The sequence below is a fragment of the Lissotriton vulgaris genome, chromosome 1_1 (genome assembly GCF_964263255.1).
Source record: "Lissotriton vulgaris chromosome 1_1, aLisVul1.2, whole genome shotgun sequence".
Taxonomy (NCBI): Eukaryota; Metazoa; Chordata; class Amphibia; order Caudata; family Salamandridae; genus Lissotriton; species Lissotriton vulgaris.
The window spans coordinates 871,267,140-871,843,855 of NC_141685.1; the positions used below are offsets into that span (position 1 = coordinate 871,267,140).

The 576,716-nt window shown below is 46.3% G+C and overlaps 2 protein-coding genes across 2 annotated transcripts; both read right to left on the minus strand.

Annotated features, from left to right (window-relative positions):
- Positions 1–46,884: 46,884 nt before the first annotated feature.
- On the minus strand, positions 46,885–428,177 carry LOC147748045 (uncharacterized). Its single transcript, XM_086926975.1, has 26 exons — positions 428,021–428,177; positions 348,274–348,291; positions 340,298–340,330; positions 338,897–338,929; positions 338,480–338,765; positions 331,250–331,410; positions 328,413–328,454; positions 309,940–310,656; positions 295,588–295,635; positions 292,787–292,896; positions 236,134–236,287; positions 215,048–215,074; positions 213,081–213,113; positions 211,641–211,673; positions 211,229–211,514; positions 208,507–208,667; positions 206,619–206,660; positions 179,931–179,978; positions 165,190–165,469; positions 163,085–163,239; positions 162,399–162,446; positions 129,232–129,517; positions 114,495–114,697; positions 89,010–89,039; positions 78,400–78,429; positions 46,885–47,611 (listed from the first exon to the last, which is right to left on the minus strand). The coding sequence occupies exons 1-26, from the start codon at positions 428,085–428,087 to the stop codon at positions 46,992–46,994; spliced, it is 3,951 nt and encodes a 1,316-aa protein (XP_086783101.1). The 5' UTR covers positions 428,088–428,177; the 3' UTR covers positions 46,885–46,991.
- LOC147748046 (C-reactive protein-like) lies at positions 63,766–64,679 on the minus strand. Its single transcript, XM_086958166.1, has one exon. It carries the CDS (start codon positions 64,594–64,596, stop codon positions 63,904–63,906), a length of 693 nt encoding a protein of 230 aa, XP_086814292.1. The 5' UTR covers positions 64,597–64,679; the 3' UTR covers positions 63,766–63,903.
- Positions 428,178–576,716: the final 148,539 nt, after the last annotated feature.

The following is a 576,716-nucleotide window of genomic DNA, read 5'->3' on the forward strand; positions in this document are numbered from 1 at the left end:
TGAATGCTTGCCTGGTTTTCACATTTCACTATAATTACTTACATAGTCCTTTCATGTACTACTTTTCTTTTTTTCAGGTTCTTCTGCGGCCAGTCAGGTTAGTTGCCAAAACTATCCAAAATGCTCAAATTATTTTATTTTTCTTGTTCATTCATTCCATTCTTATTTGGGTGGGCATCTGCCAGAACAGTCACAAGAAGGAAGTTAGGAACAATGCCTATTTACTTCAATGGAAAACATAACTCAATTCAAAGAGGCCTACTCCTGTAGACTGGAGAGAGGTGCACTAATTAGAAAAATGCAAAGTAGTGACTCCAATGTCAAACTAATTAAATGATTGTGGTCTGGGGAGACTGTCACTGGACACACGTCACATGAGGGGCGCTCACATGTAAATGTTGATATTTCTGAGATTGATCAGCCAGGTACATGCAGGTACATGCAGCTTCTTGTCTGGGATTGCTAGTAAGAGATTGTTCTCACGTCTCAGTTAATCGCTCACAACTTCACCATCCTATGTTCTGTCCTCTTGACTTATCCACCATGAAGCTTACCTTTACTTTACAATATTGGCTTTTAATTTTTGCATTCGACTGGCCATCTCCTCTGCAAAAAAGCTCCATAGCATTCCTGCTTAATTGAATGGTTCAGCCCTGCTCCCAAGATGGCCATTCTGAGAAGAAAATGCAGATGTAATGTCTTTTGGCATTTATTTACAGTATAATTTTTCGATCAATGGATCACTCGCTGTGCAGGGTGGATGTGGTTAAAGTGACGCCACCTGTTCCAGGATCTTCTTAACTATACGAAAGCCGACGCGAGCGCTCATACTCACCCAGGTATGAAAGGGACATCATTAAAGTGCCGTCCTAAACAATGTCTGTCTCGATAAGGAGTACTAATGTTCACATTATCCTTATTCACTAACCTAAAATTACACTTTTGATGATGTAAGCTTACTCTTGCAGTGTATCTGTCTTACCAGTAATATTATGAATAGTACCTTGTCAAATAGTACCTAATTAGTAGTAACTTGTTTTAAAATAATAGGAGTTAGTATTCACAAAGTTACTACTCGTTAAGTTACTGATGGAAAAGTTGCTAGTCGTAAATTTACACTGTAAGAGTAAAGTAGCATCAACAGTGTAACTTTGTGAATCAGCCCTTGTGTTGCTTACATAATCTATCCAACATGTAGTAACCTTCTTGTGAGTCCTGGCTCGAGGTTTTTGTGAGTTTAGTTTACATTTGTTATTAATAAAGTAAATAGTAGTTCCCCAGATTGCTAGCTAGTTGTTGTTTGTTTGAATTTTTTGTCATGGTTGTCTCAGATAGTCTTGAATTATACACAAACTCTTTGTTGTCTTTCAGTATAGCTGCCTGTGATGGATAATCCTACTCTTTGAGTTGACATCAAAAGCATCATTTGTAATAAATGGGACCTCTTTTTGTGATGTCTTCCTTGTTAGTGACAGCCCACTACCACAAGCATTAAGAAGGCCCTTTGGAAAATCCTGTAATAAGGTTTAGGAAGATTGAGAGGGGTAGCAGACATTATGGAATCTATTTAGGTAAGAACTAGTTTAGAACTTAGTACTGAAATTGTTTTTGAAAAGGAGAGATGGTGATTATTGTGTATGTTGTTGGCAGACCCTATTAGTGGTCAGTAGTTACAGAGGGTAGGACAAGGGCAGTTACTAGCTAGTATGCAAGCATCACTGATAGGTGGGTGCTACAAAACCTCATCAAGCAATAAAGTCAAACATTTAGTCAGTTGATGCGTGGCTTGTGAGGCCAAGATGGGCGTCACTCTTTCTTAGAGCGCCGCACCACAACTCCTGTAATCCATCACTTATCCTGCTCACTCCCTGCCATCGGCCTGGCCCACAGCAGCGCTGCCTTCCAAAGTGTCGGGGGAACTGATTTGTCCCCATTTGGATGATCAGACACTGTGGGCAGAGTGAAGGTGCCCACCGGGGCCTATGGCAAGTGCTGAGTCCAGGCCCACAAGAAGCCTATTGCAAGACCATCTGCTCCGGGTTCGCTTGCCTCCCACCTCCTTGCTAGGAGGGTCGGAGGTGTGATGAGCTGCCTGATTGCGGTCCCCGGAGAAAATGAAATTGAGGCCCTATTGGTGACTGTGTCCGGGGCCTCGCTAGAAGTTAGGACTGCCCGGAGGAGGTGACGGTGCACCGTTCGGTCCCTGCAGCCCCAGACGGGGGGTTTGCCTGCCACTTCTGACTTTGGCTCGGGTCGAGCTCCGACCAGAAGACCCAGACCGAGGTGCCTGGGAGCGGAGCAGTTGAGGCTTGGTCACGGCTGGAGCCTGCGACCCTCCGGCATTGGGTGCCTTTGCCAGAAAGTGGAGCTGGCCATCACCCGCACTCTGGGACTACATCTCCACAGATGAAAAGCCTTTCCAAACCTTACTTGCAGAGTCCTTGACCAGGCCAGAGGCATTAGATAACAGAGGTGCGAGGCACCTCCTGGGGCTGCTGTGGGTGCTCCCTGGTGGCTGGTGTCGGGACCTGAGTTCGGTGCTGAGAGCGGGACCCCCTGGGCGACAGGGCTCCCTGCATTAATGGTGCGACTGTGCCCGCTGTCTTTCCTGCCCCCTTTCTACTTAAGAGAAGGCACCCCATTCATGAGGGTTTCTTATACCCTTAATCCTGGTGCCACTTACATGTACCTGGCCACAATTACTTCTTGGGGCACCGATGCCTGATGCGCTTACCCTACAGGGCAAGGCACCATCAGTCAATACTGTTGACACCTGAGGGGAGGTACTTCAGCCTTTGGGAGGCTCTCAGAAGTTCCTGGGAGAGTGTTTGCTTCTTTCTCTCTTCTTGCTTTCTTCTCCCCTTTTTTCCTTAGGTTTCAAGGTCCCTATTGCTATATTCCACATTTGGATGTTGTGAATAATGGTGAACGGAGGGTTACAGACCTGTAATGGTCACTTCTTGCATTTGGGGATGATAAATAATCGCTAAATATCTAAATTCAATTCAACTTGATATTGGAGAGTGCTTCAAATTCGGTTAGTAGCCGAGTAATGGAGGACAATTCTTTATTTGCATTGCTAACATATAAAATGAACTAATCAGCATATAACGACCATGCTTGGCTGATATCTCAGATTAGAATCCCCCATTGTGCTCCAAGAAGTCGTACGCAAGCAGCCAGTGACGCCATGGCAAATAACATGGGTGAGAGCGGACAGCCTTGTCTGATTACCTTTCCAATCTGCCAGGAGGGTGAGATACACTTCCCAGTTTTCACCCTGTCAGTGGGAGTAGAATACATTATATGCATCTATTTCTACCAATATGGGTTCACCTCAAATAACTGTAGTATCTTATGCATGTAGCTCCAATGTAAGGGAATCAAAAGCGTTCTCCAAATCTAGAGCAATGCATACATGGGTACCTGGCTGCTGATTCATCCTTAATATGTCGCAGTCTCTGGAGGTTGAGGGAGATATTTAGACTCAGTACAAACCCCGCTTTGTCTTCATGAATTACGCCAAGTAATTCAGATAATAACCTACAAGCCGGTAATTTCGTCAATATCTTATAGTCAGTGTTCAGTATCGATAATTGATTATAGAATGCTAGTTCTGTTGGATCTTTATGTGGTTAACATAACGAGCCGGCGTTAAAGACGGTCTAATACAGTTTAGCCAATTGAGGCACCCTAAGGAGGAAGCAAAGTGAGTGTAGTATTCACCCAGCAAGCCATCTCTGCCTGGGACTTTCACAGGAGGCAGATCTAAGTCCTCCTTCAGTTTTTGGTCTGTTAGGGGAGCATCCAAAAGCCAATTGGGCCTCCAACGACAAGCGCTTAAGATGGGTAAGAGCTACAAAAGAGGAAAAAGCAGTCTGCAATTGGTGGTGGGGTTTTGCAGAATCTCTATTGTAAGTAAAGAAGGCGTGATTGATAGTCAATTGAGTGTAGGGGTCTCCCCTGTCGAAAGATTAATAGTCAGTTAACCTGTCGAGCCGCTACCATTTGTGATAAAAGAGGACTAGGTTTATCCCCTTCATTATGCACTCTGGTGAGATCGGCTGAATAGTCATGACAGCAGAGCACCTTCACCTTATCAAAAATAGCAGCTCATGCTGTTCAGAGTTCCTTTAACCTATCTGGAGGTGTCTGCCTGGGTCTCTCGAGCTCGAGTAGAGAGGATTCTGATTTTGCAACATCTCTAGACAAAACCCTTCGGACTCCCACTGTAGTTTTCATCCATAAACCCCTTGTCACTTATTTAAAGGTCTCCCACTCCACCAAGGATAGGGGGAGGTGCCTGTATTTTCTTTGAAGAAAGTTTCTAAGTGGTTAGATAATGTTTGGTGAAATACAATATCTTCCAACACCATGAGGACCACTCTCCACATGGGGATAGGGGAGAGCAACTTACCCAGGCCATGTTCATGACCAAGGGGTTGTGGTCTGACCGCATCCTAGCCAGAACTCCAGCAGCGCAACCTGCAAATAGGGGTTGAGAGTTGGGTCAAACGATGCTCCCTCGACCCAGCCACTTCACCGGGCCCACTGCCGCCTCCCGTCCTCAGGGATGTTGGGGAGTGGATGACCTCACAAAAGGCTGCATAGCTCCCAGGGTGCCACAATCTACTTCATAAAGAGCCACCCCCACCTGGGCAGGGCCTCTGCCGTCCTCATGAGCAGCTCAGTGCCCCCAGCAGTGCAGGCAGAAGATTCAAGGTCACTGAGCAAGGCATGTTCCTGGCGTATCGAGCCAGGTAGCTCAGAGATACGGCTATCGCCCAATAACTACACTCCATGCTGCTACCTGAAGAGTAAAAGGCCATTCATTAGTACAAGGATGCAACACTTAAACTTTATATTAACAGTACATAAATGCAAATATAACTTTTATCATACCATTCTGGCTCATTTTCCCTTGGCCACTGTCAAAACCATCTTACCTGTTTCACTCCTCCCCTCTCACTCTGTGACCTCCTTTATCTACTCATTCTCCCCTTCACTTGCCCTCCAAACATCTTCTCTTGAATTTCTTTAGTTGCTCATTGCATCCCGCGCCCGACCACCAATCACCCGTGTCCCCTCCCCCCGAGGGGTGTATTTACCCATATGTGACTCACCACCCCTCCAAAGTACCACCAACCAAGGAACCCCCGTAAAGCAGTGACCTGCCCCACCCCAATGATCTTGTGCACCTTTTTGCCTTCTTTCAGTAGTCCCTGGGACACTAGATAGATTCATTCCACAACTTACTAACTGCCTCACACATTTCCATTGCATAGTATGCATTCCCCAATCGAGAAAGGGGCACCCCATCATCCCTGAATAAGGCAGACTCTTCTTCGTTAAGTCCCACATGTGCAACAACCTTTATGTCTCCTGCCTGGCAAAAAACCCTCCTGGCCCTATTCATTTTCCTGCGGGCCTTTGCAATCGCAGGATGCTGACCTCCCCCTCTATACTCTACGGGGCACAAACTCAGTCCAAATTAAGCAATTCTAGAAAATTCCTCTTTATCGCATACGGATCCCTCTGCATGTGTTGGAGTAGTGTCAGTACTCTCAATAAAAGAGAGGCGCTCTCTAATACCAAAGAGGTAGAGCACCTAATAGACCACGGTCAAATAACGAGTTTCCTCTTTCACTCTAATACACACAACTGTGATCAAACCATATCACCAAAACATAAATTCAAAGATTACCCATTTTTCAACTTTGAATTTATGTTTCGGTGATATGGTTCGATCACAGTTGTGTGGATGAGAGTGAAGTGATTGAGTCTGCCAAAGAGGAAACTCGTTGTTTGACCGTAGTGTCAGTCCTGACAGACGTATGAGATCTTTCTCTCCCAGCTGTATAAAAAGTATGTCTGGGAAGCCCATCTGTGATACCAGTTTCTCCAAACCATTGCTCTGCCTTGAGCCCTACCCTTTTTTAATATTTATATGCAGCCTCTTGCTGATTTAGTGCACTCGTTCGGCCTTGACATAGTGACCTACGCCGACGATACACAACTAGTTGTATCTATGAATCAATCTGACTCTTCCCCTTCGAATCTAAGTAATTGTCTGGTAGTGGTCGCCCAGTGGATGGCTGCCTCGCATTTGAAATTAAATGGCGAGAAAACGGAGCTCATGATGTTAGGCAATCCAACCATCCCCAGTCCTATGATGGACTGGCCCCCGTGTATGGGCCCCCCGCCCCAACCAAAGCCCCAAATAAAAAGTTTGGGCATCTGGCTGGACGCTAACCTTAGCTTTTTGCAACAAGCTACCACTCTGTCCGCCACCTGTTTTGGGCTCATGCGCATGCTGAGGAAGGTGCTACCACTTCTCCCCTTCGAAGCCCGTAGAATAATGGTGCAAGCCATTATCTTGTCCCGTTTGGACTATGGGAACTCCCTATATTTAGGGGCTCCCACCTCCACAATAAGGAAGATGCAGGTGACCCAAAACGCTGCAGCCCGCCTTTTACTAGGCCTTAATCAACGGGAATCAGGCACAGCGGCCCTGAGGAAATTGCACTGGCTTCCCATTAAGGCCAGAGTGCTGTTCAAATCCATGTGTATTATGCACAAAGCCATGTGGAAGACCGCTCCAACTATGATTTGCTCCCTAGCAAACCCCTACCTTGCCCATAGAGCACTGCGATCTAGCACAGCTTTCCTGGTTACTGTTAATAAGATCAGACGCACCAGATGGGGCGGGCGTTCCTTCTCTTGGAATGCCGCAAAGGCATGGAATTCCTTGCCCATCTCCCTTCGTAGTGAACCCAGCCTTCTAAAATTTCGGAAGGAATTGAAAACCCACCTGTTCATCTAATTCTCTTCACCTCATAATAGTCTGACTATACACAGCGCTACGAGGCCTCCGGGTTGTTTGCGCTCTACAAAACTCAATTAATAATAATAATAATAATAACGCCCCCTATTGCATCCCACTTTTACCCCACCAACATATTTCGTGGTGGCTGCTTCTCAAACCCAGGTTACATCCATACACCTGCTGGTCCACATACTTAGCTGCTCAGTGCACAAAGGAATGCCCAACCATCCAGGTAACCGTCTTGGTTCCCGAGCCCCTCACTTATCCTGCAGTATAAAAGAAGATGATTTGGCCCAGAAGAAAAAGACCCCCCCAGTGCCCTACCCCTCGTGCTCCCTCTGCACTACCCCAGTTCCAACACCCCCTAATTTTGCAAATATCTCTGTCAACACCTGGACCTGCATTTTTCAGTCTGTCGAATTCTGCCCCAGGACCACCCCAGCCGCGCTGTTGCAGTGCCAAAAACTAAAGGAATGTGTTCCAAAATTGGCTTACTCCCTGCCAATCTTGCATAACGCCATGCGCAAGACAGCTAGTAATTGAAATACTGTCACTCAACCTCCTGACTCATGGCAAAACATCCCTGCTAGAGGCGATCCTGGTCTTGACACATAATTTTGCCATTCTCGCACTGGGTACACATCCCAGCACTCACACTCTGTCAACCACACCCAGCTCCCCCTGCCCGCTTGATCCGTTTTAGAACAACTCAACCAAACTCCTAACCCATGTCCAGGCGCACATCCCCATAAGACACCCCCACCTGTTGTGCCATCCTCAACAACTCTGAGACCCGGAAATCCCCAAAAAACATCCAAATCATCTATTGTCTAAATACTGACACCTCAAATGGGTCGTAACAACATTCTGGCAAGATCCCAACAACTCTTGCAACAAATCAAACGTGATGGCCTCCCTCAACACTCCCTCCCCCCCTCGTTACTGCCCTCAACCTTTTAACATCCTACTCAGAGTCTCATCCTTGGTGGGATCAAAACCTAGATATAACTCGCTGTAGAAAGATATCCCAGACAATTTTCCTGCTATTGTCGTGTGCGATAAACCTCTGTCCATGCAACGTAAAACAAAACTCAACACTCAATGCATCTATGGATTGACTTCTTGTGGATTCCGCCAATGACCACTCGACCATCCTATCACTCTCATTCCTCCCAGACCCAGATGTCGTCTGGCAGCTCTGTCTTGCATTCCTCTGCCCTGGGCGCCAGTCTGCGGAATAGCTGCAACTGCGAACGACACAATGCATGCATGCGCAATGTCATTGCTGGCCCCAGGCACATGCTTAGCTCGAAAGACAAAATTCAGCTGCAAACACATCAGCATGAACCTTCACAACAGTCGCGCCACCCTCAAATCCCTCACCTTTTGCCTGTTCACCAATTCCGCCACTGTCATAATATTCACATGGAAAAGCACCGTCCGGTTTTCAAGTTCGCATCCCAGACCGCCAGTGCCACCAACAGTGGAAAAAACTCCAAGGATTCAGTATTCCCCCTCCCCTGCTTCAACCAATGTGCTGGCCAAGTCTCTGCACACCATCGTCCGTCCCAGAACAATCCAAACCCTAAAGATCCTGCTGCGTCTGAAAGAATTTGAACTTGCCAGACTGTGTTCTTCTCCACAAAATCCAACGACACGCCATTGAAATCAGCCAAAAAACTTTTGCCACACTCCTAAATCTGCCCTGACTCCCAGCAAAATCCTCACCATGTGGTGTGGCAACACTGCCACTGAGATGGCCATGCGTAGGCGCTGGTACAACATCCTCCCTGCTCTCACCACCCTGCATGCAAAGTTCAGAAAACCCAGCAGCTTCAGCACCGCTCTCAGCTCAATCCTCTCACACACCACCTGCAGCAGATAAGCATGAATTTCCTCCACTTTTTCTTCAGGCAGCTGCGCAACCCAATTTACTGAATCCCGTTCAATGCCCAAAAAGGTCAGTCTGCAACTGGGCCCGGTCGTTTTTTCCTGCGCCAAAAGCACCCCAAAGGTCTGTGCTAGTCTTTGGAAGTGTTGTAATGCCCTTGTGCAATCCCAGAGGCTCCCTTCCCTATGATAAAAAAAATGGGGCCACGTAATGAGGCACCCCCTGGTGGTCACTGCTCTTCGTGAATACCCACTGCAAAAATGTTCTGAACATTTCAAACAGGACACAGTAAATTGAGCAGCCCATTGGCAAGACTTTGTCCACCAAGATGGCACCTTCAAATTGCATACCCAGTAGCGGAAAATCCACTGGGTGTATGGGCAGTTAAGGAAAAGCAGACTTGCCGTTGCATTTTGCCATTTCTGCTCCCTGACCACACACACACACCAGGCAGATAGCATCGTCCACTGAGGTGTAGCACCCTGGAGTCTTCTTCCGTGATTAAATCATTGACTGACCCCCCTTCTGGCCAAGATAGGTGGTGAATCATTCTGAACTCCCCCTGCTCCTTTATGGGCACAAACTCCAAAGGTGAAATGATCAATTATTCCAGGGGCCAAGCTGTAAATGGACCGGCACTCCTACCCTCCTTGACTTCCTTTTTTAATTTCACTGCTATCACCTGTGGCAATTCTTTAGCTGATTTCAGGTTGTCTGCCATCTGCGGACCCTGATATCCAACTGCAAAACCCTTGCTGAAACACCACTGTAGTTGTAGTGCAGCCTGCCTGTCAGAATAAATCAAGAGCCACTGGCCCATGGCCTCAATACTACCTGGGTTGGGGCCCTTGAGCCCAGCCTGCCCCCATCCTTTAGTGGCCTTCCACTGTTCTGCTGTGGTGGCTTTCGTGAAATATTGGGTGAGAGGATGCCTCCCCTGCACTTAGAGCATTCATGCTCACACTTACATGGGTGCCTGAAACAGAAATCTTTGTTAAAGTTCCAACATGCCCCCGTGGTGGCTCCTGTCTGTTGTGGTGTAAACCCAGATCCTCCTGCCCCGAAACTCGACCCTCCCGCTCCGTGATGAGTGGGATGCGCCTGAAAGGACCGATATGTCACTGGCAGGCCGCTGCCTGTATGTGTAGATGCTGAGGATTGTGTAAAGGACATCCACTGCATCCATAAATCTGAATCTACCTCGCCCCAAGGTTTATCTGGGTTGATGCTTACCCTGGCCCTAAATTCCTAATCGTAACTCAGTCAGGCGAAACCCCCGAAATGCACCTGTGCCTTACGGATAATATCCATGTATTTCAGCAAGGCAATCGCCCTATCCAAATGCCGCTCACAGTAAAAGCTAAAAGAAAAATTGATGGACAGAATGCAGATCAATGTCATACATTCACCCCAGTACAGAGATCTGGACCTAATCCATAGTTTTTTTGCTCACCATGCCATTCCAGTTTGGACCCAGCCATATGAAAATCAGTCTTGACCCTGTGCCCCAATGGGAGCAGTCCAGCCCGAAATGCTAGGCCAGGTCCTTTGTGGATTTAACCCAGATTGTCTGACTGGGGGAGAATGTTTGCGTTTCAGCATTCCGTCCATCATTTATTTTCTGTAACACAGTAAAAGCTGGCATAAATTAGGAAAACAGAAGTCCAGTTTTCCATCTTAATGGGCACCCTCGGCCTCCTTGTCAATTCCTACTCCTCCTCTGTGGAGCCCTCCATTGCCTGTATCTCTCTATGGAGTAATTTGAAAACATTGACATATTCATGTTTCCATATCCTGTTTTTTGTTTTTTCTTTCTGACAGATGCGATCTCAATGGCATTGCCAGCCCCATGTATGGTAATTTTTTGTGATGCTTATCATCCGTTTTGTCATCTTTCCTCTTGGTTCCTTCCACACTGTCCGTCTGGACACCTGCTCCCACTTGGCACTGGATTTGCCTTAGTCCAATGCATGTGCCGCAGCTGCACCTGTTTTTATTGGCAAGTCCCTCACTGCCCCATCACCCACACCAACCGCTCAGCAGGATTCCCCTTTAGCACCCTTGTCTCCCCCGTTCCAGGCTGTCCACCAATCCCTGTTACCTGAGAATCTGCCTTGGAACCCCTTGTCCTTGCCCCGACTGCTGTTTTTCTTGTGCTCGGCGGGCTTCACTTTGTCTTTTACCACACTTGCCTCCTGTAAAACACCAATCTTTCAGGTTGTCTTTCCCGCTGCCCCAGAGCATCCTGCAGCCTCTTCCTCATCATCACAAGCTACAGGCGCGGCTCTAGGCTCATGGTGGCCCTGGGCAGGGAGCGTAGGTAGGGGGCCCAGGAAGAGCGGGTCTGGGCGGGGCGGAGCATGGAGGCCAGTGATGAGGGGGGGCCAGGGTGTTTAGAAGTGGAACAGAGCCGGAGGCCGCCAAATCCCTGCCAGGGGCCACCACGCAAATATATATCCATCCTCAGAGGATTATTATATTAAGGATATATATTGGTGTGGTGGCCCCTGAGGTTTGGTGGCCCTGTGCAGGTGCACAGCTTGCACATGCCTAAGCCGGCCCTGCAAGCTTCTCCCTCTTCTCATTAGTCACTCTCATCCCGTTAATCCAGCACAATCTCAGCCTCACTCTCCACTGCGCCCCACAGATCATCATGCCCCATTCTCTTCTGATCCTTAGCATTCGTGGCATTCTTTCCGGCGCACTCCTTCGCTGTTGTTCTCACTGTGCAATCCCTCGCTGGAGGGTAGGCCGCCCGGACCCCTCTGCTGCCTCCAGCCAGCTTCCTGGGGTCAGTGTGTGCCCTGCTGGCATCACCCCCTTCCTACCGGCCTCATCTGCCAATCTGGATCCTCCACCCAGGCTGCTCTAACCTCGGGGTCCTGTGCACCACCGAGCCTCTCCGCCATGCTGGCTGTTTGTTTCCTTTTTTCCAGGGCCCAGTTATCAGAAACACAGACCCACATGCCCCCACTGGCGCCCCACCTGTCTCTGACCCCCCCTCATCTGAAATGCTAACAGTGGGGTCCCCCTCCCTCCACCTGGGGGCTACCGTCGCCTCCTGCTCCCTAGCCTCACACCTCCTAGCCTACCGCTCCTCGGACTCCTGAATTATGCGATGCTGCTCCTCGATGCGTTCCTCCAAGTCCATGTCCTCCCATCTGGGCAAGGATGGGGGAATCCCCCTCCCCATCTACCTCTGCTTGGACCCTCTGCTGCCAAACCCCCTTCCCTGTCTGTGGGCTCTGCTGTGTTGGTGATGTCCTGGGCCCCAGCCCACCTTGACTTTTAAAATAAGTGGTCCAGGCTTCCTGCTGACTGTTCTACATTGCTCCCATCGGCGGGTGCGAAAGAGGTCCAGAGGCCAGCCATCTCCTGGGAGCTCATTCTCAGGTATGGCAGTGCCGGCGCCTGCACTCTGCGGCCTGGCTCATAATTGTACAAAAGTAAAGGGTCCCAATGTAGAACCGTTTAGGAAGAGAAGTGAATAATAAGAAAATTGAAATGAATGAGAGCAATATAGAGTCACTGTTGTATATTCACAATGAATTAAAACACAAAGTATGGTTCAAAATGTATTAAATCAAAAAGAAGGTTTGTTGGTTCACAAGCGACAAAAATAACAGTGCCCCAGGAAGGAGAGGGGGTGGGGTTATGTGCAGGGAGGGAGTGCTAGTTACTGGGAAATTAGGAAGAGAGTTGTTGGACAGGCCACGTGAAGGGCCGCTTCCCCTCTGCCCGACCAGGCCCGAGCCCGGTCCCTCAAGTGTCACACACCACCCCTTCACGTTTTCCGTCCCCTCCGGGACCCTTGCTTCTGAACATATCGACCTCGTGGGCCCGATCCATTACTGGCCCGCGCGCCCAGCCTGGGCGCCATCTTGGACACTCCGCCACGAGGCCCCCGATCGACCCAACCCTGGGCCTGGCTAGGCCTCAGACATCCTGGCACCACCATCCACCCAGGAGGTGAGCGGACTACTTGGCAGGTCAATGGGAGAAAGAGGTGTCGATGGTTCTCCCTCGCCAGGTGCCGCTCGCCACAACCTCCCCGGGCGCTGGCTCCACCCCCCTGCTGGGTGTCTGGACCCCTTCATCCCGGACCCCCCAACCTCCAAGTGCGAGGGTCCGGACATCAAAGCGCACTAGCCCTATAACTGGGGCAGCTCCAGAGCAGGAAGGCAGTTGTATCCTGGAGTCGAGAGACGCAGTGAAGAACTCATCCTTGTCGGACTACTGGCGCTGCCGTAGCCCTGCCTTGCGAACCTTCGTCCTGCCTGCTGGCACTGCCGTAACCTTCGTAACCTTCATCGTCGTCGGGACCTGCTGGCGTGGCCGCGGACCGTTTGTAACCACCATCTTCACCGGGACCTGCTGGCTCCGCCGCGGACCGTCGCTTCCTTCATCCATCTCGGGACCTGCTGGCTCCGCCGCGGCCCGATCATCTAGAACGCCGAGCTCGAGGATTGAGAGCTATTTTCATCTATTGGTAACAAGAATGTCCCGCTACCCTTTTCCTAATCCAGAGACCAGAATCGAGGGGACCCCTGAGTCCAGACCTCCTTGTATACTTCTACCGTACCTAAAGAATTGCTGATAAAGTATCGTTGAACCTTATCCTGGTGTGGTGTCCGTCTTTGGGGGGGAAGTTACTTGTCTGTGCGATCGCTGGAGACGGCTCTCCCCGGAGACCTCTCCCCTTGTCCTCGGCCGACCCTCCCGGTCCGTCTAACATTGGTGGCCAGCGGCGCAATCCGAATCACCGCATAATCGTACAGAGAGTAGCTCACCCCACGACGAAATCACAATGACAACCAAAGAAAGCGGATCCACCGAGAAATTTCAAATGGAGAAATTGAACGAGTACAGCCATCGTGAACTAAAACAATTCTGCATCGAACTAGGTATCGCTACCACCGGTCTAAGTACCAAAGACGATTTCAAGCAGGCCCTAGAGTCCTGGGCAGAAACCGGGGCCGTGGGAACCACCGACCAAAACATCGCAGCAGTAGGGAAAAACACCACGGCCCCCGAGGAGCAAAGAACGGGTCTCTCGCAAGACGAGATCCAGGAACGAGAAAGAACACGACTACATGAACTAGAAATGGCCCGGCTCAAAATGGATATTGAACTTAAACTGGCCGAACAAAAAATAAGCTTAGAGCACCTGCGTCTCCGCGAAGAAAGAGAGGAAAAACAGAGACAAAGGGAGCTCGAGGAAAAGAGGCTGGCGTATGAACACGAGCGCAAACTAGCTGAGATAGACTTACGCAAGCAGAACAGAGAATTAGGGGTGCCCGAGCAACCCCGCGACCCAGGGGCAACAGAGAAAAAGGTACACATCCCCAAGGATGTCGTTCGAGAATACTTCCGAGAGGACGACATCCAGCAATGGTTCAAGGCCTACGAAATCGCTATGACCGCCCACCGGATCGACCGAAGCGATTGGGGAGCCGGTCTATGGGGGAGATTCCTCAATGAGGGCCGCGATGCCCTGCTACAGCTCCCGGACCATCAGATGACCTCCTATGACCACATGAAAGCTGCCCTCCTCACCCGCTATGGGCTCACACCCGAGATGTACCGTCAGAGGTTCCGAGACTGCACCCGCATCCCGGATACAACTTGGGTGGACTACGTGAACTACTTTAGCCGAGCCTTCGAGGGCTGGATCAAAGGAAGCAATGTCACAACGTACGAACAACTCTTCAACCTCATGGTGTGGGAGCATCTATCAAACAATTGCTTCATTGAGCTCCGGCAGCACCTCCTCGACAGCAAATTGACTGATCCACGGCAGCTCGCAGCCGAGGCTGACCGGTGGGAAATCACCAGAGTGGGCCGAAATGGGTCCTATGAACAAAACCGGAACAACAACGGTCAACACCGTCCCCGAGGAGGAGGGGGGGGCCAAGGGCGAGGAAAAGACAACGCTCCGGTCGCCCCCGCTACCAGCACCACCCCCCCGGCCAACCGGGGCAGCACCCCGGCGCGACCGGGATACAGAGCCAATGTCACGTGTCACCGATGCCAACGAGTCGGCCACTATGCAAACGACCCAAATTGCCCGCAGTACCAGAGCCCAAGACCCCGCCAAGTGGCCGCTGCTGCCCTAGGGGAAGAACAGATCGCCGAGGAGCAGGAAGAATACGAACAAGAGCATCAAGAATGGGAGCCAGCCGCCATGACTTTAGCATGCTTAGGGGGGAAAGACATGGTCCCGCGGGTCCCCCTACCCGCCAACACCCGGAAGTACAGCCAATGGGTGAGCATCAATGGACGCCAGGCCGAAGCCCTCCGTGACACCGGGGCCAGTGTAACAGCCGTCCGCTGTCACCTGGTGACCCCAGAACAGTTCATACCAAACATTCTCTGCCCTGTCTGTTCAGCCGATAACTCGGAAAGTCTGTGTCGGATGGCCTGCGTCCCTTTCGAATGGGGAGGGGTCTCCGGCATGTTGAAAGTAACGGTCCGAGATGATGCTCCCGTAGACTGTCTCCTGGGGAATGACCTTGAAAGCTCTCCCTGGGCAACCGTAGAACGAAGAGAACACCTGGGGATGTTGGGCGTCCCGGACTGGGCGTGCGTCACCACCCGGTCCATGGCCGCCCGTGCCAATCCCCGACAAGAGGAACCCGAATGGCCGGCGCCTCCTCCCCCGGTCGCCCCCGTCGAAGACACCGACCGTGCCGTCCCCCCAGAACCAGCTCAACCTCCGGACCTCGCTGGCCTCGACCAGTGGCATCAAGAGGGGGGACCCACACAGGAACAGTTTCGCCAAGAGCAAAAGACCTGTCCCTCCCTCGAGGGACTCCGCCAACAAGCCCTCGCCCAGAGCGCAGGGGATACCTCCGGAACACATTGGGTCTACTGGGACAATGATCTGCTATACAGTAAACAAAGGATCGCGGAGTTGGGGGCCAGCCGAGTGCTAGTGGTGCCCCTCCGTTTTAGAGACTTCTTGCTAAACCTGGCCCACGATGTCCCCCTGGCTGGACACCTGGGTCAGGATAAAACCTACAGCCGCCTAGTAACCCACTTCTTCTGGCCAAAAATGAGGAATTATGTACTCCAGCATTGCCGATCTTGCCCCACGTGCCAAGCCAGCGGAAAGAGCGGCCGCAAACTAAAGGCCCCCCTGCAACCATTTCCCGTGGTCACCACCCCGTTCGAGAGGGTCGGGATAGACATTGTGGGGCCCCTGGACCCCCGTACAAAACAAGGACATCGGTTCATCCTGGTACTAGTGGACCACGCCACCCGCTACCCCGAGGCTATTCCCCTGCGAACTGTGACAGCCCCGGTGGTCGGCCGGGCCCTGATGGGGATCTTCTCCCGTGTGGGCTTCCCCAGAGAAGTCGTCAGCGACAGGGGCACAAACTTTATTTCCAAATATATGAAGTCCCTCTGGCAACAGTGTGGGGTCACCTACCAATTCACGACCCCCTATCACCCTCAAGGAAACGGACTCGTTGAGCGGTTCAACCGCACGCTCAAAGGGATGATTGGGGGGTTGGAAGAGCCCCTCCGTCGCCAGTGGGATGTGCTGCTGCCGTGCCTCCTCTTCGCCTATCGAGAGGTCCCCCAGAAGTCCCTCGGCTTCAGCCCGTTTGAGTTATTGTATGGACACCCCGTACAGGGGCCTCTCAGTCTAGTCAAGGAAGGCTGGGAAATGCCCCCTCTAAAGAACCCCCCAGATGTCTTCAAATACCTACTAACCCTCCGCAACCAGACCCGACGGTTCAGAGAGCTGGCAAAAGCAAACTTGGAGGCCAGTCAAGAGGACATGAAAAAGTGGTATGACCGAAATGCCTCCTCCATCGAATTTGAACCCGGACAACAGGTATGGGTGATGTCCCCCACCGAGCCCTGCGCTCTGCAAGACAAGTGGACGGGGCCCTTCAAAGTAGTCGAGCGTAAGGGTCCTGTCACCTATCTCATCCACATGGAGTCTTCACGGAACCCCCTCCGAGTCCTCCACGCTAATAGGCTGAAACCCCACTTTGTGCGCTCAGAACTCAGCCTCCTGATGGCCACAGACAATGGAGCCGAAGAAGACTCCGAACCCCTCCCTGACCTCCTACGGACTCGGGAGAAAGACGGCTCCGTGGACGGGGTCCGACTCTCGGAGGCCCTCACTCTGGAACAACGCCAAGAATGTCGAGACCTTCTGTTGCAGTTCGCCGACCTGTTTTCCCTCACCCCAGGTGTCACCTCCTGGTGTGTGCACGACGTGGACACGGGGGACAGCCCCCCTATCCGCCACCGGGCCTACCGCGTACCAGATCGGGTACGGGCTTGCATCCAGGAAGAAGTAACCAAAATGCTCACCCTCGGGGTCATTGAGCCCTCAGACAGCCCCTGGGCCAGCCCAGTAGTACTGGTCCCCAAAGCAGCCGCTCCCGGCACCACACCGGAACTCCGGTTCTGCGTCGACTACCGGGGCTTGAATGCGGTCACCAGAACAGACGCACATCCCATCCCCCGGGCGGATGAACTAATCGACCGCATGGGAGCTGCCCGCTACCTCAGCATTTTCAACTTGACGGCGGGCTACTGGCAGATCGGCCTCACACCCCGGGCCCAAGAGCGATCTGCATTTCCACTCCTGATGGCCATTATCATTTCAAGGTCATGCCCTTCGGCATGAAGAATGCCCCCGCAACATTTCAGCGGCTAGTCAACCAGGTCTTGGCCGGGCTCGAAGGATTCAGCGCCGCCTACCTAGACGACATCGCTGTGTACAGCCACCACTGGTCCGACCACCTCCACCACCTCCGAGCGGTGCTACAGGCCCTTCAGCAAGCTGGCCTCACGATCAAGGCCAGCAAATGCCAAATTGGTCAGGGGTCCGTAACCTACCTCGGACACCAGGTGGGAAGCGGCCTGGTGGCCCCTCTGCAGCTCAAAATTGCCGCCATCCAGTCCTGGCAGCCTCCCATCACCCAGACCGAGGTCCGCGCCTTTTTGGGACTCACGGGCTATTACAGACGGTTCGTGAAAGACTATGGTACCATAGTGGGGCCCCTCACAGAGCTCACGTCCAAAAATCAGCCCAAGAAGGTCAACTGGACCCCCGATTGTCAAACAGCCTTCGAACAACTGAAGGCCGCCATGTGCTCCGCCCCTGTGCTCCAGGCCCCCGACTACAGCCGGGAATTCGTCGTCCAGACGGATGCCTCCGACCACGGCATTGGGGCGGTCCTGTCTCAATTGAACACCGAAGGCCTTGATCAGCCAGTGGCCTTCATCAGCAGGTGACTCCTACCTCGAGAACAACGCTGGAGCACCATCGAGAGGGAGGCCTTCGCCGTGGTATGGGCCCTCAAAAAGCTCCGGCCCTACCTCTTTGGCACCCACTTCCGGGTGCAGACCGACCATCGACCCCTGCAGTGGCTGATGCAGATGCGGGGGGAAAACCCAAAACTCCTACGTTGGTCCATCTCCCTACAAGGGATGGACTTCACTGTTGAACACCGGCCTGGGCCAGATCACGCCAACGCAGATGGCCTGTCCCGGTTTTTCCGCCTCGACGAGGAGAGTCCCCAAGAGGATGGGTGACTCTCCCCGCCTTCAGCTGGGGGGGACGCATGTTGGACAGGCCACGTGAAGGGCCGCTCCCCCTCTGCCCGACCAGGCCCGAGCCCGGTCCCTCAAGTGTCACACACCACCCCTTCACGTTTTCCGTCCCCTCCGGGACCCTTGCTTCTGAACATATCGACCTCGTGGGCCCGATCCATTACTGGCCCGCGCGCCCAGCCTGGGCGCCATCTTGGACACTCCGCCACGAGGCCGCGTGGCCCCCGATCGACCCAACCCTGGGCCTGGCTAGGCCTCAGACATCCTGGCACCACCATCCACCCAGGAGGTGAGCGGACTACTTGGCAGGTCAATGGGAGAAAGAGGTGTCGATGGTTCTCCCTCGCCAGGTGCCGCTCGCCACAACCTCCCCGGGTGCTGGCTCCACCCCCCTGCTGGGTGTCTGGACCCCTTCATCCCGGACCCCCCAACCTCCAAGTGCGAGGGTCCGGACATCAAAGCGCACTAGCCCTATAACTGGGGCAGCTCCAGAGCAGGAAGGCAGTTGTATCCTGGAGTCGAGAGACGCAGTGAAGAACTCATCCTTGTCGGACTACTGGCGCTGCCGTAGCCCTGCCTTGCGAACCTTCGTCCTGCCTGCTGGCACTGCCGTAACCTTCGTAACCTTCATCGTCGTCGGGACCTGCTGGCGTGGCCGCGGACCGTTTGTAACCACCATCTTCACCGGGACCTGCTGGCTCCGCCGCGGACCGTCGCTTCCTTCATCCATCTCGGGACCTGCTGGCTCCGCCGCGGCCCGATCATCTAGAACGCCGAGCTCGAGGATTGAGAGCTATTTTCATCTATTGGTAACAAGACTGTCCCGCTACCCTTTTCCTAATCCAGAGACCAGAATCGAGGGGACCCCTGAGTCCAGACCTCCTTGTATACTTCTACCGTACCTAAAGAATTGCTGATAAAGTATCGTTGAACCTTATCCTGGTGTGGTGTCCGTCTGTGGGGGGGAAGTTACTTGTCTGTGCGATCGCTGGAGACGGCTCTCCCCGGAGACCTCTCCCCTTGTCCTCGGCCGACCCTCCCGGTCCGTCTAACAAGAGTGCTGGTCAACGTGACCTGATTCATGAAATAGTTAAAGATGTGTTGGCTTAAAAATACACAAAAATGTAGAACTATCAAAGTTTGTAGAGCAGATGCACAGCGAGTTTTTAAAGAATTTTAGATACGTTTTTAGGTGCCACACAAGTAACGTCAAGTGTCCCGTGACATTAACGTATAAAGATGTGGGTTGTGAGGTCAATGGATCATTGGTCCCATCCTTGTGTGCACACTGGTGTTCCTCTATGAAAACAGAGGTTTCAAACTATGTTGTTCATTTGTTAAATGCGTATTTATTCAGCAGAACAGTTCATGAATCAGTTTCATTTCAATAGTACAATGTTCGTTAGTTAATCATTTCTTAACATTTTGGCACTGTCCTTCACATATATCCAATGCATTTCGGGGCTATTGTCTGCCCCTTCATCAGGGAAAAGGATACTGTAACAAAATCAAATGAAATAAAGTAAGCGTAAGGTAGAATGGTCGGTGGGTTTGTGAGCTGGTTCGGGGCACAGGCTAAGGGTAGTGTTAGGGAAAGGGAGGTGTTGAGTTGCGAGGTCACCTTAAAAAATTCCATAACCGTGAAGGAGGGTAAACAAACACTCGATGTTGTGCTTACGTGTGCCAGGGTTCTATTATTGCCTGGTTCTGAAAATGAAGTTTGTAAGTGGTCATAGCCTTTCAAAGTAGGGTCTGATTACAGATCCATACTTCCGCTTGCTCGTGTGTTTGTCGGTGGACTAACCTGATTACGGATGCCTGAAGTTCGTAAGTGTTCTGCTCGTCTACGCCGGTCAGGACAGAGGCGTCTACTGCCGCGTTTGGTCAAATTCAAATGTTGCGGTCACGTGTTCATCAGGTTAGTCCACCGACAAACACACGAGCAAGCGGAAGTATGGATCTGTAATCAGACCCTACTTTGAAAGGCTATGACCACTTACAAACTTTACCCTTTCATTTTCAGAACCAGGCAATAATAGAACCCTGGCACATGTAAGCACAACATCGAGTGTTTATTTACCCTCCTTCACGGTCATGGAATTTTTTAAGGTGACCTCGTAACTCAACGCCTCCCTTTCCCTAACACTGCCCTTAGCCTCTGCCCCGAACCAGCTCACAAACCCACCGACCATTCTACCTTACGCTTACTTTATTTCATTTGATTTTGTTACAGTATCCTTTTCCCTGATGAAGGGGCAGACAATAGCCCCGAAATGCATTGGATATATGTGAAGGACAGTGCCAAAATGTTAAGAAATGATTAACTAACGAACATTGTACTATTGAAATGAAACTGATTCATGAACTGTTCTGCTGAATAAATACGCATTTAACAAATGAACAACATAGTTTGAAACCTCTGTTTTCATAGAGGAACACCAGTGTGCACACAAGGATGGGACCAATGATCCATTGACCTCACAACCCACGGCTTAAAAATACAGCCACACTTTTCACATAAATGTTCAAATAATTTCATCACATGCCATCATTGAAATAACCATTGTAAACAAATCAACATTGTGGTCAATTGTTGGCAAATAGGATGGTCGTCGACGTTTCAACCCAGCAAGTTCTAGGTGACAGTGTGACCTTAGGATGGGGTCTTCTTCAGGACAGAGAGGGAGGGGCAAGTAACCGTGATTGCCAGTTGTCACGGTCAAAGACTACATGGTAAAGGTGGGCCTGGAAGCTCCATGCGCGAGAAAAGAAACAATCATACAGGGTCTTGAATTCCACTGTGCTAGTCAATAACAAAAAACAGTGCGTGTGCCGCCTGGGATCGGTCGGCCACTGCCGTGATAAAAATCCTGTTTGTGAAAAGCTTAGGAAGTTAATCTTGTACCGCCGGTAACCGGTCGGTACTAGCGTTCAGGAAACCATGGAAAAACGGGATTGCAGTAGCGTCAGTCACGACGCTACTGCCACTTGCACTGGCAACCAGTGTAGCCGGTGGATGGTGGCTGACACTGGGCAGGTCCTCCGCAGGCCAATCAGAGATCTGGCTGCTGCATTCTAGGAATGTTGGAGCCGCGCTATCTCGGCCTTATTTGGCCCTAAATACAGAGAGGAGGCATAATCCAATCTGGACATTATAGAAGCCTGAATGATGGTCTGGCGCGTAGGTGGGTCAAAAAAAAAACAGTAGGGGTCGGAGTCCCTGTAGAAGCCTAAAACAAGTTCCTGCTACCTTTTTGGTTTGGACTTGGTAGCTGAAGGACGAGTCCAACCATACCCCCAAATTTTTGACGGCCTGCTCAGGAGGGGGGGGGCGCTGCCTAGGCTTTCTGGCCACCAGAGTTCGCTCCACAGACCATGGTCCTTCCCCACCAACAACACCTCAGATTTACTGGCATTCAGCTGGAGGCAGTTGGCGGTCAGCCACCCAGTGACCACCGCCCACTCTCCCCGAAATTTCAGGGCATCCCTCTCGGTGTTGTTTGAGAGTGCCACCACCAGCTGAGTGTCAGTCCCCTATTTCTAGCCACCGCGGCCAGCGGTTGGAAATAGAGATTGAATAATAGGGGATTGAAGGAGGAACCCTGTGGGACACCTTGTTTAGTGGGATATGTGCCTGAGGCAAAAGGGGTAACAGTGACCACGAATGACCTATCGCTGAGAAACGATGAGAGCCACTTCAAGCCCTGGCCAACAATCCCCACCTCCTCCAGGCGTTGTAACAGGATGGCATGGGACATTGTGTCAAATGCGGCACTGAGATCCAGAAGGATCAGTGCTAATGTTTGCCAAGCTTCTAAAGCAGACCAAAGGTGTTCTGTCACAGCCAAGAGGGCGGACTCTGTGCTTTGGCCATGTCGAAAACCATTCTGAGAGGCGTCCAGCGTGTTGTTCTTAGTCAGGAAGTCTGAGGGGAGTGAGTTGACATGCGCCTCGGTGATCTTGGCTGCCCAGGGGAGTAAGGAGATGAGGGCGATAGTTTTCAGGCTTGGCCGGGTCCAACCGAGGTTTTTTAAGTAAATGTATATATTTCTTCTGGACAGTGAATAATTTTTTGTTAACTGAAGTGTTATGATCAATATTGTTCTTCATTGCAATTGGCATTTACTGATAATATTTTGATAATTTGGAGTTTGGAATGCCAACATTCAGGGCCAATGGCAAAAGCATACAGAGATGTTGACTGGGAAATTGTTTGAAATATAAAATGGAATGAAAAAATCATTTGGAAAGTGCATGGCTACCCGAAGGCATCCCAGCGCTGATAACGGCAAATAGTGGGGAGCCAACCAGACTAGGGGAATAGGGAGGTTTTTAACAGTTTGCAGAAGGCAAGATGGTTAGATTCCTTCCGTAGATAAAGAGGGTGAGTGTTCTAAAGTTTACCTGCATTGTAGGAGAACAGGCGCCCCCCGCTTCTAGCTTTCCTAATCCTATGTCAAGTGACATGGTGCAGGTTATCTGAGCGAAGGCATCTATTAGCATGGTAGGGCAGAATAATAGAACTACAGGGCCCTTTCCGGCTAACGATTTATGAACAATACGCATAGCCTTGAAATTAACTCTCTCTCTAATAGAGAGTCAATGGAGTGATTTTAAAGCAGGTTTTGCTGAATGGTATTTCTGGATATCCAGAAGGATTTTGGCTGCCCTATTCTGTACCACCTGGAGTTTTGAGAGGGTCATCATGGGGCCCCCAATTAAACAGCATTCACATAGTCCAGACACAATAGAATGAGTGCCTGGACCATAAGTTTCCTTGCCTGAAACAGGAGAAGGGGAAGGACTTTATGGAGCGTATTTAAGATGCCATAACACGAGGTAGCCACATTGCGTGCCTGCACCTTGAAGGTCAAATCTCGGTCAAGCCAGACACCCAGGCTTTTTATGTGGGTTTTGGGAGTCTGAATGGGGCCCAGGGTCGTCGGCCACATTGTATTGAGATCAGAGGGGGGCCAATTACCCAGAATCATCATCTCAGTTTTTTCCCAATTCATCCATTTAGCAACCTCTTCCAAGCAAGGATGGAGTCTGGAGGGGGAATTATCAGCATGGTTAAGTCCCACCATCAAGTTGCGTATCAACTGCATAGGTCACTATGTGTACCCCAAAGGGAAACACACACTCTGCTAACAGGCTCATATAAATGTTAAATAATGTGGGACTCAAGGAAGACCCCTGAGGAACTGAGCAGAGAGGGACCTGTCTTGAGGCCACATCAGTGTCAAAGACCTGGAAGGATCTATCGCTCAGGAAGGATTGCAACCATGTCCGAGCGACCCCAGTCATCCCCATTCTTGTAAGCCTACGGATCAAGATCTGGTGGTTGACCGTATCAAAGGCAGCACTGAGGTCCAAGAGAATGACCACAGTGGTGCCTCCGGCGTCCAGCATTTCTTTTGACTCTTCAAAAACTGATAGGAGGGTCGTTTCTCTTCCTTGGAGTGATCGGAATCCCGTCAGAGACGGGTGAAGGAGTTTGTGAGCCTCTAAAAAGGCAGACAATACTGAGTTGACGTATTTTTCTGATATTTTGCTGATCCTTGGGAGAAGTGAGATAGGACGGCAATTTCCCAGGGAGTCAGGGTCAAGCCTGGGTATTTTGAGAAGTGCCTTCAACATCGCTTCCTTCCATGGGGGAGGAACCACTGTAGAGGAAAAAGAGGTATTAATCAGCTGTAAAATTATGGCCACTTATTTCAATATTTTGAGAGGTGCTGGATCTTTGGGTGACCCGTTTTTCACCTGAGATAATATGCTATCAGATATAACACTATCCATCAAGGGAATTGTCTACAGATAAGCTTTAGTGATATGAGGACTAATGGCGCGTATTTGCCCCTCTATCGGAGGTAATTAACTTTAGATGTGGAGTTAGCCGCTAATTAAATTTTATCTGCGTGATAGGCTGCCTTGGGCTATTTTAATTTCGGCTTTGTATAGTTTGATAGCCTCCCTGTAATTCCGTTTTTTGTCAGGGGAGAAGTCCTTCCTCCAAGATCTTTCAGACTTCTTACAGGTTTGTGTTAATGCCCGGAGTTTTGGGGAGTTCCAGGCCATTCTGTTGCTTCCTGTTTTTTTCTGGGTCAGTTTTCTAGGAAGTAGCAGATCTAGTGAGTCTTGTATCCATTTGTTAAAGATTTCATTAGAAATAACAGTACACTGGTTTTGTTTTTTCCAGCTCTATCAGCCATTGTTCTATTGAAAGTTTAGGTAAGGGAAGTGACCTGGTGTTGAATGGCTTAGTATAAGACACTGCAGCATTAGGGGACCAGAGAAGTAGAACGAGAAAGTGGTCAGACCACGGTACCGGATAGGTTTCCCTCCAGCTAAGTCTTCCAGGTTGGAGAAAATGGGATCTAATAGATGCCCTTTTATATGAGTGGAATTGGCAACTTTTTGGAAGAAGTTATAGGCTGCTTGGTCATTTGAAATCTTTGCTGCAGCCACTGTGAGAGATAGATTAAAATGCCTGACAGGGTGAGCGTGGGTGTAAACCCTATTGAGAAGTCCAAGTTCTCGCAGTCTGGATTGGGCTTCTGAATGTGCGACAGATAAGATAATTTTTGTGGATAATGACAATCCCGCCACTTTTCCCCGAGGTCCGATCAAGTTGCCGAATAGTGTAACCCATGAACAGAGCCTGGATGAGGTTTCGGTCACAGCCTGGATTCAGCCAGGTTTCTGTTAATAACAACACCTCTGGCTCTTCTTCTTCCAAAAAGAGGAAGATTTCTACCGAATACTTTGGCAGTGACCTACAATTAAAAAGGAACATTTTATATGATTTAGACTTGGGTAAAATACTGTGAGGGCCTGTGGACAGTTTAAAAGGGCAATGCAAGCACTCGGTGGAACTAGTGTCTGGTTGAATGGAGTGTTCGCAGTTTCCCTTGATTGGTCCTTTTAGTTGAAGCAGCTCATCTAGTTCATAATAATGTTGTTTAGGGATAAAAGATGCAGGGGTTGGGGTCCCTGACCCCGACCAGACGCGGACAGGTGCAGACGGGCTTGCCTTTGGCGCGCCAGCGGCACTCAAAACTATTATTACATATAAAAGGTAAGGCATACAAGAGGGGCATCTCACTCCTTACAAACTCAGTTTCAATGATCATGAATGAGTTTACAGGTAAGATGATTACTTATCAAGTTACCATTGGCACTGTAATTGAGACAACTGTCAATATGGTATTTATTGATTTGAGTATGCATTATTTAATGACGTGCTTTTAGGTGGAGTTTATTATTTGTTATAAGTATTGTGAGGTTAAAAGCATTGCATTTGGCATGCAAGTTATGGTTTAGCATGGCCGTCTTGCAAGGTATAGATTATGGCACTAAGCATAACTTGTGAAATTATAATAATTTTGGGGTTTTAATTTGTAAATGTAACTGCACTTTCACTGTGGTTATTTCTAATGAATTTCTGTGTGTTTTGGGTTGAAGATGTTGTAATCAAAACTGAACTCTAACCTTGTTTTTCCCTGTCAATTCGTGTATTTTTTTCATCCAGTACCACCTCCTACTGTTCCTTGCCTTCAGTTTCTATGGCAAACCTCTTCTGTACACAGTCTTTAGCCCTGCACAGTGGGGTTTGGTGGTAGCCCTTTGTTTAACCTGATGCAAGCAGCCAACCCCCACTGTGCATGTCCTTTCCACCACCCATTTTAAGAGTTCACAGACTTTGCCATTGAGTTTGTGATCCTTGTAGACTGGCGGACCCTTTTTGGACATCACCCAGGGTCTGTGGACCCAGCAGGCAGTCCCACTAAGGTCCAAGAGCCCTTGCCATGGGCTCTCGGATCTGGGGCCGGCTTCAGGGTAAACAAACTTTGGGGCAAAATTAACATTTTTTTTCAGCTACGACCAGAAGGAGCCTTGTTGAGTCAGGTGGTCGGGCAATGCTCCCCTTGCCTCCTTGTGACTCCTTCATCTTTATTTTCAGGACCTGTAATGACTGACAAAATAAAACAAAAATTCATATTGCAGCCATTCAGCCAGATAGCATGAGTCCGCAGGCCGGAGATGGGTGTTGGAATGTAATGCTCTCTTTGTCAAATTGGACTTGAGCTTTTTTTTTTTATCTGAGTTACCCAATTCAACTAAACCTGGATTTGTTATCTATTTGCAGACTGACTTTCCAGGTATATCTATCTCTAACCTTGAAAGGTCCCATGAATTGTAGGACCTTATAAGATACTTCATTAATATAAATGTATCAAAAAACTATTTAATGGATTTATTCCAACCCAAGCATAAGCAATTAAACGTTTAAAGATATACTTTCATGGCAGGATTTGTAATGTTCGGTTAAACCGTTTCATTAACGATCAAAGCTCCTATGGGAGTTAAAATGTCACTTTTTGACCCCCATTCTTCATTACTGCCCCACAGTGGGTCAGCAAAAAACTTGGCCCAATGTGTCATAAATCCTTAGCTGTTAAAGTTGGAAAGTCTGGCAAGCATTTATAACTGCAGTGGATTAGAAAATCGTGTTATGTTATTTTAAAGATTGTAGGATTAAAAACCGTACATTTTGTTTTGTTAATTAAATCTTGAAGTATTAAATTGGGTTTGAATATGCTTTGTCATTGGAAAAAGCATCTTTTATTCCTTTCGAAGTCTTTTGGCCAGAGTTGTACTCTAAGGGCTTCCACTAAGGCAATTGTGAAATGTCTGTTTTTTCTGATACATTCATACCTGAACAACACTGGAAAATGTGGCTCGTGGGGCGCCTCCCGACTAGGTGCCCACTGCTTTTTGTTCAAGTACTATTAAAGTATCTTTCTTCAGTACTTTCAGGCGTTTTTGGTAAAGGTGGAATTATCCCTTCTGGCTTTATTTGAGAATAATTGTTTCATCTGCAACCTTGTTAGGTATAGCTGCCATGGAGGCCTTCCCTACCCCAGAATAGATAATGATGCTTCCAGGAATGCCTCTACTCCCAAAGAAAGTTGACCAGTGACTTGGGTTTTTGCTTTTTTACTGTGCCCCGGATGGCCTTTCCTCATAAGAAAAAAGAATCACAAAGTGCAAGGTCGATTTCTTTTTTGTCCACTAGAAAAGATCACCCGGCTTCTGGGAATGTCTTTCCTCGCCAGAAATGATAACCTTGCTGTTGAATGCCTTACTTATTCAGAAAGTACCGTCCACTGGCTGGGAAGAGTTTTCTTCACATGAAAGGACTGTGCAGTAGTAAGGAAGGCCTTTGCCATGTTCTGGCTCACAAGGCTTGCTACCTCAGTTCCTATGCTCTGTGTGGTGCTTTCCTTATCCCTTCAAACTCATGGCCTCCTGTATTTAGCCCAACTTTGTATGTGAGGCTCTTATATGTGTCAGACCTCCCTGTGGAGGCCTGATATAGACTTGCATTGCTAGATACCCACATCCTCAGGGATGTATGACATTACAACGCATGCTTTTACCACGCATGCTTTTACATCACAACTTTTACAACGCATGCCTTTACAACGCATAGTGTTGAGGGGTGCTGGATAGTGAATAGTTTAATTTACTATTCCAACTCCAGTCCCCGTGGATAGTAGGGAAGGTTTTGGATAGTAAATTAAATCTATTCCCTATCCTAGAGCGCCCCCCATCGCCATGCGTTGTAATGGTTTGCGTTGTAAAAGTTGCGATGTAAAAGCACTGCGTGGTAAAAGTTGCGTTGTAAAGGATGTTTCCCCATCCTCAGATCTGGCGAAGACCCATCTTCACTCCTGGGTTTTAACCGTAATTGTGTACCTGGATAGGGTGACCAAACGTCACAGCATTCCCGGAAGTCCCGGTGTTGAGAGGACAGTCCCGATGTCCCGACACTTTTTGTAATTTTCAAGAAATGTCCTGGTTTTTAGGAATAACATAAAGTCATCCTGCTAAGTAAAAATTAAACTTTTACTCTTCTTGCAAGAGACGCCTCTAAAGGGATTTAATTTATTTATAATCTGCCTCTTTCAGTCAACCGAGGTGGAGGTCAGCTGCCTGTTCGCAGCAGAGGAAAGACGGAGGGTGGAGGAGCCACAGCTTTTATATAACGTAGCCTTGTAAATGCATGTGAAAAAAAAAATATAATATATATATTGCCGGACTTACCCCCGTGAAACAGATGCCTGCGAGCGACGGTTGTGCAGTTGGGGACTTGAGGAGGTTGTTTGTTTCTTCAGGCACGGCAGGAAGATGAGAGAGGGTTCCACACCATCCTGCAATCCGCGCAACCACCTGGCCGCCTGATCCCGGCTCAACGCTGCATGCTGGGATTTGCAGTTCTTCTGTCACAGAGGGAACTGTGAATGGTGTCTCACACATCAGAAGGGGGGAGCGAATTTAAGCTATTTTTGCTGGTGCAAATTTACAGCGTTGTGGCTAACGACTTTCCACCTGAACTATTCTGGGCGCTGAGGAGGCTACACAGCCAAAATGCATACGCCCGTTGTTGCCATTTTAATTTTTTTTTTTTTTTAAAAACCTTTATTGCACCATAGAGTCTTACACAGCTTATGGCCTACAACCCAAGGTGCCGGCCGCAACATTAGCAAGACAATTATATATCAACAGGACAACACCGCATACCGGCCGCCATGCTCGGGGTTTGGCTACTTCGTAATACAGTGAAGGTGCATAAGTCGCAGTAGCTTGCTGATATATTTAGGTTTGGTTTTCTGTTTTATAACAATAAACAACATAACACATGAAGAAACCACATTTAGGTCATCCAGAGTTTAAGTACATTTGCACTAACTGTGTCTTGTAGTGTTCCTGTAAAGTATATCTGTACTAACACCCTTAGGGCCGGCCGCAGCCGCTATTTCTATGAAGGAGTGTGGGTGTGTGTGTGTGTTTCTTCTGGGGCTTCGTTCTATCAGCCCCACCATCCCCTCCCACCCGACTCCCAAACTCTCCCTCACTCCCCGTGGCACATCCCTCTCTTCTCCCACTTCTAGGTTCCGTTAGCCGTCCTCCCCTTCTTCATCTGATGTCATTGGGTCTTCTTACGGTAAGGGTTCACAAATCTCCCCCCTGTATACATTCCATGGGGTCCAAATCTTGTTCCATTTCCTTGGACAAGCCCGGCCTGCATACACCGCCCTTTCTGTTATCATCACCCTGTCCAGATTCATACACCATTGTGTTTTCGTTGGCACCTCTACCGCTCCCCATTTCTGCGCTATATCCCTTTTGGCGATTATTATGCCTAAAGTAACCCACTGTTGGCCTTGTCTGGACAAATCGTTGGGTCCCCATACATTCAGTAAGCACTTTCGCAGCTCAGGGACCAGGGAGGTCTCCACAGTCTGAGATATTGTGCGCATTATCCGCCTCCGGTACTCCTCAATGCGTGGGCAGTCCCATATCGTGTGGAAGAACGTACCCTCCTCTCCACATCCACGAAGACAGTATGGGTGTTGTGCACGGTGTATGAGGTGCAACGTCGTTCTTCTATAATATACTCTGTGCAGAATTTTAAGCTGTATGAGCCGGAATTTAGCAGAGAGGCTGACTTCTTTAGGCGATGGCAGTGCTTCATTCCATTCATTTTCGTCCATAGCTTCTATGTCTCCCTCCCATTTGTCTTTCAGTTTAATCATGGGATCTGGCAAATTATTAATTAACTTACGGTACATGAGTGATGTTGCTCGCTCCGGCATGAAGTCCGTAAGGGGGCGATCCTCAAGCGGGGAGGCCTCTGGTACTTCTGCCTCAGGGGGGATGGCAGTAAGCAGTGCGTGCCGAATCTGAACATACCGGAACAATTCTCGTGTTCCCAGCTTGTATTGCTCCCTCAGCGGATCAAAGGGAATCACCGCGCCTCTTTCCCATAAGTCTCCCACCGTAGATATCCCTATAGTATCCCAGTGGGAGAAGCCCTTACTATGCCGTAGGTTTCCCAGGGCCCGAGAGTCCCATAGTGAAGTGAGTTTGGTTATTCTTCCTTTCCTACTTAGGGCTGCAGGCGCTGCGTGCCACAGTACTGCGGTAAGTCCCGTGGGTCCCGCCAGTTTGCGCACCCTACGCTGGTCATATAAAGGGGCCAGTAGAGTGTTGGTGCCCAACTGCGCCCTGTCCGATTGGAATACCGGGTCGTCCTGGGGAGCATGAATCCATTGATTTATGGATTTCAACTGCGCTGCCCAGTAATACAATTTGAAATTCGGCAGTGCGATCTACCCGTCATACCATCCCCTGTGCATTTTGGCCTGTGCAATGCGTGCCGGACGGTTACTCCATAAAAGACCAGCCACCAACGCCGATACTTTCCTGAATTATCCTGGTGCCACCGGGTATGGCATATTTTCTAGAACGTATAAAAAATGGGGCAGTGACATCGTCTTATAAAGTGCTGCTTTACCCAGCAACGTTAGGGGCAGCCCCGCCCAAAATGTAACGTCCTGTTTAAGCCGTTCCATGGGTGGCGTCAAATTTTTCAGCGCAAATTCTATTTAATCCATGGTGACATGGATGCCCAAATATTTAAAGGATGAGCCGGCTGCCCTTAAGGGGCAGTCTGCGTTCAATGCCGGGATTGGGCCTTTCAGAACATATAGCTCCGATTTAGTCCAATTCAGCGTGTATCCAGAGACCTTCCTGTGCTCATCACAGAGGGCCAGGAGTGCTGGAACACCACATTCTAGATCTGTTAGGTACACCAGCATATCGTCCGCGTACAGTGAGAGGCGGTCTTCCCATCCCTCTGCCCAGGATATCCCTTTCAGCAGTGGAGTTGACCGTATCAGGTTCGCTAAGGGTTCTAAGGCGATTGCGAAGAGTAATGGCGACAGGGGGCAACCTTGACGGGTGCCTCTCTCCAACGGGAATGTTCGCGAAATGTGGCCATTTGCTACCACATGTGCTACCGGTTTAGTGTAGAGCAGCCTGACCCAAGCTACGAACTTGGGTCCAAAACCCAAATGCGCCAGGACTTTGAACAGATAATTCCACTCCACCAGATCGAAAGCCATCTTCGCATCAAGTTCCAATATGACCGCCGGTTCGGGGGTCGATCCCGCCCTTGCCAACACTCTGTGTACCCTGCGTAGATTCAGTGCCGTATTTCTGTGTGGCATAAACCTGGACTGATCGGGATGTATGAGGTCAGGCAGGTGCGCCATCAGTCGGGTAACCAGGAGTTTGGCCAAAATTTTAACTTCTGCGTTAAGCAGAGAAATGGGGCGGTAGGAAGTACAATCCTCTGGTGGTTTCCCAGGTTTGGGTATTGCGACGATGGTTGCTACTCTTTGATCTAGAGGAAGTTCGCCCTTCTCCAAGCAGTCTTTGTACATAGCAAGTAAGTGTTCACTTAGCCTCTCCGGCGTGGCCTGGTACCACTCTTTTGGGATGCCGTTCGGCCCAAGTGCCTTACCGGGCTTTATCGCTCGTATGGCCATTTGTATTTCTTCCGTAGTTATGTCCGCTTCCAACTGCGCTGACATCTCCGGCTGCAGTGTCGGAGTTTGGATAGATTCGAATGCAGCCCTGCCATGTCTGCAGATACCTCCCTATCTGGTGTGTATACCCCCTCGAAGTGATCCGCAAGTGTCTCCACTATCAGTTCGGGGCTTGTGTGAACTATCCCCCGCCTGTCTCTCACTCGTTGGATACCTCTAGAGCTCCCCCCCTTTTTATCCAGCCAGGCCAACATCCTACCCGCCTTGTCCCCTATATCATAGATTCTGTGCTGTGTGTCAGTAATTTGCCCCCTCACCTGGTGTCGTAAATGTTCTGTGTACAGTTCTTGTTGGATGTGTAAGGCATGGGACATGTCAGGCGCGGGGTGTGCCTCGTGTGCTTCTGTCGCATCTCGCAGTGCCAACTCCAGTCCAGCCAGTTCAATTGCTTTTTCCCTTTTATAGCCCGTGATCGAAGTTATGGCCTGTCCCCTTAGCACCGCCTTATATGCCTCCCACAAAATCACTGCAGATTGCACCGATGTGACATTCTCCGCAAAGTAGTGTGCTGTCGCCATCTTGAGTGCCTTCCTGACCTTGGGGACCTTTAGGTATGTAGCCTTTATGGGATAAATTCTTCTACGTGATTTTTCTTGGGTGGAGATTGTCAGGGTGACCGGTGAGTGGTCCGATATGCCTCTAGGGTGAATGTCTATGGTGTCTACATGTTGTATGCCATCTTCCAGTGCCAGGAAATAGTCAATCCTCGATAAGCTGTTGTGGACAGTGGAGTGGAAGGTGTATTGTCTCTCTTGAGGGTGTGCATGCCGCCATATATCCACTAGACCCATAGCGGTCAGGAATCGTTGAAAGCGGGAGGGACCTCCTGTCAGGGTCGCCGCTGGGAATTTGTCAAGTAGGGTGTCTACCTTGGCGTTGAAGTCCCCCCCAAGTATAACATCTCCCTCTGGTAGGGTCAGGAGGAAGTCACCCAGTGTCAGAAGCATGACCGAGTGAAGTGCCGGGGGGATGTACACCGAAACCACATTGATGAGTCGCCCCCCACTGTCCCTGCAGGGCCGCAAAGCATCCCCGTCCGTCAATTTTTGTGCCCATTGGTATGAATTGTGAGGATTTCTTGATTAAAATGCCAGTTCCTCGAGATCCAGAGGTGAATTCGGAATGTACTACCATTTTATATCCTCTCCTGTTAAGAGCCTTGGCTGCCCCTCCCATTAAGTGTGTCTCTTGTAGGACTTCTAGGACTGGCCCCTGTCTTTTCAGTGCAGTAAGTACCAGTCCGCGCTTTACCTTATACCCCAGGCCTCTCACATTCCATGTCAGCATGATGAGGGGTGCACCCCATGACCTCGGCTCATCCCCCTCCGTACTTCGTACCGGGCAATCGGCCATAATTAGTTGTGTGATGTAGTGTATGCTTGTCGCGCCCTGCGGCCCAGGCGCACTGTCTCTCCCCGACATCCAAGCAGTGCAAATGCCCATTTGTACATCGGGACCCTACTTGTGGTTTTCTAACAAATACTAAACAACCCCCCCTCTGTCCCCCCCTCCCTGCCTCCCTGCTTAACGGACCTTCAACTGCCCGCCTCCCCAACTGAGCAGAGCGCTTAACCCATCCCTCAACCAAAGTACTTGCGTGTAGGGGGAGAGTGTCTCCCCGGGCAGGCGGCATCCCTGCACTCTTCCGGGTGTCCCAGGCCAGCGTCCCACCACGACCAATATGCGAGAAAATCAAGTAGAAGAAACAGCGTCCATTACTGCACCGGGTGCTCCAGGTTATTCTCCTCCGTCGGCCTCAGTGTGTTCCTGCGTCGATGACCTTTCCGCGCCTCCTCTGCCTGACGTATGTGACCCGGTCTGGCTGTTGTCGCGGTGTCCGTTGTTTGTTCTATGAGATCTTCGGGGCGGTCCTGCGGTACGCCAACCCTCGAGCCAGTCCCTGGCCGCATCTGGAGTGTCAAAGAACCAGACCTTTTTGTCTGCGACTACCCGCAGCCAGGCCGGAAACAGCATTGAGTAGGGCAGTTCATTTTCTCGCAGCCTCCTTTTAACCTCAAGAAACGTCCTTCTTCTCCGCGAAACTTCCGCAGTGTAATCTGGGAAAAAGGTTATCTTGGAGTTCTGAATTTGGATGGCCGGTGCCACTCTGGCCGCCTGCAAAATGGCGTCCCGGTCACGAAAGTTGAAAAGCCTTGCTAGTATTGGCCTCGGGGGCGCCCCCGGCTTCGGCTTCCCTCCGGGTACTCTATGGGCCCTTTCCACAGAAAAGAAGTGCGAGAGTCCCTTGGGGTTGAGCTGTTTTTTAATCAAGTCTTCCACAAAAAGGTCCATAGCTCCTGTATTTTCCGACTCCGGAACCACCAGTATTCGGACGTTGTTCCGTCAAGAGCGCCCTTCCTGATCATCCAGCTTCTCCCTGAGAGATTTGTTTTCGGCTTGCATTTTCTCCATCTCCACTTGTAGATCCGAAACGTCTTCAACCAGGTATTTAGTCACAACCTCCACTTGCTTTACTCTTTCATTCATTTTTTGGAAGTCTGCACGTATCAGGGTTACTTCTGTCGCCATTGCCCCCACCGTCGCCTGCACCTGTGCCAGGGCACTCATCACATCGTCTAATGTGGCTTTCTTTACCCCTTCACTCTCCGCTGTTTTCCCCGTTGACTTGCGTTGGTCCATCGAAGGGGGAGTTTGCTTGTCATATGCGAATTTATCCAGCTTCGCTTGTGTGGAATTATGTTTGGATCCTCTGCCAGCCATGGTTGTGACCCAAAAGTCTTCCCACCTCCGAGTGGCGTTTCGCTCATCCAGGGGGGTTTCTCCCACACTCCCCCGTTTGGTTTGTTGGCTGCTGTCCGGCTTCGTGCCCCTTTCCTCAAGTGCTGGGCGCCAAGTGCAGGTCGGAATATGTTTTCAATATCGGGTTAGTGCGGCTAGTGCGTAATCATGCCCCAGTTTGAGCCCTCTGAATGGCGTCCCATACCAGGTCAGCCTTTTCTCTGTGTGTTATAGGCGACGTGACGCACCAAGATCGCTGTCCACTTGCCCGGCCCTTACAACTTCCAGTATGGTGGGTCAGAGTATGGATATCACCTAACCACTGCGGCCACTGACTCACTCTCCCATGTCGGCGTGTCGGCCAATCGTAGGAATATCCAGACTCACTGCGACGCTCTTTCAGGTTGCAATCCGTCGCTGACCTCCGCTCACGCCCGCTCAAACACTGCCACGCTATTCTCGCAATTCTCCGCTGCACTGAAGATCAGTTCTGCCTGGTCCTTTCACACCTGAGTAAGCATGGGCGAATTTTGCGAATCTCGCGTTCGCGAATTTTGCGGATTTGCGAACTCGCAATCCGCAAAATCCGCGAATTCTCGCGAATTTTTTTTTTTTTTGTGTTTGCGCGGGTTTCTGCCAGTTCGCGAGGGTTTTGTACAATGTCGCAAATTGCGAACTTACCTGTCGGGTCGCAAGTTTCGCGAACTTGTTGTTTCTACGTGTCCAGCCTGTTTGGGACACTCTTCTTCATCACTGCCACTCTCTGTCACCACTGCCACTCTCTGACTACTCATGCCACCCTCTGGCCCACCCATGCCACCCTCTGTTTCATCACAGCACCCTCTGGTTGTCCAGGCAGTGTACATTATTGTGGCAACGCAAGCACACCTTCCCTGCCTCAAGTGACTTGAATTAATTTGGGGCTGATTAATGTGTCACAGAATATGTTTTTAGCTGGCACCTGCTTCCTTAGTGCTTCCTGATTAGTGATCTTTTGCACTTGCTAAGTGCTTTCATTGTTGCAAAATTAGTTACAACACCTGCCCTGCCCCAACTGACAATAATGAATTAGGGGCTGATTAATGGATTTGAACTGCCAGCCTGGCTCCTGCTTGTCTCCCTTAGCTGTAATTCAGGACCTTTGTGGCATATGTGTAACTATTCTGAGGTTCAGAGCAGGGTCACATAATAGTTGCAACTGGCAACTGAACTCTGGAGGGGCCCCTCAGGAAGCACTACAGGAAATGGCTACTAATGATGAGCCTGAACTTTTGAACCTGGTAAGTAGTTTCAGTTTTGCTAAGATCGTATTTCTGCAATTTTGCACTTATTCGCGGGGCGCGAAGTTGTACTGGGAAGCCGCGAACTCACGCGAACAGTGCGAGCAGTGCGAGCAAAATCCGCTGCTCGCGGATTTGCGGATTTTGCGGGAGATTCGCGAATCTCGCGGATTGCGAATTTACCGAAAATCCGCAAAATCCGCGAGCGAAACGGATTTTCCGCCCATGCTTACACCTGAGTTGCCCCGCAGCCCCTCATGGCCATTGTGTACAATGTCGGACCCGCCTTGCCTGTGTTAGCGTGACCGAGTGCTGCCTCGATGAAGCCGGAGGGGGGGCCCGCCTGCGCTCACTTTGCGCTCCAGTTATAGCAGTGTCTGCGGTGTCCAGGATAGCTCGCGAAGGCGATTCGTCCTGGTGCTCGGTGGGGGCTATGTGCCTCGCTCTCGGCCACTACTACTTCTGTCCCCTCGCTCTACATGCACCTGGGGCGTCTTCAGCGCGGGCATCTAGCGTCTGCCGTCACGCCACTTGGTCTGCTGCTGTTACTGGAGGTGGCGGCACCATTACCCGCGTCGCGATGGCCGTTTCCCTTCTTGTCACTGCTCCTTGCCGTGCAATACCGCAGTGCGATCTCAACTCACAGGTCACTGGTGGTATGTGTGGCTCCCACCAGGTGTTTCACTGGCTATTGCAGCTTTTTGCCTCACTGCGTCCACTTCCGGCAGTCGGCCCCCGCCGAGGCCTCACTTCTGCCCGGGCGCTGCTGTCACTACAGCCCGCTGCTTGCCGGTCGGCGCCAGGCCCCTCTAGTCGCGTCGTCACCCTGCCGATTCCCGGTGCTCCTCCGCCGTGAAATTGCTCCGTGAGTTGCCGCTCGGTCACATGACCTGGGGCACCTCTTCCGAGCAACGCAGTGACCGGATTTGTATGCGGATTGTTGTGGGAAGCCGCCTTACGCCGGGAGCCTCTCTATTCTGCTGCCGCCATTGTCGGCCGCTAGCCACGCCCCCAGTTGTTGACATTTTTTTCAATAAAGGGCCTCCAAGATGTTCCCCTATCGTGGCCTCTTCCTTTCTTTCAGGAGGGTTTAAGGACATATTTTACATTGCCAGCCAGCGGCGTGTTAACAGTGGATCCTGCACACTAGCTGGCTTGGTCGACACTGGCTCCATTTGTTTTTGTCTTCAAGTGATTGAAGGGACCAGGCCCACCTTCGCAAGCAGGAGAAAAAGAAGCGGTACAGTCGGAGTCAATGAACTGGGTGAGACGCATTGCCGGACTTACCCCCGTGGAACAGATGCCTGCGAGCGACGGCTGTGCAGTTGGGGACTTGAGGAGGTTGTTTGTTTCTTCAGGCACGGCAGGAAGATGAGAGAGGGTTCCACACCATCCTGCAATCCGCGCAAACACTTGGCCGCCTGATCCCGGCTCAACGCTGCATGCTGGGATTTGCAGTTCTTCTGTCACAGAGGGAACTGTGAATGGTGTCTCACACATCAGAAGGGGGGGAGCGAATTTAAGCTATTTTAGCTGGTGCAGGTTTACAGCGTTGTTGCTAACGACTTTCCACCTGAACTATTCTGGGATCTGAGGAGGCTACACAGCCTCCAAGATGTTCCCCTATCGTGGCCTCTGCCTTTCCTTCAAGAGGGTTTACGGACATATATATATATATCTATATATATATATATATATTCTCCAGTCCCATTTATCACGCTACAAACAGGCACCGACACCATGGATATCCAACACCAAATGTATTATCCAAAGAGACCCTGACGCGTTTCGACGCTCAAGCCACCTTGCTCACCCATGGGCGCCAATGTCTTAGGTCCATATATGGATTCCCACACAAAGTGGTTATCATGGAAACTCAGTAGCAGCATAGACATAAAAGAATCTCTGTTGCTAGTGATAAAAAAGGAAAATATAAATGTAAAAGTAAATAAATTAAAATAAGGAGTTAGAATCAGTCTCACAAATACCTCATAATGGCGATAAATATCTGCTGCTTGTGAAATTCCCTAGTGGTGCAGGGAAGATTTGGAAACAAAAGGGTGCTGTCATATTGAACCAACAAATAACTTTAACCTTACATGAATATCCATATTCAGGGTACCTTATTTGCAGTACAATTGGGACGATGCAGAATAACACTCATGTGAGCTCTCAAGTAACAAATAATCAGCGTCCCAATCTAAACATCCTTTACAGAAATTGAGCCACAGTGGGCCTAGTATCCCCTTCAATTGGAATGTTACATCAACAATCCCCACGTTAAGTCAAAAAACTCTTGTTTCAAACTTTCAACATTGATTGTCTTTATGCTGATATGTCAAACACCATAACCATCTGTACATAGCTATGCCTATGAACTAAACAATAAGAAAAAACACACAACAGAGTAGTGTGGGAAAAGAAAAGAAAATATTATCTATAATTGTACCCTACAACCAGTCTACAGGAGAGAGGGGAAATAGCTAAAGATTTACTATTAACTCCTCATATGACATATCAGTCCCTAAGGTATTTTGACGTTTAACATTAATATGTATCTCGATTCCAACCCCCTTCGTTGGAGCTGTCTGTTACCTCCTCTGGGACTTTTGGGGACAGAGTCAATGACAAAATAAACCAAATCCTTGGCATTGCCTTGATGACATTGATTAATATGCCTGGCCACAGTATAGCCCTGGTGATCATTGGCTATTTCTCTAAGGTGCTGGGAAATCCTAACATGGACTTTGTGTATTGTGCTGTCTACATATCGCTTTTAGCAAATGTACTCTAGCACATATACCGCAAAGTCACTTTTAAAATTATATGTGCCGAGGGGCGTGGCCAAGATGGCGACCTGAACGGACGCGGGTCCCTGAGGCTCCCTGCCCTGATCCCTACTAGCAGCCTTTTAAACAGCGACATCCCCTCTGGACCTGTGGCGGACGGCTGCCGGGGGGTCCCCGCGGTGGTTGGCGCTGCAGCCGGACAGGCGCAGCCTCAAGTGACGCCCGGAGAGTGAGAGAGACAGCCGCGACCCAGGTGTGGGTGCCCGCTCAGAGTACAGGACAGCGCCGCGCCGGGTGGAGGCAGAAGGCGGAGGATCATGGGGGCCAGCCCGGAGCCCTGGGAGCCGACTGCCGGACGCTGGCTGCCCGGGCGCGATCCCTGGGCAGAGCTGGGCTCCGACGGCTGCATTGCGAGAACAGCGGACAGACAGGCGGTGCGCTGGCCGGCAGCCACGAAAATTGAGGCCCCGGCTACAGGGCCTGCGGAACCTGCGCGCGCTTACCAGTGGCGCAAAAACGGAGCCGCCTGTGGGACTGGTCTCGGCGGGGACCGTGCTGACTTCCTGAGCCCACGAGGAGAGGCGGGGCACTGATCATTGCCTGCAGCTGCTACGGCCTGGCTGGCGGGGAAGAAAGGGGCCCGCCGGTGATCGCGGGAGCCGAGGTCCCGGCTCCTGGGGCCTAGAGAAGCTCGCCGCCGGCTCCAGAGAGGGATAGCCCGGCGGCCCCTGGTGCGTTCCGGAGGAGTGAGAGCAGCTGGGTGCCCCCCCCCCGCGGCTGACTGAGGTGAGGAGAGACACCGGGGGGACGGAGCAGGTGTTCGGGGGGCATGACCCAGCCCCCGGAGTTCGGCCCAAGCAACCAGTAGGCCGCTTGCCGCTGAGGGGGTCGGGAGGGCTCCGCCGCACACCCCAGAGGGGACACGCTACCTGAAGAAAGCTCTAGACGCTGGGACATTCCCGATCGCAGGCCTTGCTGCACAGTCATCGCCCTCACCGGACAGGCGCCCACAATTTACACCGACGGGCCCAAGCTGGACTAGTTTGTATGGACAGGAAACCGGGGCTTGTGTAGACGGATCTGAGCACAGTCCAGGTGCAGGAGCGGCTGGTGGTTACTATCCTGCACTCACCCGGGCGGAGGAGACCCACGGAGAGAGGCGTGAGCGCTGCGACCGGGGACAAAGGCCTGGCATCAGCAGCGGCATGGCGAATGCGAACCGTAGAGGCACCCGCACGATCACGGACATGCTGTCGAAGACTACCCCCAAAGGAGGGAAGATCCAGGCGCCCCCCTCGCCATCGGCTGCCGCGGAGGAACCCCGACCAGAGAAGGAAGAGGCATCCATCACGAGTTCCTTCCTGGAATCCCTCTTTAATACGCTGCGGGAAGATTTTCAGGCGCTAAAGCAAGACATAGCGGGTGAGCAGAAGGATCTCCGTCGCGATCTCGATGGTCTCGGGGAACGAGTGGCCGCAGTGGAGGATACGGGTCTTGCCCGCAGCGCAGAACTGGCCGGTCTTCAGCAAGAGGTGATTCGCCTCCTGGAGCAACAAAAGGACCTTCAGGCACATGCAGAGGACCTAGAGAACCGTTCCTGCAGGAACAACATCAGAGTCCGGAATGTTCCGGTTAAGGCAGAAGGGAACGGCGTTGCCGGATACCTTCAGGACCTCTTCAGAGACATCCTCGGGGAATCGCCGAACTTCGTTGTCCGCATCGACCGTGCGCACAGGGTGGGCCTGGCGCGGCGTGCACCGGCTCCACCGCAAGACATTCTGGTCTATCTCCCTGACTTTCCCCTGAAAGAAAGGATCCTTCAAATGGCGCGTCAGAAGCAACCTCTGCAGTTCCGGGGTGACTCCATAGCCCTCTTTCAGGACTTATCGTACATCACACTACAGAAACGGCAAACTTTTAAAAGGGTCGCGTCGTTCCTCCGCGAAAATGGGGTCTCCTACTCCTGGGGTCATCCATTTCGAATTATCTTCAAATGGCAGGGGAAGCTACACCAGCTCCGTTCCCTCGCGGACACTTGTGCACTACTGAAGCTCGATCCCCCAGAAGATGAAGAGACGGAAGAGGGCTCGCTGCCTGGCACGCAGGATAGACCCGCACAGCGTTCTGGGGAAGACTGGCAGTGGGTTCGGCGTCGTCGCCGGCCGCGGGGACACCTTAAACCGGACACTGCGACAATTGCACAGGAGCAAGCAGCAGCCATCCAAGAGGTGGTTAAAGAAACCACGGACTCATCCTAAAGGCGGCTTCAGGAGGGGATCACTCCAACATTTGCGGTAATGAGGGGGATGGGCGTGGGACCACAGGGGTTGCCGCCACCACGTCTCCCACCAAACTGATGTTCTACTGACCTACGGATTGGTTGACTAGGCCCGAGACTATGGTTCATTCTGGTATTTTGACTTTTGGGGGGTTTCGGGGGTTCAGGGAGGGACTGGCAGTTGGGGTTGGGGGAGGACCCAGGGTGGGGGTGGGGAAAGTGGGAGTTTGGGGATGTTGGGGGGGAGGGGATTGGCGGGTGGGATCTCCTTGTCCGCATTGTTCTGCGCCTCACCTGGGACGGCCTAAACCAATGCGCGCACCTAGTGGGACAGCAAAGCAGCGGGCCGGTGCGGGCCTGATGCCGCACGTAGTGGTTTGAGATGGCACACCCCTTAACAATTCTCTCACTTAACGTGAGAGGGCTTAATAACCCTATGAAACGCAGGGCGATCCTGTCTCTACTGGAGCGATCGAAGGCAGACATCTGCCTCTTGCAGGAAACCCACCTGCTACCCAAAGATCACCACAGGCTCAAGTCCCGGTCTTTTCCCTGGCAGTTCTTCTCGTCTGCTAATAAGAAGGTGGCCGGTGTGGCGATATTGGTGGCCAAGTCATTTGGGGGTAGGGTCATGCAGAGAGAGGCGGAGATCAGGGGTAGGTTGCTGGTCCATCGTTACCAAGTCGCGGGGCAGACACTACTGGTAGGCTCCATCTATGCACCCAACGAAGGCCAAGAGAAGTTCCTACACACTGCAATAGAGGCCGCCACTGCTAACGAACATCCACATATCCTACTCGGGGGTGATCTGAATCTGGTGTTTCACAACACAGCGGACCGCTCCAGCCAACGGTCCGGTCAGGTGGGAGCTCTCTCAGAGGTGGGACACGCACATCTCGCAGACCTGGATCTCGTAGATCTGTGGAGACACTCACACCCACGGTCAACAGCATATACCTGTTACTCCGCTGCCCACAAAACATATGCACGACTCGACCACTTTTTGTGTTCCTCCCAGCTGGCGCGTCAAGCGGGCGACGTGGAGATACTCCCGGCCTCTCTGTCTGACCAATCTCCAGTAGTGGCGTCCTTCCGGGTATTGGCGGCGCCCGGCTGGCAGCACCATTGGCGGTTACGCGATAACCTTTTACAGCTCCCGACCACACAAGAACGCATTAAAACAGCGCTCGCTCAGTTTCTCTCCCACAACGCCAAGGAGGATACCTCAAAAGCGACGCAATGGGCGGCCCTCAAGGCGGTTCTCTGCGCCGAAATTATCTCTATAGCCACCGCTAACAACAGGGAACGCGCGCAGAAAAGGGCTGAACTCGCTCAGCGGGTGGCGGAGCTGGAACAGATGCACTAACGCACCGGGGCTGCACTGGCGTGGCGGCAACTCTGCACGGAACGGAAGATGCTGGCGGCGTTAGACCAGGACGTAGCGGAAAATGCAGCCATGCATCTCCGGCACGCGTACTACACTGGGGGTGACCATTGTGGGAGACTGCTGGCAAGCAGGTTGCGGGAGCAGCGCCAGAGGCAGCAGATCCAGGCCCTCCAGCCTAGCACTGGCGACGCCATCACTGAAGACGCGGCTATCGCCGCGGCCTTCGGCGATTTTTACGCTGACCTCTACACGGCAGACGGTCTCGACCTGCCGGATGGTCTAAGATACCTGCAAGGTGCAACTCTCCCGTCGCTCAATGAGGCGCAGGCGGCATTCCTCGACCGCCCCATAGGCCTGGAGGAGGTCATCTCAGCAATTTCTCGCTTAAAACTAGGGAAATCGCCTGGCCCGGACGGTTACACGACGGCCTTCTACAAGACCTTCTGCCCGCTAGTAGCCCCGCTACTGAAGGATCTTTTCAACACCTTCGACACGCCTGGCGCCATCCCGTCGGACCTGCTGGAGGCAGCCATCTCGGTGATCCCCAAAGTAGGGAAGGACCCCGCACGGTGTGGCTCCTACAGACCGATTTCCCTACTGAATATCGACCTAAAACTCTACACCGGCATCCTGGCCAGTCGCCTTGCGCCCTATATGCAACAGCTTGTGGAGCCAGATCAAGCGGGCTTCATTCCACAGCGGCAGACAAGCGACAACACTAACAGAGTCCTTCACCTCATCGAGGCTGGTTCTCGGACGAGACGGGACTGCCTGCTCCTCACGATTGATGCAGAGAAGGCCTTCGATAGGGTGCACTGGCCCTATCTGGAGCTGGTGCTCCAGCGGTTCGTATTCGGAGACACGCTCCGAAACCGTATATTCAACTGCTATCGCCAGCCGAACGCCGCAGTCTGGGTCAACGGTCACACATCCCCGAGGTTCGCGATTGGCAGGGGGACCAGGCAAGGGTGCCCACTCTCTCCCCTTCTTTTCGCGCTCTACATGGAGCCGTTGGCATGTCGGGTGAGGGACCACAACCTCATTACAGGCATACCGTTTGGCGGGGACATACACAAGATTATTCTATATGCTGATGACATCTTGCTTTCCCTGACCAACCCAATGCAATCCCTCCGGGCACTTTTTGTCGAGCTCCACACCTTTGCACGGGCTTCAGGCTTCAAGATTAACGTGGCAAAATCCGAAGCTCTGAATCTGTCACTGTCGCCGGAGGTGTTGGAGGAGGCCAAGGCTGAATTTGACCTTCAGTGGTCGGAGTCCACCATCCCGTACTTGGGGGTCTTACTGGCCCCAACAGTGCAGGCCTCCACGTACGCTAATTACACCAAGCTCAGCTCCAGACTCCGGGACACCCTCAGACGGTGGAAGCATTTGACCCTGTCCTGGCTGGGCCGGATTGCTGCCGTAAAGATGACCCTGCTGCCCCAAATTCTTTGTATCTTTCAGACCCTTCCTCTGCGCCCGCCGGCCGGATGGCTTCAAAAGACCCAGGCAGACCTTACCAGTTTTATCTGGAATGGCCGCCGCCCGCGGTTTAAGCACACAGTGGCCTCCCTTCCCCCTGACCATGGGGGCGTGGGCGTGCCCGATCTCACTCTTTATTTCCAGGCAACTCAGTTGCGCACTCTGGTGGAGTGGCACCAGTTGGAATCCGCCAAACACTGGCTCTTCCAGGACCAGGCGGTTGCTGGGCATGCACTCCAAGGCATCCCATTTTTGCCACGCTGCCATAGGCCTCCTAACCTCTACGCCTCACAGATCACCAGTACCGTTCTGGATGTGTGGGACAAGGCGGCAGTCAAGCGAGACCTCACCTCCTTTCCCTCCCCCATGACGCCGATCTTCGATAACCCTGATTTCTCGCCTTGCCTCGACCCCCGGGCCTACGCGACATGGCGGAAAACGCAATGTAGGGATGGGGGACACATGTTTGATCTGAAGGGCATTCTCCCATTCCAAAAGGTGAAGGACGACTATGGCATACCTGAAACAGATCACCTGCCCTATCTACAAGTCCGCCACTGGGTCCTGCACCCGTCCATTCGGCCCGGCGCGCAGCGGCCCCTTACCTCATACGAGAAGTGGCTGTTGACACGAACATCCGACAAAAAGTTAATATCAGATCTATACCAACACTTACTCCTCACCAACATCTACACATACAATGCAGGGAGGGCCAGGTGGGAGAGAGACCTGGGAGACAACTCACGCGCAGGGAATGGGAGGGAGTTTATTACAGAGCTAGACACTCCGCCCATCACACGGGTCTCACCGAAACTCTGACCAAGGTTGCCACCTACTGGTACCACACACCCGAGCGGCTGCATCAATGGGATCCCCGGGTCAGTGACCGCTGCTGGAGGGGGTGTGGGGAACTGGGTATGCTGGAACACCTGCTTTGGAGCTGCGACCGCCTGCAGCCATACTGGACCTCGATATTGGACCTGGTAGACTCCCACCTAGATACCCAGCTGCCAAGGTTTCCGGCGTATGTCCTACTGGGCCTCCCAAACACTCTGATGTACCCCCTTAAGTCCTGGAGAGAGAGGCTTATTGTGATCGCGCTAGGGGCTGCTGTGCAAAATGTTGTGGCACACTGGAGGGCCGTCCAACCGCCGCTGCAGATGGGCTGGCTACACAGGCTGTGGGCGATCCTGGGAATGGAGAAGCTGTCGCTGGCCAGGGCAGGGAAGATGGAGGAGTTTGCAGCACTTTGGCGTCCGTTCTTGTCCCTGCTGACCGGGGAGTTTCGGGAGCTGAGCTGTCCCCGCTATTTGTGATTGTTACGCCTGGCGGACACTCTGCTCCCGGAGCCCAAGACGCAGCCACACACACGCAGGGCGCCGAAGAGCCTCGCACTCGATGACACCCACTAGGGTTGTGATCCCTTACAGTAATGATCTTTGCGCTGTGGACAAGGAGATGGGTGGTTGTGGGAGATGGGGCGGGGGGGGGGGGGGGGGGTTGAGGCTTGTTTTTTCTCTCTTCAGTTATTCTTGCGGACTTGTTCTCGATTGTCAGCGTCGCTTGCATATGCATCTCAGCCTTTATGACGCGGCCGGCCCAGCTGGGTTGTAGGCAGCTTGCTGTGTTAACATTAGCAGTACATGCATCTACTGGCCGTTCTCACGAGGTTGAACTGTACATGGTCGCCGCGTACTCCGACAGATGCATTGGGGTTGTAAGATGCTGTGTTTTTCAGTGCTGCACAATAAAAAGATTTAATACTAAAATTATATGTGCCCCTGATTTCAATTGGTGTTGTTCTAAGTGGTGACCGAATGGTCGTCGTGTTACGGCCATATTGGCACGCCTTGCACTTAGCGCATTTTAGAAATCCTCTCTTGGCTCTGAGCCACCCTTCGCTTGTGGCATGTTCTGCACCAGCTCTCTACGCATAGATTTAGCCCTACTGAAGGATATTAGTGGGGCATGCGGTATCTCTGAGCCTATGATCGTATAATTTCTCACAATCCTCCAATTCCTATATAGGATGTTACGTACTCTGGCATGGTAGGCTGAGTACCCCGTAATGAGTCTTACTTGGCCCGCATTGACAGTTTTTTTCTTCTTCTTCATCTCACTGTTACTAGTCCCAAACAGCATCTCCTCTCGGCTTTTGGGTCTTGCTTTAGCGCTGTTGGCATTGTGTATATCTTAGCATCATAAAGTATGCCACCGCCAGCCCCAACATCTACACCAGAATGGAAGTGTCTGGGCACTGATGCAACACCACAAGGTCGACACCAAACAGCAGTGCGTTCATGTAGCCCTCATTGGTAGCATACCAGGTCTGAATCTGACAAGTATAGCCTTGCACTCACAATGGCAGCCTGGGTCTGAATGGGGCAGCACTGTTCATATCTCTGCTCTGAGGATTATGCCACTGCTCTGCACTGGATGTAGCTCAGGGTCAGAAGTGCTAATACCATAACATCATAATTGTGGCTCTGACAAAATCTTGTGTGTATCCTCCCACACTGAGTGGCAACCTAGGTCAACCACTGCACAGTAGTGTGTGTATCTTAGTGCTATAAATGTGACCCCCCCATCTGCACTGAAAAAGCTGTGGTTATATTCTAACACTGTGCTACAGGGGGGACACAAGGCCTGCATGGGAGAGCAGTTCATATTTCCTAAAACTAAGGTTGGCACCCGTGGTCTGCACTATGGCAGCAGAGTCTATATCTTGGCACCACAACGGCGAACTTCTACAGCTGCCCCAGAAAAGCAGAGTCGGTGTCTTAGAACTGATGTGTTACCCAAGGGTGACACCCCAGCTATGCGTAGGACATTAGGGGGCATATCCTAGCCCTGTGGGTTCCACCACAGGTTTCCATGGGCCAACAGCGAGTATATCCTAGTACAGGTTTACATCACAAAGATGCATGGGGTAGTAGCGAGTACACCCTTCCCCGATGGTGAACTACTGAACAGAAGTGTGTATCTTAGCACGGAGGATTGAACACAAGAGCTTCAAGGAACAGCCACAAGGTAATATAAGCAGTGATGGTAACCCACAAATGTTTGCACTATGAAGGTGCCATCCAAAATGTGTACTGCAGCAGCCTCTGATATCAGCCACACCCAGACACTCCCAATCACTTGAGGAAGAAACAAAAAACACACTTGCAGGGATACATAGCTTTATTTTCAACTTCGTAGTAATCTTTTGACCTGATAGAAAAAATACAGGGAGATACCCATCACCCCTCTGCTGGCACTTTCATATCTCATCCAATCAATCACTCTTTTCGCTCTCTTTCACTTGCACGTTCCCTTGGATCTTGTATGACAGGGACCTCCAGTCGAAGACTTTGCTTTCCGGAATGTGTTCTCCATCGAACACGCGCCTGATCATGCCTTTGTGCAGCTTCCTGTTCCACATGAATAGGTCCTTGATTTCCCCTACGAAGCTTTGATCAGCATCAAAATCACCCAAGAAGGAGTCTGGGTCCTGCCCCAGCATAAAAACACCACCAGTGTTCACGCTGTGGCCACTCCTGTAGCGACGAGGCCTTGTCGGCACACCATTTACGAAGGCTTGAACACGGCCAAGAAGCGAGTCCCATGCCAGGCAGAGGTGTGTCCATTTCGGCCCCATCTTGGGTATCTGAAAGTATACACCGTCACCGCTCATGTAAAATCCAAGTCGGCCATTCTTCTCCAGCCACAGGTTGAGGGCATCATAATAGAGGGTGCGGTAGGAGAACAGGATAATCTCCCGCCCCTTGGGCTTTGGAGGCATGGAGATGCGCATGCACAGGGTGAACCCCCTGAGCTTCTTGCTTGTCTCCGGGGTCAGGATGACGTAGCTGTTGCTGGTTGCCTCTGGAAACACTAGAGATTTACCCGAAAGACCTGAAAAAGGCACCAGATATTTAAGAAAAGTTTAGTCAATCAATCAGTCAAAATAAGCTTTATTCAATTTTCATTAAAAAAAAAACATGGAAGAATAGTGATACAAAATAGTATACGCAATCACAATCATGAGCAATTGAGCTTTAAAAATGGGCAGTAAACCCTCGTATCTAGATAGCCATTTTCTCTAAGTAGAATTACAGACTGTAACAGGTGGAAATCCTGCAGCAAATTGATAAAGAAGTGAGTTGTAAAAACAGTAACATTGTTTGAAATGGTTGATCACATAAAATAGGCAATATAAAACGTTTCCCAGGAACCTTATAAAAAAGTACAAAAGAACATAATGTGCAAAGTACATTGGCTAGATAAATCCCCACAGAGGCAATAAAAGAAAACTTCTGACCAGTCATTAATATTAGGAAATGTGATTAGCTGGTAAAAGGTATCCCATCTAAAACACGTCAAAACGAACCTATGAAGACAATTCTCCACAGAATTAAGATATGCCTGCAAGCCATTGGTAACAAGTATCATCTGTTTATTGACAACTCTGGGTTTCACCCATTCCCGAGATCATCTTCGTTCTTCCAGCAAAAGCAGACAATTTGCTTCTATTAATGGAGTGAAGTATGGCAGAGATCTCTTAAATACCCAGTTCCAAACAAGTCTGGTTCACAAATTTGATCTAGCGGATTAAATGAACCCAGGACAGTTTATGAAAATCAATTAATAATCTTGCGACTTAAAATTGTATCTTCACCGGTCCATACATTAAGCCATAATAAAAATTGATCTAATCAGTTCTGTCAATACGGAGCTGTAGAGGGAACACATGGAACAGGTCGCCCTCCTCTCTAATTATCAAATGCATACAAGACCTGTTCCATAAGGCTTATCCAATCTCAAATGTGGCTGTAGACTTTTTCTTTTTATATCCACCAAAAACAAGACCCAAATACAGTATGAAAACTGAGATAAAATGCACAGATTACCAATTTTATTCTTTTCTTGTGCATTTATTCAGGAATTTAAAACCGGCTGCATTTATTTATGGGTGTGTTTTTTAGTATATATACCATCAGTACCGATCTTCTAAGAATTGATGGGGTATGACTGTCATTTGATAAAAGATACTATTTTATAAAAAGTAGGCAAACAAAGTGGTATGACACTACCTTGCAAATAGGAAGGAGTGACTATTGTGGATTTAAAAAGAAAAAGTCTACGGCCACATTTGAGATTGGATAAGCCTTATGGAACAGGTCGGGTTTGCATTTGAGCATTCTAATCAGGTCAGTTAAAAACGAAACCCCAAGTTCAGTGTGTCATAGAAAAGAAGAACAGCTCTTAGGGACAAACAAAAGATTGCTAGAAATGGAATTCATTACCATCTTGAGCCAGTTGATGTTGATATAACACCAAATTCCTGCCCTATACAGGGCTGCCAACATACACATAGCTTTTGATTTAGTTAGCATCTACCTCACCAATTTTTTTCAAAGCTTGATCGCTAAGTTTAGCAGCCCTGAAGTAGATTTAATGAAGTGCAACTTCCTGTTGTTTACAGCACAATTCCTGGAGCCTGGTGTCTCGAATAAAATTCCTAGATAAGAGAAGGAGGGAGTGAAGCTTAGCTTGACATTGCCAACCACAACATCATGGCACTTCATGGCTTTTCTCCCATATTTCAATCTTAATGTTTTCCCTAAATTAACATTGAAAGCAAGGTCTAACATGGTTGAAAAAGCAGGGAAGTAACCGCTGCAACCCCAGTTGGGTACGGGACATGAGTACGTCGACTGCGACGTTATAGAGCAGACAATGGATGCGTCTGTGACCAATCTGCCCACACTCTTAATGTACAGAGTAACCCGAAAGTGCACAAGGACACAACCGTGCCTAACTCCTCACTTAAGATCAAAAGTGTGAGTACATTCACCCCTGGATTCATAGAGCACCCTTGCCCTGCCCCAGAATACATTTCTCTAAGGAGGGATAATATCAGGAGAACCACCCAAGCTCAAACAAAATTTCTCACAGTTTGTTGTGGAGAACTCAATTAAATGCATTCAACAAGTCAACAAATGCTAAAATTAACCAACCTTTTTTTATTGAGGTATATTTTCCAATTATCAGATTGAGATTTAACCTCTGTTTAATTGTCCCAAGACCTGTACGGAAGCCATATTGCAAGTCTTAAAGGTTTTCGTTGGTATCAGCCCACTGTTCTAATCTGTCTAATAATATTCTCCCTGTGACTTTCACCAGGGAGTCAAGTAATGATATTGGACAATAACAAGCTGGATTTGAATGTTCCCCTTTCTTATAGATGGGCACAATCACATACTCTAACCAGGTGTTCATTATACCAGAACAACAACAAACCCCTAACACCCTGGTCAAAATTGGACCTTATAAAGATTGATTGGGATGCCATCCAGTCCAGGTACTTTGCTACTTTTGCTGCCCATATGTGCCTTATTAATTTCATCCAGCGTAAAAAATAAGTTTCTGGTCTCTTATACTAAGCCCTCAGCAGTTATAGGGCCGGGCCCCTGGGTCTGCACACTAGAGGTAGAGTAGATCTTTGAAAAGTGGGCCCCAAAATCAGACTCATTGATGGCCACCTCTAGTCTGGGTGCAAAATCGACCTTTAATGTAGGGGTGCTTAGTACGCGCCAGAAAGCTGAGCAATCTGTGGTCAAGGTTGAGTCAAACGAGGATTCCCAGACCACGTGCTTTAGTTATTTATTCCTTAGTTTCAGTGCTAAACTGCACTCATGGCTGGGCATTCCAGAGTACGGCGTGGAATCTTATGATGGGCTGCCATGAGGTACTTGTAGAAATTGCAATAAAAAAAAAACTTGGACTATAAAAACTAGGCTGAAGCATAGATCTACTTAAGGATATACCAAGGAAAGTTTCCTTGATGTCAACATCATTAGCAGAGTCATCCAAACAAATGTCAAAAACGTCCTTGTGAGCAATAACCAGCTTTTAAAGACAATTATCAGAGCTGACCGGAAACCAACGTAATGAAACTCCATTGCGAGTGGCTAACACAGTATTATTATCAATATTACATTCAATGTGATTGCTTTTCTGGCCCCACACTTCTAATGGCACTTTAGGATCAGAGGCAGCCTTCCTCCCTTGAGTACACAAGTTTCGACGTATTACTCTGCAGGACGAAGCCTTTTCTGTCGCTTTGGCCACACTGTGGAATTGCACGCCACTTAAATGGCGACCAGAGACTTTATTGTCAAATTTTACGAAATTATTGAAGGCCTCTCTGTATCCAGTCCTTAGTTTCTTTTTTAACCTCCACACTTGTCTTTGCAGAGCTGTCTGGCATACACCATGGTTTATTAGCACCTAGAAACCTTCAGGTGACAGTTTAGCGCTCAACAACTACAAAAGAGTTGCTGCAGTGAAGGTGAGTGTTTAATAGTGTGTGACTGCAGTATATTTAGAGTAACTCCACTGTAGCTGGATACACCATGTAGTGTGATTGTGTTGTTATTCTGGAGAAACCTTATTTTAGTCCTTTATACTGTCTAGTGTAAATGTAGTGTAATTACAGAGTAATCTCCAGGTTACTATAAAGTACAGTGTGACAGCAGTGTCAAAACAGATTCTTCCCGGTGTATTTACTGAGGAACCGAACTATAGATGAGTGTACGGTGCAGTAATATTGTAGTAACTGCAGTGTAGGTGAGTATATTGTACTGTATAACTACACTGAAGATACAGGTATTCCAGTGTAGGTGATTATATTGTGTAGTATGACTGGGGTGAAATTAGAGAATAACCGCAGTCATGTACGAATATTATATAGCGCGACTGCAGTAAAATTTCAGAGTAAAAGCATTTTAGGCGAATATATTGTGCAGTGTGACTGTAGTATAATTACAAAGAACTACTATGCATGTATCTAGTGTTATTGCAGTGTAATGAGAGTAGCTCCTGTTCTATATAGTGTCTGCAGTGGATCACAGTATTTCAGTTCAATGCAGAGTGCCATTGCCATAATCCCCTGATCACACATTGCATCACTTCTGGTTTTCTTCCCTCTTCTATCCTTCCATTACTCTATTAAATCCAAATAACAGACTCGCATGTCCTCCGCTCAAATTAACTCGTACCTCCCTATATGTTAATGTTAATGACATTTATAAAGCGCGCTGCTACCCAAAGGCGTCCTGGCGCTATGTAAGATGTCCACCTAAGGCCTGGTCACAGGGTTATTTTGAGCATTATGAGTTGAATAACCAGGTTTTCAGGGTCTTCCTAAAAACAATCAGCTCTGTTATGCCTCTGAGAGAGAGAGGAAGGGAATTCCATGCTTTGGCGGCGCCTACAAAAATACTCCTGCCTCCCCAATTGGCTTTTTTAGCCCAAGAAATACAAATGAGTTTAGCTTCTGAAGAGCGCAAGGATCTTGTAGGAACATACCAGTTGATATTCTAGATCAGATGGTTTGGACCCGTAGATGAAGTGATTTACGAGTAACGCATAAGGCCTTAAACAAAACTCGCTTTTTAACATGCAGCCAATGTTGCTTTCTAATTTCTGCCGAAATAGATTGGTTTTTTGGAGTGCCTGACAGAAGTCTAGCTGCTGCATTCTGTACGAGTTGTAGTTTCCTTAAAAGACCTTCCTGCAAGTTAACATATAGGCCATTGCAATAGTTCATCCTGGACATAGCTAAGGCCGTAATGACTGTCTTCTGACTTTCTGTGGGAAGATAGGCCAATATTTTTTTACATGATTTTAAGATATAAGAGGTGGTTGAAACGACTGGGTTCACTTGATCTTTGTGGGACAGCTTATTATCAATTATGAACAATAGGTTTTTCACTTTCCTGACTGGTGTTGGAAGAGGGCCCAGAGAGTCTGGCCACCATGCTGGGGTCCAAAATTGGGGGTTGTTTTCAAACAGTATCACCTCAGTTTTGGCAGAGTTGAGCTTTAAACAATTCCGGGCCATTCAGCCACCCACTGCTGTCATACAGTCGTGAAAACGACCTGCTGGCTCCTGAGTTTCATTTGGAGAGACATAGACATTAAAAAGAGTGGGGCTCATAGATGACCCCTGTGGGACTCCACAGGGGAGGGAGAATGACTTTGCAGCGAAGTTGCCAAGTTTAACTGTCTGCACTCTGTCTGCTAGGATTGATTTGATCAATTTCCATGCCCTGCCTGTGACACCAATCTCATGCAGCCGGTCCATAAACAAATTGGACCGTGTCAAACGCCGCAGAGAGGTCCAACATGATCAAAGCTCCATTCCCTCCTTGATCTAGAGTGGCCCTTATTTCTTCGGTAGATTTGATAAGAGCCGACTCAGTGCTATAGCTCCCTCTAAAACCGTACTGCGTGGGATCAAGTATATGTCCATCCTCTAGAAATCGACTGAGTTGGGTGTTTATTATTTTTTTCAGTGATTTTTGCAGAGAACGGTAATCTAGAGATTGGTTTAAAATTATTTGAGTCCATAGGATCCAACTTGGGCTTTTTTAACAAGGGAAGAATCAACGCTGTCTTCCAGGCTTTTGGAAAGTAGGCCTCCAAAAAAACCTTATCGATGATCACTGTCAAAATAGATATGATTGGTTTGGGAGCCAACTGTAATATGGAGGGAGGACAGGGGTCCGTTGGGGATCCTGATTTAACTTTTACCAAGATAGTGTGGACCTCCGCTGCTGTAGTGGGTGTGAAGTTGCATAGCTGAGGCATGGTGTTCCCTTCTTCTTCCCAATTGGCCTTCTTTATTCGAGGGGTGGGTTTTATATCTCCTGTGAATGTGACATAGATATCCTCAACTTTCTTAAAGAAGAAGCTGGCTATTTCATCGCACAGCTCTGGCTATGATGGGATTTGAAGGGGGGTGGGCTAGGGCTGTAACTGTTTTAAATAGTTCTTTGGTGGAGTTTTCTGCAGCCCGTATTTTCTTTACAAAAAAATCTTGTTTTGTTTTGTGCAGTAGTTTCTTATAGTCTTATAGTCTATACTAATACTTTACTCATATTTCCCTATACAAATCCTTTTGGGTTCCGCAATAGCGTGTTCTGGAGTAGTGTGCTACTCGCTGAAAATCACTTTGATGATTTGTTAGGGGTAGTAATAACTCTATAAATACAAATACAATAACATTTGCAGAATGGGCCCTTATTACTTCTTTGTTACACAGTGCACCCTCACAGGAATAGCAAAGTGGGGACATTCCCTGACAAAGAGATGGAGTAGGGGAGTTGATGTTTCCCTGCAGAAGTATGAATGGTCGTGTAACATTGTTTCAAAATTATATTATCAAACTGTTGCACTTCCTCTGTTGATGACCATGGGCTAGATGTAGGTAATTCTCATTTACCGACTCTAGAATACCGAATTTTACCGATTCGGTATTCTAGATTTGGTAAATGAGATGTGGTTAAAAATTAGCTATTTTTTACCGAACCTGTAGGATTCGGTAATTACTGAATCAGTATTTACCGATTCGGTAATTGTCATTGATTCCTATGAGCCTTGAGGCCCTTAGGAACCAATGTCAATTACCGAATCGGTAAATACCGATTCGGTAAAAATACTGAATTTGCAAGGGGGACAGGGTGTCACTTTGACAACCTGTTGCACCCCTGATTCTGGCTTGTGTGCCATGACACAGGTGTACATGCACAGATGTGCATGTACACAGGAATTCGTTATTTACCACCAAATAGTATTTGGTGGTAAATACCGAATCAGTAAGGGCCTGTGGCACTGATTACAGTGCCACCTACATGTAGATTTACCGAATCGGTAAATTTACAGATTCGGTAAATATACCGATTTGTTACATTTTCAGGCCCCTACATCTCCATCTGCAAATACCGGTCAGTAACGGCCGAAATCGGCCGTTACCGACCGGTATTTGCCGTCCTACATCTGGCCCTAAGTGCACTAAGTGGCTGGTACCGCAACCCCTGGACACCAACAGTGGGAGGGGACAGAATGAAGAGGTAATACCTACACGAAGCAGGATACAATGTTGCTTTTGGGAGAAGCCTGTCCAGGAGGCCCCTTACCCAACCCTGAAGTCGAAGGGACCAATGCTGCCTCCGACCTTAGAAGATCAACTTCAAGAGACTTCCAGCCGCCCGAGACCTTAAGCCCCAGATTGGGCAAATGGAGATGCGGGCCAAGGACTGGAAGGACCGCTGTCTTGAAGGAACATAAGTTCTCAGAAAGATACAATTGCATTATCAGTGACCGCTGCAGCAAAGAGGGATGGATTCTGAAGATGATCAAGAGCAGTAAATGACTAACGAACTTTAAGTAGAGCGATCAGTTTTAATGTCCGGTTTTGGGCTGCCTTAAGGTGCAGCAATCAGTGGTAAATGTTTTATAAAGCTGATAACTCGCATATCATTTTAAATCAGTTTGAGAAGCTGTGTATTAGTGTAAAAGGTTAATCCAAACCACTCTGTTTATAGGCTGCCCCCCCAAGAGACAAGCGAGGCCCTGAATCCCCTTTAGAAAGAAAAAGTGCAAGATTGAGAAAAGGCACAAGGGGGATTGATTCATAATTTCAACATGATCTAAAATAATTCTGTCTGTTACCCGATGCAATGTGCATCCTGTCCTCCGTGCATCTTCTTCCCAACCTCCATTTAGATCGACCAAGGTAAGGAAGACTTCTTCCATACCACAGAATTTAGAACCACTAGAGGTCTGACCACAAAGTATTGGCAAGTGGTCCTGGAGAACAAATTTTAGCAAAGCCACCAGTCTCTGTGCAAAGCAGTCATTCTGTCCTCCATTGCTGCGCTGTTATACTATTACCCTGTTACCATTATCCCAGTAGAAAGTGCACCTGGTGGGGTCTTAGGTGTGTCCTATCTGAGTACAAATGAATACGAAAGCACTTTCTGTTGTTACTTTTCTTGGAAGTTGCTACGAAAGAAGCCATCTATGCTACAAACTAGAAAGACTTTCAATTTATTGGACCATGAGGAATTGTTTCTATAAGTCTTTGTAACTAAATCCATAGTTAAAACAGACCATCACACTATACAGTGGCTATGCTGAATACGCCACCATCACCTACTTGAAATGGATAGCATGCCTAGAGGGATTTATTGACTGTTTTCAAAAGAAAGGGTCAATGGTTGCAGATGCCTTCTATTTCCATGGAGTTATCTTCTTAAGCAAGGAGTACTATAGGCTCTGGAGAGCTTTTGGTTCCTCTGGCCCACTCCCTGACCACAAGCATAGATTTCAGGATGTGCCAATGAAAAGGAAACTGCCTAGGAAATGTTTGATTTCAGGATGTGCCTGTGAAAAGAAACTGCCTAGGAAATGTTTGAAGCATGGGAATTTGCTGTTTCTCTGCAGTGATCGGTATTGTCTGGTACAAAATATCTACGTCCACCTGGTTTCCTTTACAAGAAAACAAAATAACATTTGTTGACTCTCACAGGCCAAAGTATAGTTGTTAATTCATTTTGATGGTGGATCAGACGGTAAGTAGGAAGAACCGAAAAATTGGTGTGCACCTTGGCTGTTACAAGCAGGGAGTTGAGCACAGGCACCGATTCTTCTTCAAGTGTAGGGAAGTCCAATCTATTGTCTCCCATGCATAAGATTAACCCTCTTCAGAACAATAAAACTGTTTTACTATCTGAGAAGCCACCCCAGTCACAGTATTAAAAGCGGCAAACCGAGCCTAAAAAAAGTTCACAAAAAGGAGGGAACAAGTACTCTTTGCTGCTAAATTAAAACAAACTAGAATCACTGAACCGAAAAAGCACTCTCCTCTCTCCTGGTGGTGGGTATAGCTGAAGCAACTAGTCAATGTCATTTCTTTTGAGGACTACTTCCAATGTCTAATTTTCCATTTCTACAGAGAGCTTTGAGACTTTGGAAATATTCTACAGGCTCAGATCTGTTGAGGAAACATTTTCCTTTCGTAATTCTATGCTATTCTCGTCTTATTGGGCAGTAAAGTGTTGAGTAAAGTGTCGACGGTCACGAGTACACACTAGATGCACATCTTGTCCTTGAAACAGTCTTTGCACGAGGATGATATTGAGTCCTGTTTCAAGTGTCGGTGACAATTCTGCGTGGTGGCACTTGCAAGAGAGAGTACATTTCCACTGGGAGAACCCTTTCGAATCACAGAGTAATAGATCCATCCTACATATTCTCGTGTAGTGCACCTCAGTAAATCTTCATAATAATTGCACAGTAACTACAACTTTTCACGGTGTTCACAGTATAACTCCGAGTAGTAGTGGATGAGAAAGAGTCTTCCCTGTGTAGTCCTTTACTTAACAGGGAGGTGATGAGTTTCTAGTGTCCTAACTAGTTGAATAAGAAATAGGTTAACTGATACTAATATATTCCATTAAAATTAAGAAACAATTGCTCTGCTCTGAGACTAGTAACAGGGTAAGTACCCCACTAGTAGAGTACTGAAGAACAGAAAGACACCATCAGTGTAGGTATCATTTAACTGCATGCAGTGCAAACTGTAGACTAAAGTTCTGCAGTTTAAAGACTTAAGCTGAGTGTAGCCTGAGACTGGCGAGCTTATGTATCAAGTTCCGTAGAACTACTGCCTCTTGCCCTGTGACCCTGAGTAGAAGTTGCATTGGTGTCTGCTCTTTCCAATGGGGAAGAAGTGACTTTGTAGCCGGTGAAAGGAATATCTGTGCATGTATGTGAAGAAACACAGTATATGTGTTTCTGCGCCTTTGGTGCCTTGACTTTGCCAGGTACTCGTGTTTCCTTTCTTTTCTGTCTCTCACTAAAGCTGTTGGTCAACGACCCTCCTGAGTGGTGCTCTGCATCCAGTTTGTCAGTATCTACATTACACACATTGCCACAAAACCCCTCCCTTGTGATCTCTAATGTCCATTACTTCTCTGTCTCCTACTGAGGTAGTGTAGGGTGCAGGCTGTAGTTAACAATCCGCTCACACCTTTATAGTCCTATTTGCTTGATATGACTTGGGCTCATCAACTAGTTGTTCACATCCTCAAGTATGCAATGCTTTGAGTGTCAACATATTTTCAATGACGAGGAGCAGGAATGCTTTGCAAATCGAGGATTGAATATTGAGTCTGTAGTTTAGGAAGAACCTACAAGTTTAAGTTTGATGAAATTGAGCGTTAAATGAACAGTGACCAACATTTAAGGTCCACAGTATTCAATGACTTATGTAGCAAGGCTCTGGCATTTTTTGCTGGATGAGTTGCATGGAGTATCTTGTACCCAACAAGAATAGCTGCATGGAAAATGGATGGTGAATCATCACTGGGGCAGGTTTCCGTTGCTGTGGGTTGGAATCAGTTATAGGATCCCTGATTTTGAGGCATTTGTTAGCACATTGTAGCAAGCGCTATTTGTTTTGCCTATGTTTGTTATCACGAGGGTCACCTTGAGATCAAGGGAGTATGCTTACACTTCGATATACTATTTGAAGTAAATCTACATTTCCCCATGAATACTTACCATAGATCTGCAATGGGCTGCAGTGAGTATATCCCAGAATTGGTGGTGGCACTGCTAGTCCACACAGTAGCCATGTCTTTATCGTAGCATCATATATATGCCCCCACAAGTGCACCAGAACAGCAATGTCTTTGTTTGCACTGATGCAGCTCCAGCGGTGGCACACCAGGAAAACATACATAGCTTTCATGGGTCAAACATACAAAGTGTTACCTTTACCGATGCAACTTAAATTCTCCTTTGATTCATTATAGTGGTAACAAAACTTAATTAACGTGGCCACAAATTTATTTTCAAAAAGAACAGATGATGGACGGAATGCTGAAAAAAGAAACATTCACCTCTAGTCACAGATCTAGGTTTAATCCATTGTTTTTAGGCTCATCATACCTCCCCAGTTTGGACACAGCCAAAGGCAAATCAGTCTTGACCCTGCCCCTCATGGAAACAGTCCATCCCGAACTGCCAAGTCCTTCCTGGATCGGAAGCAAGCATCATGGGACCGGTTTTGGGGTATCATCCCTCATCAGTCAGGCTAGCTTGAAACCAGTGGCTAGGGGCCCGATGTAGGTAAATCTAATTTACCACTTCTAAAATACTGAATCATACCGATTCGGTATTTAAGAAGTGATAAATTAGAGGGGGGGAAATGTAGGTAATTCTGATTCGGTAAATACCGAATCTGTAAAATTCGGTATTTACCGATTCTGTAAATACTGAATCGGTATCCCCCATTGATTCCTATGGGCCTTGAAGCCCATAGGCATGTCTGTGTGTCACATGGCACAGGTGTGCATGCACAGATGTGCATGCACACCTGGATTCGGTATTTTACCACCCAATTGGATTGGGTGGTAAAATACCGATTCTTAAAGCCCTGTGGCACTCTGACATGTGCCAGCTACATCTGCATTTACAGAATCGGTATTTTACCGAGTCTGTATTTACCGATTCGGTAATTTTACTGAATCGGTAAATACAGAATCGGTAAAATACCGATTCTGTAAATGCATGCCCTACATCTGAAAACCCTAATACCGGTCGGAAACGGCCAAAATCGGCCGTTTCCGACCGGTATTAGGGCTCTTACATCTGGCCCATAGTGAGCACGGGGCCCAAGTCTGGGCATACCCTTCCCACTTAGGGTGATCAAAGCAAAAAGAACAAATGATAGATGGAATGTTGAACAAATCAAACATTCCCACTCCAGTCACAGATCTGGGTTCAATCCATCGTTTTTTGCTCACCATGCCACCCCAGTTTGGCCCCAGCCATATGCAGTCTAGATCTTGCTCCCCATGAAAACAGTCCAGCCCGAACTGCCAAGCCAGGTCTTCGTTGAACCAGAAATAATTGACGTGTCTTCTGGCTGACACGAAATATCGACATCCGCCCTCCAGCAACGTGAAAGGAAGGAGCTGCAAACAGGACAGCGTAGGTATAATGCATTTCGGATTTTGTTTCCTTCTTCAGACACCTCTTGCTGCCGCGCCTAATGTCCGTATTGTCCAAATTGAATGTCCGTGATTTTTAAAGCGGTACGCTACCAAACGCCACCCCAACCATGTGGTCATCCGGTATGCAGGGACTCGAGGGGCTACATACTATAAGAAACATCTTTGGTTTCCCACATCACGCGATTCCAGACTAATAGCATTCTGGGTGTTGGAGTTCTTCATTATCTGCAACATGGCAGATGACCACATGGTTGGGGTGGCGTTTGGTAGTGTACCGCTTTAAAAATCACGGACATTCAATTTGGACAATACGGACATGAGGCGCGGCAGCAAGAGGTGTCTGAAGAAGGAAACAAAATCGGAAATGCATTATACCTACGCTGTCCAGTTGCCATTAAAGAGCCTCACCCGAAATTCCGTTTGCAGCTCCTTCCTTTCGCGTTGCTGGAGGGCGGATGTCGAAATTTTGTGTCAGCCAGAAGACACGTCAAGGAGCCCCGCTCTGCCAAGTGGCTGCCTACTGTTCTGGTCTCTGCGCAAGCGGAGCTTTGGAGTCTGCTCAGGTATGGGCTATCAGGCAGCCCGCTAACAGAGCGCCGGCATACGAGGGACACTGCTGAAGCGCAGACCGTGACTTCACGGGGGAGTTGGTGCAATCTCACCGACCCATGTTCCAGCTGCACGACGCCCTGCGGGTTAGAGCGGTATGCAGGGACTCGAGGGGCCAGGACATCATGTAAGCAACCTCATTAAGTTTGCCCTGCTCCATAACGCCAACATACTATAAGAAACATCTTTGGTTTCCCACATCACGCCATTCCAGACTAATAGCATTCTGGGTGTTAGAGTTCTTCATTATCTGCAACATGGCGGATGACCACATGGTTGGGGTGGCGTTTGGTAGCATACCGCTTTAAAAATCACGGACATTCAATTTGGACAATACGGAGATGAGGCTCGGCAGCAAGAGGTGTCTGAAGAAGGAAACCAAATCCGAAATGCATTATACCTACGCTGTCCAGTTGTCATTTAAGAGCCTCACCTGAAATTCCCTGTTTGCAGCTCCTTCCTTTCGCGTTGCTGGAGGGCGGATGTCGATATATACCTTCACACCCCAGGTCTGCATCAGACAGTAGCGGGTATAGCCTAGCCCCAAAGAAACATCCCCGGTCTGGCTGGGGCAGCAGTGAGTATATCCGAGCACAGGGTGACATCACAAGTCTGAGCTGAATAGTAACAAGTATCCCCTTGCCCCGACTATGGCACATCAAGTTCTAATTGCACAGCTGGGTGATTATCTTGCAAGAAAATGGGGTAACCCAAGAAGTCAGCAGACCTGGGTAGTAAATATCATTCAAAAACAATGGTCTCCAACTATTCTTTGAACAAGAACCAAATTAATCAAGTAGTTAGTTAAACTTTCACCTATTCAATGGGCATGTATATCAAAATTAGCCCAATCCAATTAATGTCAATTTTATCCACTGAGAAACAAAGCAAAAAAACAACAGCAAAATATTCAAAAAAGCATAGGGCAATTTTAATTCACTTCATTACATATCTGTCTCATAAAAAACATTTGTGGTTGCCCAAAAGAAGGAGTGCAAAAGGATAGAGTTCTAAAGTGCTTAGTAGAAAAGGGTGGGAAAACAGCAATAAGGAGAGTGACATTTACAAATTCATATGTATAAGCAATACATTTGTACAATGTATTCATTAGGTCCTGGTGTGTATTTTACAGTTCTAAACACAGTCTATCTCAATTGGAGACTTTACTTCCAAATTTAATGTTGCATACACAAATTTTTTATATACAACACCATCCAGGACAAATTAGAGCGTCGACGTTTCGACTCGTCTGGTGGCCTAGAGGTGATTTAAACCGTGGCCGTGCGAGTCTTCATCAGGACTACAGATTCGGGCAACCAAAGGAGCAGCATGGGGCCCTAAAACATAATAAATATGTGTGTCAATCTGTTGCTTTTAAGAAACTGCGATCACTGTAGTGTCGCATATGTCCATAGGTAAGGAATTACACTTACCCACTGGAAGTAGAAAAAGGGGGGGGGGGGAACGGGGAAACACTTGGGCTCTTGGCTCTGTTCCAATGGTAATCTAATTACCTAAAAACATAATAAGGGGGTCATTAGACCACTTCTAAATAGGATCCAAGGTATTTAATTTCACCAAGGGTGCCTCTATCATTACCTTGAGGTAGGTCCTGGCTGAAGTTAATAATCCTCCAGTGTTAGGCTTGGATTCACAACAGATTCGAATTCAAATGGACCCTATGGTTTAAAGTGAGGAGATTATAAGTTCCAGGACATTGCTGATGTATAAATTCTCATCATTCAATGCCTAATCTCAAATATGGAACTTACCTCAAAGAATAATTATGGTAAGCCTGCAAGTCTGCATCGGTGTTAGGATTGGACTTGCTTCAATCCAGTCGGGTATATGGTTCCCATATCAGGCGTACTTTGCTGCCTAAGGATTAACAAAATGGAATAATTCCAGAGTGCCCAATTCGAGGGGGAATAAATTATCAAAACGAGCGCATGTCAAGGCATTTCCAGCACTCGAGTTTCACTCACCTCGTCGGTCTTGGGAGGGACTTGGTTCAATCCAGTCCAGTGAAGGTATGTGCCTTCCAATTAAAGTAGATATCGTGTCGATATCTACTATCGTGTCGATATCTACTTTAATTGGAAGGCACATACCTTCACTGGACTGGATTGAACCAAGTCCCTCCCAAGACCGACGAGGTGAGTGAAACTCGAGTGCTGGAAATGCCTTGACATGCGCTCGTTTTGATAATTTATTCCCCCTCGAATTGGGCACTCTGGAATTATTCCATTTTGTTAATCCTTAGGCAGCAAAGTACGCCTGATATGGGAACCATATACCCGACTGGATTGAAGCAAGTCCAATCCTAACACCTATGCAGACTTGCAGGCTTACCATAATTATTCTTTGAGGTAAGTTCCATATTTGAGATTGGGCATTGAATGATGAGAATTTATACATCAGCAATGTCCTGGAACTTATAATCTCCTCACTTTAAACCATAGGGTCCATTTGAATTCGAATCTGTTGTGAATCCAAGCCTAACACTGGAGGATTATTAACTTCAGCCAGGACCTACCTCAAGGTAATGATAGAGGCACCCTTGGTGAAATTAAATACCTTGGATCCTTCATTAGAAGTGGTCTAATGACCCCCTTATTATGTTTTTAGGTAATTAGATTACCATTGGAACAGAGCCAAGAGCCCAAGTGTGTCCCCGCCCCCCCCCCCTTTTTCTACTTCCTGTGGGTAAGTGTAATTCCTTACCTATGGACATATGCGACACTACAGTGATCACAGTTTCTTAAAAGCAACAGCTTGACACACATATTTATTATGTTTTAGGGCCCCATGCTGCTCCTTTGGTTACCCGAATCTGTAGTCCTGATGAAGACTCGCACGGCCACGGTTTAAATCACCTCTAGGCCACCAGACGAGTCGAAACGTCGACGCTCTAATTTGTCCTGGATGGTGTTGTATATAAAAAATTTGTGTGTGCAACATTAAATTTGGAAGTAAAGTCTCCAATTGAGATAGACTGTGTTTAGAACTGTAAAATACACACCAGGACCTAATGAATACATTTGTACAAATGTATTGCTTTTACATATGAATTTGTAAATATCACTCTCCTTATTGCTGTTTTCCCACCCTTTTCTACTAAGCACTTTAGAACTCTATCCTTTTGCACTCCTTCTGTTGGGCAACCACAAATGTTTTTTATGAGACAGACATGTAATGAAGTGAATTAAAATTGCCCTATGCTTTTTTGAATATTTTGCTGTTGTTTTTTTGCTTTGTTTCTCTGTGGATAAAATTGACATTAATTGGATTGGGCTAATTTTTATATACATGCCCATTGAATAGGTGAAAGTTTAACTAACTACTTGATTAATTTGGTTCTTGTTCAAAGAATGGGTGATTATCTTAGCACTTAGGATTGCACGCAAGGGCTTCGCGGCACATCTGTGGATTTATTTTAGCACTGAGGGTGGCGCACAAGGTCTTCATGGAACAACAGCGAGTATGCGTACACGCTATAAGTGTGGCATCCAACATGTAGATTACAACAGCCTCTGATAAAAGTCAATTCAGACCCACTCTCATGACACTGAGAAAAGAAAAGCATACTTCTAAGGGTGAATTTATTTATTTCCTTGTTTCTTGGTTATCTTTTAGTCCTAAAAAAACTGACAGAAAGAGATGGCCTACTGTCAAACTTCTGCGCGCTTCCTAGCCTCTTCTGCTGACCATACACAGTGCATCTAATTATTCGGTCTTTTTACTCTCTTTAACTTTCACGTTCCCTTGGATCTTGTATGACAGGGACCGCCAGTCGAGGACGTTGCTTTCCGGGATGTGTTCTCCAAAGAACACACGCGCGATCATGCCTTTATGCAACTTCCTGTTCCACATGTACAGGTCCTTGATTTCACCTACGAGGCTTGAATTTGCATGGAAAATACCCCTGACTGAGTCCGGGTCTTGACCCAGCATAAAAATACCCCCTGGGTTAATGCGGAGGCCACTCCTGTAGCGACGAGGCCTGGTCGGCATGCCGTTCACGAAGGCTTGAACGCGGCCGCGCCGAGAGTCCCACGTCAGGCAGAGGTGTGTCCACTTGAGCCCCAGCCGGGGGATCTGGAAGTATACACCTGGGCCGCTCAGGTAGAAGCCCAGGCGGCCGTTCTTCTCCCGACTGAGGTTGAGCGCATCGAACGGGGTACGGAAGGCGAACAGGAGGATCTCCCGCCCCTTTGACGGCAGTGACGTAGAGATGCGCATGCACAGCGTGAACGCCCAAAGCGTAATCTTCCTTTCCGGGGTCAGTATGACGTAGCTGTTGTTGGGTGCCTCTGGAAAGACCAGCGATTTGCCATAGAGACCTGAAAAAGTCACCAGTACTTTTTTTTTAAAAAAGTGTTTGGTCAAACAATAAGGTATCAACAGGAGCAAAGGCATGGAAAGGTCAAGGCAAAACCGGAGATATTTTGTAGCACTGCGGTAAGTTTGAGGCCTGCTTCTGCCTGTGGGGGCGGATGGGTACACCAACACCAGCCTTCGAAAACTTGGGGCTCACAAAAGTGCTCTATTTAATTTCAGTGCAGCTGAATATAGTGTACAATGTGACTGCCGCGTAATTAGAAAGCAACCTCATTGTTGGCGATTTTGTTGTAAGGTGTAACTATGGCGTGACTCCAGTGAAGGTGAGCATATTCTACAGTTTGGCGACAGTGCAAGTAGAGATGTGACGCTGCTTGAATTCTTCATTGCAACTGTATTGTAATGGCGGGCACCTCCAGTGTGTCCATGTCTTGAATAGGATACCTGCAGTGAAGATAGCAGAACTCCACTGAAGGCGAAATTGTTACATATGATTGCAGTGTAATCACAGAGTAACTCCAGTGCAGGTGACTAGCTTTTGCATTGTGACTATATTGTATTTACTGACACCAGTGTAGGTGACTGCTGTGTAGTTCCAAATTAATATCAGTGCAGGTGAGTGTAGAGAAACGTCAGTATAGGTATGCTGTGCAGTGGGACTGCAGAGTACTTTCAGAGTAAATCCGAGTGTAGTTGAGTATATTGTGTATAATCACAAACACAAAAGGTGATGGAAGTAACGCTTCCAAATCGTGCATCCACTGGCAATCGCATGCGTAACGTTCCAGCCCTTTGTTCTTTTCCCAACCACGCCACCTCAGATTGGACACAGCCATGTGCAAATCAATCTTTGCCTTGCTCCAACAGGATTAGTCCAGCCCAGGCCCTCCCTGAACCAGAACCCAGGCATCCACCTTCAGTGTGATTGCCTTGGAGTTATTGACTAAACTTAAAGTGGGCAAACAGCTAATGTACTGTAATTCCAGAGTAACATCGATGGCAGTGAGTATACTGTACATTGTGACATCAATGAATTGCTGAGTAACCCAGATGTATGTTAAAATATGTTTTACAGTGTGACTGAAGTTTAATTAAAGAGTAACCCATATATAGATGAGTTGACCTTGCAGTGTAGGTAAATATTTTGTACTATACAACAGCAGGATAAGTACAGAGTAACCCCTGTGTATTTAAGTAATTGTGTGGTAAGTCTGCATTGTTTTTATAAACTAACATCAGTACAAGTGCTTGTATTCTATGGTTATTAGTATATTCAATTTGAGGATAAATCCATTGTGGATGAATCTGTTGTACAGTGTGACTGTACTGCAATTACCCAAGTGTGGGTGAGATTTTCTACAGGGTTAATGCAATGTGATTAGAGTAACTCCAGTTCAGAATAGTGTCTGCAGTAGATCTGAGTATTACAGCGCATCTTCAGTGTGATCCAGAGGATTGTTGCGTTAGTTCCACATCCCACAGTGTGTTGTTATTTGCATAATGACTTCTGTATTGCTCATTGGTAAACAGTGAACCAGCAAAGGGATACGCGAGTGTGCAAAATGTTCTGCCAAAGTGAAGCAAGAAGTGAGTGGAAGTGCTACTCTTTGCAGAGGTTTGAAGTGTCGAGCAACTTTAATTGAATATCTTATCTCCAAACTTCTGTTATTAACCAAGTTGTGCGTGCACTCAGATCATAAGTAATCCATGGAGATCAATAGGGGAGGGAGACAGAGTGAAGTGGTAATAGCCACAGGACTAGGGTAGGTACCCTACTTCCTATGAGACTGGCTTGTCAAGAGAGGATAACGCACCCAGATCTGGAATTAGAAGGGACTGTTAAAGATTAGACTGCAAAACGTCAACATTATCGGCGCCATCTTGCCCCTTTCCAAGCCCATTCGTGCGCGTAAGCGGCAGCCATTTTGAGCACCATGGCCTCCCTGCCCCTCGCTGATAGCCAGCGCGTCTCTCTCTCTCTCTTAACCTCGCAAGCATTCCCCCGCACGCTGACAACCCCCGCTCTCTCATGCCTTGGGTCATAAACCCCTCTTCAGTGCAGCTTCACCACGGAATCCCATCCTGTTCCCAGCGCGACACCTCCCCTCATTCCTTTCATGGCCTCAAACCCTTCTGATACAAACCCCCTTTTCCTGTGTCCCCGTTTGTCTTCCCTGTTCCCAGGCCGCCACCTGGCTCTGCGGATACTGTTTATTACCCCGTACAGTAGGAAGTTTCCCCTCCCCATCAAAAGACCCCCGAACCGATCAAAGCCCCCACCCCATGAGATCCGATCAACCCCATGCATTCCGTGAATCGGCGGAATGCCCTGCTGTGCGACAACCATCACCTGTTGTGACCGGGGTGGGGAATCCAACTGTAAATGTATGTGGGAACGGGTCTGAAGGGGAGATTCCGAGGATGTTCTTTCAAGTACTAAAGTATTGCGAGAATGTGTTATGTGCAATAAAGGTCATAAACCCTAGTATAAGAGGCCAGGCCTCAGAGACGTGGTTAGAGCACCTCGTGACGATACTTGCTGTCTGAATTGATGTGTTCTCCTCCGGAGAGAATAAAATCCTCGTTTCCTGCCTTCCAGTCTCCAGCGCCTGCTTCTTCATTGATTAATATTGGTGGGTCATAGAGGCGATACCGCCGGGCAACATAAAAGGGTCTTTGGTTACCGGTTGTCTTTGGAACCCTTTTTAACAATTGGCGTCCCAAACGTGGGGCCCATCAGCGACTCGTGGATCCAGTGGGAGAGGTCCCGACGACAGAGTGAACGACTGCAACGATCGGAAGGTACCCTGTCCGATAGACCCTCGTCTGACAGCCGATCATCCGAACTTCACTGGTTCCGAACAGACCTCTCTCGAGTGATCTGCGGTCCTGACTGGGAACCATCAGGAGTGCCACGAGAAGTACGAAGAGAAGAGGACGATCGGGCGCTGGATTCGGAAGACGAGAAACTGTCCATGCGGTCCGGGTAAGGTCGTGTAAACACGACGAATTGCGAAAGTGATAGATAGTTGAAAGTGATTGATAATTGTTGAGAAAATACTAGTATTACTTTGTGTTAATTTATTGGAGATTCACTGTCTACAAACGGAGAAACAACAGGCTCTCCCTTTATAAACAGCGAAGGATAGGTACGCACCCGTCGGACCTATCTTTCTCCCCCACTGAACAATTGCCCCTTCCCCCCATTGATTAACTGTTATAGATTGTTTTCTGGAGATTCTCTGTCTGCAAACAGGGAAAAATAGGTCCCCTCTTTGCAGATAGTGAAAGGGTAGGTGACGCGAACTTTTGCGAGCCTACTTATTCTCCCCATTGACCATATTGATTTTTTATTTTTGACCTAACATTGATTGCTCAGAATTGGTTCATGAGGTATTCACTACGTGCAAACAACGTAGAATAGAAATATTCTGTCTAGTCTTTGCGCGCAGTGATAAGATAGGTAGTGCTGACTATTATCCCATTGTGATCCGTCATGCCTGTCTTCTCCCCACTGGTTAGTAGCCTGTTTAGCCCGGACCGCTTATTAGAGATGAACCATCCGGCTCCGCTGGAAGGCACCCCTAATAAGGACATGTTCACAAAGCATGGATTAGTCGCTATAGCCTATAGCCAGCTGTGTCATAAATATACGAAAAAGGATCGAGAAAGTCAGTGGCCACTGATAGGATCCTTCGAAAATGATAGAATAATCGCACTAGAAACAGCCCTTGGTAAAAACAAGACGACGTCCACTATGCTTGACAGCTTCGGCATGTGGCGAAAAGAAGCCGAACAACGCAAAAAGAGAACTGAGAGTAGGTTGGGAAAAGAGCTGCGGAAAGCAGCCCACCTAGCAGCCCAGAAACTAGAGAAAGAGATAAAAGAAAGAGAGGATACCAAACAGAAGCTAGAAATAGAAACATCAAGCCAGTGCCTGGTTAGAACTCCCTCCACGCTCTACCCTGATTTACACTCAAAACAACGAACCAACGATGATCTGCTGCTAGGTCCTCCGATCATCCACATGCCCCCTCCATATGCCCCTTCCCAACCCTTAGCCCAGCACCCACTATCCCCAGGTACCAGCGGGAGTAGCACCACGGCTTCAGCCCCCATGGCCTCCGTGCCGGCTGAACTCCTCGTATTAGATGTTACGCAAACGACAACGCCGGGCGACCCAGAAGCCCGAAGGGTTGGTCCTGTTAGAGCATATAGACTAAGCAAACATGAACGAGCAGGGGTCGACAAGATAGCAAAGATACTGGTAGAGAAGAGGGAGGATGAAGAGTCCGTCACGGATGTGTTTAATTCTTATACTGGGAGTCACAGACGACACTTTACTGTACAACTGTGTTACCACGTCTTAAATGCATACGAGGACCAATATCAAGAAAAAGGTCCACAGAGCCTAACGACTCTGTACCGGAAGGTTGATATCGGGGATGAGAGTGAGAGTGATGTGACGGACCTCCTTACGCGTACGCTTGAGGTTTTCCGCCACCTCACTGAACAAAAGCCGAAAACCGAATCCACTACCTCCGTAGCAACCGACCCACAAACCGAACGACCTAACACTATGATGCCGATACGAGAGGCTGCCCCTTACTGGGTTCCTCCACGAGGTGAAGGGACTCACGATGACGCAAACAACAAAGATGCAAAGGGAAGGGTAGTATACAATTGGGTCTACCAACCATGGGACCGGCAAGAGATTCTGACCTTCCGGAAATCTCTGCCTGACCTACGTAAAAACCCCACTGCCTTCTATACTGAGTTGGGTACGGCCCTAGGTTCGACGATTATGACTCTAGCTGACATCGACTTGTTTTTCGGGTTATGTCTACCAGCTGATGTGTGGAAGCAAATCCGGAAAGTCGACCACTCTGAGCTGTTTGGACATAACTGGTCACAACTTGATGGCATAGACAGACAACGAGAACCCGGACAAAAGCCTTTAAAAGCCATTTTAGACCTCCCGGATAAAATCGTGCAGAAATTAAAAACCCTGATCCCAGAAAAGAAAGTGGACTGGTCGATAGTAACGGCTTGTCGCCAGAAACCTCAGGAGGATGTATCGGAATACTTCTCCCGGTTTGAAACGGTGTTCTCCGATTACAGCGGCCAGGACCTGACCACTGCAACCGGACACCATCTGTTTGTCCAGAATTACGTTAAGGGCTTATCACCGGAGGTCTCGCAGAAACTGCAGGCCAGTGAAAGTAGTTGGGCAGCCTCCAAACCTACGGCTATCCTCCAGATGGCCCAATATTATGAACATCAGAAAAACGAAAACGATAGAACAACAGAGAGGAAGAAGAAAGAATTAAAGGAGAGGGTGATGATAGCACAACTGCAAGGGGTGACTCTGGGACGAGACCAATACCGGGGAAACCATCAGATGAACGTCCCTAAAACGGCATCTCCCAAAGACCGTGCTTCAACTCCCCACATTGGACGTACAGATATTAGGGAGGACCAGTGTGCCTTCTGTAAAGGATCGGGCCACTGGAAATCTCAGTGCCCGGTTCTTTTGGAACTCACCAGAAATAGAGATCCTAGAGATTCAGCAAACGAACCAAGAAATAGGGGACCACAGCGAGGGCCCCCAAACAACGCAACTAATGATAGATCCAGTAGACCAAACACATTTGATCGACCCCGACAGAACCAATGCCAGCAATCTGACTACGATGACGTTCATGACTTTGCATAGGACTGCCTAGGGCAAGGGAGGGATCCAGTCGAGCTCCATGTTGACCAGCAAGGCCCTTATGTCACTGCTAAGGTCTTGGGTACAAAGTCACCATTCCTGGTAGACACTGGCGCAACACGTAGTGCATTATCTAAACGACTGATTCCAAGGGCACCCTTGTCTGGCTTACTAATAACATCGACAGGTTTCGATGGGACGCCCTCCACTAACCCTTTGTCCGCCCCAATCCTCTTTGACTTAGAAAACAACACCACTGACACCACGTTTTTGCTCTCCTCCAATAGCCCTGACGCAATTATGGGACTCGACTTATTGAAACACTTCCGAGCAACGATTAGATGTTCTCAAGATGGAGTCCGAGTTTTCCTTTACGACAATCCTGTTCTGCTTAGACATTGCCCCCCCAGACACATGTTTTCCATCACCGACGCTGACACTTCCCTGCTTGACACTCTGCCTCCGTATCTGTGGGCCAAAACGGATTTGGATGTAGGGCGCATGATGATTGACCCAGTGCACATCACTGTTCGACCAGATGCAACACTCCCAAAACTTCCACAATATCGGATATCGCCCGAGGGCGAGAAGGCATTGGTAGAAATCATCCAATCACTGATAGACGCAGGAGTGGTAGAGGAAGTAGTTAGCAACGTTTGCAACAGCCCAATCTTGCCCATCATTAAGAAACAGGGAGAAGGAGATGAGAAAGCATACCGCTTCATCATTGACCTTCGAGAGATCAACAAAGTGGTGGTACCCCAGTACCCTGTGGTCTCGGACATTACCACCATCCTGACTTTGATTCCCTCCACTGCCACCACCTTCACTGTCATTGACCTCAAAAACGCATTCTTTTCCATCCCCATCCACCCAGACAGCCGATATCTCTTCGGTTTCACCCTAAAAGCCCGCTCATATAGGTTCTGCCGAGCACCCCAGGGCTACACAGAAAGCCCTAGCATCTACAGCCAGGCCCTCAAGAGACAACTGGATCAAGTCCAGTTACCCGATGGAGTGGTATTAGTACAATATGTCGATGACATCCTCTTGGCAGCCGACACCACTCCACTAGCTGTCACAGCCACCATTCAACTCCTGCATTTCCTTGCAGAAAATGGCCACAAGGTCTCTAAGAAGAAGTTGCAATTCTGCCAACCCCAGGTCACTTACCTAGGCCACCTTTTGTCCAAAGACGGAAGGAAACTGACTCCTGACCGGATCCAAACCATTCTCGACACCCCCGTCCCTAAGACCCAGAAACAGGTCCGCTCCCTACTAGGCCTCACCTCCTTCTGCCGACAGTGGTTGCCCAACTTTAGCCTTGTAGTAAAACCACTGCTTTCATTGTTAGCAAAGGACATCCCTCTCCCACTCCCTTGGACCCCTGAGTGTCAGGCTTCTTTCATGCAACTACGAGATGCCCTCTGCTCGGCCCCTGTGTTGGGTACCCCCGATTACACAAAGCCCTTCTCCCTTTACACCCATGAAAGGGAGGGGTGCGCTTTATCTGTCCTGACCCAGTCCATCGGCCCAAAGCAACGACCATGCGCTTACTTCTCAGCCACTCTTGACCCCGTAGCCAGAGCCCTGCCTGCTTGCCTTCGAGCCGTAGCTGCTGCTGCGATCTCTATCCGACAGAGTGAGGGGATCGTGCTCTCGAATTCCCTCACAGTACTGGTACCCCATGCAGTTGACACCCTCCTAAACCAAACCAAAACGCAACACCTGACGAGTGCACGACTGACAGGATACGAACTGACTCTGCTCGCACCCCACATCACTCTGAAGAGATGCACCACACTGAACCCAGCAACCCTACTGCCCTTACCAGAAAACGATCCCAATGCGCACCCTGTACACGACTGTGTGACCCTCACAGACGAACAGACCAGAAGTAGGGTTGACCTCAGAGACACGGCTTTCCCCGACCCCGACGGAGAGCTATGGGTGGACGGTTCTTGCATCAAACTCCCCGATGGCACCACTTCAGCTGCCTATGCAGTCACCACGGCTCGAACTGTAGTCGAGACAGCCCGCATAACGCAACGATCTGCCCAGGCAGCGGAACTGATTGCCCTGACACGAGCCTGTATTCTAGCAGCAGGAACTACAGCAAACATTTACACCGACAGCCAGTATGCCTTTGGGGTGGTTCACCATTTTGGGCTCCTTTGGAGGGAGAGGGGATTCTTGACCTCACACGGCACCCCCATTTTGCACGGGGATCTAGTCTCCGCCTTGATCGAAGCCGTCCTTCTCCCCAAAAAGCTTGCAGTCATCAAATGTCAGGCACACAAAAAGGTGACAGACATTATTGGACAGGGGAATGCACTAGCCGACATCACTGCCCGAACGACAGCTGAAAATAGGACGACAACACGCATGTACGTGACCAGGTCACAAGCAGAAAAATGGTCTGACGCTAGGGACACTATCAGAGACATTCAAATGGCTAGCACACAACACGAACTGACTGAATGGACACGGGTGGGATTGAAAGATGACGAAGGCTGCTGGCGGACAAAAGACACAAACAAATGGTTGTTACCTGACTCATATCTGATTCCCATACTGACTATGGCACATTCCCCTGCCCACATAGGATCAGCCCCCATGATTGAACTTGTCTCCAGAGTTTGGCACAATGATAAGATCACAGAGTCCGCCAAACGCCTGGTCCAACAATGTTTGATATGCCTGCAACACAATCCCGGGAAAGGAACTGTAGTACCCCGGGGAGGGTTCGGGGTCCCGAATCACCCATTTGAGGTCCTGCAGATGGACTACATCCAACTAGACAGGTGTCAAGGCCTGAAATATGTACTTGTGGTGGTATGCGCATTTAGCAAATGGGTGGAAGCATATCCAACCCGTGACAACACTGCTATGGCCACAGCAAAAGTACTGTTAAAGGAGTTTTTCCCCCGTTACGGCCTTTGTCGAATTTTGTGGAGCGACAATGGCCCCCACTTCGTAGCCGAAGTTATCCAACTCATTTTGAAGGGGTTGGGTGTAAAACAAAAGTTCCACGCAGTCTTCCACCCCCAATCTGCTGGACTAGTTGAACGACATAACGCCACACTGAAACTAAAATTGGCCAAAATAGTAGCTACCACAGGACTGAAATGGCCAGACGCACTCCCCCTGGCGTTGCTTTCAATGCGTTCCACCCCCACCAAACACCACTTGACGCCATACGAGGTTGTTTTCGGCCGGCCTATGAATGTCTGGTCTGCACCGAAACCAACTTCCATTCATGACGTCCCGGACGTCCTAATGTCTGATTACTTATGTCAGTTGACTAAAACGCTGTCTGTTATCCATCAACAGGTGCTGCATGCCATCCCTGACACTTCCAGGGGTCCCGGACACACCATTCAGCCTGGGGATTTTGTCCTGATCCGGAATTTCCAGCGTGCCAAGAGTCTGGAACCCCGGTGGACGGGCCCCTGGCAAGTCCTCATCACCACCCGAACAGCACTACGGGTGGAGGGAAAACGCAACTGGCTGCATGCACACCACTGTAAGAAGATCTCCTCGACCCTGACCTCGACTGAAAACATCGACAGCCAAGAAGAGCTCCTGAACAAGGACCGACCGTCACTAACCTGCTATCCTGATACCGACACACTTGAACTTTCAAAATTCTCTGATCCCACAGTGCCATCAAAAGAAGGGTATTTCCTGCGTCGAAAGGGGGGAGTCTCGGCTAAGTAGACCACGGACCGAGTTAAATCTCAGAACGGTGACCTAAACACTACCAAGGGTTACCTGGAGAGAAGCAAAACAAAGTCTGTGGTTCTGCCCGCTACCGAGCCCCTTGAAGATGATGAAAGCGCCAGATAAGAAGATGATGGAAGCGCCAAATAAGAAGATGATGAAGGTAACAGGAAATACCCACCGCAGAAACCCAAAAGCAGACAGACTCCATAGCCCAAAGACTATTGCGCTCTTCATCACAATCCTCTTCTGCTTTCTCCTCATGACCACACTCTGGATTGTGGAAGAAAATGCACCTGCTCACGAAACCTTCTTGACCACTGTCCAGCCTACCACCATGAAGGAACATTATCTGATTTCGCTCTCTCCCCAACTCAGAGAGAGGCGAAAGGAATTTTGGAATAACTCCTTCGTGCAACTACTTCACCAGCACAACCTTGCCACCAATGCCACCAACTGTTGGATCTGTGGGTTGATACCCCACGCCACTGGACACTCGATACCATTCATCCCTTCACCTTTCTCAGTTCACGGCTCCTGTCTTGCCTGGCTGATGCTTCTGCAAGAAAGCTTTAAAGACAATGCCACCACCAGCAAAACCGTAACGCATTTCTACCACGGGGTCTGGCGGAACAGAACAAAGACACACTTCTGCCCGCAGACCAACAACAACACAGTCCACTTGGACATCCCTGCTAAAGAACAAGTTGAAATGCAAGTGTTCAATAATCCAACCAGAACCACCTTCTCCTACCTGCGAAAACGAACGGCTGCCACTCTGACTGTGGCCCTGTCAGTCATCAACGTCACCGGCCACATGTGCATGGAAGGGCTTGGGACTCAGCTGGTAGGCCACAGTGCCTGCCGGTTTTCCAGAACTCTGGACTCCATCGACCCACCTTCCTTTGTGGCATCTCCAAACACGTATTTCGTCTGCGGCACGAAGGCTTACACCTGGCTCCCCAAAGGCTGGGGGGGCACTTGTTTCATTTCCTTCATCCTTCCTCCGACTTATGTGGCACCAGCAAATCATCACAGACAAAAACGAGCCAAGGACATCGAACAAGCCGATTCAACAGGAGCGCAATTCATCGATGCTATGAAAGGACTTGTCCCCCTCTGGGGCCCGATGGCAAACAGCCGTGCCATCCGACATCTGACTCAAGCAGTTGAGACAACAATGAACATCACGGCGGGTATCCTTGCTAACAACACCGCTGAACTTCAAGCGGTCCGCTTGGTGGCCCTCCAGAACCGCCTTGTCCTGGATGTGGTTCTTGCGGATCGTGGTGGGGCATGCCGCATTATTGGGTCCAGCTGCTGTACGTACATACCGGACAATTCACCCTCAGTGTACAAGGCCATCGAACATCTTCATAGACTCTCTTCGGAAGTCCACCAAGAACAAGAAGAATGGTCGCTGGGTGGGTGGTTCTGGAGCACCGTTAAAAACTGGGGCTGGAGACTATTCACCATTATCCTGATTCCTGTGGTTGTACTATGCGGTTTATGTTTAGGAATTCAATGTCTACCACCCCTGTGTACATTATGTGTAAATTGTATTTGCCCTAAGACTGTGGACTTTGAAAACGAACGTATGAGAGCAATATATGATGCCGAGGTTAGGAATTTGATGAAGATTGACATTGAGTAAGCAAGTTGGCTAAGATATGTTGAAAAGGGAGGACTGTTAAAGATTAGACTGCAAAACGTCAACATTATCGGCGCCATCTTGCCCCTTTCCAAGCCCATTCGTGCGCGTAAGCGGCAGCCATTTTGAGCACCATGGCCTCCCTGCCCCTCGCTGATAGCCAGCGCGTCTCTCTCTCTCTCTTAACCTCGCAAGCATTCCCCCGCACGCTGACAACCCCCGCTCTCTCATGCCTTGGGTCATAAACCCCTCTTCAGTGCAGCTTCACCACGGAATCCCATCCTGTTCCCAGCGCGACACCTCCCCTCATTCCTTTCATGGCCTCAAACCCTTCTGATACAAACCCCCTTTTCCTGTGTCCCCGTTTGTCTTCCCTGTTCCCAGGCCGCCACCTGGCTCTGCGGATACTGTTTATTACCCCGTACAGTAGGAAGTTTCCCCTCCCCATCAAAAGACCCCCAAACCGATCAAAGCCCCCACCCCATGAGATCCGATCAACCCCATGCATTCCGTGAATCGGCGGAATGCCCTGCTGTGCGACAACCATCACCTGTTGTGACCGGGGTGGGGAATCCAACTGTAAATGTATGTGGGAACGGGTCTGAAGGGGAGATTCCGAGGATGTTCTTTCAAGTACTAAAGTATTGCGAGAATGTGTTATGTGCAATAAAGGTCATAAACCCTAGTATAAGAGGCCAGGCCTCAGAGACGTGGTTAGAGCACCTCGTGACGATACTTGCTGTCTGAATTGATGTGTTCTCCTCCGGAGAGAATAAAATCCTCGTTTCCTGCCTTCCAGTCTCCAGCGCCTGCTTCTTCATTGATTAATATTGGTGGGTCATAGAGGCGATACCGCCGGGCAACATAAAAGGGTCTTTGGTTACCGGTTGTCTTTGGAACCCTTTTTAACAATACCTAAGCTGCCTTAGACCATAGAACAGCATCTTCAAGAGCAGAGCGATTTCTCCGATGACATCAAGCTTGAAATCGGGCGAATTAAGATGCAGTTCTATGACTAGAAGGATTGCTGTCTTAGAAAAGGATAGGAACACAGAAGGATGCAATTATATTACTACCGAATTTAAAACCATTAGTGAACCAAAGGGTACTAGAAATTGGTCCTTGTGAGCGGGGCAAGAACAACTTCTAGGAAGCGCCAGGCCTCGGTTCAAAGTAGTTTTGTTGACCACCACTGCAGCACTCGGATACCATTACCCCGTGAGCCATTGTGCTATGACCTAGATGCATGTGCTTGGCATTTAGCAGGTATCCTAGCCAAGCACCAAGTAACAGGAAAGCATATATATCTTTTGTTTCTAGGAAATTGTTACCAAGAGAATCGTGTGATATCATCCACAATAAATCATGATTAATGTTTGGACTTTCAGAACATTTTTCTGTAAGTTTGGAGAACTAATGTTAGGGTTAAAACAGACCCCCAAATCAGATTGTGGCTCCACTGCTGAAGAGACCACCAGTAACACACTTGAGATGGGCAGCATCTCTAGCGTTGTTTGACATGACAGATCTCATGAGAGAGGTCATGGGATGCTGATGCTCCTTATCGTCCCTTTTGCTAAAGAAACAGGAGTGGCTTCTGCCACCCACTTCTTGTCAACAATGGTAGATTTAAGAAAGGGCCTGCAGTGCACATGTCCAAACCATGGGGGTCTGTTGCTTGCATGCATAGATGGTAATTGTGTGGCAGAGGATATCCGTATGCATCCAGTTTTCTTTGCAAGAGAGCATGAAAGACTAGTTGGCACACTCAACTCACAAGGCAGTCACTAATGCGTTGTCCTTGGTGAGTCTCCAGAAGGTAATGGGGAGGAGTACACAAATCACTTTGTACCTTGGCTGTCACGAGAAGGGAAGTGAACTGTAGGGCATGTAAAGAAGGCCACTGTATTGACTATGTGAATAGTGAGAAGTCCAGTACATTGTATTCCATATAGAAGTCAGGAGCGGCCCGTGCAGGTAAGAGCAGTGGAGCGAGGAGAGGAAGGAGTTGTAAGACGAGGAAAAATTAAATTAAAAAAAAAAGAAAACCACTTACTTTGTGCTTGTCCCTTCGCTGAGGCGGCGAGCGCAAGGTAAGTGGTTTTCTTTTTTTTACCTGTAATCTTCCCTTGTCGTTGTGTGTTGACACCCTGCTGCACCTCACTGCTCCTACCTGCATGGCCCGCTCCTGACAGAGGTGGAGCCCCCCTCCAGACCCATAAATCATCTGTTCATCCCCAAAGGGAATCTGCCACCAATACAAAGTTATAAATGCCCTGGACAAAAAGAGTGTATGGTTGGAATAAAAAAGGCCAAAGAGCGAGGAATAGAAATACTGTTTAGCTTAAAAAAACGAACCCTATAATCATTGAACCTGCCAACTTCAGAACCTCCACTCTCCTGTCAACATTGAAGTATGGCAGTAGCACCTATCTGCTGTCTCAGTGTCTGGCTAATTTTATCGTTTTGCAGAAAGCTTTAAGAATTAGGAAGAATCCTAATTTTCTTTCCTATTACTTGGCAATAGAGTACAGATGCTCATGAATACACATATAAAAAGCCTGCCAAGGCCTTTGAACCCAAGCTGTGTACTCTGAGGCTGAGTTCTCTTTCGAGTGTGAGTGAAAATTCTGGTGGCGGCATCTCCAGAAGGGAGTACTCCTGCATTGGGATAGTGAACTCTTTAGAACCGAAGAGTAAAACCCCACAGTAGTTCCTCGCTACACATTCTCATGGAGTAAAGCAAAACATAGTAACTGCTAAAGAAGTATTTTGTGTGTACTCCTTTACTTACCAGGCATCTGGGCAGTTCCTGGTGTCGTGTCTAAAGGATCAAGAAATGAGTTTAGTGTTAACAGTGTCGTATATATTAAAATTAAGAACCATTTTTTTCTGCAAAGCGACTAGGTAAATAATAAGTGCCCTGTGAGTACTGAGTAACAGAGCAGAAAGCCAATACCAGTGTAGACATCATTTGACTGCCTACAGTGCAAAACATTGACAACAGTATCTGCTTTGTAAAGAGGTAAGTCCAGTGTAGCCAAAGTCTGGAGAGTGTACTTCTCAAATAGCCGTTCCCAGATCTATTGCCTCTTGCTCTGTGAGTAGAAGAAGCTGCATTGCTGTCTGCTCTTCCCCATTTGGAAAAAGCACCTTGGTGGCAGCTGTAAGGAAAAGCTCTGTATGGACATGAGAAAATGGCGTATATGTGTTTCACATATGGCACACACTTGTCTTCCGTGTAGTCCTTGACTTTGCCAGGTAGTCTTGTGTGTGTTCCTCCTTCTATTTCATCAGAACTTGTATTCTTATTTTGGGGTGGGTGACTGCCAACCTCAAGAAATAATTTCAACCCTTGTCAGAGTGAACTTTCAAAGTCACTAAATTGACCTGAGCTCAACCACCTATTACCTATGGATGGGTCAGAAGGGTGAACTTAAGGCAATGTGTAAAGTATTTATGTAGCATCAAAACTTTAATTAAGTCAAAAGGTAAAACAATAATATCCCTAGATTGAATTAGAAAACTAGAGTAATATTTAATAAACCAAATGGCACCAAAGTGAAAAAATCGAATAAAGGAAACCAGGGATGCACATGTTTTAAGTAGACATAGCACCAACAAGCAGAAAATGCCAATTATAGTCAATTGCCACGGTAGATCCGGACCTAGATGTAATTTGAGGCTGATTGCAAAGGAGCATGGGTCGGATACACTATGTGGACCCACCTGGTCAAAGATTTTACCTTCTGACATAGTACTTTAAGTACCATTCGACTACAGGAGTACACTTCTAACGCCCCCCAAGACCTCTTGGGAGTTACTTAAAAACTCACAAGGTGTCAGACAGAGGTAAACAGCAGGATCCAATCCATGTCCAATTGCAACTGGTCAGCTGGGTACTTCCAGGGAAATGCCTCTAGTAGCTTGTTGTATCCCTGTAGCTTCAAAAAGGAGCAGCAGTAGCTCGTCCACCTAGGTGGAGGAGCGTCACCCCACTGCTCTGTGAGCAGTTCAAAAAGGAAAAATAAAGTGATAATAGCACAATGTTATTATCTTTTTTTTCCATTCTGGCTCAGCTGGTTAGGAGTGGGGTGGGGCTTGGCTGTCACAAGAACTAGGAGATGAATGGTGGCTAGTCTCTTAAGTGCGCATTATGGTTTGGCCGGCCGACTTTGGCTGGCCAAACAGTATTATTGCACAGCTGTATTGCACAGCCTCGGTGGAGAACATGCACAACCTCCCATTCCTTCTCTGAACTCCCAATTACGGCACTCAGACCAATGACAACGTTGCTGTCATGCAGCCTTGTGATTGGCTATGGGAGTCGTGGACCCTGTGTGCTTCCTATCTCCTGCTTTTGGGGTGCTGAAGTCAATGGAAGGGGACCAAGAAGAGGCGGCTGACCTGTGGATATGATTTTGTTTTCATTTACCCCACCTCCCAAGCCCCCTTCTACCCTGCCGCGCCTATTGAATAGTGGCCACCGCTGCTAGCGATTTACCAAATAGACCTGAAAAGTCACCAGTAGTTTAAAAAAAGTGCTTGGTCAAAAATAAGGGATCAACAGGAAAAAAGACATGGAAAGGTCAAGTCAGAATAGGAGATAACTTGTAGCGCGGAGGAAAGTTTAAGGCCTGCTTCTGTCTGTAGGGACAGGAGGGTACACCAGCCTCTGAAAACTGGCAGACCACAAAAGTGTTCAGTTTAATTTCAGTGCAGCCGAATATAGTGTATACTGTGATTGCTGCCTAATTAGAAAGCAGCTTTATTGTAGGTGATTTTGTTGTAAGGTGTAACTGCAGTGTGACCCCAGTGCAGGTGAGAATATTGTATAGGTTGGCTGAAATGCAAGTAGAGAGTAAGCCAAGTGAAGCTGCTTCTATTCTTCTTTGCAACTGTATTGTAATGAATGGCACCTCCAGTGTGTCCATGTCCTGTATAGTCTATCTGCAGTGCAAACAGGACAACTCCACTGAAGGTGATATTGTTACATGTGATTGCAGTGTAATTACAGAATAACTCCAGTGCAGGTGACTAGGTTTTGAATTGTGACTAGATTGTAATTACTGACACCAGTGTAGGGGACTGCTGTGTGATTCCAAAGTAATCTCAGTGTAGGTGAGTGCAGAGAAACGTCAGTGTAGCTGTGCCATGCGGTTGGACTGCAGTGTAACTCCGAAGTAACTCTGAGTGTAGGTAAGTATATTGTTTATAATCACAAACACAAAAGGTGATGGGAAGAACGCTTGCAATTTGTGCAACCAGAACAATCGATTGGGTAACGTTCCAGCCTTTCGTTCTTTTCCCAACCACGCCACCTCAGATTTGACCCAGCCTTCTGCAAAACAGTCTTAGCCTTGCTCCAATAGGAATAGTGCAGTCCACTCCAGTTAACTCCCAGACCAGGCCCTTCTCACACTAGAACCCAAGCAGCCAACTGCAGTGTGATTGCATTCCAATGATTGACTAAACCTAAAGTAGGCAAGTATGTAATGTACTGTCGTTCCAGGGTAATATCAAGGGCGGTGAGTAGCCTGTACAGTGTGACCGCCATGAATTCCCGAGTAACCCAGATGTATGTTAAACTATTTTTTTACAGTGACTGAAGTGTAATTAAAGATGAACGCATGTATGGATAAATATAATGTGCAGTGTTAATACAGAGTAGCTCAAGTGTAGGAAAGTAAATCATCCGGTAAGACTGTATTGTTATGACAAACTGACATCAGTGCAAGTGCCTATATTTATTTTCTATGGCATGACTATTTTGAAATTAAAGGATAAATGCATCGATGGGGAATGTTTTGGAAGGTGTGACTGTAGTGTAATTACAAGTGTGGGTGGGCAGTTTGTACAGGGTAGGTGCAATGTAAGTAGAGCAGCTCCTGTTCAGAATAGTGTCTGCAGTAGATCTCAATATTGCAGCGCATTTTCAGAGGATTGATGCTTTAGTTCCACATCACACAGTGTGTTGCTATTTGCATAATGACCTCTGTATTGTTCATTGTTAAACAGTGCACCAGCAGAGGGATAACAGAGTGTGCAAAATGCTCTGCCAAAGTGAAGCAAGAACTGAGGGGAATTGCTGCTATTTTCAGAGGTTTGAAGTGCCGAGCAACTGTGATTGAACATCTTATCTCCAAACCTCTATTATTAACCAAGTTGTACGTGCACTCAGATCATAAGTAAGGCAACCAATGGACACCAATAGAGGAGGGAGACCGAGGGAAGAGATGATAGCCACAGGACGAGGGTTCGCTACTTCCTCTGAGATAGGCCTATCAAGGAAGGGCAACGCAACCAGATCTGGAATTAGAAGGGACCAAAGCTCCCTTAGACCATAGAACAACGACTTCAAGAGCAGAGAGAGCTCTTCCATTCACCCGAGACATCAAGCTTAAAATAGGGCGAATGAAGATGCAGTCCCATGACTGAAAGGATTGCTGTCTTAGCAGTGACGGCTGACAGAGATAAAGAGTGGGAGTGTGTGGAGGAGGCATGGGAGGGGCTGAGAGGGGAGCGTGTGTGAGGTTTAATAAAAAATTAAAATAAAAGACTTACCTGGTGCTGCCGGCTGCCTCTCGCTCCTCTGCATCCAGTTCCTGGTCCCAGCAGTCATTGGGACAACATCTCAGACTCCCCATCCAATCCCTACGCTGCCCTCAACCATGAGAGCAGCGTGAGGATTGGCCTGAGTGGGCTGCATTAATGCTCACTCAGGCACAGGGAGTCTGTGCTGTTTCTCCAACTGGGCTGTGGAATACAGGTGTTTGGAGAAACCTAAGTGCACATGTCAGTTTGGCTGGCCTAAGACAGCCACCCAAACGGACATTCGCACTTAAAAGTGCACCTACCACTCCTCTTCCCCTCTCCCATGGCTCAGCCCGCACCTCCCTGCACATGCTGGCTCAGCGAACAGCTGAAAAATAAAACAATATTAAAATATTGTTTTAGTTTTGAGCTGCTTGCTTTGAGCTAGTTGGGTGACACACCTCCACCATTGCGGAGGAGCCGTAACTGTGTTTTAGAAAAGCATAGGAACACAGAAAAATACAGTTAAATTACTACTGAATTTAAAACCATCAGTGAACCAAAGGGTATTGGCAATTGGCTCTTGTGAGCGAAGCAAGAACAAATGTTAGGAAACACCAGTCCTCGATTCAAAGTAGTTGTGTTGACCTCCAGTACTACACTCTTATAACATTACCCCATGAACCATTCTGCTATGTCCTGAATGCATCCGCTGGGCAGTTAGCAGGTATCCTATCCAAGCACAAAGTAACAGGAAAGCATATCTATCTTTTGCTTCCAGGAAATCGTTACCAAGAGAACCCTGTTATATCATCAACAATAAATAACGGGGAATGGCAAGCAAGATGGCCAATGGGTTGCATTACAGTGCAGCTCCCGGCTCGCGTTATAATCCGCCATCATCCTACTGCGCTGCGGTTGGCAGTGACCCTCAAATTGACCCCCATCTTGATCAGGCTCGCAGTGGGGGGTGCAATGTGGCCTTCGTTGGCCAATTTCTGAGCCTGAGAGCCAGTGATTGCTGCAGCATCCCTGTGTGAGGCCTGTACAACCTTGTTGGCCCCCGGACTCGCCTGGACGTCAGCCCCGCTGCCGGTCGCTGGAGCGATCGGTGAAGTATAGGGTTCCTAGCCGCAGGGATTGAAGAAGTCTGGCCCCAAGTGCCTGCCTCTATCGGGGAGAACTGCCTGGACAGATGCAGTGTCCAACTTCTTGCTACGCACTTGGAGCTGCCGCAGGCACTGTGGAATAGGTTGGCCTCATAGCGCCTATTTCTGCTAGAGAGAACTGCCTGGCCAGACGCAGCGCCCCTCTGGAGGTTGGATCCAAAGGAGCTCCTTTCCCGCAAGTGCTGCTTCCTCTAGACAGTTTAGGCTGGGCCCTTGGGTCAATATGCTTGAGGGTTTAACTATGGTGGCATAGAGACCTAAGCGAGCAGCGACCCCTGTCCTCCTTCCTCCCTTCTTCATCTTCAACAAGAGACTCCCTAGTGGGGTTGCCATACGGTAATGCGGCCCTTGCTGCTCCTAGTGCTTAGTTGGAGCTTCTTTGTTTTGGTTCACACTAATGATGCCACAGACTGGGTAGCCTGGCGTTGCTCTGGCTGCCCACTGGAGTGAATGGTCCTGATTGTGTGGTTGCCTGAATACCCTGCAGACTTAGTTCTTGGGAACAATTATCTACAGAGTGGGGGCAGGAGAGGGTGCATGGCGCGTTCTTGGGACTTCAGTAGATCTCTGGATATATCACTTGGTCTCCTGCATTGCCTCAGATGTGGTGATCTCCTGTGGATTCTCAGCGAGCACATTGTCAAATCCTCTGAATGGCCTAGCTGCAGGACGACCCTTAGTATGTTAAAACTGATGGCCATCATGGGTAAAGACAGAATAACCAGGTCTATGCAGCAAACACAAATAGACAGATTTACAACCTCTGGAGCGGGGGGCAGCTGATGGATGGGGCTGGGGGGTTGCAAGATCCACAGGGTCCAACGGGGCTCAGAACCTGGTGGTCATTGAAGCTTCGAGTGCCTTGGTGCAAACAAATATTGAAGCCATTGCTCTGGATGTCAATTTGTTGCAGCCAGATGTCCGTAAGGTGGCTGAAAAGTTTGTTGTCATGGAGCAACTGGTGTCAAAAGTACAGGAGTAGAGGATAACACCGAAGGCCACGGTGGCTGCACTCGAGGCCCAGTTGCAGACGATGCAGAGGCTCTGTACCGTAAATGTAATTTGAGGTTTTTGGGATTCCCTGAAAAAGCTGAAGGCCATACACCTGAGCAATTCCTGGAGGATTGGATAAGGTCGTAGATCTCGGAAGCCTGTCTGCCACAGTTGTTTGATGTGGTTTGGGCTCACAGGACGTTGTCTCTTCTGCCTCTGGGAGGTGCCAGAGAACTATTATCATAAAAATCCTGTATTACAGAGACCGAAATGCAAGTTTGCAGGAGGTACGGCAGCAGGGTGACCCGACGTTCGAGAACCCATTATCCAAATATTTATAGACTACACATGGACTGTTCAGCACCAGACCTTTAGCAGAGTTAAGCAAAAGTTTAAAGTAATGGGCCTCAAATACATGCTGCTCTCCAGCCAAACGTAAAATGCTACATGAATGCCTTTCACACCTTTTCTTAAGGCCAGAGGACATCTGGGACTGATTGGAAATCTGAGGTGATGGCCAAATCCCAGTCTGGACCCCGGGGGAGTTCCGTGAGTAGACTGGGCGGGGACAGCGACTGGCTCATACTCGAAGAAGAGAAGAAGGCGACAGCAGTGCTCTCTGTCCAGTGCAAAGGTGTCGGTATGTCGGAATGGCATGCTGGATTTGGAATGACAGCGCTAGGAAAAGGAAGAAGCCAGGGCATAGGGGGAGTTGGCCACCTTTGCTGTCTCCGTTGAGAGAGGTTTGCGCTTGGTGGAGGACAAGCAGCTTCCTGAGACTGAGCCAGATTTCATCTGACTGGCTAAGCCTGGCTCGTGCTGTCTACCTCCAGTGGGCCTTGTGTCGAACCTAGGTTGGTGAGGGATTCTTCTCCTGGGAGTTACATGCAGCGGACACAATATTTTATACAGCCGGCATGTGCTCTGTCCCAATGTGAGTGACTGTTCAGACTTTCTCCTTGATGGGCCCACAAGGGCACATTATTCCTTCAAGGGAAGACGCGGGTGCCTGGGGCTGGTTCAACGGGCGGGCTTTGGCTAAGTTTGGATTACCCCCTCTTGTTTTGTGTGTGGTGATGACTGTGTTGTGTGAGGACAATGTGCTGGTATTATAGGAACGCCATAACGGCTGGACTGTGACTCAGGTTGCTGCCCAGTTACCCCAGGCTACACCTCACCTTTGGGATATATTTTACAGTTGGGATTGGAGTATAGATTTTGTTGGAAATTCATGCAGTCACGAGTCTTAGTTGACTTCTATACGGGCAGGCGGGGTACACCATGGCTGGGAGACACAAATTTAGTTTAGTTGTGTTTACCTGGGGAGGGAGACAGATCTGTGTTTGTTCAGTTGGCTTTATTTTCTTGCAGTTTGCAGTTTTTCCTGCTCCTGTGGGGGTTGTGGTGGGAGAGGTAGGTAGTAGGGGTCTGGGGGAGGGGGGCTGTGCCTGGTCCTCAGAACTCTGCTGTTTAATTATTCCTGAGAGAAGGGCATACATGCTTTCTCCCATGGAATGTAAGGTGCCTGAATTCATTTGTTAAACTCTGTAGCACACATACCTACCTGAAGTGGATGAGGGTACATATTTCGATACTGCAGGAGACAGATCTGATTGATGGGGAAGCACAAAAATTGCAAAAAAAGTGGAGGGGGCAGCTTTACTCCTCAACATACTTGTCATACACTACGGGGTCTCCATTTGGGTTGCACTCAGGATCCAGCAGTGTAGTCACATGGGGCAATACTTCCCCAAGAGGGGCAATACTTTCTGCTGCATGACATGTTGGATGGAGTTGAGTTGTGCCTTCTTAACACCTGTGCACCTAATAATGATGACGGTGACCTTTTTGAGACGCTTGAGAATAGTCTTATACTGTATGTGGGTATGCCCACAAGTGTGGGTGGGGATTTCAATTGTGTCCTGGACGGTCATATGGATAGACACCCACTCAGACTAGTGACCAAATCAAATATGAACATGAATCTGTGGGAGACCATGACCAGACTGCAGTGTGTGGATATATGGCAAGAGATTCATCTGACTGCTAGGGAATTTTCCTGTTATACCCCCATGCACCGAGCCCATAGTCACTTGGATCGGTTTCTGTTGTCTATTGATGGTGTGTTGAATGTTCAGGGAGTGAGCTACCAGGTGCGTTTTCTCTCGGACCACACTGCCCTGCTGTTGGAATACAGACTGGGCGGTCATAGACTTCGTATCCCCTAAGAAGTCTTCTTTCAGAGTCTCTAGGAGACCCTGAATATAAATTGGATATGCAGCTAACAGTACAGGGCTATTTCGACACTAATTGGAACACTGTGGGGACCCATGGCTCAGAAAGGGGTGCTTTCAAGGTAGGTAGGAGGGAGTAGAGCCTCAGCAAGGTATACGTCACCAGAAAAAAATTGGAACAGGAGCTGCAAGAAGGGGTGGCCCACTAAACCTGGCTGCAGAGACAGGCAGTAGGTCTGGCAGTGGATGAGGAGACTCTAGCTAAGGCACACAGATAGGTTGGCGGCATCTGGGACCGTCTGAACTGTCATGTGCGACGGGATTACTGTCCAAGATTATACAGAGAGGGGGACTGGTCTGGCTGAATGTTGGCCTGGCTCCTTAAACGGCATCCGCAAATGATCCTTTCCCTGACCCAGGTGGGACGGTAATGGGACAAGCAGCGATCAATTTGACTTTGCAAGACCATTTGGCAAGGATATATGCGCCCTCTTTGGGGGATGCGAAGCACAGCATGGAGACATTCCTAAATATGGTCATGGTCTCTAGACTATTGGTGGAACAAAGGGAAAGCCTAGAGGAGGAGATATGCCTGGATGAATTGCAGGAGGCCCTCCGAGACATGGCTTGAGGAAAGTGCCTGGGACCGAAAGGCTTCCTGGTAGAATACTATCAGACATATTCTGCTGAGCTGCTCCTGAGGCTCCTAGAAACCCTTCATGCTTTTCGGTGTGGGTCCGGGGCACTTTCTGTAATACGCGAGTGTGTCCCATATGGCTCAGGAAATATGGATGGGTTTTCCCGAGGAACCTAGTGAGTCCCAGACGCTGACGGTGATGCTGGCTCCTGGCTCTAGTGTGGGTTTCATTTCCTGGTTGTATGTTGCCCTGCAGTGAGACAGACAGCATCAGCCTATGGTAATTGGAATGGGGAACTTGAAGTCCCACTCAGGGATAGTGAATCGAAGCGAGCGAGAGGTCAGGTGCAGGAAATAGCTAGTAATGTTAGGCTTAAGCTGACACAATTCTATTATCTCCATAGGGCTTCCTTAATGCTGCAGGTGCTGCATGGGCTTACCCGGCACAGTCAACTGGCTGTACCCATTGCGATGAGACCCCAGCCGATTTCATTCATGTAACATGGACATGCTGAGAGCCTTCTGGGAATGGGTGCTGTGTTCAGTGAACCTGATGAACTGATGACCCGGCATTTCCACTGGGCCTTTTGATGCTCCCTAAAAGGGTAGGAATATGGGTTATAGGTTTGCCCAGCTAGGTCTAGTGCTTGCCATGCGCTGTATCCCTATCCATTGGGCAAGTTCGGCACCACCGACGCAGTGCAATTGGAGAGCTAGCCTCTTGGATTGGGTGGTGGCAGAAGAATACAGGTTTAGAAGATTTCATACAGGTGAACATCTTGAGAGAGACTTGAGTTGTGGGGTGTGATGGTGAACCACTTGAGGGAGGACGGGGAGAAGAGGACAACAAATCTGCCCAGGGTCCCCTGTGGAAGAGGGCATACAACCCCAGATGGTGGCAGGGCACCCAGTGATGATTTAGCACGGTCGGGTAAATTCCCTCCTCTCCCCTCTTCCCTGATAGCTATTGTCAGAGTTTTAGGACAGGGACCACAGATGGTATGGCTGGAAGATCGTATGGTTGATGTCTTGTGGTGTCCTTTCCCCGTCCCCTCCCTTATAATCTGTTTACAGATGTACGCCTTACAGGTATTACACGTGTGGCAGCCCCTGACATTCCGCATTCCTCTCCCCCCCCCCACCACACCCCTTTTGCCGCAGACCAGGGATGGCATATATTGCTTGCCATTTTTTTTTATTTCTCCGGGATTTGTGGAGACGCTGTACTTATGCTGCTAGTATGTTTTCTATTATTGTTCCTACAACCAATACAAAGTAATAAAAGCCCTGGACAAAAAGAGTGTTTATGGTTGGAATAAAAAAGGCCAAAGAGAGAGGAATAGAAATATAGTTTAGCCTTCAAAAACAAATTGTAATCATTGAACCTGCCTACTTAAGATCCTCCACTCCCCTGTAAGTATTGAGGTATGGCAGTAGCACACAGTGAATGGCCTCTCATTGCAGATCTGCTTTGCCAGTGTCTGGCTAATTTTCTACGTCATGCTGAAAGCTTTGAGAATTAGGAAACATCCTAATTTACGTTCATAATACTTGGCCGTAGGGCACAGATGATCATGAATATACATATAAAAAGCCTGCCATGTCCTAGGAACCCAAGCTGTGTGTCCAGTTCTCTTTTTGTGAGTGAAAATTCTGCGTGGCGGAATCTCCAGAACAGAGTACATCTGCATTGGGGTAACGAACCCTTTAGAACCGTAGAGTAAAACCCTACAGTAGTTCCTCACTACACATTCTCATGGAGTACAGCACACTGAATCTGCTCTATAACTACATAGTGACTGCTAAAGAAGCATCCCTTATGCATATCTTTACTTACCAGGCATTCGGGTAGTTTCTGGTTTCATGTCTAGAACAAAAAGAAATTAGTTTAGTGTTAACAGTGTTGTATATTAAAATTAAGAAATGTTTCTGCCCTGCGACTACGTAAAGAGTAAGTACCCTGTGAGTATGGAGTAACCGAGAGCAGAAAGACAACAGCTTTGTATACATCATTTGACTACCTACAGTGCAAAACATTGACAACAGTGTCTGCTTTGTAAAGATGTAAGTCCAGTGTAGCCAAAGTCTGCAGAGTGTACTTTCCAAATACCCGGCACCAGATCTATTGCCTCTTCTTCTGTGAGTAAAAGAACCTTCATTACTGTCGGCTGTTACCCATTGGGAAAAAGCACCTTGGTGGCAGCTGAAAGGAATGCCTCTGTATGGACATGAGAAAATTGAGTATGTGTTTCACAAATGGCACACACTGTTCTTCTATGTAGTACCTTGAATTTGTCAGGTAGTCTTGTGTTTGATCCTCCTTCTGTTTTGTAAGAAATTGGATTCTTATTTGGGGTGGGTGACTGCCAACCTTAAGAAATAATCTCAACCCTTGCCAGAGTGAAATTTCAAAGTCACTAAATTAACAAGAGCTCAACCACCTGGTAACTATGGATTGAGCATGCAGGTTGAACTTAAGGCAGTGTGAAAAGTATTCATGCAGTAGCAAAACAGTAATAAAGTCAAAACATAAAACAATAACCCAGATTGAATTATAAAACTAGAGTAATATTTAATAAACCAAATGCCACCAAAGTGACAAAAATCGAATAAAAGGATCCAGGGATGCACATTTTTTAAGTAGAAATAGCACAAAAAAGCAGAAAATGATAATTATAGTCAATGACCGTGGTGAACTCGGACCTAGATGCAATTTGAGGAGGATTGCAAAGGAGCATGGGTCGTATACACTACGTGGACCCACCTGGTCAAAGATTTTACCTTCTGACATAGTCCTATAAGTCCCATTCGACTACAGAAGTACACTTCTAACCCCTAAGACCTTTTGGAAGTTACTTAAAGATTCGTAAGGTGTGAGGCAGAGGTTGAACATAACGCAGTGCGTAAAGTATTCATGCAGTATCAAAACATTGATAAAGTCATAACGTAAAGCAATAAAATCCCCAAATTGAATTAGTAAACTAGAGTAACATTCAATAAACCAAATGGCACCAAATTGACTAAAATCCAATAATGGGAACCACAGATGTACATTGTTAAAGTAGAAATAGCACCAAAAGCACAAAACCCCAATTACAGCCAATGGCCATGGTGGACCAACGCCTACATGCAGTTTGAGGTTGATAGCAAAGGAGCATGGGTAGGATACACCAACAAGACCCACCTAGTCAAAGATTTTACCTTATGACATAGTCTTTTAAGTCCCAATTTGACTACAGAAGTACACTTCTAGCGCCCCCCAATACCACATGGGAGTTACTTAGAAACTCACAAGGTGTCAGGCAGATGCCAACAGCAGAGTCCAGTCCTTTACATTTGCCACAGGTCAGCTTAGTACTTCCAGGAAAAAGTCTCTAGGAGCTTGTTATATCCCTGTAGCTTGAACAGGGGGTCAACTGTATGATGGTTGGAGTCCACTTCTTTTTCCTGTGTACAAGAGGGAGCAGGTCTATTCATTCATAGCTCCTTTTAGGTCACACACAGAAGTTCCAGTCCTGATTCTGATCTTCCACAAGTCCAAGACGTTTTCTGAAGTGGGTGCCTTGAGGTGTCACATGTATGCCTGGCAATAGTTAGTGGGTGGGAATGACTCATGGGCATGCACTAACCAATGGGGTCAAAACTCCTGAGGCAATCCCTGCCCACTTTTTACATTGTTAAGATTGTAAAAGTCTTTAGCCAAACTAAAGACAGGCTTTCAGGGCTGGAGTGTGTGAGGAATGTAATATGGTAATTCTATTGTCCTCCCACATCTAACACTTAAATCCAGTTTGAGGCAGCTAATGTGCCTACAATAAACTCAGAGACAGGCTTGGTAGGACAAAAGCAGAGACCTTCAGCAACCAGACAATAGATCGGCAAGAATTGATCTGGCATCCTGTTCTCTCCCCTTTCAAGTGTGACCGAAGTGTTATATTTAAATCTAGAAAACCTGTCATGCAGGATTAGGCACTCAAGCAGGACTGATACTATAGTGTCAAAAGGATGCCCCCAGCTATGGTATAGTGGTAGGCCTAAATCCATGGTTGCACTGCTACTGTAGTGGATAGCACAACAGGTGCTGTAGTCTACTAGTAACATTTAAATTGCAGGCCTTGAGTACACCTTGTGCCATACACTAAGTACTTATAGGTAAGTTAAAAATGCCAATTAGGGTTATGCCAGTTCAACTATTTTGAGAAGGGGTAGCAAAGGTACTTTCCTACTAGTTAGCAGGGGTAAAGTGCACAAAGTTCTACAGCAAGCAAAAAATAGGGTCCAGCAAAAGGTGAAAAATCCAGGTTGTCACACAGAAAAAGCGTATTTCCTACATGCGTATAGTAAAAAAATGCTATGGTTTGTGGTGGAAGTGGTAAATCCCTTTTGGGAAGATTCACTGCTGTTAGAGAATACTGTGACAAAATCACTTATGCTGTTCATCTCGCCCACTGTCAGATGCTGAAGAAACCATTCTAAGGAGGGGTCTTTCCTTTGTTCCTACCAAAACCACAAACTTTGTCAAAATGTGGTCTGAGATCATTGAGTTTTGTAGAAAGATAAGACTTAGAGCCTTTTTTTAGATAATGAGGTTCCAACAACTACAGAAACTACAAGATTGAAAATTAAATCCTCCTTTTGTCCCCCGGGTAATAAAGTCCCAAAAGACGTTATAACATTTGAACAAACAATTATTTCAGCGATTACGGGCATGGGAAAAAAAAGAAACTTTGTTAGACATAACATCACAACTCAAAAATATGCAATTCTAACATTACAGAATGACTCCTCCATAACAATAAAGCCTGTGGACAAGGATGGTTCAATAGTAATTTGGAGTACCTCAGATTATAGAACAGAGGTTTTAAAACAACTACAAGACACGCACTGTTATTGTAAGACTGAAAAAGACCCAACATCGGAACTACAAGGAGAATTATCAGTCATTTTGAAAGGAGGGCTTGACCACAGAATCATTGGACCAAAGGAATTAGATTTACTCAATAAAAAATATCCTACGATCCCATTATTGTATATCTTGCCCTAGATTCATAAGAGCGAAACGCATCCTCCAGGTCGACCAATCGTATCTGGATGCCCATCAGTATTAGAACCGGTTTTTAAATACGTTGATTTTTTTCCTCAAACCAGTCTTGGAAAAAGCCCCATCGTATCTTCCGGATACAACAGATTTTATCAACAAAATAGAAACCCAAGAGTTCAGACTGCTGAACAAATACTGGTAACACTGGACGTGGTGTCCTTGTACACCCAAATACCACGAGATGACAGCCTATCTGACATAGAAGCTTTTTTGAAACAGAGATAAAATCCAGTAAGAGTCCAAACGGATTTCATTATGCAATTAGCTAATTTCGTGCTCAAAAGAAACTATTTCAGATTTGGCACAGACTTTTATTTCCAAATCAAAGGGACAGCCATGGGCTGTCTCTTTGTGCTGGAGCTAGCCTATTTGTGCATGGCAAAATTTGAAGAAAGATTTGTCTATATTAATAACCCATATTTTCAGTATATCACCAATTCGGTGCATTATTTAGAGAACATTTTCTTAATATGGAACGGAAGTGAAAGTGATCTACTCCAACTTCTCGAGTGGCCGAATGCACGTACAGCAGACATTAAATTTAGTTTAAATCACAACTCAAACAAGTTGATATTTCTGGATGTTGAGGTAATCATCTCAGAAGGAGCATTAATAACGATGTTACATAAAAAAACGATCGACAGAAATAAAGCACTACTCTATTCAAGCCATCATCCACGGAGTCTCGGACAACCTACCATTTTGTCAGTTTTTGAAAATTAAACGGAACTGTTTGCAAAAAAACAACTATATGTATCACGCAAACAACTTACTGGTCAAATTGAAAGCACGGGGTTACCTGAACAAACTTCTAAAACATGCCATGAAAAGGGCATGGTGGACACCTAGGGAATGCCTCTTACAGAAAAAAGAAAAACCAATCATGGAAAGACTTGTTTGTGTAACAACGTTTTGTCCACACACAAATCTGATGAAAAAAGTGATCAATCAAAATGTGCATTTGATTCAAAATCTTGATGGATCCCTTTCAAGACCGCTTTTTGCCTTGAAAAAGGAAAGTAGTATTAGTAATCAAGTGATCCATGCAGCACTGCCCAGGCCACCAAATAGAAACATACTAAGAGACCAGCTATGTTTACCACCTGTTGCTTGCAGGCCATCATAAATGTGGAACGTGTGCATGTTGCCAATCAATCATGCAAGGATCGTTATTCTTGTTCAAAGACATCATGTGGAAACATGATGTATTTTCGAATTGTAAAACAAGAAATGTTGTTTATGGCATACTATGTCCATGCTCTAAATCATATATTGGGGAAACAAATTAATAATTGAGACAGCAAATAATACAGCATAAATCGAGGATCCATAAAAAAAACTGCTAATACCCCATTAGTTAATCATTGTATGGATAAAAATCATACTAAAAATGATTTGAGATGGACGGTGTTATTTCACGTAGAGAAAGACTCTTGTGGTGTAGATCTCGAGAGAAACAATGAGCTATCTGAAATTTATAATTTGTAAATGAGTGCAAAAAGACTTCTCTGTTCTCTGATAATGTGCATTTTTTAAAATACAGTGAACAATTTTACCTTCCATCATCACGATTTTCCAACTTTTTCCAATATATCCCCGTCGGGAATGCAGTCACAAAACACGACTACTATAAACATAAATGGTTTTTTCATCATGAACTTTGTTTTAATGAAAAAATTGACACACGATTCATATAACAACTACGTGATAATTCTGTAGGTATTGCATAAAAAGACACCCCCCCTGCCATACATGTCATTGGCTTTATCTTCGACAATGTGAATTTATTGAGTGAACCGCTGTAATAGATATCGTTTCTTTCAAGTTTAAAAAAAAACAAAAAACTTTATGGACCAGCTCAGCTTAACATTGTTGCTATAGACAGCATAGCAACCAAGACTACAATGGGATCACGTTCTAACATCGCACGTGACCGCGCTTGTTTAACCCCTTGCCTGCGAGGCTAATTCCCCCACTGTGCTGGGGGGCTGGGGGGGTGTGCACAGCGCCCCGGTGCTCCTGACGAGCTCAGGTCGTCATGAACCACGGTGCTCGTGTGCTCATGACGAGCTGAGCTCTTCACGGCCACACCTGTTTTTAAGAATGTTCAGCACAGCGGGGGAATTAGCCCCGCGTGCGAGCGTTCGGACCGTTATGACGAGCTCCGCTCGTCATGAGCACACGAGCACCGTTGCTCATGACGAGCTGAGCTCGTCATGAGCGTGGGAGAGTTTAAAACACCGTCCGAAAAGCACCCGGAATTTCTTTGAAAGCGACAGAGACAGAATATTCTGGGAGACTCAAAAAGATAACAGAAGGGTATGCTTAGTATAGATCGTTGTCCAGCTCCAAGGCTGGTGAAGCAGAACATAGTGTGGTAAACGCGCATCGGCACCCTTATTGTAAAGTATCAATCGGTGGCTCATGTGTTCACAGCACCTAACGAGCAGAGCGTGATTGCTTGTTAAAAGGTTTACCAGGTTGATTCCACGCTATTAGACGAATTTGTAATGGCAGTGTGTCGGCCAGGCTAATATATAGGAGATCACTACACTTGTGACGTGCTAGTGAATGGGACACATTGCGGTCTGAATGTAAATCATCAAACCTCTTCGTTTAGGACGGGCTAATGGGCAATGAAGTCATAATACAATGCTAACATGAGCTAAGCATACTTTCTACTCTTTCCTTTGAAGAATTGCATAACAATGAAACTCCAACTTTACCTTCCACGAATGAATAATTGTGTTAAAAACCACAAGGTAACTTTTGTAAGACTTCATGGGAATTCTGCATCAATGACACAGGATTGAATTACCCAAAAATCTTCCTTTGTTTTACTCCTCTTGCAGGCTGCTCTATTTTACAGCGTCTTCGCATGTTTTGCATTTCAAGTGAGTTTTTTGACGAAAACTTGAAGAGTATTATGAAAATAAAAACTGTTCTCTAAAACACTGCCTTCCTTCCTCAGACCAACCACGGTTCTAAAAACAAAGCACTGCCTTTCCAAACTTCACCATGTTGAAGCTCTGAAAGTAAGTTAATCTGGATAATCGCCTCAGAAAAAGTAGACCAAAAAAAGATTGACACACAAGCCAAAACATACATACACGGACTTGGACTCACTGCTTCTTCTTGTCCTTTTTCTTACAGATGTTTGAAAACAGGACGTACAACGTCGCACTTAGGATCACCCCAAAATACTAAGGGGCATATTACCAACAACTAGCGATAATTTTTGTCTCTAACTTGTTTAGAGACAAAAATTATCGCCGCACATCGGCGATTTTTATCGCAGATAAACCTTGCTATTAGCAAGGTTTATCGCAAATGCGATAAAAATCGGCCGCAATGCATGAATATCGCTGATAAGTCAGCGATATTCATGCATTATCGAGCAAATGCTCTTAGCCATGTTATCCACCTCCCATTGGATAACATGGCTAAGAACTGCTCAGGGCAGGTGTTAGCTTTTGGAGATATTCGCGCTTAGCGCGAATATCTCCAAAAGTTGGTAATAGGAGATAGCGATGTTAGGGACTGTTTCCAGTCGCTAACATCTTGGCACGCCCACTTTGCATGTCATTAGTGATAAATATCACTGACATGCAAAGCGGGGCCCAAGATGGTCGCTATCTCCTATTAGCTGTCACTAACTGGTGTTAGCGACAGCTTGGTAATAGGGAGATAATTTTATCTCCGCTTTCTTGGCTTTTAAAGCCAGAAAAGCGGTGATAAACCCCCTTGATAATATGCCCCTAAGATCGGCTAACCTCAGACCAATGTAATTCCTTGCAAACAATGGGAGACTACGTTTAGCTGTTTTCCCAATCAAACCATGTTGCAAATGTTAACACAAGTGCTTTTCTTTTTTCTTTATTTCTCCCCTGCATTTCTTTAGCTCTTTTCCAGTCCTGGGTCCTGAGGAGAACCCAAAACTGACTTCCTGGGTTCGAAACGCATTGACCATTATATGACCCTTCAAGTGAACAAATAAACTGTCAGGCAAACCTTCTTTTGCATTTTGGACTGGACGGTTGAAAAAAGATTGACTAAATTATTAGGTTGTCCTGGACAGCACACTGTTTGGTCTTTTGCCCAAAATTAAGATTGTTAAAACACCACTTGTTCAAAGAATTATGGGGCATATTACCAACAACTAGCGATAATTTTTGTCTCTAACTTGTTTAGAGACAAAAATTATCGCCGCACATCGCCGATTTTTATCGCAGATAAACCTTGCTATTAGCAAGGTTTATCGCAAATGCGATAAAAAACGGCCGCAATGCATGAATATCGCTGAAAAGTCCGCGATATTCATGCATTATAGAGCAAATGCTCTTAGCCATGTTATCCACCTCCCATTGGATAACATGGCTAAGAACTGCTCAGGGCAGGTGTTAGCTTTTGGAGATATTCGCGCTTAGCGCGAATATCTCCAAAAGTTGGTAATAGGAGATAGTGATGTTAGGGACTGTTTCCAGTCGCTAACATCTTGGCACGCCCACTTTGCATGTTATTAGTGATAAATATCACTGACATGCAAAGCGGGGCCCAAGATGGTCGCTATCTCCTATTAGCTGTCACTAACTGGTGTTAGCGACAGCTTGGTAATAGGGAGATAATTTATCTCCGCTTTCTTGGCTTTTAAAGCCAAAAAAGCGGAGATAAACCCCCTTGATAATATGCCCCTATCTTTTGTCCTATTTTCCCTTCTTCTTTTTTTAGTTTTGTACTTTTTTGAAGTATTTGAAACTTTATCTTGTTTATTTGTTCAAATATGCACAATTTGTTGTCTATGTTTTGTCTTTTGTTGTCTAACAAGTGTGATGTCTAAATATATCTAAATAATTGTTTATGGATTAGATGTGGTTTAGTGTGGTCTAAGTGAATATTTGAAGAACCATGTTTTTGTGTTGACCTAAAATGGACTGACCGTTTTTCTATCTACATGAAAAAAATAAAAAAATAATGATCAGATCACATTGAGTTTCACGTGTGATCTCATAGAATGAATTTTGACTGAGCATCAGTATTGGCATGTCTTCTGTTTTGATATTGGTTCTATCTTTATGGCACGGGTAATTTCACCAGCTGTGAATTCTCAATCACTTTATCTATAGATCTATAGATCGTAAGAGTTTCCTTTTCACACCTCATAACATCTGACCCTTAGATGCAAGTCAGATTTGCTTGCTTTATTCCCTAAGAAACACACACACCTTTCTGAAGCTTCTTCTTCACTGGGCTGGGAGTCCAATGTCTTTTCTCGGTTTATATAGACCTGCATACATATTTGCTTTGAGAAATACAAGCATCCCAACTCTCCTCTTCTGATGGATTCATGTACAAGCAAATTCCACTTCCCCTTGAACATCCAATGCCACCAGACTGGATCTGGAAGATTTTGCCATATCTCTATCTCGCTGGTAGGTAATGTTGGCTATTTCTTGATCCACTGGAGTCAAATAGTGCCATACCAGGGCCATTAGGTTATTTCCCTTTTTCATGTGCCTGTCAGTGTGGATCTGGAGCTATGTCATTAAGATTTCTCACAAAAATGATTTTTTTGCAGTGCCTTGGGGATGTCTCCCCTAAAAAGTTAGGCTTAAAGGTCTTCTGCTATTACCATGGACAAATGTGCATTTCTGACCTTGCGAGGTGTGTTTGGAACCAAAGCATAACTCCAAGCCTTGTAGCAAGAGGGGTCTCATAAACAAGAAGGTGATAAGAGTAACAGGCATAGCATTTTATGGTGTACATGCGAAGAGTGCCAAGGTTGGTGTCGATTGCTCTCAGGGTCAGGATCTAAGTCCCACTCTTCTTTTGTCCTCAAAGTCTTCGAAGGAAACACAAGAACAGGAGAACACGCAACAACTCCTCACTCAGATATCACTCCTACTCGGTCGTTCGATGTTCTCCAGCTCCAGCAGGTTTTCCTATTAGCCAAAGCCAGTGGGCATCACAACAGGGGAAGAACACTTCCGTGATTTCAGTCCAATGCCAGAGCCCTTTTTGGAGTATCCAGAATTTATTGCACCTACGCCTAGCTGGCACAATTCCTGCATGCCGTGATGGAGTGCAAAAACAATTCACTTCCCTTTGGTGTGCAGGCAGACTCAATGGAGCAAGAACTCTGCAACTCCCTCGCCTCCTACTTCCACAACAAGATCGCGGACATACACAACAGCTTCAGCACCCAACCGACGAACGCCACGACCGTCACGACCGAACCAATGCCCCCCACCACCACCCTCCGCGCCTGGACCCCGATCAGCACCGAAGACACCGCCCGCATGATGAACTCCATCCACTCCGGATCTCCGACCGACCCTTGCCCTCACCACATCTTCAACAAGGCCGACGCTGTCATCGCACCCCACCTGCGGAACATCATCAACACCTCCTTCACCACCGCCACCTTCCCTGAGAGCTGGAAGCACGCCGAACTCAGCGCTCTACTCAAGAAACCAACAGCGGACCCCACCGAACTCAAGAACTACCGCCCCATCTCGCTGCTCCCGTTTCCGGCCAAAGTAATCGAGAAGACCGTCAACAAGCAGCTAGCCGCCTTCCTTGAGACGAATGGATCCCTCAACCCCTCACAGTCTGGCTTCCGGGCCAACCACAGCACCGAGACCGCCCTCATCGCTGCCACCGATGACATTCGAGCCCTGATGGACAACGGAGAAACAGCGGCCCTCATCCTCCTAGACCTCTCCGCGGCCTTCGACACCGTCTGCCACCGCACCCTAGAGCAGCGCCTCAACATCGTCGGAATCCAGGAGAAGGCACTGGAATGGATCATCTCCTTCCTCGACGGAAGGACCCAGAGAGTCCGCCTACCACTGTACAAGTCAGAGGCCACCGAAGTCATCTGCGGCGTACCCCAAGGATCCTCGCTGAGCCCAACCCTCTTCAACGTCTACATGAGCCCCCTCGCGGCCATCGCACGCCAACACAACCTGAACATCATCTCCTACGCCGACGACACCCAGCTGATCCTCTCCCTGACCAACGACCCCGCCGCCGCCAGAGCCAACCTGCACGAAGGGATGAAAGAGGTAGCCGAGTGGATGTCAACCAGCCGCCTGAAGCTGAACTCGGACAAGACGGAAGTCCTCATCCTGGGAACCTCGCCCTCCACCTGGGACGACTCCTGGTGGCCCCCCGCCCTGGGCACCGCACCCAAACCGACAGAACACGCACGCAACCTGGGCTTCATCCTGGACTCCTCCCTCTCCATGACCAAACAAGTCAACGCCGTCTCCTCGTCATGCTTCAACATCCTGCGCATGCTACGTAAGATCTTCCGGTGGATCCCCACCGAGACCAGGAAGACGGTCACCCAGGCCCTCGTCACCAGCCGACTTGACTACGGCAACGCCCTCTACGCCGGAACCACCGCCAAGCTCCAGAAGAGACTCCAACGGATCCAGAACGCCTCAGCCAGACTCATCCTCGACGTCCCACGACACAGCCACATCTCCAGACACCTGAGAGACCTGCACTGGCTCCCGGTCAACAAGAGAATCACCTTCCGTCTCCTCACCCACGCACACAAAGCCCTGCACGATCGAGGCCCGAGCTACCTCAACAACCGCATCAACTTCTACGCTCCCAAACGTCACCTCCGATCAGCCAGTCACGCCCTCGTCCCCCGCATCCGAAGAGCGACGACAGGAGGAAGGTCCTTCTCCTACCTGGCCGCAAAGACCTGGAACTCCCTCCCGACCGACCTGCGCCTGACCCAAGACCACCTCGCCTTCAGGAAGAAGCTCAAGACCTGGCTGTTCGAGCAGTAGCAGCACCCCCCCACCCCCTAGCGCCTTGAGACCCTCCGGGTAAGTAGAGCGCTCTATAAATGTCTATGATTGATTGATTGATTTTGGCTCCACACTCTGGCCTCCACCAGCAGGTGTGCCTCTGGTGTCAATTTGCCCCAGAGACCTGCCACAGGGCACACTCCCAGCACTGTCTGAAACACTGGCATTAAGTAGTCTGCCGATGATTCCTTTTCTAATTCCTGCATTGCGACCATCTACATTGATGCTGTCATCATCACAGGCTCCACACCTCCTCAAGGACCTCCTGTGCAGCTGAAAGCAATATTAATGGTCCAGAAAGGAGACCCAACATTCGGCAGAGGAGGCCAGGCACAGGAAAGGTCCCCAAAATGGGCCTGTGCCAAGAGTAGTGGCAGACAGTGGGGGACATTTTTAGGTTAGTCGCTCACCACATACAGATACCTCAAGCGACTGTCCTCTATGATTACAGCAGTGAGGTGGCCAACTTGTTCCCTATTGCAAATTCAAACACTGTGGACTATTTAGCACTACGAAATGCTAGCAGTCTGGACACCTGGCCAGAATTCAGAAAAAGAGTGCCCTTTGTGGTCAGCACCCCTGGAGCAGCTCCATTTATAGCAGTTTTGGGGAAGGCATAGGAGGAACTAGAGTGGGCTCTTCCTACATTTGAGACCAAAATGAACATCCTCACTGAGATCTTTCAGCCTGCTTTCACAGCTTCAGAACACTAACAAAGCTCTAACTGAGTCTATCAAAGTGGCATGGGATAAGCCAACATCTGGCCCTGTAGTCAACCGACGGATTGCCTGCTTAGGTAGACCATTACAAGAGAATCCTGACTTTCTCTCTAGCCATCCATCATCAGAAAGTTTGGTCTCCAAACCTCTTCTTGCTCCAAGTATAATCCAGAAGCATTTCCTATGGTGCCTTCGAACAAAGGGCCAAAGAAACCACAGGCCATGGTCAAGAAGGTAGTCTCTGCTGAAAACGTAGCAAAGTGGTCATCTCTACCTGCTAGCCAGGTACAACAGTACACCTGTAGAGGGCAAGTATGGTGGAGCCTAGTCGGGCAGACCACTTGAAGGGCAGTTTTGCTGAGGTTGCCAGGGATGGTCAGGATGCCTCCAGAATGACCCTCGGAGCATGACTGCCCACTGTGGATTCCGTAGCCAGACCCATGGGTTCTTCTGTTGCCGTAAGAATGCATACATAGGGGGGGGGGCGTGGCCAAGCAACATGGCGGACAGGATGTGAGCTCCTTCGGCTCCCGACCAGCCAGACACCAAATCCTGCATTATCCTGTCGTCTGACGCCCACAACAGTCCCCCTTGTGCGGCTGGGACTCTGCGCGCTGCGGGGGCACCCTTGAGGGAAAACGGTATGGAGGAATTGCCTGGAATCGGCTGCGATGGCCCTGCACTTGCCGACCCGGTCAGCTGAAATCACGCGAGGCCAAGCACGAGGCCTACACCAACTAGAGGTCTGCCCGGGCCTCGAGGGCGGCAAATCCCTCTGCGCTTGCCCGGCGACTTCGGCAGCTACCAAGGAGGTGCCCTCTGCCATCGGGGGCCTCCTAAAATCCACTGACCCCGGCCCTCGCTGTTGGGCCTCGAAGAGTTGGACAATCCCAGAGGGGCCTCGGGGGCGCCGGGGATTGGCCTGGAGAGCGTCTTGGGCCGGGCCTACCATCACCTAGTCAGGGGGCCCTGGCGTCCTCAGCAGAGCTGCCCGGGGACAAGGCCTAAGCCAACCGGAGATCTACGCGGGCCAGAGGAAGGCAAATCCCTCTCCGCTTGCCCGGCGACTTCAGCAGCTACTGAGGAGGTGCCCTCTGCCATCGGGGCCTTCCTGAAATCCACTAAGCCCAGCCCTCGCTGTTGGGCCTTGAAGAGTTGGACGGTCCCGAAGGGCCTTGTGGGGCACTGGGGATCGGCCTGGAGTGTGTATGGGGGCCGGGCCTACCATCACCTAATCCGGAGGCCTTGGCGTCCGCGGCAGAGGTGCCCGTCGTTGCTGGGGACTCTTCGTTTGAACTGTGATCATATGCTCCCCCCCCCCGACCGGCCCTGGAGTGTGCTGCGGTTGGCGGGCTATGCCGCGAGACTACCCCGGGCGGGGATCTTGAGGAGCGGTACTCAACGGCGGCCGCCCGGAGGTGGCTGGCGGTCATGCTCCCCCCTGGCCTGCTGGGAAGTTCCTGAGGCCGAGGGGTCGCGATCGGCCTGGCTGGTGAGCCTGCACTTCTGGGGCACGGCGCATTGGCCTGCTTCGCCCCCCTCGGTGGGGACATCTTGGATCCCCCTACTGGCGCCTGAGGGCCCTCTGGTTCTTGGAGCCCCCTGGGAATAAACCATTACTGACTGGCTGCGGCTTTACCACAAGGTGGCTGCCTTGACGCAGGATACTTACTCCTGCCACGCGTGGGGAGATGCACACCCGGGCCCTTCTCTTTTCTGCCTGCCCCTTTCGGAGATCGCGGGGGTGCCCGACCCCCCCCATGGAAACCCTCATACAGGCTGCCTGCTTGGAGACAACTACTGGGATTCTAGTGTCTGAGAGCACTGTGGGGGCCCTCACCGGCGGATGACAGATCAAGATACGTCACACTGGCGACAACTTTGAGGTAAGCTGCTCTAGGATCACTGCTAGACCACTTGCTCGGCCCTCCCTTGGGGCACGACAGACTTGGGCTCCCTGGATTTGCTGGGCGGGAACGTGGGCCCTCTCGCGCTTGCCTAGCCTCCAGCGTTCCCAGTGACACCTACGGGAGGGACACAGGTCTGCTGTCGATACAGGGAAACTGGGGTTAGTGATTGTGACAATTGCAGACGCTGGTGTGTTTCGCTGAGGCCTACATCATGGGCAAGGACAGGCTGCCTCGCACCTCCAACCCCAACACCATCACACAGTATACCACACAACGCCTAGCCACACAATGAATAACTCGTCAAACGGGCCAGGATGGAGAGGGAGATGCCTCCAATGCGCCATCTCAAGCTGAGCTACAGGCGATACAGGGTCCTGTACCGCCCTGGAAACACAAATTGAGACAGTCTCCATCTATGTGCATTTACTACTGGCGGATTTGCGGAAGGTGGCAGATAAGGTCTCCACGGCATAGGGAGACATCGTCCAGCTCCAGGGGGAAGTAGCCTCTCTGAAGCAACAGGTCTCTCAGCTCACCAACACCACTGGAGCGCAAGAACGATGAGAGGAGGAAGCGGAAGGGCAGGCCCATCGAAGCAACATCAGTGTCTTGGGCATTCCGGAGTGCTCGGAACAGGGCAGTGCGGAGCGATTTCTGGAGAACTGGATATGTACTAAACTATGCCCCACAGATCTGTCGGAGATCTTCGTGGTGGAGAGAGCCCATAGGGCACTGGTTCCTCCGCCGCCGCTGGGAGCTCCTCCCAGGGCCCTCATTGCCAAAACTCTGAACTATCGGTACAGAGACTGTCTACTGAAAGCAAAACACACAAGATGATGGACGCAATGTTGCACAATGGCAAAACATTCACCCCCAGTCAAAGATCTGGATTTAATCCATTGTTATTTTGCTCACCAAGCCACCCCAGTTCAGACATGGTCATATGCAAATCAGTCTTGGCCCTGTGCCCATGGGAACAGTCCAGACCGAACTGCCAAGCCATGTCTTCCCTGGACCGGAATCAAGCTTCCTAGGACCGATTTCTGGCTATCAGCTGTCTTCAGCCAGGATAGCTTGACTCCAGTGGCGTAGTGAGCACGGGACCCACGTCTGATGCTGCCTTTTGTCCTATATGCCATTAATATTGTCAACGTTATGCCTACATATGTTTATTCTATGCCAATTTGTAACATGTAAATTGAAAAATAAAGTTAAAAAAAAAGAATGCATACATAGCTATGTTACACAGGTTCCTTGGGCAACACATAAGCTAGCTAGCCATTTGATGGTTCTTGCCTGTTTAGGGGGCAATGGATATGGTAAGGTATATATACCTTCAAGGGATTTTGTTACTATATAATTGAGACAAAATGTCAAACAGTACTTGGTGGCCTTGCACACATGGGGCCGATAGTGCAAAGCAACAACCACAAATATTCAATCAATATACATAAGTCACTATAAGTGATCCAAATGGAAAAGAGAGAGAAAAGGGGTGTATGAAAACATTTTGTATTTAATACTCAAAATTGGATTTGAAAAAGGGTACAGAATAAATAACAATGTTATAGGAAGGATATTTCAAGAATAACAATCAAAAGAAATTCTCTATAACAATTGTATACGCTTATCTGCCTATTCACAGTAAGTCTATTAGTTGAGCAGACAAAGCGTGTGTCGACGTTTCAGTCTCTAATCTTGAATTGATGAGACCATCTTCAGGACATGTGAATCATATCTTGGAAACCCTGGTAGACTGGAGTCTTGTTGCCTTCGAAAAAATATATTGGTGATTAAAAAGGCGATCAATGATGCCTGCGCAATAGATCTCACAGGGAGTCTTCCGCTTTAATTTGATTCCTGGTAGACTGGGGTCTTGATGCCCTGAAGGCTTTATAGTGGTAATTAAGAAGGTGATAAATGTTACCTGCGCAGAAGATATTGCAGGGCGTCTTCCGCTTGCCTTGCTTTGGATGCATGCTGTTACGCTGACTGTCTGAGGACTTTTTACCCAGACCTTTCGTCTTCCATAAGAAACCAAATTAAAGCGGAAGACGCCCTGCGATATCTTCTGCGCAGGTAAAATGTATCACCTTTTTAATTGTAATGGTAGTGATGTATGGCTCCAGTGACGTCCCATCCACGCTGTCTCTGATGTCGAGAAGAAGCTGACCCCATTTACTGGTTCAGGAGAGCTTCCCCAAATGTTTCTGGATCCAGGTCATCTGGGAGTATTCAAAATGTGAGTAATCTGCACGTGGATAGAAAATCCACCAGAATGATAATTGCCAAATGTAGCCTACTTTTTATGTCGTGTTTGTTTTCTATAATTCTATGATTTGTTGAATGAATCTAGAAGCCTGTATGTTTTCATTAGGGGAGACAAGCCAGCACCTACCTGCAGGACGCCGCCACCGCCACGAGTCATTCTAAGGCAGACAGGAGCCTTACCAGCACGCCGCCACCGCCAAGAGTCAAGCAACAGCAGACTCCACGCGCCGCCGCTCCGGGACTACAATTCCCGGCAGCCTACGCGGCGGCGCGCGTTCTGACGACGCGAGGGCGCCAGGAAGCGCACTTAAGCGGCGCAGCTACCGGCAGAGCGGGGGAGACAAGCCAGCACCTACCTGCAGGACGCCGCCACCGCCATGAGTCATTCTAAGGCAGACAGGAGCCTTACCAGCACGCCGCCACCGCCAAGAGTCAAGCAACAGCAGACTCCACGCGCCGCCGCTCCGGGACTACAATTCCCGGCAGCCTACGCGGCGGCGCGCGTTCTGACGACGCGAGGGCGCCAGGAGGCGCACTTAAGCGGCGCAGCTACCGGCAGAGCGGGGGAGACAAGCCAGCACCTACCTGCAGGACGCCGCCACCGCCACAAGTCATTCTAAGGCAGACAGAAGCCTTACCAGCACGCCGCCACCGCCAAGAGTCAAGCAACAGCAGACTCCACGCGCCGCCGCTCCGGGACTACAATTCCCGGCAGCCTACGTGGCGGCGCGCGTTCTGATGACGCGAGGGCGCCAGGAGGCGCACTTAAGCGGCGCAGCTACCGGCAGAGCGGGGGAGACAAGCCAGCACCTACCTGCAGGACGCTGCCACCACCACGAGTCATTCTAAGGCAGACAGGAGCCTTTCCAGCACGCCGCCACCGCCAAGAGTCAAGCAACAGCAGACTCCACGCGCCGCCGCTCCGGGACTACAATTCCCGGCAGCCTACGCGGCGGCGCGCATTCTGACGACGCGAGGGCGCCAGGAGGCGCACTTAAGCGGCGCAGCTACCGGCAGAGCGGGGGAGACAAGCCAGCACCTACCTGCAGGACGCCGCCACCGCCACGAGTCATTCTAAGGCAGACAGGAGCCTTACCAGCACGCCGCCACCGCCAAGAGTCAAGCAACAGCAGACTCCACGCGCCGCCGCTCCGGGACTACAATTCCCGGCAGCCTACGCGGCGGCGCGCGTTCTGACGCCGCCAGGGCGCCAGGAGGCGCACTTAAGCGGCGCAGCTACCGGCAGAGCGGGGGAGACAAGCCAGCACCTACCTGCAGGACGCCGCCACGAGTCATTCTAAGGCAGACAGGAGCCTTACCAGCACGCCGCCACCGCCAAGAGTCAAGCAACAGCAGACTCCACGCGCCGCCGCTCCGGGACTACAATTCCCGGCAGCCTACGCGGCGGCGCGCATTCTGACGACGCGAGGGCGCCAGGAGGCGCACTTAAGCGGCGCAGCTACCGGCAGAGCGGGGGAGACAAGCCAGCACCTACCTGCAGGACGCCGCCACCGCCACGAGTCATTCTAAGGCAGACAGGAGCCTTACCAGCACGCCGCCACCGCCAAGAGTCAAGCAACAGCAGACTCCACGCGCCGCCGCTCCGGGACTACAATTCCCGGCAGCCTACGCGGCGGCGCGCGTTCTGACGACGCGAGGGCGCCAGGAGACGCACTTAAGCGGCGCAGCTACCCGCTTCGCGGGACGCCCGGAGCGAAGCCCGGGCAAAGGGCGGGCCCTCTACGGCCCTCATCGGCACGAAGAGGCAGGAGCAGGGCCAAGACCGCTGCTCAAAAACATCCAAGTAAGTGAAGCACTCCCTTCTTTCCTGTAAGTGCCTGGGATACCATATTGATTCTAACCCTACGGACCAGCATTGTTGCTACCTTGTAAAATGTCTAAAGCTAAAGCATCTTCAGCTCCACTTACTACAATAGACAGTTACATGTTACAGAAAGTTGCCAAAATTAACCAGGATAGGAGATCATCTTTGGGTCTTAGCTATTCACCGGACTTGCTTATCGACAACACGCCTCTACCTACCTCAGTTCTTGATATTAGTAATGAGGTCTTCCAAACTCCAGATAACAACCCTCTGACCCAATTACTAGTTGCAATCAATGAACCAGTTCCTGAATGTATAACTGATACTGACATTATTACTTTAGAAGAAGAAACCCCTACACCGGTCCCAGCCCCTAGAGTAACAAAGGGAGTGGGAAAGAATATACCAAAAAGGGGTGGTCTTAGATCAGGTAAAAAGCGCCTTGAGGCTTCTCCTCAGGAGAAAACTGGAGATGATACTAGGAGTAATGGGGGAGGAAAGGTTTACCTGGATGAAGATCAATTCAAAAAGCTACTGAATGCCATAGATAGCAAAATTAAAACTATCACCAAACCACTCCTAAGCAAAATTGACCAGCTCACAGAAGAGGTTACTAGACTGGGGGTACTTTTGCAAAAAACTACAGAAGAAAGATCAAAGCCTGCTCTAACAAATTTGGTTATGGTTGATCCGAAAACTACCAAAGCCGCACTTGGGCTAGATTCTTCATCAAATACTTCCCAGAACACTATGTGGAGGCCTGCCCAAGGGGGAGAGGGGTCGGGAATCTCAAACCCAGCTACTATTGATGAGGTTTCTGCAAGGCCCGCCTCTAGAAGTACAAAAGAGACAGACAACATAGATAAAGGGCCTGTAGAATTAATAGTGGAAGCTTCCCCACTAATATTGGTTTTAGCAAATGCCCCTCAATTAGAACCAGGGCAAGTAGAGAACATCCCTTCTTTGATAAATAAATCACTTCACTGGCTATCAAAGAATATGGCTTTTAAACCAGGAGGCAGGGACCAGTTGGCACAGGAAGTAGTAAAAGCTAGAAGGGTTGAATGGATCGGGGGTGGCATCAAAAAGTTCAAGGGGGATTGCGTGGCGTTGCACTTCTCAGATACCGAAGTCCTACCAAACATTCTAGCTAATATATATCCCCCTCAGCGCAGATCTACCGAAATAGTGCCACTAACGTTGGATTTCTTTTATATAAAAAAGGGAAACAATATAAACCCAACACTGTTAAAAACCAAATGGAACCCTGTAATAAGGAAAGCCAATTTCCCTGTAAATAAAAACAATTGGGGAATTTCGATAGAAAATAGGTTCTCTGCCCTTTCAGGGCTAAGTCAATGTGATTGACTGGAAAAATCAATGAGTTTAGGGGAACCAAAGATTGCAAAGGTCAAACACGGGAATACTAGTATTCTCATGACAATAGGAACAGATTGTTGTGAGTGCAAGATACCTGACCCTAGAGATTACACCATTAATGCAGTAGAGAACAACTCACTACTTGTTCATACTGGTATTAATGTAGATGAAGTTAGTTCTCCACCTTGTGCGCTCCTCCCTAACCTGACTATTCCCTTAAATAAGAGGAATATGGAAAGGGAAGGTAGCATTAAGATCATCTCATGGAATATTGCGGGTATCCAACATAAAATAGAGACTCCAGAATGGTGTGACTTTATAGACTGTTATGACATTGTGTTACTACAAGAAACATGGTCAGTGTCACCAGTCTTTCGTCAGGGCTTTCTAAACTTTTATGTGCCCGCGAAAAAGAATACCAAGGGACGCCCTTCAGGGGGTCTAGTTATTTGGATACGTCAATCTCTGCAATGCACCATCAAGCAGAGCCATATTACTAATAGCGACCTACTTTCTATTGTGCTCACCTGTAATGACGGTTACAAGTTGGCAATATATAATATCTATGCAAGGGGAACCCAAGGGGGCACGTCCTCTGACATAGTAGGTGCTTTAGACAATGACCTAGAGATGCTACCCACGCAGTACACTATTCTGGTGGGTGGAGACCTAAACACAACATTTGAACCTCTAGGCTGCGAGGATAACGATCTGACACATGAGGAAGACACCAAATGGGGAATTCCCCAGTTAGACCTTCCGGTGGTAAAAAAGTGGACAGAAGTAGCAATACAGGTTAAAAGTTTATGCCTATCCAGAGGACTGAGGGCAGCCAATGGCCGTACCCCTTCTGACCTTCAGGGCAGGCATACCTTTGATAACCTAGATCAAGTAGTAGGATAGATTATATTCTGATAGATGTTAGAGGGTGGAGCAAAGTGGTTGACATGCAGGTCATATCTAGGTTGGAGAGCGATCACAACCCTTTGTCTTTGTTATTTAACTTAGAACAAAAAGCAACTATAGAAAATTTAGCTAGGAACTTTACGACCTTAGATGTTGTTCCATCTAATAATCTCCGTCACATTAGATGGCTAACTTTAGCAGGCAACCCAGAGGATATGCAGGTCCTTGAGGGGTTAGTTATTGATGAAGTCGCCAGACTACAGGTTTTAATGAATGATGAAAATTTTAAATTACGAATTGAAGAGTCACAGCCAAAGTTTTTTGCTAATATCCAGAAGCTATTCTTTAAAACAAACAAGAAGAGGAAGGGTATTGGACCACCCATAAAGAGGGGATGGTACGACCAATCCTGTAGAATAGCAAGACAAAACCTTAGCATAGCACTAAGATCTAAAACGGGAGTCTTAAATGCTAGGGATGAATATAGAAAAATCCAGATTATGGCAAAAAAGCAATGGGATGAGAACCTTTGGCTAGATTTGAAGAAAGCATGTGCTGATAAACATCAGAAAGAGTTCTGGGCCATACTAAAGTGGGGCTCAGGGGGTGTAGCTGACTGTCCGAAAAATCATGTAGCAAAGGAGTCCTGGGTGGATTTTTTCAAACCCCAATATGCAGACAATTCAGGTTCGCAAGCTGTTCCCCTCCTAGAAAGGGTATTTTTCACCAATGAATTATTTTCATTAAAAGATGTACACGAGGCAATGGATGGAGTGACCAGAGGTAGGGCGCCAGGAATCGATGGAATACCGGCAGATGTTTTCCTATCGGACAGGGATAGCTGGTGTAAATACTTTGTATGGCTTGGAAATGCCATTGCACAAGGGGCAAAGATACCAGCAACATGGAAAGGAGCAGAAATAATCCCAGTCTACAAAAAAGGGGACAAGGCTCTACCAAGCAACTATAGGCCCATCAGCCTCATCGATTGCGCCCAAAAACTGATGGGCAGGATGGTTCAAAGTAAGATACAAGCCTGGATAGTTGATAAGGACATCCTCTCCCCATACCAAGCGGGATTTCGCCCTTTAACTAGCTCTGTCGATCAGGTATTCCACTTTCTAACTATATACTGGAAAAATGTAACTTTTTGCTGTTTTCGTTGACCTGAAGTCAGCATTTGATTCAGTTCCCCGGCAAAATCTCTGGGATGTCTTAAGGGATTTCGGAATAAGTCCTGAATTACTAACTTTGCTTGTAAGGCTGCATGAGAACAATTATGCCCGGATTAGGTGGGGAGCCCAGGGAGAGGTCACGGAATCCTTCCCTGTTGAGAGAGGCGTGAGACAGGGCTGCGTCCTGGCCCCCACCTTATTCTCCCTTTACATTAATGGCATATTGGACTTTTTGAAGCAATTTCCGACGGATGCTCCATTATTAGACGGGAAGCGAGTTCCAGTACTAATGTTCGCAGATGACACCCTGCTGGTCTCGCGGACCCCTAGTGGTCTACAAAAGACAATAAACGCTTTTGGTGACTTCTGCCGGATTCGGGGCTTGGAAATAAATACAACAAAGACTAAATGTATGAATCTGAATCCCTCTAAGAAATTCAAGGGGAAAATGGTTCACAATGGGGCCTTTTTGGAAGAAGTGGATGCTTTCACCTACCTAGGCATCTCTTTGAATGCTAACATGAACTGGAGATCTCATATGGACTCAGTAGTGTTAAAATTTAACGAGTTGGCAGGGTCAATAGCCCAAAAGCACAAATCTTCATTCACAAAACCAATACAGCCAATAATGGAGATTTATGGCATGAAAGTGCTGGGTGCATGTCTTTATGGATCAGAATTATGGGGTTTCACCAATTTGAACACTTTAACAGTGGCAGAAAACAAGTTCTTGCGGCGCTTAATTGGTGTTCCACAGAGTACCCCCTCAACCCCACTCCACCACGATCTTGGGAGGAAAAGTATCGAGGATATGGTCAGACTGCGTCCCCTCCTTTATTGGAGGTGCATAAAAACCACTCCTGAGTTGAGTCATTACGCAGCCGCCCTCTTGGATGTAGACAACTCTGATATTTTCCATAAAGTACTTTGGCTTAAAGAAGTGAGGAAATTACTCCAAAAACTGCACCTTGAACACTTGTGGTCTGCAGTAGACCCAGATGATTTTCCTTCAAAGACTACACTAAAAAAGCTATACTGGGACATGATAAACAATGCTGCATTGACCTCTAGTCAACCTTCTGTCCTTACATCCCAGTTCTTAGAAGTTAAAACTTCCCCAAGATTTGAACAGTACTGGGACTTGATCTCCAAGCCTTTAGATAGGAAATTGTATTTCCAGTTCAGAATTGGCACCTTACCCCTAAATGCTTTCACTGTCAAATGGTCTTCTGATAATGTAAACACATGCTTCTATTGTAAAACATATGTAGAGGACATCTCGCATTTTCTATTTGTATGCCCCTTATACGCTGCCCCAAGGAATAGATGGTTGAAGCCCGCATGCAGAAATTTGGGCACAAGGAAATGTCTAGAGGCCTTAAGGATCCTGAAATCAAATTGTGCCCCTAACCTTGCAATTGCTGTGGCTAAATTCTTGGGGTGGGCTTGGATAATACGCACGCGCACTTTAAAAGTCCTATGAACTATTTGAGCAACTAATTTTTGTTTTTAAACTTTGTGCTGTGATGATATTCTTCTAAAAAATGTGTATTTTTTAAATTGTTATTCGCCAACAAAGTACAAATTGTATGGTATTTAATACGTTTTTATTATTAGATGAGTATTTATTCTGTTTAGTTTAGGGATACATGCTTTTATGACAATGTTGTCGAATAAAGTATTTAAACTTGAAACTTGACATTAGAATTGTGGCTTGTGCTCTTGCTTGGTTCTTCGTGTAAGCCTGATACATTTACCTGGTCGATACATGTTGGCCCCAGACTAATTGCTTTACGCAAGATGCATATTTATTTAGTTAATTTCTAATTTTTATTTAGCGGCACTGTACCAAAAGGTGTCAGCATGCTGTTCAGTATAGCAGAAGTGGAGTTGTTAAACTGTCCGTTCCATATAAACATGAAGCAAACGTTTGTCAACACATGTATTACAGGTTATCGGTAATACCCTCATCCCCTATATCCCCTTATACCTGTCTCTTAAGGGGTCTCTTGCTAGCTTCCCTTCTACTTGTTCATACCCTCAAGTAAAAAGATGGTAAAGGAACTGATGAAAAAGATGGTTGAAGGGGTATTTTGGAGAGGGCTGTGCCAAAGGAGTTTGCCTCTTTTTATTTTGTACTACTTTTGCAGGTTTCCAGGCACGGGGAAGGTTGACCCAAGAAAAAAGGAAATGGGCGATGATGGACTTGGAAGTTGCTAAGATGAGTAACTTGCTCTTAATTACACTTACTTTCCACTATCAAAGGAAAGTAACTGTAATATCGTCAATATCAGCATAGTGTAGCCCAATGTGTCTGCTGAGTAACCCCAGAGTTTTTTTTTTGAGAGCATACAGTGTCTGTTTACCTTGAGTGAAGCGATACCAAAGGGGATGATGGACGTAGCATTTGAGCAAATCAAAACACTCACCCCCATTCAACTGATCTGGGTTTAATCCATCACCATTCTTTAGCTCACTACACCACCCTAGTTCAGACATGGTCATATGCAAATCAGTCTGATCCTGTGCCTCATAGGAGCAGTCCAGCTCGAACTACCAAGCCATGTCTTCCCTGGACCGGAAACAAGGATCCTGGGACCGGTTTCGGGTTCATAACCCTCATCAGCCAGGCTATCTTGAACCCAGTGGCAAAGTAAGCAAGGGACCCACGTCTGGGCATACCCTGCCAACTTAGGGCGAACAAAGCGATACCAAAGGGGATGATGGACGGAGCGTTTGAGCAAATCAAACACTCACCCCCAGTCAACTTATCTGGGTTTAATACATCATGATACTGTTTTTCTGGGGTTGTACCTGAAAGGAAGAACATATTTTCAATGTGTCATGTATCAACAGGATGTCACACTTCTGCATTGCATGTTAAGTAGGCAGTGTAAATGGCAAGGACCTTTATATATGCGATGTGAAACACATGTCACTCCAGTGTTGTGAGGGGTGCAGACTGTAATCATCACTCCTCCCACACATTTGTGGTCAAGGTCTTGTATTGCTCCTGTGTATGATGACTCTAGAGCAGTGGTTCTTAACCTTTTGACTTCTGTGGAAACCCCTCTTAATCATTACTAGAATCCGGGGGCCCCACTGACTCATTATTGAAATCCGGGGACCCACAACAAGTTATTACTGGAAAGGCAGGGACACAAAAGTAAGCAATTTCGATGATTTGAACTGCAAAATTATACACAAAAAATACAGAAACATGCATTCACCAAACACATACAAAGTGTTATGGGTAGGTTGGAGCTTTTCTGAATTCAGTTGAGGCCACTCACTGTCCATACTATATTCTGTTTGATGCACTGCTCCCACAAATCAATCTGAGTGCACTAACAAATTCCTTTTTGTTTACAGCATGTTTTAACATTTTCAGTTTACATTTTTCTGCTTTATTGATATATACTTTATTAATCTGTTAATATTATATAATGTTGTAAGCAATCATGGATGCCCTGAGTAGATGTAACAGACCCCCAGGGGTACCCGGGCCTCAGGTTAAGAACCACTGCTCTAGAGGAATCGCTGAATGAGATGGCGGCAATGACTACATTCTGCTACATTTTGCACCATTTATAAGTTTTACCTTGGGCGGTTTAAGGCACTTCCTCAACACAGCCATGAACTCTCCCAAGTACCTTTGTGTGTCCTCAGGGCAATTTCAGTGTAATCCTTTCCTTACCCGGTCCCTGGTGAGTGTCTGCAGTTTGAGGTGAATGTAAGATAACTGGTTTTAGTGTGTAGATGATCTTACAACAAATGTGTGAAGCCACACATTTGCAGTGCAATGAAGTACAGAACGAGATTTGTACTTTGAGCAATAAGTGCCAAAGGGAGGCAATGCAGTGCAGATCACCGGATGTAAATATAGGTGTGGAGTCTCAGGGCCTGGACCTAGTTCATCAGGTGTAGGTAGGGGCTAACCAGGGGTATGCCTGACCTCTTCAGGTGTTGAGGAGAATTTTATCAAAGATTGGCCAGGCTCTTTAGGGGAGGTCCTTGGAACCTCAACAGAAGCACGGGCTGTCCGGGTAGGTGGCAGTACTGTGCTGTGAGAGCCAGTTCAGCAAGCTTAAGCTCATCTGGTGTAGATGTGAGCTCAGCAGGTGCCAGTGTTGTCTTACCTAGTGCATGTGTGGCAAAGAGGTTTGGGTTCCCCTGGTATAGGGGTCAGCACACTAAGCAAGGGCTCACCTGGTGAAATGGCCAACTCAGCTGGTGTTGGCATCGGCTCAATCGCTGTAGGAGAAGATGTGAGCACACCAAAGACTTGCATCTCACACACAGTCAGATACTCCTCGCGGCCTGTGATCAGGATGCTCACATACTGACCCTCCATGCCATTACAGTTGAAAGAAATTGTCTCCCCGTACCCCATCTTAAAGATGGTTCCGCACCTAGATGGAAAAAAGGTGTAGAGTTAAAAGTAGGTACTAATAGAGTGATGCCTCGCCATAGTCTATTGCAGATGGAACCACAGGGATGGTATTCAGCAGGAGGTAAGTGAACGTGTCAAGCATACATTATAGTGCAAGGTAATGAAAAAAAGTACTTGGAACCAAAATATTCACAAGCCTCAAAAATGGCCATAGGTCGTCAAACAATTGAGAAAGGAACCAGCACCCAATGCATAAAGAAGAATGCCTAAAGGTGAGCTGTGGAGCAGAGATCACAAGGCTACCCAGAGGCACTGGCTAAGTAACCTTACTCGCCACCTGTGTGCTTGGATTCTGCGCTACAATCTGAGTGCCTCTTCATCCCTAAAGTGGCCATTAGATTGCTACTCAATGCAGGCTAATCTTTGACCATTTGGAGCATAACCAATACCTCTGTTTTCATGGACTACCTTATCTGTATGATTTTCGTATCTTAGAGTTTGTCTATGACCTAGCGTATGAAGAAATAAAGGGACTGGCCTTCCTGACTAAAGATTGCTAGAGGGTGGACTCAGCTGGCTGGCCATAGACGACACTCCCTTGAGATGGCAGACATACCTGCAGGAATGAAGACACTTAGGATATAGCCACACACTTGAGACAGAGAATGTGCACAAGGGTTTATTCTTACTTAGTAGTACAGATGAACTACTTACCTCTGGCAGTACAAGCTCTGCATAACCACCTTTTCAGAATGTTCCAAGAGTGATAACCTCATAACAAATAACTATTCTGGGGACATGTATGACAAGGGTAAGATTCTACACTAATGCATTAGTCAACCCACAACACCACCCTCTCCCTGGAAGCACCCTGCCACTACACCTAACATGCCATCTCTTGAGGAGTGTAAGGACTATGTACAGAAGAGCAACTCCTGACTCAAAGCTTGCCAGAGAGTGGGCATAAGCTACAACGTGGGGAAGATAATAAGTTGAGATGAAGAAAGACCTACTGCAAAGGAACTGGCTCCCCAAGACTACACTCGGACACCTGGCCTCTTGAGGAGCATAAGCCTAGGCAGAGACTGGATATACCCTGCTGGCATGAGTAGACACAGCCTAGAGATGTTAGATATGCCTGTGTCTAAGTAGGCCTCCCACGCCTACCACCCCCTTCCCCCATATCCACTGCAGATCACTGTGCCACTACACCCATATTCCCACTCTGTGGTTGAGGGTGAGCCCAGGTGTGGACTCCAGGTTTTGCCTGCTGTCTTGCACCAGGGGTTTACATGAAGGTCGCTGTAATTATTGTGAGTGAGGTTAAATGGCTTTCTACTTGGGTGTGTGTCAGACTCTTCACATTGCAGTGTTTGTGGCTTTTCTGAATCTTGTCAGGGGTGTTAGTTCCTAAGCTTGATGCTAAAAATGCAGTGTCATCATAACTCGTGCCCTGTCGCCTTGTGTTTGGAAACGATCTATCCTCTTCTTTACTCACTTCTCTTGTTTTCTTGTCTTTTTAGGTTTTGCCTGCAAGTGCGCACGTAGTGCGAATGCGCAACAAAACCTTATTTTGCCTACGGAGTACAGTGCGACATTATGCAGAAGCAAGGACTCAGAGGCGGTGGCCGGCCCATAAACAAAATGTCTTGCCTCGCAACTAGTAAGTGTCACTTTGGGGACAATGTCAGCTGGTTATTATTAATCCTCTACAAATTTGCTTTTTAGCAGCAGCGCACTATCAGCTGCCTGCTGTGCTGGTCAGTTACTTCTGGCTGAAGTTCTGCCCTTGTTCGAGGCTGCAGCCTGCGGCCTGTGACCTTATATGTGCACCTCAGCCTGATGCTACCTTGCCCAAATGAAATGCCCAGCGGGTGCGTGCTAGTGTCTGCTGTGGCGACGACTTGTGAAAGTGCTGGCTGACATTTAGAGATAATCCTGTGTATGCATTATGGTACACATTTTGCCAGATGTGTGGGTGCACATTCACAAGCTACAGAGTGGGTTCACTGCAGGTTTCTTTGTAATCTCACATGTGCGGCGATGGCAAGAGGGTGAGAGCACGTTTGCCTTATAATCTCAGGTGTAAAGAGGTCGATGCACAGATTATCTGTGTGTGCATATACATTTGAGAATGTAAAGTCAGTGCGTTTCAGGTGTATGAGTGCAGATTGTAAGTACAGACAGTGAACCCGCCTCCCCGAGTACTGTGCACGTAGTGTTGACTGGCAGTGACTCCTCAGTGAGTACACCTTAGTTTTCACCATAGTACTTCTTCACCCCCTCGGCCCGACAGCAGTGAAATGCTGCTTCCCGTAGTGTGTGGGCAGTTTTCTGCCTGTCCTCATGGCGACCATTGGGAGAGCAGACCAGCTCTTACAGTCATCTCTGCTGAGGCTGGATCTCAAAAGATCTGACTGCCTCTAGTGCTGTGCTGAAAGAAGATACCACTTGTTAGACGTTCGGGTCTGATAATTTATGACTTCGGACATGATGTTAATTTACAACGTTAACAGTAATAGGTACAAATGGATGATACCACCTAATGCTGAACGGCGTTAGTGATTGAGAGGGTCTTTGAAAGGCTAACCCTCTGATAACAGTTGCAGAGGAAATAAAAGCAAGCTTTAGCAACTGAAGTATTTTTAAATCTCTAAATCCAGCTCTGATCATACAAAAAACACATACTCTTAGCAGTGCAATTCAAATAAATTGCTCAGCCTATATTAAACATTAATAAGATACCTAATTTTCAGTGTTTTTAAATAATCCCACATGAATTCTAAAGGAGGGGGAGGGGTTGGATTTCTGCTATTTATGTCTCCCTCATCCTCATTGCTTGATTTTGCTCGCTAGAAAGTGTCACTCATAGTCGTTGAAATGTCACTCATTATTACACTGAAATTATGAAGATGTCACACATGGCAATCTGAAACCTTGGCAGCTATGATGTTCAATTGATGATACTTACATAATCTGTCTGGGTGTTCTTTAGCAGTACTTCTGTATGATGACACAAGTGGAATAGCCATTGGATTCAATGTTCTTTTTCCTTAGGCCTTGCCAAAATTTTGCGTTTTATTAACTTTTTGAACAGTTTATGTTGCATGTACATACTGCTGGTTGTATGCTTGTACATAGCTGGAACGGGAATTTTCCCACTTATCAATAGCCGCAATTCCGTTTTAACGAATTTCCTCTAGCTCCCTCTCTCTGTCTTTCTCACTCTAGCTCTCTCTCTCTCTCGGTCTTACTCCCTCTAGCTTCCTCTCTCTTTGTTACTCCCTCTTGCTCCCTCTCTCTCTGTCTTGCTTTCTCTAGCTCCCTTTCTCTGTCTTACTCTCTATAGCTCCCTCTCTATATGTCTTACTCCCTCTAGCTCCCTCTCTCTTACTCCCTCTTGCTCCCTCTCTGTCTTGCTCTTTCTAACTCCCTCTCTCTGTGTCTTGCTCCCTCTCTCTGTGTCTTGCTCCGTCTAGCTCCCTCTTTCTGTGTCTTACTCTCTCTAGCTCCTTCTCTCTCCGTCTTAATCCCTCTAGCTCCCTCTCTCTGTCTTGCTCCCTCTAGCTCCCTCTCTCTCCCTTGCTCCCTCTAGCTCCCTCTCTCTCTGTCTTACTCGCTCTAGCTCCCTCTAGCTCCTTCTCTCTCTATCTTACTCCCTCTAGCTCCCTCTCTCTGTCTAGCTCCCTCTCTCTCTGTTTTACTCCCTCTAGCTCCCTCTGTCTCCTTCTCTCTCTGTCTTACTCTCTCTAGCTCATTCTTTCTCTGTCTTACTCCCTCTAGCTCCCTCTCTCTCTGTCTTTCTCACTCTAGCTCTCTCTCTCTTGTGCATGTATAGCTCTGTGTACATATACCTGTGTGTGTGTATAAGTGCAAATGCAATAAGTCTCACATTTGCGAAAAATAAAGCTATTTACTACTAAACAACACCACTTATTTATCTGTTTACTCAAAAAAACATAGATGAAAATTTTAACATTTACAATGCCAATAGCTCTAACATTGTCAAAGGCAAAACCATTGCATTGTAAATGCTTGTTTAGTAGTGTTTGCCACTTTGATGTTAAATTATACCAGTGTTCCCTTTAGCGTATGTGGTCTGGCTCCATGTCTCCTTTTCTGATGGATTCTGATGAATACTTCTAACTACAGATTCCTCGCCTTTAGATAGCTACCTATTGTCGTTTTCCTAACCTATTAGTGTGCCACGAAAACAAAGACCCCCCTTAAAAAACGATTCAAGCCTCGCTGAGGCTGCAGAAAGCCAATGTTGGTCATGGCCACCCACAAGGTATGCCTTTGGTGCCTGAGCTCATGCAATGGCACAAAGTGACGCAACAAGTGTGCTCTCATACACATGAATGTGATCTGGGACCAGCAGGCTGAGCCCTGCATCTTTGAACACAAGATCATGGTTGAAGTGCAGGTCTTGCTGGCTCCAAGTCACAAGCATAGTCTTAATCACAAGGCCACGCCTACAAATTATCCTCTTACCATTGGAAGTCTTTGGGTAAGTTGAAGTTCAAGTACAAACACAAAAAGAGGAAGCGTGACTTTGTGCCCTTCGACCACTCTAGTGCTTCAAGATGCACATCACACCCCTTTGAAGTCCCCGGTTCCCGAACCAATTTCTCAGTCTCATTGTGCCAGGAGTTTTTTCGGGCCATCCTCAACCAAGCAGCAGATCGCAGTCTTCAAGGAGGCCATGTAGCACATTTTTGGTGGGTTTCATGCTCCCACTGGAGTGCCTTCAGGCCCCATGGAGATTGCTATCAACAGGTCCTTCCCCAACACCATCTGTCCTTGTCGGACCTGTTGCTGGGCACGTACGACTTTGCTACAATCGTCCACACCAACTCCAAGATCCACAACGGTTCCCTTTGCACCCCCCCCCAATACCGACTCCACTGGCACCAAAGGAATTTCGTGTGAGGCCCATGTCGCACCCTGAACTGATGTCGGCCCAAGCTCAACCTTTGTCAGTACGAGATTACACTAGTGCAGCCAGTTCTAACAACACCTGATTCTAATCTAATGAACCTACCAAGACACAAATGTCAACAGAGGTTCAATGCTCAATTGCTTTGATTCTGACTTAGTTCAGGAAACCATAAAACCCCTGAGGACACTGATGATGATGAGGAGTAAGGGGATGGGTCCAAGTAGAGTGCAACATCACCATAATGATGATGCCCTTTACTTGGACTTAACAAATGTCAGCGGACTAGACAACTCCCCTGAGACAGAACTTGACTTGCAACATGGGCTCACCATCCAGAAAAATGAATTTTCTGCAGTGGCGGTCCAGGTCACCTGAGGTCCTAGATCTGCAGTTGACCTCCATTAAGATAAAAAACAGTGTTCTGATAGAAATTCTCCAACCAGCTAAACACAGACAACGTCTTCTGACCCCTCCCAACCATTTGATGATGCCCTCAATTAATGCTTTGATGGCTATAAGGTTCTAGTCTTGTTCTCTCTTGCCAATCAACCAGCCAGTATCCCAACAACATAGATCTTCTCCCGGTGATCCAGACTTCTTAACCGGGAAGGCAAAGTCGTATTGTGCATGACTCCCCTAGCAGTATCAATCCTAATTCCTTCCTCACCAATCCTCCAGATAGGGAATTCAAATGGATTGATGCGTTTGGTTAAAGAAAGTTTTCATTGGTACGCTTGGCCCTTAGGTCCATAAATGCAGTTTATTTATTGGGCAGGTACAAGGCTGCTTGGTGGAACATGGTTAGTGAGACCTTGCTTATCGTCCCAGAGAACCTCAGAGCTTCTCTGCCTCTGACGTTACATGATGAGCAGGATGTAGCGAAGTATGTAATTTGTGCAAGTCTGGATACTATCAATAGTAGTTACAGAGTTATTGACACCAGTATCATGCTTTAAAAGCATGCATGAATGAGGTCGACTGGATTATTTTGCGATGTGCTGGCATACCTAATGGATATGCCTTATATGAGTCCAGACTGTTCACAGATAAATGAAGACAGTTGAGCCACAACACAATATATGGGATTATTGATACCAGTGATTCAATTTCACCATCAGTCCAGGGGCTGTTCTAGTGGCTGGCCCAAAGGCAAAATCAGCCTTCTCAACCAGTGGTACACTACAGTCCTTTTGGGGCTACAAATGTGGCACCAACAGACACTGCACAGGGAAGCAACGTAATCCAATTTATCCTACCTCTTGTATCGACTCTCAAGTCACTTTAGTTTGTCGTTACCAGCTCATTCCAGGCCAGTGGGAGGCAGGATTCAACACTTCCTCTCCAGGTAGTGATCCATTTTTTTTTTCCAAACAATTTTTATTGATATGAAAGCACAATAACATAGCACTTCAGCAAGTGAATAGTAACCATATTCATTGGCATTCCACAAAACAGTAATTTTGACAATCTTAACGGACATATTCAGAATAGTCCCTTTTTGGATTACAGTTTCCGGCATCAGTGACAGTGGAAGCCGAGTGTGGATACAGGATCAAATCCCCCGCTCACTCACCTCACCCCCCCCCACCCAACCGTAACCTTCCCCAACGGTTCCTCCCTATCTCCTCCCTCAATACATCCCCCCCCCCCCCCGGGCATGTCGTAGAGTGTCTCCATCAGGGTGTGAAGAAGCCTAAAGCTGTGATCATTTCCAGCAACTGGACCAATGCATATCATGTGGTGTAAACGTCTCACTGTACAGAAAGGGGCAGCAGTTTAACACTCGAGCAAAATTAGGCGCCTGCGACCACTTTGACACAATATAGTGGGTATGACCCAGGGTAAACCAGGCAGGACATACTTCAATTCAACATGTTAGGACATGTCTATCAGAAACCAACAGCAACTCTGCACAATACAGACCTTCGAGTAGGCAAAGTGCTCGGCCAAAAAGTAGGATCTGAGTTTGGACATAAGGTGTATAGGCAATGTCAGTGCAATTGGAGCGTGGATGTTGGGACAGGCCCCTAAACAAGCAGCCTCCCGCCACTGGCTAAATACTTCCCCAGCTACCCTCTCACCTTAGTGTGGACATGCCCCAAGACCATCAGCTGGGCCCACCCCCTCTTCATCCACCGGGAGTGTGAGTTCCGTGACCAGTCTTTCCCAGGCTCTCGCCCTCTCTAGTGCCTGTTCGGTACCCGTTCTGTGTGCAATTTGGAGCCGGACCTCTCCCTCACACCCAGCCTATTTACTAAATTCAGCTTTCCATTTATCTAGGCTGGGGCCTTTACTCGCCTTCCATTGGGAGGTTATGGATCTCTTAGCTGGAAGGAAACCCAGGTCTATAAATTTACTAGTGATTTTGTTATTTGAGGTGTGAGGAAACCAATGGAGAATGCAATGTGCATTGGAGGGTTGTAGGTCTCTTTCAGTGATTTCCCTAAGCAAAGCCGTCACTCCCTGCCAAAAGGGTATGAGCAACGGGCAAGCCCACAACATATGCCTGAAATCAGCATCATCCATTGTACATCTAGGGCAGGACGCCGACTGGGTTGGGAAATATTTCTGTAGGCGGTCAGGTGTGAGGTGTGCCCTATGCAGGATGTAAAAATTCACCAATTGGAACCGCACATTGCTTGTACTTTTCCAAGCTCTCTTCACTATTCCACACCATGCCTCATCTGGTATGTCACACCCTTTATCTGTTTCCCATTTCGTTTTTAAAGTCGTCAAGGGGACCAGGGCTTCTAGGGTCATACGCCTGTATAAGCATGTAACTGCCTTGATTGTGCCCGCCACAACTACGACATATTGACACCCCATAGACGTAGGTGGCTCTGCCATACCCGACTTCCAGTGTTTCCGTACTTCTGTCGTGAGCACCGCATGCAACAAAAAGTCACCCCAGACAACTCAAAGCGGTCTCTAAAAACATCAAACGGCATGAGGGTGCCTTCCTCATATAGGTCACCCATTGTCGACAAGCCCTGCTATTCCCAGAACTCTAGCCTCTGCCAGGTTCCTCCGTGCTGTAGCTTCCTGCACATCTTTAGTGGGGTATCTGGCGCATAAGGGGTCGATATATTCCCTTGTCGCAGGTACCTGTTCCAGCACTTTTGGGCTGTGTCAAACTCCTGAGTAAGGTGCATATCCCCAATTGGAAGACGCAAGACAATGTTTAACAACACCAGCAGGGGACCCGTTAGCTCTCCCGACTCCTCTTCCCCCTAGTAGCCCTCGCTACCCACTGCGTGAGCCACTGAAGTTGAGCTGCTAAGTAGTACTTCTCATACCCTGGGAACGCCAGCCCTCCTTCCGCCCGGGGCCTCATGAGTGTATTGAGCGCTACCCTACGCCTGCCTGTGCCCCACAGTAACGAGGTGATCATCGACTTATGCCTCTGAAAATAACCAGCCAGTATCCATATCGGGAGGGTCCTAATGAAGTATAACAACCGCGGAAGGGTCACCATTTTGAGTAGAGCCACTCGCCCCGCTTCTGATAATGCTAGGGTGCTCCAGAACTCAAAGTTTGCTTTGGTTCCCCTGATCACCTTCCCCACGTTCCCCTCCAGAATGTCTGCCTGCTCATGGTAAATCACCGTGCCCAAATAGGGAAGCCGCCCCTCCTCCCAGTTCACCCCGTCAACGGACCGAAGGCAAGCTCTGCCTCCCCGCACCAGGAATAGACACGACTTCGCCCAGTTGGCTTTCAGCCCCGCCGCCACACTAAGGGCTCGCAGCAACGACTTTGCTCCCTTTTGATCCACAGCCGTATCTGCCAGAAACATTAAGGGGTCATCAGCATAAAGTGCTATATGATGGACCTGACCATATACGTCTAAGCTGACAGCAACCTCCCCCAAGCTCTGGTCCTCCTCGATTTGTCCGCTGCATTTGACACGGTCAATCATGCCATCCTTCTCGATCGTGTCAGCGCAGCGGGCATCCAGGGCGCTGCCTTTTCTTGGATCGCGTCCTTCCTTCAAGGCAGGTCGCAAGCGGTTCACCTCTCCAGTTACCTGTGGGGTCCCTCAAGGTTCCTCCCTCTCCCCACTTCTCTTTAATCTTTACATCCGCCCACTTATCTCTTCTCTTCTCGAGCTGGGGGTCTCTGTGTATAATTACGCAGATGACCTCCAGCTCGTCTTTGATCTTTCGTCCCCTTCTGACTCCCTTCCCAAGTTCTGTTCCACTTTAGTCTTTATTTCTCAGTGGATGAGCTTCAATCACTTGAAGCTCAATCCGGACAAGACAGAGCTTGTCCTCACGGGTGGTCCTTCTAATCCCTGGTCCCCGGCACACTGGCCCCTTTCCTTTGGTCCCCTCCCTCACCGGTTTCTTCTGTTCGTACCCTGGGCATCAAGGTCAGCCACGACCTGTCCATGCATGCCCAAATCAGTTCCGTTGTGTCCTCCTGTTTCTTGTCTCTTCGTTTAATTCGCAAGATTTCCCGTTTTTTTTCTGTAGATGCCCTCAAAACCATCGTCATGGCTCTTATCATCTCTCGCCTGGACTACGGGAATGGCCTGTACGTAGGCATTCCCGCCTATGAAACCCGCCGCCTCCAGGCCATTCAAAACCAAGCGGCCCGCCTTATTCTCCGCCTACCCAAATCTTCTCACATCACCCCTGCACTCAAGTCCCTACACTGGCTGCCTGTTCATCTCAGATCCTACTTCAAACTAGCCTGCCTGGCCTTTCGGGCGCACGCTTGCTCCGCCCCTCTCTTCATCAATTCTCTCATCACCTTCCACGCCCCTAGCCGCACTCTCCGCTCCTCATCACTTTCTCTTCTTCACGTCCCCCGTTTCCGTAAATCACGCACAGGGGGCACCCGATTCTGGGTTCTGGCCCCCCGGTTCTGGAACAGTCTCACTCTTTCCATACGCTCCACCCCTATCTACACCCACTTTCGCAAGGCCCTCAAAACTTTTCTGTTCTCTCAGGCATTCCCCAGCTAGTCCCCTTGGGTTCCCTCTGTGAGCCTGGATGAGTCTTCAGCGCCAGGAAGCCGCTTGGCAGCAGTGCGCTTAATCAAGTTTCTTTTTCATTTCATTTCATTTCATAAGCCCTGGTATGCCTGTCCCAATCAAGCATGGGCCGCGAGGGGCTCGATCGCCAAGGAGAACAATAATGGGGAGAGAGGATACCCCTGACGCATGCCTTGACCTACCTTACATGCCTCTGATATCACTCTCCCTGTTCGAACTCTGGCTGTGGAATCCGCGTATAGCAAAGCCGTCCAACTCACAAAGTCAGGACCTAGGCCCATCTGCTGCATTACATGAAACAAGTATTCCCGTTCTAAACTATCGAAAGCTTTTTCGATGTCTACTGCAAAGATCGCAGCAGTATCCGCCTCGTAGGAATCCGCCTCCAAAATATGCAGAAGCCGTCGTATATTAAGTGCTGTGTTGCGGGCAGGTATAAACCCAGACTGATCGGCGTGTATCAACTTGGTCAAGTGGGGTAGCAGACGAGTCGCTAAAATTTCGCTCAGGATTTTATGATCCAAGTTGAGCATAGATAACGGATGGTAGGCCGTTCTATCCCACGTTTGTTTGCCTGGTTTCAATAAAGGAATAATGATCGCCTCTCTGGTGGATTCCGGCAACCTACCCAACTTCTTGGCTGCATTATATAACCCCGCAAGGCGAGGGGCAAGGAGATCAATATTAGTAAGGTAAAATTCTACTGGGAAGCCATCGGAACCTGGCGTTTTATTACGGGCCATACTTTTGATGGCTATCCTCACCTCTCGCACCTCAATGGCTCGACCCAGCAACTTCGCTTCGTCGTCCCCCATTTCCAGCAAGTTCAGACACCCCATGAACTTCTGCAAATCTTCGGCAGATGGAAGCACTCGACTACGGTATAACTCCGTGTAGTAGTCCTAAAACAATTCGTTAATCCCTTGTTGGTCATATCGGCCCCTCCCCTCTGGTCTCTCAGCTCCAGGATGACCTAACCGCGACGAGCTGGATTAGCCAGCCAGGCCAAAAGTGCCCCAGATTTATCCCTCTCTGAATGCGCCCGTGTGTTATAATTTTTATAATCGGACCACTGTAAACGTTCTACAATCGTTGCAACTGCCTCCTTTACCTCTCATAATTCATCCTGCATATCCGGATGCTCAGGGCGTCCCTCTCCAAAACCCGCAAGCGTTCATCATCTCTTTGTATGTCCTGCAGTAGGGCTTTCCGGGTTACAGCCACTGCCGAAATACACCTGCCTCGCACAACCGTTTTACAGGCATCTCATTCAACAGTCACCGATCCCGCAAACCCCTCGTTGATTTGAAAATAATCCTCAATGGCCGACGCTATAATAGTGCGGAATACCTGATCCTCAAGCGCCTCCGGGCGCAATCGCCATATGGGGATTCTGGGGTGCAGCCGCGACCATCCCAGTTGGTCCAACAATGGGTTATGGCTGAAATAGTTCGAGTGAGATACTCGCTCCGGGAAATCTCTCCGTGCACATCTGGGGAACAGAGAAAAGCGTCAAGTCGGATATGTAATTTGTGGAGAGCAGAAAAAAAGGAGTAATCCTTGACCAAGGGATGTTGAACCCTCCAGGTGTCTAGCAACCCCCAAGTCTGCTGCCAGGTAGATCTCGCCACCTCCAGCTTGCTCGCTGGTGCATTCGGAAGGGGGGGTGAGATCGATCTAGGTGAATATCCGTTATGCAATTAAAATCTCCCCCAAGAAGTAGTGGCCCTACCAGTACTGACGCCAGTTTGTGGGATAGGAGAGAGAAAATACAGACGTCCCAGCGTTAAGTCTCTACCGTCTAATTTCCCCTGAACCACCACATATCTGCCCTCAGGGTCTATCACCTGTAAGGTGCACTGGAAGGGAACCCCTGCTCTCACCCAGATTAAGACCCCCCTCGCATATGCGGAGAATGTAGTGTAAAAGACTTGACCTCTCTAGCGGCGCTGAAGAGCTTTCCCTTCTTGTGCAATTAGGTGGGTTTCCTGAAGGAAGGCGATATGTATACCCCTACATATTAAAAAAGAGTGTATCTTATGGCACCTATTCATAGTATGCATACCCCGTACATTCCAAGTGAGACAAGTGTATCCTAATGCGGGTCCCATTGCTTTGTGTGATGCAGGTAATGGTGAGGCGAGGACAACGGATAGCGATTGCTCAGCAGATTCCCCTCGAGTTTTTAACCAGTCCCAGGCGGCTTGCGGCGTGGTGAAAAAGTGCGTACCTCCATCAGCAGTTACTCGGAGCCGGGCCATGAACAACATGGCGTAAGGAATGTGTAGCTGCCTTAGTTTCCGTTTCACCGTTCTTCTCTCCCCCTTATCCCTCGAAAGAGGATGAGGCACTCCATTACCTTGACTCAAAGTGGGCATTGTGCTTTTACATCAACTAAATGAAGACAATCAGCTCTTCATTGTCTTCTTGGGTGTAAAGACTGACAGGGTGATGCATAGGAGGACCCTGCCAAGGTGGATAGTTCTCTATATTAAGATCTGCTACACACTGAAAAAAAGCAGCCCTGGGTCAAGGCTGCAACAACAGCATTGTCATGAGGGGCGCATGTTCTTGATATCTGCCATACTGCAATTTGAGCACTGGTACTTATATTCATGGAGCACTAGTGTTGTGACAACCAGGTCCAATGAGAAGGTCACTTCACTAGCTTGGTCCTGCAGGTCTTTGTGTTTTGAATCCACTCCCTGCGCCACCTTAGGAGGTACTGCTTTGGTATCTATTGTAAAATTGAGGAGTCAGTTGTTTAAAGGACCCATCAGAACAAGAAATTACTTAACTTGGAAAATGCTCTTACTTGTGGATACTCTGCCTAATCACTGATTTGTTACTGCCACCGCACCTCTCCATTCTGTGGAGTGATTTCTTTCACCTCTGGAAAGGCCCTAAGTTGGAGATCATCACACTGCCACCAACAATTGGTCTGCCCTCTAGTTCTGAGGCCACACAAAATAAAATAGAAAAGAAGCTGATGTCAGCGCGCAGGGACGGCATTTATATTGTGCTCTCCTCTGTCTCGTCCGGGCCAGTACAGAGTCAATAGGGAGCAGCATAGCACCACCTGTCAGTGCAAGGAGCACTGCTCTTGAAGTACTCTTGATCCAGACTGGCGCCTGGAGATAGGGTAAAGGTGAAAAATCTGTGATTAGATAGGGTAGCCACCGGAAAAAGTGTTATCGAAGATGAGTAACTTGTTTTTCACTGTCACCAGGTGTTTTCCCAGGAGCAATAAAGTCACAAGTTGGATGACAGGTCCCCTCTTCTGTAAAGATTTTCTCGGTGTTAATATTGAGGCTCATTACCCAGTCAGTACCAGTGGTTGGACCTCAGGCTTTGAAGCATGGGGGTCCAGCTAAGGAAGAGGCCAGAGATGGGGCAACATATCAAAGACTCCAAGGCAGATGATGATACAGCATGGCCCCTTTTCAGCTATCTGCCCATCCTTTGACGAAGGGTGCCACTGGAGGTAAGGGGCCCCAAAACAGGGCAGGAACTGTGCCTGAATGAAAAACCTGGGGAGGTGCCGGGTGTTGAAACTCAAATTGCTGGAACTGAATTAGATGGCAAGACATCAGGTTCATCTACAATAGATTCTAAGCCCAAATGCAACCTTCCTCTCCCCAAGACTACTATCAAGACAGGGAAAGGAAACAAGGGAACCCTATTCACTTGGAGCCTGGGTGCAGTTTATTAAAGGAAACAGTGGCTCCTGTGGGTAGATATTAACTTTTTATAATATATATCCTGCACAATGGCATTGTGGGTGATTTACAAGGGTTGTCAAACTGGGTCATTTCTTACGAAAAAGAATAAAACCTGAAACCTTGTTCTCCACACAATATTATGTGACATTGTAGTAGTTTAGGTTCTCCTTTTTTGATAACATTCACTTGGGACACACTATCACCTTTGAGATTATATGTTTGTATATAATATTATTGATTATTCATGTAAATTGTGGATACATACTTCTATAAACTTTGTGAATTCTAACTGTATATGCGTAGGCTCTTTGTTTGACATTCCTTGTAAATCACCCACATTGCCATTGTGCAGGATATATATTATAAAAAGTTAATATCTACCCTGAGGAGCCACTGTTTCCTTTAATATACTATCAAGACAGGGCAGCAGCGGCTTCCAGCCCCAAGAGTAGTGGTAATGAGAGGCAGAGCCATCCCTGAGTTCTGGAATTCCAAGCCATGTAAGGGAGTGCACCTGCCAAGCCAGCTGAGGGCCATTAGGCAGAAGACCCACTGTAGACCCAAGTGAGTACCAGCAGAGCCGTGCAGAAGTGGGAACGTGGACATAATGTGGGCAAGAAATTATTTTAAGAAGTAGCTTGCCCGTATGTAGAGAAGCAAGTTTGGGAGCACCAGAAAAGGTGATAGGTAGGTCTCATATCCTCATACCATGGCTGCTCATTGGAAATCTGCAAGCTGTTTGGGATTCCCCACAGGTTGGTTGAGGAAGGGAAGTCTGGAACTTTAATGGAGTACAACGGAAGAGCGGGAACTGCAAAGAGGATCCAGAGATGTGATACAGTAGGGGATATAAAGATATTAATAAACAAGAGGTTGGAGCTCCTATTCCATACCTGGGATTGTCTCGGCCGCCATCCTTCCCAGAGTTCCCGATGTGGATCTGAGCACCGTTGATCCTCTCGCGGCAGCAGTCCGCCCGGTTGGTGATGGCAACAGATTGGACTTTAGCCGGCGCCTGCAGCTTTACCATTAGCCAGGGCTCGGATTCCAGGGTGGTATGGGAGCAGAACCCACCCGAGTAGTGGCTGTACAGTGACCCGTCAATAGCCTTATATGACTCATCGTAGTATCTGTAGTTGCTTGACTGGGAGGCTTTGCCCCTTAGAGCCAGGTTTGAAGCTATGAGAGAAACAGAAAATAAAGAAATGTTGCCAAAGGGTATTCGAAGGCGAGGGTATTATACAGTGAATGGGCCTATCTATCAATATTGGAAGGAGGCATGGCTATTGTACATTTTCAGATTGGGCACAGCTGACTTCCCGTGTACAACCCAATCAAAATAAACCCCACTGAAATGATGCTTAGGTTAATAAAATGTGAGGAAATACCACACATCATGGCACTTACCAGACTTCAGATGTTTCACATTTGAATTTACCCAAAATGAGGTGCCGCTGCTGTGACTGGAGCATAACAAAGAGAAGCTGTACGAAGAAGTGTCCCTGGCATGTTTTCCCTTAACAAAGATGGAAGCCAAGCGATAATGGCAAGGATGCACCTCCTTCTGCTTGAATGGAAAGAGACTACACACTGGCCGGGGAACGTAGAACACCTCTCACAAGTGCATCAGCCACAGATCAATCATTTTCAACAATCAAGAGGTCGCCAAAAATGATCTCTGAAAGAGGTATTTTTAATTAAAAAAAACAAGGTGTAATGAGGATGATGAGTGCTGTATGAATCCACCATTCTCTCCTCTCTAAACTATGCTTTTAAGGTGATTATTTTCAAAGTGCCTCAACAATGACATAATTGGTCAGAGGCTGGATGACAGGCCTTCTATGATAGCCTCGATTTGGATTCCTTTTTTTAGATGCATAAGTGATCGATATGAGGCCACCAGTGTTGAGAGTGGTAGAAGTGATGGAGCCAAAGCTGGTGCGTGCTGTGTCGGGTTTGAGTACAGCCATTGTAAGAACGCAGGGCAGTCTCAATGAAAATTGACCTAGTAGACTGAGGGCTCCCTGAACGGTTTCTAGAAAGCGTAATGGAGGAAAGTAATCCAGGGTATTCCAATTAAGATGGAGGCCTAGCTGAAGATTCCTGGCCCCATTCCTGCAGAACTAGATTGTGAACGAAAAGTTATTTGCCCAGACTCCCCTCACTTGGGAGACTGTAAATGTATAGGCATTTATATAGCGCACTACTTACCCGTAGGGTTCCAAGGCTCTTCGACCGCTGCGAAACCCTTCCTGGCTTCCCTGAGAGATGGTCCCTTAATGGGTATCTCCAGGGTGAGACCAGGCATCCCCGGCGGTCTGGTGGGGCCGTTAGTGAAGATGAGGCAAGCTAATGCCCAGAGTTGCCGAGTGTGATCGCTGATCAGAGTGGGCACCGAGGCGAGAGAATTATCGAGTCCGCTGACCCTGGTCCGGAAACCTGCCGCGCCGGGAATCGAACCCTGGTCCCGGGCCGTCCTCTGCTCTCAGGTCTGCCGCCTCTAACCAGTGAGCCACACTACTTCACTGATCTCTGCCAGCAATGAGTTTCAGCAAACCACCTTTAAAAGTTACTTTCTGGTCTACATTTTACGTTTATGCGTGTTCTCGATAATGCTATAATTCTGCCTTTATTTAAGTTAGCGTGGTTTACAGTATCTGTATTATAAGCATCTCATGGCTCTCTGCTAATGGAAATCTTTTGCTGGAGGAATAAGTAATGTAACTTTGTGTTAAGAACTGTCGGTTGGTGTGCACAGCTTGGTCACTTTTCAGTGGCTTGAAGACCAGGGTCTCCAGGGAGCTCAGTGGGGTTGGTCGACTCGCGAGACGACATATCACAAGCCAGATTTGTCACTGGTAGACAACCATGAGCTCCATGTTATACCAGGAGAGTCACTGATGCAGAAAGACGGGCTGTGTTCAGCTTTCCAGAATGTTGTACTGCCTTTGCATCAAGAATGTTGGCTTGGCTCTTTGATCTCGTGCACAAACCCAGCAAGTAAAACTTTGGGCTTGTAAATCATACCATAGCAAGCATATATAAAACATAATCAAGTCCAGCGGTGGCCTGTGCAGGTAGGAGTGGTGAGGCCTTGTTGGGGGGATTTCGACAGATGACGTCGAGGGAAAATTAATTAATTTTCCCTTGTGCTCATCTGTTCAATCCCCCGCCAACCCTGCCCCACCGCTCTTACCTGCACAGGCCGCGGCTGATAAAGTCTCCTCAAAATTAAAAAAAATGCATTACTATAAAATACAGAGGTTTTCACCTTAGTACATCTGGTTGCATCTCTGCATTGAGAGGCATTTATTGAATAATTATTTTTAAACATTAATTTCGAAACATTCTTGCCCCCTGTACCACAAAAATTCCATTAGTGAATTAAGAAGCAAGTCATTTGTCAAAGGCACCAAAATTAAAGCTTAGAGTCCTTTTATAAATGCAGCAATGTTATAGTCTATTAAATCAACCACAAAAGATGTTTTTATACGACATACTTCCTGAGTGCAAATTTAACGAAGAAAAAGAAGGCGCAGTGTAGTAAAGTAGGATCTGCTTCTTATGGTTACCCCCACTTTATGCTTTTTGCACCCACTGTTTTGACTAGTCTGGCTGGGATCCTGCTATTCACGACCCCAGCCTATCTGCTTTCTCCCTTAAATAGATATATATGTACTTTTGTACTACTCCAGATTGGATACTGGGTACCCTTATCAGTCCCTAGTGTATGGTACACATGTACCCAAGGCAAAGGTACCCCAGAGGCCTCCCATGGGCTGAAGCATGTATTATGCCACCCATGAGAAGCCATGCAAAATGGAACCTCAAGTCTGCTACTGCATCCTGTGTAATCTGGTGCTTGCGCCACTTACGAGAGATATAGGTTCACTATATCTATATATATCACTACACTTAAAACTTTATAAGTCCCTGCTATAGCAGGCCTTAACAATCCTGAAGGCAGGGTGCTGGGTTTTACGTGAGAGGGTGCTCCTGCATGAGCAGGGCCCCTCTGCAGTCTTCGGAGACCATTCTCCCGGGCTGTACGTGATACTGCCAGACATATAGGTAGAGGTGTATTATAACCTCGCGGTAAATGCTATATCGAAACGACTGCAACGAAGTATGTTGTGTTTGGTGTCAAACACCTTGGAATTATACCTCCACACCAGTAACTGGTTTTGGATGTATGATTCCTCCCCTCAGAACCGAGGTTCTGGGGGTATCTAAGTATACCGGTACCATCTTTCTCAAGCCTTACAGTATAAAATGGATACTGCCAGCCACAGACACGAGTCTGCCCTCCTGCTGCTGAGCCATGCTCACGCAGAGGAAGGTCGGACAATATGTATCCTGTCACAGAGAGGTGCGACCACCTCCCAGACAGGATTCGATGTATTGGGGCTGGGTGGGTGCACGGTCTCCATGCCAGAAAGTCTACGCGAGGGGCACATTAGGTGTCCCTGTGCATTGTCCAGCTCAAACCAGTTCTGGGAGCCATTTGCTCCTGCTCTGGTGCGAAACTGAACAAAGGACATGAGTGTAGCCACCCTCTGTCCTGTCCCTCCCCTAGGATGGTCCCTAGAGTCTGTCCAGCCCTTTCCTGTGAGTATAAAATGAGTTACCTGGCTACAGGATTTTATATTTTATGTGGACAAGATTCTGCAATAAAATAGCCCTACACTTCGACCGTCTGGACACGCTGGACTTCGCTGGACCTCCCTTGGCGTGGACCTCGTCTTCCCTTGTCGTCCCCAGTCTCGTCTCTGTCTGTCGTCCGTATAGGCTCTGTGCTGGACCCTGTGGACCTCCAAGGCAACAGAAGAATCTCCCTTGGGGTGAAGGAGTCACTCCCCTGCAAACGCAGGCACCGTAACACATCTGACTGGTTTGCTGATCCTGAGCTCCTTCGGACTTCGAAGGCTCCAGCAACAGAGTTTGAGGCAGATATCCCTCGTGGGGACCATATACCCGTACTCCTGTGCACCGCGTTTATTTGCAATTGCACATGCTTGTTGTCGTGCAACAAATCCTTGCATTGAGCCATCTCTAGACCTTACCCCAGCGCATCTTTTCTGAGACGGACTCCGGCATCCTCACACTCTGTGCCCTGATAGATAATATCCTGTGAAACCGCCTGAGATCTCCTCGTGACTCCTGTACCTTTGACCTGTGGGTCAACTTTGCTTTTTTTGGGATCCTCTGGGTGCTCCAGGCCTGCCCTGACTCCCCTTGCTGTTGTGAATCTCCTGGTCCTTGCTGGGCCAGATCGACACCGAATTTGACCATCTCTGGCTCTTTGACAGACCCCCTCAATGATGGATTGGAACCTGCGAACCCCGCCCCAAGCATCTTGAGACCCTTACTGGTGAGTAGTCATGCTTAACAAACACCTGATTGAGTGATTCTATGTTGTTTGCCACTGCCAAGGCTTGTTGGTGCTCCCTCAGGACACCGACCCCTCAGCACTCGACATCCATCGTGGGACAGCTCGCCTCCAGCTCATGGTCGTCCTAGATGTCTCTGGGTCCTCGCAGCTGAAGAATCAAGATCATCGTCAACACACCTGAAGCACCCGACATCGGTGGGCATTTGTCTACCAAGCACCTGGTCACTCCAAAGTGACCCAGACTTTGTCCCCTCTGCTTTCAGGTTCTTCTCATCTAGAATTCACGTTTGCATTCCTCCGGACACTTTTCATACTTCCAGCAGCAGCATCTCTTTGTCAACAACCATAGATAGCGACAAGGGTTTTCTTTGCCACTTCGTGCCTATGCACCCGGCTCCTCTGGGATAGGTAACTCTGGTACATAGAAGTTCCAAGGGTTGTCTTCGTAATCTGCTGGAAAGGGTCCTTAATCGCTAATTTTCCAACTGCGACTTTCCCATTGAATTGTACTGAACACGCGGTCGTGTTCTCACTCTGCACCCGTCCTCCGTGGGGCCCCTGTTCACTCACCTTGGGTGGTTACTTGGAGTCCCAGCGATTCTACGCGGTTCTTATCCCACTTATTTAGTATATGGTTTGTTCTTCCCCTGGAGCCCACTGTGTATCGTGCCACTTACGTTTGATACTGTGCAACTGTATTATTTGCATTGTGTACTATCATCTTGTAGACGAGACCAGAGAATGTTATAGATAATAAATACATATTTTTATAACTAATGTGTGGTTTCACTTTCATTTAACCAATACTATAATGTTGCATTCTGGTAAAACAAGGTGCAGAACATTCCTTGAAGACATAGACTGAAGGTAGCTCTCCATAGCTACCACTAGGATAGCTTACCATAAAGGTTATTTTTGACATTATTAGCATAAGGTTGTTTGGACTGGTACAAGGTGCCCACTTTAACTAGTGGACAAGATATACCAGGCCAACCTCTCACAAACTGTAAAATAAAATGTTTGCCAAGGGTCGCATAATTTGGTAAAGCAGGAAAGCCAAGATTGATCCCAGAAAACTGTGAAAGCACCATACTGATTGACCCACTCTGTTGTTGCCGATCCGCCTGCCGCTTGCCGATCTGCCTGCCTGCTGCTCCACCTGCCTGCCGTGAACGAGCAGCGTGCAATGTCGGAAGAGCCCCGCTAACTCTGAGTAGTGGTGGTACACGGAACGCGATCAGCTTGTCATGCTGCTTCGCGCCGCATCCGCCGCGCGGTATCCGTGCCCCTAAGTCTCCAGAATTAATAGAAGCTGAAGAGAGCTGACCTGGGCTGCATCAAGAGCGGGTGAACTGCGGCACCGCGAAAAAGATCGCGAAAAAGACCGTGGAAGACTGCGGAGGCCGCCAGATAAGCCCAGCCAAACCGCCAGAAAAATAGGAGCAGGAGAAAGGAGAAAGGAGCTATCATAGCCCGGGGAGGTCAGGGCACCTAAAGACTGTGATAAAGCTTGGTGTCTGACCCAGGGAAACCCCCCCCTCGCCCGCAGAAGAAAGGAAGTAAGGGGGTGATTGCGGGATAACTTCAAGATATAAGGTTTTGAGCTCAACGCAAACAGGCGGCAAGGCAGGATAAAGGCACAATAGAGGTAAGTATATGTGTGACTGCAGTACCTTAATGCCCCCTTAAAGCAAATAGGAGTTCTTAAACTAAATTGCTTAGGGGGTTAGTTAAAGCGGTGTAAATTGGAATACTAAAGTTTGTAAAATAAGAATACACTCGCTATATTTCCGGGTTGAGAGCTATGGCACCAAAAAGGAAGCAAAAAAGCTGCAAAGCACATACAGAGCACAGCCCCAGAAGAGAACTTTCTAGAGAATCAAGAACCCTAGAAGAAAGCCAGGAGAGCCAGGCTAGCCCCATGGCAAGTGCGAAAGGAGCACCAGAAAAGAGGAAAAATAAAGCGACAGCGCTAGAAAGTAAAGAATGCCTGTCAGCCTCTAAATCTGTAAAATACTTTTTAGGTAAATACTACAAAAAAGTAGACTCACCAAGGAGAGCCTTGGAGGCTGAAGTAACTCAGGAGAATGGGAATGGCTCAGTAGAAATTGCTGAAGAATTACTGAAGGCATCATTCCTGTTAAATCAGTCGATCTCTGGTCAAAATTAACTGCTGGCAGCGCCGCGTTTGTCTTCATCCCCCAAATTATTCTCACAACACACACAAGCATTAGAGACCTCAGGCCAAATGGGGAACATTACGGAAAGGTCAAGAAATAATTGGGGTGAGGAATTAAATACATCAGCCCAATGGTAAAACTAACTACAACCAGAAATACAGAGAAGAGTAAGAGCAGACGATCCAGAGAGGAACAGCGAACATGACTTAGATATCTCTTCTACACCCTCCTCTTCATTGATGGACCGATTTCTGATGCTTCAGAAAACACTTCAGGGGATACTAGAAGTAACAATGTTAAACAATGGGGTCTTGAAAACGCAAAAAACATACTTAGAACAGATTGAGGAGGAGTTGCAAGGAATTAGAGGCCAGATGCCACATATGATGAGACCAATAGAAGGCCTATAGAACTTATAGAACGGAAAGGCAGTGTAGCAATAGTAGAAATCCCTCCTACTGTATATATTTCAAAACGCCCGATGTTGATAAGAAGAATAGGGGAAAACTTGAGATATAGTTCTAGGTACACCAGTAAGCAACACAGAAGAGTGATAGGAAGAAAGAGGGAATCTAAAGCAGAAATAAGAGAAAAACAGCGGGGAAAAAGAGCTTGAGATTAAGTAAAATCCTGCATTTACACAGGTACCGGATAAGCCAGAAAGACCGGAGGGCAAGAGGGAGGTATTAAAAAAAAAGAAAATAAAAAGATTAGTAAGGGATTAAGCAAAATGCAATTAGAAATAAATCCCGTAGCAAAATCAATAAATGCGGGACATAATATATATGCTCAGAAGAATAGCTCCATAGGAAAAGAAGTCCCGCAACTTCGTAAATAAGGTGTAGAAAGCCACCTGGGGTACGTTAGATGGAAGATAACAGACAGATAGGTGTAGAAGCCCAGATGACCAGTACTGAGTTAGGAAGTAATAAATGGCTGTATTTTGAACCAATTCAACCAGGAAAAAAGGGGAAGAACACATGGTAGATCCAACCCTTAAATAGGTCCCAAAATGTATTCTCATTCTCAAAATGCCCAAGTCTGAGAGGAATAGGTACAAAAGATCTGAGACAAGTGGGCTTCGTAGAAAATACAAATGGAAAGGAAATCACAAGAGTCCTTGTCTACTCAGATTTGGTAAAATTGGCAATTTTGAAAGCGGAGGCTGAGATAGAGCAGGAAGGGACACGGTTAATCGCAGAGAAAGATCTGGAAAAACAGGTGCAATCAGGTAGAGGCTTCCTTGAATGTCATGCAGGCCTTGGGAAGAGACAGGTGAGGCTTATGGAGAATAATGAAGAGGAGGGAGGTATGCTAAATATAGTAGTGAATAATTCAGTAACTGAGAATTCATGGGACAATTGGAGTCAAAGAAGCAGCCCTGCAGGTCCCTCCCAGTGGTATAAAGAAGGTATGGGGGAGGATGGAGGTTAAAGCGAGGTAGAATAGGATGAGGGGGTGTTGCATAGCCTTAACTTCTTATCCTGGAATGTAAACGGTCTGGGTGATAGAGCAAAACAGGAACGTTTAAGCGACCTAGGAAAAAATATGGGAATTATGTGTGTGCAAGAAACTTGGCTATATGACGAAACCCCAACATTGGATGGCTTCCACCAGCTCCACTGCCCGGCTAGGAAACAGAGGTTCGGAGGCCCCGCGGGGAGGATCATGACCTTAGTGTCAACAAAAATAGCAACGAACGTGATCCCGTTAAATTTGAAATGTAAATGGCTTTTGGTATGCAGATTGTCCCTGCTGGTTTTAGATAAAAAGTATGAAAATGTAATTATTATAAATGTGTACATGCAATGGGAAAATATTAAGGAGTATGAAAGTGAGTTGGAGCATTTTAAAGATGATATAGATTCTTTATGCGGAAAGAATGAGACGGATATGTTTTTCATAATGGGGGATTTCAACCATAAACTGAGCCCAAAGAAGGTAGACCTCTGGCATAGGGATATACTGGATGCATATGAGATAAAGGAGGTAACCTTCCCAGACTGTGAACCCCAAAGACGGGATGAAATGCTGGGAAACTACCTAGGGATGAAGGGCCGGTTCTGCTTAAATGGTAGACTGGAATCAGATTGCCCAGCAAAGAAAACATTTAAAATAGGCACACAAAAATGCCCAATAGACTATATTTTTATGTTTGCTTGGAATTTCACTCTTATAAGTAAATTTAAGATACTCCAGCTAGAAGAGAGTGATCATAACCCTCTGCAGTTGACAATTCAGGGGGGAAGGCCGAAACCATGTGATAAAGTTATAGGACAACAAGTCGAATACCCTAAAAGAGTGAACACAAGATTATCAGAAGAGTACATAGAAAAACTAGGAAGACTCCAACAGAAGATACCTCTGGGGGAAATAGAGGCCCGAAACCTGGAATGGTTTGAGGAAAAAATAGAAAAAGTGGTCCAATGTCTTTGAATCGCATTAAAAAGAGATAAAATAAACGAACATATAATCCCAGCAAGACGACCAAAATGGCTCTTTGCAGATTGTCTGAAGAAAAATAGAGAAATCAGGAAAGAAACCAGAATGATCAGAAAGAAATATGATCAGAAGAGACAAAGGCACCTTGAAAAATTGAAAAGAGAATATAAAAAGTTACTTGCAAATGCTAAAAGAAATTATAAGGATAAATGCTGGGTAAATGTATTGCAAACTTTCGAAATGAAGAATTTAAGACAATTCTGGAAACTAATAAAAACAGCAGCAGACCACCCAGTCGGGGCAATGAATTGTGTGGTAGACAAGGCAGTTTGGGAGAAGTATTTGAAGGAACTGTATGGCCCACGGAGATATTTAGTAGAAGAAGGGCAAGGGTTAGTAGAAGATCTAAAACTAGACTTTACAGAACTGAATGTAAAAAATACAATAGCTAATTTAAAGCTGAAAAGAGCCGCAGGCCCAGACAATCTCCCAGCAATATTAATAAAATCTGAGATGAAGTGGTGGGCGAAATTCCTATCTCAGATGTTCGTGGTAATCATAGAAGGAGGGGAAATGCCTAAGAACAGGAAGGGAGCAGTAATAAGGCCAGTACACATAAAAGGGGATGTGAATGCACCACAATACTATAGGTTAATTAACCTGCTAGATATAGGGGAAAAAGTGTTTTTTAAAATAATTTTGAATAGATTAAAGAACTGGGTAGAGGAGTTCGCAATAGTACCAACTGAACAGGAGGGCTTTAAGGAAGACCATTCCACGGTCGACCATTGCTTTTCCCTGTGGGCCGCGACACGCAAGTCAATGGAACAAAATGGTAAGCTGTGCTGCTGTTTTGTTGACTTTTGAGCCGCGTTCGACTCAGTTGATCGGAATTGCCTCTGGGAAACCATTGAATATGAATAGATCCCTGCGGGTTTGCTGAGGATAATAAAAGAGTTACACAGCGGTAATTGGGCCCAAGTAATTAAGGACACAGAGGGGTCACTAACTCCAAAAATAGCAATAGAGAATGGCCTCAGGCAGGGCTTTGTGTTAGCCCCCCTGTCCTTTGCTATATTTTTGGCTGACTTACCGGCAAATCTAGAGGTTGAAAGAAGTGCCAGCCCGAGAATTGATGGTAAGAAAATGTCCTGCCTGTTGTTTGCAGATGATTTGGTGATTTTAGATCAGACCGAAATTGGCCTACAAAGGAAATTAAATGTTTTTAAAGATTATTGTAATGCAACATTTTTAATTGTAAATATGGAAAAAACTAAGATTTTATGCTTCGGAAAAAAAGAGACTAGCTTCAGCTGGCTGTTAGGAGATCTCAAATTGGAAATTGTGAATGAATATCGTTATCTGGGGTGTGGTTCGACAGGACGTTAAAGTGGCATACCCACCTAGAAGCCCAGAAAGCAAAGGCCTTCACATCGATCTGTGGTCTAAAGAATTTTTATTTTATTTTTTTAAATTTTTTATTGCATCTCATGGGACAAGTACATAATTATTTAATCAGAAAACATATAATAAATTCACTAATTCCATCCAAGGAGAAGGCAAAGCAATCATAATCAATTTCTCTGCAAAGTAAAACGTATCTCCAAGAAAAGGGTATAACAATAGCAAAAGGCATAGAGAGAGGGAAAAAAAAAAGAACGAAAAAGGGAAGTATCATGACATTATCAATCCCCAAATCCTTTCCACTTTCAGCTTAGCCTGAATACCCCGTGTTGTAGCTAAAGCAGATTCCATATGATAAATTTCCTTAGCTAGGCTCCACCATTCCATAACTGTCGGCGGGTTGTGTTGTATCCAAGCCCTTGCTATTACTAATCTAGCGCATTCAAGTACGATATTATGTAAGTCAATGTTAGTTTTATCCCCCCCCGGAACAACCGACAAGCACATCTACAGGTGTCAAATCTATAGAGCAAGCTAATTTCGTAGATATAACTTCCGTCACATCATTCCAATATTCACCTAATTGTGGTCAGGAAAAAAACATGTGAGTTATGACTGCAGCACTCGTATTGCACTTTGGACATGTTGTGCGCTCGTTAAAATTATTATTGTTTACCCAATCTAAGAATCCTATCTGGTGTGTAATATAATTGACATATAGTTTTGAATAATTGTAGTTTTAAATTGGAAGAGTGTATAGATCGGTGGAGGCTGTTTAGTGAAGAGGTAATTAGGTTAGGAGCCACAGGAATTCCCAGTTTCCTAGTATATTTTTCAGCAAGTTTTACAGAGTCATCATTTCTATGGCTAATAAAGATTTTATAGCTTAAACTAATCCATGCTTTATCATTTTCTTTATATATACAGTCCCATAAATCTGAATCCTGAATTTTCAAAAGTCTTAGTTTCCGTACCAGATAGTCTCTTATTTGAAAGTATTTAAAACGGGCTTCCTCCGATATGTTATAGCAAGCTTTCAGCTGTTCAAAAGAGCAAAATCCATTGTGATCAAACAAATCTCCCAAGCTTTTAATACCCACTTCTAACCACCTAAGGGCCCATTGATCATGGAATATTTCAGGTAAGCCCGGGTTAAACCACAATGGGGTTTTATGATGAAAGTTAGAGGTCTTGCATTTAACCAAAATGGAGCGCCAAATGTTAACCAGATCTCGTATAGTCTTAAATTTAACGCGTTTAAAGTAATTGGAGTTGTTTATTTTGTAGAGGAACATATTTACATCCTCCCCTAACACAAATTTGTGGAAATACATACTTTTATCTGGAATTATTAGGCTTTGGAAGCGGGTCAAGAAAGCAGCCAAATGATAAGCTTTTATATCCGGTAGGCCTAGTACTCCTTGGATAAATGGAAGTTTAAGGAGTGAAACAGCGCAGCGGGCTTTCTTGTACCCCCAGATGAAACTGCTAATAATTCCGTCCAATCTATTAAAGTAAGAATTATTTATACGTAAAGGAATTGAGCGATGCCAGGGAGTAAATAGCTGTTCTAATTTCTGTCGCTGTAATGTCCCCAGCTAATTGAACACATTGCTCCGGGTCAATAGGTAAGACTTTATTTAAGTTTAGATAGTTCTTAATTTTGTCATTATCCACCTCATTCTCCGGGGTATATAGCTCCTGATAGTATTGTGCAAATTGGTTTAAAATAGCCTTTGTGTCTTGAAAGATTTGATTATTGGCCCCCTTAATTTCTTTAACGGCCGTCTGCGCTCGATTCTCTGCCACTCTATATGCTAATATTTTCCCTATCTGTTCCCCACCTTCATATTGGCTTAGTTGGTATTTCTTGATTTTAATTATGCTTTTTTCCCTAAAAATCTTTTTTAAAGCTGCTTTTAGATCAACTAGTTTAAGACGTAATGCCTTCTCGTCATCTCCTTTTATAAGCGCTTCAGACAATACATTTTCCATATTAAGTATATCCGTTGTCATTATCTCATCTTGATTCCTACGTTCCTTATTTTGTTGCCATATATACTGCTGGAAAAACCCACGGATGCTAGCTTTACATGTATCCCAAACTATCCTTGGTGCTGCAGAGTGGATATTGAATTCTACAAACTCCTTTATATGTTCTTTTAATTGGCCTAAAAAGGTAGTATCTGTAAACAGATATCTAGGGAAAGAGAACACACGGGGAGCTTGTCTTTCCATTGTTATCTTAAATGTCAGCATAATAGGGTTATGATCGGAAGTGACTCTAGGGCAAATTGCCATAGTGCCATTTTCTAGGATAAAATCGGAGACCCAAACCATATCTATGCGTGAGCATAGCTTGTGTGCGGCAGAGTAGTACGTGTAGCCTGCTACATTGGGGTATAGATATCTCCAAGCATCCTTAATTAGATGAGTTGCTGCTAGATCTAAAATTGCAGCCCTGGTCTTCCGCATCCTTTGAAAAGATCCCCTTCTGGTTGTATCTAGGTTATAGTCCATAATGCAGTTAAAGTCTCCGAGCATAATGAGTTCCCCTTCCCACCCAAATAGTTCCAAATTAATTTGATCAATAATCCGGGGTTCTTCCACATTAGAAGCATAAACGCCACAGATAGTGTATTTAAAGCCTTCAATAACTACTTGTGCCAATGCCCATCTCCCAGCTTTATCAGTCAGTGACTTATTTACCTCTACTCTAAGTTGTTTATGTCTTAAAATTGCTACGCCCCGGATAGAAGCGTTAAAGTTCGTAGATACTAGGACTACATAGCCAAGCTGTTCAAGTAGTTTCCTATCTTTGTATGCTATGTGAGTCTCAATTAGTACTATAATTTGAGGGTTATATATTTTAAGCTCTTCAAACACAAGGTTCAGTTTAATTTTACTATTTAAACCAGATACGTTCCACGTTAAACATTTTAATTGAAACATTTAAAATAAAAGATTTTACTATCCTTGATTACGAAGTATTCTAGTGTTTTCCCTTTACTACCCCCTTCACTTATCTCCCCTGAATTTATAAAATACCAAGTGTACCCAAAAATATCATCATCTTTGCTTATCTTCCAAACCAATACTTTTATCAGTTTACTTGCCCTCGAGATGCTTTTTTCCCCCTGAGCGATAACCCCCCACCACCCCTTACTAACCCCACCCCCTCCCCTTCTGTTTCTTCCAGCAGGCCACCCCTTTCTCCTTGCTGCCGTTGAAATGGCAGCATGCGCAGAGTCGTAGCGCAGAGGATCCGGTACTATGACCGAGCTAAGTAACCTATGCTATCCCGCAGTCATTAAGGAGAGAAAGAGAAAAAAAAGAGAGAGAAGAAAAAAAAGCATAGGCAATATTGAATCAATAAGCAATCAGTAAGCAATATTAAATCAACCTAAGCTGCAAATTAAGTAAGAAGGCAAATAGATAAATTCAATTCAATTTATAAGCTTTATTCGACATTTTGTCATAAAAGCATTCACCTAACCCTATACAATAAATACTACTTATAAAAATACTTCTAAAAATACATATTAAACGTTTGATGTCGAATAAGACATAATAAAAAGTCATAAAATTACAATCACATTATTACAATTTAAGAAACACATTTCATAGGTTAAAAAACGTACAGTTTGTCGCAATAAAACAGTTTATGGATATACATAATTCCATTATAATACAGTAGCCAATAATGATCGGGTACGAATTAGCCACGACCATGCCAGATACTTTGCTACACCAACCACATATAATGTTGTACAATCTGATTCAAGTATCCTGAGGGCTTCGGCTTGGCTTCGGGTTCCCAACTTTAAGCATAGCGGTTTTAACCACTTACGTCTGGGGGCCAAATACAGTGGGCAACAAAACAAAAAATGGGAGATGTGCTCAATTTCCTCTTTACAATGGTGACAATGTTCATCCCATGTCTGGGACCAGTGCTTCTTAAATGCATTTAAAGGTAATGTGCCAATGCGAAATTGAAAATAAAGTTTTCTATCATACGGTTTTTCAATTAGGTCCCAAAAACATTCGTATGATGGATACATTTTTAAGTTTAAGAAGCGAGAAGTTAGGTTTACACTTGTACTGTCACTAAACATTGCAAGATATATCATCTCCCAATAAAGATCTTTTAGCTTTTCCTTAGAGGGGAAGCAAGTTAGATCTTTGTTGTCCCATAGATGGTCCAATTTCAATTCTGTAAGTAGACCCCGCAACTCCCTTAGCCATGGGATAGTGTGGAAGCGATCGAATTTGATGACATCCATCAATGCTGCTGCATAGTGTGCTAGCTCTGGGGTTACCATAATTCGCCTCCAGTACAGGAGGGGCCGAAGCCTCGCTATATCCACAACGGATTTTCTGCCCAGGTCTAGTTTTAACGGAATTATTGGGGTACTTTGGGGGACCATTGTGACCCCTCTTAGGAACCTGTTTTCCGCTCGGCCCAGATTAGTCAAGTTTGAAAATCCCCATAATTCAGAACCATATAAACAAGCCCCCAGGACTTTCATAGAATAAATTTCCATGACACAATTCAGAGGCTTTGTCAAAGAGGTACGGTGTCTTAGCGAAATAGCACCTGATAGCTGTCTAAATTTTAGAAGGGTTGTGGTTATGTGGTGATTCCAGCTCATGTTTTCTTGCAGAGTGATACCTAGGTATGAAAAAGAGTCCACTCTTTCTAGGGGTGTTCCTTTGTATTTTATTACACCCTTAAAGGAGGACTGTTGATTAAGGCACATGAATTTCGTTTTGGTAGTATTTAATTCTAGGCCCTTATCATCACAATATACACCAAAGGCATCAACTACTTTTTGTAACCCACTAGGGGTGCGGGAGAGTAATAATGTATCGTCCGCAAACATGAGGACTGGTACACGGGAGCCGGCTATTACGGGGGCGTCACTAGCAATCTTCTCTAGATGTTCAACAATACCATTTATATAAATGGAGAAGAGGGTTGGCGCTAGGACACACCCTTGTCGCACCCCACGTTCAACCGGGAAGGAATCGGTTACCTCTCCTTGCTTGCCCCATCGTATCTTTGCAAAATTGTTTTCATGTAGGCGAACAAGGAGTGTAAGCAACTCCTGTTTTATTCCTGCATCCGCTAAGGTCTGCCAAAGTTTTTCCCTGGGGACTAGGTCAAAAGCGGCTTTTAGATCTACAAAAACTGCATACAATGTCCCCTTCTTCAAGGTGACATTTCTCCAATAAATCGTTAGAAAATGGAGAACTTGGTCGATGCTACTGGTTAGGGGCCTAAACCCAGCTTGGTAATGTGACAGGATGTTATTTGCGTCGATCCATTGCTGCAGTTTATTTTGGACTAGTCGACCCATTAACTTCTGAGCTGTGTCGATTAGACTAATGGGTCTATAGTTTTTAGCCAGGGAACGGTCACCTTTTTTGTATATGGGAATTATTTCTGCTCCCTTCCATGAAGCCGGCACTTCCCCTCCCATAGCCACTGCATTGGCCAACATTGTAAAGTAGGTACACCAGGACTTCCGGTCAGACAGAAAAATGTCAGCCGGAATGCCATCCATGCCTGGAGCTTTCCCCCCTGCTATGCAGTCTAACACAACACTCACATCCCTCTCAATAAATAGTGGTGCTTTGTAGTAAACTTGTGGAGGAAGGCTAACATTATTAAACATAGGATTACGGGCATACTGTGGTTGAAAGTATTCTATCCAACTGTTTTTTGCGACATTATTAACAGGCTGGGGTGCTATGCCACCCTTTGCCCATTTGACTGAGGCCCAGAAGCGCTTTGAATCCTTGGAGGCACAAATCTCCTTAAGTTCTTGCCAACAATCCTCGTCCCAACGCTTTTTAGCCAATTTTAGAACCTGCCTATACTGGTTTCTCGCCAGCCTTACTGCTTCAGGTCTTCCTAGTCTTAATTCCTTTCCAAGATTGTCTCGAGCTGCCCTGCAGCTCTTATCATACCACCCCCTTATTTCTTGTGGTTTCTTCATTTTACTTGTGGAGGTTTTTTTCCGGAAAAAACTTTGGATTTTGGTAAAAAGTATCTCATGGGCAGCCATCATGTAGTCGATAAAATTAGTCTGTCCAAAATGGGACTTAATCTTAGCGACTTCACCCACTACTACTTCCTTTAGGGCCTCTCTTTTGGCGAGATCTTCTAGGAGCATGTTCCACTTCAAGTAACGGGAGTTATTAGAACATACTAGGTCCTGTGTGACCATATGGTCCTCTCTAGGATACTCAAATATGTCATGAAAAGTATGTAGTGTCAGGCACAGTGGATTGTGGTCGCTTTCAATCTTAGCCTTCACTTCCATATCTTCTAGTTTATCCCAGAGCCTTACATCTAGAAGTATATAATCTATCCTGCTGGCCGATCTACCATTATCAAAGGTATTTTTCCCCCTAAAATCTGACACTGTCCGGCCATTCGCTGCTCTAAGTCCTCTTGAGAGACAAAAACTTTTCAGTTGTATTGCTACCGTGCTCCAAGTCTTGATTACGGGGATATCTAATTGGGGTATGCCCCACTTGGTATCCTCATCTTCGGCCAGGACTTTATCCTCCTCGCCCAAGGGCTCGAAGGTAGTATTAAAATCCCCGCCTATTATTACGTAAGAGGGGTCTGGTAGCTGTTCAATATTCATCTCAAGGCACGATAGGGTCTCTGATGGTTTACCCCTGGCTACTCCCCTTGCATACAAATTAAACAGGGCTAGTTGATGACCATTTTGCCAGGTAAAATCAAGTGCCAAAATATCGTTAGAGGATATAGACCTTTGCTTTACCGAACAATTCAAAGTTTGGCGTACCCAAATTAACAGCCCCCCCGAGGGACGTCCCACTCTATTGCTAATTGCCGGGACAAAGAAATTTAAATACCCTTGCCTAAAAATTGGTACAGTCGACCAAGTTTCTTGGAACATGATGATATCGTACTGATTAATAAAATCAGCCCAATCGGGAATATTTAACTTATTAGCTATTCCAGCTATGTTCCATGAAATGATTGACAATTTTGGTTTAGCCTGCTGAGAGTACGTCTGAACAGTGTCGGGGATGATTAATGATTCTGCAGGATCTACTCCTAATATTACATTTTTGTTCAATCCCGATAGCAACTCAACTTCTTCCAATGGTTTTTCCTGTTCCACCTGGGCTCTATTTTGATCTTCCGAGCCGGAAGTACAAGGTTCCTCTGGGGCTAATAAAGATTCATCTAACATCGAGGTCTTGTCACGGCCTTGGTCCGACCACATGTTCAGGGTAACAGGAGAAACATATGCGAGTCAATCACACTCATTCAGATCCGTTAGCACAGAATATTGATTATCCAAAGTTAGCCCCCACTCACATGCTGGATTGGTTCTAGCCCTTCTATTTCCCACTACTGTCCATTTAGTTCTTAATATACTTGGTTTTGCTACTAGACCCCTTCTACTATAGAAGAAATCCAGTGTCAGTGGAACTATTTCAGCTGTCCTACGTTGTGGAGGGAGAATGTTCCGTAGGACATCGGGCAGAACATCGGGGCCCTTAAAATTCAGAACCACACAATCCCCTTGAAATTTCTTTGGCTTAGTACCTATCCACCTAACTCTTCTTGCTGTGAGCAGATCGTCTGATAGTTTTTCCTTGCCCCAGGGGGATATATGCATGTTACTACTCAACCACTGTAGAGCCTTATTTCTTAAGGAATCAGGGGACTCGATCTGACCAGTTTTCAGCAGGGGTGTGTTAGCTAGTACTAAAATGAGGGGCGAGGCTTCGACAATCAATTCAACTGGGGCAGATTCTGGGTTTGGTGTCTCAGTAATGCTATTGCCCATTAATTGGGCTGCCTCAGAGGGTAGATTCATATCGAGAGCAATATCATTCCTAAGACTAGCGTGTTGGACCTGGTCTGAAGAGGCTTGTAAACCAGCATTCATGGTCACCCCTGATGATAATTTCCCCACAGACTCCATTTGGTCAATTTTTGAAGCAACTAGATTTGGTAATTCAACCACCCCCTCGTTGGTTTTCCTTAAGAGGGACTCTAACTTGTTGACCTTGGTAACTAATTGGTCAACCTTCGATATGAGGGGTTTCATTAAACCTAGTAGTTTGGACTCTAATGTGCCCATTAGCTTAATTAAAAGGGTGTCCTCCCCTTCTTCATTTTCATAGTCCTCCTCCCTTATCCCATCCTCTTTCTTTCTTTTTGCTCGTCTAGGTGGGGTTACGGGTTTGTTTTTAGAGGAGCGTAAGCCACCTCTTCTAGGTGGCGCCTTAGTGATCCCTTTTTTTGCTCTTGGAGCGGGGACAGGTGTTAGGGTGGTATTGGATTCTATGACTTCCTCCTCAATTGTCACAGATTTGTCTTGGTCATCTAAGTTGATCAGGTCTGTGAAGGGATCAGATTGATGGTCCGTAGAAGTCATTGAACCATTAGTTTCTAGGTGCTCAATTAGGACTTCGCTATGGTCGGAGACAATAAGATCATCAGTTATAGGCTGGGACACCCCTGGTTGATTGATTTGGGCACAAGGTGGCGAGTCCCCCATACCCAGGGAGGTCCTCCGGTTATTATTAATTTTGGTCACTACCTGAACTAAGTAGTTATGCATGGTATTAGCCGGAGTGACAGGCGTTTTTTGTTTAGACATGATGAGCAAACGACGTTTTACAACAAGGCCCTAGCACTGGTTAACTAACAATAAGCCAGCCACACAGTAGATGTACAATTGGTTTACCTTGCCACTATTCAATTTTAGAGGGTGGAAGTAAGAGGGAAGGTCCAGTCCAGTCTCTCTCGGTCTCGAACGGGCTAAAACGGGCCCGCCCTTGGCCCGGGCTTCGCCCGGCGTCCCGCTCGCGTCCCGCGAGACGGGGATGATGCGCTATTTGAGCGCCTCCTGGCGCGCTGATGACGCTGGTGACGCGGCGTGCGCCGCTAAGCCTCCTGGGAAATGGAGTTCCCTCGACCGCGCTCCTCTCGGTCACCACTAGCTCCCAGATGGCAGTGGAGTCGGGCAACACGAGGCGGGAGGCGGGAGGGCAAGGCAACAAACAGCGAGGACTTTCTCCTGGGCTTCAAAGACTCCAAGGACACAGTAGCGTTTTTGGCTGTATGGATTCCCCCCCTCGACCGGGGTGATGCGCTATTTGAGCGCCTCCTGGCGCGCTGATGACGCTGGTGACGCGGCGTGCGCCGCTAAGCCTCCTGGGAAATGGAGTTCCCTCGACCGCGCTCCTCTCGGTCACCACTAGCTCCCAGATGGCAGTGGAGTCAGGCAACACGAGGCGGGAGGCGGGAGGGCAAGGCAACAAACAGCGAGGACTTTCTCCTGGGCTTCAAAGACTCCAAGGACACAGTAGCGTTTTTGGCTGTATGGATTCAAAAAGTTCAGTGATTCAATAATTCATCGCGATATAACCAAAACTTCAATGGCAGTGGATTATACAGTTTCTGCTGCAGTATCAATATCAATGTTTAGGTCCATGTCCACTTTTCTCCACTTTCCATTTGTCTACAATGTGCTCCACCTCTTTTGCTTCAGAAAAATAATATGTTCGACCATTCTTTAGAACCTTTAGTTTAGCCGGTTCTTGCAGAAATACCTGACCGCCCAATTCTTTTATCGGGTCGATAAATTGTCGTAACTGCCAGCGCCGATCCATAGTCAGCTTACTTAGATCAGATCTAACAAAAAAAGTAATTGAGTCCATGGTCACTGGAGTATTTGGTCTTGCCTTTAATGAAATCGCTTGTCGTAGTAAAAAGTTACCGATATAGATCAAAATAGGACGTGGGTATTGATTATTTTTGTTCCTTTGAACCAATGGGAGTCGGTGGGCCCGTTGTATTTGCGAGTACCAGTCCCAGTCTGAGAGTTCAGGAAACGCCTTCTGAAATAAATGCACTATGTAGGCTCTAGCGTCAGCTCCTTCCGCTCCCTCTCCTATGCCAAAAACGCGGAGGTTCTGCCTCCTCTGTCTGTTTTCTAAGTCTTCAAGTTTGATCTGCATATGAGAGAGTTGAGTCTCATGTTTATTCAAGACTGTTTCAGAATGAGCTCCTTTTTCCTCTGTTGATACAACCCTCTGTTGTAGTTCTTCCATATCCTGAGACATAGTCCCAAGTTTGCCAGACATCTCAAGAAGTGAAGACTGAGTTTTGCTGCTATCTTCTCGCATCTGTTGATAGTGATGTTGTGCTTCTTGTTTTTGCTCATTAAGCAACTGCAAAATCATCTGAAAAGATGAAGAGACTTCCCCCAGCAAAGTCCAGTCCGCTAGTGTAACACTTTGAGTGAGAGTATTATCGGTATGATCAGGCCTTAAATGGTTTGACATATTGCCCTTTACTGGTTCAACCACTAGGGATGAGCATGAAGAAGAGGATGAAAAAGCAGGTAGTGCGTCTTGCACAGGGGTAGTTAGAGATGGTGTTAATGTTGATGTTGATGTTAATAGGGGGGTTTCCCCTGTTACCTCTGAGCCCCCCATATGTGTGTCAGAGGTCAAAAAAGGACCTCCTATCATTCCTGTCGTTTCTTTAGGTGCATCAGATCCAGTAACAGCATCCTCCAATGTAGCCACTGCCGCTGTCCCTACCGAGATTAATCCCCTTGGTGTAGTGCCTGTTTCGTTCGGGCTGTTCCCAGACAGTCTCAAGGCCATTGTTTTAACACCACCTTTTGCCTGTACCCACTTCCTTATAGGGCTGTTTTTGGCAATCATTTTCACCGTTGTTAGATTAGGTTTGCTTGTCATTTTTTAAAGTTTATTTTTCACTTTTCCTTTCCCTTTCCTTATACCGCTGGCGTTTCCTTTGGCTGAGTGCGATGGCGTGGAGTTACCCTGATCTGGACAATCACTATAATTCTCATCCGTGTCTGACCCATCTAATTGCTCAGCCGGTTTAATCTGATCATCTTGCTTTGCCGCCCCTGTTGCCTCCAATCCATTTCCTTGTAGTTGGTCAGCCCCTACTATCGATTTTTCCCCTTCAGTTAAGGCGCAATCAGATATATCTTCTATGACCTCTATTGGTAGGGAGGTAGACAGGCTAGATGACGGCATTGAAGAATTTATATCTTTTAAAGTGTTAGTGTTGAGCTGTGACCTGGTATCATCGGTAGCAGACAAAGTAGCTGATTGAGTCTGTGTGTCATTACTATCAGTAGAGGCAGCAGGAGCACTTAAAGCACTTAGAGCAATATCGGTGTTAGTATCGGTAACAATGTCAATGTCAATAATATTATGCTCCCCCCCTGTTAAATTAGCTTTGCCTTTCGGTTGAATTAAAGAGTCAATAGTAGCAAGACTTGGTATGCAATTATTAGGTGCCACATTAGGGATTAGGTTAGAGTTCACATTCAAATTTTGTGTGCGGGGAAGCGTCTTACCAGCATTCAGGCCAGATTTCTCCTGTTTGCTCCCTTTCTTGCCGCCATCTGGAATTAAATCCGTTACTGCTACTGCCCCTGTCGCCACTGTTGTTACTTTGGGTTCCACAGTGTTAGCTCCCGTCTGCTTTGTGGTTCTTGTACTCCTTACAGGGTTCTTAGGCGCCATCATGAGCAGAGTTGTTGCGGCAGTTGTTGTAGGGCCAGACCAGTCAAAACCTATCCTCCAATGAGCCAAAAAGCTTAGCCGGGTAAGTACCGTCCACCCCTGTGAGGTCTTCAAGGTCAGCCGCGGGAGATTAATTGTCCGAAAAATCTCTCTGACCCGATATTGGAGGGAACGCAGCCGTAGCGTCCGCCACAGGTGCTGCTCCCACTCCGCTTGTTCCCCACAGCAATTTCCTCACCAGTCTCGTAGGCAAACTGTCTCCTTAGTTGCGTTGAGCCTTCGCTGCTCCGCTGCTCAGTCCCGTGTGTTTTACCACTATTCCACGGTTCGGAGATTACAGGTTTCACCTCTCTCCGCTTCTGCCTTGTTCCGCCTCCACCTCCACCTCCTCGCTCCGTGGCACCCTGCTCCCAGCTCCCAGCGTGGCTCCAGCACCGGCTCCGCTGAGAAGTTGCTGTGTAGCCTGTAAGTTGTTTAGTCCTGAGCTTCCCGAACTCCCCAATGCAATCGTAACACCCGCCGCAAGAGCTGCTCCCACACTGCTTGCTCCGCTTGTTCCACAAAGCGGTTTCCTCACCAGGCGTCTCGCAGGTATATTATCTCCTCGGTCCCGCTGAGCCTCCGCCGCTCAATTCCGTGTGTTTGTGTGCTTGTCACTATTCCACCACTCCAGGTCTCTGTGCTGTACTGTGAGTGCGGTCCGCTCCGGCACTCCACTCCAATGATCGCAGGTTTTCGCCTCTGGTTTGCTCCGCCTTCACCCCCGCTCCGCGGTTCCCTGCGCGGCTCCTGCCTCGGCTCCACTAGGAGGTTACTGTGTAGCCTGTATGATAGCGAGCAGGGTAAGTTGATTATCCCGAGTCCCCCGATGTCTTCCTCGCTCAGCCCCAGTCTTGACCGCGGGATACAAAAGTAAAAAAAGAATCAATTAACGGTCATAGTGCTGCCAGATCTCCGCAGCTACTCTCTGCACTGACGGCATCAATCCGCCATCTTGGCCCCACCCAGTCTAAAGAAATTCAATCAAGATTATGGAGATATGTCACACAGACCGCTGTTGAAGGCCTTTAGCGCAGTGATCCCCCTGCAAATACTATATGGAGCACAGGTCCTTTACCTTAGCGGGAAACAAGGTTGGGACTTAGAGGAAGGAGAGTGTCTGAAAACCCTGCTGACATTATCACTCTCATTGATGATACAAGCGATAAGAACAGAGATAGGTACACCCGCTTGGAGCACACAGGCACAAATGATTTTAATTAGAGTTTGGAAGCAGTTGGCTATAGATATATGCCAGAAGGTGTCACAGTGGTGTAGGAAAGAGATCCTACAAAGTAGCCTTAAATGGGCTAAAGACGCAAGGAAGAAAATATTACAGGCTTGTGAAAACATAAAGGTGAAAATCTCCCATGATTCCCTGCAGGTAGAATTCTCTAAAAGTGAGCTCAAGAAATACGGTCAAGAAGCCTCAAGAAGGGCAGATATGGTATACTTAATGAGGGAGTCATGGCGAAAAGAAAATTGGTTCCCTTACCCGGATATCTTACCCAACTATTGGTATAGACAGGATATTTTAAGACTGAGAATAGGTATAAACCCCTGGCTAGTAAATGAAGAACTAAAAAGAAAAATGTTACACTGTGATGACTATTGTAAATGTAGTTTGGGTACTAAAGGAGACATATTGCACATTCTGCTAGATTGTGTAATATTATTAGAGCAGTGTGAACGTTATCTCCCCCCGTTATTTTTAAAATATGATATAAGGCAACAGAATAATGCAGTAGAACTATTAACAGAAATGACAAATCATGACATAGCGATTGCAGAGGGAACTATATGAAAGAAATCAAAAGTTACCTTGGAGAAAATTGGTTGAAATGTGTAGTGATTTTAAATAATTTTAACTTTGTATTAGGTTATTTCAAAGAATATTTTATTATATAATTTTATAATGTGCTGTTATCCCGAGTATGTATATATTTTACAAAACAAGGGAACCCAAGGTGCAATCGCTAGGGACCTATGGGTAGTACTTTTTCAAAGAGACAGTGGTCCCTAAACAAACAAAATTAGTTCTATGAATATAGACTAAATAGATCTATATTAACGTCCAGCCGGACCGTTTTATTTGATTAAATAGTAGATTGTATCAAAATCTTAAAAGATGTAAGTGGGACACCAGCCGGTACCCGACTAAACACACTCCACAAGGAAAAACATACAGCATAAATTGTAGGCAAAACAAGGGGTAGTCTGATTGGCATAAATTATACACAGACTAATCATAAACTACACATATGCACATACAAAATCTCAATGCATTAGTGACATTTGTGTATGCTGTCGACGACGTTTCGAACTACAACATATTTAGAGTTCATCTTCAGGACAATTGATCCTTTGCCTAGTCTGAATGGCTGAGCTAAATTCGCATACCAATAACACATTATTCAATTTGCCAACAAATAAACAAAGAAAACCAAGGATAAGAAAAAAGGGGGAATAAAAACAGTACATTAGACACTGGCATATCAGATTATCCACACTATTTATCAAATTTTTTGAGAGAATTGCAACTGTTTTTCTCTCCAGCTATTGTGGTGACAAAAAACCAATAATGATTAGAACCTTACAACCCATGTGACTTGATACAAACTGAGGTGCAAATTTATCTATAACCTTATTGTGGGTAATTCTGGTGACCACAGTGTATGATGCAGAGCTGCAGTTAAAATAACCGTGTACAGCGAGGTGAGGATTTACTGACAATTGATTGTGGGTACTGATAAGGAACAGTATACGATAGCAATTAAAATGACCATGCCGAGACGCTGTGTTTGTGAAGGAAACAAAAACCCAGTGTGAGTCAGGATAAAGGGCTGGTTCACATGCATAGACCCCAGCTATATTACACATGCTGCTTAACGAGGAAATAGCAAGTATTTAACTGGCTGGCGCTTACCGAGCTCATCAGAATGATGAGAGAGGCAAATCGGCTGTACATTTAATGCCGAGTTGGATTCCACCGTTACTATGCCTAAGGGTGTAAAATAATTATGATGTTATTTTTGCCCACCGAGTGGTTCACTGAGTGGTTCGGGCTACATGGACAATTTGCATGGGCTTACCGGGGAGGATTTTACACACAGTCTAAGACGATCGGCACACCGACAAAAATTAAAAATGCCGCGGTCCAGGGTGAGGTCCGGAATCCTAATGACGGACAGAAAACCAGGGATAGTGAGTGACCTGTATCTTCTATCGTAAAGCTACGGGTTTAAGTGCTATAGTTGTTACGCTTACCCGGTGACCAAATGCGGGAGGGATCCTCAATGGGAGTCCAATTTCCGCTGGGGTCGATGCCCTGGAGTCAAGGGAGTTAATTATAATGCGCACGGATTACGATTTGTTAATGTCCCGAAAAGACGGGTACGTCGAGTTGCCACTTACCAAAAACTTTTTGGAATAGCAGGTCCTCAATGGGGGTCGTTCTGCTTGTGGCTGAGTTCCCGTTTGGACAAAAGCCGCGCATGCTCAAATACTGTTTGGAGCAAGCCGGCAGTGTATTTGGAGTAATCGTGGGGGTCATTTTAGAGTAGTTACCAGGGATTTCGTTATTAGTACAGCGTGTTAAGTTGCTGGTCTCAGCTTATATTAACAAAGTCAGTGATAGTGTAATTCGTATTCGTGTTAGTGATGACAGTTCAGTAGTGCAATTATAAGGAGAATTTAAATGAAATAAAAATGACAAGGTGAGTGAAGAGAATGTCAATGCGACCCTTATAATCCAGAACCAATGGCTGTGTCATTTACGTCAAAAACTGTTTAGGCATATACATTGACAGAAGAGTGACAATCTCAATTGGTAGAAGCAAGCCTGAATGATTGCCAAGATTTTTGGAAGGAGGCAAACAAAGTTCATAATAATGAGGTCCAGTCCTCTTGCATGTTCAGTCCTTCAGAGGACAGAGGAAATTGAGAAACAAATCAGAGACAATAGTACAGTGCCAGATTGTACTAAACTACTTGAGGAGGTTGACAAGACTATCGCAGATTTCCATAGGATAGAAATTAACAAAAAATCGACTAAAGTAAAGAAATATATAAAAAACTTTACGCAAGAGAGAGCATATCCTTACTTAAATAAGGATTTCTACACCCAAAAAGGCTACAGTGGTCCACAAAATTACAATCAAAGACCCTGGGGAGATTTAACAAGAGAGAAACATTAGTTGGCTTTTCTGAATCTTCTGCAGACTCTTCTGGGAATTCAGATTCAGGTGATACTCCTGGCCCCTCCAATAGAAATCCTTTTTTAGTGAGAGGACAACCGGATCCTCCAAAGAGAGGGAAAGGAAAACAACCACAACGATGGCCATATCCACCGGGCGAGCGTTACACACGACGCCAACATTATCAGTGGTAGTCCCCGAGCCACCTGATCTTGATATTGTTGTCAGCCCTATAGCTACTCTGGATAAACAAAATGTCCTACCTATATTCAACTTGACACGTCATCAACTCTCAAGTAGCGAACTCTCCCTGTTAAGTAAGGGCCTATCATTTGTTCCTACAATTCGGCCAGATTTTCTCGAAATTCAAAACTAAACTACTTGAGGAGGTTGACAAGACTATCGCAGATTTCCATAGGATAGAAATTAACAAAAAATCGACTAAAGTAAAGAAAGATATAAAAAACTTTACGCAAGAGAGAGCATATCCTTACTTAAATAAGGATTTCTACACCCAAAAAGGCTACAGTGGTCCACAAAATTACAATCAAAGACCCTGGGGGAGATTTAACAAGAGACAAACATTAGTTGGCTTTTCTGAATCTTCTGCAGACTCTTCTGGGAATTCAGATTCAGGTGATACTCCTGGCCCCTCCAATAGAAATCCTTTTTTAGTGAGAGGACAACCGGATCCTCCAAAGAAAGGGAAAGGAAAACAACCACAACGATGGCCATATCCACCGGGCGAGCGTTACACACGACGCCAACATTATCAGTGGTAGTCCCCGAGCCACCTGATCTTGATATTGTTGTCAGCCCTATAGCTACTCTGGATAAACAAAATGTCCTACCTATATTCAACTTGACACGTCATCAACTCTCAAGTAGCCAACTCTCCCTGTTAAGTAAGGGCCTATCATTTGTTCCTACAATTCGGCCAGATTTTCTCGAAATTCAAACTGAACTTCTAAAGTTTTTTCGGAAATTAAGGCTACAGGCCTTTTTCCAAAGTAATCCGCAACCAATGAAAATAAGCAGCACTCCTTTTAAGCCACCCTCGACTTTCTCTCCTTCAGGAGCTATGGTCCCTGCAGAGTTACACACATTTGAAAAGTTGGTTTTGAATGATATTGACATCTTGGGTAAACAACATTCGTTTATCCCATTCAACATCTCCTTGGATGAGAAAAGGGCACTATCCACTCTCAAATCCAATACTAATCTAATCATTAAGCCTGCAGATAAAGGCGGTGGGATTGTCTTACAGGACATAGCATCCTACAAATCTGAGATTCATCGTCAATTGAGTAACCGAGAACATTATGTGAAGCTCCCAAGAAATCCTACTAATGAGTTACAAAAACTCATTGGAGAGGTCACTAATGCAGGACTTGAGATAGGGTTCCTTAGCAAAAAAGAATATTAATTTTTGAATACTATGACACCCAGGGTACCGGTGATTTACACGCTCCCTAAAATCCATAAGAGCATTGAGTCCCCCCCGGGTAGACCAATAGTCTCTGGGTGTGGTTCTATTTTAGAGTCTTTGGGCCTCTTTGTTAACCACTTTATCAAGGATTTTGTATCATCCACTCAATGCTACATATGTGACAGTATGGATATGATAAATACCATAGAAGGTTACCCTTTTGACTCCACATCCAGTGTGCTCTGTACCTTGGATGTGGAGTCGCTATATACCAACATACCTCAAAATGAATCCCTACTGGTCATACGGGATGTACTCAATAAGAGACCTCGACCCCACCACGTTCCAACCTTATTTATCTTACAGCTCCTCGAAATTTGTTTAACAAAAAAGATTTTCTTCTTTGATGGCGACTACTTTGGTCAAATCAAAGGTACATCTATGGGGGCAATTTTTGCCCCCAATTTAGCCATTTTGTATATGGACCACCTGGAGGTTGGGCATATCCTTGTCTCTTCCAATCCCTTCCATAGTGCGATTGCACTATAGAGGCGATATATAGATGACATCTTAATGGTGTGGACCGATTCTGAAGAGCTGATTCCACACTTTATTCATTGGCTCAATAGTAATAGTAGTGGCCTAACGTACACTTTCACTACCAGTCGTGTCTCCATTCCATTTCTTGATCTTAATGTCCAGGTGAGAGATGGTGCATTGATGACCAGTCTCTACAGAAAATCCACTGAGCGCAACACTCTTTTAAGCTATCAAAGTCATCACCCGCGAGCACTCAGAGATTCCTTGCCTTTCTCACAATTTTTGAGACTACGTCGTAATTGTTGGATGAAAGAAGATTTCTTCAAGGAGTGTGAGATACTAAGTGCCAAACTAACCAACAGAGGGTACCCACGTAGGCTTATTCGCAGATCAATCAAGAGAGCCTGGTATTGTCCTAGGGACACATTACTTGAGCCAAAACCGAAGAAAAAAGAGGAGCGTTTGGTCTGTGTAACTACATTTTCCCCGGTCTCTAATTCCATTACTAAGAGCATAAAACGACATTGGCATGTCCTTAATGCAGGAACTCTGCAGATTGAGAGAACCCTATTCGCATTTAGGAAATCTAAAAATATCAAGGACCATCTTGTCCGGGCAGCTCTCCCATGCCCCGAACAATGTGATACCTTGGAGGGGATATGGTCATTACCTCGAATCACAGGCCATGTTAAGTGTGGGAATTGTATAATGTGTGGGAGTACGGTAGAGGGAAAATAATTTTCTTTTAATGATGTAAGACATGTCCGGAAGCAATTGACAAATTGTAATAGTAATAATGTAATTTATGCTATTATATGTACCTGCCCTAAAATCTACATTGGACAGACCACGCAAAAAGTTAAATTGAGGATGAGTCAACATAGGAGCCGTATTCGATGTAAGACCCCAAACGCTCCTCTAGTTGACCATTTTGTGGATATGGGCCATACAGAACTTGATTTTGAGTGGACTGTCATTTCCTTGGTTAAGCAACCTCCACGTGGTGCAAACCTCCAGCAACTTCTAAATAAGGAGGAGCTATACTGGATCTTGAAGACACGGAGTCTACATGAAGGACTGAACAGGCAAGAGGACTGGACCTCATTATTATGAACTTTGTTTGCCTCCTTCCAAACATCTTGGCAATCATTCAGGCTTGCTTCTACCAATTGAGATTGTCATTCTTCTGTCAATGTATATGCCTAAACAGTTTTTGACGTAAATGACACAGCCATTGGTTCTGGATTATAAGGGTCGCATTGACATTCTCTTCACTCACCTTGTAATTTTTATTTCATTTAAATTCTCCTTATAATTGCACTACTGAACTGTCATCACTAACATGAATAAGAATTACACTATCACTGACTTTGTTAATATAAGCTGAGACCAGCAACTTAACCAGCTGTACTAATAACAAAATCCCTGGTAACTACTCTAAAATGGCCGCCACGTTTACACCAAATACACTGCCGGCTTGCTCCAAACAGTATTTGAGCATGCGCAGCTTTTGTCCAAACGCGAACTCAGCCACAAGCAGAACGGACCCCCATTGAGGACCTGCTATTCCAAAAAGTTTTTGGTAAGTGGCAACTCGACGTACCCGTCTTTTCGGGACATTAACAAATCGTAATCCGCGCAAATTATAATTAACTCCCTTGATTCAAGGGCATGGACCCCAGCGGAAATTGGATTCCCATTGAGGATCCCTCCCGCATTTGGTCACCGGGTAAGCGTAACAACTATAGCACTTAAACCCGTAGCTTTACGATAGAAGATACAGGTCACTCACTATCCCTGGTTTTCTGTCCGTCATTAGGATTTTGGACCTCACCCAGGACCGCAGCATTTTTAATTTTTGTCGGTGTGCCGATCGTCTTGGACTGTGTGTAAAATCCTCCCCGGTAACCCCATGCAAATTGTCCATGTAGCCCGAACCACTCAGTGAACCAATCGGTGGGCAAAAATAACATCATAATTATTCTACACCCTTAGGCATAGTAACGGTGGAATCCAACTCGGCATTAAATGTACAGCCGATTTGCCTCTCTCATCATTCTGATGAGCTCGGTAAGCGCCAGCCAGTTAAATACTTGCTATTTCCTCGTTAAGCAGCATGTGTAATATAGCTGGGGTCTATGCATGTGAACCAGCCCTTTATCCTGACTCACACTGGGTTTTTGTTTCCTTCACAAAAACAGCGTCTCGGCATGGTCATTTTAATTGCTATCGTATACTGTTCCTTATCAGTACCCTCAATCAATTGTCAGTAAATCCTCACCTCGCTGTACACGGTTATTTTAACTGCAGCTCTGCATCATACACTGTGGTCACCAGAATTACCAACAATAAGGTTATAGATACATTTTCACCTCAGTTTGTATCAAGTCACATGTGTTGTAAGGTTCTAATCATTAATGTTTTTTTGTCACCACAATAGCTGGAGAGAAAAACAGTTGCAATTCTCTCAAAAAATTTGATAAATAGTGTGGATAATCTGATATGCCAGTGTCTAATGTACTGTTTTTATTCCCCCTTTTTTCTTAGCCTTGGTTTTCTTTGTTTATTTGTTGGCAAATTGAATAATGTGTTATTGGTATGCGAATTTAGCTCAGCCATTCAGACTAGGCAAAGGATCAATTGTCCTGAAGATGAACTCTAAATATGTTGTAGTTCGAAACGTCGTCGACAGCATATACAAATGTCACTAATGCATTGAGATTTTGTATGTGCATATGTGTAGTTTATGATTAGTCTGTGTATAATTTATGCCAATCAGACTACCCCTTGTTTTGTCTACAACTTATGTTGTATGTTTTTCCTTGTGGAGTGTGTTTAGTCGGGCACCTGCTGGTGTCCCACTTACATCTTTTAAGATTTTGATACAATCTACTATTTAATCAAATAAAACGGTCCGGCTGGACGTTAATATAGATCTATTTAGTCTATATTCATGGAACTAATTTTGTTTGTTTAGGGACCACTGTCTTCGTTAAAAAGTTATCCCGAGTATGAGCATTGAATTTTGGACCAATGAATACGTATTAACTTTCTTAACAATGACAATGTACAAACTGTGATGTTTTAATCTGTGTAATTGGGTTTTATATTTGTTTAAAGACTAAGTTCTAAATAAACTTTGATTTGACAGTGACAGTGATCCCAGGTCACCTGGTTTTCATATTGTGCAATTCGGTGACAAGAAAGTATCCCTTTCTTTGTTTTACTTCAAAGGTTAATACTTTGTCTTTCATTCTTGAAGTATATGGTCATAGCACAGGTGGCAGGCAGAAGCCACATAAAGATTAGCTTGTTGTGTGTTGCGTGGGCGGAAGGTTACAAGGTCGGTTACTCTTGGCGCTAGATTCTTAGGGTCATTTTTAGGAGTGCAAAAGTTTAATAGGGGTGCCAAATTTTAAAAGAAAAGTGGAAGGATACTTGACTTGGCCTGGTTGCTGGCAACCCACGCTACACCGCTGCGTTGTGGGCTTGAGGGTCCAAGAGGACCTCAAGATGAGCCAGAGCCAGGCATCTGACTCGAGCCTTCAATGGCTTGCCTACCTTTATCTGCTAACGTCCCCCATCCAGCGTGATTGCTCACCACTTGCGAGCTGACACAAAGCACTACTCTACAGTCAACTGTTGTGGGTGGTGCGTTGTTGGGTCACTATATTGTATGCAATGTTCACTTGCCAATAAGATTGCATCCACTACATTGACCAGCAACTATAGGATAAGGTTTAGTATTTAGTATTTGGGATAAGCTTTAGTATTAATAATTCCACTTAACTGAACCTTTCAAGTTAAGTAGTGGTAAGTCGATTTAATGGACAGATTATTGCTGTAGGTTGAAACTAACAACCTGGATACTGTCATACAACAATCAAGTCCTTTCACCTACTTTAGAATAGCTTGAGCATGTAATTTCTATTCTACAGTGCATAAAACTTAGCAAACATTGGTAAAACCAATAAGACTTGCCTTTTGGCTTTGCCAGTGCAGTTTGCAGGTGATGTTATTTGTTAAAGCTGTGCAGCTTGAGGGTAAAAAAAAGAGAAAAAAGCAATCATGCGACGACTCATCCTTTGCATCATTCTTCTTGCACACTCATGCGCCATTTTTTTCTTTTTTATTTAATGAGCCAAGATGGAGGACACTAATTGGACACGGGATGGAAGGAAAAGCACACTATGAAAATAGCATGGCGTGCAGGGGGGGACCCTATGAGAGAGTACAAGTAGTCCGAAAAGGAGAGAGCTACGGTCAGCATGGGGGAAATGGAGTTTGGGGGAAAGCACGAGGGAGAGCAGCACAAGAGAACTTTAAAACCCATGCACTCTTATGGAGTGTTTAACCAAAAAGAAAAATGTAGCAATGGAAGGGTACAAGTCAGCCAGTCAAATAGGGGGTAAAGAAGATATGCTTCAGGGTGGGGACAAACACAAGAAGAGGCCAATGAATAAGAAGCAAGAAAATGTCAGTGATTGTAAAGCCAACCAATGATAAGCAGCTGCCGAGAGAGAAGTCCACTGTAAAGTTACAATTGGTCCTTTGCAGCAAGACAGCTTGTGCTGTCTGTCAGACAAGATCTAAAACAATCTTCAGGCTGCATCCTTTATTTGCCAACTTGTTTCAACATTTCATAAAAACAACCACATATGAGGGAGAGATCAATGAGGCTTCAGAAGCCACTGTGAGTGATGGAGAATGGTTGGATAGCGCCACATCACAAACTATCTCTAAGCACTGTGTGCTTGCACTAATTTGGTTGATCCAGTTACTAGTGTCACTGCCTGTAGAACACAGGCCTTTACTCCAAAGAGAGGCTCATTTCTGAAAGGCATAAAAGAGTGAAACAATTTACCTCCGTGTGGCGTCTTTTCTGGGCTCATGTTTCTGTTTCCATCCCCACCTGCATAACAAAAGAAAACAAAAATTGATGAACCATTTTGGAAAAATCCCCTGGCTTCTTGCATTACCAAGCAACAGCGCAGTTTCTTTTCTATTTTTTATGGAGTTAGAATGTTTGTGAAATTTGGCAACATTTTCTTAAATTAATCCAAACTATACATCACAGGAACAGGTTTCCAGGCTGGACCTTACTATGTAGCCCTCAGTCTCTCCCCCTCAATTCTCAAACTTCTCAATCCTTCCTACAACCAACAGCAGCCAGCCTTAGGAGCAGAAAGATAAACCACAGTCTCAATAAAGGACCACAGTCAATGCCTTGCTGGAACCGGACGTTAGGAGCCGCCACTGCGTCAGCCTCTGCCCCTTCACGAGCTCAACCAATGCTATAGTGTGGTTAGTCAAAAGAAGTCACTGCTTAGCAATTGTATATTCTCTGCAGCATCTCAGCCAATGCCTTACCTTGACTAGGCACAGGGCATGTCAATGCTATACACATATCCCTGCAGCAGACCCACCAACAAACTTGGCTTTATTGCCAGATCACACTCTGGAGGGAGGGAGATTAGGGACACAGGACAAAAATGAAGGAAACAGCCAGGACAGGAGCAGCACCCTTCTGGGAGAGTATCATATACTCACTGGGAGTGTTTTCGGGCACACCGAACACCTGCACCTCGCAAAGTACCAGGACCGCCTCTCGCCCTGGAATGAAGACTGTCACATAGCGCCCTATCATTTCCTCACAGTCAAAGGATAGGGTGTCTCCACGAGCCACAGAGATGATTGATCCACAGCTGCAAATGGAAACGAGATCCAAGTGAGAGGTCGAAGGTCGTAAACAGAATGCCCTCATTGGGAGTCTAGTTCCCAGCTCCACAATCAAAAGTAAATTGATAGCCATCTGGCAAACTCTTCATAGAACATTCCATCCGACTTGGTGTAATGTGCTTGTGGATATCATCTATAATTTATGCACTGGGAGAAACATTCAAGAATTTGGTTATCTTATTAGAAATGATGGGAAAAGGTCTGTGTTCCACCCTTTGCCAGTTCAGATCCAAAGAGGAGTTAATTGAATACATTATGGACCAAAATCGCAATAGAACTGTGTGTCCCCGACCTTAGCCATAAGACAAAATCATCTAGGAAGCATCTCCTGCAACAAACTATAATCGCATTATAAATCTTTCCCAAAGAAGCAATTAAAACTGAATATTTCCAGTGTTTGGGAAGGAGTGAGGCCCGGGTTTACTCTCTTTTTGTTTCTGTGACTGGACAGCTGCCTCCTCTAAAAAATCATGGAATAACAAATGTATATGGTATTGTGGAATTTGTGTAGCATTTGATAGCCTTGACGAGGAAGCGGAGAATGTTTGATTTTTTGTTGTTGTTAACCCCCACCTGCATTGTCTGTGTCAAGTAAAACAAAACCTAGCAAGCCAGCATTTTCTCATAATTTGGAATCCATTTGCTGGAACCAACATGGATGTCACTTGCACAGGTTCTCTATTTTCTAGATTAGGAAAATGTTGACTTTCCTAACTTTTCAGAAGAAATCAACAGACCTCCAAAGAAGTATACATCTAGTACTTAGCACTGCATTCATGAGCTCCATTCATTTGATTTAAATCTGCAGTGACTAATCCTTTTAGCTATGTAGAGATTATTTAGTTATATATTTTCTGCAGGACTTGCACCCAATACAATTTAATGTGTATGAAATCTTTGGCCTTGTTATTACCTGCCTTGTCCGCCTGTCAGTTCTGCCCTGTGTTCTTCCTATGTGTAATACTGTGATCAAGAATCTCTACGTTCAACCTCATAGATTCTGTTCCTGTCTTGTACTAAGCAAATCTCTTTCATTGTCCTTAAAAAAACTTCCGAAATCATTGAGCTACGGAGGGGGCAAATAACAGCTACTTCCAAGAAGAACTTGTTACATTACAACAAATTGTCATCTGAAAATATTTTTTGAAAAGCCATAATAGATTTCCAGAGGATAATTCTACCTTTTGATCTGCTCTTTTAGCCTCTTAATTCTGTTTTTTTGCCTCCTATTGTTGTTTTTTTAGCCTCTTCCAATTTTTCCATGTTTGTTATATTTTCAGGTTACTCGGGCGATTGTTGTCCCTGTTAGGCGTCTGTGTGTTATCTTATAGTTATAGTTAAGTTCTTCATAGGTAAACTGAATTTCCCATTCTCTCTAAACTTGCTGGAAGCAAGATCATCCACAGGCATGAGTCATTGCTTTCCTGCTGAGATTTGCTGCTCAACTAATAGTCAATGGAATTGCAAAAGGTGCCCAGTAACCACACTAAAGAGTATAATTGAGTGGAACAGGCAGACTGCGAAATGAAATAGTATTTATGTACGTAACAGAGGGAGTGATAGGGTCTGTGTGATAACAGTCATGTGTCTGGGCAGACATTCATGAATTGATGAGCATTTTGGGCGGGTCGGTATAGTAGTATCTTCACTTATGTATAAAGGTAGGGCTTTGTGTAATGTTGTCTTTGGGCGTGTGTTCCTTCTATAAAAACATATGCGTCTGAATGCATGATATATTGAGTATTGCCTAATGCAATTATGAAACTGCACATATAGTGCTGTAGCAGGCCAAAGGCATGTAAACACTGCTCTGATATCCATTAAGCTAAAGCCCTGATTAAAGTTGGTAGTTTCCACCACCTCACTTCTCCTTTCCACCTCCAAATCCAGTATGCTCCTGTACTCCATTATCATACCTGGGGTTCTTGCCTCGGCCACTGGCTGAGTTCCCCACTCGGATCTGAGCTCCAGCCAGTTGTTCTGTGCTGCAGTCTGCCGGGACGGTCACAGCCACAGAGAAGACTTTGTAGGAGGACATTAGGTCCACAGTCCACCATGGCTCCATCTCATGCTGAGTGTGGGCGCACCGGCCAGTTTCATTGGTGTTGGTCAATGAGCCATCGTTGGCCTGGTCCGGAGTCGCCATCCCTAAGGTGCTGGACTGGTAGGCTTGCCCAGCCAGGGCTACATTGGGGGCTGAAGATGAGAAATAGAGACAAAAATCACGGAAGAATAAAGGTAACAATTTACAAACTATGCTGGACTGATCTGATAGAGAAGGCAAGTGTTTGAGGTCTTCTTAGCCATGATGGCCTAGAGGGCCCAGGAATGACCTGAACGCAGGTTCAGAGGTTGGCAAAGCTCTCACTAAATATTCTAACCAACGTCTTGAAGGGAAAACGTTTTTGCTGTCAAGGTAATAAGAGGCAAAAGCTTCAGAACAACCTTTTTCATGGGTCAAAATCTGAAAATCCTACCTCAATGTCCTAAATTATGGATGCTGTTAATGAGTACTTCAATTGTTTCTGAAACACAATTCTGGATTCTAACTTAACTCCTAAATTAATGTAATGGGGAAAAAAAGATTATATATATGCAAGCACGTAGCAGTTTGTCATCCTCTGAAGAAGAAGGCAAGACCTTCGAAACGCGTAAGGACTACAGACAATCTGCCGCTTTTGAAATGAACTGGAGCTTCCCTTTTATACCAATAAAGGCTGTTTTCAGCATGCTACTGCTTCGAGTGCTGCTTTTGCAGGGGCAACCTTTGGAGCGTAATTTATCAGGCGGCCGTCCCGCCGCCTAGCGTGCACCGACCTCAACTAAATAAGACGAGGGCCACGAGACTCAAGATACACGGATCCTCAGATGTGGAGCAGTAACAACGGATTTAGAAAGGGAAATCCAAAAGCGTCATGAAGTGAACCTTTTGTGGAGTAATTTTATGCAGGAATACAACTTCCATAAGGCACTGCGTCATTCTGAACTGCCTATTAAGGGGCGTGCCATGAACTAATCACACATGGAACCTGAAACCTGCAAGCACGTAGCAGTTTGTCATCCTCTGAAGAAGAAGGCAAGACCTTCGAAACGCGTAAGGACTACAGACAATCTGCCGCTTTTGAAATGAACTGGAGCTTCCCTTTTATACCAATAAAGGCTGTTTTCAGCATGCTACTGCTTCGAGTGCTGCTTTTGCAGGGGCAACCTTTGGAGCGTAATTTATCAGGCGGCCGTCCCGCCGCCAAGCGTGCACCGACCTCAACTAAATAAGACGAGGGCCACGAGACTCAAGATACACGGAGCCTCAGATGTGGAGCAGTAATAACGGATTTAGAAAGGGAAATCCAAAAGCGTCATGAAGTGAACCTTTTGTGGAGTAATTTTATGCAGGAATACAACTTCCATAAGGCACTGCGTCATTCTGAACTGCCTATTAAGGGGCGTGCCATGAACTAATCACACATGGAACCTGAAACCTGCAAGCACGTAGCAGTTTGTCATCCTCTGAAGAAGAAGGCAAGACCTTCGAAACGCGTAAGGACTACAGACAATCTGCCGCTTTTGAAATGAACTGGAGCTTCCCTTTTATACCAATAAAGGCTGTTTTCAGCATGCTACTGCTTCGAGTGCTGCTTTTGCAGGGGCAACCTTTGGAGCGTGATGTATCAGGCGGCCGTCCCGCCGCCAAGCTTGCACCGACCTCAACTTAACAAGACGAGGGCCACGAGACTCGTGATTCACGGAGCCTCGAATGTGGAGCGGCAACAACGGATTGAGAAAGGGAAATCCAAAAGCGTCATGAGTGTAAATGCGGAGTAATCTCAAGCAGGAATACAACTTCCACAAGGCACTGCGCCATTCCGAACTGAATATCAAGGGGACTGCCATTAACTGCTATCACATGGAACCTGAAGCCTGCGAACACGTAGCAGTTTGTCATCCTTTGAAGAAGAAGGCAAGACCTTCGAAACGCGTCAGGACTAAAGACAATCTGCCGCTTTTGTAATAAAACTGGAGCTTCGCCTTCATACCAATAAACGCTGTTTACAGCAAGCTGCCGCTTTGAGTGCTGCTTTAGCAGGGGCAACCTTTGGAGCGTGATGTATCAGGCGGCCGTCCCGCCGCCAAGCTTGCACCGACCTCAACTTAACAAGACGAGGGCCACGAGACTCGTGATTCACGGAGCCTCGAATGTGGAGCGGCAACAACGGATTGAGAAAGGGAAATCCAAAAGCGTCATGAGTGTAAATGCGGAGTAATCTCAAGCAGGAATACAACTTCCACAAGGCACTGTGCCATTCCGAACTGAATATCAAGGGGCGTGCCATTAACTGCTATCACATGGAACCTGAAGCCTGCGAACACGTAGCAGTTTGTCATCCTTTGAAGAAGAAGGCAAGACCTTCGAAACGCGTCAGGACTAAAGACAATCTGCCGCTTTTGTAATAAGACTGGAGCTTCCCCTTCATACCAATAAACGCTGTTTACAGCAAGCTGCCGCTTTGAGTGCTGCTTTAGCAGGGGCAACCTTTGGAGCGTGATATATATAAATATATATATATATATATATATATATATATATATATATATATATATATATATATATATATATATATATATATATATATATTGCCACAGCTTCTTCTCTCCACTTCTTACGGATATATATATATATATATATATTACCTACTGGCTATCGCCAGTAGGTATATATAGTTAGGATTAATTCCCTATGGAACTTTTGAAAATTCTATGTCTAATAACTTTGGCGTTTGTGGACGGAATCGGCTGAAATTTTCAGGAAAATTGCACATTTTGTTTCTGAGCAGCCCTTGAAAATTTGGGGGGGTTTTGTCAAGGGAGGGCCGAGAAAAAAGGGGGGTCCCAAAACGCGTTTTTCCCATGTTAATTTCCATAGAGCGGTTGGCCTCACTTTTAGCTCGAACGGCTGAATGGATTTGCACGAAACTTGGCAAAATTGTAGGGACTGTTAGCCCGATGTGCCTTTGCTAGGTCTCAATATATGTGCTCCAGTAGTTTTTGAGAAATTAACGTTCAAAACAAGATATATATCTGTAACAGCGCTCCGGGCTGCGCTCCGGTCCGCTTACTTTTCGCGAAACGGAACTTTGCGCGCAGAAAGCTGATTGGCTCTCCGGTGTCTGTCAACATTCTAAACAGTCCGGAGCGGCCGCCATCTTATCTCTCGGTAGGATCGAGAGAGAAGAAGAGGTGAAGAACGAAGGGGGAATTTAATGAAAGGGGGCAAGGTATACCTCTCTTGACCCCCTAGGAATGATGTTGGGGTTATTAAAGGGTCTCGTGGGGAAAATAAAAAAATATATATTTTTCACGGTAGAAGCGCTTCCCGAGCCGCGAACTGGGCCGCAAACTGGTAGCGAAACGGGAATTCGCCATTTTGTGTTTCGTTTTAATTAAATTACTAGGTATAAGGGGGTGCGGGAGACGTATCCTGACCCCTTATGTTTTCTGAGGGTGGCTGAGGAGGCTCATATATGTTGATACATGTCTTCCAGCGGCGGCTGTGCGTGAGCTTTTTTTTTTTTTTTTGCTGCGTGACGTCTGTTAACGTTCGATTCGATGGAAATCAGGAAGTGTTGACCACCATTTTGTCACTGCGAGTAAATATTTTGTTATAAATGAATCCTTATTGATAAACATTGTCTGCGCCATCTTGCCTTTTTGTCCAATGCCACAATTTTGTCGTGCACGGCAGCCATTTTAGATGCCTTGACCAGACCCACTCTCTGCACGCCGTCGATTCTCAGCACGGCTCCCCACCCTCGCAAGCATCTCCCCCACGCACTGGTCACCCCCGCTCTCTCTCTCATGCATGGGCCATATACTTCCCCCATCTGCGCTGCTCTTCCCTGAGAATCACACCCTGTGCCCGCCCGACACCTCCCTTTCACTCTATTCACTACCGCACCCTCTGACACTCCTCTTCCTCTGTGTCCGATTGTCCAGGCCGGACCCAGGCTATCACCTAGCCCTGCGGATGTAGTTTATGGCCCCTGCTGTAGAGAATCCAGACATACCAATCCTCCCGATTCAGGCGTGCGACTACTGATTTCAGTGCTACTCTTCCGCCTCCCGATTCCTGCAAGGAAAAACCCGGGGGCATATTACCAACAACTAGCGATAATTTTTGTCTCTAACTTGTTTAGAGACAAAAATTATCGCCGCACATCGGCGAATTTTATCGCAGATAAACCTTGCTATTAGCAAGGTTTATCGCAAATGCGATAAAAAACGGCCGCAATGCATGAATATCGCTGAAAAGTCAGCGATATTCATGCATTATCAAGCAAATGCTCTTAGCCATGTTATCCACCTTCCATTGGATAACATGGCTAAAAACTGCTCTGTGCGTGAGCTTTTTTTTTTTTTTTTTGCTGCGTGACGTCTGTTAACGTTCGATTCGATGGAAATCAGGAAGTGTTGACCACCATTTTGTCACTGCGAGTAAATATTTTGTTATAAATGAATCCTTATTGATAAACATTGTCTGCGCCATCTTCCCTTTTTGTCCAATGCCACAATTTTGTCGTGCACGGCAGCCATTTTAGATGCCTTGACCAGACCCACTCTCTGCACGCTGTCGATTCTCAGCACGGCTCCCCACCCTCGCAAGCATCTCCCCCACGCACTGGTCAACCCCGCTCTCTCTCTCATGCATCGGCCATATACTTCCCCCCATCTGCGCTGCTCTTCCCTGAGAATCACACTCTGTGCCCGCCCGACACCTCCCTTTCACCCTATTCACTACCGCACCCTCTGACACTCCTCTTCCTCTGTGTCCGATTGTCCAGGCCGGACCCAGGCTATCACCTAGCCCTGCGGCTGTAGTTTATGGCCCCAGCTGTAGAGAATCCAGACATGCCAACCCTCCCGATTCAGGCGTGAGACTACTGATTTCAGTGCTAGTCTTCCGCCTCCCGATTCCTGCAAGGAAAAATCCGGGGGCATATTACCAACAACTAGCGATAATTTTTGTCTCTAACTTGTTTAGAGACAAAAATTATCGCCGCACATTGGCGAATTTTATCGCAGATAAACCTTGCTATTAGCAAGGTTTATCGCAAATGCGATAAAAAACGGCCGCAATGCATGAATATCGCTGAAAAGTCAGCGATATTCATGCATTATCCAGCAAATGCTCTTAGCCATGTTATCCACCTTCCATTGGTTAACATGGCTAAAAACTGCTCAGGGCAGGTGTTAGCTTATGGAGATATTCGCGCTTAGCGCGAATATCTCCAAAAGTTGGTAATAGGAGATAGCGAGGGTTAGGGACTGTTTCCAGTCGCTAACATCTTGGCACGCCCACTTTGCATGTCATTAGTGATAAATATCACTGACATGCAAAGCGGGGCCCAAGATGGTCGCTATCTCCTTTTAGCTGTCACTAACTGGTGTTAGCGACAGCTTGGTAATAGGGAGATAATTTTATCTCCTTTTTTTTGGCTTTTAAAGCCAAAAAAGCGGAAATAAACCCCCTTGATAATATGCCCCACGATTCCTCGGGGGTTTCAGCTGACAGGGTTTGGTATTGTGTTACGTGCTAATTCTTCCAGGAAACGTCAGAGGGTCAATGCAGGGGTTCTAGAAGGGGTGATAAACCATTTAAGCCTCATGAACAAGCGCATGGTCTTTTAAAGATTTGTGAAGTACTCGGGGCGGCGGTCGGTGTGTGCCCTCTTTCAGGAGCGGGCGGGGGGGCACTGCCAGCAACTTGCCAGGCCAGGCAGTGTTCAACACGTGCATCACCCTTTCTCTGCCTGCTATTGCGCTCCATGCTTCGGAAAGGTAAGAAAAAGAACGTGCATTTGAGTTTGAAATGTCCGATCCTGTAGCAGTACACTTGCAAAGCTCACACATGACAATAACCCGATTCAAGGCCCCATTCACCCGATTTTTTAAAAATATATAGTACTCCAAGAAAGTTGGATTATAAAACTTTATTAACTTTTAAATATAACGAACGCAACAAAAACTGTAAATATATTTAAACATTTTTTGATAAAAAAAACAACAATGGTCAGAAGCTGTCTTTTGTGCGAATAGTCCCAAGGCAGCACAACGTGCTGAGTTGTGGAAGGCACCCAGGTGAAGAACCATCCCTTCTTTAAACCCCATGGTGACCAACTATAGTTTCAATGAGTGCTATGTCCCAGGTTTTACATAAAGTAGTGTTTACCTAGAGTGGTGCTGTGTAGGACACTCTGAATGGAAATTAACTAGAACTATAACGATAACAACAACAACAACAATAATATAACTTTTATGCCTAAATTACGCAAACATTTAGCTAATCTGCTAAAGGGGGGAGTCGCCATTTCTTTACAATAATCAATAATGAAAAATCAACATCAATAGGGTTGTCCGTATTCCCGATGCAGCACTATAGTGCAACATACACAGCACCTGGGGTGTCAAGAGTGAACAGGTCCTAGCTGCTTAACCAATGACTGACAAATGCTATATTAAACACTTACTATGTATAATACTTGCGTTCATAATAGTTTTACTTTACAAAACAGAACAAAAGATGTCCCCTGTAAGTAAACCCATATTAGCTGTTTCAGTTATTGAACATCCTAAGGTTTTATGACATGGGGAACAGTGGTGATATCCTGGGCGGGTGATGGAACTGGGATTGTTAATGGGAAAACATCTACAAAGAAAACTATTGGTGAATTATACTTCTCCGGAAACTATAACGATAACAACAACAACAACAATAATATAACTTTTATGCCCAAATTACGCAAAGATTTAGCTAATCTGCTAAAGGGGGGAGTAGCCATTTCTTTTGATAATTTATTTATCCATCCGTAGCCTCTCTAATCTCCATTACAATATGTTTCTTGCTGTCGCTAGCTGATGAAAAAACTAAAGTGATAACTTCCTCATCCTTATTTTGTCTTTCTTTGTTCCTTAAGATGTTATCTGTGTCAACCTCTTCCGAGAATGCTGATGCGTTAGGGATTTCCTTGTGTTTCTTAATAGCATTGGTGTCTGCACACTTCTTTGTCAATTCTGTGAACATGATAACTGCTTCATAAACAGACGATATCTTTGTTTAGTCATTAGTGTTAAGTGTGTCTGAAACTACAGTGCCCTTTTGTTTTTCTTTCTTCAGGCTCTATAGAGTTTTGTGTGTTGTTCTTTTGAGCGACAATTATTCCAGAGGTTTCAGGTTCACTTGTTTTGTCCTGCAGTGAGTTAACAGCTTTAGAGACTTAATGTTTATTTGCTATGTCCTGCTGTGCGTCAACTGCTTCAGAGACGTCAGCCTCATTTGTTATGTTTGACTAGATCCTGGACCTGCCCGGCCGCCCCCAAAATGGCGCCGGTGTAAATGGGACTCGTAACTGCTTGTTGTGTACTGATTGCCCAACCTTGATATCACGAGATACGTATGCAGTTTTGAAGCATATGGCGGAGGCTCGTCTGCTGTAGTGGGGTGCCCCTTTATCGTTTCAGTCGCCATTCCGCCCGTTTTTGCTACACTGTGCCTTTTCCGCCATTCAGCTGTTTACCGCCCGCTTTTACGGCTACAGCGTCTCGCTCACCATGTAGTTGAGTTGCTCCCACTCTTGCGGTGCAGCGATAGGCGGCTGCCACAGGACTCTTAAAATGGCGGCCGGCTCTTCGGATTTGGGCCTGGTCCAGTAAAATGGCCCTGGGACACCTTGGAACTCGGACGCTTGTCTGCCAGGGCTTGGGTTCCATTCTCGAAAGCGTCCCCTCAGCCTTGAAGATTGTACAAAAGTCTTGGGGGCCCTCGACTCCCGCAGGCTTCCGGTGGGGAGCGGCTGCCATGATTGCTTGCGGAATGGCCACGACGGAGCTACGAGATGGTGGTGCTCTCATGGTGACGCCAGCTTCAGTCTGAAACATCCAGAAACAAGGTGGGGCTTTCATCGTTTGGGAAAAAAAATGTTTTAATCCAATGAAAAGTGTTATTTTTAGGTCACATGACCTAGTCTTACATCATTAGGAAAACAAAAGTAAAATGAACCAATGAAAAGTTTTATTAACAAGTCACATGACCTGTTATGCTTACGTTACGCGCTGCGCGGCACGCTCTGGATCGTTTCCGGGAAGCTGCGCCTTGCGCACCGGAGCACTTCCTGGTGCGCTAACGCGGCGCGTCATATGACGCATTACGCGAGAACGCAGGTCCAGAATATAGTCAAAATGTCTCCACCAACCAGCGGTCGGAATACAACCGCTTTCAGCAGTCCAAAAAGTTCGGTTAAATTTTAAGAGCGGGAGCAACTCAACTACATGGTGAGCGAGACGCTGTAGTCGCAAGAGCGGGCGGTAAACAGCTGAATGGCGGAAGAGGCACAGAGTACCAAAAGCGGGCGGAATGGCAACTAAAACGGTAAAGGGGCGCCCCACTACAGCGTGTCTTCAGGTCAAACGGATTGTGGGACAAGGTCCAGAATGGAAGAGTCATCAAAAGGGAAAAAATTCCGCCGGACCCCGGGAGCCGGCCGCCTATGTCGGGGGCGATCTCAGGCCACACCAGGGCAACACGACTTGGGGAGGGGGCAGGAGCCAAGCGCCCCCTCTCAGTCCGCGCCATCTCACCGCCCCTCGGGGGCCTCCGTCAAGCGGTTTAGGGAGGCACCGTATCACATTGTTTTCCAATGCAGTCAGGTCCACAAACGGACCCCACTTACTTTGAATAGTGAAGCTGCAGCAGGTGCAAATAAGGTTTAAACAGTGTTACAAGCGCTGCTTAGAACTCTGAAGTATGGCACTCAACATCCAGGACTTATGCCATTTGTGTAAGGCAGTGACATCGAAGCAACTCAGGGACAAAAAGCATGAACGAACATTCACGTATGAAAATCTTATTTGGGGAAGGGGCAGGATCCAAACGCCCCCTCCCAGTTCGCGCTACTACACCGTATGTGGAAAATCTGAAGCCATCGTTCTACAAACTCTCAACGCTTGCTATCAGTGCATGAGTTTCATGCTCGATCGATTGAGCTAGCCGGATCGGGCAATAAAAAGTATAAAATAGTTATGTAAATAGTTATTTAATAAAATGTTTTACCCTGTTTCTTTGCTGGTGTGTTGTCTATATTTATAATATTTGCATAGGGTTTGTCGTTATTTTGGGCGGGGTGGGTGGCGGAGTCGAGCTGTCTTGCAGCCCTCATGGTGTGGAGCTCAGTTCATTTCACTATTTTCGTATTTCTCATGAAGGGTTGTTCCTAATGTTTGTATTTTACCGAGGTCAAAAAGAGATCGAATTAGTGGTCTACTGATTTTGCTCGATTACTTTTATTTTTTTACACGATTTTTCACTATCTGCAAAGACTAAACAGAGTATTGCGACTTTGTGCTTGTTTGTAAATAGAGAATGATCCAAAGAGAACCAATTCTAAAACAGTAAATGCTTGGATAACAATCAATCAAATGGAGAGACAAGCAGGTACGACGGATTACAACGGGGGTAAAGGTCTGCGTTAACTACCGTTCACTATCTGCAAAGAGAGAGTACTACTAAGAGAAAAGAAGGGAGGGGGGGGGGCAGCGTTCAAAGCACATCAGCGTGCATAAACACGAAAACGTTTTTACCTATCACGTACTTCACATTTGACAGCTTTTGATATTTGCTATTAAAAAACCATTGAAATTCACAGAAAAAACCATAGGTTATAGTCCATATATAGTTAGGAATTTGCATTTACAAAACCTTGAAAATTCAATGAAAAAACCATTGGTTATAGAACATATATAGTTAGGAATTTGCATTTACATAACCTTATTTTACTCGCATAAAACCATTGAAATTCCATATATAGTTAGATGCGCTAACTATATATCGCGCACCCGCAATCCACTGCTGATGATGTCACATATTACATCATTCATGACATGGTCAGTGACATCACTGATGACATCACTGATGACATCTCAAATGACATCACTGATGACATCACTGATGACATATCAAATGACATCACTGATGACATCACTGATGACATCTCAAATGACATCACTGGTGACATCACTCATGATATCATTCATGTGATAATACAATGAACCTCTTCAGACTCTAATATAACCTTAGATACAATCAGTGTAAACAGACACTCACAGACTGTCACTCATCCATGGAGTTACTCACACAACTAGTCAGTCATGCAAACAATCAATCACACCTCCATTTCCTGAACTATACAGTTATACAAACTTTACTTATTCAAATATATACTAACACATATTTTCTCTCTTATACAATCCCTGATACAAGTTCACAATGATCCATACAGCCACTCACACATTCACTGGCTCTTATGCACAGTTATTTATATATGTCAACTCTCACATGTACTGTCTTTTACATATGTACTTACTTTGACATGTAGCACTGAGATATCCATTCACTCACCAATACACTCATACACACAGTCAACCACCCATACAGTTGTTTCCACATGCAGTTTTGAACCCATACATCTAGTGAATCAGCTGTTCACACATCTATGCACAGAGTCACACACCTCCCAGCCACTCACACACATACTCAGTCTCCCATACAAATACTCGGGCAACCAATCAATAACCCATATAGTTACTCATATAGCTACAGATCAACACATGCAACAGTTTACAGAACAACAGATATAATGATGCACAAATTAATACAGTTTAATCACTAACCCATGCACTCAGTGAGACACATTTAATCACTCCCTCATACAATCAGTCATGCACCTACTAAATCCTTCATCCAGACATTTATACATCCACTCATTCTTCAATATGTGAGACATATTTTAACTTTACAGAAACATACAGTCAGTGGATGATGTCATCAGTGATGTCATCAGTGATGTCACTGACCATGTCATGAATGATGTAATATGTGACATCATCAGCAGTGGATTGCGGGTGCGCGATATATAGTTAGCGCATCTAACTATATATGGAATATATATATATACGCATATATATATATATATATATATATATATATATATATATATATATATATATATATATATACGCATATATATATATATATTCACTGAAAAAACCATAGGTTAGGAATTAGCATTTTAAAAAACCATTGAAATTGCTCCTATATAGTTAGTTGTACTAACTATATTTCGCGCACCCGCAATCCACTGCTGATGTCACATATTACATCATTCATGACATGGTCAGTGACATCACTGATGACATCTCAAATGACATCAATGATGACATCACTGATGACATCCTCCAGTGAATGTGGTTTGCTTCGATATTTAAATACGCATTATATATATAGCAATTTACATTGAAGTATGAGTGGATATATAAAAATAAATATTTGGATGGAGGACTTTAACGATTTATAGTGTCTCACTAAATATAGTGGATAGTGACTAAACTGTGTGAATATCTGTATCACTTTGTTAGTTGTTGTGTAAACTGGTTCTCCAGTTGGTTACTAGCTATGTGAAAGTCTATGTTAGTTATTGATTAGTTAACTGAGTATTTGTATGGGAGAGTGAATGTGTGTGTCGTTCGGTAGAGGGTGTGTGACTGCCCAAAGATGTGTGAATAGTTGATTCAGTAGATATATGAAGTTAAAACTACATGTTCTAACAGTTGTTTGGGTGAATGAATATCTTTATGGGTGTGGTGATGAGCAAATATATTTCTCAATAGTACATTATCCAACAAACTAGAAAAATAAAAGGCATTGTATGTGTCAGTTGTTGTATATAAATAAGTATACATAAGACTCAATGATTGTGTGAGTGACTGTACGGATAACTGTATACTTGTAATCATGATTTTATAATATACTAAATATGACTTCCTATCTAAATGAATAGATGAAGTGGTGTTTGTATAAGTGTGTAGCTAAGTAAGTATGTAAGTATGATCCATTGTTTGCATAAGTGAGTAGGATAACTTCATATGTGAATAGGTTGTGTGCTGGTGTGTAATGTCGGTATAGGTGTATAAGTATTTTTGATAGTGTTCTATTGTTCATTGACAGCATGTATGACTGAATCTACAGTGATTAGATGTGTGTATACATCTAGGAATCAATGAGTGGGTTTTTAAATACTTCTATTGCTGTGTCAATGGATTCAAATATGATACTCAGTATTTTACAAAGAGTGATGAAAGATTTTACTAGTGTATGAAAAGGTGTATGTGATTGTCACGTGGATGATGTCATCAGTGATGTCATCATTGATGTCATTTGAGATGTCATCAGTGATGTCACTGACCATGTCATGAATGATGTAATATGTGACATCATCAGCAGTGGATTGCGGGTGCGCGAAATATAGTTAGTACAACTAACTATATAGGAGCAATTTCAATGGTTTTTTAAAATGCTAATTCCTAACTATATAAGGCCTGAAACCTATGGTTTTTTCAGTGAATTTCAAAGGTTTTTTATATGCTAATTCCGAACTATATAAGGCCTGAAACCTATGGTTTTTTCAGTGAATTTGCAAGGTTTTTTAAATGCTAATTCCTGACTATATAAGTCCTGAAACTTATGTTTTTTTCTGTGAATTTGCAAGGTTTTTAAATGCTAATTCCTAACCATATCAGACGGGAAACCTATGGTTTTTTTCAATAAATTTCAAAGGTTTTCTAAATGCTAATTCTATTAGCGGATAACGTTTAAATATGTTAATATCCATGTGGGATCACCTGAGCAGCCGTAGGGGGTGAGGGTGTTTCTACCCTGCCCCCTTTTTTGCATTCTACACGTTTGTGTTTCTGCTTCTTTTGTGCCTCGGTCTACCGAGCACAAGATGGCTGCCCAAACTTCCTGGTTTGGAGTGTTCACAGCCAATCAATGCAGCCCATGCTCGGAAAGGTCTTTGCGCACTCCTGATTGGCTGGCAGTCATCTGTCAACATTCCAAACTGTCCAAACCAAGAAGTGTTGGCCACCATCTTGTTTCTCAGGAGAACTGAGGCACAAGAGAGCCCAAAACAAGAGTGGAAAACGCGACAATGGGGCAGTGTAGAGATCCCCTGCCCCCCTAGCCCTTCTCAGGGGGGTCCCAGAAGGAACCCCAGGGCAAAATAAAAAGATTTCTTTTTCTTCGAAACATTGCGGGCTTTTTTCTGGCCCTTGGGGTTCTTCTGGGACCCCCTGAGAAGGGCTAGATGTCCTATGGAAAATTGCATGGGGAACAACACGTTTTGGGACCCCCTTTTTCACTGTTTTCCCTGTGGTACGCTCAGGGTACGCGTACGGGTAAACGCACATGTTCGCGCACATGTACGCGCACATGTAAACGCGCCCTAAGCGTACTCAGCGAAATAAAAAAAAAAATAATAGCTTTTTTGCCCTTCGTGGTCCTCCTAGGCCCCCCTGAGAAAACCTAGGGGGTCTGGGGTCCCCTTTTAAAGTTTTCCCCTTTTGTTTTTCACCTCATGTGTCTCGGTTCTACCGAGACACAAGATGGCAGACTCTCCGGACCGTTTGGAATGTTCACAGACACCCAAGAGCCAATCAGCTTTCCGCTCGCGCACTTCCGTGGCGCGCTGGGTGCGCTTAACGGTACGCGTACCCAAAGCGCTCGGAGCGCGAATATAGATATATATGTGTTTTTGAAGTTAATTTTCATTAAAACCACTGGAGCGATTTTAACCAAATATGGAAAAGGCCCTACTGCGTACCGGTCCCTACCATTTTGCCAAGTTTGGTGTAATTTCGTTCAGCGGTTCGGGCTGTACCCGTGTCTAATCGTCCTATGGAAATTAACATGGGGAAAACACGTTTTGGGACCCCCCTTTTTTCTCGGCCCCCGCTTGACGAATCCCCCCGAAACTTTCAGGGAAGGAGCGGAGCGTAACGGGCCATCTTCTTTGAGAAAATCACGTACATTCATTAACAGGCGCCAAAGTTATTCCCAATAGAATGATGTGGATTTCCTATGGAAACTAGGTCCTAACTATATATACCTACTGGCTATCTCCAGTAGGTGATATACAAACATACATACATATATATATATATATATATATATATATATATATATATATATATTTTTTTTTTGTTGTTGTTGCAAATACCACTTTTTTTCAACACCTATGTGACATTTGTAACTTAAAATTAATCATAATTTTAACTATGAGGCTGTATGGCTATAAAGCTGGGATTATTAACTACAATAATATGACAAGGATTTAGGACATTTGAAAACTTTAGAAATCTTTATAAAATTCTGAACATTATTAAAATATTATGAATTGCCGTTTCTAATCAATGTCTTGCTTTGCACCATGATCAAAATACCTCCGGCACATCAACTAAAATATTTGCCCATTTTATTCTCGTTGGAAATTTGCCCTTTCTGCAGGGTGGCTCCGAATTTCTTTTCCTTTTTGCTGATCCTTGTTTTTCCTGGCTCTAAAACTCTGCGGATGTTACCCCTACTAACTAGTGGAAAATTGCTTGAGATCCTCTTTTCAACATGGTAAAATTGGCATACCCCTTACTGGAATATTTAACATGTATGTATCCCCAAGAGTGTGAAAACGTTTTGCAGCATCAGTAATTTAAGAGATGGTGAAGGAAATATGACTGGCTGCCACATTTCCCCGCACCCCATGCGGTAGCTTCTCCTCACCTGCATTGGAATGTTTCAAGAGTTTCTTCGCCTCCTCCACTATGCTGCCTGTGAGAAACCAGGAGAAATAGAGAAAGAATCATCAATTATCTGGGAGACAGCACAAATAGTCAAGATTTGTGATCTCATGGAGGGAGTGAAGTGAGAAAAGGAGAGAGAAAGCAAAATAAAGTAAGAAAATGCACCTTGCACTCAAATATTTCTAAAGCGTGTGATTACCCGAAGGTGTCCTGGTGTCACTTTGGACAATACAGATAGGTGGTTACCATATTGGTGCCATGGTTCAAACCTGCGTGCCAATAACATACAGCCACCTGTTCAGGCAGACAAGCCAACAGCCAGGAATTCAGAGGGTATGATGAGGGTCAATTTGAATGTTCTCTCACTCGCTCCACCAATAACTCAAGGTCCTTTACTCACCTGTATAATTGCATATCAGGCTTTTCTGCCAGGTTTGTAGGATCCTGTCTATGCTCCATACCCTAGCTGTCCACCTCTTCCACAAACTCCTTCGGTCATTCACTCAGCTGCACAATAAAAGATTCAGCGCCACATAAAATAGACTTTACTGCTATTTGCTTCTTCAGCCGTATCTAGGCACTCACTAAGACCCCAAACCTCCAGTTGGTCTAGCAAAGCCTGTTAGATGGCCGGAGTCACAGATCTTGAACCCATTGAACCCAGTAAATTATAGGTAACATATCATGGATATTTCAGTATAGGTTTGAAAGTCTGTTTTCCCACTGATGCTTTCATGGTGTCCAAGAGTCAGTGAACAGCAGAGCGCTGGTGTTTATTTTTTCCTACCCTTTTTGTGGTGTTTCAATTATTGTTTTCTTTTAGATACCACAATGTTCATTATTCGGAATTCTTGTCTTCCTTGTTGCAATCCTACATATGCAAAGTCCTCCTCATTCTGATGACAAGGTTTCTATGCCAGCTAACCTTATTTTTTCATATAGTGGAGTTATAGATGGAGCCAGCTAAAACCCACCTAGCTTTCTAAAACCCCAACACTAGCCCCAATCAGAGGCACTTTCTATTACTACCAAGCTTCTTTAAGACTCATTGGGCACTGTAAATTGGAGAGGCCAGTGGGCACTTAGGACTCTGGCAAAGAAGACTAGGACTTGGAATAATGAAGATTACCAGTAAGTAACTGGGTCTCTACTGCCCGTCTATTTTCCTCACCCCAGCCTTAAACAAACAAGGAGTTACCCAAGCGTTACCTAGGACCACTGGACTTATATAAATACATATTGAAAAAGAGGCATCACTCAAGATGAGAAACACCAAGTGCCAAAAATTCATAGTTTCATTGGGAAGAATGTCAAATCAAACCAATAACTCATGGAGCCACAACAGTTATTACAAGAACAAAAATCCACTGCTAGATCCTTTTCCCCCTAACTCATAACTTTTAATGTGTCATTAAGGTAAACAGGGAACCCGAAGTGGCTGAACTACTGATGTGTTTTAGTAAAGCGCCCTTCAAATCTATTCATGATGAAGATATCCCTCTTGTGCAACACCCTTGCACTGGTCCTTGCACATTAGACTCAACTCACTATTAAGTGGTTGTGGTACCCAGTCGTATGCAGCACCTTAAGGTGGTCATGGTGGACACTTACCCCGCCCTTGGAGACCAAAAGTACCATCTTCATGAAACCAGCAATCCTCTAGTTAAATCGATAGGCAACGTTTTGTGAAGATCTAGTGAACTAAGTTTTTCTACCAGCTTGAAAGAAGGTGAATCAAAAATAGCAGAGGTACTAGGTCTTAAGAATTGTGAAAAAACCTTGGGTGTTTAGGGAAGAAGAGATGGAGAAAGATCACATTATCTGGAAAGAAAATTAGGAATGGCTCATCACATAGCAAAACTCAAATCTTGTCTACTTGACAACCTGAGCAAATGGTCACTAAAAATATAACTTTTACTGAAATACATGTCAGGTCTACTGACTGAAGAGGTTCAAAAGGGAGTTTTTGAAGACAATACAAAACCAATGGAGGGACCAGAGCATGGCCTTCTGAACACCTGAGGAAGAAACCACCTAAGAGGCAGTGAGGTTGACCCATTGACATTTCATAGTTGAGACTCCTTACATATATACATTTAGAATTCTGACTGGTTCAACAGGAGCAGTCTGGAGTCCTTTACAAAAACACCAACATTGAAAATGTTTGTAGTGTCTGGATTAAACCTTCAGACTTTAGGGTGCTGAGATTGTTTATAGCATTCAGTCAGTTCAGAAGAACAACTTTGAGAATCTTAAGATCTCCTCTTAAGCTCCAAATCCCCGACCAGTGATGCCTTGGAGGTGTCTGTGAAAGAACAGCACAGTGCATTAGATGCAACAAATTGAAAAATACACGGATGCTTGATTGCTAATTAAATAAGAATTAGCAACCATGGACTAGGCCAACACAGGACCACCAACAAAACTCAAGTTCAGCCATCCTAAGAACTTGCACAGTTAGAGGAATTGGGATAAACACATAAAATAAGCCGTTGAGCCAGCTGGTAGCCAATGCATCGATTCCCCACACCCGCAAATATGGATCTAGGGAGAAGAATAGTGCCAGAAGTGCATTCTTTCTTCTGAACAAGTTCAGCCAAGGATAACTGAGCCTACGGGATTTCTCCTCAAAACAAGAATAAAGAAGACCAGAAAAATCCCACTGGTCATAATTTAAAACTATACCAAAGTTTTGTTCAAGGAGGAAAGAAAAAGAAGGAAAAAATGCAATAAACTTACATTATATTTCATATCCAAATTCTATATAACATATAAGATAATGTATTCACTTATTTTTACGAAAAACGTATTTATAAAGATACCTTTCAGAAAATACACCAGCTCATACTTCTAATACAACATTATCATCCCATTTATGTTCTATAAATTGAGTATCACAAAGCACCTTTGAAATTCAATGTTTCCAGCCATCATTTGTTTTGCCTGAGTCTCTGCTTCTTCAGGGCTGTAATCTCAAACAGGGATCCTGTCTACTTTCTTTGTTCTATGTTTCCGGAATGCTGTAAAGTATCTCACTAAACTTGGTGGTTTCAGAGTCCATCTCATGTGTACCATTAACAATGTAATTCATCCATCAAAAAATGGCAAACTAGGCTGTTGGTTAAATTTTTTCATGGCGATTCTAATAGCCCACACATTCACGAACATATTGTGACGAGCTAGAGGCTTTCAATAATTTCCAATGATTTTCACAAATCTGAGTCCCATCTGATGGTTTCTCCAGGAGCTGAGTTTTCAAAATCAGTCTCCATACACCCTCAAATGAACAACCTCAGAGATATTGAGGATGGAAAAGTCCTGCTCTAACAGCCTGTAAACTCATTCTCTCTCCCATTAGAAAAACTGCTGGTAGAGAGAGAATGTTAAGATCTACCCACAGACAAATATTCTGGGCCAGAGCATCTAGTCATTAAATCCATGAGCCCCCTTGTCTATTCACATATGCCCTCGCCAGCTGGTTGTCTGATCTGGTGTAGAGACAGAATATTGAGTACAAAATGTTCAGGTGCACAAATATCGAGTTAGAAATATCATGGGTCAGAAATACCGACATCAAGAATATTGAGGTCATGAATATCGAATTCAGTTTAATATCGTTTGCAAAAATATAGTTGTTAAAAATATAAATGTTTATTATTATGTATTTTAGTGTATATTTTATATGCATGTGATCTACATTTTTGTGTATAAGAAGTGTTTGTATTTTTATTATATGTGTTACATTTTTAGTAGTTATAAAAATGTTTTTTTACATTTTGCGCTTTTAGTTCCAGCGGGTAGTGGGTTTATAGGGGGATAGGGTGGGAAGTAATTGAATGACATTAAATGTAATACATTTTTTTAATATGAATTGTGTGCTTTTAGTTCTGTAGCAGGTTGTGGGTTTATATGGGAATAGGGTGGGAAGTAATTAATTTTTTTATAAATGTATTGATTCATTTTTATTTATTAATATTTGTTTTAGTGATATTTTATAGTGTTAAATTTATGAATTAATGTATTATTAATTAGTTATTGGATTATTGTTAGGTGTGTGTGGAGGTGTTTGTAGATATAAATGGTGGGCAGCAATTTAATTTTAATTGATGAATTAATAATTGGTTGGTAACTAAATGTAATAATTAATTGTAAATGAATTATGGCAATTGTCGAATTAATTTTAAGGGGCTGATCGCATCGTAACATGAATTACCCACCGCCATATTAAGGTGGCAGTGGGTATCGCGGCGGACGGAAAGTCTGTCCGCCGCTTAACCGCTGGTTGGTAATCATTACGATTGCCAGCCGGGCAGAACTGGGGCACATATATGGTGGCGGTGCCCAGCAGGCACCGCCATCCATATTATGATGTTGGTTTTTAAAAGCCTTTCCATGGCGGCAATGCCGCCATGGAAAGGCTGGCGTGGACTTGCCTATGGGGCCCGTTGCGGGCCCCCGGGGGAGGGGTGGGGGGTGCACTTGGGGTGTACCTATGGCACCCTCCACATGTCCAGGTACAAGGTGGTAGGCACCACACGGTGCCTGCCACGTTGTGCATGGACATGCACAACATGGCATTTCACCATTGCGGCAGTTGCTGCAGCCAGCAGCACCCACCGCAATGTTGCATCGCCAGATGCAACCGCCGCGGTGGCGGTCGCATCATAATTAGGTGGCAGGACCGCCGCATGGCCATCCAAATGAGCCCCTAGGTGTGTGTTGTGTTGTTTGTAGGTGTAAATGGTTGGAAGTAATTTATCTTTAATTTATGAATTATTAATTGGTTGTTAATTAATTTTATGTAATAACTTTTTTAATTAAATATGGTGATGGTGTAATTAATATTAGGTGTGTGTTTTGTTTGTAGATGTAAATGGTTGGAAGTCATTAATTTTTAATTTATGAATGAATAATTGGTTAATTAAGTTTAATTAATTGTTAGTTAATTATGGTAATTGTGTAATTAATTTTAGGTGTGTGTGTTGTGGTGTTTATAGGTGTAAATGTTGGGAAGAAATTTGTGTTTAAATAATATATAGTTGTTAATTAATGTTAATTATTAGATAAATATTTTGAGTATTGTTTTAAAAAAAACTTGACATTTATTTTTAAAAGGGGTAAAGGGTGGGTATTAAATACATTTTAATAATTTAATTATTAGTTGTTAATAGTATTTGATTTTTTTATGTGTTTTATTATTTGATAGTTTAATTTAGTTTGTGTTGTGCAAATTATAGTGTTAGAGTGTGTGTAGTAGATTATTGTTTATAACAATTCTTATTAGTAAAATGTTTTAAATGTTTATTAATTATATAAAATATATAAATTAATTTAATAAAGAAATGTGAAGTTTTTTGTGATTGGTGTGGTGTTATAGGTTAGGAAATCAAATAAATAAATGTATTTTGTCATTAATGTTTTTTGTAAATATTTTGTTTTTTAAAATAAATATTCAACACTTTCCCTCCTGTGCACACACTGGAGTGGGAATAGTCAAATTTACCCCTCCACTATATGGCACTTTCCCTACTGTTGCACTGACTGGAGTGGGAATAGTAATTTTTACCCCTCCGCTATCCAACACTTTATCTACTGTTGCATTCACTGAGGTTGAAAATTTAATTTTAAAGACTTTTAAATATTTTAATGTTTTAATTTATAATATTTTTTATTAGATTTTATGGTATTGGTGTGTATATATATATATATATATATATATATATATATATACATATATGTATATATATATATATATATATATATATATATATATATATATATACTACTGTTATAAAGAGAGAACTTGCACCTTTTGGCAAGGTAATCTCGGGAACCACAGCGCCAATCTACACACCCGATACATCTTTGAAAATGTCAGGGTGTGTAGATGGACATAGGCTATATAAATTAATTTACAAAACAAAGTAGTCCCCTGAAAGTAGCGCCGGCCGAGATCTAGCGCTGGCCGCGACGCGACGTGCGTCATGACGAAGGAGGAGCGGCGGCGTCATGGAGGAGGGGCGGTGGTGCAGTGGTGCAGTGAGTAGCGGCGGCGACGACATGAAGAGGCGGCGGTGCAGTGGTGGCGACATGAAGAGGAGGAGCGGCGTGTCAGGTAAGAAAAGTAAATAGTCGGGGGCGGGAGGGAGTCGGGCGGTACTCGGGAGGCTGGAGGCGGGGGGCGCGAGGCTGGAGGCGGGGGGGCAGGAGGCTGGAGGTGGGGGGGCAGGAGGGAGTTGGCGGGTGCACCGCTCGACAACATGCTGCCCCAGCCACCTTCTGGCCCCGGGCTAAAAATGCAGCCCCCAGCCCCCTTCTGCCTCAGGCAACGCTGGGGCGGGCTGCTAATATATATATATGTATGTATGTATTTTTTTCCACCAAAGTCGTCCGTGCACGGAGGGCGCACTTTGCACAGCTGGTGCGAACAATGGGGACAGACTTTCCTCGAAAGAAATTCTTCACCAATAAAGAAAATGCATCCGAGGTTGGTGCCTGCCCCGCTTTCCAGCTGTCATTCAAAGCGTCACCAGCCTCGGATGCATGTATACCACTTGGAATGCAAATTGAATGTAATCTACAAGCAAAAGACAGCGCACCCACTAGGAATAATGATTCGTGGACTACAGATTCCAGAAGGCCATAGTGATGGCCATGCCCATCCAGGCAGGAACTATTTAGTGATGGCACATAATCAAAAAGCGCTTCCTCACTTGTTCAAACCAACGCCACTGAAGAAGAGAAATTGACTCTTGAAACGCGTCTGGCGTTTTATTTCTTTACCTGCACCTTGGATTGAGAGCAGGCCGGCAAGCTGTCATTAAAACCAGTGAAAGCTATCAAAATCGTGTGGCCTTGACTCAAAGGGGTTCCTGTTTAGTTGGATGTTGTTACGACCGGCCCGGTCGGGAGAAGAGGCCCATCGCTGTGGCGGATCCAAGCTGTTACTATCAGGTTTCAGCAACGGAACGATGGAGCTGGCGCTCTACAGGGGGGTTCCAGTGACGCTTTGAATGACAGATGGAAAGGGGGGCAGGCACCAACCTCGGATGCATGTATACCACTTGGAATGCAAATTGAATGCAATTTACAAGCAAAAGACAGCGCACCCACTAGGAATAACGATTCGTGGACTACAGATTCCAGAAGGCCATAGTGATGGCCACGCCCATCCGGGCGGGAACTATTTATTGATGGCACGTAATCAAAAAGCGCTTCCTCACTTGTTCAAACCAACGCCACTGAAGAAGTGAAATTGACTCTCGAAACGCGTCTGGTGTTTTATTTCTTTACCTGCACCTTGGATTGAGAGCAGGCCGGCAAGCTGTCATTAAAACCAGTGAAAGCTATCAAAATTGTGTGGCCTTGACTCAAAGGGGTTCCTGTTTAGTTGGATGTTGTTACGGCCGGCCCGGTCGGGAGAAGAGGCCCATCGCTGTGGCAGATCCAAGCTGTTACTATCAGGTTTCAGCAACGGAACGATGGAGCTGGCGCTCTACAGGGGGGCTCCAGTGACGCTTTGAATGACAGCTGGAAGGCGGGGCAGGCACCAACCTCGGATGCATGTATACCACTTGGAATGCAAATTGAATGTAATTTACAAGCAAAAGACAGCGCACCCACTAGGAATAACGATTCGTGGACTACAGATTCCAGAAGGCCATAGTGATGGCCACGCCCATCCGGGCAGGAACTATTTATTGATGGCACGTAATCAAAAAGCGCTTCCTCACTTGTTCAAACCAACGCCACTGAAGAAGAGAAATTAACTCTCGAAACGCGTCTGGCGTTTTATTTCTTTACCTGCACCTTGGATTGAGAGCAGGCCGGCAAGCTGTCATTAAAACCAGTGAAAGCTATCAAAATCGTGTGGCCTTGACTCAAAGGGGTTCCTGTTTAGTTTGATGTTGTTACGGCCGGCCCGGTCGGGAGAAGAGGCCCATCGCTGTGGCGGATCCAAACTGTTACTATCAGGTTTCAGCAACAGAACGATGGAGCTGGCGCTCTACAGGGGGGCTCCAGTGACGCTTTGAATGACAGCTGGAAAGCGGGGCAGGCACCAACCTCTGATGCATGTATACCATTCGGAATGCAAATTGAATGTAATTTACAAGCAAAACACAGCGCACCCAATCGGAATAACGATTCGTGGACTACAGATTCCAGAAGGCCATAATGATGGCCACGCCCATTCGGGCAGGAACTATTTATTGATGGCACGTAATCAAAAAGCGCTTCCTCACTTGTTCAAACCAACGCCACTGAAGAAGAGAAATTGACTCTCGAAACGCGTCTGGCGTTTTATTTCTTTACCTGCACCTTGGATTGAGAGCAGGCCGGCAAGCTGTCACTAAAACCAATGAAAGCTATCAAAATCGTGTGGCCTTGACTCAAAGGGGTTCCTGTTTAGTTGGATATATAAATATATATATATTTTTTAAATATATATATATATATATATATATATATATATATATATATATATATATATATATATATATATATATATATATATATATATACAATTATATAATAAATTAAAAGAAATAGTTTATTATTTGTTTTAAAGTAAATATGTATATATTACATTTTATATAAGCATGTTTACATTTTTTAAATACATTTGCTATATTTATTAACATTTATATTTAATCTAATTTATTTTCTGAAGTTAATGTTATGTTTATATATATATATATATATATATATATTCACTGAAAAAACCATAGGTTATAGACCATATATAGTTAGGAAATAACATTTACAAAACCTTATTTTACTCACACAAAACCATTGAAATTCCATATATAGTTAGTTGCACTAACTATATATCGCGCACCCGCAATCCACTGCTGATGATGTCACATATTACATCATTCATGACATGGTCAGTGACATCACTGATGACATCACTGATGACATCTCAAATGACATCACTGATGACATCTCAAATGACATCACTGATGACATCACTGATGACATCTTATTTGACATTACTGATCACATCACTGATGATATCATTCATGTGATAATACGATGAACCTCTTCAGACTCTAATATAACCTTAGATACAATCAGTGTAAACAGACACTCACAGACTGTCACTCATCCATGGAGTTACTCACACACCTAGTCAGTCATGCAAAGAATCAATCACACCTCCATTTCCTCAACTATACAGGTATACAAACTTTACTTATTCAAACATATACTAACACATATTTACTCTCTCATACAATCCCTGATACACGTTCACAATGATTCATACAGCCACTCACACATTCACTGGCTCTTATGCACAGTTATTTATATATGTCAACTCTCACATGTACTGTGTTTTACATATGTACTTACTTTGACATGTAGCACTGAGATATCCATTCACTCACCAATACACTCATGCACACAGTCAACCGCCCATACAGCTGTTTCCACATGCACTTTTGAAACCATACATCTAGTGAATCAACTGCTCACACATCTATGCACAGAGTCATACACCTCCCAGCCACCCACACACACACTCAGTCTCCCATACAAATACTTGGGCAACCAATCAATAACCCATATAGTTACTCATATAGCTACTTATCAACACATGCAACAGTTTACAGAACAACAGACATAATGATGCACAAATTAAGAAAGTTTAGTCACTAACCCATGCACTCAGTGAGACACATTTAATCACTCACTCATACAGTCAGTCATGCACCTACTAAATCCTTCCTCCAGACACTTATACATCCACTCATTCTTCAATATGTAAGACATATTTTAACTTTACAGAAACATACAGTCACTGGATGTTGTCATCAGTGATGTCATTTGAGATGTCATCAGTGATGTCATCAGTGATGTCACTGACCATGTCATGAATGATGTAATATGTGACATCATCAGCAGTGGATTGCGGGTGCGCGATATATAGTTAGTGCAACTAACTATATATGGAATTTCAATGGGTTTGTGTGAGTAAAATAAGGTTTTGTAAATGTTAATTCCTAACTATATATGGTCTATAACCTATGGTTTTTTCAGTGAATTTTCAAGGTTTTGTAAATGCTAATTCCTAACTATATATGGTCTATAACCTATGTTTTTTTCAGTGAATTTTCAAGGTTTTGTAAATGCTAATTCCTAACTATATATGGTCTATAGCCTTTGGTTTTTTCAGTGAATATATATATATATATACATACATATATAAACATATATCATCTGTATATATATATAAATACAAACATAAATGCATGCATACATATACTTATATGCATACAGATGCATGTTATTTACATGAAAGTTGAAAAAACACTAATAAAAGCAAAGCTAAAAAGCCACCTCATTACAAACAGAATGGCTTTAACTTAAACGAGGGCGAGATCTATTGCATTTTCAATGCTTGTTTACTTTGGTTCCATCAAGAAGGCATTCAGATGTGTCACACATTTGCCATAAATTCTGAATGTTAGCACTCTAGTTGCACATTAGATCACTGTAGTAAAGCTATTGCTCACCAGGGACGTCTGCTGCTGGTATTCAAAGTGCATGTTTCAGTCTGCATGTCAGAATTTTTTTAATGAAATAGAAGAGGATTTGAGAAGTCACTCAAAATGATCCCTAATTTTTCTTTCTGAAGCACTAATCATACTTTCTATGGCAAAATTAACCCCCTCATGTTGTTCCTTTTTAAATTGAGTGTTTTCAGACTTACCACTTCATTCCAATCAAGATGGCTTCTGGTGTGCCATACTTTTGTCATAAGTAAGACTGTTAGCGCTCTAGTTGTTCTTTAGAACACTCTGGGACATTCTGTCATTGGGCTATACTTGGGGTACATCTGGGTGATATTTGGGCTACATTTAGGCTCTTTTGTCTCTGGTGGCCATCTTGGGAGACTGTATGTCAGAATTTTTTTATGAAATTGAAGAGGGTTTGAGAAGTCACTCAAAATGTGCCCTAATTTTTCTTTCTGCAGCACTAATCATAATTCATATGGCAAAATATACCCCCTCATTTTGTTCCTTTTTAAATTAAATGTTTTAAGAGTTACCACTTTATTCCAATCAAGATGGCTTCAGGTATGCCATACCTTTGTAATAAGTAGGACTGTTAGCGCTCTAGTTGTTCTTTAGAACACTCTGGGACATTCTGTCATTGGGCTATACTTGGGCTACATCTGGGTGATATTTGGGCTACATTTGGGCTCTTTTGTCTCTGGTGGCCATTTTGGGAGACTGCATGTCAGAATGTTTTCATGAAATAGAAGAGGATTTGAAAAGTCACTCAAAATGTGCCCTAATTTTCTTTCTGCAGCACTAATAATACCTTCTATTGCATAATATACCCCTCATTTTGTTCCTTTTTAAATTAAATGTTTTAAGAGTTACCACTTTATTCCCATCACGATGGCTCCAGGTGTGCTATACCTTTGTAATAAGTAGGACTGTTAGCGCTCTAGTTGTTCTTTAGAACACTCTGGGACATTCTGTCATTGGGCTATACTTGGGCTACATCTGAGTGATATTTGGGCTACATTTGGGCTCTTTTGTCTCTGGTGGCCATTTTGGGAGACTGCATGTCAGAATGTTTTAATGAAATAGAAAAGGATTTGAGAAGTCACTCAAAATGTGCCCTAATTTTTCATTCTGCAGCACTAATCATATTTTCTATGGCAAAATATATCCCCTCATGTTGTTTCTTTTTAAATTAAATGTTTTAAGAGTTACCACTTTATTCCAATCAAGATGGCTTCAGGTGTGCCATACCTTTGTAATAAGTAGGACTGTTAGCGCTCTAGTTGTTCTTTAGAACACTCTGGGACATTCTGTCATTGGGCTATACTTGGGCTACATCTGGGTGATATTTGGGCTACATTTGGGCTCTTTTGTCTCTGGTGGCCATTTTGGGAGACTGCATGTCAGAATGTTTTAATGAAATAGAAAAGGATTTGAGAAGTCACTCAAAATGTGCCCTAATTTTTCATTCTGCAGCACTAATCATACTTTCTATGGCAAAATATACCCCCTCATGTTGTTTCTTTTTAAATTAAATGTTTTAAGAGTTACCACTTTATTCCAATCAAGATGGCTTCAGGTGTGCCATACCTTTGTAATAAGTAGGACTGTTAGCGCTCTAGTTGTTCTTTAGAACACTCTAGGAGGCTGCAGTAGAACACAAAGGAATCAACTTACAGTCTCTGTCCTTGTTGGATGTACATGTTTTACTGAGAATGTCAGACTTCATTTTCACATGACTGAGAAAGATAATGTGAATTTACAGAAAATATGCTTTCAGTTTAGCTTAAAGATCCCCTTCCAAACCACTGTGGGAAAATCATGAGATATTAGTTTTCTTTCAAACAATATTCATGATATCACAGCAGTAGGTTTTTTCACATGATAAAATCACCTTAGAACCCACCACAATTCCTAAAACGAGTATGGTACCATCAACAAATGATTTATAATGTAACTAAAGTCCTAAAACCCTCTATTAACTACAATGCTTTTTAATGAGGTGCTATCATGTATATTGGTCCCAAGATGGCTGCCAACACTTCTTGGATGAAGTGCTGACAGCCAATCAGATCAGATGTGTGGTTAGGCTCCGCCCAGATATATATCTTTTTTTGAACCTAAATTACTCAAAATCCACTGGAGCACATATATTGAGACCTAGCAAAGGCACATCGGGCTAACAGTCCCTACAATTTTGCCAAGTTTCGTGCAAATCCATTCAGCCGTTCGAGCTAAAAGTGAGGCCAACCGCCCTATGGAAATTAACATGGGAAAAACGCGTTTTGGGACCCCCCTTTTTTCTCGGCCCCCCCTTGATGAAACCCCCCCAAATTGTCAGGGGCTGCTCAGAAACAAAATGTTCCATTTTCCTGAAAATTTCAGCCAATTCCGTCCACAAACGCCAAAGTTATTAGACATAGAATTTTCAAAAATCCCATAGAGAAAAAATCCTAACTATATATACCTACTGGCGACCGCCAGTAGGTAATATATATATATATATATATATATATATATATATATTTTGTACAACTATATTTTTTCCCAATATTTTTGTATTTACAATAATAAATATATGATTTCGATATTTTTGACATCGATATTAAAAACTCGATATTTGTGTATGGGGACATTTTGGGGGTGGATATTCTGTCAGTGAACCGTCTGATCTTATTTGGACTTCTCCACCCTTTAGAAATGGAGAGAAATGGACTAGGGTGGATAAATGGCTGCGAGCTCCTTCCAGTGGAAAGAACCTGCGGCTGTTTCTCAAATACCAAAGACCCTGAACTCACTGAAGGTACTGGCCAATCTGAGGAATTATAGATACTAGAGTATCATAATCTTTGGAAACAGGAACCCAATGAGATAGCAAATAATAAATCAGTTTGTTGTAACTGGCACTGTTGACCAAAGGGAAAACCTAGTCAGGCAGAAGGTACCGCTCCCGTCAAGGGTACATGATTACACACACTGTACAACCCGTGCTCACCCTGGGTAGCTTGGCACTAAGCAGTCAGTCACCCTTCAAAAGCAATGTGTAAAGCAAGAGGACAGTGTGCATACGCAATAAAGGTTCTACACAACACAAAAGAGAGACTTCACACTTGATCTCGAGAAATGCCAATTATATATAGCACACACGTTAAACCATGCAACATGAAGTTCATGGAACCCTGGGCATGAATCACACTTGGCAATGTTACTAGCATTACTAGACACAGTTCATGTTGGTCAGATGTTGGCAATATGCACATATGGGAAAAGTCCAATTCTAATCCCTCCGACAGCACCGTTCTGTGGTGCGACATGTTGACCACCTCAGTCCACCCTCACAATCCTAATAGTGCTTTATCATACTACTATAGGGTGCACCCTGAGCTACATCGATATCAGTATTATGTATATACACAGAATTATAACACTTTTAGCAGCTCTGTGGGACGAGGCCACGTAGATAATCCCAATGTTGAGATGTAAAGTGCTTTTGGCATGAGAACCATGTATACACCAATGCCACCGACCAGTATCCTGAAACACAAGTGGTTCACAGGCAGTCACTCACACTCACTTTGCACCGTTACGCAAAGCAACACTTTCACTCACATATGCACCTGACATCCTAATGCTGTGCCACTGATACCAAGCAAGCCAATAGATAGCACTCCGCAGAACCCATGGTTTAAAGCCTCTCGCCACCCTCTGATTCACCCTTACTGTCCCAGACCCCCAGATGGAAGTTCACTATCCCCTCCCTCCGGACACAAGGCCCCTCATGGCTGAGGTCAAACCTCGTCTGGGTCCCCGGAAAGCAGGCGGGGATTTAGAGTAAGCATAAACAAGGGTTAGATGTATACAGTATGGCGGGCTTAGTGCTACTCGGGAAGTTCACCACCAAGTTGCTAAACAGAAATGGTTTGAGAGCAACAATTAATTACAAACAGGAGTTCACCAGGGCTTTCTGGTGCCCGTCCAGTTCTGTGATACAAAAGGGGATGATGGACGGAGCGTTTGAGCAAATCAAACACTCACCCCCAGTCAACTGATCTGGGTTTAATCCATCACCATTCTTTAGCTCACTCTGCCACCCCAGTTCAGACATGGCCATATGCAAATCAGTCTGACCCTGTGCCTCATGGGAACAGTCCAGCCCGAACTGCCAAGCCATGTCTTCCCTGGACCGGAAACAAGCATCCTGGGACCGGTTTCGGATTCATAATCCTCATCAGCCAGGCTATCTTGAATCCAGTGCCCAAGTGAGCAAGGAACTCACGTCTGAGCATACCCTGCCAATTTAGGGCGAACAAAGCGATACAAAAGGGGATGATGGAAGGAGCGTTTGAGCAAATCAAACACTCACACCAAGTCAACTGATCTGGGTTTAATCCATCACCATTCTTTAGCTCACTCAGCCACCCCAGTTCAGACATGGCCTTATGCAAATCAGTCTGACCCTGTGCCTCATGGGAACAGTCCAGCCCGAACTGCCAAGCCATGTCTTCCCTGGACCGGAAACAAGCATCCTGGGACCGGTTTCGGATTCATAATCCTCATCAGCCAGGCTATCTTGAATCCAGTGGCCAAGTGAGCAAGGGACTCACGTCTGAGCATACCCTGCCAATTTAGGGCGAACAAAGCGATACAAAAGGGGATGATTGACGGAGCGTTTGAGCAAATCAAACACTCAACCCCAGTCAACTGATCTGGGTTTAATCCATCACCATTCTTTAGCTCACTCAGCCACCCCAGTTCAGACATGGCCATATGCAAATCAGTCTGACCCTGTGCCTCATAGGAACAGTCCAGCCCGAACTGCCAAGCCATGTCTTCCCTGGACCGGAAACAAGCATCCTGGGACCGGTTTCGGATTCATAATCCTCATCAGCCAGGCTATCTTGAATCTAGTGGCCAAGTGAGCAAGGGACTCACGTCTGAGCATACCCTGCCAACTTAGGGTGATCAAAGCGATACAAAAGGTGATGAGTGAAGCACAGCGGGGTCACACAGTCTCTTGACCTGCTCCCAAAACTTTTAAGAATAATCTCTCAGGCCTAGTCCATCCCACACACTCCTACCTGGCGACACAAAGTCTTTGGAAGGGCCACATAGGGGAAAGAGCCCTGAGTCGTAAGGCTCCATATTAGAACCAGCAACCCACTAGCTTGTCGTGGCAGGCCGATGGATTGGGTCCCCAGAACACTTGTAGTGTCCATTGGTCATCTGGCTGTCAGTGGGCCACCGGACTCATGCTAGGCACTTTCATAGTGCCCCAGCGCACACATGACCATCCTGGTTAGCCAGTGGCAGGGGTCTAGAAACATTACTGGGGCAAGGGCTCGAGACCATCGGCAGTAGAGGCCGGTCTTGGTCCCAGCACAACCTTGGTGCTAGCGTACCCACCACTTGTCATGGCAGGCAGACGATCCGTTTCACACCCTCAGCTAAGTGCCATTTCCTACAGGACATCGGAAGGGTTGTGCCCTTCCACACTGCTCCCACAGCTCCTTTCTTTGATATTGCAAGAAAGGCGTCTTCATTGTTCCTGAGGTACAGGGAAGGCAAGATTCATTACATTTGCTGTGGCACCCTTAGATGATTCAGTTCCCTGTATATATCTCCTCTTGAGCCTCCTGATTGGTCAATTCTTTGTTCTGATGACCCTCCTACCGAGGTTGCTTCAGGCTGTTTAAGGCAGCTGGCAAAAACATGAATTACTGTTTCAGGAGTAACACTGCAGGAAGCCCTTCAGGAGCTGCTGCTAAATCCTCCCCCTCTCAGGACTTGAGAAAGCAGTTACATTCAAATCCACTTTTGTGTTTCAAAGCATGCTTTTGTACTCTGTTAGAAGTACTATGGTGAGTCTCTTGCAAAAACTGCTCTGCTGCCTGTCAAAAACTGACCAATGTTTCCAGTATTAATCAGTTTTTATAGTGCAGCGGCAGCTTTTCCGCAAAGGTGGATGAGCATCGCCCAACTGCTTTTGAGCAGTGAAAAATGAAAAATACAAAGATAATACAGAGGTTATTAACATTTTATTTTTTCTCCCTTCCTTCATGCAGCTGAGCCGAAGGCGAGCGTTCCATTCCGGCATTTCGACACAGCCCCAGGAAGAAGCAGGAGGAGTGGTGGCACTGCTTCAAGTGCGCATGGCAGTTTGGCCTTCTGTCTAAGGCCAGCCAAACCATCATGCGCACTTCTATCTCTCCACCTGAGTGACCTGTGCTTTACAAGCAGAGCTTCAGAGTACCTTAGTGAGCGCCTAACAAGAGCCCTCACACCAATCATGGGGCTGCTCTCATGCTGGGTAATACCAGCATGAGAGCAGTGTCTGGATTGGCATCAGGTACCCTGTGGCATGCCGGGACCCGAGGAGCAGAGGCCAGAAGAACACCAATGCTACAGAAAGCAAGTAAGCATTATTTTTAACATTTATTTCCCCCAGTCTGCTCCTGCACTGCCGTCCCCAGTGCTGCTCTCCCCCAATCTGCCACACCGCTTAAGTTCAGAAGCAGCCGCCACTGATAGTAACATAATTTCTACGTCTCTGTATTATCACTGGATCATGCTGAATGAAGGTCCTGCCCTAAGAGAAAAGGAGCACTATAAGCAACAGCCCTTATTCCCCCTGATCAATTACTAAGAAACAGTCCAACCTTGAAGTTGAGTTGGGTAACATAGACAGTAGATATTGCTTCAGTAGGACCTCATTAGCATAGGAATGAAAATATACTTTCAAATAAAGGAGCGACAGCTAGAGCACAGCTGATCAACAGAAACAAGAAACAAAGAATTTGAGAAGTTGATTTTTTCCTACAAAGCATGCTGGGAAGTTTGGCATCCTCTAGACAGAGAAAGAAACAAGAAGTCCCCCAGGAAGGAGGGTGGCACTTAGCTGGTTTCAACTAAGAATTAGCGATTTGAGTGTCGGAGATTTTTGAATTAGCTGAGCTAGGTAAACCCTGACATTAGGGTGAGGAGGACTGTGACAAGGAAGATGGACAGGGCTACTCAATAATTGCGGCAGTCACCATTCACACGCCTGTTGGGAAAGCGAACGTGTTTCATGGAGGCATTAACTCTGAAACATTTATGCTACTGTACAATAGTAGAAGTTCTGAGCTATGATTGTACCATCCAAGGACTCTCACCTGTGCTTATGGCCAAAACACTCATTTCAAGGTCGGTGGATAGATCTACTGCCTTCAGTTCTGAGCTTGTGCTTGCCCTATAATGCAATCCCTACTTTGGCCATACCCCAGAAGGTGGAATCTTGAATGGCAGGAATTAGAGCTGAATGAGGTATGGATAACTTCTGCTATTGAGTTTGGATGGAGCCTCAGTTATGTCTTACTTTCTCAAGAGTACGTCTCAATTGACGCGCAGATAGCATTCCAAGTAGAGTACCCTAGTTGGATCTTCGGAGAGGTAAGATCATTTGCCGACTGCTGGCTGGCAGCTCCCTCCCTGTTGGATTAGTATGCATTTTAAAATGAAGCTCATTTTCTCACCGATTATGGAGGCTCTTATTATTTTAGCCTCATATATTTGTAATATATGTGAAGTACCCAAAATGAGGTGCACACACTGTGTAGGTGTAAAGTCAATTATTTATTAAATGAGCAAGAGAGCGCCAGAACCGCATCCAAAGCGCTCGGCTATCGGCGCTGAATGCACTTACAAAATGGCCGCCGCGCTCTACGTCATTGCGTTATCCCGCGATGACTAGAGCGCGACACTACATATCTCCCTTCTTTATATAACGATAACAAACCATAAGTCTCTCTTTCGGGTCACAGTTATTTTGCTTCACCCAGTTCATAGTCTCTGTGTTTGGCAGGCCTTACTACAGTTCTCCCTGCCCTCGTACGTCTTACCGGAGTGGAGGTGAAACTCTCCAAGTTGCTCTTTGCCTGGCTCACCAGTCTCCTTCCTGCTCCCTTAGGACTCTCCCTCTCCGTGGTCTCACCAGTCGTCTCCAGATGTTCCGCTGCGATAGGATTGTCTCCTTCTTCATGCTCAGCTCCTTTTCCATCGTCTCCTGAGTCTTCTTCTCCTTCACTTGTTAACTCGCTGTCTGTAGGTGAGCTTTGGCTCTGTTGTGATCCTTCTTCTCTGATCCACTGCAATATCTTGTTGCATTTGGACATGCGATCCTGTGACCAGACATTTCCGTCGCTAAGCAAGGCTGCTCTGTCGTACACCTCTTTTACTTGCAGAGGCAGGCTGTATTTGCTGTCCCCTTTCCTTCTCAACTGGACAAGTTTGACTCTGATCCACTCTCCTCTTTCTACCAAGGTCTCCTTCACATTGTGTCTCTTATTGTAGTGCTCAGTGTATATTCCTGGTACTCTCTCCAAGTTGTGCTGAACCACTGCTGGTGACAATTTTCTAGTGACTGTCTTTTCCTTCCACGGCAGATTGTCCTTGGTGAAAGGATCACGTCCTCTTAGGATTTGGAATGGACCGTACCCTGTGCCAGTGCATATAATTCTCTAGGCCCACAGCATACTCCGCACTTCCTTTTCCCAATCCTTGCCAATTGCTATGGCGGCTTGTAGGCTTGTATGGAACCCATAATGACACGATTAAACCTTTCGGCTCGACCGTTGCCTGCCGGGTGGTATATGGATGTGGATGTGTGTTTTATCTTGATTCCGTTTCGTTCCATGTATTTGTACTACTTTTCCGATGTGAATTGGGGTCCATTGTCACTAAGAATGGAGCGGGGTATGCCTTCTCTGAGGAAAGTGGCAGTAAGAAATCTGAGGACTGTTTCCGTGTCCATCTCCTCCTGTATGTCTACTTCTGGCCACTTTGAATACCGATCTATGAGAATGCACACATACTTTGGGGTTCCCTGTGCATCCAATAATGGCCCAAAAATGTCTATAGATAACTCCTCCCAAGGGTTAGCAGGGTTGTCGAACTTCCCCAGGGATGGCCGCAGTAGGGTCTGAGATTTGTCTGCTCTCTGGCACTGGTCACATTCCCTTACATGCTTTTCGATCTGGATGTCATTTGCCGGCCACCAGTACACCTGTTTGGTCCTCATCTTCATTTTCACGATACCCAGATGTCCTTCATGCAATACAGCTAGCAGGTGCGGTACCAACTACGCTGGAGGGACAACTTTATTCCCTCTGAACAGGAATGTCTCCTGATCTCCAATGGACAACTCCTCACGCACCTCGAAGAATTTCCTAAGTTCTGCTCTGAGGTGCTTTTTTTCGGGCCATCCTTGTAGCAGGAAGTCTTTGACATCCTTGATGTCAGGATGATTTTCATAAGCTTTTTCCCATTCTTGGCCGCTTATCACTTTCTCCGGGTCTTCTGCAAAAGACACCCTGACTTCGTCCTCATCTGCACTGGTCCGCGCTTCTTCCATCGCTTAGGCTCAGCTGAGATAATCAGCGACTTTATTCCTGGTTAATGGGATGTACTCCACATCATATCTGTAGTCTAACAGCTTCAGCGTCAGGTTGGCGATGCTGGGTGTGGCGCTAGCACGACCGCAGGACGTGAGTACTTTGACCAGGGGCTTATGATCTGTCTTAAGCTGGAACCTCGTGCCCCATAAGAATTGGTAGAATTTCCCCATGGCCCACACGACTGCCAGCATCTGTTTTTCTATCACGCTGAATTTCTGTTCTGTGGGAGATAGGGACCTGGACGCAAAACTGATGGTAGCTATCTCTCCATTCTTCCTTTCTTTCATAAGGACTGCCCCAAGTCCTTTTTCGCTTGCATCAGTAGTCAATATGGACTGTCCCTGTGGATCATATCCTTGAAGGGGCACTGCTTTGCTGATGTCTTCCTTGATTTTCTGGAAGTCTCCTTGTGCCTCTTCTGTTCATGTAAATGTTGCTTTGTCTCGTATGAGCTGCTTCAGATGGTGCGTTTTGGTGGCAAAATGCTGCACAAACTTACTGTACTGTTCTTTGGTGCTGGTGCTTCACATATCACTTTGACGTTAGCTTGTTTGGGCGTGATGCCCTGTTCACTGATCTCATGGCCTAGGTAGGTGACTGACATCATTCCGAACCGTCACTTTTCCCATTCAGCCATCAGGCCATTTCCTTCCAAGACTTGCAGCACCTTTGCCACTTTTTTGTCGTGGTTGGTTTGATCCTTGCCCATCACCAAGATATCATCCTGGAAGTACTGTACTCCCTCTACGTCTCTGAACAGTTTGTGCATATGTTTTTGGAACACTGCCGCTGCTGACGCCAGGGCATCTGGCGGAACTGGTAGCATCCGAAAGGTGTTATGAAGGATGTCAGTTTCTGGCTTGCATGGTGTAGAGCAATCTGGTGATAGACTGAGGTGAGATCAATGGTGGAAACCCATCTTATCCCCTTTATTTTAGCCAGCATTTCTTCTATCCGTGGTAACGGAAACTTCTCCACGATGATGCATTTGTTCCGTTTGCGTAAGTCAATGCATAGACGGACTTTGCCATTGGGTTTCATCATCACTACCAACGGGGCCAGCCATTCTGAGCAGGTTATTGGTTCGATGATCCCGTTGTCTTCCAGTCTCTGCAACTCCTGTTGTACTGCATCCCTGACCGCTATAGGTATATTCCTCACTTTGTGTGGCGTGGCGTTCTCCTTGAGATCTATTCTGTGTGTAAATTTTGCTAGCTTACCCACTTTTCCTCCGAACACAGTGGGGAATTCGCCTTTCATCTTATTGAAATTTGGTTGATGATCTCTGCTGGTCATCCAGACTTGCGTGTCCCCTTCTGGGTTTAATTGTATGCCCAAGTCGCCTTGATCCATCCATTCGAGAACCGACGGACCTTTCTCGGCTACATATAGTTTGCACTCCGCGCTGCGATCTTTGAACTTGAACTTCAGGACTCGATACCCTATCATTGGAATGGTTTCTCCTGTAAACGTGACAGGGCGTATGTCTGGGGGTTCAAGTTGCGATCCCAGGCTAGGTTTGAAGCCTTCGTTCCACACTGTCCAGGAAACACACACTGTCCGTTGTACGATGGTATGGGGAACCCGAATCTGCCACCATCTTAATCGGTACATCTCCTATAACCATATCACATTGTGGTTTCCTGGAGCGTCTGCAGTCCATACCTGGTACTTGTTCTTCGACACACAGTACATTGTCTTCTTCGTCCACTCCTCCTTCTTCTTCAACTCCCAGGTCTTGCGTCACATATTTCACTGTTGGTCTCTTCAGCTTGCGGCGACACACATTTTCAAAGTGTCCTACAATTCCACAATACATGCATTTCTCTTGGAATGCAGGACAACGTTTGTCATACGCCGCATGGGACGGGCTTCTGCTTCTGTAGCATGTGTTTGTGCCCTCTTTGTTTAGTTTCTTTGGCTGTGCGGGTCGCGTAGTCCATTTATTTTGCGCCCTTCCTTCCACTGCCGTCGTTTTGCCTCTCTCTGGTGGTTCTGCTTTGTCAACTTTATTGACCATGGGTCTTGTGGTGGTCTCTCTCTTCGCTGCTTCTGCACATCGTTTGGAAAGTTCTGCCTTTTTCACCATGGTTATGACTTCCTTCAGGATAGCGTCTCCATTCACCCATAGTTTGTCTTGGATTGCTGTGTTAGTCGTGTGCATGACTATTTGGTCTTTGATAAACTCCTCATGCAAGGCGCCAAATTTGCATGTGATGGCTAGTTTCTTTAGTCCTGCAACATAATCGTCTATGGATTCGCCTGTCGCTTGTTTCCTCTGTTGAAAGTTGTATCTGTCTATGGACGTGCACACTGCTGGTCTATAATGATTGTTTAGGTCTTCTATCACGTGCCGAAACACATCATCGTCCACGGCCTGTCGTGGGGTGGGGACTAGATTCTGGAAGACTCTGATTCCTTCTGGGCCTAAATTGTGCAGTAATATTCTCTTTCTCCTTTTGCTGGGAAACGCTTCTCCACTTTTATCCTCTAGAGCTTCTAAGTAGGTCATAAAATATTCTCAAAAAACAAACAAGAGTTACCTGGTCCAAATGATTGCCTGTGTGTTGTGTCGCGCAAAAAAACTCTCTCCAGTCCTCCCACTTCATCAAGGGTTCCCCCGGTCTGGGTAGGAATGGAATAGGAGTCGTGAGTGAAGACGCCTGCGCACACATTTCGGCGCGTCTTTATGGCGCTGCCTTTTCTCCCCTAGGACTACCTGGCGCGCTTGCACTTTCGCGGTGTGTTTGGTTCTGTTGGGGCTCCAAGGCACCCTCCTCTCTGTGCTGCACTTGTTCCGCCAGGGCCCTGAATATCCAGTAGGTGTTTTAGTGGGTGACGGTGCTCCTGGAGGGGCGTAGTGTCTCTCTGTGTCTTCTTTTCTCCCTGTAGTGGTTGGTCTCACTGTGTGAGTTGCCTCCTTCTCTGGCGCGCTTCTGTGGTGCCTGGTCGTGCTTGTGTTGGCTTATTCCACCCCCGTGGGGCTCTGTGTCTGTTCTTTCAGGGTTGGGGCTGCCCTCCTTCCTCTTGTTCACTGAGGTATTCCTGCCCCCTTATCCTTGGTTGCTACTGCTCAGGGTGCTTGCCTGTAGTAGTGGTGGTCCTCTGCCACGCCCGCTTGCTGCATGTGCTGCCCCCAGGGTCACTGTTCCTCGTGTCCTCCTCTTTTTCTTTCTTTGATGGGTTCTGGTGTCCTCTTCCTTCAGGTTCCAGCCATCGTATCCACTGTAATGTATGTGAAGTCCCCCAAATGGGGTGCACACACTGTGTAGGTGTAAAGTAAAATATTTATTAAATGAGCTAGAGAGTGCCGGAACCGCGTCCGAAGCGCTCGGCTATCGGTGCTTAATGCACTTACAAAATGCCCGCTGCGCTCTACTTCATCACGTTATCCCGCGACGACTAGAGCTTGACACTACAATATTGTTCTCAGACGAGAAAGAAGACACACTATCTACACAAAGAATTCATTTGTTTGATAAATCCTGTCATTTGATTAGTTAATAGATTTATGGAGTCACTCTTCAAACCATCTATTTTGGAGCGTTCAAGACATGGGTGCACGGTTGTTGATGGATTCTCAGTTTGAATAGTGAATATTAGCATGCCTTGGTTGATAGAATGAAAAAGAAACAAATGATGGACAGAATGCAGAACAATGCAAACATTCACCCACACTCACAAAGATCAGGGTTTAATCCATCGTTCCTTATCTCACTTCACCATCGCTGTTTGGACTCAGCCATATGCAAATCAGTCTTGACCATGTCCCTCATGGGAACACTCCATCCCGAAGTGCCAAGCCAGGTCCTCCCTGGAACGTTGAAGGAATGCATGCTCGATTTATCGTTCTTTGAATTCATGCAGTAACAGACCTGCTTCACGGCTGTGCCTGCTTACTTGTATGCTTGCTTTCCAGATTCACATTTACGTTTACAAGGTCACATGCCCAAAACAAAGCTTAAACCTAACACCCACCACTCTCCTGCGCCCTGGTTCAACGATATTTTACAAAATGAAAAAACTAGATGTAAAAATCTTGAACGTCAATGGAGGAGGAGTTACTCACCTGTAATCAAGGAAAAATACAAAATTCAGTTAATAGCGTATCAAAAGCAGTGTAGCAAGGCTAAAGCAGAATTCATCTGCACTAAAATCACAAATGCCTTAGACCACTCCAAAACACTTTTTAAGCTAGTAAAAGAGCTGGCTGGCTCTAATACGTCTCAACTCCCACCTGAACTTAACAAAACTCAATGTGACCTATTAGCTGCCTTCTTCATCAATAAAGTCGACAAAATTCACCAAGACATTAATCAAGCTTCTAATAAATATAATTTAACCACTGAAGCTACCCCAAACTGTGCATCACCTATCTCGGGTAATGCCCTAGGTATTCCGGATTGCTCTACTCCGGTTAATGCATCTCCTGTCACACTTGATAGTTGGCCCTTGCTGAATCCTGATATGGTTCAAAGGCTGCTAAAAACGATTAAATCTGGCTCACCTAAAGACCCATTGCCATGCTCAGTCTTAAAGCAGCTTAACAGCAACGTCTTGGCTACCATCACTGATCTTCTCAATGCTTCGTTACTGGAACAATTTGTACCCAGTGAATGGAAGCATGCAATGATTCATCCGCTCTTGAAGAAAGCCGGCGCAGACCCCAATTTGCCAGCTAACTTCCACCCAATATCCTTGCTGCCCACCTTTGCAAAAATATTGGAGAAACATGTACATCGTTGCCTCACTGATTTCATTACCACTCATGACCTATTACCATCCCACCAGTCGGGATTTCGTGCAGGCTTTTCCACAGAAACTACCTTGCTGGGGGTAACCGAAAATATCCGCCGCATGGTGGACAAGGGCGAAACAGTGGCACTTGTGCTGCTCGACCTCAGCGCGGCATTCGACACCGTGTCGCATGCGGTCCTCGCCCAAACACTCCACTCCCTGGGCATCCGTGGGGCAGCTCTCAACTGGATTAGATCATTATTGGAAAACCGCACGTTCCAGGTCTTCTCACAAACTGCCTGCTCCGATACCATGACATTCAAACACGGAGTTCCACAGGGCTTTTCAACGTGTATATGAGCCCCCTGGCCAAAATAGTGGAGGAAACAGGGCTTTTAATGTTTTCCTACGCTGATGATTCCCAGCTGCTTTTTTCTTTCTCAGCTGCAGATTCTGATAATTCCTCCTCCCTATAATTCGGACTCAGTAAAATCGCCGATTGGATGCAAAAAAACTTTCTAAAACTCAACGGCGAAAAAACCGAGTTAATCGTGTTGGGCAAAAATAAACAACTCTGGGGACCCCAACATTGGCCAACTGAAATGGGCACCCCCCCTACCCCGGTCATTCATGCTCGCAACCTGGGCGTCATTATTGACGACTCACTTAGTTTACATCAGCAAGCGGTAAAGACTTCAGCCACCTGCTTTGCCATACTAAAATAGCTAAAAAAGATTTGTTGGATGCTGCCTGAAAACACCAAGAAAACAGTTGTCAATGCCCTAATAACATCTAGGCTAGATTATGGCAACGTTTTGTACCTGGGGGCGAACAAAGCTACTGTCCGCAGGTTACAATCAGTACAAAATGCAGCAGCCAGACTACTCTGTAAAATTCCCATCTCTACTCCAACCACTAAATACATCAGGAAGTTACGCTGGCTAAAAATTGAAAATCGAGTTAAATTCAAATCTCTATGTTTTATGCACAGGATTTCCACCAACACCGCTCCTAAATATCTGCAAAACCTGGTGCGCCCCTACCGTCCTTCTAGATCTCTTCGGTCTTCCACGGCAAATCATTTTGAAATTCCAAGGATCAAGCGGTCACGCATGGGTGGCAAGTCCTTTTCATTCCTAGGACCTTCTCTCTGGAATTCAATGCCACATACACTGCGGTCTGAGTCGAATTACATCAAATTCAGAAAAGCCTTAAAAACATGGCTCTTTAACATCTAGTTTTCTGTAACCGCATTGCTATTGGGATCTGCCGCGCCGGGAAACCCTTTGTTGGGTAGCTGTGCGCATTACAAATGTAAACAAATAAAAAAATAAAATGAGTTACCAGTATCTCATAATGGAAATATGTAATTCCTTTAATAAACCATACAGTCTTCCAAAGTTCCATTATGTGTTGGCGTGTTTGATTTATGGAAATTTTGAGTACATAATTTATCCTTTTTTCGTTTTTAAACATAAACATCTGAATCTTATGTTCAATTTACTGCCGATCCTGTTCAGTTAATAGTTCGCTATGTTTAGTTATTTAGGGCCATATTTTCCCATAGGCCCAGAATGGGTAAAACCCTTTGATACATCTGGCACTCAGTGATTGAGATATTAAATGTATCATACGTTTGCTTCGTGTGTAAAATGTGCATTTTTTGTGTTTGTTTACCTTATAGGATTTTAATTGTTAATGTTGTTTCTATTTTTAAAAGTCGTTGTGTAGCTGAATAGTGAGATTTGTGAAAAGGCAAAAAGGAGAGTCGACAGAGAAGATCCTATGAACTGTACATGCAGACATCGTTCATCTGTTACTGATGCAGACAACTATGTACAGACAGAAGTGTTCACACATCGGATGTGTGTATTGAATGGTTTGTTTTGTATCTTAACTTTAGATACATGTGTTTGCAAGCCTGATGCATTCTTTGAGTTATAAAGATGTGTGCCTTCTCTCCTGCTGCCCTTTATGACTTACTTGTCTCTTTCTCCCCGCTCTCGTCCACAGGCTCGTCAATATCTGTTGGAAAAGACAAAGGAGGAATCTCTGTTAGGTGACTATTTGACAATCAAGGACTTCTCTCTTCATCTAAGAGACTGTCCCACAGACCACAGTTTGACCTACCTCTCAATTCCGACAGTAAGTCATGCAAAGCCATAAAAGTCTGATAGGAGTGGCTGCCAGTGCCCTGTTCTGAAAGCTAGTATGGACACGTGTTGGGCCACTGTGGGGGCAAGCTTAAACTCTGATGAATGCAGCACCCATATGAGCCACTTTAGCGTATGACATTCCGTGCAACTAGGGAGATCTTGGATCTGGCTGTCATTCACAAAATAAACAGCTCATGAAGCCTTGCATCTAACTGACAACCTGCTTGGTCCCCCGCAGACAGCCCCCTCAGATAGCTGGGGCCATTTTGGCCCCAGCTATCACTCCAGTTTCCCTTCCTTATGCAAGGTCTGCATTCCCATTCCTGCAGGCCCTCTCTTAAACTAGGCAGTGGTGGCTAGCTTTAAAAAATGGTGAGGCTTGAAGCCACGCAACTCACCATTAATTCAGGAGCTCCACCGGTGCAGCACTTCTGTTTGCTGCCGACGAGCAGGAAAAGTAAAGGCTTCCTTCCTGCGCGTGGAACGCAACTCCAACCAATCCTGGAGCTGCTCTCATGCTGTGGAAGCAGCGGCATGTTTGGTGGGAGCAGGCTCACCCAGCGCTCATTTTGAGGCTGGAGGCCTGTGCCAGCAATCCCCTGGATTGCTGGGTCTACTGTGCACGTTAGGTTGGCCGTCACAAGACGGCTGGCCAATCCGTCATATGCACTGTAGATCAGTGCTGTAATCCCGCATTTCCGGAATTCGCCCTCCCCCCACCCTCTTGCTGTACACAGCACGAGCTGGTGCGGTGGCAAATAAATACAATGGCATTAACTTGCCATTTTGTCTATTCATGTTTGCCTGTTGTGCTCACAGCAGGCGGAGTGACGATCCTCTGCTTTCAAGGATGAGCCACCCCTGAAACTAGGTACAGTCGGTGTGGGGGAGATCCTTCACACTGATGGATTCTCACTCAGAAATTCCCATCCATTGCTCTATCAGCTGGAGCCAGACCACCCAACTCAAGAGGGCGCTCAAGGCATTGGCGCCGTTCTTCGTTTAAGCTCCAGTGGAAAGAACCTTGGGTGGACCCCTGCACAAACTATCAAAACTACCCCTGCTGCTTCTCCTCCTATACTTAGCCATCTTATGTAGCCTAAGAGCAATGTGGGCACTATACAGGCCCCACAAATATAAACATGCTCTGGTTCCAAATGAAAAATCCACAAAAACTTTCTTTGTGAGGATTTATCGCAGAATCCACTTAGTGTTTGTGCTCTCGAACGAAGAGTAGCCCCAAGGGATGTTGTGTGGGTGCAGTCTGTTCCTGCATATGCATTCTATTCCTAATTTGCTGTTGTGGGGATGCCCTGTGTTCCTGAATATGCCTGCTATTCCTAACTTGGGTTTCTGTTTCATTAGCACCGGGCGCGCTCTGGTTTTCTGCAGAAACTGATGAGGTGTTTCCTGGTGGCCTAATTGAACCCCCGTTGTCCCTGATGCAGTGGTTTTCAGTACCCTCTGTGTGTCCTGGTACAATGGTTCCCTGGACCCCTTTAGTACCCCAGTGCAGTGGGTCCTGGTACCCAGTAGTGTTGCAGTGTTCCTGGTGCCATTTCTTGCCCTTACTTTCTCTCACACATCCCTTCCTGGTGCCACATCTACTTTTAGAGCCCATGATGCCTCGGATCCTGATGCCCCCTATATGTCCAAGTACAGTTATTGATGGTGCCTCTACTCCCCCTCTCCAGGTGATGATCCCCAGCACTCACCAGTAGCATTGTCCGGGGCTGGAACTCCATGGACTCGCACTTCGCAGAGGGTGAGATAGCCCACATGGTCTGGGATGGTGACGGTCACATAGCGCCCCTTCATCCCAGTGCAATTCAGATTCACAGTCTCCCCCAGGCCCAAGGAGGGGATTTTAGCACACCTGAGGGATAAGAGCAAAGTCAGCTGGTGATCGGTCTGGGAGGCAGCATCCTTGTTAATTGAGGGAAGCTCTGAGGGAGGCCCCCAGAGTCAGGACTCTCTTGTGGAAGACCAGAGGGTGGATTCCTAATTTAGGGTTCCCATTCTCCTGATCTGTGATGGAAGTCTCATACAAGTAGGTCAGGAGGTGGATTCTTGAGCTCTGTAAAAGCACCTTGTGATGTGGCATGATGTAAATTTCTACCCATTGACGCTATTTTTTCTCCAGAAGATTTATGTTGTGGTATGCTAGGGGATGAGTTCCTTCCCTTGGTACAGTGTGCAGATCTGTGCCTGAAGCCTCTCATGGTACTCTAAAGTGGAGTGACCAGAGTTTGAGAACCAAAAACCGAGAGACGCTAGAAATAAAAGTAGAACTATAGCCTTTAGTCTTACTTTTATATCTGGCCTGTCCCGGTGTTTGTGTAGCCTAAATATGTGTATATATATATATATATATATATATATATATATATATATATATATATATATATATATATATATATATATATATATATATATATATATATATATATATATATATATATATATATATAGTGGCGCTTTTTTGCACAATGGCAGAAATTTGCACAATATACATATGCACTTTAGCAGAAGCACTTTACATTGGATATAATAAGTGATTTCCATGTAAATATGTAAATATTCAATCTTAGAGGGCGAAAGAACTGCACATATAATCTCTTATGTATTTAACAAATCATCAGCAAACTCATTTTGAATATATGATTTAAATGACAAGGTATTTAACCATTAATTTGTACAACATTAAGTGAAAGAAAACGTTTTAAATGCCATGCCTTTACGAATTTGCAATACTTGTTTGGGTAATTATCCATAAAGTATAAGTATTTCTTCTATGTCGATTTTAAATACAAGCATGTGACCCACTTTTTACAACTGAAGCTGTCCCTTTAAAAGAACGGCTCATTATGTTGGACACTGTCATGTGAACAAGGCTCCTCGGAGCCGAAACGTCATGCGATGTGCTTGCACTAATTAAATAATCTTTTTGCACGAATTTGGACCGTGTCTGCGTCAATCTATGGTGTGAGGGGGACCCCTAACCTATGGAGACAGAGCGCTGATCTACGGATATATATATATATATATATATATATATATATATATACACACACACACACACACACACACCCACACACGTATACATATACAGTAGGTTTTTAAACGTATGTGCACGCGCACACACATACAAGGCAGATGTTTGATGCCCATAGGGCTCAAAGGGCTTCAGCCGACCCCTGCCGTGAGTGTCAGCCCAGGCTGAGACCGCTTTCTGGGCACACACATAGACAGTTTTTGAGCTGCTGTGGGGTGGCTGGGCTGACATCCGTCTTATTGCAGCTGCACCCGAGTACTTCACAGGTCTTTAAAAGACCATTTACTTGTTAATGAGGCTTTGATGTTTTTCACCACTTCCTAGAGCCCATGCATCTCCACTCTGTCTATTGCTGGAAGAATTAGGCCCCCCTGAAATTTGTATTAGCCCCCCCCCCCCTCACCTCCACCCAACGAAATTCGGCAGTAGTTATGCTTCTGAAACAAGGCTACATTTACTTAACATTATTGATGGCAGGACTTCCACCCTATGCCCCTTGCCCTTCTCCCCGCAGGACTTCCACCCTATGTCCCTTGCCCTTCTCCCCGCAGGACTTCCACCCTATGTGCCTTGCCCTTCTCCCCACCCTGTCCTCCCTCAGCAGGGAGCATGCAGCAGAACTGCTCTTGTACTGCCTGATGGAAACAGAATAAACTGCCTATTTTTTTCATTCTTCTGAAGCGCCCTTGCAAGTAGAGCATACCTTTCGATTCGCCTTACAATTACCTGAACTTTGTACCAAAATGTGGGACATTTATTAAAAATAAAGAAATGTGTCAGGACAGTCAACTGAAAACTGGGACTGTACGGGGAAAACTGGGCCCTCTAGTCACCCTACTCAAGGGGTCGATTCCCGCCCAATGATTCTGGCTGTGCACATCTGTGCCAGTAGTCTCATGTCATGCCAGAGGCTGGATCCCTCTCCTAGGATGCTGATTATTGACTTCTGTCTTGGAAAGGGAAGTCTTGTTGCACTACCATATAGTGATTTCCTGCCCTAGGGTATAACATGAGGCGTGGATTCCTGCCCTTGGATACCCAAGGTCATTATCCGCCATAAATCAGGTCAGGGATTGGATTGCCACTCACAGGTGTCTGGTGTGCAGATCTTTGTAAGAAGCCTCTCACTGTGCTATGTCAGAGGGCGGATTCTACACCCCCCCCCCTCCCCGGCAATGGTGTAGCTCAGTTTGTAGAGTGTTTAAGGGGTATGCAGACAGACCCATTTTAGCTCAATTAAGGCTTTATTAACTACCCAAATTGGGACAATCAGGATCCATTTGCTTGCTTGAATTAGATCTCATAGTTCCGTTCCCCTACGGTCCCTCATATGCAGATTTGTCTCAGTACAAAGCTCCTCCCCAACACCTTACCAGCTTTACCTGTGGTTCCTCGTGCCGCCATCTTTGTCCGAGTTCCCGACCCGCACCTCCGTTCCATTGAGGCGATCACTACAGCAATCGCCCCGGTTGAGTATCACCACAAAAGATATCTGGTAGACACGGCCAAGGTCAACCATCCACCATGGCTCGATATCCAGGTCGGTGTGAGAGCAGGTGTTTTTTAGGTAGTTGGTGATCAAGGAGCCATCAATGGCATTGGCCGAGGCACCAAACTTGTCATAGGTGCTAGACTGGCTGGTGGTGCCATTCAGGGCCACATTGGGATCTAAGATAAAAATGAGACAGAAAGTTCACAAACTGGGATCGAAATTAGAAAAGGAAGACAGAGGTCACAAACTCACAACTCTTCCTCATTCTGTTGACATCATGCAGGTGTATGCCTTATTGTTACCTGTCGTGGAAAGCTCTGGAGATTGGGCCACCTCTGCAACAAAACAAAAATTGTTTCAGCATATGGTGCAACTCATGCCACTCCCTTCACTCCTAGCCACCACAAATAGAAAAACATGCATGTTGCACCGTAGTCCTTCATGTTCAGCAAACCTTCTGGGTGTTGGGGAAGTAGGGCTTGCACCCACTCTCCACCGAAAGTCACATGGCTCATGTGGCACATGCTGCCTATCCGGTGAACCCCCATTCTCCACGTGCTCTCACATGTCTCTTCACTCAACTGTCAAGGCCACAGCCTCCCACACTCTTGTTTAAGCCTGCACGGCCACCACCATCATCCCACGCCCCCTCACCACAGCCCTTAAGGCAAGAACCTCGTCTCTGGTTCTTAATTTGTAAATAAATAAGTGCCAGGGCTCTCGTCAGGAGGTCACTGCAGCGTGCACCACATATTGCCATACCAGCTCTGCCAATGATATTGACAATATAACTTCCAACCATTACACTCCTACAAGTGTGACAATTTGGACTATTCAAGACCCCCAAAGCTATAATATAGGCTTGGGTGGCAGGTAATACTAATTTTTAATGTATAATGAATTAATAATTCAATGTTGTTGTGGTCATCTCTAAATTAGACAGGCAGCACCACCTTGTGGCAGACTGTCTCAAGCACCGGTGTTGACAATTAAGTGCCGGTGCCGACCAGAGAAACCACCTGCTCAAATTAAGCACTGCTCATCTCACACTTATATCATCTTGCTTGCCAACAGAGGTGTGTGTGTGTGTGTGAGTGAGAAGTATGTGTGTGTTTTCCTCTCTCTCTGACCAGTACCTCTATAGACATATATGTGTCTTTATTGTGTGGTGTCGTGTGTGCATATGGTTTGCTCTGTATGTGTGTAGGTTGTGCAGTCTGTAGTGAACATGGTGTTCACATTTTTTGCATGCATGTAGAAGTATTGTGTGTCTTTTGTGTATGTGTGTGTGTACGTGTGTGTTTATGGTGTGATGTGTGAACATGTTTGTCACGTTGTATGTTAAAGGTAGTGCATAATGTGTGAGCGTACGGTGTTTAGGGCTTAATCAAGGGGTGTTTTTTGCATCTGGGTGCTGTCTCATGGGTACCTGCCACATTCGTGGAACACTGAAGGGGCTTGTTTAAAGATGAACAGTGGGATAATTGTGTCTATCCGCTGCTTCACGCTGAAGGAAGTATGATGTTTGAAGAGAGAAAAGCATTAACATGTATGTCTTTAAAAAAGACTGGAATCTTCTGCGTATAGAGGGTGCGTTGGCTCGGACTGTGTGTTTATATGAAGTTGAGCTTGTTTTTGTGATGTGTGTCTGTGGGGTGTGATGTGATTGTTTCTGCTGGTGCAACTTAGGACAATCCCTCAGTGCGGATGAATGCATTAATTACCTCATCATCCATACTCACCTTCCTCAGAAAAAATCCATCTACCACTGGGCACTGTGAAAAATATAAAGGAGAGAGAGTTATGGACTGGGGTCTCAGAGAACCAGCCACCCAATAATCATCACTGAAGCCTAAATAAAGAGAGCAAACGAGAAAGAACTGTGCAGATGGAGAAAGGGTAAGACCGTGAAAGAGAATAAAAGATAAGTGCAGATGGAGGACGTATAGGACAGTGGAAGAGCATAAAATACATGCAAATGGAGGAAGGGTAAGACAGTGGAAGAGATTGAAAGCAAAGTGCAGATGAAGGAAGGGTAAGACAGTAAAAGAGAATGAATGAAAAGTGCAGATGAAGGAAGCGTAAGACAGTGAAATAGACTGAAAGGAAATTGCAGGTGGAGGAAGTGTAAGACAGTGGAAGAGAGTAAAAGATAAGTGCAGATGGAGGAAGGGTAAGACAGTGGGAGAGATTTAAAGAAAAGTGCAGACGGAGGAAGGGTAAGACAGTGAAAGAGAATGAATGAAAAGTGCAGATGGAAGTAGCGTAAAACAGTGGAAGAGAACAAAAGATAAGTGCAGATGGAGGAAGGGCAATGGAGGAAGGGTAAGGCAGTGGAGAGAATGAAAGAAAAGTGCAGATGGAGGAAGGTTAAGAGAGTGAAAGAGAATAAAAGAAAAGTGCAAATGTGGGAAGTATAGGACAGTGGAAGAGAATACAAGATAAGAGCAAATGGAGGACGGGTAAGACAGTGGAAGAGAATGAAAGATAGAGACAGAGAGATGGGAAATGAGTATACCAGTTGAATATGTCATGTCGTGTCTTATATAGAGAACATTCACATTCTCAGTCTCTTTGCTGGCATCTCCTTAAGACAATGTAAACAGTCTCTGTGCCCAGTGGCTGTAAGCTCCTGGGGATCTTCTCTGTACCTGTCCTATGAAAGAGTTACAGTCTCCACTCCATTCAGTCATTACAGGGAGGATCCTAGTGGACAAAGGCCAATAGCCTGTGAAGCATATGGATGTGGGTCCTGGGCAAGAACATACCCATTTTCCTGTGCAGGGTGTTCTGGCTTCGTGGGCATGAGTGAAAAGCAGGCTGGCCTGTTGACCTTCTATAAATCTTTTACACCCCCAGACCAGACCTGTCTTTCTGTTTCTTCAGTTCTCTTGTTTTGTAGTGAGTGGGCTGTTTCTACTATATTTAGGATGGGGCACACGGTGGGGGGCAGTTGTTTCAAACTTTTGAAATTCATGTTTCATAAGCAGAAGCTTCTCTATTTGTTCTCCTAGCTGTGCTGTGTGACTGCTGGGAGCCGTTTTATCTTAGTAGTTGGCGATTTTGCCACAACTGGTGGCCATTTTGTCCCAGCTTGAATGCATGCCTTTTTGGCTGGACTCGCAGTCATTTGGTCTCTCTCAAGTAATTTGTATTTGTATATGGGTGTCTTTTCCTGAGATCTTCCCTTTATTTGCAATTGGTATGTTTCCCTGAGATCTTGCCTATGTATAACATGTGTGAGTGTATGTTCAATGTCCTCTACCCCAGTATTCCGCTGTGGGAAACACTGCGACAGACACTAGCGGGTGGCAAAAAAGGGATTTCTCCCAGCCTTTCCATCACTGTCTGTAGTGCTGAATCGATGGCTTAATGTCACGTGTGGGTCTAGCACTGCAGTAACTCTAAGCTATATAACGTTGATTCTAAGGTGCAAGGATGAGAACTTTAGGACTGATTCACAAAGGACCGCCACACTTGTCGCCGAAACCCCACAGTCATGGGGGAGTCTCTGCACTCGGGGCAGAATCTCCTCTATGATAGTTTTCATTTCAGAGATTCCACCTAGAGTGCCTAGACTCCCCCGCGACTGCTGGGCCTCTGCCACAAGTGCAGAGGCCTTTTGTGAATCAGGCCCCACATTTGTGGTGCTGGTATATATTAAAGAGCTCGAAAAACGGTATGTGGTGGTACTGTGTCACATACTCACAAATATCATAATAATCGTTCCAAGATCCTGCAAAAAAGAGAAAATGACAGAGGGTTAGGAAATGGGCACTGCCTGTGACTCCTTAGACTTGTGAATGGTCCAAAACATACATCCCAATGTCACCATAGCCCTTTCACATTATGTGGATTCAGACATTTCCATCTCTCAGCATAAACTTTCTGAAGCATGCATTCTGACCTATAGGCAACACTTCTCTGAACTCTACTTGACCTTTTGGTTGATTCAGATTTTGCCTCTCAATCTGGAGGCAACACCAGATGTATCCTCCGGAACATGATGAAATGTTCTAGCACAGGCCCCAAGCCTAGCTCAAATCTTCTTTACTGTATTCCCCCACCAGGGGCCTGTCACGCTGTTCAGGTAATCTCCACTAATCAATTATCCAGAGACCTTATAGTGTCACTGAATAAGCAGCCCAATTGTCGTCATCAGGCGTTTAATGGAGACACCTGGTTAGGTCCGGTTAGTTGTTATGGTTGTAAACAGACCCTGGAACCCCATCAAAGATCCAAGAGTAAAGGGGCACGCAAGACTATATTTGGAGGACTTATAAATGCTAGATCTATGTGCAAAAATGCACTTCATATGCATGACCTAATAGTAGAGAGGGAGCTTGATTGTCTGTTCATTACTGAGACATGGTTAAACGAATGGTCAAATCCGGATATTGGATAGACCAGTACAGCGTGGTGGAGGCTTGGCAATTATTCACCGAGACTCTTTATAATGTAAGATCACGGAGTTAGTGGATATTAAAGGAGCCGAAAGTATCTTTTTCTGTCTTCAGCTCCATGACTCCTTTACCTTCGCGGGTGCTCTAGTATACCGCCCAACGGGTCAGCAAACTCAGTGTTTGGAAAGCCTTGGGGACGTGCTGAGCAATCTGACAATCAAGTTCTCTAACTTTACACTTTTGGGAGACCGGAATATCCACCTGGATGACACTACCGATCCGACTGTAATCTGTTTTAGAGAAATAATGAATGTGTTAGGGTTAACTCTGAAAACCGTAGACCCTACCCACAGAGCGGGCCATATCCTGGACTGAATTTGTTCCAACTTAGAACCGATTAAAGTAGAGACCCCCTGACACAAACCTGGTCAGACCATAAATTCATTGCATTCATCATTTTAGTGGATAGTAGGGGGATAATAAAGAAGGAGATACAAAGCTGTGGGAGAAATACACCACGTTGGGGTAAAATTATAGATCACCCTGACTTTTTGAGATGGGTGAAGGAGGGCAAACCCACTCTGACAGGGAACACCACCACAGACAATCAGCAGTTTGGGGAATGGGTCAGCGTGATAGGGAACCAGATGAAACCCTTAGGCTCAGACTCCAGCCTCCGCACTAAGAAGAAATCGGCACCCTGGTTCTCGATAACCCTAAAAGAAACATTAGGTGAAGTCAGAACACTAGAACGCAGATGGCGCCGTAATTTCGATAGCAAAGAGCATAATGTGTACAAGACGGCCAGGAGGCACTATCACGCTCTCATCAAATGTGCAAAGACCAACTTCTACATACCGGCTATCGAACCCACAAAAAATAAGCAGAGGGAAATCTTTAGAATTGTCAACAGTTTTAGAAACCTGAAATTCCTGACTCAGGAAATCCCTCCATCCCAGACTCTCTGCGACTCCATAGCCAATTATTTCGAACAAAAATTCACAACCTCACTAAGGATTTTCCCCCTTATGAGCCAGCGGTTTCAGATGAAATTATCGAGGCCGATGCAAACACGGCTTGCCTGAGGGCCTTTTCTCCGATTACTATGGAAGATACCCGCCATGCTATATCCTTAATTAAGTCAGGATCTCCTTTTGACCCGTGTCCGCCGGTCTTATTAAAAGCCATGATAGAGGAGGCAACCCCCGTGATAAATTCTATTATTAATTCTAAGGATGGGCTGAAAATTCGTTCCGCTCGCGGAATTTGCGGATTTTCGGCAATTTCGTGACCCGCGAATCTCTCGAAATCGCGGTAAAATCCGCAAATCAGCGGGGACGAATTTCCAGCCAAGCACTTTCAGGGTTACAGCAGCAGGTGCAAAAGTTGAAGCTAAATTTTTGTAACCTTTTACAAAAGGGTTACAAAGAAATTAACTTCAACTTGGGCACCTGCTGCTGTAAGCCTGTAAGTGCTTCCTGGCGCCTCGTTGCCTACTTGCAACTATTCTCTGACCCTGCTCTGACCCTTGAAGCAGGGTCAGAGAATAGTTACAAGTAGGCAATGAGGCACCTGCCACGAAAATTAAACCTCGACAGGAAGCACTGACAGATATAAAAACAAGCATTTGCAATGCAATAGGTCTAGCATTAGGAAAGTTTGAGCTATTGGTCTTGTAAATGACAATTTTTTTAATTTATGTGTTGGTTTTGAAAATAGCTAAATTAATAGGTTTGTCATTTACAATGCCAATAGTTATAACTTTCGCAAATGTGACACCTATAGCAATTGTAATGCAACATGTTTTGTATTTACGTGACTTAGCTGTATTGATATTACAAATTACAATGGCTTTTAATTTTTTTTAAATAATTAATACTTAACTAAAAGTTATTGTAATTTATAATGGCAATAGCTTTTGTAAATAACTTTTGTGAAGATTATGTTCATTGTATTTTATTGTGTCGAAAATCCAAGAACAGAAGTGAAATATTAACCTCTTTTTGTGACATTTGTAATAAAGCTTGAAACATTGAGAGAACAGATTTGAACCATTTGTTGTTGAATGGTTGCGCAGATTGATGCTGGGGTGGCGCTGAGTGGTGCTGATCTAGTGTTGAGTGGTGCTGTGGTGATGCTGAGTGGGGTAGTGGTGGTGCTGAGTAATACTGGGATGGTGCTGAGTGATACTGGGGTGGTGCTGAGTGGTGCTGTGGTGGTGCTGAGTGATGCTGTGGTGGTGCTGAGTGATGCTGTGGTGGTGCTGAGTGATGCTGTGGTGGTGCTGAGTGATGCTGTGGTGGTGCTGAGTGATGCTGTGGTGGTGCTGAGTGGTAATGTGGTGGTGCTGAGTGATGCTGTGAGGGTGCTGAGTGATGCTGTGGTGGCGCTGAGCGGTGCTGTGGTGGCGCTGAGTGGTGCTGTGGTGGTGCTGATTGGTGCTGTGGTGGTGCTGAGTGATGCTGTAGTGGTGCCGAGTGATGCTGTGGTGGTGCTGAGTGGTGCTGTGGTGGTGCTGAGTGATAATGTGGTGGCGCTGAATGAGGCTGTGGTGACACTGAGTGATGCTGTGGTGACGCTAAGTGGTGCTGTGGTGGTGCTGAGTGGTGCTGTGGTGGTGCTGAGTGATAATGTGGTGGCGCTGAATGATGCTGTGGTAGCGCAGAGTGATGCTGTGGTGACGCTGAGTGGTGCTGTGGTGGTGCTGAGTGATAATGTGGTAGTACTGAGTGATCATGTGGGCGTGCTGAGTGATGCTGGGGTAGCGCTGAGTGATGATGGGGTGATGCAGAGGGCAGAAAGGCACAAAAGCAGTCTAACAAAGGGCAGAAGGGCAGAAAAACAAGGGAAAAACGAGTCTAACAGAGGGCAGAAGGGCACAAAAACAAGGCAAAAACGAGTCTAACAGAGGGCAGAAGGGCACAAAAAACGAGTCTTACAGGGGGCAGAATGAATCCCGCCCTGCGTGTTTGTCCACGAAGATGCCACCTTTTTGTGCAATACCTCTACTCAACTGGAGTACTTTCTACTGTCTAATCAGTAAGTGCTCTCCCGTTGGCTAAATGTATAGGGGCAGATTTACAATAACTGGCGCATCCCCAGGGATGCGCAAGTTATTGTGCGCCGCAGCTCCGCCACCCATGGTGCGCCGCATTTACAATGCGGCGCACCATGTGGCAAAAACGGCACAGATGTGTCATGCATCTGTGCCATAAAAGCAGCGCATTGCTGGAGCTGCGTCACGCTTGCGACGCAGCTCCAGCAATGCTCTGGGGGCCCTATCTCCCCAATGCTGCATCAAGCCTTGCGCCTGCTTCAAGCAGGCGCAGGGTTTTGACGCAACATTGGCTTAAAAGTGACTGAGTGAATTCTTGTAGATTTCACTCAGTCACTTTTAGGAGGCGTTCCTGTGCAGAAACGCCCTCCCCTGCGCCAGAACGCCTCCTAATGGTGCAGAGCTTTACAACGTGACGCATCTCTCAGATGCGTCATGTTGTTAATACCCAGCACCATGGCGCTGCGTCACAAAAGGTCTCGGTAGAGGGTGGCAGTGGTGAACCAGAGGGTGGCAGTGATGAACCAGAGGATGACAGTGATAAACCAGAGGGTGGCAGGGGTGAACCAGTGGGTGACAGTGCTGAACCAGAGGGTGGCAGGGGTGAACCAGTGGGTGACAGTGCTGAACCAGAGGGTGGCAGTGCTGAACCAGAGGGTGACAGGCGTGAACCAGAGGGTGGCAGTGATGAACCAGATGGTGGCAGGGGTGAACCAGAGGGTGGCAGTGGTGAACCAGAGGGTGGCATGGGTGAACCAGAGGGTGGCAGTGGCGAACCAGAGAGTGGCAGTGGTGAACCAGAGGTTGGCAGTGCTGAACCAGAGGGTGACAGTGGTTAACCAGAGGGTGGCAGTGGTGAACCAGAGGTGCTGTGATGAACCAGAGGGTGGCAGTCGTGAACCAGGGGGTGGCAGTGGTGAACCAGAGGGTGACAATGCTGTACCAGAGGGTTGGTAGGGGTGAACCACAGGGTGCTGTGTTGAACCAGAGGGTGGCAGTGGTGAACCAGAGGGTGGCAGGGGTGAACCAGAGGGTGGCAGTGGTGAACCAGAGGGTGGCAGTGCTGAACCAGAGGGTGGCAGTGGTGAACCAGAGGGTGGCAGGGGTGAACCAGAGGTGCTGTGATGAACCAGAGGGTGGCAGTCGTGAATTAGAGGGTGGCAGTGCTGAACCGGAGGGTGACAGTGCTGTACCAGAGGGTGGCAGGGGTGAACCAGAGGGTGCTGTGATGAACCAGAGGGTGGCAGTGGTGAACCAGAGGGTGGCAGCGATGAACCAGAGGGTGGCAGCGATGAACCAGAGGGTGGCAGTGGTGAACAAGAGGGTGGCAGTGCTGAACCAGAGGGTGACAGTGGTTAACCAGATGGTGGCAGTGGTGAACCAGAGGTGCTGTGATGAACCAGAGGGTGGCAGTGGTGAACCAGAGGGTGGCAGTGGTGAACCAGAGGGTGACAGTGCTGAACCAGAGGGTGGCAGTGCTGAACCAGATGGTGGCAGTGGTGAACCAGAGGGTGGCAGTGGTGAACCAGAGGGTGGCAGTGGTGAACCAGAGGGTGGCAAGGGTGAACCAGAGGGTGGCAGTGGTGAACCAGAGGGTGGCAGTGATGAACCAGAAGGTGGCAGTGGTGAACCAGAGGGTGCTGTGCCCATGCACGACCGCTTGGGTAACTTCACCATGCAAGCGGCCCGCGAACATGCAAAAAGCCCAGCGAACACGCAAAAATCCCCGCAAACACGCAAAAACCCCCACAAACATGCAAAAAACCCAAAATCCGCAAATTCGCTTAAATGCGCGGATTTTGCGGATTGCAATTCAATTTCGTGCGAATTCGTGGAACGCTAATTCGCAAATTTCGCCCATACTTAATTAATTTGTCACTCCTTTCAGCTGAGATCCCAGCCCAATGGAAACTCGCAGCCGTAAAACCACTCCAGAAGAAGACCTTACAGGATCCCACAACTCTATCCAATTTGCGCCCTATTTCACTTCTCCCAGCACTCTGTAAACTGTCGGAAACTTTTGAAAACAGGAAGCTTACTGCATTCTTAGAAGGAAATAATATACTTCATCCTAATCAAGCGGGCTTTAGAGCCCAGCACTCCACGGAGTCTGCCCTCCTGTTTACAACTGAAACTATACGAGTTGCCATGGATCAGGGCAAGAAGGCTGTCCTGATTCTTTTAGACCTATCGGCAGCCTTTGATACGGTGTCCCATGCTATCCTTTTAGACGGCCTGGCTACTGCTGGCGTAGCAGGAACCGTATTGGAGTGGCTTAAGAACTTCCTGACACATAGGCGTCAAGTAACGGCTTTAGGGCATTTTTGCTCAGGGGAAAAAGTATTGAAGACTGGGGTACCTCAAGGCTCAAGTCTAAGCCCAACGCTTTTCAATCTTTACATGGTCCCCCTGATCAAGTTAATCTCTTCCTTTGACATCAGCACAATTGCGTATGCTGACGACACGCAGCTGGTTCTAGTCCTTGATAAGCGAAATAAAATAAAGCGGCCCTTTATAGGCTTCAGATGGTCCAGCACACCGCCGCGCGCCTGGTACTTAGATGGCCCAGAAAATTCCCCGGCTCGGCTGCACTGGATACCCACAAACGTATTCTGTTTAAGGTACTAATATCACTTATAGGGCCCTTCATATGCAGGGTCCGACATACCTCTGCAAAAGCTTTGCACGATATCTCGATATCTCGATATCTCGATTCCTCGTTCGTGAAGGACACGAACGAGGAATCGCCATGCTGGGAGGACCTTAGGACTGTAGGCATTAGCCTAAAAAGAAATGTTTTATCACTGAAGAATTATATTTTTATACCACGGATAACGTACACACTTTTGTAACAGGAATTTTCGACGTGAATTAACTCATCTAGCCTTGAGAAAGCCCCGGCGCAAATCGCCAAGAGGGGGCGAAACACGTGTCGGCTGTCCTCACCGTATGAATTAAAATAAAGTAATTTTTCTACAAACAGAAATATTCTTGTCCTTCATATCACGAGCTGAAAAAACGGATATTAATCCTGGCAAATAAATTCAATCTTACGTGGAGATCACACTCACAACTTCTTAAAACCACATCAACCCCAAGACCACCCTCAGAGGCACCCTCATCTACAGACCCCCGGGACCACGCACACAATTCAGCAAAGACATCGCCAACTTCATCAGCCCGCACGCCCTCCTCTCCGCTGACTACATCCTCCTCGGGGACCTCAACTTCCACCTGGAGAACAACAACGACCGCAACACCACCACCCTGCTGGACAACCTCGCAAACCTGGGACTCAAGCAGCTGGTCACCACCCCCACCCACTACGCCGGACACACACTCGACCCCGTCTTCTCATCCAGCAAGGACATCGCCTTCAGCCACGCCACCGGACTCCACTGGACGGGCCACAGCTGCGTCCACTTCAGCTTCAGATGGACCACGATCCACCACCACCAGCAACAGGTTGCACGCGGAAGCTGGAACAAGATCACAGACGACCAGCTCGCGACCTCCCTGAGCATGAACCCTCCCACCAGCGCGACGAACCCAAGCCAGGCGGCCACCAACCTCGCGAAGTGGATCAGCAACTGCGCAGATGACCTCGCCCCTCTGAAGACCTCGCCCAGCAGACCCGGTAGCAAGAAAGCCCCATGGTTCACCGACGAACTCAAGAGCTCCAAGAAGAACAGCCGAGCCCTCGAGAGAACATGGCGCAGAGACCCAACACCAGACAACATGACTGCCCTCAAGCTCGCCACCCGAAAACACCACCAACTCATCCACGCCACCAAGAAAACCGCATTCAAGGAACGACTGGACAACAACGCACACAACAGCAAGGAACTCTTCAACATCGTTAAAGAGCTCTCCAACCCCAACGCCGGAAACAACGACATCACCCCTTCGCAAGACCTCTGCAACTCCCTCGCCTCCTACTTCCACAACAAGATCGCGGACATACACAACAGCTTCAGCACTCAACCAACGCACGCCACGACCGAACCACCACCCCCCCACCACCATCCTCCGCGCCTGGACCCCGATCAGCACCGAAGACACCGTGAACTCCATCCACTCTGGATCTCCTACCGACCCCTGCCCTCACCACGTCTTCAACAAGGCCGACGCTGTCATCGCACCCCACCTGCGGGACATCATCAACACCTCCTTCGACACCGCTACCTTCCCGGAGAGCTGGAAGCACGCCGAACTCAGCGCTCTACTAAAGAAGCCATCAGCCGACCCCACCGACCTCAAGAACTACCGCCCCATCTCGCTGCTCCCGTTTCCTGCAAAAGTCATCGAGAAGACCGTCAACAAGCAGCTGGCCGCCTTCCTCGAGACGAACGGATCCCTCGACCTCTCGCAGTCTGGCTTCCGGGCCAACCACAGCACCGAGACCGCCCTGATCGCAGCCACCGATGACATCCGAGCACTGCTTGACAACGGAGAAACAGCAGCCCTCATCCTCCTAGACCTCTCCGCGGCCTTCGACGCTGTCTGCCACCGTACACTAGTGCAGCGACTCAGCAACGTCGGAATCCAGGAGAAGGCACTGAAAGGATCATCTCCTTCCTCGCCGGAAGGACACAGAGAGTCCGCCTCCCCACGTTCAGATCTGAAGCCACCGAAGTCATCTACGGCGTTCCTCAAGGCTCCTCGCTCAGTGCAACCCTCTTCAACGTCTACCTGGGCTTCATCCTGGACTCCTCCCTCTCCATGACCAGACAAATCAACGCCATCTCCTCGTCGTGCTTCAACATCCTGCGCATGCTACGTAAGATCTTCCGGTGGATCCCCACCGAGACCAGGAAGACGGTCACCCAGGCCCTCATCACCAGCCGTCTGGACTACGGCAACTCCCTCTACGCCGGAACCACCGCCAAACTCCAGAAGAGACCCCAGCGGATCCAGAACGCCTCAGCACGACTCATCCTGGACATCCCCCGTCGCAGCCACATCTCCGGACACTTGAGAGACCTGCACTGGCTCCCGGTCAACAAGAGAATCACCTTCCGACTCCTCACCCAAGCACACAAAGCCCTACACAATCAAGGCCCAGGATACCTCAACAGCCGCCTCAACTTCTACGCTCCCAAACGCAGCTTCGATCGACCGGCCACGCCCTCGCCGCCGTCCCCCGTATCGGAAGAGCCACCACAGGGGGACGGTCCTTCTCCTACCTCGCCGCCAAGACATGGAACTCCCTCCCGACCCACCTCCGCCTGACCCAGGACCACCTCGCCTTCAGGAAGCAACTCAAGACCTGGCTGTTCGAGCAGTAGCGGACCCCCCTCCCCCAGCGCCTTGAGACCCTCTGGGTGAGTAGTGCGCTATATAAATGCTTTGATTGATTGATTGAATTGATTGATTGATACGTGAACCCAGCTACCCGGAGAGTCAAGAGTGCTTTCCCAGAGATTTAGCCGAGGCCCAGTAAACTGCTCAAGTGTGCCACCTGCTATTCAGTCGAAGTGAAGACTCAACGGTTGGCTATGTGGAGTCAACACGTAACTCCAGCCAGTACAAGACCTTCAAAGAAAGTGAAGGGCCCACGGAAAGTTTAATTTATCATCATCAGAATATTGCTAACACATATGAGATAAGACATGTGATGCCACAACTTAACAGTCTGGATCCATCAAAGGAAATATCAACCAGGTACAGAATGCGCAACAAGCGGCGACAGCCAGTTGAAAGAGAACGCTGTGGGCAGTAGCAGATAAGCACAAAGAAGCACTAAGAGGTAGAGATCTACCAGGTGTAAGAAAAAAACCCAAGCATAAGCATAGGGGTTGTGCAAGGCTGTCAAATCCTGCTGACAAAGGAGGCTGTGAGCCGCAGTCAGAATAGTGCAGTTTTCTGCTCTTCTATAGCTACCGAAGAGCACGCATTATATGGCACTGCGCACCTTCCTAAAACCACTGTCTGTTTTCGATGTTGCCAAGAAGCAGAATATTGGCGCTAGATGGACCGTTTGGATCAATACTTTCGGTGAATTCATTGATGCACTGGAAGAAGCAGGTGACAAGAAGACCATCAAATATCTCACAAACTAGGCAGGTGATAGAGTTAAGAAAGTGATAAAGAAAACACCAAGAGGTGAATTAATCTCAAATCGTCAAATTAAAGATGTGCTGAATGGCAAATTCTATTTGATGAAGAATGTTGACTATGAAAGATATAGCTTCAATCAGGAGAGACCGAGATGGTGAAACAATGGTTGAATTAGTTGAAAGACTTGAATTGCTCATCAAGCACTGTAAGTTCATCAAATTCAATGATGAAGAAGCCATTCTGCCCATCCGATTCCTTCTGATGCCGAATGCTGGAAGAGATTGGCAGTCTGAAGTGTGTGTTTATGGCTACCAGACCTGAAGAACATGCTGACAAACAAGCAGCTGACAAGGAGACTGTAGGAGCCCAGAATTAATTGGCGTTGAGTATAACAAGCTAGAAAAAACAAAGCCCCAAAGTGATGTCTCCGTAGAAAATGAAGCTGTATTTTCCTTTCGATTTTCCTGTGGATTTTCCTTGCCACATGAAGGTAAATGTTCCACCATTGGAAAAATATTTAAAGGCCACGGGAAAGAGGACCATGTTGTAACCGTTTGCAAAGTGAATGTGACGCGTCGGTAGGACAAAATGACTGCAAGTGCGTCACGATGTGAAGACAAAATGGCTGCCAGAAAGCTCTTAAAGCATTCCAGTCCCACCCATTGAAGTAAAGAGCAACATCAGTTGAGGGAAGTAGAAACTGAAAACTGAAAACGCTGATTGTCATCTAATTCTTCATCGAGAGACTCTTCAACGTCAGTGTCGAGCGACAGTAAAGATGGGTGTGCAATGTCAATGCTGACTACTGTAAGACGTGCACATGTAGGTTTGGCTTCTTGCAAGGAAGAATACAATTCGGAAAAGGATCGACAAGTGAAATCTTGAAATTCCTATGGACACTGTCCGATAATCAAACTGAAGGTCAATGGTTGCTATATTACTGTTCATTATAGACAGTGGTGCATCAATAACATTTATGCCAGCCAAAGTATACATGTTCGCAGCCTCAACGCTATTGCAAAATCAAGGTTAATTTTTGACAAATATAAAACATAAAAATTCAAAGGTACAAGCCCCAATTCATGTCCTTCAGGGCACTTCATCAAGTGGCTGTCTACTCCGTTTCAGTACTGCTGCTGACATGGGACTAATTTCTGTGAATTTTAATATCAGTGTGCATCACGACATAGTGAATCAGTTTCTGTTCTTGTTTCATGGATTTGGAAAACTTAAGGCAATGAAAGTGCAGCTCCACATTATTGAGGACATCCATCATATTGCTCAATGACGTAGTCGAAGACTTTGCTATGATATTATAGAGGGGTCTACTGGTCCAACTCCATGGGTGTCGCCGATAGTGGTACTTAAAAAGGACAGGGGAGGGTCTGTGTCAGCTAGAATTATAAACAAATTGCAGGTATAGTACTACCTTTTCAAATCATATTGGTTTGTTCAGATACAAAAGATTGCGTTTCGAAGTGTCTTCAGCTGCTGAACTTATCGAGATGTAATTCATCACATTATACAGCCTGACACGCAGGCTTTCAATTACAGTGATGATATACTAGTATTTGGGGCCTCCCAAAAGGAACATGAAAGAGCCTTTACACAAGTGTGCTTTCTACTTGCTGATGCAGGTCTCACGTTGAATGCTTAAAAGTGAGAATTTCACAAAACAAAACGAAAATTCTTAGGGCACATTTTCTCGGCAAGGGGAATGACTCTAGATCCAGCCAAGATTTAGGGCCAGATTTAGGTGAGGGACATTTACCGATTCTAAAATACCGACTATTACCGATTTAGTATTTTAGAATGGGTAAATGCTATGTAGGGAAAATATGGTAAGTATTGCCGAATCTTTAAGATTCGGTATTTACCGAATCAGTATTTACTGATTCGGTATTCCCCTTCCCCTCCAGGCCCATAGGAATGAATGGGAATTACTGAATCGGTAAATACCGATTCGGTAAAAGGGGGAAAACATTGAAGGGTGGCAGGGTGTCACTTTGACACCCTGTTGCACCCCTCAATTGTGTATGGGTGCACATGTGGCACACATACATGTCCTAAGGGCATGTATGTCTGCCACATGGCACTGAAATAATTTGCATGAAATTGCTTTTTTGGGTGTTTTCGTTATTTACCACCAACTTGTAGTTGGTGGCAAATAACAAATCCTAACATGGGAAAAGCACTAATTTAAGTGCTCTCTACATTAGGAATTCGGTAATTTACTGAATCGGTATTTAAGAATTCGGCAATTTACTGATTCCTTAAATTACCGATTCAGTAAATTACCGAATCCTTAGATTAGGCCCCTACATCAGAAAAGTCTAATACCGGTCGGTAACCGCCGTAAATCGTAATTTCGGTCATTACCGACTGGCATTAGGCTTCCTACATCTGGCCCTTAGTCTTTATCATCTACCTCCCCTCCACAAGATGTAACTATGCTCCGTTCTTTTCTTGGTACGGTTAGCTACTGTTCCAGGTACAACCGTAACTTTGCCACTGTGAGTGCTCCATTGAGAGAGTTAACAAAACTGAATGTTTCATTTCAGTGCTCATGCAACTGAAAATGCTACTGCAATGGCTTACTTCGATCCGAAATTGCATACATGGATCGTTGTGAATGGCAGCCCAGTGGGTTTGGGTGCAATTCTTGCACAACATAGTGGACATGCAAATGCAGTAAGGCATTTTGTAGCTTGTTGCAGCCAGGGTTTGTCACAGACGGAACAGGTTTACTTGCAACTGAGAAAGAAAGCCTAGCTGTTGTGTGGGCTTGTGAACACTTTAATGTGTTTCTGTATGGGGCGCATTTTACACTTGTCCTTGATCATCAAGCATTGCAGCGGTCAAGACGCCCCCTCGCATTGATAGGTGGGGACTGTGACTGCAAGAGTATGACTACACCATTGTGCACCTTCCAGGAAAAGATCAAAACCCTGCCGACTACTTTTCTCGCGCACCCATACAGTATCTGGGTACCTCATCTAAAGTGGCCAGGCCTATTTTAACTTAATTGTGAGATCCAGCACTCTTGGAGCAAATAAGTGCTGCTACCAATGCAGAAAGGAATATGCTCATCCTCAAAGACATTATTATGCATCAATCCTGGAGAATGCTTCACCTCTTGATAAAAACAAATATCAGCAATTCAATAATGTGCGTGATGAACTGTCAGTTACACAAGAAGGGATTATCTTGAGAGGTTCGGAAATTGTCCTTCCTGAAAGACGACGACAGTCAGCTTTTCGAGATCAGGTATGGTTCCCTCATCTTGAGTGATTTGAGAGGGAGCTCCAGGCTTGTTATTTGTGTAACTGCTCATCTCCTGAAAGAACACAGCATCCTTTGAACATGTTGGACCTTCCAAAACACATCAGAGAGAAAATTGCAGTTGACTTTTTTGGACACCTTAAAAATGGCCATTACTTCATGGTAGTTATAGTGCTCCCGTTTTCCTCTGATGGAAGACCTCTTGTCAATCACTCGTGATCAAGTAGTTGAAAGACTGGAAAGCATATTTGCATTATGGGGTGCTCTGTCCATTCTAAAATCTGACTCACCCACCATTCAATGGTTGGGAATTCAAAAACGTACTTACTCATCTGAATGTCAGGCATCAGAAAAGCACACCTCTATGGCCACAGGCGAAAGGCGTTGTTGAACTTTTTATGGGCACACTTAAGAAAGCTGTAAAGTGTGCTTTGCTAGAGGGACTTGAGCCCAAGGCAGTTTTTCATTCTACTCTTCGTGCCTACAGTTCAAACACCCCCTCCGTCAATCCTTATTTTCAGGAGATCCATGGGTACGAAGCTGCCCCAGTGTACCACTGAAAGAACAATTAATGCCAATAATTTTCCACTCACTGATTCATCTCGTAAGTTCATAATGAAGACATGCTTAAAAAACGTTGATGTGCTCATGAAATTACGTTTCAGAAAGTGGATTGTGTCCTTGTCAGGCAGAAGTGAAAACGCAAATCTGATGCTCCATTCAATGCAGATCCATTGCATGTTGTGACTCTTAAGGGACATGTAATGACTGCTCACCCCCCCTGGAAAGTTTATTTTACAGGATTCCTCACATTTTAAGCACCTGCCTGTTGACATCTGGAGTGAGTCTCTGTCACAGTGGCATGGCTCGCGGTTGGCGGGGTGGGCGCGCGGGGAGTGGCGTGGGGGCTGGGGGCTGTTGCGCAGTGGGCAGATGAAAATAAAAAATAAAAAACGTAACTTGCGGCTGCGTCCCACATTTCTGCTCCTGCTCTCCTTGTGAAATCTGAGGAACAGGAAGCACAGCGGCCCCCACTGACCAATCAAACGCTGTAATGCAGCGTTGTGATTGTTTATGAGCCTCCTGGTGCGATGCTTAACCAGGGAGCGGGGGCCTGGGCATGTTCTCCACACAGACTGTAATGCAGCCTGCATGGAGAAAGGGGAAAGTGCCCATGGCTGGTTTGGGCGGCACAAGAGGGCCAGCCAAATAGTCATTGTGAACTTAGGAGTGGAAAAACCACTCCTCCCCTGCCCTGCTCCGAGAGCAGAGCAGCCCCACCCACCCGCCTGCCTGCAAAGCAGCACGAAGCATAAAATGATAATAACTTTATGTTATTATCATATGTTTCTACTACACGCTGCTTAGGAGCAGTAGGGCGACTCTTTTCTGCCATAGCAGAGGAGCCGCCACTGGTCTGTCATCGTAGGGCCAGGAGAACCCCAGGACAGCCTCACTAGCTATTTACTCATTTAGGAACTATGATGTATGTATGTTTTGTTTGTATTTTCTATTTAACTAAGCAAGAGGTGCAGTGTCTTGTGTATTATAGAGTGCAGGACCCCCGTCATTAACAGACTCCATAGTCTAGTGACGTAAGTGATTGGGTGTGGTTAATGAAATCCATGATGCAGTACATGTCTGCTACCGGTTGCACTCTGAGAAATAGACGTGTAATACAGATCTCCGTGATTAGCATAATTTATTTACATGCAGTAAAACCGTATTTCGGTGCAAATGTAATGATCATTTTAATTGAAAATGTGTTGTCTGTAATGGCAGTGCGCTACCACACCACTCTAAACTCTTCCATTCTATGCCACGCCTCTCCATTCTATGCCACGCCACTCTACTATACGACTTGCCACTCCACTCTATGTCTCTCCACTCCAAGACACTTAATGACACTCTACTCCAATCTAAGTCACTCACTCCTTGGCACAACACGCCACTGCACTCTAAGCCCCTCCACAGTACTTACCCCACTCCATTCCATCCCACTCCACTCCATTGTACCCCAATCTACCTCACCCCATTCCACTTTGCTACAATCTATCCCAGTCTACTCCACTCTAACCCACTCCGTTTGACCCGATCTATCCCACTCCACTCCAATCTGCCTCAGTCCAATCAACCCCTCCCCGGTTTACGCGGGGACCCAACTCCCTACCACTTCAATCTACCCCACTGTACCCCACACCACTCCAGTTTACCCCACTGGTGTAACGAAACCTTACTCAATCAAGGGCTCTCCAGCCAGAGTACTGTGCTGAGGGGCCCCATGGAGCTTGAGGTCCCGCACCGTGGGGGCTGTGAGGGCCACTCTGCTGTACCCTAATCCTCTCCACTACAACCCAATCTACCCCACTGCACTACAATGTACCCCACTCCAATCTACCTCATCTCACTTAATGTAACCCAATCAACCCCTCCTCACTCCAGTATACCGCACTCCACCCCACTCTACAGCTCTCCATTCAAATCTACCCCACTCTGCTCCAGTCTACCCAAGTGTACTCCACTCCCCTACAATTCACTGCAATCTACTCCAATCCACCCACTCCATGTAGCTGATTCCAACCTACTCCAATCTACCGGACTCTACTCCAATATACTTGACTCTACTACAATCTACCCCACTCCACTCTATTCTACCCCACTCCAATCTACCCTAGTCCAGTTTACCCCACTCCAACCTCCACTTCAATCTATCCAACCCCTCTTCATTCTCATCTACCCCACTCTACACTAATCTACCCTACTCCACCACAATCTACCCCACTCCCATCTACCCCACTCCAATCTATCACAATCTATCCCACTTCATTCCAGTCACGCCCACCTCACTTTAATCGATCCCACTCTAAACCCACTCTACTCTAACCTACTTCACCCCACTCCACTCTACCCAAATCTACCCCACTCCATCCAATCTGCCCCACTTCAGTCTACCACACTCCACTCAAATCTACTCCAATCTAACCCACTCCACCCCTGTTGACCCCTCTCCAATCTACCCTTCTCCATTCTACCCCTTCTAATCTACCCCATCCTAATCCACCCCATCCCAGTCTACTCCATTCCTCTTCAGTCTACTCTACTCCACCCCAATCTACCCCACCCCAATCTACCCCACTCCAATCCAACACACTCCATTCCAGTATACCCCACTCCACTTCAAAATACCTCAGCCCACTCTATCCCACTCCAGTCTACCCCACTCCATTCTAAACTACCCTACTCTAATGCTCCCAATCAACCCTGCTACACTCCAGTCTACCCCACTCCATTTCAATCTACCCCACTCTTCTTGTCCCAATTTCTCACTCCTCTCCAGTCTCGACTCCGTTCCAATGTATCCAACTCCACTCCATCCCAATCTGCCACACTCTACCCAATCTACCTCACCCTACTCTACCCCAATCCACCACACTCCATTCCACTCTACCTAATCTATTCCACTAAACTCCGATCTACCACATGCCATCCAAATCTACCCCAATCCAGTTCAATGTACCCCACTCCACTCCAGTCTACTCCACTCTAATCTACCCTACACCGCTCTGCCCAACTCCACTCCAATCTATTCCACACCTATCTCACTCCAATGTAACCCACTCCACTCCAATTTACTCTCACATAAACCACCAAATCTATCCCAATACAATCGACCCCACTACATGCTAACCTATCCCACTCCCCTAAAGTCTGCCCCACTATGCTCCAATCTATCCCAATCCACTCTACCCCAATCCACTGCACTCCACACTTCCACAATCTACCCTACTCCACTCCAATCTACCACGATTTATCTCTCTCCAATTTACCCCACTCCAATGTACCACACTCTGATCCACCCCATTCCACTCCAATCGACCACACTCCGCTCCAAACTACCCACTCAACCCCAATCTACTCCACTTCACCCCAGTCTACCACAATTCAATATACCCCACTCTTCTACTCCGATCTACCTCACACCAGTGTGCCCCAATCCACTCAACTCCAGTCTACCCTACTCTACCCCAATCTAGTTCACCCCAGCCTAACCCACACCAAACCAATCTACCACGCACCACTCCAATCTACCCCACTCCACCCCAATCTTCCCCACTGCTCAATGTACCTCACTCCAATCTACCACGCCCCACAACAATCTACCCAACTATAATCCACCTAATCTACCCCTCCCACTCCACTCCAGTCTACCCCACTCCACTCCATTCTACCCCATTCTTCCCCACTCCAATCTACCCTAATATATCCTACTCCACCCCAATCTACCCTACGTCAATCCATTCCACTCCAATCTACTCCACTCCAATCTACCCCACCCCACTACAATCTACCCTACTGCACCCCGATCTACCCCACTCCACCCCAATCTAATCTACCACAATCAGATCTACCACGCTAATCTACCCCACTCCAATCTACCTCACTCCTCTCCACCCCACTCCAATACACCCCACTCCGCTCCCATTTGACTCCATTCCATTCTATCGCACTCTACCCCACCCGCTCCACTCAACTCCAAATCTACCCCACACCACTTTATCCCATTCCCCTCGACCCCAATCTACCCCACTCCAATCTACATCACCCAACTCCACAGCACTAACTTTTAGCCTTGTTGAACAGCATCCCCATTGGTGTACATATTGGCTAAAATACATTGCCAATAGCTCTCGCATAGGCAAGACCTATTTGCTTTGCTAATGCTTGTTCCTTCTTGAACCCCTGAGTACCCTGCTCTATTCCAAGATTCCTCTCCCGTGCACCTCAAGCTTTGAATTTAGAATGATTAAAAAACGGTCTTTAAGTGGACATTGAGCTGTATCATCAGAGTACTGGTCAATAAGATGGACACTGGTCGTATGAAGGAAATTGGTTTTATTTTACATAGGGAACAACAAGGAGGCAGTGGTTGGTCACTTGAAAGAGGGAGATAAGTCTATCATCCTGAAGATGTGGTAAAAGAGAGGTGTGAAGTTTTATAAGATATCTACTTCCCAGAGGGAAGCGATGCTTCAAAAACCTACTCGTCCTTATAAAACAGTCACTTATGTGCCAGTCACTGTATGGCACTTTGGTGCCATACAGTGAGGAGACAAATGATGGCTATTTTCTAATATATCAGAGCTCTCAAACAGCCTCTCTGATTATTCTCATGTTATACCAGGGTTTGAATAATAGCAAGGCTCTAATTGGGCCACATTCCCACAAATGTACATGTAGGGCTGGATGTGGGTTGGAAGTGGTAGTTCCAGTTTTGTTAATGCCACATGAATCTGTGCATAACCAGAACTGGGAGCAGTTCGAAATGTACTCCTTACAAAGGCAGTAGTACTAGAACTTTTTCCAGGGTGTGAAGAAGAGGATGAGGGTAGAAAAAGTGGAATTGCCTTTGGTAAGCATATTTTTGCATCAGTAAATCTAACATTTGCATATTCACTCTTGGGTCTCTGGGCAAAATAATTGCTCAGAGGTACTCGTTTTGTAGACCTTGAAAGAATGAGAGACAGAGCCGACCTATCTGGATTCGAACCTGTGACCATGTACATTGGCTAGCAAGAAAATACAATTCACAAAATTCTGCAAGGAGTATACTATGTGTACTACTGGGAGTTCCTGAAAGTCGTAAATCCCGCACCAGTGCAAAGAGTAAATCTGCAGGTTTATTTTTGACTCTTTCTCTAAGAATGGGGACCCTAACTTATTTCCATGTTACCGATGATGACGTTTTTCTTTTAAGATATTGGCATGCATTACACTTATTTTACTAAAAGATGTCTCCGAGAAATGGCATCTAAAGTTGTGCAACAGGTCAGCAACATGTTTTTTTCCAGGTTGCCATTTTTTATGTGTACAATTTATTTTGAAGACAAAATCATTAATTTGCGTTCAGGCTTCTGCATATAATCAATTATCATTCTGAGAATATATAAATATTCTCAAATTGTTACATTTTGCAAAAATGTGTACAAGTGCTTCTTTTTATTGGAGCCACATCTGTAACGCAGGCTGTACTCATTGCATTTTTTTCCAGTGCAGGCCCTAATAGTACAAACTTTGCATTAATGAAACATGTACCATTTCCTCAAATAAATACAAATCTTGCTTTAGTGGCAGACAATCGTTTCACAGGTCTGTACTGTAAACTGTAAACTGGCACCAAAGGGTTTGTGCTTCAGGACATTGGGCCTGCTTGACAATCGGCGAAGTAAACTTCAAAATCTGTTTCCCTTAAACCCAATAAGTATGTCCTGGATGTTGGGTGATCGAAATTCTACCACCCTGTAATGTATGTATGAGGATGCATCACGAGGAAGCAGCAGTGTTGTGAGGGTAGAGAATTAGGCCTGAAGAAGGGAGAGAACTTGTTAAGAAGGATCGAAGCCGCAGATTGACCATCAGGAAACCAGAAGAACTCCTAATCGGTAACACGGAGAGCTTAAGGTAGAAGGGAAAACTTCCTTCACAAAAGAGGAAGGGGGTGGCTGCTTCATGGCACAGATTGAATGATCATCATCATGGTTGGGGAAATAGGTGGGACATTAATGGGCATCTGGATGGCAGGTTGTTGTAATCAAGGAGATACTATGTAGCTGTCGGGGGCAGTGAGGTCCACAGATGTATAGGGAGCCGTGGAGAACAAAGATATATTTAATCAAGAAACTGCAGCCGTACTGAGGAGGTGTTGATAAGCAAGAATTGATCATCAAGACGATGGAGAACAACAGCAGTCAGAATTGATCGTTTGAATTGGCAGAAACCTATGGGGATGAACAAGGTCGGATTGGGACAAAAATAGGCCTAGGCACCAAAATAAAAGTGGCCCCACTAGCGGATGACACAACTAAAAGTGTGGCCCCCAATTGCAAATCAGACCAGTTTTGAACTTGTAAAGACGCACTGCATAAGTATTTTGCATACGGAAGAGTACATGGATTTGAGCTTGCTGTCGGCAATGTTTGTTTAAATGTCACAGAAATCAACAGTAAAAACCGGCCTGCTGGGCCTTAAAACCGGCCACCAAACTGATCTGTTGGACAAGCCCACTGGGCAATGCCTGAATGCCCTCTATGCCAGTTTGACCCGGGGAGGACAATACAATAGATCGGTTGGGACAATTGATAATTGAGAACTAGAGTATTATGGGGGAATAAAATAAGCACCAGACAGCAGTGGAGAAAAGGGAACACGCTCATCAGGTAAAATTTATGTGCAGGCAAATTTGATCACTGAAAAATGTGCGACGAGAATACATCATTGTAGTCAACGAGATGTAGAGAGAACTAAACCTCTGGAAAGCAGCATGCTGCAGGGAGAAAGCTGATCATCAGAGGCAGAGATTGTAGGGAAGGGTTTGATTATCGAAGTCAGGGAACATTATTGAGACAATTGTGTATCAGGAAGGTGGGGAGTGTGAAGATAGGAACATTTATCATCAAGGGGGCAGAGATGCAAATGAACCTGCAGTATTTTTAATATAGAACAGCTCCTCTTTATAGGTAGCAGCCTCTATTCAGGACATTCTCAGGTTTCCCAACTGGTCCAGTAGGGAGGAAGCACTTCTTTGGGGACCCCAGCAAAGGCTTTCGCTCATTCCTCTCCATTCAGGGACAATATGGTATGGTAAGAGTCATTCCTATGCACACAGTGCTAATAAACAAAATACATTTCTTGAGGCCCTACACTTGATAGGCTGACCCATTCTTGCAGACGCAAGCCTATTCCTTCACAGTCTGGTACATTCCTTGATGTGCCCATGCTGCAACTATGCCCATAAAGACCTTCACATGGAATGAGTTTCATTCCTATACATCAGCCTGTGGCCTAAGGCGCAGCACATGCAAACTCCCTTAAGGACTATACAACACTAAAATGGTTGTCAATCTGACCCCCACCCCCCCTCCCCCCAAGAGATGAAATCCAAAACCCAAAGAGGTTCCTGCATAAAAAAGGGCAAAATGCATTGATGACCCCACTTACTGTCGTAGTACGAGTAAGACGCAGCATTCTGAGCTGCGCATAGGAGGAGCAGCACTGAAGCCAGCATGGTTGACAATGGGGTACTGCACCAAGGTGAGAAGCTTTCCCTCTGCACCCCTTGGACAGAAATCCGAAATGTTTCCACGCAACAAAACTAAAGGAAAAATACTTTGCTTCCTCTTATGTGTTGCTGACAAGGGTGGGGTAATTATTAATGGCCAACGGCCGAAGCCAATCTAAATATTGACCTCTCGGGAGCAGGGGGCTTGTTTGCACTAGAAATCTGTCGAAATCGGTGAAGTTGTTCGTTTGCACATCAAAGGTCACATCAAGTAAGGCTTTATGGGGTTGAGGGGTGTTACTCTTTGAGGACAGGTCCCATCGCCCTACCCCCATCACAAATAGAAATGAAAGCGAAATAAATCGAAGTTCAGATTTCTAACCAAAGCAGGACTCCTTTAAGCCCCCTTTTCAGGTGTTCTTCAGTGCCCTGTGCTCTTTGTCTTTCCCAACATCCTCATCTACTTCCACTTATGTATTCTCTGCGTGAGTGAGTCTCCTAATTGTAGTCCTCTTTGCTAGGTTTCTTTGTTCAATTTTCTGCTGTCCCAGGGAGAGAGATCTTCTCCGGCTGATGCCATTGGGTCCTAGACCACGGGGCCAGGTCAGGATTACTCAAGGACCCCAAAAGGTCATCTGGAGATGTAGGTACATGCAACAAGGGGCATAGAACTGGCTCGTCCTTCCGTACGGCCAAAGGTAGAGGCGTCTCTCCTGCACCCAGACGTTGTCACCGTTGGTTCTTGGGCAGACGGCTGGGGTGACCTCTCATCTAAGAAGCAGGCTCAGTTCTTCCTGCATGTCAGATGCAGATGCTTCTAGCATCTGGGCTACAGTGAAGCAGGGCACACTCTCCTGCCAAGGGCACTGCAGCTGTTCCTGAAGGCTGGCAAGTTCTTCCCTTTCTGCACTGCTTCCAGCAAGGGGTCACCAAAGGGCTTTCCTGACTGAGGGACAGTGACTTTCATATTATTATTCTCCGGGGCTGGTGCATAATGCCTCATCATTGCTGAGTTGAAATGTCAAGTGATGTGCATGTAAAATGGGACAGTATTTATGTTCCATTGATCTGCACCTTTTTATTCTAGGGGCCCTTCCAGAGCTGGGCTTGAATCCGTCATGATCACCTCATGTACAGGTCATTCAGCCCTGCTTCCCCCTTCTAAGACTGACTCAGAAATCCTCATGTCAACTGTGGAATAGCTCCAGAGAGGAAGCATTCTTACACAGAAATACTAATCCCAAGCAGGAGCTGGGAGGTTTGGTTTCACTTTTGGGAGGAATTGTAGTTATATCATAGAAATTGGTGATCTCTCTCCCTCAACCCATAGTGATAACTGGTTTCGGTGAGGACGAAAGGAGAGGTGCACTTGTAGGCCTCAATGTCCACCTTGCCCAGCAGAGAGGGGGCTGTTATCTTGTGCAGCGCTCACACTTGCAGTTGTCTCATCACATCATTGACTTGTCCGGTCACACTTGTGAACCAGCACAGAGATACATGCTCTATCATTTGTGTCCCAGATGTTATAAACAGCTGCTCATCCGAGTTACATGGGACTGCACAGACTTTACTTAGTTGGTCTGAACGTGTCTAACAAGAGAAGTTGAACAGAAAACCTCAATGCTAGTGCCTGTTCTCCCATTCAGAGTTAAAGTTTTGGTGTGCTTTCACGAGCCCCGGCCACTCAGCTGAAATGTGTTTGAACCGTGAGCCGAAGTGCCCTACAGAAGCTGGTGTGCACAGCCTCAGACAGTTCTCCACTGTGATACCTTCCACAGCAGAGCACTGCCACCATGCAGGCCAACAGGTCCAAATACTGATTTACGCCGTGGCGTCAGCAACAGCGAAAACACCAGCTTCCTCTGCAATGCAAGGGAGCTCAGGTGAAGGATTAAAAATTAACTCTGGAGCCAGTCCCTCACCATCTCCCAAAGACTCAGCATTGATCTCCCTCCTTTTGCTATCACTCTTCCCTCTTGCACCGGTCACGTAGTTACAGATGGGACTGCGTAGGTATCTAGGGCCTCTTTTCAAAGTCCATTGCGCCACCAGTGCCTCATTCTTTTGTGACACACCCGCGAGGCACTGCTCCTGTTTACAAAACCAATAAAGTCACCCTGCATGACTTTTCATGGCCTTGTAAATATGGGTCCCTTTTACACATTACTCTGCGTTCCATGGGCGTTGCTGTGGGTGTTCCCATGCAACATCCATGAAACCCGACACATTCCCAGATTTACAAAGTTTTGTAAAGCTGGGAATGCGTCAGAATCCTACACATTACCAGGGGAGGCCTAGGAGTAGCGCAACCAGGAGAAATACTTTTAGTTCGAGCTGTATGAGCTGTAGAGCATATGCTGTGCATAGATCGCCATCTAGTGTTGGGTCCAGATGTTTGCACTTTGTTTTTCTTCAAAGAAGTATTTTCCAGTCACAAAGTAGGTGGCTCCTCCTTTTGGTGATAGTGCGCATGGGCATCAACTCCATTGCAGATTGTTTTTTTCCACCATCGGGTGCAGATGTGAATTGTTGCGCTCCGGTTCGGCACCGTTCTTCGGGCACCCTTCGACATGCAATCCACTAACCTTGATGGTATTGTTTATCGATCGCGTTTTCCATTCTCCATGTATCCTGTACACTCGAAAACCTTCGATCGAAAGATTCGTGGAAGGCCATTGGGCCTGCCTTCGCCGGATTCTGTGGCAGTCGATGGAACTGACACCTAATGACCCTGTATCTATATTAAAGGACAGCTACCCTTGGACTCTCTGGTAGTTTCCAACGCTTGTAAAAGAGCTAATTCGCAAACAACAGGTGAAGCAACTCCTCCTGATAAAGAGTCCAAATTAATTGACGATTCTGGCAAAAGGGTAGTGTCACAAGCAGCTAATCATTGGTGCATTGCCAATGCTCAAGCACTATTGGCGAGGTATGATAGAGCACATTATGATGAGCTTGAAAAGCTCATTGAATTTCTTCCTGATGGGCATAAGTCTAGAGCTAGTGTCGTTATTCAAGAGGGTAAATTAATACCTCTATCAGATGTGCTCTAGATCAAGCAGACACAGCAGCTCGGGCAGTAAACACTAGTGTACTACTCCGTAGATATGCTCTGTTAAGAATTTCAGGATTCAAGTCTGAAGTGCAAGCCTCTATTCTTAATCAACCCTTTGACAAAGAACATCTCTTTTCTCCAGCTGTCGATACATCTCTAGAAAAGATGAAAAAGTATACTGAAGTTGCTAAGTCCATGGGACTAGGTCCAGAGGATCCTTTTGTTGCTCATTTTACAGGGGCGGCCCCAAAAATGTGTCTACAGACAATTCCTCCTCCTCTTACAAGGGTCGCCCTCATCAAGAGCTTAGTGGACCCAAGCTCACTGTCAGTTATCAGATCTAGTGTTGGTAGACAGCTGCACCCATCACTCTCTGCTGAGTGGAACACACAAAACCTTTTAAAAGGGCAGCCCTTCAGCGACCCGGTTCACCAGATAGTACTGACAGCAGACGCATCACTGACAGGTTGGGGTAGCGCATCTCCAAACCCACACAATTCAGGGCATTTGGAGCTTGCATCAGAAACAGCTTCATATAAATCATCTAGAGCTGCTAGCGATTTTTCTGGCCCTGAAAGCCTTTCAAGTTCAGCTAGTACGCAAGACTATCCTAATTCGTCACAGCTAGCACATACCATCTGGAAATGGACCATTCATTACAAAATATATCTCCTAGCAGAACACCTTCCAGGAGTAAAAAATCAGATGGCATATTTACTCAATCAGAAACAGCAAATCCACAAATGAGAAATACAACCTCAAGTTCTCCTACCATTTTTCCAAAGGTGGGGCTTCCCACATTTAGACCTGTTCGCTACACATCTAAAAGCAAAAGGGTCAAACTTGGCGTCCAGGTATCCATACCCAATGTCCAAAGGCAATGCACTATGGATGAATTGGTCAGGGATATTTGCTTACACTTTTACGCCTCTCCCACTCATTCCTTTAGTGGTTTGGAAACTCAAACAGGCGTCCCTGACACTAATCCTAAATGCTCCCACATGGGCATGTCAACCTTTGTTCACAACCCTATTGGAATTCCCAGTAGTTCCTCACCAAAAACTACGTCTTACACCCAATCTTCTCACACAGAGCCATGGACACATAAGACATCCAGACCCCAGTTAACTCAATCTGGAGATCTTGCTCCTGAAGTATTAGAGTTTGGCTATCTTCATTTTCCACCAGACTGCATGAATATTAGCAAAGAGGCTAGACTTCCTACCACAAGAACCTGCTATGCAGCAAAGTGGAAGTGGGTTGTGATATACTGTAATAACAACCACATCAACCCGCTTGATGCTTCTGTACAAAACATTATGTTATTTGTTACATCTACAACGTCAAAGATTGTAAACGCCTCTCTGAGGCAAGGTTCCATACCGGACTGCCTTAAAATAGGACAGGTCACACCTATACTAAAGAAAGCTAACTCCCGCTCTACAGATCGCAACAACTACCGACCTACATCCAACATCTCCACTCTGGTGAAACTGCTGGAAAAATGTGTACAAATTCATTTATGCAACCACATCGAGAACTACAACCTACTAGACAAATACCAATCAGGCTTCCGTCAAGATCACAGCACTGAATCAGCATTGATCCCACATAATGGATGACATACTAAAAATGTTAGACCATAACGAATCATGTCTTTTCATACTTCTTAAGCTATCCTCTGCTTTCGACACGATTAAGCATGACAACCTACTGTCCCTACTCGAATTAGGGATGGGCCTAACTGGCCCAGTGTTACAATGGTTCACCTCCTTCCTAAATAACAGAACCCAAAGAATCAAGTTGAAACAATCACTTTCTCAATCCTCCATGGCCACCCTAGGGGTTCCTCAGGGCTAAGCACTATCACCCATTATTTTTAATCTACTCATGGAACCCCTGGCAAACGTGCTGAACTCTGCGAACATTCTATATCACCTGTATGCGGACGACATACAACTGTATATGAAAATTTCCTCTCCAGATGCCCTCATTGCTGTTCTACATGCCACTCAAAGTTGGCACACTGACAACCACCTCATGCTGAACACAAAAAAACGGAATTCCTTCTCATCTCACCCCCCCAATCACACACCCAAACTAGAATTAGGGCTGAAGAATCTAACTGCCTTTGACTGCGCTCCCCTCATCATTGACTCCCCGAAATCCTTGGGAGTCACTCTAGACAAACACTTAAATATGCAGGCGCAAATCACTAATGCCACCAAGGGAGCTAACCATCAAATGAGTATTCTAAGGAAACTTAAACCCTTCCTCCCACAGACTGACATAAAAATGGCGGTACAAGTGTAGCAGGGATTCTGCTCATACACAGAACTGTGCATAGAGACTTGGAACCTCAGTGAATTAGGGTGTACCAATACTCACCTTAGTAGCCAAAATCCCCTACCAGACTAGCAATCAGTGTCTCATTGTTTCTTCCATACCCCCAATGATTAGACAACCCAGAACATGGACCTTAGAATACCTCAGGCAATGTGGAACACATGCACACTCTTTCGTTATACTCTCATAACAGTCCAAAACGGGAAGTAAATGAAGACATGTGCAAGTTTGAAATATTTATTTCTAATGCCGTGTTCTCAGGCCCAGTATCTTAGCTAATACAAGCAGACATATTATAAGCAACAAGTTTATCAGCATAGTTACTATTCCATAGAATACAAAAGGAGAAAGCATGTTAAAATGCTAAATGAAAATAGGTTAGATTACACCTAGATTTCACCCTCCCTTGCTAGTAGGTTATTCTATATCTACAGAAGGTCTCTTGGGTTTACAAGGGCGGCCCCATACCTCTGGTCCTAGTAGAAATAGATCACATCATTTTCTATACCAGCTCTCTGCATGCGAATGTTCTACAAAGTGTGTTTGCATGCCTGCGCAGTGCATTATTAAACACGCCAAAATCAGAGGTGGCAACAGCTGCATATATGTTATGTCTAGAACGTGCGCTGATCAGACCGAACAACAACCACTGTGTTGAAATAACCTTGAAGGCCTCGGCACTGTTCAGACAAAGCTTCCCAAGCAAAGCTGCTACTATAGGAAAACCTATTATTCTCATGTGAAGCAAAACAGTCTGCTAGACTCTAAACATTTGTAATAATGTGTGCCGTTTGCAAAGGCAGCAGAAAGGAAAAATGGCGTTTAAACTTCTAATAAACTCATGCTAACTTAACACAGTGTAAATCCCCATGACACAAGCCTTAGTGTTAACAAGATTGGACTATGGAAGCACCACTCTATGCGGTCTTCCCAAATACAAGCTGGCCCAGCTAAGGGCATCACTTAAGTCTGCGGCCAGACCGGTCTCGGGAACTAAACAAAATAACCACATTTCTAAGACCTTAACAGGTCTGAACTGGCTACCGTACGAGGCTAGAATACAACTAAAGATCGCCTGCATGACCCATAAAGCCCTGCATAGCAATACCGCCAGTTACTTAGCACAAAAGCTAGAGCAGTCGGGGGGATGCAGACAATCGCGAAGTGCGAGTTCACTACTACTAAAACCACAATCCTTCCCCTAAAAGAGAACTGGGTGCAGAGCATTTTCCGGTATTGCTCCGACGATTTGGAACTCCTTGCCTCCAGATGTATGCAGAATCTCCTCCTCTACCTCCTTCAATAAAGAAGTAAAAATGCTTTTAATGAACAAATTCACATCCTAAGACTTTAATTCTTTGATGACTATTAGCCACCTATGCTATCCATATACCACTGTCTACCTCTTTTGTATAGAATTTAGATTTGCGAATGTATGTATATATTACCCCAACCATCTATTGTTCTATAAACAGGGTATTGTAATGCGCTCTGATACCCTCGTGGGTCATGTTCGCTCTATATAAAACTTTATAAATTAATCTGCTTACATCTAGCTGCAATAGCTGCATACCTCTAGACAAGACAACGTCTATCTCTTTTTAGAGTGCCTGTTATCAAAGCCTTTATGGAGGGACTCAAAAGAGTCCGTCCCCCGACACGTCCACCTGCTCCAGTGTGGAATCTCAACATTGTTTTCACCAGACTAATGGGTTCACCATTTGAACCATTGCACAAATGTGAACTGGAATTTCGCACATGGAAAGTTGCTTTCCTCGTTGCTATCACGTAAATCAGGAGAGCGGGTGAGCTACAGGCATTAACTATAGAAGAAACCTTTTTACAAATGCACCAAAATAAATCGGTTCTTCGGACTAATCCTAAATTTCTTCCTAAAGTCATTTCTGCTTTTCATATCAATCAATCTGTTGAGTTACCTGTGTTCTTCCCTCAACCCGATTCAGTGGCAGAATTTGTCCTACACACATTAGATGTGAAAAGAGCCTTGCTTTATTACCTAGAAAGGACAAAACCTTTCCATAACAAAAATCAACTATTTGTTGCTTTTGCTCCACCACAAAAAGGCAATCCCATATCAAAATCAGGTATTGCAAGGTGGATAGTCAAGTGCATTCAAATATGCGATGCAAAAGCAAAACGAATGTTAACAGTTCCCCCTAAAGCACACTCTACACTCAAACTGGGGACTCCTATGGCATTCTTAGGAAATATATCCATAGATGACATATGCAAAGCTGCAACATGGTGTACACTTCACACATTCACAAAACACTGTTGTGCAGATGTGTTAGCAAGACAACAAGCTAGAGTGAGCCAGGAAGTTTTACGTACACGATTTCAAACCACTGCAACAGATACAGGTTAGCCACTGCTTTGGGAGATAACTGCTATGTAGTCTATGCACAGCATATGATCTACAACTCATATGCCTTGAACGGAAAATGCTACTTACCCAGTATGCATCTGTTCTTGGCATATACAGCTGTAGAGTTATTTGCGCCCACCCTCCTCCCCAGTTACCTATACCTGTTGCAGTAACATCTTACTTAGATACATGCATTCATGGACATCTACTTTTCTACTCCTACTAACTCCATTATCACCCTCTGTGGGAAAACAATCTAACAATGGAATCAATGCCCATGTACACTATCACCGAAAGGAGGAGCCACCTACCTTGGGACTGGAAAAGACTTCTTTGAAGAAAAACAAAATGCAAACATACGGACCCAACACTAGATGGCAATCTATGCACAGCATATGACTCTACATTTCCTCTTTCTATGCGTGCTGCATTTCTGCCACAGTCATAGAAAACAATCATCCCCACAACGCAAGCACAGTTGCAACAAGACGCAAGGGTGCCTACACTGGCAGCCAATTGTGCGCCAGCACAGGGGAAAGCATTCAGATGCATCATATTGTTGTTAATACTAAGTATGGGCGGAATGCGTGAATTCGTGGTACGCGAATTCGTGCGAAAGCGAATTCGCGATCCGCAAAATTCGCGAATTCGTGCGAATTTGCGGATTTTGTTTTTTTTGCGTGTTCGCAGGTATTTTTGCGTATTCGCCGGCCGCTTGCCGCGCACCGACCGCGAAGTTACCCATGCGGTCGTACATGGGCGTGGCCATCTTGTGCGCGTTGCGTATTTCCGTTTCGGGGCGCTATTGGCAATCTCGCGTTGTGTGCGGCGCGCTATTACGAGTTTGTTTGTGTTTTTGCGTGCTCGCGGGGGAAATATCGCGCAAACTTACCCACGCGGTCCTCAATGGGCGCGGCCATCTTGTTTTTCATTCATTGCTGTGGTTCTGGGCCTGGCTTTTCTATCCTCTTTTAATCTTTGCAATCCTTTGTTTCTTTGAACTTTTTTTTGCTCTTTTGTTGCTCATTATCTATCTCTCTATTTGTCTAGATCTATATTTTGTGTTTTTTTTCAACTTTTTGTTACTTTAATAACTACTTTTTTGTTTAGCTTTCTCTCTTTTTTTTTTTTCCCCCTATTCTTTTCTTCTTTCGCCCAGAACCATGGCAAAGGAAGTCGGCAAGTCAAAGGGGAAGGGTCCCGCACCCCGTAGCCGGCTCCCTTGCGGGCGATTGAGGGGAGTGGATGTAGTGGCCAGGGAGGTTTTTACCACGGTGGCGGTGGCCGCCCTTATATTTTTTGTTCTCCGCCACCTCCCTAAGACCGTGGCAGGAGGGGGCAGACCCGGTCAAGGGTATGGCCTCCGGGAGCGTCGCCAGCGGTGGGATAAGGTGTGCCGGGCCATGTGGAGGGAGTCCGGGGTCCGGTGCACCTCCGACCAAGCGAAGCACTGGTGGGCCGACGTCCTCGACCAGGAGCAGGACCTGATCCACCTGCTAGGTGTGGAGATCCCTGGCCTTGGTGAGTAGCTATTTAATAACTACTTTGTTTTCTTCTGCTCTGTGATAGATTGCTAATCTATTTTTTCCCGGAAGAGTACGAATGCTGCTGATTCGATTACATTGCAGGTAAATTAATGTTTAAATAGCTTCTGTCATTGCAGTTGCTCGCCTGGCAATTTGCGTTGCTACTATACTTACTTGTTTGCAACTTTTTGCTCATTTGAGAGCATAACTGCGTAATGCTAGAGTCGGTAGAGACTCAAGTCTAGTCCTTCTTTGTACTCCTGCTGCCACTAAGAAGAGATAGTGGTGGATTGATACGTTGAGTATATTATTTATTACTTGTTATAGGACATTTGTTAGTGGTCTGCAATCATGATGCCGGACTGTGTCTGTCACGTGACGTCTCGTGCTGCTGAGTGATGGCAGTCGTAGTAGAACCTTTTTGTTGTTGGTGTAGTTAGTGAATTACATAACTTTCCTATTAGACGGTCTGCGAATCCTGCAATACTGTACTATCCTCCTAGTTGACCAGATCAGATAGGTCAATACATGTAGTGCAATTGTTGTTAATTTGTTTCCCCGAATTTTAGATTGTGTTCAAAGAAATCAAATATTTCAAAATAACAATCGTCCATGTTGTGTTTCTTTATTTCATGATCATCAGCACCTCCCAGGGGCAAGGCGACTAGCACCATTGAGACTCCGGTGGAAGAAGGTGGACAGTCACAGGATCGGTCCCTTGCAGGCTCTTCTGCTGGCCCCAGTAGGTTGTTCTTTTGTTATATTAATACTTATACTTCCCTAACTTTTACAGCTCCATTCATTACAAACTGTTTCCTAATTCTATTTTTTACAAAATAGTCTTTGATCTTCTTCTAATCTAGACTACTTTCTACATTCTTATCCTGCCTCTACCATCACTCTCTGTGCTACTACTATTTACGATTATGAGTCGGTCTGTGTAGGTAGCTAAGCTTGCCCAGTCGGCAAACGGTGTTAAACAAAACTCTGATCCAGAACAGAAGTTTAACCCCCAATCCCTGACCGACTATCTAGTGTGTCTGACCAATGATTTTTCGACCCAGAAGAACAGAAGAAGACTACCGCCGAGTCCCGGCCTATCTGAGTCACTGAAACATGACTGCCAAGTGCAGTAGTTCAAACCCTTCCGCTCACTCACTCATGAACAAAAACCACACAGTGTTTGTTAGTTTTAAAGTTTTATTTTCAATTAAGAAATGACAAAATTATTTCTTTATTTTTAATAGCGTAGTATTCCGAGCGAGCACTGCTGATAGATGACGTTAAAGTTTAAACAACATTCCAATGAATCAAATTACTTTAACGTAATAGTTAACAGACACATGAAATTATTAGAATAACTGTGCGGGACCCCCCACCTTTGTAAAAGTACTTAAAGTACTGCTGGTGAAGACTTACTAGTAGTTGGTGAATTGTCCTGTTGGCAGAAGGGCAATGTAATCTTCTTTCTGTAATTAGAAAAATGGTGCATGTTAAGCAAGCATTCATCAGCTGTCCTAAGAAGTGTAGCATTTAATGGAATAAGCATATAAAAAGTTAACACCCTCCCCAAAACGGTTACTTTTTTTCAATCCCAGTAATAAAAAATGTTTTATGTAACATTTTCTTCCATTACGAGGCGAAATAGGGAATTGTGTATGGCATCTGAAAATATGACATGTTTTTTCTAGACGTCACAACATCTGATGCGGCACAGATGACCACCAGTGCAGGGGCCAGCAGTGCGGTGGGGTCCACTCTAGGGGCAGATGCGGCAGCGCCACCAGGAGGAGCTGGTGGGAAGGCTCAGCAGCGGCGGACAGTGGTAAGTTATTATACTCCTTACTTATTGAAATTTTTGAGTAGGCTCGCAAAGCAGTGTATGATGTACTGTACAGTACACAGTACACTAGTGCAAGTACACTGTACTGTTAAGAACAGTTACTAATTTAGAACTACTTTTTTGGCTATCACGGAGAAGTCAGTCAACCTTGACTTGTAATAGCATTAGCGGCGGTACTTCTCGGGTAAGCAATGGCCCCCTCTATTTGACTTCAACTCAGCTGGCAAACTTTTATCGTGAAGCCAAGGCATATCAGATGTACTTTAGGGATGTGAAGAACGAAAAGTGAAAGAAGGGTAAAACGAAGGACGAGCGAGTCTTAACATTTATGACTGTAAAGAATGGTGTTTTTGAATGCAAGTCAAGAGAAGAAGACGGAGGTTTCCAAAATATAATGAAAATGGTGTTAGTTGGTTGTTGAGAAAAGGAAAACTTGGTACATTTGAGACATTAAGAAGAATGATAGACGTACTTTGGAAGCCTGGATGTTATCTTCTTTTTCTTCATCGATAGCAGAGGTGTATGATGTAGTAGAGCAGATGCTGAGTGGATGAAGATTGTTACTTTGAACAGCATGTCCGTGCCAGAGTAGCAAAGCTGAGGAAATCCAAATACTAGAATTTGTGATTGTTCACAAATACTCCCTGCCTTGACTAACAGTACAGTACTTTACTTTGCAAGCACAGCATCTATTGTGTATGTATTGTATAGTTGACAACATTATATCAAGTCAAGTCCCTTCCTCCGGCAATTATGGGTACCACACTCACTCCCTATGTGAATAATTATATTTCAGCTGTGTCATGGGTGGACTATCGCTGTAGTTCACTCAATCTATCAAAGAAAAGCACCTAAAGTCATCCATCATATAACCAAAGATCATGTGATCGGCAAGATAATGATATATGATCAGAATTGAATAATCTCCATTCTTCTTTTGTAGTAGTCAAGGCCCGGGGGGCAGTGCGAAAGATATCATTACATTGAGCAGTAGCCCTTGATGTAACCGAGTATGGCCAGCGGCAGTGCCACCCCTATAGAAAAGTAAGAGCTTCCTATCCCAACCTGCATGCACTGCTTAAAGTACTGAGAGTCTGCGTCATCATGGCTTGTGTCTGTTTTTCTTGGGTGCAAGCTGAGTGAGCTGCCATGCCGGCTACCACAAGTTCACGTACCAGTAATTTCTTTTGCAAAACAAGAGAAAAAAACAGAAGACTTTTTTTAGTACTCTCTGACTATGTATGTAGTAGTGAGTCCATCCATAGTCCTGCTAGTGGAATTCCTGAAACTCCCAGTAATGTCACAGGCCTACAAAGACGGCGGAAAGATACATGCCAAAATGTTATACTGTGTTTGCTACTTCATGGTGTTACTGAGAGTCAACTTTCCGTTGAATTATTTTGACTTTATGTTAAAGACTATTGGCTACAGTATTTTTCTTTCTTTCTTCATATAGATGCTACTCCGAAAAAGCTCCCCAGAAAGGAGATGGCTGTTCGGGCCAGGGCCCGTAAGCTGGAGGCTATTTGTGCCGAGTATCGGCGGCTGTGGGCTCGGGAGCAGGAGGAGGAGACAGCAACCACTGCATCCTCCTCCAATGCCCCCGTGTCCACCAGCCAGAAGCCTCCAGCCAAACGGAGCCGTGGTACAACAGCCTCCCGCTGCCGCCACACAGCAGCAACACAATCAGCTGCCCCCCCCCAGAGCCTGGATGGTATGTTTGCGCTGCCTCCGTAAAAGAGTGGACTACCTGGAGCGGTTGGTCGAAAAACATCAGCGCCAGCTCTGGGACCTTCGCAAAGAGCTGCGGGACGTGCAGGAACAGCTGTCCACACTACGCCTTCGGAGGAAGTGACTGTCCCTTGCCCCTTTTTAAAGACTGTTGGGGGGTGGGAATTGGGTGTTTGGGAAAGGGAACTTTTGGACTTTTGGACATTGGTTGGGGTTAGGCAGGGGGGTGAGTTGGGTTAATTTATTTTATTTTTTGACTACATCAATATATTTCTTAATAATTATTTTTCATACCAAAACAATAGTATACGCGTTCATATTATTTTGTGTGGATGTGGGCGGTGGTTACTGGACGTTTGGTTTCTTCCAACTTACCAGCATGAATGAAACACCTAGTCCTGAAATGTACCAAAGTGCCAGTAACCGAGTTAGTGAATTCAGTAGCCCTACTAGTACTTTACTAGTAGTACTGGCAGTCTCTGCTCTCCTCCCAGTCCTAGCCCATTATTTTACCTCTCCAAAATGCTTATCTTACCTGTGATTCGTGTTTGAGAATAGGGGTAGCCACAGGGCTGCCTGCATGGCAAATGGTGATTAAGGTTGGTGTTGAGTTGAATCCTTGACGGATGAAATATCATTGTTGTGCTGGTAGTAGTAGTGGTACACACTGGCAGTAGCAGCATATGAAAAAAAAGGAAATGAAACATTGAGTGGCCTGAGCGTAGCATTAGAAACAGTACGATAGATAGTACGCTAAAGAACAGTGCCATAAATTGTAGCCTAAGCAGTGCTAAAGTATTCTAAATATAAGTACTAGTTTCGTGGACTATGTCTACTATAAGAAATATTATGAAGGCAAAGGATACTTGAACATAAGAATTACCCATTTGATTTGTCATGTGTACGAGCATGATGTTTGATGCTCAATCCACGATGTTGCACATGAAATTCCATTTTACAAATTTTTCTGTTGCTTAGACCTTATCCCTGCAAGTGTGTGTAATTTCTTGTTGTCATTTAGTCATACCTCAATGAAAAACCACACAGCCCGGGGGAAGAGGGTTAGGGTTTTTGAAGATTGGATGGGAATGGTTTTTTTTTGGAAAAGTTTTGTGGAGAGAAGAAAAAAAAACTGCATGTACAAACAACAAATGAAGAGAAACAAATGTTTGGATTCAAAGATATCCATAAATCTTTTAAGGGACTTTAAGGTAGTGCACTACTGCATGCATGAAGTTGTTTGCTAAACGGATGGTTAGGTTACTGAAAAGTTGTACTTACTACATCTTATTAGTAAGTATGAGGAAACAATTTGACATTGACACTAATACAGGGCTGCATTAATTACGCAATTTCACTTGCCTTTCTGCCCTCATAGAGAATAAACACTTATTATTAGTACATTAAGTTAGTTATAAAAATAGCAAAGAAACGTATGAAATAGCTGGAGAGATGACTTTGAAGCAGAGAACAAAGAAACGCACCTAGTCACATTCGTAGAAGTTCAAGTTTACAACAATAACATTTAAAAGATAAGGAGAAGTTAAGAGAGAATACTGTAACTTTATGTTTTAGTTGTCCTGTTGAATTGGTGAAGTTGCATGCATCCAGCCATTCCTCTTATTCGCGATATACTCCTCCATTCCATCTTACGCTCCGTCGATCAATATTGGTGACCAGACACACTGTCCACTGGCTGCCTAATGAGTAATTGCGGATTGCGTCTGAGTTCATCGTTTGTTCCATGGCACATGGTAAAAGTCGTCCTGTAATTTTTGATGGAAAAAAACAGGAAGTGAACCAGTTAAAAAAATCTAAGGTACGCTGTGTAGTGCAAAAATAACACTTTCAGTTTTCAGAGTTGACATTATTATTATATACAATCATCACTTCAAAGTGCGTAACCTGGTTCTCCTTTACAAGGATAGTAATAGTAACTATGGTTGAATTCTGCGGATCCACCATGGATTTTCTTTAAAAAAATTGGAAACAAAATTAGACATTCCTAGGAGTGCTCCCAGACCCCTGAACCCATTGGCAGAAATCTAGAACACCCCCAAGCAGCCCCCTAAAAACATGCGATACTGCTACCAGGTTGAACCCTAACTTCAAATTGTGCCAAAACCCACTCTGCAACTATGCCCAAACCCCCCTTTTCCACCATGGATTTTCTTCAAACCACTTGCAATCAAAATTATACTATCCCAGTGTGCTCCCAGACCCCCAAACCCACCCCCAAAAACCTAGAACCCCCCCAAACAGCCTCCCAAAAACAAGCAAGTGAGCAAAAACAGAAAAACTTTTTCACCATGGATTTTATCCAAAGCACTTGCATCCGATATTAGACCTTCCCAGCAATGCCCCCAGACCCCTCAACCCACCTTTTTGATTATGGCCATGGAATAGTGGTGTAACTATATCATAAATTCTATTGTCAGATATCTACCATAGTGATAGTGGAATTACTTCTTAGACTACCATTGAACAATCATGTGTAGAGGAGCGGTATTGCTTCTTGACTTTCAAAGAGGAGGAAGATTTAAATTTATATTTCAACACCTAAACAAAATAATTGTTGAATTTCAAAAAGAAAATTAAGTAGGAATGATAGAGGAAGTCTAGTCCAACTCTAAAAGGATTGTGCAAATCGTGACAGCTGAAAGAAGTTTGTCTCAACATTAGTACATTAGTTTTTAACATAATTCAGACACAACACTAGATTGCAGGAGTTTGCAAATGTCTACAAAGACATGTTGCATGCTATCATATGTTACTTAAAAAGATAATTTTTTTACATATCTAACCAGTAAAAGGTAAGTAAGATTTACATTTGGTTTTATAAAGTCAAGGTCGAGTCATCTGCTGCATTCCAAACATTGGGCCTGTTGGGAAGATAGTGAAAAGTAACTTGTTATTAAGATTGCATTGTTTAAAGGTCAATAGCTTTTTGAAATAAAAACTTTATATGTATTTACATGGTAAACATAGTTATCTCTCATCACTTAGTGGAAACGTGGTAACAACTCCATTAATTTGAAGGGTGCATAGCCAGCTTTCACACATGGTGGACGTAACTCTAAAAAGACCCTTGCAAATGCCTCAGTTAACTGAGTGAGAGTAACATAGTTTCTGTATTAGACAAATGTGAACTGGAGAGTTAATGCGTTCTAAAGACTCCAAGGACTTAGATCCCTTAATTTTTAAATTCTGCATTTAGTCATTGAGGGTACTTACCATTAACTTTTGCACGTATGTGGTTGAAATTAAGCATGGGTGAATTTTGCGAATTCGCGGTTTGCGAATTCGCCAAAAAATCGGAGGATTTCCCAGTGAAATCGCAGATTTTTTGGAAATTGCAGTATACTCAACTGGAGTACTTTCAAGGCTGATCAGTAAGTGCTACCTCGTTGAGAAAATGTATTGTGCTTTTCCTACACTACAGCAGCGTAAAGGCCCAGAAGAGTTGTCTTCAGTGACTACGTGTGTCTGTAACTTTGCCACCGCGCCCATAGGTGCCGAGGTCCCTCGAGTGAGCTGTCCATCACAGTGGGGGAAGGGCGGGAATAGGTTGCTTAGCCTAGTATGTGTGGGGCCGGGCTTCTGTGCGAGTTCACATACCTCTTGTTTATAAAGGGTCAGAGACCGATCAGAGCAGCAGATGAGGAGAAAGCAGTAAGTGCTACCTCATTGGGTAAATATTCATGCTTTTCCTACACTACAGCAGCGTAAAGGCCCGGAAGAGTTGTCTTCAGTGACCACGTGTGTCTGTAACTTTGCCACAGCGCCCATAGGCGCAGAGGTCCCTCGAGTGAGCTGTCCATCACAGTGGGGGAAAGGGCGGGAAGAGGTTGCATAGCCTAGTATGTGTGGGGCCGGGCTTCTGTGCGAGTTCACATGCTCTTGTTTATAAAGGGTCAGAGACCAATCAGAGCAGCAGATGAGGAGAAAGCAGAAAGTGCTACCTCGTTGGGTAAATGTTCGTGCTTTTCCTACACTACAGCAGCGTAAAGGCCCGGAAGAGTTGTCTTCAGTGACCCGGTGTGTCTGTAACTTTGCCACTGCGCCCATAGGCGCTGAGGTCCCTCGAGTGAGCTGTCCATCACAGTGGGGGAAAGGGCAGGAAGAGGTTGCATAGCCTAGTATGTGTGGGGCTGGGCTTCTGTGCGAGTTCACATGCCTCTTGTTTATAAGGGTCAGAGACCGATCAGAGCAGCAGATAAGGAGAAAGCAGTATGTGCTACCTCGTTGGGTAAATGTTCGTGCTTTTCCTACACTACAGTAGCGTAAAAACCCGGAAGAGTTGTCTTCAGTGACCACGTGTGTCTGTAACTTTGCCACCGAGCCCATAGGCGCTGAGGTCCCTCAAGTGAGCTGTCCATCACAGTGGGGGAAAGGGCGGGAAGAGGTTGCATAGCCTAGTATGTGTGGGGCTGGGCTTCTGTGCGAGTTCACATGCCTCTTGTTTATAAGGGTCAGAGACCGATCAGAGCAGCAGATAAGGAGAAAGCAGTATGTGCTACCTCGTTGGGTAAATGTTTGTGCTTTTCCTACACTACAGTAGCGTAAAGGCCCGGAAGAGTTGTCTTAGTGACCACGTGTGTCTGTAACTTTGCCACCGTGCCCATAGGCGCCGAGGTCCCTCAAGTGAGCTGTCCATCACAGTGGGGGAAAGGGCGGGAAGAGGTTGCATAGCCTAGTGTGTATGGGGCCGGGCTTCTGTGCGAGTTCACATGCCTCTTGTTTATAAAGGTCAGAGACCGATCAGGGCAGCAGATAATGAGAAAGCAGTAAGTGCTACCTTGTTGGGTAAATGTTCGTGCTTTTCCTACACTACAGCAGCGTAAAGGCCCGGAAGAGTTGTCTTCAGTGACCACATGTGTCTGTAACTTTGCCACCGTGCCCATAGGCGCCGAGGTCCCTCGAGTGAGCTGTCCATCACAGTGGGGGAAATGGCGGAAAGAGGTTGCATAGCCTAGTGTGTGTGGGGCCGGGCTTCTGTGGGAGTTTACATCTCTCTTGTTTATAAGGGTCAGAGACCGATCAGAGCAGCAGATAAGGAGAAAGCAGTATGTGCTACCTCGTTGGGTAAATGTTCGTGCTTTTCGTACACTACAGTAGCGTAAAGACCCGGAAGAGTTGTCTTCAGTGACCACGTGTGTCTGTAACTTTGCCACCGAGCCCATAGGCGCCGAGGTCCCTCAAGTGAGCTGTCCATCCCAGTGGGGGAAAGGGCGGGAAGAGGTTGCATAGCCTAGTATGTGTGGGGCTGGGCTTTTGTGCGAGTTCACATGCCTCTAGTTTATAAGGGTCAGAGACCGATCAGAGCAGCAGATAAGGAGAAAGCAGTATGTGCTACTTCGTTGGGTAAATGTTTGTGCTTTTCCTACACTACAGTAGCGTAAAGGCCCGGAAGAGTTGTCTTAGTGACCACGTGTGTCTGTAACTTTGCCACCGTGCCCATAGGTGCCGAGGGCTCTCAAGTGAGCTGTCCATCACAGTGGGGGAAAGGGCGGGAAGAGGTTGCATAGCCTAGTGTGTGTGGGGCCGGGCTTCTGTGCGAGTTCACATGCCTCTTGTTTATAAAGGTCAGAGACCGATCAGAGCAGCAGATAAGGAGAAAGCAGTAAGGGCTACCTTGTTGGGTAAATGTTCGTGCTTTTCCTACACTACAGCAGCGTAAAGGCCCGGAAGAGTTGTCTTCAGTGACCACGTGTGTCTGTAACTTTGCCACAGCGCCCATAGGCGCAGAGGTCCCTCGAGTGAGCTGTCCATCACAGTGGGGGAAAGGGCGGGAAGAGGTTGCATAGCCTAGTATGTGTGGGGCCGGGCTTCTGTGCGAGTTCACATGCTCTTGTTTATAAAGGGTCAGAGACCAATCAGAGCAGCAGATGAGGAGAAAGCAGTAAGTGCTACCTCGTTGGGTAAATGTTCGTGCTTTTCCTACACTACAGCAGCGTAAAGGCCCGGAAGAGTTGTCTTCAGTGACCCGGTGTGTCTGTAACTTTGCCACTGTGCCCATAGGCGCCGAGGTCCCTCGAGTGAGCTGTCCATCACAGTGGGGGAAAGGGCAGGAAGAGGTTGCATAGCCTAGTATGTGTGGGGCTGGGCTTCTGTGCGAGTTCACATGCCTCTTGTTTATAAGGGTCAGAGACCGATCAGAGCAGCAGATAAGGAGAAAGCAGTATGTGCTACCTCGTTGGGTAAATGTTTGTGCTTTTCCTACACTACAGTAGCGTAAAGGCCCGGAAGAGTTGTCTTAGTGACCACGTGTGTCTGTAACTTTGCCACCGTGCCCATAGGCGCCGAGATCCCTCAAGTGAGCTGTCCATCACAGTGGGGGAAAGGGCGGGAAGAGGTTGCATAGCCTAGTGTGTGTGGGGCCGGGCTTCTGTGGGAGTTTACATCTCTCTTGTTTATAAAGGTCAGAGACCGATCAGAGCAGCAGATAAGGAGAAAGCAGTATGTGCTACCTCGTTGGGTAAGTGTTCGTGCTTTTCCTACACTACAGTAGCGTAAAGACCCGGAAGAGTTGTCTTCAGTGACCACGTGTGTCTGTAACTTTGCCACCGAGCCCATAGGCGCCGAGGTCCCTCAAGTGAGCTGTCCATCACAGTGGGGGAAAGGGCGGGAAGAGGTTGCATAGCCTAGTATGTGTGGGGCTGGGCTTCTGTGCGAGTTCACATGCCTCTTGTTTATAAGGGTCAGAGACCGATCAGAGCAGCAGATAAGGAGAAAGCAGTATGTGCTACTTCGTTGGGTAAATGTTTGTGCTTTTCCTACACTACAGTAGCGTAAAGGCCCGGAAGAGTAGTCTTAGTGACCACGTGTGTCTGTAACTTTGCCACCATGCCCATAGGTGCCGAGGTCCCTCAAGTGAGCTGTCCATCACAGTGGGGGAAAGGGCGGGAAGAGGTTGCATAGCCTAGTGTGTGCGGGGCCGGGCTTCTGTGCGAGTTCACATGCCTCTTGTTTATAAAGGTCAGAGACCGATCAGAGCAGCAGATAAGGAGAAAGCAGTAAGTGCTACCTTGTTGGGTAAATGTTCGTGCTTTTCCTACACTACAGCAGCGTAAAGGCCCGGAAGAGTTGTCTTCAGTGACCACATGTGTCTGTAACTTTGCCACCGCGCCCATAGGCGCCGAGGTCCCTCGAGTGAGCTGTCCATCACAGTGGGGGAAATGGCGGAAAGAGGTTGCATAGCCTAGTGTGTGTGGGGCCAGGCTTCTGTGGGAGTTTACATCTCTTTGTTTATAAAGGTCAGAGACCGATCAGAGCAGCAGATAAGGAGAAAGCAGAAAGTGCTACCTCGTTGGGTAAATGTTCGTGCTTTTCCTACACTACAGCAGTGTAAAGGCCCGGAAGAGTTTTCTTCAGTGACCACGTGTGTCTGTAACTTTGCCACCCCGCCCATAGGCACGAGGTCCCTCGAGTGAGCTGTCCGTCACAGTGGGGGAAAGGGCGGGAAGAGGTTGCATAGCCTAGTGTGTGTGGGGCTGGGCTTCTGTACGAGTTCACATGTGTTGGACAGGCCTCGTGAAGGGGCCGCTCCCTCCCCGCATGATAAGGCCCGAACACCGGCTCTCCCGGTGTCACCAGAAGAACCACCCCGGCAACCCACAGAAGCAACCTGCAACTCGTCCCCAACGGGACGCCTGCTCCCGAACACCCCGACATCGGCTGGCCTGGGCCGCCATCAGCAGCATTGCCCCGGCCCAGCCGCCATCTTGGACACTGCACCACGAGGCCACGTGGCCTCAGCTCGACCCCAACCCTGGGCCTGGCCAGGCCCCGACATCGAGGCACCACCATCCACCCAGGAGGTGAACGAACCACTTGGCAGGTCAATGGGAGAGAGGAGTGTCGATGGCTCTCCCCCGCCAGGTGCCGATCGCCCCCAGCCTCCCCGGGCGCTGGCTCCACCCCCCTGCTGGGTGTCTGGACTCCCTCATCCCGGACCTCCCGACCTCCCAGCGCGAGGGTCCGGACATCAAAGGAGACCAGACCTATAACTGGGGCAGCTCCAGAGCAGGAAGGCAGTTGTATCCTGGAGTCGAGAGACACCTTGAAAAACTCATCCTTGACGGACTGCTGGCGCTGCCACAGCCCTGCCTTGTGAATCATCGATCCTGCCTGCTGGCGCTGCCGCGGTCCTCTGCAACCTACACCTTCGTCAGGACCTGCTGGCGCTGCCGCGGCCCATCCTTGTGTGAACCATCGCCTTTGCCTGCCGGCGCTGCCGCGGCCCTTCTCAACCGAGACTTATCATCCTAGCCTGCTGGCGCTGCCGCGGCCTGACCATCCAGGACTCCGAGCTCGAGGATTGTGAGCTACCCATCTTGCCACCCCCGTACCAGACCGGTACCAAGACTGTCCCGCTACCTTTTCCCCCTCAGAGACTAGAATTGAGAAGACCCTCGTGTCCCGATCTCACTGTACCGTTGATAACCTTGCTTCAAGAATCGTATATAAAGAGTGTTGACCTCATCCTTGTGTGGTGCCCATCTGTGGGGGGGAAGTTACTTGTCTGTACGATCGCTGGAGACGGCCCTCACCAGAGGCCTCTCCCCCTGTCCTCGGCCGACCCTCCGGGTCCCCGTCTAACATTGGTGGCCAGCGGCGCGATCCGAACCAACGCGTAATCGTACAGAGAGTAACTCACCCCACGACTCAACCACAATGACAACAAAAGAGAGCGGATCCACAGAAAAATTCCAGATGGAGAAACTAGAAGACTACAACCACAGAGAGCTAAAACAATTTTGTATGGAACTAGGCATTGCTACCACAGGACTGAGCACAAAAGAAGACTTCAAAATGGCCCTAGAATCTTGGGCAGAAACGGGTACGGCCGTACCCCGAAACCAAAGCCTCGAGGCACCGGAAACGAGCACCCCTCCGACGGAAGGAAGAAGAACAGGTCTCTCCCCAGAGGAGATCCAAGAACGAGAGAAAAGCAGACTCCATGAATTAGAGCTGGCACGGCTTCGGTTGGACGGAGAACTGAAATTGGCGGAACAAAAGATAACATTGGAACACTTGCGGCTCCGAGAGGAGCGGGAAGAGAAGCAAAAACAGAGGGAGTTAGAAGAGTAAAAACTGGCCTACGAACATGAGCGCAATCTAGCAGAAATAGAGCTTCGGAAACAGAATAAAGATCTCGGGGTGCCCGAGCGCCCGAACACTCCTGGCACTACAGACCCTAAAGTCCACATACCCAAGGATGTCGTCAGAGAATATTATCGGAACGACGATATCCAGCAATGGTTCAAAGCCTACGAGATAGCCATGACCTCCCACCGGATTGCTCGAAGTGACTGGGGAGCCGGGTTATGGGGGAGGTTCGTCAACGAAGGACACGACGCCCTGCTGCAACTCCCGGACCATCAGATGACCTCCTACGACCACATGAAGGCCGCCCTCCTCACTCGATACGGACTCACGCCCGAGATGTACCGCCAGCGGTTCCGCGACTGCAAACGGATCCCGGGTACAACTTGGGTGGAGTACGTGAACTTTTTCAGCAGAGCATTCGAGGGGTGGATCAAGGGCAGCCAGGTAACCACCTACGAACAACTCTTTAACCTCATTGTGTGGGAGCACCTCTCCAACAATTGCTTAGTCGAGCTCAGGCAGCACCTCCTCGACAGTAAACTGACTGAACCTCGGCAACTCGCCGCCGAAGCTGACCGATGGGAAAGCACTCGAGTTGCCCGAAACGGACCTAGCGAGCCAAACAGAACCAACCAAGGTCCCCATCGCCCCCGAGGAGGAGGAGGCCAGGGTCGGGGTAGGGACACCGTCCCGGCGGCTCCCACCAGCAACACCCCGCCCCCGGCCGGCAGGGGAAACCCCCCGATGCGTCCGGGGTTCAGAGCCAACGTTACTTGCCACCGGTGCCAGCGGACCGGCCACTATGCCAACGACCCTAATTGCCCGAAGAACCAGAATCCTATACCCCGCCAGGTCGCTGCTGCCGCCCTGGGAGAAGAGCAAGCCCCAGAGGATTATGAAGAATACGAACAGGGACAGCCCGAGTGGGAACCAGCCGCCATGTCCCTGGTCTGCCTAGGGGAAAGAGACATGATTCCGCGGGCTCCCCTACCCGCCAATACGAGGAAATACAGCCAGTGGGTCAACATAAATGGGCGCAAGGCTGAAGCCCTACGCGACACCGGGGCCAGTGTGACGGCAGTCCGCTGTCATCTGGTAACCCCAGAGCAAATCTTGCCAAACGTCCTTTGCCCCGTCCGATCAGCCGACAACTCAGAAAGCCTGTGTCGGATGGCCTGCGTCCCCTTCGAGTGGGGAGGAGTGTCCGGAATGCTGAAGGTGACTGTCCGTGATGATGCCCCAGTGGACTGCCTCCTGGGGAACGACCTCGAAAGTTCCCCCTGGGCAGCCGTCGAAAGAAGAGAGCACCTGGGGATGTTGGGCCTCCCTGAATGGGCCTGCATAACGACCCGGTCCATGGCCGCCCGCGCCATCTCCAGTCCCGAAGAACCCGAATGGCCAGAACCTCCTCCCCCTATCGTCCCGGAGGGAGACGCCCTAAGCACCAATCCCCCAGAACAAGTCGAAGAAGGGCCCGTTCAACTCCAGGACCTTCCCGAACTGGCCCAGTGGCGTCGAGAGGGTGGTCCCACCCAGGAACAATTCCGACAAGAACAGAAGACATGTCCCTCCCTCGAGGGACTCCGGCAGCAAGCCCTCGCCCAGAGCGCAGGAGACACCGCAGGGGCCCACTGGATTTATTGGGACAATGACCTGCTCTACAGCGAGCAAAGAATTGCTGAGCTGGGGGCCAGTCGGGTGCTGGTGGTGCCCCTCCGCTTCAGAGACTTCCTTTTGAACTTAGCGCACGATGTCCCCCTTGCTGGACACTTGGGACAAGACAAAACATACAATCGCCTGGTAACCCACTTTTACTGGCCCAAAATGCGAAATGATGTCTCCAACCACTGCCGGGCCTGCCCCACCTGCCAGGCCAGCGGGAAGAGCGGCCGAAAGATCAAAGCACCCTTGCAACCCTTTCCCGTCGTCACCACCCCGTTCGAACGGGTGGGAATAGACATTGTGGGGCCCCTAGACCCCCGAACGGCCCAGGGGCACCGGTTCATCCTAGTCCTGGTGGACCACACCACCCGGTATCCCGAGGCCATTCCTCTTCGGACCGTGACAGCACCCGTGGTAGGCCGAGCCCTAATGGGGATCTTCTCTCGAGTGGGCTTACCCCGGGAGGTCGTCAGCGACAGGGGCACGAACTTTATCTCAAAGTACATGAGGTCTCTCTGGCAGCAGTGCGGGGTCACCTACCGGTTCACGACCCCTTATCACTCGCAAGGAAACGGACTGGTCGAGCGGTTTAACCGAACTCTCAAGGGAATGATCATGGGCCTGGAAGAACCCCTATGTCGCCAATGGGACGTGCTGCTCCCGTGCCTCCTCTTCGCCTATCGAGAAGTTCCCCAGAAATCCCTCGGCTTCAGCCCCTTCGAGCTCCTGTACGGACACCCCGTCCGGGGCCCCCTCAGCCTGGTCAAGGAAGGATGGGAGATGGCCCCCCAGAAGACCCCTCCGGACGTATATAAGTATCTCCTGACCCTCCGCAACCAGACCCGGCGATTCAGGGAACTCGCCAAAGCCAACCTTGAGGCCAGTCAGGAGGACATGAAGAAATGGTACGATCAACATGCCTCCTCCATCGAGTTCGAACCAGGCCAGCAAGTATGGGTGATGTCTCCAGTCAAACCTTGTGCCCTGCAGGACAAATGGACCGGACCCTTCAAGGTGATAGAGCGCAAGGGCCCTGTCACCTACCTAATAGACATGGAGTCCCCCCGGAACCCCCTCCGAGTCCTCCACGCCAACAGACTCAAACCCCACTTCGTACGCTCGGAACTCAGCCTACTAATGGCAACAGATAGTGGGACGGAAGAAGACTCCGAGCCCCTCCCTGACCTACTGAGGATCCGTGAAAAAGATGGCTCAGTGGAAGGGGTCAGACTCTCCGAGACCTTGTCCCCGGAACAACGCCAAGACTGTCGGGCTCTCTTGCTACAATTTGCGAACCTGTTCTCCCTCACCCCCGGGGTCACCCCCTGGTGCCTTCACGACGTGGACACTGGGGATAGTCCACCTATTCGACACAGGGCGTACCGAGTGCCAGATCGGGTGCGCACCTGCATCCAGGACGAAGTCTCTAAAATGCTGGCCCTAGGAGTGATCGAGCCATCCGACAGCCCCTGGGCCAGCCCAGTCGTACTGGTCCCCAAGGCTGCCGCCCCGGGCGTCGCCCCCGAGCTCCGGTTCTGTGTAGACTACCGGGGCCTGAATGCTGTTACCCGAACCGACGCTCACCCCATCCCCCGGGCAGATGAGCTGGTTGACCGCATGGGGGCTGCCCGCTATCTGAGCATATTCGATCTAACAGCAGGCTACTGGCAGATCGGCCTCACCCCCAGGGCCCAAGAACGATCCGCCTTCTCTACCCCGGAAGGCCACTACCACTTCAAAGTGATGCCATTCGGCATGAAAAACGCTCCAGCTACTTTCCAACGACTCGTGAACCAGGTGTTGGCGGGCCTCGAAGAATTCAGCACCGCCTACCTGGACGATATCGCTGTGTACAGTCGTCACTGGGCAGACCACCTTCACCACCTCCGAGAAGTCCTGCACGCCCTCCAGCAGGCCGGCCTCACCATCAAAGCCAGCAAGTGTCAGATTGGCCAGGGGTCCGTGACCTATCTTGGACACCAAGTCGGGAGCGGTCTGGTGGTCCCCCTTCAGCTCAAGATCGCTGCCATCCAGTCCTGGCAACCTCCTGTCACCCAAACCGAGGTCCGAGCCTTCCTAGGGCTCACCGGATACTACCGGCGGTTTGTGAAGGACTATGGCAGCATTGTGGGGCCCCTCACAGAACTCACATCCAAGAAAAACCCCAAAACCGTCAACTGGACTCCAGACTGTCAGGCGGCCTTCGAGAAGTTGAAGGCCGCCATGTGCACCGCCCCCGTGCTCCAGGCCCCCGACTACAGCCGGGAATTCATCGTCCAGACGGACGCCTCAGATCATGGCGTTGGGGCAGTACTCTCTCAACTCAACGCCGAGGGAGTCGATCAACCAGTGGCCTTCATCAGCCGACGCCTGCTGGCCCGAGAGCAGCGCTGGAGCACCATCGAGAGGGAGGCCTTTGCAGTGGTATGGGCCCTCAAGAAACTCCGGCCCTACCTCTTCGGTACCCATTTCAGGGTACAGACAGACCACCGACCCCTGCAATGGCTGATGCAGATGCGGGGGGAGAACCCAAAACTGTTGCGATGGTCCATCTCCTTGCAGGGGATGGACTTCTCTGTGGAGCATTGCCCTGGCCAGGACCACGCCAACGCGGACGGCCTGTCACGCTTTTTCCGCCTCGGCGAGGAGAGTACCCAAGAGGATGGGTGACTCTCCCTGCCTTCAGCTGGGGGGACGCATGTTGGACAGGCCTCGTGAAGGGGCCGCTCCCTCCCCGCATGATAAGACCCGAACACCGGCTCTCCCGGTGTCACCAGAAGAACCACCCCGACAACCCACAGAAGCAACCTGCAACTCGTCCCCAACGGGACGCCTGCTCCCGAACACCCCGACATCGGCTGGCCCGGGCCGCCATCAGCAGCATTGCCCCGGCCCAGCCGCCATCTTGGACACTGCACCACGAGGCCGCGTGGCCTCAGCTCGACCCCAACCCTGGGCCTGGCCAGGCCCCGACATCGAGGCACCACCATCCACCCAGGAGGTGAACGAACCACTTGGCAGGTCAATGGGAGAGAGGAGTGTCGATGGCTCTCCCCCGCCAGGTGCCGATCGCCCCCAGCCTCCCCGGGCGCTGGCTCCACCCCCCTGCTGGGTGTCTGGACTCCCTCATTTCGGACCTCCTGACCTCCCAGCGCGAGGGTCCGGACATCAAAGGAGACCAGACCTATAACTGGGGCAGCTCCAGAGCAGGAAGGCAGTTGTATCCTGGAGTCGAGAGACACCTTGAAGAACTCATCCTTGACGGACTGCTGGCGCTGCCACAGCCCTGCCTTGTGAATCATCGATCCTGCCTGCTGGCGCTGCCGCGGCCCTCTGCAACCTACACCTTCGTCGGGACCTGCTGGCGCTGCCGCGGCCCATCTTTGTGAACCATTGTTCCTGCCTGCTGGCGCTGCCGCGGCCCTCTGCAGCCTCCACCTTCGTCGGGACCTGCTGGCGCTGCCGTGGCCCATCCTTGTGTGAACCATCGCCTTTGCCTGCCGGCGCTGCCGCGGCCCTTCTCAAACGAGACTTATCATCCTAGCCTGCTGGCGCTGCCGCGGGCCGACCTTCCAGGACTCCAAGCTCGAGGATTGTGAGCTACCCATCTTGCCACCCCCGTACCAGACCAGTACCAAGACTGTCCCGCTACCTTTTTCCCCTCAGAGACTAGAATTGAGAAGACCCTCGTGTCCCGACCTCACTGTACCGTTGATAACCTTGCTTCAAGAATCGATATAAAGAGTGTTGACCTCATCCTTGTGTGGTGCCCATCTGTGGGGGGGAAGTTACTTGTCTGTACGATCGCTGGAGATGGCCCTCACCGGAGGCCTCTCCCCCTGTCCTCGGCCGACCCTCCGGGTCTCCGTCTAACAACATGCCTCTTGTTTATAAAGGTCAGAGACCGATCAGAGCAGCAGATAAGGAGAAAGCAGTATGTGCTACCTCGTTGGGTAAATGTTCGTGCTTTTCCTACACTACAGCAGCGTTAAGGCCCAGAAGAGTTGTCTTTAGTGACCACGTGTGTCTGTAACTTTGCCACCGCGCCCATAGGCGCCGAGGTCCCTCGAGTGAGCTGTCCATCACAGTGGGGAAAAGGGAGGGAAGAGGTTGCATAGCCTTGTGCGTGTGGGAAGGGGCCAAATGGGCGGGGCTTCTGAGCGAGTTCACATGCCTCCCTTTTATAAAGGGTCAGAGACCGATCAGAGCAGCAAATGAGGAGAAAGCAGTAAGTGCTGGTCACTGTAAGTACAGGGGGATTGCGCTAGAGAAACTCGTGGATGCCTAGATCCCAATCACGGATTACAGCTGATTGTAGATGGTAGATCTGGGGAGAAAGCACACCTGCCTACCATCAACCGTGCTCACTAGATTCTTGGGCTGGTTATAATGCGTTACTGAATTTGAGCTTTAACTCGGCACCTGCTTTATTTATATCTGTAAGTGCTTCCTGCTGAGGTTTAATTTTTGTGACAGGAGCCTCGTTGCCTAATTTTAACTATTCTCTGACCCAGCTTCTAGGGTCAGAGCAGGGTCAGAGAATTGTTGAAAGTAGGCAACGAGGCGCTGCTCAGGAAGCACTTACAGGGTTACAGCAGGTGCCCAAGTTGAAGTTAATTTCTTTGTAACCATTTTGTAAATGGTTACAAAGAAATTAGCTTCAACTTGGGCACCTGCTGTAACCCTGTAAGTGCTTGCTGAGCAAAATTCGTCCCGCTGGCGAATTCGCGGATTTTGCTGCGATTTCACGCAATTCACAGTTCGCGAAATCGCGGAAAATCCGCAAATTCGCGAGCGCAACGAATTTTCCGCCCATACTTAGTTAAAATATCTTGGTTGCAGAGAACAATAATTTTCAACAGACTCTAAACGTAAAAAAAGATGTACATTAGGACATCGTAACAGCAATGCTAGCAATTAAAAACTTAGTTTGCAATATATTATGCATGAGTCTAGGTGTTTTTTCGATCCAGGATTAGAGACAGTTACAACTGTTGCAAACATATGAAAATGGCTTTATTACAAACAATATTGAAAATTCACAACTATAATGACAATATCTTACTGTACCATGTTAAAAAGTAATGATATGTCTTTATCTATGAAAGATCTTGTATGAAAAAACTAAATAAAGAAGAATCCAATGTTGAGGACCACACTAGAGTGTGATACCTTATTTATCATTGAAATGTTAAAGTCAAACATGTATATTACAGATACACCAGAGCACACTCTATCATTATATATGTAATCCTAAACACAACCCAGGTCAGTCCAGAGAACAGAGATCACTGTGGGGCAGTCTCCCACCAGTGTACTTCTGGTGGGAGAGTGCCCCACAGTGATCTCTGTTCTCTGGGCTGACCTGGGTTGGGTTTAGGATTACAGATATAATGATAGAGTGTGCTCTGGTGTGGCTGTAATAATTTTTTGTTCTGGACGTTCTTTGGTCTTGAATATTATCGTTACCCTGGTGGGTGGGTACATAAACACCATCTTTTGAGCACCTCCAACCAATAGGATTATACACTGGATATATAGTCTTAGAATGTCCCAAGATGTGGAGACCATACAGCAAACCCACAACTTGTGTCATATTATTGTTTGAAGTCAAACGTGATGACTTCATTAGGTTCATTGCAATTTTCAGTCCATAATTCTTCAGAAATATTACATTAGTAAAAATCTGGGCTGCTGAGTTGGGCAGCATTCTGCAAACTGAAAACATAATAACAAATGAATATGTTGAGCAAAAGTCGAACCTGAATGTCATACCAATCATAGGTTTCAGAGTAGAGAATTTCAGTACACAGATTGATGGGAAATTATTACGTAAAGATAAGTAACTGTAATAGGAATGAAAATATACATATATTTGGTGTTGAGAGACATTTGTTTGAGAGGAAGGTATCGATTAGTTGTAAAATATATGAAAGCACACGAGCTTCTAAAGAGGAACCAATATGTACATCATACGCTATTAGGTATAGTATACACAATTTACATGTAGCAGAAAGTGGTGTACCTGGTACAGGTTGTGAAGATTGATCACGTTGTGAAGATTGATCATGTGCTGGTGGTTATGCTTCCTGCAAATTAATTTTGAAAAAGTAACATTTCTTAAAGAAGACATTAGTTTAACAACCTAACAGAAAAGTTTCTTAAACACCGTTAATCCAAAATAACTTATATTAATGTAGTTTGAAAAATATGTTGTGTGCCGAAAGTTTAAGCGAGGGATATAGAGTACAGTCTATACAAATACAGAGGTAAGGCCTGTCAAATGGATGCACTTTGAAAATATGACAGTTTAACAAAGGGTGCTCAGGTCCTGCAGTGATAGGCTTGATTTTTATATTTAGAGTTTCTTGTGTGGGTGGCACAGTTACTGTTGTAGGCCCAGTAGTAGCATGTACATGAGCAGTCTTGGTATACGTAACTATCAAGAGTAACATTTTAATCATGGACAAACAATTACCATTACATTTTAAAAAAAGGCAGCAATTGCACTTAAAGACTGATCATGAAGTGGAGAAGTGTCGAAAACATGTATTTTGGTGAAAGCATGTTATAAAAAGATGCACGATAGAGGGAAAAATGGTTAGGTAACCTAAGCCAAATAAAGGGCTAGTACAACACCATAGTGTCAAAGTTATAAATCCAACAATTATTATGAATTAAATCTATGGTAGTCTGAGGAGGCAAAACTTTCGTAGACCAACTAGAGCACAGAAAAAAAACAACTATAGATCACGTGAGGAAGCAAGAAATGTTAAGTCAGTGGAGGATTAAAAGGGAGCAAATATGATGATTACGAGAGAGTACGTATGTTGAAACACAAAGCACGTGGCGTAGCACAAAATGCAACATATATAATTATGAAAGCTCAATATGTAAGAAAACAGGCCTGGGAAGGCCATGTGAGGCAGTAATAAATATTAAAATTCATGGGAGAAAAAAAAGGAAAATAGAGCTTGGTGGGACACGTGACGCAGTAAAAAAAATAATACTAATATGAATGCACACATTGGACCAATACAGGCTAAAATACGGGGCACAGTTCAAAAACACGACACAGAAATTCATGCACACACAATTTATTTAGAAAAGGCCTAGTAGTGCCCCGTGACGCAGAAGGTAATATTACGATCAACTATATACGATCTAGAATAGAGGTCTGGGAAGGCCATGTGAGGTAGAAATATTTATTAAAAGTCACGTGAGGATTAGGAGGGAGCAAATACGATGAAGCACAAAGCATGTGGAGCACAGAAATAAAGCAAAACAGAGCTGGGAGGGCCACTTGACGCAGTAAAAAAATAATACTAATATGAATGCACAAATTGGACCAATACAGGCTAAAGCATGGGGCACAGTTCAAAAATAGTGCACATAAATTTGTGAACGCAAAATTTATTTAGAAAAGCCCTACTAGGGCCCCGTGACGCATAAGGTAATATTACGATCAACCATATACGATCAATAACAATAGAGGCCCGGGAAGTCCACGTGAGGTAGCAATAATTAATAATAGTTACAGGACGATTAGGAGGGAACAAATACGATGAAGTACAAAGCACATGGACCAAAAAAATAAAGCAAAACAGAGCTGGGAGGGCCACATGACGCAGTCAAAAAATAATACTATTATGAACGCACAATTTATAAGAATGCAGGCTAAAGCACGTGACACTTCAAAAATACGACACAGAAATTTATGCACTTACAATTTATTTAGAAAAGGCCAAGGAGGGCTCCTTGACGCAGGAGGAAATATTATGATCAATTATATATGATAAATAATAGTAGAGGCCTGGGAAGGCCACGTGAAGTAGCAATAAACATTAAAAGTCACTGGAGGATTAGGAGGCAGCAAATACGATGAAGCACAGAGCATGTGCCACAGAAAAGTAAAGCAAAACGGCTGGGAGGGGCACGTGATGCAGTAAAAAAATAATACTAATATGAATGCACAAATTGCACCAATACAGGCTACAGCATGGGGCACAGTTCAAAAATAGTACACAGAAATCCATGCACGCAGAATTTATTTAGAAAGACCTACTAGGGCCCCGTGACGCAGAAGGTAATATTACGATCAACCATATACGATCAATACGAATAGAGGCCTGGGAAGGCCACGTGAGGTAGCAATAAATATTAAAAGTCACGGAAGGATTAGGAGATAGCAAATACAATGAAGTACAAAGTATGTGTCGCACAAAAATAAAGCAAACCAGAGGTTTGAGGGCCACGTGACAGTAAAAAAAAAGTAAAAATTAAAAATACTATCATGCAGGTACAATTTATAGCGGCTTCTCCTACCTTTGCTTTTGTCATCTCTTGTCTTGTCTTCAAAGGCTGGGGCGTTGGCTGGGCCAAGGTGGGTGGGCGCGGGCGACGCCGGCACTGCGGCTATAATGGCCTGGCTGGAAGGCAGCAGCAGTGACACCACATTGAGTGTCACGAGTCCTCCTCCGCTGGAGCAAACAGTTCGTAGTACAATCGACGACGATGAGAGTCTGTCTGTCACCGCAGCGGAGGCAAAAGAGCGTGGTTAGGTCACTATCAGTTTTATATGGGATCCGCTGGGGCTGACCAAACTAAGTCCAGGGTCGTCATTGGTAGCGTTTTCGTGGCCTAGAAGAATGACGGACTTGTGGGACCTCCCATTGACTAATGTATTGGGTTCCAGGCTTAGTAATAGCAAGAAAGGTACGTGGTGATATGTGGGCGAGCGTGCACTGCGCAAGTGTGAGTATGTGCACCAATAATTAACAACAGAGAGAGACGGGGGCGGGGTTTTTATGTGCGCAGAGGCAGACCCCGAATCCGATCTCCAATGAGTGACCACTTGTAACTATTCTCCTAGCGCGCCCTGTCCTCTGATTTGACAGTGCGAGAGTGATTGCACCATAGTTTGTATTGCTAATCATTCTCAGCCCGTACTCGCGCATGCACTACGAATACGCTTTGACGTTATGCGTCGCATCAAAGCTTCTGTGTGACGTCATGTACGGCGCCCCATACGCAAAAGGCGCAAATGTTTTTAATTGTTTAAAAACATATATTTATGTATTTAATGAACATACTAACAGAATATATTATATAGAATAGTTTTGAAAATTGTTTTTTAAACTTGTAACAATTGTATATTACTTTTAAGAGCAATTACACAAATCGCGGTGGCACATTATGCGCACTCGCATAGTAAGAGCACCGTAAGCTCAGCGTAAGCGTACGCAAAGCCATGTGACTTTAAAAGAAGGGATTTGATTGGTTGATAATAGTTCCTATTCCAATTGTTGAAAGTTCCGTCCCATTTTAATCATTCTACTTTGTCTTTATAAGAAGAAGCATCTGTTCTGAGAATCCTGTCAAATAGAAGAAAGATTACCATAATAACAGCAACGGACTCATCTTCCAGGCATTCTTCAGAGGAATATTTCATTCCTGAAGAACCTCCAAAGAAGAGGAAAGAAGCTCTAATTTGGCAATTTTTTTACTTTTCCAGATGGGCAAAAAAAGGCTAATGCTCCAAAAGTAACCTGTAAAATTTGCCAAACCAGTCTTTCAAGGGGTGATCCATCCAAAAAATACTCCTTTGGCACAGCAAATATGGTGCGACATGTGAAGAACTTGCACCCCAATAACTTTGCTCGAGCTGCAACACGGAGGTTACAGGAGAACCCACCTGCTTCTGCACCAAACACATCAACTACTGCAGCAGAATTTTCAGCAAGCAGTCCACACCCACAAATTGATCCTGATTTTGCTGACGTTAAAATTGTATGCATTTTTTGCGATAAACTTTTGTGTTATAGGGAACAGTCTATTGATCTGATTAAACTCAGGATGCAGGAGCATTGCTTTCCTCGACATTAGTTTTTTTTTCATTCTTTTGTTCCAGTTGGACAATTTTTGGGTTCCAGTTCCATTTTTTTGGTTTTAAAAAAAACTTGTTGACAAAACACACAAAAAAAAAGAAAACAAAAAACAAAAACAGTTCTTTTTATAACTACCTTCACTGGTCAAAGAAAGATCTATATTTCTATGTTAGTGTATAAAAGTTTGTCAGAATGAATGTGTAGTTCATAAATGAATGAATGAAAACATTACTAGTGTATGGTGAATGTGAAAGTGCAGAACTATAGAAGTGCTACAGCATACATCTATAAGGTGTTTACCTACAGTATACTGTAGTACCTCTGAAGCACTTGAATGTAACATATCCATATAACTATGTTACAAGTCTATGCTTCAAGTTGCACTGCTAGTGAAACTGCCTGGATGAATTTGTATGTGTTAGGGGTAGATATACAACCCCCTTGTGCCTCTTTTACACAGCCATTACGTCACTTTTGTGATGCACTGGTAGTGTAAAAGATGTGCCATGGTGTGTGGAAGGTGCATCACATTATAAAGCCCTGCGCCAGAAGGAGGTGAAATCACAGTACACAATAACTGTCATATCTCTGGGAATGTACCACTTATTGTACACCTGCTGATTAGTGTTTTAATGTAGTGAATCGATTCTTTTAGAGTAGTGTACAGATAAGCACATAGTGCTGTATGGTCAGTACAATACTGAAACAGAAGTGTGATAGTGTTTATTGGAAGTGTAAGGATACAGATTGGGGAATTGAAGGTATAAAAGACAAGTTTGCTGGTGCATAGAAGACTACATGCATATAAGCATGGGCGGAAAATCCGTTACGCTCGCGGATTTTGCGGATTTTCGGTAAATTCGCAATCCGCGAGATTCGCGAATTTCCCGCAAAATCCGCAAATCCGCGAGCAGCGGATTTTATGGCTTGCTCGCACTGTTCGCGTGAGTTCGCGGCTTCCCAGTTCAACTTCGCGCCCCGCGAATAAGCGCTAAATTGCAGAAATACGATCTTAGCAAAACTGAAACTACTTACCAGGTTCAAAAGTTCAAGCTCATCATTAGTAGCCATTTCCTGTAGTGCTTCCTGAGGGGCCCCTCCAGAGTTCAGTTGCCTACTTGCAACTATTATGTGACCCTGCTCTGACCCTCAGAATAGTTACACAAAGGTCCTGAATTACAGCTAAGGCAGACAAGCAGGAGCCAGGCTGGAAGTTCAAATCCAGTGACACATTAATCAGCCCCTAATTCATTATTGTCAGTTGGGGCAGGGCAGGTGTTGTAACTAATTTAGCAACAATGAAAGCACTTAGCGAGTGCAAAAGATCACTAATCAGGAAGCACTAAGGAAGCAGGTGCCAGCAAAAAAAATATTCTGTGACACATTAATCAGCCCCAAATTAATTCAGGTCACTTGAGGCAGGGAAGGTGTGCTTTGCTTTGCCACAATAATGTACACTGGACAACCAGAGGGTGCTGTGATGAAACAGAGGGTGGCATGGGTGGGCCAGAGGGTGGCATGAGTAGTCAGATAGTGGCAGTTGTGACAGAGAGTGGCAGTGATGAAGAAGAGTGTCCCAAACAGGCTGGACACGTAGAAACAACAAGTTCGCAAAACTTGCGACCCGACAGGTAAGTTCGCGTTTGGGAAATTGTACAAAACCCTCGCGAACTGGCAGAAACCCGCGCGAACACAAAAAAAAAAAAATCCGCAAATTCGCGAGAATTCGCGGATTTTGCAGATTGCGAGTTCGCAAATCCGCAAAATTCGCGAACGCGAGATTCGCAAAATTCGCCCATGCTTACATGCATAGTCTATTGGGGTTTTCTCATGAACTACTGAACAGATTTACTCCATTTAACAAAAAGCACAATCTGCAAACCGAACTGTACCTCTCTTCCAAATTTGGTGTAATTACATTAGTGTATGCGTATGGTACGATGATAAAAAAAAACAATGTTAAAGAAATTATATAGAATTAAATTTTAATATATTGGAAAAAAAATAATTATAAAAAATATTTTTCAATTTAGTTCTGTTATTATTTTACATTAAGAATATGAAATATAATGTAAAAAATTAAATAAATATAAATATTTATATTAAAAATGTAAGAAATTGGTATAAAAAGAAATAAATATAATTATTAATACATTTAATAATTATCATTTACAAAACCTTTGAAATTCACTGAAAAAACCATAGGTTTCACACCCGTTATAGTTAGGCATTAGCATTTAAAAAACCTTTGAAATTCACTGAAAAAACCATAGGTTTCAGCCACGTTATAGTTAGGAATTAGCATTTAAAAAACAATAGGTTTCACAGATGTTATAGTTAGCTGGATATTTCACTTATACAAAACCATAGAAATTCCCCTGTTATAGTTAGTTCAGCTAACTATAACTCGCGCGCCCGCAATGCACTGCTGATGACATCACATATTACATCACTCATGACATGGTCAGTGACATCACTCATGACATCACTGATGACATCTCAAATGACATCACTGATGACATCACTGATGTCATGAGTGATGTCACTGACCATGTCATGAGTGTTGTAATATGAGACGTCATCAGCAGTGCATTGCAGGCGCACTTGTTATAGTGAGTCCAACTAACTATAACGTTGGAATTTCAATGGTTTTAAGTCAGTAAAATTTCCAGCTAACTATAACTGGTGTGAAACCTATAGTTTTTTCAGTGAATTTAATAGGTTTTTTAAATGCTAATTCCGAACTATAACTGGTGTGAAACCTATGTTTTTTTCAGTGAATATATATATATATATATATATATATATATATATATATATATATATATATATATATATATATTAAGGTTCACAAGTGCCCAAGGCTTTAGGATGCACTTTCCCTCGGTAAAACTCCATTATAAGGCTGCAGCGCAGAAAACACAGCATGGGTACAGTCAGTTAGCCTTACGCGTTTCAAACAGCATTTCTGTCCTTGATCACAGGCAACGAGCAGGCAGTCAAATGAAAGGCACGAAGATCGCTGCTAAATATCACAAGTACCTTTATTGGCTCATTGCCTGTGATCAAGGACAGAAATGCTGTTTGAAACGCGTAAGGCTAACTGACTGTACCTATGCTGTGTTTTCTGCGCTGCAGCCTTATAATGGAGTTTTACCGAGGGAAAGTGCATCCTAAAGCCTTGGGCACTTGTGAACCTTAATGTATGCACGGCAGTCCAGCCGTGGGGATTGCACTACCGCCTAGAAAGCGGGTCGGTGGCCCTGTACATAGGGGTCAACTACGGACCTTTGGTTGGCAAAGAATGATATTGCAACGCATATTACATTTCATGGGGAGCCCACTTATGGCTGAATTGTGAATTTGACATTATGAGAGGCAGCACGAACTTTATCAAAAACGGAGGCTTTATGCAAAAGACTACTGCTCCCATGAGACATCTGTGAATATTAAGTAGGCTGCACCTGGGGCCAATAAAGGTACTTGTGATATTTAGCAGCGATCTTCGTGCCTTTCATTTGACTGCCTGCTCATTGCCTGTGATCAAGGACAGAAATGCTGTTTGAAACGCGTAAGGCTAACTGACTGTACCTATGCTGTGTTTTCTGCGCTGCAGCCTTATAATGGAGTTTTACCGAGGGAAAGTGCATCCTAAAGCCTTGGGCACTTGTGAACCTTAATGTATGCACGGCAGTCCAGTCGTGGGGATTGCACTACCGCCTAGAAAGCGGGTCGGTGGCCCTGTACATAGGGGTCAACTACGGACCTTTGGTTGGCAAAGAATGATATTGTAACGCATATTACATTTCATGGGGAGCCCACTTATGGCTGAATTGTGAATTTGACATTATGAGAGTCGAACATCACCGTAGTGTTCCAAGCTAACACTTTATTTAAGCGGAAAGGAAAACACCAGCCTGCTCCTTTCACAGATCCCACCAAAACGCTGACGCGTTTCGAGATAATCCTCTCCTTCCAGGGCTAATGGTGGAAATGCACTCCGGTCACTCCCCTTGATGAATGCTGTCCACGGCACACCTGTTGATCGTCTGCCGCGTGTGCATTCCGCATAGTATTATGGGCTTTATAGCGCCGGTTTGAATAAACGTGCCAAATGTTCTGCTGACTACGGAGCCCCCAATGAGCTCCGGCAGGCAAATGTCCTCCTCAATTCCTCGATGATACTCCCCATACAGAAGCCCGCAAATGCCGACCTCTGGGGCCCCCAGGTTCTCGGAGTGGTGCTCTTCGACGGCACGCCCGCCGCCAATACCATGAAGCTTGTGCTTGGTTTGGTCGTTAAATTGAAAAGCACTCGAACATCACCGTAGTGTTCCAAGCTAACACTTTATTTAAGCGGAAAGGAAAACACCAGCCTGCTCCTTTCACAGATCCCACCAAAACGCTGATGCGTTTCGAGATAATCCTCTTCTTCCAGGGCTAATGGTGGAAATGCACTCCGGTCACTTCCCTTGATGAATGCTGTCCACGGCACACCTGTTGATCGTCTGCCACGTGTGCATTCCACATAGTATTATGGGCTTTGTAGTGCCGGTTTGAATAAACGTGCCAAATGTTCTGCTGACTACGGAGCCGCCAATGAGCTCCGGCAGGCAAATGTCCTCCTCATGGCGATTATTTATGGTGCACTGAGTTAGTGGTACGTCTGGTGCTCAGTGTGTTGCCTACTGGACTGCATAATCTGTAATCACGATTGAAATAAAAGATGAAACATGTATGGAATACATTGTCGAAATATGTATGTTTTAGAGACATTATAGTTCAAGTTGTGACCTGTGGTGTCCGCAGTGTAGACTACGATTGAGTGTGCCTTTGCATTTGCAGCGTGAATTTTGTTATTCAACTAAACCTAGAACTGATATTAAAGAAGTTTTTTAATGAAAGCTACTAAAGGGATATTGTGTAAGTTTGAGGGACGTTATACTTTGTTTGGTACTGCACTCTATAAATAATGAATGAAGAATCAGTTGAATTCTGCCTGAATACGGCCATATGGCGATGAATTATGGTGCACTGAGTTAGTAGTACCTTTGGGACTGAGCGTGTACATAACCTGTGATGATGCGTGGTCTAGGCAGGCCGCACTGGGGATGTGCAGGACATCTAACCTTGGATTCTATTGGAATTCTATAACGCATATTAGCAAGCCCATTATCGCCGTTTTAGCGGCAGTTTCCCGCCACTAAAACAGTGATAATTTTACAGAGGCTCTTGCTAATATGCCCCAATGTTTTTTGACTACTGAATTTTGCCTTAATAAAGCCTCATGGTGATTATTTATGGTGTACTGAGTTAGTGGTAAGTCTGGTGTTCACCGTGTGCTCACCCTGCAATGATGCGTGGTGTGAACGGGCTGCATTCAAAGCACTGACTGTTGCATACTGGACTGTATGTACTTTAAGGGGAAAAGAAAAGTACCATTGATGGTTATGAATTCTTCAGCAACAAAACGATCAGACTCAGAGGATTCTTCCAGTGGTGTAGCCATTTTAGTCTCCAAAAAAGAAATTCAGGTTTCCAATGAAGAAAAAGTGAGATTCAAATTGTGACCTATGCTGTCTACAGTGTAGACTGTCATTAAGTGTGCCTTTGCACTTGCAGCGTAAATTTTATTATTCAACTACATCTATAAGTGATATAAAAGAAGTTCTTAAAGGAGCATACTAAAGGGATATTGTATAGGGTTTGATAAATGTTTACTTAGTTTGGTATTTTACTCTGCAAATAATGAATTAATAGTCTAATTGTGAGCTCTGATGACCGAAGTGTAGGCAGGAGGCAGCGGTTAGCAAGAGCCCACGGCCACGAGTAGAGCTGCACTGTATTGGTAATTTAGTGTGTGTGCAGCCAGCGATAATAAGTGGTGCACAGAGTTCATGGCGTCTTAAGCAACAAGGTTCTGTGGAGTCTGTGATGATGCGTGGTCCGAGCAGGACGCACTAGTAGCAAACTCTTTAAAATCAAGTTTTCTTATAAATACTGGTTGTCCTTTCATGGGAGTAAGTTGCCGTAGATCTCCAAAAACTATGATACGTTTTCTTCAAAATAAGACATCTTACTCAATACAGTCACGTGGCGATGAATTATGGTGCACTGACTTAGTAGTAGCTTTAGCACTGAGCGTGTACGTAACCTGCGATGATGCGTGGTCCGGGCAGGCCGCACTAGGAGCAATGTTTTTTGCTTAGTGAATTCTGCCTTCATAAGGCCACCGGGAGATGACTTGAGGTGCAGTGAGTTAGTAGTGCCTGAAGAACTCAGGGTGTGCGCACCCTGTTATGATTCGTAGTTCAGGCAGGTCGCACTTGTACAATGTCTCTTGCCTACTGGAATGCGTCATGTGCAATCGCCATTCCACCTGAATTGTGAGCCCTCACAATGTAGATCGAAGGCAATAGTCATCACAAACATCAAGGAATCCTTTTTGTCATATCCTTTAACAAAATCTGAGGACATAAAGTACAATTATCTCTACCTTAAATAAATCAAGGCGAAATTTCATGCTGTCCGTAGTATAGATTCAAAGCTGAATTGAAGTTGTGAACCCTGTTGTCCGCACTGTAGATCAAAGGCAGTACTCAGCACAGATATGGACGAATGATTTGTGTCTCTTATTTTAACAAAAGCTGAACACATACAGTACAATTGTCTCTGCATTAAATAAATCAAGGGTGAATTCCCTACTGTTCGTAGTGTAGATGCAAAGTTGAATTCAAGATGTGAACCCTGCTGTCCGCAGTGTAGATCGAAGGCAGTACTCAACACAAACATCAATGAATGCTTTTTTGTCACAGTTAACAAAATCTGAGGACACAGCACAATTGTCTCTGCCTTAAATAAATCGAGAATGAATTTAATGTTGTCTGTAGTGCAGATGCGCTTCTGGTATCAAGTAGTGAACTCTGTTGATAACAGTGTACATTTGAAGGCAGTACTCAGTACAGACATTGAGAAATGTTTTTTGTTGCATCATTTAACAAAATTGTCTCTGCCTTACATAAATCAAGGCTAACTTCAATGCTGTCCGTAGTGTAGATGCAAAGCTGAATTCAAGTTGTGAACTCTGCTGTCCGCAGTGTAGATCAAAGGCAGCAGTTGACACAGACATTGAGGAATGCTTTTTTGTCACATACTTTAATAAAATCTGAGGACATAGTATAATTGTCTGTACCTTAAATAAATTGAGACTGAATTCAATGTTGTCTGTAGTGCTTAATCGCAACTGGTATCAAGTTGTAAACTCTACTGACCGCACTGTAGATCAAAGGTAGAAGTCAGCACAGATATTGACTAAGAATTTTGTCACTTATTTTAACAAAGTCTGAGGACATAGAGTACAATTGTCTCTGCCTTACATAAATCAAGGCTAACTTCAATGCTATCCGTAGTGTAGAGCCAAAGCTGAATTTAAGTTGTAAACCCTGCAGTAGTCGATACAAACATAAGTCTGTGGTGGTGTGGCGCTGAGTTGGCAATGGGCTTGTATTGAGGAGGCACGTGGTCATGGCGGCAGCCACGTGGCAGGGTGAGGACCTTCACTGTGGTGGAGTCTCTTCTCTTAGCAGAAGTGAACCACGCCCAAGGCGTAGCCTAATTATTTATAGTCTTACGCTGCGTACATTGGACCAGCTCACACCGCAACGGAGGGGGGAAAACAGCTCCATGACCGAAATATTCCCCAGTGTCTGAGATAATATGGTTGCGTCCGCTATGCAGTACATTACAAGTATCAATGGTATATCTACACACAGAAAAGTTTTTGGTTTGTATAGTGAATTCCCTTATACATAATTGGTTGCCACATCTCTGAACATTGAGCTAGTGTGCTGTTGAGGGGATATATTATTTTGGGAAGGTTTGTTGTCCTGTTTTGTGTTGCCTGTGAAGTAGTAGAGGGGAAGGGTTAGGAGGGGTGGTTGTAGTGGTGGTGGGGCTGGGTATTGCTCTTTAAATATGGGTGTGAGTTGGATGTAATTCACGCAGTACATAGTCGACATCCTTACATTAGTTAAATGTTGATGTTAATTTGTTAGTGGTAAGTGGAACTATTGCCTGTTTTTTAGGTAGCATTGCAGATTTCGTTTCTGGTTGAAAATATGGGAAAGTGGTCAACATTATAATTAGGAATTGTCATTTAAAAAACCTTTGAAGGGGCGTGTCCAAGATGGCGACGGAGTGAGACGCGTTTTCGAGTCCCTCCGCCGCCATCAGGAAGATAGCATTGTAAAGCACCGTCTTGGGGGTCAGCCTTCCATGCCCCTGCATTGCCTGAGAGCCAGCTTCCACCCGGGGTGCCCCGGATAAGCATGGGCGGAAAATCCGTTTCGCTCGCGGATTTTCGGTAAATTCGCAATCCGCGTGTTTTGCGAATCTCCCGCAAAATCCGCAAATCCGCGAGCAGCGGATTTTGCTCGCACTGTTCGCGTGAGTTCGCGGCTTCCCAGTACAACTTCACGCCCCGCGAATAAGTGCAAAATTGCAGAAATACGATCTTAGCAAAACTGAAACTACTTACCAGGTTCAAAAGTTCAGGCTCATCATTAGTAGCCATTTCCTGTAGTGCTTCCTGAGGGGCCCCTCCAGAGTTCAGTTGCCAGTTGCAACTATTATGTGACCCTGCTCTGAACCTCAGAATAGTTACACATATGCCACAAAGGTCCTGAATTACAGCTAAGGGAGACAAGCAGGAGCCAGGCTGGAAGTTCAAATCCATTAATCAGCCCCTAATTCATTATTGTCAGTTGGGGCAGGGCAGGTGTTGTAACTAATTTTGCAACAATGAAAGCACTTAGCAAGTGCAAAAGATCACTAATCAGGAAGCACTAAGGAAGCAGGTGCCAGCTAAAAAAATATTCTGTGACACATTAATCAGCCCCAAATTAATTCAGGTCACTTGAGGCAGGGAAGGTGTGCTTGCGTTGCCACAATAATGTACACTGACTGGACAACCAGAGGGTGCTGTGATGAAACAGAGGGTGGCATGGGTGGGCCAGAGGGTGGCATGAGTAGTCAGAGAGTGGCAGTGGTGACAGAGAGTGGCAGTGATGAAGAAGAGTGTCCCAAACAGGCTGGACAAGTAGAAACAACAAGTTCGCGAAACTTGCGACCCGACAGGTAAGTTCGCAATTTGCGAAATTGTACAAAACCCTCGCGAACTGGCAGAAACCCGCGCAAACACAAAAAAAAAAATCTACAAATTCGCTAGAATTCGCGGATTTTCCGGATTGCGAGTTCGCAAATCCGCAAAATTCGCGAACGCGAGATTCGCAAAATTCGCCCATGCTTAGCCGGAGTCCCGTGCTGCCAGCGGGGAAGCGGAAAGACGACATTAGCTGTTGCGGCCTACCGGGCGGCAAGTGTGGATCTGGCCACAGCGGCGGCAGTGCCTGGCGGTGATTTTGGCTCCGGCACGCTCGCAGCCGCGGCGGCCCGAGTGGCGGTGTTTTGGGACGTCGGACCTCTGTGCCCACACTGCCTACTTTCCGGCGTCTGCCCGGGATTCCTGGAGGTCCCGCACTGCTGCCTGGAGCGCCTGGAGTCGCCGGGGCAGTCTGCCCGGTGCCGAGTGCGGTCCTGATCCCAGCTGCGGTGGAGCCTGCTGGAGGGATCGGCCCGGTGGGGTGCCGGCTTGAATTAGCGACGTCGGAGCCCCCTGGATCCTGTCGACGGGGGAGATCTCCTGAAGCCCTGGCTGCGGGTGAGTGAAGGCCGGACGGTGGGGAGCCTTGTGCCGTCTGAGAGAGGCGGGAGCAGCGAGGACGCCCGGCCTGTAGTGCCGCGAATCGGCACTCGTCCCTACTCGAGGTCGGGGCTTCTGGGCGTGCTAAGGCCCAGAGTGGGAGCTGCATCGGCCCTTCTGGGCAGCTACGGCCAGAACTGAGAGCCGGTCCCGGACGGGGAGGAGGATCCCTTGGAGCCCGTTGCTCGGCTGGACCTACAGAGCACTGGACCCTGGATCGGAGCCCCGCTCCCTCCATCCTTAATCGGTGGGCTGAGCCGCTTTGCTGTGGGGGGCCGCTGGGACCTGCGCGGCCTCTTGGGACTGCAGAGACCGTATGCGCACCGCCCTGTGGCGGGTGGGCTGAGCGGCTGCTGGTTGCCGCCATTGGGCTGCAGGGACCTGTGATCGGCGCTTGGCCTGCTGCTGTGGCCCTACGGAGAGCTCCTGCCATCGGAGGAGCCCTGAGGGTGATCGGCCCTCAGGGACGCTTTGCACGTCGCGGGTCTGGACTGGTGGAGTTCAGAGTTTCAACAAAAAGCCGTGGAGCTATCACCAGGTTGGGGTGAGTGACTTTGGGGGACAGTAACCCGGCTGCTTGGTGGGCTCGCTGACAGGTAGCGCTCTGGGGGCCCCCCTCCCCCGGGTGATGCGCTGGAAGCTCCTTCCCCGGTGGGTCTGTGGTGCAATTGCGGCCCAGTCTTGCAGTGGTGGACCGGCGCTCTGGGTAGCCCGTTGTGCCCGAGTGTGCCCGTGGATAGTACGGCCTGCACTGGTGTCCTATCGAAGGGGATTGCCTACTCCTGGACCAGATTTAGTGGGTGCGGAGAGGTGCTGCCGGGGTGGTGCACGGAGCCTCTCAATCTGAATACCCGGGCGACCAGGGGCGCCGTGATGTCTTCTACGCAGCGAAAAGGGAAGCCTAATAAAGATGGTCCTTCCAGGGAGGCCCAGCAGCCGGCGTCCCCGGGGCCTAGCACCTTGCCACCCTGGAAGACCACGACCTAAGTGTGGCTAATGATGTCCACCAATTGCAGCAGGATGTGATCCGGCTTACAGAGCAGAACCTGGATCTCCAAGCACATGCGGAGGACCTGGAGAATCGTTCCCGCCGGAACAACATTCGCATACGTGCAGTACCATGGGATGGGGAGTCAGGTGATCTGCGGGGATATGTTTTGGCACTCTTCTTGCAGATCCTGGATGATGAGGACCTACAGGACATCAAGATGGACAGGGTCCACAGGGTGAGTCTGCCTAGGCGCGGTGGGGGACCACCTCCCGACATTTTGGTCTGCGTCCACGACTTCCAGTTGAAGGAACGCATCCTCCGGAAGGCACGGGAGACTCCTTTGTTGCAATTCCGGGAGCACCATTTCCAACTGTATCCGGATCTGGCAGCGTCGACCCTCCAAAAGAGGCGCGAGTTTCGCCCTGTAACCGCCTTCCTGCGGGACCATAACATCTCCTACTCCTGGGGCCACCCCTTCCGTATTATTTTTCGGTGGCAGAATAGACTGGCACAGATTCGATCGCTTCAGGTGGCGAGGGATCTCTTGGGCTTGGATGATACAGCCCCCCCCCCCCCCCGGAGAGCAGTGGCTCCCCAGCGCGGAGAAGACGGCGGTCCTCCTCGTGGCAGAGAGTGGGCCGGGAGTCAGATCGGAGGAGGCCTGATCGAACGACCAGTCTACAAGAAAGAGGGGATGCTGTGGCTTCTGTGGCATCGGCCACGGAGGCCTCCTCACAGCATCGTTCCGGGGCGGCATGAACCCTCAGACGATGATCGCTTGGCGCCGGAGTGACACGGCCCGGCAGGTACCGTGGGTAAACTTGTACTTTTTGGGAAGACACCCTGGTACGTGGTCTACGGGGCACACCCTGTGGTGTCCCGTTCTCGCCCCCCGGAGGAGGCCATTGCCCTTTCTGTTCTGGTCTTGTTCAAGACATTGTTCTTCTATGCTTTTTCTATGGGGTTCTTCTTGGGGGGGGGGGGGTGGGGTTAAGGGGGTTTGTTGGGGAGTTGTGGGGGGAAGGGGGTGGCAGGGGTAGTGGTGGTGACAGGGGTGCGTGGCTGAGTGTGATTCTGGTACTCTGGCGAATGGTTGCTGTGTGTGCTGATGGGGTGCAGCTAGACTTGAGGATCCTATGCCTGTGCTATTGGGCTGTGGGGTGCTGGGAGGGCCTTCTGGGATGCCACCTTGCATTGTCTATGGTTGCTGGTTGTGGGGGCGTGGGTGGGGGGGTGTGGTGTGACTATAGCCAGATCGTCCTGTTGTTTAATGATGCCTCTTAGCATTGGGACATGGAATGTTAAAGGCTTGAACTCCCCGCAGAAGCGTCAGAAGGTGTGGAAGTACGTGGTTGATCACCAGCTAGACATTGTGGGCCTCCAGGAGACTCACCTGGAACGTAAGGATGAGATGCGCCTCCGGCATAAATCTTTCCCCCTCATATATAGATCATCTGCATCCACGAAGCATAGGGTGGTGGCCCTTCTCTTCCGTGCAGCCTTGCACTTTCAGCCTATGGATGTACGCAGGGATAGGGAGGGACGTTGGTTGATGGTGAAGGGTCTTGTTCATGGGAGGCTGTGCTCTTTTGTGGTGGTGTATGCCCCTAATGCTGGTCAGAATGGCTTTATCCAGGGCTTGCTGCAGAAGGAGGGAGACTTTGCTGAAGGACACTTGTTCTTGATGGGGGACTTTAATTTGGTGTGGAATAGAGAGATGGATAGCTCCGATGCCCACAGGGCTGATACAGGTCTGTTTTCTGCTGAAACACAACGGTTGGTTGGGGAGCTGGGCTTACTTGATGACTGGCGTTCCTTACACCCCCTGTCCCGAGATTACACCTTTTTCTCCCATGTTCACCACTCTCTCTCGCGCCTGGACCACATTTTTCTAAGTCAGGCTCTTAGGGGAGATGTCCTCGACACTAGAATATTTCCGCTATCAGTTTCCGACCATAGTCTGCTCGTGCTCAATCTGCGCTGGTCACCGGCTGGTGACGGACAGCGGAAGTGGTACTTCCTGGCTTCGGTGATCAGGGATGACTTTTCAAATAAGGAGCTGCGGAAGGCTATTAGGGATTTTATCGCGCTCAACCCGGTGTCCGATACTTCAATCTCCATCACCTGGGACGCCTTAAAGGCGTCAATCAGGGGCACTTGCTTAGCTCTTAATGCTCGCCTTAATAAAATGCGACGCCGGGAACGGGAGGAGTTGGAGATATAACTGGCGGCACTTGAGCAGGCCCACAAACTTAACCCTTCGAGGCTGACCCTTCGCCCACTGACAGCGGTCCGGGGGAAATTGAGGGCCCACTACAACAACAGGGCGGAGTTTACGTTGTTGAGGCTTCGACGGCTGTCGTATTCTCATGGAAATAAGGTGGGGAGACACCTGGCTCGCCAATTGCGGGACAAGAGGGAACGTGAGTATATTGGGGGGGTTCGTGACTCGACGGGTGAACTACAGTACCGTGACAAAACTAAGGCTACCATCTTTGGCCGCTTCTATGCGGAACTCTATGCGGGGTAGGCCCTCGATGCCGATGACCAACGGGCATACTTGCGGGACCTGCCTATTCCTCAGGTGTCTAAGGAATGGAACGAGCTACTGGAGGCCCCGATTACTGGTAGCGAGGTGCTTGATGCCATTAAGGACCTGAAACTCCACAAGACGCCGGGTCCGGATGGCTACACCGCTCTCTTTTACAAGACGTATGCCTCTGTGGTGTGCGACTTTCTAGCCTCCCTTTTTAATGACATGGCTGACTCTGGCGTCTCAACCGGCTCCATTGCGGAAGCCGTGATTTCGATCCTGCCTAAACCGGGGAAGGACCCCACCCTCTGCTCCTCATTTCGCCCGATTGCCCTTCTCAACATCGACGCCAAGCTCTATTCCTCGATCATTGCGCGTAGGCTGCAGGATTTGATGCCAGCACTCATACACCCGGACCAGTCTGGATTTATTAAGGGGCATCAGACACATGACAACACTAGGCGGGTGATCCACCTGATAGAAAAAGCTGACAGGTTTCGTATCCCGGCGGTCCTCGTGGGCCTTGACGCTGAAAAAGCTTTCGACCGCGTGAACTGGGGCTTCCTGTTCAATACCCTGGCAGCCTTCGGCTTCTCAGACAAATTCATCTCCATGGTTAAAGCGAATTACTGCAGCCCCCGCTCTAGGGTGGCGGTGAACAGCCACCTATCGGCGTTCTTCCCGCGGCACCAGGCAGGGCTGCCCTCTCTCCCTCCTGCTCTTTGCTTTGAGCATTGAGCCACTGGCGATTGCGGTGCGGGAGCACAAGGGGATCCAAGGTCTTCCCTTTACCGGGGAGCAGCATAAAATTACACTCTTTGCGGATGATGTCCTGCTTTCTATCATGGATCCAGTACAATCTCTGCCATATGTCCGGGAGGTCCTGTTGCGTTTTGAGGAGGTGGCAGGCTTCAAGGTCAATTATGACAAATCCTATGTAATAAACCTTACGCTTTCGCCCGCCGAGGTGGAGCGAGTGCGGCCTTTAACTCCGTTGGCATGGGCTTCCAGCTCCATCGTTTACTTGGGGGTCCATCTGACGCCCACGATTGGGAAATTGTTCTCGGCAAATTTCCCACCGTTATTGACAAAGACTCGAGCGGACTTGGAACGGTGGAAGCCCAAGTACTTGTCGTGGTTGGGTAGAATCCATGCCATTAAGATGGTTCTCCTCCCTAAATACTTGTATCTTTTTCAGGCACTCCCTATTCCCCTAGACGGGGACTTCTTTCGACGCCTTAAGACTCAGTTGCTCCGGTTTGTCTGGCAGGGGGGCCGGGCGAGATTTTCCTTCACAGTTTTGCGGCGACCCCGGGGGGAGGGGGGTGTAGGCCTTCCGGATCTACATTTGTATTATAAAGCGGCACAATTAAGAGTGCTGGTGGAATGGTCCCAACAAACGTCAGAGAAACACTGGTTACACATGGACAGGAGTGTCACTGGTAGATCAATTTGGGACCTGGCCTGGAAACCCAGGAAAGATAGGCCTCCGAACGCCTACATTAGTACCCCGACTGGTACCACCCTGAAGGTCTGGGACTCGCTGGCCGCTGATGACCATTGGACCACGTTTCCTTCCCCGTTCACGCCCATACACTTTAATCCGGCTTTTTTGCCGGCGCTACAGGGAGGGTGGCTGCAGAGCTTTGACCCACCTATTTCACGGCCATGCTCCCCTCTCCTTTGACAATTGCATGAAGGACTATGGTGTCCCACCGTCGGATTGGTATCACCATGTCCAGCTGCTCCATTGGGCCACGTCGCCTGAAGTCCTTGATGCAACCACAAGACCTCTTTCGCCCTTTGAAGCCTTCATACTCCGGACCTCCGCCATGAAAGGAGTCGTCTCCTTTATTTACCAGCTCCTACTTACCTCTGCGATGTCACCTCGTCCCCGCTACATGGGACATTGGGAGGAGCTCCTGGGACGGGATATCTCGGACAAGGAATGGTCTGCGCTATGGCGCGATATCTCTACTTATAATCACTCGCTAGGCCTGAGGGAGGCCCACCTTAAGACGCTCATGGACTGGTATCTGTACCCGGCCAGACTCCATCACATATTCCTGGCCACCTCTGACAGGTGCTGGAGGGGCTGCGGTCTGCTTGGGGCCTGCTTGGGGACTTCCGCCACATTTGGTGGGATTGCCCAGTTATCAGACCGTACTGGGAGGAGATCCTCTCACATATCAAGGATATACTTGGTAATCCGGTGGCGGACTCTATGGCGGACTCTATGGCCTATGTTCTGCTGGGACTCAGGGACCCAGTCCTTGAGTATCAGACACGCGCGGACAAACAGATTCTGTGGCTCTGTCTTGGAGCCGCTAAGCTCACTCTGGCCGCCGCCTGGAAAAAACCGGAGGCACCGGCGATCTTCTTATGGCACGCAAAGCTATGGAAACTGCTTAGCATGGAAAGAGTGGCGGACATCTTCTTGGGAAATTTTAAGAACTTCCAATTCCGCTGGGGTCCCCTGGTTCGCTATCTCTCCAAAGGCCTGCCCTCTGCGGTCTGCCCATCCTCCTTACGTTCACTCCACCTAGTTCAGGTTTAATAAAGGATCCACAAGTATGTATGGAATTGCTGAGGTCACCAATAAGTAAGGAAAGGGGACCCCCTCTGGGAATTGCTTTCAGGTCAGGGAGTAGAGGGGAAGGCAATAACAAGAAAAGAGCTCCCTCTTGACCTATAATTACTTAAACCATAGGAGTTACCTCTCAAACATAGGGCATATACCAACAATTTCTACACAAGATGAAAAGTTTTTTTAATTTTTTTTCATTTTAGCAGTTAAAAAGTCTTTTTTTCTCCTTTTTTTACTCCTTTTTTATATCATATTTTTCAAATTCATCAATTATAAAAAATATATACATTTTACACAATGGCTACAAAAAACATTTTACAACACAATCAAATTGTCCTTATTTCTTCAAATTTATGCAAAACATGAAATCAATTAAATGTGCACACCAGGTAAAGAGCCACGCATACACCACAGACATACTCCTAAACATCCATTCCATCACAAAAATAACAAAAAAAGGAGATTTCCTATAACATTGAAACTGTAGTCCAGTAAATGACCAAAGTCATTTAGATTTCAAAAGGCGAAGAAAGGTCGACGCATTTCGGTGGAAATGCCGCATAAGGGAACACCTTCATCAGGACCAAACAGACAATATGGTATAGGATCTCGCAACCTGGGGTGCAGATCTTTCTAGGACACGTACAGGCTTTTAAGGATGTTCCTACTCGTTTTCCAAACACTTAAGCCCGATCTGGAGATACGTAGATGTTCACCAGGCCAGATTTATATTCCTTTTTTAATAATGGATAAGGCAGCTGTTTTTTTTGGAACCTGAACGGTATACAAGGGGACAGAGCCCAGCAGAGGACGGCTTATTACTATCTCTAAGGTCGACTTATTCTTCATTGGGGGTGTGGAGGGGACGCCACATTTTAAAATAATTTTCCTAGTTGTATAGTCCTCATAAATGGTATGTCTTCATCATGTAGATACATTTTGCAAGATCCACTTATCTTAGTCCCCAACGCAAGCCGCCTCTGCCGTCGTCCGTAGTTTGCTGAGGTCACCACCCCTTGGGGGGGTTGGGAGTGAAGGGGGGTGGGGGGGGGGGGGGGGGGGGGTTCGTGGAGTTTTGTTATTTGTTGTTGCGGTGCCCACATAGAAGGCGGAAGCCTCTCAATCTGGACAGGATACCCTCATGGGCATCATCAGTTACTTCCTATGGCTACACTTCGCCCAGATGGACTTTTAGCACAATGCTCCTGCCGCTTTGCTCCATGGCCCGATGGCGCTGACCTGCTGCCTGTTCATTTGTAACCTTGCTCTTACAGGTCGCCATTCCTAACGGCTTTTGATTATGCCCCCTGTGAGGGGTGATGTGCGGGTTCACCGCTGTTTTGTCTTGTTTCCATTACATAAAAACAAAAAATAAAGATTTGACACAAAAAAAACTTTGAAATTCACTGAAGAAACCATAGGTTTCAGGCAGGTTATAGTTAGGAATTATCATTTAAAAAATCTTAGAAATTCATTGAAAAAACCATAGGTTTCAGGGGGTTTTATAGTTAGCTGGACATTTCACTCATACAAAACCATTTAAATTCCTCCTTTATAGTTAGTTGTACTAACTGTAACTCTCGCGTCCGGAATCCACTGGTGATGATGTCACATATTACATCATTCATGACATCGTCAGTGACATCACTGATGACTTCACTGATGACATCTCAAATGACATCACTGATGACATCATTCACGTGACAATCAGATACACCTCATCATACACTAGTATAACCTTTCATCCCTCACTGAAAAATACAGAGTATCATATTTGAATCCATTGACACACCAATACAAGTATCTAAAAACCTACTGTTGATTTCTAGATCTACACACACACACATCTAATCAATTACCTATAGATTCACTCATACATGCTGTCAATAATCAATAGTACACTATCAAATATACGTATACACCTATATTGATATTACACACCAGCACACATCCTATTCACTTATGCAGTCATCCTACTCACTTTTGGAAATAATGTATCATATTTACATTTACTCAGCTACACACTTATACTAATAGTGCTTCATTTATTCATATAGATAGTAACTGATACTTAGTGTGTTATGAAATCACTATTACAAGTATAAAGTTATCTATACAGTCACTCATGCAATTAATGAGTTTTATTCATAGTTATTTATATACAACGACTGTCATATTCACTGCCTTTTATTTTTTCTACTTTGTTGGATATGTACCATTGAGAAATATATTGGCTCGTCACCACACACATAAAGATATTCACTCACCCAAACAACTATTATAACATGTAGTCTTAACGTCATATATACCTACTGAATTAACTATTAACATATCTTTGGGGAGTCACAGATCCCCCACCGAACCACACACAGATTCACTCTCCCATACAAATAATCAGTTAACTAACCAATAACTAATGTAGACTTTCACGTAGCTAGTAACTAACTGGTGCAGCAGTTTACACAACACCTGACAAAATAATACAGATATTCACACAGTTTAGTCACTATCCAATATATTTAGTGAGACACTATAAATTAGTCAAGTAAACAGTCAATCACACTGCTACTAAATCCTCCCTCAAGATAGGAATATATTCACTGATTCTTAAATGCAGATTGCTATTTATATAATAATACATATTTAAATATCAAACCAAACCACACTCACTGCCATCATGAGTGGGTTTGGCGCCTCATAGCTGGGGGCAATCATGATTCAGAGGCCGCTGGGAATCCTCCCTACTTCAAGGTACCTTTGAAGAGATCAAGCCTCCCATCATTTGATTGTTCTTGCCGCATGAGCTTTTCTAGTGCACAATAATTATCTTTTAATCCTTTTGTTTTACCATTTTCCTGGGTTGTATCATTAATTGCACCCTGTGATGTTACTACGGTGTCAGAGAACATTTCCTCTGCCGCTGTCTCTCTGTTCCTGAGGGTGTCTGCGGACATAGCTGGTGGCTTGTATTGACTTGTTATGAATGTCCCTTTAGGAAAGACTCCTTGTTTGGCGTATGCCCAAAGGGTTTCCTAGAGTGCACACATTCCCTCATGTTTGTGACAAAATATCTTGTACCTGTATGTATGCTGACAGTAGCTGGGAAGCTCCTTTTCCCGATTTCGCACCCTCCGAGCAGTCTTCGAGCTCGGTGCTTCTCCGCACAATATGCCAACTCCTCAGGGAGCTCCGTTACAAGAAAACACTGTTGAGTGCCCCCGTCATTCAGCCGTGTGAGCCCGCAGAGCCGCTGACGAGGATGACCTGAGGACCAACTTACAAATCCGAAGCCTGCTTGTTGGGACGGGGTTCCTCGAGTCGGAAGAAGTCACTTCGGTAAATATCCGATCTCTCAATAGTAACTTCAGCTATACAACTTTGAAAAACGAGCGAGGACCCAAAATTGGTGCAACGTGTCGTTTATTACCGCCCAGCTAGTCTGCCATGAAGCTTTTCAGCCAGTTCCCGGCCTTGATCACATGACACAGCTTGAACAGGTTCTCCCATATTTAAAGTGCTAGTGCATATCAACCAACATGGACAACAGACTACAATGGAAATTCTATACATAATGCAGGTTAAGACATTATTGGATCCACCATAGTTATGATTATTAGCAATCAACATACAAGACATTGTACTGAAAAACAATAATTGTAAGTTGTCTAACAAAATGAGATCACATCTTGTAAAATGATATCGGCATAAATAAATATATATTTTTTATTACAAATACCACCTTTTTTCAACACGTATGTGACATTTGTAACTTAAAATTAATCATAATTTCAAACTATGAGGCTGTATGGGAGCTCTTTAAGCTGGAATTATTAACTACCATAATATGACAAGGATTTAAGACATTTGAAAACTTTAGAAACCTTAATCAAGTTCTGAACATTATTAAAATAGGATGAATTTCCGTTTCTAATCAATGTCTTGCTTTGCACCAGGAAGAAAATATCTTCAGCACATCAACTAAATTATTTGCCAATTTTGTTCTTGTTGGAAATTTGCCCTTTCTGCAGGGTGGCTCCGAATTCCTTTTCCTTTTTGTTGGTCCTTGATTTTCCTGACTGTAAAACTCTGCGGACGTTACCTCTACTAACTAGAGGAAAATTGCTTGTGGTCCTCTTTTCAACATGATAAAATTGGCATATACCTACCTGGAATATTTAACTTACCTTCCAGTTCCTAGCATATGGTGCCCACAGTGTACCCAGGACATGTAAGTTAAATGTCACCAGTGGGCTGCAACTCCTCATTGTGCCACTCACTGCAGTGGCAATGCAAACATGACTGCAGATTTACCATCAGTGACTTGGCTGCCCAGATTTAAACGGCAAATTTAACCAGTCAAAATAACCCTTTCTGACAGGCCTAACACTTAAATATTTATACATCACCCTTAAGTAGGCCTTATTGCCTGTAGGACAGATTTCATGGTATTTAAAAGTAGAACATGTACAAGTTTAATGTACCAGAGCAGGAATGTGCTGGAAATACTTGTTTGTGTTGATACCCCATGTAGGAGAGTAGGGTCTGCTTCCTATGGTTACCCCCGCTTTTTGCTGTGTTTCACTGGTTTTTCGACTTTAGTATGGCTGTGGCCCTGCTTATCAGGCCCACAGCCTAGCTGTTCTCTCTCTAAATTGATACCAGGTACTTTAGGTACATATCAGATTGGTTACTGGGTCACCCTTATGAGTCCCTGTATATGGTACCTTAGGGTCAAGAGAGGCCTACCCGGGGCTGAAGCTTGTATTGTGCCATCCCCGGTTAGCCTTCCAAACTGACACCACAGGTCTGCACTTGCAGCCTGGGTAAGGTGGTGTGAGCACCCATTACTTAGATATAGTATACCTATATCTATCTTTATATATAGACACATAGTAACCTATAAGTCACTCCTATGGCAGGCCTTGACAATCCTGAAGGCAGAGTGCTTGGTTTTGTGTGAGAGGGTGCCCTAGCAGGAGCTTAGCCCTCTGCAGCTTTCGGAACCATCTCCTTATAGCTGTTCTATGATATAGCCATACCATATACTCTTAAGTGCATTATAATCCTCGCGGTTAATGCTAACTCAGGTTTGCCTTTATCAAAATATGTTGTGTAAGATGTCAAACACTTTGGTATACTACCCCCCCCCCCCCGCCAGTTCTGGCGGCGGGGGTAGCATTCCACCCTTCTAGAGGGAGAAGACATGTACATACTGGTAAACCCGGTTAAAGTTAAACAGAGCCCCAGCATCACAAAATGGATGCTGCTGCCACAGACACGAGTCTGCCCTCCTGCTGCTGGACGAAACTCCGGCAGGGGAGGCCTGGACAATAGGTTTCCAGTCCAGGGAGGTGCTAGCACCTTCCCATACAGGCTTTAGTGTATTGGGGCAGGGTGGGTTGCATTCAGTGAATGCTTTTCCGACACTGCCTGAGGCACACAAGGTGCTCCATGCATTTCCCTGTTCAAACTGGTTGCTGGAGCACTCAGCCCCAGCTCTGAGGGGAAACTGGACAAAGGGGAAGGGGTGTAACCACCCCCTCCCCAGGTCCACCCATAGGAGGGACCTTAGAGTTAGTCCAACCCCTAAACTTGCTATAAGAATAGGATCCCAGTCCCTAGGACTTTAGATTACCCTGGACAAAACTCCGCAACATATATCTTGGACCTGCGACATTCCATATCGCCTGGAAGATCTCCCTTCTGGTCAAGAAGTCACCACCCTGCTCAAACAGGCACCAAATGCATCTTTGCCGGTCTGCATTTTCGAGGCTCCCGCCGGATCCCTAAGAATCTGCGTCACAGGACACGGACTTCCAGACATCTCTGAAGCTGACGGGAGCTCCCAGCAAACCTGAGACCCGTACCTGACACGAGTGACGTGGGACCGGAACTCCTGGACATCCTGCATTTTTGCAACTGCGCCTACTTCGCGAGGTATCCCGAAGTTGTGCATTGGGGTATTTGAAGCCCCTGCCCGAGCACCTTTTGCACCGAAGTACAGAGGCCAGCATTCCACGAGTGACCAGTGAGTCCCCTTTCTTCACCGCAGCTCGAGCCGCCTTCGCGGTTCCTAGTCGGTTGGCTAGTGAGCCCTCACAAAGGCCAACCCTTGATTTCTTGAACTTTCCTGGTTGCTCAAGACGTGCTCTCACTCCTCTCCAAAGGAGGAGTCCCTTGGACCTTGCTGGTCTGAACCGAAGCCAATCTTGTCATCTTGCATGGGTTGCTGTTGCCAAGGCTTGTTGGGTCCAATCCGGACACTGCAGCACTCGACATCCTTTGTGGGACAGCTCGAATCCAGCTCCTGGTCATCGTCGACGCCTCCTGGTCCTCGTGGCTGAAGAGTCAAGCTTCACCTCTCACCTGAAATCACCCAACATCGGCTGACATCTTCTCCTCGCCATCCTGGTCACTGGCTAGTGACCCAGACACTGTCCCCTCTGCTTTCAGGTTCTTCACATCTCCGATCCACGCTTTGATCCACCCGGACACTTTTCCTCGGGTCGCCCGCAGCATTTCTTCGCAGCTCCTTATAGGAATCGACGACGAAACCTGACACCAAAAGACACCTATGCACCCGGCTTCCCCGGGTGAGGTAACACGAGTACTCTGGTGCTCCCGTGGGTCTTGACTCTCTAAGTGTCCTAGTCTAAAAGGGTTCCATCACTTGTAAGTGCCCTTAATCTTTAAAAATTGTAACTTGTTCGTTCTCCGTAGAAAGTCAATGGTGATCCGCGGCTGTGTTTATACACTGCACGCGTCCCCCGTGGGCCTCCTGTGTCTCTACCATGGGTGGTTCCTGGTAGCCCCAGCGGTTCTACCAGCCCTAGGCCTGCTTTCTAACCCTCACGTGGTTCTTATACCACTATTTTAGTATATGGTTTGTGAGGCTCCTAGGGCATAAAGTATACTGTGCAACTTATCGTATGCTAATTAAGTTCCGTGTATTGTACTTTTACCTCTGACCTCATAAAGAGTCCAGAGGGGTTGTGTTTAGAATAAATACAAATATATTTCATATATACCTTGTGTGGTGTGCTTTTATTTGATCATTCAAGAGATTATAATTGGTAAAACAACTAGCTTAACTTCGCCTCTAAGTCTTAGCTTGAAGGCTGCTCTCCACAGCTACCACTAGGATGGCTTTCTATAAGGTTGACATTAAACCTACCATCCATAAGGGTCGTTTGGACTGGTGCAAGGTGGCCACTAGAATAGCGGACATCATATGCCAGGCCAACTTCTCACATTCCGGGTCAGTTGGTATACCTCCATAGTGAGCTGAAACAGAAATCACAGCCAAAGACTGGATTTACGAGAATACACGTGTGCGTTGGAAACCTCAATTAATATCTAAAATTCCATATGAAACACATCCTTACAGGAAAAATGCCCTCCCAGCCTTTTTCATAGCAACAGGATTGGCTCCTCCATAGGAAAGATCAAATTGTGCCCAAGGTTTTTTTCTACAGAGACCCTCGACTATCATTGGCACTTTGTGCTTTTTGGTCCAAATTTTTCTTAAAACTTTTTTAATATTCACATCTCTGGTTTCCCTTATTGGATTTTTGTCATTTTGTTTCTTATATTTTACTCTGCGTTTCAAAGTCATTTTCGAATTTTTACTGTTTTACATTTCTACTTTATTACTGTTTTACTACTGCCTAAATACTTTACACATTGCCTCTAAATTAAGCCTGTTGAATCTGGGCCATAGCTATCAGGGTGTTGGCTGAAGTTTATTTAGAGACTTTATTGGTTCACCCTGACAACAATTGTGGTTATTATCTGAGGTGCGTGCCTAACCCCCTCAACTAATAACCCAATTTCTTCCTATTCCTATAAAAAAACACTTTGCATGACACACAAAACCCAGTATTTTCCACAGGGATGAAGATAGTCAAATTGGTTATTGTCACTTTTGGTTTAAATTTCTTTTATTGATTTTGCAAAAAAACAATAACAACCGAGCCAGTGTGCTCAACAATCATCGGGTTACAACCCGGTATTTTGCTACGGCATGTAATAGGCGTGAAACAATAAAGGAAAAGGAAAAACACCTCCCCCTCCTCATCCTCCTCAAAATTAAAAACAACCACCCCAAGAAAACGGAGATAGAAACGGTACTCCAGAAGGAAACCCCCATAGAGAATGGTGGATAGCGGGCGCAGCAGGAGCAGATGGTACAGGAGGATCTGCTAGTCTCAGGAGGCAGGTGAGCTCCGTGAATTCAGATGTCAACAGTGCTAGGAAGGGCGCCCATAAGTCATGAAAGGAAGCCCCTAGGTTGGTCAAAGAAAGGGAAATTGTCTCTATCCCTAGAACAGTCCATAATCTGTGGAGCCAGCCTAGTCGTGTAGGGACGGTCCTAGTACCCCAGTGCGTCAGGACATTCTGGACCGCCGCACCCAAGGCCAGCGCCATCTGCTTGCCCCTCCTGGATTTAAGATGGAAAGTAATAGCATTAGGGAGGCCCAGAAGGACGTAAGCAGGGAATTTGGGTGTCACTTTTGAGTAGGAAATGTGCAGACTCATCTGACTTTGTGTCTCCCTCATTGGTGAGTGACTTTCAAGACAAGATAAATTAACCCACTGTTGAAAGATTCAACTTTTGAATCTTTCAGCCATGGGCTAATTTACCCTGTCTTGAAAGTGGGCTATGCAGGGATCTCTTGAAGAGAAGATATGGGTTGAAAATCATGAAGATGTTATTTTGAAGATGATATTTTAAGCAGGACTGTGCAGATGTCATCAAGAGACATTCTGATTACTCTTAATGTCGATGCCCAAAGAACTTTATTCAAGTAAACACAATTATTTCCAGAATCCGGCAACTAGATCGCATGATGGTGATCTGCTCATTAATCTAAAACTATAAGCGAAAAAGTGGTTTTGCCACTCTTAGAAATCCAAAACAATTTTTATACAATTATGTCTCATCCATTTGGAGTGACATAATTGTATAAAATAGTTTTGGATTCTAAGAGTGGCAGAACCACTTTTTCGCTTATAGTATTAATCCCCAGGTTCTGCACTAGACTGGGCTTATATCGCTCATGAATCTAAAACAGCCTCAAACTTCAACACTGTTCTTATATATAAGTAACTTTCCCCTTATTATGCAGAAGCTACTTGATGGTTCCTACGTAAGGTCTAGCATAGTTGCTATCAAATTGGGGTTGAATAAGTATTTTGTTTTGAGTTAGAACAAGACTGGATGCATTACCTCTGCCATTTGCTTCGAACCGGATTCTCTGGGGAACGGATGATTTTTCGTTCAGAACCCATTTGCACATGAAAGAAGGCTTGCAGTTCCTTGTTTGACCCTCTGGTTGTAGGCAAGGCATTGAACAGAGGCGTACACAGTTTGTTTTGTAGATGTCTGCCAGGCCACTGCCTTCTTCCATAGCTTTTGCTGGGAGATTTATGCTGCAACGTTTGTAAGCTCCCTCACCACCACAGGAAGCTTGGAACAGTTGTTACACTTGGACAAGTCTCTCTTCCAACTTTTAACCGTTTCCACCCACCTTTGTACATTCGATGTCTATCAACCACATTTTAGTCAGTGGGCCCTTGAACTCCTTTTATTACCTATTAATAAGATCCTGGTAGGAACACAGGTTTTGTTTCATAGAATACCATGTTGGTTGAGAATGTTTGCATTGGAAGTCTGTGAACCATCCCACTGCCAAAAGGAAACAAAGAACATTCAGTCTAAAATATGGTCCTTGAAATCTCAAAGAACATTTAGTCTAATATCGGGTCGTAGGGATCTCCAACAACATTCAGTCTAATATAGGGTCCATGGACTCTACGAACATTCAGTCTAATATAGGATCCTTTGAAACTCAACACAGTATGTATCCCCAAGAGTGTGAAAACGTTTTGCGGCATCAGTAATTTAAGAGATGGTGAAGGAAATATGACTGGCTTCCGCATTTCCCAGCACCCCCTGCGGTAGCTTCGCCTCACCTGCATTGGAATGTTTCAAGAGTTTCTTTACCTCCTCCACTATGCTGCCTGTGAGAAACCAGGAGAAATAGAGAAATAATCTGCAATTATCAGGGATAGCACAAATGGTCAAAATGTGTGATCTCATGGAGGGAGTGAAGTGAAAAAGGCTGTGAGCAAGGAAAAGAAAGTATGAAAATGCACCCTGCACTCTTAAATATTTCTAAAGTGTGTGATTACCCAAAGGTGTCCTGGTGCGATTCTGGGCAATGCAGATAGGTGGTCACCATATTGATGCCATGGTTCTAACCTGCCTGTTAAAAACATACAGCCACCTTTTCAGGCAGACAAGCCAACAGCCAGGAATTCTGAGGGTACTATAAGGGTCACTTTGTAATCAGTATGTACTCTCACTTACTCCACCATAATTCAACCTCCTTTTCTCACCCGCATAATTGCATATCAGGCATCTCTGCCAGGTTTGCAAGATCCTGTCTGTTTTCCATTTCCAAGCTGTCCACCTCTTCCATGAACTCATTCACGAATTCACTCAGCTGCACAATGAAAGATTCAGCGCCATATAAAATTGACTATACTGCTATTGCTTCTTCAGCCAGATCTAGGCACTCACTAAGGGGCTCATTACGATGCCGGACGGAAGTGCAGCCGTAGTGGTGGCAGTGGCGGAAAACCATAGATCCTTCCCCTCATGATGCGGCCCCTGCGACCACCATTTTACGATGGGCTAACATAGGCTATATTCCGTCTGCCGCGGTGTTTCAGGCTCCACACGTTTTTTCCTCACTCAAGGGTGGCGGACAGAACCAATAGAGCAAGACCGCCATTCGGAATTGCATTCCTTCCACCAACCAGATTACCATGTATCAAACAGGCCTTCCCACTGCAGCGTAAAAACCACCTAATCGCACATGGCGGAACCACAACTACGGAAAGGAAAAGCCGGGGCAGAAAACCCGCACACGACCAGAGCTGCCATGTATCCTGCTCTACAGGCCTTTCCGCTGCTCTACCTGATGCATCACCAGCATATAAGACGCCGCCGCGCTGCACAGCAGAGGTACATCCAAAACATCTCCATGCATGCAACTCCGGTACAACAGCAACTTGCAGCAGGCGTGCAGGCAGGGCCGGCTCCACGATGTATGTGGCAACCTGCCAACTGCAATGTGCGAGGCCCACACAATTTACATGAGTGACATAATCCAGGCTCCTGAAGGCAATTGGTGCAAATGCTGGGCCCCGCAGTTGCATAGTGCGCACACCGCGACATTCAAAAACTTAAGCCGCAAACGGCTCCCATTGGCTGATGGCTCATTCGCATAGGCGGTGCCACACCGCATTGGTCAGGAAGCGTTGACTGCAATCCTGCATCATTCATTTGGGGCCAATGCGCGTTATAGCTGTGGATGCCAACTACCGCACCTGTAAATACAATCTGCATTTGCATTGTCGCCATGCAAATTGCAACATACATCCCAAAACATTTGCTAAAGTGAATTGTGCACCCTGTTAAGAGATCGTAGAGTGTGACCTGTGAGCCACGTCTCCACACACATGGCATGTGCAAGAAAAGGAGAGTGAAATCACATTCTTTGTCATGCCTTGTGGCCTGCATGGACTGAAATGAGTTAAGGAGTCACAAAAGGACAAAGGCCTCTCATACTGTACCAATGTTGTGTAATAAAACATCCAACCTGTGAACACTGTTTGTAATCCCTTGCTATTTGACTGGCAGTTCCTTGGCCATGTGTCATCTTTTGAAGGGCCAGTGATGTAGGCTGACAATCCGAGGTGTCCATTGTCGGCAAATCAAACATACTTGTAATTTCTGGCGCTTTCAACACACATACTGGTGTAGCATGCAGTGTGCCTAGCTGTCATTGCCTGTAAATGTTATCACACACATCATAGGAGTGGACATGTGTTAAAAAATCAACTTCGCTCTGCCAGACATCATCCGTCATTGTCAGCCATGTGTGCATGTATTAACAATCCATGTATATTTGTGCATCATTCGGTGAAAATGGCAATGTCAGTCACGCAAACTCCTCACACAGTCCTGATGGGCTGACCCCATAATGTTCATATTTGTCCATCCACCGTGATGTATGTCCATGTATTGTTGTCCAGCTGACACTCACTGCCCACATTCTGTAATGTTGTTGTGAATTGTGGGACTAAAGCTTGAGGCCGTGCAGTGACAGTAGCTACATGCTACTCAGCATTGATGCTGGTAAACACAAGTGTTGTGCCATCTATCCACAGGGCAGCTCAAACTTGATGTAGCAGTGTACAACATGCCTAGGCTGTTCGGAATTCGGTTAAAACCGAGTCTCCCCGATATTACCCTACCGACTGCAAATTAGCCGACCCGGTTTAAACCGAGTAATGCGGAATTTTTCACATTTAATTCACCATTTGGCCATTTGCACCTTTTCGCCACTTGAGGGCGCCAAAGCAGTCCAAACCCAGCAGCCGAGCTAGGCATCGGTAATTCCATGTGTCGGATTATCGTCGTCTGGGTCGCAGAATACACCTTTTAGTGTAACGCACAGTCAGTAAGATGTATGCTGCTGCATAAGCATGTGTTGCAGCCTTGTAGACAGTACAATCCACTGTGTAGGTGTCTTATACCAGGGCCACGCATTATAGCCCATCGCTAATTAGTGTCCGAGCTACTGTGTGAGAGGAATCACTGCATCTGAGGTATGACGGGGCGCCCCACACAGCTGAAAATGGCGGTAACTAGCGTCTTATCCACGGCGGATTGACAGTTGAAAGCTACAGGTGGCCCCAGTCAGTTCAGAGCATGGGCTCCCATCTTCTATTTAATTATTTCTCATTAAAGCGAATGTACGCCAACGCTGAGTACAACAATCCACAATGCGAGTACTCACTATGCACTGCAGCCAGGTGCAATTTAGGAACAGTACTGTTGGTATCACATTGTCGCTCCCAGCCAGTACAAACCTGAGATCACATAGCATAGTTTCGGACTTTGTTATTCACTAACATTTGTCCAGACAAGCAGGCAGCATCACAACAACGGCCGTTTGGCATCCACAACCACACTCACGGCCAGTGGACAATGTCGATGCTAATCGGGCCCAACAGTATTAAAATCCAGCAAACAGGCCTGCAGATCACAGGGTCCGTGCAGGTCACCGGAATCAGTTTAGTCACTGAGTCTCACAGCGGCCGCTCCGCATGGCGCCGGGCTGTGCTGCAGGCAGGCCGCTCCATCACATTCTGCGCTAGGCCAGAACCGGGTGGCCTCAAGACTGCAACACGTTGTTTTGGCCAGGGTTGTATTGGGAAGGTGGACATTCGGGCATTGGCCGATGGGCCGGGGCTCCAGGGGCACTTGTGGGCCGTTTTTTTGGGCCCAAGAGACTTACAGTGTTCCCTAATCCCCGCCAGGCCACAGCACTCTAATGAGGCGCCAGCATCACGGTTCTCTCCTGGCCTGCTGTAATTTGAGGCTGGGGGCCCCGGTGTTGCTCTGGCCTTTGGGGAATTCTTGCTTCGGCCCCCTGCTTCGTGGGGCCTGCTTGGCAAGTAGCAGTGTCATCCCCTGCTGGGCCTTGGTCTTTAGGTTACGGGGGCAACAAAGGAGGGTGTGAATACGCGCGGGGGGGGGGGACTGATTTGTGGCCTTTGTGCGTTCAGTGGGTTGTGTCGGGCGCCGGTAGCACCTAATTAAACCAGCCAGAGAATCTTGCACACAACTAGTTTAATTTAAAGCCTCAACCTAGTGACGTAGCGGGGGTGGGTGGGGGGACGGGACTGACTGTCCGCTCAATTACCAGCTCCCAGTATGACAGGAAATAGTGCCATTATAATAACCAATACCCTGAAAGGGAACGATAATAAAATAATGTTACCGTATAATCGCAAGTTAAAGTGAACACCCTACTTACAGATACAGTGCGCATAGAATAACATGCAGGTCACCCTGCATCCCTCTCTGGCAGAGCATGTTGTGTGCAAACAACTTCACGGAATCCCAAAAAATGCAGCATTTGAAGAGGTCATGTGCACCAACCAAGATTTATATTTGTGCTACGTATTCAGTGATTAGGGGCCAGGAAGCTCGTTTATATTACCTGCAATTCGGTCAATAGCTTTGAAATTGACATATGCGGTTATGTATTTTTTTAAAAAGGTTCTAGGGTAGGTCAACGATGGTGATGCACCTTTCATATGCTGCTACACTTTTCTATCTGTTGGCACAGTGCTTATATCTGTTAATGCGGTACCTTGCATCAATATCTGTTGCAGAGCATCTGTATCTCTTTGGAGCCCCCTGCACTGAACAAGGCTGAATTTATTTTCCATTTTCACCAGCAAACATAAGCTCGGTTGTCTAGAGAAGAACATTTGCTCTTATTTTATTGGAGTGTCAACTATTAACTTTTATATTACTGAATTTCCATTTACGTTTTTTAATATTTTTTAAATACAACACATTCATTAAAAAATGTTTTCCTTATACTGGGTGCAAATCTAGTATAACTACTTTGTACAAAAATCAAATTGCAACTTTCAGTCCTAACTTATGAAATGTCAAGACACTTCTGTTATTTATTTTATTGCAATGGTTTTAAGTAATCATGCAAATAAAATTGTTATCTTATCTTACATACTCAGGGGCCAATGCAGTGACAAACGTATGTACAGAAAATGTGTGTGTGTCTATATATAGGGAAAGGAGTTGGCCTAACAGCTAGAGCTGTTGACCTCGAATCTGGGAAACCGGGTTCGAGTCTCGGCAATGACGCTGAACATCCTGTGATTGTGGGCAAATTACTTAATCTCCCTGTGCCTAAAAATATTGAATGTGTCCTAATGTAATGCAACTGGTGCTATGTAAGGCGCTCTGATACCTGATTCTGGGTCAAGTTTGCGCTATATAAAACTCTGTAAAAATACAAACAAAAAAACACCCACATCCTGTCCCATCACAAGACAAAGGCTGGCTGCAAAGTGCCCCCATTACAAACAACAGCACTTTGATATTTTATGTGCAGGTGGCGCCAGGGTCTGGGGTGGTGAAGCAAAGCGGAAACGCCAACACAAGCCGCACGCGCCTTGACCCATCTGTGCGATCCTTATCTCAGGCCTCAACTGCTTCTGAGCTCAGGAAACGGAGGCTGAGGGAGGGGATAGCAGGCTGAGGTTGTCGCTTTAAAAATAAAGATACAAAAATGGACAAAGAACCTGCACAAAATTAACCGGCACATCCTCAGATTCCAGACCGATAGCTTGTTGGCCCGGGTATGCAGGGAAACTGTTGACCGCAGAAATGACAGCGGCATTCATACCAACCAGCACTTGCACCAATCTACCACAACACTACCCCACCTACTCTCATACCCGCAGCATTCCTGCACTCTAAGACAGACCACCACATCCACCTCTTCACAAGCACCTTTCTGGCAGTCATTTATGTATACGTGTCTGTGGGAGGAATGTGCTGCAGCACAGAAGGCATCAGACCAATGCTTTTACCCTTAGAATTGGTAGTTAAGCACCTTCTGTAGGGCCTCTGTTGAGGGATTCCTTGACTAGGTGTAGCATAGATGGTTGCATTAAATGTCTTTGAGAAACAAGCAATAATAAAAGCAAAGCGTTCCATAAACACCGGTAAAACACTGTTTCAGTTGTTTTTTATGGCGCGAAAACGAGTAACCACTGAAAAGCACAGTTTTTTTGAGGTATTGAAATCACTGGAAAACACTGAAAAAACACCACCAGAATTTACCAAAAATAGAAACTGAAAACAGGAAAGCCTAAACATGCCATACACATCGACCTTTTACTGATGTTGTAGTAGTCATTATGTCGAGTGAGTGAGAAAAATCAAGGTCTTTATGCATGTCAATTGTGCATTTCACGTGTCCAACACTACTGTCAATGTTGTGATTGTGTGAGTCAATGGTGAAGCTGTTTACCACATCTCATCTTTAACTCATCTCATGCATGTCTACCCTTCCAGAGTACGTAGGAGGAGACCAGCTATCTTCCGACCTGTCCCAGACTTGGCGATGATGGAGCACATCGACATCATCAGAAAATTCAGTTTGGACTGCCTCAAACTGAGAGAGTTATGTGCTCAGTTGGAACCTCATTTGAAGGCAAACAGAAAATATCCGGCTACATTGTCTGCTACAGTCAAAGTGATGGCTGCACTGCATTTCGTCGCCACTGGGTCGTTCCAGTACACCGTGGCCAGGGCAGGTGGGATGTCCCAGCCTATGTTCAGCATGGTGTTGCGTAACACCTGTTTGTATTGATGGTATACAAGGATAGCTATGTCAACTTTCCAAGGAGGAATGAATTGGCAGCTGTGAAAGGGGATTTTTATCATCTGGGCGGCATCCCTAAGGTTGTGGGGGCCATTGACAGTACTCACATTGCCCTAGTTCCACCACAGGCACGTGACATGATTTATCGCAACCTCAAACATCACCACTCCATTAATGTGCAAGTGGTATGGTCAGATTATTTCATAAGTGTGTGCACAGTATCCTGGCTCTGCACATGGCTCATACATCTTGCGGAACAGCAGCATACCACAATTGATAGCAAATCTGCACCCAAAGCTGGCCTGACTTGTTGGTGAGTGGGCTGTGTCAATGACTGTGATGTATGTGTGACATGCTGCTCTCCTCACAGATTCTGATTACATTGTGTGTCTGTGTTCCTCATAACTAGGTGACTCAGGGTATCCCAATCGTCCGTGGTTGATGACCCCACTGAGGAATCCAGCTACGCCCGCGGAAGTCCACTACAATGATGCCTTGGGAGGTCAGGTCGTGTGGTGTAGCACACGTTCAGACTTCTGTAGTCTAGATTTAGATGCCTGAACAAGAGTGGTGGTGTACGTCTCTACTCACCACAGAAGGAGTGCCAGATTGTAGTCGCCTGCTGCATGCTACACAACCTGGCCTTGCACAAAGAGATACCCCTGGTTATGGATGATGATGATGAGCAGCAGCCCCCACTCAAAACCCACAGATGCCCAGTGACGATGATAGTGGCGAGGAAGAAGGCCTTGACCAGCATCAACAGCTCATCACCAACTACTTCCATTGAGTGTAAGTTAACATTGATCACAATGACTTGTGTCTGTGTGCTTTGCCGTTGTCTCCCAAACTTTGAGGATTGTTGCAGGAATTTTGTCCACGTACAGAACTATGCGCAGGATTATAGGACTTAAGCAGGCAGGGACTGAGACATCCTACCACCAAAGCACCCAGATGCACTGGACCTAATAGCGCCTCACTAGCTCTCCTACTCACTGACAGTGATACAAGCGCTTAAACACCCCAAGACACAACACTCTTAGATCTCTCAGGAATCGCAGAAACAAGACACACCCTGTCGCCCTCACTCTCATACTTGTCCACAATAAGATCAGTTGATGACAAGAAAAGGTTTGAAAGTTTGTTATAACTACTGTGTCAGAACATGCAGCATACGTGCCACGACAAGTGGAGAAATGTATTAGTACAAAAACAGTTAGCATAGTAACATGTCCATATATCATGAAGTAAGATGTCATTTCAATAAGCCTTCTGGAGGAAGACCTACAAGCCTATCTCCCCTCCCCTTGCTTGAAGAAATTGTATAAAATGTCCCAAGACCAATGGGCTCTGTCAGCAGAACCCATTCCTCAGCCTATAGATGGTGAAATGTACATCACTTGTGCTGTGTCTCTCTCGTCTCACCCGTGGTCTCTAGCAGCTGCAAGAGTTTGTGGAGTTGGGGTGCTCGGACCTGACCAGCACAGAATGACAATTGACATTGTTTTTGGACCAAGGACATTATGTGCAGACAGTACCCCAGGACAGTGCAGAAAACAAGCTCTGTGGAGAGTTCTCATGTGACAGACATAAACAAAGCTACTTGCAAAACAACCAAGCCATGTATTAACGTGCACTACAGCTGCATAATGGAAGCCGAGCGCATATTAGGCGACAATGTCCACGACGGTCATATGACAGGCTCCACTTCCTTGGGTCTGTGGTACTAAGTGGAACAGATCGCAGAGATCAGCAGAGTCAAAGCTAATGCAGACAGGGCCAAATTCAGAGATGAATGACACTATTTGTCAGAAGGAGGCTAGAAAAGTTAAAACAATATTCAATGAGTTACCAACAGTTGTGGATGCTTGTAATTCGTCACAAATCCAAGAAGGCACTTGCAGCTTCGAAGGCAAGCAGTTACAAAAGACAATCCAAATCAGCTTCAGCAAAACGGACCACCATCCAATCCCAGCAGTATGAAGGAACAGATGTGCTCCTCACACCCCGAGGATGAAAGGAGCATTTCATGACAACCTGGAAGAGGTTTGATGTAGGCTGGGCACAGGAGCCATTGTGCTACTGTCAGGCTGTCTGACATGTGGAAAGGCATCCCTTAAACGACTATCACAGAAACAGTCCTGGTCGTGGGCCATCAAAGGAATCACCCACTGGTCATGATCCAGTTCAGCAAGGGATATGTTGGAAAGTAGACATCCATGGCCCATTTAAAGGGGCATTGGCGACAGCAGAACACAGGTTGCATGCAGTTGAAATAGGCATAGCAGAAGGTCAGCCTATAACTGATGCTAAGCACAGTTAATGGCACACATACAAAGATGATCTGCATCTGTTCACGGTACAGTTGCAACTGACCGGGGTTGACCTGGACCACAGGACGGGCAGCCAGTGCGTGAGATCAGTTGGTGAACCTGCACTCTGCAATACAGCCAAAAGAGTGACGTGAAACCGACAAATGCTTTCGGACAATTGAAGGAAAGACATCGGGTAGTACTCCAAAAATAGTCTGCAACAAAGTAACAAGGCCATGGCTCACAAGTTACAAGAAATGTGCAAAGCCTTCAGTCTCAGATGCTATTAATATTTTGTGTGTCAGTTGCCCAAAAAGAAGTGGGAGAGTTGTGTTTAGCAGTGACTAAATCATGCAGGACGGACAGGGCACCTGAAATTCGAAGGTCTCACAGGCTGATGTGAGAGCGACTACTTGTTGAAACAAAAGCCCATTGAGCATGCATCACTTACTGAAGTCTGCTTTCTCTGCGGGAATGTGAGGCCACAACTTACTATCTACTGTCACATATGGGGGAGTAAAGAGAACATTGCTACAGCAAGGAACACGTTGGCCAACTGTTGCTATATACAGGATGCCTGCCCAAAAACTGCAGCTGTCGTGGTCATTAAGGATAAGATAACTTCCGATAAAAATTAGATTTGGCATAGGTATGTTGTCAGGAACAGGTATTCATGTGGGAAAAGATGTAAAAATTGTGCATGAAACATTAAAAGCCCAGTGTAACAGTACTTGAGTTTGTGAATGCAACAGTGTCACCATCAACCACAGAACAGGATGTTTTTAGATGCTGGCTGTTGTGGGCACACTGCTAAGGATTTCATTGTTAAGAGCTGTGTGATTTGTAACAACTTAAGTCCTGTCCATGTTTATTTATTTTTTATTTATTTATAAAGTTTTATATATCGCAAACTTGATCCCGAAGGATATCAGAGCGCTTTACAATTTGATGCAAAGGTAACAAATCTGAAAATTATATTATCCAGGAGCGCTAGGGTGTGAGAATGAGCTGTACTTATAGTAAGGAAATCCATGAGGCTTCGACCACTCCACCGAAAATCTTGCACCCGCAATTACAGAAACAGCGACATCTAAAAAGGTATGCAGGCACCACACCACCTAGCTTGCAAAGAACAGCGGTAAGTCACAGACCACTCATGACTTCATGTTTTTGTTTCTTCAAGTAAAAACACAGCGTCTCCTTCGACACTTCATGAAAGACGTCCCACGCATCTCCACAATCACTCCTCTCCACAAGCACCATTCACAAGACTAACGTGGTTTCTTCTTGTCTCTCTTTTTTCTTCCTTCTCCGCAGTTTTTAGGCAAAAAGCTACACAAACAGTTTGGCTAGAGATTGGTTAATCTCTAAAATGGTAAATCAGAGTTAGGATTTTGTTTTTTAACTTTTTTTTTAGGGCAGGTGTGATTTGTATAATTGGTTTTGTAAGTGAAAACACAAGCACTATTTTCTCAATTTCTTTCCCCTTTCTTAAGCTCTTTGTTGTTCCAGGTCCTGAGGAGAAACCCGCCAAAGTCACCTAGGGGATTGAAAAGCGTTGATCTAGGTTAATTAAACAAGTGAACATGGATTCACTATCAGGCTAACTTCCCCTACCCCCCTTTTGTGTTTACTTGTGACTAATTTATTTAAAACATTACGGAAGGAATTGCCTTGGTTAACGGGATAATACACTGTTTGGCCAGTGCCCTCATTGGGGTTGTGAAATTCTGTTGTTCTCAAAAAAAAAGTGACACTGTAATTCTAAAATAAAGCTTTCAACCCCTCTTTGGGCTTTTTCTTTTCATCTTTTTCATGTTAGTTACTTTTATGTTTTGCAAAGTTTGGAACCTGAGCTTGCTCATTCATCACTATTGCATGAATCTTCTGTTGACGTTATGTCGAGTGGTGTTGAAATATATGTGACAAATATTGTATGTTATACATGTTATGTATGTGATGGAATTTGAGTGGTCTATGCAAAATTGATTATTAGGCTATTGTGAGAACCGATAAAGTGTTTTTGACAAATTCAAATTTCAAAACCTTTAAACAAATCAAAGAATACAAAAAACTGTTCTTTTCAGTCACTATGAGTGTCACGTGTGAATTAATGAAGTAATTAGTTGATCAAGCATTAGTACTGGCATGCGTGTTGTTGCTAGCTATATCGACTATAAAGCACTGTTCTCCAACTAAAACTATAAACTATTGAGCAAACAATGCTGATGTGTTTTCAATAACGTCTTTACTACCACTTGCCAACCAAAGCCTCCTGACGGGCTTGAACATTCACACAATAATGCTTAGTGAAGGTGTGCGATGTTGACTATTTAGGAGCCGTACAAATTTCTGCTATTAGTATATTTCTTTGGAGGGCCATCGGCACAAAATAGATTGTGCATTGTGCTTTGGCATAACATGTTCACGTGAGGACAGAGGGAGTGGATGTCGCCTTCCTAACAGAAACATGGATGAACGCTTCCTCCGCCCCAGACATCACCATTGCCATCCCTGAAGATTATAAGATCACACGCAAGGACCGTACCGGCCACACAGGAGGAGGAATCGCTATCGTCCATAAAAAATCAATCCGCATCTCAACCAGCTCTGACGCCAACCTCGCCAACTCTGAACACCTTCACTTCCAGATCCACATCGTCCCCAAGACCACACTCAGAGGCACCCTCCTCTACAGACCACCAGGACCCCGCGCTAAATTCAGTGAAGACATCACGGACTTCATCACTCCACACGCGCTCCCCTCCAAAGATTACATCCTTCTGGGAGACCTCAACTTTCACCTTGAAAATAACAACGACCGCAACACCACCACCCTCTTGGACAACCTCGCCAACCTCGAACTTAAACAACTGGTCACTTCCCCCACCCACATCGCAGGTCACACACTCGACCCCATCTTCACCTCCAGCAATCATGTCTCCTTCAGCCACACTACGGATCTCCTCTTGACTGACCACAGCTGCGTTCACTTCACCTACAACAAGCCGAAACCCTTCAACCACCTCCAACCAACTCTGCAAAGAAACTGGAACAAAATCACCATCGACCAGATCTCCTCATCGCTCCTTCTTAACACCCCAGCCCACTCTTCTAACCCAGACCAAGCCGCCGCCAACTTAACCCTATGGTTATCCAAGACCGCCGACACCTTAGCACCACTGAAAAAACGTCAAAGCAAACCTGGCAGCAAGAAAGCCTCATGGTTCAAGAAACTCTGCCGCTCCCTTGAAAAGGCCTGGAAAAAAGACCCAACCACTAGTACCAAGGACGCCTTCAAAAACGCCACCCGCACACACCACCAACTAATCCGAAAGGCCAAGAAAACAGCATTCAAGGATCGACTTGACAACAACGCTCACAACAGCAAAGAACTTTTCAACATCGTTAAGGAATTTACCAATCCCTCGGCCAACTCCAACGACATCACCCCCACTCAAGCCCTCTGCGACTCCCTAGCCTCATTCTTCCACAACAAAATTGCAGACATCCACAACAGCTTCGACAACCAACCCGGAGACCAACCCACCCAACCATATGCTGAACATTCTCCCCCCTTGAACACCCTTAACGACTGGAACCCAATCTCCACTGAGGACACCATCCGCCTGATGAACTCCATCCACTCAGGATCCCCCACAGACCCATGTCCCCACCACATCTTCAACAAAGCAGACTCCGTCATAGCACCGCACCTCCGAGACGTCATCAACTGCTCCTTCAACTCCGCCACCTTCCCGGAAAACTGGAAACACGCTGAACTCACCGCCCTTCTGAAAAAACCCACAGCGGACCCCACCGAACTCAAAAATTACCGCCCCATTTCGCTCCTTCCTTTCCCGGCCAAAGTCATCGAGAAAGCTGTCAACAACCAGCTCGCCGCTTTCCTCGAAGCCAACAAATGCCTCGACTCCTCACAATCTGGCTTCCGAGCAAAACACAGCACTGAGACCGCCCTCATCGCAGCAACAGACGACATTCGAACTCTACTGGACAATGGAGACACAGTCGCCCTCATCCTCCTCGACCTCTCTGCAGCCTTCGACACAGTCTGCCACAACACCCTTTTACAACGCCTCAGAAACATCGGAATTCAAGGAAAAGCACTTGAATGGATCACCTCGTTCCTCTCCCGAAGAACCCAGAGAGTCCGCCTTCCACCATTCAAGTCCGAGGCCACTGAAGTCATCTGTGGCGTACCACAAGGATCCTCACTCAGTCCCACCCTCTTCAACGTATACATGAGCCCCCTCGCGGCCATCGCCCGCCAACACAACCTCAACATCATCTCTTACGCGGATGACACTCAACTGATCCTTTCTCTCACCAATGACCCCAGCACCGCCAAAACTAACCTACACGAAGGAATGAAAGAAGTTGCCGAATGGATGAAACACAGCCGTCTGAAACTGAACTCAGATAAAACAGAAGTCCTCATCTTAGGTACATCCCCCTCTGCATGGGACGACTCCTGGTGGCCGGAAGCCCTTGGAAAAGCACCCATCCCGACAGACCACGCACGGAACCTAGGCATTATCCTAGATTCTTCACTTTCAATGAACAGACAAGTCAGCGCCGTATCCTCATCCTGCTTCAACATCCTTCGCATGCTCAAAAAAACATTTCGCTGGATCCCCACCGAAACCAGAAAAACAGTCACCCATGCTCTGGTCACGAGCTGACTGGACTACGGAAACACCCTCTACGCAGGTACTACCGCTAAACTCCAGAAGAAACTCCAACGAATCCAAAACGCCTCAGCCAGGATCATATTAGACATCCCGCGCAACGAACACATCTCTGGTCACCTGAAAGACCTCCACTGGCTACCCGTCAATAAGAGGATCACTTTCCGACTGCTAACCCACGCACACAAATCACTCTACGACATCGGACCAGAATGCCTCAACTCACGACTGTCCTTCTACACCCCCTCCCGCCAACTACGTTCTTCCAGCCAAGCCCTCGCCACCGTACCTCGCATCAACAAGACCACCATGGGAGGCAGATCCTTCTCATACCTGGCTGCTAAAACATGGAACTCACTTCCCACTTACCTTCGCCTTACCCACAACCACCTTGCATTCAGAAAGCAACTTAAAACGTGGATATTTGACAAGTAATCCTCCTCCCCTCCCTAAGCGCCTTGAGACCCTCTGGGTATGTAGTGCGCTATATAAATTCTTTGACTTGACTTGACTTGACTAGCGTCCAGAACTGCTGACTTAGGCGCAGGGAATCAGGTTCAAATCTCAACGTTGGCTCAACAACCTGTGCTTCTGGGCAGAAATCACTTAATATCACTGTGCCTATAGACAGTGCTTGGATACCCTCACAGGTGATTAGCCGTGCTCAACAAATACAAATATTTATTTATTTATCCTGCCAGTCCTAACTTTGAAATAGGATTTCCCAAATGGCCATTAGGAAAAGTAACAAACAGTTGTCTCGTTCACATCTTATGATACATTGCAATGTTACTTACTATGATAAAAATGCTCTTGACACAAAAGCATACAAGTGTGATTTGTGTTTATTTTGGAATGAGTGACCGGTGAGGGGTGAAGTTGAAAGTGATGGTACATGGATAGTTAGTGTAGAACACACAATGGTGAAATTCCACAGTCCAACAGAACTCTCCCATTCTTGTTGCAATGTGCGATCGGATTTACTACAAAGTCAGTGCTCGGTGTGACACTGGTCACATCAACGTTGGTTCCGAGAACTGGTACGGCATGGTGCTTTGCCATGTGATCCTCCCATTTTTTTTTTCAGATGTCCCCTCAGCCCTTTGGCCAGAAGGGAACCTGCTGCATGCTCTGAGGTTTCTGAGGACTCGCTGTGATGGGACTCACCCCTCCCTGTGGCTGCTGCTGAGATGTTGTGACTATCATCCGGCTGGGGGGTAAGGTGGGCAGCTATTTGAGCTGCATGCATGTCCCTCAGAACACCCACATGCTGAGCCATGTACTCAGCAATTTGTCCCAAGCGAGTGTCAATGGAGCTCTGCAGCCGCCGGAGTTCCCGCAGTTCTTCAAGAACCTGGCCCATCTGTCCCTGGTTCTGCTGGTATGCACCAAGGACAGTTTTCACAGTGGCCTGGGCCTCAGTCTCATTATCCTCCTGTGACTGTCCCCCAGTTGGCCTCCCACCTACTCTGCTGCCACGGACCTGTGGCGATGTCTGGTACTGCCGCTGCACACTGTCCCCAGCATCCCCAGGCTGCCTGATGTTATTGGCAGCAACTGACACATGGACAGTGTTGGAGACAGCGGTGGTGATGGTGGAGGTGGCTGCAGGGGTCTGCGATGTAGGGGAAGCCGTATCTGAAAAAGCCAGGGAGTCTGCATCCAATGGTTTACCTTCCGGGGTGGGAAACTGGCTGGGCTTGTCCTTGGCACAGGCTCCTGCTGTTGCTAGCGAGTCACCTGTTGAACAGAAGTTAGATTGTCAGCATGTTCAGTACACAGCACAACTTTGATGTTCATGATTAGCACATTTCACTTTTGACCTTGGCATTACTTGGCATTCATAACAGTTTGTCAGCAGTTGAACATGATGTAGAGGTACATACATTGCTCGTTAGCGATGTGACATGGTTGATGAAACCATTTCATATGTACAGATATTATATTTCCAAGGACATGTCCTCTGGTACCAACTTGTTGCTCATACACTTTAGTTCATGCTTGGACATTTGAGACTTTTCTATGAGTATCTGTCTTCTGTGCTGCAACTTCTTGATTTGTGTTTTGCTTTTTGTACTTACGTCCTGTGGTTTGTGAGGTTTGACTGAGTCTCCATACATGTGTTGTGTTGAGCTGCTTTGAGGCAATGGGACTTGCACATTGGATTTTTGTGATTGCGTTCTTGTGTTTTGCTTTGCAGTTACATGTGACTTCATCAATGACACTGTGAATCATGTGTCCTCTTGATGGTATTGGCTGTATGTGCACTGCCTACAACTTATGGGGTTTTGCAGAGTTAGCTACCAAGTGCGGGATGTGGATGTCATATGGCTCCATGCTGTTTGGGAGGGATGACAGAGTCCCAACGACAACCTCCCCAGTAAGATGGCTACCTATCTGTTAAGTGACTCAGAGGAGGGTGATGGCTGCCACATGGCCCTGGGGTGGGGAGGGTACTCCATGCTGTTTGGGAGGGAAGACAGGGGCCTTGTGGGGGGTGTGGTCTGGCTCTCAGGTCCCAACGACAACCTCCCCAGTAAGATGGCTACCTACCTGTTAAGTGAAGCAGAGGAGGGTGATGGCTGCCACATGGCTCTGGGTGGGGCCATGGTGCATGAGCTGACTACCTACCTGTGAGGTGACTCAGAAGAAGGAAATCTAGCCTTGTGAGACATCATATTGACAGCGTGCATTCTATATGAGTTCGATTTGGTCTGGCAATTGAGGCTTACTTGTTGTGCACAACAGTACATTACAGTGGGATGTGATCATTTTGTTTGTACATACCAGCCTCCACTCCCCCCTCGATTCCTGTGAGTCTCTCTGAATGCAGTATGGCAAGCACCTTCTCCTCCCATTCAGTGAAGGTTAGTGGTGGAATGGGAGGGCCGCCACCAGTTCTTTGGGACGCCTCTTGGTTCCTCTGGGCCCGAGCCTTGAGGTCTGCCCATTGCATTTTGATGTCACGTACTGCGCGTAGGGTGTTCCCCACTGCATTTACTTTGTTGTACCCTTTTGGTGATGTTGCAAATATTGGTATCTTTTACATATCTGTAATTTTCATTACTCTGAATTCTTGTCTTCCTTGTTGCAGTCTTACATATGCAATGTCCTCCTCATTCCGATGACAGGGTTTACCTATGCCAGCTAACTAAATAAAATCTTCTTTTTCCATATAGTTGACTCCTAGATGAAGCCTGCTAAAATCCACCCACCTTCCTAAAACCCCAAAACTAGCCCAAATCAGAGGCACTTTCTATTACTACCAAGCTTCTTTAAGACTCATTGGACACTGTAAATTGGAGAGGCAGGTGGGCATTTAGGACTCTGGCAAAGAAGACTAGGAATTGGAATAATGAAGATTAACAGTGAGTAACTGGGTCTCTACTGCCTCATCCATTTTCCTCACCCCAGCCTCAAACATGCAGGGAGTTACCCAAACTTTACCTGTGACCACTGGACTTATATAAATACATATTGAAAAAGATACATCACTCAAGATTAGCAGCACCCAGTGCCCAAAATTCAAAGTTTCATTGTGAAGAATGTGAAATCAAACCGATAACTCATGGAGCCACAACGAGAACAAAAATCCACAGCTAGACCCTTTTCCCCATAACTCATAACTGTTAATGTGTCATAAAAGTAAACATGAAACACCATGTGGCTGAATTCCAGATGTGTTTTAGTAAAGCGCCATTCAAATCTATTCATGATGAAGATATCCCTCTAGTGGAACACCCTTGCACTGGTCCTTGCACATTAGACTCAACTCACTAATAAGTGGTTGTAATAGCTAGTCGTATCCGGCAACTTAGGGTGGTCAAAGTGGGACACTTACCCCGACTATGGAGACCAAAAGTACCATCTTCATGAAATCAGCAGTCCTAGTTAAATAGATAGACAAAGATTTGTGAAGGTCTAGTGAATTAAGTTTTTCTACCAGCTTGAAAACCAGCTTGAACGAAGGGGAATCAAAAGTAGCAGAGGTTCTAGGTCTTGAGAATTGTGAAAAAACATAGGGCGTATAGGGAAGAGAAGATGGAGAAGGACCACAATATCTGAAAAGAAATTTAGGAAAGGTTCATCATGTAGCAAGACCCCAACCATGCCTTCCTGACAACCTGAGCAAATGGCCACCAAAAATATTACTTTTACTGAAATACACGTCAGGTCTACTAGCTGAAGAGGTTCAAAAGGTTTTTTTTGAAGACCATACAAAACCAATGAAAGAGCCAAAGATGGGACCAAAGCATGGGCTGCTGGACTTCTGAGGAAGAAATGCCCCAAGAGGCAGGGTGTTACCTCCTGAATGGGCCATTGACATTTCATAGTTGAGACCACCAAGTTAATCCATCCATAGGTAAATCTAGAATTCTGACTAGTTCAACAGGAGCAGTCTGGAGTTCTTCACAAGAACACCAATATTGAAAATGTTTGTAGTGTCTGGTTTAAACCTTTAGTGTTTCAAGATGAAGAGATTGTTGAATGCACTTGGTCAGTTCAGAAGAACAACTTTGATAATCATAAGCTCTCCTCTTGAGCTCCAAATCCCCAACCAGTGATGCCTTAGAGGTGTCTGTGAAAGAACAGGACAGTGCATTGGGATGCAACAAATTGAAAAATCCATGGAGGCTTGACTGCAAATTAAAAAAGAATTAGTAACCAGGGCCACCAACTAGACTCAAGCTAAGTCATCCTAAGTCTTCCTAAGAACATACACAGTTAGATGAATTGGGGTAAATGGGTAAAGTAAGCCCATGAGCCAGCTGATAGCCAATGCATCGATTCCCCACACTCACAGAGATGGACCTAGGGAGAAGAATAGTGCCAGAAGTACATTCTTTCCCCTGAACATGTTCAGGCAGTGATAAGTGAACCTGCAGGATATCTCCTTAAAACAAGATGACATGGGTTGAGAGGTATATATAAAACGGGAAACAACCATTATAACGTAGTCTTTACAACGTACCCCATTTACAACACAGTCATTACAACGCAACATCCTTTACATTGCATGCCATTACAATGCAGCTATTACAACGCATGCCACTACAAGGCATGTCATTACGATGCATTATAAGGTAAGTAATGGGAAATAGTCATTTTTACCACCACACTATCCAACACTTACCCTACTGCTACATTCACTGGAGTGGGAATAGTAATTTTTACCCCTACATTATCCAACACATACCCTACTGTTGCACTTACTCGGGAGGGAATAGTAATGTTTACCCCTACACTATCCAACAATTACCCTACTGTTGCACTCACTGGAGTGGAAATATACATTTTTACCCCTACACTATCCAACACTTGCACTACTGCTGCCCTAAAATTATTATGCCTTGGAATGGTATGCGTTGTAATGGATTTGCATGATAAAATGAAATGAGTTTTAAGCGTTGTTTCTGAAAAATGCTTTGTGATCGCATGTGTTGTAAAATCATGCATTGTAATGGATGTTGCGATGTAAAAACCGCATTGTAAAGGCATGCGTTGTAAAAGTTTGCTTTCTAATGTGTCCTATTCATATAGAACAGTTACGGGATTTTAAGTCCTGTCCTCTTCCTGAAAAGAAGACCAGAAAATCCCACTGGTCATAATTTAAAAGTACACCAAAGTTTTGTTCAGGGAGGAAAGAAAAAAATGCAATAAACTTACATTATAGATCATGTCCAAATTCTATATAACTTATAATGTAATCGATTATTTTTACACCAAAAGTTATTTTTTTAAAACAACTTTCAGAAAATACACTATCTCATACTTCTAATACAACATTAAAAAAAGAGTCCATTTTATTCTCCCATTTTTGTTGGGAGTTGAGTTGCGTGTCACAAAGCACCTTTGAAATTCGATGTTTGTAGCCATCATTTGTTTTGCCTGAGTCCCTGGTTCTTCAGGGCTGTAGATTCAAACAGGGCTCCTGTCTACTTTCTTTTTTCTATGCTCCCGGAATGGTGTAAAGTCTCCCACTAAACTTGGTGGTTACCTAGTCCATCCATTATGTGCCATTAACCATGTAATTCACAACTCAAAAAACTATAAAGTAGGCTGTCAGTTCTATTTTTTCATGGTGATTCTAATAGATGACAAAATCACCAAAATATTGTGACAAGCAGGAGGTTTTCAGTAATATCCAGTGATATCCACATATCTGAATCCCATATGATGGTTTCCTCAGGAGCAGAATTTTCAAAATCAGTCACCATACACCCTCAAATGAACAATCAAAAGCCTGAGAGATATTGATGATGGAAAAGGCCTGCTCTGACTGTCTGTAGACTCATTCTCTCTCCCGTTAGAAAAACTGCTGGCAGAGAGAGAGCGATAGCATCTACCCACAGATACACCTTCTGGGCCGGAGCATCCAGTTACTGAATCCATGAGGCCCCTTGTCAATTCACAAATGCCCTCGCCAGCTGGGTGTCTGATCTCATTTGGAATGCTTCACCCTTTAGAAATGGGCTGGGCTGGATAAATGGCTGCGAGCTCCTTCCAGTTGAAAGAACCTCTGGCTGTCTCTCAGGTACCAAAGACCCTGAACTCACTGAAGGTATTGTCAAATCTAAGGGATTACAGATACAAAGAGTCTCATAATCCTTGGAAACAGGATCCCAATGAGCTAGTAAATAATGGAAGTTGGAACCGCCACTGTCTTGTTGGCCTAAGGAACTCCCCAGCCAAGCAGAAGATACCACTCCCGTCAAAGGTAGGTGATTACACACACGTTACAACCCATGCTCACTCTTGGGTGGCTTGGCACTGAGCAGTCAGGCGTCCTTCAAAGCAATGTGTAAAGCAAGAGCACAATACGCGGACGCAATAAAGGTTCCACACAACACATAGGGGAGACTTCACACTTGACTTCGAGAAATGCCATTTATATTCAACACACACATTAAACCATGCAACATGATGATCATGGAACCCTGGGCGTGAATGCCACTTGGCAATATTACTAGCAGTACTAGACCCAGTTCATGTTGCTCAGATCTCGACAATATGCACAAATGGGAAAACCTCAATTCTAATTGCACCCCACAGCACCCTTCTGTGGTGCTACACGTTGACAGCCCTGGCCCACCCTCACAACCCTAATAATGCTTTATCACACTACTAGAGGGTGTGCCCTGGGCTACAACGATATCAGTATTATGTACACAACACAGAATTTTAACACTTTTAGCAGCTCCGCGCGACAAGGCCACACATATAATCTCAATGTTGAGAGGTAAAGGGCTTTTGAAATAAGAACCACCTATAAACCAACACTGCTGACCAGTGTCCTGAAACACAGGCAGTTCACAGACGGTCACTACCACACACTCACACTCACATTTCACCGCTACCCAATGCAACAGGTACCAGCTCGGTCTGTATGGGCACTTTCACTCATATACGCATCCGACACACTAATGCTGTGCCATTGATACCAAGCAAGTCAATAGGTAGCACTCCGCAGATCCCATGGCTCCAAGCCTCTCACCACCCTCCGATTCACCCCTACTGTCCCAGACACCCCATAGGGACGTTCACAAGCCCCCCCCCCCAACCCCACCCCCCTCCGGACACAGGCCACTCATGGCTGAGGTCACACCTCATCTGGGTCTCTGGAAAGCAGGTGGGGATGGAGCGTAGGCATAAACAAGAGTTATAATCAAACAACAGGGTGGTCTTAGTGCTACTCAGGAAGTTTACCACCAAGTTGCAAAACAGAAATGGGCTGAGAGCAACAATTCGTTACAAACGGGAGTTCACCAGCGCCTTCTCGCGCCTCCTCAGTCTGTGGAGCACAGGAGGGTCACACAGTCTCTTGACCTGCTCTCAAACATTTTCAGAAGCGTTCTGCCAGCCTAGTTAATCCTATGCACTCCTACCTGGTGACACAACGTTTTTGGAAGGGTCAAATAGAGGAGGGCAGCTGGTCCACTATGATAGGACCAGTGAGGGAACAAGTAGTGAAGGTAACAAGTCGTGAATGGGGAAAAAACCACAGGCGAGTCTCAAGGCTTGAGGAGGTGTCCTGTTGTTTATACGTTGATCCGGGTTCTGCCCCAATGATCTGGGCACAGGATCTGGTTCACAATGAGATGAATCATCCGAGACACTTCAGGTTACACAAAGTAGAGTTCCAATCCTTTACCTCCCTGGAAATGAGGCACCAGGTCCGGTACACCTTGATGTAGGTCGTACCAGATGGTTCTAGTCACACAAAAAGGCTCAAGTTCCGCAATGGGTCACGAGGTAGAATGAGACTCTGCAATGTCCGCGTCCCCCACCTCCGAGGGTCGCAACCTGGGAATCAGACACCGCGCTCAATGAGCATGCAGTCGGCGTGACTCATAACAGAAATGTCTGAACTGGGGTGGTGTGGAGTGCAAAAAAACGATGGGTTTAGGCCCAGATCTCTGTACTGGGGTGAATGTATGACATTATTCTGCATTCTGTCCATCAACTGTTAATTTGCACTAACAGAAATGTGGCACAGTTGACGAAGCCGGCCATGCAGGGACTCACAACCGATGAATTCACTCACCACCACCATGCCGCTTATGCGTGCCAAGGCCCTCGGTGTATGGGAACTACTTTGTCGTAGACATGGACAACTTCTTGAGCTCCACACTAGGCGCTCAGTTCTCCAGGCACGATTCTGTAGTTCCAAGATCACACCGCACTGTCCAGCTTTTAGCAGGGATGTGGGCACTTTGAGGACACCGCTCTCCAGACATCAGTAGTAGTTGTTGTGGGCCCTTTGAAGACCATCCGACGGGTCCTTGGGGGCCCACCTCAGGGTGCCACACATCAGCAGGTCATTGGCCGAGGCCAGCCACTATTCGCCAAGGCACACGGTCGGTTCCACAGGCAACTATCCTCCATGTGCACAAAAGAGTCCCTCTGAAAATGTGCAACACACAGACCAGGTTCTCCTTTCCTGCACCCCCGCAAGTGGATTTCTCTTGATGGTGGGGTGGCACTGGGTAGGTATACCCTATTGGGCCTTTGAAGTTGGGGTGAGGTTCATAGAGTATTCCTTTGAACCACAGATGTATCCCCTAAATTCCCGTCCTGTCTGCTATTGATGTCGCAGAATGCAGATCTCTACCTTTATGGGGCCATGATCTGGCCACAGAGGCCAGGTGTCACAATCTCTGCCCCTCATATATTCCACCAGGCCCATAGATGGCAGAGGTCAGCTATTTCCATTGCATGCCCAAATGGTTAATGGCTGTCACTGGAGAATGTCCAGATGTGCTCCTTCCCACCTCCGGTGTTGACCGGCACCAGATACCATGCCATGATGTATAAAAATGTCCACTTTCCATTAGTGGCATTTCCATGCAAGATATGCCAAGCCTACCATTACCATTGGAACGGGTTTGGCCCAGTGAATCCATTGATAGGAAACACCATGAGGCTGCACCACTGTAATCCCTTGTTGCAGCTTGAGGTACCTGCGACTCGCTTCCCCATGCTAACTTAAGGGAAGAGCCAGCCTCCTCAGTAGGGGAACCGTTGTAGGCCATCCTTGCTGGGCAGAAAACACCCATAGGTGCCTGCCCAGCCTTTCTGCTTGCTAAGTGCCAGCCAGAATACACACGCGAAGTCGCTCTCTCAAACCTGCAGCTGCAGGTCAGGCACATGTTTGAAACACACAGTCCATTCAAGTGCACACATAGACTTGCCCGAGAAGGCCGGACACATAGGTTAACCCCACCCAAGGTGTAAGTGCGCACCCAGGCCGCAATGGCAGGCCTGACCTATGTTTACACACATCATGTTCGCACCACTTCCTAACTCATATGTGGGAGGGGTGCACACGCTTTCACTCCGGTACAGTGAGAAAGTGCCCTGAGTTGTAAGGCTCCACCTGACAATCAGCAACCCACCAGCTTGTCGTGACAAGCTGATGGCCTGGGTCCCCACGACACTTGTGGTGTCCATGCGTCATCCGGCTGCCAGTGGGAGACCGGACTCACACTAGACACTTCCGTAGTGCCACAGCGCACACTTGCCCATCCTGGTAGGCCGGTGGCGAGGGTCTAGAAATGTCACTAGCGCAAAGGCTTGGGACGACAAGCACTAGCGGGCCGAACACAGGCCCAGCACAACTTTCTTGCTAGCGCACCCACCACTTGTCATGACATTCACACAATCCATTTCACTCCCTAGCTAAGCTCCACTTCCTATAGGACATCGGAAGGCTTGGGCCATTCCATACTGCACCTAGAGTGGGAAAAAGCTCCGGCCCTATGTTATTTTATGTTAAAAAGAATTTCTACAGCGCACGTACAACGGATGGTTTCATGGCGCTAGCTCTATAGTGTGTTGAACCAAGGGCAAGTTTACTCATGTGCCTGCCCAAACAGCCATGTCTTGAGCATTTTCATGAAGTTCAGAAGGTTGTTACAAGACCAGATCTCCACAATTGGGTGCCGAGGAGGCAAACCTGCATCCTCCCTGGTGTTTTAACTTGAAGATAGGTGTTTTTAACAGCTGGAAGTGGGCTGAGCGCAGGTTGCAGGAAGGGGTATACCTAGATAACAGGCAGTTGATGAATTTAGGGCTTCGGCAGTATAGAGAGTTAAAAAATAAGCAACCCGTTTTGAATGCAGCGCGTTGGAAATTGGGGAGCCAGTGGAGTTTATGTAGTAGGTGTCTTGCAGATTGCCATCTTGGTTGCTTGTGGATCAGTCTTGCAGCTTGGTTCTGGACCAACTGGAGACGTTTAATTAAGTAGAGTGGCATGCCGAGGTAGATTGAATTGGCAAAGTCTAGGTGTGAACGTTCCAAGGCAATTACTACCCGTATCAGTGCTGTGTGGGTGAGCAGATGGCTGATCGTCCTGATTTTACGCAGCTGGAAAAAGCAGCTCGAGACCGCTGCCCCTACTTGAGATTTTATCGAAAGATCGTCATTTATGATAACCCCTAGGCTTTTGACCGAGGGGGAAGGGGCGGTGGGGATCCAAGTTCCAATGGCCAGTAGTGTGGGCCCAGAAGATCTGACTGTTCCCGTTCAGAAATAGTTCGGTCTTGCCTGAATTATGTTTTAAGTGGTTTAGGCCCTTCACTGCTGAATATGAAGCATGGTGGCCTGGAATTCCTGAATTGAGTGAGGGGAGTTATCGATGGTAAAGATTAGCTGAAGGCCGTCATCATAATTAAATGTGGTTACCCTCCTGTCCTTCAAGGACTGGATCTGGGGCAGGAGGTATAAATTGAACAGGTGTGGAAAGAGTGACGATCCCTGAGGGACCCCACACGTAGTCGGGATTTTAGGGGTGGTGAATGGGGCAAGTAGTACTGCTTGGGTACGGCCCTCGAGAAATGAGCTGATCCAATTAAGAGCCTAGCCTTGGACGCCGGCCCGTCTGACACGGTCCATAAGGATTTTATTGTCAACCTTGTCAAATGCGGCCAACAGATCTAGGAGCACCAGGGCCTAAGGGATGCCCATATCAGCGTTAGCACGTAAGGCGTCCAATACTGAGAGAATCACTGTCTCCGTGGAATGGCGGGGCAGATGCCTGCTTGGTGGGGATCTAGGTATTCAGAGTGTTCTTTTAGGTTGGATAGGCAATTTGCTATGTGTACCTCCAGAACCTTGGCCAAGCAGGGGAGCAAGGAAATGGGGCAGTAATTAGATAAATTCAAGGGGTTGGCTCCCGGTTTCTTTAGGAGGGGGACCACTATGGCATCCTTAAATGCGCTAGGGACCTTACCCTTTGAAAGGGACTCGTTCAAAACAGGTATTATGGTGTGCGGCAGGGCAGAGAGGGTGTCTTTTAGAATGTGAAGTGGACAGCAATCCCTGGGGGAGCCTGATTTAACTCTGGACATCAAGTCCAGGAGTGACTGAGTGCTGATAGCAGGAAAGTGATCTAAAGTGGACGGATTTGTTATCGTGGTGCTGGGTGATTCCATGGGGCTGGGGATGCTAGCTTTGATGTCTGAGATTTTTTACATAAAGTAGTTGTTCAAAGAATTACATAATTCTTAGGTGGGTGTCTGTTTAGGTTGTACTCTCTCTGCATTGCAAAGATCAGACTATAGAAAAAATTTCCTTTGACCTATTGTGGGAGTTCAGGATTCTATCAGAGAAGTGGGCAGCTTTGGCAGTGGTAATGACATTCTTATATTCTTTCCGCGCCTTTCAGTATAGAAGTTTCTCTTCAGAGGAGTAACTTAACCTCCTTCGCCTTTCTTTTTGGCGGAGAGCTAAATTTTGTTTTTTTAGCACCTTAGAGAACCATTTCTGTTCGTCGGATTGGCGTGCACGGTTTAGTTTTCTGAGCGGGGCATGTGTATTACTGGCCGCTAGAAGCCAGGCTGAAATGTTTTCTTCCATGATATTGATATCAGGGTTGAGAGCGGGGGCTGCGCTAGCCAAGGAGTCAAGGAATTCCTGTTTATAAGGGCCCTCCATTTCCTTATCATGCCGCCCTCGACCGTGGGGGTCTTACTATTGAATGGGATTATTGCTGTGAAATTTATTAGATAATGATCCTGCCATATGCATGGCAGGATCGTGGGCAAGGATACTGTTAGATTTGTAGTCCAGACTTGGTCCAGTGTGTGTCCTTCGACATGAGTGGCTGAAGAGATGTGATGAGTAAAATTGAGTTTGGCTAGTAGGTCGGACAGTTCAGCAGCTTGAGGCCCACCAAGTGCGTCGTTGCACCAATAATTCAGATCGGTGATTAGCAGTATATTCGCATAATTCGTGGCGAGGTTGGCTATTTGTTCACTCAATAATAGAGAGAATACGGGCATGTGCTGTGGGGGCCTATAGACAAGGACACAGATGAGAGGTCCCGAGCAGGAGTCTAGTTTAAAGACCATATTCTCTACAGCAGGGAGGCTCAAGGGAGTAATAGTAGTGAAGTTATGGTCTTTATGTATAATTGCGGCTACTCCGCCACCAGTTTTTCCTGGTGGTCTGTTCAGATGTAGAATATAGTAGTACTGCGGTAGTACAGCTAGCATATCAGGGGTGGAATCGTGGTTTAGCCAAGTTTCTGTGACCAGGAAGATGTCTGGTTTTTCCGCCATAAGTAGCAGGAAAATGTCCATCTGGTGCTTTACTAGAGAGCAGGTGTAAAGATAAAATATGCGTAGCGCTTTTATTTTTATTTGGGCAGGGCCAGGTGCCCAAGTTTTGTGGGGGATGGGGGGCGGTAAATCCGCAAGGGATCTCCGTACCTGGGAGATGCCAATAAGGCAGAGGCGCTTGCGAATAAATGGGTCCAGCAGAAGCGCCGTCTAAGCAAGTGCTCAGTATTTCTCTGAGGAGACCCCTCCTCTAACTCCTCCCCTCCCGGCGTGATTGGCTGAGCCGAGGGGTTGTGCTAAGCAGAGCGTCAGGGGTCAGAGCCAATAGTTCTAAGAGGCCACGGAAATTCAATTTTAAGAAGGTTAAAAACACAAGGTAATCACAATTTTTAAAAACAGGCTAGGCGCATGCAGCTGCAATCAGTGAGGTAGTGACACAGAATCTAGGTGCCTGCTCCTGCGCTGCCGCTAACATTTGTACCAAGACCCCTCCTCTAACGCCTCCCCCTCCTGGCGTGATTGGCTGAGGCCGAGGGGTTCTGCTAAGCAGAGCGTCAAGGGTCAGAGCCACTAGTTCTAAGAGGCCGTGGAAATTAAATTTTAAGAAGGTTGAAAACACAAGGTAGTCACAATTTTTACAATTTTTAAAAAGAGGCTAGGCGCATGCAGCTGCAGACTGCGAGGTAGTGACACAGAATCTAGGTGCCCGCTCCCGCGCTGCGGCTGAAATTTGTACCAAGACCCCTCCTTGATTGCCACCTGTGCAGAAATCTTTCAATGCAGGCTTTTAACTCTGTCACATTTATGCTACTGTGCAATAGTAGATGTTCTGAGTTATGAGTGTCCCATCCAAGGACTCTCACCTGTGCTAATGGCCAAAGCACTCAGGTTGGGGTCGTGGATAGATCTATTGTCTTCAGTTCTGAGCTTTTGGTTGCCCTATTATGCAATCCCTACTTTGGCCATCACCCAGAAGGTGGAAACTTGAATGACAGGCATTAGAGCTGAATGATGTACGGATGACTTCTTCGATTGAGTTTGGATGGAGCCTCTGTTATGTCTTACATTCTCCAGAGTACGTCTCAATTGACACGCAGATAGCATTCCAAGTAGAGTACCCTAGTTGGATTGTCTGAGCGGGGTGATCGTTTGCCAACAGCTGGTTGGTAGCTCCCTCGCTGTTGGATTTTTATGCATTTTAAAATGAAGCTAATTTTCTCACCTATTACTGAGGCTCCTATTCAAGTCAGTCAGTGAATCAACTTTATTCCCCATAACCATAAAAGCACATGATATAGAACATTACAATGATTAAAAAGATAAAATTCCATATACATATATTCTAAATAGCTATAAAAAAGGTAATATTTGAACAATAAAATACCAATATGTATATATCAAAAGTGACTGGTGTGTGAACGGTCAGCATATCAATAAATACAATTAATAACATAAAACAGTTGTCAGATAGCATGGGGCTCAGAGACCCGACATTGACCTACGTGCCCCTATAGCAGTTTTTAAGAAAGTACCAGTGCTAAAAATCAAGGTGGCGTTGTCTAAATCTAACATGTGGCGATATGCGGACTCTAGGCTAATTGGTCTTTGCCTATAGAAATATGGATACAGCAGCTTTTTGGAGTAAGTTCGGTAATATTTACAGAGAAATATAAATTGCATGGTGGTTTGCTTGCTCCTCTCGTCACACGGGCACAAAATTTGATTAGCACCTCTGTTATGACCCAAAGGGAAACAAAGTGCAAATTTAATTGTGCCTGCTCTGAATCGTAACAGGATACTCCTTTCCCAGCGGCTCATTGGGAGGGTCAAATACAGATGGAGCGGGTGACTATACTGTTCCATGGCCAAGTAGTTACGCACAAGGGTTTTTCTGGACTCCACCACTAGCCGCTCGTTGTTATATAGTTGGTAGAGGGCGTCCCGAATTTCCTTTTTTGGGACAGATACAACTAGTGTGGGGTCCAGGAAAAGACTTTCTCTGTTTATGCTGCGCAGACTAGAAGTAACACCACTTAGCCATGGAATTTCATGGCCTTTATCGCACTGTAGACAATCCTTTATGATCTGTTGTGTCAAAAGTGCTGCCTCGTTCTTCCATACAGATACCCACTTAAGTGCTGGTCGTGCTCAAATAAAATCAGTTATGAAATTGATATTGAGCTCCTTGTGGCATATATATTGGGGAGTAGAGATTGGGGTGCACAGTAATTTCCTGCAGAACCTATTCTCTTCTAGCTGGATTGCTGAGCAGTTGACAGTTCCCCAAATCTCTGCGCCGTATGTTGCCACCAGGGCACATTGTAATTTATATATTTTCTGCACTGCTGCAAGGGCACCCATGGTCTTGGGGCGAGGTAGACTTAAGATTGAATTGGTGACCTTTGAGAACTTAATCCTGGCGTGAGCTAAATGCTCACTCCAGGAGCCGTTCGCAGCAAAGGCCAGCCCTAGATAGACAAAAGATTTTACCGAGGTCAGTTTTGACCATCAATTATTATCGCTCCCATATTACGCTTCCCTGGCCCACTACTCATAAGAAAAGATTTTTTTAAATTTACCCGGAGGTCTACTTCTTTCATATAAATGTTAAAACCTTGGACAAGAAGACGGAGGGAGTTAGGGGTACGGCCTATCAAAACCGCGTCGTCCGCGTAAAGAAGTACCGGGATGGGCTCTTTGTCAACATATGGGATGTCCTTGGTAGCCATTTTCAGGGAGGTATTAAGCCCATTTATGTATATAATAAAAAGCAAGGGTGCCAACACGCATCCTTGTCTGACACCCCTGCCGATATTAATGGTCCCCGAGACCTCACCACCCATCCCTATCCTTACTTGAGCCTGAAGGTCTCTATGCAGATAGGCTAGAAAGTTTACCAATGTTTCGTCCAGCCCACCTGCAGAGAGGATGGCCCACAGCTTTGACCTATTAACTAGGTCAAATGCTGTGGACAAATCCATAAAGGCCATATAGATGGGGGTCCTCCTTGCAATGGAATATTTTCACAGAATTACATTTAAATTGAGACATTGTTCGACTGTACCTACCTTACCCCTAAACCCTAACTGGCATGGGTCCAGAATAGCATTTTCCTCTGTCCATCCCAGAATTTTATTACATAAAACTCTTCCTAAAATTTTAAGTGTGTTATCTACAAGGCAGATCGGCCTATAATTACATGGAAGCGACCTATCTTCCTTCTTAAAAATCGGGACTATAATGCTTCTTGCCCAGGTTGCAGGTATATTAGTCAAGGTTAGATTGTTAAAAACATTCAGGAGTAGAGGGGCCCAAAATTCCGGTTTCCACTTGATCAAATCAATTGGGAGCCCGTCCGGGCCCGGGGCCTTATTGCCTAAGCTCTGACTAATTGCTTCTGTTACTTTTAAAATACTAATATCTATGGGGACTGGGCTACCTGGTTTACAAATTGCAGCACATGGGGGGGGAGGGGTGTAAATACCCGAAAAATGTTCCACCCATGCCTCACTGCCTATATTACAACAAATGAGTGATGAGGATTGGCCTTTGGAACGGACCTCCCGGACTGCTGCCCAAAAGATATTCCCCTTATTCAGGGCAGCAGCCTCAGATAATTTACCCCATTGGTCGATCAGGAGCTCCATCTTCCTATCATTGATCACCTTCTTATAGTTTTTCCTGGTCAGTTTGACTTCTGTTAAACACCTCAGGTGGCTAAGAGGGCACTGCGGAGCTTCCTGTTAGCTAATGAACAGTCCTTGTTAAACCATCTAGCATTGGGTGCTGCTTTGGGACGGGGTTTGGAGAGGAGAGTTTTAGTCATCTGACAAATCTTCCCAAAATCCCCGACTATCTGTCCTGGTGATTGGTCAAGTGAAAGACACGACTCAATAAGTGACATGCTATCCCCTGCAAATTTCCTAAAAATTTCGGGGTTATCAACCCCCCTCCAACATAGTCTTAAGTTGTCGGTTGACACTGTTAAGTTTGAGGCCCCACATTCGATCTGAAATGAAGCCCTTTGGGTAGTATATATCACTATCGTGATGGGGTTATGATCTCCGAAGTCCGAAGGTACCACCTCAGCAGATGCCAGTTGTTTTTCTATCAGAGGGCATACAAAGATGAAATCAATGGTGGTACTACAGCCCCTTCCCCTATAGGTAGGACAGTCGTTCGTGGTTGATCCCCTAACCAGGTCCATAACGTTAGATAGATTATGTGATCTTGTGAACCTGGATGGTTCTCTGCCTCTGCATAACGATTGTCTATGATAGGCTGATTCGTTTTCAGAGTGTGTGTCCGATAGTTTTCCATTAAAATCCCCCCCATTATAATGCCCAGTTTATACCCTTTATTAGAATGGTTATCCAGTTCCGATATAAAATCAAAGAGCTTTATAAAGCTCTTATTTGAGACCGGCTGAAAGTCTTTGTTATAAAAATGTATCAAATGAAAATGAATCCCTCTTTTAAACAAAACTACTTGGAAATCTAAACTATTGGATGGGATTACCTTAACTCTTCCACCAGCGGCCACATTAATTCCCAAGGATAGACCTCCAGAGGGTCTCCCCATCCTAGGTATTTGGGATAGTACACTGAAACAATGGAAACCCTTAATGAATAGTTCCTCAGTGGCCCACGTTTCTTGGAACATGACAATGTCATAGGACCTAATCATTTTTACCCAATCTACATTGTCAAGTTTTGAGCGTAGGCCTGCCACGTTCCAGCTCAAAACACTCCGGCTAATATCTTTAACATTTGTTATAGCGTATGACCTCTTTTCGAAGCAATTAACTCTGGTTGGGATATTTGTAGGTGGCCTGACATTTGCATCTGCATTGGGGACCGTATCTGATAGTCAATCTTGTGTGTCTAGAGTGGACAGAGAATAGTATCCATTAGATAGGGGCATGACTGTTTCGATACTTCTGTTAGGAATTAAAGGTGGCTTATAAAAGTAGCCCAAAGGAAATGAGCTGATATTGGTAGGGGGGTTAAATGATTCATCTGTGATGGACAGAAGGCGACGGACCATCTGAGGTCTTCTAAAATTTAAGACGATACAGTCCCCTTCTATAGATTTATTTGAGGGTCCAACCCAGCCTACTCGCCTATCCATGAATATATAATTCATCCTATGCGGGTCAAACTTTTTATGTTTATAAAGCCAGTCAGCCGACTAATTTAACAAATCGTGCCAAGGCTCCTATTAATTCAGCCTCATATATTTGTCTCAGACGAGAAAGAAGTCACACTATGTCCAGAAAGAATTCATTAGTTTGATACGTCCTGTCATTTGATTAGGTAATGGATTTATGGATTCACTCTTCAAACCATCTGTTTTGGAGCGTTCACAACATGGGTGCACAGTTACTGATGGATTCTCAGTTTGAATAGTAAATATTAGCATGCCTTGGTTGATAGAATACAAAAGGAAAAAACGATGGACGGAATGTTGAACAATGCAAACATTCACCCCCAGTCACAAAGATCAGGGTTTAATCCATCATTCTTTTGCTCACCATGCCACCCCAGTTTAGACCCAGTCATATGCAAACCAGTCTTGACCATGTCCCTCGTGGGAACAGTCCAGCCCGAACTGCCAAGCCAGGTCCTCCCTGGACCCTTGCTAGAAGTGCATGCTCGATTTAACGTTCTTTGAGTTCACGTTTAGGTGGCTGCAGTAACATGCATGCTTTACGGCTGTGTCTGCTTACTTGTACGTTTGCTTTCCAGATTCACATTTAAGCTTTTCTTGGTCACGTGTGGACTTGTTCATGGCCAATAATGGACATACGTGATTCCTTTAATTAAGTGTACGGCATTCCAAAGTTGTATTATGTGTCAGCTGTTAGATTTATGGAAATTTCAAGTACATAGTGTATCCTTTTTTTGTTTTTAAACATAAACATCTGAATTTTATGTTCAATTTACCCCAGAGTCTGTCCAGTTAATGGTTCGCTATGTTTAATTATTTAGAGCCATATGTACAAACACATTTTTCTGTAGACACAGAATGGGTAAAACCCTTTGATACATCTGGCCCTTGGTGATTCAAATATTGAATGTATCATACGTTTGGTACATTTGTAAAATGTGCTTTTTTGTGTTTGTTTACCTTATAGGGTTTTCATTATTAATGTTATTTCTGTGTTTTTAAGTCGTTGTGTAGCCGAATGGTGAGATTTGTGAAAAGGCAAAAAGGAGAGTTGACAGAGAAGATCCTATGAATTGTACATGCAGACATTGTTCACCTGTTGCGGATGCAGACAACTAAGTACAGACAGAAATGTTCATACATCGGATGTGTGCATTTAACAGTTTGTTTTGTATCTTCTCTTTGGACGCATGGGTTTGCAAGCCTGATGCATTCTTTGAGTTATAAAGATTTGCGCCTTCCCTCCTGCTGCTCTTTAAGACTTACTTGACTGTTTCTTCTCGCTCACTTCCACAGGCTCTTCAATATCTGTTGGAAAAAACAAAGGAGGAATCTCTGTTAGGTGAGTATTTGGCAGTCAATGACTCCTCGCTTCAGTGAAGAGACTGTCCTCCAGACCACAGGTTGACCTACCTCTCAATTCCGATAGTAAGTCATGCAAAGCCATAGAAACCTGAAAGGAGTTGCCGCCAGTGCCCTGTTATGAAAGATAGTATAATTGCAGCGCCCATATAAGCCACTTTAGTGTATGAAATTCCGTGCAACTAGGGAGATCCAACTCTGGAAATCAGTCACAAAATAAACAGACCATGAAGCCTTGCATATGACTGACACCCTGCTTGTCCACCCCAACCCCAATCACTCCAGTTTGGCCCCAGATATCACTCCAGTTTCCCTTCCATACCAGTGGAACAGATCTGCAAGGTCTGCATTCCCATTCCTGCAGGCCCTCTCTCAAACTCTTGCTCACTTTGCCACTGGATTCAAGCAAGCCTGGGTGAAGACGGCTGTAATGCCAGAAACTGGTCCTAGGAAGCTTGTTTCCGGTCCAGCGAAGACATGGCTTGGCAGTTCGGGCTGGACTGTTCCCATGAGGCACAGGGTCAGACTGATTTGCATATGGCCATGTCTGAACTGGGGTGGCAGAGTGGGCTAAAGAATGGTGATGGATTAAACCCAGATCTGTTGACTCTGTGTGAGTGTTTGATTGGTTCAGATGCTCCGTCCATCACCACCCCCTTTTGTACCGCTTTGTTCGTCATAAGTTGGCAGGGTATGCTCAGACGTGAGTCCCTTGCTCACTTTGCCACTGGATTCAAGCAAGCCTGGCTGAAGACGGCTGTAATGCCAGCAACCGGTCCTAGGAAGCTTGTTTCCGGTCCAGGGAAGGCAGGGCTTGGCAGTTCGGGCTGGACTGTTCCCATGAGGCACAGGGTCAGACTGATTTGCATATGCCATGTCTGAACTGCTGTGGCAGCGTGGGCTAAAGAATGGTGATGGATTAAACCCAGATCTGTTTACTGGGTGTGAATGTTTGATTGGTTCAGATGCTCCGTCCATCACCACCCCCTTTTGTACCTCTCTCAAACTAGGCAGTGGTTGCTAGCTTAAAAAAATGGTGGGGCTTGAAGCCGCACAACTCACCATTAATTCGGGAGCTCTACCAGTGCAGCACTTCTGTTTGGTGTCCACAATCAGGAAAAGTAAAGACGTCCTAACTGCTTGTGGAATGCAAGCCCAACCAATCCTGGAGCTGCTCTCATGCTGTGGAAGCAGCTCCAGGATTGGGTGGGAGCAGGCTCACCCAGCACTACTTTGAGGTTGGGGGCCTATGCCAGCAATCCCTAGGCTGCTTAACGTCCTTTGGATTGCTGGGTGTACAGTGCACATGTTAGGCTGGCCATCACAAGATGACCGGCCAATCCGTCATATGCACTGTAGACCAGTGCTTTAATTCTAGCATTTGCAGGATTCAGCCATGCCCCCACCCTCGTGCTGCACACAGCAAGAGCTGATGTGGTGGCAAATAAATAAAATGGAATTGACATGCCATATTTATGTTTGCCTGCTGCACTCGCAGTAGGCGGTGTGACGCTCCTCTGCAATCAAGGACGACCCGCCCGTGAAACTAGCAACAGTTGGTGTGGAGCAGATCCTTCACACTGATGGATTCTCACTCTGAAATTCTCATTCATTGCTCTATCAGCTGGAGCCAGATCACCCAAATGAAGAGGGCGCTCAAAGCATTGGCGCCGTTCCGCATTTAAGCTCCAGTGGCAAGAGCCTTGGTTGGACCCTGGCAAAGAGAATCAAAACTACCCCTGCTGCCTCTCCCCTATAATTAGCCATCTTATACCGCCTGAGAGCAATGTGTGCACTATACAGGGCCCACAAATGAAAAATCCATAAAACTTTCTTATGTGAGGATTTGTCGTAGAATCCACTTCGTTTTTGTGCTCTACAACGAGGAGTAGTGTGGGTGCCCTTTGTTCCTGCATTTGCCCTCTATTCTCAATTTAGGTCCCTGTTTCATTAACACCAGACACCCCTTGATTTTCTGCAGAAACTGATGCAGTGTTTCCTTGTGACCCATTTGAACCTCAGTTGTCCCTGATTCAGTGATTTTCAGTAGACTCTAAGTGCCTGGTACAGTGGATCATTGGTCCTAGGATGCTTGTTTCCAGTCCAGAGAGGACCTGGCTTGGCAGTTCGGGCTGGCCTGTCCCCATGGGGCACAGGTTCAAGACTGATTTGAAATGGCTGGGTTCAAACTGGAATGGCATGGTGAGCAAAAAAACGATGGATTTAAGCCCAGATCTCTGTACTGGGGTGAATGTGTGACATTGTTCTGCATTCTGTCCATGAACTGTTGTTTTTGCATTTGTCACCAGAGTGGGACGGGTATGCCCAGACATGAGTCCTGTGCTTTCCATGCCACTGGAATCAAGCTATCCTGGCTAAAGAGGGGTGAAACCCCGAAACTGATCCTAGGATGCCTGTTTCCAGTCTAGAGAGGAACTGGCTTGGCAGTTCAGGCTGGACTGTTCCCATGAGGCACCAGGGTCAAGACTTATTTGCATATGGCTGGGTTCAAACTGGAATGGCATGCTGAGCAAATAAACGATGCATTTAGGCCCAGATCTCTGTACTGGGGTGAATGTATGAGATTGTTCTGCATTCTGTCCATCAACTGTTGTTTTTGCAACTGGCTTTGTCCTGGCATCCCTGATGCATAGGTTACTGGTGCCCCCTTTATGTCCAAGTACAGTTCTTAATGGTGCCTCCACTCCCCCTCCCCCCCGGTGATGATCCCCGGCACTCACCAGTAGCATTGTCAGGGGCTGGAACTCCATGGACTTGCACTTCGCAGAGGGTGAGATAGCCTGTATGTCCTGGGATGGTGATGGTCACATAGCGCCCCTTCATCCCAGTGCAATTCAGATTCACAGTCTCCCTCAGGCCCAAGGAGGGGATTTTAGCACACCTGAGGGACAAGAGAGAAGTCAGCTGGTGATCGGTCTGGGAGGCAGCATCCCTGTCCCTTGAGGGAAGCTCTGAGAGAGGCCCCCAGAGTCAGGAGTCTCTTGTGGAAGACCAGAGAGTTGATTCCTAATTTAGGGTTTCCATTCTCCTGTTCTGTGATGGAAGCCTCATACTGGGGTAGGCCAGGAGGTGGATTCTTGAGCTCTGTAAAAGCACCTTGTGATGCGGCATGATGTACATTTCTGCCTAGGGTGCCCAGTCACGCTATTTTTATTTTCTCCAGAAGATTCATGTTGCGGTATGCTAGGGGATGAGTTCCTTCTCTGGGTCCAGTGTGCCGTTCTGTGCCTGAAGCTACTCCTGTTACGCTAAAGTAGGAAGACCAGATTTTGAGAACCAAAAACAGAGACACGCTAGAAATAAAAGTAGAACTAAAGCCATTAGTCTTACTTTTATATCTGGCCTGTCCCGGTTTTTGCGTAGCCTTGTAAATATGTGTGTGTGTGTATATATGTATATGTATATATACATCCGTATATATACATATATATATATATATATTACCTACTGGCGCTTTTTGTTAAATGGTGTAAATCCGTTCAGTAGTTCCTGAGAAAATCAAAAAGTAAAATCATAGATATATCTATAGACGAAGTACGGTACGGGTACAGTACTGTAGCAGGGATTCTGCTCCTACACAGAATTAGCGTGTGCCAAAACTCACCTTAGTATCCAAAATCCCCTACCAGACTAGCAATCAGTGTCTTATTGGTTCTTACAAACCCCCAATGTTTAGACAACCCAGAACATGGACTTAAAACACCTCAGGTAACGTGGAACACATGAACACTCTTTCGTTATACTAACATATCAGTCCAGAACGAGGAGTAAATGATGACACGTGCAAGTTTGAAATATTTATTTCTAATGCAGTGTTCTCAAGCGCAGTATCTTAGCTAATACAAGCAAACATATTATAAGGAACAAGGTTAGCAGCATAGTTACTAATCCATAAAATACAAAGGGAGAAAGCATGTTAAAGTGGTAAAGGGAAAAGGTCTAAATAGAACCTCAGTTTACCCTCCCTTGCTAGTATATTATATTATATCTACAGAAGGTCTCTTTGGATTTAGAAGGGTGGGCCCATACCTCTGGTCTCAGCAGAAATGGATCACATCATCTCCTGCACCAATTCTCTGCATGCGAATATTCATCAAGTGTGTAATTCATGCGCCGTGCAGTGCATTATTAATCGCGCCTAAAAACCAGAGTTGGCCACAGCTGTATATGTATTATGTCTACACTGTGCACTGATCAAACCGAACAACAAGCGCTGTGTTGAAATAACCTTAAAGGCCTCGGCACTCACTGTACAGACATAGCTTACCAAGCAAGGCTGATACTATAAGCAAACATATTATTCTTGTGTGAAGCAAAATATTCTACTACGCGAAAAGCTTTAATAACAAAATGTGCTGTGTGCAGGCTGCAGAAAAGGAAACTTAAACTTCTAATAAGCTCATGCTAACATAACACAGTGCAAAGGCAAAACCAAACCACATGACAGTACGCGTACCTTCCCGAGCACGAGCTTTATGCTAATTGGCTGTCAACACTCCAAACCAGTAAGTGTTAAACAGAGGCACAAGAAAACAGAAAAAGAAACACGAAAAACGCGAAAAGGGGGAAGGGTAGAAACACCCTGACCCCCTAGGCCTGCTTACGGGGTCCCCACAAGCCCCCCCCAAATATTTTATTTTATTTTTTTAAATCGCGGGATACGCGTAGGGTACACGTACTCTGCAGATAAAAAAAGTGCATATATTTATTTTGTTTTTTAGCTCCCGAGGAGGCCAAATCTCGGTTGCAATTGACTCTTTGTAAAGGGGGGCCGAGAGGGGCCCCCAGCCCCGGGGACCGCCACCCCGGGGCTTATTTGAATAGGGGCTTCCATGAAATGTATGCGGGGGGGTTCACGGCCCCCCCGCAGCCCCGGGGACCGCTACCAACCGGGGCTTCTTTTAAAAAAAAGCCTGTGTGGGTGGGGGGGGTTCAAGCCCCCCCACACGCCCCGGGGACCACCACCTCCCCGGGGCACTAATATTAAAAATAGGGGAGTCCGTGATGGGCCCCCCAGCCCCGGGGACCAACACCCCTGGGGCTTATTTGAATAGGGGCTTCCATGAAATGTATGCGGGGAGGTTCACGCCCTCCCCACAGCCCCGGGGACCGCCACCCCCCGGGGCTTCTTTTTAAAAAAAAACTTGTGTGCTGGGCTCAAGCCCCCCCACACGCCCCAGGGACCACCACCTCCCCGGGGCACTAATATTCAAAATAGGGGGGTCCGTGACGGATCCCCCAAACCCGGGGACCACCACCCCCCGGAGCTGTTAACTGTTGGGAGAGGGGCCACGCAGCCCGCCTCCTGGAGCCTTTGATGGCCCTGGGGACCGCCACCCCCCAGGGCAGGCTCCTGCAGTGTCCCGGGGTGGCTACCCCCGGGACACTGCTGTTGGCTATGGACAGGTAGCTGAACTAACTATAACGGGGGAATTTCAGTGGTTTTGTAAGAGTGAAATGTCCAGCTAACTATAACATGTGAAACCTATGGTTGAATTTCTACGTTTTTTTAAATGCTAATTCTTAACTATAACGTGGCTGAAACCTATGGTTTTTTCAGTGAATATATATAAATATATATATATATATATATATATATATATATATATATATATATATATATATATATATTTATTTTTGTTGCCACAAAGTGAACCTGCAGACAGTCGATGCGCTCAACAGCGTGTGCTCGGCTCAGGGGTCGGATCCATGTGATCAAGGCTTTTCAGCCGAAACGTTATGGCGGCAGCTGAATAAACACAACTAACCAGCATCCTGAGTGTGGTCCGTGTCTGTATCCAGCGCAATCAGGGCAGAGGAGATTGTGGCGGGAGAACGGAGGTTTTCCATATATATATATATATATATATATATATATATTTATTTTTGTTGCCACAAAGTGAACCTGCAGACAGTCGATGCGCTCAACAGCGTGTGCTCGGCTCAGGGGTCGGATCCAGACCCAGTTTAGAGTTTATGTCACAAAGGGAGCGGGACACCAAATTTCTTTTGAAGCCTTTTAATCAGCGCTTCACCCCACCAACGCTTTTCAGCCTCACAGGGCTTTGCTCACGGTTAGTAAGTCCTTCTACTATTTTTGTTTTTATACTACCCCATATTAGCCTTAGGTGGCATTATGGGAGTTGTAGTTTGAAAACAGTATATTTACATTTCAAAATTAAAAAAACAGAAAGACTGGTGTGTCATTAGTATCATACACTCGTCTTAACATGTTTAAATCACATGAGCTAATTGAATTATTGTTTGTAATTGGAATAGTTCCAGTAATTACAGTTAGTTCGTAGTTGGGTATAGTACCCAATCAAATCGAGAGTCTCTTGAGCTGGTACTATCAAGGTCACTCCAGATGTATATGAAGGTCTTCCCCAAAGTTCATGCCTCTCGGTGTTTTTGTCCGTAATCGAATGATTAGGCGAGATTCCATTTGTCGCAATTTTCAAACGGTGTCGCCTCCTCTTTCCATTTTCGTGAGCATTTTCACCCCATAGAATCTCATAGTTCTCCAGTCTACTTCTTGACAGGCATTGATATGCTTAGCGGTTGCATAAAGCATGTTTTTGTTTTTGACCGCCCTGATGTGTTCCAACATCCTCTTTTTCAACATGCATGTGGTACTGCCCACATATTTGCTGCCACATTTGCACTCGATGATATAAACCACATTTTTAGACATGCATGTTATTTGTTGATCAATGTGCATGCTTTTTCCATTAGGTTCCTCGTAGCTTTTTTTACTGGTTCCTATTTTACATGCCTTGCATGATGAACATGGTTTGAAGCCATTCCGTTCAGTTTGCAGCCAATTTTTTTTCGTTTTTTTTTCCAAAATAGCTTTTTACCAGGAGATCCTGAAGTGAGATATTTTTTTTGTAGGTGATTGCTGGTTGTTTACCCACAAGTTCTCCAATGTCCGGGTCTCCCGATATGAGATGCCAGTACTTTTTCATTTTGTTGGCGATAATACCGCTTTCTTTACTGTACGTGGTCACGAATCTTGGTGGATCCTTTTCTGTTGATTTTTTAGTTTTTTCAATCAGGATTTCAGCTCGTGTCTTTTGATCAGCCTTATGTTTGCAGTTCTTTAGAATGCGTTCATCATATCCTCTTGATTTAAATCTCAACTTACTCTCTTGGATTTTGATTTCAGCATCTTCAGGTTCAGAGCAGTTTCTTTTTAACCTTATGTATTCACCATATGGAATGCTTTTCAATAGTGACCTGGGATGAAAACTTGTCCCGTGTAACACACTATTAGTGGCTGTTTTTTTACGAAACAGTGTTGATTTCAGTCTTCCATCAGATATATAGATTTTGGTGTCGAGAAATTCGATTTGTTTGTTACTTGTTGTGCAGGTGAATTGTAATCCCACATCATTTGTATTCAATTTTGAAAAATAATCACGAAATTCAAAATCAGATCCATGCCAAATCAAAAACAAATCGTCTATATATCGCACCCATAAGATGATGCGATCTACATCTCTCTGATTGGTACTATTCCATGCAATGGTCTTTTCCCACCATCCCATGGTGGTATTTGCATAGTTCGGGAAAACGAGATGCCCATGGCGGTGCCACACTCTTGTTTATACAATTCCTTGTTGAATAGGAATACATTGTTTGTTAGACATATGGTGATCATTTGTAAAAGCATGTTGGTGTGCTCCAATGTGGTGATGCTGCGTTGTTTTAGAAAGTACTGGCATGCCTCTATCCCCACATCATGTCTGATCGATGTGTAGAGAGATACCACATTGATCGTGGCCAGGAGGTATTCCTCATTCCAAGTTACATTCAGGAGTGTTCTTAAAAACTCTCCCGTGTCTTTGAAGTAGGAGGGCATGCTTTGAGCAATAGGTGCAAGAAACGTGTCCACGTATTTAGAAATGTTCTCATATAAGGAGCTACATGAAGAGACAATGGGTCTCCCCGGCGGATTTTTCAAAGTCTTATGAATTTTTGGCAAGAAATATATGCAGGGCATTGTTGGAAAGTCTGTGTCCAAAAATTTCATTTCGTCATCACTTAACAATTTTCTATCATGCCACTCTTTTAAATGCTGTTTCAATTCTTTTATCATTTTGGCAATAGGATTATTTGTGAGCTTGGTGTAATTCTGTTGTACATTCAGTTGTTTCATAGCTTCTGCAATATAATCCGACGTTTCCATTATTACAATATTCCCCCCTTTGTCCGCGGGTTTTATTGTAATATTTTCATTCTCCATCAGGGATTTTATTGCCTTTCTTTCATCCAATGTTAAGTTTTCTTGCTTTTGTCAGTTTGTCTAATTCTTCATTGAGAGCATCCGCGAAGAGATCAATTTTATTGCCAGGTGACAGAATAGGATAGAACCGGGATTTTCTTTTTAATCCTGTTTCTGGTTTTTCATTAGTTCTTATATCCATTTGTTCCAACATTTGAATGTCAGTGAGATTGTTATCACCTTGTTCATATAGCCTTTCAAAAGTTCTCCTCAAATCAGGTAACTGTTCAATGGTAGTTGTTGTTTCATTTGTTTCAATATTGATTGCTTGATCATCATGTATGATGGATTTATTTGCATGTATCTTGGCAAGTTTTAATTTCCTGACATATTTATACAAGTCAATTTTGGTCTGAGTATAGTCGAAATGAGACTCCGGACAGAACGACAGTCCTTTGTTAAGCACCATTTTTTCTTTTTCCGTTAGTTGATACTTGGAAAGATTAACAATCAGATTCACTATTTCCTGTTGCGGAGGGGATATTGTCTTTTTGGGCCGCTTGGATCTGCGGGTTTTTCGGGTGCTGGCGAGGGAATTGGTTGCGTTTGTGTTGTTGTTCCTCGTCCGCCTCTTCGATATGATCTTCCTCCCCTTCCTCCTCCACGTGACATGCTTTTCTCCAAGTTTATCAATGTCACTTCGTCTAAAACAGACAAGTTTTTTGTCTGGGGTGCTGTACGTGTGGTTCCATCCTCACTGATATCAGACTCACTTGCACTTGATGCAAGTTTGTGTAAAGGATAGTTCTATACATATATACACATGTATACAGTAGGCTTTTAACCATATGTGCGCACACACACACAAATACAAGGCTACATTTACTTAACATTATTGATGGCAGGAACTCCACCCTATGCCCTCTGCCCTCTGCCCTTCTCCCCACCCTGCCCCCCCTTAGCAGGGAGCATGCTTCTGAACTGCTCTTGTACTGCCTGATGGAAACAGATTAAATTGCTTATTTTTTTCATTCTTCTGAAGCGCCCGTGCAAGTTGAGCATACCTTCCAATTCGCCTTACATTTACCTGAACTTTGTACCAAAATGTGGGACATTTATTCAAAATAAAGAAATGCGTCAGGACAGTCCTCCGAAAACCGGGGATGTCCGGGGAAAACTGGGTGCTCTGGTCACCCTACTCAAAGGGTCGTTTCCCGCCCAACGATTCTGACTGTGCACATCTGTGCCAGTAGTCTCATGTCATGCCAGAGCCTGGATCCCTCTCCTAGGTTCCTGATTAGTCTTGTTGCACTACCATATGTTGATTTCCTGCCCTAGGTTATAACAGTAGGAGGTGGATTCCTGTCTCTGGATACCCAGTTTCATTAACTGCCATGAATCAAGTCAGGGTTTCGATTACCACCCACGGGTGCCTGGTGTGCATATCTTTGTCAGAAGCATCTCACTGTGCTATGCCAGTGGGCGGATTCACCCCCCCTCCCCGGTCAATGGTGTAGCTCAGGTGGTGCAGTGGTTAAGGGGTATGCAGACCCATTTTAGCTCAATTAAGGCTCTATTAACTACCCAAATTGGGACATGCGTAATCCATTTCTTGCTTGGTTAGATCTCATAATTTCATTGCCCTATAGTCCCTCATGTGCAGACTTGTCTCAGATGTCTTCTCTAGTACAAAGGTCCTCCCTCAACACCTTACCCGCTTTACCTGACGTTCCTCGTGCCGCCATCTTTGTCTGAGTTCCCGATCCGAACCTCCGCTCCATTGAGGCGATCACTACAGCAATCGCCCCGGTTGAGTATCACCACAAAAGATATCTGGTAGACACGGCCAAGGTCAACCATCCACCATGGCTCGAAATCCAGGTCGGTGTGAGTGCAGGTCTGTTTTCGGTAGTTGGTGATCAAGGAGCCATCAATGGCATTGGCTGAGGCACCAAACGTGTCATAGGTGCTAGACTGGCTGGTGATGCCTTTCAGGGCCACATTGGGATCTAAGATAAAAATGGGACAGAAAGGTCACAAACTGGAATCATAGTTATAAAATGAAGAGAAAGGTCACAAACTCATGACTGTTCCTCGTTCTGTTGACTGCATGCAGCATTTATGCCTTATTTTTTGTTACCTGTGGTGGAAAGCTCTGGAGGGTCGGCCACCCCTGCAAAAAAAAAAAAATTGTTTCAACTTGTGGTGCCTTGCTAAATCTTCCACTCCCAGCTCATGCTACTCCCTTCACTCCTAGCCACCACAAATTGAAAAACATGTGTTGCACCGCAGTAATTCATGTTCAGCTAAACTACTGGGTGTTGGAGAAATAGGGCTTGCACCCCTTCTCCACCAAAAGTCACATGGATCATGTGGCACATGCTGCATATCCGGCGAACCCCCATGCTCCATGTGCTCTCACATGTCTCTTCACTCAACTGTCAAGGCCACAGCCTCCCACACACTCGTTCAAGCCAGCACGGCCACCACAATCACCCCACACCCCGTCACCACAGCCCTTAAGGTAAGAACCTCATCTCCGGTTCTTAATTTGTAAATAAATAAGTGCCAGGGCTCTTGTCAGGAGGCTACTGCAGCTTGCACCACACATTGCCCTGCCAGCTCTGCCAATTATAATGAAAACATAACTTGTAACCATTACACTCCTACAGGTGTGAAATTCCAGGCCCCACAAGCTATACTAGAGGCTAGGGTGGCCGGTAAAAGTCATTTTTAATGTACATTGCCTTAACAATAGACAATTGTTGTTGTTATCTTTAAATTAGCCAGACAGCACCACCTTGTGGCAGACTGTCACAAGCGCCGGTGTTGACAATTATGTGCCGGTGCCGACCAGAGAAACCACCTGCTCAAATTATGCACTGCTCATCTCACACTTATATCAGCTTGCTTGCTTGAGGTGTGTGTGAGCAAGCAGTTTTTGTGTTTTTTCCCTCTCCCTCTAACCAGTACCTCTATAGACATAGGTGTATTTATTGTGTGGTGTAATGTGTGTGCATATGGTGTGTTCTGTATGTGTGTAGGTTGTGCAGTCTGTAGTGCACATGGTGTTCAACTCATCGCATGCATGTAGAAGTATTGTGTGTCTTTAGTGTATGAGTGTGTGTATGTGTGTGTTTATGGTGTGATGTGTGATCATATTTGGCACGTTGTATGTTAAATGTAGTGAATTATGTGTGAGCATACGGGGATTAGGGCTTGATCAAGGGGTGTTTTTTGCTTCTGGGTGCAGTCTCATGGGTACCTGCGACAATCGTGGGACACTGAAGTGGCTTGTTTTGAGATGGGGAGAATTGTGTCTATCCGCTTCTTCACACTCAAGGAAGTATGATCTTTGAAGAGAGAAAAGCATTAACATTTATGTCTTTAGAAAAGGCTGTCATCTTCTGCGGGCTGAAGGGTAGCTTGCTTTTGTGATGTGTGTGTCTTTAGGGTGTTATGTGATTTTTTCTGCTGGTGCAACTTAGTACGATCCCACGGTGCGGATGAATGCATTAATGACCTCATCATCCATACTCACTATCATCAATATAAATCCAGTCGCTTACAGGCCCTGTGAAAAATGTAAAGGAGAGAGAGTTATGGACTGGGATCTCAGAGAACCAGCCCCCCAATACTCATCACTGAAGTCTAAATAAAGAGAGCAAATGAGAACTGCAGATGGCGGAAGGGTAAGACAATGGAACAGAATGAAAGATAAGTGCAGATGGAGGAAGGGTAAGACAGTGAAGGAGAATAATAGATAGGTGCAGATGGAGGAAGTATAGGACAGTGGAAGAGAATAAAAGACAGGTTTAAATGGAGAAGGGGTAGGACTAAAAGAGAATACAAGATAAGTACATATGGAGGAAGGGTAAGAGCGTGAAAGAGAATGCAAGATAAGTGCATATGGAGGAAGTATAGGACAGTGGAAGAGAATAAAAGGTAAGTGCAGATGGAGGAAAGGTAAGACAGTAAAAAGAATACAAGATTATCAAGTATTGAATCTTTCATAGATTCACATGCTTGTATCTTCCCCGTCGTCAAGATGGGAATCTCAATGTAAATGAAGAACAATAGCAGTGAAAAAAAACTGCATAGAAAACTTTAGGGAAGTATAGAGTTTGATAGCCTATCAACATTACTATGTAGTCCAAATGCTTGTCAATCAGCTACCAGCGCTGAGATCACACTCCCCAGCAGAGCCAACAGACCTCAAATTTCCAACCGCTGGCGTGTGAGAAGGAGTCTCCTTGGGCCTTGCTCAGTCTGTTCCCTGGTGAACTTTTGACCTGTCTTGCTACAGTCTTTTCAACTGGATTTGAGGTATTCCTTTTCCTCTCTTGTCTCAAAATGTCTGAAGGCTCTAAAAATAGGCTTTTCAGACCTTGCAGATCTTGTGGGAAAGCCAGATTATATTCTGAAGACCCCACAAAGATTGTTTCTATTGCCTTCATCCCAAGCACGTTCCTAAGGAGTGCAAACATTGTCAAACCTTGTCTGCTAAAACTCTTAAGGACAGAGAGGCTTGTTTACTGTTGTGGCTTCAGAAAAAGAAGTCCACCTCAGAGACTGATTCAGAGGATGACTCTAAAGCACACTCCTCTAAAAAAAACGGAAGATAGAATCTTCTGAGGAGAAGGGAGATTTAAAAAAGCAGAAGACCAAGGACAATGGGTCATCTTCCTCTTCATTGTCTCATACACCTCTAAAGAAGCCCTCAGAGACTAGAGCTGTGACCTCGACGATGACTGCATCGTCGAGAAGACCATCACAAAGAACACCGCGTCTTCAACGGCATCTACGAAGACGACACCGTCGAAGTCAAGATCATCTGCGACCCTGTCAACGGGGAGATCTTCAACGCCACCGTCGACGACAAGTATGCAGACGACCTCGTCGAAGACCATCCTGGTTTCTCCATTGTCAATCTCGTCAACGGGAATTCCGTCAACGACGACTTTCAAATCTCTGATGACAAGATCGTGGACGATGATCTCGATAAAGAGGTTTCCGCCATCGACAGACTTGTCGACAGACAAGAAGAACACAGAATTTACCTCATGGACTAAAATCTTGTTGCTTCCTCCCTCAAATCCCCTCAAATCTTCTGGATATGCAAGAGTTAGAAGATGATGGATCATATGAAGGGGCCTACAGCCCCTCACAGTTGCAAATTAAAATCCAGGATACAGACGAGGACCAGGACCAGGAAGTTCAGGAAGATCTCTCTTTTAAAGACCGCCAGGTATGCGGCTCCAAGATATGAGTCTTTCCAACAATCGTACGATTATGAGGAGGAAGAAGACATAAATCCTAATGTGAGGGAAGAGTCAATGTTTATGCCTCTCTCGCTAGTGTCTGATTTACGACACATGATTAATGACTATTATCGCCCCTTCCCGGATGCTAAAACCCCTGCCTCAAACACCTCAGTTAGATCATAACCTGCGGCACAGGCTCCGGTGGTTCAACCTCTACCTCCGGTGCAGAAAATGCACACCCCTACAATAATTACGATTCGGGATAACTTCGCAGAGAGCAAAGTGGAAGAACAGCCATAGGAAGGGGAACTTCTTCAAGATGATCCAGTAGGCAACAAATGGGATCAATATTTCATACCAACTTCTCTATCTCCATCGCCATCCCCGGCAAGCTCCCCACCGGAAGACATCAGAGGATTCCATGACCTCATGGAAAGAGCCTCCAAGAGGTTTGATATTCCTCTGCCAGTGCAGGAAACACATTGTTTCCTCTATGACTTCAAGGAATCATCCAGGAAGTCTATAAGGATGATCCCAATGATCGATCATATCTGGGATGAGGGTTTAAAGATCATGAAGAATCCAGCCTCGGTTGCAGCCTCGGTACCCAGAATCGAGAAAAAGTATTGGGTTTCCCGAGTCCTCCCCGGCGTGCCTGGTTGGGCATCCAAAGCCTGAATCGGTGGAAATGCAGGCGGTGCAGAGGGGTTCCAAGAACCCGACCTCTGCTTATTCAACTCCTCCCGACAAGGAAGGAAGAAAGATGGATGGCGCAGGAAAGCACTTTATAGTTATGGCGCTGGCTCTTATTAGCTGCTACAAAAGGCAGATGTGGTTGGACTTTGCACCACTTTTAGCCCATCTGCCAGAAAACAGAAAAGAAGAGACTGCCATCATCTTACAGGACGAGGCTAGGGCAGCCTCCGAATCCATAGACATAGCCTTGGACATATCATTGGTGGCGTTCAGACAGATGGCCGGAGCAGTGGCGCTCCTCAGACAAGGTTGGCTAAAGGCTAAATCATTCAGGCCTGAAGTTCAGGCAAAAATTGTCGATATGTCTTTTGATGGGGAGAATCTCTTCGGCAAACACGTCGATGATGCACTTCAAGGAATAAATTTGGACACAGACACAGCGAGAGTGTTAGGTTCCCTACAGCAAATTAGGTTCCAGTTCTTTCGTAGAAGAGGAACAAGAGGCCAGTATAATCAGAGATCCTCCTTCCAATCCAACACGTAACAACCTTATCACCAACAGGGGTACCGTCAATTTCCGGCAACCAGCAGTTTCGTTCCTCGAACACTTCCTACCTAACAGCTCAGAAGGAAGTCTGCTGCGAGGGGAAAAATCACAGGACTCCAATCGGAGACAGTGACAATGCCAAGGCGCCGACCACCTCGTCATACCTCAAGCAGAACCATTACCTCTCTTGTTTTTATCATCAATGGTTGTCCATAACAACGGACAGGTGGGTACTGGACGTTATCCATCAAGGCCATAACCTAGAATTCATACATAAACCTCTGGATCAACCGCCTGTTCACAGAAAGCAACAACAACTTTCCGCCTTCCAGGCAGAAATTCTGTCCATCATTGTGAAAAGGGCAATAGAGGAGGTTCCGCCTCAACAGAAAGGGGAAGTATTTTACTCTAATTTTTCTTGATATGAAAAAAGCAGTCTTCCAAATGGAGGCAGGTAATAGATCTGAGAGGCTTGAACAAATTCATCAGAAAAATGTTGTTTTGTATGCTGTCTCTTCCGGAAATCCTCCTAATGCTGTGCAGGAGAGATTGCATGGCATCCCTAGATCTCTTAGGTGCCTATTTTCATATACCGATTCATATCAAACACAGGCACTATCTATGATTTGCGGTGACAGGGCGCCACTACCAATTCAAAGTGTTACCCTTCGGCCTCACATCCGCGCCAAGGGTTTTCACGAAATACATGGCACCGGTCGCAGTGCACTTGAGACAAGACCAGCAGATATATCCGTATCTGGACGATTAGCTAATAAAGGGCGCATCATACCAAGACACCCTGCAATCCCTACAATGCTGCTTGGATCTCTTCCAATTCCTAGGCCTACGGATCAATATAGAAAAATCTTCTCTCATTACATCGCAGTCTCTTCAATTCCTAGGGGCCAGGCTGGAGAAGAAGGATGCATAAGCGTATCCTTCAGAAAAGTGCACCCAAAAAATCTTAAGTCTGTCGTCACAATTACAAACAAAAAGGTCCACTTCAGTGAGAATCTTCAAATCATTGTTGGAAATGATGTCTTCCTGCATCCCCTTAGTTCCAAATTGCCGGCTACACATGCGGCCCCTTCAAGAACTACTTGACATGTAATGGGTGCAATGTCAAGGGTCCTTCGAGGATCGAATCACCATCACTCCTCAAATACAGGCAGCACTGTCATGGTGGGGTGTCAGGGAGAACTTATCAAAAGGTCTGCTCTTTGAACCTCAATGTCCCACTTATGTCATTACGACAGACGCCTCACTGCACGGATGGGGAGCACACCTCCAAGGCCTCGAAACAGAAGGCCATTGGACCATTCAGGAAGCTCAGCTATACATCAACTTAATAGAGCTAAAGGTGGTGTTCTTGGGCCTCCAGGCTTTCCTCCCCAGAATCCACAATTCGCCTGTACTGGTCAGGACAGACAGTTCGATGTCAATGTTTTACCTGCTAAAGCAAGGGGGTACAAAATCAAAGCCCCTATCGGCACAAGCTCAAGAGATTTGGAACTGGCTTCTGCTGCACAACATCTCTCTGCAGGTTCAGCACGTTCCAGGAGTTCACAACACAGTGGCAGACATCCTGAGCAGATCTGCCAGTGTTTCCCATGAATGGGAGTTAGCTCAGGATCAACTCCTACAAATTTTTCGCTTATGGGACACTCCACCTCTGGATCTGTTTGCAAATCACCACAACAAGAAATGCAAACATTTTGCAACCAGATTCCCTCAAGCGGGATCTTGGGGTAATGATCTACTCCTCCGCTGGTCAGGAATGTTTGCGTATGCATTTCCCCCATTTCCTCTGATCCCAAGGGTATTACAGAAAATGAGGTCATAACCATGCCACTTGATTTCGATAGCCCCGGGCATGGCAGAGACCGTTCTGGTTTTCGGAGCTCCTCCAGCTGTCAGTTGCTCCCAAAGTGCAGTTTCATTAGATTCAAGATCTAATCTCAATGAACAAAGGACAAGTTCTTCATCCACAGTTGACATCACTGAACTTGTCAGCCTGGAACCTTTCATTCCTTCAATATCTCTCAGGAATGCTGAGATATCCTCTCTCAATCTCGAGCAGTTTCAACGAATAAAACTTACACAGCAAGGTGGAAGATATTTTGCCAGTGGTGTTCCACTAAAGCTCTGCACCCTTTTCACTCTTCTCCAGAACAAATTCTTCCTTACCTATTACACTTAGCGAAGGCAGGACTCTCCCATGCATCGGTCAAAGTACATCTTGCGGCTATCTCAAGAAATCGCAGAACACCAAATTGTCCATTTCTTTGGTCTCAGAGGGTGATGAAAGAATTTCCGAAAGGGCTCTTCAGAGTGTTCCCTCCATTTAAGCATCCATCAATTCCACTACAGCTCAGCATAGTCCTGACGCATCTCATGAAGAACCCGTTTGAACCAGTTCACAAAGCTGAATTACAGTTTGTTTCTTGGAAGGTGTCTTTGCTGCTCGCCCTCACTTTAGCTAGGAGGGTCAGTGAGATCCAGGCTTTCTTGATCGCAGAATCGTTTCTTCAATTCAAACAAGATACGGTCATACTCAGGACAAATCCCAAGTTAATTCCCAATGTCCCCTCGGCTTTGCACCTCAATAAACCCGTTGTGTTGCCTACATATTTTAAGAACCCATCTTTTGCAGCGGAAAAACCTCTGCATACACTGGACATCAAAAGATGCCTCAAGTTCTATATCGACAAAACAAAATATTTTCAAAAGACAATTGTTTGTGGCCTTTGCTGGGCCCAGAATAGGCTTGGCTCTGTCAAGATCTAGTATTTCTAGATGGACAGCCTCTGCAAGTTCTTTATGCCATGAGAAAGTCGGAAAGCCTCTACGATCCAGAGTTCGCACTCATTCAAGGAGGAAGATGGCAACTTCAGCGGCATTGTTTGCGGGAGTATCGCTACCAGACATATGCAGAGCGGCAACATGGACAAATGTGCACACGTTTACCAGGCATTACTGTCTGGACACAGCGTGGAAAGCGGATTCAGATGTGGGACAAGCAGTTCTACGGCACCTGTTTCACTAAGGTATTTCTCAGACCATATCTAACATGCTATGTTATTTCTTGTTACATTTTTCCTCTTATGTGTTTCATTGGATGGTCTTACTATGCATTGTGGGTATTTTCAAGTATCATGTTCCCAATGTGATATGCAGTGAGATATGCAAACGTTTCTTTATTATAAGTCATTATGGTATTCTGGTAACACGAAGCAGAGCCCTAAGAAAAAAGGATTCTATCCTGGAAACGCCACATATTATAAGTACTGCTCTCTATTCTGATACAAACATGTGAATCTATGAAAGATTCAATACTGGAGAAAAAACTAGTTACTCAACTGTACACTATGGTTCTCCAGTATTGGTATCTTTCATAATTCACATGCGGCCCGCCCGCCTACCCGTTTTCTCAGGTAGATCACTTTTATCTCTAGATACATTCTTGGCTTACTCTTGGGGCTGGAAATCTGAGGTATGGTGGCTCTGCTGGAGAGTGTGATCTCAGGGCTGGCAGCTGATTTGCTGGCATTTGGACCACATAATAATGATAATAGGCTGCCAAAGTATATACTTCCCTATGGTTTTCTATGCAGTTTGTTCTTTTACTTCTATTGTTATTCATTTACTGTGAGACTCCCACCTTGACAACGCGGAAGATACAAGCATGTGAATCTATGAAAGATATCAATACTGGAGAACCATTGTGTACAGGTAAGTAATTCGTTTTTAAGTGCAGATGAAGGAAGGGTAAGACAGTGGAAGAGATTGAAAGAAAAGTGCAGATGAAGGAAGGGTAGGAGAGTGAAAGAGAATAAAAGAAAAGTACAAATGGAGGACGGGTAAGATGGTGGAAGAGAATGAAAGATAAAGACAGAGAGATGGGAAATTTGTACAACAGTTGAGTATATCATTTTCTGTTTTATATCGAGAACATTCACATTTTCAGTCTCTTTGCTGGCATCTCCTTAAGACAATGTGAACAGTCTCCGTGCTCAGTGGAGGTCAGTTCCTGGAGATCTTCTCTGTACCTGTCCTATGAAAAAGGTACAGTTGTCACCCTATTCAGCCATTACTTGGAGGATCCTGGTGGACAAAGGCCAGTAGCCTATGGAGCATATCGATGTGGGTCCTGGGCACAAACATATTCATTTTTCCCGTGCAAGGTTTTCTGGCTCCGTGGGCATGAGTGAAAAGCTGGATGGCTTATCGACCTTCCATAAATGTTTTACGCCCACAGACCTGCCTTTCTGTTCCTTCAGTTCTCTTGTTTTGTAGTGAGTGGGCTGTTTCTACTATGTGGTATGCTGTGTAGGGCACTTGTTGCAGACTTTCGAAATTCAGGTTTCATGAGCAGAAGTTTCTCTCTTTGTTCTCCTAGGTGTGCTGTGTGACTGCTGGGAGCCATTTTATGTAGTTGGCCCTTTTGCCTAAACTGGTGGCCATTTTGTCCCAGCTTGCAGGCATTCCCTTTTTTGCTAGACTCACAGTCATTTGGTCTCCCTCAAGTAGTTTGTTAATTTGTATTTATATATGGGTATCTCTTCCTGAGATCATCCCTTTATTTGCAATTGGTAGGTTTCCCTGAAATCTCGCCTATTTATAACATGTGTGAGTGTCTGTTCAATGCTCTCTACCCCAGTAGTCGGCCGTGGAAAACAGTGCTGATTTGATGCCTCATGTTATGTGTGGGTCTAGCACTTCAGTAAAACAGCTATATAGCATGGAGGCAAAGGTGCAATGATGAGATCTATAGGCCTGATTCACAAAGGATCTCCGTATTCATGGCCAAGGTCCCGCAGTAGTGGAAGAGTCTCTGCACTCGGGGCCGAATCTCCTCTATGAGAGTTTTCATTTCAGAGATTCCACCCAGAGTGCAGAGACTCCCCCGTGAGTGTGGAGGCCTCCTGTGAATCAGGCCCCATATGTGGTACTGTTACATATAAAAGTGCTAAAACAATGGTATGTGGTGGCACTGTGTCACATACTCACCATAATAGTCCGCAGGTCCTGCAAAAAAGAAAACATGACAGAGGGTCAGGAACTGGGCACTGCCTGTGACTTCTTAGACTTGAGAGCGGTCCCAAACATACATTCCGATGTCAGCATAGCTCTTTTAGAGAATGTGGATTCAGAAATTTCTATCTCTAAGCATAAACTTTCTGAAGCAGGCATGCTGACCTGTAGGCCACACTTCTCTGCACTCTACTTGACCTTTGGTTTGCTGCAGATTTTGCCTCCCAGTCTCGAGGCAACAGATGTACCCTACAGAGCAGGATGAAATGTTCCAGCATATGCCTCAAGAACTGAGCACAATACCACCGAGTAGAATATGCCTAATAGGGCTTACTCAATAACATTGTCCTATAAGTGCAACAGAAACATTCTTATGTGTTTCACTTGCATTGTCAGACTTTTTTTTTTATTGAAGGCACTGAATCAGAGAACTCAATAAACCCGTTCATGTCCAAAGCGATCCAGGCTCTTACGTGCCTTGACTACTCTCCTGCTCTCCCTGACCCTTCCTGCTCCCCTTTTATAGGCCAAAGGCTGTCTGGTTTGCTAAAGTTATCTTTTGAACATTCAAAAAGCTGACCTAGGAAGGCATTTCGCCCCTTTCTTACCATTTTCTTTGTGGTTTGTAAATAACATTTTCTGGCTTTCTATTTGCTGGCTTTGCTTGCTATAGGCTGTCCAGCTTGCCCAAACCTTGTTTACTATATTCTTACACAAACTTGCTTTTTGTAAATCGGCCTTTAAATCTTGTTCTTATCTTGTCACATTTGCTGTGCATTCAAAACCAGGTCAAATGTCAAGCTTCCTCTTTCGAGGGAGCTTGGTGTTTATTTTTCTTTCTCTGACTTCAAAGTGAGAGAATTTATGTGCAATTCTGCTAAGTATCCATGTAAGAGGAGATTGTGTAGAATGTTTTTTACTAGCACATTTAGATTTTTTTTTATTGCCCTGATGTTTCAGTATATACCAGAATCAGTACAACTGAAGCATATTTTTTTGTAATTCTGAAATGTAGTGGAAACAAATATTTCAATATAATCAAAACACATCAATACACTATGTGATGACATATGAAAACATTGTCGTTTGTGTGCAGTGTAGTGTCTTGTGTAATATAAAGCGCGGGACCCCCAGGGTCCCTAAAAGACTCCGTAGTTTAGTAACATATGTGATTAGGTGTGGTTAATAAAATTCATGATGCAGTATGTGTCAGTAACTGGTTACACTCAGAGAAATAAACCTGTAATATTAATCTCCGTGTGTGGCATAATTAATTTACATGCTTTTGGGCTGGGGAGGATACTACAACTGGTGACGAGATAGAGGATACGTAAACCCAGCAACCCGGAGAGACAAGGGTGCTTTCCCAGAGAGTTTGCGAGGCCCCGCAAACTGCTCATTTATGCCACGTAACTACTGAGTCGAAGTGAAGACTCAACAGTTGACTTATGTGGAGTCGCAACTTCAGCCAGTACGAGACCTTCAAAGAAAGTGAAGGGCCCATGGAAAGTTTAATTTATCATCATCAGAAAATTGCTACTATAACTGAGATCAGACATGTGATGCCACAACTTAACAGAGAGCTGTCAGTCATACAATGTGGAATCGCCAAAGGCAGTATCAACCTAGTACGGAAATCGCAACAAGCAGCGACAGCCAGGTGAAAGAGAACGCTGTGAGCAGTAGTAGATAAGCACAAAAAAGCATTAAAAGGCAGCAATAGAGATCAACCAGGTGTAAGATAGCATGAAGAAACGGCAAGGTCGGCACACCTCAGATGCAAGAACAAGCATCTACTTACTCAACATCTAGAGTAAAGACAGTCATCCAATCTCAGCGCCAGGCACAGCAACCCAAGCGTAAGCATGAGGGCTGTGCTTGCAAAGCTGTCAAACCCTGCCTTTAAAGGAGGGTGTGTGTGATGGTTGGAATAGAACAATTTTTCAGCCCTTCTATGGCTGCCAAAGAGAGCAGTGGCAGCTCCTCTATAGGGGCGTTTGGGCGCCGCCCCCCTGCTGTCTCGCCGTGCGAGAAGGCAGAAACAAATGGTAGTTATTACAGTAATAACTACCATTTGTTTCTGCCTACTCGCACGGCAAGAAAGCAGAAGTTCCGGGTTGGGGTTGGGCGGTCCTGCTCAAGGGCAGGGGGAGTGGCTTGCCCGCTGTTCTTCATGCTGACTGTTTGGGCAGCCTGAGGCCGCCCAAACAGTCAGTATGAACAACAGTCGACAAGCCACTCCCCCCTGCCCTCAAGCAACACCGCCCACTCTCCCTGTTCTCTCTGTATGCTGCAGCATACAGAGAGAAAATGACCCGGGTGGGGCAGCTGCCTCACCAATCACAGGCTGTGGTGGAGGGGAGGGAGGCTGCCTGCAGCCTTCTTCCTGTCTGATGATGTGCACTGCAGGAATTCAAAACCAGGACAACTGGAGTCGGGAGTCTCGGGACTTAAGGTAAGTTTTACTTTTATTTTATTTATCCCGCTTCCCCCCCCATCCCCTCCGCGGCGCGACGACCCCATTTCCACCCCCTCCACCCACCCGTAATGGCACCTGGCTCACCATTAGTTATATATAGTCTGTATTTTGCCGCTTGAAAGTACCCTGTGCATGTGCTTCTGGTTGTGTTGTGCAGTCTTTTCATTATGTGTTTGCCATAGTCAATTGTTGGTGTGCTATATTCGTGCTTGCGGTGTATTTAGGCAGGGTCTGTTATTGTAATATCCTAGACTGGGGCCTGGGAATAACTGGAGACCACACGTTGGTTGTGACTTGTGGTCAGTATACTGCCTGCCACGCCCAGGGTCCTGGGCCCTTTATTAACAATGGTGCGTGCCCTCCGTGAAGACGTCGGGACAAACCAAAACCCTTCACGCCTGAGGGGGCGGTGCATGAGGGCTGTCTCAAGTAGTGTGCCCTAATGGTAGTGTCCAGACTCGGCAACACTACATTCCTCCTTTACCCTGAAGTGAAAACCAAACAATCATAACATAGCTTTACAACATTTCAGAATATAGTCTCTGGAACTTCCAATGATTCAAAAAGGAACAGTCTTACTTTTATGCCGGCAGGGGTACAGCCCACACTCCTTTAGCATCTGCATCGGGCCACAAAGTCTCGGTATCTCTGGGATGGCTTCGGGCAAGGGCGTAGATTATATCTGCTCTGGCTGCGCTCGCTGGAGGGGGTTTGGAACAGGTCCTCAGAGCCATTTGTCTCAACTTCCTCTGGGTTGCCCTGGGCCCCTTGTGACACAAACTCGCTTTGGGTCGGTGTGGCCGCATCATCTCCGGAGCGTTCCTCCTCGCTGGGGTTGTCTCTTTCTGCTGCTTCTATTCGGCCTTGGGATGGTCCTGGGCCGGGTTCTCCTGGTTCGAAGAACTCCTCCTCCTCTCCACTCTGGATTTTCTTAAAGTATGATACATTCCTTGTGACTCTCTCTCTGCCCTTGGCTGCTGTGACCATGGTGCCATTGATGTTGGTAACAGTCCATGGGTCTAGTTCGAATGGCAAACGAAGCTTCCCCCCTGGGTGGCGGTCTTTCACAAGCACTCGGTCACCAACTTGTATGGGGCTGTCAGCAGCTCTTCTCCTTCGGGACGCCTCACAGTTAGTCTTTGTTCGCTGCTCCATGGATTGGTTGTGAGGAGCTGGTGACGACCCCCACAAGGGGTGGTGTGGGATAGTGTCCATGACTGCCCTGTTGAAACACAGGCGGCTTGGAGGAACCCCGGTGGTGCAGTGGGGTGGCAGCCTGTATTCCCGTAGGAACTGGTAGAGGGCCAGCTCCAGGCTTTGGCCGTCCGCCAGCGCGATTTGAACTGTCTTGTTCAGAGTCCTCATTAGCCTCTCGACTTCCCCGTTGCCTTGTAGCCATCTCTGGGTTATCGGGCGGTGCTTGATGCGGTGTGACTGCAGGTACTCAGCTAGTTCACTGCTGTTGAAAGGGGGACCATTGTCTGTGCGTAGCTCCGCAAAAAGGCCATGGGTGGCAATTATTTTCTCCAGCTTGGGAATTACCTCGGATGCTGCTGTAGAGGGCAGGATCTCTATTTCGGGATATCGTGAGAAATCGTCCACTATCACGAACATGTACTTCCCTCCGGGGAGGCTGCCAAAGTCCGCGCTGGCACGCACCCATGGAGACATCGGTCCTTCCTCCGTAATCACCGGCGCCGGAGGGTTGGGCAGGCTTGTCGCTAAACACACGGGGCACCGCTGAACGACTTCCTCCACAACTTTGTCGAGGCCTGGGAACCAGAGTTTGCTTCGAAGGCGGTTTTGGGATTTTACGATGCCCTGGTGTGCGCCATGGGCTAGGAGGGCTGCTTGCTGGGTGAGACTGTCCGGCAATATTAGGCGGGGCCCCTCAGGAGACATCCTTCCGGAGATATAGACAGTTCGCTTCGGACTTGGTGGAGTGCCCTCAGCGCCATTTGGGCATCCAGAGTGCGGTAGGATGCTGGACTCTGGAGTGGCTTCCAATTTCCCGACGTGATGGCCTGGATGGCGATCTGCAGGCAGTCGTCGTCTTTGGTGGCTTGCACCACGTCTTCCAGGGATATCGGCAGGGGCCTGGATCTTTCCACGATCATCTGGACATATTCCTCGGTGGCATCGGCTTCCGCAGCTTCCGCCTCGGTGACTGGGTGGGCGTGCCTCGACAGGTAGTCGGCAGGGTTTCGAGTGCCCAGCCGATACTCCACTGTGAAGTGGAATTCCTGGAGCTGGAGCACCCTCTTCTCGATGCGAGGGGGGGGCCGTGAGGAGGTCCCCTGGAAGAGTGGGACGAGGGGTTTGTGATCTGTAATTACCACGAACGGGTGTCCGTACAAGTAGATGTGGAAATGCCGGCATCCCCACAAGATGGCGATGGCCTCCCTTTCGATCTGCGAGTACCGTTGTTCCGTTGGCGTGAGGGTTCTGCTCGCATATGCGACGGGGGCCCATTCCCCGCATGCTTGTTGTTGAGTTAGTATGGCTCCTAGGCCTGTCGGGCTGGCATCCACCACAAGTTGTGATTCGTTGCGGGGGTCGAAGTAGGCCAGGGTCGTGTCTGCTGAGAGTGCCGCTTTGGTTTTCTGGAATGACTCTTGCTGTTCTAGCCCCCACTCCCAAGTGGCTGTGGACTTCGTGAGATCGCGGAGGGGGCCAGTGAGGTCTGATAGATCTTTGATGAACCGCCCGCAGTATGTGACCATGCCGAGGAAACTGCGGACGGCGGTCACAGATGTTGGGGCGGGAGCTTCGTGGATGTCTTTGACCTTTTCGGGGTCCGGTCCTACGCCCTGGTCGGAGAATCTGTAGCCAAAGAAGCTAATGTCTTTTCGTAGGAATTCGCACTTCTCCCTGTGGAGGGTTAGACCCCGCTCCTGAAGTCTGGCAAATACTGCTTGGAGGCGCCGGATGTGCTCATCCAGGGTCGGCGCGTGGACCAAAATGTCGTCGCTTACATTTAGCACGCCGTCTAGCCCTTGCAGGACATTCTGAATGATGTTCTGGAACACCTCTGCCGCGCTTGATATCCCAAAGTTGAGCTGGGTATATCTCCACAGGCCTGCGTGGGTGGAGAAGGTGGTAATCAGGCGTGAGTCTGGGTGAAGTGGAATTTGGTTGTACCCTGACCTTAGGTCGATCTTCGAGAACCACTTTGAGCCTGACAACTCTCCAATGATGTCGTCTATGGTTGGCGTCAGATGGCGCTCCCGCTTGATAGCGAGGTTGGGGATGCGCATGTCAACGCAGATCCACACGGCGTCGGGCTGCTTCGGTTTTTTGGCTACCACGATGGGCGACACCCATGGAGTGGGCCCGCTTACCCTTTCGATGATTCCAGCTCTCTCGAGTACCCGCAGTTCCGCTTCTACCTTGGGTCGTAGGTGGAACGCGATACGTTGGTGCCGGAGGGCCACTGGGGCGACCGATTGGTCTATGTGGAGATGGATGGGGGGTCCTTTCAAGCAGCCGATCCCCTCAAACAGCGAGGTGTGTTCTAGCACGAGATGGTCGAGGCTGTGGGCTTGGACTGTGAGTGCGAAGTGTATCAGCCCTAGGTCTTGGCCCGTTCTGCACCCAAGTAGGAATCCAGATCCCTCTTGCGACACGTAGATTTTGGTGTGCAGGTGAGTGGAGTCGTGTGACAGGGCTGTCCGGGAGACCCCACACAAACGTAGTGGGCGACTGGTGCCGTAGGCATATACTTGCACTCTCGTGGGATGGAGCACTGGTGGATTGTCTAATGCCCTGAATACACTGGCCGCCATTAGGTTGATCGTTGCCCCGGTGTCAATCAGGGCCGCCACAGCTTGATCCTGCACGTTGACCGTGCACATGGGTTCTGCGGATGGTGTGGCTGCCAGGGTGTTGAGCATTCACACGACGTGGACGGAGGCCGCGTCTGCTTCGTCATCGTCCATGTCGCTGCTGGTGGAGGTGTTTGGCCGTGGTTCTGGCTGTCTCACTCTCCGGGGCGGGCCACCTTGCTTCTTCCTTTGTGTCGATAGACACACGCTTGCAAAATGGTTGGCTTTCCCACAGGCGCTGCAGATCTTGCCTTGTGTCGGACATGCTCCGTTGTGGGGCGTTGCTCCTCCACACCATGCGCAGGCGCGGTCGTGGGAGGAATGAGCTGGCCCTGGTCGTCCTCGCCGGGGTTGCTTCGTGCGGTTCTCGGTGGCACTGGTTTTGATGGCGCACACCAGTTCCACTTTGACTGCGACTGCTGGTTTTGGCTCCATGTGTGCAGCTCTGGCTTTCGACAATTCCTTGGACCGCCCTAACGCCAGGATGTTGCGCATGGGCATGTTGTCCGTTTCCAGGACTCTTTCACGCAGTTTTGAAGAAGCGCAGCCTTGAATGAACTGGGCGCGGATCTCGTCGTCTGCATCCGGGAGGGTGCACGTGCTGGCCAGCTTCTTTAGTCTAGCGTAAAAAACGTCCACCGACTCTTCTGGGAGCTGGCGGGCTTGGCGGAGTAGGAATCTTTCATAGTCCATGCTGGCGAAGGGTTCAAAGTACTCCATTATGGCGTCGCGTAGTGTGGTGTAGTTCCGGGGCGGGCCTCCCTCCACCACGCCCTTCGAAATGTCGTGGATTGCCTCACCTCCTAGGTGAAGTAGCATCGCACACCGCCGCTCAACTGCGATATCCGCCGCCACAAAGTAGTTCTCCAGGCGTTCCACCCATTTCCTCCACCGTGCCGCTTGCGACGGTGGCGTGCCAGTGACTGCGAATGGCTCTAGTGGGGGCACGGTGGCCATGGCCATTGAGGGTACTTGCAGGAGTTGTCAGCAAGACTCACCCGCCAACCAGAGGACCAGGAGCACAGGAGCACGTTTGGGGTGGCTTCCTGGGGCCAGGGGACGTCCAACCAGCGTCCCACGCGAGATGCGTGAGGAATAGCAGGGTCGCCGCACGCAAGATGCGTGGGAAATGTCCGGGTCCGCAGCGTTGCACGCGGGAAGCATGAGGAAGTGCACGCTCGGCACACGTGGTGGGCCAAACAGCAGAGGATCCGCAGTAGGTCGACTGGCTTAGTTGACGGAACCCCATTAGAAGAAGACGATCCTCACGTTGAAGGATTTCCAACTACCCATCGTCTTTCGTAACAATAGACCGAGTGGAGGAGTCGGCGGAACCCCACCTAAAATTACGTGCCTATACTTGGAAGGAACTCGAGTAACCAGTTACGCCCGATAGTGGACAACATATTATAGAAGTGCGCACCGGTTCTCCCGAAATTTTGGTCAATAACCACATTGGAAATACTGAACCTGCCAGCCGTCCTTGAAAGCCACCGGCTCTTGATCTGGTTTTTGGGGGACAATGCTGTTTGAATAGTGATCTATTCAGCTTTGGACTCCAGTCAATGAAAATTAGAGGTTTTAGCCTCCAAGCAAAGCATACTTCTCCGGATACCTATGGTCCCCTTTAACAGAATAACATACAGATTTTATACTTGTGTTTCGCCCAGTGTACTGCCTCTAGCCCTGACGAAGGTGTGGCCTCATTGGCCTGTCACCGAAACGCGCGTCGGCTTGTGTTTCCAGGAATACGGTTCTTTGTCCTAATTACATCAGGACCCGTATTAAAAGTCACCTGCCTGGAAGAACATCCCGATCTTTGCAACATATTGGTTATCTATGTGTTGCATACGCCAGGATTGGAAGAATGAATGGAAGAATGAAAGCTGAATGATAGAATATAAGGTAGAGTGAGAGAATGTACATAAGATAGTGTGTCTGAAGTATGGCTGGTACTGGGCAGGTTTGAATGTAGCATAATCCTTTTTTTCCGTATTGTCTCCATATCAGTATCTGTCCTTGTGATGTCCCCACTGTATCATGTAGATTGAAAGTATTGCTCCATTTTTATATGTTTTTGATATCTTTATTCTAAAAAGAAAAAAATATATTTAAAGAAAATAAAATAATATATATTTTGAATATGCTCTGTTGAGTCCTTTTGGTTTGACCTTGTGTGTGTTGTGCGCAGTGTCAACTCCCAGGCTAATCACCCCTTCTTATATCAATTCGGGACCCTCTAGCTAGGGCCCTTATATCCAAAGGCAGGGTCATTCTCTTGTTCTATTTACAGCCAAACAGCAGAGGAGGCTGGCGCTTGGTCTGAGGCGAGTGCGAGCGGGCGGAGGAAGCGGCTGTAGCGCCGGGGGATGCAAACACGCACCTTAGGCCAGTTAGGCCTCTCGCCAAGATGGAGAAGCGGGGCCACTGTCGCAGGAAAGCACCTGCCCGTCGGACGAGGATACCGGCATTGCGCGGCTGGGCCGCTGACTGGTAAGGCCGCTCGTTGGGGTGCAGGGACCACGCTTCCGGCAGGGGTGCGCGGGTCGCGCCGTGGGGGCCAACTGCGGGGGCTGCGGCCGGAGGCTCTGTGAGCTGAGGAGCGGTGGTGCGTGGCACGCGATGGGGTGGCGAGACCACCTCATCGCAAGTCTAACATCCTAGACTGGGGCCTGGGAATAACTGGAGACCACACGTTGGTTGTGACTTGTGGTCAATACACTGCCTGCCACGCCCAGGGTCCTGGGCCCTTTATTAACAATGGTGCGTGCCCTCCTTAAAGATGTCGGGCCAAACCAAAACCCTTCACGCCTGAGGGGGCGTTGCATGAGGGCTGTCTCAAGTAGTGTGCCCTAATGGTAGTGTCCAGACTCGGCAACACTACAGTTATGTACGTCTTGGTGTTGGTATAGTACGTCGGGTCCGGGATGTTTTCCTCTGTAAAAGAAGGGAGGTATATTGTGACCTGATTTGGTGCAGTTATTGTTCAACTGGCTCTCTGTGCCTTTCCGGGCTGTAAGTTAACCTGCTTACTAGAGACAGATTTTTTGCTGATTACTCCTGATGACAGGCCTAGCTTTCTCAACTAAACCTTACTGGTTCTTGGCTGCAGTTTGGCTGAGGACAGGTTTTAGTCAAGGTGAAAAGGAAGATAATGGATAAAGAAATATCTTAGGCACAGGACAATGATATGAAATCTTTTCATGTGTCCTAAGCATTTAGAAAAGCGGCCTTTCAACATTCTATAAATATACTAAGCTTGAAAGGTGGAAGTATGTGTGTTTTAATATGTCTGTATATGTAGAAAACAATGAAAATACAAAACCCACATTGTTCTACAGACACTATATAATATTCTAATTTCCTGTATGCGTATCTGTAATAACCATAATGTTGCGACCCATGTGTTTCCCCCTATTTCACATTCAATCAGAGGCGCTATATTTGCGGCTATGCAGCTGTTGCACTAAACGGTCTTGTAAACATGAGTGACACATTTTGCTGTGCAGCCACCATCACAGCATGCACATTATTTACTGCTTTAATTTGAAACAATGGCTCTGACGTGCAAGCCCTAGGTTGCTCTCATAAAAACACAAAACGTGTTAAAGCGTCTTTGTGGCAGGGCCTCAGGGCAGGTGAATGCAAAACCAAAGTCATTAACGATGAAATTAGCATCGCTTTCATTTCCATTCCCTTTTATGTTGAGCGGTATTAGCTGTGGTTGTAGCATTTGTGAAGCAAGAGAGCAGGCGGGAGCCTGTTGGGCATTTACCTAGCGGCATCTTTAATGCAGTTTTCAGTTGTTCTTATGTGGGTTTTCAATTAAAGGCTTTAGTTTTAGAGGTTTTCCATCGTTCAGGAGATTCTGGTTATCCCCACAACACTACTTACCAGGCTTTGCTCTAGAAGTTCTTGTCTGATGACATTCCTCTTCCCATGGCGCTACATAATTAATGCATATTGAGCTTATTGAATGTAGAGACTTTTAATAAGTCAGATATGCTATTATCTGTCATGAAAAAATAAAACAGACGCTCGTTCCCCACAGTGCAGTATTTACGACTCGCCACTTTCAAATGTCACCAGCCGCCACTGAAAGAGAGAGCCCAATATGTCACTCCCGCCTTCCTAAAACCACTGTCCGTTGTCAATGTTGCCAAGAAGTAGAATATTGGTGCTAGATGGACTGCCTAGATCAATGCTTTCTGTGAATTCATTGATGCACTGGAAGAAGAAGGTGACAAAAAGATCATCAAATATTCAAAAACTTCGCAGGTGAGAGAGTGAAGGAACTGATAAAGAAAATACCAAGAGGTCAAGAAACCTCATATTGTCAAATTAAAGAAGTGCTGAACACCAAATTCAATCCGATGCAGAATGTTGACTATGAAAGGTACATCTTCAATCAGGAGGGACAGAGATGGTTAAAAAAAACAAGCATTGGAAATGCAATAGGTCTCGCATTAGAAAAGTAGGAGCTATTGGTCTTGTAAATGATTTTTTTTTTGTGTAGTTTTTCCAAATAGCTACATTGATAGATTTGTCATTTACAATGCCAATAGTTTTAATTTTTGTGAATGTGACACCTATAGCATTTGGAATGCCACATGATTTGTATTGACGTGACTTTGATGGCAGCTTTTGTTGTTATGCCACATTTCTAGAGAGCAGGAGAGTGCAGCAGGAGATAGAAGCACAGCCCTGCAAGCTGAACGTCCTCCCATCGCACACCCATCTGTGGCTTGAGTGGTGTGAGGGTGAGGGGTGTGAGGGTGAGGGATGTGAGGGTGAGGGATGTGAGGGTGAGGGATGTGAGGGTGAGGGATGTGAGGGTGAGGGGTGTGAGCGTGAGCGTTGTGAGTGTGAGGGAGTGTGAGTGTGAGGGGGTGTGAGTGTGTGTGATGGTGAAGTTGAGTGAGTGTTTGTGAGGCTGAGTGTGTGTGACGGTGTGTGAAGGTGAGGGTGTGTGAGGGTGAGTGAGGGTGTTTGATGTTGATTGAGGGAGTGTGAGTGTGTGGGTGTGTGACTGTGTGAGGGTGAGGGTGTGTGAGGGTGAGTTTGGGAGTGTGATTGTGTGTTAGTGGGTGAGTCTGCGAGTTAGGTGTTGTGATGTTGATTGAGTGTGAATGAGGGTGAGGGGATGGTGGTAAGGGTGTGTGAGGCGTGTTGATTGTGACAAGTTGCAAAGCTGAGGGTGGGTGAGTGTGTGGGAGGGTGTTTGATGGTGAGGTGTGAGGTGTAGTGAGTGTGAGAGTGTTGTGAGGCGTGTGAGGGTGTGAGGGGAGTGAGCGTGTGTGAGGGTGATGGGGTGTGAGGGTGAGGGTGTGTGAGTATGTGAGGGTGAGGGTGAGTGAGATTGTTTGCGACTGAGAGTGTGTGAGGTGTAGTGAGTGTGAGAGTGTTGTGATGGGTGTGAGGGGAGCGTGGGTGTGTGAGTGTAAGGTGTTTGAGGGTGAGGGGGTGTGTGTGTGAGTGTGAGGGTGAGTGAGGGGGTGTGAGGCTTTGGGTGTGTGATTGTGTGTGAGTGTGTGTGAGGGTGAGTGAGGGTGAGAGAGGTGTTGTTAGGCAGAGGGTGTGTGACGGTGTGTGAGGGGGAGGGTGTGTGAGGGTGAGTGTGAGTCATTGTGAGTGAGTGAGTGTGAGTGAGTGTGAGTGAGTGTGAGTGAGGGGGTGTGAGGGTGTGGTTGTGTGACAGTGTGTGAGTGTGAGTGTGTCTGAGGGTGAGTGAGGGAGTGTGAGGTTGTGTGAGTGGGTGAGGGTGGGAGTGAGGGTGTGTGAGGGTGAGGGTGAGGGTGAGGGTGTGAGGGTGACTGAGGGTGTGTGAGGGTGACAGAATGAGTGTAAGGGTGTGTGAGTCTGAGGGGGTTGATGTTGAGAGAGGGTGAGTGGGGTGAGTCTGTGAGGGTGAGGGTGTGCAGTGTAGTGAGTGTGAGAGTGTTGAGAGGGGTGTGAGGTTGTGAGTGTAGCAAGGGTGTGTGAGGGGCTGTGAGGGTGAGGGGGTGTGAGTGTGGGTGAGGGTGAGTGAGGTGGTGTGAGGATGAGGTTGTGTGACGGTGTGTGAGGGTGAGTGTGTGTGTTTGATGGTGAATGATTGAGTGTGAGTGTGTGGGTGTGTGATGGTGTGAGGGTGAGGGTGTGCGAGGGTGAGTTACGGAGTGTGAGGGTGTGTGAGTGGGTGAGTTTGAGAGTTAGGGTGTTTGAGGGTGACTGAGGGTGAATGTGGTTGAGGGGATGAGGGTAAGGATGTGTGAGGGTGAGGGGTGTTGATGTTGAGATTTTGCAAGGCTGAGGGTGGGTGAGTGTGTGTGAGGGTGTTTGAGGGTGAGTGTGTGAGGTGTAGTGAGTGTGAGAGTGTTGTGAGGGGTGTGAGTGTGTGAGGGGAGTGAGGGTGTGTGAGGGTGATGGGGTGTGAGGGTGAGGGGGTGTGAGTGTGTGTGAGGGTGAGGGTGAGCGAGGGAGTGTGAGTGTGTGTGAGTGGTTGAGGGTGAGAGTTAGGGTGTGTGAGGGTGATGGTGTGAGGGTGATTGAGGGTGTGTGAGGGTGAGGGGATGAGGGTAAGGGTGTGTGAGGCTGAGGGGTGTTGATGGTGAGAGAGTGTGAGGGGGTGAGTGTGTGAGGGTGAGGCTGTCCGGTGTAGTGAGTGTGAGATTGTTGTGAGGGGTGTGAGTCTTTGAGGGGAGTGAGGGTGTGTGTGAGTGTGAGGGGGTGTGAGTGTGTGTGAGGGTGAGGGTGAGTGAGTGGGTGTGAGGCTGAAGGTGTGTGATGGTGTGTGAGGGTGATGTTGTGTGAGGGTGATTGAGGGTGTGTGAAGGTGTGTGAGAGTTTTGCGGTGTGAGGGTGATGTTATGAGTGTGTGTATGTTAATAATAATTATTATTATTTTTTTTAATATGTGTCGTGTAAAAAAAAACGTGATAGAGCTTCCCTTTGTAATTGTCCTGCCTTATGTGTATTTTTTAATGTAATTTAACTGTGTGTGTGTTTTAATTAATGTGTGGTGTTATGTGTGTTTTTGGTGTCTGTGGAGTCCCGTATTAATTGTATTAATTTTAAAATGGCCGACGCAATGCGTCACTTTGACGCTCCCTACGTTAGCGTTCTAGTTTTTTTTGTGTTGTGAGTGTTTACGTTTCCTTGACGTTTATTTGTAGCCAATCGGAGTGCGACGTTTTTGACGTTGCGTTCCGATTTGCTTACGTCAACGGTGGAATTCCCCAGAAGATCGAGAATGTTGGTGCGCGGAAGGCGTGTTCTTGTTCCTGTGCTGTTGCTGCGTCGTTTGACAGGTAAGAATTTATTCCAAAGTGTTTTTTTATGTAATGTAATGTAGTATCTATAGTATGTTTAACATAACAAATGAATAGGTGTGTATTTTTATAACTGTTGATATTGTTTGTTTTCGATCGTAATATTTGTAAATGTTTATTATGTAATGTAAATTAAAGTCTTGTTTTTAATCGTCGATATGTAATGCATATGTTTTCGAAAACTGTAATGTAATGTATTTTTAGCTGGTGTTTGTTATTTGACGTACAAGAGCTGTTGTTTGAACTTTGAAGTGCTATTTAGTTTCTATTATATTTATGTATGTTGTGTTTGCATTGTTTTTTTCCTGTGATGCTGAAGTAGCCGGATTATATGTTATTGAGCTAATCAATGTATTAAAGGAAACTTTTTGTATTTGCTGAATTTATTTTCCCTATCAATGTATTAATAGGATGCACAGTGATGTAATGTGTGTATTTTATGCGTTTTGTGAAAGAAATGTTTTATTTTCCAATCCCTGTTTGCATATTTGTGTATTAATAGCTGCACTCTCCTTGCGTTGCTTTAAGTTTGCATTTTGGAATAGCTGCAAGTGTGTAATCCGCGTTTTACGTATATATCAAATAGTTGCTTAACGTTATTTATGTGTACAGTTGGAGGCTGGAGTTGTATTTGGAGGGTAGAGTTGTAGTGTGGTATTGTAGTTTTAGGGTGTAGTTGGAGGGAGGACTTGGACTATGTGAGTGTGAGGGTGAGTGGATGTGAGTGTCTGGGGGTTTGAGGTTGTGAGTGAGGCTGAGCGTGTGTTGGTGAGTGATGGTGTGTGAGGGTATGAGTGTGATTGAGGGTGTGAGGTTGTGAGAGTGTGAGGGTGTGATGTAGGGTGAGGATGAGTGAGGGTGTGTGAGGCTGAGGGTGAGGGTGTGAGTGGTTGTGATGATGCCTATAAGTGATCATTTTTTCTCCGTGATTATTGTACACTTCAAATGTATTAATGTTGTGAAGCGTTGTTTTAGAAGCTAATCAAGACCTATGTAATGTTGATTGATGCTGTTAACGCTGAATCAAAAAACAAACACATCAGTAACGTTTTTTTATATAATGCATGTAAAAAGTTATCATTTTTTTGTAAGGTACACATCAATTCGCACTGCAAAAGCTTGGCTTGCATTAACATAGATGCGCAGTGATTTTGTCTGTGTTTGCTCATTAGAGACAATGTTTACCTCCTTTTAAATTTCCGACTACAGATGCGCATTAATTGTGGCAAAGTATAAGTATGAAGCCACCTTTAAAAATTGTATTGTTTTTGTTGTGTACTTTGAGTGGAATACTTTATTGTACTTATGGAAGAATTGCAATTAGGATGTGAGGTCTCGTGCTCTTGTGATTACGCACTTTGTTTGTTTTGTGGATTCTTTCCACCATTGTTTAATGGTTTATTTATTTCCCCTTACTTTAGTAACTGCTTTATGTTGTGAATTTGTGTCCTTTAGATGTCTTTGTCCCCTTTTAAATTGGTGTATTACTCGCTGTGTATTCAGATGTTTCCCTATTTTCTTTGTTTGTTTTTTTTCGTAAAAAATGTTATATTTAACAATCTTTTCCTGCGTTTTTATGTATTAATTGGTGCACTGTCCTCGCGATGCATTAAGTTTTCATTTTTGAATACCTACAAGTGTGTAATCCGATGTTTTGTTATTGAATTAAATGTTGCCTAATGCTATTTGCGTTTGGAGTTGGAGGGTGGATTAGTAGTTGGAGGGTGGAGTAGTAGTTGTAGGGTGGAGTTGTAGGGTGGTGTTGTAGGGTGGTGTTGTAGGGTGGAGTTGGAGGGTGGACTTGGACGGTGTGAGTGTGAGGGTGAGTGGATGTGAGGGTCAAGGGGTGTGAGGGTGTGTGATGGTGTGTAAGGGCGAGTGAGGGTGACTGTGTGAGTACGAGCGAGGGTGTGAGGGTTGTGAGGGTGAGGGGGTGAGGGTGTCTGAAGATGAGGGGGTGAGGGTAATGGGGTGTGAGTGTGTGTGATGCTAGGTGTGGGTGAGTGAGGGTGAGTGTTGTGAGGGTGTGAGTGTGTGAAGGTGAGTGAGGGTGTGCAAGTTTTAAGGTTGAGTGTGTGACTGTGGGTGAGGGTGGGTGAAGGTGTGTGAGGGGGTGTGAGGGTGAGGGGGTGATGTTGAGTGATGGTGTGTGAGGGTGATTGGGTGAGGGGGTGAGGGTGAGTGAGGGTGTGTGAGGGTGAGGGTGTTGAGGGTGAGGGTGTGTTGGTGAGTGATGGTGTGTGAGGGTGTGAGGGAGTTTGAGGATGAGTGAGGGTGTGTGAGGCTGAGGGTGAGGGTGGGTGAGGGTGTGAGTGGGTGTGAGTGAGAGTTGTTGTGATGATGGCTATAAGTGTTTATTTTTTCTCCGTGAATATTGTACACTTCAAATGTATTAATGTTGTGAAGCGTTGTTTCTGAAGCTAAGAGACCTATGTAATGTTGATTGATGCTGTTGTTAGCGCTGAATACAAAAACAAAGACATCAGTAATTTTTTTTATATTATACATGTAAAATGTTTTCATTTTTTTGGTAAGGTACACATGAAGCCGCACTGCAAAAGCTTTGCTTGCATTAACATAGATGCGCAGTCATTTTGGAGGGTGGAGTTGTAGGGTGGTGTTGTAGGGTGGATTTGGAGGGTGGACCTGGATGGTGTGAGTGTGAGGGTGAGTGAATGTGAGGGTCAGGGGGTGTGAGGGTGTGTGATGGTGTGTGAGGATGAGTGAAGGTGACGGTGTGAGTATGAGTGAAGGTGTGAGGGTTGTGAGGGTGGACTTGGACGGTGTGAGGGTGATTGGATGTGAGGTTCAGGGGGTGTGAGGGTGTGTGATGGTGTGTGAGGGTGACAGTGTGAGTATGAGTGTGGGTGTGAGGGTGATGGGGTGAGGGTGTGTGAAGATGAGGGGGTGAGGGTAATGGGATGTGAGAGTGTGTGATGATAGGTGTGGGTGAGTGAAGCTGAGAGTTTGAGGGTGAGTGAGGGTGAGTGTTGTGAGGGTGTAAAGGTGAGTGAGGGTGTGCGAGTTTGAAGGTTGAGTGTGTGACTGTGGGTGAGGGTGAGGGTGTGTGAGGGTGAGGGGGTGGGAGGGTGAGGGGGTGTTTTTGAGTGATGGTGTGTGATGGTGAGTGGGTGAGGGTGATTGAGTGTGTGTGAGGGTGAGGGTGTTGAGGTTGTGGGTGAGGGTGTGTTGGTGAGTGATGGTGTGTGAGGGAGGGTGAGGATGAGTGAGGGTGTGTGAGGCTGAGGGCAAGGGTGGGTGAGGGTGTGAGTGGGTGTGAGTGTGAGTTGTTGTGATGCACAGTCATATTGGAGGGTGGAGTTGGAGGGTGGAGTTGGACACCATTGTTTAATGGTTTATTTATTTCCCCTTACTTTAGTAACTGCTTTATGTTGTGAATTTGTGTCCTTTAGATGTCTTTGTCCCCTTTTAAATTGGTGTATTACTCGCTGTGTATTCAGATGTTTCCCTATTTTCTTTGGGTTTTTTTTCTCGTAAAAAATGTTATATTTAACAATCCTTTTCTGCGTTTTTATGTATTAATTGGTGCACTGTCCTCGCGATGCATTAAGTTTTCATTTTTGAATACCTACAAGTGTGTAATCCGATGTTTTGTTATTGAATCAAATGTTGCCTAATGCTATTTACGTTTGGAGTTGTAGGGTGGATTAGTAGTTGGAGGGTGGAGTAGTAGTTGTAGGGTGGAGTTGTAGGGTGGTGTTGTAGGGTGGTGTTGTAGGGTGGAGTTGAAGGGTGGACTTGGACGGTGTGAGTGTGAGGGTGAGTGGATGTGAGGGTCAAGGGGTGTGAGGGTGTGTGATGGTGTGTAAGGGCGAGTGAGGGTGACTGTGTGAGTATGAGTGAGGGTGTGAGGGTTGTGAGGGTGAGGGGGTGAGGGTGTCTGAAGATGAGGGGGTGAGGGTAATGGGGTGTGAGTGTGTGTGATACTAAGTGTGGGTGATTGAGGGTGAGTGAGGGTGAGTGTTGTGAGGGTGTGAGTGTGTGAAGGTGAGTGAGGGTGTGCGAGTTTTAAGGTTGAGTGTGTGACTGTGGGTGAGGGTGGGTGAGGGTGTGTGAGGGGGTGTGAGGGTGAGGGGGTGATGTTGAGTGATGGTGTGTGAGGGTGAGTGGGTGAGGGGGTGAGGGTGTGTTGGTGAGTGATGGTGTGTGAGGGTGTGAGGGAGTTTGAGGATGAGTGAGGATGTGTGAGGCTGAGGGTGAGGGTGGGTGAGGGTGTGAGTGGGTGTGAGTGTGAGTTGTTGTGATGCGCAGTCATATTGGAGGGTGGAGTTGGAGGGTGGAGTTGGAGGGTGGAGTTGGACGGTGTGATTGTGAGTGGATGTGAGGGTCAGGGGGTGTGAGGGTGTGTGATGGTGTGTGAGGGTGAGTGAGGGTGACGGTGCGAGTATGAGTGAGGGTGTGAGGGTTGAGGGTGGAGTTGGACGGTGTGAGTGTGAGGGTGAGTGGATGTGAGGGTCAGGGGGTGTGAGGGTGTGTGATGGTGTGTGAGGGTGAGTGAGGGTGACAGTGTGAGTAAGAGTGAGGGTGTGAGGGTTGTGCGGGTGAAGGGGTGAGAGTGTGTGAGGGTGAAGGGGTGAGGGTGTGTGAACATGAGGGGGTGAGGCTAATGGGGGGTGGACTTGGACGGTGTAAGTGTGAGTGGATGTGAGGGTCAGGGGATGTGTGGGTGTGTGATGGTGTGTGAGGGTGAGTGAGGGTGACGGAGTGAGTATGAGTGAGGGTGTGAGGGTTGTGAGGGTGAAGGGCTGAGGGTGTGTGAGGGTGTTTGAACATGAGGGGGTGAGGCTAATGGGGTGTGAGAGTGTGACAGGTGTGGGTGAGTGAGGTGAGAGTTTGAGGGTGAGTGAGGGTGAGTGTTATGAGGGTGTGAGGGTGTGAAGGTGAGTGAGGGTGTGTGAGTTTGAAGGTTGAGTGTGTGACTGTGGGTGAGGGTGAGGGTGTGTGAGGGTGAGGGGGTGTGAGGGGGTGGGAGGGTGAGGGGGTGTTGTTGAGTGATGGTGAGTGGGTGAGGGAGAGGGTGTTGAGGGTGTGTTGTTGAGTGATGGTGTGTGAGGGAGGGTGAGGATGAGTGAGGGTGTGTGAGGCTGAGGGTGAGGGTGGGTGAGGGTGTGAGTGGGTGTGAGTAGTTGTGATGCGCAGTCATATTGGAGGGTGGAGTTGGACGGTGTGATTGTGAGTGGATGTGAGGGTCAGGGGGTGTGAGGGTGTGTGATGGTGTGTGAGGGTGAGTGAGGGTGACGGTGCGAGTATGAGTGAGGGTGTGAGGGTTGTGAGGCTGGAGTTGGATGGTGTGAGTGTGAGTGTGAGGGTGAGTGGATGTGAGGGTCAGGGGGTGTGAGGGTGTGTGAGGGTGACGGTGTGAGTAAGAGTGAGGGTGTGAGGGTTGTGAGGGTGAAGGGGTGAGTATGAGTGAGGGTGTGAGGGTTGTGAGGGTGAAGGGGTGAGGGTGTGTGAACATGAGGGGGTGAGGCTAATGGGGGGTGGACTTGGGGGGTGGACTTGGACGGTGTAAGTGTGAGTCGATGTGAGTCTGAGGGTGTGTGATGGTGTGTGAGGGTGAGTGAGGGTGACGGAGTGAGTATGAGTGAGGGTGTGAGGGTTGTGAGGGTGAAGGGGTGAGGGTGTGTGAACATGAGGGGGTGAGGCTAATGGGGTGTGAGAGTGTGACAGGTGTGGGTGAGTGAGGGTGAGAGTTTGAGGGTGAGTGAGGGTGAGTGTTGTGAGGGTGTGAGGGTGTGAAGGTGAGTGAGGGTGTGTGAGTTTGAAGGTTGAGTGTTGACTGTGGGTGAGGGTGAGGGGGTGTGAGGGGGTGTGAGGGTGATGTTGAGTGATGGTGTGAGGGTGATTGAGGGTGTGTGAGGGTGTTGAGTGTGTGAATGCGTCTGGGGAGGGGGCGGGGAGAAATGGGAGCCTGGCTGAGTGCGTGGAGAGAGAGGGGAGTTGCTTGCGGCTGGGGGCTGGTGAACAGATGGCGAAGGCTGGCAAATTGAGTTGTGCATGCTCGCTTTGAGTCGTTGATTTTTGCAAGTTGCAGCCTGTTCCTTTCTGCTGCTACTCCGTTTGTATCGAGTGCCGAGGCTGCAGACCAGGGCTTCAAACTGAGCCTGCAAAGGGAAGCCGCATTGAAAGCCCCCTCAGCCCCCCACCCCATCAAGGCACACGAAACAGATAGAGGGCTGACATTGTATTTTGATTTTGTTGGGCTCACCAGCATTTGAACGCTGCCGTTCACTACCACACATCTAGGGTAGTGTATTTTTTGTTTTCGGTACAAGGATAATTAATGTGTGTTAGTTAATACAAATTCTTTTAAGAACATGATGCTTCCAACATGTTTTAGTATTCAATGCGAAGATGTCAAATGCGGGTTTAAGACGAGACACGGCCGTGTAACTGCAGGGAGAGAGAGGGGAGGTGCTGGCGGCTGTGGAGGGGGAGGAGAAATGCGAGCCTGGTTGTGTGCAGGGAGAGAGAGGGGAGGTGCTGGCGTCTGGAGAGGGGGAGGAGAATTGCAAGCCTGGCTGTGTCCGGGGAGAGAGAGGGGAGGTGCTGGCGTTTGGGGGCTGGGGAACAGATGTCGAAGGCTGGTGAATTTTGTTTAAAAAATAGTCTGTTTCAGTGGGCAAAAAATGAGTTGTGCAGGTTTAAGGGTTTAAGACGAGACAAGGTTTAAGTGTTTAAGAAGAGACACGGCCGTGAAACTGCAGGGAGAGAGAGGGGAGGTGCTGGCGGCTGTGGCGGGGGAGGAGAAATGCGAGCCTGGCTGTGTGCAGGGAGAGAGAGGTGAGGTGCTGGAGAGGGGAGGTGCTGGCGTCTGGGGAGGGGGAGGAGAATTGCAAGCCTGTCTGTGTTCGGGGAGAGAGAGGGGAGGTGCTGGCGGCTGGGGGCTGGGGAACATATGTCGAAGGCTGCCGAATTTTGTTTAAAAAATAGTCTGTTTCAGTGTTTAAAAAATGAGTTGTGCAGGTTTAAGGGTTTAAGACGAGACACGGCCGTGAAACTGCAGGGAGAGAGAGGGGAGGAGCTGGTGGCTGGGGAGGGGGAGGAGAAATGCCAGCCTGGCTGTGGAGAAATGCGAGCCTGGCTGTGTGCTGGGAGAGAGAGGGGAGGGGCTGGCGGCTGGGGAGGGGGAGGAGAAATGCGAGCCTGGCTGTGTGCGGGGAGAGAGAGGGGAGGTGCTGGCGGCTGGGGGTGGGGATTGCCGTGGGAGGGAGCCTTGTCGCTTTCATGTGCACGCGCTTTTAATGTCAATGCGCTTGCGCATTGAGCTTCAATTTGACGGGCACTGCAAGGAATCGCCATGGAATCGCAAGTTGGTTAAAGTCTGTTTAAGCCCCCATAGTCTCGCAAGCTCAATGCGCATGCGCATTGACAGACGAGACCTAATGAATGAATTTGTTGAAAGACTTAAAGTACTCATCAAACACCATAAGTTCGGGGCAAGATGATGGCCGCAGTAGTGGCCGTGTAAGTGACCAGTGCGCTACTTCCCCAGCGGCTCCTCGCCAGCAGTAACTCACCCGACAAAACGGCCTGAGAACGCGCTGCCGATGCTGTCTGATTTTTCTGGTCTCCATCTGGACTGGGTCGCTGTAATTCTTGGTGCCTATTTGCGTGGTCAAGGCTCGGTGTGGAACTGAGGTCTGGCTCGGGCTCGGTGTGGAGTCGGTGTCCTCCGCGCTGCTGGCTCCCTGTCTGTTTTACTGAGGCTGCTTCTGCTAGGCGGAGTGCAGCTCAACCGGCACTTGTGAGGTCTGCAACAGCTGCGGCGATTAAGCGGATCTGCTACACCGGCACAAGCTATGGCTCCGAAAGGGAGAGGAGCCAGAAGCCGAGGTGCCGCCTCTGCTGCAAGTTCAAAAGGAGCAGTAGCCGGGGGAGCAACTGAGGCAGACTTAATGGACGTCGGTAGTGCCGGAGCGGTACTCGGCACAGCAGATTTGGAATCGGATAATGCTCCACTAGCTCCGCGAGGCAGAGGGAATGTGAATGGCGGCACTAGATGGCAGCAAGCTGAACGGTCATGTAACTCTCTGGCTCCAGGTGAGCAAGTAAACGCACAGTCAGACGTGTCTGCCAAAAACCTTACGGTGCCTGCAATCTTTATTAAAAAAACTGGCCCTAAAGTTAAATCAGTTATGGAGGTGGGAGTGGGTACACAAAACTCCTCTCTTTTAAATCCTCTCGCTGTGGGCAATATAACATCAGCCACTGTGGTGGATAAAAGTGAAGTGGCAGATTCTGGCGCAGACATCGCTGTTGACAATTTGATGGCAGCTAGCAGGTCTCCAGCTACCACAGCTGTAGTCACATCCGTCAGCATACATAAAGAGGTGATCGGCTCTGCCGTGGATAAAATAAATGGTGAAGGAAATGATGCTGAGTCGGCTATCACAGAGGGCAAGTTCTACTCGATGTCGGACTTATCAGTAGTTTCAGAAGATGACTATGCTAGTACTGTCGGCGATTGGGGGAATGAAGGTGAGATGCTGGAGGATGATGATTTAGTGCAGTCTCTAGATCAAGACACTGTGAGAAGAGTGCAAGAACTTGATAAGAGTTCCCCTCTTATGTCACCCCTCGAAGAGCCTAGATGGGACGGCATATCTCCTGAGGCGTATGGTCAGGAGCCAGCACCTTGCCTAAATAATCCAGAAGAAGATGATGTGGTTAACCTGAATATTATCTATAAGAGCATAATGGCCCATTGGGCAGAGACTAAGGCAGAGAGTATGCGCACACAAGGATCAGTACGGAAACGGCAAAATACTGTTCGCCGGATGGCAAAATCTTATGCAGAGATAACCACGAGGGTAGTGGAAGCAGAAGAGCGCATTGCTGGTGCAGAAGACTCTTTGATTAACCTCATCCCTGCTGATGGAATTCTCCTCCTGTGCTGGGCCTCTATGATTATGGGTGTGGTCGTGACGGAACCATTCCGTCATCAGCACAGCCCAACCGTGACAGATGATGGAATGGTTCCGTCACAAGCATCGAAGGGGTTAAGCAACAATCGGCTATTGAAACTTTACAGAAGACTAAAGCAGACGTCGAGTGGAAGCTCACAGACTTGGAAAACCGCGCGAGGCGCAATAATCTATGTGTCTTGGGCATACCTGAGGCTAAAGAAGGACAGGATGTGAGAAAGTTTATTGTTGAAGTCTTCAAGGAGGCCTTCCCTGAATTAAAAGACTGGCAGTGGGAAACCGAGGTTATTAGGGCTGACAGATTCCCATTCATACAACGTAGGCGCAGTGGTGATTCTAGGGGAGGGGTGAATGTACAGCCCAGAGCGAATTTAATATGTCTCAATAATTATTTACTTCGCGAGGCAATCTATGATCTGGCACGACCTGACAGACGTCGCTCTGGCAAAGGATGTGAATTCTTTGTTCGCCCGGATTTTTGTCCCTCCACTGTGCAGTACAGGTGGCAATTGAGACAGCTAATCTTGATGTTTCAAGCTAAAGGTGGCCAGGCCTTTCTCTTAAATCCGGCCAAATTAAAAGTGATTCATAAAGAGCAAACACAGTATTTTACATCTGAAATCTTGGCACAAGACTTTTTGAAGACACTCGGCAAGTAATAATATATTGTATCTGCTTTTTTCTCTGCAATAGCTAACTTGAGGCCCGGTGCTTTTCTTTTTTTTTTTTAATTATTACTGCTTTTCTCTTCTGGATTGTAAGGCTAATGACGCAATTAGCCTTGAAGGTCTTTGATCATAATTGTAATATTTTGAGTGTATAACTACTTGTACATGTTATGCTTTTTCTATCTATTTCCGGAAGAGCATTTTGTGTCAAGCTGAAGAGATGACGGATGTTGGGTGATGGTCTGGTTGAGTGCCCTGGGGGAGGGTAGTGCACAATCACCTCATCACTGAGGACATGGTCCTTAAGCCCTGGTGTTGGTGGTGGGGGGGGGTTGGGTGGGCGAGCGATTGAGGGTAGGGGGTTGTGGGGGGCAGGGGTTAAAAATAAAACTAATACTTGAGTACATTTTTTTTATTTGAAACCTAGGTATGTTAGGCGCAGGCTTTTTGTTGATGTGGCTAAGATAGAGACTGATGGCGGTTAAGGGTATCAGATTGGGTACATTGAATGTTAGGGGCTTGAATTTTGTTAATAAAAGACAGTGGGTTGCAAGGGAGCTTTGTTGTGATGTTATTTGTCTCCAGGAGACGCATGTACTATGGGCTAAGCGGAAATTCCTAACTGAGCTGGGTTATAATGTAGTAGCATGTACTAAACAAGCCTGCACATCTCGTGGCGTTGCAATTCTGGTTAAAAAACATATTGGGATTACAGGCCGGACATTGGCGGACGGATTTGGTAGATGGGCAATAGCTGAATGTGTTGTAGGGTCGTCAAAATTTACGCTATGCTCTATATATGGTTCTAACTTGGACGAGGCTGCTATTTTAGATTTTCTTAATGTGGAGCTAGCGGCTTGGCCCACTCCTGTAATCATGTGTGGCGATCTAAATATAAACCTACAACCAAATTCACTGGGCAATGTAAGCTACAAGTACACTGGCAGGAAACCAAAAGTGTTTAAATCACGCCAATCACTTATAACAGCACATGGGTTGGTAGACTCATGGACCTTTCTCAGGGGTAGTGATCCGGGATACACTTTCTTTTCCTCTCCTCACCAGAAGCTGGTGAGGTTAAATTACTTTTTTGTCTTGCAATATCTATTGATTGAAGCGTGTATTCAGGTCTACCCAAGGGTCACATCTGATCACGGTCCGGTTGTTTTGACTATAGCTGGCATTGGGGTAGCTAGCAAGCCCAGGAGTTTTTCTTTTGATCGCAAACTAGCAGCCCGTCCCGACATTGTCCGGGTATGAATTGCTGCCGGCCAGTAGTATATTGTTTTGTAGGATTTCGTTTTGATAGCATTTCTTATCTGTGACAGGCCTTTGAAACGCTCTGATTCACAGTGCACTGCTGATGCACTTAAGAGTGCACGTTCAGTAGTGTGTGAACTCGACTTTCCCTACTTTATTTTTCCTTGCAATATTATATAGCGCAAACTCAACAACATGGCATGAGCACAATTTACATTACAGAAGAACACATTCAGTTGTGGTAGGCACGGGGAGACAAAGCGATTTGCCTGGAATCACAGGATATTGAGCTGATGCCGAGATTTGAACGTAGCTCCCCAGCTCTAAAGTTCGCAATTCTAGAACTTGTGGCGGGAGGTGTGTCTAAAAGTGTATGTTGGTGCTGGCCATCAATGAGAGAGACCTGTGCATTTTTCAAATGGGTGGTGAAAAAATATGAGTATGTTTCTGGAGATGTGGGCCGCCGTGCCACCAATGTACTATCCGGGGGAGGGTAAACACCTATTATTCTGCAACTTTCTTTCCGCATACCATCACTCTGCATACTTTCATTACAAAAGTAACATGACTCCGCAATGCCATTATAACGCATGGCATTACATTTTATATGCTTTTACCACGCATACATTTACAACGAAATTCGTTGTAAATGCATGAATGGTAAAAGCATGTTTTTTTTTAAATGTTTGGATAAGGTAAGTATGGGTATAGGGGCATATGTGTTGGGGTACTGAAGTATATGTTTTGGGGTGTTTGGGTATTTTAAGGGTTCAGATATAGTTTTGGGTTATGGGGACAGGGGTAGTTTTAGGGTTTAGGGATAGGTATGAGTTTTGGGGTACAGGGGTATTTTTAGGACTCAGGGCTAGGTTTGGGTTTTGGGGTATAGGGGTATTTTTAGGGTTCAGGGGTAGGTTTGGGTTTTGGGGTACAGGGGGTATTTTAAGGGTTCAGGGCTAGGTTTGGGTTTTGGGGTACAGGGGTATTTTGGGTTCAGGGGTAGGTTTGGGTTTTGGGGTACAGGGGTATTTTAAGGGTTCAGGGCTAGGTTTGGGTTTTGGGGTACAGGGGTATTTTAGGGTTCAGGGGTAGGTTTGGGTTTTGGGTACAGTGATATTTTTAGGAGTCAGGGCTAGGTTTAGGTTTTGGGGTACAGGTGTATTTTTAGGGTTCAGGGGTAGGTTTGGGTTTTGAGGTACAGGGGTATTTTTAGGGTTTAGGGATAGGTTTGGGTTTTGGGGTAGAGGGTATATTTATAGGGTTAAGATGGGTTAGTGTTTAAGGGTGTTGGGGTATTTTAAGGAGTACGGGTGGGTTATGATTATGGGGTGCAGGGGTATTTAAAGGGAGCAGGGTGGGATTAGCACACGATATGAGACATGGCATGAAGGGCGGAACGTACCACACGCCCCCAGTGTTTGTCACGCCCCCAGCACACACCCACAGCACAATGCAGACACGCCCACAAGGGACTACTTTGCTGGCACGGTTCTTTTACCTTTTAAATGTATATGGTGGACATCTGCATAGCCTATGTCCTTCTGCTGCAGCTGCCCTTTCCAACGCTGTATTGAGTGTTGTGATTGGTGCTGTGGTTCCTGAGATTAACCGCCTCAAAGGTTTGGGCTCTCTCTTTTTTATATTAGTATAGATATAGATTGTTGTTTGACTCAAAATTTCATGTCTATATGAAGGGTTGGATTATTGCATTTTTTAGGAATAACAGGGAGAGTACTGAGATGGGTTATGTTTGGGATGCGTTAAAAGCTGATTTCAGGGGGGAGGTTTTCAGTTATGGTTTGTATACACAAAAACAACTGAGGTTAAAATTACAGGAACTATATCAGGGACTTATAGTGGCTGAAGAGATGCTCGTGCAGGGTATACATGCAGGCACTGACAACCGAGACCTAACAGCGGAAGTGGCCAGCTGTAAGGCAAAAATAAATCTCCAATGGAGTCAAGAGGCGGCCAAAACATACACTATCAAGCGACAGTTGAACTACGAGTATGGGGAGGCAAGTGGTAGGTGCCTGGCCCAAAAATTGAGATCTAGGGAAGCTCCCCAAAGAATTAATTATCTTGTCGACTCCAGTGGGCGATCAGTAGAGAGTGAGACTGAAATACTGGATGTATTTAAGCAGTTTTATGAAACATTATATGAGAGTGAATGTTATGATAGTCAAAAAGCCACAACATTATTACAGCAGTACTGTAAGAAAGATCTTGGGGCTGAGGCAGCAGCGAAATTGGAGGTTCCTATTATGATTTCTGAACTTGAGCAGGCTATTAATGGGTTTGCTCAGGTAAGGCGGCGGGTCCTGACAAACTCCCACTGGAGATTTATAAAAGTTTTTTTAATGTCTTAAAGGATGATATGTTAGCTATGTTTAGGAGGGCTCAGACTGGTGCTTATCCTAAGTTATGGCATGAGGCCAGTATTGTGGTTTTTAGAAAAAAGGATAAACTCGCGGATCGGGCAGCATCATACCTCCCTATATCCTTGTTAAACACGGACGGAAACATTTATTCAAACCTTCTGGCGACAAGGCTAGCAGCAGTGATCTCTCCACTGGTGTCAATACGGCAGCATGGATTTATCCCTAATCATGGAACAACAGATCATGTCAATCGGGTGATAACTTTATTAGATCATGATAACGGTACTGGTGAAGCCCTAAGTTTCATATTATTAGATGCCGAGAAGGCTTTTGATCAAGTCTTCTGGCGTTTTTTATGGGCTGTGATGAGAAGTCAGGGGTTTGGGCCACAGTTCATCACAACCTTGCAGACGCTATATCATCAACCAGTAGCCAGGATTTGCACTATGGGCCTTCAATCAAACTCAGTGTTTATACGACGGGGAACAAGACAGGACTGTCCACGTTCCCCACTCTTATTTTCTCTATACATTGACCCATTTCTAAAGATGATTGAGAATAACTCCTGGATACAGCCAGTAATAATACAGCAACAAGAGTACCGTGTCTTTGCATATGCTGATGACATGGCTGTGGTCTCCCCTAAATCAGCAGCAGCAATGCTGGAGATCGAGCATTTGGCGGCTGAATACGGGGCAGTATTGGGCTATAAATTAAACACCGCCAAAACACAAATCCTATGTGTCAATGCTGGCTCTTATACAGACCCAAGGGTATTACAAGAGGTGACGTATCTGGGGGTGCGGATAAGGGCTTCAGCGTCTGCTCTCGTAGAATCCAATTGGGGCAAGCTGATGACTGGGATTCGCAATCAATTAGAGCAATGTGAATGTCTGCATCTATCGTTGGTAGGCAGATGTAATATTTTAAAAATGATGATCTTACCAAAAATTCTATATTTTTTCAGATGCGTACCCCTGGATATACCTTGTGCTAATCTCGTACAACTTCAGTCTCTGTGTATGAGATTCATATGGGCACGTGGAAAAGCTTGCAGAGCAAAGCAGTATATGGTCTTACCTAGGGCCGTAGGTGGGTGGGCTGTTCCCGATTTTACTTTGTATTATTATGCTTGCATGCTCCAACACATGAATATACTGCTTACTGGGGTAGGGCCGGTAGACCCAGCTGAACTACCCTGTATATACTGCATGCTTTTAGGCACTGAAGTTAAAAATCATCTGTTTTTGAACTTAGACTGGAGCTATTATAAGCGTACAAGATTTAAGGTTCTAATAGCCGCATACAAAGTATGGAAAGCCATTTAAAAAAATACACGGTAGAAAAATAATCTTGGTATACCCCATTGATAGCTCCAATTTTTTTTCCCAGTGTCTTTTGGGTTCGGGTTGTGTATAACTGGCGGGCTAAAGGTAGTACTTGTGTTGGTGATTTATATATGAAAGACGGGATAAAATTGTTCGATCAGCTTAGGGAGCAATATCACCTTCTGCGATCGGATTTTTTAAATATCTGCAAATATGGGACCATTTGCTGAAAGCCCGCTTGAATATACAACCTAACCCTCTTATTGAAGCAAATTAGAAAGCTGCACGGATAGGTATACTCTATAATCTTATGCTTGATGCAATGCCTAATGATTTGGAAGCTCATACTAGTAAATGGGAGAATAGATTAGGATGTCAAGGTATATTACTCGAGACTACAATTGAATTAACTGGACGACTATTTATGTCTGCGAACTTAACTGCTCTACACTACAAGAGCATTTTTTATTTGTACCCGACACCTGACAAAATATCAAAATGGGGTGGGGATCAGGAGGGAAACTGTTTTCGTTGTGGGGCTCCAGCTGCTGATATGGTTCATATCTTTTGTTCATGTGGGGAGTTGAGGAGCTTATTTGAGCAAGTAGGCAAGTTTTTAACTTTGATTTTGGGAGCACCCGTACAGCTGTCACCTATGTAGATTTCATTGGGGGTAGAGATGGGTGCACAAGCGGGTTCTATGCCCAGTAATACTGTCTATTTGATTTTTGTAGCCACAGCTGTGCTTAGGCTCTGTATAGCCTCCTGCTGGCTACAAAAAGATGCTCCATTATTTGATGCCTGGCGGGCGAGGTTTTTTGTCTTGTTCAATATTGAGCATAGTCTATATGCTCTGAAAGGCAGTCGGAAAAGGAAATTAGGGGAGCAAATCTGGGGTGCAGTTATGTCCCACTTGGATGTGGATGTGTAAATCCCTCTGATTCTAGAAGTATTAATGTGCTTGTCTTATGATTTGTACCCCGATAGTCTCATTCTATATTTGGTTCTGCTAATTTGTGATTTATTTTATTGCATATCATTATATTTGCCTCGCTGCTTGCTGTTTGTTCTTCTTGTACTCATGTATTTTCAATAAAAAAATAAATTTAAAAAACACTATAAGTTCAACAAATTTAATGATGAAGAAGTCATTTGTGCCTGTCCAATTCCTTCAGATGCCGAATGCTGAGAGAGATGGGCAGTCTGGAGTGTGTGCTCATGGCTACCAGAGCTAAAGAACATGCTGACAAACAAGCAGCTGACATGGAGGCTGGAGGAGCCCAGAATGAATCGGTGTTGAGTATGAAAAGCGAGAAAAAACACAAAGTAGAAGGCCGCAAATGATGCCTCGGAAGAAAATGAAGCTGTGTTTTTCATGTGGATTTTCCATTTCACATGAAGGTAAATGTCCCACTATTTGACAGATATGTAAAGGCTGCAGGAAAGAGACCCATTTCATAACATTTGCAACGTGAGTAAAAAAGTGAGTGTGTCACGTCTGGAAGACAAAATGACTGTCAGTGTGTCATGTTGCAAAGACAAAATGGCTGCCAGACAGTTCTAGAACCATTACAGTGCCACCTATTGAAGTAAAGAGCAACATCAGTTGAGGGAAGTAGACACTGAAAACTGAAAAAGGCTGATTGACATCTAATTCTTCATCGAGAGGTTTTTCGATGTCACTGACGAGCAACAGTGAAGATGGGTGTGCGATGTCAATGCGGACTACTGAAAAGTGTGCATGTAGGTTTGGCTTCCTGCAAGGAAGAATACAATTCGGAAAAGGATTGACAAGTGAAATCTTGAAATTCATATGGACACTGTCCCACAATCAAACTGAAGGTCCATGATTGCTATATACATTTCATGATAGACAGTGGTGCGTTAATAACCATTATGCTAGCCGAAAAAGTACCATGAACTATCTCCAGTGTCCCGGCTCATTCCATCGAAAACCAAAGTATACACTTGGGCAACCTCTACACCATTACAAAGATAAGATTCATTTTTGGCAACTATGAAACTAAATGTACAAGCTCCAATTCATGTCCTTCAGGGCACTTCATCAAGTGCCTGTCTACTCAGTTTCAGCACTGGGGCTGACATAGGATTCATTTCTGTGAATTTCAATATCAATGCTCATCACGACATAGTGAATCAGTTTCCATTCTTGTTTCATGGATTAGGAAAACTTAAGGCAATGAAAGTGCAGCTCATCAATAATGAGGACATCCATCATATTGCTCAATGACATCGTAGACTTGCCTTTCATGTACAAGAGGCTGTTGAAAAAGAAACTGAGACTTTGCTAAAACATATCATTGAGTGGTCTACTGGTACTTCCAACTCCATGGGTGTCGCCGATAGTTGTGGTACCTGAAAATGGACAGTGGAGGGTCTGTGCGAAATTGTGTTGACATGCGTCAAGCAAACGAAAGAGAATAATATCCAGGTCTGCACATTGCTGATATGATTGTTCAGTTGAATGGTGCTGAAGTCTCTTCTCGCCTTGATCCTAGCAAAGGATATCATCCACTCGAATAGGAAGAAAATTGCCAGTACATTACTACCTTTTCAACTCATATTGGTCTGTTCAGATACAAAAGATTGCGTTTCGGAGAGTCTCACTATGGGCAAGCTGCTTGTAGATGCATTTCTCTCCCGGCTCAAGCTCTACCTATCCCCTACCGATTTTCTCCCCACTTCCTACAAGTACAGATTCCTTCCCTCTGTAACGATGCACCCACCAAACAGCTCCACCGATGCACCCACCACACAGCTCCAGCGATGCAGCCACCACACAGCTCCACCGATGCACCCACCACACAGCTCCACCGATGCACCAACCACACAGCCCCACCGAGGCACCCACCATACAGCTCCACCGAGGCACCCACCACACAGCTCCACCGATGCACCCACCACACAGCTCCACCGATGCACCCACCACACAGCTCCACCGAGTCACCAACAATACAGCTCCACCAAGGCATCCACCACACATCTCCACCGAATTACCCACCACACAGCTCCACCGAGGCACCCACCATACAGCTCCAGCGTTGCACTCACCACACAGCTCCACCAATGCACCCACCACACAGCTCCACCGAGGCGCCCACCACACAGCTCCACAGATGCACCCACCACACAGCTCCACAGATGCACCCACCACAAAGATCCACCGATGCACCCACCACACAGCTCCACAGATGCACCCACCACACAGCTCCACCCATGCACCCACCACCCAGCTCCACCGATGCACCCACCACACAGCTCCACTGATGCACCCATCACCCAGCTGAACCGATGCACTCACCACACAGCTCCACCGACACAGCTCCACCGATGCACCCACCACCCAGCTCCACTGATGCAACCACCACACAGCTCCACCGACACAGCTCCACCAATGCACCCACCACAGAGCTCCACAGATGCCCCCACCACACAGCTTCACCGATGCACAAACCACACAGCTCCACCGAGGCACCCACCACACAGCTCCACCGAGGCACCCACCAAACAGCTCAACAGATGCACCCACCACACAGCTCCACCTACACAGCTCCACCGATGCACCCACCACACAGCTCCACCGATGCACCCACCACCCAGCTCCTCTGATGCACCCAGCACACAGCTCCACCGACACAGCTCCACCGATGCACCCACCACACAGCTCCACTGATGCACCCACCACACAGCTCCACCGATGCACCCACCACACAGCTCCACCGATGCTCCAACTAAGCTCCACCAATGCACCCACCACACAGCTCCACCAATGCACCCACTAAGCTCCACCGATGCACCCACCACACAGCTTCACCGAGGCACCCACCACAGAGCTCCACCGATTCACCCACCACACAGCTCCACCGATGCACCCACCACACAGCTCCACGAGGCACCCACCACACAGCTCCACCGAAATGACCCACCACACAGCTCCACCGATGCACCCACCACACAGCTTCACCGATGCAGCCACCACACAGCTCCACCGACACAGCTCCACCGATGCACCCACCACCCAGCTCCACTGATGCACCCACCACACAGCTCCACCGACACAGCTCCACCGATGCACCCACCACACAGCTCCACCGATGCAGCCACCACACAGCTCCACCAAGGCACCCACCACACAGCTCCACCGAGGCACCCACCATACAGCTCCACCGAGGCACCCACCACACAGCTCCACCGATGCACCCAACACACAGTTCCACCGAGGCACCCACCATACAGCTCCACCGAGGCACCCACCACACAGCTCCACCGATGCACCCACCACACAGCTCCACCGAGGCACCCACAATACAGCTCCACCAAGGCACCCACCACACAGCTCCACCGAAGTACCCACCACACAGCCCCACCGAGGCACCCACCATACAGCTCCACTGAGGCACCCACCACACAGCTCCACCGATGTACCCACCACACAGCTCCACCGATGCACCCACCACACAGCTCCACCGAGGCACCCACAATACAGCTCCACTAAGGCACCCACCACACAGCTCCACCGAAGTGCCCACCACAAAGCTCCACCGAGGCACCCACCATACAGCTCCACCAATGCACCCACCACACAGCTCCAAGGATGCACCCGCCACACAGCTCCACAGATGCACCCACCACCCAGATCCACCGATGCACCCACCACCCAGCTCCACAGATGCACCCACCACACAGCTCCACCGATGCACCCACCACCCAGCTCCACCGATGCACCCACCACACAGCTCCACTGATGCACCCACCACTCAGCTGAACTGATGCACTCACTACACAGCTCCACCGACACAGCTCCACCGATGCACCCACCACCCAGCTCCACTGATGCAACCACCACACAGCTCCACCGACACAGCTCCACCAATGCACCCACCACAGAGCTCCACAGATGCCCCCACCACACAGCTTCACCGATGCACCCACCACACAGCTCCACCGAGGCACCCACCACACAGCTCCACCGAGGCACCCACCAAACAGCTCAACAGATGCACCCACCACACAGCTCCACCTACACAGCTCCAGCGATGCACCCACCACACAGCTCCACCGATGCACCCACCACACAGCTCCTCTGATGCACCCAGCACACAGCTCCACCGACACAGCTCCACCGATGCACCCACCACACAGCTCCACTGATGCACCCACCACACAGCTCCACCGATGCACCCACCACACAGCTCCAACTAAGCTCCACCAATGCACCCACCACACAGCTCCACCAATGCACCCACTAAGCTCCACCAATGCACCCACCACACAGCTTCACTGATGCACCCACCACACAGCTCCACCGATGCACCCACCACACAGCTCCACCGATGCACCCACCACACAGCTCCACCGAATGACCCACCACACAGCTCGACCGATGCACCCACCACACAGCTCCACCGATGCAGCCACCACACAGCTCCACCAACACAGCTCCACCGATGCACCCACCACCCAGCTCCACTGATGCACCCACCACACAGCTCCACCGACACAGCTCCACCGATGCACCCACCACACAGCTCCACCGATGCAGCCACCACACAGCTCCACCAAGGCACCCACCACACAGCTCCACCGAGGCACCCACCATACAGCTCCACCGAGGCACCCACCACACAGCTCCATCGATGCACCCACCACACAGCTCCACCGACACAGCTCCACCGATGCACCCACCACACAGCTCCACCGATGCAGCCACCACACAGCTCCACCAAGGTACCCACCTCACAGCTCCACCGAGGCACCCACCATACAGCTCCACCGAGGCACCCACCACACAGCTCCACCGATGCACCCACCACACAGTTCCACCGAGGCACCCACCATACAGCTCCACCGAGGCACCCACCACACAGCTCCACCGATGCACCCACCACACAGCTCCACCGAGTCACCCACAATACAGCTCCACCAAGGCACCCACCACACAGCTCCACCGAAGTACCCACCACACAGCCCCACCGAGGCACCCACCATACAGCTCCACCAAGGCACCCACCACACAGCTCCACCGATGCACCCACCACACAGCTCCACCGAGGCACCCACAATACCAAGGCACCCACCACACAGCTCCACCGAAGTGCCCACCACAAAGCTCCACCGAGGCACCCACCATACAGCTCCAGCGATGCACCCACCACACAGCTCCACCAATGCACCCACCACACAGCTCCACCGAGGCGCCCACCACACAGCTCAACAGATGCACCCACCACACAGCTCCACAGATGCACCCACCACCCAGATCCACCGATGCACCCACCACACAGCTCCACAGATGCACCCACCACACAGCTCCACCGATGCACCCACCACCCAGCTCCACCGATGCACCCACCACACAGCTCCACTGATGCACCCACCACTCAGCTGAACTGATGCACTCACTACACAGCTCCACCGACACAGCTCCACCGATGCACCCACCACCCAGCTCCACTGATGCAACCACCACACAGCTCCATAGACACAGCTCCACCAATGCACCCATCACAGAGCTCCACAGATGCCCCCACCACACAGCTTCACCGATGCACCCACCACACAGCTCCACCAAGGCACCCACCACACAGCTCCACCGAGGCACCCACCAAACAGCTCAACGGATGCACCCACCACACAGCTCCACCTACACAGCTCCACTGATGCACCCACCACACAGCTTCACCGATGCACCCACCACCCAGCTCCTCTGATGCACCCAGCACACAGCTCCACCGACACAGCTCCACCGATGCACCCACCACACAGCTCCACTGATGCACCCACCACACAGCTCAACCGATGCACCCACCACACAGCTCCAACTAAGCTCCACCAATGCACCCACCACACAGCTCCACCAATGCACCCACTAAGCTCCACCAATGCACCCACCACACAGCTTCACCGATGCACCCACCACACAGCTCCACCGATGCACCCACCACACAGCTCCACCGATGCACCCACCACACAGCTCCACGAGGCACCCACCACACAGCTCCACCGAATGACCCACCACACAGCTCGACCGATGCACCCACCACACAGCTCCACCGATGCAGCCACCACACAGCTCCACCAACACAGCTCCACCGATGCACCCACCACACAGCTCCACCGATGCACCCACCACACAGCTCCACCGATGCAGCCACCACACAGCTCCACCAAGGCACCCACCACACAGCTCCACCGATGCACCCACCACACAGCTCCACCGAGCTACCCACCACACAGCTCCACAGATGCACTCACCACACAGCTCCACAGATGCACCCACCACACAGATCCACCGAAGCACCCACCACGCAGCTCCACCGATGCACCCACCACACAGCTCCACAGATGCACCCACCACCCAGCTCCACCAATGCACCCACCACACAGCTCCGCCGAGGCACCCACCACCCAGCTCCACTGATGCACCCATGTATCAGAACCACAGGTGAGAGTAAGATGGGAGAAGTGGATCCTGAAATTTGAGAGATACATGGAAGCAACGGATGTAATAGAAGCCAAACAACTAGGATTATTCCTGAATCTGGTGGGAGATGAAGTGGACGACCTTCTAATAACACTCCCAAAGAGCGAAACAAGCACATAGAAAGGACTGATAAAGTGCCTGACAAATACATTTGATCCTCAAAGAAACATTGATTTTGAAAGATACAGTTTCAACATAGCTTTTCAACAACCCGACGAGTCACTGGATGACTTTGCAACGAGGCTAAGGAAATGAGTGGCCCACTGTGAATTTGAAAAATACGACAACGAGCAGGCCACCCGCCTAAGACTAATAGAAGGATGTTGTGACACAGATTTTCGCACGAGAATACTAAAGGAACCGACTACACTAGAAAAAATATTGGAACTGGCTATAGCAGAAGCAAGGGCGATGGCGCATGCAAGAGAAATGGACCGACGAGGCGAACACGTTCACAGAATGACGGACAAGGGTCGAGCTGGACAATGGAAGAAAGGATTGAATGACCGGACGGCAAGGAAACAACAAGGGTTGCAGTGTTACAGATGCGGTTTGGAATTTCCACATCGAGGAACATGCCCAGCATTTGGTCAGACATGTCGAAAATGTAACAGAAGCAACCATTTTGCCACCATGTGCCAAGGCATGCAGTTTAAGAATGAAAGAGGAAGGCCAGGGAGACCTAGAACGACGACAAACCGACATGCACGACACATGGAAGCGACAACAAGGAGCTCTTCCCTAGAGTCAGGAGAAGAAGAAGAAGCAGAAGAAAAGGTGGAACGCCTATACCTCATGTCCACAGACGAAGGGCACGAGGAAGAAAACATCAGGCTGGTAGATAAGCAGTCAATAGAAACAACAGACTCGGTGACCATCGATGTAGGACAACACCAAGCAGAATTTGTGCTAGACAGTGGGCCACGTGCAATATCATGTGCGCTACAGAATACGAGAAGATGAAAATTCATGTGCTAAGAGGAGACATCCCAGCACAATGCTTATTGAGCAATGTCACAGCGAAAATGATGGGTCTACTACAGATGACATATCACATGGCTGACAAAAAAAGCATCCTACGAGAGTATCCGAAATTAACAAAAGGGCTTGGAAAGCTAAAAGGGCGACAGATCACGCTGCATATCAATGAATCAGTCAGGCCTGTCGCTCAGCATCACAGAAGGGTACCGATTCACCTACAACCGCAAGTGGAAGAAGAGATAAAGGCCCTGCTGGAGCAAGACATCATCGAGCCAGCTGAAGGGCCAACGCCATGGGTATCTCCGATAGTTGCCGTATCAAAAAAGGACAGCGCACAGATCAGAATATGTGTCGACATGAGAATTCCGAACACAGCCATTGAAAGAGAACAACATCCGGGGCCACACCTAGACGACATGATCAGCTGTCTGACGGGGACGCGACAATTTTCCAACCTAGATCTGTTTAAAGAGTACCAGCAACTGGAACTGGACCAACAGTCCAAGTACATAACAACGTTCTCGACACACTTAGGCCTGTTTCGCTACAAACGGCTAAGCTTTGGAATCTCATCAGCGGCTGAGATCTTCTAAGAAACAGTCAGATAATAAGACCAATCAAAAACAGCCTCAACTATTGTGACGATATCTTGGTATTTGGCAAGTCTGACGAGGAACATGACAAAGCACTGAGAGAAGTCTGCTCGCAGCTGGAGGAGGTGGGCCTAACAGTAAAAGAAAAGAAGTGTGAATTGGGAAGAGAAGAACTGGTATTCTTCGGGCACATCTTCTCGAAGAAAGGAATGAGGCCAGATCGCAGTAAAGTGGGCACCTTGGAGAAGGCAAAAGAACCAAAAGATGTAGCTGAGGTACGATCGTTCCTCGATCTTACCAGCTATTGTGCGCACTACATCAAGGATTTCGCAACAGTGAGCACCCCACTGCGAGAACTCACGAAGCAGTGTCAAACGTTCAAATGGACCACAGAATGCAGCAAGGCATTTGAAGAGATAGGGGCGTCAGTGACGGCAGTCGACCACCTGGAGTACTTTGACCCGAACCTATGCACCGAATTAACAGTGGATGCCAGCCCAGTAGGTCTGGGCGCAATACCGGCACAGCACAAGCATGAAAAAGACTTGCCATGACGGGTCGTGGCCTACGGAAGCAAAAGCCTGTCGGACATTGAGAGAGCGTACTCTCAACCAGAAAAGGAGAGTCTGGCAGTAGAATGGGCATGTGAGCACTACCACATGTTCATCTATGGGAAGCCATTCACGATTGTAACAGATCACCAAGCCGTAGTAACCATCTATGGCAACCCAAGTGCCAAAATACCACCAAGAATTGAACGATGGGGGATCAGGTTGATGGACTACAACTTTAAAATAGTTCACAAGCCTGGAAAGGAGCAAAACCCAGCTGACTACATGTCACGGCACCCGCTTCCCCATCGAGAAAATGGCACTACCATGGCAGAAGAATACCTGAATTTCATCCTCAAACAAAGCACTCCGATGTCAATAACGATTGCAGAACTAGAGCAAGAAACAAAAAGAGATCCGACAATGCAGGCAATCGGGAAAGTAGTGCGGCAACAGAGATGGAGACACATCAACAATAACAGCCCCGCAGGAGAAGGGGTCATAAAAGAAGAAATGCTGGCCTTCAAGAAGATAAGTGAAGAACTATCTGAAACGGAATTCTAATGAGAGGATCTAGAATCGTGGTACCTTACAGACTGAGGAAGAGAACAATTGAACTAGCTCACGAATCCAATTGAGGCATTGTAGCGACAAAGAAGATGTTGAGGGAAAAAGTGTGGTTCCCAGGATTGGATGGCATGGTGGAAGAAGAAATAGCACACTGTCATGTCTGTCAAGTAACGGGACCGCCATCGAAACCAGCACCGCTGCAAATGTCAGAACTGACACAGGGAGTATGGACTGAGCTGGCAGCAGATTTTTATGGACCACTAGAGACTGGAAAGTACTTGTTAGTGGTCATTGACGAGTTCTCAAGGTTCCCGATTGTGAGAGAAATATCGTCGACATCAGCAAGAGCCACATTACCAGTGTTAGATGACATTTTTGCTGCCTGGGGCTCCCCACAAACATTAAAAATGGACAATGGCCCTCCATTTTCGGGAGAAGAATTCCGTCGATTCATGGAATATCTGGGGATCAAGCATCGGAAGATAACACCTCTGTGGCCACAGGCCAACGGAATGGCAGAACCATTTATGGGGACTATAAAGAAAGCCATCCAGTGAGCAAAACTGACACAAATATCGATTGGACAAGCACTATTCCAGGTGCTGAGAGATTACAGAAACACCCCTCACAGCTCCACAGGTCGATGCCCAGCGGAACTGGTGTTTGGACGATCGAGCAAGACAAGACTGCCTCAAATAGATGCCAAAGTGAGCATGGATCGAAATGACATAGTGGAAAGGGATCATGAAGCCAAGAGGAAAATGAAAGAATATGCCGATAATCGGAGACACGCATCGGAATCACAATTAAAAGAAGGAGACCTGGTGGTGGTGAGACAGAGACAACAACGGAAGTCGGACAGCCCGTTTTCCAAAATCCGCTGGTAGTGACCAAAGTGAAGGGATCAATGGTGACGGCAGTCTCTGACCACCAAAGAATAATGAGAAACAGTTCCCATTTCAAGGAGCTCAAGGTGGAAGACGAAGGATCAGCAGCAACACCACCGAAAGTGGAAGACAGAGAGCAAGAAATCAGCGGAGAGACAAGACCAAGCAGAACATGCAGGAAACCACAAAGACTCATTGAAGAGATGTAGAACCAAGAACTCTCTCTCTCTCTCTCTCTCTCTCTCCCTCTCTCTCTCTTTCTCTCTCTCTCTCTCTCCCTCTACAGCTATCAGCAAGCAATGTGAACAAAAGGGGGGGCGACAATGACGAACACAAATGTATCAGGAACTTTTGTGTGTGACAAAGATGTAGTAGCTTGACCTTATGGCGACAACCGACGATAGGGCACTAGGACTCTGTGGGTCACAGGGCAGTGACCAGGTCACTGGACACCACATCCTGTAGGGACAGGAAGTGGACAGAGAAGCCTAGGACTGACCAAAGGACAGACGTGCTGCAACGCGCTCCTGCGATAACAATAAACGAAGTACATACACCCACCTGCTGTCCTGTAATCTATACGCCGACTGCAACCACCACGATACGACACTCCCTACTGTGCCCCTCCGTATTTATGGCGCCCTGGGCCTGGGCCGAGCTCGACCATGCCTGGTCCAGAGCGTTACCTTCTATTGCACATTAATTCCCACGTGGTTAAAACCTAAACATGGAGGTATGTAACGACAAATATAGCCCTGGGTTAACGTCCAATAAGCAAAGTGACTAGAAAGCACAGCTAATAGCCTTGCTAGTTTGCAAGTACTGAAATTCGGAAAACCTGCTCCTGATACTTCTGCCAACTGTACCATCTGCTTCATTTTCCTGCTACAGACACTTACTTAGAATAAACATCAATAATTAATACTTGCAATTGATTGAACCAATCACAGCATCACATAATGAAGAAAGTAAATAAGACACATTGACAGAACAAGTAGGCATCGCCTGTGAAACCAGTTGGAAATGGTAATGCTTTTCCTCTCCTATCCCAGCGCCCCAAAAGTCTGCTTGATGTGTACGTTTGAATGGATTTTCTTACGGTTTAAGAAAATCTATTAAAAATACATACATTGATGTTCATGCATCCTGGAGTCCATTCTTGAATGGATTTTCTTAAAGCATAAGCTAGTGTGCGTACGTCCACAGTGGACAACTTGAAATACGTTTTACTTGCTGTTGCATGATTGCTACTTCATTGGCTTCACTTGCTGGCTACACCACCTTCAACACCATCTGTCATTTACAAAGCCACCATGGCCAGCATCACTACTTATCTTGCAGACAAGCGCATCTTCTCCTGTGGTTCTCAGCACACTCTCAGCCACGACACCATCAAACTGCACACAAAGAAGTATAACAAGAAAAGAAGCAAGACAGCAGGGCTTTTCTATCCGGACCGCTACAGCACTGCTCCAATTGAGGAAAGAGTTGTAGGCACACCTCTTTGAAGAACAATACATCAAAGTGCATTAACCATCCACAATTCAGCTTCTTCTCCTACTACTCATTGACTTTAAGCTTGCCTTCGAGTTTGAACAACACTTTTGCTGCATTTTAGCCAAGTTCATGTTATAGCAATAACCCATTCATACAAACATGCGGGGGGCTGAGAGATAAGCTCTGGGACGCTTGGCTTTTTATAAAGAGAGGAGGAAGATGGAACAGGGAGAGACACGGAGAGAAATTAGTCACTCATATTCACTGAAATACAAAGTCTGACATCAGCACTGAAATGATATAAGCTATCCAATCAAAACACAGTAAAACCAAAATGCTCCTTAGCTAGCACAAACCCGAGAATAACTTGCGTGAGAAACATAGGAAAGTCATACCAGCATGAGCAAGGTGCTGCCCAAAAGTCATTTAATGTGTTAATAGGTCTTCCACAAAAAAACAGCTAATGCAGACTGCAATTTAGACTCAAATGAAAAGTTTAGAACCTACAGATTTTTAGGTCGAGCCTAGCGGCAGCGGGCATCGGGTACTCGCTCTGCGAGGCATTCTGCATTAGGGTATGCACTGGAAGCCCCGCCCACTCATCACCCATATTTGTCATTGGCTGATGTCATTTTCCTTCTAAATGCTGGCTTCTGATTCCTACATAGGCTTGTTAGTCTCTCCTTGGCACCGCCTTTCCTGCATTTGTGACCTCCCATAATGACTGGACCTTTTACTTTGCTCGTTACACGGTATGTGTTATCTAGTGGCTGAGCACTATTTTCTTTAATGGTCTTTCCCTATTCCACCCACACAAAGCCGCAGCACTCTTTTACATTGCTGTTACGCTTTTTGTTTGTAATTTGCAGCGCGAACAGCTTTGTCGGCCACGCTGCTTTATTTATTTAATTGGTAGCGCCGCAGCCCGCGTTTACATTGTTCTTACGTATTTTTTTTAAATAATTTGCAGTACGGTTCGCTTTCACTTTAGCGCCCGCGCTGCTTCATTTATTTAACTTACACCGCGGTCTGCTTTCACTTAGGTGGCCGCACTACTGATTAGTTAAGTTTTAACTCATCCTGCGAGTAAGTCACCAGTTGAAACTTTAAAGTTCTATGTCCAAAAGGAATGGGATCGGGTTCAGTTACGCACGCGGAGCGTCCGGAGGGTTGCATGGCAGGTTTCTCTGCCGTACCCTCTCTACCAATGCAATTGGCATATACACCGATCCACTGCTTAGGGTGCGAACGGCCCGCACGTGCGCCGATTACTCTTGAGCGCGCGATCGGTGCCCCCACCAGCCGGTTGGTTGGTGCGCCTGAGACAGTAAGGGAATGTATCACCCCCAATTCATCTATTGCTCTACACGTTAGACTTGATTTTCGGCGTCAAGCTTTGAGTCAATTGGGGTACCGCTTCTCGCAATGTTTATTACGCACTGGCACAAGCTGTTTCACAACATTTAATGACTATACCGCTTCCTAGGAAAAACAAATGCCGCGCTGTGTGCTGTACGATAGTGTAAGGGCTGACACGGTCTGTTTTAAAAAAATTGTTGCTCCGGGGCTCCTTAGCGCATGGATTGGAGCATTGGTCTCATAACCAAGGGTCGCAAGTTCATGCGTCGCTTGAGCCTTAACATTCACCGGCCTCAGTATTCGTTGGGGCAACAGCACCTCTTCTGTGCGCGTCCAGCGGTTGGCATGGCGATTCCTCGGGCAAGGAGCGAGTGCTAGGCCTCCCAGGGCATTAGCAAGCTGGAATAGAAGCGCGAGACACGCTCCGCGAGCGCCCTCAATAAATCCCACATGGCAGGCCATCAATCGGAATAATGACCCGGTACAGTGGCGAACGCGTTAGCTTGGAAAATGATTTATGGTGACTACGTGCCCCATAATGCGCCGCGCCCCACATTCACCGCGATACAATTTCCGGCCGCGATTCCCACAGCCAGTGCTTTAAATGGGAAAAAAGAAGTGCAGGTACTCATCAACTTGAGCTGGGGGCGTGGTAAGAAGGCGGGGCTAGGAGGCGGGACAATGGGCGGGGCTAATGACACTTTAAAGGGCGCAAGAATTTTTGGGGGAGTGAATAATGACAAATTGCTGCAATCTGTAATATCTTTTTGATACCCTTGCATGTAATAAAGATACTTTTAACATTATCTTTCAAATGTTGAATATGAAATTGCTGGTGCACAAATGGCACACGAATCACATTTATTATGCAGAGATTCATCGACAATCACCATTGAGTATCCAACTTAAAAGGAGAGGAGGTGGACAAAGGTATTAATTTAAAGGGCATACAGATGAAACCGGGGTGGGGTGGGGCGTGGAGAAATGGTTGAAGATGCCAATCCCAAGCCAAGAAACCCCATTCCTTGCACTATAGTAAATGGACCCTTACATATTAGCAAAGCAAATGGAGGAGGTCTGAGTTAAAGAAAGGGGTTATCCCTCAAGGTATTTGGGTGCTTTCTGAAAGATGTATATTAACCAAGTCAATATTACTCATTTTATCGACCTCAGGAGGATGAAAGTCTGAGTGAACCTCCTGTGATTTAAAGCTGAGACCAAGAGGTCAAACACACATTTTTTAAGTAAATGCATTAGGCCACTGAGTAACCACAACACCAACCCCCACCATAGTTCGTGAACATCTACCAAGTACCAGCTAAACCTGGGACAGTCCTGCTTTAATTGCTCTGCCTTGCTTCTAACAGTGCTGCTCTATTAGCCACAGTTGCCCATTCGGGTGGTGGGGGCGGGTAGTAGAGGAGAATCAGTGTAGCTATGAAGCACATTTAACCTAACTGGTTTGACCCTGACTATCTCTGCCTGCATCAGTGTCTTTCCTGAGTCCCGACACGAGAAACACCATTGTGAAAAAAGTCAGCTACCTGCACAGCTCAAACAGTATGAAGAGAGGCAAGAGCCTACGGCACATGACTGCCCCACAAAAGAGTTTGCTGTAGGCTAAACATTCCATGTTTAGGGCCACCAGTATCACCATCTTTAGAATGCTTTATCTTTCTGGTTATGGGCTAACAGAATGGTATAAAGCACTGACATTGACGTGCGGCCCCAGATCAACAGCAGCACTAGGCTGCACCCTACTCGACTAAGAACTGACATCAAAAATATGTTAAATAATCATGCAAGCATTTATTTAAAGGTTAAGTGAAGTTAAAGAAAGAAAGTAACTAGGGTGTCTTGCACATCTTAACTTTACCAACACTCGTTTTTAAACACATTTTTCAGCAAGAGTGTAAACAATATATAAAGTCTCTCCCCAATTAAAAAAGTGTTATTTGATCAAGATGCAGAACTGATTATCCTTATTACATCAGATTATACCAGTGCATCGATAAGCATTTTTTTTGTTTAAAGTGATAGTTTTCAAACGTGAATTTAAAAACATTAATTCCCTCCACCCTGACAACAATGCCAATATTGATCTTATGTTTATCCTCTTGAGCAGCCTGGGTTCCTATTATACATGATCACTATAATTTATCAATCAAACACAGGGGAGGATTTTGTAAAGCGTGTATCCTGAAGTAATATGGCGAGGTTCTCCTATATGTGATAATGAAGTAAAGGAAGGGAAAGTATAAACAATTGCATAGGCTCACACAATTTGTAAAAGTGGGAAAGCCAGGAAGAAGCCCAGATTTTCTGATTTCTCGTCAACTGCACAATGTGACACCAGAAAACCTGGGATTAATCCTGGCTTCCTCACTTTACCAAATTGTGTGATCCTAGGCAAAAAAATGTTGGTGAGAACCCATGATATTCACTAAACCACTTGTTAGGTACAAATCTAAACACCACTTCTGGTGTAAATTGGAGAGTTGTATAAAGGACAACAGCCATAAACAAGCATTAGAAATGCAATAGGTCTCGCAGCATTAGAGTTAGTGCTTTTAGAATTGTTTATGGGTTTTTTTGTAAATCTTTAGCATGAGGTTGAGGGTGAGGGGTTGAGGGTGAGTGAGGGTGAGGCTGAGGGGTTGAGGGTGAGGGTGAGTGAGGGTGAGTGAGGGGTTGAGGGTGAGGGGTTGAGGGTGAGTGAGGGTGAGGGGTTGAGGGTGGGTGAGGGGTTGAGGGTGAGTGAGGGTGAGGGGTTGAGGGTGAGTGAGGGTGAGTGAGGGTGAGTGAGGGTGAGGGTGAGTGAGGGTGAGTGAGGGTGAGGGTGAGTGAGGGTGGGTGAGTGTGAGTGGGGGTGAGTGTGGGTGAGGGATTGAGGGTGAGGGGTTGAGGGTGAGTGAGGGTGAGTGAGGGTGAGGGGTTGAGGGTGGGTGAGGGGTTGAGGGTGAGTGAGGGTGAGGGAGGGTGAGGGGTTGAGGGTGAGGGGTTGAGGGTGAGTGGGGGTGAGTGAGGGTGAGGGGTTGAGGGTGAGTGAGGGTGAAGGTGGGTGAGTGAGGGTGGGTGAGTGTGAGTGAGGGTGAGTGAGAGTGAGGGTGAGTGAGAGTAAGGGTGAGTGAGGGTGAGTGAGAGTGAGTGAGAGTGAGTGAGGGTGAGTGAGGGTGAGTGAGGGTGAGTGAGGGAGGGTGAGGGTGAGTGAGGGAGGGTGAGGGTGAGTGAGGGAGAGTGAGGGTGAGTGAGGGTGAGTGAGGGTGAGTGAGGGTGAGGGTGAGTGAGGGTGAGTGAGGGTGAGTGAGGGTGAGTGAGGGTGAGTGAGGGTGAGTGAGGGTGAGTGAGAGTGAGGGTGAGTGAGAGTGATTGCCGACCCTAATCTTTTTACAAGATAACGCAGCAGAAAAAGAATTGCTGTAAAATACCATTTGCTCCAGGGTCATTTATAAATAAACATTATCTGGGACAATAGTGCAGCATTGACGTTCATTTGAAAGGCAAGTAAGTTCCTGCTCCTAGAAAGGATACTGTGGAGAAATGAAGTATTTCCAGCCCAAACATACAGAAGATCCAGCAATAAAACCCAGGCTGGGCCCCTTCCCTTTCAATATTCCAAGCACCGTGGTTGCCCACGCAGAGGAAACCATTAAATGTGATGAAACACCCAATGCATGCGATAGAAAAAATACAGGAGGACGCTGTTCCGGGCGGTGACTTCTATTTCCTCTCCTGCCTACATTAGCAGGTCCCACGTGGACCCTTGAGCCATCATTCCGCCATTTAAGAGCTACCGGGTGGGGTAGCGAGCTTCCAAAGCATAGCTTTTGGGGGCTGTTGCGCTCACAGCGTTTTACCTCCGAGCCAGATCTGCGACGCTTCTTTAGTGCCACGCGCCGACAAGGTTGAGCAGGCGAAACATATTGAATGAAAAGGGACGGGCTTCGACTTCCTCTGTTGTGGTACCAATGATTGCAGTGTCTCAACCCGAATGTGGGATGTTAAGAAAGACAACAAGAGACAGATACCGCTTATCAGGATGTACAAAGGAGACACAACAATGAGCGCATCCGCAAAGCCTCTATCAGCCCGCGCCTGCATGAAATATTCATGCATTAATGAACCTATCTTGGCAGATTTACAACGAATATATTTCTCGGACAAGTACGTTCAAATGACAAGTCGACTGCTCTGGCTCGGAACAAAACACGCTCGATTAAAAACAAGGCTAGCGGCAGGCAGGCAAGGGAGGAGAGGAGGAGGGGGGAGGAGAGTAGGGGAGGCACGGCCTAGCGGCCGTGCAATCAAGTAGTGAGGGGGCGGAGCTGGGGGAGGCTGTGGAAGAGAGTAGGCAAGGCGACACGGCGGGAGGGGGCGGAGCGGGTAAACAAAGACGGACATGCACGCGCCCGTGACTTTTAAGGTCAATGCGCATGCGCATAAGCTTAATGCGCATGCGCATTGACCTTAAAAGTCACGGGCACTGCAAGGAATCGCCACGATTCCTTGCAGTGTAGATAAAGAGTGGATAACTCGCAATACTCTCGCCTTGCTCGATGCGCATGCGCATCGACAGGCGAGACCTAAAAAACGGCAATATACTGAAGACCAAAACAGTGTATAGCACTCCAGGGGCCATCAAAAAGGAGAACTCTACGTCTGTGATTTTCTAAAGGCCTGCTAGCCCAGATACCAGTGCTGCTGCCTGCTAGCCCAGATACTAGTTGCTGCTGCCTGCTAGCCCAGATACCAGTGCTGCTGCCTGCTAGCCCAGATACCAGTTGCTGCCGCCTGCTAGCCCAGATACCAGTTGCTGCTGCCTGCTAGCCCAGATACCAGTTGCTGCCGCCTGCTAGCCCAGATACCAGTTGCTGCTGCCTGCTAGCCCAGATACCAGTTGCTGCTGCCTGCTAGCCCAGATACCAGTGCTGCTGCCTGCTAGCCCAGATACCAGTTGCTGCTGCCTGCTAGCCCAGATACTAGTTGCTGCTGCCTGCTAGCCCAGATACCAGTGCTGCTGCCTGCTAGCCCAGATACCAGTTGCTGCTGCCTGCTAGCCCAGATACTAGTTGCTGCTGCCCATACATTTTAATTGTACCAACGAACTGGACTAAATAAATGCCAAATACAAAGTATAATTGGGTTGGGGGGTCACCCCAAACAAACTCACCTGAAGATCCCTCCTTGGAGAGAGGAGCCGGGCCAGCAGCGAGGACAAACACAGCAGCAGAGGCAGAAACAGCAGGAAAGGAATGTATTAGATTCCTTTTGTTTTGTTCCTGCCTCTGCTGGAACGCAGGATTTGATGGGCCCCTTGGAGAGATGTAATGCAGGGCGCCGGTGTTAATCGCTGCAGTATCCTCTGCAATACACAAGCACGATTTAGTGCTTGTGTTCTGTGTGTCTTTTGCCACGTTCTTACTTGCTCTAAGTTTACTTGCTCTTCCCATCGTTTTGCATTTGTTTGTGTCTAGTCCTCTCACACCAGCAGCGATTGCACGAAAAAATAAATATATAGAACATTTTATCACCTAACTATTAAATTGAACAGTGTAATCAGTCCGCTCTAATCTGAAATAAACAATTTTCTGGTAGAAGAGGTGCCCTTTCCCCTCCCTATCAGCATTCCTGAATCTGTCAAGAGCTGCAGGCACCGGGAGATGACCCTTTAAGATCACTATCCAGACGTAATGTCTTGAGTTAAATCCGAGAGCAGGATGTTTAGACCCACCCGACCATCATCCTCCAGCCGAGGCAAGAGTGGGCAGATGAGAGCGCCATTATCAGCATGTGCAGGCAGTGTCAAGTCACAAACAAAGATTTACGCCCTCCGCCCTCTTTCCGGGCGGTGGGTCTGAGAGCAGCCATTCACTCCTCCCAAACAATGCTCCCACACAATACCCCACAGGCCGACACGCGGCCATCCTCAAATAACTTTTAGAATAAGCAGGTTGGGAGGTGTGCCCCCCCGTGGCTGCCCCCTGCCGCCCCAGCTGGGACCTTTTCAAATTCACTTCCAAAGCTGCAGGGCCGCCACCTGCCGAGCAGCAGAACACAGCCCGGCACACAGGGCGCAGCCGAGCCAGCCTGACAATGGGCAGATCTGTGCAGCACAATCGGGCCATCCGATGGGCTTTCCAGCTCTCAGGAGAGGGGGAGCTCTTACTTTAGTGTGCTTTGTAATGCAGGGTGTGAAACCGGTATGAAATGGCTATCATGTGAGCATGTGTCACAGTATAAAAAGGTGACGCATGCGCTCACTAGACCTAAAACGCCGACCTGCGTGAATGAGTACCGGTACTCTCCTTTTGTAGGGAAAAAGTGCCGGTACTCTTGGAGGGGAAAAAAAGAAGTGCCGGTACTCAGTACCGGTGAGTACCGGCCCATTTAAAGCACTGCCCACAGCGGAAGGGCTGGCTGTTGACCAAGCGAATCAGGGGACGCGGGGAATGAATGCTTGTGTCGCATTAATATGGGAATGTTGCTTATTGTTGTGATGGGGTCGGGTCGCGCTGCCCTGCCGAAGTGAGGTGCCTCGGGCTGCGGCACCAGGGTTGCCAGGTAACCGCCCCCCCCCCCCCCCTCTGCCAGGGTTGGGCGGCGGTTGCGGCGGACAACACCGGGCACTCATGTATAGCGATCTGATACCTTCGGGTCGAGTTTGCGCTAGATACAAATTGCAAACCAATTATTTTCCTTTCCTTTAGAATGTTGCGACATTGTGACTGTTCAATAGATTTCCATTGCACAGTCTGTATAGCCACGACCATGAAGGGCTGACCCTCACCGGATGGTCAGTGAGCAATGATTTTAGGCCTGTATTACCACCCCGGAAAACAAGCATTTGCAATGCAATAGGTCTCGCATTAGGAACGTTTGAGCTATTGGTATTGTAAATGACACATTTTTTATTTATGTGTTGGTTTTGAAAATAGCAAACTTAATTGCTTTGTCATTTACAATGCCAATAGTTTTAACTGTGACACCTATAGCATTTGTAATGCAATATGTGTTGTATTTACGTGACTTAGATGTATTGATATTTCAAATAACAATGGCTTTTACAGTTTTTAATAATACTGAAATAAAAGTTATTGTAATTTATAATAGCAGTAGCTTAAACTTTTGTAGAAAAAAATTGTGAAGAATATGTTAATTGTATTTTATTGTGACGAAAATGCAAGAACAGAAGTAAAATATTAACATCTTTTTGTGACATTTGTAATAAAGCTTGAAAGATTGAGAGAACATATTTGAACCAGTTGTTGAATGGTTGCACAGATTGATGCTGTGGTGGTGCTGAGTGATGTTGTGGTGGCGACTAGTGATGTTGTGGTGGCGACGAGTGATGCTGTGGCGTTCATTGATGCTGTGGTAGCACCTAGTGAGTTGTATTTCCCATGAGTGATGCTGTGGTGGTGCTGAGTGATGCTGTGGCGAAGCAATAGATAGATAGAGTGAGGGCAATAGATAGATAGAGTGATGGCGATAGAGTGAGTGTGATAGATAGAGTGTATTTATGTTGCATTGAGTAGTGTAAGTATGAGGTGTGTAATTATACGGCACTGAGTGGTAATATGTGGAGTGTATTTACGTTGCATTGAGAAGAGTAATTATATGGGGTGTAATTATGTGGCACTGAGTGGTAATATGGGGAGTGTATGTTGTATTCAGTAGAGTAATTATGTGGCACTGAGTGGTATTTGGAGTGTATGTTGCATTGAGTGCAGTGTAATTATGTTGCATATTATGTGGCACTAAGTGGTATTGTGTGGAGTGTGCGTTGCATTCAGTAGAGTGTACTTATGTGGCACTGAGTGGGATTTGGAGTGAATGTTGAATTGAGTGCAGTGTAATTATGTGGTGTGTAATTATGTGGCACTCAGTAGTATTTGGAGTGTATGTTGCATGGAGTGCAGTGTAAATATGTGGTGTGTAATTATGTGGCACTGAGTGGTATTTGGAGTGTATGTTGCATTGAGTGTAGTGTAATTATGTGGCGTGTAATTATGTGGCACTGAGTAGTATTTGGAGTGTTTGTTGCATTGAGTGCAGTGTAATTATGCGGCGTGTAATTATGTGGCACTGAGTGGTATTTGGAGTGTATGTTGCATTGAGTGCAGTGTAATTATGTAGCATGTAATTATGTGGCATTGAGTGGTATTGTGTGGAGTGTATGTTGTATTCAGTAGAGTGTAATTGTGTTGTGTGTAATTTTGTGGCACTGAGTCGTATTGTTTGGAGTGTATGTTGCATTGAGTGCAGTGTAATTATGCGGCGTGTAATTATGTGGCACTGAGTGGTATTTGGAGTGTATGTTGCATTGAGTGCAGTGTAATTATATAGCATGTAATTTTGTGGCCCTGAGTCGTATTGTTTGGAGTGTATGTTGCATTGAGTGCAGTATAATTATGTAGCATGTAATTATGTGGCATTGAGTGGTATTGTGTGGAGTGTATGTTGTATTCAGTAGAGTGTAATTGTGTTGTGTGTAATTTTGTGGCACTGAGTCGTATTGTTTGGAGTGTATGTTGTATTGAGTGCAGTAATGTTGCATTGAGTGCAGTGTAATTATGTGGTGTGTAATTATGTGGCACTCAGTAGTATTTGGAGTGTATGTTGCATGGAGTGCAGTGTAAATATGTGGTGTGTAATTATGTGGCACTGAGTGGTATTTGGAGTGTATGTTGCATTGAGTCTAGTGTAATTATGTGGCGTGTAATTATGTGGCACTGAGTGGTATTTGGAGTGTTTGTTGCATTGAGTGCAGTGTAATTATGCGGCGTGTAATTATGTGGCACTGAGTGGTATTTGGAGTGTATGTTGCATTGAGTGCAGTGTAATTATGTAGCATGTAATTATGTGGCATTGAGTGGTATTGTGTGGAGTGTATGTTGTATTCAGAGTGTAATTGTGTTGTGTGTAATTTTGTGGCACTGAGTCGTATTGTTTGGAGTGTATGTTGCATTGAGTGCAGTGTAATTATGCGGCATGTAATTATGTGGCAATGAGTGGTATTTGGAGTGTATGTTGCATTGAGTGCAGTGTAATTATATAGCATGTAATTTTGTGGCACTGAGTTGTATTGTTTGGAGTGTATGTTGCATTGAGTGCAGTGTAATTATGTAGCATGTAATTATGTGGCATTGAGTGGTATTGTGTGGAGTGTATGTTGTATTCAGTAGAGTGTAATTGTGTTGTGTGTAATTTTGTGGCACTGAGTCGTATTGTTTGGAGTGTATGTTGCATTGAGTGCAGTGTAATTATGCGGCGTGTAATTATGTGGCACTGAGTGGTATTTGGAGTGTATGTTGCATTAAGTGCAATGTAATTATATAGCATGTAATTTTGTGGCACTGAGTCGTATTGTTTGGAGTGTATGTTGCATTGAGTGCAGTGTAATTATGTGGCATATAACTATGTGGCACTGAGTGGTATTTGGAGTGTATGTTGCATTGAGAGCTGTGTAATTATGTGGCAGTGCAGTGTGTGTGAGGCAGGGCAGTGTGTGAGGCAGCGCAGTGTGTGTGTGAGGCAGCGCAGTGTGTGTGTGTGTGTGTGTGAGAGGCAGCACATTGTGTGTGTGTGAGGCAGTGTGTGTGTGTGTGAGGCAGCGCAGTGTGTGTGTGTGTGAGGCAGCGTGTGTGTGTGTGTGAGGCAGCTTGTGTGTGGCAGCGCAGTGTGTGAGTGGCAGCACAGTGTGTGAGGCAGTGCGTGTGTGAGGCAGTGCAGTTCATGTGTGAGGCAGCACAGTGTGTGTGTGAGGCAGTGTAGTGTGTAGCAGGGCAGTGTAGTGTGTAGCAGGGCAGTGTGTGTTAGAGGCAGTGCAGTGTGTGACTCACAGTGCAGTTTGTGTGTAATAGTGCAGTGTGTGTGATAGGACAGTGTGAGTGACACACAGCAGTGTGTGACTACCTAGTGTTTGTGTGTGTGTGTGAGGCAGCGCAGTGTGTGAGGCAGCGCAGTGTGTGAGGCAGCGCAGTGTGTGTGAGGCAGCACAGTGTGTGTGAGGCAGCGCAGTGTGTGTGAGGCAGCGCAGTGTGTGTGAGGCAGCGCAGTGTGTGTGAGGCAGCGCAGTGTGTGTGAGGCAGTGCAGTGTGTTGAGGCAGTGCAGTGTGTGTGAGGCAGCGCAGTGTGTAGCAGGGCAGTGTGTGCGTGATGCAGCGCAGTGTATGTGAGGCAGTGCAGTGTGTGTGTCACAGGGCAGTGTGTGTGTAACAGCGCAGTGTGTGTGATAGGACAGTGTGAGTGACACACAGCAGTGTGTGACTACGTACTGTGTTTGTGAGGCAGCGCAGTGTGTGTGTGTGTGTGAGGCAGCGCAGTGTGTGTGCGAGGCAGTGCAGTATGTGTGTGAGGCAGCGCAGTATGTGTGTGAGGCAGCGCAGTGTGTGCGTGAGGCAGCGCAGTGTGTGTGTGAGGCAGCGCAGTGTGTGTGAGGGAGGGCAGTGTGTGTGAGGGAGGGCAGTGTGTATGTGAGGCAGCGCAGTGAGTGTGAGGCAGCGCAGTGTGTGTGAGGCAGTGCAGTGCGTGTGAGGCAGCGCAGTGTGTGTGAGGCAGCGCAGTGTGTGTGAGGCAGCGCAGTGTGTGTGAGACAGCGCAGTGTGTGTGAGGCAGCGCAGTGTGTTTGAGGCAGCGCAGTGTGTGTGAGGCAGCGCAGTGTGTGTGAGGCAGCGCAGTGTCCAATGTGTGGAAGGCCCTGGTTACTTCAGCATGAATGACGCACCTGCACTTCATAGCAGCTAGATTTAGACCGGCATTATAAACCCCTTGGAAGCCCTTGAATCGTCTGTACATCCAGTTCTAGGGTCACAAGATGCATTCTGTTGTTTTATCTATTTCCAATACACGTGGCTGTGTTTATATGTGACAGGGTACTGCTTGGCCCAAAACATGGGCTTCAAACGCTTGGTCGCAGAGCGGTGCAGCCGCCTGCAGGCTGGAAGCACACGGCTTGATATGGAATGATTTACATTTAAACAACCAGTCAGTACAAATACTATATAAAAAGTCGGTGTCAGCTGAGAGTAAGTTATGCGTTAAGGCACCCAACCTTTAAGGAACAATGGTAGGACTTCAGTGTTCACATTGTTTCATAGCGAATCAATGGTTGTTTAAGCCATATAAACTCCACTCGTTGACTAATAACATGGACATATAGTGAATATGAATCACACTGCTAATTTTATATTATGCATACCAGTGCAAAACAATACCGCTGGTACTGCACAAGATTTTACAGTTTCAAAGAGCTACTCTGTGTAATAGTGTTTCTTACGACATTGAGCTTAAGAATAAACCGTCAACATTAGTAAGCACAGAGCATGTCAGATACGCGGTTATTCTATCAGCAAATCTGAACAGCAGCCCAAATGTAAAACCAAGCTTCTGCCGGCAGGCGAGAGTGAAAATAACATGCCGGAACTAGCTAGATTTTTCGCGAGATTATTCGGTTTCAGAGAGCAGCTCAGTGTAATAGCGTTGAATAAAAACGCCAGCATTAGTAAGCACAGAGCATGTCAGATGCGCAGTTGCTATATCAGCAAATCTAAGCCGCCGCCCAAATGTAAAGACAGATTTATGTCGGCAGGCGAGAATGAAGATAACATGCCTGTAATGGCTAGATACAAGTACTTATTAATTAGTCTGTTTGTCAAAATCGAAAAAGGCATGCTTCAGCCGACAAAGTCACGGAGATGCAATCAAATTAACCTACATCGAAGTGCTCTTTTAAACAATGTCACATTTTCGGATTGGTTGGCTACGTCATGTGACCTTCCAGTGAATGTGAGTAGCGTCATCTTGGGTGTAACGTCGAAACAAAAGTCGACAAAGATTGGGTATTTCTAAGCATATCGGGTTTTCGACAAACAATAGTTATTGTGAAGGCAACCCGTCAAGTGGTCGATATCTATTAAATAACTCAATGATCGTAACAATTATCTTGAGATTATCTTAGTCACGTGGATGCTCCCAGAATTGGATAGGTTAGCTGGGTCATGTGACCTGTCAAAGATATAAACAGCGTTACGATACCAGGAAGCCAGGCAACCTTTGTTGGGACGTGGGCAAGGCCGGACACGCGACCGGTGCTTCCCAGGAGGCAGGCTGCAGTGGCTGGCGCATGGCTCCGGTGCAGAGAGAGGAGAGCCCTGCGTGCAGCCGGCGTCCGCCCGGGAAGCCAAGGAGCGGAGTGCCGGTGTCCCTGTGCCCGTTGACGTCGGAGTGAGCAGCCCGGAGCGAGTGGGGCTCCGTGCTTGCGTGTCTGTGTGTATGCAGGGGGGTGGGGGTGGGGGTGGGGGGCAGCAGCGTGTGTATGTGTGTGTGTGTGCGCGCGCGCCTGTTTGTGTGTGCGTGCATGCATGCAGAGGGGTGGGGGCTGGCTGTGTCTGTGTGTGAGCAGGGGCTGTGAGTTACTCTGCGCAAGCGCGGCTCAGACGCGCGCTCCCGCGGTCAAAACTGAGACTGCAAAAGCGCGCGTCTGAGTCGTGTCCACTTTCCTAAATACGGGCAACATTAGGTCTGTAGCAGACACTCTCAATGCTCACGCATTGAGAGTACGTCTGCTCGACCTTAAAATATGACATGGGATGCGTAAACATACTGCTGTATAGGTGTCTATGCAGAGCGCTCCGCAATTAAATACCTAGATTAGGCTGTATAGACTGGTGAGCAAAACAACCCTATTAAAGTCGGGGCGGGGTTGGTGCTATAGTTGTCAGTCAGTTTATGCGCCTTCATCCTGGAATGTATCTGCTAGTTAGTTGATATTGTTTTCAGGACTTGCACCATCATGCCCTTGAAGATGTCTCACAACACCTCATCCATTCATCTGCTTTGCAGAGGCTGCCTAAAGCACCCGGTTTAATCACCGATATGAAAGTATGTTTGCAGCTAGGGTACACACAACTTATCATCCACCTCTTTGCAGAAAGGGTCTTCCACTCGGGCCGGTCTTAGCTTTTGCTGTTAAAATGTTCAAGCACATGCAACGCACTTCCCTCTTCTAGTGGGGAATAACCAGGCAAACACACACAACATGCCCCTTCTCTTCTTCTCCGCCCAGACAAATATCCGGAGAACCCAGTCAGGGGGTTTGCTCCAGCCCCATAAGCGTTCCTTTGAGATTATTGTAGTGATGGCGATGGCTCAAGCACAGTTTGATTACAAACCACGTGATCCAGATACCAGACAATAACAGTATACATGCTGCTTGTGTACGCACAAACATTATCTTCCGTTCCCGTGTATCCACAAGTCATTGGCACGGAATGCTTAGACATAATAACGGTCAAGCTCAACATGTGCATTTTTTTTGTTGCTCCGTGTACCTTTAATTCAGTACTACGAGCACTAGGCTTCTCTTATTCAGTTCAGAGACTTAAAATACTGTTCTTAAAATGCGCTCTCAAACTCGCCCGTTTGTTCCATTCTTATACTTGCTGCTATGCTCGTGCTCTAATTTATCCTGAAACCTGTATGGCCAATTATTATTCAGCAGATGCTGCTGTTAACATCTGCAGAGTGCAACTCGAGCGTCTCGCACGCTGCATTTCCGGCAATAATTTAATGTTTGTGTAAATATCTTATGTGTTTGATGATGTGCGTTGTTTAATAATTGTAAAAAATGCAAGCTACACGCACATTCAGAAACTTTTTCCAGCAGAACCGCACGTCTTATCGCAAAGTGAAAAATACATTGGAAAATAAGTGTAACAAGCATTGAGAGGGAGAGGTCGGCGGCAGTGAAGGTGCCTGCGAGAGGCTCATGTGGCGTCGCAAAAGTGAAAACAGGAGCGCGAGAACAGACGCTGCTGATGCCGCCGTACACGCTCACAGCTCATGCCAGCAGCAAACGCGCGCTCACAAGGCCAAATCCGAGATGGAAAATGCGCGCTCCAGACTCGTGTCCACATATTCAAGCATATAGGTATACTAAAGTATACTTGAGGTCCATCGCTACGCTCGACCTAAAAACGCGCGCACTATGTTGAGTTTACTGGGGAGTCCCCCCCTGCAGGATTGAGAACAAGATGGTTAACTCTTCACCTTCCATTCTAGGTGGTCGCAGTGCAGAGAGTGAGGATTTACGAGCGGCCAGTACACTTCCCAGCCACCAGAGTAGGAGACAAGGTATATAAGGTGTGGTGATGATGGGTGGGGAGGGGGCGAGTGAGAGAGATACCTGGTGCGTGTGCTGACAGGCCTCGGGCTCAGATTGGAGAGGTGCACGCATTCATCTATTTTTTCACCCTTAGGAACCCGCAAGGGCAGAGGCCTCCTCTACGATGAGCGAATTCGGGACCCCGCCATTGTTCACCCAGGGCTCCAGTGTGCCGGACTCGCACCCGGGCGAGCCGCAGGATGGTTTGTGGGCAGAGTTCATGTCCATGGCCAAATCAAAAGGCCCGGAATGGGCGCGGGAATTTATGGAGGCACGCAGGCAGGAGGATTTCGGCGTAGGAGCAGACACGGCACCGGAAGAAGTGGCGGGACCATCGATGTCTGGGCGGGGGAGGTCTATGCGCAACCTTAAAAAGACGTGCAAGGATTTTCCGACCGCGGCTCCACCAGCGAAGACAAAAAGGACCCGTAAAGACGTCTCTGCCAGGGCACCACCGGCGAAAACGACATCACATCCCACACCTTTAGTTTTGCAGGACTCTGCCACAGGCTTGACGGACATGGCCCAAATGGGTAAGGCAATGGACCAAATGTTGGGGATGATGTCAATATTTCAAAAACGTTTGGATGCCATGTCAACAGTGTCAGCAGTACCACAAAATGTGCCAACAGCCCCCACAGTAGCTGCACCGGCGTCGGTCTTGCAAGTGTTGGCTGGCCAGGCCGGGTCTGGGCCGAATGGTCAGGTGGGGCTGGGAGTGCCTACAGCCGCTATACTCGTGGGGGGGCCTCCTGCCACTGTCATGCTGGCCCCTGCAACCGCTGCACCTGCGCCTGCCGCTCCGTCCCCAGTGGTCATACCAGCGCAACCTAACGGCACGGCGGTGGTCAACACAGCAGGCTCCTGCGGGGCAACTGATGGGGCTCCGTCCACAAGTGTTGTGGCCCCTGTTGTCATAGGAGAAGCAGGCAAAACTGGCGCAGCAGGGGTCCCACGTCCGTTAGTTACTCAGGCCCCGTTGGCCTCCGGTAGATGTTCACTAGCCTGGCAGGTCCCACAGGCGGCAAAGGAAGGTATATGGAGGAGAGAGTACATTGATATTTTGACATTATTGATGCATGGTACGCAGGCGCAGACACAAGAAAAATGGGGGGCAAGGATGATGAGAAAAAGACCAGGTATCAGCGTTGGCCAGAAAAGTCAATAGAGAACTGGACTGCTGCATTTAACATCTTAGCCGCAGTAGTAGCGCAAAAAAACCCTGAGCAAGGTGAGGCGATGATGCAATACGCTACCACGATACAGCATGAAGCAAAATATGGGGAGGGTATGGGCTGGTTCTATTATGACCAAGAATTCCATAAGAGGATGTCCATTTGTCCTGAGCTGGGGTGGGACCAAAAGGAGATCCAGCTATGGATCCAACACATGTTCAGGACTACTAGTGAGCGGAAAGAGGCTGCGCTAAAGACGCAAGGCGAGGTAGAGAGTAGGAAAGGTGAGCAGTTCTCTAGGCGCCCCTTCAAGCAGTCCTTTCGAGGGAGCCGAGGGAGGGGACAGAGAGGTGGGCCCAGACGTTCCAATTCAGGGACCTGTAGGCTTTTTAACAGTGGGGTGTGCACATGGGGGAGGGCTTGCAAGTTCACCCACAGTTGCAGCAAATGCGGCGCACAGCATGCAGCTTCCTCCTGCACCGCGGCTCAGGGTTTGCCCCCCGCCCCCCAGGCTCCCAGGCCAGATGGAACACGCTAGTTTAGGCTATGATACGTCACGGACCGCCTAGTGGACAGACAGGCCCCCCACCATGCTTGACAGTTGTGATCAGCCAACGGCAAACCGCAAGGGCCCCTCCCCTATTGTGTTACGGAACATACTTCCAATAATCAGGCTGTACCCCCCGATAAAGACAGGGTGCTCCTAGCAGAGGGTTTTATAGATGGTTTCAGGATACCTTACAAAGGTCCCTTAAATAGTAGAGACACCCAGAACTTGAAATCTGCCAGGGAACTCCCAGGGGTGGTCAGCACGAAGATCAGCAAGGAGCTGACATTAGGCAGGGTGGCGGGTCCATTACCCTCCCCTCCTCTTGACAATTTTGTAGTCTCCCCCCTGGGTGTAGTGCCAGAAAAGCAGCCAGGAGCCTACCGATTAATCCACCACTTGTCCTACCCCGAGGGCAACTCCGTGAACCATTGGCTGGAAGATGGGGCATGCTCAGCCGCCTACTGTTCGTTGGACATGGGGATAGAGATGGTTAGGAGGGCAGGTCGAGGGGCATGGCTGGCGAAGGCAGACATTGAGTCCGCCTTCCGCCTGTTGCCCGTGCATCCGTCCAGCCATCATTTGCTAGGGTTCAAATGGCAGGGAGAATTCTATTTCGACCGCTGCATGCCGATGGGTTGTGCAGTCTCCTGTGCTTACTTCGAGGCGTTCAGTTCCTGCCTCTAATGGGTACTGGCTAGCACGCACGGCATAACACAAGCAACACATTACTTGGACGATTTTCTGTTCTTTGGCCGGGCAGGTACACAGGAATGTGCTGAAGGCCTGCGGGCCTTTGAGACAATGGCAGGATACCTCGGCGTGCCTCTTGCTCCAGATAAGACCGAAGGTCCGGCGCAAATACTGACTTTTTTGGGCATCGAGCTGGATACCATCAAGGGTGAATCCAGGGTGCCTGCTGATAAGGTCTGTGGTTTGCAGCAGGAAATTATGGCATTACTGGGCAGGGATAAGGCGACTTTGGGGGCCATCCAGAGCCTCTTGGGCAAGCTGAACTTTGCAGCTCGTGTGATACCGGCGGGCACGGTCTTCTCCCGCAGGTTAGCTAGGGCCACGGCCGGTGTAAGTAAGAAACACTACCTGGTCCGACTGGGATCTGGTCTGAAAGCGGACCTAGCAATGTGGGCTGAGTTTCTAGAGCACTTCAATGGGACTGTGATGTGGAGGGCCCCCTGGGTGGACAGCCAGGAGCTGTGCTTGTTTTCAGATGCGTCAGGCAGAGAGGGCTTGGAGTGATCCTGGGGGATGAATGGTGTGCCATGCGATGGCCCAGTGTTTGGCGAAAGAAGAGGATCACGGCCAACATCACAGTCTTGAGCTCTTCCCCATTGTAGCGGCGTTGCCTTTATGGCCGGAAAAGTTGGCCAACAGGAAGGTAGTGTTTTGGTCGGACAACATGGCAGTGGTATAGGGAATCAATGGGTTATCTGCCACCTGCCCCCTTGTGCTGAGCTTACTCAGAGAGCTTGTGAAGAGGGGCCTACACAAAAATATAGAGTTCAGGGCGCGGCACATTGCTGGTGTGAAGAATGTGGCAGCTGACGCTCTCTCTCGGTTTCAGTGGCTCCGTTTCCGAGAGGCCTGGCCGCAGGCAAGTGCGGCGATGACACCATTCCCGGCATCCCTATGGCGACTGCTACGGTGGGGGAGCGACTGAAGAGGATGGGCGAGCGAGCCCTGCTCCAGCAAAACTAAGGAAATATGGCTCCCAGTTGCTCACATTTAGGGCGGTCATGGAGGCGTCAGGAGCAGGGGCCCTGAGACTTGGGGAGCAGGTTAAGACATTTGTGGTTTGGGCAAAAGAGACAGGCAAATCACACTCATGGGTATGCGGCCACTTAGCGACCTTGAGACATGACACCAAGCTCAATGGGGGTATGGATCCTACCAGTTCTTTCAGAGTGAGGGCTGCGCTGCGGGGGTGGGCCCGGGAGGAAGGGGCTTCCCCAGACAATAGGGCGCCAATAGATTTCCCTACACTGCAGCGGATGATAGAAGCCTTACCCTGGGTCACCAACTCTCCTTTTGAGGCACGGTTATTCACCACAGCGTTCTGCATTTTTCGGGGCTTTTAGGGTGAGTGAGTTAGTGGCTAAATCCAAGACTGACAGGACTGGGACAGCTTTGAGCATGTTGGATGTCTGTGCAACAGACGCTTTGGCACTCCATATCCGGAGGTCTAAGACTGACCAGACTGGGCAGGGGCACGACCATTGTGCTGCAAGCTTTGGGGGACCCCAGATACTGCCCGGTTACAACAGTTAAGGAGTTCCTGAGAATAAGGCCAGCGGTGGCGGGACAATTTCTAATCCATGGGGATGAGACACCACTGACCAAGTTTCAGCTCGACCGCATTATGTGGGCAGCCCTGTCCAAAGCAGGATTAGCAGAGGATGGGAAGAGGTTCGCGAGCCATTCCTTCAGGATCGGGGCGGCCACGGCTGCATTTAAGGCAGGCATGGGGCCAGAAGGCGTCAAAGGGGTGGGGCGTTGGAATTCCAACTGTTTCCAACGGTACATCCGCCCTTAATACCTGAAGTAAACTAGCCAATAGGCATTTGGTAGAAGTTACCATCATGTAAATGTGTAGATATGACGTATTGACTTTTGTGTGAAATGTTTAGGCAATTTAAGAGCGTTCTTTAAGAATGTAGTGTGCAGTGCTCAAAATAAATAAATAAATAAATAAAAAGCAACTTGTGACAAACTGGTGTCCTCCTTTCTCCAACAGGCCGTCGAGTGTGGGTGATGGGACATTTGTACGTGACAAGGTTGGAACAGTGGGCGGCTCTCAAGGAATGGAGCAGGGGTTTCACTCAGACGCAGTTGGTATGGCTGGGCTCCCCAGGGATGAGATGGAACGACCTAAGGAAGTGCCTGGAGCACCATCTGGGTAGGGGTCTCCCACCTCACGTCTTGATAATCCACTTGGGGGGCAATGACTTGGTCTCCAAGGGGAGGAGGGTGCTACTCCAGAACATGCAGTCTGATATCATGGTGATTAGCAACAGGATGGGAGCGTGCGAACTGGTGTGGTCCGAGATCGTGCCACGCAGGGAATGGCGGGGCGCCAGATCCCCAGCTGCGGATGAACGCTCAAGCAAGAGGGTCAATAGGTCCATGCAGAAGTTTATGGAACGAATGGGCCTAGGATTCATTAGGCATGCATTGATCCTAGAGAAAATAGAGGGTTACTATGAAAAGGATGGGGTGCACTTGTCCAAAGTTGGCATGGAATTTTTCCTACTAGATTTACAGGATGCACTCACGGCTGCAGGATGTCACTGGGGTACTCTGGTGTGGGGGGCCCTGGCATCGACGGAAGCCTCCCCCAGGGCTGTGGCGGAGTTACAGGGCGATCTGGAGGCAGACGGGTACAGTAAGGGTACCTCTGCGGCAGACGGGTACAGTAAGGGTACCTCTGCCCCGTACAGTAAGGGTGCACGAGCCTAAGACCGTGAGCCGCAGGAGGTTCCGGAAAACACGACGGCGCTCCGTTAGTCCTTCGGGCGGTTGGGGGGCCTGAACCAACCGGGGGTGTGCCATTCTGCTCCACCCGAAAAAGGTGCAGTAATCCGAGATATGGATCTACAAGGTGCGCACTGTCCGGGCGTCGGCCCACCGTGCTGGCGGGCTCTCCAGGCGGGCTGGATGGCGAGGGGCTGCCTGCCCTGGATCGCCCATAAGATGACCCACTAATGTTGTACTATGGTTGTATGATAAATAAACCTGCAGCAGTTCTTTACCCACAAACATAGTGTCTGGTGTATCTGTGGGGTAAAATGTTTTCATGTTGGGGAGGAGCGGGTGACGGTGTGGGCACTAAGAATGTTCTCTCTGGCGTGTTCCAGTGTCACGTGGTAGAACTGCTGACTGGAAGGACTGGAGCCATTTCGGCTGCCTCCCTACAAGCCATTTCAGAGAGCCCCAGCACCCCCACTCCCCCATTTGGCTTTGTTTGCCTTATCACACACAGACAAAAATGACAGCATGTTTAATGGCAACAGTTATCTCAACTGAGAACCTTTGCTAAATTGTCTCACTTCTGAACATCGAATGATTGAGTAATCCAAGAGAAACAAGCATTTGCAATGCAATCCGTCTCGCATTTACGCGAGTTTGAGCTACTGGCATTGTAAATGACAATGCCTTTCATTTATGTTTTTAAAACCAAAACCTAAATAAAAGGCATTGTCATTTACAATTCCAATAGCTCAAACTCATTGTAAATGTGAGACCTATTGCATTGCAAATGCTTGGTTTTTTTTTGTTGAGTTTGTGCCGTTATTCCTGTGCGTTCCTGGGCGGTGGAGGAGGTAGGGGAGAGGCGGTGCTGGTGCTTTCACACACACTACTCAGTTGTGTTTTTATTATGTTATACATTTCTACACACACATAAAAGTCTAGTGACGAGAATGCTCCCTTCAAAACACGCAGTCTCGATTTCATGTCGCAGCCCTTTCTTTTGAAACTCAGTATTAAAACAATACTAATAAGCTTAAAATTTCACTTCGGCTGGAGTTGATAAACATGCTCTTTCCTGCAGCATGTTGTTGTTTCCCAAAACGGCTGCTGCATTCGCTGTGCCACATTTTAAGGAACTCCGAGGCGGCCACTGGGTGGAACTAGAGAGGTGCATATGTGAGGTGACAGGATTCCCCACACAAATTTGCTTTTAGGAAAGACTGGCAGACAAGGTAGTACTGTTAACCCTGGTAGGATGAAGCCATATATGTAACATGATTGACAGGTTACTCAAAGATGCAATGCAAATCATAAAGGCTAACTCCGTATTACCATATGAGCTTGTTTCTCTTATCAATTCTAAAGACGGCTGAAGGAAACTGTGGCACGCGACTTCAGATAATGTGGAGTCGGCGTTTGATGCATGCATCTGCAGCAGCAGAAGCTACAGGAGACCGATTTGAATCGACGATACAGTCTTTCAACCTCTGCGACCTTTGAAATACTGGTGCTTGCATGATTGTATTATCTACATTGGGACAGCCTAAGTCGTAAGTAATATAGCCGATATAAGCCATCAAAACCATCCAGCTAAATATAAGAATGTTTTTGCAGTGCCTTGCTATGCAAAACATTAGTCAGTGAAAACAATAAAGCTGTCCCTAGGCATGATCTAAAGCATGGGTACTCAAAACTTTCTCTCGGGGGCCAAATTTACAGTTTGGTTTGTGTCTGAGGGCCGCATCGGTGGGGGGCGGGGTCAGTGGGGGAGGAGTGGGGCTAGAGCCACAACATAAAACTGACCATGAGGTTGATCACCCTGTCCAAAAAACAATCATTCGCTGGGACACTAGTGTATCGTCCCCCTGGTTCACGTACTAAATTTCTTGCCAATTTCCATTCCATCTTGGAAAATTCTATAGGATCGACGCATTACACTATCTTGGGTGACTTAAATTTTCACCTAGAGATAATAGATGATGCAGACTCTATTACTATTCTAAATGATTGCCTAGCAGCCGGCCTCCATCAATTAGTTGAAGCCCCTACCCACATCGCAGGACATACTTTGGATGCGATATTCACGAACAATAACGACATCACGGTCTCCAGAGTAGAACCTCTTACATGGACTGATCACTCGGTGGTATATTTTAACATCAAATTGAATCCTATGACTATAGTACCAACTAAACCACCACCCCATACTACATCAAGGAACTGGAAAAATCTTAACATCCCTGAATTTTCCACAATGTTAACGGAATCACTGCAAAACACCTACTCTGATCCTGACATAGCATCCAATAACTATCTTACACACCTCACCCAAGCATGCAATACTTTCGCCCCCCTCAAAACTTCCAATAGAAATCGTCATACCCCATCAGCACCTTGGTTCTCGGAGGATCTCCGTAGGCAAAAACAACACTGCCGAAACCTAGAAAGGAGATGGCGCAAGCATTATTTTCCATCCGATAAATTAATCTATAAATCAGCCTTGACCTATTATAAACAAATAATCTTCACTCAGAAGACTAACTATTTTGTGTCACAAATTAACTCGGCACAAAATTCCACTAAACAATTGTTTCAGGTAGTGAACCAGCTTTCCAATCCCCCGGTACCCCCGGAGGACACATCCCAACAACTCTGTGACTCGCTTGCCAAGTTTTTTACAGACAAGGTTATGTCAATCTTTAGCACTTTTTCCCCTTCCATTCACTCTAGGGCATCAACATCTTCACCTGACCCTTCAAACACCTCAGTCACTTTTTCTCATTTTCAAGAAACCTCCCAAGAGTGTATCCAACACCTCATAACTAAAATCAAATCTGGTTCCCGCACTGACCCATGTCCACCTTCTATCCTTAATTCGATCGCACACATTATTTCACCAGCAATTTCTAACATTTGTAACACCATGTTCAGTACAGGAATATACCCCTCAGTATGGAAACAAGCAGTCATACGTCCACTTCTTAAAAAGCCTAACCTAGACCCGGGAGATCCAGCTAGCTACAGGCCCATTGCCTGTCTACCCTTTCCGTCCAAGATATTTGAGAGTCTTATGAACACGCAACTCTCTAACTTCATTGAAACCAACGATCTTCTAGATGACACACAATTTGGTTTCAGACAGGCAAATGGCACAGAAACAGCACTTATTAAAGCAGCTGATGAGATTAGGTCTGCTATGGACAAAGGGGGAGCGGCGGTCCTGATATTATTGGACTTGTCCGCAGCCTTCGACACGGTCGACCATACCACCTTGGTCGACCGTGTCTCTGCCTTAGGGATTACTCACAAGGTAAAATATCTCATCTCTTCATTCCTTGAGAATCGATCCCTAACAGTCAAACTGGGTCAATTTTGTTCGCCTACTTTCTCACTCCCATGCGGCGTTCCTCAAGGATCCTCGCTAAGTCCGACATTGTTTAATATATACGTGTCGGACTTGGCGAGGGTAATCAAAGCCCACAATATCAGCCTTACAACCTACGCCGACGACACACAGCTCGTCCTATCTATCCATCAAGATGGTGCTGATGTGGCCGCCAATTTTCAATTAGGCATGTTAGCAATAAGCGACTGGATGGCTGCCAATTGCTTAAAGTTGAATTCCTCCAAGACAGAGATAATGGTCTTTGGTAAACTGGAACCCATCTGGTCTCCCGTCTGGTGGCCTGACAAGCTAGGTCCTCCCCCCACCCCGGTCACCAAGGTGAGGAACTTAGGGGTAATATTTGATGATAAATTGCTATTTACCCATCATGCTAACAATGTGGTGTCCTCTTCATTTTTTACGTTACGGAAAATAAAAAAGCTACTACCTTATATCCCCAGTTCTCATGCAAAAACACTCATCACCTCCTTGATTTTTTCACGTATAGATTATTGTAATGCTCTTTTTTTGAATGCACAGGCCAAAATTACTAATAAACTTCAGCTAGTGCAGAACGCGGCAGCCAGAGTCCTTCTCAAGATTCCCAAATTTCAATCCATCTCCTCCCACTTGCAAAACCTTCATTGGCTTTCCATCAAAAACCGCACCTGATTTAAGTCCCTCTGTATAGCATACAAAGCAATCAATAACATAGGTCCTGTTTTTCTCAGAGAGGCCTTTAAACCTAAAAACAACCCCAGAACCTTGCGCTCCTCTTCCTATCATTGTGTTAACATTCCTCGCACCCGAAGAGTTAACTGGGGAGACAGATGCTTTGTAATAGCCACAGCCAAACTTTGGAATTCTCTCCCCACCTACATCAAAATCAGCCCCACCCTCATGACCTTCAGGAGACAGTTGAAAACGTGGCTTTTCACTCAGTAAACTGCTCTTTCTGTTTAATTATTTTCTGTCTGACTACTTTTGATCTATAGCGCCGAGACACCTACGGGTATTTGCGCGCTTTAAAAGTCGCATAAATAAATAAATAATAAATAAATCATAGGTCCCTGCAGCGCACGCCTTCGTCCACTGAGCCGTACCGGCATACACACATCTCTCTCTCTCTTTCTCTCTCGGTCTCCCTCCCTCTCTATAGCTCTCTCTCCCTCTCTCTAGCTCTCTCTCCCTCTCTCTCTCCTGTCTTTCTCTGATTCACTCTGACTATCTCACTCCCTCTCTCTCCCTCCCTCTCACTCTCCGTCTCCCTCCCTTTCACTCCCTTTCCCTCCCTCTCCCTCCATTTCCCTTCCATTCCCTCCCTCTCCCTCCCTCTCCATCTCCCTCCCTTTCCCTCCCTCCCTCTCCCTCCCTTTCACTCCCTCTCCGTCTCCCTCCCTTTCACTCCCTCTCCATCTCCCTCCCTTTCTCTCCCTCTCACTCCCTCTCTGTCTCCCTCCCTTTCCCTCCCTCTCCCTCCATTTCCCTCCCTTTCCCTCCCTCTCCCTCCCTTTCCCTCCTTCTCACTCCCCATCAGTCTCCCTCCCTTTCCCTCCATTTCACTCCCCATCAGTTTCCCTCCCGTTCCCTCCATCTCACTCCCCATCAGTCTCCCTCCCTTTCCCTCCATCTCACTCCCCATCAGTTTCCCTCCCGTTCCCTCCATGTCATTCCCCATCAGTCTCCCTCCCTTTCCCTCCATCTCACTCCCTATCAGTCTCCCTCCCTTTCCCTCCCTCTCACTCCCTCTCCGTCTCCCTCCCTTTCCGTCTCCCTCCCTCCCTTTCCCTCCCTCTCCCTCCCTCTCTATCTATCTCCACCTCACTCCCTCTCCCTCCCTGTCCGTCTCACTCCCTCTGTGTCTCTCTCACTCCCTCCCTCTCACTCCCTCTCACTCCCTCCCTCCCGCTCACTCCCTCGCTCCTGCTCACTCCCTCCCACTCACTCCCTCTCACTCACTCCCTCTCTCTCTACCTCCCTCCCACTCACTCCCTCCCCCCCACTCCATCCCTCTCACTCACTCCATCCCTCTCACTCACTCCATCCCTCTCACTCACTCCATCCCTCACTCACTCACTCCATCCCTCTCACTCACTCCATCCCACTCCCTCACTCCCACTCCCTCACTCCCACACTCCTACTCACTCCTTCCCCTCTCACTCCTCCCCTCTCACTCACTCACTCTCACTCTCACTCCCTCTCCGTCTCCCTCCCCCTCCCTTTCCCTCCCACTCCCTCTGTCACCCTCTGTCATCTCACCCTGCCTGTGTGCCAGCCGGGGCGCACACACACTCACAGCCGCACCCGAGCACTTAACAGGTCTTTAAAAGACCATTTGCATGTTAATGTGGCCTTTGCATTTCACCTCTTCTTAGGCCCCTGCAGCTTTACTCTGGCCATTGGTAGGATCGCCCGGCCGGCAGCTCCCACAGAGCAGCAGAGTCTCTCGTGCTGCTGCAGACACTTAAAAAAAATGTAAAACACAGGTATGATGTCTCGGGGGTCCGTGGGCCGCCAGGAAAGGCTTGCCGGGCCGCCCCAGGCCCGCGGGCCGTACTAAGAGTACCCCTGATCTAAAGCAAGCATTGGCATGGCCAATAGGTCTCGCCTTTGGGACCTTATAAGTGTTTAGCCACCAACATTTAATCTATCGTGCTGCATAACTAACTTCTTATAAGGTCCCGAAAGCGAGACCTATTGGATATGCCAATGCTTGTTAAATACTGCTTTCTGCCCGTCGCGGACGTCTATTGGCACCGCCACCTCATCTGCTTTTTAATTGTTTATTTCCGCTGCCAGGATCCCACAGCAGTATGCATGGGCGTAGTGCTTTATGTTTCAGTACGGCACCCGATCTGCTCCAGCGCCCCTTCTGCTTGTTAATAATTTCCATGCGAGATGGTTTGTCTGTTAAGCCTTGACTTTAGCTTTCGAACAATATTGAATGAACTCGGGGGGGGGTACTATTGCACAAGAGCTGTTGCATAACTTCTCATCCAGCTTGCGCAGTGCCTACGCTTTGCTCCTTGTTTTCATCGACCGTTTAGATCAGAGGTCTTCAATCTGTGGGGCGCGACCCCCAGGGGGGTCGTGGAGTCCTGGGAAGGGGGTCGCAGATTCTGTCAGAGCAGTTCCTTGAAACGCGTGGTTTGCCGTAGTGGCGTCGGGCTGATTGAGGGTGCTCGCGGTGGAGGCCTAAATCACACCGAGGTGTGAAAAACATCAAAGCCTCATTAACAAATAAAAGGTTTTTTAAAGACCTGTGGAGTACTCTGGTGTGGCTTTTGTTTCAGCCGGGCTCACATACACAAGGGGGGAGCGGGGTGGGGTGGCTCGGGGAGGAGGCTGTACCACAGTGGTTCCCAATCTGTGCGCCACTGAAAGTAGCCAGGGGCGCCGCGAAAAGATGTGCACCAAGCACACAGTTTGGAAACTAATATTGACTGATACACAATAATAATGGTAATACCAGGGGGTGGAGGGCATCATGCTGCAGACAGGTATTTCTAGTCAGAGACAGCTTTATTCTTGCAGTTTAAAAGCTGGAGTTCTAGAGGCTGGAAAAGTGCAAGCGGTGTAGCACATTTATTAGCAGTGAACGCAGAGCCTTTCTGGGGAAGAGGATGGGGCCTACGGGGGAAATACAAGATAAGCAAGCAGGTAGACGGGACTGCCGGGATGTAGGTCAGTGTGCCTGGAATGAGACTCGGAAGTGATACTGAATAAGGAAAACAAACATCCTGCAGCGATTAAAGTAAAAGTAAACAGCCTGATTTTACACACAACTGCCCTTGATAATGATTTATAGCGCCTAGGAGCCACCTCCAGTTCAGCGCTGCTGGCACAAGTGGGCAGGTGAAAACTCATGGCTAATAGCCGCGTTCTCCAAGTTACACACATTATGGGAAAATATTTGAGTAGGTTAATGTGCCTGCTGCTAAGAGCTGTATAAAAGCTGTGGGTTAGAGCAATTTTGGAAAGACTAACCCTGGATTAAAATGCAAACGGTGTGCATTTGCTTCCTACTTTATGGTTTGAGCGCAATACTTGCCTATGTCTGCTGCTATTAGTCATTAACATGAAATTTGCTATTTGTTTTATTCATGTCCTCCTTGCATGGACCAAGTAGTGTGTGCTCCCCTCTGTGTATAGACCCCACCACCCACTCACTCATCTTCATTTCCTGACATGCCCGTGACTACTGAACTTTGTCTTTGTCTTCCGAATTTTCTATTTTGCAAATTTTAAACACAACGGGGCTGTTCAAGCAGTGATTGCTTTTCAGTCTTTTATCTAGTCCTGTGCACTCAGACACATCCAGCAGCTCCCTCCTTATGTGCGCCACAGATTGTTGTGAACCAAACCTCTTGTTAGAGTTTGCACAGTGTCACCCAATAGTCCATGGATATTGTTGTCTAATATGTGTCACTGCTATGAATGTCCTGTTTGAACAAGCCAGGGTTTGTGTGCGTCCCGGACTAGAATGATGCAAAACAAATGGACTGCTGAAGCATCATAAATTGAAATGTACATTAATTAATACAGTGCAGTTCACTTATTGAATCATAAGATAGTTTGCACCATTGAAATCAGCCTCTCCAATCATGCAGCTGTTGGTCCTGGGTTGGACTCGAAGCAGGCAGCACTGTGCTCACATGAATATTGAGGTCGATCTTTGATTCACTTAAGCTGCCTGCTCTGCATTCTCAGTGGAAATGATTTAGCAATGCTTATTGTGCAGTGTAGGACACTGGGCATGGTGGGACACTGATAGCAGGACATGATCGCCGCAATAATGAGAACAGCAAAACTTTAAGTACTAAGGCAGCAGGCAGAAGCCTGCTCCAGATTCCAGGTCTGTCCGTGCCCACCATAATGCTGCTAATGTACATTCCAGATCTGCCAATACATATCACAGGGCTTCCAGTGCACATTTCTGGGATGGCAGTGCCAATCATAGTGGTATCAGAGCCAATGCATACCAAAGAGCCCTTAGTGCGCAATCCAGTTCTTCTTGTGCGTCCAAGGAATATAAGCGTTTCTTTGCCCTGCCCTCTGCATGATCCGAGTGCCCCTTGTTTGGTAAAGTGCAGTATGGATGGATAAAAGGTTGCATGGATGAATGATGCATGGATGGATGTGTGAAAAGGTGGGGGGATGAATGATGGGTGGATGGATGGATGGATGGATGGATGAAAGGGTGGGTGGATGAAGGATGGATGTTTGGACGAAAGGGTGGATGGATGAAGGATGGATATATGGATGGAAGGATGAAAGAGTGGATGGACGAAGGATGGATGTATGGATGGATAAAAGGTTGCATGGAGGAATGATGGATGGATGGATGTGTGAAAAGATGGGTGGATGAATGATGGATGGATGGAGGGGTGGATGGGTAAAGGATGGATGGATGGATTCATGGAAGGATGAAAGGGAGGATGGATGTATAAATGGAAGGATCAAAGGGTGGATGGATGAAGGATGGATGGATGGGATGAGGTCTAACAGGCGCATTTATGGTTGTTGATAGTTGTTGATGATGAGGAGTACCAGTTTCTAGAAACATTTGTCGGAAGGGGGTCCTTACGCCTAAAAAGGTTTTACAAGGGGGTATCGGCATAAAAAAGTTTGAAGACCTCTGGTTTAGATCTTTTAGTAAGGTCACCTGCTCGCACACTGCTCCAGTGTCACAGCTGCCTGTCACGCCTGTGTGCTTGGAAGGGAGGCTAACACAGACAACATTCACTCCCCTAGGGGCAGCTCCATGACTGGACGCGGACTTCAAGCGTTTAGAGCGTCAGAGCCACGTACCTTCATTTGCTTCTAGGTTTCAAAGTTTATGCTAATGTTCAGCTCACAACAAACTGCCTTGTAGAGCACCCCTCCTCTAAGTCGCGTGTGAGTTTTCAGGGAGCACTAATGGAAGGTAATATTGAAAAGGTCTTTTTTCTCCAGTTTTGTTTCCTATCAATGATTGTGGTGTGGCATCCTAGTCCTTGGACACTGTTCTGTGTGAGTAAGTCCACGCAATTTGATGTCTCCAGAGCACTCCAGGGTTGGCTGCTAATTGTCGCTTGTTGAAGCCTGGCACTGCATGGAATGCCCTCTCTGCGCCATATTACCTTCTGAAGGGTGTTTATTCGCGCAGCTCTTCTCTGAATTGCCTGTTCATAAAGCTTTTCCTGTTGTGGATTATTCGACTGGTAGTATGAAATTTCTTGTTTTTATATATTTTTTAACTATTTTTCTTTTTCTGATGCAGTACATTTTGGGAAAATTTTGTTTCAGATTGTTCACCTGCTTGCATTTCATTACACGATAACTGGTGCTCTTAAATACACGGTGAGCATGTTAATGTTTTGAATAATGTAGGAAATGCACAGCGGAATTAAATATGGCTCTTTACCCTTACTTTTCCCAACTGCTCTCCCGTGGCCCCAGATCGATTGTTTATACAATTGTATAGCACAGCTTATCATCCGTGAGTGTATCCAGGCGCTGTCCATGGCCAAGGAGATATTATGTGATTTGCCCCAGGGGCGGCTCTAGGCTCATGGTGGCCCTGGGCAGGGAGCAGGTAGGGGGCCCCGGAAGAGGGGGTCCGGGCAGGGCAGAGCGCGGAGGCCAGTAAAGAGGGGAGGTCAGGGTGTTTGGAAGTGGAACAGAGCCGGAGGCCGCCAAATCACTGCCAGGGGCTGACACGCAATTATGTATCCATCCTCAGAGGATTATTATATTAAGGATATATATTGGCGTGGTGACCCCTGGGGTTTGGGGGCCCTGTGCAGGTGCACAGCTTGCACATGCCTAAGGCCGCCCCTGTTTGCCCAGAATCACAGAATGTTACGCCGATGCCGATACACGATTTTTGGTAATTTATGAAACATTATCAACTTGTATTGGCCTTTCAATCAATCAATCAATCAAAGCATTAGTATAGCGCACTACTCACCCGGAGGGTCTCAAGGCGCTTAGGGGAGGGGGCGTCCGCTACTGCTCGAACAGCCAGGTCTTGAGCTGCTTCCTGAAGGCGAGGTGGTCCTGGGTCAGGCGGAGGTGGGTCGGGAGGGAGTTCCACGTCTTGGCGGCGAAGTAGGAGAAGGACCTTCCCCCTGTGGTGGCTCTTCGGATGCGGGGGACGGCGGCGAGGGCGTGGCCGGTCGATCGAAGCTGGCGTTTGGGAGCGTAGAAGTTGAGGCGGCTGTTGAGGTATCTTGGGCCTTGGTTGTGCAGGGCTTTGTGTGCGTGGGTGAGGAGACGGAAGGTGATTCTCTTGTTGACCGGGAGCCAGTGCAGGTCTCCCAGGTGTCCGGAGATGTGGTTGCGACGGGGGATGTCCAGGATGAGTCGTGCTGAGGCGTTCTGGATCCGCTGGAGTCTCTTCTGGATTTTGGCGGTGGTTCCGGCGTAGAGGGAGTTGCCGTAGTCCAGTCGGCTGGTGACGAGGGCCTGGGTGACCGTCTTCCTGGTCTCGGTGGGGATCCACCGGAAGATCTTGCGTAGCATGCGTAGGATGTTGAAACCGGCCCCCAACCATGCGGCCCACCGGGGGATTGCCCGGTGCCCTCAACGGCCAGTCCGGGCCTGACGACGAGGAGACGGCGTTGACTTGTCTGGTCATGGAGAGGGAGGAGTCCAGGATGAAGCCCAGGTTGCGTGCGTGGTCTGTTGGTTTGGGTGCGCTGCCTAGGGCCGGGGGCCACCAGGAGTCGTCCCAGGTGGAGGGTGAGGATCCCAGGATGAGGACTTCCGTCTTGTCTGAGTTCAGTTTCAGGCGGCTGTTCTTCATCCATTTGGCTACCTCTTTCATCCCTTCGTGTAGGTTTGCTCTGGCGGTGGCGGGGACGTTGATGAGGGAGAGGATCAGCTGGGTGTCGTCGGCGTAGGAGATGATGTTGAGGTTGTGCTGGCGTGCGATGGCTGCGAGGGGACTCATGTAAACGTTGAAGAGGGTTGGGCTGAGCGAGGAGCCTTGAGGAATGCCGCAGATGACTTCGGTGGCTTCTGAGCTGAACGGGTGAAGGCGGACTCTCTGTGTCCTTCCGGCGAGGAAGGAGGTGATCCACTCCAGTGCCTTCTCCTGGATTCCGATGTTGCTGAGGCGCTGTACTAGGGTACTGTGGCAGACAGTGTCGAAGGCCGCGGAGAGGTCTAGGAGGAGGAGGGCCGCTGTTTCTCCGTTGTCGAGCAGGGCTCGGATGTCATCGGTTGCTGCGATCAGGGCGGTCTCGGTGCTATGGTTGGCCCGGAAGCCAGATTGCGAGAGGTCGAGGGATCCGTTCGTCTCGAGGAAGGCGGCCAGCTGCTTGTTGACGGTCTTCTCGAGGACTTTTGCGGGGAACGGGAGCAGCGAGATGAGTCGGTAGTTCTTGAGGTCGGTGGGGTCGGCTGATGGCTTCTTTAGTAGGGCGCTGAGTTCAGCGTGCTTCCAGCTCTCCGGGAAGGTGGCGGTGTTGAAGGAGGTGTTGATGATGTCCCGCAGGTGGGGTGCGATGATAGCGTCGGCCTTGTTGAGGACGTGGTGAGGGCAAGGATTGGTCGGAGATCCAGAGTGGATGGAGTTCATCGTCCGGATGGTGTCTTCGGTGCTGATTGGGGTCCAGGCACGGAGGGTGGTGGTGGGGGGCGGTGGTTCCATCGTGGCGTGCGTCGGTTGAGTGCTGAAGCTGTTGTGTATGTCCGCGATCTTGTTGTGGAAGTAAGAGGCGAGGGAGTTGCAGAGGTCTTGCGAAGGGGTGATGTTGTTGTTTCCGGCGTTGGGGTTGGAGAGCTCTTTAACGATGTTGAAGAGTTCCTTGCTGTTGTGTGCGTTGTTGTCCAGTCAGTCCTTGAATGCAGTTTTCTTGGTGGTGCGGATCAGTTGGTGGTGTTTTCGGGTGGCGGTCTTGAGGGCAGTCATGTTGTCCGGTGTTGGGTCTCTGCACCAGGCTTTCTCCAGGGCTCTGCAGTCCTTCTTGGAGCTCTTGAGTTCGTCGGTGAACCATGGGGCTTTCTTGCTGCCGGGTCTGCTAGGCGGGGTCCTCAGAGGGGCGAGGTCGTCTGCGCAGTCGCTGATCTACTTGGTGAGGTTGGTGGCCGCTTGGCTGGGGTTCGTTGCGCTGGTGGGTGCGTTCTTGCTCAGGGAAGTCATGAGCTGGTCGGCTGTGATCTTGTTCCAGCTTCTGCTTGGAACCTGTTGCTGTTGGTGGTGGATCGTGGTCCTTTTGAAGCTAAAGTGGACGCAGCTGTGGTCCGTCCAGTGGAGTCCGGTGGCGTGGCTGAAGGCGATGTCCTTGCTGGATGAGAAGACGGGGTCGAGTGTGTGTCCGGCGTAGTGGGTGGGGGTGGTCACCAGTTGCTTGAGTCCGAGGTTAGCGAGGTTGTCCAGCAGGGTGGTGGTGTTGCGGTCGTTGTTGTTTTCCAGGTGAAAGTTGAGGTCCCCGAGGAGGATGTAGTCAGCGGAGGGGAGGGCATGCGGGCTGACGAAGTCGGCGATGTCCTCACTGAATTGTGTGCGTGGTCCCGGGGGTCTGTAGATGAGGGTGCCTCTGAGGGTGGTCTTGGGGTTGATGTGGATCTGGAAGTGCAGGTGCTCGGCGGGTGCGAGGGTGTCGTCGGTGTTGGTTTTTGTGCTGCTTTGGTATTTTTTTATTAAGAGGTTGTAAATGTACGAAAAAGGTGTAGGGTGATTTGAGTTTTGTTTTAAATGCTTAACTTCTGCAATTCTAATGTTACACCCCTTGAATTAATGACTGAACTTTTAATAATGCAGTGTTTGGGGGCAGGGAATGGAAGAGAATTTGAAAATCCACCCTTGCTTCACATAGTCAGTGTTGTAGAGGGAAATATTTTCTGATGAAATAAAAAAGGAGCAATTAAGGAGTTTATTATATCCAAGTGCCTCTCTTTGTTTTAAAAAATGTCTTTAAAATTGTAGGTCACATTGGAGGGTCATTTCACTATTCTGAAACATTCAGAGTTGTATTAGATGTTTGAAGAAAATACTTAGGAGGCGTTAGTCATGCAAATACCACCTGCTTGTCACTCGTACAAAGCTGAGTCACTTTCATTGGTGCTTGATGACTGTGTCTAGAAGCAATTGGGTTTGAAGATGCACTGGCAAAGTGTAGCTGACCATTCACTTGCTACTAGGTTGCATTTACTACTACTTTTTACCTTTTTGGGTTGAGCCTACTAGACCGGTTGTTGCAAGACATATTTTGGTTTCCAAGAAGATAGAGGACCTTTGGCTCAGCCTGTTGCTTAAAATTCACTGGCTTTCCTTGTCCCTCTGATTTGGCTGCTTCTTATTCGTGCCCTATCTTGTGTTGACCCTCCCATGGAGCATTGCCTCTTCACAATTTCTTTGATTAGCTGGCATCTTTAATTCCGCTACTTGTTTTACTTTTGTGAACTGCTACATGAAAGTACATGTGTTTTCGAGCCATCTCCCACCTGTAAGTCTCTCCTGTAGTACGGGTGGCTTTCTGTCGCCTACAGGCTTCTCTCTCGTTTAGCCCTCCCCTGTGCTGCTTCCCCTTCCCTCACCTACTTAAAAACATGGTAGACTTTTTTTTATTTATTAGTTATCAGTTTAACTTGGATCGGTGACTACACGAAAACTGCTTGCCTTATTGTGTAGGTGTGCACCATGCACATTTTGTAGACGTGTGCAAGCCTGGTGCGTGCCTGAGCTGCTTTTAAAAAAAATTATAATAATTAAATCCGTCCAACAACACACTGATGCTTTTACGGTCTTTATCTAGAGAATGGCTGCAATGTTTAGCATGGATTTGCCCCAGCATCCACACAAACTAATTTTACCCCAATGATACCAGGTTTGACGTTTGCTCCTGCTTTTGCTGATTTCTAAATAGTTTAAACCCACCCCCACCGACACAATCATCAACAGCTCAGTTTACAATGAGGCCGTTTTTAAATTCTTTTTTTTTTTTAAAGTATACTTTCTCCCCACATATAGCAATGTATTCGGGTAGTCATCATGCAAGTTCTCTAACAAAGCTTGTTTGCAACTTTTTAGGCCGAGTTTGGGCAGTGCATGCGCTGCTCTCATAGGCATGCTGTATTAGAGTATGGACTTGAAGCACCAACCACTCTCTACCCATATTTCATTGGCTTGTGTCATTGTCCTCCGTGAATGCTGACTTCTGATTGGTAAATAGGCTTGTTAGACCCTCCTTAGTACTGCCTTGTCTTCATTTTTAACGTCCAACGAGGACTGGCCCTTTTACTTTGGTGGTTAGACAGAATGTATTATTTAGTATGTAAGCACTATTTTCTTACATGAGGTCCTGCAACATTCAGCACGCCATGCGTGCTTTCAGGGGCGGTTTTATGAAAAAAAAGCCTTTGTCAACTTGACAAACAAATGCTTTTTTTGGTAAAAGACCCCATCAGCGTTTTCACTTTAATAGCGGCTGCAGACCTTTCTTTTGACATGGCTCGTCTAAAGAAAGGGGCGTGGCCTCTATTAACATGAAATTGTTATAAAACAAGGGGTGACCCAATTATAGTCAAAGGACCTGGGTATCAAGTGTTGGTCCTAGACGTAAATTCACCATGCAACACAGTTCCTATAGTACTCAAATGTTTCTTTTTATGGTCAGCTTTAGATTGAGTCACTAAGGTTGTTAGAAAAAACACAACATGATAGATATATTAGCCCAGAATGTCAATTGATACATAAGAAGCACTGAAACATTGAAATTTCAATCGAGTCCAAACGGACTCACTTATTTAATATACATTTTGAAAAAGATTGGCAAATTTGTAAAATTATTTACAAAACCAAGGGGTTCTAATATCAATATAGTGCACAGAGAAGAGTGAAAGTAAGTGCTCAAGTGATTGATCAAAGGGATCAGTGAAACAAAGTGAAAATGATTTATATACCTTCCGCCTCCTCACCCACGCACACAAAGCCCTACACGACCAAGGCCCGAGCTACCTCAACAGCCGAGTCAACTTCTACGCTCCCAAACGCCACCTCCGATCAGCCAACCACGCCCTCGCCGCCGTCCCCCGCATCCGAAGAGCGACTACAGGAGGAAGGTCCTTCTCCTACCTGGCCGCCAAGACCTGGAACTCCCTCCCGACCGACCTGCGCCTGACCCAAGACCACCTCTCCTTCAGGAAGAAGCTGAAGACCTGGCTGTTCGAGCAGTAGCGGCTCCCCCCCCCCCAGCGCCTTGAGACCCTACGGGTATGTAGCGCGCTTTATAAGTGTCACTGATTGATTGATTGATTGATATACAAGAATGAGCCTGCCCTGACCATAAAAGCTTGCAAAAAATGTAATTCTTTTTCACTGGCTCGTGGTTTTAAAGTCCTCCGTATTCCTTGATTTGCACTGCTAGCAAGGGGATTAGGAGGGGAGGGGGGACAGGAAATTGCAGGTGCAGGCTCCAAAGGAGAGTGTCGACGTTTCGACCCACAAAGAAACCGGGTGACTGAATTCCTCAGAACAGGGTCTTCATCAGGACGGGATGAGGAAGGAAGGGGCAAAGGATAACTCAATGTGCACGTAGGTTAAAAGGACCCCAATATCAGTGGGCACCCTTATGTGGTATGCGACCACAAGTGCGACGTTTGTCCGCACCAAAACTTAATGCCGATTTAGCACCACGTGTTATGTCGGGAAAGCGTTCCGACGCTGGTGTAAGTTGTATTGCTCAATTAGATGCCGAAGGCACGGAGGAGTCAATCTTCTCCTGTGTGCTGCCGATAGCTTCACTCTGTCTCTTGGTGAAAACGTGTTTTCACCTTAGTGACTCAATCTATTAACATGAAAGCACAGCTTAGGGCGCTTGTAAACAACAGGCATTTGCAATGCAATAGGTCTCGCATTTTAGGAACTTTAACCTATTTATATTGTACATGGCAAAGCCTTTTATTATGACTGTTTTTTTAAAATGCATAAATAAAAGACATTGTCATTTACAATGCCAATAGGTCAAAATCTCGCAATTGCGAGACTTATTGCATTGCAAATGCTTGTTTTTACTGTAACCACACATGTAAAGCAGACTGAACTCATTGCATTTCTTTCCAGTGCAAGCCCGGCTAATATTAAATATGAAACATATCCATTTCCGCTGATAAATACAAACCTTGCTTTAATGGCAGACAATCGTTTCACAGGTCTGTACTGTAAACTGGCACCAAAGGGTTTGTGCTTCAGGACATTGGGCCTGCTTGACAATCGGCAAAGCAAACTTGTAAACATGTTTCCCTTAACCCCAAAAAGTATGTCCTGGGTATTGGGCGATAGAAATCCTACCACCCTGTAATGTATGTATGAGGATGCATCACGAGGAAGCAGCAGTGTTGTGAGGGTAGAGAATTAGGCCTGAAGAAGGAAGAGAACTTGTTAAGAAGGATCGAAGCCGCAGATTGACCTTCAGGAAACCAGAAGAACTCATAATCGGTAACACAGAGAGCTTAAGGTAGAAGGGAAAACTTCCTTCACAAAAGAGGAAGGGGGTGGCTGCTTCATGGCACATATTGAATCATCATCATCATGGTTGGGGGTATAGGTGGGACATTAATTGGCATCTGGAGGGCAGGTTGTTGAATAACAAGGCAAAGTAATCAAGTGGATGCTTTGTAGCTGTGGGGACAACAAGGTCAACAGGTGTATAGGGAGCTGTATGAACGATCATTAGCGGACGACACTACTAAAAATGTGGCCCACATTTGTAAATCAGACCAGTTTTGAACTTGTAAAGACGCAGAAGCATTTTGCATACGGAAGTGTACATGGACTTGAGCTTGCTTTCTGCAATGTTTGTTTTAATATCACGGCAATCACCAGTAAAAACTGGCCCACTGGACCTTAAAACAGGCCCACACAGCCGGGGATCTGGCCCACAATCTGATCTGTCAGACAAGCCCACCGGGCACTTCCTGAGAGGCCAGTCTGAACCTGGAAATGATAATAGATCAGTTGGGACGACAAGTGATAATCGAGAAAGGAATTTCTTTAGAGAGGAAAGGATGGATTATTTGGAAACTGGAGCTTTATGGGGCAATAAATGAAGCATTAGACAGCAGTGGAGAAAAGGGAACACGCTCATCAGGAAGTATGGATGTGCAGGCAGATGTGATCCCTGAGACAGGCATCAGAATTCATCATTGAAGTCAGAGAGATGTCGAGAGAACGAACCTCTGGAGGGCAGTGAGTTGCAGGGAGAAAGCTGATCATCAGAGACAGGGATTGGAGGGAAGGGCTTGATTATCGAAATCAGGGAACTATATTGAGAGAACTGTGTCCCAGACAGGTGGGGAGTGTGAAGATTAGAGAATTTATCATCAAGGTTGCAGAAATGCAAATGAACCTACAGTATTTTTAACATACAGCAGATCTTTTTTTATAGGCGGCAACCTCTCTTCAGGAAATTCTCAGGTTTCCCAACTGGCCCAGTAGGGAGGAATCACTTCTTTCGGGACCCCAGCAGCAGGCTTCCACTCATTCCTCTACGTTCAGGATCAGTCTGGTACGGTAAGAGTCATTCTGATGTACACAGTGCTAATAAACGTGATAGCCAGACCCATTCTCAAAGACGCAAGCCTATTCCTTCAAAGTCTGGGACATTCTTTGATGTGCACATGCTACACCTTCTCCCATAAAGACCTTCACATGGAATGGGACTTATTCCTTCACCACAGATATAAACCCTGTGGCCTACGGTGCAACACACACAAACCCCCATTGTTAAGGTCTAGGTAACACTAAAATAGTTGTCAATCTGACTGCCAAAGATCAAATCCAAACCCACAAAGGTTTCTTCATAAAATAAGGCAAAATGCATTAATGACCCCACTTACTGTCGTAGTCTGAGTCAGACACAGCATTCTGAGCTGCGCATAGGAGGAGCAGCACTGAAGCCAGCATGGTTGACAATGGGGTACTGCACCAAGGTGAGAATCTTTCCCTCTGCACCCCTTGGACAGAAATCCGAAATGTTTCCACGCAACAAAACGAAAAGAAAACTACATTGCTTCCTCTTATGTGTTGCAGACAAGAGTAGGGTAATTATTAATGGCCAACGGCCAAAGCCAATCTAAATATTGACTTCTCAGGAGCAGGGAGCTTGTTTGCACTAGAAATCTGTCGAAATCGGTGGAGGTGTTAGTTTGCACATCAAAGGATATATTAAGCAAGTCTTTATGGGGTTCAAGGGGTGGGAGCGCACCAGACACGTCCCAACGTAATTACCTCAAGCATGATGGTTCATGTAGTTCATTATTTCTCGCTCAATTCATTTCAAAGTGTTCATAGCCAGTGCTGTATTATTAGTTTCAATTCGTATCCCTAGACACGTGTTTCATGATTCCTCAATCGTCAGTAGGGAAAAAAGGCAAAGTTCATAGGTTGCAGGGCGTGCTGCCTCGTCTCTCAGGACCAGTTCCACTCACAGCATGAAGCAGCAGGCTCCCGAGCTCGTCAGCTCACAAAATTTAAACAGTTCAAGGGGTGGGAGCGCACCAGACACGTCCCAACAAAATTACCTCAAGCATGATGGTTCATGTAGTTCATTATTTCTCGCTCAATTCATTTCAAAGTGTTCATAGCCAGTGCTGTATTATTAGTTTCAATTCGGATCCCTAGACACGTGTTTCATGATTCCTCAATCGTCAGTAGGGAAAAAAGGCAAAGTTCATAGGTGCAGGGCATGCTGCCTCGTCTCTCAGGACCAGTTCCACTCACAGCATGAAGGTGCAGGCTCCCGAGCTCGTCAGCTCACAACATTTAAACAGTTCAAGGGGTGGGAGCGCACCAGATACGTCCCAACGTAATTACCTCAAGCATGATGGATCATGTAGTTCATTATTTCTCGCTCAATTCATTTCTAAGTGTTCATAGCCAGTGCTGTATTATTAGTTTCAATTCGTATCTCTAGACACGTGTTTCATGATTCCTCAATCGTCAGTAGGGAAAAAAGGCAAAGTTCATAGGTTGCAGGGCATGCTGCCTCGTCTCTCAGGACCAGTTCCACTCACAGCATGAAGGTGCAGGCTCCCGAGCTCGTCAGCTCACAAAATTTAAACAGTTCAAGAGGTGGGAGCGCACCAGACACGTCCCAACGTAATTACCTCAAGCATGATGGTTCATGTAGTTCATTATTTCTCGCTCAATTCATTTCAAAGTGTTCATAGCCAGTGCTGTATTATTAGTTTCAATTCGTATCCCTAGACACGTGTGTCATGATTCCTCAATCGTCAGTAGGGAAAAAAGGCAAAGTTCATAGGTTGCAGGGCGTGCTGCCTCGTCTTTCAGGACCAGTTCCACTCACAGCATGAAGGTTCAGGCTCCCGAGCTCGTCAGCTCACAAAATTTAAACAGTTCAAAGGGTGGGAGCGCACCAGACACGTCCCAACGTAATTACCTCAAGCATGATGGTTCATGTAGTTCATTATTTCTCGCTCAATTCATTTCAAAGTGTTCATAGCTAGTGCTGTATTATTAGTTTCAATTTGTATCCCTAGACACGTGTTTCATGATTCCTCAATCGTCAGTAGGGAAAAAAGGCAAAGTTCATAGGTTGCAGGGCGTGCTGCCTCGTCTCTCAGGACCAGTTCCACTCACAGCATGAAGGTGCAGGCTCCCGAGCTCGTCAGCTCGCAAAATTTAAACAGTTCAAGGGGTGGGAGCGCACCAGACACGTCCCAACAAAATTACCTCAAGCATGATGGTTCATGTAGTTCATTATTTCTCGCTCAATTCATTTCAAAGTGTTCATAGCCAGTGCTGTATTATTAGTTTCAATTCGTATCCCTAAGACACGTGTTTCATGATTCCTCAATCGTCAGTAGGGAAACAAGGCAGAGTGGGGAGGTTTGCTTTTGCTCTAGGGAGGAATTGGTGTTCTCCCTCCCCCAACCCATACGGATAACTGGTTTTAGTGAGGAGGAAAGGAGAGGTGCCCTTGTAGGCCTCAATGTCCACCTTGCCCAGCAGAGAGGCTGCCATCATCTTATGCTCCCCTCACACTTGCAGTTGTCTCATCACATCATTGACTTGCCCTCACACTTTTGAACCAGCATAAAGATACATGCTCTATCATTCGTGTCCCAGGTTTCACGAAAGCCTGGTCCTCGGAGTTTCGTTGTATTGCACAGACTTTACTTGTTGAACTACCGCAGTAATCAATCCCTTTACATAAGAGGGACAGGTCAGAAGCCACTTCTAGGAACAAGCTGTTACCATTATTAATCCAAATATAACTGGGTGGAAGGCTAGTAGCCACCCTTTCTGTCACTAGCACACTTTGATCATCTCAACATCAGAGCTCAGCCCTGATTTTCCACAGTCTAAAAATGAGAGGTTCCCTGTGGGCAAGTAATGTGCTAGACCAGACAGAAAATGTACTTGAACAGAAAATGTACTTGCCAAAAGTGGTACAGCCTTACTTCGCCACCCCAGTCAGACCCAGCCATATGCAAATCAGTCTTGACTCTGTTCCTCATGAGAACAGTCCAGCCCGAACTGCCCTGGACCGGAAACAAGAATCCTGGGACCGGTATTGGGGTAACTCCCCTCATCAGCCAGGCTAGCTTGAATCTAGTGGCAAAGTGAGCAGAGGAACCCACGTCTGGGTATACCCTGCCAACTTAGGGCAAACAAAGCAAACACAAGGAGATGATGGATGGAGCGCTGAAACTTTTCAGAAACACACCCCCAGTCGCAGGTCTGGGTTGCTTGTTTCTAGTTCAGGGAGGACCTGGCCTGGCAGTTCGGGCTGGACTATTCCCATGGGGAGCAGGGTCAAGACTGACTTGCATATGGCTGGGTCTGAACTGAAGTGGCATGGGGAAAAAATACTATGGATTTATGCCCAGATCTCTGTACTTGGTTGAATGTATGACATTGTGCAGCATTCTGTCCATCAATTGTTCTTTCTGCATTTCTGCTAATTGGTGGACACCTCCTTGAGCGCAGTGCTTACGTCAGTCAGGCCTACTTGTTGCGCAGGTGCCAACCAAGGCTATGACAGCACCTATGGATCCAAAATAGAACTTTAGCAAAACTAGGAACCTAGAAAATTTGGAAAAATAGCAATGGACATACAGTCCACAATGAGAGAAAAACTTTGTTTTTCTTAGAGATCTCTCACCCACCAGGGTGACCCTTGGTGGCATGCTTCATCATTGGGGCCTTCCCGATCCGCTGCGGATCGAGGCGTGCTACGACCAGAGGAGATACGTGGTAGCACTTTTTGGTATTGTCTACTATGAAGACATTATGGGAGGGGAGTGGAGTGAAGGTGCTATACAAGTTTAAAATAGTTGACTACTAGGTCGCCATATTTTATTCCGGCCTCTAGTCTGTAAGATTAAAAGGGTAAGAAAGAAAAAAGGAAAAGAATTTAAATGAATCTATTCTTTACTGGTCAACATGTTTCAAGTTATGCCCCTATTGGCTCTTCATCGGGATCTAAGGAACCTAGTTCCTATCGGTAACAATTCTTAAAAGTTCATGTTAGGAATCTATTGTGTTGCAAGCCATGCAAAATCGCACAACCTGCATACGGTTTTAATCTCAGGATAACGTCACTGCGTTTATTCTAGATGCTGTACTTCTGTGTCATGATCACGCCGGGGAAGAGGGGGCCTGTAGTCACATCTCCGTCAAGGCTGCCCTCACCCAGTGCACCTGAATCGGCTTACTCAGGGACCACAACCTGGATGTGAAGATGTTACTAAAGGCCCCCTCCTCCCTGGCATGATCATGACCCACTCCCCTCCCAAAACGCCATCTGCATCATAGACAATACCAAAAAGTGCTCCTGCGTATCTCGTCTGGTCACAGCACGCCTCGATCCGCAGCGATCGGGAAGGGACCTCAATAATGAAGCATGCCACCAAGGGGAAGCCTTGGTGGGTGAGGGATCTCTAAGAAAACAGAGTTTTTCTCCCATTGTGGGTATGTCCATCTCTATTTGTCCAAATTTACTGGGTTCCTTGTTTTGCTAAAGTTGTACATTTGTGGAGGGTGAATACAGTTATTCCTCTTTGTCCCCCCCTACTTTTGATTGCATCCAAAATAGCAGCCTGCAAGCTTTGCAATTGCTTCTGTACAGGAACTCAGAGCAGGGAGGGTCTCTAGAAAAATCCCAACTCAGGCTAATGCTACTGAAGCATAAAGACAACCGCAGCACATAGCAAGTTTTAAAACTCTTCGCAGTTGGACTATTTTAATCTAACAGTAAAGATTGGAACAGCAATCAACAACAATACTTTTCATGATTTGTAAGAGCCTTCACATTTCATAGCAATATCAGCTGCTTCTAATATTAAAAATGAAAGTTTGACTGATCATACTGCTAACTGTAACATCTAAATCCAGATGATCAGCAAAAAAAAAACAGCAAGCCAATTAGATGGATTAAACTTGGGGACAACTGCACATCAGTTTGTCGGATACCTTGTAATTTCTCTTAATTGCTACTTTTACAAGTCATTCCCAATATTCAAAGAGCCCACCACTTGGTCCTACTTTATCGAACAAGGACTAGGTGGTCCAGCACACTGATGAAAGCACATTAAGGGGAACCCTCTTTTGGGCAGAAAATATAACTGTAATTCCGCTGCATCCAGAGGAAATAAAATTACCTTTTGATTGCTCATTATTAACCATGTTTACCTCTGCTACAGTCTAGAGCATGGGTACTCACAAACTTTCTCTCGGGGGCCAAATTTACAGTGTGGTTTGTGTCCAAGGGCTGCACCGGTGGGAGCGGGGTCAGTGGGGAGGGGGCGGGGCTAGAGCAACAAAAAAAACTGTGACCATGAGGTTGAACACAGGTCCCTGCAGCAGACGCTTTTGTCCACTGAGCTACCACACCCGGCATACACACCTCTCTCTCTCCCTCCCTCTATCTCTCTCTCTCTGCCTCCCTCCCTCCATCCCTCTATCTCCCTCTCTCCCTCCCCGGTCTCCCTCTGTCTCACTCACTCTGACTGTATCACTCCCTCTCCTTCCCTCTCCCTCCCTTCTCCCTCCCTCTCCTTCCCTCCCTCACCCTCCCTCCACTCTGGCCTCGCTGGACTGAATCGCCCGGCCTCCACAGAGCAGCAGAGTGTTTGCAGTCACTCTTTGTAAACACGGGTAGGATGTCTCATGATCTGCGGGCCGCCACGGAAAGCTTGCCGGGCCGCCACTGGCCCGCGGGCCGTACTATGAGTACCCGTGGTCTAGAGTGAGAGCCGCCAGTTCGCTATCAGTCATACTGGCAATGTAGGTGTCTCCCTTAGGAGCAGTTGTCACTCTCAATGCATCAGTAAAATTGTTCTGAGAAAAACTGACCATACTTGACTCGCTGATGGAGATTCACTTTCGCAGCCTTACCGTAGTTCTCCAAGGTTGTTAAGGGATCCGAGGAGGGAAAACCTGTTGATGCAGTGCCTAGATCCATGTTAACATAAGCATTTTTTTGTGCTGTTTTATTTAGCTCGAACTTGACCCAAAAGTATTGGAGCGCTTTATAAAAGCACCAGTTACATTACACAAGGACACATTCATTTTTCAGGCACAGGGTGATTTAGTGCTTTGCCCAGAATCACAGTGATCCGGCGGGTTACCAGCAACAAGTAATCTAACACCACATACTTCCATGGGCCCATAAAAGTATTCACTACACACTGGCAATAACCCCTGGGGTCATGTTTTTGTGATTTTCTAGATTAGTTAAATTTGATCAGTAACTTATCTTTCACTGATCAAAAGTTCTTTCCTCTGTTCAATGGACCATTAGTTGGAACTAGTTGATGGTGAAATGACATAAGATTTTAATTTGCTTATTTTTAGAAATGACCACAGAGTCGGGATGTTTTTTAAAATTTTATCTCAGATTAAATTCATGTGAACCACTTACACAGTAAAGAACAAACTCTGTCTCTCAAGGAAGGAAGATTCAAATAATCAATCAAGATGCATTTCATTTATACTATGCAATGACACTGCATGAAAGGGAGTGGATAGAGAGAAAAGTACATAAGCGCAGACACAGATATAGTTATATTTACCAAGTATGGTGTGGAAACCAACTCCCAGGCCTAGGAATTGGAAAGGGCCCCCCAGGAAATATCTGGCAAAAGAAGACTTCATTACAGGACAGGCAACCTCTCTATCACCGAAGCTGCCTCAGCAGCCCTCTCTGACATGCTCTTCCTCCTCGAGATTCTTCTGCGATTTTCTTCTAAATTGATTTGCTTAAGAAAATTGGTTTAGCCATTTGATTCTTCTTCAGCTTCACTCATCACTCCGACAGCATCCCGGTCTCCTCAGCATTTTCTGTCTGGATCTTTTCTAACTAACTAAGAACTACGTCAAGTATACCTTTCTGTAAGCTAGTACCACCCATTAATGTTTCAAATTTATGAAACGTCTAACTCTGATTGGACAGACAAGGGGAGGTAATCATCACACCATGCTTATTTTCTAATATTTTCCTTCAGGTCTTTGTTTAAAATCCCACCCCTTAAGTTTAATACATCAGTCTTTATTCCCACCCGTATTCACAATGTAATTGTCACACATTAGAAGAAGAAAACAGTAGTTCTCATGCATTTCAGTGGACTGTCATTCCGGTTCCCATGAAAGTAACAACCTTCAGCGTTGGCCGATGTTCAAGTTGATATTGGGTCTTTCAGTCTGGGTTCACTGCACATGTGTGGTAGAACGAGAGGGAATAGACTGTGGTTCTGTATTCTGGGTCCGTATCAAGCACTATTGAAAGAGTCAAAAAGACAAATGTTAAAAGAAAAAATAAATGGTCTCACTGTATGCCACCTATCTCTACTCTAATCCCATTTACTTATTATTATTATTCCCGCATTAGCATTAGTAGAATAGCTGGGTTTAGTTTTCAGCAAGCAGGTGGCAAGCAAGTGAGTTTCAAGCAGCCATTTTATTAGCTACTGCGCAAGTGCAGAAAGTTTCCCTCCAAGCATAGATATCACATAATACATATATGCAGTAGTCGTATGCGCACTAAAGAAGTCCGGTTAGCTGCCATTTAAGTATCACTCTCGGGTTACTGTTTAGTAAGACACATAGACAAGCTTCAATCTTATACTCGAATGTCGTGTAAATGTATGTTATTTCCACAATACAAATTTAATACAGGGTTAGTGGTTACCAGAGAAGGATTGCATTCAAGCTAGTCTCTTTTCTACGAGTCCTTGCTCCATCAACAGGATGTTGAGCCGACGCTGAGAGTTGAACCTAGCTCTTCAGTTCCCAAGTCAACTGCTCTTGCGTTAAGCCACACCCTCGCCACTTACGATCGAGTAACTAGTGGTCTCCTGTTTTAACCACTGCAGGAGAGGTTGCTCACCACGTATCATACAATTATGCACGAGAGGCCCAAAATTATCATGGCGGTGGGCTTCAATTTTTAAAAAGATAGAATAGTAAATATAATAAAGAAAAGTCATAGAAAAAAGCAATGAAATTCTCCATCAATCCACAAAGAAGTCATTCCACTACGCCTTTTTGTTTTTAAACAATACTGCTCTTGTGGCTGATGACTCCACCCTGATTCCTAGTTACACTTGCTTAAATTTGCAATAGCTGAAGCAGTAGTGCCATTAATGAAAGTACACACGGCCCTCACGTCTCTTTTAAGTGTGGCATCATTTCCCTTTTCTTGGCCTGCCTCCAGGATCTTCGGCAGTCCCAGGTTAGGCTTGGCTCACCTCACACACTCGCGCAGCTCACTGCACTAGTGCACGGACACTTCAACTGGTGCTTTAAATGGGCCGGTACCGAGTGTCCAGTACGGAATACCAGCACTTTTTAGGTCTTGCCTGAGCCAGCGCACATGCTCTGCTCCTCGAGACTTTAAGTAAGGGCTTTTGAATTCTAAACACACGCTTGTGCATGTGCTTTTTTTTCCCTAACTTGCAATTGGCTTGTGCATACGTGTTTACTAAAACCAGCACTCAATTGGTCTAAGGCGGGTGTTTGTCCCGCCTTCGTTGTTTGGTGGCCTATGGTCCTTGGGAGCGAGCATTAATGCCATCTGTTTTCAATTATCGCATTGGTGTTAATTGTAAAGAGTCCTCACGATTTTTTCCACTGTGTTTCCTATTTTACTTTGGCAATCTGTTCAGGCAAATGTCACTAATATTAGCACATGTGCACATTTTTCTTTTCCACTTCAACCAACCCTTTTATTTCACTACATTAGGATGATGATAGAGTGTTAAACAAACATCGCTTTTGTAGCCTGCAGCCTGAACGCGAGCCTGCCGCTAAGGCCCTGTGACCTTTTAGCTTGTGTTGTTTTATTGTCATTTAGGCCCCAGACCTGTTATCCAACTAACTCTTGTTCCAAAGTCTACATATACTAATTATTTCAGCCCTGCCTCTTCTCTCACACTTCCACTGCCCTACCTCCCCCTTCTCCCGCTGCCCTCCCCAGTCTCTGCAGTCTCTGCTGGACCCGCCCGCACTCGGTATACACAGCACCCTGTTTTCCCAGTCCCTCCTTCTGTTCCCCTCTCTGGCTCCATCTCCTCCCAGCTTCTCTCCCATTAAGTCTTGCAAGTTAGGGTTTCAAACACTTTTTGTCAATGCCCGGGGGTAGCCTAATATGCAGACATGCACATTGCATGCCTCCTTCTGTGAGAGCTTTGAGTGAAAGCTCAGTTATATTTATGCTAATTGTTTTGCAGTTCTACGTTATCTAGCAATACAAACAGAAAAATAGGGAGTGCAATTCTGTTAATCTCCGTGCGTGTTTTTGATCAGTTTTCTTTCGTGTAAGAGTAGCAGTGCAGCAATTTCTCTTGGGGGTTCGTTGTTTTCAGAGCATCTCACTTAATACCAAACGTGTCCGGACTCAGAAACACTGAATGGAAATGTGAGACCCTGACTAGATGGTTTGAAGTAAAGTGTCCTAATTGTAGATAGCGTGAGTGAAAGGTTGATAAATTCAAACAGGGATATCTCCTTATATTTTAACCCCTTGTATGCCGGGCGTATTCCCCCGCTGTGCTGGGGGGGCGGGGCGCGCATAGCGCCCCGGTGCTCATGACGAGCTCAGCTCGTCATGAGCCACGGTGCTCGTGTACTCATGACGAACTCAGCTCATCATGACCACACCCGTTTGTGTAGAACGTTCACACAGCAGGGGAATTAGGCCAGCGTGCAAGCGTTCCAACAGTCATGACGAGCTGAGCTCGACATGAGCACACGAGCACCGTGGCTCATGACGAGCTGAGCTCGTCATGAGCGTCCAAGGGGTTAATATAGCGTCCAGATAGCATGGTGGACTATAAAATGCAAGCAGCCCTCCTACAGTTTCTATCTGTTTCTATTGCTATACTGCCTCTCTGTAGGCAAACGCCACTGCATCACTCAGCGCCACAACAGCATCACTCAGCAGCACCACAGCATCACTCAACAGCATCACTCTGCACCACCAAACCATCACTGATAACTAACACAGATCACTCTGCACCACCACAATGCCAGAAAGCATCACTCAGGGCCACCACAGCATCACCCAGCACCACAACAGCATCACTCAGAAGCACCACAACATCACTCAGCAGCACCACAGCATCACTCAGCCCAACACCAACATCACTCAGCATAACCACAGCATCACTCAGCTTAACCACAACATCACTCAGCGCAACCACAGCATCACTCAGCACAACCACAGCATCACTCAGCGCACCACATCATCAGCAGCACCACAGCATCACTCAGCGCACCCCAACATCACCCAGCGCAACCACGGCATCACTCAGCGCAACCCCAGTATCACTCAGCACACAACAGCATCGTTCAGCGCACCCACAGCATCACTCAGCGCCACCACAGAATCACTAAGCGATACCACAGCATCACTCAGCGCCACCACAGTATCACTCAGCGCCACCACAGCATCACTCAGCAGCACCACAGCATCACTCAGCAGCACAACAGCATCACTTGGCGTACCACAGCATCACTCAGCACAACCACAGCATCACTCAGCGCAACCACAGCACCAAACCATCACTGAGCACTAACACAGCATCACTCAGCACCACCACAATGACAGAAAGTATCACTCAGGGCCACCACAGCATCACCCAGCACCACAACAGCATCACTCAGCAGCATCACTCAGCAGTACCACAGCATCACTCAGCGAACCACAGCATCACTCAGAGCAACCACAGCATCACTCAGCGCAACCACAGCATCACTCAGCACAACCACAGCATCACTCAGCACAACCACAGCATCACTCAGCACAACCACAGCCTCACTAAGCGTGACCACAGCATCACTCAGTGCACCACAGCATCACTCATCATGACCACTGCATCTCAGTGCCACATAATTGCACCCCACATACTTACACTCTATTCAGTGCAACATAAATACACTCCACATAATAACACTGTGCCACATAATTACACTCTACTCAATGCAACATAAATACACTCCACAAAATACCACTCAGTGCGGCATAGTTACACACCACATAATTACACTCTACTCAATGCAACATGAATACACTCCAAATACCACTCAGTACCATATAATTATACTCTACTCAATGTAACATAAATACACTCCACATAATACCACTGAGTGCCACGTAATAACACGCCACATAATAACTCTACTCAATGCAATATAAATACACTTCACATAATACCACTTAGTACCACATCATTACACACAATGTAATTACACTGAACTCAATGCAACATAAATACACTCCACATAATACCACTCAGTACCACATAATCACGTCACAATTACTATATTCAATGCAACATAAATACACTCCACATATCACCACTCAGTGCCACATAACTACACACACCTAAGCATCACTTAAACATCACCTAAGCATCACGTCAGTCTGCCCTCAGAATCTGGCATCTGTTGATTTTCCCCCTAGTGTCCGTCCACTGCTCGTGTTCTAATTAAATTACTGTTTTCCAACCTCCACTCACCCGTTATTTATGTCCCGCTCCCCCATAACAAAAAAATATATAACAAGCATGAGAACAAGCAGGGAGAAGTTTCCAGCAGAGCAACTACAAAAAAACTAGAAGACATTTTTTATGTTAAAATACTTTTTCATTAATCAGGTTGTTCAGTTGTATATAATGTTGTCTTGGTCTGTATAAAAGTAACAAAAATGCTTAACACTTTTTATTATAACTTTTCAGCATGATGCACAGCAGCCACAATGCTCTACACAACATAGCCAAAAGTTCTGGTTAAACACATGAGGTCCCAAAGGCGAGACCTAGTGGCTATGCCAATGCTTGTTTTATTTAGAGATGGAGAGTACCGGCAGTTCTCAAGACAGATGTAATACTTTTAATCGGAGAGTACTGACACTTCTCTGAAACAAGCAGGTACTCTGGTACGGAGTACCTAAACTTCTATTTTCCCATTTGAAGCACTTACTACAACCTCAGCAGGGTCAAGCTGTGGTTGGCTCAGACTAGGGTGACAAACCGTACGTAAATTTCACGGACCGTCCGTCATTTTAGTATGATGTCTCTAAGGCGCCCGTAATTTGGGGATCTCAAATTACGGACGCCTTACAGACATCATTCTAAAATCGAAATAGGAAATTTCAGTAAGGAATGCGGTTTCCCATGGGAGAGGCCCTGTGAGTTTAAAAGATTTCACTCGGGACTCTCGCTCTTATCTTTTAATCCGTAGAGGCTGCCGGCAGCCGCCCCTCCCCGGACCTTGCACAGACTGTGGACTGGCCCATTGTCATTCTGAGACTGCAGCTGATTAGCACTTTAGAATGACAATGGGCCCAATTGTAGTGACAGCATGTGGTGTGCCTTCTCCTGCATGTGACTAGTGCAATGCATTCTGCTTTTGTCTTGGCGCCATGCTGGAGGAAATAAAAATAAAATAACTAACAGCGTTTTCACTGTAAATTTAAAAGACAGATTTCAACATACAAATAAAAATATATTATTTATTAATGTTTATTGTTACTAGCACAAATCTTGATTGCAGAAAGGGCCCAATGTCGCTTTGCAAAGCTGCGCTCATACTGAAAAACTGTGAAGTGCACGATTGGCTCAACCTTACATAAACTTATTTTAACTTGTATTTATTTTGGTTGTCTATGTACTTATATATTATTGTGCCACCTCCTCTGATATGTCTTAAAACTTATGTTTTGTCCCAAATTTTTGTCTTGAATTTTGACCTTTTGTCCTGAATTTTTGTCCTGAATTTTGACCCTTTGTCCTGAATTTTTACACCGACCGTCCTGAATTTGCACCCATGCCAGTTGGTAACCCTAGCTCAGACTCTCCCGAAACCCTCCCTGGCTTGATGCCATGTGACTGACTCGAGGCGGTGACGGCGGTTTTCCAACGCAGACATCGACATGCCATCTGACGCAGACCAAAAAACAATGTCCACACGGGCTGCAAGAGCCTGAATTAAGAACGGCACATACCGGCGCACGGTTCCAGTTGCTCTGGGGCAGGCAGACAGCTTGAGGTAAGGCAGTCCTATGTGGTTCTTTCTGATGCGCTATGCATGATTGAAGTCCCTGGCCTAGGCACTCAGCGCGTGGAGCCTGCCTAGAGGCCATTATAATGTCATAGAACTAAGGGCAGGTGGCGCTATACCTGAAAAAACACGCAGTCTGGACAAATAGGAGCCCAGCAGAGTTTGTTCTCGCGTTAAAGGGGAAAATACCACTCATTTGTGCAGAAGGGAGCCCAATATGGCGACACTGGTCAAACATAAGAATAGCATCCTTCGTGTGACCTGGATTAAACTTCTGTCCAAGTTTCAGTCTGGGTGAGAATTTAAAAGAATATTAGGAGGCAACCATGCAGAGGGAGGCCAATCAGGTATTAGGAAAGAGACATGATGCCTGTGTTTCTAGGGTAAGGAAATCTAGTGTGTTCTCAATGGCAGAATGGTGCCATATCTACCTCAGATCTACACGTCCCTCTTGGGGCACTTCCCAACTTCGGAAGCACCACTCTTTCACCGGCCGTCTGGTGGTCTGAATTAAGATCCATGATCTATCATGGCACACTTGATTGACAGATACATGTAGTATTCCCATTCACTCAATAATACCAGTAGAAGAAGGATTAAGTGGTAGCTTTAATCCAAGATGAGAAGCACATCCATGTACTCCGGTGTCAGAAGGTAGACTGGAATATAGGTACCTTACAACAATCTAACCGTGCTCAGTAAAATACAGAACACCAGCATTTAAAAGATACAGAGGAAATGCAAGCATGCATGAACGCGACATTTAAAGGAAAACACAATATACTACATATCCTCCCTTTTTCAAAATAACAAAATACCTACTATTCTCCCTTTTGTAAAAAAAAAAAACTATAAATAATAAATTCCTAAATTATGCGCCTAAAAACACCAAATATCCCACAGTACAGATGAATGTATTATTCAAAAATCTGATCTAAAACATATTTCATTATCAATGGCAATGCAAGGTATTTAACAGTAGCTTTTAACACTGTTGCCAGTACATATTACCATATTGCATTGAGACTTTCCAGATGTAGAAGGTGAAGGAGAATCGCTGTCAGAATCATAATCAGAAGAATCAGTATTATTAACATGGAAAATTTTAGATGGCTGAGAAGAACTTCTATTGCAAACCTTAGCATAATGCCCCACAACCCCACAATTAGAGCATTTAGTATACCTAGCGGGACATTTCTCAAAACCTGCATTGTGATTCTTATCCCCACAACGATAACAAGCAAAGGAACAAGCATTATTGTCATTATACATTTTCCTACAGAAAGATTTTGAGATAGAAGACTTCCTTTGAGAATTCCAATCGGATTGAAACTTCTTATCGCCTTTCTTGTCCACAAACTCCTTATTAGATTTCACTGAAATTTTGTTAACTGTAGGAGTAGTAGATCCAGATTGATCAGCTAAAGCTTTGGAGCTCCTATCCGATAACTCGGCTTTTTTCAATAAAGTTATTACATCCTTCAAACTAGACTCTCCCTCAATCCATAATCTATCTTGAATGCTCTTATTCCTGGAACACACGACAACCTGATCACGAATGAGTTCATCGTGTAATATTCCAAATTTGCTATGCATGGCAAGTAATTTCAATTGGGAGACATATTCCTCTACTGACCCATTTTCCAACTGTTTCCTTTTGAAAAATGCACATCTGGTGACACCAATACATACTGTAGGTGAATAATGCTCAGTTAAATCAGAAATTGCAGCTTTAAAAATATCAGTATCACTTGCTTTCTCTGATTTCTGCATCTGATTATAGACCCTAATCCTTCTGGACCAAGACTATGCAGAAGCATTCTCAATTTACGTTCAGGAGACAAAGCTCCAACATTGTCTTCTAAAGTGGTTATATAATTGAGAAAATAATCCTTCCACTCAGACCACTTTATACTTGGTTCACCAGGTGAGGTTAAAAACTCTTTAGGCGTTAATGCATGAAGAATTTGCAGAACTGTTTGAAGAATTACTTGTAGAAGCTGAATTGGTGATACTCATATTGCTTGAAAAAAATCAAGATAAAGTAAAAACAATAAAAAAAATTGAATAAACTTACAATGCTGGTCGGAATTGTAGAAAACGCTGCACAAAATATGTGTAATCTGAAGAAAAACGAAGTACTGATGTGCTCCGATGGTTAATTCAACTCGTAACTCAGTTCGTAAAAATCCAAGATGGAGGCACGTACAAAATGCGGGGTTACGCAACGTGACCTCTGATGTGCCAATCAATGCGCTTCAAATGCGTCACGCGTTACCAAGCAACAATGAGCCGTGGAGGTGGAGCTCTTGTTTCATGCAAACACGCGTTGCTAAGCAGTGAGTTGAAGAAATGCGCAACAACGGAAAGGCAAATTGAAAGGTAAACATGCAGACACAGTTTACATTATGGGCTGAAAATATTAAGTAAGCATGAAGTACAGTTCGAACAAGTACCAGCCAATGTACTCACGATTTGTTAAAAATTTCCTAAAAAATACGATGTTACCAGCAATTGTAGTTGAAACCCAATCAACATTTCACAACGAAGCAGAAAATGGTTAATGTTTTCCTCTTTTAGTACAAAGTAGTAGAAGTAAACTTGAAAAGGAAATTAGTAAATCCTCCTCGAAGAAATTGAAGAATCCAACTCAAACTGAGAGTAAAAATAACGAAGAAGAAGAAAAAAAATAATCCCAAAAATGGTTACTGGTTCTTTAAAAGTATTCCGATCGTCGCCAATTTGTAGTATTCCCATTCACTCAATAATACCAGTAGAAGAAAGATTAAGTGGTAGCTTTAATCCAAGAAGAGAAGCACATCCATGTACTCCGGTGTCAGAAGGTAGAATGGAATATAGGTACCTTACAACAATCTAACCGTGCTCAGTAGAATACAGAACACCAGCATTTAAAAGATACAGAGGAAATGCAAGCATGCATGAACGCGACATTTAAAGGAAAACACAATATACTACAATACACTCAGCCATTCATCACCATCATAACAACTTTATTTGTGCGGTGTTTCGCCCATAAAAGTAATATAAATACATCTGGTAAGAAGACACATCACGAAACAGTTAAAAATAACACATCATAAAAATTCAAGGGGGGTGACAAAGACAATAAGGTTAGGAGCACAAGTTGTAAAAACATGGTACCTCGAGCTCTTAGGGCCTATTTTAAAAAGGAACCTACATATAAGCTCACTTTTTCATCTGATAATAGCCATTCACTGAGAGCTTAGCCAAAAAACACCTACATTTTCTGGAGGCCCTTTTCAGAGAGTTTTCAGCATCGTGGGGTTTACAACAGCTGCTCCTTTCCACTGGTACCAACTCACACTGTTTGAATCCCCTTCCCGCCTTCATCTTCTCTTTTTTACTCCAGTGCTGATAAACAGCAAATCGATTCCCTTGTGCTAATGTATTGACTTTAGCACCTAATTCTACATCTGGTCAGAGCGACATGGTCTTCAGTCTAAACTGGCTGTCTAAGTCTACCAATTTTTCCTGGACAGACAGGATTATACCTTTAGTATTTTTGATACGAGAGAGTTCTGGACAGATTGTAGGGTGACAGGAGGTAAGTGTGTAAAACAACAGTGTACTTCCATACATGAAATCCCCAAGGTTGATTCTGTGGGATTTCTCTGGCCCTTGAATGGGATGCGTAGGGAATGATAATCACATTTATGTCATGTAGGTGTGGTTGAGTTGGAACGTGACGTCACTGGACAGAAGCAAATGTCACAACTACAGGGGACTCAAGGTGAAGTTAGTGTCTTTTTAGTCTCTAGCGGACACTACTGGGTTGAGGGGGTAACAATTCCTTAGGTAGGGGCAGGTGACTCTGCTTTTTGGAAATACTGGCAGATGTGCTGTCCGGAGCTGCAAGCACATGAACTAGTACAGTTCCTGCATACTATGGGGAATGGAGGACAGTGGATAAGAGGATGTACAGGTAACGATTGAAGAGTGTAGGAGCACTCAAACCACCACTAAGGGATATTTGGAAAAACGATATAGGTTGAGTTTTCAGTGATACTGAACGGGGAAAGATCTTCCCCTACTAATAAGTCTCATGTAACATGAGGTTTAAACGTATCTAATGTTATGTCTGCACGGGTCTTATCTCATCCATTTTTTTTTTGATAATCAACTTTATTGTTTTTTAGGAAACAAGAAAGGAGGAAAAAGTTAGCATTGACAGCACAATTACAGGTTCATAAATAAAGCATAATGAGGGTGTTGGATCAAAGTAATACTGTAAGCATAACGGATGAGCACTTAACATAATGTGCAAAAGCAGGACGTCAAAGGCATGAGTCCATCTTCATGACTCCCACTAACCCATTTGATCTGTCCATTTACCCCATATTCTTTGGAACTTGGCCGAGCATCCCCTGGCTTCAAATGGGGGTTTCTCTTGAGCGGCGAACCAGTCCACTCCATGGCGCCATTTAGCTGTTGTGGGGGTAGGGTTGCGTCCAGGCCATGGCAATATCCAGTTTGGCTACCATGTAGGCTGTCCCCAGAAACAGTTTATCAGCCCGGGATCCGTCCAGACCATCCATAATGCCCAGAAGGAGGCACATTGGCTCACAAGGTACAGCCAGCCCAAGATGTGTGTGAGTTCAAATACTATCTTGCCCCAGTATTTTACAAGGCGGGGCAAGACCAGACCACATGGTAGAAATCTGCTGGTTGGTGTCTGCAGTAAAAAAGGGTGTGGTGATGGACAGAGCATCTGAACCAATCAAACACTCGCACCCAGTCAACAGATCTGGGTTTAAACCATCACCGTTCATTAGCCCACTCTGACACCCCAGTTCAAGCATGGCCATATGCAAAATCAGTCCGCGTAAAGTGATATTTTGTCCACGTGGTGACTTCCCCATGTCCAGCCTTGAATCGAATCATCCTCGTGTATGAGATATGCTAGGGGCTCCACCGCCAGAGCGAAAAGGAGCGGGGAGGGGGGGCAGCCTTGTCTAGTGCCTCTTTGAATTGGGAATATCTCAGAGAGGGTCCCATTAATCAGCACCATGACTTTAGGGTTAGAGTATAGGACTTGGACGAAGCGCCAAAACTGTTGGCCTAGACCCATTCGTGTCAGCACCTCATCGAGATAGAGGCAATCCACTGTATCGAATGCCGTCTCGAAATCTACGAGCAATAGTGCTAGATAGGGGTTGAGTGCCTAGCGATTTGCAAGTGCTAACTGGAGGCGCCTTAGGCAATGTCAGGTACTTCGAACCGGCATAAAGCCGCACTGGATGGATCGATCAGCTAGTTTAAGAGCGGACGCAGGCGCTGAGCCACTATCGTAGCGTAGACTTTGAATTCAGTGTTAATTAGGGAGATCGGACGGTAATCCGCAAAGGTGGACAAAGGAGGTTGGGTTTTGGAGATGACCACAATGGTTGCCATATCTGTCTCCGGGGTAAATGCCGACTTCTGTCACGAGCTGAGAGATGGGGAATCAGGAGATCCCGAAAGGACACATAATATTCCTGGGGGAAGCTATCGAGGCCTGGGGTCTTCCTGGACAGCTGCACCTATCTCCTCTGGGGTGAAGGGAAGGTCCAGACTAGCTACATCTGAGTGCAACAAGCAAGGAATGTGGACTTGCAGAGGGTTAAGAAAGCTCAGGAGAGTACCCTCCAGCTTGCATGCTGAGTATAAACCGGTGTAGTAACCCATAAAAGCCTGCGCTATCTCGGCTGAGGTACAGTAGACGGCTCCAGAGGAGTCACGGATCCCAGGCACAATTTGGTTTGCCAGGGGGTATGAGGTCAGACTGTGCATGAGCCGCACATTTTTATCTCCCCAGCTATACATGCGGGCAACTGATGAGCGCCACAGCAGTTTAGCTGAATAACGAAGTTTGTTTGATTTCTTCGCGTGAAGCTGCCAGCTGCCTATCGTAAGCTCCGTTCGGGGTCCTGACACTGTTGGTTTCCCGTCGGAGCGCCTGCTCTTCGAGGGAGGGCTAAGTGACTATCCTGGACCCGCTGTTGTGCCTGAAGGTTGCTTTTGGCCACACCTCGGATTGTAGCTTTGCCTGCTTCCCAGAGGTACTCAGTGAAGATATTGAACCCAGGTTTGTGAGGAAGCACTGACGTAGTTCCTCCCCGATAGTCTTATGCAAGTCCTTGTTTTGGAGGAACCAAGCGTTCACTCGCCACATAGGACGCAATCTGTCGGAAGAGTCTCCCAGCTGCATGAGCACTGCTGAGTGGTCTGAGTTTCCCTGAGGAAGGATGGACATGTTGGTTATGCGTCGGCCATCCAGGGCTGGCAGGAAAATCATGTTGAGACATGCGTGGGAGTGGTGCGCCACCGAACTGTGTGTGTGTATTGGGAGACTCAAGGGTTCCAGATCCTCCATATGTCGCAAAGGCCCAAGGTGGTCGCCCATTCCGGTCAATTTCTTGGTGTGCGCCAACCTGGATGGGAAGGGGATGCCTGTACTATCAAGGCTAGGCTGCATGACCATGTTGAAATCTCTTCCCAGAATCATTTGTCCCAAGGGCAGAGTAGAGATAGTGGGAGCCGCAGTGTTGAGGCCAGTGTCGCAGGAGGGATGTATATGGATAGTTGATTAAGGGTATTCCCGCCCAGCGTCCCCGAGAGTGTCCTATCTCACCCATGTTAACATCAAAATGGTATATCTGAAAGCTTCTTCCTCATGCCCAAGATTTCTGATGGCTACATCTGCCTGTGGATTCCTCACCTTTTGAATACCCCCTGCGTCAGCATTCCACTGAAATTCTTTTCCTAGCCCTCCCACGTCGACGGGGACGTCATAATAGCACGGCTATGAAAAGAATTTCCATGGAATTCTGGCCCAGGGGGTATTCAAAAGGTGAGGAATCCACAGGCAGATACTGTATCCACCAGTAAAAGTGTTGCCGAAGGTAAGTAACTTGTTCATCAGGTGCATAATGACAATTTTATTCAAATGTTGTGGTTCTCTCTCCTACTTTACTACATTACTGAAGCAAAATAACTAGAATCCTTTCACAAGTTACAGGAAAAATATATATTTAATGAATATCAAAACATGCTACTGGGCACTTTTAAGGAGCCTAAAATTGATAAAACGGTTCTGAATTGTTTCAACTTTGGACTACTGCCAATAAAGAGAAACATCACCATGGTTTGGAAGAGTAGTGCCCCTCCTCAAATATATAAGTGGCAAGGGCAGGCGCAGAAAGTAAATATCTTCATAAAAGGGAACACTGAGGAGTGAGGAAATTTCCATTAGTGCCTGATGGGGTGCATTAACTGAAATATTATTGGCAGCAGTGTAGGATGATGGCAAACCACCTTGAGTTCCCCTGGCAACTTACTTCACCTTTTGTTTCTGCAAACAAGGATCTGAGTAGACTATGCAGGATTCTGGAACAGAATCCTTTGGTGGATGTGGGGGTTGGCAGACATGGTGTCCCTAACCAGGGGGTGGTTATTTGACTAATACTATTTATGTGACAGATAATTTTTGAATCCTTCTCCCACACGCCCCCTCTGCTTATCACTTGGACACTTGTATAGGAATGTACCTGTCAGTGCCTACAACATTATTTATCTCTAAATGACTGACTACGGGGCGCGTGGCCAAGATGACAACCGGGTTAGACATGCTTTTTATTCATCTCCCCACTCCTGTCCGCACGCCAAGACAACAGCCGACATTTAGAGCACCCAAAATGCCCCATGGTTGCTGAGAACAATATCGCAATCGCCAGAGGCACACTGGGAAGAAATATAGCCCAGATTGCAGCCTAAAACGTCAGCGAGCCAGTGGAGAAAAAAAGACCAGGATAACAAGATTGCAGCAGTAGCTTAGTGCGGCGCGCTGACGCCCGGTATGGCGACTGGGCATTGGGACGAACGCGGACTGCATTGCCTGCCGCTCCGGAAGAGCTGCATCGGAGTGAGCGTGTGAGCCGTGCAGAGAGTGCCAAGACCCCTTCGGGGAGAGGAGCGGAGCGGAGCGAAGGGAAAACACCGAGGTGGGGCCGGTGGCCCAGACCACACCGGAGTAGAGGGAAGACATTGAAGCGCGGCCTGAGGCCTTGGCCGCATCCCAGAAAAACATCGGCGTCTGCACCAGAGGCAGGGCGAGTGCACATCTGGGGTAGTTTGCAGTCAACTGTTTTATCTCCCTGAGATCCCGGTCCCCGTGAGTCATCTTCCACAGAACTTCCAAAGAAGTGAAGGTCCAGAGCAGGGAGAGCGGATCTGCCTGTAAACCACAGGGCTGGGGTGAGCAGAGAGGGCTGAAGATATCAGTGTGAGCACCTGCCCCTCACCGTGCTTGGTCTGCATGAGCAGCCCTCTGCGCCAGGCACCTGAGATCTCCGAAGAGACGTCTCATAGAATTCCCCAAAAGATAGAAGTGACCGCCGTAGGTAGGAGCACTGCATCACGGTTCGGCGCAAAGGATTCGACTGTAGCACGTGACCCGCTCCCATTCATAGCCGCATTGAAATGGACCACCACAGAGCTCACCTGCGCTGCGGCCTCTGCCGGGCGAAGAGTGTGGAGTCCCTGGGCCTACATTATGGGGCCAGACAATAAAGAGAGGTGCCCGATAGCGGGCAGCTGAGTCAGGCGGAGGAGGTGCGGGAAAGGTGTTCCCCCCAACCCCGAAACCCACAATACAAGTTGATGAAGCGAGTTTCAGAAATTAAATACGTTTTGACTCGCAAAGTTAAACTACCATAATAAATTAATTATATTAATGAGTTTTTGCATGAATATGTATTAATCAACCTAGAATAAAATTCATTCACAACATAAGGGTTTAACATTATGTGCTCTTTGTTGCATTTGCGAGTATGTTGAAAAATAATAAACTAACTTTGTCTATTTGTCTTGTCAACATTAATTGCGGCTGTTTAAATAATGAAATGTGCTTATTTTTAAATGTGCTTTTGTCTATGTTGTGTCTTTTAAGTGGCAATGGCTCGTGAAGAATACTGAGGCCCATGTGAAGAAGGTTTTTATAAATGCTGCTTTCTTGTGCTTAAAGCTAGGTAACATAAACAAATGGGTTCATATTTAGCAAGGGGGGTAACAGAATATTCTTCATTACTCGAATTAATTATTGTTTTGTGTTTCTTTGCATACTAGTTATCAAGAAAGAGGCCTGAGGCCTAGCTTTTTAAATGGGTGTTTGGAATCCTGTCGTGATGAGCCGAGCACAGCTAAAGAAATGGAAAAGTTTGTCACATTTGCGTTCATCAGTAAACAAATAATTGGAACTGTGCAAGATGTGTTCAGAGTTGTTTATCTCCAAGGACAGGAAGCGGCAGAACAGCCAAGCTGAGGAAGCAGCGAACTGTTATTTAATAAGATGTTGCAAAATCCTCGGAAGCTAATGTCGCTTGTGGACAAAGGACAAAGACGTTTTAGAAAGGCATAATTTTTGGATTGAAAAGGCAATGAGCTCACATAGACTGACGGCTGTCAGCCAATCAAAACGCTAAATGTCAAAGAAAAAGTATTCTTTTAGTTAGTTTTAGATAGAGAAAAGGTATAAAACTTGGCCCCTTGGGAGGAGGGTTGCTGGCTCGTTCCTAAATGCTGATGGGCGTGAGATGCTGTTGGACTATTGACTCACGTAAGGAAAGCTGAACTAATGACTTTACTTTTAGGTTTCTAATAAGTTAGACAGGGAAATAGAATTTAGGGAATGAGACCTTTACTGCTTTAATACTTCTCATGCTGATTTGTTTTGAAGTAACAGTCTAATGTGCCTTTACTTAATAAATAAAAAGATGCTTTGAAAATGCTAATAAAAGATTTTCTTTACTAAAATGCTCTTTATTTGAAAATAAAATTAATAAAATAGATTTTGAAATGATAAGCTGGTCTTGTTTATTCTGAGTCTAGTTACCATCAGTTGATCCATTACCTAGGTGACTTAATTGAATGTTTCCATAATTAATTTTTTAGATATGATGATGACAAACTGCAGTTGTTTATAAAGTGTAAATAGTTTGTGAATAGTTCCGGTTAATTAGGTCACATGATTCAGTTGGCCAATATTTTCTCTGTCATTTATGGGCCCTGAGTAGAGTTTTATGATTAATGGTGAGTTTTGGGTAGTTTTGTTGAGACAGATTTTCTGTAGGGCCGCTGGATCAATTCTCTGGTAGCAGAGGATGGTTACTATGGTAACTGACATGCTTCATGCAGATACATAGGATACATGTCTAAAACATGTTAAGTTTGCCCAGTTGTTATATGTAGTCGAAAGGTCTTTTCCAGCAGTGAGAAAATTCCTAGTGTGCCGGCAAGAGTAGTGTAACAAGTGAAGTTACACAGTTCATTTGTTCTGTTTCAGAATAGTGGTATTAATATATATCACTAGTGTGTGGATGTACAGCACAAGTTTAGGGATTTTAGGTGTGATAGGTTGAATGTATAGTGAGGATTGCCCATGAAATTGTAGCTTTGAGTATAGGGACTAGGAGCCTGTTTTAAAACTCACTGTGAAAAACGTAGCAGGATTTATTCTAACTTGAGTGAAGGGTAAGGAAGCGTAGTCTATTCTTACTGGCGAATGAGGATTTTCTATTGGTGGGTTAAAGTCCTACCAAAGATAATTACGTATACATGATTAGGGTTTTCTGTATGAATGTGTATAATTGATTTTGGAGTATAGCGTTGTCTATTTCACGAGAAAGAATACTCGAATGATTGAGAACAACTATCATTTTATTTAGCGAAGCAGACAAATGGTTTGTTTTTCTGTAGTTACTAATTGTATTTCATTGAAAAGAATTGTTTTAAAATGGCGCTGTGAAAATATTTTGTATAGGAGGGTTGAGTTTGCGGAGCAGAGACAGTGAAGCTGTAGCGGCAGCATACGTCACAGGGTTCGCGCTGCGATTGGTTAACATCCGTCACAGCGAGCGCACTGATTGGTTCACGTGACAAAAACGAGCTGATAGCTGAGTGGTTCTTTCTGAAAACAGTACTTCCATTGGTTGAGCAAGGAAGTGACGTGGCTTAACCTGATTGGCTTTTTTGGTGAGTTTCGCGCACAGATTGGCTAGAGTAGCGGAACAACAAAGGAATACTTACGATCGTTTTCAAATTAAGCAAAATAGTTTTAAACATGAGTTATTGGTATGGAAAAGAGGAAAAGAAGTCTTCATGGTTTCAGAAATTGAAAAATATGTTCAGCCCCGATAAGAAAATTGAAACGCGTGGTGGAAAATTACTTCATAAGTACAAAACACCCGCAGCATATATGGAAGGTGAATATGGTTATCATACTGTCCTTTGGTTTGAAAATTGGATGCAATATACCACAAATGATGGTGTATTAGCGTGGCCAGAAGATGGGTCATTTAATGTTAAAGTTTTGAAAAACCTGAGAGAAAAAATGACGGCTCTTGTGCCAAAGCCTAGACCTACTCAATTTGAGGCTTTAGTTGAATGGGAGGTTGAAATGATGAAACTCAAACGAGAAACCAGAGGTTTAACAAGAGGCCCCAAATTAAACATAAATAGGGAAACTCATGAAGATAGAGTACGACGCTGGAGAAAAGCAGATATGTATGATGGTTTGTACCCAGTAAGAGAGATGATTACTGAAACTCCAGGTCAAAAGAATACCCGAAAGAGAGGTCATCTTGATGAAGAATTAGATGATGCGGTTTTAGAAGAAATTTATATTACAAATCGTAATCCGCCACCCTATTAGCCAGATTGTTCACAGTCTACCCCGAGAGTTTTTTCAGGAAACTCTCCTAGTGCACCTCCTAGAGAATCAGATGAAAATTCACCTAGATTTTTAGGATTACCTGAAAGAGTAGGGTCAAGAAGTAATTCTACTACACCAGAAGGAAATAGAAATTATCCTGAGATCACAGAAAAGAAAAATGAATTCCAGAGGAATGTAAAAGAAACAGAGAGACATGGGAATATACCAGAAGTTTCAGAATTTAAGAGCAAAAGTAGAATTAATACAACAATTAACTAAAGGGATGGAAGCAGTAACAGTACCAGTAACAAATGGTCCTGTTGTACCGGTTTTTGACCAAGGAGAAAATAGACACTCAGCTTTGACTGTTCCATTAAATGCGGAAATTCAGAAAGTTGCTGAAAAATGTTATTCAGAATTATCAGAAATACATCGAGAAAAAACAATGCCAGATTTAACTTTTAATCAAAGTTTGTCAAATGTTCAGACACCATCTGTTGCAGGTTCTGATTCTGGTTCTCTAGAAAAGCGCATGAATAAAACAGATTTAACACAGACTCCATTAACCCCACAAGTCCCCCGAATTTAAACAACTTGATGTCGCAAAATTGAAGGCAGATTTGGAGGAATTAATTATTGGCACAATTGGAACTGACAGTTTAAAACAATATCAGGATGATGAATTGTTGTTTATTTGTAAGAGTATACAATGAAAAACGGTAGGATAACACATGTAAAAGAATTGATTGTGTTCCTAAAAAGATTAAGTGAACTAAGTAAATGGAGAGTAAAATGGACAAAGAAAAGAGAAGAAGAAAAAAGAGAAAGAGGGGAGGTTGCATATGAATTTCCTATGAGAGAAATAGCTGGCGGAGGTTACGTTCATGTCCCTTGGACAAGACAGGACATTTTACTCTTTACAAATGATTTTCCTCGGTTGAGAGAAAAGCCAGTAGATTGGTATCGTCAGGTAGACAGATTCATTAAAGTTTCAAAAGTTCTGTGGATTGATCTTGATGGATTCTTTGACATTGTTGTCCCATCAGATCTTTGGACAGAATGTAAACTTTCTGTAGGTTGGCCCAAAGAAGAACCAGTTCGAGATAAAATAACAGGTAATTATGTGGCTGAAAACAAAATTGCTCCAAAGTAGATTGGGCTAAAATTGACAGAACAAATCAAGAACCAAAAGAGTCAGTACATTCATTTTATGAAAGATTACTGCTGGTATTTAAACAATACGGTGGTTACAAAAAATTAAGTGAAAAAGACATGAGCCATTTCATATACAGGTTTGTTTATGGCTTGAGACCTGAAATTGGTGAGATGATTAGAAATGGAATTGTCGGCTGGCAATCACTTACAGTTGATGACATTCTGAGAAAAGCAAAATACTGCAGTGATGAGATAGATGCTAAACAGAAGAAGCTTAAGGAAAAATCAATGTGGGCACAGGGGAAGGTAGCTGAACAGCAAATAGCGACCTTAGAGAATAAAAATGTTCAGCAGAATCAAGGCAAATTTAAAGGGAATTTTAACAAACCAAAATTTTATGTAAATATTGAAGAGCTCAAGCAGAAGCTCCCATGTTTTAATTGCGGCAAAATTGGACACTAGAAGCGTGAAGGTAAGAATCCGCCCAGAAATTTTAAAAATTCATCATTAAATCCACAGATGCAGAGTGAGATAAATCAGCAGCAACAGCTACAGCGAGAGTTAAATGAAATAAGTCAGCAGCAACAGTTAGTGAATCAGCAGAGCCAATTGAATCAGCAGAGCCAAATTCCACAACCGCCACTTCCTAACTGTGTGAATGCGCAAAGATTCAGTCCTGAAACAGGATTCAGCGGAGGTGAACATGTAAATAGATCGTCAAGAGTGAATGTGTCAAATGTTTCTCAGCAATTTTGGTTGAAAGAAAACGAAAGCAGTGATTCAGAGGATTACTCATGACGGTACCTGAGAGAGGAAGAAGAGTGTGTGCTTGGAGCCACTCTTGAGGTAGATCAGTCCGGTCCATTTGTAAATGGTAAAGTGAATGATGTAGAAATCACTTTTCTTGTGGACATTGGTGCTACCTGTTCTACTGTTAGATCAGTGGAAATTGAAAACCTACCTCTCTCTGGTGAGTCCATCCAAGTAGTTGGTGTAGCAAATCAACAGATTAAAACAGATTTAACAGAACCAGTTAAAATTGAGATTAGAAATTACAAAGATAAACACAGATTTGTAGTCTGTAACAGCAGTCCTGTAAACCTGTTAGGGAGGGACATTTTGTGCAAGATGAATTGTAAAATATATTGCTCACCGGATGGTATTGAGCTCTAAACTTTAGAAGAAGATGGTCTGTACAAATTAACAATGCTAATGGTTGAAGAAGAAAATAAACTGTTTCCTGCTTTTGAGAAAAATAATTTACCTGAAGAACTGAAAGAGACAGTTAATGCAAAAATTTGGGATTTAACAGGAGACGAAATGGGTTTGATGAAAAATGTAGACCCAGTGCAAATTACTGTAAAACATGCTGTCTTTGCCCATACCTGCATTTTGCCATCGAGATTTGAATTGCGCCGACAGGGGAAGGCTCCCCTCAACAAAAACTCCTTCAGGCTGTTGAGACCCCCCACCGTCTCCCTCCTGCCGTCCTGCTGTCATCAACACCTACAGCGGGGCCGCCGAGTGGAGCGGGGCCGCCGAGTGGAGCGAGGCGAGGGGCTGCCTACAACTCCCGGCAGCCCTCGAGGTCTCCAGCCACACCCCCAGCACGCCGCGTCAGGAGGCGCATAAAGGGCGTCACTGCTGCATCGAGCAGTGACACGCTGTCTTTGCCCATACCTGCATTTTGCCATCGAGATTTGAATTGCGCCGACAGGGGAAGGCTCCCCTCAACAAAAACTCCTTCAGGCTGTTGAGACCCCCCACCGTCTCCCTCCCGCCGTCCTGCTGTCATCAACACCTACAGCGGGGCCGCCGAGTAGAGCGAGGCGAGGGGCTGCCTACAACTCCCGGCAGCCCTCGAGGTCTCCAGCCACATGCCCAGCACGCCGCGTCAGGAGGCGCATAAAGGGCGTGACTGCTGCATCGAGCAGTGACACGCTGTCTTTGCCCATACCTGCATTTTGCCATCGAGATTTGAATTGCGCCGACAGGGGAAGGCTCCCCTCAACAAAAACTCCTTCAGGCTGTTGAGACCCCCCACCGTCTCCGTCCCGCGTCCTGCTGTCATCAACACCTACAGCGGGGCCGCCGAGTGGAGCACGGCGAGGGGCTGCCTACAACTCACGGCAGCCCTCGAGGTCTCCAGCCACACCCCCAGCACGCCGCGTCAGGAGGCGCATAAAGGGCGTCACTATTCCCTCTCGCGGGACGCTGGGCGAAGCCTGGGCCAAGGGTGGTCCCGTCCTAGCCCGTCACAGACCGGAGGAGACTGGGCTGGGCCCACCCCCCTAACATCCACGCTAAGGTAAAATTTTGCGTAAAGGTCTACAATTAAGCCACAGAGTGTTTTATCATCACCCACAACACTTTACTTATCTAAGGCCCATTCACTCCATTCCACTTGGTCGAAAAATACACAATGACAACAAGAGGCTCCAGAAGTAAAACCAAAAAAAACATGACAACCACAGTGGGCCCTATTGAACAATTTCTTCATAAAGTGAATGAAACCATAGATCAAACAGTACTGATGATTGATCGCCGTGTCTCATACGAGCTAGATCAAGCACGACGTTCTTCTATGGGCATGCTGGCACAGGCTCAAACTCCAAACACTGTAATTCAAAACAAGACGACTTTGGATACAAACGTCGAAATACACGCTCTACCAAATACAGTCGACCTATCAGTAGCCTCGCAACTGTCTAATTCACAATCCTCTCAGGATCTCGAGCAGACCCCCGATATTTTTGCAAGCCCGCAGCCAATACCAAATGATGTAATACAGCTAGAATCAAGAGGTATTAGGGAAGGAGCCATTCCCAAACAACAGAATCATACAGAAACACGTCCAAAGAGCTCAACACACATTACTGTTACAAACTCTGATTCTGAACTATTTCTCAACGACCAAAACCAACAGAATATTGTCATTTTAGAATCTACTAATAACATCACTTCTGACGTACTCAAAGTCGAAGATCATGCAAACAGACCTAACTCTAAACAGATTCGACAAGAAATGTTGGTTCCTGACTCGTCAAGAAGCACAAACAACTCCAAGGCACAATCATCCCTACTAAAAGAAATCACAGAAATAGTAAAATACCAGTTACAGCCTATACAAAAAAAGTCTTGAAATAATAGAAAAGCAAGTGGCTATACTAATCGCCACCGCCAAAACAACTTCCAACCTAAGGAAAAAAGACCTCCCAGCTTCATTAGGCCCTATCACCAACCCCGGAAAAACGAATTCTACCAATACACCGAAGCAATTAGTGAGTAAACCGGTCACCACAAATACCACAAACACTATAAACACAAATACAAGAGAGCCAGAAAAAAAATCAACTAATCAAACTCTTCCTTTGAAAACTAAGTCTAACCAGGACAATGTTAAAATCACTACTGGCCCTCAAAACCAATCAGTCGCAAATCCTACCCCTGCAAAAGCCCTACCTGTAACAACCCCTTCTATCCCACCCGCATCGAATACACCCCGACAAGAACAACAACAACAGAGACAAACTAGTAAATCAGAACGACCGAATAAAAGATGGCCAAAACTAGTAAATCTCCCACCGGAAGCAGCACCCTTTGTAGCTATACTAACTGGGGTCCCAGAATTAAGTAAGGACACAGATGAACCTACCTGGTCCTTACTAAATAAAGTACGCTACTGGCTAAACATTAACAGGCCCAATCACCCAAATAACATCACCAGAATCACCACGGTGAGAAGAGTCTCTTGGATAGGCCATCAGCCAAAAACAATCCAAGGTGATTGTATAATAGTCAACTTTGAAAATCCATGAGCAGTGGATTACATCTGTTCATGGGATACTCAGGAATACAACGGAGGAATAGACGTTAAACATTTATCCTTTTTTTACCCTCGCCAAAGCCATCGCTGCGAAGACCCTAACTGGCCATCAAATTGGTCCTGGAGTCAACCTGATCAGGGACCAAGAAACTGGAATCAGGGTGACCGGGGACAGGGAAATAATCAAAGGTACCATTTCCAGGGGGACTGGGGATACGATCACAGAGAACGAGGTGACTGGAATAATTATGGCAGGAGGGCACACCAGCACCTGCACAGAGAACCTTGGACCGGAATTCCAACTTTTAATCACTACAGTTGCTTAGACATGGTTGACTGACCACCATCACAGTCTCACACATCGAGCCTTCTCTTCAATACTAGAGCACACCTAATTTCTCCAGCCAATAACCCAAAGACCAAGTCGTTTGACAAGGCTCAAAGCTCACCAAAAGTCATAGCATATGACCACACACCAAAAACCATAACTCAAAACGCAGTTAGCCAGCCCAAAGAACGTCCTCATTGTTGCAAACTTGCCACTAGACAGCAGAGCATACCACATCCTGCCTCAAACAAACAAATACGCGCGCCAGTTCCGTTCACGGACCCTCTAAATACCTCAGCAGAAGTAGAACTCGTTGGCCCGCTGACCCAATCTGTCAACATCAGCACAGACCTTGAGAGGAACATGTTATTCTGGAACGTGGCGGGACTTGCAACCAAACACCTTGAGAAAAACTTCTTGGATTTGGTTCACACTAATGACTTAATCGGTCTTCAGGAGACATGGTTGAACGATCCAATCCACCTGGTGGGATATAGAACATACTTCCCCCATGCAAAAAAATCACACTCAGGGAGAAGTAAAGGGGGCTTAATCACTTACATCTCTAACCTCTGGCCCTGCCAGGAAACTACGCCTTTAGTACTCCACCAGAATTATCAGGTCATCAACATTAAAGTATCAAACCAAGTAGTTTACACTATAATAAACTTTTATAACAATATGAGCCCGATGGAACTAACCAAAGCTTTAAGTGAAATTAGCGATGTGACAAATGAGCTAAAAATCAAATACGCCAATGTCACACATTCAATAATCTGGGGTGGAGATTTCAACCTTCATATATGCAGTAAAAGCAACGCCCCCTACATGTGGGATCATAGATGAACAAGATAACCCCTTAACTCATTTTTCTCACACGGAGGACGGAAATAACATGCAGGCTATCATGTTCGAGCTAGACATAGGGTTTGCGAACATGATAATGACGCCGATAACCCAATTTACATCAACCTTCCATGGAAGAGGCGTTCAAACATTAATCGACTACATCCTAGTTTCTACCAATCATGCCACACGCATAAAGCACTTCGAAGTGAACAACAACGCACTCAGTGACCACTTTCCACTCAGACTAACGTACCAAGAGCCTGACCACCAAAAGAACAAAGTTAAGGACCATCTGGGTTTATTACATCAAGAAACACTTACATTAAATAGATTGAATGGCTTTACCCTAAAATGGGGTAACTTAGACCAAGAAACTACCAGCGCAAGAATAATAAAAAAATGCAGAACCGACATCGATAACTGCCTAAATCCTGCTGCAACTGCATCAGAAATTCTGACTGGCTATAATGCAATTGTGAAAACTATAGGCAACGAACTGACAAAACCCAAAAAACAAAACAATACACTAAGAAAAGGTTGGTTTAATACCCAGTGTACAAAAGCCTACTCAGATTTAAAGAAAGCCTTAGCAAAAAAAGACAGAAACAGAGACGAGATAGTCCAACTAAGGAAATCATATACGTGCGCACTCAAACAAAGGAAAAAAGAGATACAATGTAACCTCTGGACCCAACTTCTAAATAGCAGCACTCAAAAAGACAGTGAAGCCTTTTGGAAAATAGTCAAGACCCCATTTTTAGCTGGAAACAACGAGGGTCCTTCCCTAGATGTTGCAATAAACGCGGAGGACTGGGTGCAGCATTTCTCAGGGGTCTTTGGAGAGGCTAAATTCGGAAATCTAGCTCCTCCACCTCTTCTCCCACCGGTGAAATATCCGATAGAAATACACTTCACCATCAATGAAACAACTAAAGCTATAAAGACTGCAAACAATGGCAAAGCGCCAGGACCAGATTCCGTTCCAATGGACCTTTACAAACTTCATCCAGATCTTTGGTCCCCTCTTTTAACCAAAGTACTGAACGCAGCTAAGGAAATAAACCTCCCAAACTCTTGGTCAACATCGATCTTGGTCCCTATTTTCAAGAAAGGCAACAGAGACAGTCCTTCCTGTTACCGCCCCATCTCCCTCCTGGACTCGGTCGGAAATGTTGGCAGGGAGGATACTTCTTGACCGTCTCCAGGAGTGGTCTAAAGAACATGGGGTACTTTCAGATCTTCAATAGGGGTTCAGGGCTGGCTTGAGCACCGTGGACCAAGTTCTGAATTTAACATTACTGGCTGGAAAATATACAACAGCGAAAAAATCAAGCCTACACATGGTCTACGTTGACCTCATGTGATGCATGCCGGTACCAAGGGGGAAAAAGTGAAAACAATTTTTGTGGACAAACTGCTCCTTGAAAGAACTAAAACTTATCGATATCTCGGCATCACCATTGACGAGGCGTTTAATTGGAAAGAAGCAATCATCTCACGTAAGTTGTCACTCATAAGAACAGTGGGCGCTCTAAAAGCTTTCTCTCTCCGTCTAGGAAAAAGACCTCTGGCCGAGATGATAAAGATCTATAATGCAAAATGTATCAGTACAGCTATCTTTGGAGCAGGAGTTTGGGGAATAACAAACGTCGAACAAATTCAGAAAGTCGAAAACTCTTTCCTAAAATTCCTACTGGCTGTCCCAAAGAGCACAACTACCTTTGGCTGCCACTTAGAACTTGGTGTGGATCACGTCTCAGATCTCATTAAGATCCAGCCCATTATGCTGTGGCGCAGAATTTGGGCAACGGACGAATGCCAGCTCACAAGAGCAATCATTGAGGACTGTATGAAACTAGAGTGTATGAAAAAGATAAAATGGTTGTGTTACGTGAAATCTTTCCTTTCAGATATCGGTCTTCTAAGGTTTTTCGATGAACCACAGTCGGTAACAGACATAACGAAAAAAAATCTAAAAAAACTATGCCTGTCCCATCTAACCCAACTACGGATGATGACCGAAATAGGAAAGACATCAGTTCAACACTGCCTAATGATACAATCGGTGCCATCTATCCAACCGTATCTGCAGCACGACCTGACACAATTTGAAAAACTTCTTCTCACCCGTTTCAGGTTCGATCTTTTTCACATTATGGTTTTATTCCCTTCCCAGAATGTTTGGACACATAATATGACAGCGTGTCCCTGTGACTTCATTTCCCCTCAGTCCACAATTCATGTTCTTTTCTTTTGTAAATTTTATATGCCACTCCGTAAGAGATGGATTTTACCAATTTTAAAAGTAATGAAGATCCGAAGATGCCGCCCTGCATATCTGGCGTTGCAGTTTTTGGAAAACAGCTTAGTGTCAAAATCTGTGGCACATTATCTTAAGCTGTGTCTTAGGCATCGCATGAACTTATAAAAATCATAGAGCTGCCTTAAACATGAACTCTAGTAAACGTTCTGTCCTTTTCGGAAAAACAAAGAGAGATCAATTTTAACATACTATGAACTTAATGTTTTTAACGGATTTTATTGTGTATACTTGTACTTTTATGGCTTCCATAACGAAAACCGAATAAAGTTGTTTTGAATTTGAATTTGAATACTGTAAAACAAACATTCCTCAGTATAAAATGAAAGCTAAAACTATTGAAGGTGTCATTCCTGTGATTGAGAAATTTATAAAACAAGGTGTTTTAAAAGAAATTGAGAGCAGCCATGTAATTCACCGATTATGGGAATCAAAAAGCCAAACGGAACTTAAAAGAATAGTTCAGGACCTGAGAAAAATGAATCAAATAGTTGTTCCATGTTGCCCAGTTGTACCAAACCCAGCGGTAATTTTATATCAGATTCAGCACGATGCAGAATGGTACACGGTCATAGACCTGTGTAATGCCTTCTTTACAGTTCCACTGCATCCAGAGAGCCAACACATTTTTGCGTTCAGATTCCAAGATCGTATCTTAGCATGGTGTCGTTTCCCTCAAGGGTATACTGAGAGTCCATCTATCTTTAATCAGTTGTTAAAGAAATCTTTGGAAGATCTAGATTTGCCTGGAAAATCAACATTGGTCCAGTACATTGATGATCTTCTAGTGGCTGCAAAAACACGATTCAATTGTGTGACAGACACCATTACGCTTTTTTAATCGCTTGGCAGATGAGGGACATAAAGTGTCACCAGCAAAATTACAGTTTTGCAAACAAGAAGTAAAATATCTTGGTCACAGAATTGCAATGGGAATCAGACAAGTGACAGTTGAGAGAATAAAAATGATTCGAGCAATACAACCTCCAACAACACAGAGACAGGTCAGAATGTTCCTAGGAATGGTAGGTTATTGTCGTCAATGGATTAGTGGATTTTCAGTAATTGCGAAATCACTACAGAGACTGACAAAAGCAGACATAAAAGACCCAATTACCCTAACAAAAACTGAGCTAGAGGCTTTTGAGCAGCTAATCTAGTCTGTGTGAACCTCCAGCATTGGGGATGCCAGACTATGATAAAGAATTTGAGCTGTACTGCAGTGAAAGGGAAGGTTGTGTATTATCAGTTCTGATTCAGAGACATGGAAAACTGAGAAAGCCAATAGCTTATTTCTCAGCTGTTCTTCATCCTGTTGCAAAAGCATTGCTAGGTTGGTTAAAAGCAGTGGCTGCAACAAGTGTAAATCTTGAGCAGAGTGAAGGAATCATAATGGGATTTCCTGTAAAGGTATAAGTACCTCATTCAGTTGAAACTCTTCTTACTAGAAGCAAGACACAACATTTATCGATTATTAGATTGACCAAATATGAAAAAGTTATTCTAGGATCAGATAATGTTTCAATTGCAAGATGTGTGAATGTAAACCCTTCCACATTGTTGCCTGATGGTGTTATTACTGAAATCAAAAATGAGACTGATGTTGATCACGAGTGCTTAGATGTTTTAGATTACTGCACTAAACCTAGAAAAGACATAAAATATGTACCTTTCACAGAATCAGACTTTGTTTATTTTGTTGATGGCTCCTGCCTAAGAACAGATGAGGGCATTCTGAGGGCAGCATATTCAGTCTGCACAGTTGCAGGAGTAGTTGAGGGTCCCTCTCTTGAAGGAATTCGTTCAGCTCAAGTGGCAGAATTAATTGCTTTAATTCGTGCATGTGAAAGAGCAAAAGGAAAAAAGGTTACCATAGTGACTGAAAGTCAGTATGGATATGGCGTGGTCCATGACTATGACCAGCTTTGGTCTCAAAGAGGTTATTTGACTTCTGCGGGAACACCAATCAGGAATGCAAAATTGATCAAAAGGTTGATTAATGGCATTCAGTTACCAGAGAAAATTGCTGTTGTGAAATGCGCAGCACATAAATAGGGCGAGGACTATATTACTAAAGGTAATTCCTTTGCTGATGAGATTGCACGTTACTGTGCGAAAAACAATTTTTCAATTAATCGTGAAAAAGACAATGATCATGTGTTGAACTCTCATGCTAATATCTGTAGTTGAGATATGGCAAGGAGTAAAGGATCTACAAGATGAGACAGATGATGAGGAAAAAGACACATGGCTAAAAGCAGGTTGCAGACAGCGGGAGGAAGATGAGGTTTGGGTTTACAAAGATGACAGACCTGTAATGCCAAATTGCATGATTGCTGATATGTAAGTATGAGCGCAAAATCCGTTCCGCTCGCGGATTTTGCGAATTTTCGGTAAATTCGTGATCCGCGAACTCCCGCGAATTTACCGCGAATTCGCAAATCCGCGAGCGGCGGATTCCGGGGGCAAAAGTTGAAGCCTGGCTGGCCTGTCAACTTGTAACAATTTTAGGATGGCGCCGGCAAGTTGCCAGCGCCATCCTAAAATAGTTACTAAGTTAGCTTCAACAGGAAGCTCTAATAGATAATAGATAAAATAAAGCAGGTTCCTGTTGAAGCTAATTTAGTAAGTATTTTAGGATTGCGCTGGCAGCTAAAATAGTTACAACATGCCCTTCCTGTGAGCCCAAAAACAAATTGTGAGCGTCGTCGAGGCAGGTGTGCCTTCTTCACAAATCTACCGTGGAAAATCAGCTGTGATGCTGGATAGAGGCTTTTGCATCCTTGACTTTCACGAGCGCAATACCCGTGCTGTTTCTGTGACCAGGAGCTTATTTCTCTTCATCTGCTGAACTGATCTTTCTCTGACCTTTTATACACACAAGAAGCATGTGTGAACTCGCATTGTAGCCCTGCCCGTTTGGCCCCGCCCACACACTCGCGGTTTGCACCGTCTTCCCGACATACACCCACTATGATGGACAGCTCACTCAAGGGACCCCTGCGCCCTTCGGGGCGATTGCATAGTAACACACACATGGTCGCTCGAACTAGTTGATGCTCAAATTCAGTGACTCATTCATTAGCCCAAAAACAATCGTGAGCGTCGTCGAGGCTGGACAGGTGTGCCTTCTTCCCAACTCTACCGTGGAAAATCAGCTGTGATGCTGGATAGAGGCCTTTGCATCCTTGACTTTCACGAGCACAATACCCGTGCTGTTCTTGTGACCAGGGGTTTCTTTCTCTTCATCTGCTGAACTGATCTTTCTCAGACCTTTTATACATACAAGAAGCATGTGTGAACTCGCATGGTAGCCCTGCCCGTTTGGCCCCGCCCACACACTCGCGGTTTGCACCGTCTGCCCGCCATTTACCCACTATGATGGACAGCTCACTCAAGGGACCCCTGCGCCCGTCGGGGCGATTGCATAGTAACACACACATGGTCGCTCGAACTAGTTGATGCTCAAATTCAGTGACTGCACTGAGCACTCGCATGGATGCCCCGCCCCAAATCCGCGGATCCGCAAATCCGCAAAATCCGCGGATCGTGGATCCGCAAAATCCGCCTATGCTTACTGATATGGCACGGATGTACCATGGTCCAGGACATTTAGGAAGAGACTCTATGATCAGGCTGTTTAGACAAACATGGCATAATCCAAAATTTAGGATTATTGCAGAGTCACTTTGCCAGAGATGTTTGATCTGCCAACAAATCAATCAAAACAGAAAAACAGTTGTGAGCATGGGAACCATAGGACGGGAGGGTGGTCCTTTTACCAGCTGCAAAGGGATTTCATTGACATGCCACCCCACAATAAATTGAGATACGTCCTAGTGATTGTCTGTCTGTTTTCAAGATGGGTGGAAGCGTTCCCAACACGTCACAATGACTCAGTTACTGTGGCAAAATTGCTTTTGAGAGAAATCATACCGAGGTATGGATTTCCAGTTACAGTTGAAAGTGATCGTGGCACACATTTTGAAAACAGATTGCTACAATTGATTTGTGAAGCCCTGAATATAAAACAAAAGCTACACTGTGCATACAGACCAGAAGCGTCAGGTGTTGTTGAACAAATTAATGGGACAATTAAAAATAGAATCGCAAAAATGTGCCTAGCTACAGGAATTAAGTGGACAGATGCACTTCCACTTGTCTTAATGTCTTTGAGAAGCACACCAGATAAAAAGACAAGTTTAAGTCCTCATGACATTCTTATGGGGAGAGTAATGAGACAAGCATTTGTACCAGTTGGAAAAGTTCTGTGCATTAATGAAAGTGCAATCATGGAGTATTGCAAAAACTTGTCTGATGTGGTAACTTCGTATTTCATCAGGTGGGAACTGATGTGATTTCAAAGGAAAAGGAGCAAGCTCATGATCTATTACTAGGAGACTGGGTGAGAACAAAAGTACATCGGAGAAGAAACTGTTTAGTACCCAGGTGGCAAAAAGCAAGACAGGTGATTTTAGTCAAAACAAATGCAGTTAAATGCAAAGGTTTGAAAAGGTGGGTGCATGCAAGTCACACCATTCGTGTACCACCTCCTGATAATCCTGATGAGGATAGTGACACAAAAACTGATTCAGACTCTGAAGAAGAACCTGAATAGAATCCAGATTCTGAAGATTGACAAGAAGGTCGACATCTGGAAGATTCAGATGCGGATCAGACATTAAATGAAAAAGATCTAGAGATTGTGATTCTAGATTCAGAAAATGATGAAAATGTTCTAGAAAAAGAAGCAGAAGAAGAATCTGAGTCAGAAGTGAATCAAGATAAGGGGAGTATTGAAAAGCAGACTGAAAGCTCTGAAAGCAGGAACAGGAATTCTGAAACTGGGAAGTTAGAAGTAATTCCAGAAGAAGAAGAGGACGAATTACCGAGTACCAGCTATAAGGATGATGTTCCTAACGGAGTGAAGCTGCCGAATAAAGAAGATCCTAAATATAAGTTTGAAATCTCTGAGACTGATTCAGATGAAAGTGATGAAGAATCTGAAATAAGAAAATTCAGAAAAAGAGCTTGGAAAGCTGAATGTAACGAATCTGAGCCAAAGAAGAAATTCATAAGAAAAAGAGATAATTGGCCAAAAGAAAATTTAAAATTCAAATTGGTGAACAAGTCAAAGGAACAAGTTAATGAGATATCAAGTCAAAAAGGTGACTCTGATAAGAAAAATCAAACAGGGAAGAAAATTGAGGTGATTAGCAGTAGGGGAACAAGACCAATCAAGCCAAACCAGAAGTATAAGTCCCCTGAATGGACATATATAATAATACCACCAGTAGTGGAAATCAGTAGTAGTAGTCAGGAAGATTTGGAAGAAACCAGTGACAATGATTAGGGTCATTTTCTTTTAGGTTGAGATTTATTTTTGGAATAAGGCTGAAGAAATTGTGTTAGGTGACACAAGGTCAAAGAAATTGTGTTATCTGGAAAAACACATTGTTGTAAGACGCAAGGTCGAAGAAAAGCTGTTAGAGGGTTCTTTAAAAAAAATTAAAAGGGGAGGTGTACATAGTATTTAGTACTACTTTACTTTTAAAATTTTTGCTTTTATTTACGTAAAAAACTCTTGGAAAAAAAAAAGATGCCTAACACTGACAATTCAAGGTGTGCTATTTTAAGAAGATGCTGTAACATGTCTTCTATTTGTGTGATCCTAATAATCTTTGTTTGGTTAATGTTGGCAGTCATCTTTCCTTATGGGATTGATAAAGAAAATTACAAAGCTAACATGATAAGTAAAGCTGAAACTAAACAAGATGTTCATGAGGTAGCAGGCAAAACTAATAGAATCATTGAGCACAAACCAGAGATCCACCAAGATAGATCTGTTGGTGATTTTTCTACTAATTCCTTCTCAAGATTATTGTCAGAATATGTAAAAGTTATGAATGTGAAGGACTGTTATGTCTGTGTGAAGCTTCCTGCTTCTGTTTCAGAGGGGGTCAAATATAACATGCTACCCCTTACTTATGGCATTACATGCAGTGTTATAGCTAGTTTGTTCTATCAAAGTTGGAGTACTATTGGAGTACTATTACTCAGATTATGATGACATTTTTGCTAATCTGAAAGTTGTAAATAGCTTGAACAAAGTTAGACCTGCCAAACAGATGAGGGAATTCTTCTTGGTGACTAATGAACTTACCTATGAATATGCTTATAAAAACAATTTAACATGCAAAATGAGAGATGAAAAAAAAACTTTTTTGAAATTGGTTGAGGAGAGAAGGGCGATTTACAAGAGAAATGAGATGCTGAAACAAACTAAATCCAAATTTTGGCAACTCGAGGATGAGAAGCTCAATGGTGGAAATAGATACGCTGCTATTCACATAGATGATCCTGTTAGTGGAAAATTCTGTATTAGGAGAGACAACATATTATATGACAATTATTTTGTTGGAGCAAGTCAATGCGAAGATACTTATCATATCATAAGGGGATGGGGATTTAAAGGTGGCAAAGACCCAATTTTCCCTGGAATTTATTTTGTTTGTGGGAATAAAGCTTACTTTAGCCTCCCAGACCATTGGTTCAGTACTTGCTATCTTGGTTTGGTTTTTCCCAAACATTTTCATGTGGACAGAAATGCAGAAGGTTCATTTGAAATTGGCAAACACCTGAATAGGTATAGGAGGGAAAGTTTTTCAGAAATCATGGGTGACATATTTGGTGCAATAATTCCTATGGTGGGAATAACCCTGAATGCAATCAAAATCAGAAAGGTTTCCCCAATTGTAGATAGGTTGTCCACAGACACCGCAAGTGGTTTCCAATTAGTTAACACAGAACTTGTTGCCACGAGAAGCATGGTTATGCAAAACCGTCTTGCATTAGACATTCTGCTAGCAAAAGAAGGAGGAGTTTGTGGGATTTTGCATGTCCAGCATTGCTGTACATATATCCCAGATAAAAGTCAGAATATAGAGATGCTTATCAAAAACATCACTGAAATTCATTCTGAAATAGAACCCCTGGAAGATGACAATTTTACAGAACGTTTGAGTAAAAGATTTGCAGCAATTGGGAAATGGTTTCGAGAGATTGGCAGTTCAATCATTGGCAAAATCCTTTATCCTGTAATAATCATAGTTATGGTGACTCTTTTGTTAAACATTAGTTGCATGATTCACAAAAGGAAGAAGCATGTGAGGGAAAAGAGAAGGATTTACCAACTCAGAAAGGAACAGGAGAAGGAGATAGAAATGGAAGAGTTTCGTAGAGCACAATATAAGAGTTGCAGACAAACTGCCGAGACAGGAGTTTAGAAATACTAACACAAAGAGTGTTCCAAACATGATGTCTTCAAAAGTTAAAATTTTTGGTAAAATTTTTGGTATTGTTTGGTGATTTTAAAATCACCAGATGAGGGAGTTGATGAAGCGAGTTTCAGAAATTAAATATGTTTTGACTCGCGAAGTTAAACTTCCATAATAAATTAATTATATTAATGAGTTTTTGCACGAATATGTATTAATCAACCTAGAATAATATGCATTCATGACATAAGGGTTTAACATTATGTGCTCTTTGTTGCATTTGCGAGTATGTTGAAAAATAATAAACTAACTTTGTCTATTTGTCTTCTCAACATTAATTGCGGCTGTTTAAATAATGGCATGTGCTTATTTTTAAATGTGCTTTTGCCTATGTTGTGTCTTTTATGTGGCAATGGCTCGTGAAGAATCCTGAGACCCATGTGAAGAAGGTTTTTATAAATGCTGCTTTCCTGTGCTTAAAGCTAGGTAACCTAAACTAATGGGTTAATATTTAGTAAGGAGGTGGGTAACAGAATATTCTTCATTACTCGAATTAATTATTGTTTTGTGTTTCTTTGCATACTACTACTACTCCAAGGACAGGAAGCAGCAGAACAGCCAAGCTGAGGAAGCAGCGAACTGTTATTTAATAAGATGTTGCAAAATCCTCGGAAGCTAATGTTGCTTGTGGACAAAGGACAAAGACGTTTTAGAAAGGCATAATTTTTGGATTGAAAAGGCAATGAGCTCACATAGACTGACGGCTGTCAGCCAATCAAAACGCTGAATGTCAAAGAAAAAGTATTCTTTTAGTTAGTTTTAGATAGAGAAAAGGTATAAAACTTGGCCCCTTGGGAGAAGGGCTGCTGGCTCGTTCCTAAATCCTGATGGGAGTGAGATGCTGTTGGACTATTGACTCACGTAAGGAAAGCTGAACTAATGACTTTACTTTTAGGTTTCTAATAAGTTAGACAGGGAAATAGAATTTAGGGAATGAGACCTTAACTGCTTTAATACTTCTCATGCTGATTTGTTTTGAAGTGACAGTCTAATGTGCCTTTACTTTGAAAATGCTAATAAAAGATTTTCTTTACTAAAATGCTCTTTATTTGAAAATAAAATTAATAAAATAGATTTTGAAATGACAAGCTGGTCTTGTTTATTCTGAGTCTAGTTACCATCAGTTGATCCATTACCTAGGTGACTTAATTGAATGTTTCCATAATTAATTTTGTAGATATGATGATGACAAACTGCAGTTGTATATAAAGTGTAAATAGTTTGTGAATAGTTCCGGTTAATTAGGTCACATGATTCAGTTGGCCAATATTGTCTCAGTCATTTATGGGCCCTGAGTAGTGTTTTATGATTAATGGTGAGTGTTGGGTAGTGTTGTTGAGACAGATTTTCTGTAGGGCTGCTGGATCACAAGTAAGAGACATTGGTTGTGTGCAAGAGACAGCGCACCTCGTAGACATCAATTGGCAGGCCAATGGGGTAGGGCCATTGGATCTGGGCTTCTCAGACAGCAGGAGGGTGCCTGTGGGAGCGACCAACAGTGGAACAGATATCTAAACCCTGGTAACTGGTGCATAAGTCGCAAGAGTCCATAGGACAAGTATTGGGAGCAAGGTGTGCAAAGCCCTAGTTTCGAGGCCACCCACACTATCTGATCCATTCTGCAGCCAAGAGAGACTAGCTGGGTCACAGCCATCCATCAGGTAAGTGGGACATAATTGAAACCACTCAGGAGGCCCACAAATGCAGCAGGAGACGGGGCAGACCAAGGTGATTATGCTAACAACTTGCAGGGGACCAAGAAGCTGGCAATGGGCTTCTTACGCCTTGACTGTAGCACCAGGCTGCAAGAATTCTCAGGGCTTAGCACACACATAAATCCAATGCACCCACAACGCTTAGACAGATTTTGGAAGGTCCAAGAGTTCAACAAAATCAGTGGCAAAGAACTGGCGACCAACAGCTTTGAATGTTTTCGGCTAGGGGCAATAAAGAACTTACCCTGAAGGAAATGCTGACCTAGCTACCAGGCACATCGGGAGGAGATGACCAAGGATCGACTAGCAATCAACCTGAGCAAGACGCTGAAACAGCAAAAGAACCAGTCACAAGATCCCTTTTGAAGGCCCTATTCTCCACGCTACGGGATGACCAGCAGAGCCTCAAAGCGGAACTATCCGATGACATTAAAGAGATCAGACGTGATGTAGACTCAATAGGGGAAAGGCTAGCGAGCATAGAGGACCAGGAGCACACCCGCGATGAGGATGTGGAGCAGCTGCAACAGGAGGTGATCCGACTGCGCAAACAACAAATAGTGCTTCAGGCACACGCCGAAGATCTCGAAAATCGTTCCAGGAGGAACAACATTCGAATTAAGAAAGTTCCTTCTCAGGCAAGAGGCCCAGACATCTGCTTCTACCTTAAAGATCTCTTCAGTGACAATTTGGAGACCACACCAGGCACAGAGATAAAGTTCGATCGAGCACATAGGGTGGGTCTACAGCGACTATCCATAGCCCCACTGCCGGATATTCTGGCCTACATCCCGGACTTCAGGCTGAAGGAGCAGACGATACAGAAAGCAAGAGACAAGCAACCCCTTACATTCCCAAGCCATACTCTTTCCCTTTACCAATATCTATAAATTATTACTTTGCAGAAAAGGAGAGACTATCGACCAGCCACTTTGCACTTGCAGAATCTGGAAATAACATACACTTGGGGCCCTCCCTTTCAATTGATCTTCCGATGTGAAGGGAAATTGCACCAACTCAGATCACTACAAGAGACATGTTGTGTCCTTGGAATCGAACATCCTCCGGAAGAGACATTGGAGAAGGGAGATCCAGGAGCCCCTCAAGGGAGAACTCGGTGGCAGAGGAGCCGCCGTCCAAAGGAGAGCAGAGTGAAACCTGTCCCACTTCAATAGCCATGGATCGGCAGTCGGTCATTGAATCCCTGTCGAGAGAAATACAGAACGAAGGAGACACGTGAGAACTTGGGCACACATAAAGATTCATAAAGTGGCTGGGTGCATCGGGCAGAGATGTTTTTTGGGAGTGGGGAGGCAACGAGGGGACCGCAACATGCACACAACTACCTTACTTACCAGGGACTCGGGGACTCGACCTTCGGGTCCTAGACACCACTGGACTATATTATGTTACAAGTTTAGTTTAATGTTGGTTTTGTTGGGGTACAGTACTCAAGATAGCACGCTGTGGGGAGATGGGACACATTTAGAGAGAGTGAGCAGAGTATTGAGGGGGCCAAGAGGGGAGAGTGGGAACAACCAATGGAGCCAAAAGACAAGGGTTCCTTTGACACTTATCATGACAACACAAGTAATTAAGGTTCTTACACTCAATGTAAATGGCATCAATAACCCTATTAAGAGGCGAGCTATCCTCCCATACTTAGAAAACTCCCAGGCAGATATCTGCCTTCTCCAAGAGACCCACCTTCTAAGCAAAGATTGGCATTGCTTGCGATCTCAAACCTTCCCACACCAATTCCACTCTTCAGGTCCTGACAAGAAAGCGGGCGTTGCGATTTTGATAGCCAGAAGATTTAAGGGAAAGGTGGGCCTCAAGGTTGGCGAAGTGAAGGGAAGGCTGTTAGCTTATAACATACAAATTAGAGGTCACTCAATAGTGGTGGGATCTATATACGCGCCCAATAAGGGACAGGAGAGATTTATGCAAACGGCAATATCAGAAATAATGGCCTCTCAAACACGCATGACACTGGTGGGAGGTGATCTGAATATTGTTCTCAATGCTAGTACAGACAGGTCTAGTAACCGCTTGATCAAATCAGGGGCCACATCGCAAGGAGGGCGTAAATGGCTAAAAGAAATGGGGTTATTAGATTTATGGAGAGATGCGCACCCTAGCTCCACACAATACACATATGTTTGCCACGCACACATGACTTACGAACCTCTCGACTACCTCCTGGGGACCAGCGAGATAGGCAGAATCATGGGAGATGTAGAAATAGAACCAGTGGCCCTTTCAGATCATGATGCACTAACCTTTACACTAAAGCTTCCCCCCCTAAAGAACACACTTTTGGACTTGGAGATTGCGAGAGACTCAGCTCCTCCATCCCGCAGTGACCCAGCAATTAACACAGACTATACTTAACTACTTAGAACTAAATGATACCCTCAGACCATATCTATATTGTAAGAGGTATTGAAAACAGTATTTCGAGGGGAACTGATAGCCATTACAGCCGCAGACAATAAGGCATGTAAAGAACCGAGAGATCAATTAATGGCCAAGGTCAGGGAACTCGAGCGCGTGCATAGCCAGACGTGCGTCCCCAAAGTCTGGTGTCAGTTTCGTTCAGCGAGGGCCCAACTGGCAGTATTAGACTTAGATAGAGCAACACTCTGGCTGAAACACTCATTCTACATAGGAGGGGAACAAGTCTGGGCGGCTACTGGCTGATAAATTGAGGACCCAACAACAACAAACGAAAGCCCCATCTATTAAGACCTCAAGAGGCGAGGAGTTAGTGGATGATGGAAGCATAGCAAAAGTATTTCAGGACTTCTATGCAGAACAGTACACAGGACAAGAGCTAGACCACTGGAACATTGCTTCCTATTTAGAGGAAGCGAACACCTCTTGACTGACTACAGATCAAGCAAACACGCTCAATGCCCCCACTAGAATTGAGGGGCTTATAACAGCCATCTCCCGCTTAAAACTGTTCAAATCGCCAGGCCCAGAAGGATACCCTGCAAGTTTCTATAAAACGTTCTGTCAGACACTTGCCCCAATCCTAACCAGACTATTCAACTCCTTTGAGGGCCCTGGGTCAATTCCGACATATATGTTAGCTATCTCTATAGTGGTCATACCCAAGCCAGGCAAAGATAGACATTCACGTGGCTTGTACTGACCTATATCACTGCTAAACATATGTTAAGCTTTATACAAGATTATTAGCAGCGAGTTTAGGTCCATAGATGCTGATAATAATCGACCCTGACCAAGCAGGATTCATCCAGAATAGACAATGCAGTGACAATACAAAGTGCATATTACACCTCATTGACAAGACATGGATGCTCTTCTTCTAACGATTGACATTGAAAAAGTGTTTGACCGTGTACATTGGAAATACCTGGGACAGACCCTCTCCCACTTTGGCATAGGAGACCGATATCGTGCATGGGTAGCGTGCTGCTATAGGGGACCCACCGCCTCTGTTAGAGTGAATGGCACTACGTCAAACCATTTCCCCCATAAACCGCGGTACACAAAAGGGGTGTCCCATCTTCTCTCTTCTGTTCGCCCTCTACGTAGAGCCCTGGCCCAGCGTATCAGTGATAATCCAAAGATTAGCGGTATCAGTTTTGGTGAGGAGAGACACTCAGTTAGCCTCTACGCAGATGACATAGTGGCCTCTCTGGAAAAACCGGACATGTCCCTGCCAGCCTTCCTTGATGAGATCACTACTTTTGGACAGGCCGCAGTGTTTCAAATCAATGTAGGAAAGTCCCAGGCCCTAGCATTATCCACAGTGCATGAACGCCTGAGTCCCCTCAAAAATTGTATGCCAATACAATGGGCCACAGAATCGATTCCATACTTAGAAATACAACTAGCATGCACGATTGCACACACCCTCACGATAAATTACTTAGACAAGTTAGGGACAACCTCAATAGGTGGAAACATCACCGTCTTTCGCTACTTGGGTGAATTGCTGCAGTTAAAATTACCATCTTACCAAAAGCCCTATATATATATTTTTCAAACTATCCCGTTCACTCCCTCAAAGGGGATGCTCATTACCATACAGAGAGAATTACACGGTTTTATATGATCTGGGGCTCATCCACGGATGCGACGAGAATTGAATTATCTGAAGCCAGAGGAGGGAGGACTGGGGGTCCCAGACTTGCAGCGTTACTTCCAAGCTGCACAGTTGACGTAACTGGTCGACTGGAACAGGGAGGAATCAGAAAAACACTGTCTATTCCAGGATAAGGCGATAGCGCAGCTCCCCCTCTGGAAGGGACTGTTTCTTAAGAAATCGGACAGAACGCAGAGTCTACGAAAATCTCCCTTCACGAAGACAATGATAGACGTTTGGGACAGTGTGGCTGCTTGTAGGGGACTTATAACATTCCCTTCTCACATGACACCACTATTAGAGAACAGAGATTTTACCCCAGGTCTAGACGGAAGAGCTTTCGAAGCGTTGCATCAGACACAATGCTGAGCCACGGGCCATATGTTTGATGAGGATGGTATCATGCCCTTCCCACAATTGCGCTCACAGTATAATCTGCCAGAGTCTGAAAGGATGCGTTACCTCCAAGTGAGGCATTGAATACGGCATCCAATTAATAGATCAGCGGTCAGTCGACGCTTAACCAGAATAAATAAGTGGGTAATTACTCAAATCTGTGCAGATGTTTAGTCTCTGAACTGTACACCCTGTTGGGTCAGCCAACCTCTACATCCCACAAACAGCCAACTGAGTTGGGCAATAACATAAAAAAAAATAACTTAACACATGTATTTGTAAAGTACACCTATCACCCATTGGTCTCAAGGCGCTGAATAAAAGATGTTTAGATGAAAGGCTAGAACTAGGAAGGGAGCTGTCTGCGAAAGACTGGGGAGACATTTATTACAGAGAAAGACACATGAGATTAGACCGGAGTTATTTCTGTGTAAATAATGACCGTCTGTGCTTCAAATTAGCTTCCCGATTGGAATCTTCAGGTTTAGTCTGGGCTCGGAAATTAAAAGGGGGTCATGGATCACTATATTGAATATCTACTTGTCCATGGGACATTCACAAAAGATAAGCCACAGCAGTGTAGGCCCTACCGTTGCACAACTGTATCGAACTAAATAACATCAGTGATCCCACGCTCAACTTTTCATGACCCCACTGCCTAGAAGCCACAACTATTCAATTTACACTACAACAATTTGAAAAGGAGCATCCACTATATTGTTTTGTTTCTGGCCCAAATTCAGGCAATCCAATATTAACAAATATACCAATGATGAACAAGAAGTGAGATTCAATTGTCAGTAGTCTCAAGAATTCGTCCAGTATCCAACTTTTATTGATTTGTCAATACCTGAAATTTTCCAGTCACCCCAGCAAACGCATTTTGTCCTCTATGGACTTCATCAGGATTGTGCTTTCCAAACTTGTGTGACTTTTAAGTAGCAAGAAGTATGCCCTCCTGTTTCAGTGTCTTCATGGGTAATACATTCCTTTTCTGGTGGTGTAGTACCCCCTAAATCATATTCCTCCTTTGTGAGTCAGGGCCCAAGTGTCATGGAAAAATGTCTTTCTGTAGTCTCCTGACAATTGAATCTCACTTCTTGTTCATAATTTGTGTCCATGGGACAGGTTTCTTTATATATCTTCTTGTCCTGTAACAAAACCCAGTTATGCCTTGGGTGCCTTGTAGTGCAACAACAAATTATGACAGAAATCTCATTATATAAGAGCTCTGATAATAGCGTCTCTGATTATGCCAAAGCTCATACCATAGTAATGTTTGAATATCAGCAATTCTCTTATTTTGCCACCATTCCGCAGATCTACATGATGGGGCTGGAGGTAGCAGTAAGCAATAATTCCCCATGGCTTGAATGCTCTTTTGAGTATGCGTAAACCTACTAAATTCCATGTATTATGGGTTCTCATCAGCTCATATCTGATATTTTTTCATACAGTGAAAGGTTGGGAATTTACTTCTGACAAGGGCAGAATTAAAATTTCTACCAGGGATGAGAAAAAAGGTTGGTGGGAATGTGAACTTGTTACTGCTAACCAGATTTACGCATGAGCAAATCTACGCATGCATATTTGCTTGTGCTAAAATTCAGTTCACAAATATTTTTTAGGAGTACAATTTCCTGACCTACTTGAGTAAATTCTTGGGAATTCATAAACGCCGTAAATCTGCATTAATGCAAGGATATATACCATGGGTGCACTTTTGTGACTTTCTTTAAGAATTGGGCCCCTATTTAGGTCTGGTGTTAACCAAGACGTTTTGTTTATATTAACATTCTGTCCCTCTCCCTCTCTCTGTATTTACAGGCTGGCTTCTCTGGAAGTGACAGCATTCTGCTCTTTCACAAGGAGCATATTGGCAAACAAAGTAGTTTTGTTCAGTGCCAGGAACTACTGTGGCAATATGTAGTTTTTGAGGTCAAAAATATTTTTGCTTTTGCCAAGGTTTGTTATACTGATGAGGGCCCGGCAGCTCCCACAGCAATAGTTTAGCAAAAATCAATTCAAAACAAGACACACATTGACAAAACCAAAAGGGTGACCATCAATGTCATACTTATTGGTGTTGCCAATGCTTGTTTATTTTCATGTTTCCTATAAATTTGTTGGAACAGGATACAATGATTTTCCATAATGAATATGTTTTGGAAGTACTAGCATGCATCAACACATTTTACTGAGTCCAAGTGATACTGTTTTGTTCTCACCAACTATACGTGAACCTGCCTCTACATCTTGGTTAAATGTGTTACCTGTGGGTTGTCATAAATGTTCTAAATGTATTTGGTGTAAATATGCCACTAATAATGCTAATGTATTTCATGACTTTGGTGGCACAAAATAATTTAAGATTCTTTCATTTATTAACTGCAACACAACACATTGTGTGTATTTCTTGCATTTTATATGTAAGAAACAGTATGTCTGTTCTACCACTCGCAAATTGAAAGAAAGACGGTAGGAGTATATCAGGGCCATCAAGAATAAATATCTCAAATATCCAAAGGCTGTACATTTTAATCTTGAACACAAGATTGGAGAATTGCAGGAGATCAGAGTCACTGGCATAGAAGCAGTCAAAATGAATAGAAGAGGTGGTAATACAGAGAAAGAAGTCAGGGTGAGGGAAACCTACTGGATCAATAGGCTCAATACAGTTAACATAGGCCTCAATCTTGATAGAGAATTACACACACTGGTATGATGTTTCAGTCCAAGATTACACTTCTGTAGGTAATAATGTTTGAGCCAGGTTTTCCTGATTTCTGAACAACGGGCTGTTAGTGATCATTGTAGTGTGCCTGATCGTTCCTGTGTTGGGTGACTTGTGTGATTGATATCATGACTTTAATCTTTGGCTGATCATACCTTAAAGAGAACCCGTGATCTAAAATTGTAAGAAATATACTTGACTGTTTATTTTTCTGCTCTATATTGATCTTGTCTTTTTTTACATAACCTACTTTTGATCGTATACGCTTTTTCTGTGTGATTAATTGGCTGTACCTAAAAAGGGGAATACTATGCTTAGGGTGTATTTGAAGCAAGCATATGATGACACTATCTTCGGAAGGCTTATGTATTTGACCAGATTGTTAGCTTTTTCGCTTGAATTTTGGGATCATGGGTTTAAGACCGCTTAATATATTCTCTTGTCTTTTATCTTGACATATTACAGCAGTTGTGGTGATTCTGTGTTTTTGAATTCTGAGCGACACACTTGACTGATAATATTTTGTTTTGCAGAGGGATACACCTCTTGATACCCTATTTACTGGATTGTCAGCTACTGCATGATCTATAGATTGATCCTAAGAGATGTCAGAGTGTGCTGTTGTAGTTCATTAGCACTAGAAGCCATTATTTTCCGTAGCCTCATGTAGTTCACTTGACTGTGCAGGTTTACTTCGAATTTTTGAGATTATGGGTTTGATACCCCATGTTTTATTTAATTTTCTTTATTATGTTGTGTTTCTTTTTTTGTATTCTCAGTTTGGCAAATTTAGGTATTTGTGGTTTATTTAAAAAAAAATCTATACTGAGGAATGTTGTATTTCATTAGTACTAGAAGATGTAGCGCACTTGATTGCTTGGAATCGCTTAGTAGTTTTGATATCTTGGGTTCAAGACTGCATGGTTTAATTTAATTTTTAATTTTTAGGTTTTCTTTTTTATAGGAGTGCTTCTTTATTCTATTTCTATATTGAGGATATGTAATCGAGCCCGTTTTTCTGCCTCCAATACACTAAGGTAGATCTAGTCGGTTACGAGCGATTTTGAGCTGGGTGTCTCTTCATTGTTGTAGCTTATTAGCACCTGTAGCCATCATTTTCTAAAGCCCCATGTAGCTCACTTGTTTGCTAAGGATTACTTAGGAGTTCGATATCTTGGGTCTGAGATCCCAATGTAAATGTTTTCATTTTTTTCCTTTTTTATTTTTATTTTGGTACTTTTTTTATAGTTGTGTTCCGTTATTATATTTTTAGCTTGGTATTTTATGTTATTTTAATTAATATTAATTATTTATTATTTTATATTATGTTGTTGTCAAATTATATAAATTTGTATTTAGAATGTGCATTCAAGTCTTTGTTTTTTTTTTGTTTCTAGCACACTATGGTAGATCGAGTGGGCTTATGAGTGGTGTTTTAGCTGGTGTGTCTAATTACAGACACCAAGTATTCATACTAATTGCCAATTAAGTTATAAGGGTGAGCTGGTGAGTATATATATAAGGGTGGAGTGGTTCACTATGCTCCATACATGATGTTCACATAGATGGGAGGCTATAGCCAAAGCAGGGTAAGTCAGAGGAAGTGCATTTTCTGCCTTTTGCATTGTGGTCCATGTTTTATGTTTGGTTGGCTTTGGAAGGGGTTGTAGCTCTAGTACCGTTTTTACCTTGTGCAGGAGGGTCAGAGGACTTGACCTTAGAGGTGTTGCTGTGTGTATTTTCTACTTTTCTCAGTTTAAATGATAACGTACATCTATGCAACATGTAGCCCTTCTGAGTCAAGAACTAGCCGCATTGGTACCATTACGTAGTGATAGCAGGCTGTTTAAATGTCAGGCGAACTAACGTTCGTGGTGATCTTACCTTTCTGCAGCGATTTCACTTAGGAATACAAATAATTGTATTTATCTGTTTGATCTTTTATTCTTGGAAATGTGTAGATTTTTCACTAACTCTAAATATGTATCTTTTAAAGTTAATGTAGAAAATAATTGAATGAAGTATTGGATCATGAAGAAATGGATACCATGAGCTTATATTAAAGTGTTAGAATCTTTTCTGCTAAGATATTTTTTTATTTTACTGTTCACTAAACTAAGGTAGGAGTAATGCATTGAGTACTGATGAATCAATTGCTTTGCTAGTAATCCCCCTTCTTAAAAAATACCCGAGTGAATGCAGTTCGCAGCTCTTAGTTGTTGTCATGTTATATGTGGGGTCCATTAGACCATTTATTTCTGTTGTACACAAATGTGGGCAATTCTTGGGCTGTGCCTATTCTTCCAGCCAATTCTCCTTTGGAGTGTTTTATTTTACATCTGTATTCCATTATTTTTCCCAAGTGGGATGGACCTGCTACCATGCTAACATGTGTTGGTTTAAAAATGTCATCCGTCTCAGTATGCCTACTTTGTCTTTTGTTTCTCTTTTGGTAAATGACATTATAATAAGTGTTGCATCTGTTGTAAGCTTTTATGACATCTTTGAACATGTACATCCAGCTACTAATAGTGGTATCTTTGTTCAACAACCCTGAAGAAGCGAAACAATTTTGCAAAACATGCGTTGGCTGTTTCATAATATTATGTATATGAAGATTCTTACCGATGGATCTGTCGGGTTGCAATTCTTGTGTTCGTAACAACTGAAGATGAACAAGTTTCAAAGGTCCAAGAGAAGGACGTGTAATAAAGAAGAATTTATATGGACATTCAACTTGTAATTTGTAACTTTCTAAGTTCATTACTTAAAATAACATTTTACTGAATGATGATTCAAAGAAATGGTAACAATGCCGGAGCAGTGTAGTAGAGGTTTGTTTGAGGAGGTCTTCAAAAGGAATGAGAATCTGGAAGCTTCTATGACTCTGTGCAAGGATTTAGTCAGTCAGTCAAAATCTTTATTCGATCTCTATATCAGACATCATAAAATCACAATTTCATCACAGCATATTATATGAACTATACAGACCATGTTAGAACTCAGATAAAACATTTAAAATCTTTACTAAAAACTTTGGTTGTTATTAAGCCGAGAACACTTCATGGTTACAATAATTAGTTAAAGTCTCGTCCCTACCAGGACTTTTCTTTTTCTCATGCAAGCCCAAAGGAAGGTGGCTACAGAAAAACAAAGTGATCAGAAAGAGTCTTTAAAAAGTACAATGCCCCCTTACATTGAAAAATATTGTGGCGCCTTAAAATTGGGAGGATGAAAGCTTCTCTTTCTGTGTGATAAAACTTACAAAACTGTAGAATGTGAAGATCTGACTGGGGCGACTGGTTATCACATGGACACGAGGTCAAAGCTGAGTGTTTAAATTGTTTCTCTGGGAACCCTAGCATCAGAGGGATATAATTCAAGAGAAAACGCAGGGAAATGTATCTATGTTGAGTGATCTTAATGCTAGATAGATATGAGAAACCTTCCCCTGTTCTTTGGGGGATAAGGTCCTATGCAAGAGAAGCTTTTTGTTGCCGGTTCTTTTCTCTACGGATGAATTTAGCCCTCTGCATAAATGCCTCAATTATTTTTTGTTTAGAGACCCTCTTACATGAGGCTGATTCCCAAAATAGTTTTCGCTGTCCGATCCACTCAGTCCTGCTTCTACGTATCTGAGCCAGCCAATCTTTTTATAATGCTCCAACTTAAGGCAGTCTCCAATTATGTGCTGCGTGGAGCGAGGCCGCAGCCCTTTCTTACCCCCCCTCTGCACCAAATAGAGATCCATAACAAAATTGGCGCCAATCTAATTGATTCTGCTATATAAGGCAACCCGAATTCACTATGTAGGATGTAGTTAGAGAAGGCCTGGGGGAGCAATACCCTAGATTTAAAAAGCTGTCTTCTGTTATTTGAAGTTTCTCAATCTGAGCCATCCCATAGACTCCCGCCCTTAGGTTGCCGCTGATGGAGCAAGGTTTCGTACGTAAAGAAACTTGCTTCAATTCAATTCTCTCGAATAACATGTAATTAAACAACCAACATGTTTTGTGTTTACTAATAAATGCATCACACAATATTTACTACATCTAGGGGAAGCTTTCATATGTGCTTTACTAACAAATATTTAGAGTGACATAATATGGCTGCCAAAAAAGCAGGAATCTTCTGCGCATGCGTCTACTGCATCTACGTAATATGACATCCTTTGCTTTTAGTGGGAATTCTTTGCAGCTGCACAGTAGTATTAAAGATGGCCGCTTTGAACCTCACATGTTAATGCACATGGCCAGGCTTAAAGCTAAACCTTGCATGTCTTGCTAAAATACTAATGCAATATTTAAAATAAATTGATGGGATTAGAGTAGGAATAAGTGGTACACAGTATATTCATTTATTTCTGTATTCTAACATGTGTTTCTTTGACTTTATTATTAGTTCGTATTTGGGCCTGGAGGGTCACTGAATTCTCCATCTTGTCTAAACTTTACACATGCGCACTGGACTCGTTCAACTTCTGTGCCGTGACATTGAACCCCAGCCAAGGACTGTTTGGCCAGGGATGCACCTGAGAAACTCACCTCTTGACCCGGAGAAGGAAAGGAAAATAAATCAAATTTCGCATACAATGTATTGATCCTAATATGAAAAGCGGATGTGAATAAAGCATGGGAAAGTGAAATTAAGGGGAGGGAACATAGAACAATGAAACTAAAGAAAATTGACATTACATAGTATGGTGTGATGACCTCTCCCCATCCCATTGACCAATCAAAATTAAGGGAACACACGAATATTGAAACATTGGAGGGTGGTACATAGACTGAGAATAGTATAACTAAGGTAGGCTCAGTCAGTTAGTTTGTCAGACTTGTCACGGACCTGTCACCGACCCAACATTGCGTTAGACGACGGCGGATGCCGCGGAGGTCAGAGGGCTAGTCGAACCCTCTGAAAGAAGAACAGAGAAGGGAGGGACGGAGAGAGAAGAGTCGGAGAGATAGCTGAGGGAGAATAATCTGTCCATCCAGAAGGGGAAAGGAGAGTAGCAGCAGAGAGGGGTTAACGCTGGCATTGCACTTAGAAGAGGTTACCTGTCCTGCCTTGAACCTGTCATGATCCTTTGGCTCTCGTTAGCCAAGAGTCCTGCTTTCAGCCCTTGGCCAGGGGTTGGTCCTCACACCATTCTAGGTAAACATAAATATGTGTGGTATGTCCTTGTACCGTTTTCCTTTTCCACCCTTCCCTACCTATTGGTATTTGCCTCACAAAATTATTGCATAGATAAATCTTTTAAAACTCTCCTGTGTCTCTGGCCATTCAAAGAAATAAGGGTAAATGTCAATTATACCTATTATGCTAACAACCTGATCTATTGACAAAAGGAAATTAAGAACTAAGGTGATAAGGTATTGGTAAGAAACTGTGTAATTGTAAAATGTATCCCAAGGTAAATAAGTCCTGATCTCCAGCGTTGATTGCCAGCTTATGTGTGAGTGTTTTATGGGCCCAGGTTAGTATGGTGTTTTAGGATAACCCAAGCTGGTAATCCCGCTCCATCACTGCAGCCTTTGTTTTTGCATGATATATATTTTTGATCGGGACCAAGGGACTTCCCCCTAATGTCTGAGCAAAGCCCTTAATAGCTTGGAGATTTCTCTCCATGCCTAGGACACTTGCAGTCACCAGGTTTAAGCAAGAATGATTTTTATCGAATAGGAATCCCAGGTATGGGAAGGATTTGCAGTGCTATCCCAGTCCTGGTGATTAAGACTGCACCGTCAGCATACACCAATATTGGGAGGGGAGTGTTCTCAAATATAGGCACGTGTCAAGGGGAGCCAGTCAGAGCCACCTGCACCCCTTTTGTGCAGATGGAAAAAAGAAACGGTGCGAGGCCGCAACCCTGTCTTACCTGCCCTTTCGATCATAAAAGAACATGTGCATTCCCTTTTGATACCATACTGAATGCAGGCAGTAGCATTGGCGTATAGCTGATGAATGAAATGAATTATCAGTGGGTCTATCCCCATCCCCTCCATCATAGGCCACAGATTATGATGGGACACACAGTCGAAGGCCACAGACCGGTCCATACAGGCCATATAGATCTTCCCGTCTTTAGCTTTGGTGTACTTGTCAATGCAAAGTGTAGGTTGAGGCGTTGATCAACAGTCCCCTTCCCCCTCTGGAAGCCATATTGTGCCTGCATAAGGATGTTGTGTTCCTAGGCCCATCAGCCAGTCTGGCTAATAGAAGGCTTAGGCCGTCGTGTTTAGAAGGGAGATGGGTCTGTAGTTCTTTCGGGTGCCCCTATCCCCTTTCTTGTAGATCAGCACTATTATGTTGTGCTTCCAGGATGATGGAGGGCCCACTATCACTATACTGTTAAAGACGTTGGTTAATAGAGGGGACCATAAATTATAGTTGTCCTGGAAGAGATCAATCAGCACCCCATCGGGCCCCGGTGCCTTCCCTGAGATGCGGGACCCCAGCCCTCTTAAGACTTCGCTAAGTGCGAATTCTAACATACCTTGAGGTGGATGACTTACTTCAACGGGTTCGGAGACAAGAGGAATGTTAGAACCACAGATGCCTTCAAAATATCCCACCCATGCGTCCTCACCTACATGAACGTCCAAGGACGGGTCTTTGGGGTTTTTAAAATAAGGTGCCTTTATGACTTTCCAAAACTCGCTGCTACTCCCGGGCTTGGGTGCTTGGTGAAGGTCGTCCCAGGCTTTCTCCGTAATATCCTTTTCCCTTTTATTTCTAGTGGTCTTATAATCTCTACGTAATGGTTTTATCAGTGCTGGATCTTTCTGGAGGGTTTTTAATGTGTTAACAAGGGCTCTTCTAGTTGCCGAGCATTGTGAATCAAACCACCCTCTAACTGTTGTACTAGATGGCCACTTAGGACTAAGCATGGGCGGAAAATCCGTTACGCTCGCGGATTTTGCGGATTTTCGGTAAATTCGCAATCCGCGAACGCTCGCGAATTTACCGAAAATCCCAAATTCGCACGCAGCAGATTTTTTTTCTTTGCGGTGTAAGTTCGCAATTGCGAACATGTAGGTGCGGCGGGCAGCAACAATCTCGGACTCGCGAAATTACAAAAATTGCAATTCTGCACAAGAAATCTACTAGCAAGCAGCATAGACCTTCTGAAAATGATGATTTTTATCAGAATAACTCCTCAGGTTGACATTTGCCTGCACTTTTTTGGATTTGAGGCCTTTTGATTTTCTTTGGATAACTTTTGGATTAGAAATCAACTTTCTCATATAAGCTTGGTGGGGCATTACAGTTGCTGTAATGCTGTTCTGCAGAAAAACGAGTTTTGCAAAAGTGAAAGCAGGTTCAAAAGTTCAAACTCATCATTAGTAACCATTCCCTGTAGTGCTTCCTGACAAGGGCCCCTCCAGAGTTCAGTTGCTAGTTGCAACAATTGTATGACCCTGCTCTGACCCTCACAGCAGGCTCATAGAATAGCTACAAGTAGGCCACAAAGGTCCTGGAAAAAAAATTGCAATGCAACAGAAAGCAAATTACAGATAAGGAAGCAGGTGCCAGACTGGAATTTTAAAACAGTGACACATTAATAAATCAACCCCAAATTATTTCATGTCAGTTGAAGCAGGCAGGTGTGCTTGCTTTTTCCCCCCATAATCTACAGTGATGATGAACCAGAGGTTGGCATTGATGTACCAGAGGGTGGCATGGGTGAAACAGAGGGTGGCAGGGGTGAAACAGAGGGTGCTGGGAACCTGTGATGATGAACCAGACGTAGAAACAACATAATCGTGACCGTTGCGAGCCGACATGTAAGTTCGCAATTGCGAACTGTTACAAAACCCTCGCGAACTGTTAGAAATCCTTGCGAACTGGCAGAAATCCTTGCGAACACAAAAAAAAATCCGCAAATTCGCGGATTTTGCGGATTGCGAGTTCGCAAATTCGCAAAATTCGCGAACGCCAGATTCGCAAAATTCGCCCATGCTTACTTAGGACCTGGGTGCCTCTTTTAGTTTCTCTATACGGGCTCTGAACTGGGAAACTAATAATGATGGATAGGACTCCTCAGACAAAACGAGTAGAATATCGTCCCTTGTTTGTGCTATGAATACAGGTGCCAGATTCTGCTTCACAACCTGCGCCCACTTTAGTTGGCACCCATTTTTTTCCTGGTTAGCAGGACGTTTACTACTACCGGTTGATGTTTGTTCAGTTTGTAGGGGGTGCTTAGGTGGTTAATCAGAATTAAGCATGAGCGAATTTTGCGGATCTCGCGTTCGCGAATTTTGCGGATTTGCGGATTCGCAATCCGCAAAATCCGCGAATTCCCGCGAATTTGCGGATTTTTTTTTTGTGTTCGCCCGTGTTTCTGCCAGTTCGCGAGGGTTTTGTACACTTTCGCAAATTGCGAACTTACCTGTCGGGTCGCAAGTTTCGCGAACTTGTTGTTTCTACGTGTCCAGCCTGTTTGGGACACTCTTCTTCATCACTGCCACTCTCTGTCACCACTGCCACTCTCTGACTACTCATGCCACCCTCTGGCCCACCCATGCCACCCTCTGTTTCATCACCACACCCTCTGGTTGTCCAGTGTACATTATTTTCGGCAAAGCAAAGCACACCTTCCCTGCCTCAAGTGACCTGAATTAATTTGGGGCTGATTAATGTGTCACAGAATATTTTTTTAGCTGGCACCTGCTTCCTTAGTGCGCCCTGATTAGTGATCTTTTGCACTTGCTAAGTGCTTTCATTGTTGCAAAATTAGTTACAACACCTGCCCTGCCCCAACTGACAATAATGAATTAGGGGCTGATTAATGGATTTTAACTTCCAGCCTGGCTCCTGCTTGTCTCCCTTAGCTGTAATTCAGGACCTTTGTGGCATATGTGTAACTATTCTGAGGTTCAGAGCAGGGTCACCTAATAGTTTCAACTGGCAACTGAACTCTGGAGGGGCCCCTCAGGAAGCACTACAGGAAATGGCTACTAATGATGAGCCTGAACTTTTGAACCTGGTAAGTAGTTACTTTCAGTTTTGCTAAGATCGTATTTCTGCAATTTTGCACTTATTCGCGGGGCACGAACTCACGCGAACTCACGCGAACAGTGCGAGCAGTGCGAGCAAAATCCGCTGCTCGCGAATTTGCGGATTTTGCGGGAGATTCGCGAATCTCGCGGATTGCGGATTTCCCGAAAATCCGCAAAATCCGCGAGCGGAACGGATTTTCCGCCCATGCCTAATCAGAATTGCATGGTCGCTGTGACATGTGAAAGTGGTGTCTGTGAGAACCTTTCCCACTTATTTTCGAAGAAACTAAAATGAAGTCAATCGTAGACTCATAACTGAGCCGCTTATATGTTGTCGTGGTATTAATTATCCCCATGTTCCTTGTTTATAGGAGTCTATTAAGGCTGTCACCGTAGTCATTATGAGCAAAATAAAAAAGGGAATTGCTCTGATAGTATTCGAGCCCGCACACCATGGCCTCTTTGTACTTACAGAGGTGAGTATTAAAATATCCAACCCAGATGATATTTGGTGGTCCCTTTTTTGTAGAAGAGTTCCTCTACCACTAGCTTCTCGTGGCCCCCGTTTCGTTGTTGTAAAAATTAATTAAAAGACAGGGTCTATAATTTATAATTTAAATAGAAGCATGTGGAAGTGTTTGTTCGGAGCTCCAACCATCCTTACTTGTAGGGGGAGAGTATTGGAGATTAAGGTTAATAATCCCCCACTTCGCTCTGCCTGAGAATGAGTGTACTGCCTCTGCGTGGAAAGAGCAGTATCCCGAAACAAAGACAGGTTCCATGGCCCATGTTTCCTGGAAACAAATCATTTCTAGAGGATGCCACAGTTTGTGCCACTGATTTTTACCTGGCTTTGAGGTGATTCCTGACACATTCTAAGTAGCGAGTCTGGTCTTGTTTGTCAGCTAGGCTCCGGGGTAGGGTACTCAAAGTGCTCTCCTGTGTTGCAGGAGATGGGCTGTCTAATATGTGATTGCTCCCAATAGGAGGATGGTTAAATGGAGTTAGTCAGTCACAGGTTTCCAAACCTGAGAGGGCAGCAAACCTGTTGTGGAGCCCCAACCCCCTTGTGGTACTAAGACCCTCACCATGTCTCATTTGGTGGCCTATAGTTTACCTCTGTCCCATGCTGTGTGTTAAACCTTGTGTGTAAAAGTATTCCAAAAATAAGGGAATAATCTGAGTGCTACTCGGTGACATTTTATGTCGATTTCTTAGGAGTGCAGTGCCCACATATGCGTTGAAATGTACCAACAAACAGTCCCCAGCAATAGATTTAGTAGAGCTACCCAGCCATCCCATTCTCCTGGCCATAATAATTTCGTTAGGCAACTGGTAGGACCTCATTCCTGTGTTTGTTAGGTGGTGTGAGAGCCAGTGCAAACATTTGTCCATTAGCTGTGCAGTAGATTCGAGCTGGTTTTTCCGCAATGGGGGGACGTTCGCCAAGACCAGAACTAGGCAGAACTAAGCTGCTGGTGGAAGGTTGAGGACATGTTGTGAATGATTTTCTGCGGCCACCAATGGTCTGTCTTGTCTCCCAACTATCTGTGAACCAGTATCTGTGTTCCCCTGTGTTATGGATACTGGTGTGCTTGACCTGTTGTCCCCAGTGTTCATGGAAATTGGCCCTTCAGTAGTACATTCAGGCGAGCAGACGCTATAAGAAACGGCCCACCGGGCTGTGTTGCATATGTTAGGGGAGAACGCAGCTGGGGTTGCAATAACACACCCTGGTTACCACAGGCCTAAGATAAATCTTTGTCCACAAAAAGGGATACAGACTCCGCACGCAGGGGCTGTGGAGGACGACGTGGCCATGCATTCTGAGCCCCCAGGCCAGCTAATGTGTCACCGAAGTCAATCAATTTAGTTAAAATCAGCTCCAGGAGAGAGGGCATCGATTTACTAACTCCTTCCCAGGGTGCATCGTCAAGTTTTACAGATGGATAAGCAGTGTTTACGGGGGATGGTAATGGAGGGATCCTGGTGGGCATCTTGGGGTTTCCGCCCTTAGGTTTGGGTTTAAGGACTCAAGCTGGTCTAGTTGGCTTGGGCTTTGAGTTCAAAATTCCACCGCTCCTACGTTGTGTGGCTGGTGGGTCGTTGGATAAGTCAGTATGGGGGGATTGATCAGGCTCCTTGCAAGTTATGGCAGGTGAGACTGGTGCGGATTCCAGGACTTCTGCCTGTGGACATGGTTGGTTATGCAGTGCTGTTGATCGCACATGCTGAGTGTGTGGGTCCCCCTTTATGGCATTCCCTGTGGGTCACCTCATCGGGAGAAGGGGGGTTCCATGGATAGGCGCCTCTGTGTAAGTTCTACTACGTGGGTGAGGATGCTTGCTGCTCTGGTCAAACACGTGTCCAGCATTGCCACTGCCCTCCACCCGTTTCTCCATAAGGCCTTTCCTCTTCACCATCTTGACAAGAAACACAGAGAACAAGCATTTGCAATGCAATAGGTCTCGCATTAGGAAAGTTTGAGCTATTGGTATTGTTAATTACAAATTTTTTATTTATGTGTTGGTTTTGAAAATAGCGAAATTATTAGCTTTGTCATTTACAATGCCAATAGTTTTAACTTTTGCAAATGTGACACCTGTAGCATTTGTAATGCAATATGTGTTGTATTTACGTGACTTAGATATATTGATATTACAAATAACAATGGCTTTTAATTTTTTTAAATAATTAATACTTAAAAGTTATTGTAATTTATACTGGCAATAGCTTAAACTTTTGTAAATAACTTTTGTAAAGATTATGTTCAGTGTATTTTATTGTGACGAAAATCCAAGAACAGAAGTGAAATATTAACATCTTTTTGTGACATTTGTAATAAAGCTTGAAACATTGAGAGGACATATTTGAACCAGTTGTTGTTGAATGGTTGCACAGATTGATGCTGTGGTGGCGCTGAGTGATGTTGTGGTTGCGACGAGTGATGCAGTGGCGTTCAGTGATGCTGTGGTAGCGCATAGTGATGTTGTGGTGCCCCTGAGTGGTGATGCTGTGGTGGGGCTGAGTGATGCTGTGGTGATGCGATAGATTGACAGAGTGAGTGCGATAGATAGATAGAGGTAGGGCGATGGATAGATAGAATGAGTGCGATAGATAGAATGAGTGCGATAGATAGATAGAGTGAGAACGATAGAGTGAGGGTGATAGATAGATAGAGTGAGGGCGATAGACAGATAGATAGATAGAGTGAGGGCGATAGATAGACAAATAGAGTGAGGGCGATCGATAGACAGACAGATAGAGTGAGGGCAGTCGATATATAGATAGAGTGAGTGCGATAGACAGATAGAGTGAGGGCGATAGATAGACAGATAGAGTGAGGGCGATAGATAGAGTGAGGGCGATAGATAGAGGGCGATAGATAGATTGAGTATGGGCGATATATAGATAGAAAGATAGAGTGAGGGAGATAGATAGATAGTTGATAGAGTGAGGGCGATAGACAGATAGAGTGAGGGCGATAGATAGGTAGAGAGAGGGCGATAGATAGAGTGAGGGCGATAGAGTGAGGGCGAAAGATTGATAGAGTGAGGGCGATAGATAGAGAGAGTGAGGGTGATAGATAGAGTGAGGGCGATAGATAGAGTGAGGGCGATAGATGGATAAATAGAGTGAGGGCGATAGTAAACATCCCGTATGTGAGGAATTTATTGTGTGCAATTTTTATTTTGATTCAACGTTTCAATGCATGCCCTCGAGCACCTGGGTTATGATATTAATATAAATGAATTTGCAGATGTTAATCACTGTAACCAAACAAAAGGAGGCGGACATGTGGCCTCTGGCTTCAAAGGCACAAAACCTGAATTCAGATCTTAGTTCCTGCACATAGGCAAAGCGTCTTATCTGACAGTTTTGTGCTTTCTGAGCGGGCGGGCACAGTGAGTGCTGAGAAGCCGGACTACCAGTGTGCTCATTGTTTTGACTGCCTCCTTACAGTTTTTTTTCTATCCAGCCATAAAGTGAAGGCACCTCAGCAATGTTAACTACCCCACATATTTCTACGTGCAACAAGAAGTATCTGGGGTCTGATTCCAGTCGGGTTGAGTTAGACGTTTATCCTTTTTTGACCAACAAAGTCAGTTTGAAATGGACAGTAAAATAAATAAAACACACTGCACGCCTTCTGCTGTGGGCTCAGAGACGAGAATGGTCAGGGAAGGAAGGCCCGGCATAAGGGCTGTTATGTCTGATGCTTGTGGATGGCTATCGCTTTTGGATGTCTGATGCCTGATTTTTGTGGATGGCTGATGCTTCTGGATGTTTGTGGATGTCTGATGCTTGTGGATGTCTGATGCCTGATGCTTGTGGATGTCTGATGCTTCTGGATGTCTGATGCTTGTGGATGTCTGTTGCTTGCGGATGTCTGTTGCTTGTGGTTGTCTGTTGCATGTGGATGTGTGACACTTGTGAATGCTTGACGCTTGTGCATGCCTGATGCTTGTGGATGCCTGACGCGGGAGGATGCCTGATGCTTTGTGGATGTCTGATGCCTGATATTTGTGGATGTCTGATGCTTGTGGATGTCTGATGCTTGTGGATGTCTGATGCTTGTGGAGGTCTGATGATTGTGGATGTCTGTTGCTTGTGGATGTCTGTTGCTTGTGGATGTCTGTTGCTTGTGGCTAGCTGTTGCTTGTGGATGTCTGTTGCTTGTTGATACCTGATGCTTGTGGATGCTTGTGGATGTCTGACACTTGTGGATGTCGGACGCTTGTGGATGTCTGATGTTTGTGAATGCTTGAAGCTTGTGCATGCCTGACGCTTGTGGATGCCTGACGTTTGTGGATGCCTGACGCTTGTGGATGCCTGACGCTTGTGGATGTCTGATGTTTGTGGATGTCTGATGCTTGTGGATGTCTGATGCTTGTGGATGTCTGTTGCTTGTGGATGTCTGTTGCTTGTGGATGTCTGTTGCTTGTGGCTAGCTGTTGCTTGTGGCTAGCTGTTGCTTGTGGATGTCTGTTGCTTGTTGATACCTGATGCTTGTGGATGCTTGTGGATGTCTGACACTTGTGGATGTCTGACGCTTGTGGATGTCTGATGTTTGTGAATGCTTGAAGCTTGTGCATGCCTTACGCTTGTGCATACCTGACGCTTGTGGATGCCTGACGCCTGTGGATGTCCGACGCCTGTGGATGTCCGACGCCTGTGGATGTCCGACGCTTGTGGATGTCTGATGCTTGTGGATGTCTGATGCTTGTGGATGTCTGATGCTTGTGGATGTCTGATGCTTGTGGATGTCTGTTGATTGTGGATGTTTGATGCTTGTGGATGCTTGATGCTTTTGGATGCCTGACGCTTGTGGGTGTCTGATGCTTGTGGATGTCTGTTGCTTGTGGATGTCTGCTGCTTGTGGATGTCTGATGCTTGTGGATGTCTGATTCTTGTGGATGTCTGATGCTTGTGGACGCCTGATGCTTGTGGACGCCTGATGCTTGTGGACGCCTGATGCTTGTGGATGTCTGATACTCCTGGTTGTCTGATGCACCTGGTTGTCTGATGTCTGATGCATGTGGATGCCTGAAGCTTGTGTATGTCTGATGCTCGTGGACGTCTGTTGCTTGTGGATGTCTGTTGCTTGTGGATGTGTGACACTTGTGGATATCTGACGCTTGTGGATGTCTGACGCTTGTGGATGTCTGACGCTTGTGGATGTCTGACGCTTGTGGATGTCTGACGCTTGTGGATGTCTGACGCTTGTGGATGACTGACGTTTGTGAATGCTTGCCGCTTGTGGATGCCTGATGCCTTTGGATGTCTGATGCTTGTGGATGTCTGATGCTTGTGGATGTCTGTTGCTTGTGGATGTCTGTTGCTTGTGGATGTCTGTTGCTTGTGGATGTCTGTTGCTTGTGGATGTCTGTTGCTTGTTGATGCCTGATGCTTGTGGATGTCTGACGCTTGTGGATGTCTGACGCTTGTGGATGTCTGACGCTTGTGGATGTCTGATGTTTGTGAATGCTTGAAGCTTGTGCATGCCTGACGCTTGTGCATGCTTTACGCTTGTGCACGTTTGATGCACAAGATTTTAGTTAACAGGTTTAAAGCTATGCCCCAAATTACATAGCAGCAGCCTGTGATGTGAGAAGAAAAATGTTGGGGTGTGGAGGAGGGAGGGGGGAGAGAGTGCGAGTGCACTGCAGAGGAAGAGGCTGAAGGTGAGAGTGCGGGGGAGATAGCGAAAGGGTGAGAGAAGAGGCATTGCACAGAGGGGGGTGGGGGAGAGCATTCCTTTGAAGTGTGAAGCTCTCTGCATTGCTGTGGCAGCAAACGGCAAGCGCGTGCACGGGCACATGCACTCGGCGTAATCCGCCTGGTTCATCTTTCCTGTTTCACCTCTATATGTCTCGGCATCTGCAATTCCAGAGGCATTGGCAGAGGTCGAGACCTAAAAAATGATAGGTCTGTAAATCAGGTAATGTGTGAAGGGACGTCGGAAAAGATACATAGGTAGTGATTGCTGTGGCCAGGCACCTGCAGATTCTCTACACTTGGCATGGGAGTGCAGTGTAGTCTATCAGTATTGGCAGCAGATTTTTAGTGCTCTGTCGCAAATTATTGCATCTCCCTTGCATGCAGACCCCATCATGGCTTTACTGGGATATTCAGAGGAAACAGAAGCAGCATATAGAAAGCACACAGCATTGACATTTCTTCTGGCAGAGCGCAGGGTGGCGTGCAGATGGGGCAGAGGAAGCGGCTCCGGGATCTCACACTCTGGCAAGAACAGTCACTCACATAAGCAGAACTCCTATCAGTCACGTCTGGGCCTAAAGATATCTGGGATCCATTAAGAGCCCATCTCTTGTCTAACCCAGAGTGGTACATGCTAAAGACGGAGGACTGGGAGTGAAGTCATGAGCAAAGCTTTACCTACAACTCACTATGAACATGGATAGTGATACTGAATGATGGGAGTTGTTAAAAGCTGATTTACTAGACTGGAACGTTGTCATTTTTGGCATGATTCATAATGTAGCATCAAAACTGACAACAGGCCTAATATAAGCCGATATGGACCACGGAATTGATATGAGATGCAAATATGTCACTTTGTAAGTCCTGATTGCAATGTATGTGTGCACCTGATATTCCTGTTTTTGAAATTAAATGAAAATAATTTTTAAAATGTGCTAAGCTACTTTATATTGTGTACAGATTATTCTCTTTTTCAATTCTTTTGTGACCCGCGCAGTGTTTATTACGTTCTCGATTCCAAAATGGAGAAAAAAATGGCACGAGTATTCTAGATCTTACCCTGTCTTAGGGGGCCTTCTTCCGCTCGTGTCGCGCAGGTCATTTCATTCTGAGGCGCATCATTTAAGCTTGTGCCAGCGAAACCCCTGGCCACGGCACGGCAGCGTCTCAGACACTATGCACTGCTCAAGCCTGCACTCCTTGAGAAGGTTTAAGTGAAGAAATAGTTCTGTTGTTGAAGCACAGCACATACCTCTGCAGGGAATCCCCGCGGTGGTGAGGCTGATAGGCTGTGTATGCCCTGGCGGCAGCTGCCGCGCCAGTAGAAGGCTCTTTGTTATTCTGAGGGTACAGGACAGGAGGGCTTCTGCTTCTTGTAACCACGCTGTGCATTGCAAAGACGTTGCTCTTTTATGGGACGGCTATTATTCAGGTTGCTTGGGACCTCACGAGAAGCAATGATTTAATCATATATTCATTAATGAATTTGTATATTATCTCGAGGAAAATACAAAAATGGATTGTGGCAATATTTTCTTGTTCCAACATTAGATTTACATGTGACTACATTGGCGGGAGAGTAGATTTTTAAGATCAGGTGAAAGGGCAAAAGCCCGCCGTGTTCTCCAAGGAACCCAATTATGTCCTGCTGCAAAATCAGACTGACATGCATCGACTGTGCAGTTGAAACTGATCAGTAAATGAGACTAGCTCCCCTCGTGATAGATAAATAGGCCAGCTGCATGGTTTCAGTAATTTAGCTTGGAGACTCGGGCTGGGCTATGACAATTGCAACAAGTCAAAGAAGGCTGATTTGCATAAGGCTGGTTGCTACCTGAACCAAAAAAGAACCAACAAGCTCTTGGCATTGCTGTGGGGAGGGGGGGAGGAGAAATGCGAGACACGGCCTTGCGGCCGTGAAAAGTGTGAAGCATGGGGCGGGGGAGGAGAAATGGGAGACACGGCCTGGCGGCCATGAAGTGTAAAGCAGTGGGCAGGAGAGGCCTTTCAAGTGAAGCTCTCTGAGGCAGGCGGCTTGGGATGGAGGGAAAAGCGCGTGCTTGTGTTCATGTGAACTGTTTGAAATCCGCCGATGGGTTGAGAACTTATTTTGCCCTCTATAATTCTCCCCTATTCATTTCTCGCGGAATGGGATAGGCGAGACCTAAAAATGAAGGAAAAACAACAGTACCTTAGAGATGAAGCTGGGCGTCGGGGGGGGGGGGTGACAGCTCGCAGCTCAGCCTCTTCTGGGCTCCAACAGCCATGGACGGTCCTGCCCTTGGCCCGGGCTTTGTAACGGTGTTTAAAGTACCTCCAGGTGAAAAGAAAGGCAGGAAATGTAGTCCTCCAGCGAGGCTCCTGCTCCTTCTCCCCACCTCCGGCTACACCGGCCACGGTTCAGCAACATTGTTTAAAGCGCCTCCAGGCGCAAGGAAAGGTGGGAAATGTTGTCCCCCAGCGAGGTTCCTGTTCCGCACCTCTGCCTACACCGGCCGTGGGTCAGCAAAAGTGTTTAAAGTACCTCCAGGCGCAAGGAAAGGTGAGAAATGTAGTCCCCCAGCTAGGTTCCTGCTCTGCCCCTCCAGCTACCAAACAATCTCTTTTGAGGGGTGCCCATGTGAGGTGAGGTCCACCCCCAAGATGCTCAGAATATATATTTCCAGGGCAAACTGCCAGTCCCAACTTTGCTTGGGAAGCTTCATCAGGAACCAGTTGGAACCAAGAGTACCACCAGAGGAATTTACCCAATTATCACACAGTGTTCCGGGGGGGTGGGTGTACACATCCTTTACACAACAGAGCAGGAAGGAGGTAAACATAGAGAATTCTGAGAACAGAAGGTCCCACCTACATTTACCTCCTGAATCCACTCTGTTGATGACTATTATAAAGGGCGTGCCTCGCGTAAAGAAGGGACAGTATGATAGTTGGCATGAGCTAACCAATAAAGTGAGACACTGGATGAGCCCCATAATTTGTAGATCAAAATATTGGCTGGATGGCAATAATATGGTGAGAAGTGTCCCCTGGAAAGGACTGCAACCTAAGACTTTCTCAGAAGACTGTGTGATTGTAAATTTCTGCTCAGCATACTTTTCTGAAAGTGCCCTGAAGGTATTAGCTACTCCTTCTCTTCCAGTCAATGGAATTGTGGAGGATCCCTTGGGCTTTTTTTAAGGATCTAATACTGTGGGAGATTTGGGGCACCCTGTATGGCAGACTGTTGAGGGAAGGGCTAAGGGACATTTTCAATACAAGGAACGTTAAAAGAGTTACTGTGCCTCTTTTACCCATCCAGAATTGGTTTTCCCTCTTGAATTCCTTTCAGAATCAAGTCTGGCGGATAAAGCCGATCAAGGAAGCCCAAGTAGCTAATAGCGAGGCAAACGTAAGTAATGACGGAAGAGAGAGAAGTTCATAGTGTGCGGAAGGCAATATAACATTATGCAATATTGAGCCTAAGGGAGTGTCTGATAGTATTTATATACTATGTTGGAATGTGGCAGGACTAAGGGGTAAAGTAGATAGTCTGTAATGGATCAGTTTTATAAGAAAGTATTCTTTGATGTACCTCCAAGAAAAATGGATGACGGACCCGTTTTATTTAGATGGTTTCACTTCCCTGTGTACTCTGTCCACTATATCAAGTTATGGCAGAGTGAGGAGTGGGTCCGTGGCTTTAATTTCTGTTACCCTCTCAGGAAAGTTTCTAGACATGTATTAGATTCTAGACGCTATCAAGTACTTGGGTATGATCTCAAAGGACTTAAGGTAATGGTGATAATTATTATAATAATATTTTTACTACTGCTAGTGATAGCATTGTAATTGCGCTTTAAAAGGGTTTGAAGGGATTCTTGGAGATAAGGAGGTCCATATAATTTGTCTCTGGAATTTAATATCCACTGCTTTATACTTGAAGCTAAGGGGATTTGTGGAATAACCAATAAGGGAAGAGACGACATGAAGCATTTCATTCACACTGCCTACGTGGAAGCTTTAACTAGGCTCTTTATTAAGGAGAATCTCTTTTCTATTAATTATTTCCATCCTCTGTTGCACTCTGCACCTCTGATCTTCATAGGAAATGGCCATAGTAGTTCTATAGATTTCATATTCATTTCAGAGAACCTTAGCTGCTGTGTTGATACATTTCTAATATTTTTATCGGGCATGAGTGATCATAATCCCCTGGCAGTGACTCTGAATCAGTTAAGTTTACAGGTTAAACTTGCTAAACCTGTAGTTCACTGTTAAGAGATAGGTGTGGAGAGAAGGAATGGGATTGCCCTAAAGTAGAAAGCAGTGGATGCTGATTGGATGTTTATAGATGTGATTAGACCCCAGGGTAATCTGATAGCCATCTTCCTTAATACAGCTGAGGGTCAGGTAGAACTGAAAGTTTTCAGGGAGCTAGCAACTTATATTAAAAATAATTTGACAAGACAATCGGGTCCAGTCAAAGAGCAAAGGTTGTTTTGCTGCCTTCCAAGTAAGCCCAATACAGCCCCAAAGAGGGCAATTGGGAGTATCCCAAATGATATAGATTAAAAATATATATATATTTATGTATTTTGCACAGACATACGCATGACAGATCAAAATGTGAGTTCAAACCGCATAACAATAAACAGAGTTGTGTATTTACCTAAGTTATTACATGCGTTTACATTTGAGACAATTATACTTCCAGTACATACCGTTTTCCCCAAAAACAACATCCTGTACGTCAGATCAGCTGACAAGGTTATAACGACTGAGACATTTTAGCGACATGCATAAATTAGGCATATGAGGAGACATTCTGAGCATCTGACTAGGGAGGGGGAGTTGGGGGGCCTGTGTGCAGCTTTCCCACGTGTTAAAAATTAGACGATATACATATCTGGATGGATGGATATACTACACCAGTTGACAGGTATCTTAAGTAACTATTGCGGCAATACTGGCAATGTTGCTGCAGATGTTTGCCTATCGTCATTTGTTGCCGCTATGTCATTTCCCCTCAACCAGATCACAAAGGGTTCCCATATATCTTTCAGTCGATATGCCATAGGCATTAGGTCCCAGAAAGCTGCTAGCTGCTCTTAACAAAAGGCTATGGGCCAGATGTAGGTAATTCCGATTTACCGACTCTGAAATACCGAATCATACCGAATCGGTATTTAAGAGTCGGTAAATTGGAAGTAGGCAGATGTAGGTAATTTTCATTTTCCAATTACCGATTCTGTAAGATTCGGAATTTACCGAATCGGTAAATACCGAATCGGTATTTCCCATTGATTCCTATGGGCCTTGAAGGTCATAGGAATCAATGGGAAATACCGAATCCTGGCAGGGGGAACGGGGTGTCACTTTGACACCCTGTAGCACCCCAATTGCAGGCTTTTGTGCCATGTGGCACACATACATGCCCTAAGGGCATGTCTGTGTGTCACATGGCATAGGTGTACAAGCACAGATGTGCATGTACACTGGAATTCGGTATTTTACCACCCAATATGATTGGTGGTAAAATAAGAATTCCTAAGGGCCTGTGGCACTGCAAACTGTGCCACCTACATCTGGAATTACCGAATCAGTAAATATACAGATTAGGTAAAATTCTGGCCCCCTACATCTCAAAAACCAATTACCGGTCAGTAACGGCCGAAATCGGCCGTTACCGACCGGTAATTGGCGATCTACTTCTGGCCCTATGTCTTGTATCCAAGTGGCTATGCTGGGTATCATGGGGTCTCCCCATTGAATGGCTAGCCTACGCCTTGCTAGCAGTAGCATCATAGCTACTAGTCTGTGTTCCTCAGGTGAAGTATAGTGTTATCCACCTCCTCCCAAAATCCAGTAATGGGGAGTAGTCCCACGCTGCATGCATTAAGGTAGCATTTTCACGTCTGCATTTGCAGCACTTCGGATCTGGATGTAGCCCCAACTTATGTAATTCCTTGGGGGTGCGATACATCCAGGAGGGGTTGGGGATGTTGGATGTATAGTCTTGCAGACTGCTCAAACTTGGTAGTATGGAAGTAATTCAAGGATTGGTACCTGAGTGGCGTCCTGATTTTCTGGTGGTTCTAGAAGTGTGTCTTGTGGGTACAGGTCGCCTACCTTAGCAATGCCCATGCTCCGGGCACGTTCTATAGAGCTATTATCATGGAGAAAGGGAACATGTAGATGATTGGCTAGTGGGGCGGAGGGTGCATAGAGCCTTAGGGTTCCGGCATGTTTCCTTAGACCATCCCACGCTCAGCGCAGGGTCTTGACCGTGTTCACCTCGCTGGCCGTTCTGTGGTTTGGTTTATATACGGCTGCATGCAGTGGAATGGGGTCAGCTACGTCCTTCTCAATAGCCATATGTGGCTGAAAAGGGATGGGGTGTAGCCAATAATGAAGAAATTGAGCTTGTGTGCATAATGCATAAACTTCAAGGTCAGGAGCACCTAGTCCTCCCCCTGAGAGTGAACGTGTCAGCAGTTCCCAGCACACCCGAGGCTGTCTTCCAGCCCAGACCAGAGTGATCATGATCGAGCAAAGTGATTTAAAAAAGGCCTTGGTCAAAGGAATGGGTACATTTACGAATAGGTGTAGAAATTTAGGTAGGACTATCATCTTAGTTATGGCAATTCTGCCGACCAATAATAAAGGTAAAGCAGCACCAAGTTTCAACTTGCGTTACAGCCAGTCCACTAATCTGCCAAAATTCAAACGTAATACATCTTGCAAGTTTTTACTCTGCCAAACACTAAGGTACTTAACAGCTGCGTCAGCCTTTGTAAGGGGATATTCCAAGGGGCTTTGGTAAAAGGTAAGATAGAGGATGTGGACCAATTTATTTTTATGCCAGACATTTCCCCATATCGAAGGACTTCCCTCAGCACTGGGTTTAAATTTTCATCTGGTTTGGTGATATATAATGTTATATCGTCTGCGTACATTGAAATTATAAGACTTATATCTGTGAAGCCCAGTCCGTGAGCGGTATGGGGCTGACGAACTCTGGCTGCAAAAGGCTCCATTGCCACTGCAAATAGCAGCGGTATAGCGGATAGCCTTGTCTAGTGCAGCGGGTTATGTGAAATGGTTCCGATATTAGCCCATTAGTCCTCAGGCGGTCTGTGGATCTAGTGTAGAGAAGGCTTAATAAATTAATAAAGTTAGGACTGAATCCTAGCATAGGCAGAATAGTAAACAAGAATGGCCATTCCAGGGAATCAAATGCTTTGGTTGCGTCAAGAAACACTCTGGCTCTATTTGGTGGACGGCGCATATTGTGAGCAGTTGACCTGCCTAGAATAAATTCAATTTGTTCTGGTCTGGCAATAAGTGGTAGGAGTGGCTGTAATCTATCGGCAATCTGTTTGGCTAGAATCTTTGGGTCAACATTGATCAAGGAAAGGGGTCTAAATGAGACACAGAGATTTGCTTTCTTGTCTGGTTTAAAAAAAATAAAAATAATCACTGCCTCGCGTACAGTCAGTGGCAAGGTTCCTATCTCAAACGATTCCTGATATACATCCAGTAATCGGGGCGCAAGTTCCACCGCGTATGTCTTGTAGAATGTGGTGGTCAGTCCATCCAACCCAGGTGCCTTTTCACCAGGTGCCTCTTTCACCAGGTAGGCTGCTGATGACTTGTGTAATGTCTTCAATTGTGAAAGGTTCCTCTAGATAAGCTCTGTGCACATCACTGAGCCATAGTAAATCAATTTGAATATAGGCACTCTCCGAGTTCAGGGTGGGGTGCGCTATGCGGGGCCATGTATAGTGAGGAGTAAAATCTGGTTAGATGCTTATGTGTGGCACACATGAATATAAAGTTTGGAGATGTGTGCTGTTTAAGTGCATTGGCTATGGTTTTACCTGGCCTGTCGCCCTCTCCATAACCCTGTGCTCTCGCGTTTTCCCCAAGAATTGGGTCTCTCTATCTGCATCCTCTTCAAATTTGGATATTTTCCCCCATATGGATGCTAAGTGACCTAGATCTCCAGCCTGAAAGAACAGGGATTCCATGGATTGAATTTACTGATCCAGTTTTACCAGGGAGGATTGACTAGATTTCAGCACCCCAGATTGCTTGGAGATACAAGACCCTCTTGTAATTGCCTTGAAGGCTTCCCACAGAGTTGAGGGAGAATCTACTGAACCTTAATTCATAGAGAAATACTGGGTAATGTCAGTTCTGATCTCTTCTCTAAATGCAGCATCTGATAAAGCGTGTGGTGGAAGACGCCATCTGAGCGTGTGGGCGATGTTTGCGGTATCCTTCAGCGTAACACTACTGGAGCGTGGTCTGATAGTGTGTGCGTGGTAGCTGCAGTACTTCTACCATCCAGGATGCAACATCACCTGTTACCAGCCAATAATCCAGTCTGGACCAGGCTTTATGGTGTGAAGTGATGCACGTACCTTCTCTAACGTTTGGATTCCTGCTGCTCCAAATATCAATAAGACTGGACTCTAGAATGAGATCTTTTAGCTGCTGGAATGCTTTAAAGTGTGGATTGCGAGGGGCCCGACTCTGTCCCAGTCATCTCTCAAAGTGACTTTGAAATCTCCTCCCCAAATGACCGTGTCACTACCTGTTGCCATTATTTTAGCCTATAGTGCGAGAAAGAATTGTGGGTCATCGACGTTAGGACCGTAGATGGCTACCAATGTGGTCTGTGTTGACATGAGGGTCAAAAACCACATTTCCTCTTTGGCAAAGTCAATAAAATCACTTGCATCCACACAATATAGCCATACTGCATCATCAGAACATAAATTCACAAGTCTAAAATACTAAAGAGCAGTGTTTATTCATTTATAAAAACGATTTGTTGCAATAGTTTAAAACCTTTTTTAAAAAAGGGCTTAAAAAAACTTTACATTTCATCCACACAGTCAATTGTTATCTGCAAAGAAGGGGGGCATAAAAAACCTGTACTGTGTCAAAGGAAGGTCACATAAAAAAACACACACAAAGGTTTCACAAATTGTTAACACAAAAGCAGGAGAAAACCGGAGACAAAAAGTTCATATCATTGTACAGAAACACCAGTCACTATTGGATTGTCTGTCACAGTCGAAATGCTTTACATATTGTTTTTCCATTGACTTGCAAACGTCCTAGAGATCTAGTGTCTATGCATAAAAAGGCATCAACACATTTCGGTGGGTTGAAGTCTATTGCAACCACCTTCTTCAGGAATGTTGATATCTCCCAGCTACGAATTGTATTATCTATATTACACATATGAAAAGAAAAAAGGAGATTACAAAAACATAAATACCCCATGAATAATTTCTTCACCCTCTGATTTTAATAAAGACCATTTATGTCCTGATGATACAGTGATTTCAACAAACAACCAAATCAACACCACCACATTCAAACCAGTTTCATTATAGAACACCCATGTGTAAAACTCACTAGGTGTAATACCTTTCCAGATTTTTCCAAAAACAGACTCCTGAGTATTTTCTATGCACTCTAGGACTTCCAAAAACATGAGACACAATTGCTCTAGTCAGGTGTGTAGGAGAGTTGGATCTGCTTACTATGGTTACCCCCACTTTTTGCTGGTGTTTCACTGTTTTTCGACTTTAGTCTGGCGGGGTCCCTGCTATCCAGGACCCCAGCCTGCCTGCTTCCTCTCTAAATTGATTGCATGTACAATAGGTACACTCCAGTTTGGTTACTAGGTTTCCCTTGTGAGTCCCTAGTCTATGGTACCTTAGGTACCAAGGAAAGTGTTATCCCGGTGCACTCGATATTTTTTGAAATTTTCAACAAAGTTAATTAAATCTTAAGGTGGTGCTCTAGTCGTCACACGTAGTCTGAACGTGCCTTACAAATGACCATGAATATTGAGGGTAGAACACACTATCCTCAAGGCTGAGCACTCTTTTTACAAAGAAAACAAGTTTCTACTCCAAGTTCATCTTTTTCAAGTTCATCAGTTTTATTTTCGTGGTTCAAATTTTAGCAGTTGATGCGTTTTATACGTTTAGGCAAAAAATTCCTGACAAACATAATTCCATTCTTATGTAGTCATAGTGTGATTTTCAAAGATGTTTCCATCCACCCAATGCATTTCGGGTCCACAACAACGTGACCCTTCGTCAGGGGTCTGAAAATTAAGCGCAAACAGGACCAAATTAGTCACTCTCATATTATAAAACAACACTAGACATTACACTTTGTCACAACGCGATACCAAAACTCTTCACGTGATAGATCAGTGAAAATAAAACAGCGGTAATTCACATACTTTTTCCGAAGTTAACCTGCGACTGCATTAAACTCTAACCAACAAATCTCAAAAATACATATTAGACTCTTAAATCAAACTCTTTATCACTTACGAGTAAAAGGACGCAACGGCGTCTTCACAGTTGGGATTCAAATTCCGCGTGTGTAAACGGAAGTTCTAATCGCGAGATTTTAAATCACATGATCGGGCTCGCGGCCAATGGCAGCGCGGTGGAACCGGTCATGTGAGAAAACTTCTCTGCTTACCGAACAGTCAGCATGGGAGTGGTTCAGAATTTGAATCTCAAACTTTATATGTATCACATATGAATGACAATATATTGTGCTAAACGGTAACTTAAAATCTTGCTGTAATAAACAAACAATTCAAACATCAAGATACTGAAACAGTATACGGGGATCAGACAATGTCAAAAGTCAACGCTCTAGTTTAAATGGATCATAAAAAACATGCATGTTCAATCCGACGGGCTGGGTTGAGTTCAGTTTTTTTATCCAATGAAATTTTGCCCTTAGTCTCTGTTTCACAGGATCCATGTCTGGGCGTTGCTGGATAGTCTCGATAACCATGAATTTCATTTGAGAAATTTGATGACCCATGTCTTTCCAATGGCTTGCCAAAGTCGATTTCATGTTGCTCAATCTGATATTGCGTTTATGCTCCGTGATACGGACCTTGATCTTGCGCTCAGTCTGGCCGATGTAAATTTTACCACATGGGCATTTGATTAAATAAATGCAGTTGGCGGTGTCACATGTACTGGAATGATGTAGATCGATTGGAAAACCTTTCGTGGGGTGCCTGATTGTCCTTCCAATAATGACATTATTTCAATGGATGCAATTGAAACATTTAGACATGCCTTTCCAAGCTATTTTGGGTTTGGTCGGAGTGTTCAACAGTTCTTTGAGGTTTTTGGACCTTTGAAAGGCGAACGTGATATTCTTATCGAACAAGTTGTTGAGATCCGGTTCAGTCTGGATCAAATGCCAATGTTTATTTATGATGTTTTTGATTTTATGAGAATCTGAGGAGTATTTTAAGACACAAATGGTTTTTTGTTGTTGTTGTTTGGTCTTCGTAGCCAATAGATCACTTCTCTTCATTTTCTCAACTTTAGTTGAGGCTTTTTCCAAAATATCAACGGGGTAACCTCTCAATTTGTACTTTTCTGTTTGTTTTTGTATTGCCATCTTTGCTTCCTGTTCATCGGAATTAATTCTTTTCAATCTGATGTATTGCGAGGTAGGCAGGTGTTTCTTTAAGGGTTCAGGATGGAAGCTTTGAAATAGAAGACTGGCATTTCTATCTGTGGATTTGTGAAAGACTTTAGTGCTGATAACATTGTTGTTTAAAATGATTTGAACATCCAAAAATGCTATGGTTGCGTTTGAAATTGTGTGAGTGAACTTGATCCTTTCATTATGGGTATTGAGTTTGATGATGTTAGACTCAAGCAATTCTTTGGACCCATGCCATATCAAAAAGATATCATCGATGAAACGCTTGAATAGAATCAAGCCATCTGTCCATGTTTGATTACTCAGGATGTAGTCTTTCTCGAAGTTTTGCATGAAAATGTTTGCATAGGAGGGCGCTCCCCCAAAACCCATCGAGGTTCCATTCGATTGATTGTAAAATTGACCATTCCACTAGAAATAGCTGTGATATAATGCAAATTGCATTAATTGCAAGATCAAAATTTGTTGGTGCTCTTCTAGATCGCTATTGAGCAGGCTCCATTCCAGCGCTTCAATGCCATCTTTATGTGGGATGGAGGTGTATAATGCGACCACGTCTATGGTGCATAACAGGTAGGATTCTTCAGGGTTCAGTTTGACTTGATTAAGCATATTTAAAAAAGCTGTTGTGTCTTTGATGTATGTCTCACTGCGTTGAACTAAAGGTTGCAAGAATTTGTCTACAAATTTCCCTAAAGGTTCCGAGATTGACCCGCAGGCCGAGACAATGGGTCTAAATGGTGGTCTCACTGGGTCCTTATGGATCTTAGGCAACATATATAGTTGCGGCCTTCTAGGATGTTTCAATTGAAAAAACGCATACGTTTTTTTGACTGATCCATTTCATGGTAAGTGCATGTTCCAAGATTTGTTGTAACACTTTCTGATACTCTTGAGTTGGATCTCCTGCTAGTGGTAAGTAAATGCCTTGATTGTGAACATGATTGTCAACACTCGTTTGGTAGAAATCCCTATCCATCACTATAAGGGCACCGCCCTTATCAGCTTTTTGAAAAACGAGGCTTTTGTCTTGAATCAGATTCTTCAATGTGTTCCATTCTTTGGTGGTCAAATTATTTTTCTTGGGTTTGGCAAAAGTGAGTTTCTGTATGTCGGACATTACGGCCCTTTCAAATGCTTCTATGGTTTTATGAGTTGTAGGAGCACAAAATACACTGGGCGGTTTGAACTCATGATCCCATGGTTCTGGTGTTTGAATTGGTTCAGTGTCCTTGAAAAAGTACCGCAGTTTCAGATTCCGAAAAAATTTGAAAAGTGATATTTCTGTTTCACCTGTATTTGATCTGTATGTTGGTACGAACGTGGTTCCTTTGTTCAACACTAATGTTTGCATCTTGGTTAACTGTTTCGATGATATGTTAATTACTAAGTCACTTTCTGTACTTGACTCCGTGTCCTCTTGGCCACTTCCTCCTCTGTTTCTTTTTCTTTTTGACCTTCTTGTACGTGGCTTGTCGTCGGAGGAGCATTTGCTGCCGGACTTATGTCTAAAAAAGACTGCTGTTGGACATTGGTTGAACTGGTAGAAGGTTTAGCTGTTTGTTTGACTGCTGTGGTGATTGGTGGTCGATTTTGTGAAATATCAGAATCAGAAACAACACTTTCTTGAGATGATGCAGTGTCGGACTTTTTTTGTGGTTGAGACTGCCATTTCTTTTGGTTGTATATTTCAGCCCACGTGTACACTTCCTCGAGCTTGTAATCCAAAGTATCGCGTCAATATTTTCGGATTTTTCTTTCATTAACTTCTTTTGCATAACGGTCTAATTTCTGATTTACCTCGTCCAAAGTTTTTTCTAAATCTGGAATTTTGTTTAATTCATCTTTTATTGTTTTGATTTCTTCTTCGAGTTCCAACAGAACTTTTGAGAGTTCTTCCACAATCAATAAAATGAGATCCAAAGAACATTTATTTAAAATCTGATACCATTTCTCACGAAATGTTTTACTGTTTTTGCATAGCATTGGCTTGAGGGCTATTCTGAGTCCCCGGGGAATCCTTTGATTTTTGTGGTAATGTATTAATGTGGTTGCGTGCAACCGTTGGTTTATTTCCTTCTTGCTAATGTATTCGAATTGTCTGAGTATTTGAGCAGTGGTCAATGCACTTAAACAAAAAAATTATTACTATGAACGTGTGCGGGTTGAATGATAGATTAAAAAGACAGCGTCTGGCACTGTTGTTAAAGAACACTGGGGCTGATTTTATATGCTTACAAGAGACACACGTAGAAGGGAACAGGTTATTCTTACTGGAACAACTGGGATTAAGGGTACTAGCACATTCAAAACAAGGGGCGAGAATTAGAGGAGTGGCTGTACTAACCAAACATACAGACATTAAAACAAGGAAGAGGTTCGAGGGTGAGTGGGGGAGATGTGCTCTGATGTGCTCTGATTTGAGTGTTTTATAGGAGAGGAGTGGGTTACCATAGGCTCTGTTTACGGATCAACCGAGGATGACCCAGAGTTGTTCCTCTTTTTGGATACTGAGTTGCCATCTTGGGCGTCACGGGTGATCTTGGCAGGAGACTTTAATATTGACGGGGCCAAGGGGCTAGATATAGATACAACAGGGCAATACAAGGGAAGAAAGAAAAGAGTCTGCAGGGCAATACAGAGTTTAGCAAAAAACAATGGAATGTATGATGTATGGGGGGTCAAGAAACAGTTAGATCCTGGATATACATTTTATTCAGCACCTCACCACAAATGCGTTAGGTTAGATTATTTTTTTATATCCCGGGTACTATTAAACAATGCAACAATTGAAAGATTACCATGTATATTGTCAGATCACAACCCTCTAAAATTAACAATTGAAGGAGTAGGTTTTAAGAAGGTGGTGGGATCATGGACGTTCGAAAGGGGTTTGTTGAAAGACGAGGATTATGTCACATACATGCATGCATGGATTAAACAATTCTGGGATATCAATAGAGGGAGCACTAACGTTGGGAATGCTTGGGATACATTCAAGGCCTGTATTAGAGGGGAGACGCTTAGCTATTCCATTGCTAAACAGAGGAGGGAAAAAATAGAAAGAGATCGGTTGAACAATGCTCTGATTTTGGCAGAAGCACGCCTTGAGTTAGCTACCATAGAACAGCGGGGACTCACTGAACGACTTTTAGAAGTAACAGCAGCTAGGGCAGCAGCTCTGGAAGAAGTGGCGATTAAGGCCGCCAGATTATATGACACGCAGAGAGAGAGGAGTTACGAATTCAGTGAAAGAATAGGACGCACGCTAGCTGCACGAACAAGACAAAGAGTAGCTAAAAGCGAAATCAAGGAAATTAAAGACGAAACAGGCCAGATAATCACTGATGATAAGGGAATCGCTGAGGTATTTAGGGCATATTATAGCAGGTTATATAAGGAGGAGTTAGTCCGGATAGGGGTGAAATAGAGCAGTATCTAGAGAACATCCCGGGTAAAGTACTTAGCGAAGAGGATAGAGAATATCTGGATAACGACATAAGCGATGAGGAGATAAATGATGCTATACTGGGCTTACCAAATGGGAAAGCAGCTGGACCCGATCTGATTCCAGGAGAATTTTATAAAATATTCTTACCCTCAATATTCAAAGAATTAGCGAGAACTTTCAAAGGAATTCAGCAAGGACAGGCAACCCCAGGCAGTTGGGCGGGAGCAGACATTGTAATCTTACTAAAAAAAGGGAAGGACCCGACAGAACCTGGATCATATCGACCCATTACATTAATTAATGCAGATACCAAAATATTCTCAAAGATACAGGCAGCTAGATTCGCCAGGGTAATTACTCAACTGGTGAGTGTCAATCAACACGGGTTCATACCTCATAGAGATACCACAACACATGTAAGGAAAATGATAACACTGTTCGATATTCAGGAAGGGGAAGGGAACCCAATGGCCACTTTGTTACTCGACGCTGAGAAAGCATTCGACAGGGTGACATGGGAGTACTTATGGGCTGTTTTGAGAAGAGGGGGAGTGGGCGAAACATTTATCAAAGTAATACAAGCACTCTACTCAAATCCAACAGCATGTGTCAGGATAAATGCAGGTCGCACGAAACCCTTTAATATTACCAGGGGCACAAGACAGGGTTGCCCCTGTTCACCTTTATTGTTTGCAATGTATATAGACCCTCTAATATATAAATTAGAACAAAACGCAAGAATCGAACCACTACTTTCTAAGAGGGGAGATATAAAGGTTCTTGCGTATGCAGACGACATAGCGGTTATAACACCCAACCCAATGGACGCGATAAGGGAAATAGAATCAGAGGCAGAGCTGTTTGGGCGAATAGCGGGTTATGCATTGAACAAAAATAAGACACAAATTATTAAAAACACACACACAGATTGCACAGACACACGGGTGGTTGACGAAGGTAAATACTTGGGTATTATTATCCTAGCAGATTTAGGAAAATTGGTGGAAATCAATATCACTCCTATTCTTACAAAAACGAAAAAAGACCTGGACAGGATACACAATCTGCACATGACACTTGTTGGAAGGGTTAATTATGTGAAAATGAACCTGCTACCCAAAGTGCTATACATGTTTAGAACAATCCCGCTGTTTTTTAATTTGATATGGTTTAAGAAATTAGAGAATATGGTAAATCGCTTTGTATGGGCACAAGGGAAGACAAGGAGGGCACTGAAATACATGTCACTACCTTATGATAAGGGAGGTTGGACTCTACCAGACCTCAGGATGTATTATTGGGCAGCGGCTTTGCAACAAATGACCTGTTTATTGGGAGGGATCGAAGGAGAGGAGGAATTACATACAGGGTCTTTAGAAGTGTATGGCTTAATTTTGGGAGATGAAGCTAATAATGCTTTCTTGAGATATACGGAGCCAAGCTACTTCAAGCGAACTAGGTTTAAGACATTGGAAGCCGCCAATAAGATCTGGAAGGCATTTAAGAAGAGTTTTGGTTTGGGTAGACTTCATGGATATACAAGATTAGCAGGGGACACAACATTACCCTCGGATATTTTCTCGGATGTAATCTTTAAAGATTGGGTTAGACAAGGTATTAGAAACATGGGAGATTTAATGGGGGAATCAGGGGTACGGCAATTTGCAGAGCTTCAACAGGAATTCGGGGTTAGTAATAGGTCTTTTTTCAAGTACTTACAGATAAGACGTTTTTTAGGTAATAAACGTGGCGGTCAGGCGGGATTTAAGGAGAACCCAATACTACAGATGATCGAAGCAGAGCGGCCATGTACAATTAAACGGCTGTATGCAGCATTAATAGAACATAGAGGGGACGACTTAGGGAAGCATGAGACCAAATGGATGGAGGCACTAGGAATTTCTGAAGGAATATTTACAAAATCACTAACCTTGGGGCATGAGGTATTATGTCTTGCATCATTACAAGCACAACATTGCAAAACTCTGTTTAGACTTTACTATACCCCAGCTAGGATCGCTCAGTGGGAAGGAACACAGGGGGTGAGGTGCCCGCGATGCGACAGTTCAGAGGCAGACATAATTCATATGTTCGCAGGGTGCCCAATCCTCTCACCACTCATAAATAGTATCGAAATGTTCTGCGATAAATCATTGGCCTTTAAAGTGAAATTGACACCTGATGTAATAATACTAGGCCTCGAGACACCTAATATACAACAACATAGTCCAGGTGGTTTCATATTTGTGGCAATTGCCGTACTACGTCTTTGCATAGCGTCTGTATGGAAAGATAAATTGGCTCCCTCTTTTCAGCAGTGGCTGGCTAAGCTATTGTACATGCACAACCTTGAGAGGACTATTTACGCTAGAAAGGGGAAAAAAGGGAGAGCACTTGGGTTACAGTTGTGGAAGCCGATTGCCGATTGGAAAGACAGGATGTTAAATGTATAAGGGGGCAATACAAGGTAGTAGGTCCTGAAGAAGCGAATGTTAAGTCTTTTCTTCTTTCCCTTCTACTTTAAATACTTAAAGTTTTAGTTGGTAGTCTTAGATCAGGATTTCTTTGTCGATTCTGTTATTTTATATCGTATTTTGTAAGAAATGTTATTATTGCAATATGTATCATCTGTAAATGAGTAATGAGAAATGATGAATTTTTTTTTGTTTGGCGCGGAAAAACTGTTGTAAAATGTCAATAAAAATATATTTTTTTAAAAATCAAATCATTTTAAACAACAATGTTATCAGCACTAAAGTCTTTCACAAATCCACAGATAGAAATGCCAGTCTTCTATTTCAAAGCTTCCACCCTGAACCCTTAAAGAAACACCTGCCTACCTCGCAATACATCAGATTGAAAAGAATTAATTCCGATGAACAGGAAGCAAAGATGGCAATACAAAAACAAACAGAAAAGTACAAATTGAGAGGTTACCCCGTTGATATTTTGGAAAAAGCCTCAACTAAAGTTGAGAAAATGAAGAGAAGTGATCTATTGGCTACGAAAACCAAACAACAACAACAACAAAACATTTGTGTCTTAAAATACTCCTCAGATTCTCATAAAATCAAAAACATCAAAAATAAACATTGGCATTTGATCCAGACTGAACCGGATCTCAACAACTTGTTCGATAAGAATATCACGTTCGCCTTTCAAAGGCCCAAAAACCTCAAAGAACTGTTGAACACTCCGACCAAACCCAAAATAGCTTGGAAAGGCATGTCTAAATGTTTCAATTGCATCCATTGCAATAATGTCATTATTGGAAGGACAATCAGGCACCCCACGAAAGGTTTTCCAATCGATCTACATCATTCCAGTACATGTGACACCGCCAACTGCATTTATTTAATCAAATTCCCATGTGGTAAAATTTACATCGGCCAGACTGAGCGCAAGATCAAGGTCCGTATCACGGAGCATAACAGCAATATCAGATTGAGCAACATGAAATCGACTTTGGCAAGCCATTGGAAAGACATGGGTCATCAAATTTCTCAATTGAAATTCATGGTTATCGAGACTATCCAGCAACGCCCAGACATGGATCCTGTGAAACAGAGACTAAGGGCAGAATTTCATTGGATAAAAAAACTGAACTCAACCCAGCCCGTCGGGCTAAATGATCGGATTGAACATGCATGTTTTTTATGATCCATTTAAACTAGAGCGTTGACTTTTGACATTGTCTGATCCCCGTATACTGTTTCAGTATCTTGATGTTTGAATTGTTTGTTTATTACAGCAAGATTTTAAGTTACCGTTTAGCACAATATATTGTCATTTATATGGGATACATATAAAGTTTGAGATTCAAATTCTGAACCACTCCCATGCTGACTGTTCGGTAAGCAGAGAAGTTTTCTCACATGACCGGTTCCACCGCGCTGCCATTGGCCGCGAGCCCGATCATGTGATTTAAAATCTCGCGATTAGAACTTCCGTTTACACACGTGGAATTTGAATCCCAACTGTGAAGACGCCGTTGCGTCCTGTTACTCGTAAGTGATAAAGAGTTTGATTTAAGAGTCTAATATGTATTTTTGAGATTTGTTGGTTAGAGTTTAATGCATTCGCAGGTTAACTTCGGAAAAAGTATGTTGTAGGAAGGGGGAGTCTCTAGTTGGCGCAGTGCAGCACTGGCGACAAGCAGGGACTCTCTCTTCCTGGTCAGGGCTGAGGGTTACCTTCAAGAACAACCTCTGCTTACCCTCTAGGTAGTGTGGCACAAGCAGTCTAGGCTAATCTCTGGGGCACATAGGGTTAAGCATTTGCAGTATCACACCAAACACCACCAACCCACCACACAATGACACTAGACTGTATTTTTGTAAAAATATCTTCTTTATATATATTTTAACGCAGGCTTGTAAATACGGTCTTGGTACAAAAAAATGGTTCCAGCTATTTGTTAATAGGCCACAGTTCTATTTCTGCTTCTTCTAGTCTCTCAAAGGTGTTCTTTGGGGCCTTTTGCCCAGCTCCTGCCAAGTATAGTGCTTTCTAGCGCTTCTGTGTGCTTCCCAGCGCCTCTGTGCACCTCCTGCTTGAAAATCGGGCCCGGCCTGCCAAAGCTCTCAGGATGAGTCACAGGCTGTGTGGGCCTCGCTGTAGAGGGGGGCGCCGGCCACAGGGAATGTCAGGGGGGGCCTTGGGGAGCCAGGAGCAGTGCGAGCCTCTCTGAAGAGGGGAGGCTCGTGCCAAGGTGCAGACTGCAGCTGGGGGCTCCCGGGCACACAAGGTCACAGAGGGCGGTGCGAGCTGCAAAGGGCAGGATGCTCGCACCGCGCGGGGCACACAGTACCTTGAGTGATGAGAAGAGGGTCGAGGCGGCAAGGTCAAGGTTGGCTCGGTGTCCTGCGTCGCGGTGTCTTCCTTCCTGGGCCAGTCAGAGCGGCGGCTCGGCTCGGGCTTGAAGGTTGGCGTTGCGGCGCGGGCCGGGCCAGAGAGACAAAGCGCCTCGAGTCCTGGAAAGAGGGGGTGGCGCCCCGGGCAGCAAAGTGAGGCACAAAACAAGCCTTGGCAAAGCACAGGGAGTGCTCCTTCTCTCCCCACGCCGCTGCTGCACACGAACGGCGGCGGCTGGGGCTTCAAGGCACTCTCTCCTTCAGGAGCAGGCGGGCAAAGGCAGAGTCCGGTCTTGCGGTGCAGTCCGCAGTTAGGCAGGCGACAGGCACGGTGCTGGGGCCAGCGAGGCTGGTCCTGGCGATGTCAGCTGGGGCCTGCCAGGAAGCAGATGCGTTGCTCGACGGGACGGGGGTGCCAAGGGCCTCTCAGGGGGCACAGTGATTCCTTCACAGTGCTCCGCTTTTTCCTCAGGAGGATTTACCAGGCAGATGCAGCTCTCACGGCAGCTTCTCTTTCCAGGGGGGGTAGCGCCCACTGTTCCTGGGGCGCAGGTCAGGGGGCAAGTTCCACAGCAAGCCCTTGGAGATCTTGGTAAAAGTTCGGCACAAGTTGAATAAAAGCAAAGTCTTTCAGTCTTTCTTCTCCTGCTCTCCTTCAGCAGCAAGGCACCCACCACAGGCCAGTCTCTTGGGGTCAGAGTCAGTACTTCTCCTTGCAGCTTCCAGGGTCCTTCTCTTCAGGCAGAGCTTCTTCTTTGCGCAAACTGGATCTAATTTACAAGGAGCAGGGCTCCTACTTTTATACCCAGTTCCTTTTGTTCTTACAGGCCAGGGGGGCCTTTGCATAACTGCTCTCAGCTCCTGAGCACTTGTGGTGGGTACTTCTGCTTCTGCATTCAGTGTGAGGGCAGGCACATCTGCCGCTCCCCAGGGGGGCGGAGCCGGCATTGTGAAGACAGGGGCAGCTTGAGCACTTTGTTGACAAGCTTCGGTCCTTCCTGGTCCAGGTGCAGGCTGAGTCATCAGTCGCTCCCCAGGAGGGCGGAGCCAGCATTGTGGAGGCAGAGCACAGCCTGATGCATCACTCAGGGGAAACTCCCACCACCCACTAAGGTGTCATCCTGCCATTCACCACCTGTCAACACCCAGCCCTGTCACTCACACACTCAGACAGTCAGATACACACAAGAGCAGAGGCGGGCTGAAATGGTTAGGCAAGCAAATGCTAACTTTCTAAAAGTAGCATTTGCAAACCCAGGATATTAAAATAAACTTTACTAAAAGAAATATTTTATTATTCTGAGTTCAGGCATACTAAACATGACTCTCTACCATGTTCCCTGAGCCTGCTGGGATTATAGAGTGTAATAAATTCCAGCAGCCCATTCTGGCCTAAAGGGAGCAGGTAGCCTTACAATAGTGAAAAACGAATTTGGTGGTAATTCACTACTAGGACATGCCACACACATCAGGGCTTGTCCTACCTTACACTTACAATGCACCCTGCCCTCAGGTCTACCATAGGGGTGACTAATATGAAGTTAAGGGAAGGTTTAGGGCTGGCAAGTGTGTGCACTTGCCCAGCCAGCATGACAGTACCAGACTGCACGCAGGTTCTGCAATGGCAGACCCTAGACACATTTTAAGGCTGCTTCTGTGGGTGGCGCAACCAGCGCTGCAGGCCCACTAGCAGTATTGGCATTTACAAGCCCTGGCACTCCTGGTGCACTTTACTAGGGACTAACAGTAAATCCAATGAACCAATCATGGACATCAATCACATGTACACTTTTCAGTAGGGAGAGCATATGCACTTTAGCACTGGTCAGCAGTGGTAAAGTGCCCAGAGTCATTAAACCAAACAAAATAGGTCAGAGAGAGTATTGGAGGAAGGCAAAAAGTTTAGGGATGACCCTGCCAAGAGGCCCAGGTCCAACACAACCCCCTTCCAGCCAAAACGCAGGGTAGACCAATCACCACTGTGATGGGCTTCCCTGCTTGGGGCGATAGAACATGGACCTGGCCCGCAACAGCAGGGGCACATTCCAGTTCTACGCCAATCAGAACCTATTTTAAATCCTCTGTACATACTCTCGGGGTCCACCCAGCTACTCCATGGGGCACCCTTCTCTTCCTCTGTGGACACCACCTGTGCAGCCTCTAACCTTAACTCGCTCACAGGTGTGTCCCAACAGACAGTCATCAAATCACAGTGGCCATTGACAGTAGTCAGGGCTGAGACCCAGGCCTCATGCCTCTCAGGGCTCCCAAACCTCTGTGGCCTCAGAGAGTGGGGGGCAGTAGCCCCAGGTGCTTGGCACCCTTTGTCCACTCTCTCTCCTGTCAGGTCAGGTATGACATCCTGGCACTGACCCACCAGCTCCAGGCCTCTACCTGGCAGCTGGACCCAAGACTGGGGTAGCCTCCCCCACACCCGGTCCTCCTCCTTGGGGCTCTGTACCCTCCCACCTGGAGTGGTACCCCCTTCCAGAATTGTCAGGGCACCTGTGGCAGGTGACCTGCACAATCCGCCCACCAGTTCAGGGGTGCTATCCTGCAACTGGGGCACCAGGTCAGGGGGGACACCCTGCACCTGGCCCTTAAACCTAGGGTCTAGACCCTCTAGTTGAACCGGGGTCAGAGGCGATGACTTCCTCCCTCTGCACCCCCTTCCAGAGTACTGCCCACTCCCAACTGGAGTGGTACCCCTAGAAGTGACATGGGTCAGGACACTGATTACAGTGGTCCTGCCCTCCAGATCAGACATCACCTGAACCTGGCTCTCCAACTCAGGGACCCAACCCTGCAGTTGAACTCTTGCCTGGCGCACCAGGACTTCCCGGGGAGCACGCATGCCCCCCCTGAGGGTGGCACATAGCTCATGTGCCGTGCGACAGTCTGCCTGGCGCAGATCTCCCAACCCCTGTCCATCTGACAGTGCGGGAAGATCCCCCAGGACAGAAGTGGTGTCCCCATGGTCATTCACTGGGGACGCAGCCCTGCTGGCTGGCCCCTGACCCACTGGTTCTTCCACTGGGGACTGTTTCCCCCTCTCGCCCCTCCTCCTGGACTTCTGCACCCTCCCAACTGGAGTGGTACTGCCAGACCCCAGAACTACTGGAGCTCTGTTTACAGAGCCTCCACGTTCTCTAGCCACTGGGGGATCCCCCTCAGCGGGTGACTCATCCGGACAGCCTAGGCTCCCCACCTGGAGTTCCCTTAAAGAACCATCCAGGCTCTGAGACTGAGGTTGGGCACTACCGGGACAAAACCCATTCTCACTCCTTCCCCTCAAGGACAGGACGTGAGGCCCTACACCCCTCTCACTACCACAGGACCTAGCTGGGCTACTCTGCGCCACTTCCACCACTCTGGGCTGGAAGATACCTGAGCCACTCCCCACAGGATCACACCCCAATGCCTCTCCAGACCCTCTGGAATCCACCACAAGGTCTGCCTCCAATGTGAGCTCCCTGGGGTCAGAGAACTCACTCTCAAACAGGTGTTGGCATAGCTCTGGAAAACTGGGACTTAAAGTATGCTCTCCCACAATTGGATTACACAGCCCCCTAGCAGGGTTAACCAAGCTATCCTTCACCTCACCATCCAGCGCCTCACACACATACTCCACGCCATCCTTCTGAGACTGGCCAGACAGTAGCGGACTGTCTCTGTCACACAACCCACACTCTTCTGGGCGGTCCTTACACTCACCCACCAGGACCTCAACCATGGGGGAATCCCTCCCACCACTAGGACCATGAACTCCTACGCCAGTCACCCTATTCCCTTCAGGGTCGCTGCGCACTACTGGAGCTACCTCATGCCCTTGAACCTCCTGGTGTAAGTTAACCCCCTCCAAGTCAGGTGCCATATCTCTAGGTGCGCGCACTAGGCTGTCAGCACTAGATACCTTAATGTTGCTGCCACCATCTGAGCTGGACTCCACCTCCAACTCAGCAAAGCTCAATCTCTGAGCTACACATATTTCTTGTTGCTGGGCTGAAGCCCTCCTGGCCTCAAGCCCCTCGAGCTCCAAGTCAAGTTTCCTCATTCTTAAGTCATGCGCAAGCTCCATTTTCATTTCTTCCAGGGCTAACTTCCTAGATTCTAGCTCCAGTTGGCAATTCCATTTCAGCTCCGCCAACTTCATTTCATGTTCTCGGGTGGCCTGTCTGTCCGCCAGCTCCTCTGGTGACAGACCTCGGCCAGAAACACTGCTACCCAATGGGGAGGTTGCACCCCTCCACTCTGGAGTCAGGGGTCCCTCCAGCTGCTGTTCTGCATCCTCAAATTCAAAATCCTTTCCAGGGGCATTCCTTGCCTTGACCCAGGCCCTCAGCGCCTTTTGGAACTGCTCCCTTCTGGAGAGTCCGGTCATGGAAATGTTCAAATTTTTGCAGAAGCTCTTGAGCTGTTTCCCGGTATAGTTTTCTAGTTTCTCCCAATCACAGTCAATAGAAGAAATGGATGGTGCCTTTTCCATTTTCACTGACACCGGCATGACTTCAAAAACACATGGAGATCTCTTCTAGCAACACATAAATAAAAAAAAGTCTGTGGCTTAGGTTACTGGACTGTAATCACTATGCAATGGTCAGTAGCTAAGGTAAAACACTGCAAATGTAAATTCGCGATCCTCACCGCTGCGACCAATGTAGGAAGGGGGAGTCTCTAGTTGGCGCAGTGCAGCACTGGCGACAAGCAGGGACTCTCTCTTCCTGGTCAGGGCTGAGGGTTACCTTCAAGAACAACCTCTGCTTACCCTCTAGGTAGTGTGGCACAAGCAGTCTAGGCTAATCTCTGGGGCACATAGGGTTAAGCATTTGCAGTATCACACCAAACACCACCAACCCACCACACAATGACACTAGACTGTATTTTTGTAAAAATATCTTCTTTATATATATTTTAACGCAGGCTTGTAAATACGGTCTTGGTACAAAAAAATGGTTCCAGCTATTTGTTAATAGGCCACAGTTCTATTTCTGCTTCTTCTAGTCTCTCAAAGGTGTTCTTTGGGGCCTTTTGCCCAGCTCCTGCCAAGTATAGTGCTTTCTAGCGCTTCTGTGTGCTTCCCAGCGCCTCTGTGCACCTCCTGCTTGAAAATCGGGCCCGGCCTGCCAAAGCTCTCAGGATGAGTCACAGGCTGTGTGGGCCTCGCTGTAGAGGGGGGCGCCGGCCACAGGGAATGTCAGGGGGGGCCTTGGGGAGCCAGGAGCAGTGCGAGCCTCTCTGAAGAGGGGAGGCTCGTGCCAAGGTGCAGACTGCAGCTGGGGGCTCCCGGGCACACAAGGTCACAGAGGGCGGTGCGAGCTGCAAAGGGCAGGATGCTCGCACCGCGCGGGGCACACAGTACCTTGAGTGATGAGAAGAGGGTCGAGGCGGCAAGGTCAAGGTTGGCTCGGTGTCCTGCGTCGCGGTGTCTTCCTTCCTGGGCCAGTCAGAGCGGCGGCTCGGCTCGGGCTTGAAGGTTGGCGTTGCGGCGCGGGCCGGGCCAGAGAGACAAAGCGCCTCGAGTCCTGGAAAGAGGGGGTGGCGCCCCGGGCAGCAAAGTGAGGCACAAAACAAGCCTTGGCAAAGCACAGGGAGTGCTCCTTCTCTCCCCACGCCGCTGCTGCACACGAACGGCGGCGGCTGGGGCTTCAAGGCACTCTCTCCTTCAGGAGCAGGCGGGCAAAGGCAGAGTCCGGTCTTGCGGTGCAGTCCGCAGTTAGGCAGGCGACAGGCACGGTGCTGGGGCCAGCGAGGCTGGTCCTGGCGATGTCAGCTGGGGCCTGCCAGGAAGCAGATGCGTTGCTCGACGGGACGGGGGTGCCAAGGGCCTCTCAGGGGGCACAGTGATTCCTTCACAGTGCTCCGCTTTTTCCTCAGGAGGATTTACCAGGCAGATGCAGCTCTCACGGCAGCTTCTCTTTCCAGGGGGGGTAGCGCCCACTGTTCCTGGGGCGCAGGTCAGGGGGCAAGTTCCACAGCAAGCCCTTGGAGATCTTGGTAAAAGTTCGGCACAAGTTGAATAAAAGCAAAGTCTTTCAGTCTTTCTTCTCCTGCTCTCCTTCAGCAGCAAGGCACCCACCACAGGCCAGTCTCTTGGGGTCAGAGTCAGTACTTCTCCTTGCAGCTTCCAGGGTCCTTCTCTTCAGGCAGAGCTTCTTCTTTGCGCAAACTGGATCTAATTTACAAGGAGCAGGGCTCCTACTTTTATACCCAGTTCCTTTTGTTCTTACAGGCCAGGGGGGCCTTTGCATAACTGCTCTCAGCTCCTGAGCACTTGTGGTGGGTACTTCTGCTTCTGCATTCAGTGTGAGGGCAGGCACATCAGCCGCTCCCCAGGGGGGCGGAGCCGGCATTGTGAAGACAGGGGCAGCTTGAGCACTTTGTTGACAAGCTTCGGTCCTTCCTGGTCCAGGTGCAGGCTGAGTCATCAGTCGCTCCCCAGGAGGGCGGAGCCAGCATTGTGGAGGCAGAGCACAGCCTGATGCATCACTCAGGGGAAACTCCCACCACCCACTAAGGTGTCATCCTGCCATTCACCACCTGTCAACACCCAGCCCTGTCACTCACACACTCAGACAGTCAGATACACACAAGAGCAGAGGCGGGCTGAAATGGTTAGGCAAGCAAATGCTAACTTTCTAAAAGTAGCATTTGCAAACCCAGGATATTAAAATAAACTTTACTAAAAGAAATATTTTATTATTCTGAGTTCAGGCATACTAAACATGACTCTCTACCATGTTCCCTGAGCCTGCTGGGATTATAGAGTGTAATAAATTCCAGCAGCCCATTCTGGCCTAAAGGGAGCAGGTAGCCTTACAATAGTGAAAAACGAATTTGGTGGTAATTCACTACTAGGACATGCCACACACATCAGGGCTTGTCCTACCTTACACTTACAATGCACCCTGCCCTCAGGTCTACCATAGGGGTGACTAATATGAAGTTAAGGGAAGGTTTAGGGCTGGCAAGTGTGTGCACTTGCCCAGCCAGCATGACAGTACCAGACTGCACGCAGGTTCTGCAATGGCAGACCCTAGACACATTTTAAGGCTGCTTCTGTGGGTGGCGCAACCAGCGCTGCAGGCCCACTAGCAGTATTGGCATTTACAAGCCCTGGCACTCCTGGTGCACTTTACTAGGGACTAACAGTAAATCCAATGAACCAATCATGGACATCAATCACATGTACACTTTTCAGTAGGGAGAGCATATGCACTTTAGCACTGGTCAGCAGTGGTAAAGTGCCCAGAGTCATTAAACCAAACAAAATAGGTCAGAGAGAGTATTGGAGGAAGGCAAAAAGTTTAGGGATGACCCTGCCAAGAGGCCCAGGTCCAACATATGTGAATTACCGCTGTTTTATTTTCACTGATCTATCACGTGAAGAGTTTTGGTATCGCGTTGTGACAAAGTGTAATGTCTAGTGTTGTTTTATAATATGAGAGTGACTAATTTGGTCCTGTTTGCGCTTAATTTTCAGACCCCTGATGAAGGGTCATGTTTTTGTGGACCCGAAATGCATTGGGTGGAAGGAAACATCTTTGAAAATCACACTATGACTAAATAAGAATGGAATAATATTTGTCAGGCATTTTTTGCCTAAACGTATAAAACGCATCAACTGCTAAAATTTGAACCACGAAAATAAAACTGATGAACTTGAAAAAGATGAACTTGGAGTAGAAACTTGTTTTCTTTGTAAAAAGAGTGCTCAGCCTCGAGGATAGTGTGTTCTACCCTCAATATTCATGGACCTTAGGTACCAAGGGCATAGGTACCACAGAGGCCTACCAGGGGCTTCAGCATGTATTATACCACCCCTGGGAAGCCTTCCAAAATGACACCACAGGACTGCTACTGCAGCCTGGGCAAGGTGGTGCATGCACCTCTCACTAAGATATAGGTTACCTATATCTACCTTTAATCACTGACACATATAAACCTATCAGTAATTCCTATGGCAGGCCTTATCAATCCTGAAGGCAGAGTGCTTGATTTTGTGTGAGAGGGTGCCCATGCATGAGCAGGACCCCTCTGCAGCTTTTGGAATCTATTCTCTGAGGCTGTTCTGCGATACAGCCAGACCATATACGGACGCGGCAAGGCTGCTGTAGATGGCGGCCCTGCTAGCTGCCTTTTTATCGTTTTACTGTGTTCTTCTAATCGTGCTGCTAGACATTTTTAAATTGCCGGATTAAACACTGCTACTGTTTTTTAAAAATTGCATATTTGCACATTAGCTCACTTTCGCCCTGGTCCAACCCGGCCTGTGCCGTTGTGCGGAGGGCGTTATTAGGCCTGTCACTGTCCCTTTACGGATTGGGACCTGCGGGGCGGGTAGCAGTCAGTGGGCTGGTCTTGGCGCGAAAGAAACGCTACAAGACTAGATGTCAGAGCGCACGGGCGGCGGATGCGGCAAGGCTGCTGCAGACGGCGGCGCTGCTAGCTGCCTTTTTATCGTTTTACTGTGTTCTTCTAATCGTGCTGCTAGATTTTTTTTAAATTACTGGATTAGGGGGGCGTAGCCAAGATGGCGGCTCGGTAGAACGTGTTCCGCGGAAGCTCCACGCACCCGATCCCCCGACCGGGATTTTTAGGCAGACCTACCCCCTACTGAGCCAGCCACCGACGGCGGACAGAGAACGGAGCGCCACCTGAGCAGCCAGGTCCGGGGGCAGGGCCCCGAAACAGAGAGGGGCACCACGGAGCGTAGGCGCTGCTCACGACGGACTAAAGGCGCGAAAACCGAGATCCTGTCCCCGGCGCACAACTGAGCAGGGGGGCCTCTCACGGCGATTCCAGCACCGGCGCTGCGGCGTCGGAGGTTCCGGTGGCGGGAGCGGAGGCTCAGGAGCGGAGCCTGCCCACAGAGGAAGGCGGGCCCACCAGCAGGAAGGCAGATCAAGGAGCGCTGGGTCCGCCGGCGCCTGGCCCTACGCAAGACCCCGGCTTGGGCCTAGTCATTGGAGGAGCGGCCGCAATCACCTGGACAGCCTGGGCCCAGCAGGTACGCAGCAAACAGCGGGGTGAGGACGGAGGTGAGGACGGAGGCGGCAGCGGACCAGAGGCGCATATCTCCGGTGGGGTGGAGAGTGTGGAGGCCCCTCACTGCACCCAGGTGCTGCCGCGAGGGCACAGCGAGGGCATAGCAGTCCCCAGGAAGAGAGCAGCTTGGGGAGCTCAGCAGAGGCCTGGAGGGTCGACTTCGGATGCCATAGCCCCCGGAGCGAGGAGGCAAGGGCTGCAGCGAGAAGGTCTACAACAACGTCTCTTGGGACCTGGAGACCGGAGGAGCGTGCCTTCCGCGGAGCCGAGACGCAGTGCGGACGCAGGTCAGCCCCCTTCCCCCCGGACCGTACACATCGTGGGCTTCCTACGGTCCAGACATGGGCAGCACCCCAACCGGGGTCTCCGGCCGGAGACAAGGTGCGACATGGCGTCCAACAACCGCAAATGGAATTGCACCATCTCCGATATGCTGACCAGGGCGGCTTCTAAGGTCGACAAAAGCCCGGACTAGCCGGCTCAAGTGCCCCCCCCCCAAGGGGAAAGACCACACGGAAGGCGAGACTCCGGTGACCAAAGCATTCATGGAAGCCCTCTTCACCTCTCTTAAAGAGGACATCCAAACCTTCAGGCAAGAAATGACAGGGGAATGTAAAGAACTCCGATGAGACGTCGATGATCTGGGGGAAAGAGTGGACGCGAATGAGCTCTCGGGTCAAGCCAGAAGTGAGGAAATAGAGCTCCTACGACAGGAGATCGTTTGCCTCCATGACCAACAAACGGACCTTCAATCTCATACGGAGGACCTGGAAAACCGCTCAAGGCGCAACAACATTCACGTCCGAAATGTGCCACTCAAGGCGGAGGGAGGCGACGTGGCAGGATACCTACAGGCATTATTCCGGTGGATGCTTGAGGAGGCCGATGACTTCGAGATCCGAATCGACAGAGCACATCGAGTGGGCCTGGCTCGCCGGACTCAGGGCCCACCCCGGACATCTTGGCCTTCCTGCTGGACTACCCCCTGAAGGAACGCATTCTGAAGGCGGCGCGCCTCAAACAGAACCTTCGCTTTCAAGACCACGCAGTGGACCTATTCCAAGATCTGTCGGTAATCGCCCTACAGAAACGGAGGTCATTCAAGGTTGCCACCGCCTTCCAACGCAAAGAGGGGGTCCCCTACTCTTGGGGACACCCATTTCGCCTCATCTTCAAGTGGAACGGAGCCCTGCACCAGCTGCGCTCCTTGCAAGACACCTGCGCCTTACTGGGCATCCCACATGAGGAGACTCCACCGGACGATATTGACGAGGTGCGATCGTCTGGGACTGCATCCGGATCCCCGCGAACGGCTCGGGACGGCTGGCAAAAAGTACGAAGGGGCAGACCACATAAGAAAAACCTCAAGCCTAATCTCGAAACAGTGGCACAGGAACAGGCTGCAGCGATCCAAGAGGTCTCCAAGGACACTGGTGCCGAATCATAAGATGACTACGGCGACGGTCGACATCAGCTAAGTTGTGGCACCTGGTCGGGGGGAGGGTCGGGGGGCAGTTAGCCGCCACTACCACACACCCATACATTGACTCACTTACCACAGGCCTGGACAGACAATTGAGAGGCCTGGGACAATGTTCACCTGTTGGGGTTTTGGGTTTGAACGGGGAGGGGTGGGGGGAAGAAAGGGGGTAGGGGTTGGGGGGGAAGTTGGGGTTAGGGTGGGAAAGGAAGGGGAACATGGTTGGATGGGAGGGACAGGGTTGATTCCCAACCGGGGTCTCCGGCCGGAGACAAGGTGCGACATGGCGTCCAACAACCGCAAATGGAATCGCACCATCTCCGATATGCTGACCAAGGGGGCTTCTAAGGTCGACAAAAGCCCGGACAAGCCGGCTCAAGTGCCCCCCCCCCCCCAAGGGGAAAGACCACACGGAAGGCGAGACTCCGGCGACCAAAGCATTCATGGAAGCCCTCTTCACCTCTCTTAAAGAGGACATCCAAACCTTCAGGCAAGAAATGACAGGGGAATGTAAAGAACTCCGATGAGACGTCGATGATCTGGGGGAAAGAGTGGACGCGAATGAGCTCTCGGGTCAAGCCAAAAGTGAGGAAATAGAGCTCCTACGACAGGAGATCGTTTGCCTCCATGACCAACAAACGGACCTTCAATCTCATACGGAGGACCTGGAAAACCGCTCAAGGCGCAACAACATTCGTGTCCGAAATGTGCCATTCAAGGCGGAGGGAGGCGACGTGGCAGGATACCTACAGGCATTATTCAGGTGGGTGCTTGAAGAGGCCGATGACTTCGAGATCCGTATCGACAGAGCACATCGAGTGGGCCTGGCTCGCCGGACTCAGGGCCCCCCCCGGACATCTTGGCCTTCCTGCCGGACTACCCCCTGAAGGAACGCATTCTGAAGGCGGCGCGTCTCAAACAGAACCTTCGCTTTCAAGACCACGCAGTGGAACTATTCCAAGATCTGTCGGCAATCACCCTACAAAAACGGAGGTCATTCAAGGTTGCCACCGCCTTCCAACGCAAAGAGGGGGTCCCCTACTCTTGGGGACACCCATTTCGCCTCATCTTCAAGTGGAACGGAGCCCTGCACCAGCTGCGCTCCTTGCAAGACACCTGCGCCTTACTGGGCATCCCACATGAGGAGACTCCACCGGACGATATTGACGAGGGGCGATCGTCTGGGACTGCATCTGGATCCCCGTGAACGGCTCGGGCGGCTGGCAAAAAGTACGAAGGGGCAGACCACATAAGAAAAACCTCAAGCCTAATCCCGAAACAGTGGCACAGGAACAGGCTGCAGCGATCCAAGAGGTCTCCAAGGACACTGGTGCCGAATCATGAGATGACTACGGCGACGGTCGACATCAGCTAAGTTGTGGCACCTGGTCGGGGGGAGGGTCAGGGGGCAGTGAGCCGCCACTACCACACACCCATACATTGACTCACTTACCACAGGCCTGGACAGACAATTGAGAGGCCTGGGACAATGTTCACCTGTTGGGGTTTTGGGTTTGAACGGGGAGGGGTGGGGGGAAGAAAGGGGGTAGGGGTTGGGGGGGAAGTTGGGGTTAGGGTGGGAAAGGAAGGGGAACATGGTTGGATGGGAGGGACAGGGTTGATTCCGGGCAAGAGGGAGGACGGTCAATCTGCCGCCCGGAGGGGTGTTTGGGACTGGGGTGGGGTTCAGTTTGGCCGGGGGGACAGGGGTGGGAGGCCCCGGGGGGTTCGTTCCAGAGAGGCGGGACAAGCGGGGATCCAAGGGGGCTGTGTACAGAGGTTTGTGGCGATGGACACGAGAGCTCGAGGGCGCATCTGGTGCAGGCAAAGTGGTAGCGGGGCAGGGCCTAATTCCTTGAATGGCGTCTGACACTTTACAGGTCCTAACTCTCAACGTCAAAGGCCTCAATAACCCAACTAAGCTGAGGGCAGTTCTCTCATACTTCGAGAACACCGGCGCGGCAATTTGCCTCCTACAGGAGACACATTTGCTGGCAAAGGACTGGCATCGTATGCGATCCAGGATCCAGGGCCTTAACGACACAACTTTATTCCTCCACTATGGAGAAAAAAGCGGGGGTGGCCATTTTGTTCGCTAAGCACTTTAGGGGCCAGGTAAGGGACAAGGTGGCAGAAATAAAGGGCAGGCTGCTAGCGCACACTGTTAGCATTGGTAATGTGGAATCTACAGTGGGATCCATTTACGCACCCAACACGAAGCAAGAACCGTTCCTTACGGGGGCGTTGTCGGAGGTTCTGGGGGCTGCGGCCAAGTATACACTGGTGGGAGGGGACCTAAATCTGGTGATGGATAATGCGGTAGACAGGTCAGGACACAGATTTGGTGACTCCGGCTCGCCAGCAGGGGCTTCCGGGATGTATGGAGGGAGGTACATCACACAGCACCGGGGTACACCTTTTACTCACACGTTCATCGGACAAATGCCAGGATAGATCACTTCCTTGAATCGCCATATGTAGCCCCTATGGTAAAGGACGTGGAGGTCACCCCATCACTTTAAGGATTGGGACCTGCGGGACGGGTAGCAGTCTGTGGGCTGGTCTTGGTGCGAAAGAAACGCTACAAGACTAGCTGTCAGAGCGCACGGGCGGCGGACGCGGCAGGGCTGCTGTAGACGGCAGCGCTGCTAGCTGCCTTTTTATCGTTTTACTGTGTTATTCTAATCGTGCTGCTAGATTTTTTTTAATTACTGGATTAAACACTGCTACTATTTTTAAAATTGCATATTTGCACATTAGCTCACTTTCGCCCCGGTCCGGCCCGGCAAGTGCCATTGTGCGGAGGGCGTTACTAGGCCTGTTGCTGTCACTTTAAGGATTGAGACCTGCAGGACGAGTAGCGGTCAGTGGGCTGGTCCTGGCGTGAAAGAAAGGCTACATGACTAGCTGTCAGAGCGCACGCGGCAAGGCTGCTGTAGACGGCGGCGCTGCTAGCTGCCTTTTTATCGTTTTACTGTGTTCTTCTAATCGTGCTGCTAGATTTTTTTAAATGCTGGATTAAACACTGCTATTGTTTTTTAAAATTGCGGTCATTATCATTAAAAGCAGCACATTCGCATACCACCAAAGATACTAAAGCCATGCTAATCAACACGCACTCACTAATGCAATATAATACTGAAATCGCAGAGATGATAGATAGCCATAAGCTTGACTTAGTCTTTGTAACAGAAACTTGGCTGACGCAACATCCGATCCTGATCTTGCACTCGCACTTCCCACTGGATTTACCATCACCAGAGCCGATAGAACATTCAAACGGGAAGGGGGGCTAGCCATTATTGCTAAAGAAGAGCTATCAGTAACAGGATCCCCTCCTGGTACCTCCCAGGACTGTGAACTGCTATCATTCCAGATACTGCTTAATAATAATTACTCATTAAAAAGACTATTAATTTATCGTCCACCTAAGGCTCAGACCCCCTTTCTGGACAGAATAAGTCCTTTTCTGGAAGCCAGTATAAACTGTGCAGATTTCACAATTTTAGGAGATTTTAACTACCATCTAGAAAACATAGCTGATCACAAAATCATTGCACTTACTGACGTTATGACAGGTTTTTCAATGGAACAATTAGTCAAAGAAAAGACTCATGTTGCAGGACACACTCTGGATGGAATCTTTACCTCTAATACCATGCTTAAAATACTTGAAGTGGTACCAGTCCCTTGGTCGGACCACAGAGCCTTAATTTTCACAATTAAGACATACTCTCAACAAACATCAACAACTACTACACCTGTTGCACATACGTATCAAGACTGGGCCAAAATTAACACAAATACCATCCAGACATCACTACATGAAACCAAGCCAAAGATGGTAGCAGATATGAATGAAGCGGTTTATAATTTAACATCATGGGTCAAAAAGGCGGTAGGCGCCGCAGCACCCTTAAAAACTCTCATCTCCAGAAGAAAAAAGCCTTCCGAACCTTGGTTTTCTGAAAAATTAAGAGATGAAGAACAACCGTGCAGAAGAACTGAAAGACAGTGGAGGTCAAATTATGATCAGGCTATAAAATATGCACAATTACTGGCAGTATATAAGAGACTAATCATGAGGAAAAAAGCAAATATTATACAGCAAAAATCTCGGAGGCCAAGAATTCCAGCAGGGAATGATTTGCTACTGTTAAAAAATTTGCCAAGCTTCCGGCCAAATCCAAGACAGACAGCAGCCCGGATTTCTGTAATACTTTGGGTCAGTCTTTCATCAGTAAGGTAGAGACATTGTATAAAACTTTTTTAGACAGTAATCCTCCCTCCACCAAGTCAATAAAGTCAGGGACAGATCCCCTCATGCCACAAACCAGTTTCTCCTTTTCCTCCCCTTCGTGGGAACAGATTGTCCAAATAGTAAAGGCAATTAAATCAGGGGCCCCAACAGACCCCTGTCCTCCCACAATCTTCAACTTATTTCCTGAAATACTCAGCGAACAACTTGGCTTATTGTTCTCTGAGATAATACGGTCAGGTCAGTTTCCAGAAGTATGGAAGGTACCCTCAGTACTACCTTTGCTGAAGAAACCCAACCTGGATCCGGAGGACCCTAGCAACTACCGCCCAATCTCTAGAATACCATTTCCATCGAAGGTACTGGAGAAACTGCTTAATACTCAGCTCACCTCATATATCTCCTCGAGAAATCTTCTAGATCACTCACAATATGGCTTCAGAGAGGGTCACGGAATGGAGACCGCTCTGATCACAGCAACAGAGGAACTTAGAAGATCACTGGATGAAGAAGGGAAGGCCGTCTTGATTTTGTTAGACTTATCCACACTGTCAATCCTACAATACTAATTGACAGAGCTGAGTATGCAGAAATCCGCAACTGCCCTATTGACTTCATACCTAACTGACAGATCTTTCTCAGTAAAACTGGGTGGCTCTAGTTCCAAAGTTTTTAAATTACCATGCGGGGTACCTCAGGGCTCGTCCCTGGGCCCTATGCTATTTAATATTTACGAGGCTCCCTTGGCCTCGATGATCAGGCAGTATGGCTTTCTCCGTGGTCTCCTACGCAGACGACACCCAGGTGGTCGTGCCAATAACTAACAACGAGGACGAGACTGCTGATCGCTTTAACAACTGTATGTCTCAGGTAAACATCTGGATGCAGACCAATTCTTTAAAGCTGAATGGTGAGAAAACGAAAATCCAGCTATTAGGATCCAACCCTCCAGTCTGTTTGTCGAGATGGTGGCCAGCTAACCAGTTACCAAGGCTAAAAATCTGGGTGTGATCGTTCATAATATATTGGCATTTGACAGCCAAATCAATAATCTTTCGGCCAATTTCTGGGGCATCTTAAAGATGATTAGGAAGATTCGCTCCTTTATCGCCCCAGACGCTTTAAAGACATTAGTAACCACTTTAGCGCTCTCCTGATTGGATTACTGAAACGCCCTCTATGTGGGGATTCAGACCCAATATTTACAAAAACTACAATGACTACAGAACACTGCAGCCAAACTGATACTGGAAATTCCTAAATAGGAATCAGTCTCACATCAATTAAGAGCACTCCATTGGCTTTCAGTAGGAAAAAGAATAGTATTCAAATCACAATGTATTGCATTCAAGGCGCTTCAGGGCACAGGACCTCTATATCTGAGATCGCATTTGAAATGGTACGTCCCTTCCAGACATCTAAGCTCTTCTCAGCTAAAACTCCTACAAATACCCAGGTACAGACAGGCACGTCGGGGAGGTAGAAGTTTTCTGCTAGGAACTGTGAAAACCTGGAATCTCCTGCCATTAGCGATAAAAAACAGCACGTCACTTATCTCCTTTAGAAGATCATTAAAAACATGGTTATTTTCCAACTGACCAATGATACTCTGTTAGTATGGCGTACCCGCCTATACATATGTCCAGCCAAACCCAGCGCCAAGACACCCTTGGGCATTTGCTGCACTACGTAAATTGATAAATCAAATCAAATCCTATACTCTTAAGTGCATTATAACCTCGCGGTAAATGCTAACTTTGGAATGGCTGCATGAGAACATGTCGTGTTTGGTGGCAAACACTTTGGAATCCTACCCCCGCAGTCCTGGCAATGGGGGTAGAATTCCACCCTTCTAGAGGGAGCGACATGTACGCACTGGTCTGCCCGGTAATAGTTTAAACGAGCATTGGCATCACAAAATGGATGCTGCAGCCACAGACACACGCGTCTGACCTCCTGCTGCTGGATGAAACTCCAGCAGGGAAGGCCTGGACAATAGGTTTCCTGTCACAGGGAGGTGTAACCACCTCCCAGACAAGCTTTAGTGTATTGGGGCTGGGTGGGTGCACTCTGAGAGTGCCAGAAAGTCTGCACTGGGGGCACATTTGGTGTCCCTGTGCATAGCTCAGTTCAAACCAGTTGCAGGGGCTAGCAGCCCCTGCTCTGGCGTGAAACTGGACAAAGGAAATGGGTGTAGCCACCCCTCTTTCCAAACCCTCCCTTAGGTGGGTCCCCAGAGTGTGTCCAACCCCTTTCTACAGTATAGGTAAGGGACCCCTGGCAACAGGACTTTAGATTACACCTTAACGAAACTCTGAAACTGAATCCTGGAACTTTGACGCTCTACTAAAGACTAGAGGACCGAAGAATCTCCCTTGGGGTTAAAGAGTGACTCCCCTGCTCAAGCAGGCACCAACAAAGCATTTGCCGCTCTGCATCTCAGAAGCTCCCGCTGGACTCCGAATTATTTGCAGCCAGGAAGAGGATTTCCAGACTTCTTGAAGACCGACCCGAGTCCCCAGCAAAGCTGAGACCCGCAGCTCTCACGAGTGACGTGGAACCGGAACTCCCGGTAACCAGGCACATTTGCTAGTGCATTGACTTCCCGAGCTTTCCTGAAGTTGTACTTTGGGATACTTGTAGCCCAAGCCCCGAGCACCATCTGCACTGAATATTGTGGGCCTACACTTCACGAGTGTTCCGTGAGCCCGCTTCTTGCATTTCCTGCTCAAGGCTCCTTTGCGATCCCTGGTCCGTTGACTGGTGGGTCCCCACGAAGGCCATTCTGATTTTCCCTGGGCTTCCCTTATTGCTCCAGACATGCCCTGACTCCCTACCAAGTGGTGAGTCCCTCAGGCTTCGGTGCAGACCAGCAAGGTCTATCTCTGCTTTCTGCGTGGGTTGCTGTTGACAAGGCTTGTTGGGTCCAATCCGGAAACCAATACCGCAGCACTCGACATCCTTTGTGGGACAGCTCGATTCCAGATCCTGATCATCATCGACGCCTCCTGGTTTTCGTGTCTGAAGAGTCAAGCTTCACCTTAAATCACCCGACATCGGTGGGCATCCGTCTATCGTGCTCCTGGTCACTGGATAGTGACCCAGACTCTGTCCCCTCTGCTTTCCGCTTCTTCTCATCTTCGATCCAGGCTTGGATCACCCTGGACACTTTCCTCTACGACAGCAGCAGCACTTTGCAGCAGATCGCCATTGAAAACGACAACGAAATCCGACACCAAAAGACACCTTTGCACCAGGCTTCCCTGTGTGAGGTAACTCGAGTACTACGGTGCTCCCTTGGGTGTTGGCTCTGGAACCCCTTAAGTCTAAAGGGGTTTGCTCCAAGTCCTCTCCGAAGTATCCTTAATCTTTAACTTTCCAACCGCGACTTTCCCCATAGAGGTTAATGGTGATTTGCGGCTGTGATCACACACTGCACACGTCCCCTGTGGGTCCCCTGTGTTACTACCTTGGGTGGTTCCTGGTTTCCCCAGCGGTTATAAAGGCTCTAGGCCTTGTGTCTATGCAAGTCGTGGTCCTTATACCCCTTTATTGATGTATTGTTTGGTACGCCCCTAGGGCTCAAAGTATATTGTGCTAAATTACTGTGTGCTATTAAGTTTTCCTTATGTACTTTTGCCTCTAGCCTCATAAAGAGACTAGAGGGATGTGTTGTCTCTGGAGGGAGATGATTGTGCTCCAGAAGAAGGAACTGTCCCAGGTAAGCTTGAGCCTGATCAGGTTGAGTTCTTGGGGACAGGGGGCCCTTCCAGGGCAGATCTGAGTCGGGAGTAGCTGAGCTGTCCTTCTCTTGAAACCCTCGGACAGCAGGCTGCTGAGGCTGCTGGAAATGCTAGTGGCACCCATAAGATTTATTAGGATGATGGACTCCTGTATTCAGAGAGTAGATACTCCAAGCCTGGTACAGCCAGGAGGTTGGTTATACCTTTGAAGTTCAGGGATTTCCTATTTATACTAGCCCTTGATATTCCCCTAGCAGGACACCTGGGCCAAAACAAGACTTGGGGCAAGATTGTCCCTCACTTTCATTGGCCCCATATGTCTGAAGACACCAAACAGTTTTGTCGCTCCGGTGTCACCTGTCTAGCCAGTGGTAAGGCAGATGGTACTACAAAGGCCCCCCTGATACCACTTCCTGTGTTGGGGGTTCCCTTTGAGAGGGTTGGGATTTATATAGTTGGTCCCATGGATCCTCAGACAGCATCTGCACACAGGTTTATCCTAGTGGTGGTGGACCATGCCACTAGGTACCCAGAAGCAATTCCCCTTAGGACCACTACATTCCCTGTTGTGGCAAGAGCCCTCTTGGGAGTGTTCTCAAGAGTGGGTTTCCCTAAGGAGGTAGTTTCAGACAGAGGTGCAAACTTTATGTCTAGTTACTTGACTGCAATGTGGAAGGAGTGTGGAGTGAATTACAAATTCACCACACCATATCACCCAAAATGCAATGGTTTAGTTAAAAGGTTCAACAAAACCTTAAAGGGTATGATCAAGTGTCTCCCAGAAAAGCTTAGGCGGAGATGGGACATCCTACTACTCTGCCTTTTATTTGCATACAGGGAGGTTCCTCAGAAGGGGGTTGGTTACAGCCCTTTTGAACTTCTGTTTGGGCATCCTGTAAGAAGTCTTTTGTGTCTGGTGAAGGAGGGATGAGAGTTACCTCTCAAACCCTCTAAACAGGGCATAGTGGACTATGTACTTGGTCTCCCCTCCAGGATGGCTGAGTATATGAAAAAGGAACCAAAAACCTTGAGGCTAGCCAGGAATTGGAAAAGGCCTGGCATGACCAAAAGGCTGTGCTGACTGTTTACCAGCAAGGACAGAAAGTGTGGGTGTTGGAGCCTGTGGCCCCAGCAGCTCTTCAAGACAAGTGGAGTGGCCCCCATACTATTATTGAACAGAAGGGAGAGGTTACCTACTTGGTGGACCTTGGAACTCCCAGGAGCCCCCATATGGTGCTTTATGTCAACAGACTGAAACCTTATGTTGACAGGGCAGACATGGGCTTGCTCATGGCTACTGATGAGGGACAGGAGGAAGAGAGTGATCCACTCCCTGACCTGCTCTCACAGAACAGAACCCAGATGATGGGTCAGTTGATGGTGTAGCCTTGGCAGGCAGCCTCACTGCTCAGCAACAAGCTGATTGTAGACAGGTGTTCAATCGGTATAGGAACATGTTCTCCCTGACTCCCAAGTCAGACTACCTGGTGCATTAATGAAGTGGACACTGGGGACAGTCTGCCTGTTAAAAATAAGATTTACTGGCAACCTGACCATGTCAGAGACTGTATCAGGACTGAAGTCCAGAAAATATTGGATTTGAGAGTTATTGAACCCTCAGATAGCCCTTGGACTAGTCCAGTGGTCTTGGTACCAAAACCTCACACCCAGGGTTGTAAGAGAGAGATAAGGTTTTGTGTTGACTACAGGGGTCTCAATGCAGTCACTAGTACTGATGTCTATCCAATCCCAAGAGCAGATCAGCTTATAGATATGTTGGCCTCAGCCAGATTTCTGAGCACATTTGATCTTACAGCTGGCCTTGGCAGATCAGGTCAGCTGATGATGCAAAAGCCAAGACAGCATTTTCTACCCCTAGTGGGCACTACCAGTTTGTGGTGATGCCCTTTAGTTTGAAAAATGCACCTGCCACTTTTCAAAGGTTGGTGAACAAAGTCCTAACAGGCCTGGAAGCCTATAGTGCAGCATATCCATATGATAGTGCTGTCTTTAGCTCCACCTAGGAGGATCACCTGGTCCACCTGAGAAATGTTTTGGAGGCCCTGCAGAAAGCAGGCTTAACTATCAAGGCTACTAAGTGCCAGATAGGGCAGAGTCAGGCTGTGTACCTGGGCCACCTTGTAGGTGGATGCCAGGCTCAACCATTGCAGAGCAAAATCCAGACCATTATTGACTTGGTTGCTCCAACTACCCAGACTCAGGTCAGAGCTTTTTTGGGCCTGACTTGGTACTACAGAAGATTTGTCAAGGGGTATGGATCAATTGTGACACCCCTGAATGGCTTAACGTCTAAGAGAATGCCAAAGAAAGTTCAGTGGACAGTTAGCTGTCAAAAGGCATTTGATGACCTGAAGCAGGCCATGTGCACTGCACCAATTCTGCAAAGACCTAACTACTCCAGAGAATTCATTGTCCAAACAGATGCATCTGAATTGGGGGTAGGGGCTGTGCTGTCACAATTGAATGATGAAGGTCAGGACCAGCCAGTAGCTTTTATTAGCAGAAGGCTGACCCCTAGAGAGAAACATTGGTAAGCTATTGAGAGGGAGGCCTTTGCTGTGGTTTGGGCTCTGAAAAAGCTGAGGCAATATTTCTTTGGCACTCACTTCACTGTTCAGATTGACCATAAGCCCCTCGTATGGCTAAAACAGATGAACCCCCCAAACTTTTGAGGTGGTCCATTTCCCTACAGGGGATAGACTATACAGTGGAACATAGACCTGGGAGTAGCCATGCCAATGCATATGGACTCTCCAGATATTTCCACTTATAACATGAAGACTCAACTGGTCAAGGTTAGTTTAATGTCCCAGCGTTTGAGCAAGGGGGTTGTGTAGGAGAGTAGAATCTGCTTACTATGGTTACCCCCACTTTTTGCTGGTGTTTCACTGTTTTTCGACTTTAGTCTGGCTGGGCCCTTCTATCCAGGACCCCATCCTAGCTGCTTCCTATGTAAATGGATTGCATGTACAATAGGTTCAATCCAGTTTGGTTACTGGGGTACCCTTGTGAGTCCCTAGTATATGGTACCCTAGGTACCAAGGGCATAGGTACCCCAGAGGCCTACCAGGGGCTACAGCATGTATTATGCCACCCCAGGGAAGCCTTCCAAAATGACACCACAGGACTGCTACTGCAGCCTGGGTAAGGTGGTGCATGCACCCCTTACTAAGATATAGGTTACCTATATCTACCTTTAATCACTGACACATTTAAACCTATCAGTCACGCCTATGGCAGGCCTTTTCAATCCTGAAGGCAGAGTGCTTGGTTTTGTGTGAGAGGGAGCCCATGCATGAGCAGGACCCCTCTGCAGCTTTCGGAATCTATTCTCTGAGGCTGTTCTGTGATACAGCCAGACCATATACTCTTAAGTGCATTATAACCTCACAGTAAATGCTAACATTGGAATGGCTGCGTGGAAACATGTCGTGTTTGGTGTCAAAAACTTAAAAATCCTACCCCTTCCCTGCCAGTCCTGGTGGCGGGGGTAGAATTCCACCCTTCTAGTGGGAGAGACATGTACGCACTGGTCTGCCCGGTAATAGTTTAAACGCGCCCTGGCAACACAAAATGGATGCTGCAGCCACAGACACGCGTCTGACCTCCTGCTGCCAGACGAAACTCCTGCAGGGGCGGCCTGGACAATAGGTTTCCTGTCACAGGGAGGTGTAACCACCTCCCAGACTGGCTTTAGTGTATTGGGGCTGGGTGGGTGCACTCTGAGAGTGCCAGAAATTCTGCACTGGGGGCACATTTGGTGTCCCTGTGCATAGCCCAGTTCAAACCGGTTGCAGGGCCTACCAGCCACTGCTCTGGCGCGAAACTGGACAAAGTAAATGGGTGTAGCCACCCCTCTTTCCAAACCCTTCCATAGGTGGGTCCCCAGAGTTTGCCCAATCCCTTTCTTCAGTATAAGGGACCCCTGGCAACAGGACTTTGATTACACCTGGAGGAAAAACTGAAACTGAATCCTGGAATTCGACACTCTACTAAAGTCTAGAGGACGGAAGAATCTCCCTTGGGGTCAAGGAGTAACTCCCCTGCTCAAGCAGGCACCAACGAAGCATTTGCCAATCTGCATCTACGAAGCTCCCGCTGGACTCCGAAGTATTTGCAGCCCAGGAAGAGGATTTCCAGACTTCTCTAAGGCCGACCCGAGTCCCCAGCAAAGCTGAGACCCGCAGCCCTCACGAGTGACGTGGAACCGGAACTCCTGGTAACCAGGCACATTTGCTAGTGCATTGACTTCCTGAGCTTTCCTGAAGTTGAGCTTTGGGTTACTTGTAGACCAAGCCCCGAGCACTATCAACTACTATTGTAAATTAATTGTACAATGCAATCGCATACTGACATGTGTATTTCATTTATATTTAACTTGCCCGCTTGTGTAAATTTATGATACATATATTATATGCTCTATATGCTTCCGGCCGCTCCTTGTCTCTACTCTCTTCTCGTCCCCTTCTCTCCTATCCTATTCCCCGGCTAGTTTTCATTGCCTCCTCAATCTCCCATATATCTATTCCTCCCTGTGTGATTCCCGAAAACTTGTTATTTTTTTGCCTCTCTCATGTGTCTGTCTTGTAAATATGACATACCGTACTGATCTAAACAACTATACACCTCTGTTGTTGTGTGCCTTTTCTCTCTTTTTTTCCCCCTCACTCCCCACCTACCCATTTCTCGGTTACTCCACAAACTAACAAAAAACACTATCCTCTTCTTTCCTTTTTCTCTCACCGACCTTATTAACATTCTTCTTTTCTTTCATGGGGATACACACCACCTTCCTCCTTTGCAAATTATGAATGAATGTACAGCTCTGAGGTAGCCCCAGGCCGGATGGTTGTGTAATGGGGTGAAACACGTGTTGGCTGTTTCTTCACTCACTCTTACTGATAGAGTGACAGTACTATCATAAACACCTTAAAAAAAAACAGTGTGTGATTGGAATTTTCAGGAAAGAACACATGAAACTAATCTTGCCCTGACAATCCTGTTGAACCTTGCTTATATTATGGGGTTAGGGGTTTTCCCCTGTCAAGGGCAAGAATCAAAGAAGAGAATTTTCGCTTATTTTACGGCCAGTAAGGGACCGGGACCGCTCACCCCTCATCTCTAAAAACAAGTCCCTCAGACCTTGCTGGTCTGCACCGAAGACTCTCTCTGCTTTCTGCGTGGGTTGCTGTTGCCAAAGCTTGTTTTGTCCAATCCAGAAGCTGACACCGCAGCACTCAACATCCTTCATGGGACAGCTCGATTCCAGATCCTGGTTGTCGTCGACGCCTCCTGGTCTTCGTGGCTGAAGAGTCAAGCTTTACCTTCTTCACCTGAAATCACCCAACATCGGTGGACATCCACCTATCGTGCTCCTGGTCACTGGACAGTGACCCAGACTCTATCCCCTCTGCTTTCAGGTTCTTCTTAGCTTCGATCCAGGCTTGGATCACCCCGGACACTTTCCTCCACGACCGCTGTAGCACTTTGCAGCAGATCGCCATTAAAAACGACGACGAAACCTGACACCAAAAGACACCTATGTACCCGGCTTCCCTGGGTGAGGTAACTCGAGTACTCCGGTGCTCCCGTGGGTGTTGGCTCTAGAACCCCTTAAGTCTAAAGGGGTTTGCTCTAAGTCCTCTCCGAAGTGTCCTTAATCTTTAACTTTCCAACTGTGACTTTCCCCATAGAAGTTAATGGTGATTCGCAGCTGTGTTCACACACGGCGCGCGTCCCCCGTGGGTCCCCTTTGTCACTACCTTGGGTGGTTCCTGGTGGCCCCAGTGGTTCTAAAGGCTCTGGGCCTTGTGTCTATGCAAGTTGTGGTCCTTATACCACTTTATTTATCTATGGTTTGTTACGCCCCTAGGGCTCAACGTATATTGTGCTAATTTACTGTGTGCTATTAAGTTTTCCTTATGTACTTTTGCCTCTAGCCTCATAAAGAGACTAGGGGGTTGTGTTTAGAATAAATACATATATTTTATATATATACCTGGTGTGGTTCTCCTTTCATTAGGTAATTCACAAGATTATAGGCTGGTAAAACAAGCTGCTTTACAGTCCTCCAAGACTTAGCCTGAAGGCTGCTCTCCACAGCTACCACTAGGATATCTTTATATAAAGGTTGTCTTTGACCTGCCATCCATAAGGGGTCGTTTGGACTGGTGCAAGGTGCCCACTAGAATAGTGGACAGCATATGCCAGGTCAACTTCTCACAAGATTGTCTCGAAGACCTAAAAAGACCATATCCATATCATTTATTAGTAGGGCATCATAGATATCAACAACCAGAGACAGGCCCATGATCAAAATATTGGTTACCTGTATATTCCACAAATTACAACCCTGTGCCAATGGCGATAAAATAGAGGGCTCAGCACCTGTAGACAATAAAGATTACAACCCTCAGCCTCGAAACAGATAAACCCCATAAGATCGTATCCACTATCCATGTTCAAGACCTCAATACTTACCTCTCTTAAATCAAATCAAATCAAATCAGGGAACTCCAACCTTTCAGCCACAGTACAGATGATTGCGGTCCTCAATTACCAGTCAACTCGTCCCTTCCGTTTCTGCAATTATTTGCCAGGATCCCTGTACTGCGAATAAATATATCTATATTCTATCCTAAAAGTATTGTATTCGCTGTCCAAATAGCATGTTCCCTACTAAAGTACCCAGTATCCCCCTGAAATGAAGGATAGTTCATCTAAGCACATCTTCAAATATTGTGGGGCTCTACAAACATCGCCCCGTATGCCTAATAGAGGAATCTATTACTTCATACTCTTCCGACCCTATCATTAAAGCAGAAAACATTTTCCTAAACAAACGCTTAACATTATTGGAATGTCCTTCTTTGCTCACGGCAATAGTAAAAAAAGGGCTTACAAACACTTTATTCTATTAATAGTGTCCTACCGCAATAGGCACCTTTTAAAACTCCACTTTTCGTAAGAAACAGAAGGGACGAGTTGACTGGTAATTGAGAACCGTAATCATCTGTATTGTGGCTGAAAGGTCAGAGTTCCCTGATTCGATATTTTTTAAGAAAGGTATGTATTGAGGTCTTCGACATGGATAGTGGGTATGATCTTATAAGGTTTATCTGTTTTGAGACTGAGGGTTGTCATCTTTAATGTCTACCGGTGCTGATCCCTCTATTTTATTGCCATTGGCACAGGGTTGTCGTTCGTGGAATAGACAGGTAACAATTATTTTGATCATGGGCCTGTCTCGGGTTCTTGATATCTATGATGCCCTACTAATAAATGATATTGCCTTTTTAGATCTTTTTGAGACAATCTGACCAGACCAATTGAGTCTCACGTTTTTGGAAGTCCTAGAGTGCATAGAAAATACTCAAGAGTCTGTTTTTGGTAAAATCTGGAAAGGTATTCCACCTAATGAGTTTTACACCTGGGTGTTCTATAATGAAACTGGTTTGAATGTGGTGGTGTGGATTTGGCTGTTTGTTGAAATGACTATATCATCAGGATATAAATGGTCTTTATTAAAATCAGAGGGTGAAGAAATTATTTATGTGTTATTTATGTTGTGTATTCTCCTTTTTTCTTTCTGTATGTGTAATATAGATAATACAATTTGTAGCTGGGAGATATCTACATTCCTGAAGAAGGTGGTTGCAATAGACTTTAACCCACTGAAACGCGTAAATGCCTTTTTATGTATAGACACTAGGGGCCATATGTAGGTAAATACTATTTACCGATTCTAAAATACTGATTTTTTCCGATTCGGTATTTCAGAATCGGTAAATGGTATGTAGGTATTTATTCGGTAACTTTTACCGAATCGGTAAAATTCGGTAATTACCGATTCGGTAATTCCCATTCATTCCTATGGGCCTGGAGGCCCATAGGAATGAATGAGAATTACTGATTCGGTAAATACCGAATCGGTAATAGGGGGAAGACTTACAAGGGTGGCAGGGTGTCACATTGACACCCTGTTCCACCCCTGAATAGTGCATGGGTGCACATATGGTACACATACATGCCCTAAGGGCATTTATGTCTGCCACATGGCACTTTTGGAAAAGCAAAATTTGCTTTTTCAAAGGTTTTTGATATTTAACACCAACTTTTAGTTGGTGGTAAATATCGAATCCTTAACTCAGAAATGCACTCACTTGAGTTCTCCCTACATTAAGGATTCAGTAATTTACCGAATCGATATTTTAAGGAATCAGTAATTTACCGATTCCTTAAATTACCGATTCGGTAAATTACGAATCCTTAAATTTGACCCCTACATCTCAAATGCCCAATACCGGTCGGTAACGGCTGAAATTCAGTAATTTCGGCCGTTACCGATCGGTATTGGGCTACCTACATCTGGCCCTAGATCTCTAGGATGTTGGCAAGTCAATGGAAAAAATATGTAAAGCATTTCGAATGTGACAGACAATCCAATAGTGACTGATATGAACTTTTTGTCTACTGTTTTTTCCTGCTTTTGTGTTAACAATTTGTGAAACCTTTATGTGTGTGTTTTTATGTGACCTTCCTTTGACACAGTATATGTTTTTTATGCCCCTTTTCTTTACATATAGCAATTGACTGTGTGGATGAAATGTAATGATTTTTTGAAGCCCTTTTTTTTAGAAAATGTTTTAAACTTTTGCAACAAATTGTTTTTATAAATGAATAAACACTGCTCTTCAGTATTTTAGACTTGTGAATTTATGTTCCGATGATGAGGTATGGCTATATTGTGTGGATGCAACTCAATTGATTGAATTTGCTAAAGAGGACATTTGGTTTTTGACTTGGGTTTATTTGGTGCTTTACCTCTTTTGGTTGGAAGGAGCCCCCCTCTGTTTTGAGATTGGCATGAGGGTGCCAGTTAATATGATATATCACCCATCTGGGTCTATTTGTGTATGTGTGGTGGACCAGCCATGGCCACGCCTGATCAGGCTACAAACCCCTCTAGCATAGTTGAAGTATCGGGCCGAGTGTGCCCCCCCCCCAGTATCTGTGCTGTAGTTTAGGGTCAGACACTTGTTTCAAGTGAAGGAGCGGAGGAAGCCAATATCTATGTGGTGCCTACTTATATATGCATGTATCAGTCGTGATTTCCTAAAGTCATTAAGTCCTCTTACATTCCATGTGAGGAATTTAGTCTCAGTCAAGTCTCGACGGAAATGTTGCATAGTAAGCTACTTGTATTGGTAGACCGCACCTTGGGGCAATAGAAAGGAAATAGGATAATGATGCAGATTGTCCATTTGCTGTATATAAACTGGAATTTGACATGGTAATTAGAAGTCCTACGTTACACTGTGTCGGTTGCGAATATCGTGCGGTTAGTGACCATGCATCTGAATCTGTTTTGAGCTCCCTAACCCACCCACACCAACCTCCCAATTTGGTTGTGACTTATATCCTCCCTCCCACCCTTTCAAAACCCCTTGACCCAAAAAACGAAGGCACATGGGAGATCTCCCTGGGGGTATTGGAATGCCGGCGATTACCTGCCAAATGGCATGGTGGCCAGGCGTGTCATATGAGGTGGAAACTGCCTAATAGAAAGCTTACAACATTACAAGAACATGGACAGTGAGTCGCGTATTACTATGGCTGAAGTGACTCGTAAAATTTACGTGACTAATACAAGTGCATACATAACATGTGTGACTAAGTACATCACTATTGAATAAACCAGTCAGTCATAGTCGCTCAAGTTCTGTTCTGAAACAGATTGTTGTGTGGAGCGAGGAGGCGACTTCCTTGAGTATATATGCTTAGTGTACTTTAAGGCTGACTTGGTGTCCGTAAAAAATTGGGTTTGCCCTTCGTGTGTAATTTTTAGCTTGGCCCGGTATGGCACAGCATATGAAATGGAGGCATTTTGCAGGATGCGTTTTGTTGGCGTGAGCTCTATACGTGCAGTCTGAACAGCAGGAGTGTAATCTGGAAAAAAGGAGAGTGAATTCATTTGATGAGTTATAGGGCTTTTGACTCTGGCCTCTCTGAGAATTACGTCCCTGTCTCTATACTTCAAAAGACCTGCTATTATTGGGTGAGGTGGGGTTCCAGCTGGAGGTCTAGGGCCCACTGAGCGATGGGCGTGCTCAACGTTCATGACCTGTGAGAGTGCCGGCCCGAACAGTTCTTGTAGCAGGTTTTCTATACATGGTTTCATTTTCGGAATTGCAGTGGACTCCGGCAGACCAGAAATTCTCAGGTTACAGCTAGAAGTGCGCCTCCAAATCCTTGTTTTTAGTTTTAATGACTGCCATGACTTTTCCCATGTTTAGTATCTGTACTCTGGATTCCGCTTGAGACTCTTGGGTATCTGATAACCTATTCTCCAGGGTGTGTAGATGACCGTCATGTACATCCACCGGTTTCTTAACTTTTTCCAGGCTTGAGGTGAGTGCATCTATCTTGCTGTCGATGGTTTTTATACTTGAGCGCACATCCAGTAGGATGGTGCCCAGGTCTTCCTCCTGCTGCTCCGTTGAGTATTTAGTGCCTTGGACAGTGTCAGGCTCAGAACCTGCATAGTTTGTGCGGGTTTGGCGCTTATTTTCAAAGAGGAGCTTGGCCTGTTTAGGGTCAGTCTTACCCATGGATGCAGTTGGTGTAAAACAGTACAGGGTGGCACATTTTAGACACAGCACCTCCCAGGGATCTCCTAGCAGGCACACACTGTGCTCGCTGGTGCGTGTCACAAGTGGTTATGCCCTTTGACTGTGTTATTTAATGTATATATCTTGCCCACCTCAGCAACTTCTCTTATATGTAAGCCTGGAGGGTACTGGCCGGGCATATCTCTCAAAAAAAGAGGGGAACCGGAGTTAGTGCGTGCAAGTGGGAGGGGGGATTTACAGCACCGGTGGGCGCACAAGCAGGAGCGACATGACAGACCCGGTGCCCACGAATCCACACCACGCTACTTAATGCTGGAGGTGCGGAGGGGAAGGCGAATCCTCTGCAGCAATGGGGTATAGGCATAAGGTGCGTCCGGTCCCGCACCACCTCCGATCCTGGCTCATTCTCACCGCACCACCTTGCGTCTCTGCACCGCTTTCGTCTTCCGGGCGGCTCATGCTGTTCCCTTCACGGCCTCAGCTTCACAGCAGCAGCAGCTCACGGGAGATGGTTTAGCCGAACCACCTCCTCCGACTGCAGGTGTCGCCTCGGAGCTCCGCAGATGCTTACGTCTACTCTGCACAGCCGATGCCTCCTCGTGAATGGTGGGTTGGAGCCGACTGGAGTACAGAGCTCAACATCAGTCGGCCATCCAGGTTTGTTAGAGGGCTCTGTGATGAATGTCGGCCATTTTCCCTTTCCAACCCGGACTCAGCTCGGCAGGATTAATTAGTCTGTTTTAGCGCGTCCACATGATCGAGTCGTCGTTGCATGGACAGCACAACTAATGCCGACAGTAGATTATGCTATTTTGCACAGGCAGATTCCGAACATAAACGGTGATACTCAAGTATTGTGAAGCTTGGCCAGGGGCGTAGGAGACACTAACATTCTGGGGGGGGGGGGGGGGGGGGGGGGGGGGGGGGGGGGTTTGTGGACAAGCTTGTGGATTTTCCAGTTACCCTATACAAATCACCGCCCGTTAAACAAATACAATCGCATAGCAGGCATGTTGTAACAATTTTCATGTATGCTTTATTGTTATTTACATTCATATAGTAATCAGACCAAATGTTAAAAAAACATGTATATGAATCATCTTGATGCACCAAGCAAACATAAGCTGACTTAGGGTGGGGGCGTCGAGTTTGCAAGTGCATTATGATTCGAAAAGTACCTGCTGCTGCATTCCTGGTCTCCAGCAATTTTCAGGCAACAATAAAAATGTGAAGATAACTTTGGTGATTAATGTTCTTTATTGAGAGAGATCGAAGGTTTGTCTAGTGGAAGTTTTGATTCTTGGTAAGGTAGACATAGTGGGTTAATATGCATGCTGCAAAGAATGTGTACCAAGCAGATCACAAAATGCATATCATGTAAATTGGTCAGTGAGTTACTGCCTTTGTCTGAGAGATTCTGTTGGTATTTGCCGTCTATAAGTTAAAATCCTAACATTGAACAGTGAGCTATTAACCGTCATCAAAGAGCTGCATGAAAACTTCAATGTATAGATTAGAACATTATGATTTTTCCCCAGTATTTCCTTATCCTAATGTTGGAAAATGGGTTTATTTGGATAGAAATCAATTCTGATTATTAAAGAGAACCCCCCAACCATGGTGTTATGTTTTAAATTCTGAGTGTGTGCTTCTTTAGTGTTGCAAAGCCATCCTGTGCCCTGGGCACTCCCCAAAGTTTTGCTGACTGGTACTGGTGGTACCTGACTCTGACTGACCCTGGCCTCTGCCTGAACAGGCACAGGGCCAGTGCTATTCTGAAAGAGACACTTAAAGATACTGTGAAAACACACACATACACTAGGGTGCACTATGGGTTAGGGTACCCCTATGATTGGCATGACCTCTCCTATAAGTCCCTAGTCATAATAGGGCAGGGAGATTAGAACTACCTTTAAGTCCCTAGAATATATAAGGGCATGGCAGTTTAGAGGCCAGCAGCCCTTTCTGCGTTTGCATGTGTGCACTGCTGAAGCCTGAGGTCAGTTTAAAAGTAGCCCTGTGTTGTAGGACTGCTTTTAAAATGCAAATTGTGCCCAAACTCGACTTTTGGGTTTGGGGAACTTCTAAATTGATCAACTACAATGCTGGTGCAAAATTAAGTTAGGTGGAAAAAAAATTCCACTTAACCATAATCTAACGATTTGACCCAAAACAATTTTGTAGCTCAAACGGTTCAAAAATTACTAAAAGAAATGTGACTTATGTTGCTGTGAAGTGTAGGGCCCTTTGCAAAGGTTGATTGGCCACCTTTCCCTGTGCTGCATTTGTATGTTACACAGGTACTAATGAGGAAAAAGCTTTGCAGAGGCTGTTAGTATGTATAAATATGTTAAAATAATAAAGTATCATAAAATGCACCGCATTTCGCTGCAGCCTTTTTATTGTTGCATCATTTAGTCAACACTGCAACATAATTTTGGCCTCCCTTGCTGCCTAACTCCAATGGCCCGAAAGAAGGCTGCACATGTTAAAAGTGTTTGTGCATGAAGCAGAGACCATGAAGTTTGCAAACTTAGGGGCTGATTACGAAGGCAGGCGGACTTCAGTGCCAGGTCTTGAGGAGTCTCTTGAAGGTTAGAATATCTTCGGTTTGTCGTAGGCCGATGGGGAGGGTGTTCCATGTCTTGGTGGCGAGGTGGGAGAATGATCTGCCACCGGTGGTCACTCTTCGGGTGCGGGGGACGAGGGCGTGGTCTGCGGAGCGGAGCTGGCGGGCGGGGGTGTAGAAGCAGAGTCGTCTGTTGAGGTACGCCGGTCCGGTGTCGTGGAGTGCCTTGTGTGCATGGGGGAGGAGCATGAAGGTTATCCTCTTGTTGACTGGGAGCCAGTGCAGGTCTTTCAGGTGGGGTATGATGTGGCTGCGGCGGGGGGCGTTGAGGATCAGTCGTGCGGAGGCATTCTGCATGTGTTGCAGTTGTGACAGGAGTTTGGCCGGGGCTCCTGCGTAGAGTGCGTTGCCATAGCCCAATCTACTGCTGACGAGGGCTTGGGTGACCGTCCTTCTAGTTTTAGTGGGGATCCACTTGAAGATCCTGCGAAACATGCGGAGGGTGTTGAAGCAGGTGGAGGAGACGGCGTTGACCTGCTTTGTCATGGAGAGTGTGGGGTCGAGGACGATCTCTAGGTTTCGTGCATGGTTGGTGGGTGCTCCGAGTGCCGTTGGCCACCAGGAGTCGTCCCAGGCAGATGGGGTTGAGCCGAAGATGAGGATCTCTGTCTTGTCCGAGTTCAGCTTCAGTCGGCTGTCCCTCATCCAGTCGGCGACAGCCTTCATTCCTTCGTGGAGGTTGGTTTTGGCAGTGTGGAGGTCCTTGGTGAGCGAGAGGATCAGCTGGTTGACGTCAGCATAGGAGATGATGTTTAGGTCGTGCTGTCAGGCAACGTGGGCGAGTGGTGCCATGTAGACGTTGAACAGCGTTGGGCTGAGCGATGAGCCTTGGGATACGCCGCAGATTCTCTGTGGTTTTGGAGCGGAAGGGGGGAGGCAGATGCTCTGTCAGGTCCCATGTATGGGGGCTGAGGGGAAAGCGGCCCGCTATGGGCCTCCAATGTCCCTTTCCACCAACTTTTCAATGGCGGGTGAACTGCCATGGATAGGCTGCCGGGTAAGGTGTATCGTAAGCCCTACTTTGGTGCCTGGTAGGCACCACCAGCATTGTAGGAACCAAGAGCCCATCCGCCGCACTGGCAGGCTCAAAGAGCCAGTAGGGTGGGTGGCGGTTGGTCTTTCCGACCGCCAGGAAAGCACCCGCCATTGTGATATGGTTGGCGTTGATGCAGTCACCGATGGCAGTGGAACCGCCATTGACGGGGTGACGTGGCGGTTCCACCTTCATTATAATCACCCCCTAAGTTTGGTGTGCATGCAAATCCTACATTGTCAACCCCTGGTAGGTTGCACCACTACTGCTGACAAAGGCCAATGGAGGTATCAATGGGTGTGGTGGAATGGCCTCAAGGAACTTGTGACTTCAGTGACAGTCACTGTCGATCTAAGGTGTGCTTCTTTGTATGCCTGCTCGCAAGACTGGAGGTGAACTGCAGTATGGATTGTGGTGGACAGGCCTTCCAGGTTAACTCACACTTGCCACCGTTGGAGTCCACCTGCGGGTGCTAAGACACCAGGCCTTCTAAGGTCTATCAGGCCTTCTAAGGTGTAGCATCGGAATGAGCTCTGTCAGGAGTGCGGTCTGGTGGACTGGTCATGAAGGCTGAAAATGGTGCTCCAGTTCCGAATTCAGCAGCTGTGGCCAGAGTGCCACATCCTCTCCCACACTGAACACCATAGTGCCCCACTGAGAGAAACTTGCACTGCCTTCAGCTACAACTCAATTGTGCTGCACCTAAATTCAAATTATGCACTAGACAACAGTAAAATGCTGCCTGAAAAAAAATGAAGAACACCCTGAAAAAAACAAACACTCATTAGGAATGCAAGAATAAGCAAATCATGTGAAATGTATTCAGGAACAACATGGTTACCGTAACAGTTTTAAACTCATTATTCAGAAATCAGTAAGTGATTTTGCCTGAAAAATCCAGGACATGGCTACCGGACCAGGAAGGGACCCGTTTCAATGTCCATCGCTTATATCCTTTCAAAATGTAAGCAGTTCGGTAAAAAAAAAATCACATCCCCGAACACAGAGCTGCAGTACACATTTTATAAGCTAAAATAATTAAAACAGTTGAAAACGATCATATTAAACATTTTCACTCCACTCATCAACCAGGTATTGCAGTCCCTTTAGAAATTGTGCACTTCCCGTGGGAAAACAATGTTGTTCAAAGAATGAAGAAAAAAAGAAAGTAGCGCTTTCACTGGCAAACTCTGTAAAGTGGTTCTAATGTTTGTGGGTGTAAATAACAATCTGGCCTGTCTGCTGACCACTCTGTATTGCTTAATTTAGGTATTTCATTTTTTTTTCTCTCCGTCCCGAGGTTTTTCTTTGGAATTATAAAATGGTCAGTAAATGAGGAAATATCCAACCAGTGTCCGCCTATTTTGGATCCATTTCACAGAGAAACAAATAAAGAAAAGGAGATGCAAGCGAGAGTACATAAGAGCTCTTGAAATCAGAACTTAAGGAGGAGCGAGACAAAGACAGAAATGGGTATGAAGGAAAAGAGACAGTTTTTTCCCCTTCTCTGCTCTTCCCTGGCCTCCGAGCCTTCCTGCAGCATAACAAAGGGCAGAGGGCGGGGCCTCTTTGACTCCAGGCTCGCCAAGTACAGGGCCATTAGGTGGCGCTTTTGCGTGCTAATGGCCCTGCTGAATAACAGAAGGGTGAGGGGACATTCTTTTGTCCCCTCGTCCCCCAAACCCTTGTCCCCCGTGTTCCCCCCCCACTCCAAAATTGGGGGGACATATCCCCCGCGTCCCCCACACTTCCTACGCCCATGAGCTTGGCCTGCAGAGCCCCTTCAGGAGACGGCCAATCTGCAGCACGCCGCAGCGCCCCTTCCCCCTTTCAGGGATATAGACTTGATTAGAAAATGAGAAGGGAATACAAACTCTCTATTGATAGAAGGAAACACATATTTAAAGAGAAAGCTTAGGAAGCTCTTTAAGAAGCCATTGCCCAGTCTGATAGTGCAGAATATGGAAAAGTAATTAATGCACCTAATTTGAGTGAGAGGTCTTGTCCAGCAGCAGACACTGTTATAATGGTTGAAGTATGGATCAAGCATTTTTAAACAATTTATTCACTGGGAAATTAGGATAGGTGGGAGGTCACGCCCAAACACCCCATCATGGAAGAGGATTTTCCATTAATGCCCATTGAGCTTAGTTTTGACGAGGTGACTGAAGTTACAAGGGCTAGTAGGAAATGTAAATCACTGAGTTTGGATGGTGTCCCTCTAGATTTTTTTTTAGTAAATGTAGACTGTTGGGCTCCACTGGTGACAAATGTGTTAAGAGTAGTAACAAGAGGCCCCCCTTCCTACCTGGTCTCAGTTGGTAATTTTGCAGATGTTTTAAAAGTGGAATAAATCGGACCCTAACTGGTACAGACCTATCTCTTTGTTGGATTTAATCCTTTAAATTGTGGGCAGGATCGTGTTCGCCAGGCTGGAAGGGTAGCCAGAGGAAAATAACATTATTTGTGATGTACGGTGTGGCTTCCAAAAGGAACTTGGGACTGTTGAGCAATGCCTGAATTTACAACTAAAAAGGGATCTGTTTATATGGCCTTCATGAACCTCTCATCCTCCTTCGATTGCGAAAGGCAATCTTTTTTATAGGGACTTCTATCAGACATGGGGGTGGACAAGCCATTCATTGATTTCCTGTCTCAACTGTATAGTGATACTTAGATCAGAGTACGTTAGGACAGGCAAGGTGAATGCACAGAATTGTTTGATGTTAGTAGAGGTGATAGGCAAAGGGTGCATCCTCACGCCCTTTCTGTTAACACTGCATATTAACAACGTAGAAAGCGTTTTGGTAGAAAGAGCTCGAGACATGCCCCTGGTTGGAGGCTGCCCCCTTCCGATCCAACTATATGAAGAGGATGCAGTTCTGATGGCACTGACTGGAAATGCCCTCCGGTGTTTCATTTATTCTTTTACCCAGTTTATGGACGAATTAGGCCTGAAAGTAAACATAGATAAATCGTTGATTACATATAACGGAGTCGGAAAGAAAGGAGCTAGTGCTCACTTCTTGACTGGCATTAAAACGGTGTTTACCAATACATTTTCCTTTTTAGGTCTGCTTTTCAGTGCACATAATAACTGGAAACCTTTATTAGAGAATAGACGTATATAGCTATATAAAACCATTTTGGCTATGCTTAGGTTTGCTGCCAGGTTGATCACTCAAACAGAGGAGTACTATTTACAGAAGCAAGCGTGTGGATGAGCAATTTATGTGGCTGGAAAATGTTATGATAACCGCTGCACTCCAAAGTAAACCATGTAGACCAAAAAGTCTTCCGGCTTGCCGTTCGGTCAGGCCGGACCCATTCACCTTTTCTACCGTGACTCATTGACTCCTATGCCTGGTTAGCGACATTTAATCGGGTTCGCTGTTCTTATTTGCGGGCTGGGATTCACCGGCACCGACCTAACTGCATGTAAGGCACATTCTATTTCCCCACTAGATCCCGCACTCTTGCGGCACATCCATAACGTCTTTTACCCCGTTACCTCACCTTTAACTTACTTTCTTCACCGCCTTCAGTCTATTTTCAGTTTGGGCACTTTTGGGTGTCAAGATCACTGTATGGCTTTACATACAACTTAACGTGGTCTGATTTCCATTTTCCATATTCTCAATGTTCCCCAAAACCACGGGTGCACATCAGTTCAGTTTGATTCGTATGAATACCTGTAATCTTACGGGCACCTTCTAACTGATCACCTTGAGCACTTTCCCCATCCAGTCTTTCAACTTAATGCAGCTCCTAGACATCAGCTTTCTATATCATTTCTTTTTCTTATTCCTAGACATATTCCCCCTGAAGAAGTGCTATCTAGCACGAAATGCATCGGGGCTTTATTCTATTATGGCATTGTAAATTGGTGTATTCATTGATTCAAATTTTTCAATTATATCGTCTACATCAAAACGCCATTAACATATGAAGAAATATGCTAAGATGAGACTGTTTTGATTACCTTTTGGATTATACCAAATAAAAACTACATTGCCAAGTTTTGAAGTACATTTGAACAATTACTTATCTACGCACTGCCGTGCAGCAAGAGTGCCCAGGGATAGTCCTTACCCCTTGTAAGGCTTTCTATGTTCTGACCAATTTATGAGGGTGGCATCTGGGAGTTTTCAAACGTGGATTTAATTCAGCAAGTTGAAAATAGGTGCTTGAAAAAGAATCGTGCAATTCCCCACAATTGCTCTAATTTTAATTTCCATGCAGAGTTAGTCGTTCTTTTTTTTATTGAAGACAGAATTCAGGCTGTCGCTTCCCTCTAGCTGTGGAGAGCTTATGGAAAGAGGCGGCCTCATTGAATAGGACATTTATAAGTGACTGCTTGGCTTTTGAGGATGCACTTCACATCCCCTGGTTGAATTACATCCGGACATTATGTGGGAGTATGGCTATGCCTAGCTTGTATGAGAATCTCAAGTCTATGAGGGGAATAACTAAAAGGGACCTCACTACCATGATCTGCAAGGTGAGAACAGGGGAATAACTAAAAGGGACCTCACTCCATGATCTGGTAGGTGGGAACAGGGAATTAAGAGAAATACGTACTCTCCTGTGGTGGCTCATGGTCCTCTAAACACAGTACCTGGGCCACACCCCTGTCTCAATACGGTACAGAATGTTCATCATAGGTTTTTATTGACTAGACTTTGGTTGAAAACTATTCATTATTTATACGCTTATAACGATGATAATCCTTCTTATAGGCAACTAGCTCCCTGCCCATGTGCTAACTTTTCAGAACAATGTACACTTAATTTAGGTTTCGTTTATGATTTGTTTGCTGTGCCTAGGAAAAAATATATTATACCATTGTTAAAATCTTTACATTTTGTACAATGTAGGCGCGATTTTACAACAACTGAATTCTTGTCACACTTGTTTCTCTGTTGTGAAAAGTTTAATGCGGGTCCAGAAAATAAGGAAGAAGGGTATTGCATTGTAGGGTGGGTTCCTATTGTTTTATTTTCATACAATTAGTGTGACACTTTAATATTAGGAGATGGAAGTAATTTTTAGGGGCTGTATGTTTGTAGTTGTTTAGTTCTGTAAAATTGATTCTCACATTAAACATGGGAGTCAAATGTGGGTGCCCTGAATATGATATCGTAACATGAATTATGTACCTTGTATTTGTTGAAATTCAGATTTTAATTATGTAGGAGATGTGATGCTGATGTCTTTTATGGCTTAGTAACGGAAATACAGTTTTATTTGATTGGATTTTACTGAGTACTGTTGTGTAGTTCCTATATACCTATATAGGTTTTGCGTGTTTAGACAGCATACACTGCGGGATTGGTGCCAGAATAACTCTGTATACCCCCACTGGCTATGTTGGCTTTCTGTATCAGCTAGCTCAGTGCCACTAGAATCTCCTCTTATCAGGGAGAGAACAGTTCTCAGCAACCATCGAACATGACAACCCTGATACCTCAGAATCGTGGAAACAATATACTACCTTTCGCTCAGTCACACATGCTCACTTAGTTTGTCTCAGAGATACATAGAACAAAGGGTTGGGAGTTTTTAATAAGAATTTATTGAACCGTTTTATTCTAGTGTAGAACATAAAAGCTGCAACAACCATTAAACAGTAGCAGAGATATATGATTAGAAGCACTAAAAGTAAATGGACGGTATAGCTCCACCATCTTGCAACAATCATGAATACAAACAAGTATATAAAACACATGATAAAAGGTGCGTACTCCTACGATGCCTCCCTAACTAGATGTACTAAAATGTACCTAGCATCTATGTAAGTGTTATACCAAGAATCCCTCCAGAACAGAGGTCTTCAAACTTTAGTCGGCCGAGCCCCCCACCCTCTAAACCTTTTTACACGTCAAGCCCCCCCACCGCCACCACCACCTGACAAAAAAGTTCTGGAAGCTGGTACTCTGCATCATTGATGGCCATTCCCTCCTGCAAAGCCCAGGTTGTATAGGGCAAATAATATTAAATAAAGTAGGAGTGTTTAGTAAACTTAAGTTTTTGTAGTGCATGTGCTTACTCTAAAGTTAAAATGAAAAGTCTCCAATAAAATAATTAGCACAAAAAATTACATTGGTGCTTTATTTTTCACATAAAACACAACATTTAGGATAGATTAGCAAAAACACTCCCAAAACACAGGTGTGGGAGTGCATGTTTTTCTCCACAGAGACAATGTGTGGATGGATTCTTGCTTCTGCCATCCTTAGGTTATGCTCCACCTCCAGTTTTGAGTGGTGCCTGGAAACTGGAGTGCTCAAAACATTTTGCAATATATTTTTTGTAGTTTTATATAGGGCTAACATGACCTAAAGGTATTGTAGCGCTTTACAGGAACATTTTTTTCATTACACAAGCACACATTCATTTTTTGTAGGCACTTGGAAATTAAGTGATTTGCCCAGAATCACAGGATGTTGAGCAGACATCAAGAATTGAGCCTGGTTTCCCAGCTCTACAGTCATCAGCTCCGGCTACTGTGCCGCATCCTTGCCCCTAAACAAGATATCAGATAAAGAAGTTCCACAAAACATGTTTCTGACACAATTGAAAAATCCATGATTATGTAGAGTATGGCCAGGTGTTGCCATGTCAGTAGGAGGCTAGCCGCAGTTTTCCAAGAAGGCCTAGGGGACAATTACATCATACACATGTAATATAAGTGATTCAAGAGGATATATACATCTTTATTCACTAGCAGCATCAAGAGTCAATTTGTTAGCATAGTTGGCTTTTAAAGAAGATCGCCTTCCAAAGCTTCAGAAATAGTTGCACAAGAAAACATTAAAATTTGGTCTACGAAAGAAGCGAGGACAGATGGTAGGCACCCTTCACAATATTTGACTTGTGGACTCAGCTCTGGGGATTGGAACATGTTAAAAAAGCACCAGCGACTTTAATCAAGGTCAAATTCATTATTCGTAAGTCACTGGTAAATTAAGGGATTTTACCCAGGATCACACAATGTTGAGACGAACCCAGGACTCGAACCTGGGTCTCCAGAACTAAAGAGAGTACCGATTGCATTAATGCCAAATCCACTCCTCCTTGAAATATTCAACGTTCCCACTAGTATTCGGACGAAGGGGAAAGGAGCGAGGCTTTAAAAAAATAATACCAAAAGCTCTTCATTCTTAACTGCCAGAGAATGGAATCTTCAGGAAGGAAATAACCGTTGTAACCGTTGTAAACTCCTTGCAGTGAAACATACTTACAACGTGGGAAGCAACATGGGGCGCAACTAGACAGAACTTCGGGAGGGGGGGGACTAAGATTCTTAGCCAGGGCTGGCCCTAACACTGATCGCACATGTGAGAGGTACAGGTGAGTGAAGTGTCGCATGAGCAGGGTGAGTAGTGTGCTCGTGTGACTGCAGGGTGAGGAACAGGGTGAATTTGTGAGACTGCAGGGTGAAGTACAGTGCGTCTAAGATGATCAAGGGCACTGGGAGTTGTAGTCTCGAAATGTTACCACGCCCGAGTGATATGTGCGGTGTTAAGTCCGTAGTCTAGGCTGAACTGTGCTTTTTGCCGCTCCACCCCTAGTGACCCACGTGGTCCAAGCCGCGCGTGTAGACCAGCGCGGTGTGTCTCAATCAATCAGGGGTGCTGGGAGTAGTGGTATATCGGCGATTGCAGCCGTTCCCAGTCCCCGTGTGTATGAGCCCTCCTCTGCTTACAATAAAGGGTGCAACCTGTAGACATTAGCGGTACGTGCTCATAAATTTAGATAAGATTATTTAAATCCTGAATTTAACGGGGGAAGGAAATGTTTCTCTGTTGGAACTACTTAGAAAATCCATATAGTTTCAACCTTAAACCACTGTGGCACCATCATCAGGATATTTAGTCATATGCCGCAGTGATCTTACTATCACCACAAATACCCATGTCCCCCAAATGTTGTTATTATGGCAAAAGCCTTCTCCTGGCAAGACCCCACCAGTATGGAATCGCAGAATATCTGGGCATGATTCATATAGTCCAGACTTACTGAGGGCATCGAGGGGACTCATTATATCAGTATTTAAATAACAGATTTACATGATGCCAGTATTATATCACAGCAGATTGTCTAGTTTGTCCCCAGAGACTGCCAAGGAATGTCATCATTTAATCCCACCAGGTGACTTTTAATCGGTACACCCATCTCTGTTCACGTTAGAGTAACACCCTCTGGTCACCGGCTTGGTGTCTACCAGGTTGGACCCTCTCTATCACGGTCCATCTCAGGTTTTCTATGCTGTGTCCAGTTTTCTAAGAAATGTGCTATTAGTTTTGTGTTTGTCTTGCCGCACCATATCGTGCTGCGATGTTCTGTGATCCTAGTCCGCACCTTCCTACTGGTCATCCCTACATACTTTTTCTGACATGGGCAGGTTATCAGGTATATCACACCCTGGGAGTTACAGTTTGTATGAGATCTCTGTTCCCAGGGATTGGGGAGTCCTAGGTCTAAGGATGTGGTGTTGCTTGTGATGTGGCATACACTACATGATCCACATCGTGTATGTCCCATCAATTTTGGTAGGCCTGCCATCGTAGTCATCTCTCTTGTTACCCCCAAGTCCCTGGGTCTAGTGTGTATAAGGAGATCTTTAAGATTTTGACTACGTCTGAAAGAGAAGAGAGGTGTCTTTATGTTCATGCCCCCGTGTTTAATATCTTCCAATTCTTCAAAACTAAGCTTTTAATTTGCTGTGATGCAGTATTGAAGGTCGATACAAACACCGGTTTCTTGGTTTGGGGTCTCATGTTCTTAGAGAGCAGCGAGTCGCAGTTTGCATTTAATGCTCTTTTTCAAGCTCTTTTGATAACCCGCATCGGGTATCCTCTCTGTTGTAATTTCAGTGTTAGAGCTTCTGATTCCACGACAAAGTCATTTTTTTTCTGAGCAATTCCAACGGATTCGAAAATGTTCCCGTAGGGAGCGTGGATGGAAGCTCTCAAATGGATTTGGGAAATACCTTTGTTTTCAAGATCCTGCCGCATGGTTCAATGACTAAGTCCAAGAATGGTAAATTGGTCTTAGTGATAGTCGAAGTGAAATGGAGGAACGGATTCTGGGCATTGAGCCAATCAAGGAATGAGTCAACAGATGATCTCTCGCCCCTCCCGATCAATAAGACGTCATCAATATAATGTCTCCACAGTCTCAGATTGTTAGCCCATGGGCCATTGGTATTCAGCACCGTCATTTCTTCAAAAGCCCCTACATATAGTCCCGCTAGGCTGGGGGCGAAGACACTCCCCATGGAAGTGCCATGGGTTTGGAGATACAGCCTCCTTCAAACTCAAAAAAGTTTTTCGTGAGAGCTATCTCAGCCGAATGAAAGATGAATGCCTGTGGGGTTTCATAAGGCCAATCGCTTTCAAAGAGTAATGTTTCCAGTACCCTAAGGGTTTCCAACTGCGGAATGTTCGTATATAGGGCCTCGATATCGAGCCCTATCAAGAACTCATTGTCTGGATCGAATGGCATATCCTTCAACAGATTCAGAATATCCAGGGTATCCCTCAGGTAGTTAGGTAGCCGTTGTACCATTGGTTTGAGAAGTACAGGGTAAACAGCGCAAGAGTATTGTGAGTGCAGAATGTGCGTGGTGCTCATGTGACCACCGGGTAAGTGGAGGGAGAATGGTGTAAGTTCATGGTGAGTGGCATAAGTGCAGTGTGGTCACTGTGAGTACAGGGTGAGAGGGTGGGTTGAGTGCATAGTGATCAGTGTGGGGTACATTGTGATCCATGTTAGTGCAGGGTGAGTGTGAAAGTGAAGGACGAGAATGAGGAGTGAGTTGTCTGAATGCAGGGTGCATTCCCAGACCCAGTTGAAGTTCGTCAGCATGTTATTGAGGGTTGGCATAGGGTTTCAGATATAAGTTAAACTATTGCTTTTATGGCAAGGTCCAGGGATCGGGGGTGGGCGAAATAAATAATGTGCTCATCCTGCAATAAACTTCTTGCGATTAGGGTTGCCAGCTCATTATATTGATGTCCCAGAAGGTACAAAAGTAAGTAGTCCCCTAAAGCCTTTTTTCAGCACTTATCTGTGCACACATGAAACAGCAAAAATACATAGAAAGCATTTTAATTGTGTTCTAAGGCTGCCTGAATGATCTATGCCTTATAAGATTGCCATTATCCTGCCATTATCCTGAGTGGACTTTCTAATTCAGGTACTCCCTGTCCCCAGTCACTTGCTGCCCCTGCACCTACTCTCATCTTAGGTGAGTCAGAAGAACTGACAGGTCATCCACGGCTGGAGAGTTTTACTCTTCCCCCGTTCCATGATTTCTGTTCTCTAGCAAATGGTGTGTCCTCGGGCTCTCCCCTTGACCCACTGCCCATAAATTCTGGAAGCTTTTTCAGGAGGAACTCTTTCACCCCCTCTATTCCACCTGTCATCAGTCTTTTAGTACTGCCACCGTTCCGGAGTTTTGGATGCTGGCAGTGGTCTCTACCCTCTTGAGGAAACCCACATTCGACCCCACCTGTCTGGCGAATTATCGGCAAATCTCGTTGCTTCCCTTCCCGGTCAAGGTCATGGAGAAACTGGTGACCCAGTCTCTGCCCAGCTTTCTGGAAAGTAACACCTGTTTGGATGTGGCCCAGTTCGGCTTCAGGCCGGCTCATGGTACGGAGTCGGCGCTGGTGGTCGTGCTGGAGGCTCTTCGCTCGCGGGTCGACACTGGCCGGGCAGCCTTTTTAGTGCTGCTCGACATGTCGGCCGTGTTCGACACGGTCAGCCACTCCACTCTCATCAGCAGGCTGGAGGAGATTGGGGTAGCGGGACTGGCACGGGATTGGCTAATCTCATATCTTCAGAATAGACACCAGGTGGTGGCTTTACCGCCTTTCAGGTGAGGCATCAGGTGAGTAGGGCAGGGTGTGCCCCAAGGGTCAGCGATTAGTCCCATTTTATTTAATTTGTACCTCCGTCCCCTGATTAGTTTGATTAAATCCTTCGGCATCTCTGTGATTAACTACTCTGACGACACCCAGCTTATCTTCTCCCTTGATGGAGAAGACGCTGTGTCCAAGGAGACTTTCCATCGATGCATGACTGCCACTGCAGACTGGTTGAGAAACAATTCTCTCCAGTTTAATGGTTCAAAGACCGAGGTACTGTATTGTTCATCTGACCGTACCCCGCATCCTTTACCAGCAGATTTTTGGCCTTCATCCTCCTTGGGCACAGTGGTGGCGGCAGAATCTGCTCGCAACATTGGAGTTATGTTCGGCCCTAATTTACAACTCGATGGTTTTGTTAACAAAACCATTTCCACTTGCATGATGCTACTCCGCACTCTGCGTAAAATTCTTCCCCTGCTCCCGGCTCAGGACAGGACAGAGGTGGTGCGTGGTATTATCCCTAGCAGGATTGATTACTGCAACGCACTGCTTCTGGGGGCACCCAGCACTTTGATTAGCAAGCTGCAGCGTATTCAAAACATGGCAGCGAAGCTCGCTCTTTCCAGGCCACGCACAGCTTCCTCCTCCCTTGCGCTAAAAGACCTTCACTGGTTACCAGTTCAGCAGCGAATCTGCTTTAAAGCATCCTGCCTGGTCTTTAAGGCTTTGCACGATCAAGGACCAGTCATGCTGCAGAAACTTTTTTCGTGGTACCATTCAGCGAGACCATTACGCTCCTCCTCGGCATGTTTGGTGGTGGTCCCGAGAATCCAGAGGCTACGGATGGGTGGACGCTCCTTTGGATACGCAGCCGCCAAACTCTGGAACTCCCTCCCCCTGTCTTTGAGGAGTCTAAGGATATTTCCATCTTTTAAAAAGGGCTTAAAGACCTACCTCTTCCCTAGGACAGTGTAACGGTGTGATTGTGTATCTGGTTCAGTAGAGTCAAAGCGCCAGGATACCCTTTGGGTGACAGTTTGCTCTATACAAATGTGCAATACATGCATACATACATAATTAAAGGGAACAAAGATTGAAACGTTATGTTACAAAGGAATGCATACTATTTTATTTTTTTACCCTACTTAGTGTCAAAACAAGGCCTTTGCAGGCTCTTTAAACAGCATATGGCTGGCATTTATTTTTGGGTACCCCTACTTTATATTCCTTTTCATGAAATGCATTCTCACATTAAGGCAGTAAAAAGTAAAATGTAAGGAATAGGCAGAGTGGGGGCACAGAGGGTACTTGAACCAGAAAACAAACAGCCTCTTTAATCAGTTTACAAAGGTATGTAAATATGCACATAGGGGCAGATTTACAAGCCTCTTGCGCCACTGTTGCGTCACTTTTTCCATGTAAAAGTGGCGCAAAAGTGGCGCAAGGGGCTTGTAAATAAGCCCCACAGGTTTTAACAGGTGCACAACGCCCATGGGCTCAAAAGGCTTCAGCATGCCTCCCCCCACCCCCACCTGTCATGTGTGTCAGTGTGTCAGCCCCGGCTGAGACAGCTTCCTGGGCACACACACAGACAGTTTTGGAGCTGCCAGCCACACCCGAGTACTTCACAGGTCTTTAAAAGACCATTTACGCGTTAATGAGGATTTGTTGTTTTCCACCCTTTCTTAGAGCCCCTGCATCTCCATGACCATGAGAATTAGCCCCCCCCCCGAAATCATCGTGCCTCTGGCCTTTAGAGACCTGTGACTCTTGACACTCTCAGCCAAGCCCCCAGCAGCTGGAGCTGCAGCAGCCCGGGCTGAGATGCACGTCTCGCGCCTGGAAGCAACAGTGTGAGGTGAAGTGCGCGCCCCCCTGAAGGGATACGACCCCCCCATGGGGGCGCGCCCCGCAGTTTGAAGACCTATGCTCTAGGATCTAGTCAACCCCATTACCTGAGAATGAGAGAATATGGGACCCCGTTCTGGTCTCGAGTTGGACACCACATGAGGGATGGTAGACCACTGCTAGCTGGAGTGTCTGCATGTAGGAGCCTCAGCATCTCTGGTCAGTGTGTCACCTGGGAAGTCTTTGTCTCCTCTCCCCTTCTAAGCTAGATGTGATGTATATATACCCATAGGTCTCCCCAGGAGTACTACCTTGCTGTGTTCCTGTGTTGTCCTAAAGGATGACGTTGGGCCTGAACTTTGTACAGAGATATTATACTGGAGATGGTAGTCCTGCTGTGCTTCCAAGAAACCTCATGCATAATGTATGAGATTAGAACTAGGGAAAAAACAGCGTTCTTTGTAGTGTCGTATCTAGGTAAAAGGTGAGTCCCTGTAAACCGTTGTGTGTAATATAGGGAAGAATATAGGTTGCAATGTTACCTGCTCCTATATTAGGGTGCCTACATGGAATATAAAAAAACATGTGAGGAAGAGCTGTCTTGATGCTCGTTGGAGAGGACCTTACCAAGTGATCTTGGTGACAAATACAGCTGTGAAGTGTGGAGGCTTACCGAACTGATTCACGCCACCCATAACCGCAGTTTCAGCACCCTTGGAAGAAACAGCTCCTCTCCCTACAGAAAGCCCAGCTGTGGTTGCGAGGTCATAGAAGCCCACCCTGTCGTTTACAATTTGTTTGCTTGCTTGGCACTCTTCTTTACAGCTTTGTAACTGGTCACTGCAGGCCTCACATAATTTCTGTTCCTTTTTGTGGAGCACGGACCAAGCACTGATTAATCAGTGCCCGTCCACTGCTCCCGATGTGAAGGAGCTACTATTTTGTTATTTTTAACTTCCAGCGCCCTGCAAACAGAAGGCGTGTGACTGTCAAAAATGTGCCCTTATTTTCTATAGTTAACTTTCTTTTGTTTTGCCAATTCTTCTTTTTTCACTTTGCACTCATGTTTTGTTTAGTTTTTACTTGTGGGCGCTGTTCTCAAAAGATGAAGAGTATGTTGTTCTATATATTGCAAAGCAACATTGTTTCTTTCCTAGTAATTTTCAAAGCTATGCAGTCCACTCTAATCCATTCCACCCCACACCAATCCACTCAACCCAATTCACCCCAGACCAATCCAGTCCACCCCAATCCACTAAATTCCACTACCGTTCAATCGTCCCGACCCACCCAACTCCAACCTGCTCAACTCCAGTCCAAAACAATCTTCCCCCCTCCAATCCAAAACAATCTGCCCCACTCCAATTCAAAACAATCTGCCCCACGCCAATCCAACCCAATCTGCCCCACGCCAATCCAAACCAATCTGCCCATGCCAATCAAAACCAATCTGCCCCACTCTGATCCTACAATCTGCACCACTCTGATCCAACAATCTGACCCACTCTGATCCAACAATCTGCCCACAACAATCTAATCTGCAGCACCTCACTCTATACCAATTCACCCTCCTCCAATCCAATCCACCCCACACCAATCCAATCCAGCCCAATACAGTCTGTCCCAATCCAAAACAATCTGCCCCACTTATATCCACCTCACCCCACTCCAATCCAAAACAATCTTTCCCACCCCAATCCAAAACAACCTGCCCTATTCTAATTCAGAACAATCTGATCAACTCCAATACAAAACAAACTGCCCCACTTCAACTCAAAACAAGTTGCCCACTTCAATCTGCCCCACTCCAGTCCAAAACAATCTGGCCCACTCCAGTCCAAAACAATCTGCCCCACTCCAGTCCAAAACAATCTGCCCCACTCCAGTCCAAAACAATCTGCCCCTCTTCATTCCAAAACAATCTGCCACACAATAATCCAAAATAATCTGCCCCACTCTAATCCAACACAATCTGCCCCACTCTAATCCAAAACAATCTACCCACTCTAATCCAATCTGCCCCACTTCTAATCCAATCTGCCCCACTCTAATCCAATCCGCCCCACTCTAATCCAATCCGCCCGCTCCAATCCAATCCATCTCATCCCAATCCAATCCACCCCACTCCATCCCAAACTACCCAGCTCCATCCCATTTACCCCCACTTCAATCCTGTTCATTGCACACCAATCAAATACTCCCCATTCCAGCCCAATCCAATATGTCATAAATTACCTGGCCCCTTGTTCCCCCATCCAGCCCTACGATCCCCACATTAAATCCCCCACCCTGCCGAATACAAAATAACATTACATAACAACCATATTACACAATCTTACACAATATTGCATTTACAAATCCTATCCTCCAATTACCCAAACTCCTACCTGCCTTTGTGCAACTGTAACTAACAAAACAATATTCTAAACTTAGCCTACCTGGTTACCCTTTCCCTGTCCCTGCTCACAAACTACCAACACTTAACAAAACTTCAGCCAATCTTGGCTAACTTTCAACAAACCCCTCCACCCAGGACAAGGCGGGAGAGTAGGCGGAAACGCCGCCTCACCATTTTCCTGCCCCCCCGCCTCCTAGGTATGACCCATTAGGGTCATTACACATTCAATAGCCTGGCCAGGACCTCCCTGATTTTCAGTAGGTACAGATCCATACTCAGCCTGGATTAAATGCACTCCATCTTCTCTGAAAAAACCCGGTGTAACGTACTTAATGTCCCTAGGCGCAATCTTAGCAAAACCCAGATGCGGACAAAAATGCACCATTTCAGTGTTGAGTTTTCTCAGGGCCTTGTCTACCGCAAATTCAGTCCAGATGACAGCACAACCTGACCACTGCTGCTTTGTCAAAGACAAATCCCGGTTCATGCTCCTCATTAGCGCCAAACCTGTTTTTTTGACCATGGCGGTCTCACCAAGATGGATCACCAGCACATCGGGGCACTTACCAGCCACTAAGACGCCATTCAGAACCTGCAACAACTCCTTCCAACGCATAATAGTGCTGGTAGCAATCCGTAGACCATCTACCAAACTTCATGATGTCCCCTCGCCCCCAACCCCTGTTACTTGCCTCCGATGCTGCCCCAATTCTGAATGAATATGTCCCAAATCCCTTGCCATCAATCCCCAGCTCTACAAGTGCTTTCCTCAAAACCGCTAAAAGCTGATACGCTTTTGCACTCCGCCCATTAGAATGTACGAAAACTAAACCAACTGAGCCGGAAGCAAGGTTTTCCAGTATTGGGGTATCTTTCATAGATTCACATGCCTGAATCATTCCCCGTCGCCGAGGCGGGAATCCCACAGTAAAATCCAAAAGTAGTGCCATAAATAAATAATAGGCTAAAAAGTAAAATCTTGAGGCCTAAATCTTAGTAGCCTATCTGCCTCATTATAGTAAAAATAACCAAAAGTCAGCTCCAACCAATCAGCTACCAGCACCCTCTAGAACACTCTCAGCAGAGGCGGTTCTCCTCAGATTTTCACCGCAATGTCGTGCGGAAGGGAATCTCCCTGAGTGCCACTCAGTTTTTCTCTTCAACTCTTCAGAAAGATGTCTGACAGGAAAACTCTGTTCAAACCTTGCAGAACCTGTGATATAAAAACGAGTCCATGTTGATGACCAACGTAAGGATTGCCATTATTGCCTCTATGCGAAACATGAGTTCAAAGACTGTAAGATCTGTCCTACCTTCCCTAGCAAGACTCTTAGGGATAGGGAGGCAAGACTGCTTTTATGGCTTAAATCCTCTTTGGCTGTGGAAGATGACCCAGCTTCTACTTCTAGTAAGAGGGCTAGATCTCTTGACAGCTCTTCTAGTGAGGGAAGAAAACAACTCAAATCTTCCCATGATGTCACTGATAAACTTGGGCGAAATTTACGAATTCGCGATCAGCGAATTTGCGGATTTGCGAATTCGTGATCCGCGAAATTTGCAAATTTGTGCAAATTTGTGGATTTTTTTATTTTTGCGTGTTCGCGGGGCGCTTTGCGTGTTCGCGGGGCGATTTGCATGTTCGCGGGTTTTTTTTGTGCGAGACCGTGATGCGCCCTCTGGTTCATCACTGCCACCCTCTCGTTTTTTGTTCCCTTCTGCCCTCTGTACCACTCGTTTTTGTGCCTTTCTGCCCTCTGCCCCACTCGTGTTTGTGCCCTTTTGCCCTCTGCCCCACTCGTTTTCGTGCTCTTCTGCCCTCTGCCCAACTCGTTTTTGTGGTCTTCTGCCCTCTGCCCCACTCGTTTTTGTGCCATTCTGCCCTCTGCGCCACTCGTTGTTGTGCCCTTCTGCCCTCTGCCCCACTCATTTTTGTGCCATTCTACCCTCTGCCCCTCTTGTTGTTGTGCCCTTTCTGCCCTCTGCCCCACTCGTTTTTGTGCCATTCTGCCCTCTGCCCCACTCTTTTTTGTGCCCTTCTGCCCTCTGCCTCACTTGTTTTTGTGCCATTCTGCCCTCTGCCCCACTCGTTGTTGTGCCATTCTGCCCCTTGCCCCACTCGTTTTTGTGCCATTCTGCCCTCTGTCCCACTCGTGTTTGTGCCCTTCTGCCCTCTGCCCCACTCGTTTTTGTGCCATTCGGCCCTCTGCCCCACTCGTTGTTGTGCCCCTTCTGCCCCTTGCCCACTCATTTTTGTGCCATTCTGCTCTCTGCCCCACTTGTGTTTGTGCCCTTCTGCCCTCTACCCCACTCGTTTTTGTCCCATTCTGCCCTCTGCCCCACTCGTTGTTGTGCTCATCTGCCCTCTGCCCCACTCGCTGTTGTGCCATTCTGCCCTCTGCCCCACTCATGTTTGTGCCCTTCTGCCCTCTACCCCACTCGTTTTTGTGCCATTCTGCCCTCTGCCCCACTCATTTTTGTGCCCTTCTACCCTCTGCCCCACTTGTTGATGTGCTATTCTGCCCTCTGTCCCCCTCGTTGTTGTGCCCTTCTGCCCTCTGCCCCACTCGTTGTTGTGCCATTCTGCCCTCTGCCCCACTCGTTGTTGTGCCCTTCTGCCCTCTGCCCCACTTGTTGTTGTGCCATTCTGCCCTCTGCCCCACTCGTTGTTGTGCCCTTCTGCCTTCTGCCCCACTTGTTGTTGTGCCTTTCTGCCCTCTGCCCCACTCCTTGCCTTTTATTTTAGAATGGCGCCGGCAAGCTGCCAGCGCCATTCTAAAATAGTTACAAAGTTAGCTTCATCAGGAAGCACTAATAGATAAAATAAAGCAGGTGCTCCAGTTGGAGCTCAAATTCAGTTAAACTCGAGCACCTGCTTCATTTTATCTATTAGTGCTTCCTGTTGAAGCTAACTTAGTAACTATTTTAGAATGGTGCTGGCAGCTTGCCGGCGCCATTCTAAAATAGTTACAAACACTGAGCTTGAACTTTTTCCCCCTGGATCCGTTCCGCTCGCGGATTTGCGAATTTACGGCAAATTCGCGGGAATTCGCGGATCGCAAATTTGCTGTAAATCCGCAAAATCCACGAGTGGAACAGATTTTGCGCCCATGCTTAGTCACTGAGCATTTAAAGAGGTCACCTAAACTTTCCTCTGGATCTCAGCTGTCTCCACTCGCTACATCGGTCAAGGAGTCTAAAAAAGCATCTTCTACAAAAACCGTGAGTACAGGACATGTTAAATGTGTATCGTCGACGATGATTTGTGTGACTTCCTCTGCCCCATCGTCGACAGCAACTATCTCGACGACGGCTATTAACTCACCTATTTTGTCTACCAGAATATTAATCACGTCAAGACCTAAGTCCATCCTTGACGAATCATCGACGAAAAAATCTTCGAAGCCTCTATCGACGATTGCACAGTTGAAGTCGATACCATCGACGATGGCAACGTCGATGAAGTCACCACCGTCAACGACAACTTTACCATTGACGAAGTCTAAGACACCATCAATGAAGACACCGTCAATGACGATGCCGTAGACGAAGATCCCGTCGATGACTATGCCGTTGACTGCAGCACCGTCGACGAAGAGCCCGTCGTCGACGGATATACTAACTCCTGTCAACGGCGATTACTATTCTTTCACTGTCGACGCCCACGTCATCTGGGCTTTCACAACTCAAGACTTTTCAAAGACCCCTTGTACAACAATCTTTGAAGGATTATAGTAAGGTTTATCCGCTTCTGCCTTCACACGTTTTAGAAAGTTACATGGAAGATGATGATTATGACGACGAGGACAATGAAGGTCCATATGGCATAGCTCATCATCCTTCTGAGCTTACCATCAAATGTCAAGATGACGAGGATGATGATTATCAGGAGAGGTAATATTATCCAGAACACCTGATGGTTCCACATCATGGGTATCAGTTCCACAGACGGGAGTCACGCCAGAGGGACATGGGGCATCTTCCTCCTATCCTGATGCAAGGTCTTCAAGCTATGCTTGTGGATTACCGTCCAAGGTTTCCCCATCAGCAGGCTGTCTCCGAAAATCCACCCCCACCAGTGGTGGTTCCTGATCATTTACCTGAGCCCGTTGCACCCTTTATACCAGCTCATCCTTCAGATCCTTCCGAACATGTACAGCATGACACTTCCTCCTCTGACGACTAGGTTGAAGAGGGTGAATTACATGATAATGTTCCCATTCCGGATCCCTGGGACGATTATGTAATTCTGATGCCGTCTCCACCTCTTCCACTACCCTCTGATTCTCCTCCTGAGGACATCGGGGGTTTTCATAACTTGATGCAGCGGGCAGACGCTAGATTCCACCTGCCTGTTATCGTCGAACAGGCAGACTGTTTTTTACACGATTTCAAGGAGGAATTCAGAAAAATCACGCGCGTTCCAATCACATCATAGATTACATCTGGCAGGAGGGTATTAAAATAATGAAAACGCCTGCATCCATCCCGGCAGTGCTTCCTCGTGTAGAGAAGAAATATCGTGCACCCGAAAATAGCCCATCTTGTCTTATAGGTCATCCACAACCAGATTCAGTTATTTCATAAGCTGCTCAACGGCGATCAATGAATCCAGCAACACCTGTCACCACGCCGCCTGACAAAGAGGGACATCGTATGGATCTCATAGGCAAAAAGTTTTCCTCCATGGCAGCGGCCACTATTAGAGCTGCTAATGCTCTAGCGATTATCAGCCGTTATGACCGACAAATGTGGTCAGATATGGCGGGCCTAATTGATCTCATCCCGGAAGATCGTAGACAGGAGGCCAGAAAAATCTTATAGGAAGGTGAACGTGCTGCCTCCAAAACTATAGACTGTGCACTGGACATTGCTAACATCAATTTCCGCCAACTTGCTGGAGCAGCAGTGCTTCGATGCCTGGGGTGGCTTTAGGCCATGACTTTCAGGCCCGAAGTCCAAACAAAGATTCTTGACATGGCCTACAACAGAAATTCTTTGTTTGGTAAGCACATTGATGAGGCCCTCTTAGCTATTAAAAATGACACAGATACCGCTAAATCTTTGGGCGCCCTACAATACAGGCATGCACCCTTTAGAGGCGCCAGAGGGCGTGGTTTCACGTCATACAGAGGAGGATACCAATCGAACCAACAATATCGGCAGTATCAATCTTAATACCGACACCCTTATAATCAGTCGTCATACAGCCAATCCACAATGGCTACTTTCTCCCGCCAGGGTGGACGAAAGCGCTCACAGAATCAGGGCCGTGACACTTCCAGAAAACAATCTCATCAGGGCGCCAACCACACTACCCTCCTTACCCGTGGGTGCGAAGATTTCAGCTTATGTGCACAGGTAGCACAAAATCACTTCAGACCAATGGGTGCTGAACCTGGTCACCAAGGGCCACACCCTAGAATTCCTCAAACAGCCACCTACTACTCCGCCCAGGGGTCCCCCTCCCCCTCGTCTTCACTCATTATTCAAAGAAGCCTCAATAATGCACTCAAGAAAGCGATAGAGAAGGTTCCATCATATCAAAAAGGAACAGGTTCCTATGTTTCTTCCTGGTCAGAAAGAAGTCAGGGGAATGGCGACTGATTCTAGACCTCCGCAAGCTCAACAAATTCCTCAAGAAGCAAACTTTCCGGATGGTCACACTTTCAGATATTTTAAACAAAGGAGATGTTATGACTTCGATGGATATGGAGGACACATATTTCCACATCCCGATCCATCCCAAACATCGCAAATATCTCCGGTTCACAGTGGCTGGCGCCCACTATTAGTTCAAAGTGCTCCCGTTTGGCCTGAAATCAGCACCACAAATTTTCACAAAGTGCTTGGCACAAGTAGCAGCAACATTTAGATCTTGGGGAATCCAGGTGTTCCCTTATCTCGATGATTGGCTGCTCAAAGGCCCTTTGGAGCACAAAGCCAACGTTGCCACAGCAACCTGTCTCCGTCTTTTCGCCTCACTGGGGCTGACTCTCAATGTGAGCAAATCACAGTTGCATCCACTCCAAGTCATTCATTTTCTCGGAGCAACACTAGATATGGTCCAGTGCAAAGCATTCTTGTCACACGACCGCCAAATACGCGTTCAAGAATTACCCACTGTCATTTCAAGAAGGTCAGTTTCTGTCCAGATGTTTGCATCACTCCTGGGGATGTGCTTTTCCGCAACAAATCTCACCCCCTTGGCATGGCTCAAGATGAGGCCTCTTCAGGAAGAACTACACCTTCAATGGCAACAAGCCTTTGGATCTTTTGATGACTCCATCAAGATCACACCACGCATGATAGATTCTCTGCATTGGTGGTCGCAAACAGCGAATCTGGATCAAGGTCTCACATTCCTGCAAACCATTCCAGACTTCGTCTTAATGACCGACGCCTCCATGGAGGGATTGGGAGGTCACCTGCAAGATTTGCAAATTCAAGGAAAATGGTCTCAAGTGCAGAAACATTAGCATATCAACAGACTGGAACTCCAAGTCATCTTTCTATCTCTGCAAGCTTTTCTCCCAAGGATTGAGGGCTCTCTCAGAGCTGGTCCATACCGACAACACGACCAGCATGTATTACATCAACAAGCAAGGAGGTACAAAATCAACTACACTCTTGCAATAGGCACAGGAGTTGTGGGAGTGGATCACGCTCCACAAGATAACCCTGAAGGCCGAGCACGTCAGGGGTCTCCACAATACTCTGGCGGATACATTGAGCAGGTCCCAATCAGGCTGTCGCAGTGGGAGCTAGAACAAGAACAGGTAAACAGAATCTTCCAGGCTTGGGGAAAACCAGCCCTGGATCTATTTGCATCGAGGGAGAACAAGAAATGATGATTCTATGCCAGCAGGTTCCCTCAGCAGGGCTCAAGGGGGAATGACGTGTCCATGCGATGGTCAGGGATTTGTGCCTACACTTTTCCCCAATAACATTGATCCTGAAAGTGCTCCTCAAGATGAAGCTGGAGGGTTGCAGACTAATTCTGATTGCTCCCCGTTGGCCCATGCAGTATTGGATCAAAGAACTTCTGCTATTGTCTCAAGCGAAGCCCATTCGCCTTCATCCATCTCCAATGATGTTGTCGCGGGACAGAGGCCAGGTGGTTCATATGGACCCATGGTCCCTACCCTTGCATGCATGGCTCCTGATTTCTTAGAGTTCAAGGACCTCAACATTTCACAGGACTGTCGTGAGATTTTGGCTAAATCTCGTGCTCGGAGCACAATTAAGACTTATCACCTAAAATGGAAGTGATTTTGTTGCTGGTGTGAAGCTAATAACGTTCACCAAGTTCAAGCTCCTGTGGAAAAAATCCTCCCTTATTTGTTTTCTCTAGCCAAATCTGGGCTTACCTTTTCATCGGTTTAACTCTGATAAAACGGAGGTGATGACATTCGGGAGCTTGAAACCAGCATGGTCCCCACAATGGTGGCCACCGGAGCTGGGATCCCCCCCCGAACCGGTGACTAAGGTTCGTAACTTGGGAGTTATCTTCGATAACAAACTGACCTTCCACCACCACGCCAATGCCGTGACATCATCTGCATTCTTTATACTTAAAAAAATCAAGAAACTTCTCCCATATCTACCTCAATCAGCTGGCAAAACTCTCATTAGTACTCTTGTGTTCTCAAAAACGGACTACTGCAATTCCCTGCTTCTCAACGCGCAGGAAGGAGTCCTTAATAAATTCCAGACCGTCCAGAATGCGGCTGCAAGAATTTTACTTTCAATCCCCAAATTCACTTCAGTATCCCACCGCCTCAAAGAGCTCCACTGGCTCCCAATCAGGAACCGAATAAAATTTAAGGCTCTTTGTATAGCTTACAAGACCCTAAATTATCCAGGGCCTAAGTTCCTAAAAATAGCCCTCCATCCTCTGGAGCATCGCAGAACACTTCGATCCTCTACTACTTGCATGCTGTCTGTCCCTCGGACAAAAAAAGCGACTTGGGGAGACAGATGCTTCACTACAGCTACTGCCAAATTATGGAATACCCTCCCACTGCATATCAAAACTGCCCCCACCCTCATCAAATTCCGAAAAAGCCTCAAGACATGGCTTTTCTCCTCTGTTTAACTACCCTCATAGAGTAAGAGTTCTCTGATCACCAGCGCCGAGACACCCGTATGGGTATTTGCGCGCTTTAAAAATAGCAAAAAAATAAAAAAATAAAAAAATAAAAAAGATCCATCTGGCTACTCTTTCCAGATTCAGAAAATGAACCGATCCACACAGCTGATCTCAAATTCCTCACTTGGAAGGTCGCCCTTTTACTGGATCTGACTTCTGCAAGAAGGGCTAGTGAAATCCAAGCTTTCACTATTAAGGAACCCTTTTTACATTTTACGCAGGACTATGTGACCCTTCGAACGAATCCTAGATTCATCCCTAAAGTTCAGTCACAATGTTACCTGAATGAACCGGTGAGGTTAAGAACTTTTGTTTACAAATCCAACCAATCCAGTTGAAAGAGCATTACTCTTTGGCTGTAGAGATGCTGTTTGAAATTCTACTTACAGAAGACTAAAGATTTATTTATTTATTTATTTATTTATGGCTCTTATAAAGCGCACAGCTACCTCCGTCGGAGGTGTTCCGGCTCTAAAAAACTGTCAACAGAGATAAGAGGAGCATATCTAAGATGAGGAGAATAACCAAGTTTTCAGGCGGCTGCGAAATAGTACTTCAGATGAGGCAAATGTGAGGTCCAGGGGGAGGCCGTTCCAGTGTTTCGCAGCAAGGACAGCAAAAGCTCTGCCGCCCATTCGAGCGCGGCGGAAGCGTGGCACCACCAAAAGGCGTAGACTGTTGGAACGTAGATCTCTCACTGAATGAGATAATGTGAGTCTCTTTCTCAGGTAATCTGGGCCAGTACCGTTGAGAGCACGGAAGACAAGAGTGAGTATTTTAAACTTAATCCGAGAGGCTATGGGAAGCCAATGGAGCTTTTTGCGGAACGTAGAAATCGAATGTCGGAAAGGGATGTTGCCAATCAGTCTTGCTGCCGCGTTTTGAACTGCTTGCAGGCGTTCAATTTGGTACAGAGGGGCCCCCGCATAAAGACTGTTGGCATAGTCCAAATGGGACGTTATTAGCGCCTGAGTGACTGTTCTGCGCGCATCCATTGGCAGGAATGGGAAACATTTTTTCATCATTTTTAGCTTACCAAAGGAGGCAGCCGTGACTTTATTAATTTGCGGGCCGCAGGAGAGCGTGTCATCAAACTGGAATCCCAAATTACGGGCGGTGTGCACCGGAATAGGAGGGGGGTTAAGTACCGAAGGCCACCACAGTGAGGGGGGTATTGTCATTTTTTGATTAAAAAACAGGACTTCCGTCTTATCCGCATTAAGACGAAGGTGGTTCGAGGCCATCCAAGTACAGATTTCTCCCAAACAGTGGCGGAAACTAGAGAGGCTGGAGTCAGAGTGATCTCTAAAGGAGAATATCAGCTGTGTATCATCAGCATAAGAGATCACTCTGACTCCACATGCCTCTACAACTTTGGCCAACGGGGCTAGATAGACATTAAAAAACAGAGGGCTCAGTGCCGAGCCCTGAGGAACTCCACATGCAAGAGGTTTGGACCCTGATTTAAAAGGTCTGAGGAAAACCCTCTGAGATCGGCCCTGGAGAAAAGAAGTGATCCAGGATAGTGCAGAACCACCCAGTCCAATCTGCTCCAGTCGGGCCAGAAGTATTTGATGAGACACCGTATCGAAAGCGGCGGACAGGTCGAGGAGGACCAACATGGCCTCCTCGCCCTTATCCACACACTCTCGAACAGTCTCTGAAACTTCTAGTAATGCAGTTTCCGTGCTAAAACCTGCATGGAAACCGGACTGGGAGTCGTGGAGCAGAGAATTAGTTTGGAGATATTCTGCCAGTTGAAGTTGGACGGCCTTCTCCAAAACCTTCGCTGGTTTAGGGAGGAGGGAAATAGGCCGATAATTACAAAATTGAGTAGGATCCGCGTCTGATTTCTTCAAGATAGGCACAAGCAAGGCTTCTTTCCAAGCAGAGGGGAATTGGCCTAACTGTAAGGAGGCATTCCAAAGGGAAGTTAGTGGCTCTAATAATAGGGTAGCTAAGTCAGTCATGATCTTAGGGGGAACCGGGTCCAAAGGGGAGCCAGATTTGCATTGTATAATAAGTTTTAGTGCAAGATCAGAAGAGAGATCCTTGAATGCCAATAAGGTAGGAGCGATGTCGAGTCTAATTGATGTATGAAGATGAGGGTACTCAGACGCCACAACTGGGCGGAAAGAAGAAGATATCTTCTCAATTTTTTCCTCGAAGAAATCGGATAGTCCATCGCAGAGGGATTGGCTGGCAACATTGTTAGGTGTAGTTGCGGGAGGATTGATGAAATCTTTTACAATTTTAAACAAAGTTTTTGCCGAGTTGTCAGCATCTTTAATTTGCGAGGTGAAAAACTCTTTCATGGCCGTTTTTTTGAGCTTAGAGAATTGCTTCAAGGCTGTTTTATATATAATTTTCGCCTCTGTGTCATATGTCAGTCTCCAGCTTCATTCTAGTTTTTTGCAGCGACTTTTTTCTTCCCGTAAGGTCTCAGAAAACCAAGGAGCGGAGGGACGAGATCTTGCCGATGAAACCGGTAGTGAAGGGGCAATACCGTCAATCGCAGATAATAAGGCGGCATTGAGTTTGAAAACACCAGCATCTAAATTATCTATGTGAGGCTCCAGAGGGCAGCTAAATACCGGCTCTAGGGCCGAGCACGTAATTTTATGCCACTTTCTCCTGAAGTCAGTGCTCAGTGTCACTGAGATAGGGGACTGAGGAAGAGAGATATCGAACGAGAGAAGATAATGGTCAGTCCAGGTGAGGGACAGGGGGGGATAGGTGATATCAGGAGTTGTTGCCTATGGCCAGGCAACACTTGGAACTGTAGTAAGAGAGAGAGAGAGAAACCTTGTTTATTTAGACCACAGCCTTTTAAACAGTACAAAACGCAAACAAGATCAAATAGTGTAAACAATCAAATTATTACTACATAATAAATATTTAAAATACAATACATATTAAAAGAAGGTGACACCCTCAGGACCTACAATTCATTAAATACAATTTACAGAAGACTCTGAGTTTCTAAAAGAAGAAGAATTCACATTTTATGGGAGTCCTATAAATAAATAAAATCATTGCCCCTTCTACAGTTTTTCCCTTACAAATTCTTTTATAGCCTTCTGGAATTTTCCCAATCCTATTGCGATTTCCAACGAGGGCATATCTGTAAGTAAGCAAGCCGCTTGGACACGTGAATTTATCTTATGTGATAAACATGTCATTTTTTAAACCTAGCCCACAGTTACATATACCATCTGGGCCAATCAATACAGACTTTATTTTTCCGTCTATCTTCCACGGATTTATCCCAACTCGGGTCCTTAAGATTTCATTTCTTAACCCTTGGTTGGGCAATATATCCAAATACGGAAACCAGGCTTCATTTTCCCATGAGTTCTTTAACCACTGGACCGATTTTTTCAATAACATATAGTCAAGGTCCTGGGCCCTTGAGGAAGCCTGACCTTGTTCCCTGAGCATTCTCTTTGTGAAATCGACCACAAAGGAGTGCTGGGAGAGTCTCACGTTAAGGCACCGGGCTACTTTCTGGAGGGTTCTTCTCACATTCTTTGCCCAACCAAGGCTACTTGTTTGAATCTCCTCTCTACACCATTGTGAGACCTTCTGTGCAACTCCTGGGTCCTGGTGTTTCCAAAATCTTAGCAATGCCATTTGAGACTGCATAGCCCAGGAAGTTATCCCTAGTTCCATTCTGATTGCTTGAACCATTGTGCAGCTGGGAAGAGACATTAATATTTTTAAATTTTTTCCTTCTTCCTGATCCCACCCCTGCTTACCACTCAAGTTTAATACCTCTGCACCATACAATACTTGCGGGGGATCATTGGTTCAAATGCCTTTAGCATTGGTCTGTGTGTCATATCGTCATATTCTTTGTTAAACTTTTTTAGCCCACATATTGGCGTAAAGGCTTTTGCTTTTTGTGCCTCCAAGTGGGTGCGCCATTTTAGCGCGCTATCAAACCAGAGGCCTAAGTATTTATATTCTTTAACTGCCTCCAGTTTGTCGTGGCCTAGGTACCAATTAAAATTCTTTCTACTCTTCCCAAAACATAGAACCTTAGTTTTTTCCATATTTACAGTCAATAATTTCCTATCGCTGTAATGTTTGAAAACATTTAGTTTCCTTTGGAGTCCTACTTCTGTTTGGTCCAGGATCACTAAATCATCTGCGTATAGGAGACAAGACACTTTTCCAACCGCTCATTCTTGGGCTAGCACTTCTTTTGACTTCTAATGTCGCAAGGAGATCTGCCAAGAAAATTGAAAATAACAGGGGTGCCAAAATGGACCCCTGTCTTAGGCCATTCCCGACTGTTATCTTATGAGTTAATGAGCCCTGGGTGTCTCTGATTATCTGGGCCCAATTCCCACTATGTAACTCTTTTAAGATCATCAATAGGCCTTCCGGGATTTTATATCTTATCATGTCTTCCCAGAGTCTACTACGGTCCACAGAGTCAAAAGCTGCCCAAAAATCGACAAAGCAACAGTGTAACTTCCCATTATGCTCTGTCGATTTCCGAGCTAGGGCCCATAGAACAAAACAATGATCTATTGTGGAATGGCCTACTTTAAATCTGCCTTGTTCAACTGGGATAATTGATCCCTCTTCTTCCCAAGTCTTTAACCTACCTAATATTATTTTAGCAAATATCTTTTCGCTAATATCAAGTAGATTAATTAGTCTATAGTTCCTGGGTGCATAGATATCCCCTTTTTTATGGATTGGCCTAATTATCGCACCCTTCCAATTGATCGGGATCGTCCCTGTGTCAAGGATTACTAAGAACATTAGAGAGAAAAATTCAGCCCACCATGATGTCCGTGACTTTATTATTAAAGCTGGCAAGTTATCTGGGCCAGCAGCTCTTGTTAAGTTCAGGGTTTTTACCGTAATTAGAAAATTTTCTACTGAAAAGTCTGGTTTTAAATCATCTACTAGACCACTCCAGTCCCCTAATACTTCCTCTTCAATTTCTCTCCCCGGGGAATAAAAGTTCTTCAGGTAATCCTCCCAGGCACCTTCTTCTACTACACAATTCATGGAAGCGACAGGAGACTCTGTTGCTGATTGAACTAGCTTCCAGAACAATCGAATGTTCTATGATTCGATCGCCTCCAACAATTTCCCTCAGCAGGTTTTCTTATGGACTCTTTTCGTACTATAGAGAAGTGTAGTATAATCTTTCTTTAATTTGGTAAGATTTTCTGCCCTAGATTTATCAAATCTTTTACACAAGCTGCGCTGTTCTATCATTAGTTCTCTTTTCTTGTTTAAACAGTCTATATTAAACCAATTGCCTTGCTTGGCCCGTGTAATTTGTTTACTCTTGCTAGCCTTTTCGTCTATTCTAAGTTCAACGTTGATACTTTGTACCACTTGATTTATTTTTTCAATATACCAAGGCAGGTTTAATCCATCTACAGTTCCCGGAATAATGTTTTGTTGTAACCTGGTTAACTTTTCTATATATTTTTCTGTTAACCATGTTGAAATACGCCTTGGGTAATCCATCTGTTGTATGATTACTTTCTCACAGGCAAACTGATGGAGGTATACCAGCTCCAACTCTAAATATTATGGTCACTACCTTCTGTATGATTTACTCTAAAGCCCTTTATTAAGTTAAAATTCCATGCATGCATGAAAACATAATCTATGGGGCAATTTTGTGTCCCTTGTTTAAACGTTTTCTTTGCCGGGCAGTCTAGGGGAAGCCTCCCGTTCAAGCAGAAAAGACTTTTGGTTGCTAGATAATTTCCCAAACTTACATCATGCGTTGAGCAAAGACTGTCTGGAAACTTTGCTTAGTTTATATCATAGGACTCTGAAATTTCAGAAAACATAAGATCTTGCCGCTTTGGGTTTAGTTTATGGTTGAAATCCCCTGCCAACAAAATCAAATCAGAATCATACATTTCACACAATAAATCTAAATCATTCTTAAAATATCCCATTTCTACACCATATTCCTCCTGAGTGCCCCATTGCATATATACATTTAGGATCAACACAATATTTGTTTTTAAATACTTGCCACTAACTTGCTTTTAAAATTGTGCAGGTCCTGACCTTTCTTCTGTTTTCAGGGATGAGCTGCCAGCTGGGGCGCTGATCGCGTCCTTGCGGGCTCCCAGCGGCAGCGGGCGCCATCTTAGTTTGGGCTGAACGTCCCATCACAGCCCTGCCACTCCCCCGCCGCTCCGCCCCTATTTAGGTGCGTGCTTTCACTCTTCCTTCGTGACTGTCCAGTGGCCCGGTGGCAGTGGGCTGATTGGTCAGCATTTGGAGAGGTTTGCAGCTCCCTACGCATCCCGCCCCGCTGATTACGAGCGGAGGCGATATTCTGAAGAAATATTTGTTTTTAAATACTTGCCACTAACTTGCTTTTAAAATTGTGCAGGTCCTGACCTTTCTTCTGTTTTCAGGGGTGAGCTGCCGGCTGGGGCTGATCGCGTCCTTGCGGGCTCCCAGCGGCAGCGGGCGCCATCTTAGTTTGGGCTGAACGTCCCATCACAGCCCTGCCACTCCCCCGCCGCTCCGCCCCTATTTAAACAGTTAGTATGAGGCAGCGCAGCGGACGAGCGCAGCGGGCGCGACGGAGGCGCGCCGGAGTTGCGCCTGAGTTAAGCCCGTCTGCGCCCGTCCGCGGCCGGCCGGGGCTAGGGGCACGAGACGCTGATGGTTGTATCTCCTATTCTCTGTCGCAACTATGCCTTTATTGGATCCCCGGCAGCATCAATCCCTTTACTACTACCTATTTACAACATCTTGGCCTATACAGTTCCCCTCCACCCTCCCCCCCTTGGCTAGTATCTCATCTAGCATCAACAGTCTCCGCACCCCCCCTACCTCCCCTTCACTCCTAGCCCCCCCTGCCCCGTTGTTTACCACCTCGGCTACTCTCCTAAACACTAGGTCCGCTGTAAGTCATCAATACGAACTATTTGACTACATTGACTCCAACGAACCAGATCTCCTTTTCTTAACCGAGACCTGGTTCAAGACCGACTCTCTGCCCAATGTGCTTGCCGCCTTACCATCGACATATTCCGCCATTCGTGCGGACCGTCCAGAAGGCAAACGGGGTGGAGGAGTGGCTTTAATAGCTCGTACTGATCTCAATTTCCAAGTTCTTTCTTCCCCTTCTATTCCTGATGTTGACTATCTTGTAGCTCGTTCCACTTCTCACCAAGCCCCCCTCACTTTTGTCCTTATCTATCGCCCTCCCCAGTCCACTCCCTCATTCCTTCCTAATATCCAGACCCTTTTGGCCACTCTGGTAATTAATAATGCATCTGTATTGGTTCTAGGGGATCTTAATTTTTGGCCAATGACCCTGCCGAAAGCCCTCAATCTAAGGAATTTACTGGCCTTATGCACAGTTTGAATTTTGTACCGCTCGTCCACAGTCCTACCCACCTACATGGCCATATGCTAGACCAAATCTGGACACTGAACGTCCCATCCACACCCCCCACTATATCCCCATGTCCATGGTCAGATCATTCCACCATCACGTTTTCCCTTGCCCTAACGCCTCCGGTCAAACCTCCCCTTCCCAAAAACACCTGGGTTCGGAAATGGGGTAAGGTAGACATGCCTTCATTCTGCTCAGCCCTGGCTAAGTCCAGCCCTGATCTATCTGGCTTGGCAGCCACCCCTCAGTTGGCCACCATTAATAACTGGCTCACGGTGGCGGGTGATGAATTCGCCCCCCTAAAGCGGCTTTCAGTTAAACGGGCCCATGCAGCTAACCGTTGGTTTACTTCCGACCTTAAAGAAAAAAAACTAGCTGCAAGGAGGGCTGAACGAGTCTGGAGAAGAACTTACGACCCTGCCCAAAAGACAATCTATTTGGCTGTTCTGCAAACCTATAAAAAAGCATTCTGGAAGCAAAAGCCGAATACTACACCAACAGAGTAATGATCGCTGAGTCCCAGTCGAAGGAAATTTTTTGCACTGTCCATGAACTTGCCTCATCCACTAGAGCCACAGTTACCATCCCCCCTTCCCAATCCCTCTGTGACTCGCTCAATGAGTTCTTTATAGACAAAGTTGTCAAAATTAAATACAACATTCCTCCACCCTCCTCCGATTTTGTTGACCCTTCCCCTCCCCCCGCCACTGTTAAACTGACTAACTTCCCGTTACTAACCACCAACACCCTCCTCCCTCTGCTTCATCGGGTCAAATCAGGCTCTCCCCTGGACTTTGCCCCTGCCTGTATCCTCAGAGAAGTTTACTCAGCCTGTCCCGTCCCCCCTTTGACCCTCCTTAATGATTCACTTGTACATGGTTCTGTTCCCAGTTCTCACAAATCGGCGGTTGTCATCCCAATCCTAAAAAAATTGGACGCCGACCCTT

Coding starts and splice junctions, on each gene's coding strand:
- LOC147748045 (XM_086926975.1), bottom strand. CDS start 428,087: ATGCTGGCTTCAGTGCTGCTCCTCCTATGCGCAGCTCAGAATGCTGTG. Junction 292,897..295,587: donor CTTGAAACATTCCAATGCAG/GTGAGGCGAAGC, acceptor TTTCTGTTTCAG/CTCACTATGGAGGTATACCA. Junction 163,240..165,189: donor GGCCGAGGCAAGAACCCCAG/GTATGATAATGG, acceptor TTCCATTTGCAG/CTGTGGATCAATCATCTCTG.
- LOC147748046 (XM_086958166.1), bottom strand. CDS start 64,596: ATGCCTTTGCTCCTGTTGATACCTTATTGTTTGACCAAACACTTTTTT.